The sequence below is a fragment of the Rana temporaria genome, chromosome 12 (assembly GCF_905171775.1).
Source record: "Rana temporaria chromosome 12, aRanTem1.1, whole genome shotgun sequence".
NCBI lineage: Eukaryota > Metazoa > Chordata > Amphibia > Anura > Ranidae > Rana > Rana temporaria.
Window position 1 is genome coordinate 44,858,842 of NC_053500.1, and position 576,716 is coordinate 45,435,557.

The 576,716-nt window shown below is 43.8% G+C and overlaps 1 protein-coding gene and 1 pseudogene across 3 annotated transcripts; one reads left to right on the forward strand and one right to left on the reverse strand.

Annotated features, from left to right (window-relative positions):
* Positions 1 to 43,156: 43,156 nt before the first annotated feature.
* Positions 43,157 to 43,248, forward strand: LOC120919669 (annotated as a pseudogene).
* A 20,178-nt stretch (positions 43,249 to 63,426) lies between these two features.
* On the reverse strand, positions 63,427 to 350,395 carry THRA (thyroid hormone receptor alpha). 3 transcript variants are annotated; one of them, XM_040331865.1, is made up of 10 exons: positions 349,961 to 350,342; positions 252,777 to 252,899; positions 182,438 to 182,674; positions 109,879 to 109,940; positions 103,208 to 103,338; positions 96,410 to 96,557; positions 94,015 to 94,220; positions 76,807 to 76,953; positions 72,716 to 72,974; positions 63,427 to 64,153 (listed from the first exon to the last, which is right to left on the reverse strand). In XM_040331865.1, the coding sequence occupies exons 3-10, from the start codon at positions 182,488 to 182,490 to the stop codon at positions 63,903 to 63,905; spliced, it is 1,257 nt and encodes a 418-aa protein (XP_040187799.1). In that variant the 5' UTR covers positions 182,491 to 182,674; positions 252,777 to 252,899; positions 349,961 to 350,342; the 3' UTR covers positions 63,427 to 63,902. The 3 variants fall into 3 exon arrangements, with proteins under 3 accessions (XP_040187799.1, XP_040187797.1, XP_040187798.1); XM_040331863.1 differs by lacking the exon at positions 63,427 to 64,153 and adding an exon at positions 69,163 to 69,503 and having other exon boundaries at positions 349,961 to 350,354; XM_040331864.1 differs by lacking the exons at positions 63,427 to 64,153; positions 252,777 to 252,899 and adding an exon at positions 69,163 to 69,503 and having other exon boundaries at positions 349,961 to 350,395.
* Between the last annotated feature and the right edge of the window lie 226,321 nt (positions 350,396 to 576,716).

A 576,716-nucleotide genomic window follows, 5' to 3' on the forward strand; every position in this document is an offset into this window, starting at 1 on the left:
TTTTCTTTCGTAGTGAGCTTTGTTGTGCAGCCTTGTCCCTTCCATAAGACGAGATTAAGCACCCACTCCACTCCTGCGACACTCTCTGCCCTTGCTGCATGTCTACACGAGCACAAACTTGACTACACACACTACAGCCCAACTTTCGATTTTTGCTTAGCAGCCACTTGTAATTTGTGGAGAAATACTGTACTTGTGCTTGGGACCAACATTCTGGCCACTCATGCTCGGCAATGCGGCTGTTGTCATCGGTAGAAGTGATGTCACTCTCGTCCTCTACGTCACTTGTGAGAACCTGATCGACCGCGGCACAAGTGCTGCTTTCATTAGCTTGTGTCTGACTCTGACCTGCAGCGATATTCTGGTTTGGTGGGGGGTCAGCCAGCGAGTCCTCTGATTCTGACCTTGTTCTTTTGCTACTTATAAGCCAGGAGAGCATCTTAAAGCGTACCTGTCAGATCACCCAAAAAAAACTAAACTGTTACATGTTGCTCAGTATCTCATCCTGATCATGTACATATACTTTCTATGGGTCTATGACCGACATTTGTCTCAGACTTAGCTTTATTTCTTGGTAATGATAATACCATTTATGTAAAGAGGTAGAGCTTATATTACAGTACAGTATTAAAATATATATATATATATATATATATATATATATATATATATATATATATATATATATATATATATACACATACAGTACAGTATTAAAAAGTAAAAAAAATGTGTGTGTATGTATATATACACACACACACCCCAATATGGTACAGCAGTCATTTATATATATATATATATATATATATATATATATATATATATATATATATATATTTTACAAACCCTCTCTTAGACGAAACCTAACATTTGATTTTGCTGCTAAAATTACATAAACCAGCTGATGATGTCAGAAACTAAAAAAAAAGAAGATAAAATGGGCACAAAGCATGACAAGGGACAGACACCACAGAAAATAGATAGAATAATGGATGTTATTCATCAGTCTGAGCAGTCCATGTGCAAGCTTGCAACAATAATCATACAATGAACATCTTCCTACTTTTCAAGACGGTTTAAAATAAACATAAAAGGAAAATAACAGGGCAAGTCTGCATGGCTGTCTGAAACGAGCCATGATAAATTGCAGAGTTCCTAATCTCTATAGGAGGAGACGCTGTGAGATGTCATTCCCCATCACCTCTTCATCCTTCTGGTGTAATACACAGGTACCATGCCATGTATATTACAATACTGTGAGTAGGGGTGCAACGGATCGTTATTGATCCGTGATCCGCACGGATCAACAGCCTCGGATCGGCACACACGTGATCCGCGGGATACGCTGTAACAGCCGACATTGTAATTGCATCCGCTCTGCTGCACTCACAGCCCCGCCTCCTCCTAACCCCAAGCTTGTGATAGACAGAAGGCTGGGATGTGTTTTGTTCATCACCGTGCGGGGTTAGGAGGAGGCGGGGCTGTGTGAGTGCGAGCCGATCCCTTCCTCCAATCACACGTTCTTCTATCGCTCCTCATACATCGCCCTGCCCCTTCTACACACACGCCGTGTCCCCAATGTATCTGCCTGTGTCCATCCAGGAAATGTAGCGGAGAATCTCCGGTTCCCGGTGAAGTGGATGAGGGGCGGGTGTCCCTGGCATGTAGATCTGTCACAGCGGTTATAGTGAATTTACCCTAAATAAAATATCCGGCAGTTGTTTAGTGTGGATTGGAGGACTCTGCTGGTTTTCTCTCCTTCACTCCACGGGCTAAACAAGAGAAATGAATGCGTGTATGGCTAGCATTAGTAGAGGGGAAAGCTATAATCTCTGTCATCCTTTTAGCACTATTTGTGAATTTTGTTTTCTCAATCTGTATGTTGTAACTGAAGATAAGAGAGTGAGGGGAAATGTCACTAATGTTGCCCTAAACCACCATAACAATTGGTCCCTACCTTTTACCATGCTGTTTAAAGCTATAAAATAACATTTTTGCTGAAGTTAAACTTTAAGTGGACCAGGTGGGTGTCTTTTCTCAAGTATTCAATATTGATGGATGAATGCTGCATGTACTACAAACCATTGTAACACTGTAGTTAACCGTTATGGTGCATATAGAACCAGGATCAATTGGAAAATACTGTATATATTTCCAGTTGATTGTCAGTAGTGTAGGGATGATCAGTTGGTGAGGCTGCAATTTGGGGCACGGTGAGACTACAATGGAGGGCACAGGTCACGCTGCATTGATGGGCATTTGTCTTGTGTTTTTTTTTTTTTTTTGCCGATCCGAAAATGATCCGATCCGTGACTCCTGATCCGAGGAACGATCCGAACCGTGAGTTTTTTGATCCGTTGCACCCCTAACTGTGAGATGTCAATCCCCATCACCTCTCCATCCTTCTGGTGTAATACACAGGTACCATGCCTCAATCCTGTGAGATGTCAACGGTTAGGATTGTAATATACATGGCATGGACTCACCTGTGTATTACACCAGAAGGATGGAGAGGTGATGGGGAATGACATCTCACAGGATTGTAATATATGGTATGGTAACATGGCGAATGTTATAGCGGCCTGACACCGCCATCATCATCAGTATGGCGGGACGTGTATGAGAACAATCAGTCCCATCCATAAGAGTGCAGAGATGGCGGAGTACAGCTACAAATCTATTACTGTCTGTGCCACAATCTCCATTCACTAATCTAATGATCCGGGGTGAGGATTTCATACAAAGTGACAATTTATCATCAGTATAGACTCTATACTAATGATAAATTGTCACTTTGTATGAAATCCTCACCCCGGATCATTAGATTAGTGAATGGAGATTGTGGCACAGACAGTAATAGATTTGTAGCTGTACTCCGCCATCTCTGCTCTCTTATGGATGGGACTGATTGTTTTCATACACGTCCCGCCATACTGATGATGATGGCGGTGTCAGGCCGCTATAACATTCACCGGTAGGCAGCATGTGAAGTGCACGGGTTAAAGATGTATAGGACCCGGCACCGCAATCTATTGGTTTAGCACGGGGGTGTGTGAAAGGCAGCCCAGCGAAGAGCCAATCAGAGTGCTCGTGGGCGTAGCCACCTAACCCGGTGTGCAAGTCTCAGCGTCACGCTGGAGCCATGGTGTGGGCGGGGCTGAGAGATTCTGGAGTAACACCCGCCCTCCAACCTCCACTATGCGCTATGAGTGATGCTCTATAGAGCTAGAGGGAGAGACTCATTGTAGAAGACATTACTATGTTCTATGTAGAAGACATTGCTAGACCCATAGTACCTTACTATCCTCCCTCCACTGTGCGCTATGAGTAATGCTCTATAGAGATAGATGAGGGAGAGAATCATTGTAGAAGACATTGTTAGATTTGTAGTAGAAGACATTACTATGTTCATTGTAGAAGACATTGCTAGACCCATAGTAGAAGACCTTACCTTACTATCCTCCCTCCACTGCGCGGTATGAGTAATGCTCTAGAGAGATAGATAAAGGAGAGAATCATTGTAGAAGACATTGTTAGATTTGTAGTAGAAGAAATTACTATGTTCATAGTAGAGAATACATTGCTATATTCATTGTAAAAGACATTGCTTTTATTCTATCTATTTTCTGTGGTGTCTGTTCCTTGTCATGCTTTGTGCCCATTTTATCTTCTCTTTTTTTAGTTTCTGACATCATCAGCTGGTTTATGTAATTTTAGCAGAAAATGCACCAATATATTGCAAACCATAGCAGCTATGGTTTGCAATATATTGGTGCATTTTCTGCTAAAATTACATAAACCAGCTGATGATGTCAGAAACTAAAAAAAGAGAAGATAAAATGGGCACAAAGCATGACAAGGGACAGACACCACAGAAAATAGATAGGAGAAGTGTATACATATCAGTCTGTGAGCAGCCATAGTAGCAACAAAACATCACTCACCAGGCCCGGACTGGCCATAGGGCACACCGGGCGTTTGCCCGGTGGGCCGCGGTCCCTGGGCTGCATGATGTTGTAGGAAGAGCGGCCGCTTGATGATGACAGCGGGAGGTAAGCAGCGGCCGTGGTCAGGATGGGGGTTAACACAGACCGCGGCCGCCGCTCATCTCCAGCTATACGGGCATTCCTAAAGGCGGAAGAGAAGGCTCCTGTCCTCAGACATGCAGGAAGCGCAGGCAGGGGATAGATACCGCACGGGCCGGCCGCGCTGGAGTTAGTTACACTCATGCCGGTTCTAGCAGGAGGCATTTTGAAACTACATGCCTTATGGCGCCAGGCCGCCAGCGAATACACCCTGGACACCTCTATCCCGAGCCTGCAGTGCCTAGCAGAAGAAGAGGGGAGAGAGCCGGGACACAGAGCAGCCGGCCGGAAGTGCTGCAGGGACTATGGAACCGGCCGTGGTGGGTGAGATGGCCGCCCTGCAGCATGTACCTCTGGGATTGCAGTGATATCCGGACCGCTCCCCCTCCTCCTGGTCGCTGAGGGATCTGTTGTGGGAGGACAGGCAGCAGCGCCGCTCTCCTGGAGGTGAAACCATCACCACCGCTGGCTCAGGTATAGTAAAAGCACAGGCAGCATGCTCGGTGCTACAGTCTGCACCCAGTCACATGAAATAAAACATTTACTCTGTTGTCAAGTTTTATTGTGCATTGCACTGTGTACAGAGAGGAACTGGTGTGTGTGTGTGTGTGTGGTAAGGGGGGGGGGGTACTGGTACTGAGAGGAACTAATGTGTGTGTGTGATGAGGGTCTGATGTGCAGGGGGGTACTGGTACAGAGAGGAACGAATGTGCGGTGGTGGGGGGGGGGGGGTACTGGTACATAGAGGAACTAATATATATGTGTGTGATGGGACGGGTTTGATGTGCAGGGGGCCCTGCACATCAGACCCCCCCCATCACACACATATATATTAGTTCCTCTATGTACCGGTACCCCCCCCCACCACCGCACATTCGTTCCTCTCTGTACCAGTACCCCCCTGCACATCTGACCCCCCTCATCACACACAGTAGTTCATCTCTGTACCAGTACCCCCCCCCCCCACCACCACACATTAGTGCCTCTCTGTACCAGTACCCCTCTGCACATCAGACCCCCCCATCACACACATATATATTAGTTCCTCTATGTACCAGTACCCCCCCACCACCGCACATTCGTTCCTCTCTGTACCAGTACTCCCCTGCACATCAGACCCCCCCCTCATCACACACACACACACACACATTAATTCCTCTCTGTACCAGTACCCCCCTGGCAGGGGGGTACTGGTACAGAGAGGAATTAATGTGTGTGTGTGTGTGATGAGTGGGGGGGGGGGTCTGATGTGCAGGGGGGTACTGGTACAGAGAGGAACGAATGTGCGGTGGGGGGGGGGGGGGGTACCGTACTGGTACATAAAGGAACTAATATATATGTGTGTGATGGGGGGGTCTGATGTGCAGGGGGCCCCTGCACATCAGACCCCCCCATCACACACATATATATTAGTTCCTCTATGTACCAGGGGAGTACTGGTACAGAGAGGAATTAATGTGTGTGTGATGAGGGGGGGGTCTGATGTGCAGGGGGGTACTGGTACAGAGAAGAACGAATGTGCGGTGGTGGGGGGGTACTGGTACATAGAGGAACTAATATATATGTGTGTGATGGGGGGGTCTGATGTGCAGAGGGGTACTGGTACAGAGAGGCACTAATGTGTGGTGGTGGTGGGGGGGTACTGGTAAAGAGAGGAACTAATGTGTGTGATGAGGGGGGGGGGTCTGATGTGCAGGGGGGGTACTGGTACAGAGAGGAACGAATGTGCGGTGGTGGGGGGGGGTCCTGGTACATAGAGGAGCTAATATATATATGTGTGTGATGGGGGGGTCTGATGTGCAGGGGGCCCCTGCACATCAGACCCCCCCATCACACACATATATATTAGTTCCTCTATGTACCAGTACAGTACCCCCCCCCACCACCGCACATTCGTTCCTCTCTGTACCAGTACCCCCCTGCACATCAGACCCCCCCCCCACTCATCACACACACACACATTAATTCCTCTCTGTACCAGTACCCCCCTGCCAGGGGGGTACTGGTACAGAGAGGAATTAATGTGTGTGTGTGTGTGATGAGGGGGGGGTCTGATGTGCAGGGGGGTACTGGTTCAGAGAGGAACGAATGTGCGGTGGTGGGGGGGGGGGTACTGGTACATAGAGGAACTAATATATATGTGTGTGATGGGGGGTCTGATGTGCAGAGGGGTACTGGTACAGAGAGGCACTAATGTGTGGTGGTGGTGGGGGGGGGGTACTGGTAAAGAGAGGAACTAATGTGTGTGATGAGGGGGGGGGGTCTGATGTGCAGGGGGGTACTGGTACAGAGAGGAACGAATGTGCGGTGGTGGGGGGGGTACTGTACTGGTACATAGAGGAACTAATATATATGTGTGTGATGGGGGGGTCTGATGTGCAGGGGCCCCCTACACATCAGACCCACCCATCAGACACATATATATTAGTTCCTCTATGTACCAGTACCCCCCCCCCCCCACCACCGCACATTCGTTCCTCTCTGTACCAGTACCCCCCTGCACATCAGACCCCCCCCCCTCATCACACACATTAATTCCTCTCTGTACCAGTACCCCCCTGCCAGGGGGGGGGGGTACTGGTACAGAGAGGAACTAATGTGTGTGGGGGGAGGGGGGGTGCCTGTCACTCACCAGTACTCTTCAGAAGTTGGATTCCAAAGCAAAGTCGATGTTCTTTGCTGCACCGTCCGACTCCTGACTCCAAGGAGGACCAGTCACTGGTCGCCGCACTGATCGCTCCTCACAGGCGCGCGGGAAGGAGTTGACGTCACCTAACGTGAGGTCAACTCCCTGCCTGCGCCAGCCTGAGCCGTACTCTGCAACGACCCGCCCCCCTCCACTAGCTGCCCAGCCAACGACATTAGGGAGGAGATACTGCCAGCTCTCCGCTGCGCTCCGGTACCGGAAACCCACGTACTGGGCGCACGGAGAGGTGCTGGTACTCTCCAGGGCAATTTTTGGAAGTGGCGGTACTGAGTACCGCCGCGTTCCGGCCCACTTCAAGCACTGCTTCTGATGAATCTTCCATGAAGACCATATTTGTACAAGTATCTCTTTATAGTGGAATACTGTACCACAACTCCAGTGTCTGCCAGATCTTTCTGGAGGGATCGTGCAGTCAAACGGGGGTTTTGAATTGCATTTCTCACAATCCTGCGAGCTGTTCTGTCTGATATTTTTCTTGGTCTTCCAGATCTTGCTTTAACTTCCACTGTTCCTGATGACTGCCATTTCTTAATTACATTCTGAACAGAGGATATTGACATCTGAAAATGCTTTGCTATCTTCTTATAGCCTTCTCCAGCTTTGTGAGCGTCAACTATTTTCAGTTTCAGTTTTCTAGACAACTGCTTAGAAGAACCCATGGTGCTGATTGTTGGGGCAAGGTCAGATGAGTCTGGGCATTTAAAACCTTTGAGATTGACATCACCTGGTCTTCCCAGACGATGATTGAGAACAATCCATGACACTGGCAGGTCTCAGCTTTGCAAAGGGGGCAGTGCATGCTATAAATTCTCCAGGAAAGATAATCCTCCCTGTTCAAAAGGGAGCATCAGACTGGACAATTTATACCTGTTTTTTTTTGTTTTGTTTTTTACCCCCATTGAAAAGATGAAAACAGTTGATTTGATCTTGTAAAAAAAAGATACAGGGAGCCACTGTGGACAATTTCTAAATATATAGATAGATACATTTTGGTCTAATTTTCATTTTTAGAAGATTAATACGTCCCAATAAGGACAGTGGTAGAGACGTCCATGCTTTCAATTTGGACCCATTGTCTCCCAGAATCTGAGTCAAATTCAAAGACATAAATTCAGAAGCTTGACGGGAAATTACAACTCCTAAATACTTGAAATTGTCTACCCACTGCAGTGGAATATACTTCAAAGCTGTGCTATGAGCCTCCGTATCTATTGGAAACATTGGTCCAATTTACCTTCAGCCCTGTAACTGCTGAAAATTAATCCAGTATCTCTAGGGCTCCTTGTATCGAGGGGCCAGCATCGTTTTAAAACAATAGAAGATCATCTGCATACAAAGCTACCCTCTCCTCCAACCAACCGATCCGCAATATTGGGGGAAATTGCGTAAAGCCTCCGCCACCGGCTCCATAACAATCGCAAAAAGTGTTGGAGAGAGAGGGCAACCCTGCCGAGTTCCCCTAAATAATGAAAAGGGAGATGACAACCCACCTCCCATTTTTACTGCGGCTATGGGATTCCTATATAAGGCCTGTAACCATTTTAAAAATACCATTGGAAAACCCAATCGTGTGAAGTACTTCCCACAGAAAGGGCCACTCCAAGGTATCAAAAGCCTTTTCGATATCCAGGGAGGCAATGACTCTAGATCCTATATTAAGATGTGAAGCATAAATGTTAGTATATAATCTCCTCAAATTCACATCCGTAGCCCTGCCAGGCATAAACCCCCATCTGATCTGGGTCAATAATATTAGACATCAAGGGTTGTAGTCATCGGGAGATTAACTTAGTCAAAATCTTAAAATCTACATTCAAAAGAGCAATCGGCCTATATGAAGCACAGGAGGATGGATCTTTTGGATGCTTATAGATTAACACTATGTAAGCATATTGAGTCCGGCAAAGCTCCCTCCTTCAGACAATCAGAATAAAGTGTGGCCAATACAGGAGCCAAAAGTTCACCATGAATCTTATAGAATTCTATGGAAAGGCCATCCGGCCCCGGTGACTTCCCCAATGTAAAGGAACCAATGACAGAAAGGACTTCCTCCGATGTTATAGGATGTACTAGCATCTCCCTCTCATTATCTGTTAACCAGGCCAATGCAACTGAATCAAGCCTACCCACCTATTCAGTCAGCTGGAAATACGAAGGCAACTGAGATGTATATAATGTCTGATAAAATTGTTGAAAAGTCTCCAAGATTTTTGGCTGTGTACTGGCCATATCTCCAGAGGCGGTATGAATTTCCGAAATCGGAATACTAGATTGTTCATGTTTGGCCATCATGGCCAAAGAAAACGACCATTACGGTCTCCCTGCTCAAAAGGTTTGTTTCTTTTTTTTTTAAACCATCCTCATGACCTTGTGAGCCATATGCAAATGAAAGGCCCTTTTGCTGTGGAGTACAACATTGAAATTAGATTCTGAAGGATCCACAGCATATTGGGCTGTTTCTTCATCTACTGTAAACTTCAAAGCATCATTCTTTACTCGTTGAGACTTATTGACTGCTTTAATAACAGATATATATTGTCCTCTTGAATAGGCCTTAAAAGCATCCCATAGTATTACTGAAGTAGATGACCCTGTATTAAACTCCCAATACTCTACCAGGAGGGGCGGAATTTTATCAACTATATCTGCATATGAAATCCAATGAGTTCCCAATCTCCACTGTGCTGCAGCCTGCATCATGAAAGTGATGCAGATGTAGTGTAAGCATGAGCGGAGCATGGTCAGACAACCTGCTCGGTAAGTAATTAATATATACCATATCTACTAATGTCACCGAATTAACAAAAGCTAAAGGTTGAAAAACAAGAATATGATCTAATTCGTGGATTTTTCCATCGCCAAGCTTCTACTAGGTCTACAGTCTGGGCCCAATTAAAGAGCTCTGCAGAGAAATTTTTAGGAGGAATTGGTCTATCCAAAGCGGGGTCAAATGTAGCGTTCAAATCACCCATTATGCATAACTTAGCTGAACCATACAGGGAAATTTTTTCTACAAGGCTATATAGGCGAGTCCCCGCAAAAGGAGGTGGTAAATAGACATTAACAATTATATATCTCTGGCACCACAGAAGAAACACAACCAAAACATATTTACCCTGTGGGTCAGAGAATACATGTTTCACTATGCATGGTAAAGATCAATATCAATACCCCTCTAGAAAACGTTGAATATGTGGCATGGTAGGCCTTTTCCAAGGCTTTTTAAGGGCCAAAAGCTTGCTCCTCATAAGGTGAGTTTCTTGGAGTAGCACTATATGTGGAAGGTAACTTTTCAAATTCTTAAATAGCAATGCTCTCTTAAATATCGAATTAAGGCCATGAACGTTCCATGACAGAATAGAAAAGACCTCTTGGTCACATAATGTCATCTAAAGGAGAAAAAATATGATACTTAACTAATAAACTATATTGCAAAAAGGAATTCTAAAGTGATGGATCTTAAACGCCACAAACATTAAAAAATTTTTTTGATAAAGATGAAACAATGTGTATAAACATTTAACAAAAACACACCCCACGTGCGTTGATACGCCTGTCCTACTTTTCTCCAACACTATCCCCAAAAAAACAAGGAGGCGTGGATAGGGCCTTATCCTGAAATCTATCAAAAATAGCAACTATAATCTAATTGTCCTATGCAAAAAAACAAACACAAGAGGAGGGGGGGGGGGGGTTAAGGGAAAAGGGAGATGGAAGGCAGGGAGAGGTGCCCCCACAAAACAGTTAGCTCCCACCCCCCCCCCAGAACTATACCCTGAGGCAGGAGGGGGAAACTGTTGTTGATAATAGGGGTATCTAGGAGAAGTCCAAGAGGCGCTGGTTGGAGCTCCTGATGTAGGATTATAATTCACTTATGGTCCATCTAGCCAGACAGAAGCAGCAGCAGGGGTATCAAAGAAAAATGTATGTCCGCCATCAATAATGCGCAGTCTGCTGGGGAAAAGAAGGCTGAACTGTATACTCTTTTCTCGTAATCTCTTACGGATCACAGTATAGGACTTAGAACTTCTTGAGCACAATCTGGAAACAATAATAATTTGGTATTTTCAAAAGGTATATCTTGTTTAGCTCTAGCAGCTGCCAGGACCCTATCCGTATCTCGAGAATTCAATAATCGCAGTAGAAAAGGCCTAGGGGGGCCCCAGGTTTAGGTGATATTAGTGGAACCCTGTGTGCCCGCTCCACCACAAAGGTGGGCGGCACATTGCCTAGGTCTAAAACAGAGGTAAGTAATTGCTTAGCAAATTCTGTTGATATAGTCCCCTCAGCTCTTTCTGGTAAACCTAAGATGCGTATATTATTCCGCCTGGGGCGGTTTTCCGTATCGATAGCCTTTTCCTGCAACCGTCTGACCCGTAACTGTAAGGCCCGTTACAACGTTTACATACGTGGACGGGACTTACGTGTGCGTTCACTTCTGATCGCGAGCTACCGGCGACAGGGGCGTTTTAATATTTTTATTTATTTATTTATTTTGATTATTTATTTTTTACACTTTTTTTTTCGATCGCTTTTATTCCTATTACAAGGAATGTAAACATCCCTTGTAATAGGAATATTGTGTGACAGGTCCTCTTTAAGGAGAGATGCGGAGTCAATAAGACCCCGCATCTCTCCTCCAGGCTGTAAAGAATGAGATCGTGAAAAAAAATTCACAGATCTCATTCTTACTAGCCGCAATTGCGGTTTGTTTACTTACGGGTACCCGGGCATGACGTCATCACATCGCGGCCGCTCTACAGCTACGAGACAGAGCTTCTGCGGAGGAGCCGAGCAGCCACATGATCTCCCCAGCTGACGTCAGAGGGGAGATCACGGCTCTTACTGCAGAAGACATCCATCGGAGCTGAAAAGTGTCCGTCACCGTGAGTTATGTGACTGGCTTGAAGACAGCTCAAATTCGGTATTTAGAGTGTGCTATATTAGCCTCTAATGGAGAGGCTGGCATAGTCTTATATAAATGGGTTAATATAATAAACCCTTTAACTTTCTATTATAAAGTCAGATATTTATTTTATAGAATTACTTTCTTTTTTCTTTTGGTAGACCTGGCTTTGAACTTTCTATCTTTCTCACCTAGGCGAGAATAAAGTCAGACAGAGCTGAGGCTTTCAATCAGCTGGAGGTCCCTCCACTGTCACCTTTTTTCTCTTGGTGTCAGGAAAACGTGTGCTTTTATTTGAGACAGGTGAACACTGTAGAGTGATATTCTTTGTTCATATTTCATGTTTGAGGTTTACAACCACTTTAAGTAGGGAGGAGCTCAGGTGCCCCAAAACTCATATGTAGTCAAACGCCAATCTTGTGCTCTTTTTCTTCCAATGAGCTGTGGGTCAGGTCATTACACCCCATAGCTCACATAAGCAAAGCGGCGGGCTGCTGGGTAGGAATGACCCATACTGATTGGAGAATAAAAAAAAAAGAATGCTAATTCCAAGTCCAACTATAGAGGAGTTTGGAGGACGCCTACTTAACCAGTTAGCAACCGCCCTATAGACGAAATACGTCTACAAGGCGGTTGCTTAACTCTGGGAGGGCGTCAATGTACGTCCTCCCAGAGTCGCGCTCCCGCGCGCCCTGTGGGGCGCGCACACAGGAGTCTCCGTGACCGCCGGGTCCTCCGGACCCGGCTGATCACGGATCACGGTAAATCGCCGCTGATAGCGGCGATTTACCACGTGATCGCTCCGTCCAATGACGGAGCGATCACTAGTAAACAAACCGGCGTCATGTGATGACGCCGGTTCCTCCCTTTCCTCTCTGTACCGAACGGTACAGTGTGAGAGAGGAGAGGGGAGAGAGCGGAAGCAGCAGCAGCTGCTGCTGCTGCTGCGGGCTGGATCTGTGACACATGTAGTCACAGATCCAGCCATCGATCCCTCCCTGTGCAATACTCTGCAGTACCAGCCATACTCTGCAATGCCCCCACACTCTGCAATGCCCCCACACTCTGCAATGCCCCCACACTGTGCAATACCCCCACACTGTGCAATACCCCAAAATACTCTGCAATGCCCCCACACTCTGCAATGCCCCCACACTGCAATACCCCAAAATACTCTGCAATACCCCAAAATACTCTGCAATGCCCGCAATACTCCGCAATGCCCCGCAATACTCCGCAATGCCCCGCAATACTCCGCAATGCCCCGCAATACCCCACAATACTCTGCAATACCCCGCAATACCCCGCAATACCCCGCAATACTCCGCAATACCCCGCAATACCCCGCAATACTCCGCAATACCCCGCAATACTCCGCAATACCCTGCAATACTCCGCAATACCCTGCAATACCCCACAATACTCCGTAATACCCCACAATACTCCGCAATACCCCACAATACTCCGCAATACCCCACAATACTCCGCAATACCCTGCAACGTCGTCTATGGGGATTTTTAAGTAGCGAAGTTTGGCGCCATTCCACGAGCGTGTGCAATTTTGAAGGGTGACATGTTGGGTATCTATTTACTCGGCGTAACTTCATCTTTCACATTTATGCAAAAGAATGAAGAAAAAATACTAAATTTGCCAAATTTTTTAACAGAAACAAAGAAAAATTATTTTTTTTTACAGAATTTTCAGTCTTTTTTCTTTTATAGCGCAAAAAATAAAAAACCCAACGGTGATTAAATACCACCAAAAGAAAGCTCTATTTGTGTGAAAAAAAGGATGAAAATTTCATTTGGGTACAGTGTTGTATGACTGAGTAATTGTCATTCAAATTGTGAGAGCACCGAAAGCTGAAAATTGGTCTGGTTATTAAGGGGGTTTACGTGCCCAGTGGTCAAGTGGTTAACCACTTAAGCTCCGGACCTTTAGGCAGCTAAATGCCCAGGCCAAGTTTTGCGATTCGGCACTGCGTCGCTTTAACAGACAATTGCGTGGTCGTGCGACGTGGCTCCCAAACAAAATTGGCGTCCTTTTTTCCCACAAATAGAGCTTTCTTTTGGTGGTATTTGATCACCTCTGCGGTTTTTATTTTTTGCGCTATAAACAAAAATAGAGCGACAATTTTGAAAAAAATTCAATATTTCTTACTTTTTGCTATAATAAATATCCCCCAAAAACATATATAAAAAAAACATTTCTCCTCAGTTTAGGCCGATACGTATTCTTCTACCTATTTTTGGTAAAAAAAATCGCAATAGGCATTTATCGATTGGTTTGCGCAAAATTTATAGCGTTTACAAAATAGGGGATAGTTTTATTGCATTTTTATTAATTTTTTTTTTTTTACTACTAATGGCGGCGATCAGCTTTTTTTTTCCGTGACTGCAGCATTATGGCGGACACTTCGGACAATTGTGACACATTTTTGGGACCATTGTCATTTTCACAGCAAAAAATGCATTTAAATTGCATTGTTTATTGTGAAAATGACAGTTGCAGTTTGGGAGTTAACCACAGGGGGCGCTGTAGGAGTTAGTGTTCACTTAGTGTGTGTTTACAACTGTAGGGGGGTGTGGCTGTAGGACTGACATCATCGATCGAGTCTCCCTATAAAAGGGATCACTCGATCGGTGCAGCGCCATAGTGAAGCACGGGGAAGCCGTGTTTACACACGGCTCTCCCCGTTCTTCAGCTCCGGGGAGCGATCGCGACGGAGCCGCGTCGTCGTCCCGGATCGATCCGACCACCGCATGTAGCGAGGGGGGGGGTCCCGATCGGACCTGACACCCGCTATAAGGCAAGGACGTACATTTACGCCCATTTGCCTGTACGTGCCATTCTGTGGACGTACATATACATGCGGCGGTCGGAAAGTGGTTGTAAACCTCAGATATGAAATATGAACAAAGCATATCCCTCTACAGTGTGTACTTGTCTCAATTAAAAGCACAAGTCTTCCTGACATTAAGAGAAAAAAGGGTGATTGACAGCCTCAGCTCTGTTTTTGTGTGCTGTGTGAAGGGGGGAGGGGTGTACTTCCCTCCAATCAGCTCTCAAATCTCTCCTCACTGAGCTCTGCAGAGTGTAACTTCAGCTTATAAATTCAGCGTTTTTTCATCAAACGGTTACAATTTTCCTGCGTTTTTATCTTTCAGGAAAAATGTTTCCCTTTAAATCCTATGGGGCTTTTCACACCACTGCGCCATGAGTGCAGTGCGTTTTGAAAAGTTTTGTATGCTGCATCTTGGGTGCAGTTTTCAAAACATAGCTTCCCATTAAAATGAATGGAAATCGCTGTAAAAACCCAATTTACGTTTTTAAGTCACGTGTCCATTTTACACAGGTGCATGTGGCCCAAAAACGCACCAGAAACACACAGGAAGCGCACCAAAAACACAGCGGTGATATTTTTTTACCGCAATTTAAATGGGAAGCCGTGTTTTTGGTGCGATTTTGAGATGCAGCTTGCAGGACAAAACGCACTGCACCTATATAATGCAGTGGTGTGAAAAGGCCCATAGAATGTAAAGAGAAACATTTTTCTTGCAAGGAATAAAAAAGCAGGAAAGACGTTTTATTGTGAAAGGACCCTTAGCGTTATAACGTGTCCCTCTCAGGAAGTTGTGAGGTGTGCAGTGAACAAGGGAAGTTGTATATGAACAGTTTTTCCTTTTCACAGAATGGTGTCCTGTGAGGCTTTGTATTTCATTTTCTCCTCATTAACCAGCAGCTGTGGCACTGCTAAGGTGGAAGTAAGCAGCTGATTGGTTGATATGTTCTTCCAGTCAGCTGACGGTTGCTGTGGTCCTGGGAGGGACAAACAACCTCTTCACCTGTTTATGAGGTAAATGTCCATGGTGCAGCACAGGTGAGAGCTCACTACTTGTATGTGGCTGCTGTGTGTAGTATGTTTTTTTATTTTTTAATAAGCAATATATATGTTTAAATGACAATATTTCAATACATTGATACTGATAGAGTAACATAAAGGGTCTGGTAACACAGGTTTCATACAGCAAACCACATGCACTGTGTTACATTAGGATACATGCACATGAATAGTTTGGCCTGTTAGGCTAGGTTCACATTAGTGCGTTGCAGGAATGCATGCAAAATTGCGCACCTCTCCCACAATACACAAAAACGCACAGCTTTTTTTTTTACAGATGCGTGGATGTGCCATAAAGTCTTAATAGCACCGACCACACGCTTTGCTAATGCATGCGCATAAAAGTGCTCAGCAACAATGTACTGTGTGTTTTGGTGTGGCATCACTTTTAACCACTTCAATACCGGGCACCTGCCCAGGCCAATTTTCAGGTTTCAGCGCTGTCACACTTTGAATGACAATGACAACACTGTACCCAAACAACTCAACTAGAGCTTTCTTTTGGTGGTATTTAATCACTGGTGTTTTTTTTTATTTTTTTATTCTTTGCTAAACAAGCCTAGGTCTGCCCTGCAAGGAGATGCCGCTGATCGTCACTCCTCTCCACACACTCAGTCAGTGTGAGGCGATGAGAACCGATTCATGGCACTTCAGTATTTACTAGGGTTGTCCCGATACCGATACTAGTATCGGTATTGGGACCGATACAGAGTATTTGCGGGAGTACTTGTACTCCCGCAAATGCCCCCGATGCCTGGCCGAATACTCAGCCCCCCCCCGCCGCCGCAACGCCGCCGCTGCTTGGTTAATACGGGCGGGGAACATTACAGCTTTCATTTGAATAGCTGTAGTGTTTCCCGCCGCGCCGCGTATAGACACTGCTCGGGATTGGACGGGTGATCTGTCCAATCCCGAGCAAGGGGGAGTGTCTATACGCGGCGCCGTGGGAAACACTACAGCTATTCAAATGAAAGCTGTAATGTTCCCCGCCCGTATTAACTAAGCGGCGGCGTGGCGGCATCTAGGTATGGGGGGGAGATGGCTGCTTATATGGGGGGAAGATGGCTGCTTTTATGGGGGACATGGCTGCATATATGGGGGGGGTCATGGCTGTATATATGGGGGATATGGGGGACATGGCTGCATATATGGGGGACATGGCTGCATATGTGTGGGGACATGGCTGCATATGTGTGGGGACATGGCTGCATATGTGTGGGGACATGGCTGCATATGGGGGGGGGGGACATGGCTGCATATGGGGGGGGACATGGCTGCATATGGGGGGGACATGGCTGCATATGGGGGGGGACATGGCTGCATATGGGGGGGACATGGCTGCATTTGGGGACACATTTAAAAAAAAGTATCGGTATTCGTTATCGGCGAGTACTTGAAAAAAAGTATCGGTACTTGTACTCAGTCCTAAAAAAAGTGGTATCGGGACAACCCTAGTATTTACAGTTGCAATAAAAAGTATGTTTGGAATGATATGGATTTCTGCACAAATTGGTCATAAAATGTGATCTGATCTTCACCTAATTCACAACAATAGACAATCACAGTCTGCTTAAACTAAAACACACAAAGAATTAAATGTTACCATGTTTTTATTGAACACGCCATGTAAACATTCACAGTGCAGGTGGAAAAGGTATGTGAACCCTTGGATTTAACCACTTCAATACCGGGCTTTTATACCCACCTCCATACCGGGCCTATTCTGGCACTTCTCTCCTACGTGTACAAATCATCATTCTTTTGCTAGAAAATTACTCAGAACCCCCAAACATTATATATGTTTTTTTTAGCAGACACCCTAGGGAATAAAATGGCGGTCATTGCAACTTTTTATCTGGCAGGGTATTTGCGCAATAATTTTTTAAACGCCTTTTTTTTGAAAAAAATATGGTTTCATGAATTAAATAACAAAACAGTAAAGTTAGCCCAATTCTTTTGTAAAATATGAAAGATGATGTTACGCCGAGTAAATAGATACCTTACATGTCATGCTTTAAAATTGCGCACACTCATAGAATGGCGCCAAACTTCGTTACTTAAATCTCCATAGGCGACGCTTTGAATTTTTTTACAGGTTACCAGTTTAGAGTTACAGAGGAGGTCTAGTGCTAGAATTGTTGCACACGCTCTAACGCACGCGGCGTTGCCATGTGTGGTTTGAACAACGTTTACATACGTGGGCGGGACTTTCGTGTGCGTTCGCTTTTGAGCGCGAGCTACCGGGGACAGGGGCGTTTTAATTTTTAATTTTAATTATTTATTTATTTTTTACACTTTTTTTTTTTGATCGCTTTTATTCCTATTAGAAATGTAAACATCCCTTGTAATAGAAATAGTATGTCACCGGTCCTCTTTAAGGAGAGATGTGGGGTCAATAAGACCCCACATCTCTCCTCCAGGCTGGAAAGCATGAGATCGTGAAAAAAAATCACAGAAGAAGTTGTTCCCGCGTCGAATTTTGAAAAATGTATGTTGTTTGCTTAAGTCGTCTGTGAATGGGGCTGGACGTCTTTTACATTCACGTCTAAACCAATACGTCCTTGCGGTATACTTTGGAGCAATGCACACTGGGATATTCCACGGACGGCGCATGCGCCGTTCGTAAAAAGCGCCAATCACGTCGGGTCACAAGTTATTTACATAAAACACGCCCCCCTGTTCCACATTTGAATTAGGACGGGTTTACGCCGGCCTATTTACGCTACGCCGCCGCAATTTACGGAGCAAGTGCTTTGAGAATACTGCACTTGCCTATCTAAGTTGCGGAGGCGTAGCGTAAATAGGATACGCTACGCCGGAACAAAGATACGCTCTTCTACGAGAATCTGGCCCTTTAAGTTTTGTATTTTCAATATTTTTTTTATTTTTTTTTCTAAATCGGTCTTAATTTTTGAGTTACATCCACATTGACAAGGAGACCTTTGATTAAAATTCTTATATGGCGATGCTGGGTTCCACATGAGGACACTTTTGTTTACAGACGCCTTAGGCTCCCTGAGACATCTTAGAACGCCTCTCCTGGACATTTTTCCCTGCTTATCCCATGGGGCATTGAGGCTAGCAGCAGCATATTCCTAATGTTTATGTCCCTTTCTTCTCATTTCCCATATGTATTTTATTTAAAAAAAAAAAAAAAAAAATGTGTCCTTTGTTTATTGTATTATGTAACTATCTTCATGTTGACCTGATATGTTGGATTATATGCTAATAAATCTTTGTGAAAGAAAGTGATAAATGTTTTAAACGAACAGTGTAAAAATGAAATTAATAATACCATTTTTTTTTAAAGCACCTCCGTTCCCCCTTGCTCATGCGCAGTGGTGAACGCATATGTAGGTCATGTCCACATACAGTATGTAAACCTTGTTTGCACCACACATGGAAGGTTTCGCCGCAAATATTATAGTGAGAGCAATAATTCTAGCACTAGACCTTCTCAAAGCTCCAAACTGGTAACCTGTAAACAATTTTAAAGTGTCGCCTATGGAGATTTTTAAGTATTGTAGATTTATCATGTTTCATATTTTACAAAAACATTGTTATATATTGTGACACAGATCCACATCCTGTCAGGTGAGAGGAGACCGATATTGTGTTCCCAGTACAGAGGAACACCAATCGGTTTCCTCACCCTACAGTTAGAATCACTCCCTAGGTGTAACACATTTAACCCCTTGATCGCCCCCTAGTGTTTACCCCTTCTCTGCCAGTGACATTTATACAGTAATCGGCACATTTTTATAGCACTGATCGCTGTTTAACCACTTCCATACCGGGCACTTACGCCCCTTCCTGCCCAAGCCAATTTTCAGCTTTCAGCACTGTCGCACTTTGAATGACAATTGCGCGGTCGTGCTACACTGTACCCAAACAATTTTTTTATCATTTTGTTCCCACAAATAGAGCTTTCTTTTGGTGGTATTTGATCACCTCTGCGTTTTTTATTTTTTGCGCTATAAACAAAAGAAGAGTGACAATTTTAAAAAAAAAACACTATTTTTTACTTTTTTATTTAATAAATATCAATTTTTTTTTTTAAAAAACTTTTTTTTCCCTCAGTTTAGGCCGATACGTATTCTTCTACATATTTTTGGTAAAAAAAAATCGCAATGATCATATATTGATTGGTTTGCGCAAAAGTTATAGCGTTTACAAAATAGCTGATAGATTTATGGCATTTTTATTTTATAAATTTTTTTACTAGTATTGGAGGCGATTTGCGATTTTTTTACTGTCACCGTGACATTGCGGCGAACACATCGGACACTTTTGACACGTTTTTGGCGCCATTCACATTTATACAGCGATTAATGCGATAAATATGCACTAATTACTGTATAAATGTGACTGGCATTCAAGGGGTTAACACTAGGGGGTGAGGGAGGGGTTAATATGTATACCTGTATTGTGTTCTAACTGTGGGGGAAGGGGGGTGACTGGGGGAGGTGACCGATCTATGTCCCTATGTACAAGGGACACAGATCGGTCTCCTCTCTCCCCTGACAGGACGCGGAGCTCTGTGTTACCGATCGCGGGTACCTGGCGGACATCGCGACCGCCAGGCACGCGCATCGGCATCTCGGGGACGCGCCGGCGCGCTCGCGCGCCCCCCAGTGGCCGCAGGAATACAGGACGTCAATTGACGTCCTGTTGAATATTCAGAGTCACCGTGGAGCCGTCATTTGACGATGGCCCGGTACTCTAGTGGTTAAATGTGAATGGTCCCAAAATAGTGTCAAAAGTGTCCGCCGCAATGTCACAGTCACGATAAAAATCTCAGATCGCCGCCATTACTAGTAAAAAAATTAAAATGCCATAAATCTATCCCCTATTTTATAGATGCTATAAATTTTGCGCAAACCAATTAATATATGCTTATTGCGATTTTTTTTTTTTTTCCTACCAAAAAATTATTCAAAGTGTTACTGCGCTGAAAAAGGAAAATTGTCCTGGGCAGGAAGGGGATAAAAATGCCCAGTATTGAAGTCGTTAAAGTGTATTTTTCAAAAAATGTTATTCTCTGAGGCCTCTGTTAAAAAAATATATATAAAGTTTGGGGGTTCTACCCTCAGCTCAGGAATGAAACTAAGGCCTCTTGCACACAATACTCCTGTTTGAGCATCTACTTTGAGACTTTTTTTTTTTATTTTATTTTTGTATGCATTTGTGTGCATTTTCATGCATATGCTTTCGTGGAAATTAACGTGCACAAAAACATATTGTCATGGTTTTGTTCTGAACAATATGTAAATGGGGCATGTTTGTGCCAAGTCGTGTGTATTTGCGTGCTTGAGGTGTAAATTACTGACCAAAAATACATATTTTTGAATTATTCTTTTTTTACTGAAGAATACACAGCGCTTGTTTAGGCACCTGTGTTTGTATAGGCATACTGTATTACAATTGATGGGCTGTATTTCAGCTCAGTAAAAAAAAAAAAAAGCTGTACTGAGCCTTTTCAAGCTGCCTCTTGCACGCTTTAGCTGGTAAACGGACGTTTAAAGTGGAGTTCCACCCAAAAATTGAGCTTCCGCATTTCGGAATCCCCCCCTCTGGTGTCACATTTGGCACCTTTCAGGGGTGAGGGGGGAGCAAATACCTGTCTAATACAGGTATTTTGCTCCCACTTCCGTGAATAGATAGCTGAGCCACCCGCGGCTATCTACACCACATCTGGCACCCCCCTGCTGAGAGAGAGAGAGATGCTACTTCTTATTGAGACGATTGTGATCTAAAATGGAACATAGATACTGACATACAGTTGAACATTCAATAAAGACAGTATTATATAATAACACAGGGAGGTGGCAGCAAAAGACTATTCAGGGGCACTGGAGGAAGACTGCAACCCCCTCCCCATTGAGGGTGAGCATGGGAGGCACAAAGGGTGAGCTGTAGGCAAGATGACCCCAAAGCTTGATGCGCTATACTGTAAAACTGAACTATTCAAATAAGCAGTCAATAGTAATAAAGACAAAAAACAAGGCGGGGAAAAGAAGGATCAGTTTACATGGGTAATCACAGAAGGACCGGTCCATTTTATATGGAAGGTCATTGAGAGAAGGGTCCTCTGACATCAGTGGTGAGTGGGAAAAGGGTCCCTTTGCATTGATGAGTGGCAGAAAAGTTATTTTACACTGGCAGGCAATGGGAGAAGGTTCTCCTTACTTAACTAGTCACCTGGAGATGGGTCCTCTTTTCTGGGTGTGCACTAGTAGAAAGGTCCCCTTACATGGATGGTCAATGGTAGAAGGTTACAGTTATATGGGTGGTCACTGGGAAATGGGCCCTAATACATGAGGGGTTAGTAGGAGAATGTTCCCATTACATGGTTGTTGAGATGGAATCATTTGTCTAGCCACTTTCAAGGTGATAGCAATAGTTTTTATTTTGTAGGTCTTATGTGAGCCCTCGGTAGCACAGGGGTGGATCCAGAGTCTAGTCTCGGGAGGGGCACTGCCAGAAAATATTTTTTTTGCGGCCAATTTATTGGGGCAATGGCTGGTGTTAGCGCTTTCATCATTCCAGCACCATGGTTAATATGGTGTCAGGATCAGGGCTCTAGTCCTGTGGGAACGGAGTTCCTGCACTTTTTTCACAGCAGGAACGCAGTTCCCTTTGCAGGACTAGAGCAGCCGAGCCAATCCTTCACTAAGCGGCGATGCCCAGCTCGAGTCACTGTCAGGGGCAGGCGAACCTTAGTAATCCTTTATATTACTGGCCGCTTCCTGTATATGGATTCATCGGTAGTGTGTGGGTATTCCGTCACTTCCTCGATGCCACAATGTCTCCTGGGAGCTTTTGTCATTGTTCCCAGGAGACATTCCGGAGGTCTGCCGCGAGTTAAAGCGGGATTTAGAAAGAACTTGCTTAAAAAAACATGCGGTTTAGTAATTATGCATATGAGCGTATCATTTTTTTTTTGGTGGGGGAGTGGATCTTGGGTGGTAGTTCCCACACTTTTTTCCCCAGGACTTGACTCCTGGTCAGGATGATTGAAGCACATTATTTCTATTATTACATTGTAATATAAAATGAAATAGTTAAACTCGCCATAATGCAGAATCTGTGGGAGCCCCGAGTGTGTCACTTGCCATGTCACCTGCCTTCAGATGCAGATTGTCACGTCCCTGCCACAAGTTGCGGATTGTCACTTGCCTGCCAGTGCCACCAGATGCAAATTGTCACTTGCCACACATTGCTGATTGTCAATTGCCATGACACCTGGCACATGTTGCGGATTGTCACTTGCCACAAGTTGTGGATTTTCACTGACCACATCACTTGCCACACGTTGCAGATTGTCACTTGCCAGAGCAAAGACAGGCAGCAGAGAGATAACACAGTGAGAGTGGAACTGCAGTGAGGCAGGGTGGGCGGTGAGAGATGATGTCATCTCTCTGCTTCCCCTCCCACCGGCTTGCAGACTGACCAGCCCATCCGCTCACCTGCTGAATAGCCCGCCTGCCCACTCACCCACTGACTGGCTCACCCGCTCACTCACCCGCTGACTGGCCTGCCCGCTCACCTGCCTGCCCATCACTAATTTTCGGGGGGGCAATCACCTTGTTGCCCCCCTCCCCGGATCTGCCCCTACAGTAGCAGCTTTACCAATATCTACTGTTATCCCTGTTTCTGCATTGGTTACAAGAAGAATACCTCTTGTTTATACAGCAATCTCATAAGATGTTGTAATTAAATAAATGTGCATATGGTGCCACCTAGTGGTCAGAGGTGTTACTATTCTGTGGTGGATATAATAATTATATAGTGCAGTGTTTGTTAACTTAAAAAGGGGCCATTGAGAATTTAAGATGCGAACAGCTACTTACCTGTGACCAATGGATTTTATATTTATTTTTTAATTGAAGCTGTTTTGCATAGATGAATATAAACAGACCATGGTAAGCACCCCTGTCAGTGTTAAATGTTTTGGACGGACACAGCATCCACCCCTCCTTTTTAGGTTTGTACTGCTTTTTGACGAACTGAGCTGCTCACTGCAGTGAGAGGGGTTATGACCAGAGGGACCGCCCCCTGGGCGGGTCTGTTTCAGCTTTGCTAAAGATTACATGTTTTAACCATTAACATGTCTGCCTAGTCCTCTCCTAATAGACGAAACATAACCCTACAGTCAAGAATATAAGGAAGCTGTGTCCGTCCATGGACTTCAGAGAAAAGCAATTTTTTTTTGCTAGAAAATTACTTAGAACCCCCAATTTTTTTCCCCGAACACCTAGAGAATAAAATGACGGTCGTTGCACTACTTTCTGTCACACCGTATTTGCGCAGCGGTTGTAAAGCGTACTTTTTTTAATGAAAAAAATACACTTTTTTTATAAAAAAAGAAATAAGACAACAGTAAAGTTAGCCCATTTTTTTATATTGTCAAAGATAATGTTAGGCCGAGTAAATATGTTACCCAACAAGTCACGCTTCAAAATTGCTCATGGAATGGTGACAAACTTTTACCCCTAAAAATCTCCATAGGCGACATTTAAAAAAATTCTACAGGTTGCATGTTTTGAGTTACAGAAGATGTCCAAGGCTAGAATTGTTGCTCTCGCTCTACCGATCGTGGTGATACCTCACATGTGTGGTTTGAACACCGTTTTCATATGCTTGCGCTACTCACATATGTGTTTGCTTCTGCATGCAAGCTTGGCAGGACGGGGCGCATTTAAAAAAAATCTTATTTATTTTACCTTTTATTTTTTGTTTTGACACTGTCATTAAAAAAAAAAAATTGTGTCACTTTTATTCCTATTACAAGGAATGTAAACATCCCTTATAATAGAAAAAAGCATGACAGGACCTCTTAAATATGAGTTGCAGGGTAAAAAAACAACAACTCATATTTACACTAAAATGCAAAAATAAAAAAATGTCTCTTTAACCACTTTAATACTGGGCACTTTCGCCCCCCTCCTTCCCATGCCAATTTTCAGCTTTCAGCACTCTCGTACTTTCAATGACAATTGCGCGGTCATGCAGCGCTGTACCCAAATTAAATTTTTATAATTTTGTTTACACAAATAGAGCTTTATTTTGGTGGTATTTATTCACGACTCAGTTTTTTTTTTTTTGCGATATAAGCGAAAGAAGAGCGGACATTTGGGAAACAAAACTATATTTTCTTCTTTCTATTTTAAAAGAAATCAGATAAAATCGAATTTTGTCATAAATTTAAGCCAAAATGTATTCTGCTACATGTCTTTGGTAAAAAATCCCGTTAAGTGTATAATAATTGGTTTGTGTGATCACGGACAGATGTACGCAGATTATCATGTACAGATGTGCGCAGGTGATCACGGACATATGTGTGCAGATAATCATTGGGACATGTGGGGGACAGGTGTTTTTACTGTGTGGGGACATGTGTTTTGGGGACACTATTTTCAGGGTTTTGTGTGTTTTACATTGTGTGGGGACACTGGGACGGTGATCAGTGTGTAAAAATGTATATACTCACTGATCACCAGCCGGCTGCACAGACAACTTCCGTGTGAGGAGAGGCGAGCCGATCACCTAGGAACCGGCTCTCTATTTACATCATATGACGGTGCCCTCCTGCTGATCGGAGATGCGTCATGTCCGGGTGACACAAGCGCATCGCGACGCGGGGCACGACCCCCCTCCTTCTGAGGGACGTTCCTGAACGCCCACTCAGGAGGAAGCGCCCACCCGGCTGTATATGTGCAGTGGCCGGGTGGGCAGTGGTAAGAGCTATGGGCAGAAGTGATGTTTTGACATCGCTTCCGCCCTGCAATCGTCTCCATACCAAGCCAGGAAGAGGACCCAGTAACCTCCGCTGCTACAGTAAGTGGTGGGAGGGGGGCGATAAAAGTGATCTTCCGGTGAATCTGCCGCAGAGACCACTTTTATCTGAATGTGGACCGCCCGCTGAAGAAGAGCATACCAGGGTTATGGTAGCTAGCTGCTGCCATAACAATGGTATTCCTCTTCAAAGTGCCGCTGTATAACGACGGTGGGCGGTCTGGAAGTGGTTAATGTTGCTGTAGGCCTCCCTGACCAGTTTTCTTCTCGTCTTTCCATACATTTTGGAGGGATGTCCAGTTAATGTGAGTGTTGATTGCCACTTTAAAGCGTTTGTTAACCCCCTAAAAAATGGATCCTGCTCTTTTTAAAGCATTTTATTACAGCACAGTGCTTGTGCTGTGTCATTTGGCCCCCTGTATCGCCTAAAAAGCCTGGCTGATCCTGCCAGTTTGTACCCTACCCTATGTCAACTGACCACGGTTTATTTTTGTGCCTCTGTTATCCGCAGCCTGCTGTGTCTGTATCCTCTTCCCTCGCCCTCCCTGACTGTCAGTACCAGGGCCGCCCCCCCCTTCCTGGTGGTATCATAAGATGTTTTTGTTTCTACCATCCTCTCTGCAATATTAAATGTTGTGCTGCACTGCATGTGTTTTCGAAAAAATATCCACTGCTAAATATCTTATTTTATAGCGCCAATCGGAGCTCACGTGGCTGGCCGTCTCTCTCCTCTTCTCCTCCCGGCTGATGTCAGTGGGGATTTCTTGGCTCCGCCCACTTTCCTGTCAGCTCGAGAGAGGCGAGAGATGGCTGGACACATGAGCTCTGGTGCTATAAATTAAGGTGCGCTGTTGAGGAGATATTTACTGTATACTGCACCGATGATGTCTATGGCACATGCGCTCTGAAGGAACGGCCGCCCGTGCCATTTCTTCAGGACCAGCAGCTCCCACGCACATGCCGGAGTCCCAAGCTGTCACACAGCCGGAGTCCGCGGCCCCGGAAGGACGACGGGCGAACATGGATGCGGCCTGCAGCGGGGAAGTGTCACGTAATGTGCTCGTATGCGATGCATATTAGAACATTATGGGGCAGATCCACAAAAGGATTACGCCGGCGTATCTATTGATACGCCGGCGTAATTTTAAATTTCTTGCATTGTTTCTTTGTTTTGTATCCACAAAACAAGATACAACGGCATCTGGGATTGATCCGACAGGCGTACGTCTTAGTACTCCGTCGGATCTTAGACGCAATTTTTAGGTGGCGTTTCCGTCGAAATCCGCGTTGAGTATGCAAATTAGCTATTTACGGCGATCCACGAACGTACGTCCGGCCGGCGCATTTTTTTACGTCGTTTTCGTTCGGCTTTTTCCAGCGTATAGTTAAAGGTGCTATATGGTGGCGTACTCAATGTTAAGTATTGCCGTCGTTCCCGCGTACAATTTTAAATGTTTTACATTGTTTGCGTAAGTCGTTCGCGAATAGGAATTTGTGTAGAATGACATCACCATCGTAAGCATCGGCTTCTTCCAGTCAAATTTCGAGCATGCGCACTGGGATACCCCCAGGGACGGCGCATTCGCAGTTAAAAAAAAACGTTGTTTACGTCGGGTCACGACGTATTTACATAAAACACGCCCCCAATACATCCATTTGAATTCCGTGTCCTTACGCCGCCAGAGGTACACTACGCCGCCGTAACTTACGGCGCGAATTCTTTGTGGATTCAAAATAAAATAAATAAGTTACGGCGGCGTAGTGTATCTTAGATACGCTGCGCCCGGCGTACAGATGTGCCGCTGTACGAGGATCTGCCCCTTTGCCTTTACTTTGCAGAGAAGAAGAATGGAAGAAAAACCCACCAGGGTTTACTTCCTCTTTAAAAGACTACATTATATGTGTTTAGGACTATATACCACAGTTTATACTTTAAGTAATTTTTTACATTTTAACAGTGGTACACTATATATATATATATATATATATATATATATATATATATATATATATATATATATATATATATATATATATATATATATATATATATATATATTTTACTCCAACATTTGAAACTGAACAGCAACTGAATGGTTATTTAAAGCTTCAACAAAGCTTACTGAAAACTCTGCATGCTTTGTTAACGCTGGCTTTTCAGACTGCTGTTTTACAAACTGAAGCCCATGTGAAACAGGCCTTATTGCTGTGTTGATGTTGGATGTCCAAAGGGTATTTTCTAACTGTTGGCCTGCAAGTACCTCCTGCCGATGCATACACTTTTTAAAACTCTAGATTGATCTTGTGATCTACAGGAGGATTCTTCAATATGGCTGCATTTTCCATGAGAAGAGTTGCTTGTCTTGCTAGTGTCATGAGTGATGTCTCTAACCCATTTCACTGTTTTTAGCAGGTACGGTTTTCTTAGACCAGGGGTCTCCAAACTTTTTAAACAAACGAGTAGTTTCCCTTCTTTCTTACTTTAGAGAGGCTGGACTGTGGCCATTGGTAGAAAAAAATGCCCTGGCGTCAGTGGGATTAAACAATGCCCCATCATTGGTATGAGGGGGTGTAATAGTGCCCCATTATTGGTGGGAGGAATAGTGCCCCATCATTGGTGTCAGTGGGGGAAATGGCGCCCCATCGTTGGTATCAATGGGAGAAATGGTGCCCCATCATTGGTGTCAGTGGGGGAAATGGTGCCCCATCATTGGTGTCAGTGGGAGGAATGGTGCCCCATCGTAGGTATCAATGGGAGGAATTGTGCCCCATCGTAGGTATCAATGGGAGGAATAATGCCCCATCGTTGGTATTAATTAAAGGCATAGTGACCCATCAATGGTATTAAGGGGAGGAATAGTGTGCCATCGTTAGTGTAAATGAGGGGACTAGTGCCCCATTGTCGATGTCAGTGGCAGGATCTATGCCCCGCTGTTACTGACAGTGGGGGGAATATTGCCCCAAGGGCCAGATAAAAGGGCCACATCTTGGCCCGCCACAGTTTGGAGACCACTGTCATAGAACATTATTATTATTATTATTATTATAGAACATTGCTAAGATATGACGACTTAACTTTTTTCACTCTTGCAGTATTCTCTCTTTATCTCCTTTATGAGTGGAAACATAGTAAACTCTCTTTTTTTGAGATGCGGATAGCTTTGGCAACTCTGCCTGGGTTTCCACTTCTTCTTCCCAAGATATGGCTTCCTTTACTGCTCTAGTGATAAGTTCCACTAGGGCAAAGCTGAATCCAGTAGAATAGGTTTGCAATGGACCTTCCAAATCAGAACTACCTATGTCTGCCGCCTCTGCAGTCATCTGTCAGGAAGTTGATAGGATGGACAAGACTGTCTGAAAAGACTAAAATGACCAGGAGCAAAATCTCTAGTGGATTCCTGGACTGTTTGACGTTAAAAGAACGCCCTTCTCTGGGTTTTGTTACTTTGGTAGCTTTTCTATTAAATAATCTTTATTTACAATTTTCAAGATATAAGAAAGAAATACTGAAGTATTTTTGGCAAACTAGCATTTCATGTAATGTCAAGGACTCAGCACTGATTTTTTTTTGGATAAGTGATTTTTTCATGCAAATAGTGATGACTAGAACCATGAGTGGTGCCGACTTCTCTTCATGGTGAGATCTTGCGTGACGTTCCTCTCTTGGCAGGCTGCAAAAGGAGTGCAGCATTCACTGAATGCAATGGTGTAAAAGAATAGTTACCAAATATTCTTGCCCAACCCTCACCTCATAAGCAAACTGGTCTGTTTGGGCAACATGACCCATTAGGCAACTGAGTTAAAAGAAGGATGATTTATGGCTGCTGATTAAGAGCACGGAGCAGCAGTAGGGATACATACCCAGTAAGGTGCCACATAGGCCTAGCATGCTCCTGCGACGCATCTATTATTTTTTTGCTCATTCCAGAGCTGTCAATTTTCTGCCTGAAAAGAAACCACTCTGCAAACCATTTGAGAAAGTGGACCTCTACTATATAGTTGGTGGATTTTCAGAAGCTACAGGCACACTCCAAACTGCAGTCATGATTCAGGCATTCTGCGCTGCTGTGTTGTATCAGCAACAGCCATATAGAACTTCATAAATGTGGTGTCACGTCTATTTAGAAGTGAGGTAGTGCTGCTCTGGCAAATTCCTGACAGCAATAATAAATCAGGGCCAGACTGCCTGTAGAATGCAGTGAAATACAGTGACTAACAGAAAGGAGCCACACAAAATCGAACATGTTAATGTAGTGCTAACTATGGGCATTGACATTACATAGTTGTGTGTTTTGGTTACACTGTTCTGCTGTCTTTTGCAAATTGTTTTTACCTATATGAAAATAAATGCATCTGCGTATATTTGTAAAACGTCCTTGCCATACATACTGTATGGCCCCATGTGACTTTTTAGATTAAAATCCTACTGTTGATAAAGCAACATGGCATATTCGTACATATGTAGCACTTTGCACCTTTGTGCATTGCTTTGAATGAGCCCGTATCTCTGATGCATATGATTATATGGTGTTCTGCTACCCAGAGAACACTGTAGAAGTTGGGATCCAATGCTGAACAGCAGTTTTCATGTTGTGCATTGTGCATTCATTTAAATAATTTCATATGTTATTATCACCAACATCAACCTAATGCATACCTTGTGGGTGATGATTTCTTGCCACTGGTTGATAGTTCTATTGGATGTAACCGTACAACACTACTATCATATAGTGTAATAATATTTTGTCAGTGTGCATATACATTTTGATTATATGTATCTGGTGGCTTCCGGTGACCTCACTGACAGGTCAACCAAAGTCTCCAGAACTAATGCAACACTGAGTGAAGACAGTGACCTATACATATCACAGAGGACTGATCAGTTGAACAAATGTATTTTATGTGATAGACCAACACAAAGTGGCACATAATTGTGAATTGGAAGGAAAATGATAAATGTTTTTCAATTTTTTTAGTGTAGCGTGCATTTGTATTCAGACCCCCTTTATTCTGATACCCCTAACTAAAATCTAGTGGAACCAATTGCCTTCAGAAGTCACCTAATTAGTGAGTAATTTAATCTCCGTATAAATACAGCTGTTCTATGAAGCCCTCAGAGGTTTGTAAGAGAACCTTAATGAACAAACAGCATCATGAAAGCCAAGGACACAGGTCATGGATAAAGTTGTGAAGTTTTATGGCCGTCCACCTAAACTGACAGTCCGGGCAAGAAGAGCCTTAATCAGAGAAGCAGTCAAGAGGCCCATAGAGGAGCTGCAGAGATCCACAGCTCAGGTGGGAGAATCTGTCCACAGGTCAACTATTAGTCGTGCACTACACAAATCTGACCTTTATGGAAGAGTGGCAAGAAGAAAGTCATTGTTGAAAGAAAGCCATAAGTCCCATTTCTAGTTTTGGGAGAAGCCATGTGGGAGAAGGTGTTCTGGTCAGATGAGACCAAAATTGAACCCTGAACATACCATGGCTGTGGCAGCATCATGTTGTGGGGATGCTTTTCTTCAGAAGGGACAGGGAAGCTGGTCAGCGTTGATGAGAAGATGGATGGAGCCAAATACAGGGCAATCTTAGAAGAAAACCTGTTAGTCTGCAAAAGACTTGAGCCTGAGGTGGAGGAGGTTCACCTTCCAGCAGGACAACAACTCTAAACATACAGCCAGAGCTACACTGGAATGGTTTAGATCAAAGCATATTCATGTGTTAGAATGACCCAGTCAAAGTCCAGACCTAAATCCAATTGAGAATCTGTGGCAAGACTTGAAAATTGCTGTTCAGACGCTCTACATCCAATCTGATGGAGCTTAACCTATTTTGCAAAGAATGGGCAAAAATGTCCCTCTAGATGTGCAAAGCTGGTAGAGACATCCCCAAAAAGACTTGCAGCTGTAATTGCAAATTCGAATGCACGTCGCCCTTTTTAGATGTTTATTTGTAAAAAAAAAAATCTAAATTATTTAGCATTTTCCTTCCACCTTGCAATTGTGTACCACTTTGTGTTGGTCTATCACATACAATCCCAATAAAATACAGTACATTTACGTTTTTGGTTGTAATATGACAAAATGTGGAAAATTTCAAGGGGTGTGAATACTTTTTCAAGGCACTGTATGTTGAGATTCTTCAAGTTTTGCTACCAAAGCTTGTCAGGAGTAAATGTTGAAAGCTTCTTCCGTCACACTACCCCAGTTTTTATAAAATAGGTCTGCCATGAACAGACTTGATGGGCTTGCAGGGTTTGGGCCCTTTGCACTAGCACACCCAGTATATCCCCCTCTGGTGAAGACCTCCTGTAGATACTTGTGTCAGGGGTCTGTGTGTATTGGCATCTCCTGGGACCTAGGGTGTTTTGGAGGAAAATACATTAAAGCCATATAACATAAACTAGATGGAAAAGGGCTAGCAGACACCGCAGAATGGAACTCTTGTGCATTGGTGTTAGGTGAAAAGTAATGTGAAACTCCAGCCATTTTCTCTTTATTTTGGATATATAATAGGAACAGAGTAGGAAAGGGTTGGAACGTCTCAAATTTAACTGCTGTGTTAAACCTGAACTCTGGGAAAACTTAAAGTCCTCCCTTGCAGCAGAGCTGCATCCACACTGCAAGCATTAACTGCTTGCTTATATCCATTGGACTTGGTACATCAAATTTATTTAACTGATCCTCTGCTCCCTTAGGCTATCATCGCTCTGTAAAGCCACCTGAACTGCTATTTTTATTTTCATTCAACCCAATGGCCTGAATGAAAAAAAAAATGACAGATCAGGTTGGAGCCACTGTACTAATAATCTGATGTTGGTACAGCGACCTCCCCTCCTGTTCTATTGTGTTCTGACAGGGGGACAGTCCCGAGCCAGAACACTCCGGTCAGTGCTCTCAGCCTTTGGCTGAGATCACTGACTAGGAGAAAGTCGGTAGAATTTTTTTGGTCATTCTTGGCTTCTGTTGGGCCGGTTGCAGTACACATGGGCTGAATGTTGGATGGTTTCTAATGAATTGGTTGAGGATGCCCAACATTCAGCCCCTTGTGTACGGGCTTTAGACTGGCCCCTGCAGCCTTTTCTCCCCTATGTTCTGGTAGTTTAAGGTAATCTGAAATAATCAAAACTAATGAAGTGTCCATAGCCCTGGATTGAATGGGAGGATGCAGAGAGATCGTCCCACTGGTGTGCTGTTTTCAGGGGAGTAGAAGATCAGATAAGTAAAAGTTATTTCTCTTTCATCCATGGACGGACACAGCTTCCTTAAATCTTGACATTTGGGTTATGTTCCGTCTATTAGGAGAGGACTAGGCAGACATGTTAAATATTTAAAAACATGCAACTATACCAAAGCTGAACAGCCCCCCGCCCAGGGGGCAGTTCCTCTGGTCATAACCCCTCACACTGCACTCAGCAGCTCAGTTTTTTTCTGCCTAGTGTAGGATAAGGACCTGGCTGCCTAAGGGCCCCTGGAGAATTTTTTTTTTCTTTTTACTATTTGATCCTGAGCTATATGCTCCGGGGCCCACATATGACCGGGCTACTGCTGTCCAGTCACAGTGGGCCGTGGCCGGCAGCCAATCCGTACTGCTCGGTGATGGGTCTGTCAGGAACACGTCCAGCAGTCCTCGCAAAGACGGGTAAGTACAGTTCCTCCTGTCTTGGCAGGATAGAACAGCTGGGCTTTCCTGGGGTGGTCAATAAGGGGGTCTCTAGCCCTCCCTTTCCTCTCTCCCTGTCCATCCCTCCTCCCCAGGCTTGACTGGGCCTGCTGTGTATCTCACCTGAGGGGGGCTCCGGTTCCTGACTGGTGGCTGCACGGGTCTGCTCTGATGTAGGTGGTCTGCCCTTTTGGGGGTCCCTGTTTGAGTGCCCAGTATTGTTTGGCCCTTAATTTTTTGCCTCAGAACGATCCGCGCCATTTTCTTGTGGCCGCAATGTTTCCTATTGATAATACAGCGGCTGCTTTTTTCTTGTCGACGTGCTCTTTTTTTCCTGAGGGTAACCGGCGGCCATCTTCTTGGGTTTTTTTCACATGGTTTGGCCTCTAGCGCTTCCTTATCATTACTGAACGGCGCGTATAGCAGATCACCTCAGAGACACTTTAGGCACACACTGAGCAGGTGTTAGAGCCGAACAAGCGCTGAGCAGTACCTGGTTCAGGGTGGAGAGTCCTCTGGGAATAGCCCTCGGTCTGTGCAGCTAGGAGGGTGGGCATTTTTTTGTACCTTGACCTAGTCCCTAAGTGGCTGTCAGGTGTGTGGGTCAGTATGGCATCAGAAGCTGGCGTTTCTTCCCCAGACATTCCGATGCAACTGGTGCCCATGGACGCTTTGTCGGCAGTACTGGAGTCATTTTTTGCCAGGGTGGAAGCAGTGTGTGGGCGAAAGGGGGGTAAAAAAACGCCCCCTTCCCCCACCATCCTCTGGGGAAAGTTCTGACTCAGACTCGGGCCTGGCTGTGACACAGGACCCCTTTTCTGAAGTGTCAGAATATGCGGACCAGGACCATTCAGACAGCGAGGAGGACTCTGTGTCCGGTCAGCGCAGGAGAAGGCGTTTGTTGGAGCACTTATCACCGAAGTTCGGGAAGCCTTCAAGCTGGAGGATGCAGCTGGGGCATCTACTGAAGTGTCTGTCCCTTTTGGGTCGCACAAACCGACCCGCACTACTAAAGTGTTTCCTTATGTAACTTATTTTGATAAGTTTGTAGACAAGGAATGGCAACGACCCTTTTTGGTCCCAAAACGCATGGCAGCCCATTACCCTTTTAAAGAGAGCCTTCTGAAGAAATGGCATCTCCTCCAGTGGTGGACCCCCTGGTATCCAGGTTGAACAAGTTCACCACAATTCCGGTAGAGGGAACCCCTTCTTTTAAGGACCCTACAGATAGGAGGTCCGAAGCTGTGAACCCCGGTCCATGTTCACCATGCTGGGGTTAGCCTTGCGACCAGTATTGGCCACGGCCCTGGTGTCACAGACTGTTACAGAATGGGCAAAATTGCTGCACTGTGAGTTGGAGAAGCAACAGGCTTCCCCGGTCTGTGTGGAACTGGCCGACCAGTTAGTGCATGGCCTTAAGTATGTCTGCGATGCAGCCCTGGATACAGCTCCCTTGCTTTCCAGAGCATCAGTATTTACTGTGGTACTACGTCACCTGATTTGGCTTAAGTGTTGGTCCGCGGACCAGACTTCCAAGAAAGCTCTGGCGGATTTGCCTTTCAAGGGTGAGAGGCTATTTGGAGCCTCGATGGATGACATTATTAAGAATGCCACTGGGGGTAAGAGCACACTGCTCCCACAGTCCAGACAGGGTAAGGAGCCATACCGTAGACCAGGGCCCTCCTTTTCCACTCAGAAGCGTTTTTCCACCAATCTGGGCCTGCAGGTAAGCGTTCCCAGGCTGACAAGGAGCCAACTGAGGGACAGAAGCGTCCCTGGGTTCGCAAGCCTAACAAACCTGCGAACAAATCTGCTTCTCCATGAAGGTTTGCCCCCGCCAGGTGGGGGGTCGCCTTCTTGAGTTAGCAGCTCGGTGGACCTTCCTGCTTTCCGACCAGTGGGTTTGCAAAGTGGTTTCATCAGGGTACAAGATAGAGTTTCTTTCTTGTCAACCAAACAGATTTTTTCCCTCAAACCTTCATCTTCTTCCGGCTCGACGGGGTGCCCTATTGGGGGCGGTACAGGACCTGCTGAGACGCGGGGGTAATAACACCAGTGCCACTGCCGGAAAGGTTTCAGAGATTCTACTCCAATCTGTTTGTAGCTTCAAAGAAGGACGGGATTTGTCCAATCCTGGACCTCAACTCCCTTGTAAAAGTACGGAAGTTCAGGATGGAATCGGTTTGCTCTGTGGTGGCTGCACTCCATCCAGGGGATTTTCTGGCGTCCTTGGACATCAAAGACGCTTACTTGCATGTCCCTATATATGTCGGGCATCAAAGATTCCTGCGTTTTGCAGTTGGGGACGACCACTACCAATTTGTGGCTCTCTCTTTTGACCTGGCATTGGCACCAAGGGTTTTCACCAAGGTGCTCGCCCCGATTCTGGCCTTGCTGAGACAGCGAGGAATCGCTATCGTGGGCTATCTGGACGACCTCCTTCTGAGAGCTGCTTCAGACTCAGAATTAGAGGATGTGGCGATTGCCCGTCAGACCCTTCAAGAATTTGGTTGGGTACTGAACCTCCAGAAGTCAGTGTTGGTGTGGACTCGGTGCTTAGAGTACCTGGGCTTGATTCTGGACACATCAGAGGCGAGAGTTTTCTCCCTTTGGAAAAATTGCAGACTGTTCAGACGGCGGTGAAGCTGTTGGCATCCCGCAGGTGGTCGATGCTTTGCATGCGAGTCCTGGGTCTCATGGTAGTACCGTATGCTCAATTCCACACTCGAGTCTTGCAGAAGGAAATCCTGTCCAAGTGGGAGAAGTCTCCGTGGTCCCTGGATTCATAAATCCGGGTGAGCCAACTAGTCAGGACTTCCCTGGTTTGGTGGCTGAGATCTCGGCCCTTCAATCCGGAAAGTCATTCCTTCCCATTCACTGGACGGTGATCACGACAGACGCAGCCTGAGCGGTTGGGGGGAGTTTGGGGTGTTCAGTCGACACAAGGACACATGTTGGACACAGAAACAATCTCGCCTGCCGATCAATTGACTGGAACTTCGGGCGATCAGGCAGTGCCTCTCCACATGGTCACAGAGGCTACAGGGGCATCCAGTCAGGATACACGGCAGTGGCGTATGTCAACCATCAAGGAGAAACAAGAACCTCGGCTGCAGCATCAGAGGTCGCTCACATCCTGCGTTGGGCAGAGTGGAGCGTCCCGGCTCTATCGGCCTCATACATCCCGGGCGTATAAAACTGGCAAGGGAATACCTAAGTTGCCAGATGCTGGACCAAGGAGAATGGTAGTTACACCCGGATGTATTTCGTCTCCTTTGCCTGAAATGGGGCACACCAGACATGGATCTCCTGGCTTCTCCACTCAATCGGAAGGTATTTAGGTTTGAGGCCAGGTCAAAAGATCCCTGGGCGGACGCGACAGACGTGTTAGTGGTCCCGTGGGGTCAGTATTGGCTAAGATATGCCTTTCCCCCTCTGAAACTTCTTCCTCGTCTGCTCCGCAGAGTGGAGACTGAGGGAATTCCGTTGATTCTAATTGCCCCAGATTGGCCTCGGCGTCCCTGATATGCCAACCTAGTGCGCCTGGTGGCGGATGCACCTTTGGCGACTGCCGATGCGAGAGGACCTTCTCTCGCAAGGTCCTATACTTCATCCTGCTTTACAGTCGCTGGCTTTAACAGCATGGCTCTTGAAAGCCAGGTTCTGAGGGACCGAGGCCTGTCGGACTCAGTCATTTCCACCATGCTGAGGGCACGGAAGTCATCTTCTTGGAAGATCTATCATCGCATTGCGGTGGCGCCTACAGGCATATTCGGTTTCCAGGATTCTGCTGTATTTGCAGCGTGGAGTGGATCAGCATCTTGCCTTAAGCACCATTAAGGGGCAGATTTCAGCCTTGGCTGTTTTCTTTTAACGACCCTTGGCGACTCATTCACTGGTGAGTACGTTTGTACAAGGGGTCCGACATGTGGCTCCCCCGGTTCGACCACCACTACCTCCATGGGGTTTGAATCTGGTGCTCTCGGTACTTTAGAAACCTCCCTTTGAGAACATCAGAGAGATTCCTCTTTTCACACTCTCTCAGAAGGTTGCCTTTCTGGTGGCCATTACATCAGTCAGAGGGGTTTCTGAGTTGGCGGCCTTGTCTTGCAAGTCCCCCTACTTGATCCTCCATAAGGATAAAGCGGTGCTACGCCCGCAGCCTTCGTTTCTGCCGAAGGTGGTTTTGGCTTTTCATCTGAATGAGGACATTGTACTTCCACTCTTGTGTCCTCGGCTGTCGCATCCCAAAGAGGTTGTGTTACATTCCTTAGATGTGGTACGTGCTCTGCAGGTGTATCTGTCTGCTAAGGCTCCGTTTCCGAGGTCGGGCTCACTGTTTGTGTCAGTGACTGGTCCAAAGAAAGGTCTGGCGGTCTTGTTGGCCACCATTTCTTGGTGAATTAGACAGATTGTGATTCAGGCTTATGCCCTTAAAGGGCGGGCGCCTCTCTTCCCTGTCACAGCGCATTCGACCAGGGCAATTGGTGCCTCCTGGGCTTTCCGACATCAGGCGTCTGTCTCACAGGTGTGTAAGGCGGAGACCTGGTCGTCCGTTCACACTTTCACTAAATTTTACAAGGTGGACGTGCATGCATCTGCGGATGCTTGCTTCGGCCGCAAGGTTTTGCAGGCAGCTGTTTAAGGTTGCAACTCCTCCATGGAGGAGCACTGTTTGTTTGGGGTGAAGTTTGTTTGATTGCTGTTCCCACCCCTCGGTTTTTTGACACTGCTTGGAGATGTCCCAAATGTCAAGATTTAAGGAAGCCGTGTCCATCCATGGAAGAAGGGGAAAATAGGATTTTTGTACTCACTGTAAAATCCTTTTCTCTGAAGTCCATGGACAGACACAGCACCCACCCCTCCTTTTTAAGTTTGTACTGCTTTTTGACAAACTGAGCTGCTGAGTGCAGGGTGGGGGGTTATGACCAGAGGGACCGCCCCCTGGGCTGTTAAGCTTTGGTATACTTACATGTTTTTAAATATCCCCAAGGCCCCATGCACACGAGACGCTGGTAAACTCGAGTTCAGAGGCATTTGGGCATTTTTTTCAACTGCCCCTGAACATATTTAATGTTATCCTATGTGTCCATGCACACATTCACGTTTTTTTTGCGTTTTAAAGCAGTTGGGTTTAGGCTCGTTTTTTCAGACGCAAAATTTTGGGTTCAGACGCAAACATTTTTGCGTTTCAAAGCTTTGGGAGGGTCTACAATGTCTTTGTTATGAACGCTGATAGCCGAAAACGCGGTAAACCGCCGCTAAACGCGGCAAAACGCCGCGAGATTCGTGGCAAAAACTGGCGTTTTAAACGCCGGTTTTTGCCTTTGAAAACTTGAGTTTACATGTGTTTGCATTTGCTTCTCGTGTGCATGGGGCCTAAGGCCGCGTACACACGGTCGGTCCATCCGATGAGAACGGTCCTTCAGACCGTTCTCATCGGTTAACCGATGAAGCGGACTGATGGTCTGTTGTGCCTACACACCATCAGTTAAAAAAACGATCGAGTCCAACGCGGTGACGTAAAACACAACGGCGTGCAGAGAAAAATTAAGTTCAATGCTTCCAAGCATGCGTCAACTTGATTCTGAGCATGCGCGGGTTTTTAACCAATGCTTTTTCATACTAATCATTGATTTTGACCTATCGGTTAGGCGTTCATCGGTTCAATTTTAAAGCAAGTTCTAAATTTTTTGACCGAAGGATAACTGACCGATGGGGCCCACACGCGATCGATTTGGACTGATGAAAAGGTCCTTCAGTCCGTTTTCATCGGTTTGGACCGACCGTGTGTACGCGGCCTAACATGTCTGCCTAGTCCTCTCCTAATAGACGGAACATAACCCAAATGTCAAGATTAAAGGAAGCTGTGTCCGTCCATGGACTTTAGAGAAAAGGATTTTACGGTGAGTACAAAAATCCTATTTTCCCTGTTCCCTAGACAGAAATTAGCAGTTCTTGCTTGTAGAGTGGATGCAGCTTCACTGCTTGGGAGGGTTAGGACAATTCTCATGTTCAGTTGTGTCACAAGATAGAAAGTGGAGTTACCCTTTAATCTTTCAGTCTGTTCTAACTGAGTCAGCATTACAGAGTGATTTCCAGCCTTGTCCTCATCAACACTGACACCTGTGTTAACAAGAGAATCACTGAAATGTCAGCTGGTCCTTTTGTGACAAGGCTGAAATGCAACGGAAATGTTTTTTTTTTTTTAGGATTTGGTTCATTTTAATGGCAAAGAGGGACTTTGGAATTCATCTGATCACTCTTCATAACATTCTGGAGTGTATGCAAATTGCCATCATACCATCATCATAAAAACTGAGGGAGCAGACTTTGTGAAAATGAATATTTGTGCTAATATTCAGCTGGGAAATAAAAGGGGAAACCCCAGCTGACATTTATTTTTTCTGGATAGATGGTATGAGTGTTAGAGCCTCAGTGAGGTTTTACTATGGTTTATGTCTCTGCTGGAAACATTTCAGTGGCGTGTGGAAGGGTTAAAACCTCTGTTTTATTGCTGTCCTTGTGATAACATCCTCCTTATATATATATATATATGTGGGGTCACAGACAAACTAGACAGAAATTTGAACTCTTCCATATTTAGACTTTAACCAGTTAAGCCCCGGACCAATATGCAGCCTAAAGACCCAAGGTGTTTTTACAGTTCGGGACTGCGTCGCTTTAACAGACAATTGCGCGGTCGTGCGACGTGGCTCCCAAACAAAATTGGCGTCCTTTTTCCCCCCACAAATAGAGCTTTCTTTTGGTGGTATTTGATCACCTCTGCGGTTTTTAGTTTTTGCGCTATAAACAAAAATAGAGCGACAATTTTGAAAAAAATGCAATATTTTTTACTTTTTGCTGTAATAAATATCCCCCAAAAACATATATAAAAACATTTTTTTTCCTCAGTTTAGGCCGATACGTATTCTTCTACCTATTTTTAGTAAAAAAAATCGCAATAAGCGTTTATCGATTGGTTTGCGCAAAATTTATAGTGTTTACAAAATAGGGGATAGTTTTATTGCATTTTTATTATTTTTTTACTACTAATGGCGGCGATCAGCAATTTTTTTCGTGACTGCGACATTATGGCGGACACTTCGGACAATTTTGACACATTTTTGGGACCATTGTCATTTTCACAGCAAAAAATGCATTTAAATTGCATTCTTTATTGTGAAAATGACAGTTGCAGTTTGGGAGTTAACCACAGGTGGCGCTGTAGGAGTTAGGGTGCACCTAGTATGTGTTTACAACTGTAGGGGGGTGTGGCTGTAGGAATGACGTCATCGATCGTGTCTTCCCTATAAAGGGAATGATGCGATCGATGCGCCGCCATAGTGAAGGACGGGGAAGCCGTGTTTACATACGGCTCTCCCCGTTCTTCAGCTCCGGGGAGCGATCGCGACGGAGCGGCTATAAACAAATAGCCGCGCCGTAGTCCCGGATCGCTCCCCGAGCGGACCCGACCTCCGCATGTAGCGGGGGGGGGTCCCGATCGGACCCCCCACCCGCTAATAGGCGAGGACGTACGTGTACGCCCATGTGCCTGTACGTGCCATATTGTGGACGTATATGTACATGCGGGGGTCGGGAACTGGTTAAAGGCATAGTTCACCTTTAATGAAAAACTGCCTATGCAGACAAGGGGTGCCTGTAAAAAAAACAAACTGTGCAGCTATGCCTTTGCTATAGGTGCAGGCCAATTACTTACCACATGAAGCCTGGCTGAAAAATTCCCAGGTGACATCATCACATCTTGATGCTAAGGCACTCCCAGCTGTTACTTTTCACCTGTGCTACCACAGTATCAGGCTCTTTCTCTGATTTTAAACACCCTTAAGGCTTCATTTCCACTGGCGTTTTTACAGCCACTTTTCTGAGCATTTTTTACAGCTTAAAAACGCCTGTCCATGTTATTCTATGGCATCATGCCCACATAGACGTTTTTGAGCTGCAAATGGCATAGGCGTTTTTGAGCTGTAAAAAAAACGCAGGACCAGGGCGTTCTGAAGCTCCAGAGTAGAGCTGTAAAAACGCCAGACGTTAAAAACGCGCGAAAACGCTCAAAAACGCGACCGCGGCATTTTTAAAGCTGCAGCTCACAAAAATTTTTTTTTTTTTTACAAAATAAACATGGACAGGCGTTTTTAAGCTGTAAAAAAGCCTAACAACAGTGGCTGTAAAAACGCCAGTGGAAATGAAGCCTTAAAGTGCTTTCTACCACTGCAGCTCTGAGCTCAGCATTTCAGAGCTTGCTCCTGCGATGGTGAGGGCGAATAGTAACAGCTGGCAGTGTCTTAGTAACATCCTAGCAACAAAGCAGGACACAATGATGCAATCTCTAGGAGTTTTTCAGTCGGGCTTCAGGAAGTACAGTGAGGGGAAAAATGTTTTTGATCACCTGCTGATTTTGTATGTTTGCCCCCTGACAAATGATCAGTCTATAATTTTCATGGTAGGTTGATTTTAACAGTGAGAGACAGAATAACAACAAAAATATCCAGAAAAACGGATTTAAAAAAAGTTATAAATTGATTTGAATTTTAATGAGTGAAATAAGTATTTGACCCTTTCGCTAAGCATGACTTAGTACTTGGCAAAACCCTTGTTGGCAATCAGAGGTCAGATGTTTCTTGCATTTGGCCACCAGGTTTGCACACATCTCAAGAGGAATTTTGTCCCACACCTCTTTGGAGATCCTCTCCAAGTCATTAAGGTTTTGATGCTGATATTTAGTAACTCGAACCTTCAGCAAACATATTTTCTATGGCTAGGCCACTCCAGGACCTTTAATGTGCTTGAGCCACTCCTTTGTTGCCTTGGCCATTTGTTTTGGGTCATTGTCATGCTGGAAGACCCATTTTTAATGCACTGGCTCAGGGAAAAAGGTTGTCACCCAAGATTTGACAGTCCATCGTCCCTTTTATGCAGTGAAGTTGTCCTGTCCCCCAAAGCATAATGTTTCCCCCTCCATGTTTGGCAGTGACGGAGGGGTTCTTGGGGTCATAGGCAGCATTCCTCCTTCTCCCCCAAACACAGCAATGTGAGTTGATGCCAAAGAGCTTGATTTTTGGTCTTGTCATGACCACAACACTTTAGCCTCGTACACACGCTCGTTTTTCACGGCAAGAAAACTGCTGGCAGAGCTTTTTGCCGAGAAAACCGTTTGTGTGTATGGTTTCTCGTTGAGTAAAATGTTGATGGGAAAAAAAAGAGAACCTGCTCTCTATTTTCTCGTCACGAGTCTCAATTTTCTCGTCGGGCTGGTTTACGACGAGAAAAACGTTTGTGTGTAAGCTTTTCCGCACATGGTCGGAATCAAGTATGAGACGGGAGCGCACCTTTGGTAAAACTAGCGTTCGTAATGGAATTAGCACATTCGTCACGCTGTAACAGACTGAAAAGCACGAAGACTGAAAAGCGCGAATCATCTCTCACCAAACTTTAACTAACACGCTGTAACATGAGATTAGCAAAAGCGGCCCCAAGGGTGGCGCCAGTGGAATCAAACTTCCCCTTTATAGTGCCGTTGTATGTCACTGCATTTGAGAACAACAATATTTTGGCTTGACAGTGTGTATGCAAGGAAAGCTAGACAAGAATCACATCGAGAAAAACTACTTTTTTTTTTACGACGGGATTCTCGGCCATGTGTAGGAGGCTTTTCACACAGTTCTCCTCTAAATCATTCAGATGTTCATTAGCAAACTTCACTCAGGCCTGTACATGAGCTTTCTTGAGCAGGGGGACCTTGTGGGCGCTGCAGGATTTCAGTTTTTCTTGGTGTGACTATGGCCCCAGCTGCCTTAAGATCGTTGACAAGATTCTCCCGTGTAGTTCTGGGCTGATTCCTCACCGTTCTCATGATCATTGAAACTCCACAAGCTGAGATCTTGCATGGAGCCCCAGACTGAGGGAGATTGACAGTTATTTTGTGTTTCTTTCATTTGCGAATAATCACACCAACTGTTGTCACCCTCTCACCAAGCTGCTTGGTGATGGTCTTGTAACCCATTCCAGGCTTGTGTAGGTCTACAATCTTGTTCCTGATATCCTCGGACAGCTCTTTTGTCTTGGCCATGGTGGAAAGATCGCTTCTCGGCCTTTTGACTAAGATCAAGTGTAGTATCTGTTCTTATCAGTTGCTAGTAGGTGGTGCTATGCTAACTGTCCTGAGTACACGGCGAGGTGGAAAGGGATGGCGGTTGGCAGATGCTAAACCTGCTGGCGTGGAGGTGGAAGCCTTCTGATTTAGACGGAGAAACATGAGGTCGAAGCTGAAGGGCCGGGCCCCTGGCCTGGATTTTGTGGTGCCTGCCCCTGTCAGTTGTTCGGGAGAGAACACTAGCTCCTCCTTCCCCTTGGGAAACGATTAGTATTTCCCGAACGTGATTAGGTGGGAGTGATGGGAGTAGCCTATTGGTGTGGGTTCTCCCCAATCTCTCAGAGCTCCTACCTTCCTGGCTGGGATGGGTGCTGCTGGTCCGGGTCCGTTGAAAAGCCTGTGGAGATAGTGCCCCTGGTGTGTCCAGGGGTGCCATACATTGCACGAGTGTTTGAGAGGGCACTTACTCGTATGGAACCAGGGCCACGTCTCCACATACACTTTTTACCACCTGCCTCTAGGGCCGGGCCTTTTGGCTGGGACCAGAGGAATTTTTGTTTCCTGGCCGGAGGGCCGGCAATCGTATGGTCACTTTCTACTCTACATCTCCCACCTTCCTTCTCCCCCACTTTCTTTTTTATTTTTCCCCTTGTGTTGTCACTTTTATGTCTTTTTTTGTTTGTTGCACGTTTGTAGACCTTGGGCCAGATCCACATAGGGAGTACGCCGGCGTATCTACTGATATGCCGGCCTACTTTCAAATTACCCGCGTCGTATCTTTAGTTTGAATCCTCAAACCAAGATACAACGGCTTCTGGGTTCGATCCGACAGGCGTACGGCTTCGTACGCCTTCGGATCGTAGGTGAAATACTTCGGCGCCCGCTGGGTGGAGTTTGCGTCGTTTTCCGCGTCGGGTATGCAAATAAACTTTTTCCGACGATCCACGAACGTACACGCGGCCGTCGCATTCTCTTACGTCGTCTCTAGTCGGCTTTTTGCAGCGTATAGATAGACTTGCCATGTTAAAAATATGGCCGTCGTTCCCGCGTCGAAATTTGAATTTTCTTTTTTTTTTCGTAAGTCGTCCGTGAATAGGGATGGACGTAAGTCACGTCTACGTTAAAAAAATTACATCGTTGCAACGTCATTTCGCGCAAAGCACGGAAGGGAAACTTCGAAACGGAGCATGCGCAGTTCAATTAGCACGGGGACGCGCTTCATTTAAATGAATCACGCCCCCTACCCGCCGATTTGAATTCCGCCGCCAGAAATACACTACGCCGCCGTAACTTACGGCGCAAAATCTTTGAGGATTTGAAAGTACGCCAGGTAAGGTACGGCGGCGTAGCGTATCTGATACGCGGCGCAAGTGTAAATGTCTGTGGATCTCGCCCCTTGTGTGTGATTAGTAGGGTGCCGGTCCTCGGGCCAGCCCTGAACGTCTTGGGAGTGGGTGGACATGGCCTTCTGGCTTAGTTCGCCTGCTCTCATGCGGTCTCCCTTCGGGGGAGCCCCACCTGGGAGGGTTCTGTTTCGGCAGACCCTCCAAGGAAGTTGGGTCCATGTCGGCATTGGCTGCATGGACCACTGATTACTCTAGTCCCCGTCTGGAGCCTAACGACCCGGGGGATCGGGGTCAGGCCCTTTGTGAGGAGGGCCGTTTGACGCAACACCCGTTGCACGTTTTTGTGATTACACTCTTTATGTGTGTGCACATTTTTTCTGCACCAGGTGGAGTTTTTGGGTTGTGTTTTGCATGCCACAGGCTTTTCAATAGAAAAAAAAATGGTGGAAAGATTGGAATCTGATTGCGTCTGTGGACAGGTGTCTTTTATACAGGTAACGAGATGAGATTAGGAGCACTCCTTTTAAGAGAGTGCTTCTAATCTCAGCTCATTACCTGTATAGAAGACACCTGGGACCCATAAATCTTGCAGATTGATAGGGGATCAAATACTTATTTTACTAATTAAAATGCAAATCAATTTATAACTTTTTTGAAATTAGTGTTTCTGGATATTTTTACTTTATACTTTGTCAATGGGCAAACGTACAAAATCAGCAGGGGATCAAATAATTTTTTTCTCTTGCTGTATGTAAATGACCCACACCTATAGCAAGGGCATTTTTCAACTTTGGCCAAACTTTTGTTTTTATCTGCAGTAGCCCCTTACCTGCATAGGCAGTTATTTGGTAAAAGTGAGTGAGTGAGAAACTTATATAGCGCAACACATGCAAACTGAATCGCCTCTGGGCGCTTAGTATCCTTTCCCTACTGTACTTTTGCCCTCAGAAAAGATGGGTTTTGAGTTTTTTTCTGAAGGCCAGGTGATTCACCTCCAACCGGATGCTGGTTGGTAGAGCGTTCCATAGTCTAGGTCAGGCATGTCCAAAGTCCGGCCCGCGGGCCAATTGCGGCCCCCGTTCAAGTTTAATGTGGCCCCCCTGGTAATTTTGATATATATTGTATTTATTGGCGCTGCCTCGGAGGGGGGAATGAGTGCTGTCAACAAATTACATACAGGAGAATCTCTTGTTTACTCTGTGGCATCTGTACTAAGAAGTCCCGTCTCCTGGGCTGCCATTGGACGACTCCTCTGTCTATCATAGGAGGCAGGACATTGTAAACAGGAGATTCTCCTGTATGTAATCTGTTGGTGCTCGTCCCGCCCCCCCATCCCCTCTGAGGCTGCAGATGGGCATCGATCAGGCTGCATTTATTGCAATGGCGAGGCTGCAGATGAGCACTGATTAGGCTGCATTGATGAGCACTGACCCTAATTTTGCTTCCCAGTTCTTTATTTAATTTTTTTTCTGAAACTTCCCTCCTAAAGTTAAGGCGTGTGTTATACGCCGATAAATACGGTGTATCCAAATAACACGCCTAAGCTCATCTCTTCACCACACACAGCCACAAAGGCAAGATAATTCTTGCTGCGTAGTGTATTATGGCTCAGGCGTACACACTTCGACCAAATTTTAATGGTTCAAAAAATGCCTGGCCAAATGGTCGGCCCTCCCGCATGTTCACTTCAACAAATCTGGCCCTCTTTGAAAAATGTTTGGACACCCCTGGTCTAGGTCCTTGGATTCCAAATCTTCGTTTTCCTTTGGACTTGTATCTGGAGTAGATTTTGGTTGGTGGATCGCAGAACGCGATTGGGGTTGTGACATTTTAATTTTTCGCATAGATATTGGGGGGCCTTTCCTTGAACACACTTATGTGTCAGACAGAGTGCCTTAAAAGTGATTCTGTCTTTTACTGGCAACCAATGAAGGGATCTCAGTAAAGGTGAGATTGATTCCCATGTTTTTTTCCCAGTCGAGCGGCCGTATTTTGAACGACTTGCAGACGAGTGATTTGGTATTTTGGGAAAGGTGAAAGGTGAACAAACCCTTTATCAAGATCCCCTGGCTAAGGTAGGATAATGAAAACACACGGTCAATTACTATTTCCAAGCCCAACCCTCCCACCTTGCCCCACAGAAAAGAAAGACAAGACTCAGAATGCATTGCAACACGTAATTACAAAGCTTACAATTTATTGGTGGAAAGGACATTCGGGCCTCGAAAAACGGGACCATAAAAAATAAAACAAAAGCATGTGGGTGGGGGAGGAATATCTAGAAAACAGGGAACAACATGGTTTTAGGGAGAGGGAGATTTCAGAGGGTAACTGACAGAGAGGGCAAGGAGGTGGGTGGTTAGATTATTCATTCCCCCCCAACTCCATTCTCACGTTACCACCCTCCTGCCATTGATCTGAGGTAAGTTGTGTGTGTGTATATATGATGTTTAATATTAATAACTTAGCCTATTTTACTGAAGATAAAAGCTTATAAAAACAAAAACATAGAAGGGCGGGGGAATCAGCCTTGTTTCCATAGAAAGAGTTAACATACCAAAAAAAGCCCTGAGCTTGCACTCCCTCCCATGTAACCATTCCACTGCCATCATTTTATGCCAGGCAGTGGGACAGCCTTGCAGGTGCTAACTCTCCCGATAATTCTGGGTGCAGACTGACTCCCCCCCCACCTCAGCGTTCAAAAGAGCTGTTCAATTCAAGAAATTTCAGGAGCACAACACTATAGAGAAGGAAAAGGGAGAAAGACATAAAAAAAATCCTAAATGTTAGCATGGCATTTTCATTTTTTTTCAATTTTTTTTAATACAGCATTTATAGGCTCTCTGCATATAAAGATTACAGTAAAAAAATAGACAGGCAATATTTCTTTGTAGGATAGGGGGAAAAACGGAGAGAAATCAGAAAAGAGAAGGGGTTTGGGGGAGTCCCTGAAAAGATACATAGACACAGACATTACTAGACAACAGTTAACCCCCTTTGTTTTTTTTTTCCTTTTTTTTTTTGTTTCATAGAACATCAAAGCATAGATAAGATTGCAGAAGGGGCCGAAGTGCCCTTTCTAATGGCATGAAGAGGGAAAATACCTCTCATTTGGGGTAAACAATTCCTCTGGTTTATACATGTTTCCCAATTTAAAAAAAGAAAAAAAAAGGCAAAATGATTAAAGGGAAAATATACTCTATTTGGTATTAACCCTAAACTTAATATACATTTTAGAGATTGGCACCATTGCTTGGCTTTCGTTTCTAATACACTGTTTAATTAGTGCCATGCTGCTGTAGAGCTAGTCTCTTAGGTACATACATGTTTAAAGGGCGCAAGAGGTTGCTTTGGACTCTTATGTAACAACTGGAGTAAGGATACAGCGTAGATATTCTGCATAACAACCATATCAGTCAATTAAATTTTCTAACCTGAAGGAGGAAATAGCTGGAATTTTATTTGTTGCTATAAGCCATACCTTCACTTTATCTTCCCTCCAGTTTTTGAATCGGCCCCCTTGCTCAATTCATCTTTCATATCTTGTGTCTATAAGGCATTCTGACAAGTAACGACCAGGCAATGTTGCTATGCTCTGCAGTACTATGTATTGCAAAAATTACGTTTAGAAGAGTATATTTCCACCTCCAAACTGAATCATAAGGCAGTGCTGACCAACTATGTTGTGTGGTGCTTTGCAAATCAAAAACAATAAAAAAACTGAAAGAGGCCTACTAAAAGAAATGGAAAAGCTAAATATATATTGGGCTAAGAAGACACGAACGATTACACAGGTTACACTAGACCTCAGGGAGGTGTGTCGGATAACCTTGGCCAAACATTGAGCTATAGGACTGCCTGACACTGTCCTATATATCAATATGAACCCAGTATTGCCTTACCCTCTATTCATAAAAATCTTAAAACTCTGTGGGGCAACAAGTGTAAAGAGAGTTAAGAAGAATATCTACAGGCCACTCTATATTAATATGAAACACTAGCTAAGCTTGGCCTGATATGGCCAAGACAGGAGGTCACCCTATACTAGATAGGAGCCCAGCACTAAGTCTATCCTGATGGCCAATGCTCAAGTAATCCCTTATACTATACATATGGCGTAGGCTGGGCCTATGGCATGTGAACCCTCCAGGCTTGCCCATGGTAGGAGCCAGGCTTGCTCATTCCTAGTCTATATATCATTCTGAATATAAAGTTCTTTAGTGTAAGCAAACCGTGCCTGAGTCTAGGGAGAGGACGGGGTAAGTTAGGAAGGGGCTGAGGACAGATAAGGCAATATAAATGGGTTGTGCATGTCAGTGGTTGGGTATCAACCTGGTTATTTGGGATAGGTAAAAAGTGCCATATAAAGGGGATTTTTGTTAACCCACTAGCACCCCCACAGCCAGTCACCATCCATTCAATACATCTGCACTGGTAAACCTACACTAAAATTTCAAACATCCCTATACAACCTAGGTAAATGGATATATGTCCAATGTCATCTTTCCTCTCCTGAAACCACATTTCCTGTACAACCATAGGTTCCTTTGAGGCATACATATGGAATAAAGAACAACAAGATCTGGGCTATTAACTAAGTACACAAACTTCCCTTTGGTGAAAAGGGCAAGTGAGCTGACCTAGGAAAAAAACAAAACAAAACACATAACAAAGGAAAACAGTAACTAATAAACCACTGGGAATCCTAATATAGGACCTAGAGGATGAACCCTTACAGAGGCCAGAAACAAACATTGCAAAATAATCCGTTACCCTATGTTGTCTGTGGAATTCTGTAAGCTCACTAAAGTACACAGAGGTAGGTGGAGGAAAAGTAAAAATGCTGATTTATTTATACAGAAAGTTTGTTGAAAAAGAACCCCAAGTGTGAGCATAAATGACCTCCACACATAGTTGTGGTAGAACAAGACATTAATATCACCTACGAAGATACCTAACTGATGGGATCAAAGGCAATATGAGAACTCACAACCCCCAAAAAACATGACATAAGCTCCCCCGAGTGATGGGGGTGTGTTATAACGGCACAGAGATGAATGTGGCACTGCAACGTCACGGGTGACTAATAAACCTGCAGACCAGTCAGCAAATGGTGCATGCATTACAAGCAAGGCTGCAAGATTATCTATACCACCTAATGCATTCTGCATAAACTCTGTAATATTTGAGGTGTAGGTAGATGCTGGTGTGTGATAAGTGTAACACGGTAGTTACCACAGCAGGTTAAAAAAGTAAAGAGATTGGGCAATCTGTACACAGGGAAGAACCAGAATTAGAATATGGGAATACTCAGCTAGGGACCCCCCCCCCCCTTTTATTTTTTATACTGCAAAATGGCTGGTAATGGGAAGCAAACACTGAGGTGGTTGCTGTCCCCTACATGCCTTACCATAATTTACCCAGGTAATTTGAGATGAATACTTTTAGAAACATTTAAAAGGCCAAAATAAGGCAAGGTGCTACAAGCACAGTGCTGTAAGCCACAACAACCTATTAAAAATGTTCGCAAACCGATCTGACTTCAGTAAACAGAAATGGAGCTGCTGGGCATTGCAGCACATCAAATCTTATTCATTGAGGGCTCATTCAAGATAAGTGGCATCTAGTATACACATATACTATAATGTCAGGCTGTGCTAATTAATGTGGGCAGTCAAAACTGTCATTCACACATTGGGTAGTGATAGTAAAAAGACAATATATATACTGACACATTCCCATGCATTATCTGTTTCTCCTCTGTCATCCAGAAAGAGAGGTACTCTTATGTTTTTGTGGGAATAAATGTGGTGAACTGTGCAAGAGCCTGCCTTCACTTGGACTCCCCAAACCATACTTCCAGACAGAGGACAACTGAAATGGTTGTAGGATGACCACATACATACCGCAAATACATTAACAATATCAGCTGATATATATCTGCCCTGAAATTCAGTGGCCCAGTTAAAGAATATCTAATAATGGTGTCAACAATGGTGTCTTTTCTGTACTTCATCAATTTCACTTTAAACAGTTTATTTAGGGCACCAGCCCTGATTTGTTAAGACCATTCCATCCAAAATGGATATTTCAGTTTACTGAAGATGCTGGAGAATAAATAACAATATATCTCTCAGGCACTCAAGGAAAAAAAAACTATTTATGATTACACATGATCAGATGATGGAAGTCAGAACTTCAACCTAACCTAAGAAAAATTCCCTTGCAAAGTGAAATGCATATCTACCTTTAGTAAATCAACACCCATATGATTAAAACTAAAAAGAATGCAAAATATGGTCACGATTTAGTTTTATGATAGTTGCTTACTATTGTAATGCAGAGTGCTGCTTGTTTGTGAACTGCAGCCATTATGAAGAGGGTCTTTTGCTACTTTTCGGGATTTGTATCTATTTTATATTACAGAGAATGCAACAAGAGGAAGAAAAGGGTTCAGGGTGGGCAAAAACAAAGCCATGAACTATGGCAAAAAGATCCTGTGACTGACTGCAACAAGTTGGCAGTCAATGTCTGAAATATCACTTTTGGGTGGAATGCATCTGAAGGGAGGAACTGCTTAAAGTTACAGTCAGACGAATTTGTGCGGCTAGGGGTGGTCGCTGACAAGAATCCAATACATGCGAACAACAATGTTATTCGCACGTAACCACTTATTCGAGCGATTACATTCGAATACTGACCCAGCCAGTTTGCGCCAAGTGTCAATGTTTCAGCTGAGTTTTGGCCACAGGTAATTAGCCAGTTTGTATGCGACCATAGCACAGAGCGTTGCTGCATCCAGAGGCACCATTTAACCACATCTGAACGCAGAAAACAAGCCAAACATTTTGGCCCATCTGAGCCTTGGTTTGTGTTGCTTGTACCATCCAGTCAAACTCATTAATAATCTCAGTATAAAAAGAATGAGGGAAAGAATACGTTTTGCTGTGGGTGAAGCAAACTAAGAAACAATTCTTTCCTCTAAATTTTTTTAAACACTTCCCTCTATGTATTAAGAGTACACTTGTACAGAACTATTAACTGTACAGCCCTTATCGGACACAACCTGATAACAGTCTTTTGCATATGCATAAATATGGTCATTTGGGGAATTCTAGAACTCTACATGCATAGCTATACAGAGTGTTTTACTATCCTACTAATATCACAAATTCACTGTTCTATAAAAATATAGAATAGTGCACCAACATTAGTACTCTGTCACTTGTATTATCATTTTTGTATACGATTGCCTAAATGGCAGCATACAAATCTATTATGGTGAATAAATCTTTATTACACCATAATACTAACCTCAATAAATGGCTTTTCCTGCACTGACAAGTTAAATATAACCTGAATTACATGGATTTGAAGAGTTGGCATTTTTTTTACATTTAAATTTGCTTCTATCTGGAAACAGCGGAGGTTGTTACTGTTTTTGCTAAATCACAGCTTCCAGGAAACTAATAAGACTGTATTTTTGATATGCTTATTCAATCATAGGATGGCCAATTCCACTGTGTTTTGGAAAGCCAAGGGCTAAAAGCTTGATCTTTGTAGTATTCTGAAGTAAAAATCTTCTATGTAACATTTGAAACTTAATGGTTGATTTATAAATGTATTCACACAAGATGCATACAATTTTCAGCCAGGAATACAATTAGAAAAATGTGTGAATCCTAAGTGAGTCTTGTGTGAACATGTTTATAGATGTACCCCCTTATTAATGTTAAAATACAAGTCTAGCTGGAGACTTTTTTTTGTGGGAAAAGATTGTCTGTCTGAGATTTCTCTAGCTAACAGAAGTAGGGTTTGTAGTAGTCGGATTTTATCTGTAGTGCTAATTGCTGCTAAAGCTGGATACACATAGGCCGGAAATTGGGAGTCATTTTCCATAAAAAAAAATAGCAGTCATTTGGCCCGTGTACGTTGGCCTAGCTGACAGATGTCGGCAATTTGGTTGACTTCTGTGGCATGAGTATGCTGGAAAACCAGCTTCCGACCAACTCCCGATCAGCGCTCTCAGCCAATGTCAGAGCACAATAGCTAAGCGGGGAGATCGATATACATACGTTGCATAGTAAGCACAGTGACTCCGACCGTAGCCGACAGTTTTTTTTTTTTGTTCAACCCGCTGAGTTGAAAGGAAAAAAATGATTAACGTGTACCAGGTTTAAAATGTAAATATTCTCTATAGTAAGAACAGTCCTGCTGTTCGGGCGCTGTGTTAGGTGGGGATGGGATAGGTCAGGTTCTTGTCAAAGAGAGACATTTTAGTCTTCATGGAAATGCCATTTAAATATCTGCTTGCCAAAGTATTTGACCGATGATATAGATTTTTGTCTAATAAGTAGAGCTGTTAATTACATTTAGAAATATTTTTTTTTTAAAACAAAAGCTACTCTTTTTTTTAAATGTAGGTTGGAGTTTCATTCAGATATGAATGATTTTAGTAATAGGATTTAATGGTTTTAGAAAACTGGGGGGCAGGCATTCTTGCATATTACATATAGAGACTATTATAGGTTGAGTGAAAACAAGAGACCCCAAGCCTGAAGCAAGAATTATTATAACATGGAACATTGACAGGAATCTTTAAATGTAGCTTCACTTTTGGAAACAGCATAAGTCTGGACCAGCCCTAACTGAAAATGTGTATTAACTGAACCTTTTCGTTTTTCTCTAAGACATCCAACAAAAAAAAAGGATCCTGCTCTGAGCCAAACTGTTCACAGTTTACAATGTTTGGAATATAGGCCAAAACTGAGAGCGCACTTTTAGATACCTTTTGTAGATGTGACATTCAGCTCTCATATAAAAGTATGCTTTGCTGTCCAGGAAATGTCTGGCATATTCAGTATGAGATGCCCTAAAAGGTGGCAAAACAGTTTTTTGTTTCCTAAAGCAACCAAACTGTTTAATTTCTCCATAACCTGGAAAGAAGAAAATGGTGCCCGATCTTCCTTCATGAGGCTAAATGTGATGCTTCCCTGACATGAAAGGATAGGGCTAATTTATAACAACTGAAGAAAAAGAAAACTACCCATAGCAATCAAACATGCATTCAATTTCTAGAAAATGCTTGGTAACTATGGGCAATACACACTTTTCTCCAGTATATTCCCTGTGAGCAGATCGCCCTATGAACGGAATGTAAATACAGCACTTTTTTAAACCACCGTAGTTAAACACCACTTGCATAGCTCTTCTACTGATTCCTGCCTGGTAACCCTTCAAGTGCTGGAAAGGAAAGTGGGTTGGGCAGTAACACAGATTTTATAGTATGGGGGTATAACAGACGTGACCATGTCCAGCAAAAGGTATACATATGTTAAAGTGTACCAAGCACCCATATACAATCAAGGCAACCACTTCGTCCAAACAGGCCTGTTGACAAGCTATGAACAACTGACATAACTCTGAGTGTCGTAATCAGACAGGCTAATAAATGGTTTGACTCCTACAAAATAGCTGAACCCTTCTGTATATGAGCAACAGGAGAGGTCCACTTAAAATCCTTCTTATGGTCATCCAAAAACCTACCTGCAAGTGCAAGCTTACAAGATTTTATCACATAAGCACTGATGGTTCTGACAACCTAAAGTCTATAATAAGATTGCCACTCAGCATGATAAAATAGTATTTGAATATATATATATATATATTTATATATACACATCTACATACACACACAATACAGAGGCAACAAAGGTTGCAAGCTAGCTGTTAACGTGCAGGCATAATATTGCAGATACATTCTGCACCATTAAGAAGCAAATATCATTATAAGATGACATTTAAAAACCAAGCAGCGTCCTTGTTGCCTATGTGAGGAAATCCCGCAAACCTTGCTGTTGTCTTTGGATTCGATTTGGTAACAGGATTATAGGCCTCCCTAATGACTGTTTTCCAACCATCCCTGATGCTGAACTATAGTCTAACCTGAGTGAGGGGGTACTTGGGGGGGAGGGGGGAACATTCAGGCTGTCACCTGTGATTAGGGCTGTCAGCAGGCAGGCTGGTATCATCTGGCTTTCAGGCCCTTAGTAATATAATACACCTGCAATAGAATACAACCTATAATGCACCTGTAATGTACAGTGCAGACATACGTAAGTACATCTACCACCTGTACACAGTGGTGGTCACCCATTTTGTGTTATTAAAAATATTCAGTCTGTTGACTCACAAGGAGTGAGCACCACTGAAACATGACATACAAAAATCGCTTTACTTGTTTCAGAAATTTCTGATTACTTTTTTTATTTATTTTTTGGAAAGCTTTATTCTGACCACTGACTCTCCCAACAAAATGGGCCCACCACAGTGTGCAGGTGACTAGTCCACTTTTGCATGTCTCCATGTCTTACCAGAAGTATAAAAATCTTATCACATAAATCTCTGTCTAAAGAATAAACTGTACCGCCTTCATGGCCTATCGCAGCAATTAATGGGTTATTTTGAAGAACAGAATGAGAAAGATCTGCTTGGAAACCCGTAAAATGAAAAAAAAAAAACAAAAAAACGTTTTAGTTTTTTTTGATAGTTTTGTGTTTCGTATATAGACCTAAATATACAGACCCTCCCACAAGAAAATACAAGAAAACATTGAGATTGAGCTTTGTTTTAACCCTGTGTTGTGACGCAGCTAGTGTGTCTCTGCACCTTAACCCTACCAGAGAGAAGCATGGAAGGGTTTTTATGTCTACATTCCAGACGGGGAACAAAATGGTAGTAAAGGAGTATTATAGTGACAGGATGACCCCAGACCAGAATGTGCATGTATGCATATATACGTATATATGAATATATACGTATATATTTTAGAAGAATCTTTCTTCACTTGTGAGAAAAACAACTTGTGCACAAATTCAGGCAGAGCAAATTCAAGCAGACTTCCATTTTGTGGTTCTTGTGTACACTGACAGAGTCAGGTGACTCCTCAATTTTTTATAAATATACAGATAAGTTGGAGGGGTATCTTATGGAGAGAAATGGGAAAGGGGTGTGTGTCTGTACTCACAACTCCTATATGTTTCAGTTCACTGGTGAGCCCAGAAGCTCGGCCTCAGGTTGCATAATAATTAAGGTCCAGAGGCATGGAACATATAGAACCTGAGAGTGTTCCGAGACAGAAAGCAGATTCTGACCCACAGAAGGGGATAAAAAGAAAAAGAAAAAGAAAGCCATAGCAGTGTCCTTTAACCCCTTCAGTGCCCCAGTAGTATTTTCCAGCAGTGAAGAAGTTAATCTCACATTATTTTTTTGTCTTACCAAAAGAGAAAAAAGTCTATATATAGCTATATTTCAGTAATATTTAAATAAACCAACATATCTGCAGGTCAGAGTTTTGAGGATGTATAAAGCACTGTAGGAAATAGGTTTGCCCCCCCAATTCCTGCCCTGTATTGCAAGCTGAGGCAATACAATGCAGTTTTTTACTTTCAAATTATCTCTAATGGGGAAAACAAGGGGATTGAAGAGAGGAATGTTTAACCACTGAACTGACAGAATATTCCTGAAAGCAAAGAGGTTAAAGAAATCCAGATTAGCCCCTCCCCACAATTCCCAATAACAGTTTTGTATAAAGCATTCTAACGGTGGTAATACGTAAACATAGAGGAACTTTCAAAGCTTTCGTGTTGGCCATAGCAACTAAGAAGATGTTTCCATGAACTTTCTGACTTGCACAGTAGAAATGGCAGTTGGAATCCAGTTGCTTTTGGCAGCACATCAGCTCTCCTCCATCCCTTCAATTTTAACATACCCACCTCTAAAGATGGATACACACTATACAATTTTCTTTATATTTTTTTCCTTTAGATTTGCCAAAACCATATAATATATGAGGTCAAACCTAAAAACCTTCAATTTGTTTGCAATCAGGCAAGCCCTTGCACTACATAGTTGAAGGTGAATATACAAAAAGTTGTATAGTGTGTATCAAGCTTTAGACTATAAAGAGGTGATGGTTGATGATGCTTCTCAAACCTTCACCTCTGTCCTAGTAAAGAGAAAAAAAAAATACATAAAATGTATAAAAACATCCACTTTCCTGTAAAAGTGTTTGTTTTGTAAATTATGGCCAAGATCTGTTTAACCCAACATGTTTACCCCACAAATTTGGGGTTAATAAGGAAATAAAACAAAAAATCCCATCAAATTAATTTGAAAGGTAATAAGGTATCTAAAATTAATTTAAAAAAAATGTTTTTGTTATTAAATCCTTGTTTTTCTTGCATGGGGCTGGAGGAGGCACACTGTTGAGGTCTGTAGGAGCAATCATCTGTGGCTGAGACAGTCCTTGTGTTTTTTTTCTTTTTATGCTGTAAATAGAAATATGAAGGGAGAGCTTTGGTATCCCCCTGTTTTTTTTTTTTTTTTATATATATATATATATATATTTTTTTTTTTCCTTTTTAATTAAGTTCAGTGAATGTCCCATCTGTCCACTCCTGTGCATGGATATTTTCTGTAGAGACCCCGTTTTTAGCTGTTTCAGCTGGTGAGAATTGATAGTCCACAGAGTTCCAAATACAAACTTCTCACCCTGAACCACGACAGTGAGGTCGGCAGGAGAGAGACGGGAAAGGGTTGCGGTGGTTGAGGTATGAGTGTATGAAAAAAAAAAAGTAACAAATAAACATCTTCCTGGTTTAATCTCGGTGTGAGTAAAGTGTATGTGTGCGAGGTGGGAGCGTGAGCTTGGTGTTTTAGCTCATCTCCTCGTTCCTGGCTTGCAAATCACGCCGCCTCCATTTACTGTCAGTTTAATAGTTTCTTCTGCTAAACATAATGAATGTATGGGGGAAAAAAAAAAAGAAATCTCTCGGAGAGAGTTACATATGTAGTGTAGAAAAGTTGGCATTCAGGGGAGGTCCACAATCCTGGCAAAAAGTTCAGTGGCGTTCAGCCTTGAGATTTTGTATGCAGCTAGTCATTAGGAAGCTGGCCAACCTTCAGGGTCGTTTGGATTCACAAGAGATGTGGTGGCCTCAGATCTTCAATGATGTGCCCTCCGTGAATCTCGTTTTCGATGTACATAGATGTGTGACCAGAGATCAGGGCTAAACAGGAAGAAGAAAATGGGCTGCAGGTTGTGGTTGATGTCACCTCCCCGAGAGCAAAAAAAAAAGAAGTGTCAGTCCAAGCTGTACTGTTTGGAGAACACCTAGTGAAGTATTGGAGATATGTCCCCATAAGAAGCTGGTGGGTTTGTTAATTCAAGGCTTAAATATCATTCTCATAGCCCTACTGGTTGTAAAAATGTCATTCCTAACAGCTAAATAATTGTTCTCAGCTGATGGCTCCCAACTTCAGTCGCGAACCCATCGACAAAATTATTCTGTAGTAAGCGCGTGAGAAAAAACAGGCACGGAGACTCCTCTCTGAAGTCGGGAGCAAAGAGTTAATTCTAGACCCCTCTGTTAGGATATGTTCCTGTAACCCAATATGCACATGAACAAAAGGGTAAGGTACAAGGCTACTGAGGTACTCAGTATTGCTACCTGTTGCAAGAACCAACCAACTCTTTGTTGTTCTTGTTTGTATTTTAACCTCCCCTCCAGCCGTATTCTGAAAGAAAAGAACAAGCCTGCATGCCCTCAAGTGCCTTTGAGAGTTTTTCGGCAGCAAAGGGGCTTTAAAAGTAAATGAAACAAAGTTACAAGAATGAAAGGAAAAAACAACAAACAAGATGTAGCCACCTTACAGGTGAACACAGCAGCACATATATACAAATATATACAATTTTTTGTTTTCTTATTTAGGGTGTGCTAAGCACACAGGTTTGCAAAGACAAAACAGAGACAGACAAGAGGGCAGAGGTGAAAGGGATTCTGGGTTAATTAGCCAGGTCTCTAAGGCCTGGAAGTTTTAATGTCCACTGAGTGGACCGGACCTTTTTATCTTTTTAACGTCCAGTCCGCAGACGTTAAGCTAAGAGAGATAGCTGTGTGCTCAGGGCCACATTGGCAGTCGGCAGTGCAAAAGGCTGACCGTCAACACAGCCCAGAACTAAGAAACACTATTTAAAAAAACAAAACATTTTTCCTTTACTAAATAGCTGAGGTAAAGCAGATGCAGAGTGTTGTTGTAGTTTAGCTGCAAGAAAACTTAGCACCACCCAAAACCAGAGAGAAAAAAAGCACCCTTTGATAGAAAAGTTATATATGCATCCTTGGAAATAGCTTGATATAGATTAAAAATGTTTTTCTTTTGTACCAAAATTACTGAAGTCAGCATCTAATAGGTGTAATATGCTAAATATGCCTATAGCTTACTTTGGAAAGGAAAGCAAATTCATTTTGGGTTTGTTTTTCTTATAGTTCTTAGCTTAGAATTCTCTCTGGTAGTGGAATGATCTAAAAACGGGTTTCCCATATTGGAAAAGCAGACATCAACTAATCCCAGGATACTGGACAAATGGTGATGTAATTCATGTTTTTGTCATCCGATCCTATACAGCAGATTTGCATAATTTGATTATTGTGGTTCTACCATCATTTGACAACAATTGCAATGTCAATGATCAAGAAGAGTGCGAGAGCCACCAGGCCATGTTGGACCCATCTTTCTCTTCTGCTAAACTTGTGCTGCCTAACAATCACCCAAGTGGGCACTTTTTAGGTACATGAATACACATTTCTTCATGGTGGTTTACAAAAATGTTTTTAGCACACTTTTTGATATTGTACTACTGCCTGCTTTGCTCCTCTGAGCTTCATATTCTACAACTATTATTTCAGGGAAAAAAAGAACATCTGGGCTTAGTTGATGTCTCTGTTGACAGCACAGTATCAAATGCAATATTTGTATCCCCAGCTAATGGCACAGAATTCCCTTTTGCAGAGCCAACCTCGCTTCCAAATAATATGAATACAAATTTGTAACAAAAAAAATCTGCATATTTGGGCTTTATAAAAGGAAACGTGTGTATATATACATGCATATGTATAGTTAAGTGCTTTGTTAATTCGGCTTTTGGGGGTGAAAGGATGGGGATCTGCCTGCGGAAAATGTTGAACCCTAAAACTAAGAAAAAATAAAAAAAATGGGGGAAGGGGATTCAATTGTGGAAAATACTACATATTAAGTGCTTTAATTTGTTAGCCAAAATATTTCTATTTTGGCAGCAGCTAAAATCTCCCAAGGGTGCAACAAAAAGGGTTCAAAAGACTATAACAAGGGGGTATACCAATGGGCGTAATCTATCAGACCACAGACATGAGGAACTTGGCTGTTCTCCTGGCTCATAGCATACATAACTTCCAAATGCTCCAGGCTTGATGGGGGACGAGCTTTAGAGCAGTTCAGGGAAGAGGAGGTTGTGTGTAAACATGCATGCTGCAGCAAGGATTAAAGGATACGTTTGCCTTCTGGAACATGTTACAGCTCCTGCTACCTCTCCTCCAATTCATTTCCTCAATGTATCAGCGAGTGGGGTTCTTTTCCCCACACCTGCTGTCAAAATTCAAAAACAGCACCCACATGGCCGTGTCATTCATTCACAGGTTCCTGTGAACTAATGAACGGCAAGTATCGCCAGCCACCGTGGCAGAGGGCTTGTAGTTCTGAATGAACTGTGAGGGCGCTAATGAGCTCTCATAGTTTATTTACAAGCCCTGCAACTTTCAAACTGACAGCTCATATAGAGGTACAGGCTGAAACTGCAGGGCTTGTCTGTAGAAGCATAAAACTGCACCCCTGATCCACCAATCACGGGTGTAATGCTTTCCAGGCTCCTACAGGAAAAAACAATAAATGCCCTTTTTTTTACCTGCAAAAATATGTGCATTTATAATTTTTTCTAAAAAGGTGAGTCTGATTACATTTTTTTCTAGTTGTGGGCCTCTATAAGTGTAGGTAAAACCCAGCTATGAAATTGTATTTATAGTGCAGATAATACAGCACAATTAAGAGAATTTATTCTGATTTGACCAAACATACCATCTGATTGGTTTCTATGGGATATGAATTTTTGTTTTGCTTTCTTGGTGTGCCTTTATCTACATTAGTAATTCAGAGATTCTAGCAATGCTATTTTTAGTTTTTTTCCCTCAATGAAAAATACATTTTTGGTAAGTGCTAACTTTAAGAACACAGCCTTCTTTAAGGTTAAGCGCTGAGTTCTCTAAAAACAATAAATATGGGATGCAAAGGTAAAAAATAAGTGCTTTTTTGTTTTAAAGTTGAGCTTATTTGAGAACTAAAACATTCAAACATAAATTGGAGATCATCATTGGTAAGAAGTGCTTTTCTGCAAAGTGCAAGAAGAAAGGATTGGGCATAGTACAGTCTACATTACAATGGGGATCTACCCCCTACTATTTGCAAAGCAACCCAAAAAGTGGGTTAGGCCAAGGATGTCACTTGCTATACAATAAGGCCTGGAACTTCATAAAGCCACAAAGTATCGCATTACTAAAGATCCAGAAAATGGTGCAAGAGAGCAGCAAAAGAAGGGTTAAAATATGCAATAATGGCGCTTTAAAAAGTGCTTCTTTAGAAAATTTTTGGTTTGCTTAGCTGGTGAGGGTCTCTGGTTTTCCGCATGACAGTTTAGAAGGAAAGGGAGGTGGGGAGGTGACAAAGGGGTGGCTTTGGTGCAATTTGTTTGACCCAAGTGGGTGTGGTTTTCACAAAACCGAGGGTGCCATAGAGGGAATTCTGTGCATGGGCATGCTTTCATCACACATAGAAAACTCAACATTCCAAAAATTGCCTCCTCTATTCAGAGGAAATGCAAACTGACCCAACGCAACCTGCATAGGTGTTTCAGAGCTTGGGGGTTAATATCTGATTGTGCAACATATATACATATAATTACCAATTTGTCTCTGCATGATATTCTCATATGAACTACTGTAATCCTTGAAATAGCTTAAACGCAAAAGATAACACACAAGGCAAATTGGCTAGATGCCTTGGCAAGGCTAGATGTCCCTAAGGATACCGATGAAGGCCTTAAGCAATGATGAAATAGGGAAAATCTGGGCACCATGGCAAAAGTAGAATGACTAATGGCCAAATTAAGTATTCTGGGGCATATTTTTCCTGTGTTTGTGCCAATGACCATGTGGAGATATAGAGTAACTGCATACTTGTAGGGTATCAGCACAAGTATGTGAACATCCAGTTACTAATCCTAAAGGCCTCCATCACAGGACCATTTGAACTTTAATGGGTCAGTAAATATAAAATGTCAAGTTGCTTTAAATTAAAGAGCTTCTAATTGCACCCTAGATGCCTATGACGAAGAATATAGTGAAAATAGTAAATGTATTTATTTGGGGGGATCATTACCTACACAGAGCTAACCTCCTGTACAATATTCCCACAATTAAATATTGTTAATTGCCAACAGTAGATTACACATTTAAATCAAATATAACTTCATCTATGCCAATTTCTCTCCAGGTGTGAATACTTTTGTATTTTAGCTCTTTTAGATATAACCAAGTATTTTAGGTTTACTGCTTGTGCGCAAGGCAGCAGAACACTGTCATAAAATTCAGCTCTTGATCTATGCTGAATAACTTTACAGTCATCATGTGCCTGCTGGTAGATATATATATATATAGATATATTGCATTATCAGATATTTATAGGTACACCACACCAAGCGGAGCAGTGTATTAATGCTTTCTGTTCTGTAACAAATCCTCGGCTCACAGAACCAGGACAAGTAGACAGTTCTTGTATTACAGAAATGCGAGGGGAAACCTTGTGTCGCAGCTTGACACTGCATAACATAAGACAGGACAGCTTTAGCCAAGGAAGAAGCTGACAAGACAACTGTCGATGGTCCTGAGTCTGCAAAACATCTCAAATTAACAAGGCCAAGCTTATTGAAGCTTTTCTCAGCCATACATACCATATATATGTGTATACACAAATATATCTCTCTCTATATTATATACACACATACAGTACAGACCAAAAGTTTGGACACACCTTCTCATTCAAAGAGTTTTCTTTATTTTCATGACTATGAAAATTGTAGATTCACACTGAAGGCATCAAAACTATGAATTAACACATGTGGAATTATACATAACAAAAAAGTGTGAAACAACTGAAAATATATTTCATATTCTAGGTTCTTCAAAGTAGCCACCTTTTGCTTTGATTACTGCTTTGCACACTCTTGGCATTCTCTTGATGAGCTTCAAGAGGTAGTTACCTGGCGCAGCACCCCATCACTCTCCTTCTTGGTCAAATAGCCCTTACACAGCCTGGAGGTGTGTTTGGGGTTATTGTCCTGTTGAAAAATAAATGATGGTCCAACTAAACGCAAACCGGATGGAACAGCATGCCGCTGCAAGATGCTGCGGTAGCCATGCTGGTTCAGTATGCCTTCAATTTTGAACAAAATTCCCAACAGTGTCACCAGCAAAGCACCCCCACACCATCTCCTCCATGCTTCACGGTGGGAACCAGGCACGTAGAGTCCATCCGTTCACCTTTTCTGCGTCACACAAAGACACGGGGGTTGGAACCAAAGATCTCAAGTTTGGACTCATCAGACCAAAGCACAGATTTCCACTGGTCTAATGTCCATTCCTTGTGTTCTTTAGCCCAAACAAGTCTCTTCTGCTTGTTGCCTTTCTTTAGCAGTGGTTTTCTAGCAGATATTCTACCATGAAGGCCTGATTCACACAGTCTCCTCTTAACAGTTCTAGAGATGTGTCTGCTGCAAAAGGTGGCTACTTTGAAGAACCTAGAATATGAAATATATTTTCAGTTGTTTCACACTTTTTTGTTATGTATAATTCCACATGTGTTAATTGATAGTTTTGATGCCTTCAGTGTGAATCTACAATTTTCATAGTCATGAAATAAAGAAAACTCTTTGAATGAGAAGGTGTGTCCAAACTTTTGGTCTGTACTGTACATACACACAGATTTTTTTTTTATGGGGGGAGCAAGAGACCTTTCAGTCCCACTCGTGTTGTACCTATCCCATATCTGAAATGACTATGTCACTCATGGTGAACTTGGATGGTTGTAGAGAAAACTTCCATTCAATAGGGTCTTAGTGTACCAGATTGGTTTCAGAAGAAATTATGCAAAAAAGGTGATTTCTTCCAGAATAAAACTGTTGGGTGCACAACAATGACAGTAAAGGAGACTCGAATACTCTTTCCTTCAGGTTGAGCCAAGAGCGTGGCTGAAGAACTGTTGATCTGATGTACAATAATGTCAAGACTGGGAGCTTCCATTCTGGCTTGTGCCGGCTTTCAATGGCAGTTTTCGATTTCAGAAGGGCTATTCCAGCCACTCCCTTTTATTCTTTGCAGGACACGAGAGCCTTGTAAGGGATGACAGGTTGAAATAGAGCCAAGCAATTCCCTTTCCTCTCTACCCATCTCCACTGCCCTTTAGACTTCCTGGTCCTCAAACACCTCAAGGAACAGTGGTGGGAAGAGCTCTGTGGGGCATTCAACCTTCATATGCAGGAAGCGACTGGCATGACAGGCCCCAATCATACGCAAGTCAGTCACTTTCATCAGGAGCTTGGGCCAGAAGTGGGGAATGTTGTGTTTGCGATGATTTATGTAGTGTTCAAAGGCGAGGAGGTAAGTCTCCTGACATTTCTCTATCTTATCTGTGCAGATCAAACCCGTCCGGTCTAAGGAATAAAGAGATGACAATTAGAATAAACAATTCAAAATGCAATTTACTATAGTCTTTTGCAAAACATTACACGAGAGAGACCTAAACTAAGATGGACTTTGAAATTAAAAATTAAATTCTTTGGTTTGGGTAAAGTGTGGCAGGGTGATTTTCGCTACATTGATCCACACCAAGTATCTGCATATCAGGTGACATCATTGTCTACTTGTTTGTTATGGGTTAGTAACTCAGGAATTACTGAAACAAGGATGACCAGTTCCCTTAAAGTGATTCTCCTTATGTATTAATTTATAGAATCCGCTAAAAGGCAGATGATACAGTGCCTCTGTTTTCAGTCTTGAATATATATTTTGCTTTGTTAAAGAAGGAAAGCTCAGCCCAGTCATTACATACCCAGCAGGGATTTCAACTCTGCCTGTCTCCATACAACACTGAGCAATCTGTTGGAATAAAAAAAAAAATTAAAAAAAATAGGATTTTTGATTTCCCAATGTATCTGAATACTCATTCTGTGTCCCGTAATGTAATCCAAGAAAAGGATTTTGCAGTAAGTCAAAAGTTCTATTTTCTTAATCATATATTACGGGACAGTATTTAGGTACTTCGGGACGCCCAAAAGCAGTCAAACTAAAAGGGTGGACAACACAACAAAATTTAACAGGCTGACAAAAACACACAGGTTAACAGAGTCTAAAGAGCCATCTGAAGAACCTTGCAATTAGAGCTGTCATTAGCTGAAGCCTGAAAATCCACCTGGTAAAACTTTATTTACATGTCTGGGAAAAGGAAGCCTGGTGCTGAAAAACCCATAAAGCACGAAGTGATCTAGATGAGTGCGCTTTGACTGGGAAAGTGGACACTTCGCATTTGAGGTCAAAACCTTGTATGATGAACGGTCAAATCCACCTAGTGATAGTGTAAAAAGAAGCAAGCAGTGCCTTACAGGAACCTTCAAGATTGTCTACTGTTTAAAAGGCAGCTGCAAATGAAGGAGAACTTCACACACCACATCCATTCAATGGAGGGAAACCTCCTTAAGATGATTAAAAGCGGGACAGAGGGATGGTAGAAAAATGTTCTGGTTAAGATTAAAAGAATAAACCACCTTGGGAAGAAGAAAGGCCTTAAAACAACCCCATGTTTGTGAAGCACAAGAGAAGGTTCTTTACTGGTTAAGGATGCCAACTCTAAAACTCAGAGATAATGGCAATGAGGAAGGCAACCTTGCAAGTAAGGACAGACAGAAAATATCCCAAATATGCTCAAATGGCGGTTTTTGAAGAACTGATGGAACCAGGTTGATATCCAACAGCGTCACTGGGGAATGAACAGGAGAAACAATATGAATGACCCCCTGTACAAAAAACTTCACTAAGGATGAGAAGCGAGTGGTCCCTGAAAAAGAGCTACTAAGGCCAAGAATTGACCCTTGAAGGTACCAGGAGATCAACATCTGTCTTCCCTCACGTGCAACAGAGGTCTTGAAGTCTTGAAATATGTCAGGGTAAAGTGACTATTCACTGATACCAGACATTGACTGAGGAAGGCTGCCTGCCAAGTTTTTACACTTTTAATGTGTACGGTAGACAGGGTTGAAACATGAAGTTTTGCCCAGGCCAGAATCAGATCTGCTTCTCTTTGAACTGTGTGAGAGATCCCGTGTTAAAGGGATAACTGAATTTCCAGGAGTTTCAGAATACAGATGGAGAGCCAGCCTTCCTCCGAGGACCAAATCCCTAGTACCAATAGAGTACCAAGAGGGTACCAAGGACTGCTCCCCAGCTCCACATTCATCATTAGCACCTTCCAAACCATTGGGATGATTTCCCCAATTCCGCGTTGAGCTTGTGACCAAGGGAAGCTTGGCCTTGCATCACCCAGCGACTACACACTTGTGGCCAGAATGTTGAGTTGCAATGGTCTGGATTGAAATTGGGCATATGGAACTGCCTTGAAGGAGAACACCCAAAACTCTCATGCAAAAATAGTGGGTCAGTTGGCTCATGGACTGCAAATTTCAAAAGTGGAAGCAGAGAGATTGAAGTTTGTCTAGGGGAGGAAAACCTTGGGCAAGGTTGTGACCAAGATAAGGCCCAGATACTCTGACTAATTCACTGGAATCTCTATTGGGTTTGAACAGACAATTGCCTGACAGATCCTGGGCAGACTGTTTCTGTAAAAGAAGGTCGTTCAGATATCCCACTATGAGGATGACCTTAAAGATGCAGTGGACGAGGGCAGGGCAACAAATTTTTTATGTTGCAAGCCTACAGCAAAATGCAGGTATTATCAATGAGCCAGGAAGACAGGGGACATGCAAGTAAAAATATTTGATGTTTACAGAGGCCAGAGGGTCTACTGGATGGAGGGAAGGAACTGGGCAGATTCGAAACGGAATCTCTGTACATGGAGGAACATGTTGCGTACCTTTTAGGTCTAGTTTGGTGCAGATGCCTCCTTTTCCTTTGGGTACAGTGAACAGCTTTAAATAAAAACCTTTAAGCCTCTCCTCTTCTGGGGCCAATGGCTATGACCCCTGGCGTGAGGAGCAGCGCAGAGATCTGCCAATCTATGTGGGAATGTAAAGTTTGACAACATGAAGCAGGCTGGAGAAATAGACCAAAATTCCAGTTTGTAGCTCCCGGAGACAGCGTTCTGGACCTTAACTCCTAAAAAATGTCCTGGGACCAGATGGCTCCCGAATGCCAAAAGACATTTTCCTCCACTTTGATGAGTGTTTGTGCCCGTCATGGAGAACAGGACTTTTTTTCAGACATATAGAGCCTGGGGGTCCAGAACAAAAACCTTTTTTTACCTCTGACGTTGAGGGTCTCCCAGATGAAGACTGACCTTTTTTCAGGGGCAAAAAGAGTACTCTTCCCCTTGTGACTTCCTTAATGAAGTTGTCCAGGGATTTTCCAAAGAGGTGCTCATTATTCAAGAGCATATGCAAGATGCATTTCTTGCAGGGGTGCTCTGCAGACCACGCTTAAGCCAAAGGGTCCTTTGCATGTGTACCGAAAGAAGGTGCTTCTGGATACTTGGAATATAATATCCCTAGACTGTCCACACAAGAAAGAGTATGGTCAAATGCATAAGCTCCAGTTGCCAGAAAACAGAAAGACCCATCAAGATAGATCCAGGATCCTGGGTATATAGCCTTGGACCAGACAGCTAGGGTCTGGCAGATAGACATGTATGCAATAGCAGGCTGCAGGGCAGGATAAAATGGGATTCCAGCCTTTTATCCCCCTGGTTCTTTAAACACGGAGATGTCCTCAACAGCGAGCACTTCTTCAGGAACCCCCCTTTATGAGGTATTGCTGGACAAAATGTTTTGAAGGAGCAAAGCCCTCTTCCAGGTTGAGCCAATCGCCAAATAGTACCGGATGATGCACTAGAAAATTCTTAACTCTGGGCTCTGTAAATATACCAGGTTAGTTACTTCAGGAGTAGCTAATGCAGGTTACATGTCTGCAGATTGCGACTCTTCATGTACTAGGACTTTAAAAAAAGGAAAATAATCCTCCTCAACCCTGGAGGAGAGGGCCTGGAAGTACGCTTGTGTCCTCTGTATTCGGTGTCTGCTTTAATGGCTGCAATTTTGCCCAGAATCTCAGACATAGTAGCTGTGACTTCTGCTCTAGATCTATACCAAGGCAGGTTTAACCGATGAATAAGTGCCCTCTAGCCCTGAACAGCTAGATCTAGGGGGGTGCTGGTGCAGGCTGCATGCCTCCCAGATTTCAGTTGTGTCCGTCACCCCCACCCCCAAGAAACACAACAACCCCTGATGCTGTCGGCCATCTACCATCTATGCACAGTGCACAGGCACTATGATCTCCTCCCCACACACACTGTAGTTAAAAAACAAAACAAAAAACGATTCCCTTACACAGCTACGATCTGCACAACGTGTGGCTGGTTACTGAGTTAAGGTCTGAACTGTGAAATTCCATGGTCGAAATGGCAGCTCAGCTGTAGTAACTAGCTACACACTGTGCAGACCATAGCTGTGTGTAAGGGAATCAGATTTCAGCTACAGTGTGTGCTATGAGGAGAAGGAGATCTTGGTGCCTGTGCTCAGGCTGTGTACCATACAGGGATGGGAGAAAGAGCTCTGCCCAGTGGCCAGCCAGCAGTGACCCTTGTCCTTTGCCCTGCCAGCAGCGACCCTTGTTCTTGGCTCAGTTGACCCCTATCCTCGAATCTACTGACACCTCTACACTGCCAACCCCTGTCCTCCACACTGGTGTCCATTCTGCTGACCCCTAGTACATTGCCTTAACGATTCCTGTACAATCCCCGGCTGACCTACCATCCTGTGCCCTGCTGGCACCCTCTACACTGTCTTACAAACTAATAGCCAGTGTACATTGGCCTACAAACTAATAACCCTATCCTCTGCCCCCCGCCCCAACATTTTTTACTGCGCAATCACATCAAACAGGCTAGGTCCAGCCCTGATCCGAACCCTTGCGAGGAACCAGCTAAAGATCTGGCAGAGATGCAGAGAGGAAGTGCATGCACAGCAACTTGTGCCTCAGCACTTGGAGGAGGGTGAGGTCACAACCCAATTGCCAACACAAAAGTGTATCACAACGTATAGAAGGCATGCACAACAAATTAAAAAAAAGCGTTGTGGTGTCAAAAAAAAGGTGTCGCAACCCTTAGTATTCACATATAACAGTGTTTTTCATTTGTTGCGGTGCTCCAATAGAATGTCTCTAACACAATTTAAAGTGTCAAAGCTCACAGTGTAATCTCAGAATGGGGAAGAGGAAACACGCAGCTAGGTGTGCTGGCAAAAGCAGGGGCAATCCCTGTTATGCTGGCCATAGATGGATCAAAATTTGTCTGGATCAGGTTAGATCAGCCAAATTTTGATCTATGTGTAGCCGTTCCTGTTCAACAGAAGTCAATCGTTCGACTTCTGGTTGAACAAAAAAAAAAAGAAAAAAAAAAAAAAAAGAATCATCTATGGCCAGCTTTACTCACCAAACATGGTCTGGACAGGCGACAGTAGCCCATTCAGGGCATCGAGCATATACCAGACGGAATTCGTCCTTCCGGCAGGCATTCCTACAAAAGGGTCTTCAGGGGCAGGCTTCCCCCAGTGGAAGTGGATGCAACACAGCCCGTCACCTGTAAAGCACTCTGCAGCTGACTCAGCACGATGCACCATAGGTACCTAGAGGAGCACCTAATGCAGAGTACACTTCTCAAGGGCAGGCTGGCCCTGTCTTTGTCTTCCTCAAAGTGGGGTCCTGGTACAGCCTCCAGGGCTACCGGATGATCCTGAGGCTGAAAAATTAGCCCTGGTGGCTTTGCAGCAACTATAGAATCTTGATGGTAAAAACAAAAAAAATCTTAAGCACTTCTCTAGAACATTTTTAACATTTTTGCACGTGTTAAAATACACATTTTTGGCTAAAAATCACTTAAAACACCCACAATATTGTTATTAGTTTCTTAAAGCAGAGGCTTTGTAGAATAAAAATATATACATGTAAGTGTTCACATGTATGGGCAGGTGAATAATAATAAAAAAAAATTATATACACTATTATATTTAACTATAGGGGCTAACATGCATGAGTCATGTAAAAGCGATTGGGTGGCTCTATTGCAACCCAGATCACTTTTACATTAAAGATTGGAGGGGGGCTGTAATGTGAAGGGGATCTGTAATGTATAGTATGCGAAAAGTTGACTGAGGACACTGATGAAAGGATGTGGAGGGGGGGAGAGAGCGTGGACTGTGATGTGAAGGGTGACTGAGAACACTGAGGCACTGTTATGTAAAGGAGGGGTGGGGCTGTGATTTGAAGGATTTAAGTCATAGCACAAACATAAGATGTAGATCTCTGTTGGAAGAAAATTTTATTGACCTGGTCTCTGTGAATTTTAATTCAATACCCCTTTTGTAGGGGATAGTTGGATCTTTGCCATTTTCAGAGCCAAAGTACTCCATTTAAGGGAGCAATTTGTGCAAATGTTCTGAACATTCACAAACTATTACAATTGCATTTAGGTATGAGGCCACAGTTCTGCTTTAATTCAGTTTAAAGTGGAACTTTACCCATAAAAATGATGTTCTTTAGCAAGGAACATACATACATTCCACATTACTAAATTATGCTAGCAAAATCAGTGTGTGCTGTAAATTGCCTCCAGCATTGTCATGCCTCGTACACACGATCAGACTTTTTACTGTCGGGAAAGCCGAGAACCGGCTCGGCATCTTTTTCCCCCTACACACGGGCGGCTTTCCTGGCAGGAAAAGTGACATGAGAGCTTTGGCTGTGAAAACCGGCCGTGTGTATGCTCCCTGCAGGCTTTCCCCATAGGAAAACTGCCGGGAATCCCTGCGGGAAAAATTAAACATGTTCTCATTTTTCCCAACGGTTTTCCTGTCGGGAAAACTGCCATGGAGCATACACACACACATACGCCAGTTTTCCCAGCCAAAAGCTGTCATGGCAGTTTTCCCAACGGCAGTTTTTCTTGCTGTAGGCTGTAATTTTTCTGAAGCCCAGAACAGCAAAAGTAAATGTTTAGGCTGTCAGCAGATTGACATCTACAAATATGGCACAGTGCCGAATAAGGATGAGCTGAACACCCCCCCCCCCCTGTTCGGTTCGCATCAGAACTTGCGAACACACCAAATGTTCGCGTGAACTTTAGAACCCCGTTAAAGTCTATGGGACTCGAACATTTGAAATCTAAAGTGTTAATTTTAAAGGCTAATATGCAATTTATTGTCCTAAAAAGTATTTGGGGACCTGGGTCCTGTCCCAGGGGACATGTATCAATGAAAAAAAAAGTTTTAAAAACGGCTGTTTTTTCAGGAGCAGTACATTTAATAATGCGAAAAGTGAAACAATAAAAGTGTAATATTACTTTAAATTTCGTACCATGGGGGGGTGTAAAGTCAGCATGTGAAAAAGCGCATGTTTCCCGAACATAGAACTGTCTCTGCACAAAGTGTCATTTCTGAAAGGAAAAAAGGCATTTAAAACCGGCTTTGCGGCTCTAATGAATTGTCGGCTCTGGCAATTACAGAGCTGATTCATTCATTAAAAATAAAAATAAAAAAGCTGGGGGTCCCCCCAAATTCCATTAACAGGCCCTTCAGGTCTGATATGGATATTAAGGGGAACCCCGCCGTCAATTTAAAAAAAAAAATGACGCGGGGTTCCCCTTAATATCCATACCAGACCCTTCAGGTCTGGTGTGGATTTTAAGGGGAACTCCACCCCAAATTTTTTTAAAAAATGGCGTGGAGTTCCCCCAAAAATCCACACCAGACCCTTATCCGAGCACGTTAATCTGGCCGGCCGCAGAAAAGAGGGGGGGACAGAGTGTGGCCCCCCCCTCTCCTGAACCGCACCAGGCCACATGCCCTCAACATGGGGAGGATGTCCCCATGTTGATGGGGACAAGGGCCTCATCCCCACAACCCTTGCCCGGTAGTTGTGGGGGTCTGCGGGCGGGGGGGCTTGTGGGGATGAGGCCTTTGTCCCCATCAACATGGGGACATCCTCCCCATGTTGAGGGCATGTGGCCTGGTGTGGTTCAGGAGAGGGGGGGGCGCACTCTGCCCCCCCTCTTTTCTGCGGCCGGCCAGGTTAACGTGCTCGGATAAGGGTCTGGTGTGGATTTTTGGGGGAACTCCACGCCATTTTTTTTTACATTTGGGGTGGAGTTCCCCTTAATATCCATATCAGACCTGAAGGGCCTGTTAATGGAATTTGGGGGAACCCCCAGCTTTTTTATTTTTATTTTTTATGAATGAATCATCTCTGTAATTGCCAGAGCCGACAATTCATTAGAGCCGCAAAGCCGGTTTTAAATGCCTTTTTTCCTTTCAGAAATGACACTTTGTGCAGGGACAGTTCTATGTACGGGAAACATGCGCTTTTTCACATGCTGACTTTACACCCCCCCTAGGTACGAAATTTAAAGTAATATTACACTTTTATTGTTTCACTTTTAGCATTATTAAATTCACTGCTCCTGAAAAAACGTCAGTTTTTAAAACTTTTTTTTGCATTGATACATGTCCCCTGGGACAGGACCCAGGTCCCCAAACACTTTTTAGGACAAAAAATTGCATATTCGCCTTTAAAATTAACACTTTAGATTTCTCCCATAGACTTTAACAGGGTGTTCCGCGGCTTTTCGAATTTGCCGTGAACACCCCTAAATGTTCGTTGTTCGCCGAACAGGCAATGTTCGAGTCGAACATGAGCTTGACTCGAACTTGAAGCTCATCCCTAGTGCCGAACAATAAAGATCAACTGAGCAGGGTTAGACCATGTCTTACTGGATTTTAAATAGTTTAGGCACTTATTTTTAAAGTTTTACATACCTATACCTGCAAAAGGGGCCAGCCTAAAGTTCTCTAGCAGGACTTCATTTGCTGACTAAAGTTCCACTTTAAACAGTCCACAGTATTGGAACAACAAGGCAAACCCTAGAATTACCATGTTGCTCGTCCAAGCCTATGCCTAGACAGTGAAATAAAAAACATCATGCTGGATGCTGCACACACCTGAGGACATGAGCAGGACAGCCTGCAGCAGAGCCACTTCCGTGTCATCCAGATTGAACGCAGACAAAGATCTTCCTAAGTCAAATATAGCATCTGAGACCACCCCAAGTCCACCATTCTTCAGCTGTTCTCGCTTCACTGCCATCTCACCGCTCAGTGTCAAAGTCTCACTGTCTGGATCATAACGCACAGCAGCCCGGAGAGACATGATCTCCATACAGCATCCTTTCAACAGGATGATCTGATCTTCACAGGGTAGCTGCAATCAAAAGTATAGGCAACATTACTATGTGGGAATAACCTAAACGTAACTATAAAATGAGTCGACCCGATGAAACAAAAATACATAAAAAATAAATAAATAAAAAAACAGGCCCTATTTATTAAAGTCTTTCATATAGTTCAAAACCATTTTGGAATTAAATTTTAAAGTCTAACTGGAGTAAAAGAAATGTTTAGTCTGACAGACTGACATTTTCCTTGTCTCACTTATAACTGTTGAGCGGTGTGTCCAATAAGCACTGGAGCTTGACTAAGTTACCCCGTGCACTCTGTATTCTAACAGAAATGCCCCTTCTTTTCCCCAGAACTTTCAGTCTGTCTGGGTACATTTCAGATGAACGGTGTGGTTGATATTTATGCCAGCATTAGAGAAGAGCAGGGGGCACAATTCCACTAAACAAAAAGGTGATTCCAAGTAAAAATCTACTTAAAAATCATATTCAGTGGCGTACGGGACTGTCAATAAAAAAAGGTAGGCGACTTTAATTGGCCTTTAACCACTTCAGCCCCGGACCATTTGGGTGGTCAAAGGCCGGCTGACAATTGCGCGGTCGTGTAGCGTGGCTCCCAAACAAAATTAACGTCCTTTTTTCCCACAAATAGAGCTTTCTTTTGGTGGTATTTGATCACCTCTGCGGTTTTTAATTTTTGCGATATAAACAAAAATAGAGCGACAATAAGCGTTTATTGATTGGTTTGCGTAAAAGTTATAGCATTTACAAAATAGGGGATAGTTTTATGGCATTTTTATAAAAAAAAATGTTTTAACTAGTAATGGCGGCAATCAGTGATTTTTTTCGTGACTGTGACTTTATGGCGGACACATCGGACACATTTTTGGGACCACTGTCATTTTCACAGTGATCAGTGCTATAAAAATGCACTGATTACTGTGAAAATGACACAGGCAGTGAAGGGGTTAACCACTAGGTGGCGCTGTAGGGGTTAAGTGTTCCCTGCATAGTGTTTCTTACTGTAGGGGGGATGGGCTGTGTGTCACATGACACTTGATCTCCGCTCTGAGTACACAGAGCCGAGATCAGTGTCATTGTCACTAGTCAGAGCGGGGAGATGCTTGTTTACACAAGCATCTCCCCGCTCTATACCTCCGTGTGACGAGGTGGGGATCCCCGCGGCGATCGAGTCCACGGGACCCGTGGTCCGACTCCCGGGGAAGGCGGCAGGGTTCGCGAGCGCGCCGCCTCGCTCGTGACCACACGGCAGGCATTTAAAAGGCCACGTACAGGTACGATTATGCCTGTCCGTGCCATTCTGCTCATGTGTATATATATAGTGGGTGGTCCTTAAGCGGTTGAAGCAAAACTCCACATTTAAACATGTACCACATAAAAGAGCAGAACCTCCTGTTAGGTAAAATCCAGGTACCTGGTAGATGCTTAGGCTTATAATGTTTCACAATTTTTTTCAGACTGGTCCTTATCTATATTATACTGTATATGTGATGTGAATCCTGGCTATCTTAGTGGAAGGCTGAGGAACAGGTGATTTTACAGGCCTTATATTTAAATCATGCATAAAAGTCAAGGATCTCTAGACAAAATATACAGTGACATTTGAAACTATCAGCATGCACCCTACACCGATTTACATGCAAAAACCCAAGTGGAGATTCCCGGCGATAAGCTGCAGGAGGCAGCCCCATTGAAAGGAATGGGAGGTTGCCGGCTCCCACAGCCAATTGTGGCCACTCACATGTAACCACTCATGCAGTGATCACATGCAAATAATTCTCCCTGGCTGGAGGCAGTCTACATCCAAGGCCAAACACTTGCACATGATCGCTGCATTGGTGATTAGATGCGAGTGGCCATGTTTAGCTGTGAGAGCTGGCAGCTTCCCATTGCTTTCAATAGAGGCTTCCACAGCTAATCGCCAGGAACCTCCACTCGTATGATATAGGGGTTGGGTGCATTTGCAGGTATGAATGCACCAGGTTCAAGCTCTCAATGTATCACTTCCCCAGCTGAAAGCAGCTTCTACTACATTCCAACAAGGTTGGAAGGGGAATAGCCATTGAGCAGTGACTGGAAACTGCACACATCCTGTGTGGACTTTTGCACATCTCTTTGTGCCTATATTCAGTGCCTTGCGAAAGTATTCGGCCCCCTTGAACTTTGCGACCTTTTGCCACATTTCAGCCTTCAAACATAAAGATATAAAACTAATTTTTTTTTGAAGAATCAACAACAAGTGGGACACAATCATTAAGTGGTACGAAATTTATTGGATATTTCAAACTTTTTTAACAAATAAAAAACTGAAAAATTGGGCGTGCAAAATTATTCAGCCCCCTTAAGTTAATACTTTGTAGCGCCACCTTTTGAAATTATTCAGCCCCTTTACTTTTAGTGCAGCAAACTCTCTCCAGAAGTTCAGTGAGGATCTCTGAATGACCCAATGTTGACCTAAATGACTAATGATGATAAATAGAATCCACCTGTGTGTAATCAAGTCTCTGTATAAATGCACCTGCACTGTGATAGTCTCAGAGGTCCGTTTAAAGCGCAGAGAGCATCATGAAGAACAAGGAACACACCAGGCAGGTCCGAGATACTGTTGTAGAGAAGTTTAAAGCCTGATTTGGATACAAAAAGATTTCTTAAGCTTTAAACATCCCAAGGAGCACTGTGCAAGCAATAATATTGAAATGGAAGGAGTATCAGACCACTGCAAATCTATGAAGTCCTGGCCAAGTGGCCGTCCCTCTAAACTTTCAGCTCATACAAGGAGAAGACTGATCAGAGATGCAGCCAAGAGGCCCATGATCACTCTGGATGAACTGCAGAGATCTACAGCTGAGGTGGGAGACTCTGTCCATAGGACAACAATCAATCAGTCGTATACTGCACAAATCTGGCCTTTATGGAAGAGTGGCAAGAAGAAAGCCATTTCTTAAAGATATCAGTAAAAAGTGTCATTTAAAGTTTGCCACAAGCCACCTGGGAGACACACCAAACATGTGGAAGAAGGTGCTCTGGTCAGATGAAACCAAAATCGAACTTTTTGGCAACAATGCAAAACGTTATGTTTGGCGTAAAAGCAACACAGCTCATCACCCTGAACACACCATCCCCACTGTCAAACATGGTGGTGGCAGCATCATGGTTTGGGCCTGCTTTTCTTCAGCAGGGACAGGGAAGATGGTTAAAATTTATGGGAAGATGGATGGAGCCAAATACAGGACCATTCTGGAAGAAAACCTGATGGAGTCTGCAAAAGACCCGAGACTGGGATGGAGATTCGTCTTCCAACAAGACAATGATCCAAAACATAAAGCAAAATCTACAATGGAATGGTTCACAAATAAACATATCCAGGTGTTAGAATGGCCAAGTCAAAATCCAGACCTGAATCCAATCGAGAATCTGTGGAAAGAACTGAAAACTGCTGTTCACAAACGCTCTCCATCCAACCTCACTGAACTCGAGCTGTTTTGCAAGGAGGAATGGGCAAAAATTTCAGTCTCTCGATGTGCAAAACTGATAGAGACATACCCCAAGCGACTTACAGCTGTAATCGCAGCAAAAGGTGGCGCTACAAAGTATTAACTTAAGGGGGCTGAATAATTTTGCACGCCCAATTTTTCAGTTTTTTACTTGTTAAAAAAGTTTGAAATATACAATAAATTTCGTTCCACTTCATGATTGTGTCCCACTTGTTTTTGATTCTTAAAAAAAAATGTGTTTTATATCTTTATGTTTGAAGCCTGAAATGTGGCAAAAGGTCGCAAAGTTCAAGGGGGCCGAATACTTTCATAAGGCACTGTAAGTTTTATCTTTAGCACTCACCTCTGAGAACATGGGCAACTTCTTAGCAAAGTCCACCACTCGAGTAATCGCAGGGGTGATTATTTTGGTGAACTCACTGAATGCTTCCAGGTCAACTTTATCATTATCTTGCATGGATGTCATTGGATTCTGTCCTATGTCTTCAGGCTATGGTTAGCAGAGAAGAGGGGGGAAAAGACTGTAGTAAAATCAAATGTATACAATGCAAATAAGAAAGAATTACATAGTGGCAATATTTTCTCTAAGCATCGACCCAGAACAAGTATGGAGATTAGGAGTTATGAATTCTCTCTTCATTTGCCATATGCATTCTGCATCGCTGGGATAAAGCTAGAATATACAATAGGTATTGGGAACAAAAAATAAGCCTGCATTTGTTTTGAATGCTTTAGGGGGCTTGTGTTTTAGCCATACCATTTTCAAAGTTAAACATTTTTTTTTTTTTATGCGATCACTTGATAGGATCCTGCTAAGTTTAGTTGGTGGTGGTTGAGGAAGCCAGTCATAGTTTGTAGCTGTTCAAAGAAGAGCTGGCCAGCAGCGGCAGTCAGACTACAATAGCTGTAAACTTCCTACCTGGACTGTAAAGCGTGGATGGAGGAATCTCAAATTCTACAGGCTGACTGATAAACTGTATGGCCAGCAATAGCCTTCTACCTGCTTTCCAAATGCTTTATAAATGTATAATTGTATTATGGTTGTAACTTATTTTTTTTTTTACAGCTCATCTTCTGCTCCTTTGATGGAAGAAATGAACATGAGAACTAAAGGTAACATTTAGCTCATCGCAGCCACTAGTAACGGAATTGTGAACAAGAAAGGCATGTGCTCTACATATCTCCCTACTAGTAGCTATAAGTGATTATTTTCCTGCTGGATTGCACTCAAAGATAACAAATTGATAGAATCACCCCCCCCCCCCCCCCGCATGTGCTGGGTAAATAATACCCATTACAAATGGGCAATGGTGGAAGGTAGAATGCAGATTCCTTCCTTTTTCAAGATTCTGGTCTAAAAACAGGTGCTTTCTACAATGCAGCTAGACTTGTGCTGAGCCACCCTGCTTGCCGTACTCTGTGATCTCCATTGAGTGTGGTATAGTATAGAAATCACTCAAGCAGGTGGGCGGAGCAGAGACCTTCCTTTTAGGTTGTAATATTGCTCTTTGTTACTGTATGTAATAAATTAGCTAATGCGTCTCAAAAGTACAGTTATAAATTAAATCAATGTTTTCTCAGCCCAAATATGAACGTTTTTTTGTTTTTCTGAAAGGTGGAATTGGATTTTAAAGCTATACTCCAGGCAAACAACTACATTTATAACTGAAACGTGAAATTGTCTTTCCTGTAATGAAAACTCTCTTCAGCCAGTCATGTAATCCAGGCACCCCTGCTAGCTATGCCCTGGATTTGTACTGCAGTAGTGGCACAGCCTGGTCCACGGCACACCCTAGGCTGAAGAATAGATAGTAAGGGCTTGATGAGCCGTGTTTTTCTGCATACCGTCGCACATGTATGGTGTGAAGAAGGTATACCAAAAACAACTGATGTCTACGTGTCTAATGGCCACCATACACGTGCAGTGGTGTGCAGAAAACTGTATTTCAACAGACATGGTGTGAACAAGCTTCAAAGCAGCAGCAGCACAATGCGTCATTGTCACTCTACTCTCTCCTCCTGTCAGCGTGTCCATTGTTTGCAGAGTATATTGGCTTCTTGTGGTGCCCTCCCTATTCTGGTCTGAAGATCCTTCCCAGGCTAATAGCAACACAAATTCAGGAACATACCCTAACTATATTTACATTACATACAACTAATTTTAATAGAATACAAATGTTTCATTTATTAGTGATTTTATATCTGCTGAGCATTCAACTAATATACATCTATGTTTCCTGATAGCATGGTATACATTTGTTCCTCCAAAGTGCAATCCATTTTTCTTTATTGATGTATTTCTGGGGAAAGTAATATCCTTCGACTGTACAGCACAATGATCTGTTTTGTCATATGCATCTTCTTCCTTTATGCGTTTAAATGTCCACTATGCCAAATAGAATATATTTCACAATTGATTTGTTGCCATAGAGGAACTTAACACATAGGGGTTGACTTACTGGAAGTGGAGAGTGCAAAATCCGGTGTAGCTGTGCATGGTAGCCAATCAGCTTCTAAGCTCAGTTTGTCAGGCTCTGAGAATGAGCCCCGTTCACATCGGGGTGATTTGACATGTCAAATCGCATGCCAAATTGCAGCCTATTCCAGGCAACAGCACCGTCTGAATTGGTGCAAAGCCAACTTTGCGGGGGCCGCAACGATTTCCAAAAGAAGTTCCTGCACTACTTTTGGCGACTTCTAATGAATCCCGCACAGATGTCTTTCAAGCCGCCCCCGAACTCGCAATGAAATGTGGGTTTGAAATCATGCAAGTTCAGCTGAACTCACACCATTTCAAAGCCACCTCCAATGTGAATGTACCCTAAAACCCGGGAGGGAATTGGTTTCTATGCAGATTTTGCACTTTCCAGTTTTAGTAAATCAATCCCATAGAGCAGTGATGGCGAACCTCGGCACCCCAGGTGTTTTGGAACTATGTTTCCCATGATGCTCATGCACTCTGCAGTGTAGTTGAGCCAGGGGCGGACTGACAACTCATGGGGCCCCTGGGCAATAGAAGATTATGGGGCCCCTCTGGCTTACAGATGACCACCACGCCAGGAGGTAGTGCAGAGGCGGGCAGCTAAAATCTTGGGATATTCACATTAAAAGCATGTCATTTTCGGACATATCAGGGACAGATCTAAAAAAAACACAGATTTTTACATACTGTCCCTGGTTTTACTGAGCCTGGCAACCCGGATGGGGCCCCCTAGTGGCATGACTCAATGGTCAGTCCGCCCCTGAGTTGAGCATTATGGGAAACATAGTCCCAAAACATCTGGGGTGCCGAGGTTCGCCATCACTGCCATAGAGTGTTCTTTAATGAACAATAGATGAAACCTACCAGCAACGAATAAAATATAAATACTATCCACTGGTGAATATTTCATCTCTTGACTGTAAATGCCTATATAACCCAGGGTCTATGAATATCCAGCCAGTGTCCTGTACAATTAAGATAATGATCATTGCTTATTAACTCCTATTATTATTATTATTATTATTATACAGGATTTATATAGCGCCAACAAATTGTGCAGCACTTTACAACATGAGGGCAGACAGCACAGTTACAATACAATTTAATACAGGAGGGATCAGAGGGTCCCGCTCGTTAGAGCTTACAATCTGTTTAGAAAAACTGATTATTATACTGCCCTGCTTTACAGTAGCAAATTATTAGAGCCTTTAAGTATGATCAAAAGTACGCCTTCACAGCATGAAAAAGAACCTCAGTGGTCCTTTCTGCTGATCTGCTATATATCCAGCAGGGGGTGCTGCTCAACAAGGCAGGAAAGCAGCAAGTAAAAGTAAGCATGTACCGTCCACGTGACAGGGAAAGGAGGGAGAGAGGAGACAGCATGGGAAGAAGGGAGGGAGGGAAGGAGCTGCTGCTGCTCCCAGCTGCTTCTATCCTTCTCTGACCAAATTTACATGCGTGCGTCATGCAGAGGCCTGCTAGAAGTCCAATGGTCTTGAATGCGCAGGAATCCATGATCAAATCAATGCTGCCTGGGCATCAAGTATTGTATTACAAGTTACTTGGGCCAACAGCTGTCCTTGTACCCATAATATAATTAAGATGCATCGCTGCAAGGAAGAATGACTTGAATACACTGCTTTATGCTCAGACAGATATACTGGCTTCTACCACTGAGAGACCACAGGTAACACAATAAACATATGGAACACTGACACGCAGCAGCATTTGTATAGTAAGGAAAGGGCAGTGTGCAAATCATCACTGACAACTCATTAACAGTTATCTTGAGTGTTCTTATTGCTTCAAACTTAGGTTGGCAATACCCTTCTATGTTTCTGCATCCGTGTGGACGAGGGCATCTTCTCTCCTGACTATTGTATATAACTGCCGGGGGGGGGTTGGATCTGTGGTTGCTGAATACCCAGTGGCCACAGCTGATTGGATGAAGCTACTGTTCGGCTGACAATTTTCCACCTGCTTCCTTCATCGACTTTTATGGCCATCAAATGCAGCAGAAATCAGCTGTAAATGGAGCTGTGCGTGACCACCTTCAGGAGAAAGAAATTAAAGGCTAAAGTGTTCTCCCTCCTCCGAATGAGGCACAATGGGGTTAATTTACTAAAGGCAAATAGAATGTGCACTTTGCACCACAGCTTAGAAAATGAGGTACTGTAGGGCTTCACTTTGCAAAAAAATACCCAATCATGTGCAAAGGAAACAAAACAGCATTTTTGCTTGCACATGATTGGATGATGGGAGTCAGCAGAGCTTCTGCTCATTTACTAAACTCTGGAGCAACGGCACTTGCAAAGTACGCCTGCAATTTGTAAAGTGTACAGTCTATGTGTGCAGTGCAATTCCCCACAGCAAAAAATCAGATCATCTTTTCCCCTTCTGCCTGAACTGAATTCCTGCACTCTCAAATGTTGCTATCCAATAGGAAGAAGAACCTCTCTTGGTCCAACAACTGTCCGTCTGTCACAAAGCTAAATAACTGTGTAAAAAGCCAAGACAGACGACGACTGCCGGGCAACAAACTAGTGCTGGAGCAGTGAAGCGGCATTGTAATAATGTTATTTCTCCTGAACAAAGTATGCCAGGACTGCAGCGTCTATGAGGGTTCTCACACTGGGGTTTTTATTTGTAACAGATTACCTTGAAACAAAACTTTAAGGAACTACTAAATGCATATTTGTAATCCCAAAGGATTTATATATCTTAGATCCAAGCTTGAGATTTACACATATTCTCCACAGTGCAAAGCCAGGCAGGTGACACACACAGTACTGTATTAACCACTTCCATACAGGGCACCTACGCACCTTCCTGCCTAAGCCAATTTTCAGCTTTCAGCACTGTCGCACTTTAAATGGCAATTGCGCGGTCGTGCTACACTGTACCAAAACAAAATTGGCGTCCTTTTTTCCCCACAAATAGAGCTTTCTTTTGGTGGTATTTGATCACCTCTGCGATTTTTTTTTTTTTTTTGCGCAACAACTAAAAAAAGACTGAAAATTTTGAAGAAAAATTACATTTTTATTTTTTTCTGTTAATTTTTTTGTAAATAAGTAAGATTTCTCTTTCAATTACGGGCACTGATATGATGGCACTGATGGACATCGATGAGGTAGTACTGACGGGCACAGATGAGGTGGCACTGATTGGCGGCGCTGATGGGCACACATAGGTGGCACTGATGGGCACACATAGGCAACCCCCCTGTCAAGAGAGCCACCGATCGGCTCTCCTCTACTCGCGTCTGTCAGACGCGAGTGAGGAAGAGCCATCAACGGCTCTTCCTGTTTACATCGTGATCAGCCGTGGTTGGACACGGCTGATCACGTGGTAAAGAGTCTCCGTGTGAGACTCTTTACCGAGATCAGTGTTGCGGGGTGTCAGACTGACACCTTGCAACAACGATCGCCGCGATGCGTGCCCCCGGGGGCGCGCAGCGGCTGAGAATCCTGAGGACGTCATATGACGTCCGGTCAGGATTCTACAACCACTTTGCCGACGTCAATTTGTCATTGGCGGGCGGCAAATGGTTAAAGTTGAACTCCAGGCAGATATAAAAGTCACACATTAGTTCAGCTCTGTATTCATTAGTACATCTTTAAATTTATTTTTTTAATTTAAGCAGTTTAAGTATTTACATTTTGACCTGGTACCTTGTAGTCTCTGTACAGCAGAGCTCAGACCGGGGGAAAGAGAAGCAACACAAGGAGCCAATCAGTTGTGTTGTAATGTAAGAAGCATGCTTATCGGAGGATAGAGCAGAGTGACAGAGCTGATAAGCTCATCAGCGTGCTATTTCACCTTTTAGTGTCTATTCACAGGCTGTGGGTGGGGAGGAGACCTGTGAAAGTTACAGGACTGCATCAGAGAACAAAATAGGTATTTTTGGGTAGATTCACACACAATGGCCTAAAATTAGGATGGCCTAGCCTACTATTATTAGGCTACACCGCCGAAAATTATTTAGGTTAGAAGTGATTCTCAAACCACTTACCTTCAAATTTTCGGCGGCGTAGCCTAAAACGAGTGGGCGTAAGCGCGCCTAATTCAAATGACTGGGAGGGGGGCGTGTATTATTGAAATGAGGCTTGACCTCAAGTTTTTTGACGTTTTTTACACTGCGCATGCGCCGGGCGACTACATTTCCCAGTGCGCATTGTGGCTAAGTAGGCCGTACGGGCCTATTGATTTCGACGCGTACGTAAACTACGTAAATCCCGATTCGCGGACGACTTGCGCAAACAACGTAAAAAATTCGAACCTCGCGGCGGGAACGGCGGCCATACTTAACATTGTTATTCAACCTCATAGGTGGAATAACTTTAGGCGGCCTATCGCGTATAGAAACGACGTAACTCGACGGTGTAGGCCCGGCGTACGCTCGTAAATCGTCGGGAATCGGCGTATCCCCTCATTTACATAATCTAGGCCGGCCGCAATGGCAGCGCCATCTAGCGGCCAAAAAAAACATTGCAACCTAAGATAGAATGGCGCAAGCCAGCCTATCTTAGGTATGTTTAAGTGTATCTCTGTTTGAGAATACACTTACACATAGGCCGGCTTAGATTCAGAGTTAGGTTCTTTGTGAATCTACCTATTTGAGCCTAAAAGAGCACTTTGTCCTAGAATTTACCTATTGGCAGAGATATAGGAAAGCTTCTGCAGTACAGCGATGTACTATAATGTAAGTGATGGGACAACACACATACTGGTAAAATTTGCTATCTATAAAGTATCATGTGCATTCCGATGAGCTCTGTTCCATAGAAAGTTATCACAACAGGCTTGTATAAATGTATCTCAGACACATTTTACATAAAAGCTGCAGACATGTGCTTTAAAATACTCTGCTAGAGGTTGAGGTGTGCGACTAGTCCATCCAGCTAAGCATAAAGACAAAAAATATATTTCCTTCTAAGCTACTGCCCATTCTCTGATAAAGGCATCAACTGTACAAAGTCCAATCACAAGTATTACATGTGGTCTTTACAGTATAGTAAGTACACCCCTCACATTTTTGTAAATATTTTATTCTATCTTTTCATGTGACAACACTGAAGAAATGACACGTTGCTACAATGTAAAGTAGTGAGTGTACAGCTTGTATAACAGTGTAAATTTGCTGTCCCCTCAAAAAAAATCAACACACAGTCGGTAAAACCGCTGGCAACAAAAGTGAGTACACCCTAAGTGAAAATGTCCAAATTGGGCCCTGAGTTATCCATTTTCCCTCCCTGGTTGTCATGTGATTTGTTAGTATTACAATGTCTCAGGTGTGAATGGGGAGCAGGTGTGTAAAATTTGGTGTTATCGCTCTCACTCTCTCACACTGGTCACTGGAAGTTTAACATGGCACCTCATGGCAAAGACTCTCTGAGGATCTGAAAAAATAATTGTTACTCTACAAAAACATGGCCTAGGCCAGGCATGTCCAAAGTCCGGCCCGGGGGCCAAATGCGGCCCGCATTTTGGTTTAATGCGGCCCCACTGGTAATTTGGACATATATATATTTCTTTTGTGGCCCCCAACGAATCCCAGAGCACCATATTTATCGTTCTGGCAGCCTCTGAGGGGACAGGGAGGGGGGTGGGACGAGTGATGACAGATAACATACAGGAGAATCTCCTGTTTACTTGGCGTCCTCTGTAATAGAAAGGCCACCAAGTAAACAGGAGATTCTTCTGTATGTAATCCGGTGGCGCTCGTCCCGCCCCCTCCATGTTCCCTCCGAGGCTGTAGATGGGCATTAATCAGGCTGCACTAATGGCAATAGTGAGGCTGCATTCAGAGGATGCATTCATGTCAATGGTGAGGCTGCATTCATAGCACTGGTGAGGCTGCATTCATAGCACTGGTGAGGCTGCATTCATGGCACTGGTGAGGCTGCATTCAGGCAATGGTGAGGCTACATTCACGGCAATAGTGAGGCTGCATTCACGGCAATAGTGAGGCTGCATTGATGGGCACTGACCCTTATTTTGCTTCACAGTTCATTATTTTAAAAAAATTTTTTTTCCTGAAACTTCCCTCTTAGGGTGAAGGTGTGTGTTATACGCCGATAAATACGGTATATCCAAATAACACGCCCAAGCTCATCCTTAGACTCTTCACTACACACAGCCACAAAGGCAGGAGAATTCTCGTTGGGCAGTATAAAAGTTAATTTGCATTTAATTTTAATGGTTCAAAAAATGTCAGGCAAAATAGTTGTCCCTCACGCATGATCACTTCATCAAATCTGGCCCTCTGAAAAAAGTTTGGACACCCCTGGCCTAGGCTATAAGAAGATTGCCAAGACCCTGACACTGAGCTGTGAAGCATTGTGGCCAAGACTATACAGCAGTTTACCAGGACAGGTTCCACTCAGAACAGGCCTCGCCATGGTCGACCACAGAAGTTGAGTGCACGTGCTCAGCATCATACCCAGAGGTTGTCTTTGGTAAATAGATGTATGATTGCTGCAGAGGTTGAAGGGGTGGGGGTGGGGGGGGTGTCAGCCTGTCAGTGCTCAGACCATACGCTGCACACTGCATCAAATTGGTCTGCATGGCTGTCGTCCCAGAAGGAAGCCTCTTCTAAAGATGATGCACATACACCTTCAAGATGACCACTGCCTTGCTAACAAAACTGAGGGTAAAGGTGATGGACTGGCCAAGCATGTCTCCAGACCTAAACCCCATTGAAGCATCTGTGGGGCATCCTCAAACGGAAGGTGGAGGAACACAAGGGCCCAGATTCACAAAGCACTTACACCGACGTATAACACGTTACGCCGACGTAAGTGCCAATGTGCGCCGGCGTATGTGTGCGGCAGACCCACGAACCAACATGCGCCTAAAAACAGGCTACACGCCGGCGTAGGGTGGGCGCACATATGGGCTGGGCACATGTTGCTGCTCCAATTGATTAGCCATTCAAACATGCAAATGAGGGAAATACGGCGATTCACGAACGTGCGTGTGCCCGGCGCATGCTACACGAGATGCGCGTAAGTTGTACGTCCGGCGTAAAGTTATTCCCCATAAATGACGTGCAACCCAGCAACAAACATGCACAGGTCTGCACCAGGGAACACAAGGCATATTGTGCATTGGACGTGTGTCTGGCTGGGCGTACGTTATGTTCATGGCGTACGCGGTGCTCCAACATAGCTTAGGCAGTTGTGCCGCCATGGTTGTGAGCAGACGCAGGAGGGTGCTGTGTATGCGTCCACGTCACGGCGCATGCGCAGTTCGTGATATGTACCTGTCTGGCGCTCGGCCGATCATTTGCATGGGGTCACGCCCACTCTGGCGCAGCGTTGGGAGCACTGGCTTGCTGAATGCAATGCTTGCCTCTCTGCGCTACGTTGGCGTGGCGTACGGTGTTTGCTCTACGGCCGTGTAATGTGCGCCTTGCTCTCTGTGAATCTGGGCCAAGGTCTCGAACATCCACTAGCTCTGTGATGTCATCATTGAGGAGTGAAAGAGGACTCCAGTGGCAACCTGTGAAGCTCTGGTGAATTCCATGCCCAAGACGGTTAAGGCAGTGCTGGAAAATAATGGTGGCCACACAAAATATTGACACTTTGGGCCCAATTTGGACATTTTCACTTAGGGTGTGTACTCAATTGTTTTACCAGTGGTTTAGACATTAATGGCTGTGTTGTTATTTTGAGGGGACAGACAATTTACACTGTTATACAAGCTGTACACTCACTACTTTACATTGTAGCAAAGTGCCATTTCTTCAGTGTTGTCACATGAAAAGATACAATAAAATATTTACAAATATGTGAGGAGTGTACTTACTTTTGTGAGATGCTGTATATGACTAACTGTGGACAGGGACTACATGGCAGAATCCTCCTCCGGGCACAGGCACATCTTGTTTAAAAATATGGCAAATTATTATTATTACAGGTACTTATACAGCACCGCCAACTTCTGCAGTGCTTTACAATATATTGTACATTCACATCACTGGTTTATTAACCACATAAAGTGGAGTTCCAGCCTTTTAATGTTTATCAAAAGTCAGCAGCTACAAAAAGTGTAACTGCTGACTTTTAATAAACAGACACCTACCTGTTGCACGGTCCAGCGATGCGGCCGCTCGGAGCTCCGCTCCTCTCCCCGGAGCCTCCATTCACATTCTGGGCACCCAGCCGTGACAGCTTTCGGCTTCATGGCCAGGCACGCACTGCGCATGCGCGAGTCGTGCTGCTGTCCAGGAATGGACAGGCGATCTCCTGGGACCTGTCACGTGTCCCAGGAGATCGCCTAGAGCAGTAGTTCTCAGCCCTCTAGTGACATGACCCCTTGATAAAATTTCCCAAGTTGTGGGGACCCCTAACAGTAAAATTATTTTCATAGCGTGGGTTGTCGGCACCCAAGGCAAGACACATAATTTGCTTCCCTAACCCATGGATATTTAGTGCTCCCTGAGTCCTTTTCAGGGCTTTTTTTCAGGGGGAACTTGGGGGAACTCAGTTCCACCACCTCTGGCCTTTGGTGTCTGCTCACCACAATTACTTGTAAAAACAGAAGTCTGGTTTTTGTGTTTACAAGTGACGGCTCTGCACTCTGTGTGTAACTCCCTGAACTCTACACTCTGTATATAATGCAATCCTGTTATTTAATGCCCCTTTAAGACCCTTCTACTGTTTGTGAAATTTGAATGGGGTCGTGGTTGAGTTCCTGCACCTAATTTTTGAGAAAAAAAGCTCTGGTCCTTTTAATGGCAACTATAATCACAGGTAGTGTCACTCACTGTGCCTCCGGCTTCACTGTGTTTCTGACTTTGTGGTGTCTCGTAGCAGTGACATCTATGCCGAAATCAGGAGATAGGGTCTCCTCCAACCCCTCCCACTTCACATTCCTCACCAGTCAGCTGACCTCTAGTCTTTGCCCCCCAGCCATGCCGTGAACTGCATGGGCACCTGCAGGTTCCAGGAACAGCCCAGCTGGGTGGCCACAGGCTCCAGGGATAGCAAAAGGGCTGGAAGAGTGATGCAGGCTTCAGGAACAGACCAGGATACGGTGACCCCTGGCAAATCCTCATTCGACCCCCAAGGGGGTCCCAACCCCCAGGTTGAGAACCACTGGCATAGAGGGAGAGGCAGAGGAGGAGTCGCCTAGGCGGTCCCTAGGTGGAAGTGGGACAGGAAGTTCCACTCCTATCGAAGCCCCCCTCTCCCCCCACGAAAAAATGACATGCCAAATGTGGCATGTCAGGGGGTGAGGAGTGCTTAAAGCGGAATGTTTCACTTTTGGGTGTAACTCCACTTTAAGGACCGGGCCTCTTTTTCAGATATGTTGTTTACAAGTTAAAAACATAATTTTTTTGGCTAGAAAATTACTTACAACCCCTAAACATTATATATAAATTTTTCTAACACCCTAGAGAATAAAATGCTGGTTGTTGCAATACTTTCTGTCACACAGTATTTGCGCAGCGGTCTTACAATCGCACTTTTTTTTTCGAAAAAATACAGCTTTTTTTAATAAAAAAATAAGACAACAGTAAAGTTAGCGCAATTTTTTTTTATATTGTGAAAGATAATGTTATGCTGAGTAAATTGATACCCAACATGTCAGGCTTCAAAATTGCGCCCGCTCGTGGAATGGCGACAAAGTTTTACCCCTAAAAATCTCCATAGGCAATGTTAAAAAAATTCTACAAGTTACATGTTCTGACTAGCAGAAGGGTTTTAGGGCTAGAATTGTTGCTCTCGCTCTTCCGAATGCATGATTAATCATGCAGCTCTAAGACCCCTTTCACACTGAGGAGTTTTTCAGGCGGTTTAGTGCTAAAAATAGTGCCTGAAAAACGCCTGCCCTGCAGTCTCAGTGTGAAAGCCCGAGTGCTTTCACACTGAGGCAATGCGCTGGCGGGACTGCTCCAAAAGTCCTCCCAGCAGCATCTCCTTCCCAAAGTGTCCCAAAACAATGGGACACTGCGGTAATACCGCCGGCAATGTGCCTCTGCAGAGGTGCATTGCCGGTGGTATTACCGTATATACTCAAGTAAAAGCCGACCTGAATGTAAGCCGAGGCACCTAATTTTACCACAAAAAAATATGGGAAAACGTATTGACTCGAGTATCCTAGGGTGTCCATGTGCATGCCTCACTGTGCCTATGCCTCACTGTGCCCATGCCTCACTGTGCCCATGCCTCACTGTGCCCATGCCTCACTGTGCCCATGCCTCACTGTGCCCATGCCTCACTGTGCCCATGCCTCACTGTGCCCATGCCTCACTGTGTCCATGCCTCACTGTGTCCATGCCTCACTGTGTCCATGCCTCACTGTGTCCATGCCTCACTGTGTCCATGTGCATGCCTCAGTGTGTCCATGTCTCACTGTGCCCATGACTAGACTTATGTTTAACATGGGAGTATATAGAAGGGGTGCCCAGCTTTGAAAAATCGGTGCTCCCTGGCCATAGGTCCCCCAGACAGCAAACTTTGCACACTTGTAGACATACAGTGATCAGTGCTAAAAATATGCACTGTCACTGTACTAATAACAGTGGATGGAAAGGGGTTAAACAGTGCCTAGACAGTGTTTTTGTGTACTGTATGTGCTGCTTTTACTAGGGGGAGAGATTAATTTTGTTCCCTGCTTGGCAGGAACACATAGTCCATGCCTTCCCTCTTGTCAGAACTGAGATATGCCTTGTTTACATAGTAATACACACAGAACTGAGATATACCTGACGATCGGCTTCTGCTGTGAATAGTCAGGCGGCCCTTGCAGGCGGAAGTGCAGAATCATGTAAATATACATGATTCTGCACAGTAGATCCGCCCTGTAGCAGTAAAACTGCTATGATGCGGACTTATGGCGATTTAAAAAAATAAATTGCCCCATGGGAAGGCAATATCTCCACTGCTTTTAGGGAAAACTTGTACCTGCATGCCTTAATATTAAATGACATTCATTTGCTGGTAAATAAAAAAAAAAAAACTTCTCCCTGAGTCCTGGGGGGGGGGGGGGGGTGTCTTTTTTTTATTGCAACACATGTATGAAGTGTTGCGCAGCACATGACAATGCGTGTGTTTTCCCCAGTATGGACATGATGCCGTATTTTATAGCATTACTGCCAATGTGTGTGGTAACACTGGTACTAAATGCAGCACTGGTATCTGAAATCATACACCTGCAAGTACGAATGTCTTGTGATCTATGGCATGAGATCAAGACTTTCATCCGCAGCTGCTGTGTTCATATTATATTCTGTATGGAATAAATCAGTGCTATTTATTGTTGACATGCCCTTTTCTACAATCTGAGTGTTTAAAAGGCATTGCAATAATACAGAAAAAAGTTACAATAAGATAGAAGGGGCCCCAGCTTATCTTTTGCATCAATGTCCCGAGTCTTTACCACACACTACTGCCATCGGCTGTTTGTCCTGATCTATAGAACTTGCACGTTTGCCCAAAAGACCACCTTAAGACCCCTTTCACACTGAAGGGTTTTTACAGCGTTTTAGCATTAAAAATAGCGCTATAAAAACGCTCTCCATGCATCTCAATGGACCCTTTCACACTGAGTCCTGCAAGCAGCATCTTTGGAGCAGCTTTTGGGCGCTGAAAAAAACGCTCCAAAAACGCCCCTCTCCATTGAAATGAATTAAAAGAGCTGTAAAAACGCCTGACCCTTTCACACTGAGGCACTGCAAAAACGCTCTAAAACTTTAGGGTCTTAGCGGTGCTTTACCAGCACATTGGGATTGCAGATGAGGCTTCGCTTGAATAATGCTTAAAAAACACTTGAATAACGCTTGAAAAATGCCCCAGTGTCAAAGGGGCCGAAATGTTTTTAAGCAGTACAACCTTCTGAGCACTACTGTATTCCTAACTGTGACTAAAGGTAATATTTATTTCTGATATTTGTGTGTGTGCAAGCAGCACTGGCACCTGACATTGATATCTCAGCCTACAGTAAGCAGTATTGCCTTCTGTTACTCATCTGTCTGCAAACACAACTACCTTCTGACATATGTTTGCATGCAACAGTGGCGTTTGTGTCCAAATTACTTTCAAACAATGCACTACTTTCATTCCAGCACAGATACTAGTCTATAAATACAATCCATTATTGGATTGCACAATTCTCTCTCTCACAAACAAATATTCTGTTTGACACAGAAGAAAATACTTGTTAAATCAGTGCAGCTCACGACTACATTATGATGGACTAGAATTATATGTACAATGCACAGCTTGGGGCTTTAATGGTACAACAACTGGCCTTACAGACAGACAGGTATGTCTGGGACTGCAGTTTGGATGATAAAGATCGTGCAGCTGACAGTACTTGTAGACAGGTACTATGTACTGACAACCCTAAACATAAATAAACCTGTCACCATAGCACCCATCTATGAAAGGTTGTCCATGACAACCACCCTAATTCTTCATTTAATTTTCTAATCTCCACATACAGCAGAAAGTGAGAAGCTGATTGGCTGCTACATGCATTAGGCCCAAATGGTCCTCCATTGAAGTTAAAGAACTACAGTTCCCATGATGCAAAGTGTGAGGTCACCAAGGTGTAAGCCGTAGGCTGACTTGTAACATCCTTGTCACTTCACACACACTGCAGCAGACTATGTGCATTTGCCAGAGGGTGAAAGAGTGAAGGGGGGCGTTAACAGATACAGTTTGCTCTCCCGAAGAGGTCGCAGCCTCTCCATCTGCACAGGATGTTTGCCTAAGGAAATCAGAGATTCCCGTCTGTATCCTGCCATGCACACAGATCAAAATCTGCAACACCAAGTCATGGTGTTTACTTCAAGCCTGTCCCTATAGAAAGGGGAGGGTTAAATGCAGGTGTATGTAGAAAGAACACACCGGCACAACATGTATACAATAAAGAATTGGGATGCATCACCCCATTTACTGCACCCAATTATTTAAGAACAAGTCCGAGTCTTTTTGATTATAAACTTATTCTGTGAGGACACAAATATAGGAACTGCCACTGTTGACTTTGGACATCATCCTGTCATCCTGACCCGAGCCAATTTACCACATGGGTCAAAGACCTGTTACACGAATGCAGCCAACGTGACATATAAACAATCTGAACTCTCACCCTGCATTTATTTTCAAGGTTAGTAACACCAGAATTAGGGTCACTTGATTTGGCTGCTCAATGACCAGGCCAGTTTTTGCCATACGGCACTGAGTCACTTTGACAATTGCGCGGTCGTGCGACGTTGCACCCAAACAGATAGAGCTATCTTTTGGTGTTATTTCATCAGCTCTGCGGGTTTTATTTTTTGCGCTATAAACAAAAGAAGAGCGACAATTTTGAAAAAAACACAATATCTTTTACTTTTTGCTGTAATAAATTTCCCACATTTTTTTTCAGTTCCTCAGTTTAGGTTAATAAATCGCAATAAGCGTATATTGATGAGGGAACAGGAATGTTGCAGCGGGACCTGATCCATCTCTCACAGTTCAAGAGTACCTATGATAAAAATTACAGACCCCTACATGCTTTTGACATCACAGTGACATGCACAGCAGAGGAAGAGGGTGGGCAATGTTACTGCTGAAACTTCTTGAAGAACGAGATCCAACAGGACCGTATATAGGAAATTGTGAGATTGGGACCTATTATATGCTGTTTTTGATCCCCTGTAATAAGGGATCGTGGGAATTCGGTAAGAGGCCAATTTATAAGTTTGGTGGAGAAGATCACGTTTTCCTTTGGACACGTTTACAACCAATCTGTAATATGGCACAGATGCACGGGCGTTTGACATACTATCTGCTGTTTAACGGACTTTATGCTGTTAATAATTTGGACTTTTAACTCATTCATAGCCAAAGTTCACATTTAGCCAATGTCTTTTTGATCAAAGTGTCTTTTTCGTTTTTTTTTTTTTTTTGTTTTCACTTGTAAATCACCATCACCATCACTGGTGTGGGATTTTGAGGTGGCTGCATGCTGCACCCTAGTGGCCAATAGAGGTTGCTCCTAACACAGCAGCCGGCCTTTCACTTATATCACTGTAGATCACCCACTTGCATACGCCTGTGTCTGACAAGAAGGGTGGTTGAGGTAGCGCGATTTATATTTTTCTTATATATATATATATAAAATATATATATATATATATATATATATATATATATATATATGTATGTATATATATATATATATACAAAAAGAGGCGTTACCCTTTAAAGCAGTACCATTAAAAATTGACATTCTGTCTGAAATTTGTTTAAAAGTTAATGGATCAGTTCCTTGTATGTGAGAGTGCCTAGGCACACCTGTACTGTATATCTACAGTGTAAGATCAATGGCACTGCCACATCTGACTGATGTGCTGTGGATACTGACCTGCTCCATGCTCCTCTTCCTGGAGGTTCTGACATGAGGAAGCAAAATCCCTACCCTACCAAGATTTCACACAGACAAGGTGCAGAACATGGCACTGTTAGGCAGCCCGTACATTCATCATTTGTTGGAAAAAAAAAAAATGCTTGCATTCCCCTATCCACACTTTCGATGTGGATGGGGGAATCCTCCCGCCGTGCTATTGTGTTCCGATGATGGGAAAGCCTTCTCCACTCTGAGAATACAATTATCAGCGCTGCCAGCTCAAACCGGCGGCATTGATCGATCAAGAAAAGCCCAATAGACTGCATGTACAGAAGTCAACTGGACGATTTACTTGTGTACAACCAGGGTATCCACACATGGATCAAAGTTTGGCTGGCCCTTGCTGAACTTCGATCCATGTATGGCTGGATTAAGTCAGTCATGTAGAAAGATTAGTTACAAGGGGACCATAGGCAATACTCGTTAGAAGTCCTCTGCCTGATTTTTATGGGCACAGCTTTCAGAATTCAGTTAAGACCTGGTAGAAAGCAGCCAGCAATTCCAACGCAAATTTACCAGAGAGTGTTTTTTTGACTAAGAAGCTCACACTCTATCTTTAATATTATCTATGTGACAAAAGATGATAAAGATCCAAACTTTCAGGATTGTGTGGTGTAGTCGATCTAGAAACAATACGTCATCATTTTGAGCATTATGTCTCACCAAGAACTTCCTGCGTTGCTTCCAGTGGCTGCCCTGTGCATTGGTGCTTCGGTGAGCTTCTGTCACTATGCGTATTAGCTCCCACTCCTCGCTGCTTGGCTCAGGACGCTGCTGCAGAGTCTTGATCATCTCCTCCTTCCGACGCCGTTCCCGATTTTCCTCAATCAGCTTCCGCTTGGCTACCCGCTTGGAATCATCCAGGACAACTGCGGGGGAAGGAGAGAGAATAGTGAGAGTAATGAAAGCGAAGGATACAAGAACATTGACAGTCTCCATGCCAGCATACAAACTGTTGCGCAATCTGGATGATTCCAACAAAAAACGCGAGAATATGGAAACGCATTGGAGACATGCGTACTGACTACTGGAAGAATGACTGTGTTGGGGAAAAGATGATGGTCACAGTGGCAGCATTTAATGGGGCACCATTTTGCTGCATATTATGGGGCACCATTTTGCTGCATGTGATGGGGCACAGGTGGCTGCATATGATGGGGCACAAGTGGCTGCATTTGACGGGCACAAGTGGCTTGTTTGCGCCCCCACCATGTAGTGTAGAGCAATGTCCTGGCAGATACTGGAGGTCAGCTAGACAAAGGCGGCCGACTATGTGATGGGTTTTATTTACTAGGAAATGTATTCGACTTGAAGAGTCTTTCTCTTAGGCCTTGTGCACACTTGGCCTTTAGCTGCGGCTGAAGGGCACAAGTGCTGATGACAGCCTGTCAAACTCTGACAGCCTGACAACTGTTTTGGATAGATGGGGCTGGGCAGTGCAATCAGTGATATTTCCATTCAAGGCAGTATGAAAGATGAATGCTCGGAACACAGACTGATTTTGTTTTAGGCATTTGCCCCTGGAAGCATACTGCCCTAAATGTACTGTACGTACTGCTAGGTGTACTACTCAGCACTGTCCAGCTGCTGCAGCTGTCAGTCCGACAGGCTGCTGGCAGCAAGGCTGAACCGTGCGCCTGTGCCCTCCAGCCGCAGCTTAACGCCGGAGCCTTAGGTACACGACACCTGAGAAAAAATAGTCTTGACTGTTGGCTGAAAGTGATTAACCACTTGCCTACTGGGCACTTTTACCCCATTGCTGCCCAGGCCAGTTTTCAGCATTGTCACACATTGAATGACAATTGCGTGGTCATGCGACACTGTACCCATGACATTTTTATCTTTTCTTCCCCACAGAAATATAGCTTTCTTTTGATGGTATTTAAACCACCGCTGGGTTTTTATTTTTTGCTAAACAAATGAAAGAAGACTAAAAATGTTGATTTTTTTCATAATTTGTTATAAAATTTTGCAAACAAGTAATTTTTCTCCTTCATTGATGTGCATGGATAGGCAGCACTGAAAGGTGGCACTGATAGGGGGCACTGGTGGGTGACACTGATGAGGGGGCACTGGTGGGCACTGTTGGGACTACACTGTTAATCAGGACACTGATAATCGGTGTAGCTGTCCCTGTAACACAAGCTGGTTATTGGTTCTCTTCTCCTCATGCTGTCAGGAGAGCCAATTACCGGCATGTGTTTACAACGTGATCTACTCTACTCCTTAAGTAACACCAACAGGTCATGTTTTCAAGCTTTCCATTATTTTGCACTGCCTTAGTTATTACCACAGCAGTTTCATCTGGGGGAAATTCTGAAAACATGATCTGTTTTGGGGTACTTGAGGACTGAAGTTGAGAAACATTGTTGTAGATAATACCAAGTGAAAATAAAGGAAAAAAGACTAAAAGAAAAGAAAACAAATGTAGTCACCACATCTGAGGATTGGTAGGTTGTAATATTAACCATTTTTGTTTTTGCGATTATTACAGCTTGAAGGATCCTACATTTCTACCACTTGCCATAAGCAAATATTTAAGAAGAAAGTCAGGATGCTATATAAACACTACAATTATGGCTTCCACACGGCCAGAGGTTTAGCATTGGTCACTACTTGGACGACTAGCATTCAAGCAGAGCAGGCCAATCAGCAGCTCTGTTTGAACCGTGATCCTCCCCTTTAGCAGACAATATATTGTTGGCCACCAGAGGGAGCCCCAATTCTGGTCTATTAGCAGCAGGTAGAACAGATTCATGATTTGTAATTAACAGAATACAGAAACTACTTTGAAATCGAAATAAAACAGAGTATTGCTTAGAGTTTAGAAGTGGCTTTGTGACTTTAGATACCCTTTAAGGCCAGGTGCTCAGATCTTTTAGAGAATAGGGCATAATAAAAACGAATCTTACAGTATCATTAGGGAAGCTGCCATATGCTATTCCTTAGGGGAGTGGATAAATGATGTGGGTAAGGGAGTCAGTTATAAACTATACATGCACCAGTTGCCTGCAGACATTCTCCCCCTAATCTTGGTGGACACTGTAAATATACTCACGGTCCATTGCCATGCCCACAGCGATACATTTCTTAAAGCGACAGAGCTGACACTGATTGCGGGTGATCTTGTCGATGATACAACAACCATCGTACTTGCAGGAGTAGGAGGGGTGCAGGTTCTTCTGGATAGTACGCCGAAAGAAGCCCTGGACAGAATAGGAGACAGGCGAGTTATTCCAACATGGTACCTATGCATCAATAGAACTTTAAATTGCTGCATATGTGGGAACTCGTTGTTTGCTTGATATCCCCTCTCTCTACCTCCCCCTAGAACTATAACCAGAGCAGTCCCCCACCATGTCCTTCAAATTCTACATTTCCTATTGACAGAAATATTTCATTCAAAATGTTTCCTGCATCCACCTGCTCTAGAATGCTGGCACTGTGACACAGCTATAAATTACAATGAATCCATTTGGTAAACTGTATTTCATTGGCTGGTCTCCAACCTGCTACGTAATACAGTAACAGTGGGCTGATTATCATCTCCTTTCAAAAGGGCCTGCAGGGACTTCTCTTTGGTACTACATGAAGGGCCTCGGTCACAGTTAACTATTCTGTTGCCCAGAACAAAAAAGGTCACATATCACATTATTATTTTCCCAGACACTGTTACTATTTTAGTTGTTTACATTTCTTCTGAATCTCTTCCCTCCCATTCCTGCTGGCATTTCCTGCCCAATACTAATGTTATGTGCATGTGTATGAAAAGGAAAAATGACATTTATCAGCAGAAATGTGCTCCTTTTGAGTTGTGTAAGAAGCAGGTTTCCCTCCAAAGCTGTAGTTGGCAAAATGGGATAACTTACTGGTTCCCTAGGTTTAGTGACTGGCCTAATGAATACCTGCTTCAGCTCTGAAAAACTGATACATTTTAAAAGCCGCAATTAAAGCTTAACCCGTGCAATTTGTCCTTTTACACCCGATTCACACTTGTGCGACTTGTAATAGGACTTTGGACACCAAAAATTGCAGCAACTTCAAAGTAGTTCATGCACTACTTTGGTCCAACTTTTATGCAACTTGAGGGCCATAGACTTCAATGTTAACCTTTTAAAAGTTGCATGAAAGTCATACCTGTTGGTAACTGGCTGACTTCGCTGAGTAAAAGCAGTTTATAAAAGTAAAAAAAAAGTATATAGAGGTCTAAAAATTAAACTAAAAATTGTTGAGGTATGTCGTAAAACAGTTTCTAGAAACAACTAAATAGAGAAGTAGTCCTCAGCTGGCTTGAAATATACTAAACTAATTCTGAAGTGTGATATCATTATTATCTCATTATATTAGATGCTCAATAAAAATACATTTAGGAGATTTTATCATAACTGGAGGAGCCAGAATCTGAAGCAGCTGTGGCAACAATGCAGCTTCTATCCTTCATTTTTAAATCTTACTAAAGTCTTGTTTGTTTGTTTTTTGTTAAACGACAAACATGTTGTGTACTTCCCTGCTCGGTGTAGTGGTTTTGCACAGAGCAGCCCATATCCTCCTCTTCTTGGGTCCTTCGCCGTTGCTCTGGCCCCTCCCTACTGTTGAGTGCAGCTTGCTATTGTGGCACCCAAGCCGAGCCACAGCTCTGTGTTTTCATTCTTGACTGATTCACTGACTTTAAAAGCAGCGAGAGCCAATGGTGCTTCACTGCCGTCTCAGCAGTCAATGAGGAGGTAGATCACGGACAGCCGAGTCTCTCATGCAACAAAACCTGCCTTTACAGCCACTTTAAAGTGGAACAAAAGTCATAAAACTTTCTTCCTTGCTAAGGGTCTGGGTCCCTTGCCAACACTGGGATCCTCTTCCTTGGTGCTGGTCTTCGGCCATATCAACTGGCCAGCTTGGGATGACAAACCCCTGCACATGACCAGGAATCCATTATCCCGCCATACAGGGACAGTGTTGGCACTCTAAGCTGAGCATCTGCAACTTCGTTCACATGCCATAGAAGATTGTGAAAAAGCAGGTAGGTGTTTTGTTATCGCATAAGCGTCACTGCGATAATATACCATCTGCCTTCTCGCAATTTATTATAAGAAGTGTTTGTAAAGTCTGAAGGTTTTTTTACCTTCATGCATTCTATGCATGAAGGTAAAAATCAATCTCTGTATAGCAGCCCCCCAATACTTACCTGAGCCCCATCTCGATCCAGCGATGTGCCCAAGAGCCTCTCCCTTCTCATGGGCTAAGACAGCAGCGGGATCATAGCCAGTGAGCCAAAGTGGCAAGAGGGGGCGGGGCCAAGCTGCGGCTCTGTGTATGAATGGACATGCAGAGCCACGGCTCGGGAACAAGCCTGCTTGCTCTGGGGCACTTGGCAGGAGGGAGGGGCCAGGAGGGCTGGCGAAGGACCCGAGAAGAGGAGGATTGGGGCTGCTCTGTGCAAAAACACTTCACAGAGCAGGCAAGTATAACATGTTTGTTATTTTTTTATTTATTTACTTTAATTTCACTTGCAGTTCCACTCAAACTGAAAACGTCGAAGATTGGAACTGCTGTGTATGTCTGCCAATCTGCTTTTGATTCTGGCTGCTTCAGTTTTGATAATTTGAACTACAGGTAATTATTTGTTTTATTTGCTTCAAACATTTGTAATTATGTAAAATATCTAGGCGTGACCTCTTGCCAAAAAAAAACTTACATTGTGTACATCAATAGAAACACACAGCACCAGGATGGCAAGGTACTCCCCCTGCCCTACCTTTTCCAAACTAATAGACTGACTGAAGACTGCACTGTCCACTGTAAAGACTGGAAGTTCAGAGAAGCAGCACTGAGAGAGAAGGAGTCAGCATGAACGTTGTAATTTACAAGTGCTGGGGTAAGAATTTTAACAACTAGTTTATTGTAGAATGTTTATTTTTTTTGCTCTATGTGTTAAACGGAAACAATAAAATAGCTGGGAATGTAATACTATGCAAGTCTAAAACAAAAGTGTCACTGCACTGTCAACGGTAGCTTTTGATTCAATTCTGAACTTGCATGAAATGGTTGCTGGAGCCTAAATGATTTTCAGGCACCTTTAAAGCGATAATATTAAATAAATACAAAAATATATCAAATATAATATGAAAACTGCAGAGGTCACTTTCCCTTATCTTCATATGCAAATTGATAAGAGCTGTACAACAAATATATCTGTCTGATCTTCGTTCTAATCTTCCCTCTGGGACAATACTTCACTTCAGCAGACACAAAGCAATAGAAACAAGAGTGCACCACAGTTTTCCAGATGGTCACTCTAGAAAGGACTAAACAGGAGGCAAAAAAATATATTGATATGCTCTAAATGCACCTAGTATGTACAATGGCAAGAAAAAAAATATGTGAACCCTGGTTTTCTGCAGTAATTTTCCATAAAATATGATCTGATCCTCATCTAACTTACAATACACACAAACCATTAAGTTATAACACACAAACATTTCTAATTTCTCATGTCTTATTGAACACACCCATTAAACATCCACAGTGCTGCTGGAAAAATGATGTGAGCCCACTGCTCCAACCTCCTTTGGCATTAATGACTTAATTTGGATCAGACTGGCATAAAGTTCAGGAGGAATTTTTGACCATTCACCTGCTTCAGCTCAGACCCATTTGTAGGTGTCTGGGGTGAACGGCTCTCTTGAGGTGATGCCACAGCATCTTTATGGGGTTAAAGGTCTGAGCTGTGATGGATTAGTTACATTTTTAGGGTCATTGTCCTGCTGCATCACCCAACTTCTACTAAGCTTCAGCTGGTGGACAGCCACCCTGACATTATCCTGTAGGATATTTTGGTAAATTTGGGCACTCATTTTCCCCTAGATGATGGCAGGTGTTCCAGGTCCTGGGGCAGGGAAGCAAGCCCAAATCATGATGTTCCCTCCAGCATTCTTCACCAATTGACATGATGTTTTGATGCTGGTAAACTGTGCCCTTTTTACGGCATACACAGTATTCTTCCCGAACAATTCAACTTTTGTTTTATCCATCCACAAAACATTTTCCCAGTAGCATTGTAGTTTGCCGTGGTGCTCTTTGGAAAACACCAGGAACGCAGCAATGTTTTTTTTGGAGAGCAGTGGGTTCCTCTGTAGTATTCTGCCATGGACATCCTGCCTTCTACAATATTTTTATTGAAAGACATTTTTACCAGAAAACAGAAATCGGAGTCATAACCTGGCAGTAACAATGAATCAGGCCATCCACATGGAGGTGGACTTTAATTTCCTGAAGGTTACAAACCAAAACCAAAATAAAACACTCATGACCAGATGGCAATACATGGAGCTAAAAAACAAGGCCAGAGCTTGGTGGAGTCTCCAAGAGAACCAGGTCATATGACATATGAGGTTAGACTTGTATAAAAATTAAGCTCTTCGGTCGCAAAATTAGAAACACAAGAAAAGGGAAAAATAGATCACATAGTGTGGTGGTCTGGTCAATGGAGGTAGATTGTGCCAGAGAGGTCACTAGAGAGAAAAAGAGAGGAGGTGAGAGAGGGGGAGCAAGATCCTACCCCGGGGGGGCCCACAAGCAGCATTATAAGCGAGCCCGGGCAATACTCACAATTCCAAAAACCACATATCGATGGAAACTGGTCCATCCAAGGTTCGCAAAAAACTTTATTGTGCATGTCTGTGAGAATTGCTGTTAGTTTCTCATTGCCAAGCGCTCCGAGTTCATCTAACAAGAGAAGGGATGTTTTCCAGGCTCGAGCAATAGTCTGCTTAGTGGCCTTGAAGATGTGGGTCACCAGTGACACCCTGCCTATTCAAAGACTTACATATGGTAGACTCATAAACAGGTATGTTTGCCAGCTACAGTGATGTCTTCAAGCCTTTAGCTGTTACTCGTGGGTTCTTCTTTACCTCACTGAAGATTCTACATTGTGCCTGGCGAGTCATCTTGGCTGGGTACTAAACTTTCTTCATTTAAAGACCGTTTAACTGTTGACTGATGGATGCCTAAACACTTAGATTGCTTTGTATAATTTTCTAGCCTTATTCAGATCAACTACTATTGATCATATGTTTTTATAGAGCTCCTTTTTTGAAAGGCATGGTTCACATCAGCTAATGCTTCTCATAAACCGCTATTTTAAAAAATTTGAGTATCTTTTATCAATCAAAGTAACTCTAAACCACACCTCCAAACAATTTCATTAATTGAGCTCCAGGTGTGCAAACTACTGACTCCAATTAGCTTCCGTTGAAGTAATTATTCTCTGGGTTCACTTACATTTTCCTCCATCACTGTAAATATGTAATGGGTGTGTTTAATAACGAAATTAGAAATAAAGGCAAGTCATAAATACAAGATGAAGAAACAATTATTATTAGGCTGGGGTAGAAGAACAAGTTAGCAGTTATCTGGGGATACAGCAGGCCAGTGCTGATACACAGATCTATGGAACTTTGCAACTACAGATAGGCATAGACCAACTACCATAAAAACATTTAATAAACATTGTGTAACCACCTGTGGCAGTACATGGTATGCTTGGGAAAGATAATTGCTTCAAAAAGAAAATAGTGTGACATGCTAGGGCAAGCTCTACAGACACAACTGGTTTGTGTTCCCCAATTCAAGGCTAATAAGAAAAGTAAATGTAAATATTATATATACATACATGCACATATATGCACCGATCAGCCAAACCTTATGATTACTGACAGGTAAACTCAATAACATTTTTTTAACAAGTCCAATCGACAGAGGCCCCACCTCACAACTTACAGGACTTAAAGGATCTGCTACTGATGGCTTGATGCCAGATACCCACAGCATACCTTCAGAGGTCTAGTGGTTTTCATGTCGTGACAGGTTAGGTTTTGGCGGCAAAAGGGGGACCTACCCAACATTAAGTGGGCAATCATATTGTTGTGGCTGATCGGTGTGTATATTAAATAAACAAATATAAATAATATATGTGTGTGTTATTTTTTTTTTAATATTTGAGCACTTTATACCTGGCTGGTTTCATGTAAACAACACTTTTTCTAGAACAGAAAAGGACAAATGCTGGGGGTAGCAAGAAAAAAAAAAAAAAAAAAGGAAAGAGATACTTTCTGGTGTTCTATGACAAAAGGCATCCCAACTGCCCTATAGTCGTGCATGCTCCCTGCTCGTCCCTTGCAACCAATCATGAGTTAAAGGCAAGCATCCCTATTGGTGAGCGCAGTCTGTCTCACAGGCTTGCCTAGTGAATCTATTCTGGTTTAACGAATCATGAGTTAGCCATGGAGACATGCACCAACAAAGGGTTATCAGGTATGCTTTTCTATGGTACCACACTATGGTGGAACACAACTTTATGGCTGCATTCACACCTAGGCGTTTTCAAGCCAGACGCCCGCCGCTATTGCAGCCTGCAATACGCTGGAGGGGTGATTTTACATTGTCAGCTATGGAGATGGTTCACATCTCCACGCCGAACGCCAAAACGCCTGAAGCTCAAAACAAGTCCCGGACCTTTTTTTCAGGCGGCGTTCGGCCATAGCCGACAATGTTGATCACCCCTCCTGTGTATGTTACCGCGGCGTATTTTACCGCGTTTTGTCGCGGCAAATCGCGGGACAAAACGCCGCAATTTGTTGCGGTAAAATACGCGCTCAGGTGTGAATGCAGCCTATAAGGCAGCAGAATAAATACAACTAGCAAGAAATCCATGGTCAAAACAAGGACAAGAGAAAGTAAAAGATTTTGTCAGAGAACTTGCTTGGATAGAAGAAAGGAGATAAGATGAGAGAAGGACAACATATTTGCTAAATAGGTTGTAATAAAATGAGTAATGGTGTCCCTTTAGCCTCAGACCTACCTTGCAGCCCTCACAGGTAATACATCGGTAGTGGTATCCTGTGGCCTTATCACTGCACACCACGCATGGTTCATCTTTGTCCAGGTAGCTTGGGATGTACCCTGCAGAGAGCAGAGACACCGAACTGTCACCTATGTCGCCGGATGAAAAGAGGGGACATAATCTTAATCATGCCATTTATAAAGAAACAGTCTGTGGGGACAGGGACAAGGTCCCACAGCACACATCAAATTTCACCATCAACCAGACATTGTTACATTGATCACAGACAGGTCTTTTGGCTGATACAAAAACAAAGAGCATAAGATAAAGACAGCTATGATTTTCTGGCAAGTAAAAATTGTTATCTAGTTGTTTGGGCACTGAAAGTTTTTTTTTTAAGAGACAATTTTCCACCATGGGCTTTTTTATAGACTTTCATATTTTACCAATTTTGGACTACTTGTTGGGAAATGTTTGTTACCTATAGATCCACGATTCTCAACCTTTTTCTGGTCAAGACACCCTTTACAATTATGCACAATCTCCAGACACCCCTTCTGCATTGTAACAACTAAGTCAATAGTTCTACATATCGGAGCAACCTCCACACACATGGGCCACCCAACAGTAGAAATCATTCCCCCCCCCCCCTACCTTTTGCACACTGGTACTGACTAGTATTCTAGTGTTTCTCTTCTCCCTCAGTTTATTTTGATCTCTCTGCTAATGTTTCCCCAGTGCTGAAAGTGAGGGACAAGGGAGGGTCAAACGAGGATGGTGTGCAGGGGCCCGTCGTCCTCTATTTCTATGTGACCGCCCATAGAGTACAGCGGGCTGCGTTTGTGTCCAGTCTGCATCAGTGGAGCGGAGCCGGACCTGTCATTCGACTGCTCAGCGGATAGATTCCCCGCTGAGCAAGCGGATCCACTGGTGAGATCCACCCATCTGAATCGCTGGTCTGTAAGTGTTCACACAATTTGTGTATGTAATAGATATTTATGCTTGTAAGGCTAAGTTCACATGTATGCAGGAGTGGAAATGCGTGTACATTGCACGTATTCTCATACCAGGAAAATACAGTGCTATTTAGCTGATGCACGGGGTGCTAATAATTCTTAATGGCACCCCATGCATCTGAATACGTAGCGTGTTTTTGAAAAAGGTCCAGGGATCTTTTCCCTTTGTTTCCTGCAGGTACAGCAGCCTATTCAAAAACACAGCGCATTGAAACCACACATATGTGAACCTAGCTTTAGTAGCTGTGCAAAACTCCCAAGAAAAGGGCAGCACAGGTCTCTGTAAAGTCATGATTCCGGCCTGCTTGCCGACAAGTTTTGAGCACATTCTTATAGCCGGACAAGGGTGGAGAGGAGGAGGGCTCATTTCTGGTCAGTGATAACATTAACACATAAATCCTGCATATATGAGCACTATTAACTTTGGAAGATAAAAAGGTTAAAGAGAAAATAGGTTAGATCATTTACTTGAACTATGTGAATTAGAGGTCGACCGATATGGGTTTTTCTCTGGCCGATACCGATGCCGATATTTAGAAATCAGGGCAGCCGATGGCCGATATATGATGCCGATTTTTGCGGCCGATATTTTGGGCCGATTTTTGGATTGGGATGCATTGTGGAGGAGGATGGATGGTGCTGGGCGTGGGTGGGAGATGCGTTGTGGAGGGGGAAAGATGGTGCTGGCTGTGCCTGGGGGATGCATTGTGGAGGGGGGTGGATGAATGGTGCTGGGCGTGGGTGGGGGATGCGTTGTGGAGGGGGATGGCTGGATGCTGCTGGCCGTGGAGGGGGGATGTGTTGTGGAGTGGAAGAGATGGATGGTGCTGGCTGTGGATGGAGGGAGGGGTGTGGATGGATGGAGCTGGCCGTGGGTGGGGGATGTATTGTGAAGGGGGATGGATGGATGGAGCTGGCCGTGGGTGGGGGATGCATTGTGGAGAGGTGGATGGATGCAGCTGGCCGTAGGTGGGAGATGCTTTGTAGAGGGGGGTGGATGGATGGATGGAGCTGGCCGTGGGTGGGGATGGATATATATAAAATGAGTGTGTATACAGGAGAGGGGTGTGCTCTGACATGTACACACTGTCCATTGGATGACACCTGTGATCTCCCACGTGAGTTGGAGTACTATGTACAATCACTAGAGAGCCGAGGCACCTATCAGAGATGATAGGAATACTGTACATTACCCCAGTCTCCAGCAGCACGAGAAATGAATCCTTCAGCCACGCTGCTGGTAGCCTGCGTGCCGACACCCCCCCCCCCCCTCTACCTCGGCGGGCTATACTGTAGCAGAAAGCAAACTTGTCACAAGCCCGAGCAGCGGCAGTACAAGTTGTCTGCGCGAAGAGATCACAAAAGCTTCCTGCATGCTGGGACGGTGGCGGGATTACTCAACATGGGCTCTAGGCTACGGCTGGAGCCGTAGCCTAGAGCCTATGTTCAGTAATCCCGCCACCGTCCCAGCATGCAGGAAGCATAACAAGTGTGATCTCTTCGCGCAGACAACTACTGCAGTTGCTGGGGCTTGTGACAAGTTTGCTTTATGCTACAGTACAGCCCGCCGAGGTAGAGGGGGGGGGGGTCGGCGCGCAGGCTACCAGGCTGAAGGATTAATTTCTCGTGCTGCTGGAGGTGGAGCGGGGTTTAGCATGGCAGCCGAAAATCGGCCGATTTTCTTACAATAATCGGCCGATGCCGATTTCTTAAAAACGGCCAAATATCGGCCGATATATCGGCCGACCGATATATCGGTCTACCTCTAATGTGAATCAAGAATAATTGCTGCAAAGATTTTCTAACATGCTGGAAGACATCTACAGCCAATACAGCAATGTATATTGCATCTGGATGACCCACCTCTGCTCAGGGACCATACATGGAGCAATGCATGTTCTTATACATACATTCTGTTCCCCGTTGTGAGTACTGCACTTGTTCCCTATTTCCATACATTATTAAAGTGGTTGTAAAACTCTGTTACACCACTTTTACCTACAGGTAAGCCTATAATAATGCCTACCTGTAGGTACTGTGAATCTCTCCTAAACTTGCACCGTTTAGGAAATATTCACTGTATCTGCATGTGCCAACATCAATCAGCACCATGTGCTCTGATAAAACAGCTCGCTTGTGCTGTTTCTTCAGGAGCTGTGCCGTGACCGGCGGCTCCCACACGCATGAGTGACGTCATCGCGGCTCCGGCCAATTACATAATGAATAGGCTCAAATCTCATTGCAAAAAAATCGCATGTGATTTGAATAGGAAATACGGTGCGATTTATATCCGAATAACATGCAGTGTTCCGCACCGCATATATGTGAACCCTGCCTAACCCTCACTTCCTGTTCTACTAAAACACTTTCACCAGACAGGAGGTTAGGGAAAATTTGCAACAGTGACACAGATATCTAACAGGGATTCAAGCTTTTACCTACTTTACTAAGGATCCAGTCACACTTCTGCAACTTGTCATGTGACTATGGACACAGTCGCATGACAATTCACAGCCCATGTATTTCTATGGCATCCCCTTCAAATCTATGTGACTTTAAAAAAGATTCTTGCACTACTTTGGTGAGACTTTCATGCAATTTGAGTGCCATAGACTGCAATGTAAACTCTCAAAAGTCACATCCTAAATCATATCAATGTGACGATTGTGCAACAGTCAAAACCAAAGTCAACAGCCAAAGTTGCATTCAAGTCACACCCATCCAAAATTGCATTGTCATGAAATTGCATGAAAACCGCACGACTGTGGAGTCGCAGAAGTGTGAATGGAGCTACTGTTGGAGAGTTCCCTTTACTTCCTGTATGGTAAAACCTCATCAGCAGGACTCTAATGGAGTCCCGGACCAAATTAAAACAGAGCCTCTCACTACCCCTTTCTAAAGGAAGAACCCTTTTACCATGATCTTGCACATTACACCGACAGACACACTACTGATAATAATAAAACTTTTTATTTTTTTTAATGGTCAGAGTGGAGAGGAGTTATATTAACATCTGTTAAGTGTATTGATGTCTGTTTCCCTGTTGGAGGGATTTCACATCACTTCCCTTTCTGGACCCATACAGGAAATAAGATTTCCCCACTGGGCATGCAGCAATAAAAACCAAATCCTTCCCAATCAAATTAAAAAGGTTTTATTAATGCATATATGTCCCTAGAAGAGACTTTACACACTTTCTGAGCACACTGGAAGAGGGGAAACACCATCCCAAAAGTTACAAAAATAAAAAGCTCACAAAGGTTCCACTACTTCCCTACTCCTTCCAAAGCAAAAAGGGTTGTGTCCTAAAAATTTCAATCACAAACAAATAGTTTTAGCTACTTTTTTTTTCTATTAACTGACTTGACTTGTTGCTCTTCAATTTGTATGGGGCAAAAAAAAAAATAGGCAGTCCATGGCCAGCTCTCTATAGGGACATACAGTACTAATATACAAACATGCAAAGTGTGAAAATCTGTAATAAATAAATAAAAGAAAACAACAAATCTACAATGAGAGCCTCACTCACTGCAAAGAAGACCAGACGCATAGGGTAAAACAGAATATACACAGCCGGCCCGACAAACACCAGAACAACGCATGCAAACAAGCAGCACAAAAAGCCTGTTCATTGTGTTGTAAGTAATTACTGAGAGTCTCTCCCTTCTGAGTATCTCTCTCTCGCCATTTCCGAAGTAATTATGTTTTATAACTCTGAGATCCTGTCTGGACAGAGCAGAGATGGCAGAAAGGAGGGGGGGGGGGGGCGGCATGGGGTGAGATGGCCAGCATTTTCTATGGAGGGTAAGAGTGTGGGAGGGAGGTATGGCCTCGGGGTTACAATGTATATTATGGTATAATATAGGAGAAATCAAAGAACACTCCAGCTACAGTATGCACCATCAACATAACTCATTGGAAAATGACCCATAAAGTGACACCTTATTGATGTGATATGAATGAAAGCATATAAAGGCAGAGAAGCCAGATCAATACGCAGACTAGAGTCTTATATTTTTATGGCTGACTTGTAGCTGTAGCGCCTAGAATATTACATCAAAGAATCACTATGCCCATGGGGTTTATTAAAGCCTAAGTTTACTAAAAAAAAAAATCAGCACAAGGGACATTAATTTTGATTGATGTCATATGTCCCTTGTGCTGCTGTTTCTTCCTTTAGTAGAAATTCTCCTCCTCCGATTCCCCCAACCCCCACCGTAATGTTCCAGTACGGCAGAAGTGAATGGAGCCAATATCTGTGACAGGCACTAAATAAGTGTGCCCAAATATGCCCACTGGAACAATCTATGAATGGAGTAAATAGACCTTTTAATAACCTGCCAGGGCTCTAACCCCTTCTTTGTCTAAATAAAACAAATGAAAACATTGAGGTCGGAGCTGGGCTTTACATCTATAAGATCTTAAAAGTTGAATTCCAGGCATAAAAACTTTCATGTAAATATAATACTCATAGGCTATAAAGGATATTAATCCACCTTGTGTGCATCAAATGCCTTTGCAACCCCACGCATTACGTTGTACGTTGCAAAAACAGCAGTGACATCACTGTGGTGTACATAGCTTGTGTCCAATACAAGCTACCTGCAGGAAACGACAGGAGGGGGTGGATACAAGACCAGTCACCCTGCACTAGAAGAGAGCAGCACTGACGGGTCTAGATAGGTATAGTGCAGAAATTGGTTCAGGCTGGATTACTGTACAGATCTGGAAGAAATACACAACTGACACCAAAATTAACATTTAGGAGGTTTGGTCTTTGGATCAGTTTATGGTTAAAGCGGAATTCCAGGTATGATCTTTATTGCACACTAAAGGTGGCCATTCATGGATTGACATTTGGTCAGTTAAGCAGGGACTGGCCAAATTTCAATCAATGTGTGGCCACTATGGTTGGACGGAGGTCAATTTAGCTTTGGGACTTTTGCTCAATTGCCCCGTCATAATTTTTTTGCTTGATCAGAGTCGCAGGTAATAAGCTGCAGTGCTGATTTGTCTATTCTGATGGCAGATAAGTCTCCCCACTGTCAGTATACAATGACACAGTGGGGAGGATTTCCCCATCCACCTTAAATCAAGTCAACCAGCGAATGAACGAGAAAAAAAAACGGATCCATGTATTGTTGGCTTTACATCCTGCTTGGATTATGTATATCTCATACCTAAGGGGCTGCTGCAGAAGCCAATAATCACTGTAGTAGTTGGCACTACTACAGTGATTGCTGCAATCATCCGGGTCATGTACCAGCTTCACCGCTACACACTGACCACAGGAGGTTCACGCCCTCAGCACTGCCACCATTCCCAGAACAAACTCCTTTAGATCTACTATCAATTATACTAAGTAAATGATTTGTTTAGGTTTTTCCTCCTATGACCTAGTTTTGGTAAATCTAGGATTGTACAGTAATTGTAAAATTTGACTATATAGTGTAAAGCCAGCTTACAAGGTGTAGTAAATAGTCTAAGGGAGAAATTACAGCAGTGTACTGTTGGTAGGAGGGAGGAGTTGCGTGTCAAATGGTAGGAAGGAGGAGTTATGGGAAGTATACACATCCAAGTAGCAGAACATGACGTAGGGGTTAGTTCAGAAGGGTTACATTAGGTTACATGATGTGAATAGAGAGGCAGCATACCATGCTACACCGAACATACCTGACATACCGCTTTTTCCCATACATTGGCTATTCTTTCTTTTTCGCTTCCCATCCGGCCACCTGTTGAAACAAAGAGAGAACATGAATCAATCAGGATTCATCAAGAAATGAGAAGACATAGAAATATGGAAAAAAAAAGGGTTAGCCCGCCCTGTGCTTTGTACCCACGCACACAGAATCTGAGACAGCTGTCTTGTAATCCTGTATGTCACATTAATATGCATGCATTAAGCACCTCACCAAACTGGACACCACCTCACACACCCACGCTTGGAAGCACTCGCCGCCTTGTACTGAAATGCACTTTTCTGTGTCAGCTCACTGGTTACAATGTCTCTTTCAGGTTAAAGCAAAGATGAAAGTGCACAGCGCGGTAACCAGAGAAACCAATCAGCAATGATCACTCATCACATCTTCCCACAGCAGGTAAAAGCTAACTGATTGGTTCTTATGAGTTATTGTACTTTACAGTCATCATCATCATCATCTCTTCTACAATATCTAACACAGAGTCCACCACAAATAATATATTTACCTTGTATAGAGAGGGTGTGTGTTAGTTCCCAGCTCCGCCCATTCGCTGCCAATATCAGAGGATGTCACATTCGCTGATGGATTTTCAAGACATGTTGTACTGTGAAAAATCCACAGAATGTGAACTCTTAGGCCCTGTACACACGATCGGACAAAACCGATGAAAATAGACTGAAGTTCAGTTGTCGTGTGTGGGCCCCATCGGTCCGTTATCCTTCGGTCGAAAAATTTAGAACTTGCTTTAAAATTTAACCGATGGACGCCTGACCGATAGGTCAAAACCAACGGTTAGTACGCAAAAGCATCGGTTCAAAACCCGCGCATGCTCAGAATCAAGTCGACGCATGTTTGGAAGCATTGAACCTCATTTTTCTCAGCACGTCATGTTTTACGTCACCGCGTTGGACTCGATCGGTTTTTAAACTGATGGTGTGTAGGCACATCAGACCATCAGTCAGCTTCATCGGTTAACCGATGAGAACGGTCCTTCGGACCGTTCTCATCGGATGGCCCGGCCGTGTGTACAGGGCCTAATAGGTAAATCTTACCAATGCAGCACCTGAAACATTTAAGCCACTGAGTGGATTACCCACCAAATACTCACTTTGTTTAATATAAACCATTAAATCAATCTGTGTTATACCTGCAAAAAAAGTTTGTTAAAGTAGAATTGTGGGATAAACCTAACCAGTCTTAAACATGTCCCCCCCCCCCCCAAAACCTATGCTGATTAACCTGTGTAAGAAAAATGTATATACTTCCCTATTTTCAGCCCCGTCCACTCTGGTTACATGATCCCCTGTGTCAGCCAGGACGGCTGCAGAGAAGAGAGCACTCAACAATGACTATTAAAGCCTTTAGGCCTGTATGGCCCTAAAATGCAAGGACAGTAAAAATAACCCCCAAATGACCCCTTTTTGCAAAGAAGACAGTCCAAGAATAAGAGGCATGGAGTTTTTTTTTTGCCATCATTTTTTGGGAAATTAATAAACAAAAAAAAATCACTTTTTTAAATGTATTTTTTTACATACTGTCACCAGTGCAGTACAGCGTTATCATATAACTGGTATGGCGGTGAATAGGGACACTGACTGGTGACAGTAAAAAAAAATAAAGAAATGTAATCATTTTTTTTTTCAATTTCTTTTTAAACATATAGTAATGTTACCATAGCAACACGTTACTACTCTGGGGAAGTGATCAGGATTTTGTTTTACACATTATGATTGCTTATAGCAGTGAATTACATAAGCAAGCATTTTACTGAATGAAACAAATTCATTCAGTTTTGTTGTGATTAGTCAAAGCTAATCACCTGGTACAGATGGCCTGTGATTGGCCCTGTTTGTACCATGTGATCACACTGACTAATCACAGCTATACATAGTGGATGACATGAAAGGAAGCCATCTATTGTTTACAACTGTCATGTGACCGGGTGTGATTGGTCACAACGGTCACATGGTACTGGCAGCGAGCCAGTTACAGATTGCGGCACTTTCTGAGAGGACATCATATGACGTTCACTTAGAATGGTAAAGCCACTGCCTGGTCATCATTTGGCTACATGTCAGGCAGGAAACTGTTAAGAGATAATCACAATTTCTGAAACACGTGACATCACTGAACGTGGCATCAATCCAGGGCACTGTGCCGCATGCCTTGAGTCCTATGCGCGCGAGTGACAACATCGCGGCTCGGACATTCAAGCCGTTATAGCCTGCAAACCTGGAAGGAAGTCTGGGTAAAAACGTAAGCCCTGTCAGTGGTGACAGGAAGCCTTTGGAGGGATCCCTTTTACAGGTAAGTCTGCCATAGTGTGCCTACTATCACAGTATGCCATTAACTTGCAGGGACCAGTATTTATCTATTTTTTTAAGATTTTACTACCGCATTAATAAGGACAGATTTGGGACAGGCTCACGCTAACATTGTTCAAAAAACATTGCAGTCAGCCATGACACCTCCTGAGAAACCTCTACAAAAGGTAAGAAATAGTTGATTTTTTTCATGCTGTGTGAATGGGAACATAAAACCAACATATAGTGGGCTCAGATTTGACTGCAAAACATTAACTCATGTGGTATTTACTGTGCGTTTTTTGTGAATTGCCTGTTTATGAGTTAAATATCGCATGAGTTACTTTAACTCGAATGATCACATGGCATTTAACTCTTCGTGAATTGAGCCCAGAATGCAAAGTTTAACATGCAGTAGTTAAGAGCAGAAAAAAATTGAAGGGATTGGTTGCTATGGTTACTGCACTCCAGCTCCTCATCTTATTAAAAAAAAAAAAAAAACCTTCTTCTGTTCTACAGTGTCCTAATTATATATATATATAAGTGACCTTCCTAGAGCATGGAGAACTTTTTTCTTTATTATGAATAGGAATTAGAAAAAGGGGGCACATGTAATGACATTTGTCAGCAAAAGAAAGGAGAATCAGTGTGACAATGCAACCATTATTCCAGCTATACCTAATGAACAAAAGAAAAGTGACAATGCCTTATGCAGGGTACCCATGGCCATGGGCCGAGTGTTGGGAGACATTTGCTGAATCAAAACAAAAGGTCGACATTCGGGCTGTATGTAAGTCAGTCTGTCCAACAGAAGCCGGCTGCTTGGCCAGCAAAAAAAAGGCAGCCGATTGCCTCCTGATCAGTGCTCTCAGCCAATGGCAGAGAGGGCCGATTGGAGTGTTCTGGCGGGGGCGGGGGGGGGGGGGGGGTGGGTGTTGATAGCTGTACTTACTTTGCATAGCGAGTACCGTGGATCAGACTAGAGCCGACAGTTTTTTTTTCATTCAAGCCAGCAACCTATAGTGTTTGCAGCTAACTATTCCTTCCATTTGGTGGCTGCATCAGTTTTCCTTGTGTAGACTTTTTTTTTACTCTTCCTGTACACTCACTTCCCCATTGTATCGATGGAGGTAGCCAGGTTGGACTTCAAACATATCTGTTCATCTCTATTACATGGGGGACTGATGGAATTAATAATTTACACAAGGAGGAAAAGGTTACGCGTGCTTTCCTATTGGTTCACCAGAAAAAACAGGGACCCTGCATTTCTAGGAAGATTAATATCTTCTGAAAAATTCTTAGTCTGAAAGTGAAAACTAATGCAACTGCCACACACTCACTGCATTGTATCTATGGAGGGAGGAGCAGTGTTGTTATCCTAGGCTGCTCGCTCCTGATTTGGACTACAGAACACCTTTTTTTGTATTTCTACAGCACGGGTGGAGGTGTTCTGTAACTCATAGAAATCAGTTGGGCAGGGCTGATAACACTGGGATTTCAGCGTAGCAAAGGCAGAGAGCACATAAAGGGCATCGCTCATTGGATTTCTAGTTGGATCAATTGGATTTTGTCACCATTTTCCTAGGTAAATATATTTCTAAAGGTGCTATTGACATTCAATTTTCACCACATGTTGGCAACAACCCATACAATCCCTAAAGAAAACCAAAACAAATAAGTTATAACAATTTAAGTTATGTGTAATAGAATGGAATGACACAGGAAGAAAGTATTGAACACGCTAACTGGAATGTATTTAATACTTCGTACAAAATCCTTGGTTGGTAATGACAGCTTCAAGACACCTCCTGTATGGAGAAACGAGTCGCATGCGTTGCTCAGGTGCGATTTTGGCCCATAGTCCTCAAATCTGGAAGGTTCCGTGGGCCTCTTCTATGAACTCCGATTTTTAGTTCTTTCCATAGATTTTCTATTGGATTCAAGTCAGGTGATTGGCTGGGCCATTCTAGCAGCTTTATTTTCTTTCTTTGAAACCAATTGAGAGATTCCTTGGGTTTGTGTTTGGAATCATTTTCTTGCTGAAATGTCCTCCCTCGTTTCATCTTCATCATCCTGGTAGATGATTTTTATCAAGAATGTCTTGGTACATTTTTCCATTCATCCTTCGATATGAAGTTTGTCAGTACTGTATGCTGAAAAACAGCCCCACACCAGGATGTTCCCACCTCCAAACTTCATGGTGTGGGTCTGTTTTTCCAGCATATGTAATATGTACATACATTGGAGTGATGTGCATTTGACCCTCAAACATGGTGTGTATTATGGCATCCAAAGAGGTACATTTTGGTCTCTTCTGACCAGACTATATTCTCCCAATATTTCACAGGCTTGTATAAATGTTGTGCAGCAAACTTTAAACGAGCTTCAACTTGCTTTTTCTTCAGCAATGGAGTATAGTGTGGTGAGCCTGCATACAGGCCATGGCGGTTGAGTGCACTTGTTTTCTTTAAAACAATTGTACCTGCTCATTCCAGGTCTTTCTGAAGCTTTTGACAAGTGGTCTCTTCTGATAATTGTTTTCACTCCTTTGTCAGAAACATTGCGAGAAGCACCTGGTCGTGGCCGGTTTATGGCCCCAACAGTGCTCACTGGAACATTCAGAAGTTTAGAAATCCTTCTGTAACCAATGCCATCAGTATGTTTTGCAACAATAAGGTTGTGAAGGTCTTGAGAAAGCTTTTTGCTTTTACCCATCATGAGATGTTTCTTGTGTGTCCCCTTGGTAATGAGACGCCTTTTTATAGGCCATCAGTTGAGATTGAACCAGCTGATATTAATTTGAACTGACAAGGGGTAAGATTGCTTTCTAATTACTGATAGATTTCAGCTGGTGTCTTGTTTTCCATGTCTTTTTGCACCTCCTTTTCCTTATTATTCCATTTTATTACACATAACTTCATTTCTGAACTCATTTGCTTTGGTTTCCTTTCCTTGTATGGGTGGATTGCATAGTTACGGTACATAGTAGGTGATTATGAAAAAATAAACAAGTCCATCAAGTCCAACCTATGTGTGTGATTATATGTCAGTATTACCTTGTATAGTTGTGGTCGTTCAGGTGCTTATCCAATAGTTTCTGGAAACCATCGATGCCCCCCGCTGATTGTAACCGACATGTGGTGAAAATTTCATGTCAATAGTATCTTTAGAAATATATTTACCTAGAATGGTAACATGTTCAATACTTATTTTACCCGCTGTATATGTAAACCCTAAATTTACTGCATATGGTTTGATTAAGGATTGTGTACCAATCTGACATGTTTGTCTTCTAGAAAATATTGTTTTCATCATTTTTTTCAATCAATCTCAGTGTTGCTGTTCTCCTCCAGCCTCTTTCTTTATACATCCATCTGCCCTCCATGTCAATGCACAGGGCAGGGTTTGCCAATGTTGTTGATGGCAGAACATGCCTGTGCAATGAGCGTCGACACACACAGCGGTATAGTCTCTACCAAAAGCACATGTGACAGGGTGACAACATAATAGAGCATTTGGGAGACAGCAGCAGAGCATTGTCACCCTATAACAATGTGCCTGAACCTTACTGCAGGATTCCCTTTTTATTAAAACCTCTAGTGATTGGGTCTTAATGTACTACAAATAGATTAAAAGGGAGCAAATAAGAGAACTTCCTTGTCAGGATTTCCAAAAAAATAAAAAAGAAGTCCAGTCTCTGGAAAACCTGTTGCTTATTATCTTCCCCTACAGCCCATGCTATTGTGTCACCAATATCTATGCTGCCTGTAACCCTTTCCTGCATCTATAAGACCAGCATCAAGAGCCACATCTTGTGGGTACAAGTCCCCAGCGTGACGCAGGTTTCTTGGTGCCCATTATTATATTTATGAGCGATGCCATCTTATTGTGCTTGTCCAGAAACAAGAACAAATAATGCAGGTTCTGTACATTCCTCCAGTTCCTGTAATATGGAGGGGGACAGATAATACGCACCATACATTCCTTCTGTGTCATCCTGCTGTAGGAGTAACAGGTTACGCGGTCTAAGGATTCTTTTTACTGTCTGAGATCTGGGAGGGGGCGCCTTTTCTATACATCTATTCAACTAGACTTGCTATTCTTCCAAGAGCAAAGTTACAGTTTTATAAGATATTCTACTCATTGAAAAGAACAGAAAATAAATGATTTATTATGATTCGTAGTATTTCCATGTATATTTAGCTCTGGCCTGGCTATATGTGAAATGTACATTGCTGAACATCTGGGATTTAGAACAGCAGTCTTGGGTTAGAAACAGAATTGTTGATTTCTTTTGTTTCGTACTCCTGGCTTGAGTTTTCTGTTAAAACCTAAGATAGGCAAACTTTAAAGGGAAAAAAAAGTTCTGCAAGTACAGAAGAGTACCCGTTGATGTGCCATTGATTAATTTTTTTTCTCAACTTCCTGTCTGGGATGACAACACAGTGCCTTTGCCAAAATGAGAGCTCAAGCTGTGTAGTCAGCCTGGCTTATTGGACTACAGAATTCTGACTATCCCAATCCATGTGCATACTTTTTTCCCCCCAGCATACCAATATTAAATTGGCGCCCAAAAACCTGCCCACAATGTGTGTGCAGAAAAGGGCTCTTGGTAGATGTAATTCTGGGGGGGTGTCATGGTTATAAAGAACCAAGCTCCCATCATCTGCTCCTACAAAAATGTAGATGCCATCATAAGGAGTTTGAAAGCAGTTTATTGTACAGAACATGGTAAAAGAAGAAATAAATGATGGGACATGATCTATAGGGAAAAAGGAAGAATCGGGGGTAAAATTTGCTTATGCCTATGCAAATCTTTTAAAAGGAACCAATTTAGCACTCATTCTAAAAGGCACCAGCAAGTGCAATAGAATGCAAAAACTTTCCGGAATCCTTTCAACTCACCTTTAGGATTTATGGCCGGGATTCAGAAAACACTTACGCTGGCGTATCTATAGATACGCAGCGTAAGTGTAGAGATGCGCCGTCGTATCTATGCGCCTTATTCACAATACTAGATACGCCTGAAATATGGCTTCATCCGACCGACGTAAGTCTTAGTACGCCGTCGGATCTTGGGTGCATATTTACGCTGGCCGCTAGGGGCGCTTCCGTAGATTTACGCGTTGTATATGTAAATGAGCTAGATACGCCGATTCACAAACGTACTTGCGCCCGTCGCAGTAAGCTACGCCGTTTGCGTAAGGCGTACGTCCGGCATAACTTTACCCCTCATAAAGCAGGGGTAAGTCATGTTAAGGTATGGACGTCGGAAACGTCGGAACAGCCGTCGTATTTTACGTCTTTTACGTAAGTCGTACGTGAATGGGGCTGGGCGTAGGTTACGTTCACGTCGTATGAATGGAGTCGGCGTATCTTAGGGACGTGATTCTGAGCATGCGTCGTTCATTCGGCCATGCATTTACATGGGGTCACGCTTCATTATAATACAACACGCCCACCTTCCACCTACTTTGAATTAGGCGGGCTTACGCCGGCGCAACGTTGTCGGCGAGTGCTTTCTGAATAGTGTACTTCCCTCTCTATGTTACGTCGGAGTAGCGCATATCAGATGCGCTACGCCGTTCTAAAGATACGCCAATGTATCTGAATCCCGGCCTATATCTGTACCTGATGTGCGATAATGCATTTTGCTGCATTTTCCAACATAGTTGAAATGTATGGACCTGAGGAAACTCACTATTTTCAATACAGTCTGTTCACAGCAAATGCTGCAGTGCCTTGGAAGAATTCCTAAATGCGGCATTTTGGTTGCATTGATAGTTTGCCTTTCTTGTTCACACAAATGAAGTCTTTCACAAATATAGTGCAACAAAAACGGATTGGCAAAGCAACATGCTTCAGCATACTATTGGCTGATTTAGGCAACAACGGTCCTATCTGGATTTTATTGGCCATTATTTACTGCTATCCAAAGAGAAACACATTCAGGAGAAATCAATAAAGCAGTAATGCCACTTTTCTGGTGGTAGTTAACATGGTCTATGCCTAATTCATGAAAGCCTTTTGCCAGGTTCAGTCCAGTTTCTGACACCTGCACCAGATTCAGGTAGTTTGCTGCTTTTAGAATCTGTCACTATGGCTGCAACAGATTCTAAAAGAATTACCTGGCAGTTCTCAGGTAAGCAATAGCAATGGCAATGGCAGTAGCTAAGTTGACGTACAGGAAAGGGGTGTTGTGTGTTCATTACTTTATTAATGTTTGAATGTGTTTTACATTTACGTCATTGGATGCTAGGACAAAGGTTGTCCAAGTCTTAGCAAATAAGGATGCAGGTCATGCTGAACTGACAGTAGGCGGAGTCTGGGGAACTCGGCCACTACTCAGTCCAATAATAACAGCTTTGGAATCTACCTACTGCCATCTGCTGTCAATCACAAGAAGGGCGGACCTGATGGAGAACTAGTCCCTCAGAGTTTCCCATCAGGCTCCACCCATCCAGTGGCTCAAATTCATGGCTCTTGTGCCTGTTGGGTGGGTGGAGCATGATGGGAAATTCTGAGTATGCTTCTCTACCAGACTCCACCCACTTCTAGTACAAAATTCCTCGGCCATGAGCCCCTCAGTGTGACAGAAGCAGTGCCTAAGGAGGTGGCCAGTATAGACTCTCCAACCTCAGTGCCGGCATATACAGATTTGTGTACCTGTCTCTGACCGGTACATAAATTCAGTGCAAGCACTATCATCTTGGGTGCTGCACCCCAATGGAATTATAAAGGATGTCTACCCCCAGAATATGTCCACACAGGTTTATGCACATATTTGTCTCCAAAAAGATCCTTCGGTAGTAGAGCGACCCGGCCATCTGACCGCCATCCTTTTTCTATGGTCGGGTTTAGGCAGAACTTTGTTTCCTTTCGTGACAACTATTATCAACACATTTGAATGCTGTACACATAACGGAAAACATGCTTTGGCGTTCTGGATTTGAGCAGATTTCTGCCCCAGTCTCTCAATAGGGTTATGTAGTGGTTAAACAACTATGGTCTGTTTGGTTCTGCTTTGTGCAGTTTTCAAAGGCAGGAATGTTATTTTTGGAAGTCTGCACAGGGTACTGATTGCTGAGGATCCATGCCAGGTTTGCCATAAACAACTTTTATTCCCACCAGATGCAGAGAAAATCAAACCAGAGATAAACTTGTACAGATGAGAGGAAGGGGAAAGGGGGTGTCTGCAGCCCACCCTCCCTCTACCCTGCTTAAAACTAAAACAGAAGGATGTGCAGAGCACAGAAGGAACAAAGACGGGAGAGGTAGAGGACAACAAAAAATACCACAGGGAGGTGGCTTAAAGGGAACCTGTTGCAAGGTAAATATGGAGGCTGCTATTACTGACCTCACCTGAAGATGTTAGCTACCTGGCTGCCATGCTAACCATCTTTTTTTATTATGAGTCACTGACCAGGAACAAGTGTTCCTGCATGAAGGAATTGAGGCCATAGAGTCCACATGGCAGCTGGACAATTACCACTTGTAGAAGGAGGTCAGTCATGACAGCACCCATATTCTGTCAGGAAAAGTTCACTTTAAGGGCCAGTTCACACCAGACACAGTTCTGTTTGCCTTTTTCTGCACAAAATGCATGAACAGTGTTTTTCATGTATTCCAAAGGCTCTAGTTCACACCATGCAGTCAGTTTCTGGTCAGTTTCTGCACCGGAAACTGACTGCATGGTGTGAACTAGAGCCATTGGAATACATGGAAAACACTGTGCATGCATTTTTAGTGCAGAAAAAAATGCACACAAAACTGTACGGAACTGCGTCTGGTGTGAACTGGCCCTTAAAGTGGTTGTAAACCCAACCACACAACTTGCACCACGGTTATTTTGGAAGCCAGAAGAGAGAGATGAGGCCTAAAAGATCCCAGATCTCTCCAAAAAGAGGGCCTGTCACAGCCCATGCTATCACAAGGTCCCTTGTGATAGCAATACAGTTGATAAAAAAATAAAGGGAGAGTATAGAAAAAATGTATGTAAGCAGAATAAATAATAAAATCTAAAAAGATGCAACAATGTGCAACCGGCCCCCTGTGCTCACGTGCAAAGGTGAACGTGCACATAAGTCCCGCAAACGTATGTAAATGTCAATCTTTGCCATATGTGACATCAGAGCAAAAGCAATAATTCTAGGGCCAGACCTCCTCTGTAACTCTAAACGCGTAACCTGTAACGGCTTTTAAAAGTGGAACTTTCGCTTATCTGATTTCCCCCCCTCCTGTGCCACATGTTTTTCAGGTAACCTGTCCCCACTTCTGGGAGACTGGTCCGTGGCAAAGCATGAGCTCAGCCCCCCTTCTCCTCTCCCTGCTGGGCCAGTGAGAGAGCGCAGAGCACAGTAGGGGTTTGGCCGTGAAGCCGAAGGGCTACACTGTCGGGTTCCCTTACCAGCAATAGTGGGGGCAGCACCCGACCAGCTAATGTAAACATCCGCTGTGGTGCCAACATCGCTGGACTCCAGGACAGGTAAGTGTCCTAATGTTGTAAGTCAGCAGCTACAGTATGTGTAGCTGTTAACTTTAAATTTTTAAAGAGGCGGGCCAAACTCCTCTTTAAGGTACTGTATTTTGCCGCTATTCCACAGGCATACGCAATTTTACCAGTTTTACTTGGTATAACATAATCTTTAAACATTTTCACAAATTGGGTATTATATTGTGTTTGTGTTTATTGAAATTGTATTTTCCCCCCCAAAATTGTATTCTCTATAAAATATCTGGTTCTCCGATTAAAAAAATATATAAAATGTTTGGGGGTTCGGGAAAAATTGGTGAGCCAATCACACCAGCAGGAAATGATGTTTCTGGGGAGTGCCCAGTACATATTCCGTGTGCAGAACAACTCCATGTAGCCAAATCGCTTTGCATTTATAGAAAATTACAGCGGCTGCAGATTGAAAAGGAAAGGTAATTTTTAATAACATTCAATTACAATAGGACTTGTATCGCAATTGTACACGCTATATTATTTTTTCTTTATTTATTATTTTTTTTCTCCCATTATTGATGTTTATCTCAGGTACAAGACATTATAGCGTGATGAGATCAAAAAAGCCTGTGATGCAACATATAGATCACATAATTCCAAATGTCACAACTGCTCCTTTTCACATACAAAGATTTTCTAGCATGTTGAACAAACTCTCCAACTCTTATGCGGAGAAGGAGAATGGACTTCTCACTGCCTGCAAAAATGCATCTACTTTCTGGCTGAGGGCCGCTTGACACCACAATGCGGTCGGGGTGCTGCATTTTGTGCTTTAAGGCATGTTGTGTTAGGTAGGGGGTCCAACTGACAATGCATGACAACACTTATACAGTGCATTACCTAACATGCCTATAACATGCAAACAATTCTGAGTTCGGGGAGATCTCATAGAACTTTGAAAATACAAAAATTCAAGTGACCCCCCCACTTCTCATAGTACACAGCAAAATGTTTCCTATCTTCCATACACACATTATTTCACAGCTCCACCACCAGATGACAGCAGAAATGCTCAGCTCGGTCACATAAAAAAGGCCAATTAGACAGAATGTGGCTGTTTGTGAGAAAGTGAATAGGTGAAGGGCGAGGGAGGGAGTACAGTAAACCTCCTGTGTGTTCTAGGAGAGGAAAAGAGCATGAGAGGTAAAGAGACCTGACATACAGGAAAACAGAGATAAGCAGTCCAGATAAAGGTATTCTATACAGCTACAGAGTAGTGAAAGGGAGCAAAGACACGGCTGATTAGAAAGGTAATAATACAGCCACAGAGCACACAGCATTCCTTCCCAGTCTGTAGCGCTGAACCAACTCCAACCCTGGCCCCAACACCTCCGCTACGCCACGTGCTTCGCTCTGTGCCAGAGAAGGTGTGACTGGGGCACATGCCAATGACATGTCACCTCTGATCTGCTGGAAAGCCGAATGCTGCCTGTGACGCTGCCAGAGCCAGAAGCTCCTCCACACGTGGTACTTGCTGCCGTAAGCAGCATCTGTTACCATCGGCAACAGTAGCCTAGCAATGCCCAGAATGATGCAGCAACCATTACTCATCATGTCTGATACTGCAGACAGCTTCATCTCATCTCTCTACAATAACATAGCATAGAGTCACCGTGTTTACTAATTTAATACCTGCATATCAGTCATAATATATGCCATTTACTGGAGAAAAAGAAGTTCAACTGTTGTATTCTAAATTGCATATAATAGTTATGAATGAAGGTTAAATTTGACTCGGCAAAGGAAAATACTAAAACATTCATATATAGAAGGATACCCTTCGATTCTCTAACTTCAGAAAATTACTTACCGCTACCGTGCTTATACTATTCCATATAGTAGGGGTATATATTGTGCATGCGCCGCGTGTTTGAATATGTGACAGTAAACCTCTGTTAAAGCGGGAGTTCACGTAATGATGTTTTTTTTTCTCTTTTCCCCTTAGATTCCTGCTCGTTTTGTCTAGGAATCGGCTAGTTGTTTTAAAATATGATCCGTACTTACCGTTTTCGAGATGCATCTTCTTCCGTCGCTTCCGGGTATGGGTCTTCGGGAGCGGGCGTTCCTTCTTGATTGACAGTCTTCCGAGAGGCTTCCGACGGTCGCATCCATCGGGTCACTAGTAGCCGAAAGAAGCCGAACGTCGGTGCGGCTCTATACTGCGCCTGCGCACCGACGTTCGGCTTCTTTCGGAAAATCGTGACGCGATGGATGCGACCGTCGGAAGCCTCTCGGAAGACTGTCAATCAAAATAGGAACGCCCAGTCCCGCAGCCCATACCCGGAAGCGGCAGAGAAGATGCATCTCGTAAACGGTAAGTACGGCTCATATTTTAAAACAACTAGCCGATTCCCCTAGACAAAACGAGCATCCATCTAGGGGGAAAAAGTTTTATGTACGGGTGAACCCCCGCTTTAAGGAGACTATACACACACACACACACACACACACTATCACCGGCCACTTAATTAGGTACACCTGTTCAATTGCTTGGTAACGCAAATTGCTAATCAGCCAATCACATGGCAGCAATTCAATACATTCAAACTGAGCATCAGAATGGGGAAAAAAGGGAATGTAAGTGACTTTGAACGTGGCATGGTTGTTGGTGCCAGACAGGCTGGTCTGAGTATGTAAAAAGCTGCTGATCTACTGGGATTTTCACACACAGCCATCTCTAGGGTTTACAGAGAATGGTCTGAATAAAATATCCCGTGAGTGGCAGTTGTGTGGCCGAAAATCACTCGACACTTTATTTATGAACACCGATATTGGGATGGCTGTGATTTAATGTGAGAAAAGAAGTTGACAATATTTTATATTTTTTTGTTTTGTTTTTTGCACACAGGGATTTATTACATAAGCACTGAATGTTATATGTGCATCATAGAGTGATACATAGTATCTGTTTAGAAGGATGTTTTAAGGTTGGTTTAGAAGTGCAGCACAATTAATTGTGTGGAGCAAAATGCCTTGTTGATATCACAGGTCAGAGGAGAATGGGCAGACTGGTTTGAGATGATAGAAAGGCAACAGTAACTCCAATAATCACGCGTTACAAACAAGGTATGCAGAATACCAGCTCTGAATGTACAGCACATCAAATCTTGAAGCAGATGGGCTACAGCAGCAGAAGACCACACTGGATGCCACTCCAGTCAGCTAAAAACAGGAAACTGAGGCTCCAATTCGCACAGGCTGACCTAAATTGGACAATTTAAGATTAGAAAAATGTTGCCTGGTCTGATGAGTCTCGATTTCAGCTGCGACATTCAGATGGAGGGTTAGAATTTGGTGTAAACAACATCCATCCTGCCTTGTATCAATGGTCCAGACTGGTAGTGTAATGGTGTGGGGGATATTTTCTTGGCACACTTTGGAACCCTTAGTACCAATTGAGCATTGTTTAAATGCCACGGCCTACCTGAGTTTTGTTGCTGTCCGTCCCATTATGACTACAGTGTCCCCATCTTCTGATGGCTCCTTCCAGCAGGATAATGCACCATGTCACAAAGCTCCAATCATCTCAACAGTGGTTTCTTGAACATGACAATCAGGTCCCTGCACTCCAATGGCCTCCACAGTCACTAGATCTCATCCAATAGAGCACCTTTGGGATGTGGTGGAGCGGGGGATTCACATCATGGATGTGCAGCTGACAAATCTACAGCAACTGTGTCAATGTTTCCAACACCTTGTTGAATCTATGCCATGAAGAATGAAGGCAGTTCTGAAGGCAAAAGGGAGTCCAACCCAGTACTAGCAGGGTGTACCTAATAAAGTGTCCAGTGAGAGTATGTGTATATATATATATATATATATATATACACACACACAGTGTGTGTGTGTGTGTGTGTGTGTGTGTGTGTGTGTGTGTGTATATATATATATTACACACACACAGTTGTCCTCATAAGTTTACATACCCTGGCAGAATTTATGATTTTATAGCCATTTTTCAGAGCATATAAATGATAACACAAAAACTTTTCTTTCACTCATAGTTAGTGTTTGGCTGATGCCATTTATTATCAATCAACTGTGTTTACTCTTTTTAAATCATAATGGCAACAGAAACTTTCCAAATGACCCTGATCAAAAGTTTACATACCCTGGTGATTTTGGCCTGATAACATGCGCACAAGTTGACACAAAGGGGTTTGAATGGCTAGTAAAAGGTAACCATCCTCACCTGTGATCTGTTTGCTTGTAATTAGTGTGTGTGTATAAAAGATCAATGAGTTTCTGGACTCCAGACAGACCCTTGCATCTTTCATCCAGTGCTGCACTGACATTTCTGGATTCTGAGTCATGGGGAAATAAAAAGAATTGTCAAAGGATCTACGGGAAAAGGTAGTTGAACTGTATAAAACAGGCAAGGGATATAAAGAGATATCCAAGGAATTGAGACTGACAATCAGCAGTGTTCAAATTCGAAATAAAGAAGTGGAAAATGAGGGGTTCTGTTGAAACCAAACCACGGTCAGGTAGACTAAGATTTCTGCCACAACTGCCAGGACAATTGTTCGGGAGGCAAAGAAAAACCCACAAATAACTTCAGGTGAAATACAGGAGTCTCTGAAAACATGTGGTGTGGCTGTTTCAAGATGCACAAGTAAGATGGGCTGCATGGTCGAGTCACCAGAAGAAAGCCATTACTACGCAAATGACACAAAGTATCCCACTTATAATACACCAAACAGCACAGAGACAAGCCTCAAACCTTTTGACACAAAGTAATTTTGAGTGATGAGACCAAAATTAAGCTTTTTGGCCACAACTATAAACACTACACTTAGAGAGGAGTCAACAAGGTCAATGATGAAAGGTACACCATTCCTACTGTGAAACACGGAGGTGGATCGCTGATGTTTTGGGGATGAGTGAGCTACAAAGGCACAGGAAATTTGGTCAATATGAATGCAGTATATTATCAAAAAATACTGGAGGAACATTTGCATTCATCAGCCAGGAAGCTGCGCATGGGACGTACTTGGATATTCCAACATGACATTGATCCAAAACACAAGGCCAAGTCAACCTGTCATTGGCTATAGCAGAATAAAGGTTCTGGAGTGGCCATCTCAGTCTCCTGACCGCCATATCATTGAGCCACTCTGGGGAGATCATAAACGTGCATTTCATGCAAGACAGCCCAAGAATTTACAGGAACTGGAGGCTTTTTGCCAAGAGGAATTGGCAGCTTCTGAGAAGATAAAGAGCCTCATCCACAAATACCACAAAGGACTTCAAGCTGTCATTGATGTTAAAGGGAGCAATACACGGGATTAAGAACTGGGGTATGTAAACTTTTGATCAGGGTCATTTGGGTAGCTTGTGTTGTCATCATGATTTCAAAAGAATAAACACAGTTGATTGATAATAAATGGCTTTAGCCAAACACTAACCATGAGTGAAACAAAAGTTTTTTGTTATCATTCATATTCTCTGAAAAATGGCCAAGAAATCATAAAGTCTTTGGTTCAAATCCTAGCCAGGACACTATCTGTATGGAATTTGTATGTTCTCCCTGTGCCTCCAACGACAATGTAGTTAGGTTGATTGGCTCCTGTCTAAATTGACCCTAGTATGTGTATGTATGCGTATGAGTTAGGGGCCTTAGATTGGAAGCTCCTCCAGAGCAGGGATGGAGGTGAATGTACAATATGTGTACAAGAGTGTTACAAAAGTTGTCAGCACTATATAAATGCCTCAGAGAATATATATATATATATATATATATATATATATATATATATATATATATATATATATATATATATATATATATTTTATAATACATTTATATAGAGCATTCATTTGCACAAAGTATCTTATACAAGCAGATCAATTTAATTATTCCTTCTCATTATTAGTGATGGCAAAAAAGGTTAGCGTGCCAATGCTCTTGCTGCCATTATTACATAAGGTCAGGGATACTAGGAAGGGCACACCACACATTATTACAGATTGATCCGCTGTTGTGCTTCTTTTATAAGCTTGCATTGTGTATTGTCAAATCCATTGCAGTATTATACCCACACATGAACTTTCAGACTATATCCAGCCCCATCTATCAACAGGCAGTCAGGCGCACACCCACACAGGTGCAGTACAGAGGCCGTTGCTCATGTAAACACTGGCTCTGTATGTCTTTGTGATTTACATTGAGACTTGCAGCTGTGCACAGTGCGGTGTATAGGGAGACACATAGGTACAGGTAGGGTGCACAGCCTTGCAGCTATGAGGAAGTAATTGCACATAGCATACTATATGGCAGGGAGTGGCTCTGCTGGAATGGCCTCTGTGTAAGGATAAACAGTATATACATTAGCACGTTCACATACAGAAAATATCAAAGGTTGTATGGGGTAAAACAAACTCTTTTATTATTCTCATAAAGATAAAGCCTGTAGGATCATATGTACCTCCTGTCTGTGTCACTAGGGCAGGTTTTATGGAAGTTAACTAATGTGTCACCAGCCAGAGCAAGGACAAGTCATGAACACCCCCGTCTGTAACTTCTGGCAGGAGGAGAGTTCATGGCGGTTTGCAGAGGCTGCATCACCCCAGCAGTGGAAAATCCAGCACTTCTATTGCTCATGTCTGTCACCTTGACTCGGGAGTGACATTATCCCATACTTGATAACATTCCAGTGTGTCATTTTTTAGTAGGGTGGAGGATGCCCAATTACACAATTCACCTTGCTATTTACCTGTCACCTTTTAGTATTAAATAATACTGGTATTTGTAGTAATAAAGTTAATTTAGTGCTTTGTCTAAAAGAACTATGAGCCCTAAAATGTTAAAAGGATAAATGCTGAGTGGTTGTCACAAGGCTTAGTTCATTGTGCCCAAAGTCACTACACCTTGTACTACCTTATTAACCTATATCTAAAGCCAGACATTTTTCATTTTAGTAAAGGTATAAATAGAAAAGATATTCTCCTGCGCTAATATACTGGGGGCCTTAGTACAGATGATAGTATTTCCTGGTAGTGAAGTGATCATGCATACCCAGCTGCCTAGGCTGACTAGGGGAAGGACGAAATTCTATGTAGAAAAAAGAAAGGAAAGTGCGTGGCCACGCTCCTGCCTTTCCTTTCCTTTTCTACATATGTTTCATTTTAGATTAGGGATAAAACCAATGTCTTCACGTCGGTCCAGAGGATTCAACTGGAAGTGAGAGGATATCTTTTTAATGTAATGCCTTGTACACACGATCGGAATTTCCGATGAAAAAAGTCTGACGGAATTTTTACATCAGATATTCCGACTGTGTGGGCCCCATCAGACTTTTTTCCGTCAAAGTTTATAAATAGAACATGTTTTATTTTTTTCCGATGGAAATTCCATTCGTCTGTGTGGAACTCAGAATCAAGTCGACGCATGCTCGGAAGCATTGAACTTCATTTTTCTTGGCTCGTCATAGTGTTTTACATCACTGCGTTTTGGACGGTCAGAATTTGGTCTGATAGTGTGTAAGCAAGACAGCTTGAACGGAATTCAGACGGAAAATTCCATTGGATTTAATCTCATCGGAAATTCTGATCGTGTGTACAGGGCATAAGGCAAGAGAAATCGCCTATTAGACACTTGTCATAGGAATTGGTGTCCTCATTGGAAGACTTCCCTTCAATTCCTCTTCTGGTAACAACTCAATGCATTTTAAAGTAAACCTTCATTTTCATTCTCAGTGACAATGGTAACAGAGACACGGATAGCAGCAGCACAAACCTTGACTGCCGTTCTCACCACCACCACTACCCTATTCAAGTCCAAAAAAAAAAACACGAAACCTTTATGTGGTGACATGCAGCAGAATGTAGTTCATTATAATGCTAACTCTAAATTGCTACAGGCACAAAAACCATCAACTGACTTTCAGTCCAGCGAAGAATAAGTCACAACAGATGAAGGTTCATTTTTCTATTTCAATTGTTTTTTTATTGATTTTTGACAAAAGGAAATGGATACAGCAGTGGTACAAAACTACAAAAAAAGAGGGCCTATATAATACCCAAGAGTGTGCTCTTTACCACAGCATACAACATAGAACAGGGAAAGATACAGCAATCAAGGACTTTAGTTGGTTAAGCGTATACTAGGTATCTCAAAATACCCATCAAACAGGGAGAAGAGGGGGAGTTGTAGATGTAGAAGGGAACATCATAACTGAGGAACATTATCTTACCCGTAAATATGTCCTCTTTAGAGGAAGGCAGAGTGGACATAAGTATTCATATAAGCACGGTATTGGGTAATTAAGAGTGAATGAATAGGCAAGGGAAAGAAATAGTTGGGGGGGTTAAAGTACAAAAGAGAAGAGCAAGATGGGAGGGAGTACCTTCTAGAAGCCCACTTTCATCTATTCCATAGCTCTGCCTTTATTCAGATGGTAGTTGTAGATCCTGAAACCCAGGGGTTCCATACCCCTTTTAAATATCAATTGTTTGTTTTGTAGTACACTAACAATTTTTCCATTAGGCATAATCTATGTTAAATTTGCGAAGATGATCAACCACAGCTCTCTTCCAGGCTGTGGAAATAGGTATCTTGGCCGCTAAGAATATAAAATGGATCAAAGTTTGTGTGCCTTGGGGATATTTTCAACTAGTTTGTTTAAAAGGGTAACCCAAGCATTCTTGATGATATTTACCATGATTATCTTGCATCCTGAATCGCCTGACCTTAGGGCAGGTCCACGCCTACCTGGCCACACCCACAGGAACAGTGGAGGAAGAGTTGTGGGCCTGGTGGGCATGTGGTGTTATTAAATAGTATGGACACTGGGGTGTGTGTGACGGGGTCGGAGAGATGATCCTCTACAAGAATAATTCACTAGATTTGGAGAATGAGATAACATGGGGCTTAGGACCGCCTTGAGAAATTTCGTAGAGACCAAGGAAAAACCCACCAGTAGTGGGTGGAGTAAAGTGAAGTAGTTGAGTCACAATATTGTACTTCCTGAAGTTCAAGATTTCCAAGCTGCCTAAATCTTTGGGGGTATATAGTGTACAACCTCTGGAACTCCAAATAAATGTATTGAGTACCTTCATAGGTACTGGTATGGGTAACATTCTAAAATAGTATTAAAGTTTATTTAGAATCGTCATTTTGACCGATGCTATCCTACTCATCCAGGGGCAAGGGAGCAGTTGACTATATCTCCAATTCCTCCATTATTCTGCCAAAGTAGGGCGACAAAGTTGGTTGCCATGAAAAAGAATATTGGGATTTAAGGTTCTCCAGGACAGTGTGCATTAAATTGATATTCACTGTCTCCAACATGTCTCACATGACTAATAGCCCAGATGCCTTCCCAAATTGTATCTGGCGAGAGAGCACATTTGGGGAGTGGTGTGTGAGGAGATAATAAATACCAATAGATCGTCAGCAAATAATGCACATTTATGAACTCTATTCCCACTTTCTATGCCTAGAATATTAGGGTCACCACGAACAGCAATGTCCAAAGGCTATAACAAATAGGAGGGAGGAGAGAGGACATCTCAATAATATTGGGACAGTTGGAGATGTATCTAAGGAGCGCAGAGAAAAAAGGAATTTTGGACCAAAGTTCCATCTAGTCAGAATTCAGAAGAGGTAGGACCAATATGTAGTATCAAATGCTTTGCGTATGTCCAAAAATAACAACATTCCCTTCTGAGGTCCTTCCCCCATCCCAGAGGAATGTAATAGTGAAATTAAGTCAATTGACTGTTGCACTTGATCAGCCACCTGTGTGGGAGAAAGCCTACATGATCTATTCTACATGAATGTATTGTGCTAATAGTAATTCAGTCTAGTAGCTTAATGTTTTGTTAGCAGCGTTAGGTCTCTGTTAAATAAAGGGAGTGGCCTGTAATTTGTGATGTCACTGTGGGGTTTGGCACGTGCGCCTGCAGGTTCATTTTTAAAGATGTCAAGTATGATTGGAGTAACTCACCGAATGAGTGATCAGTCCCTGTAAGCTCTCTCCACACTCCTCTGACACCCATACTGCCTACCATCATACCCTTCAGACACTCCTCTCCTGTACAAGCTGCCCAACCTCATACTCTCTACACACCTCTCAGGCACATATTGGCCATCGTCATACCCTTGAACTCCTCTCCTGCACATATGGCCCATTGTAATGCTCTCCACATATTGGCCATTGCCATACCTTTCACATGCCGCTTGCTGTCATACCTTTTGCACTTCTCTCCTGCATATACTGCCCACCATCATGCCCTTCAAATGCCTCTACTGCCCGCAGTCATGCACTCCAAACTCTTCTCTTGCAAATCCTGGCCATCGTCCTACCTTCCACCCTCTTCTCCTGGGCATTCTGCCCTCATTTCTCTGACATTCCACTACTGCACATATGGACCATCATCCTACCCTCCACAATCATCTCCCCCACATATTATCCACAAAAAAGTTCCTGGGCATTGCTGGTCATATCCTAAAACCTTGATGGATTGGGTACACTTTTGCTAGTCTTATTTAACAGTAGAGGAAAATATCTGTGTTGCCAAGGAGAGCCAATAAATTTACTGCTGTCGTTTTCTAATGTACCATAGAAAGTGAAAGCAAGTTTCTGATTGGTTGAATAACACCCCCCACTTTCTTTTCAACCAGGTTTGAACATTGAAGCCCACTACTTTCAACCTCTCAACTGCTGTCTGATGCATGTGATCACAGCAGCCATTCACCTACAAGCATTGTTTCTTGTAAGTCAGTGTAAGAAAATATGTAGGAATTACTCCTGCGCTGCAGGGGTTATGTTTACAGTGGACACCTCAGTGAAGATGAATATCTACAGAATTCCCCCCTTAGTCCTCCTCTCTCTCTCCTAAACCCCCCCCCCCCCCCAACCCACTGGTAAAGTACATGCTGTACCAGACAGGGGCCTGGGCAATTTGCCAGCTCCTGAGGTCTTCCCAGTTCATGGCTCTGAGCCAAGGCCTGCATCCCGACACCTGAAATATCCCCCTGGTGACAGGGAGGGGACGAACACGAGAGAGGAGAGGCAGTCACGGGACAGGGAGCCTGGGGATAAACATCCGTCTCCTGCTTGACCTCATGGGCCAAACAGTTACCTTAACTCTCCCTGGTCTCAGCCAAATTTTTCTGTTTTTAGATTGTCAGCTCTTTGGCCCCAGGGCTCAAAGCAAGGACAAGGTCTTGAACGAAAAGTGGAAAGAAAGAGGAACATAAACAAGCTTAGAGAGAACATGACGTTGATGTGCTCTTGAGACTAAAGTCTTTGCATTCTAGTGAGTTTCAGCTATACAAATAATCTGTAGGCTGTGCTGCTATGCTCTCACCCCCTCCCCTTACATTCTCTATGTACTTCCAGAACAGTGAGCTGATAATACAGCTGATACATGGGAATCCTTCTGCATGGATATCCTGGATGGGACTATAAGGGTCACATGGTGTCTGTGTAGTGTCATCCATCATCCTGCAACTTACATGACCTGCAGAGCTTAAACTGGAAGCTGCTCCTCCAAACTTTCCAGGTTCTAAGACCTCCCTACCTACCATGTCACTGCAGGCACACACTTTTAGAATTGCATAAAAAGAGTAAGAATGAAACGTGAAGGTGTAACTACAGCATTCAAGGATATTCAAATGTATTATCCAATGGAGAGAAAAGCCACTGATGGTGTGCTCTGTGTACCATAAGGGTTGCCTTGGCCATGAAGGATGCAGCTTGTTGTAGGAATGGCCTTAAAATTTGTGGTCTGCTTGACGCATACAAAATTATAGTAAGAGCTTAGGTAGACGGGGTTGTTGTCAAACATATGCATTTCAAGCAAAAGGCCTGTAACTTAATCGCATCTCAGAAGGACCTGCTGCACCCAAAGAAACACAAAAGGGATCATATACTACATATTAGAAAGGTCATCAATACTAGTCCACTAAATGAAATGTGAATCTTCTGACCTCTGTTTGATGTGCATTTGACACATGTGTCTAACACAGGACAACATTGTTATTGTTTTGTTAATCCCTGGGACAAACTGACAGACACAGATAGACAGACAGCTGGCATTCATATTTAATGAGAAAATAACAAATGGATATTTTGTGGAGTTTACAGCTCACACTTGATGCACACTTAGTAGGTAACCCTACGTGCCACTACAAGCTTATTGCTTCAAAAAGCTACTGCTCCTCTGGTTAGAATCCTGCCGCTTGCAGGCTTGGAGAACACTTGCATCCCTTCCTGCAAGCAAAGTATTGCTTAATACCTGACCCTGGTCAGAGAACTGACTTTCAGGGAAAGGTGTTTTTGCACACACCGGCAATGGCTAGATAATGGTGGACAGTAGCAACACACTTATGAAGGTAAGGGTAGAAGAATTCATTACTCTTCCAGCAGAGTACTGCTAATAAGCCTTGGTGGTGGGAGCAAGAATCCTGGAGCAGCCAGTAACAGGAACACAATAAAGTATAATCTATTGCATTTACCACAGGTAATGATCTTCACTGGCCCTTACATTTTACTAAAACAAGCCCAAGCAGGCCATATACCGGAGTCTAGAGTCCCCATATATTCCATGGTCACTTATGCTTAAAGTCATTGTAAAGGTTCAAAGATTTTTTTTTTTTAAATAACAAACATGTTATACTTGCCTCCGCTGTGCAGCTCATTTTGCACAGAGTTGCCCTGAACCTCGTCTTTTGGGGTCCCTCGGCAGAGGTCTCTTCTCCTTCCCGCATCAGATAACCCCCTCCGGGAAGCGCTTTCCCAAGGGGGTTACCTTGCGGGCGCGTTCCCGAGTCCAGCATTTGCGTCCATAGACACGAATGTTGGATTCAGCCCCACCCCCACGTCATTGGATTTAATTGACAGCAGTGGGAGGCAATGGCTGCGCTGCTACCAATCTATCCAATCAAAAGCCAGCACGTTCTCGACGTGGGACTTTCCAGGTGTCAGGTAACTAAACCGGGGGGAGGTAACTATCGGATGTTTTTTCACCTTAATGCATAGGATGCATTAATGCCTTGTACACACGATCGGGATTCCCGGCGGACTTTTTACCGCCGGTAAACCCGAGGGGAGAACCGGCTCCGCAGCTCTTTCCCCCTACACACGGACGGTTTTCCTGGCAGGAAAACTGCCATGAGAGCTTTGGCCGGGAAACCCGGCCGTGTGTATGCTCCACCACAGTGTTTCCCATTTTAAAATTGCCAAGAAAAAGATCGCCGGGAATCGCAGCAGGAAAAAGAGAACATGATTCCCAGCGGTTCTCCTGTTGGGAAAACTGCCATGGAGCATACACACGGACAGTTTTCCCAGCCAAAAGCTGTCACGGCAGTTTTCCCGACGGGAAAACTGGTAGTGTGTACAAGGCATAAGGTGAAAAAACTGGAAGGTTTACAACCCCTTTAAACCAGACATAAAGCACTTTTATTAGGGCTTATTCACACTATTTGCACTGCAATAAATTGCAGTGTGCGTTTCGGCTATGTGGTACGGGACTTTCCTGAGAGATAAAGACAGAAGTTGGTGTTTGAACATGTTTCCATGTCTGTTTATTAATTTATGATCTTTAGTATATTTCTACTCAAAAATTCAAGGTTTCCTTGGCAGTCAGCCTACTATATGTACAATGAACTTCAGCGGCTTCATGACAAAGCTTACTGTATGCGTCCATACACAATAAAGGGGAAGAGTTTGAAATCTGCTCATGTGCACAAATATACAACCTCATATATAAAAAAGCCATGGTAATCAAAGTTCAATCACCACAAGTAATGTTCCAAATTTTGACAGTCCCTTGCGACAACTAGGATGTTCCATCTGCCCTGAGTGAGTTATGCCTTGCACACACGACAGGAATTTCTGATGGACTAAAATCTGATGGAATTTTTCGTCAGAATTACGATCAAGCTGTCTTCCATCAGTCTTGCATACACACTGTCAGACAAAATTCCGACCGTACAAAACACGGTGATGTAAAACACTAAGACAAGCCGAGAAAATGAAGTTCAATGCTTCCGAGCATGCGTCGACTTGATTCTGAGCATGCGTAGGAATTTTCTCAGACAGATTTCCACACAGACGATTGGAATTTCCCATAGGATGTTATTCCATCAGAAAAATTTAAAACATGTTCTATTTTTTTACTTTAATGGAAAAAAATCCTAAGGGCCCACACACGATAGGAATTTCTGATGAAAAAATTCCATCAGACTGTTTTCATCAGAAATTCCTATTGTGTGTACAAGGCATTAGAGGCAATATCTGCCAGGAAGACGATCCAACTATGAAACAGAGGAAACGACTGCTTGTGCACAGCTCTCAGCATTGGGTATTTCAATGACTCCTCTCACTGATGGAAATAGTTAAAAGCCTCAAGAGTTTATTTTTTCTCTTTCTGATTGTGTCCCATCAGGGTGATTCCACTTCGCTTCCTCTGCCAGAGACACAGCAAAGTGTGGGGATGTTGTTAACAAAACAGGTGTCCCAATGGACCACCCCCCCTGCCATGGACAAATCAACAATTTTGATGGAGACAGTTTTGGGTGGAGACAGAAGAGAAGGTGTCTATGCTCCTAAATAAGGCGCGATCATGAATAACGAATGTAGCCACCATCTAACAGGAAGTGAGGTCACAGTAGCAGAAAAGGGAATTTGGAAGAAGCCGAAAGCAATAGAAGGTCATTTCTTTTAGATAAAAACACATGAATAGATTATATTTTTTAAACCAGAGTAATGCCGTGTACACACGATCAGACATTCCGACAACAAAACCGTGGATTTTTTTCCATTTTCCGACAGACGTTGGCTCAAACTTGTCTTGCATACACACGGTCACACAAATGTTGTCGGAAATTCCAAACGTCAAGAACGCAGTGACGTACAACGGCACTAGAAAAGTGAAGTTCAATACCAGTCGTGTTAGTAGAAGTTTGGTGAGAGACGATTCAAGCTTTTCAGCCCGTTACAGCGTGACGAATGTGCGATCTCCATTCCGAATGCTAGTTTTACCACCTAGAGCGATTCCGTCTCGTACTTGATTCAGAGCATGCGTGGAATTTTGTGCATCGGAATTGGCTACACACGATCGGAATTTACGAGAACGGATTTTGTTGTCGGAAAGTATGAGAACCAGCTCTCAAATTTTTCTTGTCGGAAATTCCGACAGAAAATGTCTGATGGGACCTACACACGGTCGGATTTTCCGACAACAAGCTCACATCGAACATTTGTTGTCAGCAATTCCGACCGTGTGTACGCGTCATTAGTGTCATTATAAGTTCATGTTGTGTTCACCAATATAAAATGTCCAACATTCATAGCAGTGAACAATACATAAGCCTGCTGCACCCTATACACAGCAATCAGCAAAACACATCAGTCACACTTCCTCCAAACCCGGGTATAAGCTATAAGGTGATTATTGTCCCCGCACAGCCTGGTACAATTTATGTATGTTTATTCAATGATAAGGAAAGGCTTGGTGTGTATATCTAGATCACGTGGAAATTTCTATCTATACAATATAGGACTTCTCTATCTACATCCACCTGCTGAATGAAAGTGACCATGAGCCTTAGTTTGAAAAGGGTGGAAGCGACAGTAACAGCGTTGGTCCCGGGAACTCAGATATTCTTTTTTTTTTTCTTCTAAATATCATCAGAAAATGTAAACTGTGTTATGGTTCTGCTAAAGATCTCTGGACAAAATTCAAAGTGTCATGTTTGTGTCTGTTTTCCTGTGAATGATCCTAAAAGTCCCCCTTCTGTCCTTCTGCAATCTTAACATGTCAAGCATGAAGCAGATTTGTGCTTGCATGGTCAGTTTGTGTAGCCAGACTTTCTCCTACCTTGTTCTTCTACTATAGGAGATACCGGTATCTCCTATAGTAAGTATAGCCAGTCATGCTCCCTGCTAAGCCTTGGTGTGCTCATTTATATGCAAGGTCATGGAGGTGGGCTTTAATACCAGGCTGTTGGCATATACAGTATGTGCCCATTGAGCTGTGCTAGTAGTTTGCCCACTCAACACTTCCTGCACGGTGACAACCTGTCATTATACTGCACCCAGTCACTGTTTACAATGGGGAGCCAGAAATGAGCTCTTGGTCGTGTGATTGCTGTGATAGCCAATCACAAGATCAGGAGGCTTGCCTGCAGCTAAGGGAAACCTACATAGTGATATCCTCTTGGGCTAGGTTCCCACTAAGTGTAACTTATCAGCTGAAAGGCCACAAAATGGCAAACATACTCCTTGTGCATACTACTAACGGTGAGGACTTGTGTCTGCATAAGTGAAACTGTAAGCACTTCTACATTACAGAACTGGGGTCCCTCGTTTGAATTTCAACCAGGACACTATCTGCATGTACTCCCTTGTGCTTGCATGGGTTTTCTCTGGGTACACCACTTTCCTCCCACATTTCAAAGACATTTTGGAAGGTTAGATGTCCCCTGACTAAATTGGCCTTAATGGAGTATGCTTGTGAGGTAGGGACCTTCGATTGTAAGCTCCTTGAGGGCAGAGACTGATGTATGTAAAGAACTGTCAGCTCTATATAAATACATGTAATAAAAAAATGAGGATGATGATTAACCACTTAAGGACCGCCGCACGACGATATACGTCGACAGAATTGCACGGCTGGGCACAAGGGCGTACATGCACGTCCCCTTTAAGAACCCAGCCATGGGTCCGAGCGCACCGCCACCAGAGCGCTCGCGACCCAGTCCGAAGCTCCGTGACCGCAGGACCCGCGGACCCGAACGCCGCCGGTGTCCCGCGATCGGGTCACAGGAGCTGAAGAACGGGGAGAGGTGAGTGTAAACACACCTTCCCCGTTCTTCTCTGTGGCAGTGTCAGTGATCGTCTGTTCCCCGTCATAGGGAACGACGATCAGTGACGTCACACGTCCCCCCTACAGTAGGAAACACACAATAGGACACACTTAACCCCTTTAGCGCCCCCATAGTGGTTAACCCCTTCACTGCCATTGTCATTTTCACAGTAATCAGTGCATTTTTATAGCACTTTTCGCTGTGAAAAGGACAATGGTCCCAAAAATGTGTCAAAAATGTCCGCCATAATGTCGCAGTCACGAAAATATAAATCGCTGGTCGCCGCCATTACTAGTAAAAAAAAAGTATTAATAAAAATGCCATAAAACTATCCCCTATTTTGTAGAAGCTATACATTTTGTGCAAACCAATCAATAAACGCTTATTGCGATTTTTTTTACCAAAGATATGTAGAAGGATATGTATCGGCCTAAACTGAGGAAAAAATTTAGTTTTTTTATATATATTCTTTGGGGATATTTATTATAGCAAAAAGTAAAAAATAGAGCGACAATTTAAAAAAAAAAAATGCAATATTTTTGTTTATAGCGAAAAAAAAACAAAAACGCAGAGGTGATCAAATACCACCAAAAGAAAGCTCTATTTGTGGGAAAAAAAGGACACCAATTTTGTTTGGGAGCCACGTCGCACGACCGCGTAATTGTCAGTTAAAGCGACGTAGTGCCGAATCGCAAAAAGGGGCCAGGTCCTTTACCTGCATAATGGTCCGGGTCTTAAGTGGTTAAACACCAGATTCTTAAAATCAGATTAAAGAACCAATACTGGAAGAGATCAGACTGGCCTAAGAGTTTACCTGGCCTTCAGAAATTACGGAACAGACTAGTAAATATTGGAATGGTTTGGGCTCCGCCACAACTCCAGCGGGACAAGTTGATTGCTGGGATGTGGACTATAGTGTCCTCCAAGACAGCTGTACAGGATTGGGAAAGATGAGTGTGCCATAACAGTTGAATAAGTGCAGTAGAGGATTTTATTTAAAAAGATAGAAATCCAATGCGTTTCAGGGGCTCAAAACTCCTCCATCAGGGAGCATATTGCTCAGGTGCAAATGTGACAGACGGAGGGAGCCGTTTTCAGCAATGTTTAGATTTTGGATCACTAAATCTTGTGCACTCTGGAGTTCAGTGTTCCTACAAGACACATCTACTATTCCTCAAAGACAGCTGGCACCCACATTACACCTCCGTCCCCCGCACAATTAGGATATTGCCTAATGTGAACTCTCACATGTAGAAATATCTTTTCCTAGAAAGATTGTTTAGCTCCAGGTTGTACATGATCAGTTGGTACCTATAACCTAGCAAGTATGACCAGCTTTCACCTATCTACGGCACAGAGTGCATATTGCATAGCACAGACCATGAAAAGGTCATTTCGTTTAGGACTGTCTCTTATTACACATTAGTTGAGCCTGCCACATGCTAACAAGTCTGCTGATCAGAACAGATCTTCTCTCTGGTCGGTAAACAACATTTTCTTGGGGATTTTAAGGGCAACAATGCCCAGAACACATAACACAAAGACAAGATCTGATCTCCACCCTTTTATCTCTCACCATATGAGTCCTATTTGCCCTCTCCAAAACTGACAAGTGTGTTGTGACGAGATAACGCACCAATATCCCCTCCACTCACGCAAAACAAGACAATGATAAGCATATTCATGGTATATGGTGTTGTACTGAATAAGATAAAAGAAAAATCAGTGGGGTGTGATAAGGATTCTGACAGGCATTTTACAAAACGTTCACAAATAAAAAGAATATATAAAAGGAAGAAGCAAAAAATGTGGGATAATAAATTGAAAGATATTGGAACAGACAAATATGAAGTCTGCCATGGTAATCAAATGGCTTCATCCTTCTAAACAAAGCAAGGGAAGGCACAGGTTCACCGTAACTGCTTCAGCACCGGAAGGTTTTACCCCCTTCATGACCAGTCCTTTTTATGCTATTCAGCACCGTGCTACTTTACATGGTAATTGCGTGGTCATGTAACGATGTACACAAACAAAAAGTATATATTTTTTTCCCACAAATAGAGTTTTCTTTTGGTGGTATTTGATCACCTCTGCGGTCTTTTTTTTTTTTGCAATATAAACCGAAAATTTTGAAAAACAAAAAATATATATTTTTTTACTTTCTGCTAAAAAAACATATCCAATAAAATAAATTCTTCATACATATTGCCCAGAATGTATTCTGCTACATGTCTTTGATAAAAACAAAAAAAAAGTGTATATTGATTGGTTTGCGGGAAAGTTATAGCGTTTACAAACTATGATGTGTATATATATTGGAACTTTTAGGGACTTATAGGGCTACAGTAGTGCGGCGGACAATCTGACACGGGGGGGGGGGGGGGGGGGGGGGGGGACTGACACTAACTGCCATTGACATTACCAGTGACTTTTTTGGCACCAGTATTTTTAACCACTTTACTGCAGCAAGTGAAGTTTTAGCTGGTGGCACATCTAGTAGTAAACCCTGGGCCAGATTCACATAGAGATACGACGGTGTATGTCCTGATACACCGTCGTATCTCTGAGTTGTGCCGGTCGTATCTATGCGACTGATTCATAGAATCAGATACGCATAGATATCCTTAAGATCCGACAGGTGTAACTGTGTTACACCGTCGGATCTTAGGCTGCAATTCCAGGCCGGCCGCTAGGTGGCGTTTCGGTTTATTTACGCGACGAATATGCAAATGAGGAGATACGCCGATTCAGAAATGAACGACCGCCCAGCGCTCTTTTTTTACGTCGTTTGCGTTCGGCTTTTTCCGGTGGATAGTTACCCCTGGGTCTATGAGGCGCAGCCAATATTAAGTATGGCCGTCGTTCCCGCGACAACATTTTAATTTTTTAAGTCGTTCGCGCATACGGATGGACGTAATTTACGCAAACGTCAAAACCAATGACGTCCTTGCGACGTCATTTGGAGCAATGCACGCTGGGAAAATTTCCAGACGGCGCATGCGCTATTCGATCGGCGCGGGAACGCGCCCCATTTGAATAGTACACTCCCCCTAGCCGCGGAATTTGAATTTACGATATGCCGCCGCAAGTTTTGAGGTAAGTGCTTTGTGAATTACCCACTTGCCTCAAAAACTTGCGGCGGCGGATCTTAAATCTTAAAGATCCGCTAACCTATGTGAATCTGGCCCCCTGTGTCTACTACACCTCTTTTTTCTCCAGACATCGCTGACAAACAAAGCAACACAGCATTTTCAGACTGTCTGATTCACACAGACTATTGCCTTTGACGTTGTGGGCGGTGACTGCTAAGGCTGTGTGTGATTGCGGCACGCTACCCCCGCCTCGCTTTCTGACGTTTCTGCCAGTCCTGGCTAAACAGGCTGAGGAGCCATGCTGGCAGAGGATCCCTATTTATACGTGAGCAAGGGATTTCCCCTTCGCACAGACACAAAGCAGTGCCAAGCCTGACGTTTTTATAGATTACAGGGCACAGGCTGTGCCAACCTTCTCTCACACACTCAACGCTCTTTTATTACATCGACATACAAAGCATAAACAGGAGGTTGTCGCTGCTCTGCTCAGCCTGTCACATGACCAGCATGCACAGCACAGGTACAGAACAGGCAGCGACCCGGCTTAATTAGATATTAAAGTTCCGCAAAAACTGCTGCATATTTAATTAGCCCCTTCCGTTCCTGCTGACTCTGCAGTTCATTTCCTGCAGCTTGTTTAAATTCAATAAAGGGCTGAAATCAATCTTCAATTTATTTCTCTATAAAATAATGCCCTTGCACGCTGTGCTGGTATAGATCCCTTTCTTTAAAAGCAATGGTAAACCTAAACGATCAGCGTTTCTTTACAGGAAAGAACATCCACCAATGTCCTGTATATGTAAAAAATACCCAACCAAAGACGTAACTAAAACCACAGGGTCCTGGAGCCAAATTGAATCTGGGGGCCCCTTGTACCTGATACAAATTCCTTCATTCTCCTGTGCCTTCCCTGTCGCTCTGATTTTTAGAGTCAAATATATTTTTATTCTGTTTGACAAAGAAAAACAATAGTATGAACAACGTTCAAATGTCCGGGAGACAAGAAAATACAATACAAAACCCTTCATCTATCCTCAGCATGTAACATTATCAACAAAAACTCAGAGGCTCCACCGCCTACAAGGAGCGTACAGTGCCATTCCACCCAAAGGACAGTGAGGGCTTAGCTAATTTACATAATACGACACTTGACTCATTCACCTGAAATTGTTATCAAGGAGAAAGAAAAGCAAAGAAGGGGAAAAAAGAGCAATAGAGGGTAGAGGAAGAATGGTTCGGATTTTTAAGTGGAACTCCATCCAAAGCTTTTTCTTTCTAGTTTTGGAGAGAGGAAGGATTAGTCACAATTTTATTGCCAAGTGAGTTTCCATAGGGGATATTTTATCAGACTCCCTGCCCTGAATATTTACCAGACCCTACCAGCAGTTCATACTTAAAAATAATTTAAAATTTGACAGTCTTTATCAAGTCCTTACATAGATCTTCTATTGCACCTTGTCAATATTCTAATAACAGTCGCTGCTCAAGCCTTGAGGAAAGGGGAGGCCTTTCCCCTGCGATGCATTGGAAAAATAACGATTTCAAAAAGATCTCTGAGTGATATGAGCTTTTGTACCCAATACCCACCCCTGGAGATTTAACAGCAAGGGAGAAGTTGCCACCAAAACTTTTGACAGTTGCTCAGGTAGTCCTCTCTGCTCCTGTTCTGGTGACAATTTTAAAGTAGAGCTTTCGCCTAACATTCTCTCCTGATGAGAGTGGTCACTAGGACACAAGGCAGGAGTCATTTCCACAAAAATAGGAAAAAAGTTGGTGGAGTTCTGATTTAAAAAAAGAGGTCCACTTATTATTGTGAGTTGTGGTGCACTACCAAAAATGCTACTTGCAACCTTTTTGTTATTCAAATGGATCTCTCCAGAATGCCCAGTGATGTTACCCTCACCTGAACACCATGGGAACCAGTGTTGGTATGCGATGGAGATGTGCACTGTGGTGCTTTTTTGCATGCACTGCATTGTAGTTTTTTTTTTTTTTTGCATTGTGTACAGTCATAATATTAAACAAGGCATTTTGTCTCATCTATTAGTTGGGAATGCTATCACACCACAAACCAACGTACGTGGTGTGAACAAGCCCTACAAGATAAGCAGACCTTGCATTTTCAAGTCTCCTCTTTTTCATTCTGAAGGACCAAGCCTTTTCTGGAACTTTTGTTTACAAGTAAAAATCCATATTTTTTGCTAGAAAATGACTCAGAACCCCAATTTTTTTTAGCAGAGACACTAGAAAATAAAATGGCAATCTTTTTTGTCACATGGTATTTGCGCAGCCTTTTTTGGGGAAAAAAATACACTTTTAATAGATTTTAATGCAAAAAAAACGCAATATACAACCATTTTTCTTTGTAATTCATAAGATGGTGTTATGTCAAGTAAATAGATACCCAACATGTAACACTTGAAAATTGCACATGCTCATGGAATGGGAAGAAACTACGATGCTTAAAGTGATTGTAAAGTCTTGTGTTTTTTTAAAATCACAAACATGTTATACTTACCTGGCCTATGCAGTTGGTTTTGCACAGAGCAGCCTGGATCCTCCTCTTCTAGGGTCCCTCTTTGGTGCGCCTGGCCCCCTCCCTCCTGTCGAGTGCCCCCACAGCAAGCAGCTTGCTATGGGGGCACCTGAGCCGAGTCACGGCTCCGTGTGTCCATTCAGACAAAGAGCTCCAACCCAGCCCCCTCTCTATGGCTAACTGACTTTAATTGACAGCCGTGGGAGCCAATGGCACTGCTGCTGTGTCGCAGCCAATCAGGAGGAAAGTTCCAGACAGCCAAGACACTCATGGACATCGCTGGAGAGAGGTGGGGCTCAGGTAAGTAATTAGAGCGGGGATATGCAATTAGCGGACCTCCAGCTGTTGCAGAACTACAAGTCCCATGAGGCATAGCAAGACTCTGACAGCCACAAGAATGACACCCAAAGGCAGAGGCATGATGGGAGTTGTAGTTTTGCAACAGCTGGAGGTCCGCTAATTGCATATCCCTGAATTAGAGGATGCTGTGGAGGCTGCTACACACAGAAGGTTTTTTAGGCGTTAAGATAAAAAACCTTCTGCCTTTACATCTCCTTTAAAAATCTCCAAAGGCGGCACTTTATTTTATTTTTCCCATAGGTTACCTGTTTAGAGTTACAGAGAAGTTTCAGCACTAGAATTGATGAAAGTCAGCTTTATCGGATATCTGATGAAAAAATCCATCAGACCGTTTTCATCGGATGAACCGATCGTGTGTACAGGGCATTAGAGACGATCAAGTCTGTTTGCCTCTATGGCCACGCAGACTGTCGGATTGTTTACCTGGCTCGCCATTACGAATAGTAAGGCCCAGAAACACCAGCAAGTGGCAGGAGGGGGGGGAATGACCCCTGCTTCTAAAAGTGATCCAGCGGCTAATTAGCTGCTTGAAACGCTAAAAAAAAAAAAAAAAAAAATACCTGGGTTATGGCTGATAGCTTTAGCTATTACCCCAGTAAACCACTTGAAAGCCACAACGTGTATATACGTATTGCCGTTGGCAAGTGGTTATAAGATATTTCACATCTTTGTTGCTGAAAATTGCTCCAGCTACAATCTACAACCTGATTGTTACCTCTGCCAATTTATAGATGGATATCTAAGGCTCTACAGACCACTAATGTGCTGTTAGGAGCTGTACTGCAGAATGTCTACTGGGCTGTTAACTATGTGTGATGGGAATCCTCTCTAACCTCCATCTCAAAAGGAATTATTCTGACACTAAATACAAACTGTTTAAATAGCAATTCTAATAAGACTCATAGAGAATATACTGTATACACATTCAAAATACAGTATTTATCTAAATATACAAATCAGTGCTGTGCTTCCTGTGTTATTAGCCTAGTGCAGCTGCCAGGAAAAAGCTGGTGGTGGAGCTGGGAAGCAGAAAGTACAGGGTCTAGAGGAGAACCAGAGGAGGGCTTAAAGCGGAGCTCCACCCTAAAGTGGAACTCCCGCTGATCGGAACCCTCCCCCCCTCCGGTGTCACATTTGACACCTCTCAGGGGGGGAGGGGGTGCAGATACCTGTCTAAAGACAGGTATTTGCACCCACTTCTGGCCACACAGTCTCGGGCAGACTGCGGGCATGACGTCACCTCCCGTCTCCCCCCCCGTTGTGTTCTGGGAACACTCGGCTCCCAGTACACAGTGGGAGCCAATCGGCAGGCGTAGCGCGACTCGCGCATGCGCCGTAGGGAACCGGGCAGTGAAGCCGGAGCGCTTCCTGGTTCCCTCACCGAGGATTGCGGGGGGGGGAAGCAGAGTGACGAGCGATCGCTCATCCTCTGCTGCGGACGGCGCTGGACTCCAGGACAGGTAAGTGTCCAAATATTAAAAGTCAGCAGCTTGCAGTATTTGTAGCTGCTGGCTTTTAATATTTTTTTTTTCAGCGGACATCCGCTTTAAGTCAACTGCCAGAGTCTGCTAAATACTGAGACCAGGCAGAGATGAGGGGTGTTGTAGCTGTACAGAGATGTGCAGGATCTTTAGGGGGAGTTTTGTCCTCCTCTCTGCTGCTAACTGCTGAGACAGGAGGAGGAGGGGGGGGGGGCAGAGGCCAAGACAAGCTTCTCCACAGAGGAGAGCGGGATCTGGCACAGGAGATCTGTCCTTTCTGCTACTGACTGCTGAAACAAGGTGTAGGGTGGAGACGAGGGGGGTGCCGCAGCTGCAGGAGAGATGCGAGGGCCACATGAAATGACCTACCGGGCCAGATTTGGCACGCGGGCCTAGTCTTTAACACACGTAATGTAGGCCCTTGCAGGAAAAACGATTGAAGTTGGCCATCTTGTAGGAAGGTTCAAATGCTGCAAGCCAATTGCTTAGCAAACTAGCTTTAATCACTTTGAGACTGAATTCAATTTCTTCCTAGCAACAAAAATGTTAAGTAGAGAAATTTTTTAATGAACACACACAACTCCCAACTTTTTGAGATGGGGGGAAAAAGGGGACAACATTTTAGCAAATTATTTTGTTATACGAGACATCTTTGTCAATTCTCCAATCATGCAAACCATTAAAAATACTAAGAAATAATCTGTTTAACCCAACGGTGCTTGATTTAAAGAGTTGCAAGGAATTAGAACACCCATCACATTTTTATTGATGCCTGTACCCCCGTCAGGGAGAGTCGCCCTCTCAGTTTGTCCTCTTCACTGTTGTGAACTAAAAGTGAAATACCAGGTCAGGATTAGAGGGGAAATCTTCCAAGGGCAACAATAGTTCTGGAGACATCTAGGGATTCCCTCACTTTTGAGGGATTTTCTCTCACATTCGGTTTTGGCAGTGGGACAGGATGTGAAGGAAAAACCTCCCAAATGGACACAGATGTAAAAAAATAAAATGGCCAAGGATTATAAGGCTCCCTTACTCTATTCCAAATATAAAAAAGAATAAAGTTTTGCCTTTATTTTTACTTTTATCACCAAGTTTTATTTAAACTAGTCCTTACAATAACACATTTGCTGAAAGTTGGTGTGAACTGTTAGTTCAGTAGCGCAGGTCTATATAACCTAAACAGGGGATAATTGAAAAGGAAGGGCAAACAGTCCCACCAAGTGACAGACAGCAGATAGTTGGTAGTTATGGAGATAGATGTTAGGCGATCCCACTGTTTTTGGCCTGGTCCAGAGATAGATGCTCTCATTAATATATTATCAGAGGATGTCTGCCAAGCAACAATTCTCATGGAGAACAATTGGTCAGCCAGGTTGGAAAACTTTGTGCAATTGCTACTGTTCCCCTGAGGCAATGGTGATCAACTTACTAGATATACTATAGGAGGCCTTATGTGAAACCTCTGACTTCAGCAGACAGCCACACAGAATATTTAGTGAATAAAAAGCTAAAGAACCTGCAAACATGCAATAGGAAATAGTCATAGACTACAGGCATGCTACAAAACATAGGGGCTGGTGTACTGAAACGGGAGAATTCTAAATCTGGTGCAGTTCTGCATAGAAACCAATTATCTTCCAGGATTTTTTGTCAAATTGAAGAAGCTGAAGTTGGAACCTGATTGGCTACCATACAGAGCTGCACCTGATTTTGCACTCTCCAGTTTTAGTAAATCAACCCCAATGTAAACACATTACATAGGACTGATAGAGATCACTGCTGTTGCAGCCCCTTTACAAATCAAAATGTTCACTTTTGCGCCTCCTAATAGACAGCACATAAAAAAGGCAAAATAGCGTGAAACAAAGAAACCATCAAGATGCATTAACTACAAAAGACCAGTTTAAGGAAATTTTCATCCACTGGCCTAGGTAAAGAAAACACAAACGAATGTGTACAGAGGCCCCGAGGCCCAATCGATAATTTCCATGAGGCAGACTGGGCATCAGGGCCGTAATATAAGCAGCACAGAAAGTGCCAGGATGCTCCTTTCTTCACAGGCACCCAGCTTACAACCTGACCCCAAAAATTCACCAGTCATTACAAAGAACACCAAAACTGCCCGGTGAAACCCAACAGCACAAGAAGTATCTAAATCAAAGCTTCTACCTTTATCCAAAGCTCTAGAAATTCACACATTTGTCTGTAGCTCTCATTAAAGGGTCTTCCAGCCCTTTCACTCCTCTAATTACCTAAGTGGACAATAAGGGCAGAGGCAAAACCTATAGAAAAGTGTAAGAATAGATGAATGCCTCTTTATCACTTCCTGCTGAGTTCCATATCTCCGGCTATAAAAGGATTAATCCTCTGCAGAAAGAAATAGTTAATTGTGTAACAGAAACCATTTGCTGCTCATATGTTGGGGGTGTGGCTGCGATTTGAAGGATCCACGGGTATCTCAGTGTACTGAGCTGTGTGTCTGTGGCCCGCCGGGACAGGTGGGGGAAGATGGAAAAGCAACTCTTATTAACCCCTTTTTGTAGTGAAGTACAGGAAACTTTCTCTAAATTCATATGATCATGGTTACCCTTATCGCAGATGAGAAACTCAATATTATTTCAGACTTGTATATTAAGACAAACAGCATTGTACAAAGCATAATAATTACTATACATACTCTAACCTGAAGATGACACAAGATTGCTTGCTATAGCATGTATGTGACAAGCCATGGACCCCCATGCTGAGATGTTACAGCTTTTGTCAGCTCAGCATGGACTTTGCACAACCCTTTTCAGTTAAAAAGAAAAACTGCTGTACAAAGCTCATCTGACATTGTGCTAAATGATCACAAGAGCCAGTAAGGACAAAATGCTCAGTTAGCTCATTATTACAGGAAAAGTAAAACTCTAAAGCCTTCAGATAATGTGAAGTAACACTTAAAGGGAACCTGTTACGACATACATTTGGCCATTGCAGGCTTGGTTTTGAAAGTGTAAGCTTTTAGGAAGTCAATGATCTGTAACCAGATACACATACTATACACATGCTTGTTCCAGGTCAGTGACCCAACAAGTATTAGAAGGGGAAGGATAGTTACAACTTTAAAAACAAGCCAACAATGGCAGCTTCCATTTTTCTATCTTGACATGTTCTTTCCAAGTTGAATGGCAAACACCTTAACAAACGCTGTTCCCTCTATGAGCCGGCTAGAAATAGGCTCACGTTATTCTACCCACTCCAGCAGCACACACACGCTTTTCCATTGTAATCTGGGTGCTCCATTAAGCTGCCTTGAGAATGAGAAGCCACCCTATGTAAGGGCTAAAGACAGACAGCATTTGTTCCCATTCACCTCCATACCTAGGCGTGCGCACAAGGTGCACACCCTAATCACCCCACACGGAGCAGATTACCCCGCTGCCCAGGCCTCCCCAGTCTTGTACGATCGGTACTAATCGCTCCTGTGTCTATTTCTAATGTTTCCTATGCTTCAGATTGTGAATGAACAGTATGCCGCTCAGCACAGAGCACTTCCCATTCATTCACTGTCCAGTGCAGATGAGAAATGAACTGGGGAATCTCCGTCCCTGATATATCACCAAAGAGCCCCCCCCCCCCCCACACGGGGCTGGAAAAAAACTGAAAAAAAATAATAATAGTAAATAGTAAAAAAATAAATAAATAAACTTTAGCCCCAATCCACTGCTCTACTGACACATCCACTGTTCCACGGACACGTCCACATTTTAAGTTTATATTTATAGTATATACATACACACACACACGTTTGAGCTTTAGGATGCACAACCTAATGCAATATGCTGTGCACACCTATGCCTCCAAACATAGGGGGGAAGCATAGAAAAGGTGAATTTGTAGTGCTGGGGATTTAAAGCAACTATTTGTCCTGCATGGGTGTCTGGTCACCTGTGGCCAGGTGACAGATGCACCCCGTTGGAGACAGGGGTGCACCGCAAAGTAGTGAACCTAATAACCGACTGCTGCAGATGGACAGGAAACGTGAACCCAAGATTCCCCAGGGCACGGAGTCTAAGGTCCAGCAGGTGTTCACCAGAGCCTCTAGTGGTGAGGATGGCCTTCGCTGCAGCTGAACCCAGGTTCGCGACCCCTGGGGTCCCCCAAGTCACGCTCCCTAGGGAGAGAGGGGAAGCAGCCACGAAAACACAAGGGATGGTGATGGGTAAGCCGAGGTCGGGGCAACAGGCAGACAAGGGTAACCAGGGGACAAGCCAAAAAGTCAGGGTCACAGGCAAACAAGCGTAGTCAGGGACGAGCCAAAATCGGTACACAGAAAGGTTAACTTATCACACGGCAGACAGGAACAGCTAACAAACAAAGTTGAACAGTACTGCAGTGCAACAGTTAATATAGACTTCCTGGGATGGCCTGGGTTGGGGCCATACAGGATGGAGAAATAATAAAAAGGCAGCCAGAACAGAGTCAGGTCTCTAATGAACACATGGAGACAGGTAAGCTGCCAGACTATATTGCATATCCATGACAATGAGCAAGTCAAAGGTTTGTTTAAGGATGCTATGCCATATCACTGTGCTGTATTGCCTACCTAGCACGCTGATGGAGAACCCAGAAAAACCCACAACTCCTCCCAACAATGCAATGCTTTTATCCTGAGCAATCGACTGTCTATCCTGAGTGCTGCCACAAGGGGGGAGTTCTTGCTTTTATGCAATTACCTCCCATCAAAGTACATTTCTTCAGGGGGATCCAGCAGTTCACTAAGGGTGTGGGTTAGCGCTGTGATGACACATTCCCTTATAGTGCCTGATATTTAATTTAAAGCGTTTGTTACCCCAACACTTCCTGCTGGACCATGTACTTGTATGAGAAAGTATCCTTTTCTCTGTGTATTGTTTCCTTTATGTGAAATCCCTGGTGTTCCTGCCAGTCCCTTTGCTTTCCTATTAACCACTTAAGACCCGGACCATTATGCAGGTAAAGGACCTGGGCAGTTTTTGCGTCTCGGCACTGCGTCCCTTTAACTGAAAATTGCGCAGTCGTGCGATGTGGCTCCCAAACAAAATTGGCGTCCTTTTTTTTCCCTCTGCGGTTTTTATTGTTTGGGCTATAAACAAAAATAGAGCGACAATTTTGAAAAAAATGCAATATTTTTTACTTTTTGCTATAATAAATATCCCCAAAAAATATATATAAAAAAAATGTTTTCCCCTCAGTTTAGGCCGATACGTATTCTTCTACATATGTTTGGTAAAAAAAAATTGCGTTTATTGATTGGTTTGCGCAAAAGTTATAGCAAAAGTTATAGCGTTTACAAAATAGGGGATAGTTTTATGGAATTTTTATAAATTTTTTTTTTTTTACTAGTAATGGCAGTGATCAGCGATTTTTTTCCGTGACTGCGACATTATGGCGAACACATCGGACACTTTTGACACATTTTTGGGACCATTGTCATTTTCAAAGCGAAAAGTGCTATAAAAATGCACCACTTACTGTAAAAATGCCAATGGCAGTGAAGTGGTTAACCACTAGGTGGCGCTAAGGGGTTATGTGTGCCCTAAGGGAGTGATTCTTACTGTAGGGGGTTATGCCTGTAGGTGTGACGTCACTGATTGTCATTCCCTATATCAGGGAACAGACCATCAGTGTCACTGCCACAGTGAAGAACGGAGAAGGTGTGTTCTTCAGCTCCTGTGACCGATCGCGGGACACCGGCGGCGATCGGGTCCGCAGCTCCCGCGGTCATGGAGCTTCGGACCCGGTCACATGCACGCGCGACCCACGGCTGGGCTCTTAAAGGCGACGTACCTGTACGTGCCTGTGCCCAACTGTGCTATTCTGCCGACGTATATAGTTGGTCCTTAAGTGGTTAAAAACTGACCAGACTAAGCAGGAGAGCACACCGTAGTCAGTTCTCTAGCTATGCTGGGAACTCAAGTGTGTTCTCCTCCAATGATCAGACTTCTCCTGACACTCCCCCACTGCACAGTCAGTCATTGGGAAGCTCAGTGTTCTCCTGCTTCTCCTCCCCCAGGTCTTATGCAGCTGAGAACAGAGGAAATGCGGAAAAAATATTTTATATATTTTTTATATCTATACAAAAATGTTTTGCATTTCATTTCTATTTTAAATTGAATGTTTTTTTTTACAAGGTGATCATTTACAATCACTTTAAGCATTAATATGTATTGTCTGAAGAAAGTCCACTTTGTTAAGGAAAACAAACATTGCCCTCTGGGTGATCGATGTACAGATCGATGTACATTGCAGAGTTTTAACAAACTTTGTTGCAGATTCCTTCTTGTTTACCTGACTTGTATCTTGGTGCGGAGTTCCTCACACCAGCAGAAAAATTACATTTCTGGGGGGGTGTTTTGTACACCACTTGTATACAGAACATCTCCAGGATCACAAACTGCATTTTACAGAAAATTACAGTGCTGCAGCTTGAAAAGTAAAGGTCATTTTTAATAACATTAAAATTGCAACATGGCTTGTATAGCAATTGTATATGCTATATATTTTTTTGCTTTATTTCTTTCCATTAAAGTGTAGTTACCCTTTAAAGAGAGATTCCAGCCTACAGCATGTTCTTTTCTAATGTTATAAAAGTGTTTCAACTACAGCACTGTGACAATTTGAGCAATTTGCGTTATTATCTGTAGCCTTTGAACAGTCCCCGTCCAGGCCTTCCTCACATGACTGCTTCTGTATAAGAACATGAGATGTTTTTAAGCTATAAAAATCATAAAACAGTCATTAATTAATGACAGGTTATCATGTAGCTTCCAACTGTCCCTGATTTCAAGGGACTGTCCTCCTTTCAGAACAAAGTACTGTAGTATCGATATTCCTATTGCACATTTTCCTTGATAAGGATTTAGGAGTAGCGGGTGCTGCAGCAACAACCAGCTGGAACTGGAAACATCACAGATCAAATGCACATATTCGCCAGCACACCATGGATTATCAATTACGTCCAAATCTTTAATAAAGAACGATTGCATCACAGAAGACATAGTGCAACATTTCGGAGCCTTCATCAGGCAAAATGGTGTGGTGTGCTGGCAAATATGTGCATTCATTTGGAACAAAGTCCCCTTTTCCTCCTCATTTTGGTCTGATCTATATACAGGCAGTCCCCGGGTTACAAACAAGATAGGTCCTGTAGATTTGTTCTTACGTTGAATTTGTATGCAAGTCGGAATAGGTACTATAACTCCAGCCAAAAAAATAATATTTTTATGTTTTTTGGATAGCATAGGGAAGGGGTAACACCCCTGTAACTTTTTTTTTTGGAGTCTGTGCCCCTGTTCAGATTTCACCTCACTTTCTGTCCTTTTGACAAATGGATTTTGTACATTTTGGGTTGTCGTGGAAACAAGGATTGGTGACTCCTTTTTCTCATGATGACTCTAAGGCCCCATACTCACGAGCAAACATGTCTGCTGAAACTGGCCCGCAGGCCAGTTTCAGCAGACATGTTTGGTCGTGTGTGGGCGCGAGCGGGCCGAATTCCAGCAAACATTTGCCCGCCGGGCCTTTTCCCAGCAGACAAATATTCCTGGACTTGTTTTAAAACAGTCCGCTGGAATTCTGCCCGCTCGGACATGTACGGTCGTCAGTACAGACCTACCGTACATGTCCAGGCGCCCGCCGTCCCTCGCATGCGTCGAATGACTTCGACGCATGCGTGGAAGCATTTTAAAGGCGGGCCGCCCACGTCGCCGCGTCATTGTCGCGGTGACACCGCGTCATCGACGCGGCGACACCGCGGACACGCCCCTCGTATTGTTTACGCGCGGACTTCTGTACGATGGTGTGTACAACCATCGTACAGAAGCCCTCTGGCAGACATGTATGGTGAAAACGGTCCGACGGACCGCTTTCACCATACATGTTTGGTCGTGAGTACCCGGCCTTACAGGAGTGAATTTCCCTTCCTAGGGGAGATTTCCTCTCACTTCCTTTTGTCTTCCTCCATTTGTAAGGATGCGTTGTATGTAAGTCGGATGTTTGTAATTCAGGGACTTCCTGTAGTTGTACTACTTATCCTTAAAAAAGTGTTTCCCAGTGCTAAACCTTTCATCCAATTTCTTTTTTGTAAATTCCAAAAGCCAGTATAAAGGAATAGTACTGGTTAAAAAAAGCACATACTTTTGGTAGTAGGTGTCCCTCATTCCCAACTCAGTAAGCTGGGAGGTATGTTCTCAGTTATTAAAGGGGTTGTAAAGGTCCTATGCATTAAACGGTCACTAAAGGAAAATGTATTGTGTAAAATCATTGAGATGCTGGCTCCTTATCCAATGATCACTGTGCAGGTAATCGCAAACCAAAGGTGTGGGACTTTCTTTAGATGGCGTACATAAACACTCCTGTGAGGCCCAGCTTTCAATGCAAAGACCTAAAACCAGCAGGCAACAAATTCTAATACACTCGTTCCAAGTCAGCAAATCAGAACTCAATGAAACATGACATCGGCAGTGGCTGTCTAAAAATTGTGCATATACCAGCCAGGTCTCCTAAGATCAACCACTGACATTATTAATAGTTTCAAAGATGCAAGAAAACTTTTCAAAAATACTGATTTGATTTTATGCAGGTCTAATGACTTTGAGTGACATTTCTGCACCTGGGCCTGTTATATATGGACAGTGCCGTGTATACCTTCCTGATTTTTGTATGTAGGAACACTAATGGTCTCATATATTGTACATGTATATATTGCGGTGGGTGCTGCTAAATGGATCAGGAGAAAAATGAGTGGACGTTCATAATAAAATGTCAGTTCACTCAGCTCCATCCAAGACATTATTCTGCAGCTCTAGAATGCCACGGTGGATAAAACACAGCAGTCGTTCCGATAGCTTCAGGGAAAGATGGTGTGAGCAGTGCTTGGACTTACAATCCAGCAGAAAGTCTGGAATGGTTTGTGAACACAGGACATTGACAAATATGGTGTAACAGTTGGCAGGCTCCCAGGATTTTGCATAATCTCCTCAACCGCCTATTCTTTCCTTTCTATCAACCACTGCATGCATTCGTGTTGGGTCATGTATAGAAGGGCTTTATGTTTATTAATGATCAAATCCATAAAGTTTAAAGATTCCTTTTTTCTCCCAAGAAGCACTGACTGATTTCCTTTATATAAAATTCTTCTTTTCATTACAAATACAGGCCTGTTTAAAGTGAAAGCCGTCTAAAACGAAAAAACTACTTATACAGAGATTTTGGCACTGGAGTTCATGAAAGATGTTAGAATCTAGTAAATAAATTAGGGGAAATAACCCCCATCTTAAACTGAAATACTTATTTAGAATAAAATGTCTCTTGAGTATATCATACCTATAACGTATACTGATGGTTTAATTTGTGCTGGCATTTATTGTATCAGCCCTTCTACAACAAGGGCATTCTGTATAGCAGGGATATGCAATTAGCGGACCTCCAGCTGTTGCAAAACTACAAGTCCCATCATGCCTCTGCCTCTGGGTGCCATGCTTGTGGCTGTCAGAGTCTTGCTATGCCTCATGGGAATTGTAGTTCTGCAACAGCTGGAGGTCCGCTAATTGCATATCCCTACTGTATAGTCATAAAATTTTGCCTCAAAATCTACATGCACTATTATCATTGTCAATGTGTTCAACAGGCTGCCTCTAGGTGGCGACACCAAGTCAGATGTTCATCAGCTTCTCTCTGTGATGCTATGAGCCAAGACAGGCATTGCAAATTATATTCCCTTCACCTTGGCACACAGATTGCTCTGGACTAAATCAGAGGACAGGGAATGGCAATAGAAGTCCTGGCTAGGCGTGACCCAGCCGGTACAGCACAGAACAATTCATACATTTTAAAACAAGAAATCATAATAGTACATTCATGGTTGGTTCAACACTAAACAGGGCTACAAGTGATAGATTCAATTGGAAATGTAATTTTAGCTGTCAATGCTGGGATTACAGATTGATTTTGCACGCAGCCATCTTGAATAATTACCCAGGATGTTTAGGTCTGGAACTCACAAACTTTTTCAGCTCCCTGCTACACACTTAGATATATAAAGAGAACAAGTTATTAGTGGTCGACCGATTATTGGAGCGGCCGATTATTGGGGACCGATATTCACATTTTTCAAATAATCGGTATCAGTCAGAAACTTACCGATACTGGTCAGACCTCCTTCCCCCCATCCCCGCTCGCTACAGTCTCTGACAATTTCTGTCAGCGGTGCGGCGGCCAGCAGAGGGATGAAATCATCTTTCACTGCCCGCCTCGCATTACCGCCGTTCCACCCCTACAGCAGGGCCACGAAGGCTGCTATTGACAGAGCTGCAGCAGGATAGTTACATAATCTCTCACCGCCCACCCCCATGTGGACGTCGCTGTTATGGCTTGGCTTATTCAATAGTCAAAATAATCAATCTTAATCATTATACTATTCATGTGTCTGTAGCCAACTCCTCCAAATATTGAACAGCTAATGGCAACCAACAAACACTGCAGCTGTGCTAAATGTAGAACGTTTACACAATTTATCTTCCTCTGTAATCTACTGCAGGGATATCTCTGAGGTGACCTCACAGTGTCACTGAGCATCTACCTCTGAAGCCTGTGCTGTGTTACTTGCTTCATTAATCAACAATCACATCCAAGGCAAATTTCAATCTCGTTGTGGGTATTAACAAATTTCTTAGGACCGATTTTTTTTTTATCTGGAGTAGAAGTGACCTTAAAGTTAGCAGACATGGCTTTCACTGTAAGTGTCAAGCAGCAGAAGAGCAGAAGAGCCAGGTTGTATCCTGACAGGGAGGTCTTTAAAGAGGTCTACATATGGGGCAGAGGGGATGGTCATTGAGAGCCGGTTCCCACAGGGGCTACACAACTCTGGGCGTGACTTTGCGAGGCGACCTCAGCGCGACGTGGGGTGACTTCAAGTCGCCTCCAGGACAGGTGACTTTGCCAGTGGCCAATCAAACAGTAATCAGCTCTGTGGGAGGGAGTGGTTTGCCTGAGAAAACTATTTTCTCTTCCTGTAAAGTTGCTTCAGTTAAGACAGGGGATCCGACTTGGAGGCGACTTCCACTGAAACCAATGGGTACAAGTCGCCTTGAAGTAGTACAGGAACCTTTTCTGAGGTCGGAGCAACTTCAGTAGTGTACATTCAGGCTGCATTCACATCTAGACGGACGAAATCGCGGCGTTTTGTCGCCGCAAATCGCGGTAAAAATAGCGGCGTTTTGTACCGCGATTTGCGGCGACAAAACGCGGGTATTGTCCGCCTAGATGTGCCCCAAGATGACCCCCTCTATGGAGATGATTGCCATCTCCTAGCCGAACGCTCGAAGACGCCTGAAAAAAAGGTCCGGGACCTTTTTTCACGCCGCAGGCGACAGGCGTCCGGCGTTCGGCGTGGAGATGTGAACCATCTCCATAGAGGGACATGTATTTCCAGCCCTCTGGCGGCAGAGGCGTAGCGCTACAGGCGTAAAAACGCCTAGGTGTGAATGGGGTCTAAGAGGGCTCTCATTCACTTCCATTTAATTTGCGATGTCTCGTGTCTTGGGGCGACACAAGTTGCCCCCCAGGTCGCGATAGTGTGAACCGGCTCTAAGGGTAGCAGTAAACTGTTTTTTTGTTGCCACCTGGGCCCCTTGACTGTTCACTACTTACTACTCTTACTCTGTAAATAATACATAACAATATATACAGCACATAGCACAGAAATAAGATATACTATGTTTGATAGGCCATTTTCTGTTAATGTGACTACCCAAACTTTAATCAGTATCTGAGAAAAATATTTCTTTGCACATTTCAGCAGAAGAAAGTGTTTTTTTTATTTCATAAATGCCTCATCTGGTTAACAATACAATTCGTCTGAAAGCAATTATTTCCCTCTTACAGCGGGGTGACCTGATTCACAAACAATGGCTTGTTAACCTACCATGGGACCAAATCGGTCAGAGATGAAAAAGCTGAACCTTTGTATGATTCTAAATGACAATCCTGAATAAAAAAGTGCGATGTAACTGAACAAAGCCAGTGATCAACACAAGGCAAACATATACTCTGAGGTCCAAAACCATTGTGGGCCAAAAATGAACAAAATCAACCTGACAAAGACCTGAAGATCACCTGTGGGAGCAAACTGTTGGATAGCTAGAAATATTCAGCAGTTCTAAGCTGTAGCATCAGTTTTGAGCTAGCAAGCAATCAGTACATTTTCCAACATTTAAAACTGTTAAAGCATTTTTATTTTTTAAATCCCCCCTCCTGTTAAAAAGCTGTCATTCCAGTGCTGGCAGTTTTCTTCGATTCATTCTTCCCATTTCACATGAGCTCAGCCTGTGATTTACACGCTTCCTAGGGGCGCATCATCGCACAGGCTGAGCTCCCAGTACTCCAGGACACATTATTACATGAGCCTCATTCAATTCTGGAAGTATGCCTGCCCCCTGTTGCACTAAAATGCCATACACACGAGCTGAATATCAGACGGCATTGGCTGGTTCAATAGAAATTGATTGACATTTGGCCCATGTGTACAGCAGCCAGTGTGTCGAAGGGGCATGACAGAAAAAGGGTCAGCCGGAGTGTTCTGGTGGGGGGGGGGGGGGAATTCATCCACCAGTCAGAACACAATACCTCAGCAGGGGAGATAGCTGTACTAACATCGGATTGCTAATACAGGATCTCCTCCTGCTAGGTTGAAAAAAAAAAACGGTTAGTGTGTACTAGGCTTAAGAAGAAGCTGCGGCAATATTAGACTAGAGGGCTGTAATAAAAAATAAATACTGGGGGTCGAGTTTTGCTGTAAACCCCAGCAGAATATAACAAAAAGCATGTTTTTTTTTATCCAGATGTAAGTATGTGGGACCCCCGTGTAAGTTGGAAATCATTGTAATAGGCACTGCTACTACAGTGATCTTCGCTGTGTTCCATGTCCCATGCCAATTGGCTGCCCTGCTGCTTTTTGAACACAGGAGGTCTCTGAATGTATACCACTCACAGAACACTACACTTTTCAATGAATGCAAAGTGTTCTATGGTTAGATGAGGTGCAGACTATGACATCACCACTCTGCCTTTCATCCCCATACAGTCAGAAAATGTTTTGCAACCACTGAAAAAATGCAAAGCGTTCTCTAAATGGCACCCATGCTGAGCAAGTGACCCCTTGTGCTCACCAAGCAGAAGGGCAGCCAGAAGCTAGCAGCAATTACTTTGGTAGTGATGCCTACTACCACGATTTCCAGCTTCCTCAGGGCTCCACACGGTATGGAACATGCATAGGCCGGCCATACACAGAGCCAAAATATTAAAATTTGCTTGATTGCCCCATCAGCACAGACAGTGGTGATGCAGGAATCCCTCCTGCCGAGCTATTGTCTGCTCCTGGCAGTGGGTGGGGGTGTATCATTCATTTACATGCAAAATTAAGCCACCCCCCCCCCCCAGCATTGCAAAGTACTTGCAGCCAGGTACAACGCTGTCACCCTCTCCTCGGCGCGGGTAAAAAAGCTGCAGGTGAAACACAAGCACATGCGCGGGAGAGAAGAGTGAGGGAGGGCGGTGAGAGATGTCATTCTCTCTCTTCTGGGTCACGGCTGCACCTCTGTGTAGAGCAGCCTTCGCGGCCCTGTAAGTAAGGGCGGAACAGCAGTGTGGGCAATGAGAGATGATGTCATCTCTCTCCCCCGCCGCCGCACCACTGACATTACTTGTCTCCTCCGCGGCCCGGCAGCAGAGGCACGGCGTTGGACCGCGGCCCACAGGTTGGAGACCTCCGTTATAGAACGTTTCTAGGCCCCTCTTGGATGTCCCAAGGTCTTAAGCTGGCCATAGATGGGTAAAATTTCAAATAAAGTTTATTAGGAAAAGTTTTAACATTTGATTTTGGCATGAATGGACTTTACCGAATGAAAACCACATACACTGTTAGAAATGTGTTTGTACATTTTTCCAACCTGCTCCTTCAAACTTTCTTGTCATGATTACAAAACATAACTTTCTTAGAACGTTCTTTTCCCGAAAATTGTTCTTTGAAATTGTCCCATCTATGGCCATCTTTACCTCAGGGGAGCAGTTGGCCCCCCACATGTTAGGAAAAGGGATCTTTATTTTATGTTGTTTCCAGACAAACAGGTGTTTATAATGTTCACATAAATCTAGCTCAGGAGTGGGTAAACCAATAAACAATATTAAACCACCTCCATGGAGTGTTCCAGTGGCAAAATGGTTAATAATCCCTTCCAGAGGGAATCGCACTGGAAGCAGTTTTCCCTATTTCTGGAGCAGAACGTCACTGCTATGTGTGTGAGCCAGGACTGGGGAGTCATGAAGAGGCAGGGGTTCATAGGGATCTGTAAAATCAATCTTCTGGATACAAGGAGTGAGTGTGTGGGAGACAGCACTGTGCATTGAGGTAGCAGACAAAATAAGACTGTATCAGCAGGATATAGCCATGTGCCCCCTAATTAGTGAAGAAGTAACCTTTTATCTAAATAGGGAGAATTAACTGAGGATTCTTTGTACTGCCAGATAAGGGGTAATATAAATCAAGAGAAGTGTGAAATAACTGTGCATTGTCACAGTGGGGGTAATATATATCTTCCACCACAAGGAAGAGGGGAGAATTGTATCCTTGTACTACACTGCCAGAACAATACATTTGTCTTGTAGAGGAAGAGGAGAGGAAATGAAAACGTCATCCCAAAAGCACTCTGTACCCTAAAACAAGGAGTGGTAGTAAAAATAGGGCCTTCAGAGTCCAGAGCATTTCTCTCATCTCTGCACAACAAACATTGCACTGAAGATGTGTTCTTTGAGATTTAAATAGAAGAACCACGGGCCACATTACTAGATGTGCAAATCAGCGGCTATTGCCGGCAATGGCACCATACGAATCGGGACGACACCGACTTTTGCGGTGCCGCATTGATTCCCAAAAGGAGTTCCTGTATTACTTTTGGTGACTTCGGGGGAATTTCAGTAGACATCTGTGCATGAACCCACACAGATGTCTGTCAATTCGCCCACAAAGTCGCACTGCATAGCTGGTTTGAAATCATACAAGTTCAGCTGAACTCACACGATTTACCCTTCCCCTCAACGTGAACCTGGGCTGATTGTCAAAGCTTAAAGGAGAAGTCCAGCCTGAGCTTTTTAGGCTGGGCTTCTCCTATGGATCAGAGGACTGCAATTTGTTTTGCACTCAGGTGACAGTCAGCATTGCCCTGCTCAGGGAGGAGTGAGAGCCGAGCCATCGTCGATGTTCAGTGGCTCAGTTCTCATTGCAGAGACGCTGGGGGACAGCACCGAGGTAAGTATGTATAGGGAATACAAATAAACTCATACTTCTCTTTTAATTGAACAAACTGAAGTTAGATGCTGATTGGTTACTATGCACGAGATTCTGAGTACACTAGTTTTAGTAAACCCCCCCCCCCCCCCCCCATGTGTCCATGCTAAAGCACAAAAAACACACGGAATGTGCCTAAACATTAGATTACCACTACCGTCTACCATTTGTATCGATTCATTGAGGACGCTACAATTTGTTCTAGAAGCTTTGCACAGATAAATGCATGGGCTTGCACTTCTGCATTTATACAAAAGGGCATCTGTGATGTGTCTATTTTTGGGATTTTGTTACATGTGTGTAGAAAAGAGCACATCTGAGGACCACATGAGAGGCAATGCAATACTTAGAAAGTGAACAAAGGCATTCCAGCCGCTGCAAAATAACTGTTACAAAATATAAAATACCTCCAGATTCTCAGTGTAACAATATTCATACTTTGGGAGTGAAATTCCAGTGTGTTTTTATCACCCTTGCCAAATTTCTTGTTTTGCACCTATAGTAAATAAAACAAAATAGGCTGCATGCAGCTGTCTGTAAACGCACTGCTAACATTTGTGCTACTGCTGTGTGAACAAGTCCATAGCAGATAATGAGCGCGTTTGTTTAATTGCATCTTCATTATGAATGCGTACAGAAGAGGTAAGGTTAGAAAAGCACACCTTACTACTAACTGGTGTAGCTGTTCCTCCCATGCAAGGAAATAGGACATCTAAAGCCCCATATACACACGGGCCAAATATAGGCTGAAATCAGCTGGTACAGTAGATACCGACCAACATTTGGCCCCTGTGTACAGGTCATGGTTTGACAGAAGCCGATCTCATGACCAACTTCTGCTGAACGAACATGCTGGAAAACCAGCAGCCGATTGGCATCCGAACACAATAGCACAGCTGGGGGATCACTGTACTAACATTGAATAGTTAAAGCAGTTGTATACCCTTATATACAACTTTCACCTACAGGTAAGCCTACATTAAGGCTTACCTAGGAAGGGAGTCACCGTTCTAGGTGGGTCTTGTGAGCAATTAAGGAACCTCTCAGGAAACAGAGGTGCTGGCAATGAACAAGGCAAATGTAGAAAGTTGGGAGAAGATGGACAGCCGCACTCCAAAAGAACTTCGGAAAGTTGTCTTTATTCGATAAAATTAGACATGCAAAACAAAGCACGGCCACAAAAGGGGACAGCCGACATGTTTCGCACTATGTCAGTGCTTAGTCATGGCTTACCTGTAGATGCTTGCAATATCTCCTTAACCTACATGGTTAAGGAGATATTTGCAGAAAATCGGGCACCGATGTCTACGGCGCATGCACACCGAGTGCGCCGGGTCTTGAATGGGAGCCTGCTGAAAAGTGCCGAAAATGTGCGCATGCGCGGGGATCGTGCCGTTGCATGCGAATGCGTGGGAGTGACGTCATCGCCGCTCCAGCCAGTCACTCCGGGTATCATGGCGGCGGCAGAGGAGAGGAACGAGGGTCGGTGCGGGTTCTTCAATCTAAGGTAAGTAATTGATAATGAGCTAGTATGCTAGTCATACTAGCTCATTGTGCCTTTGCCTTGCAGGTTTTATTTTTTTGGGGGGTATACAACCGCTTTAATACAGGGACCTCCTCATGAGCCGCTCAGTTTTTTTTTCCGTATAACCCACTAGGCTTAAAGTGGTTGTAAGGGCAGAAGGTTTTTTTTATCTTAAAGCAGAGTTCCACCCAAAAATGGAAATTCCGCTTTTCGGAACCCCCCCCCCCCCCCCTCCGGTGTCACAGTTGACATCTTTCAGGGGGGAGAAGATACCTGTGTAATACAGGTATTTTGCTCCCACTTCCGGGCATAGATACCCGAGCCACCCGCGGGTATCTAAGCCCCTTCCCCTGCTGTCTTCTATGAGACACACAGGTCCCAGAGAACAGCAGGGACCAGTGGTATCGCACAGCGCGAGTCACGCATGCGCAGTAGGGAACCAGGAAGTGAAGCCGCAAGGCTTCACTTTCTGATTCCCTTACCGAAGATGGTGGCAGCAGCATCCGACAGCCGAGGGACTGATCGGCTTCGGGTGTGACATCGCGGGTGCCCTGGACAGGTAAGTGTCCTTATTTTAAAAGTCAGCAGCTGTTTTGCCATCTGTGACTCACCCTCCTGATTGGCTGAGAGTCATTGCCTCCCGCTGCTGTCAGTTATATAATCAGGAGACAGAGGGGGGTGGGGCCAAACCGTGGCTGTGTGTGTGAATGGACACACAGAGCTGAGCTTGGCTCGGGTGCCCCCATAGCAAGCTGCAGGGGCCAGGAGCACCAAAGAGGGACCCGAGAAGCGGAAGATCAAGGCTGCTCTGTGCAAAACCACTACACAGAGCAGGTAAGTATAACATGTTCGTTATTTTTATAGACTTCATGCACACAGCTGTACAACATGCAGAGCCTGCGTAATCACTCTCCCAGGATCCGCAGCTGGCACGTACAATGGTTATGCACATTGGAGGTTGCATAAGGCACCTGCACAGATGCTATGAATGCAGACAGTGTGCATACGTTCGTGTGCATGCCTTATGCAATCCCCACACAAATTCAGATACAGCTGCATATACTTAATTTATCTTTTTGGGCTGCTGTGCGCAAAAGCTATGGGTCCTGGAAGACGGATTACAGATAGTCTGTATGCTGTATGGCTGTGTGCTGAGCCACAATGGCAGACAATTGGCTGCAATGTAGCTCTGCCCTTTTCCATTGTCTTCCCAGTCAGGGCACGCCTGACATTTCATGGCTAATATGCAGACTAGGGGAAGGGTGAGACCATGAATGCTCTGTTACACTTTAACCCAATATACCATACTACAGGTTTGCTTTAAACAGTATTTGGTCTTCTAGTTTACTACAAATTCACAATTACAATTAAAGGACAACTGAATGCTGAAAAATGTGCCCAAAAAATGGTGGGCAGAGGGCAATGGACTAGTCAGCAGCCATGCCTACAATCTCTCAGCAGCTGATCTTTTCCCCATTACTGACTTATCATGACTTATGCTGCACAGTGTCTCAGTACCTTTTCCCATCTTGGTAGAGGCAGGGCTTTTCTTCCTCATATTAGAGCCTCCAGCAAGGAGAACAAGCAGCACACTTAATCTCAGTCCAAACCTCCTCAGGGCAGCAGTGCCTTAGTTCTCACAAGGCAGATATACAGCTATGAAATTGCAGATATGGGAGTGCCAAGGAAGATTTACAAACCAGAAAGTGCTCTTCTATATTCCAGGAGAAATTCCAAACAAAAGATATGCCTTTCTGGAAGGGGACTTCTAGTTAAAAAAAATCAATTATAATATTCTTGTTTTAGCCAATGCTCCACACCTTTTTATAGATATTCAGCAACTGGTAATTGAAGCCTAACTCTAGTAGGCAAATAGCTGAATACATTTTTGAAATACTTAAACGTAAACTGTCCTACATTCCAAAGAATGTAAAAAAAAAAAAAAAGAAAGAAAAGAAAAAACGGTTAGTGATTCATACACTATTTAGTTAGTAGAGCACTGTGTATAAAACTGCCATTTTTGTTTTCACTAAAATATATTTTTTTACTTTTATTCTTAGTGTTGCAGCATCTTTACAGCGACTTTCTGTCTACAAGCATGTACACGCAATGGTTGACATTTCTCAGGATTTCCTGATGGTGACAGCAGTGGGGCCATACCTGTATAATGTGTATTGGGAGTTTGTAAGTGATTTTAGTGATCAGGCTTCCATACTCTTTAAGGAAATACGGTGCCGCCACCTCCATGCCTACTGTCTAGATAGTAAAGAAAAAGAGCAGCAATGCACAGTTAAGGCTAGGAGCACAACCTAAATTGTAGAGAATAATCTGTAGTAACAGTGATCAATCACTACATATTTGGAACAGATGTCTCCCTATGGATTAAAGCATAAAATTAGCATGTAAGTAAGTAGCTTGTAGTAGCAATTACCAACACATTTGGCGCATTATGCAGTCATTAGAGATTAATTGCTACATGCTACTTATGTGCTTCACTCCATAAGAAGCATTTTTTTTTTTCAATATATAGCAATCCATACTCCATCCATACTACTAATTAATTGCTAGTGATTTTAGTGGTGCGATTATACATCACTTGAAAATTCCCAATGTTATGCTAGCCTTAGTTGTCTACTTTGCTCACTCTGCTCTCTACTTCTGTCAGCACATACATCAAATCCTGACTGGCTAGGCCAAAAAAATGCAGTTTTGTATTCCTATGTAAATAATTAAATAAAGAAGCGGTTCTTCCATTTCCGGTCTCACTACAAGGAATTACAGGAGGAGAATATCAAGAAAAATGTAAGTACTGATGCTAGTTGCACATAAAAATGTATTTAATTATTTACAGAGGAATACAAAACTGCATTTTTTTTTATAAATACAACTGCTGTAAATTCAACAGCTAATTAGTAGATCTTTAAAATATGCAGATAAACATGCTGTGTGTTTCCATTTTACTTAGAAAATCAAGAGAAAATGTCATCTACTGTGCCTCACATCAAGGACTGGGTTACCAAAAAGAGCCATCCGATGAGAATGGAAATCCTAACGGTCCATCTCCATAATTACCAGGACCAATACAATTCTCTATGGATCCCCTCCATTCTCTTTATGGACACACAGGCATTCAAAACACTCAATATGCAATAATGAAAGGCCACATACCTCTCTGCCTGGCCCTCCAGCTTACCAACTATACTGATATATTGGCCAAAGCGTCAGCGAGGACTATGATGTAGATCAGGGATATGCAATTAGCGGACCTCCAGCTGTTGCCAAACTACAAGTCCCATGAGGCATAGCGAAATTGACAGCATCAAGCATGACACCCAGAGGCAGAGGCATGATGGGACTTGTAGTTTGGCAACAGCTGGAGGTCCGCTAATTGCATATCCCTGATGTAGATTGTGGCCTACTGCACCATGCACACACCCTCCCCCACACTGCCCTCTTACTTCTTGCCCCCTCTGTCTGCATTCTTGCTTGGGCTCCCTTGCCACTGTTCCCAGCAGTAAGGTGCTTGGCGTTTAACACTTTATATGATCCCCTTCATTGGGAGTGTTCAACCAGATAATAGCACTGTACAAGTTGATTCTTATTGTGTTTTTTGTAACATCTTCATGACTTTTAATTGAGACTGCCTTCTTTATTGTCACCGTTTTATTACAAAAAGAACTTTGAAAAAAAATGTCAATGACCAGGGGTGCCCACATTTTGTAAACAACTATTACCGCCAATGCAGAGATGAAAGTTCTGCACTAAAGGGCAAGGTCCTCATTCCCTCCTCAACACCTCTGACTCATCAGCTATAAAGAAAACTATTCAAGTGAAAATATGACTTTAAGGAGAGAAAAGGTCCCCTGTATCTAGTTTCACTCCTTTATGCTGTTGCTATTATGCTCTAAAAGGCACACGTTTGTTTGCTTGTGATAAGCACAATATGGCAGGTCACATCAGGGCAAGGCTTTATTTCCACATGCAAAAATGTTGCTAAGCCGAGGACACACTATAGGCAGTGACCTTACGTACAATTCTAGAAAAACAACATTTCACATTCGTGACTGATCAAGGACTAAAGCTGTGCTGTTTTATGCGTTAAACGTCAACTCCAATCACATTCTTTCCCCCGGTTCTGGAGAGAGTAGGGAACCATTGGAACCTTAAGTCAGGCTCATTCTGCGGCCTGTGGTCCTGCGTACCCTCACTTCACGAGGTGACAGAGATATGAAAATGACAGAAGAAGTTACCTTACTCCATATTCCAGGGTGGGGTTGGGGTGTGACATCTTACTGCCTCAGGAGCAATTCAACATGGACAAGCAGGCAACTTCTTCTGGTTGTCAGCAGGACCACTAATGGCAGATTCTTTCATCTGACATCAACCTAAAGCCTAGTACACACATATTGAATGTTGGGCGACATTCGGCCCGTGTGTACTGAAGTCGGTCCAACAGAAGCTGGCAGTTCGGGCGGCTTTTGTCGAAGGGGCATGACCGGAAAAAGGTCTGCCGACCGGCTCCCGATCGTCTTTCTTAATGGAGTGTTCTGGTGGGGGGGGATAGACGCAATACCACAGCAAGGGAGACCGCTATACTAACGTCAGATAGTTAGTACAGCAGCTCCTCCTGGGCTGCCAGATGTTTTTAGTTCAGTGGGTTAAACGAAAACTACTAGTGTTTACCGTGCATAAGAAAAAAAGACTGTTGTATTGCCTGCAATATCTTCTCTAGGGCACATTTCTCAAAACCATCAGTAGCGGTCCTCACTAGCGCAATGCTGAAACCAGCGCGATTCCAGTGCCGGTTCCCACATCGCACAGAACTCACAGGCAGTTTACACGTCACAAGTTAATGACACCCCAAGATCGGTTCGCATTTCGCAGTGCGAACTGCCAATTCGGACAGATATCGGATCGCATGGGTGCTTCCCATTCTATTGAGGACAAATAAAAGGGTCCTGCACGGTCCAAATGCGATGCAAATTCAGCTATACAATCTGTATGGCTGAATTTGCATCGCACAGACATTGCATGTGATCTGCACAGCACAGCGGATGTCTGACATTGCAGATGTGTGAACCGGCACTCGATTCCTGACAGAGCAGTCCCCAAGAATCTATAGCTATAGTCCTATAGGATGTATTGCCATTTTCTCGAAGAGACTCCGAAAACCCCAAACTTGGGGAGCACATGGTATTAAAAATAAAATTTTCAAACTTGCTTTCCCTCCCCAATCATTCTAAAATGAATGCGATTACCTCTTGATACACGGTGTCAGATTAATCCACCCACTTTCCCAGATCTGAATACGTGCAGCTATTTTCCTTTTATTATGTTATTATTTGGTATGACTCCCTGATTAAATGACAGGTATAAACAAATAAATGGGTTATCTGGCTTCCTACCCAGCAGGGAATTCTAGGAAAGGCTGTTTGATGAGTAAGTATAGTTCACACACATAGGTGACAGCTGCGGGAAATAGAGCCTGTCCCTTAAACGGCAGAGTGACACAGACCGAGAAAATATAACTGCTTTCATTTGTCTGGCACAATCCCACAAGTTACATAACTGTGTCTGTGGTGATGACACAACAGAAGTATGCATTTCAGGCTCCTCAAAGCCAGTTTAAAAAAAGACTGCAGGCTTTATTTAATCATGTGCTGCAAAGAACTACGGTAGGTTGTAACCCGCAGTAACTTGCTATGAGTTTTCACGAAATAACAGCATCCTAATCCTAGCATTATCTGGTGAACAGGGATGGTCTTCAAGAAGAGGATCCCAGCACAAGAAAGGGGCTAAAGCCCAAATCTACCTGAAATCTAAACAGAAAAAAAATCCCTGTATGTGCATCATGGACCCACTCCTCGGGGGTCTTCATCATGGCTCCCTGCACTCATAGTACAAAGCACAGATGTCACTGGTGCTCTCTGCGTCTTTGAGGACTGCCCATCGCTGAAGAAGAAATAGTGTCATGTGCCCAGCCTGAAAAAAGGTTTAGTATATAAAGAAGAGGGGGGGGGGGGGGGGGGGGGGAAGGAAAGGTGGAATTGGCCCAACTCCAGACAAAACATTTTGTTATTGCTGCCTATATGCCTTCCTGTCCGCATTTCAAAGGGACAGAATGAAAGCATAAAAACTTCTCAATGAAATGACAGAAATGAAAACTTACCTTGTCGCTACTCGATCCAAAGCCAAAAAAAAGTTGCCATTGGGCCTTAAAGAGGATGTCCGCTGATAAAAAAACATTAAAAGTCAGCAGCTACAAATACTGCAGCTGCTGACTTTTAATATTAGGACACTTACCTGTCCTGGAGTCCAGCTCCATCCGCAGCAGAGAATGAGCGATCGCTCGTCACTCTGCTGCCCCCACCGCCATCCTCGGTGAGGGAACCAAGAAGTGAAGCACTCCGGCTTCACTGCCCGGTTCCCTACGGCGCATGCGCGAGTTGCGCTACGCCTGCCGATTGGCTCCCGCTGTGCTCTGGGAGCTGAGTGTTCCCAGAACACAACGGGGGGGGAGGACGGGAGGTGACGTCCTGCCCGCAGTCTTCCCGCAGACTGTGGCCGGAAGTGGGTGCAAATACCTGTCTTTAGACAGGTATCTGCACCCCCCTCCCCCCTGAAAGGTGTCAAATGTGACACCAGAGGGGGGAGGGTTCCGATCAGCAGGAGTTCCACTTTAGGGTGGAGCTCCGCTTTAAGTTAACATTCATTTAGAATTAGTGAAAGCCTAATGCTGGCCATACATGGCTTGAATAGTGTAAGGGGGCCCAATGCTGGCGATACAATGGGTGTAAAAAAAAAAAAAATCACTCCCCTCCTTTAAAATAATATTTTGTTGCTTTGCAGCCTGAAATGAAAAATGGACACAGTTTGTGTTTTATCCAGCTGTATTTACTCAGTGCAACTTATCACATCCAAGTGAAAGATATAACACCAACGTGTCAGAAAAATAATAATTCAAAAACCGATTCACTGAGTTGGAAAAAGGATCACCCCCTCCCAAAAATGACTTGTAAACTCAATGAGGTGTAGCTAATCACCTTCTCAATGGCACGCAAAGCCATTTGACTTTCAACTGTGATCAGCTGTGGTGATTTTGATTAGCTCAGCACGAAAAAAAGCTTTCTTGGAACATTTCAGTCCCTGGTAGTGCAACTGAAGCAAACAATTAACTATGGGTGGCAAGGCACTGTCAAAAGATCTCGGGGGTAAAGTTGTGGACAGGCACAAGTCAGGAGATGGGTACAAAAAATATTTAAAGCAAAGGTTCACTATCAACTTGACCTTTTTCAGACCAGCTCCGTATTTACTTCTACATTGCGCTATCCTATTTTTAAAACGAGTTCCGTATCTTTATTCTGAGGATAATAGCAGCCACTTCCTGCTATCCCTCCCGCGGGAGTGGGCATGTCTCCCTTTTCCTCAGCGGCCCAGTGTTTCATGGGACAGGATCGCAGTGTCTCCTGGGAGCAGAGTGTGACGCTTTCCAGGAGACGATTTCTAACACACAATGATGAGATATCGCGAGATTTCATCACCCTTTCATCAGCTGCAGTGCTCTTTGTGAGCTAGAGCTGATACTACTGATGCTGTGGCTACCGTCACAACGGGGCGTGCACTTTTCATTACGCCGGCTGTTGTGATGGCAACCATGTAGTGTTGACGGCGCCACTCGCCGTCAACACTGCCCATGCGCGGGATAGAGTGGTGAATCCCGGAAGTATTTGCTTGTGGGCTTCAGAGTGCCCACAAGCAAGATGGAACCTTACAGTAAATTTTTTTATAAATTATTTTTTACACCCGAATGTGCATGCGGATGGCTATAAAAATCAGAGACGTGAGTACAATGATAACTATATTAAAAGCGGTAGATGCACAGATAAAAAAAAAAAAAACGATTTCCCGCGGAACCCCTGCTTTAAAGACTTGATCAATGCATAGAAGCACAGTGAAGTCTATTGTTAAGAAGTGGATGGTATTTGGTACAGCAAAGACCCTCCCTGGATCAGGACATCACTCCAAACTGGACAAAAGAGCCAGGAGGAAATTGGTCAGAGAGGCTACCAAGAGGCCTACAGCAACTCTGAAGTAGTTGCAGGAATTTATGACAAAGAGTGGTCATTGTGTGCATGTGACAATATTAATTCTCCACAAATGTGGCTTGTATGGAAGGGTTACAAGAAGGAAAGGCCACATGCAATCACAGCTGAGCTTTGCCAAAAAACACCTTGAAGATTCTGAGGCCACCTGGAAAAATGTGTTCTGGTCAGATGAGACTAAAATTTCATTATTTGGACTCAACACCAAACGATATGTCTGACAGAAATCCAATACAGCTCACCATCCAAATAACACCATTCCTACAGTAAAGCATGGAAGTGGTAATATCCTGTTATGGGGTGTTTCTCTGCATCAGGGACTGGAGCACTTATCAGGATAGAAGGAAAAATGGATGGGGAAAAATACCAAATTCTTGAGGAATATCTGCTGCCCTTTGCCAGAAAGTTGTCAATGGGAAGGTGGTTTACCTTCCAACATGACAAAGGCCCAAAGCACACAGCAAAAATTACTATACAGTGGTTGAAAGAGAAAGTGAATCTCCTTGCATGGTTTTGGCAGAGCCCAGACCTAAAACCCATTGAAAATCTGTGGAATGACTTGAGCAGTTCTGCAAAGATGAGTGGGCAAATATAAGTCTAGACGTGCAAAGTTAGTAGAGACATATTCCAACAGACTAAAGTCTGTAATTAAAGCAAAAGGTGGCCCAAGAAAATACTGACACAGGGGGGTGATCCTTTTTCCAACTAAGTGATTCCGTTTTTGATTTTTTTTAAATGTTTTTGTGACATGTTGATGTTATAAATACAGCGGGATAAAACAAAAACTGTGCTTATTTTAATGGGGAGTGATTATTTTCTATAGCCACTGTACATGGCTCGAATAGTGTAAGGGGCCCGAATGCTGGCCATACATGGCTTGAATAGTGTAAGGGGGCCTAATGCTGGCCAAATTTTCTATCTTAATGTGTATGTCTAGCCTAATGGCACAGTGTAACTCTCAATGCAGGGAGCTCTTAGCAGTCTAATTCTAATGCCGCGTACACACGATCGGTCCATCCGATGAGAACGGTCTGATGGACCGGTTTCATCGGTTAACCGATGAAGCTGACTGATGGTCAGTCGTGCCTACACACCATCGGTTAAAAAAAACGATTGGGTCAGAAAGCGGTGACGTAAAACACAACAACGTGCTGAAAAAAACGAAGTCCAATGCTTCCAAGCATGCGTGACTTGATTCTGAGCATGCGTGGATTTTTAACCGATGGTTGTGCCTACTAACGGTCATTTTTTTTCTATCGGTTAGTTATCCATCGGTTAAATTTAAAACGAGATTGCTTTTTTTTAACCGATGGATAAATAACCGATGGGGCCCACACACGATCTGTTTGGTCCGATGAAAACGGTCCATCAGACCGTTCTCATCGGTTAGACCGATCGTGTGTACGTGGCATTAGTGTCAAAGCTCTTAGCAGACTAATTCTGTTACACTAATTGGAACTTTGTCTGACTGGTTGCCGCCCATTAAATATACCGTATATACTCGAGTATAAGTCAAGTTTTTCAGCCCTTTTTTAAGGGCTGAAAATTGCTCCCTCGGCTTATACTCGAGTCAGTATACCTGTCTGATCACGGGCGTCCATTTTTCAAAACTCACGGCTTCCTCCAGGTCCGCGATAGGCGTTTGACACTGTGTTTTCCGCTACCGCCGATCACGGAGGTCCTCTCATCCTCCGACATTCCCAGCAGACACTGTGTTCAGTGTTCCGCCTATCATGGACGTCCTCTTGTCCAAGGATGAAAGAAGGTCCGTGATTGGTGCAACACTGAACACAGTGTCTGCTGGGAAACTGAGTTTGAGGATGAAAGGACATCCGTGATAGGCGGTAGCGGAACACAGTGTCAAACGCCTATCACGGACCAGGAGGAAGCCGCGAGTTTTGAAAAATGGACGCCTGCAACTCAACAGGTACACTGACTATCACGGGAGAAACGGGACCAAGAGGAAGCCGCAAGTTTTGAAAAATGGACTCCCGCGACCCGACAGGTTCACTCACTATCACGGAAGTAACAGGCACAGTAAGAATGGGCACAGTAAGGCTACAATGGGCACAGTCAGAATGGGCACAGTAAGGCTGCAATGGGCACAGTAAGGCTGCAATGGGCACAGCGAGAATGGGGACGGTAAGTCTCAAATAAGTACAGTGAGAATGGGCACAGTAAGGCTACAATGGGCACAGTCAGAATGGGCACAGTAAGGCCGTGTTGGAGAACACATTAATACATTGATGCGATAACTATATATATTATAGGTTATAATAGTGTATATACCGTGTTTCCCCGAAAATAAGCCCGGGTCTTATATTAATTATGCCAACAAAAGACACAGTAGGGATTATTTTCGGGGTAGGTCTTACTATGTAATTTGATGTCTTCTCTCCCCCTCTCCCTCCCTGCCTGTCAGGAATCCCCAGTTTGAACTGAGTTAAAATGCTTGTAAAATCCTATAATCCACTCTATTACAGTATTATATAATGTACAATGTGTGCGTTTCTGTAATATAATTGTGCCAAATACCTTCTTTATAGTGCCGCTCTGTGCTTCTGTTACCCGCCGGAGCTCTCTTCCCCCGCAATTATATTACAGAACCACACACATTGTACATTATATACTACTGTAATAGAGTCGATTATAGGATTTTACAAGCATTTTTAACTAGGGCTTATTTTCAGGGTAGGGCTTATATTGCAGCCCTCCTGGAAAATAACGCTAGGTCTTATTTTCAGGGTAGGTCTTATTTTTGGGGAAACAGGGTATATTATTATATCGCATTCTTCAGGTTGCAATGGGCACAGTGAGAATGGGCACAGTAAGGTTGCAAATGGGCACAGTGAGGTGTGCAAATGGTCACAGTGAAGCTGCAAATGGGCATTGTTGACCCTCTTTTCCGCTTACAGTAGCTGCTGCATTCTCACCCTAGACTTATACTCGAGTCAATACGTTTTTCCATTTTTTTGTGGTAAAATTAGGGCCTCGGTTTATACTTGAGTATATACGATATGCTGGCTGGTTGCAGTGAACTAGCTAAAAACATAATGCAAGAAGGTTCTATATTTGACATTTATGCAACTTTGATTTATTTAACGCCTATACAGTGCAAAAATACTCAGCAATGGCTTATAGAGAATCCTGAACTGTTTACACCTGTCCCCAGAGGAGTTTGCAACCTAATGACAAACCCATTTAAAGTTAATTTGCCTACCATAAAATGTTTGCATGCTAAGGAACTGATCATGCGATGACTATATTTATATACTATGGGCTAGATTCAGCAAAGAATTACGCCGGCGTATCCATAGATACGCCGCGTAAATTCAAAGCTGCGCCGGCGTATCTACTTTCTGTATTCAGAAAGCTAGATACGCCGACATTAGCCTAAGATCCGAGTGGCGTAATTCTATTACGCCGTCGTATCTTAGGGTGCATTCTCACGCTGGCCGCTAGGTGGTGCTTCCGCTGTTTTCGGCATAGAATATGCAAATTACCTAGTTACGTCGATTCACAAACGTACGTGCACCCGGCGTTCGTTTTTTAAGTCGTTTACGTAAGGCTTTTTTGGCGTAACGTTGTGCCTGCTTTTATGAGGCGCACTCAATGTTAAGTATGGACGTCGTTCCCGCTTCGATTTTTGAATTTTTTACGTCGTTTGCGTAAGTCGTTCGCGAATAGGTCGAAACCAATGACGTCCTTGCGACGTCATTTGGAGCAATGCACACTGGGATATGTACACGGACGGCGCATGCGCCGTTCGCACAAAACGTTAATCACGTCAGGTCAACACACATTAACATAAAACACGCCCCCCTTACACATTTGAATTACGCGCGCTTACGCCGGCCCCATTTAAGCTACGCCGCCGCAACTTACGGAGCAAGTGCTTTGTGAATACTGCACTTGCTCCTGTAAGTTGCGGCAGCGTAGCGTAAATACGATACGCTGCACCGCCGTTAGATTGCGCGCCCCTACCTGAATCTAGCCCAATATATTCTCTTCTAGGGAAATGCTTTAAAGCAGATCTTTATCCCGAAACACAATGCTCCCGACCTCTCCCTCAGCCACGTTTGAATATTTGTGCTTCCCTATTTTCTTGGTTCTGCAGGGCAGGACATCCCCCTCTCTTGTGTAGGTGAGAATGACACTGGGCTTTGGGACTAGATAGAGATCGGCACACAAATGTCCCTTATCATCAGTATGTGCATCGATGTGTGCATATTAACAGTTTTCTTTTCAAGATGATGCGATATACTGCCCATAGATGGATTGAAATTTGGTGGGTTCAGCAGGGACTGGCTGAATTTTAATCCATGTGTGGTCACTGCAGCTGTCAATCTACCTATCGACTTTTTTTCATCCGCCCTGTCTGGAAAAAAGCTGCTTGACTAGCAGCTGCAACCAATTGTTGCAGCGCTGATCTGTGTATTCTGAAGGTGGAGGAGTCTCCCCGCTGTCAGAATACAATAGTGCAATTGGGAGGAATCCTCCATCCACAGGAGAATCCCCATGATAATACTGATGTAATATACTATATAAATATAAAATATACCATAAAAAGTTATATACTGCATGCTAGGTAAAATTTAAATTATTTTTTATTCAACACTAACCTGCCATTTATGTTTACTGGCCATATGATAACATTAGAGCAGGATGGCAGCAGCCGTCCATACCCCTGAGCCTCCTCTTGTTCACCTCTGTTTGAACAGTTAAAGTTCTCACTTTCGGGTGTACTGCTCCTGTGCAGAGTCCAGGAGGAAATGATTAACTCTTTCCTGACAGCACTGCTCTGTTTGATCAGCCTCTGCATGCTACAGAGCCAAGACTCAGGAAAGCCCAAACTCTACATTTACCACTTATCTGCCATTTTCGGAGAATGCCATATAAAACATATCACATTCCACACATAATATAAAGAGGCAGCACAACTTCCATATCATTTGCATGCTTTATATGGCATAAAACAAGGCAAATCAAATACCTTTGTTACTCAGTGTCCACATATTTGCAGCAAGTGTAGGAATTGTGTATGGAAATATAATTATCCATACACAGGAATCAGCTATTGCTCTATATGTGTTATGATAGTTTCCAGTAACAGTCTGTGATTGCGCACTTCGTTGGCTCCTGATGCAGACCCTCCTACGCCTAGTTTGACTTTTACTTTGCAGGGAATTAAAACAGATTGAAATCAAGTCAACTTTAGGTACTTTAAAGCAGACCTTCAGTCATTTTTTCATCTATTAAATCTTCTGTCTTTGTTGTTTTAACTTTGGATAGTAAAACATTACATTTCTGCCAGTAAATACCTTATACAGCCCACTTCCTCTTTCTTGTCGGGTCATTGGCCTAGGCTTATGACATCATGCACAGCTCTCTCTCTCTCTCTCACTCTCCTGAGAGTTTGCCAGGAATAGATGGGGGGGGGGTAATTTATAAGAGGACCAATGAGAGCTGCAGAGCTGGAGGTATGCCTCTGTGTGTCTGTGTAAATCCAAGAAATGAACAGGCAACAGCTTAAGCTGCCCACAGTTAAAATGGCTGCAGCCAGACTCAGTGGAGGGAGATTTCTGCAGCATATTTGACAAGTACAGAATCACAGTATATGTAAAATAATGTGCAAAGTGGTTGGAGAGAAGCTTCAGAAGGGCAGAGATGTTTTTATTACAAATGATGTGAGCAGACTGCAGTTCCTCTTTAAGAAGCAGTATTATTATGAAAATTATTTCTTATCCTAGGTCCACGTTAAAATTAGTTGTAATCAATGGACGAGCGAGGACAATTCTTAAGAGTGCCGCTGGTCCCAAAGTGCAAGATGCCAAATTTGGAGCTTAATCTTTAGCTTTAGTTAGTAATACTCTCTACAGCAATGTTTCTCAACCTTTTTTCAATCAAGGCACCATTTAGGCTGGGTCCACACCATTCCGCATGCGGCTCCCAGCAGTGGTCCGGGATGTCCTGGATCACTATTTCAGGTCCGATTTCAGACACATTTTTGGCTGAATTCGGAGCTGAAATGGACCAAAAGTGCAGTGCAAATTCGCACTGGAGGCGCAGCGGAGATATGTGAACCAGCTCCATAGAGAGCCGGTCAAAATCTCTTGCTATTGTAAACTGGATGTGGGGAACTCGCATCCAATTCACAATGGTGTGTAGAGAGCTTAAAGGGGTTGTTTTTTATTTTCTAAATAGGTTACTTTAAGCTAGTACATTACCTTTTCCTTCCATTTCCCTTCTAAATTTTTATTTGTATTTGTTTTCTTTGTCTGAATTTCTTACTTCCTGTTCCTCCTCAGTAAGCTGTTCTAAATGACTTTCCACCGCTCGGATGATGGTGGAAAGCTTACTGAGGAGAAACAGGAAGTGAGAAATTCAAACAAAGAAAAAAAACATTTAGAAGGGAAATGGAAGGAAAAGATAAGTGAACCAACAATGCACTAGCTTAAAGGAACCTATTTAGAAAATAAATAAATGATGGAAAAACTGAAACTATGGACCAAACATAACCCAGCAACATCCACATTTGTAGGACACCCAACGTTAGTGATTTATTCTTCTAAAGCAAATAAACCTTTGCACACTGATACTGACTATTATTCCAACATTTCCCCTCTCACTCAGTTTATTGCCCTCACTAAGCTAATGTGCCCCAGTACTGGCGGAGAGGGGCAAACAAGGATGCTGTGCAGTAGGGGGGGGGGGGTTGACAAATATTGTTTTTTTCAGGGCCGATACCGATTTTCAGCAACCTTTCAGGCCAATAGCCGATAACAGGTGCCGATATTCTGTACATCACTGTCACCTACCACCGTCTCCTGCCACCAGATGCTGAGTGTCACTTGCCGCTGTCACCCAGATGCAGCATGTCACTTGCCACTGTCACCTGCCACACATATGCAGCTTGTTACTACTTACACTACTTCTGGCAGCCTCTCCCTTCTAGCTTTGTCTGAGCGGGTAAACTTCCACATACAGGTGGTGAGAGATGACGTAATTACCTCACTAGTCACCCATGGCTGCTGCTTTGTCAAGAGCAGACTTTGCAGCCATCTCTCTGCTCCCGAGCGCCGCGCAGGGACAGGAGGAGGAGGTCTGACCAATATCAGTATGTTTCTGACTGATACCGATTATTTGAAAACTGGGAATATCGGACCTCAATATTCGGCCGCTTAGATAAAATCGGTCAACCCATACTGTGCAGGCACCTGACGTCTTTCTTATCAAATGATGACATCATTGGTTGATAGGACACCAGTGGCTAGGAGGATGTATCGGTGCACAATAAAAACCTGTGGCTTTGTGAAACTAAAAGGCAGGCTTCATCCACCTGCTGGCTTGTATACAATGGGCAATCTTTTGTCATTTTGCCAAGGCACCCCTGAAGAAACCTCAAGGCACCCTGGTTGAAAAAGGCTGCTCTACAGTATACTGTAGTTCTCTGGCAAGCACTGTGTAATATGTTAGCCAGTATAGATAAGTGACTTTGGGGTTCTCTGGAAAGCACTGTGTAATATGATAGGCAGTATAGATAAGTGACTTTGGGGTTCTCTGGAAAGCACTGTGTAATATGTTAGGCAGTATTGATAAGTGACTTTGGGGTTCTCTGGCAAGCACTGTGTAATATGTTAGGCAGTATTGATAAGTGGTGGTGGAATTCCGTTCACACAAAATTTATTTTTGCCACAGATCACTTCTTATGAACTTCATCATTATTAACCTTTTCTTGGATTAATTTTTGACGTTGTTTATTCTTATTCATTTATTTTTTATATGTTATTGATTAATTTATTGCCACATATATATTGTTTCACTTTATCACTTGTAATAGCACTGTACCTGGGTTGTATGTTTGTTTTTACTTTGGGTATCTTAAAATATTGGTACTAGCAGCTTTTTTCCACACACGTGTGTGGTCTTCTTTCAATATTATTTTGATTTATTGTTAGCGCAGTGTTTTTTCCTCCTTTGGAGGGAAAATCTTTTTGTTTGTAGTATTGATAAGTGACTTTGGGGTTCTCTGGAAAACACTGTGTAATGTTAGCCAGTATTGATAAGTGACTTTGGGGTTCTCTGGAAAGCACTGCGTAATGTTAGTGCTATATAAATAAGAACTATAAATTTACTGGTGACAGATTGTTCCATGCTTCTAGCCTGTTGGACTTCCGAGCATGCTGAGATGCGAACATGACGCCGTGCCCTGGCATGAAATTAATGATTCTCAAGCCACCTACATTTTCAAAGCTTGTATTGAACTGAGCAGCAAGCGTCAGGTTGCCTTAGGGGCCTAAAGTGAAGATAAGCACAATACAATAACACAAGAAGAGTTGCAATGTGATTTCGACCTTTGTTTTCAGCAGCAGAAGGTTATACTGGCAAGCATGTAGAAGCCATTGTACTGTTAAGGTATACTACTGTATATCTGTATGCAAAGCCTATAAACCTGCAAGTGTTAGCTATTGCTAAGCATGCAGGAATCCTGAACCGGTAAACTAGAAATAGACGGCTGACAGCTCAGAACGATGCCTCCCATCTCTGTGATTTGGAGAAATAAGCCAACGTGTAATTACAACAGTTCCTTCCTGTTAGTAAAAGACAGTCATTCAGACCATCCATATGTTGCCTAACCCTAATTTAGTTTTCAGAAGAAGTGGCTGGTAACCTCCACATATAAAACTTACGCTAGTAATGTACTGTAAATGTTTTTATAGTGGGCCAAACATTTATATAACTCCAGCGTCCCAAGTTCTATTTGTATCTAAACTAACCCTATAACATATTGCCATCCCAGAAGAAAACAACCCCACATTTATAGGTTCCTCCAGCTAGAACAATTCTAAACACTTTTCATCATCCACATATGATATAAAGGGCAGATCTCAATCACAAACAAAAACAGCTCTGCTCCTATGATCCAAGAGTAGTGTGTGTAAGTCATAACGATGGAATGGTCGGAGTTGGCACACGCACAGTATGACTCCAATCATTTTCAAGCAGAGCGGCACAAACCAAAACATTACTCTGAGCTCCAACTTAAAAAAGTACATTTTTTTCCAAGCTACCACTGTGTGTAGACCGATGCCTACAGTACGCATTGTAACCCACAGCAGCCAATCAACAATTCATTTCATTGACCACAATAAGTCTATTCTGAAAGGGACATGACAGCAGAAAACTACATTGGTTGCTATGAGTTGCTTACACTTCGCACTCCTTTTTTTGCATTTAATACTGTCTTATAAAAGAGCGGCATACATTAAAAAACTCACCTTACTTTAAAATCTGAACAATAATTACATACACTATATTGTGAAAAGTATTGTGACGCCTGCCTTTACACGCACATGAACTTTAATGGCACCGATGTCTTAGTCCGTAGGGTTCAATATTGAGTCGGCCCACCCTTTGCAGATATAACAGCTTCAACTCTTCTGGGAAGACCGACCACAAGGTTTAGGAGTGTGTCTATGGGAATGTTTGACCATTCTTCCAGAAGAGCAATTGTGAGGTCAGGCACCGATGTTGGCTGAGAAGGCCTGGCTCGCAGTCTCCACTCTAATCCATCCCAAAGGTGTTCTATTGGGTTGAGGTCAGGACTCTGTGCAGGCCATTGTTCCTTCCCCCCAAACTCACTCATTCATGTCTTTATGGACCTTGCTTTGTGCACTGGTCCAAATCATTTGGTGAATGGGGAATTATGGTGTGGGGTTATTTTTTAGGGGTTGGGCTTCGCTCCTTAGTTCCAGTGAAGGGAACTCTTAAGGCATCAGCATACCAAAACATTTTGGACAATTTCATGCTCCCAACTTTGTGGGAACAGTTTGGGGATGGACCCTCCTTTTTCCAACATGACTGCGCACCAGTACACAAAGCAAGGTCCATCAAGACATAAATGAGCACGTTTGGGATGGAGGAACTTGACTGGCCTGCACAGAGTCCTGACTTCAACCCAGTAGAACACCTTTGAAATGAAGTAGAGCGGAGACTGCGAGCCAGGCCTTCTCGTCCAACATTAAGTGTCTGACCTCACAAGTGCTCTTCTGGAAGAATGGTCAAACACTCCCACAGACACACCCCTAAACCTTGTGGACAGGTTTAGGAGTGTTGCAGCTGTTTTAGCTGCAAAGGATGTGCCAATGTTGGTCCACCCTTTGTGTGTAAAGGCAGGTGTGCCAATACTTTTGACAATTATGTTTATGTCTACATCTCCTAACCTGCAAAAGAAAACTAGATTTCCTAGCACAAACATGACAGCACAGTCTTGGGTAAGCTCTGCATCCCCTTCCCATAGCCTTCTGTGCAGTCAGTAAAAATAAATAATGATAGGGCCTCCCACTTTCATTCATACCGGATATACGGATCATTTTGCATTTCTTACCTTACACAAAGTCCCCACAGGTTTCCTCTCTGTTGGATGACCAATTCCCTGAAGTCACTTTCTTTAACTAGTTGTTTGACTGGCACCCCACTAACATTGCATACAATGCAGGCCCGGGGTCCTGTACTGTAAATGATGACATTGAGTGTCCATCCACATTCCAAACAAGGCGAGGAAAAGGCAGATCCGTCAGCTGCTACAAGATGAGGTGTAAGGCAAGTATTTATCTTGATTACAACCTCCTACACTAAATAAGCATTATAGCGTGTGTGTTTTTGGGAGGATGCATTGTTCATGTTTTTCAAGTTTATCTTTGTATATGAAGCGAGAACAACTGACCTTCAAATAAAATGCTGGCTGCCTGGCTTTCATGTTGGCCCTCTGAGTTACTAAACAAGAACAAGTATTCAGAATAGGACTTCTGACTTTGCTTATCCAATTACTCATTGTGGGTCAGTGACACAGAAAGTACTGAACCAAAGGGTCAGCATAACAGCCAGGCAACTAGCATATTTATAAAGATATCAATAATGGTAGCCTCCATGTTCTTCTCTGGAACTGAATACTTTAAGGCAGGGGTCTCCAAACTTGTCAAACAAAGGGCCACTTTATTGCCCTTCAGACTTTAGGAGGGCCGGATTGGGGCCAGCAAGGGAAGAAAATGTCACGGGCCCGGCATCAGTGAGAACATATATGGCCTCAGGGTTGGTGGTCAATAGGAAGGGGCGTATTCCCCCTATTAGTAGGAGGAATAGTATCCCATCATTGGTATTAGTGGATAATATAGTGCCCCATTGTTGGTGTCAATGGGAGGAATAGTGCCTCATGTCAGTGGGAGGAATTGTGCCCCAAGGGCCAGATAAAGGCAAGCAAAGGGCCACATCTGGCCCTCGGGCCGCAGTTTGGAGACCCCTGCTTTAAGGAGCAGCAGGCATAGAATTGTCAGCAGGATTCCTTGCTTGGACTTCTGCATAAGCAATGAGCTGTGTGCTGAAGAATATTGCTCACTTATATTCCATTATTAAAATATTCCGATAAGATCCTGAAATATTTGCATAGTCCATAATCCAAGAATGTCATTATAAAATGTATATATGTTGTCTTGAACTTGTACTGAACCTGTACTGATTGATAGAAATATGGAGACTGCCATTGCCGATCTTTTTCTAAAAATGCAAACTGCTTGGCTGCCTCTGTATTTCATACTTTCTGACTCACTGAATAGTAATGAATGCACAGCCGGCAAAGTCAGGGAGATGACAGAAATCCCAACCTGCATACTTGTCAGTGTGTCAGAAGAATGGTTTAGCACCACGTCCAGACAACTAGTTTTTTCAGAAGGAGAGGTAAACACTGGCAGTTCACTTATTATCTTTGCAGAATTTTTTAATGTCAATCTATTGTGAAATACATATTAAGACTTCCATTGCTAGTCTCCTTGTGAAAATACTAATCGCCTGGCTATTAAGCTACTCACTGGCTTCAGTACTTCCAGGGGTATTGATCTCCAAGGTCCCTCGCAGCTCCCGCTGGCTTCTCCCGATGACCTCCATGTCACTACTGTCTCAAATATTGATGTGAAGGTCAATGCAAAGAACTGTGGGAGACTCGGGAGATGGACACTCCTGAAGCTGTTGGTTTGCTAGTGAACTTTGGGAGACCATATCTCTTGGTGGGAGCAAAGGAAAAGTATCGCTCTTCTTTACAGGTACATGCTTGCTTGATACAGGTCGCTTTAAATAAGGGTCTGCATCAGACATCCACTAGGTGGCGTGTGTTGTATTTAAACTTTGCTTTTGGCTGTTTCACTCTACAGCACAGCCAGCTTCTCAGATGTACATTTATGAAATGCAGTTGAAATATCTCTAGGGCACAGAACACTCCTTGATGATGGGAAATTGTCTTGGGTGCACAGACACTCCAGCTTGCATATAGAAAACATGAAGTAACTGATCTGGTGTGACCGCCTACATTCCAGACTAGACGCATGCATTCCAATAACAGCCCTAGAGAAGCAAACTCAGGTGACTAACAATGTATGGAGCATTTTACCTTTTTTCATCTGGCTCTGACAAGCAGTCCAGCCCGCTAAGATTCTGGTCCATTCAACGTAATTCCATCCAGAACCAATCAGAAGAGACCAAGGCGGGCTCCGCCCCCAGCTGCCTGATGTTCATGGGACACGGCCGTGTTCACATGGAGGCAGGTTCTACGCTCTCCCCGGACAGACCATTCCCTCTTCAGACAGAGGGGTGCATAGAGAAAGGGCCTTGTTTCCTAAGGGGTCCCCTGAAAGAAAAAAACAGAAAGAAAAATAAGACAATGACTATTTTCATGCATCAACCTGAGATATGAAATAGAACTATGAACACATACAGAACAAAGCAATTTATAACATATAGATTATGTTTATAAATCTATGCTGGATTAGTGGAAGGCTCAGCAAATTTGGGTAATGGGCCTTATAGCAATTATATCACAATTGGTTTTGTCCAAACTTTCTCCAGGTGACCCCAATGTAGGTCTCACACCAAAGGTCTACGAAAGTCAGAAAGTAAGTCCTATGGGCCAGATTCACAAAAGGGATACAACGGCGTATCTCCTGATACGCCGTCGTATCCCTGTTTCTATCTATGCGACTGATTCATAGAATCAGTTACGCATAGATATCCCTAAGATCCGACAGGTGTAATAGTTTTACACTGTCGGATCTTAGGATGCAGTACCGCGGCCGCCGCTGGGGGGAGTTTGCGTCATAAACCAGCGTCGGGTATGCAAATTAGGAGTTACGGCGGATCCCCGACGGATTTTCGCGTTCGCTACGTCGCCGCTAGTCTAGTTTCCCGTCGCAAAGTTAGTCGTCGTTTTAGGTGCCCTAACTTTAGTCAGCAAACGTATTGCTGTCTAAAGTATGGCCGTCGTTCCCGCGTTGAAATTGAAAATTTAACGTCATTTGCGTAACACGTCCGGAAATACGGAAGTACGCTACGCGCGTTGCCGTTCGAAAAAATGACGTCACGGCGCGCAAAGCACGGCGGGAGTTCGGAGTAGGTCCGGCACGGGAGCGCGCCTAATTTAAATGGCACACGACCATTTAAATTGGCCCGCCTTGCGCCGGAGGCCACGGGTGTAGTTTTCATCGCAAGTGCTTTGTGAATCAGGCACTTGCGATGAAAACTTGCGGCGGTGTAACGTATCTACGATACGTTACGCCGCCGCGATTCTACGTGAATCTGGCCCTATGTTTCTGACCTGAAAGTGGGGTCTGAGCCGATCATGATGCAGATGGAATATAAAAAGAAGCTCTAATAAAATCAATTCCAAAGTAACACAATGACTTATAGAAGAAGAGAAGTGCTGCCTTCAGTACTACTGATCCTGATTACAGGTAAGGAGATTTCAGGGAACACTTCCTGAATACAAAAGGATATTGGGTACTGCCATTTTTACATGTCAGGCTTGTAAAATGTATCGGGCCAGGCTAAATTCTTCCTACTCGTCTTAATTCACTCCTATGGGCTTAACATATTGACCAGACAACCAGCCTTTCCTGGTAAGCAGATACTGTTCACCAGAAGGGGTACTGGTGCAGCAAAGGTTTGGTTATTGCTTTGAACATGTGGGGACGGGAATTCACTTACAGGCCTGTCATGTAAAAATGATGGTACTTCATAAATTCCTTCTACTTTAATCTCCACTGAGAAGAAGCAATTAAGGGGAAATTTGATAACCTTGAAAAAAATGCATAACATGGTTCACTAAGTAAACTTGGTTTACATAGAAGAATAACTAAAATCTAAACTTTTCTCTTTAGTTTGAGAGGGATTAGAACACCTGTCAGGTTTTCATTGCTGTCTGTGCCCCCGTTACGGAGATCCATGCTCTGTATTTGACCTATTTATCATCATCACCAAGAGTGAAAGAAAATACTAAATTGTGGGCTGCCACCAGAACAGGAATAGAGGGGATATCTTCCAATGAGGGCACTTGTTCTGGTGACAACCAGTAATCCCCTCACTTTGGAGGGATTTCTGCAATTTGCCAAACATGGTTAAAAAAATGTTTTACAGTTACAACCCTCCCTTACTATATATATATATATATATATATATATATATATATATATATATATATATATATATATATATATATATATATATATATATATATAGTAAAAATAAAAAAGAGTAAAGCACTGTACACAATAAAAAAGAGTAAAGCACTGTACACAATAATCAGAAGATCGTACAAAAAATACTGCTTTTGATGCAATCATACAATAATCTGATTGTTAGTACACAGCTGGCGTCCGAAATTTTCCAAAAGGAAAAAAGAAAAATTTTCTCGTACGATACCAGATCGTAAGATTTTCGTTTAACCAGTAAAGTTTTCGTATGAAAATACAATACAAATACATTACATACCAAATTTGTATTCTGCCGTATGAGAATTTTTGTATTTAACCACTTAAGACCCGGACCAAAATGCAGGTAAAAGACCAGGCCCCTTTTTGCGATTCGGCACTGCGTCGCTTTAAATGACAATTGTGCGGTCTTGCGACGTGGCTCCCAAACAAAATTGGCATCCTTTTTTTCCCACAAATAGAGCTTTCATTTGGTGGTATTTGATCACCTCTGCGGTTTTTATTTTTTGCGCAATAAACAAAAATAGAGCGACAATTTTGAAAAAAATTCTATATTTTTTACTTTTTGCTATAATAAATATCCCCCAAAAACATATAAATATATTTTTTCCTCAGTTTAGGCCGATACGTATTCTTCTACCTATTTTTGGTAAAAAAAAATGCAATAAGCGTTTATCGATTGGTTTGCGCAAAATTTATAGTGTTTACAAAATAGGGGATAGTTCTATTGCATTTTTATTCATTTTTTTTTTTTTACTACTAATAGCGGCGATCAACGATTTTTTTCGTGACTGCGACATTATGGCGGACACTTCGGACAATTTTGACACATTTTTGGGACCATTGTCATTTTCACAGCAAAAAATGCATTTAAAATGCATTGTTTACTATAAAAACGACATTTACAGTTTGGGAGTTAACCACAAGGGGGCGCTGAAGGGGTTAAGTGTGACCTCATGTGTGTTTACAACTGTAGGGTGGTGTGGCTGTAGGTCTGACATCATTGATTGTGCGTCCCTATATTAGGGAACACACAATCGATGACAGCGCCACAGTGAAGAACGGGGAAGCCGTGTTTACACACGGCTCTCCCCGTTCTTCAGCTCCGGGGACCGATTGCGGGACTCTATCGGCGATCGGGTCCGCAAGTCCCGCGGCCGTGGTTACGGAGCTTCGGACAGGGTCGCGGGCGCGCGCCCGCGACCCACCGCTGGGCTTTATACAGTCACGTAGAGGTACGTGATTGTACCCAGCGGTGCCATTTTGCCGATGTATATCGGCGTTAGGCAGTCCTTAAGTGGTTAAGTAACTTATGGAGACTAGCTAGCATCCAAAAAAAGCAATGAAAGTGTGTGGTCTTCTACAGGTACTAGGAGCTAGATGTGTTTCTCACTATTAATCCTATAATAGAAGGTGTAAGCTCCAATTTCTTAAGGCCCATACACACCGTACGCCCGTACACTTTTTCGGGTTTCATCGGACAAAAAGTTCGGTCTGCAAACGGACAAACTTTACGTCAACAATAGTCCGATGGTGCCTAGTCCGACCGTGTGTACAGCAAGCAATCGGACTTTTGTACAAAGTACAAACGCGCATGCTCAGAAGCAAAGACCAGCCGGAAGCGTTCTGTCTGGTAAAACTAGCGTTCGTATTTGAAAGTGCACATTCGTGACGCGGCAAGTTCTGAAATCAAGAAAAGCAGTGCACATTCTCTTCTTCTTTATAATGTGATAATACTAAAAGCTGCTTTGCTGGTGATACTGACAGAGTAAAAACAAATGTCTTTACTTTGGATTAGTGTATTTTGGTTATATGAATCAAACATATTTCTATATTTTTTTGGGGGTCTAGTTAGCACAACCCCATTGCGCAACATGTCTGCTTGACGAACGGACGTTCAGAAACAAACAAAATTGCACGAAACTGAAAATCGCGAATGCACACAGACGAAACCTCTACTAACTCTCGATTAGCAGAAGGAGCCCAAAGGGTGACGCCGGAGAATTGAACTTCCTCTTTTAAACTCTCGTCAGTACGTTGAAACGTCACTACGTTCGTGTTTGTTGCCGAAAAAGTGAGTGTGACCGGACAACTTTCAAGGGAAAGTTTGTTTGATGTCCGACCGTGTGTACGAGGCTTTAAAGTTACTGGAGGATTCTGCCTCGTCTTGAATTTAGCTGAATAGAGTGTGCTCTACCAGTGAGATCCCACCTCCAGCACACAGATAGGTCTTTCCCTGGTGATATCCAACCTCCAGCACACAGATAGGTCTTTCCCTGGTAATATCCAACCTCCAGCACACAGATAGGTCTTTCCCTGGTAATATCCAACCTCCAGCACACAGATAGGTCTTTCCCTAGTGATATCCAACCTCCAGCACACAGATAGGTCTTTCCCTGGTAATATCCAACCTCCAGCACACAGATAGGCCTTTCCCTGGTGATATCCAACCTCCAGCACACAGATAGGCCTTTCCCTGGTGATATCCAACCTCCAGCATGGTAAGTCGTGCCCAGCATGCCAGTAGTTTAAACACCAGCAGAGCATGTGCATAATCTAGGTTGGAACTTGTCCAGTATTTTACCATCCAGGTCAGTAAAATTGAGCTTTTTACCAAAATAATAATAGGAAAGTGCTCGTAAGACCAGTATTTGTTTCCCAGATCATTAAACCTTGCCTGCAGTGTATGTACAATAAACCACCCTGTAATCAGCCCTCCAGAATAAGCATTAACTCCTCTGGGTTGCTTTACCTTGCTCCGGATCAGTACGTTTAGTGTTCTGAGGCTGCAAGGTTTTTTAATTTATTTGAGCCATTTGGTGAAATGTTTTTTTTTTTTTACTTTTTTCTTCTGGCATTCCTCGCAGACACCTGCATGCACAGCTCTGAGTGACAAGAACCCACCAGTCATTACTAGTTGTCATGTCAGCTGGTTTTCTTTCCGGTTTAGATTTGGTTGAACTTGATGACTTGTACTCTTTCAACCTGAATAATTATGTAACTATGAAAAGTGGAAACCCTTTTTTTTTTTTTAAAGTGTATTTTGTGCGTGTACTCGAGAGAGGAGCAGGACTGCAGGAGTTGATTCGACGCATGCGTGGAAGCATTGAACTTCCAGGGCCGCGCACGTCGCCGCGTCATCGTCGCGGCCACGTCACCGCGTATCGTGTACGCGCAGATTTCTGTCTGATGGTGTGTACAACCATCAGACAGAAATCTCCGGGCGGACATGTCCGCTGAAAACGGTCCGGTGGACCGTTTTCAGCGGACAGTCCATCCGTCTGTACGAGGCCTTAAAGGGTTAGATTGCCTTTACCAAAAAACGGCCTATGCAGGTAAAGGATAGATAAAAACTGTGCAGCTGTGACCAAAGTTGAATAATGCCCTTGTTACAGGTGTGGGTCATTTACTTGGCCAAAAAACTCTCAGATATGGCATCATCCCGTTCTGCTTGGCTTCTAGGTCATTGATAAGACACTTCCAGCCAATTCAAACCACCTCACATGTGGTCTCTCTCCCTATCCCTGTAGCTCTGAGCTCAGATAACATAGTGGACCACAACATATGCGCGCGCGCGGGGGGGGGGGGGGGTGAGCATTTGCCCCTGTAATGGCTGGGAGTGTCTGAGCAACTTCATAGCAATAAGGCAGGACAGGATGATACCACCTCTGGCTGGGAGTTCTGTGAACGGGCTTCAGGAGGTACATGCATAACCTTCACCTATAGCAAAGGCATTATACAACTTTAGTCAGAACTGCACGGTTTGTTTTATATATCTTATGTGCATAGGCAGTTTTTGGTAAAGGTGAACTAGCCCTTTACCAAGATCCCCTGGCTGTGAACCAGTCATTTTTATTGGTGCAGTTAAATAAACTTTAGTGGGATATGTAGACTTTATATTGCCCATAGTGACCAAAATCCAGCTGACATTCCAGTGCATGTCAGAAAATGAGAGCCCACACCTAACTGGTCGTTAAGGGCAACACTAGTATTATATAATTGATCCCCTAATAAGGCTTATTATGAGAGTATACAGGACCACTGCCTCCTAATCACCTCCTTGTTAAAGCTGTTTAATGGCAAGGCAAAATAGAAGACTCGGCCTAATTAAGCTCTGTATGGGTGCAACGCTACAGCGTCTTTGGAGAGATATTTTAGGTACAAAGGATTCATTTTAGAAAAGGGATAAATGTAAATGGAAATCTCTTGCAATGGAATTTTTTTACTCCACCTTCAGAAATGCCTTTCTAAATATGCTGCAAATCAATTGCAGGGATGGAAGCGGTTTTGTAGAAACTAGTAAGCCAGAAAATTGCAAAAACAACAAAAATGTGTAATAATCAGGTACAGACAGGATTACCCAGTATCGGGATTTCAGGAGAACACCAAGGGTAGCGCTAGCAAAGACAAGGCTATGGGGGTTGATCTAATAAAACTGGAGAGAGCAAAATCCGGAGCAGCTGTGCATGGCAGCCAATCAGCTTCTAACTTCCGCTTGTTCAATTAAGCTTTGAAAATAAAACCTGGAAGCTGATTGGTTTCTATGCAGAGCTGCACCAGATTTTGCACTCTCCAGTTTTAGTAAATCAACTTCTATGTGTAGTAGGCACTCTGGAATATGCCATTTCTATCAGTATCAGCGGCATAAAATCAAGCTGTCCATATATGGGTAAAGATTTGTAAAAAAACAAAACAAATGTGTTATAGGAACGTTTATTCATTTTTCTAATGGCGTCAAATCAGTGATCTTAGTGATGGGGAAACTCAAAGGAGCAGTATAGAAGGCAGGGACTGATACGAATATATATGTAAAGCATTGTGTAAATTCTCAGCGCTTTATACTGTATTTATTGGCGTATAACACTCACTTTTTTACCCTGAAAGTAGAGGGTAAATTGTGTCTGTGTGTTATACGCAGGGGGCTGTGGAAAGTTTTTTTCCTGAAACTTCCCTCTTAAAGTTAGGGTGAGTGTTATACGCCTGTACGTGTTATACGCCGATAAATACGGTAAGTACCTGGAATAAATCAAATATAATTTTTTTTATCAAACTACCAAAATACTAACAAGTAATGTGGTTTTCATAAAGGAAAATCTAATAATCATAATCAAATGTTAAAAGCAAACACATTTCTTTGAAGGACTTGAATGACATTCATCAAGTTTCTGATGGCATTATCAAATGTACTGATGAAAGGGAACAGACGGGGGCGCAAGCCAAAGTGTAGGAGACAGGAAGGAGCAAGCACCTAGTGCATTACCGCAAAAAAACCTTTTGAGCAAAATTTGAGCAAATACAATGGATACAAATTGGATACTTACAAAAGTGCAACTGGTAAAAACACTTAGACCACAAAATGCCATATGATGTAAAATATGTATGCTCCACTTGTATCCCACTATATAGCCAAGCTGACGTGTTTCGGGGGCACACCCCCTTCCTCAGAGCAGAGCTTTATATAACTTCTCAGAAAAATATAATATATTCGATATATGCCTACTATTCTACGTTTGTGGGTAGTTTTTAAAAATAAACCTGTTTTTAAGTACTACAACTAGGCTGGGGCCCATATCTGTTACCTTTTGTCTTTTGCAGAGCATTGCTTCATGCTATGGGGAGCTGCTGCCCATAAGATACAGCGCTATATGCACTGTAATTGATTTTATACTATGGACTTTTTTAAAGGACTCATTTAGTGGTTTACCATTTCCTGCACCATTTCCTTTTTATGTACTGATGAGATTTTTTGCATGAATGTTCACACTAGAATCTATGGCAAGCTTTATGCCAACTAAGGATGAGCTCAGGCGTGTTCGCAACCTTCACATGCAAAGCCCGCCAGAAAGTCGGCACTGCACAGCGCCAATCACAGGCAGTGAGACATTTCTCAGATTGGGAAAATGTCTCACCTCACGATTAGTTGCGATTAGTGATTTGCAGTGCCGACTTCCGGGTGGGCTCTGCACGTGCGGGTTGCGAACACACCTGAGCTCATCCTTAATGCCAACAGACTAGCTGAAAACTAACGACTTGTAAAAATGCTCCCTCAGGCCCCCTTCCAAAAAATGTAAGAGAGCCTGAAGACCTGTCCTAGGCAGTTAGTCATGTGATCTCTGTTGAAGGGGAGGGTCAGAGTTCAGATTGGTGGATACTCCTCTTTAGCAGAGATCATGTGACCAAAACTGAAATGAGCCTAGAGCAGCTTCTTCCTAAGAACCCATTCACACAGGGGCAACACGACTTCCAGCACGACTTTGGGAGGCAACTTGGACACGACTTGAGTATGAATCAGCAGGCAACTTACAAGGCAACTTCAAGTTGCCTCCAGGACAGTACAAGGCAACCTCAAGTCGCCTCCAGGACAGGAGGCTTTCCAGTGGCCAATCAAACAATCAGCTCTGTGGGAGGGAGGGGTTTGCCTGAGAAATGTATGTTATCTTCCTGTATTGTTGCTTCAGTTAAGACAGTGATCAGACTTCTGAGGCGATTTCCATTGAAATCAATGGGTACAAGTTGCCTAGAAGTCGGATTGAAGTAGTACAGGAACCTTCAGTAGTGTACATTAAGGCTCCATTCACACCTAGGCAGACAAATTTGCGGCGTTTTGTCGCCGCAAATCGCGGTACAAATAGCGGCGTTTTGTACCGCAATTTGCAGCGACAAAACGCCGGTATTGTCCGCCTAGATGTGCCCCAGATTGACCCCCTCTATGGAGATGGTTCCCATCTCCTAGCTGAACGCCGAAAGCCGCCTGAAAAAAAGGTCCGGGACCTTTTTTCAGGCGGCAGGCGTCCGGCGTTCAGCGTGGAGATGTGAACCATCTCCATAGAGGGACATGTGTTTTCATCCCTCTGGCGGCAGCGGCGTAGAACTACAGGCGTAAAAACACCTAGATGTGAATGGGGGCTAAGACGGCTCCCATTCATTTTCTGGACCGCGCGACTTGGGGCGACTTGAAGTCGGATTCCCAGGTCGCCCCAATGTGAACCGGCTCTTAGGAAAAGTATGTTTTGTTTTAAACAATAGCACTCTCTACTTTTGAAGACAGGCAAAGAGTATACAAGTACAGCCTACAATTACAGAGATAGTTACTGTAACTAGAAACCACCTGTTTTAGGAGTTCTGGCCATCATCAGAACAGTGTATAGAACACAGCTGTATGCAGCAATAAAGTCGTCTAGCTTTAACAATACAGCTAACTGCGGATCACTCTGTCAGTTGGTGCTCAGGGACTACACCAGCTCACACTTGACATTTTCACTGAACAACGTCAGCATTCAATAACGAAACATAGATCTGATTAAAATTCCTTGGCAAAAGAATAAAAGATAAAACGTATCTCTCTATATATATATATCTATAATCAGGCAGCGATATAGCCATTGGCTTTTTCGGCAGTTATCCGATGTATGCACATCCTTGACTGACATTTACCAAGCAGCATTTATCAAGATCACATGAGAGTCAAATCAGCACTCGTATATAAACAGAATTTGAAAATTTCCAATTCAATGTAAGGCCCGATGTACACGGGACGCTGCTAAACGTACATTCAGAGGCAGTTGGACGCTTTATTCCAACTGCCCCTGAACTCATTTAATGTTATCCTATGTGACCATGTACACAGTCTCGTTTATTGACGTTTTTAGGCAAATGTGTTTAACAGCGTTTCTTTGAAAGCAAAAAAAATGGGCTCAGATGCAGAAGATTTCCATGTTTCAGACGCCAAATGTGACTAAACGCTGTAACCCACGTTTAGCAGCGTTTCGTTTATAGGCGTTTTTCATTTTTGCCCATTTTTATTTATTGAAACGCTTCTAAACGCAAACGCAGCAAAACGCGCCTAAACGCGCCAAAACTGAAGTTTTAAACGTGGGTTAATCATTTAGGAGCAGTTGTAAAAGCGTCCCGTGTACATGGAGCCTAAAGCAGTATTGGAATCTCAAGCTCAGTGACTGATATCTGAAATGGGTCTTAGCAGCCATAGATGGTTCGAATCTCAGCCAGTTCAGCAGGGACGGGCTGAGATTCAAACAATGTATGGGTAGGCGGATTATACCCAAGTCGATCGATGGATCAACTTGGGTACAACCAGCATGCCCGATTTTTACATACAATTATTGTCAGTGACTATAGCCAATAGCAATAGTCACTGGTGAATCTCAGCTATTTCAGCAGCGACTGGCCGTGATTCGAATGTATGGGCAGGTTAATTGTCAAATCGATGGATTGACCTGGGTGCAACCAGCATGCTGGATTTTTACATGAGATTATTGCCAATAATCACTGGTGTTCTTCCAGCGGTGGGGTTAAGCCATCCCTGCCGGGAGAACACAATGGCTCCATGAGAGGGACTCCCCCCCCCCCCCCCCCATCAAAGACTGTGTTGATATTGGAGTGATTTTCTTTCCTGCAAACATCACATCATCTATGGCCAGCCTTACATAGTGGTGTAGAATACACAGTGGTCACACAGGGGCATATTGATAAAACATTCACCAAATAATCACTGCAGGTACATTTTCCTGGTGCATGTGTTGGAAATGATTAACCAATGTTTGGTGAATGTTCACAGCTTTTTTCATGTACCCTGTACTGTTACACAATGTCATTCAGAATTGTGTTTCTTGTTATAGAGGTGTTGTAATTACAGGGCATGCAGATACAATGTGCTTGACATATGTTTGAGGTGCTTCTATCACACTTAAGTCATCAAATACAAACACATTGTAAATGCATGTGTGGCACATGACAAATGAGATCCATTTTCCCCATAGGTGCCGTTTGCTTGCTACTGTAGCTTGTATTCCTCATTTGGACCATTTAGAATTGTGCATTGCAGTAAAGTGCAACATTCCAATGCATAATAACTGTAGTGGGCAATGCACCCGCCTTGCAGCATTGTGGTGCGCAGCACAAAATCTTTCTGGAGTTTAGTTTCCCACGATCAGGATAAACGCCAAGTGGAAACTGCTACTGGAAGGATGGATGGGGGAGTTGGTCTGAGGAGCAAAAGTTTCAGTAAGTATTTAGAGAGGAACTGCAGTCTGCTCACATAATTTGTAATAAAAACATCTTTGCCATCCTGAAGCTTCCCTGCAACCACTTTGGATATTATTTTATATATACTGTGAATATGCTGCAGAAATCTCCCTCCATTAAGTCTGGCTGCAGCCATTTTAACTGTGGGCAGCTGAAGCTGCTACCTGTTTACTTCCTGGATTTACACAGACACACAGAGGCACACCTCCAGCTCTGCAGTTTTCATTGACCCTCTTATGACTCATCCCCCCTCCCTTCTTGGCAAACTCTCACAAGAGTGAGAGCTGTGCATGATGTCATAAGCTCTAGCCTGATGGTGTGATATATTCAATCCTGCATATAAATGTTAAAGTGATTGTAAACGATCACCTTGTAAAACAACCCATTCAGTTTAAAATACAAATGAAAGGCAAAACATTTGTATATAGATATAAAAAAAATGATAAATATTTGTTTTCCCTTTTTTATAAATTATCACATTACCTCTGTTCTCAGTTGCATAAGAGCTGGATGGAGGAGAAGCAGCAGCACACTGGAGATTCCCAATGAATGACTGTGCATGGGGGGGGTGTCAGGACACATTTGATCATTGGAGAGCAGGCTGAGTTCCCAGCATAGCTAGAGAACCGACCATGGTGTGCTCTCCTGCTTAGTGCGGTAAGTTTTTAAGAGGACTGCCAGCAACACCAGGGATTTAAGCGCTGCGTAAACTGTTGGCGCTATATAAATCCTGTATAATAATAATAATAATAATAATTTTACATAAAAGAAGCAATACAAAGAGAACAGGATACTTTCTCATACAAGTACATGGTACATCAGGCACATATCAGGAATATGAAGTGTTGGAGTAACAAACGCTAATGCTCATGAACACTGCAGCCTGGAACCCCCCCCCCCCCATTTTAGCAAATGTGTCCATGTGCACTATGGCTTTTTCAGGAGTTTACAGGCATATTCTCTTATGCCGGCCATACACGGATCTAAGAATTTTCGTTCGTGTTTTGCATTATTAGTGGGCCGCAGCAACAGCCGATTTTCGTGCGGCAATCAAATTTGAGGAATCGGACATGTTGGAAATTATTTGAAAAACAAACAATTTTCTAATCAATGATGGGAGAATCATGCAGGAAATGTAATAGAAAAAAAATGCGCATGTGCAAGAAAATAAAATTTACGGAGAAAAAAGAAGATTCCCGGCCACAAATTATTTTCTGTAGCAACATGAAAGCTTGGTCGGCCGAATTTTGAAAATCAATTTAGAAGAAAACAAACTTTCTGATTTCGAAAATAAAATTTGTTCGAAATTCGACCGTGTATGGAGGTAGAAAAACCCCCCACCAAACTTGCGGATTTGAGAGAAGCTTTTGCGCCGAAAAGACACCTAAGTGCGAAAAACATGCAAATGAGCATGAAAAAGCTCAAAGAGGCTCAAACACACATAAAAATAGGAAGGTTTGTGAAAACGAACGCTTATGTTCAAAGAAGCTGAATAAAAACATGCAAATAAGCCCAGTAAAGTACAAGCTTCTCCAAGCTGAAATAAAAGCTCAAATGCCTGTATTTTTATTTGACCTGCAGTGTGCACGAGCCCTAATGAGAGCACTGGCTGTAGCTTTGAGCAGGAATGCGACCCTAATGCGACCGTACACACGACCGTTTTTTGACGAGGAAAATTCTATTTTTTAAATTGGTCGTGAAAAACGTTTGTATGCTCCAGAGCATTTTTCTCAACGAGAAAACAATGGGAAACCGTGGTAATACCGCAGAGGCGCATTGTGGGCGGTATTAACCTTTTTTCAGCTGCTAGCGGGGGTTAATACCGCACCGCTAGCGGCTGAATCCCGCGGAAATTCCCGACGGTATAGCGCCGCTATTTTTAGCTGCGCTATACCGCCAGCGCACCTCCCGCCCCATTGTGAAAGGGGCCTTAAAGCTACAGCTAGTAAAAATATTTAAGAATAGCGAAACAGTTCTGAAAAAAGCTTGAAGAGCTTAATGAAAGCAGCCTGGAGCGAGATAAATGCTTTGTAAATATTTGGTGCACATGATGGCCTTCAGATTAACATTTACTAGCAGAGACTGACAAATACCTGTGTGCTTAGATCCTAAAATACGTCTATATTTCCCATCTAAAAATTCTGCATGCATCCCACAAACTGGGTGTTCGACATCACTGACTATCAAAGAGCCCCATGTACAAAAGGTATTTCAAAAGAAAAAGTGTTCTTTTTTCTACCCTACACCAAGAAAACGACCAAACGGGGAAAGGGCAGGAACGCGAGAACATTTTCCTTACATCAGGGCCAATGTATCTCTGGGTTAGAATGAATGAATTGATAAAACCCTCACGCATTTTCCTCATGCTCGGAATGCCAATATCTCACTATCATTCTTTCTACCAAGAGCAATTATCACTTATTAAAACAGATGTGGCGGGTGATGGGGACTTTTCTAATTAAACAGAATGAAAAAGAGTATGAATAACAAATACAGCAGCTCATGAGAGATTATAATAAAGAAAATATGCATAGAAAATTATATGTCCTTAGAACGCAAAATACTTTAATATTGTTGAAATGTTTTACTACTGTACAAGCTCTGTAATTACCAGCTCTGGCGCCGTTGATGCCTTGTTTGTTAATCTTTTCTGCTTACATTAATAATAAAAAATAAAAAAATGTAAAAAAAAAAAAAAAAAAACTTTAATACAGCGAAAAATAAAACTCATTATAATTTTACTTAAAAATATAATTAAACATTTAAACTAGTAATCTTAATTTGCAAAAAAAAAAAAAAAAAGAAAGATCTATTAGCACATCTATGTATGTGTAAAAGCCCCTACTGTATTGCTGAAGAAAACAAAATGACTTTGCCGAGCAGCCGATTTTTTATGTGCGCTCTAATTTTAGGCTACAGGAGGCTGACAATTGTTCTTGTATAGATTTTATTATTTTATTTTATATAGGAAAACATTTTTTTTTTATATATTTTTCCCACTTATTTTCTTTTAGAAAAGTTCCTGAAATATAGTACCCATTAATGATTGTTATATATTTTTTGAAAATGATACAGAAAAAGGTTAAGGTATATTTTTATATACATAAAAAAAAAAAAAAAAGGATATATTTCTTTTTGACTATACTTTTTTTTTCAGCCGTTACTGTAATAGTTTTTGTACTTTGAGTGAACTTGTCTGCCATCATAGGTTCACCAGTGACTTTAATGATGCTTCTTTTCCAGTAGGATGTAAATCTCTCCATAATGTCTTAAGATGTTTCTGCGACAGGACCCTTCCACCATTCCAGCAGGGTCTGATGGGCGTATCCCCCCAATCCCCCCTCCTCAGGAGTACTTAGGGGTCTGTGTCTGGGACTAACCGCAGCGTCTGCTTTCAACATAGAGTCTCTGCTGTAACCAGAGAAATATGCGCTTCCCTCCCCGTTGCAGGCGGCAAGTAAGGAATGGTCACAATATATGTCGGAGCAAGGCCTCCCTTTATGTAATGTCCCTGTCTTAAAGGACTAGCAAACTTATAATGGAAAGCTGCTGTGGGTAGTAGAGCTACAAATTATATTCAGAAACATGCAAGACACCATCTAGTTTAGCCTCTGTGGTTGGCTAAAGATGGCCATTCTGTTGGATATTTCGTCAGAACACCCGTTGTGATGGAAATAGCCTGGATTCCTAACCGATAGAAAAAAAAAAGATCGTTAGTAGGCACGACCATCGGTTAAAAATCCACGCATGTTTAGACTAAATTAGGGGACGGGAGCGCTCGTTCTGGTAAAACTAGCATTCGTTATGGAGATAGCACATTCATCACGCTGTAACAGACAGAAAAGCGTGAAACGTCTTTAGGGTGGAACATACAACATGTTCCCGCTCATGCAGCTGCTCCGAGCCCTCTGTGAGACAGCAGTAAGGGGAGAATTTCCCCGTACTAGCTGTCACTTTTTCGAAAAAGGGCGACCATGTGGGGCTCTGCCCACATGGCCTCATCATTCATTCACAGCTTGTAGTCCACAATGAGCGTTGTTGAGCACTCTGGTAGTTCAATAATTCTTCCTGTCAGTGTGAAACTGCCCACCTGTACAGCTCACACTGACAGTCTGCAGGAGTCCTGCATGGCACCAGCGATCTGCTAATCACTGGTTCAATGCTTTCCAGGCTCCTAAAACAAAAAAATATCCCACTTATTTTCTTTTAGAAAAGTTCCTGAAATATAGTACCCATTAATGATTGTTATATATTTTTTGAAAATGATACAGAAAAAGGTTAAGGTATATTTTTATATACATAAAAAAAAAAAAAAAAGGATATATTTCTTTTTGACTATACTTTTTTTTTCAGCCGTTACTGTAATAGTTTTTGTACTTTGAGTGAACTTGTCTGCCATCATAGGTTCACCAGTGACTTTAATGATGCTTCTTTTCCAGTAGGATGTAAATCTCTCCATAATGTCTTAAGATGTTTCTGCGACAGGACCCTTCCACCATTCCAGCAGGGTCTGATGGGCGTATCCCCCCAATCCCCCCTCCTCAGGAGTACTTAGGGGTCTGTGTCTGGGACTAACCGCAGCGTCTGCTTTCAACATAGAGTCTCTGCTGTAACCAGAGAAATATGCGCTTCCCTCCCCGTTGCAGGCGGCAAGTAAGGAATGGTCACAATATATGTCGGAGCAAGGCCTCCCTTTATGTAATGTCCCTGTCTTAAAGGACTAGCAAACTTATAATGGAAAGCTGCTGTGGGTAGTAGAGCTACAAATTATATTCAGAAACATGCAAGACACCATCTAGTTTAGCCTCTGTGGTTGGCTAAAGATGGCCATTCTGTTGGATATTTCGTCAGAACACCCGTTGTGATGGAAATAGCCTGGATTCCTAACCGATAGAAAAAAAAAAGATCGTTAGTAGGCACGACCATCGGTTAAAAATCCACGCATGTTTAGACTAAATTAGGGGACGGGAGCGCTCGTTCTGGTAAAACTAGCATTCGTTATGGAGATAGCACATTCATCACGCTGTAACAGACAGAAAAGCGTGAAACGTCTTTAGGGTGGAACATACAACATGTTCCCGCTCATGCAGCTGCTCCGAGCCCTCTGTGAGACAGCAGTAAGGGGAGAATTTCCCCGTACTAGCTGTCACTTTTTCGAAAAAGGGCGACCATGTGGGGCTCTGCCCACATGGCCTCATCATTCATTCACAGCTTGTAGTCCACAATGAGCGTTGTTGAGCACTCTGGTAGTTCAATAATTCTTCCTGTCAGTGTGAAACTGCCCACCTGTACAGCTCACACTGACAGTCTGCAGGAGTCCTGCATGGCACCAGCGATCTGCTAATCACTGGTTCAATGCTTTCCAGGCTCCTAAAACAAAAAAATAGTAAATGTCCCCGTTTTTTTGTACCTGCAAACATTTTTTTTTTTTTAGGTGTACAATCCCCTTTAGAACTATGGAGTGCAAAAGCCTGCTGGATTGTCCAGATCAGGCAGGCCCTCATCTTACATAAATTTGGTTCATCCAAAACTTATTACAGTGTATGGCCAGCTTCGATGCCAGATTTGTGGCGCGCTGCGTGAAGCATCTGTAGTAGATCAGACCACCCTTAGAGCCAGAAACACACATTCAATAAGCTCACAAGGTGGGGTCTGCTTACCTTGCAAATTTCTGTGAATTGTGAAAGGGATAAATGCTGCCAGCACCACTTTTCTCAAAGGGAACAATGACAATCAGGACAAGTTTTTTAACCTACCCAGTCTCCTGTATCTCACAGGCTGGCTGCACATGGCCAGACTCCTGTTGCCCAATCCATTAGGCACTCAATGATTCCAACCACAATGCAGGCAGCATTTCTTAAACCCCCTTTAGCCTACAACTGCAGATAACATACTTCCCAGTCTGCATGCTGTTTTAGCAAAACGTACAATCAGAATCAAAACATACTTTGAACAGATAATAAAATGTATTATTGAACATGGTTCAATAACCTAACAAACCACAAGGTCGAAAGCATGAAAAAAAAAAAAAAAAAAAAGTATTAATTAAATTGGCTCCCACAATTGCAGAAAAAAAAGAAAAAAAAGAATGACACAACTGGTCAGATGAAATCCTTTCACCACATCTTGGATCTATTTCTACACATAATAGAAAAAGGAGCTGAAAGAGAAGGGAGGGAGCGGAGGGATATAGTGCTAAGATTTACATTCCTATACAGAAATGAGGCTTTTGTCAGATCACTCTTCACTGCCTTCACCTCCTCAATCATGAACTCTGGTCCTCTGCCCATGTCACACAGCTGCTAGGGCCTAGTCCTGTTGCCTGGCAACCAGGCAGCCTGGACGCCACCAGAGGGATCTGTCTCTGTGAACCCTATCTATCCCTTTGGCACTTTGCCCCCTATGCCCTGTGCCAACCGCAAGCATAATGAGAGATGTTAACTCAAATACTGCTGGTGAGAAAAGAAACATATTGATGTGCCAAAATCATCACCATGATGCGATGTGAACGACTCAATTTTCACAGACAAATAATACAAGGAGAAAAAAATAAAAAATAAACTGTGCCGCGCTGCATTTTTCATTCTAAAAGCAGCTGTAACACAGGATCCAACGCTACAAAAATATGTGATCTGAACCCACAAGGCATGTGTATACATTATATATATATATATATATATATATATATATATATATATATATATATATATATATGAAGACGGGACACAATCGCCAAGGCAAATAATTTACTCGTTACTGTCTTCAAAGACCGTACTACAAAATACTTTGTCTTTGAAGAAAGAAACAAGTAAATTATTTGCATTAATAATTACCTGAGCCCCATCTCAATCTAGCGATGTGCACGGGTGCCTTAGCTGTTCCGGGACTCTCCCTCCTGATTGACTGAGACACAGCAGTGGCGCCATTGGCTCCTGCTGCTGTCAAAGTCAGTTAGCCAATGAGGAGAGAGAGGGGGTGGGGCTGAACCACGGCTCTATGTCTGAATGGACACAAGGAGCTGCGGCTCGGCTCAGGTGCCCTCATAGCAAGCTGCTTGCTGTGGGGGCACTCAACAGGAGGGAGGGGCCAGAAGCGCCAGCAAGGGACCCAAGAAGAGGAGAATCTGGGTTTCTCTGTGAAAAATCATGCATAGAGCAGGTAAGTATAACATGTTTGTTAAAACACGAGACTTTAGTATCACTTTAAAGTCCAGTAAATGCTGGGCTAATTTAAATGTTTCCAAAACACAGCTTAGGCTGTAATGTTAACCTTTAATCCAAAGTTGTCCCTACAGTACCTCTTTTTAGTTACAAGATGTCCTCAGTCTTTCAGGATTACTGTTGCCCAGCATCACTCGAACCTGGAAGATTAAAGCTGACCGTACATTATGCTCTTGTTCAATTTTCTTTAGATTTACCTTCAACTACGTAGTGTAAAGGCCTGCCTGATTGCATATCAATTGAATGTGTTTAGGTTTGACCTCATATTATATGGTTTTAGTAAATCTAAATTAAAATTGTACAAGAAGATTGTATAAATGTCCAGCTTTAGAAATACGAGAGTGCAGAGTAGTAAGTAGCGCAGGAACCTTTTTCTAAGTCGGAACAACTCAAGTCGCTCCTATTAGAATGGTTCCATTGCGACTTGTGCTCTCAAAATCGGAGTGCTTGTCGCACCAGTGTGAACCGGGAATAACTGAACAGACTGATAGGAGATTGTTTGCCATTCACAGATGCTCCAGTTTTGATACATTTTCCACATTATATTGGGGCAGTGCTAATGTCATCAATTCAACATTGCTCTGTGAATCATCCTGGACCACCCACCACTGGGAGAAGACACCGGTGTGTCATGTGACATCATAAATAAGAAAAAATTAATGTATGAATAAAAAACAAAAAATAGAGTAAGGGGAGCACTGAGGTGGGCATTAAACTTGGACTTCTAAACGTAACATTCTGCCCAGTAGCAGATACCATACAATACCTTATTACCATTACGTTGCGGAAGGCTTTGCGTGCACTTTTTTGCAAGAAATGCAATAGACAGACGACTCCATGACTAAAAAGTGTCTGATAGAATCAACGGACGAGACAATTTGACAGTTTATGGAATGAAAACAATTTTACATGAGATTGTGCTGATGCTTAGGACTTTGATGGAGCAAGATATAACATTTCAAAAGCCATCCTTTTTAGTCCCTGCAGATGTTGCAGAGATTAGCCGGCGCCATATATTAAAGCGTGTGGATCTTACATGACATTCTCTGCCTAAACTCTTTGCATATCAGGTGGAAAAGCAAACTTTAGAGACAAACTTTTCATGTGAGGCCACCTTAGGAACTCCGCTAAGTACCATTTATAGCTAAACTGGTAACACGATATAACCCTATGAAATTTTAAAAAAAACATCAACAATTGTGGGCAAAAAATAAGTTGACGTGCCCCCCGCATTCCTTTAACAGTCAGAAACATGCATAAGTATTAAAAAAAAAAGTGTGTGTGGCCACTGCTCCTTTAAGCACGTCAAAGGTGTTATTGGTGGGCAAACGAGTCGCAAAGCTCCTTGTGCAAAAAGCAGGTTTACCTTAATCCCCTTCTACCAAGCAGCACATGTTCCATTTGTTAGCCTTTCCTGTTGCTCCGTTCTGCTGCTGCCCTGAGTCACCCACAAGCTTTTGCTTACAGAAATCTATGGTTTCTCCCCATGTGACCATTCAGGTGCCTGGAGATTGGCCCAGCATTGTCACATGGAGTTGAGAAGTATATGGCCATTCCTACAACATGGGCAAAGGCACATACAATCCTTTTTTGCCATGTCGTTCTGAACTCTATACTGACTTGGCAGAAAACATTCAGAAAGACGTTGTGTGAAATTAAAAAGATGGGCAGGAGGAGGTTCAGACAGACAAGGAGCCAAGTGGCTTGTCTGTGCCAGACCCACTGGGCTACTGAACAATCTAGGCTCTTTGTGGAGACACTTGGAGGGGGGCAGGAATCCCTCATGCGGGATAGGGGATTTGCAGAATTATAGAGGAGAGGAGTGAAGGACACAGAACCCCACATAGAGACTTCTGTCTGCAAGGACTTGAAGCCAGAACTTTGTATGGGACAGTGTGAGCAGGGAAAGCAAATACATTTGATAGCAACTTCTTTCTGTCCTAACTAAGCTATTAGCTGATCTTACTGACCAAAATGGATTTTATGTCAAAACTAACAAAACTGTTTCAATCAAGAAATTACTCACACAATGGTGAAGTTGATATTTGTATCACCACACCATCATGAACTATAATTTATCTGTTTTCTCACAATACCAGTAATGAAGCAATTAATATTATACAGAGGCTGTGGAGATAAACTTGGTAGTGTGCAATCCACATTGAGGAGTGACGGGCAGCTCACAAATACACCTTTTTACTCGACCAAAACTACACCTAAGACCCCGTACACACGACCGAACATGTTCGCTGAAACTGGTCGTCTGTACGTCCGACCGGACAATTTTCCGGCGGATCGGACAGGTTTCCAGCGGACAAATGTTTCTTAGCATGCTAAGAAACATGTCCGCTGGAAGCCTGTCCGTCGGACATGTTCGGTCGTCTGTACAGACTCACTGGACATGTCCGATCGGCCGAAAGCCCTCGCATGCGTCAAAGTGATTCGACGCATGCGTGGAAGCATTGAACTTCCAGGGCCGCGCACGTCGCCGCGTCATCGTCGCGGCCACGTCACCGCGTGGATTTCTGTTTGATGGTGTGTACAACCATCAGACAGAAATCTCCGAGCGGACATGTCCGCTGAAAACGGTCCGGCGGACCGTTTTCAGCGGACAGTCCGTCCGTGTGTACGAGGCCTAAGTCACCCATGGCTTTTAAATTAAAGTGACTCAAAAAAAGCCAAGGCTTTGTAGACCAAGCAGCCCGGGGGGCTCTGCACTGTAATGTAAAGGGGCACTGGGATATAAATTGGACTGTACTTTTAAAAGGGGCAATGTAATGTTTGCAGTGCCCCTTTTCAGTGCAGTTACAGTGCCCCTAGCAATTACAGCCTCCAATAACAGTGTCCTCAATATTCTTTCTCTGTCTCCAGACTGAGACATCAAAAGTTTTCTGTTTAGATCAAAGCTCCCCAACAGAGCTGCTAAAATAAAATTGTAACAAATAAAACAACATTTTTAAAAAGAAATATAAAATAATAAAGATAAAAAAACACTGACACCATCCACTGTCCACTGCTCTATTGACTGGCACTGTCCACTGCCCAAATGACACGGTCCACTTACTGTCCACTGTCCTACTGGACAAGTAAGGTTAAGTTTATATTTTTACAATGACATTTATTTTATTATATTTTTCAAAATTGTCCTTACTATTTAGTTGGGCCTTGCTGGTTAAATTACTTTAAAAAAAAGGGGGCACCGAACCCCGGTGATCTTGGATCTCTTTCATATTGTTCAGTTAGATCTCCGCCTCTTAAAGATTCCATACCCATGCTTTAGTGGCTAATCTACAAATATCTACATGCAAGAGCGTGTAAAAAACTACATAAACAATTATTTGGAGGTAAACACTACCCAATTATCCAATGCACTCACTGCAAATACAATATAGTTTTCCTTTAAACATATGGCTATCCAATGGGTAGCTTATAAAATGTGTGCCAAATCTAAATACATCACCTCTTTAAGCTATTTTCAGATCACATAGGAACAGACTGAGAAGATGAAAAAGAATTTGTTATAGAAAACATCATCTTCTCTCTGATGTTGGTTTCCCAAAAGATAAATTAAGCTGAGCCTTCAAAAGATCCACCATTAAGGGACTGCAACAGACAATACAAAATGTCCGCATTCTATTCTGGAACGTCTTTTTCTCCCCTCATTGATCTGGTGTCCAAAAGTATCAACAACAACACTCCAAATGAAGGCAAATTAATTTTTATTTTGGTGCCAGATTTACTTTTACTTGTGCCAAGGATGCCCATCTGGCTTGCCAGCGAGTTCTTAATGAAAGACAATTAGTCAGTTAATGAAAAGGTCTTTTCTGCTGCATCCCATAAAGTCTTAGCTTGAGAAAATAATCCCCTCTTTGCAGTCTGCATCGACAAAACAGACCGTTTTCCTGCGGTAATGTGCGACTATGAGGCCTATTGAGACTTAAGTCACAAAGTTGATAAGGCTTTTTTTCATGATAAAAGACTAATTCAAGTATGCTTTGCTTCATATTCTTTATTGATATTTTTAAATTTGTATTGAAATCATGGAACTGTACAGGGATCCTCAACACACAACTGAGGCATTAATTCAACATTCAGTGAGAACTCCACATATAAAATGAAGGGCAGGGGCTGATTATAAAAGGCTGTCCAAAAGTTGTACTTGCCTTTATTGTTTCACTTCTTACTTTCACATTACATCAGAGTTGAACAGGCCAGAAACTAGACTTCAAGTGTTAAAGTGCTTAGGGCTTCCAGGATGGATCAGATAGATTCTGATTCCATGTGACTACTTTGACCAATCAAAATCACTCTGATCTGTCCTTAAAGCCCTAAGGCAAGAAAAGGAAGAAAAGTAGGGCTTTCAAATCCTTGCACTGCTGCATCGGCTGCATGGGCAGTGACAGCTAATCACCCATGAAGCCAAGTGCAGTGGGGACAGGAAGGGTGTAGGGTGTTAGCTTACCTTTTTATTCTTTTGTGAAATGGTAAACGTGCACTTTACACCATTTCCAGACCGAAGGTGTTTTTCAGATTCGGCATTTACAAGACTAAAACTGTTTTTTTTGCTAGAAAATTACTTAAAACCCCCAAAAATTATATATATATTTTTTCTAACACCCTAGAGAATAAAATGGCGGTCATCGCAATACTTTTTGTCACACCGTATTTGCGCAGCGGTCTTACAAGCACACTTTTTTGGGAAAAAATTCACTTTTTTGAATAAAAAAAATAAGACAACAATAAATTTGGCCCAATTTGTATATATTGTGAAAGATAATTATACGCCGAGTAAAATGATACCCAACATGTCACGCTTTAAAATTGCGCCCGCTCGTGGCATGGCGTCAAACTTTTACCCTTAAAAATCTCGATAGGCGACGTTTAAAAAATTCTATACGTTAAATTTTTTGAGCTACAGAGTAGCTCTAGGGCTATAATTATTGCTCTCGCTCTAACGATCGCGGCGATACCTCACTTGTGTGGTTTGAATACCGTTTTCATATGCGGGCGCAACTCGCGTATGCGTTCGCTTCTGCGCGCGAGCTCGTCGGGACGGGGCACTTTAAAAAATTTTTTTTTGTTTTCTTATTTATTTTTATTGATTTTATTATTTTTTACACTGAAATAAAAAAAAAAATTATCACTTTTATTCCTATTACAAGGAATGTAAACATCCCTTGTAATAGAAAAAAGCATGACAGGTCCTCTTAAATATGAGATCTGGGGTCAAAAAGACCTCAGATCTCATATTTAGACTTAAATGCAAGAAAAAAAAAAAAAAAAAGGAAAATTTGTCATTTAAAAAAATGACAACAAAAAAATTGTCTCTTTTAGAGGCTGGGCGGGACTGACGTTTTGACGTCACTTCCGCCCAGCAAAGCTATGAGGACGGGTGGGGGCCATCTTGCCCTCACTCAAGTCCTCACACACCAGGCAGCAGCATCCGATCTCCTCCGCCGCTACCGACGGCTCCGGTAAGCGGCGGAGGGCGCGGAAGAGCGGCGGGAGGGGGCCCTCTCCCGCCACCGATAACGGCGATCTCGCGGCGAATACGCCGCGGAGACCGCCGTTATCGTTTACACGGCCGCCCACTGTAAAGATGGATACCTCAATTGTGGCAGCAGCTGCTGCCGTTACCGAGATATCCATCTTTAAAAACAGGACGTACATATACAGTGGGCGGTCCGTAAGTGGTTAAGCAAACCTGTGTTTTGCTTATGCCAGAAGCCTTTCCCTTGAATTCAGATGCTTGGAGCAAGGAAACATTGGGGATTGATTTACTAAAACTGGACAGTGCAAAATCTGGTGCAGCTGTGCATAGTAGCCAATCAGCTTCTAACTTCAGCTTGTTCAATAAAGCTTTGACAATAAAACCTTGAAGCCGATTGGTTTCTATGCAGAGCTTCACCAGATTTTGCACTTTCCAGGTTTTAGTGAATCAACCCCATAGTCCTGTATTACAGTAGCTCTGATTGAAGCTTGCACAAGGTTGCAGACACTCCCCTTGCCAGCATGTGATATTATCAAGCACCAGCACTATACCTATACCCAGGAGCGTTTTCTTCTCTCCTGCATAAGTGGAGCAAAGTAATAGTTTGTGCTGCTTCCCCCCCCCGGCTTTGGTTTCTGTGACCTGGGTAACATAACTGTCACACATGCATATTGAAGTTCCATTAATCTAGGCACCGAGGTGTGCTGAGAATACTCAGCTTTAGTGCATGCTAGTTTTTTATTGCTCAACCCAGTGGGTTGAACGAAAAAAACAACAACACACAGCTAAGGTCAGAGCCGCTATACTAACAATACGATGTTGGTACATCGATTTGCCATGCTGTGCTATTGTGTTCTGACAGTGGGAATGCTCCCCCCGCCAGAACAATCCGGTAAGTGCTCATTTGAAGCCGGTCGTCCGACCGTTTTCGGTCATGACTTTTCGACAGAAGCCATACACCTGGCCCAAATGTTGGCCAGTTTCTATCGAACCGGCCGCTGTCATCCCACATTCGGCCGGTGTGTACTAGGCTTCAGTGTACATTCTAAAGCATCTTGGGAGGAGGAAGGTAAGAGGCCTTTTTGCAGAAGAGACATAGAAAAGCAAGTTTGCTTTAATATCTTAAAGAACCCTCTATGGCAATCAATGGTATATCAAAACCTTTTAGCAGCTTAAGAGGTCCAACTGGTACCCAGATGGGACAAACACAAGGAAAGCTTTAAGCACAGTGCCTGCCTTTTGATGTTTTGACAAAACCAAAAGCACAGATTGCACGCTTCTCAGAACTGGGCTGCTGATTACATCTAAAAAAAAGAAAAAAGATATTCCTTCTATAAAGTTAAACCTTATAACCAAAGTAATTTAAATACATATGCTATGTTTAAAGCATAACTCCAGACAAGTTTTTTTTGTTAGTTTTGGATAGAGGGGGGAAGAGTAAAAAATTCTGTTAGGTACAATGGGGAGATTTTCCCTCACTTCCCTTTCTTGTGACACAATCACTAAGAAAACTCAGCAATAAAAAGATCTATTAAAAGATCTGATCCTTCTTTCCTCTACTAAAACTGAGTTTTATTCTGTGCCTCCGATACAGAGATTTCGTTCTTTTTAATTAGTAGTAAGGGGAAATCTCCCAACTGGGACACACACACACAGAAAAAATAAATCTGACAAAGACTCTAACCCTTGCACATTCCATCCAAAATTAAAACAATAATGTTTTAGCTAGAACTGGACTTAAAGAGCTACAAATAACATTCATACCTATGCATGTAAAAAGGCCTCTACCCTGTACAAAGATACTACTGAGGCCTAAATTACAGACAACAGAAAGGAAGTTTCCACATCGAAAATTTTCCATTCTATACCTATGACAACTAAAAATGTTACAGTTTAAGGCTCCTTTCCCAGGGGCGGACCCCTCTGATCCCCGCTGAGCAGGTGGATAGCTGGTCTGTTTCCGCTCCACTTATGCAGAGTGGACATAGCCTGCTCTCCTCTATGGGCGGTCGGATGTAAATGGACTATCAGTTTACACCCGACTGCCCCCCCGGAAGGGAAACGGATCCCCATTAGTCTATTTTTAGCAGATCGGATTGAATGTACGCAGATGTAAACGCACACATGTCTATTTCCACCCGCTGATTCACATAGGAAAATGGAGGACCCAATCAGGTTCCACCTGAAAAACTGAGTGGTAAAACCTGATTGTGCCGTTAGTGTGAAAGGGGCCTAAGTAAGCTAAATTATTGTCTATCTTATCTCTTCTCCTGAGAAGAGGGCATGCCCTTTTTATGTGGTGAGCGCCAGCTTTGGATCACAGCAATCATTCTTTATTGTGATGTGAGACAATGAGAAAGTATATATGGACCACTGGGCCTACCCTTCACCTTGAAGTGACAGGTATACCCACAGATTATGAAACCTGCCCTTCACTAGATGTGGCAAGCAGGGAAATAAAAGAAAATAATTCATACTGCCCCAGAAGAAATATTGATGATGAAATGCGTTGGACCGAGCATCATTCCGACATCATCACGGCCACGGACCCATTGGTCCATGCTGGCTTGGTGATTTTTTTTTTAAAATCGTATTTGTTTTATGTGATTATAGAGAGGTATGTCCCTGCTTTTTTCACATGAATATCTACTGGTGGAGTCCTGGTATGCTTGCCCATTGGTAATATCCTAGAGTTTGAGAGAGCGGTCCGGGAATTGCATCAGTGGCTTTGAGTGATTACACATGCTTCACATAACTTCTCTTACAACAAGAGGGTCATGGCAATTTGGAAAGCAGACACTCCTACTACACTTTAGGCGAATGTTGGTGACACCCTTGGAGTGAAATTCACTGAGGAACACTATATCACGATTCAACTGGCTGTTTTTTTTTAACTTTATTTCACTTATTATGAATTATAAGTTCCCCATATGATTTACTCATTCATTACTTTATAGTCATCTTTCACTTTGAATTTATGCATACTATATACACTCATTGTGTTATTTATTATTGTCCTTTTTTTTTTTTTTAGCGCAACATTTTATTATATTCACTGGGAAGGATACCCTTTTTTAAGTGCTTGCAGCTCTATGGAGTATTTTGGGGTGCACAAGTGCGCGGTTATTGTTTATGTATTTATAATTCATACAGACTTGAGAAATGGGGAAAACAATTAAGCCATGTACACACGATTGGTTTGTCTGATGAAAACGGACCGATGGACTGTTTTCATCGGTCAAACTGATCGTGTGTGGGCCCCATCGGTTTGTTTTCCATCGGTGAAAAAAAATAGAACATGTTTTAAAATTTTCCTATGGATAAAAAACTGATAGAAAAAAACGATCGTCTGTGTGGAAGTCCATCGGTCAAAAATCCACGCATGCTCAGAATCAAGTCGACGCATGCTCGGAAGCATTGAGCTTCATTTTTCTCAGCAGTCGTAGTGTTTTACATTATCGCGTTTGGACACGGTCGGATTTTTGACCGATGGTGTGTAGGCAAGGCTGATGAAAGTCAGCTTCATCGGATATCCGACTAAAAAATCCATCGGATTAGATTCCATCAGATATCCGATCGTGTGTACAGGGCTTTACAGGTACATTTGGTGAAATCTTAACATCCCAGTAAAAAACAATTTGGCAAAAAAGCTGACTGGCTATGGAGCCAACACCCCAACATAAGGATAATTTTTTTTTTATATATATTATGGAAACTGTCCTCTTACAATGGCCAAACCGTTGTAGATTTGAGACTTATGGAGTTTTCCCCTTAATATAAAAAGTGATGATATACACTGCAAAAAAAAAAATCAGGATTTAGGATGTGGTCCTTTATTGTGATCCAAACACCTGGGTTTCTACCTTTGGATTACAAAGCTTGTGAAACTGTTGTAAAAAGATCATGGACGTTACAAAAAAAAAAAAAACCTAGGTGGAACACAGAGCCAATTCTTCACTACAAAGCTACAAGGACAATGAGTACCCATATGTTGTTTGTTCTTTATTTTTCAATGAAGAGCAGCAAAGAAGGCTTTGAGTAATGAAGTCTACTTTCCTCCTTGAGGAGGTCTTATGGAAAATGTACTTCATACTTTATGTGTGACACCAATTCAGAGATATACTAGTGATTGAGACAGTCCTTCACCTTGAACTAAAACAATAAGATACAAAGTTTTATACACACAGAAGGCGAGAGAGAAATGTAGAGACGGTGAATAAAACACTGGATGATGGCCAAACAAAATATGGATGACAAGGTTATGCAAACTAAGCCAATGATGGTAGTCTGTTTTCTCTTCATCTGCAAGATCAATACTGAGAAAGTGGACCATCATCAACCAGTTTTTAATTGGGGTGCCTGCCAGTGGAAACCACTCTAGAGTAGATTAGAAAATGTTCATGGATAAACCCTCCACCCCCCACTTCCATACTTAAAGAGGAACTGCAGTCTACTCACATAATTTGTGATAAAACATCTTTGCCATTCTGAAGCTTCCCTCCAACCACTTTGCATATTATTTTATATATACTGGGATTCTGTACGTGCCATATATGCTGCAGAAATATCCCTCCACTAAGTCGGGCTGCATCCATTTTAACTGTGGGCAGCTGAAGCTGCTGCTTGTTCACTTCCTGGATTTACACAGAGGCACACCTCCAGCTCTGCAGCTCTCATTGACTCTCTTATGACTCATCCCACCTTTCTTGCAAACTCTCACGAGAGTGAGAGAGAGCTGTGCATGATGTCTTAAGCCTAGGCGAATGACCAGACAAGAAACAAGAAGTAGGCTGTATAAGGTATTTACTGGCAGAAAAAAAAATGTTTTACTATCCAAAGTTAAAATTAAAAGGGCAGAAGATTTAATAGATGAAAATATTACTGAAGGTCCGCTTTAACTTTCTTTTTTAAGTCACACATATTTGAACGGTTGTTATTGAAAAACATGGGGGGGGGGTGACTTGTCATGCGACTTTTGTGTCTAGTGTGAATGGAGCCTTATGTGCAATACAGATATTTATTTAAAACAGTTTTTAAATTCTAAGGAAGAAATGTTCCTGGTTACAACAATCAAACCAAAACATTTACAGCTAAACTACAAGAAAAAAGTTAAATACACAGATGTGGGTGCTGTTTCACTTTGTAAAGGATTTGTATTTCTGTTCAATGAATCTTGAGATTTACACAGCCCTGGCAGACATCACAACCAGGCTGGTAAGCTGACTTTTGTCTGCTCTCTGGTATTTTTTAATAAAGTAGCAGCAAAAGCCTGATTGGCCTCTCTTGCTGCCCCTACCTTTGCCAATTTATATGCAGCTGTACCGGGGATGACTGGAGGTTGAGATCCAATTCAAGCACTTGCATTAATTACATTTAAATGTTAAAGGGGTTGTAAAGGTAAAAAAAAAATCCCCTAAATAGCTTCCTTTACCTCAGTGCAGTCCTCCTTCACTTACCTCATCCTTCCATTTTGCTTTTAAATGTCCTCATTTCTTCTGAGAAATCCTCACTTCCTGTTCTTCTGTCTGTAACTCCACACCGTAATGCAAGGCTTTCTCCCTGGTGTGGAGAAAGCCTCTTGAGGGGGAAGGGGGAGAGCAGGAGGATCAGGACACTCTATACTTTGCAGATAGAGAAAGGAGCTGTGTGTTAGTGGGCGTCCGGACACTCCTGCTCGCCCCCTCCCCCCTCAAGAGGCTTTCTCCACACCAGGGAGAGAGCCTTGCATTACGGTATGGAGTTACAGACAGAAGAACAGGAAGTGAGGATTTCTCAGAAGAAATAAGGACATTTAAAAGCAAAATGGAAAGATGGGGTAAGTGAAGGAGGACTGCACTAAGGTAAAGGAAGCTATTTAGGGGAATTTTTTTTTTCCCTTTACAACCCCTTTAATGTATATTCATTTATAAGGAATTAATTGGTGTTTTTGTATCTGCCCGGACACTAGCTTTAAAATTAGAACACCATTTCTTCACAATTGTCCTTCCAACACATCCCACCGATAGAGGTTCTATCCTAAAAACAGAAAAAAAATTGCCTGGAATTACACTTTAATAAGCACCCGGCACTACCTTTATTTACTTTTGTAAAAAAAAATAAGATGTTTGTACTGTGTGAAAGAATGTGAGCACAGAATCCCGTTAATGCCAGCAAGGCAGAAGAACAGGTATGTTTAGGCAGGGTGCAGCAGAATAAAGTATACCCGAATCCTGACTATATCATTCCACACTCCCCCGCAGTGCCGTCCAGACTGTATCTATGGTGACTTCTTTGTTTTCCTATGAAGTGTGAGAAAGAACACAGGTGATAAGAGGCAGAACAGATGAATGAGCACTGCAGAGGATTGAGAAGACTATGACATATGTGCAGACAGGTGAGAGAGGAGCAAAGTGAGAAGGTGTCAGAAGAAATCAAGAGGGAAGCATCAACACACTACAAGCACCGCAGGAAAGAAGAACCAAACTGCATGGAACCAGAGAGAAACCAAGCCATGTAGATAAGGGAATAGATACACTGGTGTAGATCCACATACATCTGCGCTGGGCGCAGCGTATGTAAGATACACTACGCCGCTGTAACTTACTTTGAGTTGGTTTGAATCCTCAACGAATCCGCGGCATAAGTTACGGCGGCGTAGCGTATCTCTCGCAGCGTAAGGGCGCGGAATTCAAATTCGGCGGGTAGGGGGAGTGTTTCATTTAAATGAAGCGCATCCCCGCGTCGAACGAACTGCGCATGTGCCGTCCGTAAAAACTCCCAGGGTGCATTGCTCCAAACGACGTGAACGTAAATGGCGTCCAGCCCCATTCACGGACGACTTACGCAAACGACGTAAAATGTTAAAAATTATACGCAGGAACGACGGCCATACTTAACATTGAGTATGCCACCATATAGCAGCTTTAACTATACGCCGGAAAAAGCCGAACGGAAACGACGTAAAAAATGCGACGGCCGCTCGTACGTTCGTGGATCGTCGGAAATAGCTAACTCGACGCGGATTACGACGGAAACGCCACCTAGCGGCCGCCGAAAAATTGCATCTAAGATCCGACGGCGTACTAAGGCGTACGCCTGTCGGATCTAACCCAGATGCCGTTGTATCTTGTTTTGTGGATACCAAAATAAATATACGAGGCGCAAAATTTGAAATTAAGCGGCGTATTAAGAGATGCGCCGGCGTAATTTCTTTGAGGATCTGCCCCACTTTGTCCAACAATAAAACAAAGGCAGGTACCATATTATCTGCAATGCTTTTGGCATGCGGACATCCAAATTAGAGTATTTTCTTCATCTGAGACTCCAATTAGTCCAAAACAAACTCTGGCTAAGCATAGGACACGTACCAGGCTCCTTCTTATCTCTCAACACGTTTTTTCTTTGGTTAGAATGGAGTGGGTACATACATGGTTCAAATCTTGTCCGGTTCCTGTTGAACCGTCCAAAATTCAAACTGTCTATTGCTAGCTTAAAGCCACGTACACACGATCGGTTTGTCCGCTGAAAACAGACCGATGGACTGTTTTCATCGGACAAACCGATCGCGTGTGGGCCCCATCGGTTTTATTTCCATCAGTGTAAAAAAATAGAACGTGTTTTAAAATGTTCCTATGGATAAAAAAACGATAGGAAAATCCGACCGTCTGTATGGAACTCCATCAGTCAAAAATCCATGCATGCTCAGAATCAAGTCGACGCATGCTTGGAAACAATGAACTTCATTTTTTTGGGCTCATCGTAGTGTTGTACGTCATCGCATGTTTTGGCACGATCGGATTTTTGACTGATGAAAGTCAGCTTCATCGGATAGCCGACAAAAAATCCATCGGATTAGATTCCATCAGATATCCGATCGTGTGTACAGGGCTTAAGCCAGGTCTTCAACAGGTCTTAATTTATAGGTATGTATCCAGGTGCTAATGCAACTTTCTGGAGTAGAAAAACATCTTAGTAGGATATCTGCCCACCTACAACCACTTTAATGCAAACCTGTGCTTAGCCAATTCAGGAGTGGATGAAGAAACCGGGAATGAAAAAGATGGCAAGTATATGCTGCTAGGGAAATCAAGTCAATAAAAACCTGTTGCTTTACAAAGGCAAATCACAGATTCACGGATCATTCCAATTATTACAGAGGATCACGTATACACACTGAAACAGGTGCATCTGAGCTACTACCTCCTGTGTAATACCTCAAGAACATGGCACCCCGCCTGGGAAGTCTCTGCAAACCTCCATGTGCAAAAAAAGAAGAAAAGCTGGTGCCATGGAAATTGGCTAAAACATCATGGCTGAGTAATGCCTGATGGGCGAAACGCGTACATTTTTTGACTGTGGTTCACCTGCATTATTAAAACAATGTTTTAGCACGTATCCCCACTATTTCATCTGTGTGGATCACCATCACCTCTTCATCTCTGAGTGGGAGACAGTCACTACAGATAATGGACAGCTATCCTTCCTATACACTCTAAAATGAGCAGTAAACGGAATCAAAATGATGCTCTTTCATGTCACAGAGATGACGGCTGTGTTCATGATTCAGATTACACTGAGGAACGTTCATTAATCTCACGCTGACTTATTAATAATGTGATGTGACAACTGACCTGCAGCAAACAACATTCGATTATGATTTAGACCTTATAAATAAATGCTAAACAGAACATTTTAATTGGTTTTATTTTTTAGACAAGCGTCTGAAAAGCTGTACAGGTTAGTCAATTGAGGGCTCTGTCCCTTTTAGGAACATAAGCTAATAGTACAACATATGATATATAAAAGGACGACAATAAAGGCTGCTGTGGCGGGTGGGAGTTTCGGGGATGGGCTGTATATATGGCAGCAGTAATACACAACATATCAAAACTGCATGTTTTTTGGCTTCTTACATTTGGGAGCAGGCTTCTAGATTTGAGTAGTTATGTCGAGACAAATATACTTATGTATTTGATTGATACATTTTCCAAGTAACCCAGAGTAAAGAAAAGTTAATGCCGGATGCAGCGAGAATGACGGCCTGCATATGTTGCACACATGAAGACAGCTGTGGTAGGAAAAATTACATTATTAAGCCAAAGTCATTTCTGAAATCATTCTACTTCCAAGTCCCAGGCGATTTAGTAACTATGTAGGAAAAAAAAGAAATAATGCTCACGGATACAAGCAGCAGCCTTAACACCTGTCACTGAAGCATTTTATAGAGACTAAAAATCTACCTTATATATTCCATACTGTGATGTTAACCATTTCCATGGTAGAGTTCTAACTAACCAGAAAAAAAAGGCACAACAGAGACCAATTACGATACATTAACCCATAGCAACTAACCAAGATCATCTCCTGATGAATCATATTGCACTAAACTTCTCTTATACCCGTAGAGGCTCATGTCCATGGTGCCCAAAAAAGGAGAACTCATCTCATCCTATGTATGCATTCCAGAGGGACCTCTACCTACAATTTCTTGGCAACAAGCAACATCTGAATATATCTTTCTTTGGACACAGTATTGTCAGTAATGATATAACTGGCAAAAGCCTGAAGATTCTCTAAATGAAAAGTAAATGATAAAATGTAAAATTTCAGTGTGAAAAAGTCACCCTTCAGAAGTACATTTAGACAGTAGCCAAGTATGAGTGAAGTAGAATATAGTTGAAGGGTCATCCTATGTCAGTGGTCTCCAAACTGCAGCACTGGGGCGGATCTGGCCCTTTGCTTGCCTTCATCAGGCCCCTGAGACACTGTTCCTCCCAATGATACATGGCAAAATTCCTGTCACTAACACCCACAATAGGGTACTATTCTTACCACTGATCCAAACAATGGTGCATTATTCCTCCCACTGACACCAACTGAAGGACCCTATTCTTTCCACTGACACCAACTGAAGCACCCTATTCCTCCCACTGACACCAACTGAAGGACCCTATTCTTTCCACTGACACCAACTGAAGGACCCTATTCCTCCCACTGACACCAACTGAAGGACCCTATTCTTTCCACTGACACCAACTGAAGGACCCTATTCTTTCCACTGACACCAATGATGGAGAAACTATTCTTTCCTGATACTAATAGGATACTATTCCTCCCAAAGACACCAATGATGAGGCACTATTTTATCCCCTAATGCAAACAGTGGGCAATATACCTCCCACCAATACCAATGATGGGGTATGCTTTACTCCCATTGGTTCCAGGGCATTTTCTTCTCCCACTGACCACAGTCTGGCCCCTCCTGTCCTCCTGAAGGACAGTCAACTTGCCCTTGGTTCATAAAGTTTGGGGACCCCTGTCCTATGTGAAAGGCCAGACACAGACCCAGCCTCTCTTCAAAATCTATCTTTTCGTTACCCGATTCTAGAACTTGTCATGGCCAAGTCAAGTTTTGCATTATGTTTGACCTGCCTATGGATCTATTGATCATTTTGATATGGGATTTCTAATGAAGACAGCCTCTGTTTATGTATTTCTTCATGATATACTCAGCTCAAACTTGCCAGGCTTGTGACAAGTTTAAACATATGTGGCATATTAAGTGACACGTGCACAACCTTCTCTTTTAAAAAGCAAGGAAAGAACCCATGAAATCTGTATTAAGCAAGAGTCGGATAATAGAACCCAGCAAAACGCAAAAAGAAAAGTAAAATCTAATATATTTGTATGAAGTTATCAGGAGAGTGTTAAGGATACCATCATGAACATGACCTCTTCGTTTAGGTACATGTGCAATTTCCTTGCATCTTTTCTGTATATGCCAAGTCGCTTAGTGTGTGTGCGATATATATTACAGTTTTTTCGATGGGATAAGGACTGTAGTTAACAAATCAAACCTCAACCAAATTCTCAATTTACATACTTAATAATCATATATCACTTTGCCAAAATTAATTTCCAATATGTAATAAGTAGGGCATATCCACCCTTTCGCGACCTTGGGAACTTTGCACTGTACAGAGAAAGTTGGGCAAGGTCACAACCCCAATCGCGTTCTGCGATCCACCAATCAAAATCTAGTCCAGATACCCAAAGCCAGATACAAGTCCAAAAGAGATCGAAGATTTGCAGTCCAGGGACCTTGTTTGTGGAACGATCTACCAACCACCATTCGGTTGGAGGTGAACCACTTGGCCTTCAGGAGAAAGATTAAAACCCATCTCTTCTGAGGTCAAGGGGGCTCTACGCATGGAATCGATCGATTCAGCGCCCAGAGGCGATTCAGTTCGCATGTGTTGCTTTATAAGTTTCTCACTCACTCACTCTGTTGCTTTTACTGGATAAAATATAATATTGCAGCAGTAGAGTTCAAGTTTCGAAAAATCTCCTTCAAACTATTCTGAAATGCACATAAGTGACCAACATTACATTGCCTTTACTGTATGCCATCAGGATTGGAGAAAAGACTCAGGACAGGAGAAGAGTTAAGTCCATATAAACTCCCTGCTCAGATAGAAGAGCTGAAGTGCATTAGAGACTATAACTCATGACTCAGTCTTAACTGCAGGACATTAAGGGATCAATGAGAGTCCCACGAGGAAGGGAGGAAGAAAATCGGCAGATAATAGGGGAGGAGGCCCCTCTAACTGAACTTGGCAATGAAACAGCACAGGGGGAACAAAGAATAATTACGGTGAAAAGATAATGCTTGTTGATGAAGAAACAAAGCAGAAACTGATTTTGTGCCATATAGTGTTAAGATATGAAGAAGATCCCAAAATAACACCATATAGGAAATACAGTGGGGTTGCATGGTCAATATTGGGGTTTTTGCACCAGTGTTATCAACAGTCCTTTTTGGCACTACCCTTTTCCTTTACAAATAATGGTTTAATGTATTTTGGCAGGATGAGGTTAATCTCTGCTATACACGGTAATTATGGATCTCCTTCTGTACTATGGGCACCACGTTTTTTATATGACAGCTCAAAAGGCGATTTGAGGCGATTCAGTTTGCATGTGCCGCGCTATATAAGTTTTTCATTCATTCATTCATTCATTCAAAAGAAGCCAGGCTAAAGCAAAGTTTACTGTCAAGTATAGTCATTTTCTGAGACACTGAATGATGGCTTGTCACAAACTAGCTTTAAAAGCTTATGTGTCTGAGATAAAAACACTTGTTGACAAATGCCTTATATACAATTTCAATCAAGGTCATTTTCAACTAGAGGTCATCTCCTTAGGGCAAGTTCTCTGCAGATCCACGGAAGGACTCTCTGTAAACTTGCTTGGTTGTCTCTGATGACTTTACAAGTTTATGTCAGGAGAAAAATGGAGCTAAAACCTGGAGGCAAGTGCTGGCTAGTTAGGGAAAATGGGTGTGGTCTGATCACTACCCTCCCGGGCATCAGCCAATGATGTGGGGAGCCTAAAATGGGAACAACTTTCAATATCTGTTAAGCACCCCCAACAGGGTGCACTAAGCCAAATGGGTCAATACATGTTTCCACAAACTAAACTTTCAGATGTTCTGGTCCCACTCATTCTCCAGAGTTTTTTTTGGGGGGGCAAGTCATATGTATTTTGGGCACTTTCTAGCACCATAAACCAATCCTTGTTTTGCTCATTAAGAGTAACTCAACAAGATTCCTTTAAAGTGATCCTGTCACTTCAGGGTCACTTTTAGCCAATAGTTCACCTGCAAGAGAAGAAAGAATACTCACCTATACGGTGGCACATGCATGGAAAATCCACTACTTCTCCACTTCCCAGCCACTGCAAGCAGTTGAATACGTGATCCCCCCTCCACCAGTTCACATGTCCTGCAGTGATGTACAAGCCAGTGTAGAGAACCACAGCAGCTGGTGGAGGAGCAGGTATTTTGCACTAAGTATATTCACGGTTATTTTAATGGTAACCCATTGGCCAACAGTGACCCTGTGGTGACAAGGTCAAGGTTTGCAGCACAAACCTTCCCTTTACTCACTTTATTCATAGCTGGAAGTTCCAGATATTTGAATGAGTATGTAACGCACTGTCCATGCAATGTGAAAGCATTAGTGCTTGATGATTGGCCACTTAGGCACCCAGTATTGCCACATTGAGACTGGGAGAAGGTATAGAGCTCCGTGCAAGCTCAGTCACAACTAGGGTCTTCTCCCTTTGCTTCTGATCACCACCAAAAGCAAGGAAGCAAATGAGAGGCAGGTATATGCAGCTTGTGGGGATACTTTGCCCTGCATGAGTAAAACAAGGCAGGGGGGTCCTATTGCCATATTTCCAAATCTAAGATTGTCAGCCAATTTATCTTGGGGTCTTCAAAAGACAAAGGAAAGCAAAATGTACGTGTTTCCTGTAGAACCAATAAGATCTTACTGATATGGTTTCTGTACTTTGTTTAAATAGGTCTGAAAAATTGCTATGCAGAGCAATCGTGTGGTTGGCATGCTTTTAGGCTGTGTTTACACTAAAGCTAAATGCAGAACGGCATCCAGTGCCTTTGTTTTTTTGTCGTGAGTTTTGCCCACACTGCAGGTGTTCTCCCTGAGGAAGGTGTGGCGGGTGGTCACTGAGGGAAGCAATTAAATCCAATGGTCAGGTGCGGCCTAAAAGATGTACGTGCTATAGCTGGCATAATGCAAAGCATGACTGGGCTAAAACAAATATGCACTAAGACAATCATTGCTGAGGAATATTTTTCAACAAATACACTCACTTTGGTGGGTACGTGATATAAACCGTCGCCCAGCTTGGGGAAATAAGTGAATATTTTATTTTAAAATGGAAAGAAGCCTGCTAAGTAACATTTACTGGTGATGTAATGCAACAGCCAATCTTCTGCTTTGGTCAATTTTACACAGGAGGTTTGAGAATAAAAGAAGGTGATTAGTATCTATTGGCAACAAGACATTTCAAACGTTTGTATATTTAATACAACAAGCCCTTCAGTGAAAAAAAAAAAAAAAAAAAAGTTTCTAGGTCACCATGACTCTTACAGTGTTTCACATCTGAGAGTATTACAAAAGGCTTAAGATATGTACCAATATGTATAGTCTTTATCATATAAAAGCTGTAAAAGCATATAAAAAGATGGGCATAAACAAAGTATTGCTCTCAATGATGTGAAAAAAATGTTAAAGTGGGGTGAGCACAGCTGCATTGATGTAAACAGCCACCATATAGGATAATGCAATTATGATTGTCATGCATGGCAGTGCAACGGCAGGCGCCTGAGAAATTGCACTAATGTGCCTACAGAGCCTAAAGGGTAAATATTATATGAAGGCAGAGAACTGCTGGAAAAGAGGAAGATGGGTAGACAGTGCCTGGCTGATCGATGGTGTTAAATGTTAGCAATGTTCAAAAAGGATAATGCAACAGAGCTACAGTGTGATGAACAACAAAGACCTACAGTAATGCCCTGCAGGCCAAGATGGGGTCAGTTGGATTTAGGCCTGCACCTGCTCCCCCTATCCACTTTCCTCCTCTAATTCCTCATTATCATGGGAAGCGCACTATGGCCATACCGAGAACCATTTTGGCAGGCTTTCCATCAATGCTCATACATGAATAAGAACATGCAATTCAGGAAATGTATAGCCAAGTTTCTACCGAGAAGGAAAAACATGCTAATCCCACAGGCATGACATTAATCACTAGATTACCGCTGCATGTACCTCACTATGGGACTGTGGGGGAGTCGATACCTGCACTAACTCCTCTCCAAGATACGGGACAATGGAATATGCACAGGATCAGGCAAGGCAGGAGAGGGAGAAGATTGAAGACTGGTAAACTGTTCACATGGGAATAACAGGAGTTAAAGAAGAGTCCCTGACAAACGTGAAAACTTTTATTTACATTTTACCAATGAACACACTGGTAGATTTCATGCTATCCTGAAATTTTCCACCCAACTCACCCATCTCTTTTCATGTACTACTATCTGACAGCCCCTACACTATCAATTACACAGAGAATAGAGTTCAAAAATGGAATTATCTGCAAGGTTGTCTCCAGCTTGATCCCACCATACATTTCCTTATTGGTTTCCATGAATGCCCCTAATGCAGCCTTCCCTCGGCACTTGACCTTCATGACTTCTCTCTCTTCCAGCAGCGGCCTGGAATATCCTAATTGCAGGGTCATGTACCTGTGTTGGGTGATGCTGGTGATTAGAGCCCAGAGTCACAGTTGAAACTTCTGGAAATATAACAGTAGTATAACATAATGGAAGTCTCAATCTGTAATTAAAGGTAGACTTAGGGCTAAGACAATTCTCTGGGCTGTTGTTGGATAAGTTAGGTAGGTGCCTGGAAAGTACTTGTAAGGTCAGAAAGAGTTCAGATGTATGGCAAATGGCAGAGTTTAGACTCCCTAGAGCAGGAGTTCAAACTTAATTTCATTGTGGGCCACATCAGCATTATGGATGCCCTTAAAGGGCCGGTTGTATCTGCAAGACTAGAGATCCCCCCACCATCAGAAGTCAAGAGTCCCTCACCCTCCCTTACATCACAGTGCACTCCCTTACAATGTATTGCTGCTGGGGACAGAGCTGGGAAGCAGAAAGTGCAGGGTCTGAAGGAGGAACAGAGGAGGGCTGTGGGAGTCTGCTGAATGCGGAGACAAGGGGGTATTGTGGCTACAAAGAGGTGCAGGACCTGTAGGTGTTTTGTCCTCCTCCCTGCTGCTGATTGCTGAGAAAAGGTGTAGGGGCAGAGATGAGGGGGTACCGCAGCTGCAGGAGAGGTGTGAGGGCCACATAAAATGGCCTTGTGGGCTCAATTCAATCAGCTGGCTTTTTGTTTGACACATATGCCCTAGAGCAGGGGTCTTCAAACTTTATAAACAAAGGGCCAGTCTACTGTCCTTCAGACCTTAGGAGGGTCAGATAATGGCCAGTGGGGGTAGAAAATGTCCCTAGCCCCGCATCAGTGAGAATAAATATGGTCCCAGGGTTGGTGAACCATCATTGGTATTAGTAGGAGGAATAGCATCCCATCATTGGTATCAGTGGAAGCCATAGTGCCCCATTGCTGGAGCCTCATATCATTTGGAGTAATAGTGCCCGGATAGGGCCGGATAAAGGCCTACAAAGGGCCACATCTGGCCTTTAGGCCGCAGTTTGGAGACCCCTGCCCTAGAGCAACCTTTCTCAACTGTTTTAACATGGAGGAACCCTTAGTGTAATAGTCACTTAGAAGAATGTTCCGTACATGTGTGGTCAGTAGGAAGAATCCCCCTCTTACAGACTGCTAAAAAGAGAATTGGCTTCAGTGGCTACTAATCTAAGCAGAGTTGTTCATTTCTCAAGGAACCCCCTAGCAACCTCGGGAGGATTCTTGGGTTCTACAGAACCCTGGTTGACAATAGCTGCCCTAGAAAAATCCCAGTAGTGTCAACCCTCAGTTACAACAACCATGATATATAACTTTTCCTGGTAGAATCAATGGCTGACTGCAGGTGGCAAAAAATATTTTACTAGTACATACTGCCCATTATAACAAATATAGTTCCTTGTATCTGGAGTACCTATTTAAGTCAGTCTGTGCCTTGACTATACTTAATGCTGTATCGTTAATGGGGAGGAAGCCTGCAGCACGTCGGTCTTCCACTTGGGATATACATAATGGTGTGTTGCTGGCAAACATATAATCCTATGTTACTGGCTGAGAACGAGGCTGACATTCCCTCCGTCTGCGCTGTAAATGCATGTAATGGTGTGTCACTGTGTGCAAGCTAGCCCCTCTCTGTCTCTGTGCTGTAAATACATACAATGGTGAATCAGCAAGTCACTGTGCTATGCAATGGTGTATCAGCATGAAGGGAAAATTCAAGTCATGCTCATGTTTGCACGGCTAATACATGTAATGTGGTAGCACTGGCAGCGGCTTTGTGTGGGCTGTGCATATGTTTATGTGTCAGTAGGTGTAGGGAAGCAGAGCTGACTAGGATGTGGATATACATGGCAGTGTATGTTGTTAGGAAATACAGTCTGGCCCTGCTTGTGATGCAAAGAACAGGAAGGTGAGTTGAAGGTAGGCCTTGTCAGTCTATACATGTGATGGTGCATTAGAGTGGTAGATCATTGGAGGTTTATCATTCTTTGAACATATATAGAGTGTATGGGTAGATCTCTTGTGCGGTTATGCAGTGCACTGGAGTATACCGTTTAGGCTGGACGCAGATGACCCAGTTTTTGCTTGCAATGCAACCAATCTGAGCATTAGCCTGATTATTAGTGTTTGTCTTTTACAAAAGCTCCAGACCTCCAATAAATGTGCTAATTAAGTAAAGGAATTATAATTTGTATTGTATATAGAAAACAATGCCCATAGGTAGTCCCAGTAAAACCTGTGCTGAATTTGATCCTCCATTAAAATGGACCAGGACCTGGCTTTAAATGGCCAGTCAAAGCCCAGCATTATCCAGGCAGCCAACTATACTGCATAAGGTCTAGCGCAGGGATCTTCAAACTACGACCCTCCTGCTGTTGTGGAACTTCGCGTCCCATGAGGCTTTGTAAAACTCTGACATTCACAGACATGACTTGCCACCATAGGAAATGTAGTTCCTGAACAACTGGAGGGCCGTAGTTTGAAGACCCCTGGTCTAGCGGATGTGAATAGGCTTTGCACTGGGACCTAAGTAGGCTCTCAGTTTGCAGGGACATAGGATTAGTAGACAATTTGGAGTACCAGAACAATGAGGCACATTGACACTAGTGAAGGCAACACATACAATTAGAGTTAAAGTGGTTGCAAAACCTTACACATACCTAGCAAAGGGACTATCCTCAGGTGATACACAAAGATGAAACAAATCTGAGAGTTCAGAAACAAAGGGGGGGGGGGCAAAGTTGCACGCTGCAGAGCTCAGCAAGGAGAGCTCTGGATGGAAGAGACCCCCCACAAAGCACACAGGAACAGAGCAGAGGCTGTCACTCAGCTGGCGCACCCTCTCCTGTTACCTTTTTTATCTTGGTGTCAGAAAAACTTATCAGCATGAATCTCTTCTGACAGCAGAGCAAGGAAGCAGCAGACAAAAATGAGTACACACTCTAGAGGGATATGCTGTGTTCATATTTCATATCCGACGTTTACAACCACTTTAAAGGGGTTGTAAAGGTTAGTTTTTTATTTTCTAAATAGGTTCCTTTAAGCTAGTGCATTATTGGTTCACTTACCTTTTCCTTCCATTTCCCTTCTAAATGTTTTTTTTTTTGTCTGAATTTCTCACTTCCCGTTTCTCCTCAGTAAGCTTGCCCCCGTCATCTGAGCCGTTCTGGCTGAGGGTTGGTCAGTGTGCTCGCCCCCTCCTTTGGGACTACATCCCTGTCTCCCCGCAGGGATGTAGTCCCAAAGGAGGGGGCGAGCACCCTGACTAACCTCCAGCCAGAATGGCTCGGTAATGGGGGCAAGCTGAGGAGAAACAAGAAGTGAGAAATTCAGACAAAGAAAAAAACATTTAGAAGGGAAATCGAAGAAAAAGGTAAGTGAACCAACAATGCACTAGCTTAAAGGAACCTATTTAGAAAATAAAAAACTAACCTTTACAACCCCTTAAGACCCCTTTCACACTGGGGCTCTTTATCACTAAAATAGCCTCTACCAAAGGGCCTGAAAACCACCTCTCATTCATTCCAGGATGCCTTTTCTTATACAGCGCTCTCAAAAAGCCCCTGCCCATTGGAATGTATAGGAAGCGATTTGAAGCGTCCTAAAATCGTGTTGAAAGTGACACAAAACTGGATTTTTTTTTCGGGTTAAAAACGCCCCACTAGTGGCCAAAAACAGCTGTAAAGCGCCACTGAAAAGAGCGGTGCTTTAGCGCCAACGTGGGCCCAGTGTGAAAGGGGTCTAATGGTAGAAAATCTGTATAATGGTCCATCCATGTGACAGGACATAGGTCCACCTTTCTTGTGCATTATGTAATAGGGAAACCTGTCTTTACTTCTGTCTTGCAACTCAACATAATGGAAATCAGTGTACATAAAGGTCAGGCTGGTATAAATACCCTTCCCGAGTTGTGCAATCATGGAACTCTATATGTGTGTGACAAGAAGTCTTAGTATGTGACTATGCATGTAACACTACCTCAGAAATAAAAGTGACTGCAAAGTGTCTACAGTCAGGTCCATAAATATTGGACATCGACACAATTCTAATCTTTTTGGCTCTATACACCACAATGGATTTGAAATTAAACAACAGGCTATAGACAGGCTATCCAGGAAAGCTGCAGATTTCAAAATACAACTTTTCAAATGACATTGACACGTTAAAACTTATGTGAGATTTTAGATTTGGTCTTACATACGTTTATATTTACAGAATTGGACTAGTTGTTAAGTGTAGCACATACAGTTCTTATACAGTCCGGTCCATAAATATTGGGACCTAGACACAATTTTATTTTTTTTGGCTTTATACACCACAATGGATTTGAAATGAAAAGAACAAGATGTGCTTTAACTGCAGACTTTCAGCTTTGATTTGAGGGTATTTACATCCAAATCAGGTGAACGATGTCAGAATTACAAGTTTGTATATGTGCCTCCCACTTTTTAAGGGACCAAACGCAATAGGACAGATTAATTATAAATCAAACCTTCACTTTTTAATACTTGGTTGCAAATCCTTTGCAGTCAATTACAGCCTGAAGTGTGGAATGCATAGACATCACCAGACGCTGGGTTTCATCCCTGGTGATGCTCTGCCAGGCCTCTACTGCAACTGTCCTCTGTTCCTGCTTGTTCTTGGGGCATTTTCCCTTCAGTTTTGCCTTCAGAAAGTGAAATGCATGCTCAATCGGATTCAGGTCAGGTGATTGACTTGGCCATTGCATAACATTCCACTTCTTTCCCTTAAACTCTTTGGTTGCTTTCGCAGTATGCTTCGGGTCATTGTCCATCTGCACTGTGAAGCGCCGTCCAATGAGTTCTGAAGCATTTGGCTGAATATGAGCCGATAATAATATTGCCGGAAACACTTCAGAATTCATCCTGCTGCTTTTGTCAGCAGTCACATCATCAATAAATACAAGAGAACCAGTTCCATTGGCAGCCATACATGCCCACACCATGACACTACCACCACCATGCTTCACTGATGAGGTGGTATGCTTTGGATCATGAGCAGTTCATTTCCTTCTCCATACCCTTCTCTTCCCATCATTCTGGTACAAGTTGATCTTGGTCTCATCTGTCCATAGGCTGTTGTTCCAGAACTGTGAAGGCTTTTTTAGATCTGTAATCTGGCCTTCCTGTTTTTGAGGCTCACCAATGGTTTACATCTTGTGGTGATCCCTCTGTATTCACTCTGGTGAAGTCTTCTCTTGATTGTTGACTTTGACACACATATACCTACCTCCTGGAGAGTGTTCTTCATCTGGTCAACTGTTGTGAAGGGTGTTTTCTTCACCAGGGAAAGAATTCTTCGGTCATCCACCACAGTTGTTTTCCGTGGTCTTCCGGGTCTTCTGGTGTTGCTGAGCTCACCGGTGCGTTCTTTCTTTTTATGGATGTTCTAAACAGTTGATTTGGCCATGCCTAATGTTTTTGCTATCTCTCTAATGGGTTTGTTTTGTTTTTGCAGCCTAATGATGGCTTGCTTCACTAATGGTGACAGCTCTTTGGATCTCATATAGAGAGTTGACAGCAACAGATTCCAAATGCAAATAGCACACTTGAAATCAACTCTGGACCTTTTATCTGCTCCTTGTAAATGGGATAATGAGGGAATAACACACACCTGACCATGGAACGGCTATGCAGCCAATTGTCCCATTACTTTTGGTCCCTTAAAAAGTGGGAGGCACATATACAAACTGTTGTAATTCCTACACCGTTCACCTGATTTGGATGTAAATACCCTCAAATTAAAGCTGAACGTCTGCAGTTAAAGCACATTTTGTTTGTTTCATTTCAAATCCATTGTGGTGTATAGAGCCAAAAAAACAAAAATTGTGTCTATGTCCCAATATTTATGGACCTGACTGTATAAGAACTGTATGTGCTACACTTAACAACTAGTCCAATTCTGTAAATATAAACGTATGTAAGACCAAATCACTAAAATCTCACATAAGTTTTAACGTGTCAATGTAATTTGAAAAGTTGTATTTTGAAATCTGACGTTTTCCTGGATAGCCTGTCATGAAGGTTTCTATTTGGGACCTTCTGTTTTAGGATGACAACACTCTGTGCCTTCCATTTGTGCTCTTGCATTGTCACCTTGTTACATGGGCTTCCCATGTAGACTAAAGCTTGCCATACATGGTTCAAATGATGGTTCCAGGTGAACTTGCCGAGATTAGAATCATGATTATTCGATCAATCAACTTGGGTACAACCAGCCTGCCAGATTTTACATACAATTATTTCTAGCGGCTGATATAGCTGCTAGCAATAATCACTGTCTTCTCCCAGTGGAGACACCTCCCACCGTGAGAATACAATGGCTCGGCAGGAGGAATTTCCCCTGTCAACACGGTCAGCACTGTCTGTGTTGATGGAAGAATCAAGCAAATTTCTTTCCTGTAACCTGTGGTTGAAGGAAAGAAATTTGCTTCTTCTATGGCCGGCCTAAAGGCATGTTCACAGCATGTCCATTGAGCTGCATCTGTCTGCATTGACCAACACATGCTCAATGTAAGGGTGTATAGAAAACAATTATGTTGAGTAAAAATGCTAAATGTGTGCCTTTTTATGCACTGCAAACTGCGGTGTATAGAGTTGTATGAAATGTAATTTTGTGACACTTAATAAAGTCACACAATAAAAAATGTAAACAGTGCAATGCCTTATAATAACAAGAAAAAGAGCCCACAAAATGGTGACATCCCTTAGAAACGGGGAACTGGGAATTCACAAAAAACAGTCCAATCAAAGAGCCAAACAAACATCCAAGAATGCAAAGAGCAGAAAAAACAATGCGTTTCGGGTGCCAAAAAACTCTCTAGCCGGCCCGTCAGGTCTCAGGAATTTTTTCTCTGCTTAAATAGAGTCAGGTACGAAAATAACAAATAGTTTTGGATGGGCAGATGAAGCCAGTGTTAACGAGCACAGCAACGGACTTTACTCTTCACTTTACTCTGGCTAAGGCCAGCCATACACGGTTCAAATCTCGGCCGGTTCAGCAGGAACCAGGCAAGAATTTGACCTGTCAATGGGCAGGCTGAATGTACCAAGTTAATTGATCGATCAACTTGGGTACAACCAGCCTGCAGGATTCTCTTGCAATTATCGTTAGCGGCTGCTATAGCCGCTAGCAATAATCACTGTCTTCTCCGGGGGGGGGGGGGGGGTGAGCGGCGTCATCCCCCACCCGTCAGGAGAAGACAATGGCCCAGCAGGAGGGATTCCCCTGTCAGCACTGTCTGTGTTAATGGGGGAATCCAGCGAATTTCTTTCCTGCAACCCTCAGTGGCAAGAAAGAAGTTAGCTTTGTGTATGGCCGGCCTTAACCTGTCCCTAATATGAATATTTATCATTGAAAACACTGGACTGTGCTAGCAATGGACTGCATGTGCATCAATAAGCAGAGAAGCCAGTGAGTAACCAGCCAGGCAATGTGCATTTTCAGAAGTCAGCACTGGTAACCCATGTATTTCTTTTGTGACAAGTCTACTTTAACTCGGGTTCGTAGTAAGAACATGTTGATACACCAGGATTATTTGTTCCCATAAGAAGAAGCCTGCCACTGTGCTATTATTAACACTTGTAACAGAGTATAAGTCGGGGGAGGCTGGCTCTGTCTGCACTATGAATACATGGAACTGCGGATAAGTGTGTGAAGTGAAGGCTGGCAGTGCTTCTGTTTGGGCTGGGAAGGTCTAATACTGTATAAGCATATATGTCACACTGGCTGGCAGGGGTTTGATGGAGGTGCGAATACATGTGCAGCGGTACAAGAAATGAAGCCTGTCTGTACCTGAGCTGCTATGTATCAAAATGCCAGGGGGAGTCTGGCACGGCCGCTGCGAATAACAGAAATAGGTATTTCACCGTGTATGGCCTGGAACCACGGCTTTCTGCTCTGTGGATACCATGTAATGTTACATCACCGCAGACAGAAGTGTGCCGCCAATCCCCCATTCTCTGAATACATACAGCTTTACTGAATAACAGAGGGCAAAGAACAACAATGTGCAGCAGCAATGGACAAACCCAAGATGTCTAGTGACCAATGAGCACAGAAAGCTGCTCTTGTCTACAGAAGTTCATGTTCACTGGCTTTCTAAATGTGCCCGCTGACTAGATTAGGCATGGAAGGAGTGGGGGAGCTGATCCTATAAAACAAGTCATTGGTTATGCCTAATGGCTCTGGTATGGCTGCTCTCCATAAAGCAGAGGAACACTTGAAAAATGGGGGCCACCCAACTCGAGAAATCCAAGTGTAAAAGAGCATAAAAGCACGCCAAACAATTGTCTCAAATGTCCATTAACAATATCACAAGTTAATATTAATATAAAAAAGGCATCCAATGCATATCAGGGGTCAAAAAATTCCCCCGAAAAAAAGGGTAAGTTCATCTTTAAAAAATTAAATAAAAAAGATGAACTAACCACATAACCCTCTCGGCTGCATTTACCATGATGAGTGGTTAGCTGTCACCGCCTATGAACCTGGTGCAATGGTCTAGGCTAGGGCATAGGTGTCAAACACACGGCCCGTGGGCCGAATCCGGCCCTCCAGGCCATTTCATGTGGCCCTTGCACCTCTCCTGCAGCTGCAGGAGAGCTCCAGCCCTTCTTTGGTCCTCCTCCAGACTCTTACTTTTTGCTTTCAAGAAATACATTCAGCTTCTTCCCAGCAGCTGCAGCATAGGGAAAGGGGGTGCACTGTGATATAAGGGAGAGTGGGGGACTCAACTTCTGATGGTGGGGTAGCTCTTGACATCTAATGTAAGGGGAGGGGATGCGCCGGACATCTAATCTTACAGATACAACCGGCCCTTTTGAGGGCAATCATAATGCTGATGCGGTCCACAATGAAATCGAGTTTGACACCCCTGGTCTAGGGATTTGAAAGCCCCTCTCCTCGTCCCTTTCTTTCTGTATGGCTGCTGGAAAGGATCAGAGCAATTCTGACCAATTGGAATCACTCTGATTTGAACCTGGAAGCCCTACAGAAATAAGGGGAAGAGAAGTGGGGGTTTCAAATCCCTGGACTGCTACCCTGGCTATATGGGCAGCAGGGAGTGGGGATATTGTACAATGTTAGTTCATCTTTTGTGAACTGGGTAAAATCACCTATAACTGTCCAATTAGTTACTTTTGCTGCAGTGTTTAAACCCTGATGAAGGAACATTTTTGGTACCCGAAATACGTTCGCTGCCTTTTGTATTCCTGTTCAAGATATTGAGGGAATTTGGACTCTTAGTAATCTATGTAACAAGTAGCAACGGCGCCACAGATGTGTGCTCAAATAAACAGCTGCTACTCCAATAATTGTGAAAAAAATAATTAGTGAACAGTATAAAGTGATAAGAATAGCGCTAATCCAATTTTTACAATCTGAAATGGTGAATACTACAAATTATAACATGTGTGTATGTGTTTAAACCAATTGTTCAACATTTATGTGTGTACATATATGTGTGTTAAACCAAATCAATATCTATAAAGTGCTAGTGCATAATATAAACTCTATGCAACATACTATAAAGTTGCTGAGGTAAGGTGCAAAAAAGATCAAAAAATGTGCAATGATAAATATCACTATTAAAAAAATACAAAAAAAAATACAAAATATGCCAAATGAGTGAAAAGTCTTTCCTTATGTGATTACAAAATCACCAGCTCAGCAGTGAAGGATTCACATATTGTTTATTTGTTTTTCTGCGTTTTTTTGTGATAATCACATAAGGGAAGACTGTTCACTCATTTGGCATATTTTGTTTATTTTTTTAATAGTGATATTTATCATTGCACATTTTTTGATCTTTTCTGCACCTTATTCGTTTTTTTGTGTGTGGATTAGCGCTATTCTTATCACTTTGTATAGTAATCTATAGCAACTAAACCTTGCGAAATCAGGTTACTATGGGTCACTGGACATCACTGATCTTTTCAATGTTCAAAAACAAACCCCCCATGGAGCTTTATGTGATAAAGTGCCTATTAAGTACACGTGCGGCAACAGAAGTCCTAAACCTGTACTAGCTAACTTGCTAGGTCACATGACGTACCAAAAAATAAAATCCCAATCAAATGTCGGTTAATAAACATGGTGAAGGTTTTAGTGAATTTATATACCATCACTGACTAGCTTTATACACCCAGGAAGAATATACTGGAACAGATTTTTAAGCGTGTTAAAAGCAGCAACAAACAATGTCAAGTATATCTGGAAATCACATGAGGCAACTGGCTGGGAAGCATAGCGGAGCAGTGATGTGTATTACAGAAACAATCAGAAAACTAGCTTTCAATAATCTAACTGCCATGTAACTATGCAGTTCTTATTACCAAATAAGTCCAGTCATGTTTTATCATTATTACTGGTCAGGGCAGCACTGGGCAAGGCTGAAAATAACTTGGTTGCTGTGATAGTGAACAATGGTGTGTCGGAGAAACTGTCTCTGCCTTTGTATGTCCTGTCCTTCGATTGGTAGCACTGTCAGTCTGTACACATACATGGTACAATCTTGCTGTGACGCTGCAATATGAAAAGGTGGTGGTCTTCAAACAGAGCAATAGGACGCGTTGCCTGGCAAAACTGGCACATTCGTGGCATGCCGCTGAACGTATCAGATGGGCTCTGATGTATAACTGTGCGAAGGCAGCCGGTGCATATCATAATGGATGAAGTGTTGTGTGAACCTTCTACACCAGCACCTTCACGCATGAGGGCTTTATGATGAAGGCGGACAATGGCTTCCTTTGAATACATAAAGGCTTTATCTAATAAGAGCACACAGTGCAAGGAGGTGCACTTACCACCCACACCCCTAATATACATCCACAGCCATCATCATATCACCCCCATCTGACTTTTGGAAAACTCTGCTCCAGCCAACACTTTTTGCTTTTTGAAACCTTTGTTTTTTTATGCTGTTTTGCATGCATTTTGCGTTTTTTCACCCTCTTTAAAACACACTGTACATTGCTGGATGCTAAAGAGCAGGCTGGGAAGCTGACCACCATGTCCTTAAGTCATTAGCTGAATGTAAAAATAAAAATGGCCAGCAAAAAAAAAAATAGTGAAAAGAAAAACGGCGTGGCTCCCCCCCTCCCGACAGGTTCATACCAGGCCAGTCGGGTCTCGTATGGATTTGCGGGGGGAACCCCCAAATTTTTTTTTTAATGGCATGGGGTCCCCCCAGGGTTGTGGGGAGAGGCCCCACCCTAAATCACCCATCCCCCCATGTTAAGGGCATGCAGCCTGGTATGGTTCAGAAGAGGGGGGGGGGGGGCGCACGCTTGTCCTCTCCCTTTCTTGACCTGCCAAGCTGCATGCTCGGATAAAGGACTGGCATGGATTTTGGGGGGGACCCGGCCACGCCACTTTTTTTACATTTAGCCAACGACTCATTGGTTGTTAAGGATGCGGCGGCTGGCTTCCAGGCCAGCTACATAGTGTTTAACTGGAAAAATAACCGCAAAACGCATCAAAAATTGCATCACACAACACTTGCATTTCTAGTGCGATTCCATTGAAGTCTATTACTTGCAACACACAGCGAAAAAAGTCCCTGACCCTTTCCAAAAATGCACCGGCTGCAAAACGCATAGATGCAAACGTGTACCATACAAAACCATGTTAAATTGACTGTAGTGGGTTTCTGCAAAACTGCAAAATGAACTAAAGAAATGCATAGATGTGCACCTAGCGTAAATGAATAAGCTTTTCTTGCCATCTCTGTCTCCATCAGATATTACATTGCTTCCTGTTCTTGCGACACTGAACATGAAGTGAGGAACACAGACTTTTATAGAATTATAAGGAAGTGCTGGCAACCTTTGGCACACCAACTTTTTGTGAACTATAGGTCCCAAGAGGAATGGCAAGACTAAAGCCCTGTACACACGATCGGTCCATCCGATGAAAACGGTCTGATGGACCGTTTTCATCGGTTAACCGATGAAACTGACTGATGGTCCGTCGCTCCTATACACCATCAGTTAAAAAAACGATCGTGTCAGAACGCAGTGACGTAAAACACAACGTGCTGAAAAAAAAGTTCAATGCTTCCAAGCATGCGTCGACTTGATTCTGAGCATGCGTAGATTTTTAACCAATGGACATGCCGTGCCCACAGACGATCGTTTTTTTTTCTATCGGTTAGGTATCCATCGGTTAAATTTAAAACAAGATTGCTTTTTTTAAACCTATTGATAAATAACCGATGGGGCCCACACACGATCGGTTTGGTCCGATGAAAACGGTCCATCAGACCGTTCTCATCGGTTTTACCGATTGTGTGTACGCGGCATAAGGCTCCACTCTCACTAGTGCAACTTGTCATGCGACTTGCGACATGTGAAGTTGCACAACAAATTTAAACCCATTTATTTAAATTTCACCCATTCCAATCTACGACTAAAAATAAAGGTTTCTGCATTACTTCGCTGGAATTTTTTGGTGACTTGAATGCCATAGAGTGTTGCATTAAATTCGCACTGGAAATCGCGCAACTTTAGATTTGCACTAGTGTGAACTGAGCTTATTAGCTACAGGCAAGACTTTCAGAGCCAGATGCACAATGGGATTAGTAGTTTCACTACAGCTGCAGTGCTGAATGTTACACCTGCTTCTAAGGCCCCTTTTACATGGTTGCCTTTCTCATTGGGGGGATTACTCTGCTGATCAGGTGGATGACAGGTCTGTCACCGCTCACAGTGCAGAGCGGACACAGTCCCACACTTCTCTAAGGGGCAATCAGATGGAAACAGACTGCCTGTCCATTTCCATCCGATCTGCCAGACAGATGGAAAATAGAACCACCGTCCATCTGTTTTTTTTGCGGCAGGATCAGATTAGGTGGTGGTGGGTGTCAGCAGACACGTGTCCGCTGACATCCGGGAGACTGGAAGGTCTGATCAGGTCCACCTGAAAAACTGACAGACCTGATCGTACCGCCCACGTGAAAGGGCCCTTAGGCTGGCAATAGATGGGACTTTATTTTTCACTCAGCTGATCTAAAAACACATTTAGGCTTCATGCACACATAGCCTATTTTGATTAGCGGTCAAAACGTTCCTATCCTAAACATAATTCTTCCACGTTCAGGAGAGGGCGGTTGAACCTCCCCTAACCGAAGCAGCTCCTAAACGATCCTAAAAGTCTATTAGGTAGATTTAGAGAGATTGGACTAACTTTAGGGCGGCCTAGCCTAGCCTGTTTAGGCTACACCGCCGTAAATTAACTAGGCTAGTAGTGATTTTCAATCTACTTACCTGCTAATCTACGGCGGCGTAGCCTCAAACGAGCGGGTGTAAGGGCGTCTAATTCAAATTGGTTGGAGGGGGGCGTGCTGTATGGAAATGAGGCTTGACCTCACGTTTTTTTGACGTTTTTGGCTACTGCGCATGCGCCGGGCGCCTACATTTCCCAGTGCGCATTGCGGCTAAGTACGCCGTACGGGCCTATTGATTTTGACGTGGACGTAAACTACGTGAATCCAAATTCGCGGACGACTTATGCAAACGGCGTAAAAATTTCGAATTTCGCAGCGGGAACGGCGGCCATACTTAACATTACTAGTCCACTAGAGCACAGCTCTAACTTTAGGCGGCCTATCTCTTACGGAAACTACGTAATTCGACTGCGGCAGCCGCGCGTGAATCGGCGTACAAGCTCATTTACATAATCTACGCCGGCCGCAATGGAAGCACCACCTAGCGGTCAGCCAAAACATTGCAATCTAAGCTAGGACGGCGCAATCGCTCGCTCAGCCGAAGCAGAACTTTACAAAGTTATGAGGATTACGGTTTGTAAGGTCAGGAGAGGGCAACTGGGGGTGGGGGGGGCTTCTTAAGGTAAGTGCACTTATCCTTTAAAAAACAATCAGATGTCAGCCTTCATTAGTCTGAATATGCTTCTCTGGATTAGCAGACAAGCAGCATGGTATTGTAGCTATAGGATCTAATGAAGCCAGTAAATAAAATCAATTACAAATTTGTGGAAGTGGCTTCGATTAGGTACAGTATCCGATACCCTAGATATAGTCTGCCTCTACACTCTCCAATAATCTGCAACGCTGTCAGGAAAAACAAGAAAAAAAAATGCTATGTTAAAAGTGATACTAAAACGGTGTATATAAAAACTACATACAGCAGTAACGGGTCTGCACACACTTGGTTGGATGTTTTAATTCTGCTTTCAGCCTGTCATATCTTTGAAATACAAATATCCTTATCCTACATTTCAGTTTTAGGGTGTCTCAGATCCCTCTCAGAGTCCCCTGGAGCCACCCTTAGGATTGCGCACCCTCAGATCGTCATACAAACTATACCTGACAGTTTGGAATCCCCTTAATGGCTTACTGTCTAGCCCTCTTCCATGCTTTGCATGTTAGGCTTCATGTACACGGGACGTTTTTAAAACCTCTCCTTAACAATTTAACTTGACAGAAAGTAACCCACGTTTTAAAACGTCCCTTTTGCCACGTTTACATGCCGCGTTTAGCGTTTTCGAAAAAAAAAATTTTTTTTTCAAAATAGCCAAAAATGAAAAACGTCTGTAAACGAAACGCGGCTAAACGTGAGTTACCACGTTTGGCGCTTAAAATGCCCCCAAACTCGGCTTCTGAACCATTTTTTGCATTCCAAAAAAAGCCTTTTAACTCAACTGCCTAGAAACTACAGTAAACAACCCTGTGTACATGTACTCAGGGCTTTTTTTCAGGGGGAATGTGGAGGAACGCAGTTCTGGCACCTCTAGCAATGACTGTATGTAATAGCAAGGAGTCCTGGGGTGTGCTGGAGGGACTATTGATGCTGGCTGCTGGGGAATCTATCTTTGAATGGAGGTCTATTTGTATCTGTATGGAGGTAGCTTTATTGTTGGCGATGGGGGGTGTTATGTTGCTGGGGGGGGTCAATTGTTGCTGGGAGGGATCTACTGTTGGGGGAGAGGTCTATTGTTGCTGGCTCCTGGAGGGCCTATTGATTCCGGCTCCTGGAGGGTCTATTGTTGCCGGGGTGATATTTTGATGCAGGGGGTCCATTGTTGCTGGGGGAAAGTCCATTGTTGTGTGGGTGATCTATTGTTTCTGGATTGCGGTCTATAGTTGCTGGGTTGGGGTCTATTGTTGCTTACTGCACTCTATTTTACTGTCTTTCTTGTCATCATTAATAAATTCTGTGAAAATCACTTGGCAGCACAAGATGATACTTGGTTCTGTATTCTCTAAAAGGGTTGGTACTGGGAGGTGGGTAGGAGGTGGAACCAAGGGACAATGCTCAGAGGTGGGTAGGGAGCGGAAACGAAGGGCAACTCAGAAGGGGGAAGTTCCTGCACCTATTCTCTGAAAAAAAAAAAATCCTGCATGTACTGGTAAGATAACAGAGGAGAGTTCAGGAGCAATTGAATAAAAATGCCCAACTGCTCCTAAACGTTAGTTTATCAGCAGCAGTGTACATGAGGCCTTAGGCTCCAAGAATGAGACATGTAGTCTGAGTCATGTGATGTTATAAAGTTCACATTGCGCAGGCTCCCCTCCCACCAGAATTTCAATGTAGACGTGCCAGTGGTTTTGGAAACATTTAGCTAATAAGTGACTGGGAACATTTTATTCATTTTATTTATTGTGTTATGGGCATAGATACCAAACTTTTAAAACAGTGGAGGGTTTAATAGCACTTGTTGACACACTGCATTAAACACGTCATTTTTAGTTTTGCCCATAGTACCACTAGATTGGTTAGAACCTTTGTATATTTTTTTTCATTGTTGTCTGTAGCCTCCCTGGGGAAATCAATCCTCTCTGTAAGATTGGGCCATTTTTCTGACAGGGATCTACTCAAACTTCCTGTTCTGCCTCCAGGACAAAAAGTGAAAGAAATATCCTAAATGGGTCAAAGATACAAAATAAAAGAAAAAAAGAAATGGAGGTTTTAATTCTTTCCTACACTATCCAAAACCAATAAATAAAGATACACTTTGGGATTACTTTTATATACAAACTGTGCTCAGTCTAAGTCCCTGTATAACAGCTTAACGTTGATTGGCTGTTGGTGGTTGCATCACTTTACCACCCATTGCACCATGTTAATAAATAAGTTGAGTAACATTCTGTCTGGGCACAGAGGCAAGCATGGTGAAGCCTAAGGCCTGGCTGCGAATAATATGATGGTGTAATGGTGAATGTGTGAAGGAGGGAAGCTGGCAATTCCTCTGTCTGTGCTATGAATATGTGTTATGGTGCATCAATGTGTGAGAGGCCTGGCACGGCTGTAATACCGAGAATGTGACACTCTGGAGCATACTGAGGCTTTGGGCTGGCAGCTGCACACTGCATGTTTACACAGACATTACCACGGACTGTGTAACTTCTGTTAATATACCATACGGTGGAAAAGAAATGAGAGAGGGGGGGAAAGACAGAAACAGGATGGAGAGAAGAAGAGAAGAAAAGGAGAGGGCATGGGAAGTGGTGAGGAGAAAAAAAAGAAGAAGAGAAGGCAAAACTAAAGAGTGGTCACAAGATGGCAGGATGTGATATAAAAGTGACATATAGGAACAAAAGGCCATTGAAGCTAATGAAAAATGCCAATTAAGAATAAGTAAAGTGGAAAAACTAGGAGGGAGCTCCTAAAACGAAGGAAACGAAATAGACAGTTGCAGGAGAATGAGACAGCTAGACATCCAATGTTGCTGCAAGTGCAGACTCCATTGACAGAAATGTCTGTCCATAATATAAACTAGGAGGTGAAGGAACCTAATGAAGGCAGATGGGGGGGGGGGTAAACTGAGAAAATGAAAAGGGATGGGATGGAGTGTAGAATTAAATGGGCAGTTAGGGGTATGTAGACAGATTTCAGTCAGTAGAAGGGAGAGGAAAATAAAAGTGAGATGCAGGCACAAACCAGAGGGAAACAGAAGAGAGAAGTTAGAAATAGAACCAATCTGTAGGAGGAAAGGAAAGATGTCCATTAAGAAGACAGAAAGCTACTATGGGGAGCAAGGGGAGAGGGAGAACTACCATGAGAAGCAAAGGAAGTGGGAGGAAAGCACCATGAGCAGCAAGGGTAGAGGGGAAGCTACCAAGAGGAGAACAGGGGGGGGCACCATCAGGAGAACAGGGAGAGGGGTAGGCACATTGAGGAGCATGGGGGCAGTGGGAGCCACCATGAGGAGAGAGGGAGCCACCAAAAGGAGCACAGGAAGAGGAAGAGAGGGAGCCACCACGAGGAGCATGGAGAGAGAAGTAGCCACCACGAAGAGCACAGGAAGAGAGGGAGCCACCATGAGGAGCAAAGGGAGAGAGGAAGCCACCATAAGGAGCACAGGAAGAGAGAGCCACGAAAGCATTGGCAAGGAGAAAGAAGGCGAGTGGGATGAGAAAGTTAAATCGAGCATGAGAGAGTTACAGTGTATTAAGTGGGACAGAGCTACAGTGACCATGGGGGTAGAAAACTACAGACATGTTGATAAGAGAAAGACATAGTAAGCAGGGAAACAGCCAAAATAAAGAGAAACAGCAAATAGCAAGGAATAACAGAAAAAGCCACAACGAAGACGAAAAGAGGACCACACGGAGAAGCACAGTGAGGAGACAGAGTGCCACAGTAAGGGACGAAACAGAGGCACTTTGAAGATAGAAAGCCACAGAGACAGCCAGAGTGGCTACAGAGTGCCAAGATGAGGAATATGGATCAGAGCCACAGGGAACAGGCAGAGATGGCAGTGCAGATGAAAAAAAAAAAAAACGTAAACCAAAAGGAAAGGAAGAAAACAAAACGGTGGGTGGGAAACGGGAAAGGTTGTGGATGAAACGAAGACAGATAGAAAAAAAGAAGAGGAAAAATACCAGGAGAGTGAAGACAATCTAAGTAATGTCTAATCCAAGAGTGGAGTGCAAACAATTACAGTGGAGAGATGGAGATGCTGGGAAAGGAATGAAGGGAGTAGTAAAAGGACAAAGAAAAATGTAGAGGAAAAAAAAAAAGAACAGGAGACAGGATTGGATTAGCGAGCAAGAGTGATGGCGCTAGAGATAATGGGAGAAAGAGAGACATCCATATTGATGGAGTGTGAAAGCGAGCCAGAAAGGAGAAGATATATGGCAATGTTCCCCTTCCTCTCCTCCCTGCTCCCCCACAGTAACAGAGCCGCAGGGCGCACCCCCCCTCCCTTGCTTTCTGCACTATTGATAAATACATTAGTATGTGCAGGATGCCGAGCAGCTGCAGAGCTGGCAGAGCAGGGGTTAACCCTGGCATTGCCAAGGAACTTGACAGTGTATAAGTCGGCGTGGCGCGCCAGCGTTCTGCAGATTGTTAGGAGTTAACTGTGCAGCCTTACCTTCCAGCTCTGACTTACACGTGGTTCATTATGGAGACTTCTTGGAATCAACAGCTGCTTTGTGTTTGCTGCATTAAAATGATACCAGTCTGCAACTCATATTTCTGTGCAGGCTTATTATATGTATATATATCACACACACATATACAGTGTGTGTGTATGTATAAGTGTATTATATGTCCATAAATAAAACATACAAATAGTAGCGCTAAAAACTGTGATGATAAAAATCAAATGACTGATATATGAAAAAGGAGAAGTCCAAATATATATGGTGAAAAAAATCTTTAAACCAGTAGAAAAAAGGTGAATAGTTCCAAAACCAGATGTCTGATATATAAACCAGAAAAAAAGAGGAACAAATTCCAAATATAAGTGGTGGAAGGAAACTTGATTGATGTGTGAACACAGTGAATGGTTCCAAATCAATGGTGATTTTCTCTTGAGCGTTATAAACAATAGTGATGAATCCGCCACCAATATAGCAGGGGCTTACCAGATATATAGAAGCCAAATGAGCCTATGCCCAGAGGGTCAATCAAGCTTGATATATACAAAGTTCTTTAAGTCATATATACCCATAACGGATATTAAATTGATGGGTGGGTGCCAGTGGGCCGATTTACCCAGTGGCTTCTAGTATTCCATGAGCTCCCTTTGCCAACAGTCCTTGCTCTGCCTCCCAAAACCACAGGGCATCATTTCTGTTGTAGCTGAAGGGGTCAACACTACGGTGTTCCAATATTAGTTAAACATTCAACTTGGAGAGTGAAACCTCCATGAAGTGACATAGCAAGGGGGAAGACATAAGAACTGCTGCTCTTGGTGCCCCTGAGAAAAATAATGCTGGCTAATGAATCAGTCCACTAATGCCTCGTTTCCACTGAACTAATCAGTTCGGTGCGGTACGGTACGCTATTTTGGGTGTTTCCATTATGAAAGCGTGCCATAAAACCAAACCGTACCACACCATTCTGGGTCCTGCTTTAGATGTAGGGCCATAGAAAATGGAACGGTTAGGTTAGGGCGGAGCTACAATACATTCCACTGATTGGTGGACACGCTAGCCATTTTTTCTAAACCCTGTATGGCCCCCGACTGTCCGACCTGCAGAGGAAATGTTCACCAGAATAGACCGGACCATTCTAACCGTTCCAAACTTTTACCAACCCGAACCGTTCCGCTCACCTAAAATGCTAAGCAAATAATTTGTTTGGTCTAATGTCTTCAAAATTTGAGAAAATGATCTGTGCTACCCAAAGCATCCAACCAGATTCCACCTGCCATTTTCTAGTGCAGGTTCGAAAAATGAAAGGCTACACCTGCTTGCTTTGGACACCAGTCAAATTTTACTTGATCGTGAACAAAAGATAAAAGGAACCAAATGGCAGAAGAAAATCATGAGAAGTACCAACACAATATGGCAGAGACGGTAAGTAAGTGGTACTCCACATCAAAGTACATTGAAAGCCAAAATAAGTTTTGAATAGAGAATGGGCATCTTAAAAAAAAACATATTTTAAGCTATTTATAAGAGCAGCGGGTTTATGGTTTATAGGCTTAGGCCCCGTACACATGAGGAGACATGTCCGATGAAAACGGTCCGCGGACCGTTTATCGGACATGTCTCCTGGGAGCTTTTGGTCTGATGTGTGTACACACCATCAGACCAAAATCCCCGCGGACAGAGAATGCGGTGACGGAGAAGACACCGACGTTCTCAAACACGGAAGTGCAATGCTTCCACGCATGCGTCGAATCAATTTGACGCATGCGCGGGATTTCGGGACGTTGGTTACACGTCATAACCAGCGGACATGTCAGATTAGGTGTACTTACCATCGGACATGTCAGACGGACATGTTTCCAGCGGACAAGTTTCTTAGCTTGCTAAGAAACTTTTGTCCGCTGGAAACCTGTCCGCTAGGCCGTACACACGTCGGACATGTCCGCGGACCAGTTTCAGCGGACATGTTCGACCGTGTGTACGCGGCCTTAGATTAGGAAGGAAATAAATTATACAGGTGAATATCCATATCTGAGATAACTCATCTTGGCACCACCATGTTATTCACTTTTAAAGGTGGCCAACACTTCGAAGATGACCCCTCAATCTCTGTATTGCATAAGCAGGCCACATACATGAAAGCACCCTTGTAAAGCCTGCTCTCCTGAAATGCATATCCTTAATTCGCTATAGAGGTAAATGGCAATCATTATGTAGCTGCCAATAAGTGTGATGCCGCATACACATTATCATTTTTCGGCATTAAAAAAAACGTTGTTTTTAAAAAATGTCATTTTAAATGATCGTGTGAGGGCTTCACATAATTTTTCAGGTTCTGAAAAACGACAAAAAAAAAAAATTCGACCATGCTGCATTTTTTATCGTCGTTTTAAACTATGTCTTTTTTTCGGGTTGTAAAAATTGATCGTGTGTGGGCTAAAACGATGTTAAAAACCCGCGCATGCTCAGAAGCAAGTTATGAGACGGGAGCGCTCGTTCTGGTAAAACTACCGTTCATAATGGAGTAAGCACATTCATCACGCTGTAACAGATAAAAAAGCGCAAATCGTCTTTTACTAAAACAGAATGAGCTAAAGCAGCCCAAAGGCGAATGGAACTTCCCCTTTATATAGCCGTCGTACGTGTTGTACGTCACCGCGCTTTGCTAGATCGTTTTAATGATGAAGTTGGAAAAACTTAGTTTTTTTTCATGCTGAAAAATTATCGTGTGTACCCCCAAGGCATGGAGGCAAGCAGCGCATAGCTCCTACAAATCTCTCATCTGGGACTGTCCCTCTTTTAGAACCAAATTCCTTTGTCCACCTTTTCATCTTAAAGGGTCACTAAAGGAAAAAAAAATGTTTTGCTGAAATGACTGTTTACAGGGTATAGAGACATAAAAGTTAACTTATTCCTTTTAAAAATGATTAAAAACAGATTAAATTCAATCATATAATGTGCCTCTAGTTTCACTTTCGGTTTTAAACTGGTTTCATGTTTCTGTGAAGTAAAGAGACCCACAGAACAAAAACAAACAAATCCAGGCCAGTGTTTTGTTTTTAAAATGAATCTGATTGGTTCTGAGGAGTTTTAGACACACAGTAATGACAGCTTAGACCACCGTGAAAAGCTCCCAGTACTGTGGTTATAAGGAGCCAGACAACCAGGAAGTGTGGAGATCACAGCAGAATTACAGCAACTTCAAAGCAAAAACGAACAATAAGGACATGAAACCAGTACTGCAGTAAGGTAAAGGAAGCTATTTAGCTAAAAAAAAGAATTCCTTTAGTGACCCTTTAGGTTATCAACCTTTCTGGTTTGATCTGCACTAACTCTTTCATCCAAACCCGAATTTGTTGCATTTGTGGTCCTAAAAAGCCAGCATAAAAGAAAAGTGGTGAAAAAAAGCACTGGTTAGTCATTTTCCCATTCCAATTCTTGCCAGTCTGTATTGGGGGTGGGGTGGCAGGGGTGTGTTTTTTGCTTACATACTTTGAGCTGATTGGTGCCCCTCTTTACAGCCATAAATAGTGGAGGTGTGAGCAATAAGTCTCATTTCCGACAACACACTCTGAAACCAATGTGCACCAATGCTGAAGTTTTGGCCTGTCAAACATGGCAGATGAAGGGTAAACTTTGCAGGCCATTACACACTGACTGAAGGCATGCGGTTAGGGGCACATCTGAGCAGTAACACAATTTATTACGATTACAGGAAAAACTAGGAATTTCTTGTGTGGAAAACACAGGCTTAAAATGGCTACCTTCCAGGACTGCACGCTATTCAGGAGAAATGTAGGTTAAACATCGCTGCCAGTGTACTCTTCTAGAACTCAGCGCTGCAATACAATGAATACCAACTATGTTAATCTGGAGGGGGGCCTCAGCACTGGACTGTACCATTCTAAGGGATTCGAGGGGGGGGGGTTACTATACACAGCAATCTTCTCGGTTTAGAGCTTATACAATTACACTGTAATTAGAGGGTGTGTCTAGCTTTAACCCAATGCTACATATTTCCATTCTTCAGCTGTACTTTACTATGTGTGCACATTAACAACATTATCTTAAGGAGAACATATGTATCTATATATATATATATATATATATATATGTAAAAAAAGCAGTATATCACCAAAGGAGCTTTGTATTTGAGTGCAAGGCTTAAATCCTGCCATGTCCAGTGCAAACATGTAAGGTTAGGATTCATACGGATTCTGGGAAGGTGGTGTAACCAGTTCTTAAGCCCACCTGTCTGTCACGGACATTACATGTGATTGGTCTCTTGCTGCTATTTTTACTTGAGGGGCATACTTGGCAAGGAGAGTCCACTTTGGCTGGTTGTACAATGGTGACATGAGGAGCACACTCGGCATGAGGAGACTACTTTGGCTGGTTGTACAATGGTGACCTGAGGAGCACACTCAGCATGGGGAGACAACCTTAGTTGGTTGTACAATGGTGACCTGAGGAGCACACTCAGCATGGGGAGACAACCTTAGTTGGTTGTACAATGGTGACACGAGGGGCACACTTGGCAAGGAGAGACTACTTTGGCTGGTTGTACAATGGTGACATGAGGAGCACACTCCTCATGGAGAGACTACCTCGGTTGGTTGTACAATGGTGACATGAGGAGCACACTCGTCATGGAGAGACTACCTAGGTTGGTTGTACAATGGTGACATTAGGGGCACACTCATCATGGAGAGACTACCTCGGTTGGTTGTACAATGGTGACATGAGGAGCACACTCGTCATGGAGAGACTACCTAGGTTGGTTGTACAAAGGTGCACACTCGGCATGGAAAGACTACCTTAATTGGTTGTACAATGGTGAAGGTGGACAGGTTTTTTTATACAAGTAGCAATGGACAATCCCAGGCCTATGTGTAGCTTCATAACTTAAGAGAAACTTTGCTTCATCAGCCTAAAAAATGTATCTGTCCACAGCTTGGCACAGAACTGCTAATGGGATTTCAATAGCCATCATTTATCTGTGTATGTATGAAATAGTAGTCAGCCCTTTTCACGAAATGTCGGCTATTGAGAATGATACTATTAAAAAAATTCTATAAAATTTGGCAACCCTGGGTTAATCGTTCCCTACCTTCCGATTTTGATCAATCTTTGTTGATGTCTTGCTAATAATTTTTTCATTTTTCCTTTTTTTTTGCGTCATTTATTTTTTCTTAGTGTGTTCTTTTTTTAAAAAAATTTCTTGGGGCTGGAGTCGGGCCACCTTCGGGAGAGAATCCTACTCTTATCTTCCCTTCTTCTTTCTCACTTATTCCTCTCCTCCTTTTCTTAGCAATTTCCTTTTTTTTTCTGCTTATTATTCATCAACAAGTAAATTTGGGATTTTTTCTCTCTTGTTTTTTCTACAATTGTCTGTATATATAATTTAGAGTTTGGATTATTTACCTAATAGATTCCTTTATTAATACGACCCATTTTTTTAGGGTCAGTTCAGGTATTTCAGAAACAATGCACAGGAGATGTTTGCTCCTTTTCTTGTATGCCACGATAACTATATTTATCTTCTTGGGACTTTAGCTTTCTGATATTTTATTTATTTATCTTTCCTCTCACGTGCCTCCTCCCATCCACAGTTTGAACCCATTAGGGGTGGACGGGTGGTCCGGAGGCACGCTAAGCCTGATATAAGGTATAGTCCTTTTTTTTATTATTTTTTTTAGTCCCTTATACCTGACATTTGCGTTTTTTCGGTATTGATCTAATAAATATGAACTTGCATTTGAGCACCAAACTCTACCGATATTTCAGTCATTATTGTTATGATCTTTATCCCATATTTGCATTCTTTATACTGCATTTGTAACTTGTTTTCTTAGAGTCGGTTCACACTAGGGCGACACGACTTCCAGCGCGACTTTCAGAGGCGACTCCGACATAACTTGAGCATGAACAACAGGGCGATCTGGGGCGATTTACAACGCGACTTGAAGTCGTCTCCAGGACAGGAGACTTTCCAGTGGCCAATCAAACAACAATCAGCTCTAGGGGAGGGAGGGGTTTGCCTGAGAAATGTATGTTATCTTCCTGGAAAGTCGCTTCAGTTAAGACAGTGATCAGACTTTGAGGCGACTTCCATTGAAATCAATGGGTACAAATCGCCTACAAGTCGGATTGAAGTAGTACAGGAACCTCTTCTGAAGTCGGATCGCCTTGAGTCGTGTGTATTAACACCGCTCCCATTCACTTACATTGTTTTTCTCTACAGCGCGACTTGGGACGACTTGAGGCGACCTCAAGTCGGATCCCAAGTCGCCCCAGTGTGAACCGACTCTTATGCAAAACTCAATAAAAATATTAAACAAGAAATAGCAGTCAGCCCTGTGCCCTAGCTTTCCATCATTAAACTTACATTTTCCACCTGCCCAATCTAGTTTTCGGTTCCAGTGGCTTTTTTAGGGGCAATGCAGCATTTTGAATTTCAGACGCTATCCTGAAAAGGTGATAGGTGCAAAAGATTTAAGCGGCAACCTCTGGCAAGTAGTAAATTCAACCGGCGAACTGCTAATCCTCCCAGAAAGGGAGGATTAGCTTAAGTCACAAAGTCTACCATAACATCCTACCTGAAGCGTATCTAAACCAGCGGACAAAAATGTAACACGTTGAAGCTTACCAGCATTTAGATGTGGTGGCAGAATTACTTTTTTTATTTGGCTTTTTTTCCTGTATTTCATCTACAGTGCTGTATCTATATTGTAGCAGCGTTGTCACCCTGAGGCAGGAAGTGTGTTTCAACTACAGAATACCTCCACATCTATTATAGAGGGGGAGGTGTTCTGTAGTCCACAGAGAAAACTGGAATGCTGTCATAAGCTTACTAGAGTTCTGGCAGGATGAACCTACATTATTCACCAGTTGGGATATAACAAACAGCTTACAATAGTATAATGAATACTCATCCAATCATTAGGAAGACTAATAATAGCAATGACACAAATGTGGCCTACCAAAAGCTAGCTGCATCAGTGTGGATGAGGCTTAGAAGACATTTGTCTCCCTCTATACTGCATAAAAAGCTTATCCTAGGTTTCTCAGAAACAGAATAGTTTGGTTTCTCTCTGATCTCTTTGCTACACTGTCAGAGGCAGATAACATAGCTTTTGTAGTTCTGTGCAGCCTGGCATACAGCTTTGCAAAAAAGTGCATGGCATGTGAATGGATTCTGGCTCCCGTCCCAGGTGCTGCCCACTCAGACACAGACCCTCCTTTTAAGAGCAGGCACAAGAGCAGATCCGTCTGGGCCACCTCCAGAGGTATACATTAACCCCTCCGTACCAGGAAAAATGCTTGCAATAAATGGGCAGTGAAGGGGTGTTCTGAGCGATGACAACTACTTTCTCTTATTGAAGAGAACAATCCTTTCATATACATGGGATTAACTTTGAACAAGCCAACAATAAAAGCCCCAAAAAGTTTCACTTCAATGTCCGCTGTTTACTTCCTTGCAAATTGGCATTAACAAAGACTTAATACTAACTAATTAACGCTATACTAAATTAATACTAATATTATATTATAATAATATTATGACTTAATATCAACTAATAATTAATACTAGCCAATTAGAAGTTTTCTCAAGGAGGGGAGGATGGTTAAATACACTATATTGTCAAAAGTATTAGGACGTCTGTCTTTACACGCACATGAACTTTTATGGCATCCCAGTCTTAGTCCGTAAGGTACAATATTGAGTTGGCCCACCCTTTGCAGCTATAACAGCTTCATCTCTTCCGGGAAGTCTGTCCACAAGGTTTAGGAGTGTCTATGGGAATGTCTGACCATTCTTCCAGAAATGCATTTGTGAGGTCAGGCACTGATTTTGGACGAGAAGGACTGGCTCACAGTCTCCACCCTAATTCATTACAAAGGTGTTCTATCGTGTTATGGGTCAGGACTCTGTGCAGGCCAGCCAAGTTCCTTCACCACAAACTCGCTCATCCATGTCTTTATGGACCTTACTTTGTGCAATGGTGTGCAGTAATGTTGGAACAGGAAGGGGACACCCCCACACTCTTCCGGACTAAGGGATGCCATTAAAGTTCATGTGCGTGTAAAGGCAGGCGTCACAATACTTTAGTAGAGGAAATACACTATATTGTCAAAAGTATTGTGACGCCTGCCTTTATACGCACATGAACTTTAATGACATCCCTTAGTCCGTAGGGTTCAATATTGAGTTGGCCCACCCTTTGCAGTTATAACAGCTTCATCTCTTCTGGGAAGGCTGTCCACAAGGTTTAGGAGTGTGTCTATGGGAATGTTTGACCATTCTTTCAGAAGCACCTTTGTGAGGTCAGGCACTGATGATGGACAAGAAGGCATGGTGTTGTTTTGGGATGAGGTCAGGACTCTGTGCAGGCCAGTCAAGTTCCTCCATCCCAAACTCGCTCATTCATGTCTTTATGGACTTTGCTTTGTATACTGGTCCAAATCATTTGTTGAAGGGGGGATTATGGTGTGGGGTTGTTTTTCAGGGGCTGGGTCCCTTGGTTACAGTGAAGGGAACTCTTAAGGCGTCAGCATACCAAGACATTTTGGACAATTGCGAGCCAGGCCCTCTCATCCAACATCAGTGCCTGACCTCACAAATGCGCTTCTGGAAGAATGGTCAAACATTCCCATAGACACACTCCTAAACCTTGTGGACAGCCTTCCCAGAAGAGTTGAAGCTGTTATAGCTGCAAAGGGTGGGCCAACTCCAAAATTAAAACCCTAAGGACTAAGGGATGCCATTAAAGTTCATGTGCGTGAAAAGGCAGGTGTCACAATACTTTTGACAATATAGTGCGTTTCCTTTACTAAGCATCATTTTTTTAAATGCCATTAACCCAAATGGCTGTTTGTTGGCTTTGATAGACAGAATCTCTTGGTTTTTTTAATAAAACCGCTAAGAGCACCAAAACAACGCCTTAGTCCAAAAGACTTCTACCAATTTCACAAGAAAGCAACAGGCTGCCAACATGTTTTGAGAGCCAAAATATGCCTCTTCATCAAGGCTGTCGAAATGTTAACAAAGCTCTTCGGCAAACAAATCTGTGGCAGGAGGTTTGCAGGAAGTGCTTGTGCCAGTATCGCCTGAAAAGTTTTAGCAATGGTTGGCACCTAAAATAAGTTGGCTGCCTGGTACTTTCTTGTACAATTAATAAAAGGCTTTGTTCTGACAGTGGCATTCTTAAGCCCTGTACACATGGTCAGATATCTGATGGAATCTAATCCGATGGATTTTTTCGTCGGATATCCGATAAAGCCGACTTTCATCAGTCTTGGCTACACACCATCGGTCAAAAATCCGACCGTGTCCAAACACGGTGACGTAAAACACTACGACATGCTGAGAAAAATGAAGTTCAATGCTTCCGAGCATGCGTCGACTTGATTCTGAGCATGCGTGGATTTTTGACCGATAGACCGACGATCTTTTTTTTATTCATAGGAAAAATTTAAAACATATTAAAAAAAAATTCTCTGATGGAAAACAAACCGATGGGGCCCACACACGATTGGTTTGACCGATGAAAACGGTCCATCGGTCTGTTTTCATCGGACAAACCGATAGCGTGTACAGGGCTTCATTGGTGCTTTTGCACATGGATTTCCCAATCTGGGTGACCACTTCCTCTAGGTCACCTCTCATTTTATGGAGAGCTGCTGATCTCAAGGCATAAGGCCCAAATGACTATTATCCACTGATCGAAGATTTGTGTCATTTTCTACCCTTTGAGGATCTCTCTGCTGCCACTCTGGAGCTCTGATTACAAAAGATTGTAGCTGAAATCATATCTATAAATCATTTTTATATGCAATTTATTTTTTGAAGATGAAATCCTATTTGACACCACATAAGTCGATTTCTACACCATTATGCAAAGGCCTAGCTGATCGTATAAACGTATTCATATATGTTCCGCTTCAATGGGTAGCTTTAGTCTGCGCTGCCTCAATTCAATCTTAATTTTTCAACTCCTGCTGGCTCATATAAGTAAATGACTTCCAAACGGCACAATCTCAGTTATTATGAATGAGGAGAGTACATGATTATATCAGAGGAGCTCTAGGAACTCTGCATCTATTCCAAGTAACCACAACAGATAATGTCATTGAAAAACAGAAGGCTGCCAATGAAGGCAACAAAATATTATCCACATAACAGATTAGGATCTGAGCTACACAACAATGCGGCTTATATTAGAAAGCGTGCCTGCTTACAAGGGGTCCTCTCAGCCTTATTATTCTGGGGCATGTACCTCTCAGTAATAGGGAGTGTGGTGGCATTAGTAATGCTGGTGTCAGGGCAGTGGTGGGCATGTCGGAGTAGGCGGATGGTGGTTCAGCGTGGGAATCATTGAACTGCACTTCAATCACATGCAAATCCACATCTTTAATCTGCTTATTTACTCAGTCCAGATAGAGGTGGGGGCATCCGCCAAGTGTGGCGTTGTGGTGTGCTGAGACTACCCAGCTACAGGAGGCAAGGGGGTAAAACATGGCTAAAATAAAGCAGAAGGGAGTAAAAGAGAATTTGTAGTTTGATTAGCAAGGAGAAAGAAATCGCACAGTACGCCAATCAAATAGAATTGTTTACCAGGTGTTGGGTACATTTGTAGGTAAAGTTGATCCGGGGAAAATCCTCTCAGGGGATCAGGAAGGAATTTTTCCCCTGCTGTAATAAATTGGATCATGTTCTGCTGGGGTTTTTCACCTTCCTCTGGACTACTTTGGGTATAGAATTGGGTATATGGGATTGTATGATAGTTTTTATTTTATTTTATTTATTTTTATGGTTGAACTGGATGGACTTGTGTCTTTTTTTCAACCTAACTATGTAATTATGTTCTGACTGCTCTACACCAGGGGTTGCCAAACTTCCTACACAAAGAGCCAGTTTGTGGTCTTTCAGACTTCAGTGTCATCCACTTGGCTGTGTTGTGTTATGTGGCTGTGTAAATCTCAGGACTGGATGGACAAAAATACAGATCCCTTATCTGTATTTCATATGTGTATTAAGACGTTATAACACAGATCAATTTAAAGTTAACCGTGTAGTAATCCGAGCCAAGTAAAAAAAAAAAAAAAGCGCCTGCAAGGCAAAGGCATAATGTGCTAGTATGCATCGCACCCTAGCACATTATGAAATACTTATTGGGGTCGACCAATATGTTTTTTTTCAGGGCCGATACTGTTTTTTTTTTAGCCGCCTTTCAGGCCGATATCAAGTGCCGATATTCTGTACATTACCATCACCTGCCACTCAGATGCAGCATGCCACTGTCACCTGTCCCCCAGATGCAGCATGCCACTGTCACCTGCCACCCAAATGCAGCATGTCACTTGCCACTGTCTGCCACCTAGATGCAGCATGCCACCGTCACCTGCCACCCAAATGCAGCATGTCACTTGCCACTGTCTGCCACCCAAATGCAGGTAAACTTTCACACGCAGGTGGTTGGTGATAGATGACATAACTCTCTGCTCGCCCGCCGCTGCAGCTCTGTCAAGAGCAGCCTTTTCGCCCCTACTGTAGGGGTGGAACAGCAGTGATGCGAGGCGGGCAGTAAGAGATGATGTCATCCCCCTGCTGCCCGCAGCACCACTAAGAGATTAGCAGAGACTGCAGCTAGCGACGCATGGGAACAGGGGGAAGGAGATCTGACCAATATCAGTAATATCGATACCGGCCCCTCCGATAATGGGCCACTCCGATAATCGGGCTACATCTAATACTTACCTCGGAACAAAGCCCCCCCTAGCAGCACGCCGTCACCGCTGACTGAGCTCTTCCATCTTCCCCGGGTCTTCCTACGGGGTTTGCGAGCTCCGGCTGTGAGTGGTTGGCACTGCAATGCTGTCACTCCCGTGCATGTTCACAGCATACCCTCGGCTTCCGGCACGGTATAACAGACCTTTAGAACGCATGCGCTGGTGACCTCACCGGCTGCATCCAGTGTGAATATCTCCTAAACACTGCAAGTTTATGACATATTCACTGTACCTACAGATAAGCTATAGGCTTATCTGTAGGTACAATTTAGAAAAAAGTTTACTAACACTTTAAAGAAAGATGGCCATTAAAATGTTTTAATAAAAAATAAAAGCAATAAGAAATAGGGTAGCTGCTACTACCCAGTTATGCACACTGACACATTTCAGCATACAAACCTGCACATTTCTGTGCCTAGGAGTCAGGTGTTGCATAGAGCCATGCAGCCTGTATGAATCAATGACAGGCTATCAGACACCAGATAGAAAAATGCAAACGCTCCCGGGCACTCATATGTTTTCCACAGTAAGAGAACGACAATTTCATAAGTGCCCAGAATGCTTGGTAGATGCATCCCTCCTCAGATAGGGTAATCTTGTGTAAAGACTACAAAAAGAACAAACAGGAGGGTGCAAGCACCTAGTACATTACCAAAGTTTTAATGAAAATGTAAAAAAGGCAAAGAGATACTCACAAAGGTACAAAATTTAAGCATGTTAAAAACCACAAGACGCCATGCAGTACAGGATACACGTACTCCAGCAACCCCTCACTAAGCTGGGGACTAACAGGTTTCGGGGGCACACCCTCTTCTTCAGAGCTCACCCTTAGACCTTTGGTATTGCACTAGGTGCTTGCGCCCCCCTGTTTGTTCTTTATGACAGTTATCCATTTGTGTACACGTGTAAACACTCGGATGCATGGTTATAGATGTACAGCCATGACATCTGACAGCCTGTTATTGATTTGTACATAGAAATACACTGGTTTCTGGAGCTGTAAGGCCAAATGCGTCCGTGTGCATGAGTATTTATTATTGTAGATGCAAACTTCTGAAAGCAGTCATCCTGTTTTGTGTTTCACAATTTATCAAGTGACCCAAAATAAGTATGCAAGTTACAATTGCTTGTTTTTGGGTCAGAGAATCACGAAGCAGTAAAGCAAACATGTAACAGCTACCTATCCTGACAGGTTCTCTTTCAGTAAGACATGGACTTTATAAAGATAAATTAGATCAAAATCACAGATGAAGTTGAAAAAAATAAATAAAAGATAAATACCAGTGGACAGGAAGAACCAATGTAAGAGGAGGAGGGTATGTAGGATAGGTGCACACGATTCTACGATCCAGTTGTCACTCTTGCTTCCATTTTTTGGTTTGTCTCACTTTACTAAAAGTCGCTCTAAAAAAAAAAAGAAGAAAAAAAATAGGGTAAGAACCTGGGCACGGCTAATCCTATATCATCTCAGCACAGCAATTCTGACAAGCCCCCCCCCCCCCACACACACACAAAATGATGAATGCCTCTAAATCACATACTAGGGAATGGTGGCTAAGTGGCCTGGCCATGCACCTCTGGATTTGGGGTTCTGATCTACATGGAACAATATCTACATTGAGTTTATATTTCCTCCCTGTGTCTGTGTGGGTTTCCTGCCACAATCCAAAAACATAGGCTGAGGTTAAAGAAACATTTCACAAAGATATAAAAGCACCATTTAATGCAATTGTATACTGCTTTCAAGCCAAACTCCAGAATCACCTCTCTATATCCATTCAGATTTGGTGTACCAAGCTTGTAGTAGGAGACCAGACCTCCTAAAGTTTCCCCTTTGGGGGTACGTCATTGTATACAATCTACTTAGATACAACTAGCCTGACGGATTTTACACGTGACTACTGCTCACTGTGTTCTCCCAGCAGGGACGGGTTCCCCAAGCCCCTCCTTCCCCTGCCGGGAGAATACAATGGAGGGATTCCCCCATCAACGGGAATCAAGCGATTTTGAATGAAAATTCCTTCATCTATGGTCGGCCTTAGCCTGGCATAGGAAGAGCAATGCTGAAAACCATTTGGTCTCTGCTCCGTGTGTTGACAAGGTACAGGAGGAGAAAGTAGAATTGAATGCTTATCAGTGTGTTGTTGTGACTTCACTGCCAAGTCAGAAGGATATAGGTGGGAAGGGGACACCACTGTATTTCTTAAAACATTGGGGCAAAGCAACATTTTAAAAAAATGCCATACATCTCTGCAATATATGCATGTTTCCCTATGAGTTCTCTCTCTAAAGTGGTACTAAAGTAAAATTTTTTTTGTTTAAAAATAACAAACATGTAATACCTACTTGCTCTGTGCAGTGGTTTTGCACAGAGCAGCCCAGAGCCTCCTCTTCTTTGGTCCCTTGCCGGCGCTCCTGTTGAGTGCCCCCACAGCAAGCAGCTTGCTATAGGGGCACCCAAGCCGAGCTGCTGCTCGGTGTCCATTCAGACACGAAGCCGCAGCTCGGCCCCACCCCCTCTCTCTTCATTGGCTTACTGGCTGTGGTTAACAGCAGCGGGAGCGAATGACGCCAGCTATTGTGTCTTAGCCAATCAGGAGGGACAGTTCCTGGACAGCCGAGTCTCTCATGCACACATTGCTGGATCCAGATGGGACTTAGGTAAGTGTTAGGGGGGGCTAAGGGGGCTGCTGCACACAGTTTTTTTATCTTAATGCATTAAAACCGAGTTCCACCCACATATAAGACTTTACACCATCCATGCATCTTATAAACATATTGGCTAACTTTTTTTCTTTCTGTGTTTGTTTTACCCTTTTTTCCATCGTTGATCTTCTTCACATCATTTCCAGAGTGATTTGCCCCCCCCTCCACTGTCTTCTGGGACCTGTGTGTGTCCCAGAAAACAGAAGGAACCACTCAGCAAGCACAGCGCGACTTGCGCATGTGTAGTAGGAAACCAGCTGTGAATCCTGAAGGCTTCACTGCCAGTTTCCCTTAATTGAAATATCAGCACCTGCACTCAAAGTCGATGGGCGAATCGGCTCGGGGTGCCGACATTGTGGGAACCCTGGACAGGTAAGTGTCTATATATTAAAAGTTTGCAGCTACAGTATTTGTAGCTGCTGACTTTTATTTTTTTTTTGTTTAGGCTGGAACTCCGCTTTAAGATGAAAAAAAAAAAATACTTTGTGCCTTTAGAACCACTTTAAAGACTCTGCAAGAAAAGTGAAATACTTGTTGATCTGCTAAATATGCACTCAGCTTCTATGTACATTTGTGGGCTTACAACACACAGCATTGTTGTTTATTCGAATAGTGTCAGCCCTGTCCAGTTGTCTTTTGCTTAACTACTCAACCACTCAAGCAATTAAGAGAAGGTCATTTTAGGGTGTACACAATTCTTGCAGAAAATGTGATGTCATTGACCTGATTGACAAGTCACAAAAGTTGCAAATCCTTTGCCATATGTGTATTCTGTTTGCCTGCTGCTCAGCTCTAGTTTTCTTCCTATTAAATTGGCCTTCGATTGTGTATGAATGGGAACCTAAATTCTTCGAAGGACAATGACTGATATGCCTACGTCTTCAAGTAAATAATCTGTAGGCACGTAGTAACGCATGATATGCCAATTATTTTCAAACACATTTCCTAGAGTAATAGTTTAGAAAACCCAAGCCGAAAAAAAAAAAAAAAGTCAGTGACATGAAAGGTGTGCTGAAACAGGTATCTTCCGAAAAGTATAAAGCTTTTACTAAAGGCAACAGTGTCTGTTAGTATGATCTGCATCCATAATGCTTCCAAAATGAATGTACCACTCCCAGCAAAGATTTTCAAACTTAAAGTGGACCTTCAGCCATTTTTTCAACTTTCCATCTATTAAATCTTCTGCCATTGTTTTTTTTTACTTTGTTTTCAATCATGTTTTATTCAAGTTTTTTTTGCACAGTACAGAGTAAGAACAATGGCATTGATATTTAACAGTGTATAGTTGTCATAGACAGTGTAGCATACAGATTAACCACTTGAGACCCGCGCTATTGACAAAAGACGTCAACAGCGCGGTTCTCAGGTGCCAAGTGGACGTCTTTGGACATCATTTGAAAGCATTAACCGCGCGCGCCACTGGGGGGCGCGCGGCGGGTAACCACTGTGCCGCCGCATCGCTGGGGAGCCGATGCGTGTACCTGGCGGCCGCGATGTCCGCCGGGTACACGCGATCGTCGGTGACACAGCCGGTAACAGCAGGGACGTGGAGCTCTGTGTGTAAACACAGAGCTCCACGTGCTGTTAGAGGAGAGGAGACCGATCTGTGTCCCTTGTACATAGAGACACAGCATCAGTTACCTCCCCCAGTCAGTCCCCTCCCCCCACACAGTTAGAACACACCCAGGCTACACATTTAACCCCTTCCTCACCCCCTAGTGTTAACCCCTTCCCTGCCAGTCACATTTATACAGTAATTAGTGCATTTTTATAGCACTGATCGCTGTATAAATGTGAATGGTCCCAAAATTGTGTCAAAAGTGTCCGATACGTCCGCCGCAATATCGCAGTCCCAATACTAGTAAAAAAAAATAATGAAAAAAAATCATAATTCTGTCCCCCATTTTGTAGGCGCTATAACTTTACGCAAACCAGTCGCTTATTGCGATTTTTTTTTTTTTTACAAAAATACGTCGAAAAATACGTATCAGCCTTAACTGAGAAATTTTTTTTTTTTTTAAAAATTGGGATATTTATTATAGCAACAAGTAAAAAAAATATATATTTTTTAAATTGTCGCTCTTTTTTTGTTTATAGCGCAAAAAATAAAAACCGCAGAGGTGATCAAATACCACCAAAATAAAGCTCTATTTGTGGGGAAAAAAGGACGTCAATTTTGTTTGGGAGCCACGTTGCACGACCGCGCAAATGTCAGTTAAAGCAACGCAGTGCCGGAAGCTGAAATTTCGCCTGGGAACGAAGGGGGTTTATGTGCCCAGTAAGCAAGTGGTTAAATACTGATAATCTGCCATCTATTCAGTTGAGGTAGGGTATAAAAATCCCCCCCCCCCCCGTTGTGTTCTGGGAAACACAGCTCCCAGAACACAGCGGGAACCAGTCAGCAGGCGCAGCGCGACTCGCGCATGCACTATAGGGAACCAGACAGTGAGGACGGAGCGCTTCACTTCCTGGTTCCCTCACCGAGGATGGCGGTGGGGGCAGCAGAGTGATGAGCGATCGCTCGTCCTCTGCTGTCGACGGCGCTGGACTCCAGGACAGGTAAGTGTGCCGATATTAAAAGTCAGCAGCTGCAGTATTTGTAGCTGCTGGCTTTTAATATATTTTTTTTCGGCGGACATCCACTTTAAGTTGGTCAATTGGTATGACTAATGACTTCCATATCCTAGCTATTGAGATTTTAGCCGATACAATGAACGCAAGGAGCCGTCTTTGGGTTTTGGAGGCCTCCTCTACCTTGCAGCCAAGGAGGGCATGCTTTGGGGACTTGGCCAGGTTGGTCTGGGTGAGGGTATAAATGAAATTATAGACCCTGATCCAAAATCTTCGTACTTTGGGGCATTGCCACCATATATGGTATACTGTACCTTCCTTACCACAGCCCCAAAAGCACTTTGAAGAAGCTCCTAGAACAAAAGCGGCCAGTCTCGCTGGCACCAAGTACCACCTCAATAAAACCTTATAATTTGCTTCTACAATTGAAGTGTTGATCAGTAACCTAGAAGCTGCCAATGCCATCGAGTGCCATTCCTCTAGTTCCAGGGTCTCCTGGATATCTTGTTCCCATTGGGTTATACAAGTCAGTTTTTCTGACACATGTTAAAATAGTGTAAATTGCCAATATGTGACCTTGAAGTTTGTCATATTGACGACACATTTTCCATAGGTGACACAGTGCTTAGGTCACCATTGCGTGATAGGGTTTGCATATAATGGCATATTTGAGTATATCTAAAGAGTTCTGAATCCAAAAATTTGTATTTTTCCATCAACAGTCTTTTGGATAGCATACCCTTATGGTCGCAGAGGTCTGCAATCCGCAATAAGCCCTTGTTGGACCACCATGCAAACGCAGAGGGGGTGTGGCGTGGGGTGAACTCCTTATTTCACAGGGGGGGGGGGCTAATGGGTTGTGGGGTGATTTAAATCTGTGGGTCCCCGCCAATCTATCCCAAATATCTAAGGATAAGGAGAGGGAGAAGCATAAAATCGTCGGCCTTTCCTTCATCGGCAACCACATATGTGAAATTGGTTTGGGGTAACAGAAAATAGATTTCATAGACAAACAACGGTGACTGGGATTGTTGTGAATGAAATTTGGCGAGTTGGGCTGGGTAAAAATAGTTTTGCAGATCAGGAATGTTGTTTTAACTTTGGATAGTAAAACATTTTTTTTCTGCCAGTAAATACCTTATACAGCCCACTTCCTCTTTCTTGTCTAATCATTAGCCTAGACTTATGAGATCTTGCACAACTCTTGTCAGAGTTTGCGAGGAGGGGGGGGGCAATGAGAGCTGCAGAGCTGGGGGTGTGTCTGTGTAAATCCAGGAAGTGAACAGGCAGCAGCTTAAGCTGCCCACAGTTAAAATGGTTGCAGCCCGACTCAGTGGAGGGAGATTTCTGTAGCATATTTGGCAAGTACAGAATCACAGTATATATAAAATAATATGCAAAGTGGTTGGAGGGAAGCTTCAGAATGGCAAAGATGCTTTTATTACAAATTATGTGAGCAGACTGCATTTCCTCTTTAAGTTTTTTTTTTTTTCTTTTTTTTAAAGTGTATTTTGTGCGTGTACTCGAGAGAGGAGCCGGACTGCAGGAGTTGGGAGTAGGCAGGCCTCCCCCAGAGGCAATCTGCCACCTTTCTCCATGCCCCGGGTGGCAATGGCGGGTGTGTGAGGGGGTCCTCCCACACAGCCCGCCCTACCTGCTCCGCTTTGAAGCCCAACGGGGCAGAGGGACTCCCTATAAGGGAGTGAGAGGATCTAGCCCGCTCAACCAGCCCCATTAGTCCTTTGCCTCTCTTTTTAGAGACCGCGTGGTCAAAGTGCGTGCATGTTAACCCAATTTCGAGTGCGTGTAAGTGTGATGGTTTTTGTGGGAGGGAGGTGGGCGTACTAAGCACAGGCTTACCTCGCATAGCGCACCCACCGGGAGCCGGGCTGAGACCACCTAACTCAATTCACATGTAGCCGAGACCGGGATCCGAACCCCTAGCTGCAGAGGTGAATGGCTTGTCAGCGCAGTGCCAATCACGTTGAGCCACCGCAGCTCCCCTTTTTTTAAGTTTCTTTTGATTGAACCTTTCACACAACATGACCCCTGTCTTCTGACGATGCATCTAAGAGTAAACCACGATGCCCTGGCCTCTCCTGCAGACAAAAGGTTAATGTGACACAACTGAAAATAGAGGTTCTAAAAATAGTCAACCAGGAGCGTCTAAGGATGCAGGAAATGAGAGCGCAAGCATAACCTCGTGAGATCAAGACACCTGCAGAAAAAAGGGCAAGAATAATCCATCTAGAACCAGATACCTGAAGACACCAAGATGGCTTAACCTCTGCACAACCAGACACCTGTACAATCAGAGCAGGCTTATCTCTCCAGAACCAGACACCTGTAGGATCAGAGCAGACTTAACCTCTTCAGATCCAGACACCCAAGGACTCAAAACATAATCTTTCTAGAAACAGATACTGAAAGAGTCAGGAGGAGGCTTAACCTCTTTGGAGCCAAATAGCAGAGGAATCAGAGAAGGTCTAGCACAGCCTCTCTCAACCTATTTACCCCCAAAAGGAACTATTGAATTGTAAGATCTCAGGGAACCCCTAGCAAAATCAACTGATCAGGGGTCAGTGAAAATAATGCCCCCCTACAGTGGTGGCAAGAATCTCCTATAGACACTTACATAAAAATAACTGAAATAATGTCTTTGGTCCACATACTATGCAGGAACCATCAGATGGGAAGTCAAAGCAGCCACAGCTCAAGAAACCCCAAGCAAACTGTGAAGGAACCCTGGTTGACAATGGCTGGTCTAACATCCAAATGTATAAAAGCATGTAAAGACACCTGAGTGTTAATAAAAAAAAAAACAATAATAAAATAGAAAATTAGAGCAGGCCGCTCTGGAACCAAATCACAAAAGAACCAGAGCTTATTCTCATTAGATGAAGACACAAAGGGGTTGATTTACAAAAGACAAATTGGCTGCTCACTTTGCAAGGGAATTTATTCCAGAGTTAAGGGAATTGAGATGAGGTTTAATTTAACAACGAATACCAAATCAAGTGCAAGGGGGAAAAAAAGCATTTTTTGCTTGCACATGATTGGATGATGGAAGTCAGCAGAGCTTCACCTCATTCACTATGCCTTGCAAAGTGCAACTTCCTTTGCAAAGTGAACAACCTATTTGCCTTTAGTAAATCAACCCCAAATAATCACAGTAAGGCCTAATTCACATCTATGCATTTTTCGCATTTTCCAGATTTGCATTATAGAGCATGTTCCTCGGGAAACCATGTTAAATGGACTGTAGTGCAAATCTGCAACAGTGCGTTATGTTGGAATACTGCCTTGTCTCCGAAGGGAGGGGATCATGCTCTGCTTCAGGATGTCACAGTACATGTTGGCATTCATGGTTCCCTCAATGAACTGTAGCTCCCCAGTGCCAGCAGCACTAATGCAGCCCCAGACCATGACACTCACCACCATGCTTGACTGTAGGCAAGACTAAAACTTGCCTTTGTACTCCTCGCCTGGTTTGGCGCCACACACGCTTGACACCATCTGAACCAAATAAGTTTATCTTGGTCTCATCAGACCACAAGACATGGTTCCAGTAAGCCATGACCTTAACCTGCTTGTCTTCAGAAAACTGTTAGCAGGCTTTCTTGTGCATTATCTTTAGAAGAGGCTTCCCCCTGAGACACCAGCCATGCAGACCAATTTGATGCAGTGTGTGGCGTATGGTCTGAGCACTGACAGGCTGACCCCCCACCCCTTCAACCTCTGCAGCAATGCTGGCAGCACTCATATGACTATTTCCAAAAGATAACCTCTTCATATGATGCTGAGCATGTGCACGTGCAAACTTCTTTGGTAGACCATGGCGAGACCTGTTCTGAGTGGAACCTTTTTTGTTAAACCGCTGTATGGTCTTGGCCACCGTGCTGCAGCTCAGTTTCAGGGTCTTGGAAATCTTCTTATAGCCTAGGCCATCTGTATGTAGAGCAACAATTCTATTTTTCTAGGAGTTCTTTGCCATGAGGTGCCATGTTGAACTTCCAGTGACCAGTATTAGAGAGTGAGAGCGATAAAACAAAACAAAATTGAACACACCCGCTTCCAATTCACACCTGAGACCTTGTAACACTAACAAGTCACATGACACCAGAGAGGAAAAATGGCTAATTGGGCCCAATTTGGACATTTTAACCTGTACTCACTTTTGTTGCCAGCGGTTTAGACATTAATGGCTGTGTGTTGAGTTATTTTAAGGGGACAGAAAATTTACTCTGTAATACAAGTTGTACACGCACTACTTGTAGCAAAGTGTAATTTCTTCAGTGTTGTCACATGAAAAGATATAAAAGTGAGTCGTTTTTGTATTGCTCTCTGTGTCCATGTAATGCCTTGTACAAACGATAGGAATTTCTGATAAACTAAAGAATTCCGATCAAGCTGTCTTCCATCAGTCTTGCATACACACTGTCAGACAAAATTCCGACCGTACAAAACGCGGTGACGTAAAAAACACTACGACGAACCGAGAAAAATGCTTCCGAGCATGCGTCGACTTGATTCTGAGCATGCGTAGGAATTTTCTCCAACGGAGTAACACACAGACGATCGGAATTTCCTATAGGATTTTATTCTTTATTTTTTAAAAATCCTATGGGCCCACACGATAGGAATTTCTGATGAAAAAATTCCATCAGACTGTTTATCAGAAATTCCTATCTGGTGTACAAGGCATAAGGGTGTCAGAATCTGGCATAAAAGATAGAGGATGCTAATAGCATTTAAAACCCAACAGAAGTTGTAATTTTGCAGTTTTGTGTCAAAATTTGTTTGGCTTTTAACATCTCTAGAACCACATACCTAAAGTACGAGAGTAGGGTTTACCGGCATAATCAGTTCAGTTGTAACCTCTAAATACCCAGACAGTGGCAGAATCAACACGTGCGGGATTTCCAACTGGAAAAGTTCCCATCGGAAATCCCAAAGGGAAAGTCGAGAACCTGCCTGGTCAGTCTTTCCCCCTACCCACGGCTGGTTTTCCCGACAGGAAAACTGCGATGGAGCTTTGGTCAGGAAAACTGCCAAAAACCGCCAGGCAAAAAATCTGCCGGTTTTCCCGGCAGGAAATAAGAGAGCTGGTTCTCTTTTTGTCCGGCGGTTTTTGGGCAGTTTTCCAGTCTGAAAAATTGCGAGGAGCATACAGACCGGGCGGGATTCCCAGCCAAAAGCTCTCCTCGCAGTTTTCCAGTCGGGAAAACCGGCCATGTGTACGGGGCTTAAGGGATTTTACTTGAGTGTCTTGAGTAGAAGGACTAGTATGAGACAACTACCAGCTTGAAGCCCCTCACTGTGCACCTCAAAGAAGTCCACAGGAAGTATTAATAACACTGCAGTCTACAGGAAGTCTGTGACACCCAGGGAGTGGGAGACCTACAGATCAAGTGAAAACATACTCAAAATCCAGACACCTACACAATAAAAGAAAGAGACCCAGACATTGAAAAAGAGGAATCTTAACCGCAGAACAAGATCGCCAAATGCAAAAACAGAGGACAAGTATAAGGTTAACATACTCTGTGCCAAATACCTGCATAATAAATACATTCTTATACTTTCAGCATTGCCATATAATGGCAAAACAAGTACAAGCTTAACCTCTTCATTTCTAGATGCCTTCCGAAAATAGGCTGAAGCAAAAATGGTCAAAAGAACGCAGGAGTATTTCATGTATGAAAATCTTGCATGCCAGTAGTCAAGCAAATACAATAATTACACCTGTGAGAAAAAAAGGTTTAGCCTGTTACACAGGAGGCAATCACTATGATGTGGTAATTACATGAGTGCTGGATTCAGAAAAGCACACATTTTTTGGCCTGAAATGCGAGAAACAAAACAAAATTAAAAAGAAAGGGCCTAGCGTCAGATATTTTTTATTGGTAAAGCAGATCTTTCCTACCCTCCGCACTCCACTCTCTCAGAATCCTGGAAAATCTGTGAGTGCCTCAATTACCGGTCGGTAATTGAGGCCGCGGCTTTGTGGCCTTCTGCAGGCCTAAGCTTCCTTCTGTGAAGGCCGCAAAGCCGTGGCCTTAATTACCGGCGAACGCGCAGCGGGCCCGCGCCAGCAGGTAATTGAGGCCGCGGCTTTGCGGCCATCTGAAGGCCTAAGCTTCCATGGGTGACAGGTCACAATTTCTTGTCGCAAATGCGACTGGGCGCCCGGATTTTGTTGAGCCTTGGTTTCTAAGCCCACAACAGTAAAATCCTTCTGTATATGCATTAAAGCATGCTTGCTATACTCACATTGTGTAAAAATTCTATTTGATCCTGTCTTCTATGATCGTCCCCTTCTTTTACTGTCCCCAATCCATTGGCTGATAGTACAGAGCCTTGGGGGCACTGTGCTCAGTTTGGTGTGTATTGCTAAAGAGTTTTTTTTTCTTTTTGGGAGGGTGCATGTGAACAGAACAGGGCAAATCAGCACTGTCCAAACAGAAGGTCAGGGGTCATGCAACCTCATAGGACAGTCAAAAGGAGAATGAAAACTCCTCCTACAAGCTTTAACCAGTGCTCGGCTGGACACTGATAGAAGATCACAAGACTGCTATATGCTGTTGATAAGAAAAGGTATTTAGCGGTTTATATTTGCTAAAATACTTGTATTTCCATGTTCTGTCTACTGTGGGAGACCAAAAATAGTGAATACAGGGTCCTGGGTTTAGTAAGTATATATATATATATATATATATAATCAGCGTTATGCATATGTAGACATGTTGAGGGTTCCTCCACTTGTAGATGCTTAAAACCCCAATTAAACTACTGCTGCAAAAGGTCACTTTTTTTTTTTTATGTTCAGATACCCTATCCCAATGCATGTCAGTCAGTGTCTCATAAGAACTGGGGGTACCAGAAGATATGTTCGGGCACAAAAGCCAGTCGAACTTGTGCAGCTCATATTAGTACAATGAAAGCATGGGGTGCATCCACCGTCTCTTAAATATACATTGCCCTAGGACAGCTGTATAAAGAATTTTAGAGGCCATGCTGGAGGGGTGGAGGCTGGGAGTTTTAACTCCTTCGCTGGCAAACACGTAGAAGTCGTGTGAACAAAGATCGAACAACTTTTTTTGGTGCAAGGAAACAAAAAGCTCCAACACACAATAGCGCACACTTTATCAAATCCCAAAGTAAGAAGGACGAAGGATGTTCACTACTGCCAAATCACAGCCATTCCCCGACACATACAAAGCCCACAAACTGTGATAGTAACCCCTTAACTTGAATGCAGAGCTGGCTACAAGCTCACATACAGAACGCAGTCAGAGCTCTGCCTGCTAGTTCATGACCCCTTGTGGGATTAATCCCCCCTCCACCAGCGGCAGGTCCCCACATGCACATATAGAACGCACAGCAGACCCCTCCCTACGGCACAGCATAGCAACACCCCACCTTTTCTCTGATGTGTGCTTCCAAACCAATTAACCCCTTCGCCGCGATATTCCCTGCTGAGACACAGCCGCCAGCGCTCATCATCACAGGAAATTGTTACTGTGTACTTGTGATTAAAGGGAGCAAAACAGTCATTATCAGTGTAGATATATGGGCATATATTACAACACAGTAAAATCAATACTAGTGTAATGTAACAAGTTACACAGAGCAGAATGTATTTTTTTATAGCTTCAAGACACTTTGGGGTTGAGGATGGAGAAGTTAAGAGGCACAGCACCCTGTACTCCCCTGGACACACTCACTGCTTACCACCAATGCAATCTTCTCCCCGCACACCAACGCAATCTTCTCCCCGCACACCAAGACAATCTTCTCCATCAGCACCAATGCAATCTTCTCCCCGCACACCAATGCAATCTTCTCCATCAGCACCAATGCAATCTTCTCCCCGCACACCAACGCAATCTTTTCCCCGCACACCAACGCAATCTTCTCCCCGCACACCAACGCAATCTTCTCCCCGCACACCAACGCAATCTTCTCCCCGCACACCAACGCAATCTTCTCCCCGCACACCAACGCAATCTTCTCCCCGCACACCAACGCAATCTTCTCACCGCACACCAATGCAATCTTCTCACCGCACACACCAACGCAATCTTCTCCCCGCACACCAATGCAATCTTCTCCCCGCACACCAATGCAATCTTCTCCCCGCACACCAACGCAATCTTCTCCCCGCACACCAATGCAATCTTCTCCCCGCACACCAACGCAATCTTCTCCCCGCACAAACCAACGCAATCTTCTCCCCGCACACCAACGCAATCTTCTCCCCGCACACCAATGCAATCTTCTCCCCGCACACCAACGCAATCTTCTCCCCGCACACCAAGACAATCTTCTCCATCAGCACCAATGCAATCTTCTCCCCGCACACCAACGCAATCTTCTCTCCGCACACCAACGCAATCTTCTCCCCGCACACCAATGCAATCTTCTCCATCAGCACCAATGCAATCTTCTCCCCGCACACACCAACGCAATCTTCTCCCCGCACACCAATGCAATCTTCTCCCCGCACACCAATGTAATCTTCTCTCTGCACACCAAGACAATCTTCTCCATCAGCACCAATGCAATCTTCTTGAGCACCAATGCAATGCAATGCAATCTTCTCCATCAGCACCAATGCAATCTTCTCCCTGCACACCAATGCAAAGTTTTTTTGCTTTTTTTTCACTGGGCACCAATACCAAGTTAAAGCTTTGCAAAGTTGGAATTTTACAATCAACGCCTATGAAAAGTTGGCACTAAACACGAATGTAAATGCTGATGTAGAATCTTACATCTTATTCTGACACACAAACTAACCACCATCTCTTTCAATCAATTTGCTTTCATTAGGCAGGGCAATGATCAATTTCAGCTCAACCGTCATAAGTTGTAGATTTTTTAGGCTGGCTACTTATACCTCTCTCAAGCACTTTGTTGGTAAGATATCACCAACAGTTTCATTCAGTCTGCTGTATTCATCATTATAAAGCCAAACTTTGATGTCACATTTCCAAAATCGGTTTGTTTTAATGTAAGCCCGCCATTTCCAACCAGGGTTATGCAAAAATGTAGGGTTCCACCAAATGTTGGCAAGGGTTCATTGAGATGTGGTCAATTAACTTACCATTTAATGGTGCCTACAAAGTTCCTGGGTCAACAACACTTGGTATAGCCACTTTCTTGGCACCAATGATCTTTCAGCTGTCTGTAAGGGTGGTATTCTGACCACCACTAAGGGATCAATTCTTCACATTGTAAGCAATATTTTTCCCACTGACCCTCAAAGTATTGGTTTTAGCAACGGGTTTGCCCAGGACCTGAAAATTATTTTAAAAACGAAACTCCAAGATGGCGTAAATATTGTCTAAATACAAGAGTTGCGTATTCTTTCTTGTATTTCTTCCAGATCTGTGCAGTAATCCTATGTGAGGTTCCTGTAATAAAGGCCGCTCATTGCTGCTCTTTCTCCTTGTGCAGGGTGAGTGGTCTTGTATCCGCCCCCTCCTGTAGGTTTCTACAGGCAGCCTGTAGTGGGTGAAGCTGGCTGGTTCCCTCCCACAGCTCTGCTCTCTGCACAAGCTATATACAACACAGTGATGATGTCACTGCTACCATTACAAGGTAAGACCTTGATCTGCAAAGGTATTTGGAGCACACACAGTGAATTGATATCTCTTGTGTCAATTAAGGAATATATCTTAAAGGAACATTTTGTGCTGGAAGTTCAGCTTTAAGAGTCTGATATAAGTAAATATGTGACATCCTCATTATGGTCATATGAATGAGGAAGACACAATAATCATGCCTAGGAAATCTCAGCACTGGAGTCTTGAGGAACTATAAGAAACTGGCATGTGATCTATCCCAACAGTACCCACCCATTACTAGAATGTCCATTTTGGATAGCTTTAGCTTTTAATTTAATTTTGATGATGGATGTTACATAACACAGGATATTCTTTATCAGTGCACAGTCATTGAAATATTATATACTGCAAGACCACGGCTACCACAAACGGAATGGCTATTATCACAATATATCATTCTTACAAAACAAAGTATATGATATTAGCTTTTGCATGGAAAATGCTTCTGCTATCTGAAAAGATGAATAGTTCTCTTTATCTAGCTGGCTGTCTGAACACTTCCATTAAATAATTTGTTTTGCATTCTTGGTACATCTAAAAGTGTCTTATCAATGACAGTTCTAGTCTAACACAAGCTATCTGCTTAAATGAGGTTTACGCATGGTCTTGTTAGTCTACATTGAGACATTGCAGAGCAGAATCTGTGGTTGAGCGGATTTTGAATCAGAAAACTGCAACTAGTGCACGTAGAAAACACTCTTGTTCCACCGTGCTAACCCTTTGGGATCCCTGGCAAGTCTGGTATAATGGCCAGAAGACCACTTGATTTACCCTCTGAATATACTGGTAAACTCTTGATGCTCTCTGCCTTCCCCTCCTTCCCCCCCCTCTTTACTCCCCCCCCCCCATGTTAACACAACTATATTCTGATGTTCATTTGACATTTACCTGATGAATGTATAGCTGGTGCAGTATGTGGCTCGATATTAACCTCTTTGAGAACCCACACGTTACTCTGCACTGTATACCCTAATGTATTTGATACTGTTGTATTGTTCTATTTGACAAATACTAATAAAAACTATTTGAAAGAAAACTGCAACTAGCGTGTGTGTGCAAGGAAGGCCAGGACAGAACCAAGGAGCCAGGTAATCCGAGTACCTGAAAAAACTAAACCCAACACATACCTTCCTAGTGATGTTACTGGAAATGTATTTTCCTCAAAGGGAACCTGTTATGAAAAAAAAAATGAAGGCTGCATTTGCTGGCTTCTCCTTTTACCTATTCTAGTTGCCGGGCTGCCATGCTGACCATCTTGCTTCAATAATTTGAGTTAATATCTCAGAGCAAAATATGGAGTTTTGATTTTGCTGTTATGCCATGTACACACGATTGGTTCATCCGATGAAAACGGACCGATGGATTTTTTCATCAGATATCCGATGAAGCTGACTTTCATCAGTCTTGCCTCCAACGCGGTGACGTAAAAAAAAAGTTCAATGCTTCCGAGCATGCGTCGACTTGATTCTGAGCATGCGTGGATTTTTGACTGATAGAAAAAAAACGATTGTCTGTCGGGAAATCTATCGGTTTTTTAACCATCAGAAAATTTTAAAACAGGTTCTAGTTTTTTTCACCGATGGGGCCCACACACGATCGGTTTGTCCGATGAAAACGATCCATCGGACCGTTCTCATCAGACGAACCGATCGTGTGTAGAGGGCATTACTTTCTAGATCTGAATATATGGTTCAGGTCAGTGGATCATAAAATATTAAAGCCACAGGATCAGGATTAGACCAAAGCAACTAGCATTTTAGAATGGAGATTAGCATTGTCAGTCCCATATTTTTTTTTTAATGACAGGTTTACATTAAAGGACTTTTCTACCTGGTGAAACTCGGAGGGCGGAAATATGGAATGAAAGCTGCAAGTGCTGACCTGTTTTTAAAAGTGTAGTCTATATAGCTGACTTTCAGATTTAGGCTATACTTGTTCGAGAGTCCCTAACTAGAACGGAAGCAAGCATGCAGGGAGTGCAGCATAAACTTCCATCCTGCACTTTGTTTAAATTTTATTGACTCTTTCGGTGGTGACCCTCATTTTCTTACACAAGAACCAGGGTGACAGCCCTTATGTTTGCACCTTTAAAGCCAATATTTACTGGGCTTGATTTGCCATGCAAGGCAAAGTAACAGGTCTGTTTTAATGCTGCCTTACCCAGCAGCACATATCCTTCTATCGCTCCTATGCCATTCTGTGCAGGGTATGGAGGAGCATGTGACAGCACTGGGACAATCACCAAGCACCAGAGTTTGCATATGGGAAGAGTCCAGAGCCCCGGGTAAGCTTAGACTTGAGTTCTATTTTTCTCAGTAAGAGAAGGAAGGAAATGTTGGCAGGTGTTGCTAAAACGACATATTGTTGCAACTACCTAGTGTATCCAAGGTACAACTATACTGTGGTTTTTAGGATAAATTTGGCTTTCATTTGGTGCCAAATTTTATTGGATATCTCCTGATTGTGTTTCATTAACAAAGAAACCTCCTATTACTATGACCCTCCACAAAACAACCCGAAAAAAATATTCCTTCTCCAGACATGCATGGGGATACCTACATATGTGTGCACTATATGTTGTTTGTATCTGATCATATAATCACCGTGATTGGCTGTCACATAATTGGGAGCCATCCTACTGACTCCTGATTGTCAGTTTGAGACCAGGAGCAGGGGTCGTGAAACAGAAAGCACTCGTGAGACAAAACGGCAACGCATATCTATGTGATAAAACTAGATAAGATCCACCTCCGTGCTTCCACAGCCACCAAGAAGGGGTTAACGTTCCTTTTTTTTTATTCTCTTTTGATTTTTTATAAACCTTGGGGCATTCCCGGCTCAAAAAAAATACCAAATATATTGCTACCTAACAGATTATCTGACTCAACAGTGCTGTAAGCAACACTAAAACAAACCAAAAACAAAAAGAACAAAAACGAGGCCAATAAAACGTCAAAACATCACTGCTCAGCCACTCCATTTGGAGAAATTATGAAAGGAGAATGTGCTACTCGTCGTCGATAGAGATGAGGTTTCCCAATAGGGAGCTCTGGTACTAGGCCTAGAATACTATGGGTCAACTATAGGGGCGTCAGGAGGGTCTTAGCAGGTGTTAGCATGGAAGGAGTAGTTAACGTGTATCAGATAAACTGTCTATTCTTGAGCAGCATTAGTGGAGGCAAAGTCAAGCCATAGTTTCCACACTTTGACAAATTTAGCAATACACCAACGGGAGAGATATGTGGCTTTATATAATGGTATTGTAGAATTGACCGGGGCTTTCCAAGATTTCAGAGAGGGCACTAACATTCCTTTATAAAAGCAACAACTATGTAGTGCAATGCCCTGCCCATTTGGGTACAAATTGATTGTATAGATTGGATTGGTCCTTATATTTCAAAGTTTTGGTAAATCAAAAGATGATTGTACAGTCAGATTGTAATGTGACCCTAACCTTTAACCCCCCTGGCGGTATTCCCGAGTCTGGCTCAGGGTGGAATTTTAGAACCAAAAGCGGTAACCCAGAGCCAGACTCAGGATCGCCTCGCAGTGTACACAGGCAGGGAGTTACTTACCTTGTCCCTGGATCCTGCAATGCCTCCCCGCTGTGTGATCGAGCGGTGTCTCCTCGCTCGATTCACACAGTGCCTGTGTGCCGCCGAGCTCCGTTCCCTGCGACGTTACAACGCACGGGAGCGGAGATCGGCGCCAAATTAAAAAAAGGAAATAACACAGTACATACAGTACTGTATGAAAAAAAATACACACCCCCTTTGTTCCTAGTGGTCTGCACAGTGTCCTACATGTACTTTTATATAATAAAAACTGTTTCTTTCTGCCTGGAAACTGGAGATTGTCCATAGCAACCAAAAAGTGTCCCTTTATGTCAAAAGTGGTTTTAGACCAGCTAGAAAACAGCGATAATAAATTAGAATCGCTTGCAGAATTGAACGATAGTGATTTGTGGGGAAAAATTAAAAGTGATAATTTTATTATTATATTATTTATTTGTTATAATTATTTATATTTATTTATTATATTATAATTTATGATTTTGTGTTTCAAATTTTATTATACCCGGGATGTCTACTAGACTCTGGTTTGGACAGATTGGACAGATTTGAGTGAGTAAGGCCCCTTTCACATTGAGGAGTTTTTCAGGCGGTAAAGCGCTAAAAATAGCGCTGCTATCCCGCCTGAAAAACTCCTGCCCAGCTACCTCAATGTGAAAGCCGAAGGGCTTTCACACTGAGGCGATGCGCTGGCGGGAGACAAAAAAATCTCCTGTCAGCAGCATCTTTGGAGCGGTGAGAGGAGCGGCATGTATACCGCTCCTTCACCGCTCCTTCCCATTGAAAACAATGGGAACCGCGGCAATACCGCCCGCAATGCGCCTCTATAGAGGCGCATTGCGGGCGATATTAACTCTTTATCGGCCGCTAGCGGGGGTTAATACCGCACCGCTAGCGGCTGATACCCGCGGCAATTCCGGCGGTATAGCGCCACTATTTTTAGCGGCGTTATACCGCCACCGCAGCTCCCGCCCCAGTCTGAAAGGGGCCTAATTCCTAAGAATTGCAGGCCTACAATATAAAACGCCAAATTTCAATGCAAAATAATGGTACCGCTTTCAGCACCTAAAATCTGAAAGAATCATACCGCCAAGGAGGTTAAAGCAGGTTCCTGATGGTGGCTATGAGAAGCAGGGTTGATGAACTAATGCTGGGTTCACATTTTTTACCTGAATTTGCACCTGAACTAGACCCCAAAACACACAGAACCCTTTTCAAAAATCGCACCGCGGACCCCCCCGGCACATGTGTAAACCAGCTTTATTGAAATCTGGTCACATCCACATGTTATGCAAATTGGATGCGGTTAAAAATGCATGCAATTTGCATATATGTGAACCCAGCCGAGTACCTTGATACACTGATAGATCCAAGGCTCCCACGAGCTGTCACAATGCTTGCAGCTGCCCTGCCTTCCCAGTATGCCAGGATTCCAATCTTGTGGCTGCATGCTTTGCATACTATACCAAGCATTTTCAGGGCTCATTATATCTTGCAAAAGTGTCCTGACATTTCTTAATTATTGCAAGCAGTGTTTGAAGTAATCACATCTCTTGAGAAATCGGCTGTTTGTGTGGAAAACACATTTTCCTAACTCCAAAGAACATGAATGCTGAACACTTGAATTAAGATCCTACAACGCCCAACAGTGCCACACAGCCTTGGATTTTACGACAAGATAAAACGTCAAACCCTTTCACATGTAAAGATCTGATTTTTCTTATATCTGAGTGCTTAAATAAAAAAGTTAGGAATTTTGAGAGCAACTCTGAGGAGCTGAAATAAATTTGCATCCACAACGTGCATTCAAGTAAGGATAAAAGATTTTCAGCTTTCACTGCATGCATTATTGCATGTTCCACATTTATTAATCCTGGGCAAAGTGCTCCTTTAAATTCACCCAGCAGTACATGTATATGTGTACCCACAATGTAATATAGATGTAGCCAACAGATTCTTTTAGTATAAACTACTGTACGTGGCACATAAAAAAAAAAGTCCATTAAACATACTTCATGAGGTATGGCATAGTTTGTAGCTTATGTCATAGGAGAGGTTTTGTAAACATTTACCGCATTATAATTCAAGGAAAAGACATTCTGATCTTTATCAGACACACAATCTTCTCTCAGTATGGTGAGTGACAGCATTACAGGCCAATATATCTGGTCGGGCCAGGAAGAATTTTTATAGATCCTCTAAAGCCGCGTATACACGATCAGTCCATCCGATGAGAACGGACCGTTGTCATAGGTTAACCGATGAAGCTGACTGATGGTCCGTCGCGCCTACACACCATCGGTTAAAAAAAACGATCGTGTCAGAACGCGGTGACGTAAAACACAGCGACGTGCTGAAAAAAAACGAAGTTCAATGCTTCCAAGCATGCGTCGACTTGATTCTGAGCATGCATGGATTTTTAAGCGATGGTTGTGCGTACTAACCATCGGTTTTGACCTATCGGTTAGCAATCCATCGGTTAAATTTTAAAGCAAGTTGTCATTTTTTTAACCTAAGGTTAAACAACCTATGGGGCCTACACACGATCTGTTTGGACCGATCGTATGTTAACCCTGCTGAAGTGCAAACATTTAGTGGTGCCCCTTATCCTTGGCTCAGGCTACATATAGAAAAAGGACTGCTGCCTAAAATGCAAATAAGTTCCAACCCTTTCTGATGCTAAGCCCTGGTTCACACTGGGTACGATTTGGAACGATTTGAGATGCGATTTGACATGTCAAATCGCATCTCAAATCGGCGGCAATTGTCGGCAATGGCACTGTCCTAATCAGTGCGACGCCGCATCTGCGATTTCAAAAAGTAGTTCCTGTACTACTTTTTGCGATTTCGGGCCGCGATTTACATTAAATTGCGGCCGAAATCGTGGCAAAATCGCAGCCGCGAAATCGCGGTAAAATCGTGTATTTTTACCGCAATTTTGAATTCGCAGCAGTGTGAACCTAGGCTAAATGCAATGACAAATTTAGGCAAACTACATTTCTTGCTAAAAATATAAAATATGTCAACTATGTAAACTGCATTAGGCTACATGTACACTCGCCAACCCTGACAACAGGAAAACGCAGCAAAAACGTTTCTATCCTGAATGCGATTCTTCCACGTTCAGGAGAGGGATATTTAACCTCAACACGGCAGCTCCTAAACTCTGCTAAAAGCCTATGTGTACATGGACACACAGTGGTTGATTTACTAAAGGCAAACAGACTGCACTTTGCAAAGAATACCCAATCAAATGCAAGGAAAATTTAAATACAACATGCTTTTTTTCTTGCACATGATTGGATGATGAAATTCAGCAGAGCTTGGCTCATTTACTAAGCTTTGCAAAGTACAGTTTATTTACCTTTAGTAAAATCAACCCTATAGGCTTTTATGGGGTTGAGTTTAGGAGCTTTGGCAAAAAAAATGGCAAAAGCTCCTAAACTCAAGTTTAGGATCTGCTAGTGTACAGTCATGAAGCATTACCTATAAAAAAAAAATTGTGTTCAACCAGTCTTGAAATTTAGGCGCATTTGCCAGACAGCATAATCAGGTCAGTAACCTCACTTTTCTCCACTGCAAAAAAAGAAACACGGTTCAGTGAAGTTGGTCACAGACAAATTGAAATCTGGAAAGTTCAGCAGGGGCCAACCAAATTTAAATGACTGTGTGTCCTGTTCGGCAACAGTCGATTGTTAGAATAGTCCCTCTATTCACCTGTCTTGTGTGGATGGAGGAATCTGTTCCTTTTTTCTTTCATTGAGCCTGCTGGCAGAATGAAAAAAAAAAAAAAAAAAAAAAGAAGCTACACATGGCCAGCTTTAGTGGCCTGTCCTCAGCCTGCCAATTGGAAAATAAAGGAACAGTAGGATGCTAATGATCATCATTTTACTCTCTTTGCACTGCCCTCTTGTGATAAAGCTCCTATTGTTAGACTGACAGCACTAAGTAGTCAAGTAAAGGATATCAGCCAACAGTTCTGCCCCTCCATCTCCCTATCAGTTTCATTTCTACAGTGCAGAAGATTACCTGGAACCAAAAAACAGAGCCAGGTACTTATACTAGCTCTTTTTCGAAATTAGGATTTCTAAAAAAAAAACATAACTGGAAAAAATTGTTACATCTACATAGAATTAATTTTTAGCAGTTTTGTGTCAACGTCTACAGAGGAGCAATTAACACACAACCCGGTAGCTGACACCTCAGTTTATGCCATTCTCCTCTATAACGTCATCCAACACAGACACACAGAGGGCTCACTGAATCACCGCAGCTGAGATTCTTTAACTACTTCCTACTCCGTATAAACATGCTGACACGCAAATGTGGCCACACACACGTGAACAAAATTTTTAAATGTCTGGGTTAAAAAGTTGAAGTTAAAATATTTGTTTAGAAGGCTGAAAAATTCTTCGACAATGTTTACCAGGACATAGAGATGAGAACTCCAACATGCAATTGCTGTCACCACAAAAGGACCAACATGGGAACAAAGGATGTGTCACCAGCACACCAAGGTTCTTCAAAGTCTATGACTGGGCTCACAGTGCAGTACAGAGTGGCTCACAGCAGGGGTCCGGCGCATCCCTGTTCACTGTTTCAGTTCCAATTTTGGCCTAAATTTTTGGCTGAATTCAGACCTGAAAAAGACCAGAAGACGCACAAGACTCCTGTGCAATTCGCTCTGCAGGCCATCCTGCAACTGTGGGAAGCAGCACTATTGAGAGTCGGTCGCAATCTCCTGACATGCAAATTGAATGCTGGGAAACCTGCATCCAATACGCAATAGTGTGTACCCAGACTTAAAGGATCACTAAAGGATTTTTTTTTTTTTTTAGCTAAATAGCTTCCTTTACCTTACTGCAGTACTGGTTTCATGTCCTCATTGCTCGTTTTTGCTTTGATGTTGCTGTAATTCTGCTCTGTTCTCCACACTTCCTGGTTGCCTGTTTCCTTATAACCATCATACTGGGAGCTTTTCACGATGGTCTGAGCTGTCATTACTGTGTGTCTAAAACTTAACAGAACCAATCAGATTCATTTTAAAAACAAAACACTGCCCTGGATTTGTTTGTTTTTGTTCTGTGGGTCTATTTACTTCACATAAACATGAAACCAGTTTAAAAACGAAAGTGAAACCGTAGGCACATTATTTGATTGAATTTAATCTATTTTTAATCATTTTTAAAAGGAATCAGTTAACTTTTATGTCTCTATGCCCTGTAAACCGTCATTTCAGCAAAAAAAAAAAAAAATTCCTTTAGTGACCCTTTAAAGCTTAAAAGCTTTATTTGATGATCATATAACAGCTAAAACAGAAACATTTTGGGGCTAAAAAAAAAAAGCAATTGCCTGCACTCAGGTGTTTTGTTCCAAGTAAAGAAGTAGTATCCTAATCCTTATTCCCAATGCCTAGAGCCTTGCTGCCCTCTCAAGACCATGGGTATCCAAAGGTACTAAAAAACAATGAAAACCAAAAAAGGGCAAACCGACCTAGTACAATAGCTTTAAAATCATTTATACAAAGATAAAAAAGGTGATATACAGAATACTCAAAATGTGTGTAGTAAAAGAGGGCTCTGAGAAAGAGGGTTCTCCCTCGAAACACGTCAGCCTAGCCATCATGAACACCATCTTGTCTGCTTGCACCTTTTGGAGCTTTCCAGCAGCCCTAGAGGTGATTGGTTTACATTGTCTTTTGACATGCAATTTTACTATACAATTTTGTGAGTATTCTATCAAGTTTTGGAACTACACAAGACTGTGATGTCACATGCCTGATTAAGGTGTACCGTGTGGCCCCGAAACGTTGCTGTTTTAGCTGCCATGGTATTGTCAAATAAAGCTCAGGACCCTTTCTTTTTTTTGGAGATCCTTGGTGTGCTCATGACATAGCCCTCATTCTAAGGCCCCGTACACACGGTCGGACAAAACCGATGAGAATGGACCGAGGTTCAGTTTCATCGGTCCAAACCGACCGTGTGTATAGCCCATCGGTCCGTTTTCCTTCGGTCCAAAATTTTAAAACATGCTTCAAAACCAAACCGATGGACCACTGCCCGATGGGTCCAAACGATGGTTTGTACAGAAAAGCATCGGTTCAAAACCCGCGCATGCTCAGAATCAAGTCGACGCATGCTTGGAAGCATTGAACTTTGTTTTATTCAGCACGTCGTGTGTTTGACGTCACCGCGTTCTGACCCGATCGGTTTTTGGAACAATGGTGTGTACGCACATCAGGCCACTTCAGCGGTGAACCGATGAAAACGGTCCGTCGGACCATTCTCATCGGTTTGGAACGACCGTGTGTACAAGGCCTGAGTGTTTCAAGTTTCCAACTGCTGGCCACTGGAGCACCCACTTACTCAACAGCCTTATCCGGGAACACGTGTATTGGGAATATTTCTCTGAACTTATAAGGATAACTATCAAAAAGAGTTTCTTCCCTCAATTTGAAATGATTTCCTGTCACTTTCCTGTTTTGTCTCCATGACACGAGGTAAAGCAAAGGGAAATCTCACCAATGGGACACAGATATAAAAAAAAAAACATAACAGGGGTCCTAAGCATTTGCCACTCATACCAAATTAATTTTTTTTATTTGCTTTTGGATATACAGTAAAAAGATCTTCATTCCCTTCTTTCACTTTCCATAATATTACTGCCCTCCCCCACCCTCTATCAAAATCACAGATTCTCACAAAGGTGTGGTAATACCAAATATGTTTAACCGTTTTTTTTTTTTTTTTTATTAAGCTGACCCCGCACTAGGACTAGGTGAGAATGACATAGCCATGCTGCCTGCAGCCTCCAGGGATACTCATGTAATGCATCCCAGGAGACTTCGGGGCCCATCTACCCCACACTGTGTGGTACAGTTAGGGCATCATTCCAGAACCCAGAAGAGACTGCTGGCTCCTGATGAAGTAACAAAGGGAGATGTTGGCACATGCAGACTTGGATTACAACAGACAACATGGGGTTCTCAGAAGTGCAAGTGTGATTTTATTTTTATTTATTTTTTAGGACAACCCAGCAGAGGGGACTGAAAAAACACAATCAAGAATTTAGGGAGAGGTTCCTTACAATTTTCCTTCATAGGAATGTTTTTTGTTTTTTTTCCTTTCTTGAAATAATTACATTACTATATAAGTTTTTTTTTTTTTTTTTTATTTATAAATCATAAGTACAGATCTTTCAAAAAATAACTACTGGTCCCTGGACTGTAATAACCGGCTACTGAACTGTATACATTTGCATAATCCCACTGTCTTTATCCGGCTCTCATGTTCACATAAATAAAAAAAAATTAAAAAAATAGTATAACTATCCAACTATCAGATATTCACAGAGTTGGAGTTCTGTCGGAATTGTTGAGTCGCACAACACACTCTTCCTGTAGATCCCGGCAGCTCCCTCTCCCCTGGTGCATCTCTGCTTACCCAATGCCTCCCGCCTCCGTCAGGCTCCAATGTGTCGACAAGGGGTACATTTCCGTGTCACACACAGGCGTTCATTGTCCATACTTAGTCAGCCCACACAGAGACACCCAAGAGTATGGCCAATTATATTACACATGCACAGTATTCTAAATAACAGCAGTACCGAGATTTATTATATAGGAATAGAGCAAAGTGCAGTAACCCTTATCATTCCAGCAGAACTCATTGCACATTTTATATGGCACTGCAAAATAAATGCTAAACAGATCATTCGAGATGACTACAGCAATAGTGATGATAATAAAGCCGCAGTAGCCTAAATATGTGTGTTTGTAAGCTAAAAACAACAACTGAGAAACAAATTGTCCTCTATTTAATCCATTAGAAGGATAAGAATGTCCCCTTCAAAAATAAAAAATACACATTTCAATCTATAAAACTAAATTATCTCTGGCAAGGATTGCATAATATTTAAAAACAATCACATTGTGCCCATAATTAGTATACACGCCTAAAATCCAGGACTTTGAATATGCAGGGAATATAAATGGCAGCGAGCGTCTGAGTCTAGTCCTTCATATGACCCAATGATGAATCTCCAATAAAACATCAAATGCACAAACAGGCGCTGCAGTTTGTAGTGTTTGTCATATTAAAGTATGGAAAATGTCACCAAAACCATTCGTAGAATGGAAAATCTATAAATGCGGCAAGCAGGACCTGCTGGTTTCATATGAGCTTTGTAACTGTTACTTTGGCATGGGAAGCACAGTGGCTTAGTGGTTAGCACTTCTGCCTTGCAACGCTGGGGTTCTTGGTTTGGATCCCATCTAGGATGCAATCTGCATGGAGTTTACACATTCTCCCTATGCTTGCATTGGCTTCCTCCCACACACCAAAGACATGCTGGTAGGCTAATTGACTCCTGTCTAAATTGGCCCTAGTATGCATGTGTGTACCAGTTGGCTAAGCACATGTGTCATCACATTCTGCATGCTGGTCCCAAGCATGAGCAATTGAAAGGATTGAGAAAATCTACTTTGAGAAACTTCTATGAAAAATGCTATCAGACATGATGATGCCCATAGAATCGCCATGAGTGTGATACAGTATATATACAACCATGGCAAAAGGATTTAACACCATTTAATAAATATGTTACAAAAATACAATGACCACAACAAAGCACACCATGTGAATAAAAAATTATAAGTAAAAATATATATCGGGTATATAAAAGCTAAAAGTCTAATTGGAGGTGGATTAGAATGATTGTTAAAGCGGAGCTCCAACCAAAAATGAAACTTCCGCTTAAAGCGGTTGTATACCACGTACATTTTTTTTTTTTTTTACACCTGTAAAGGAAAAGCCATAATGAGTTAGTATGCACCGCATACTAGCTCATTATGAAATACTTACCTTAAAACGAGGTGAAGAAAACTTACCTGGTCCACGCCGAGCGAGATGTCATCTTGCTCCGGCGCGTCTTCCGGGTATTGCCGCTCCAGCGCTGTGATTGGCTGAAGCAGTGATGACGTCACTCGCGCGCGGGAGACTTCAATTCGGCAAGGTCCGGCGGCTGCTGGTCCTTTAGCCGAGGATCCCCGCTGCGCATGTGCCGCTGCAATCAGCGGCGCATTGTGGGGGGGAATATCTCCTAAACCGTACAGGTTTAGGAGATATTCTTTATACCTACAGGTAAGCCTCATTATAGGCTTACCTGTAGGTAAAAGTCAAAAAGTGGGGTTTACAACCACTTTAAGCACTCGTGACCCCATTTGGCATGTCATTATTTTTGGGGGTGGGGAGCGGATACCTGGTTATGACAGGTACACAGCTCCCACTTCCTCTCCTGGCGCACAGCGCTGAACAGAAGTTCATCTCCCCATCCCTGCCATCTTCTGGGACATGTCACAGGTCCCAGAAGATTGCCCGTCCATTCAAGACAGCGCATGCGCAGTGTGCGCCCGGCTGTGAAGCCGCAAGCGGTCACAGCTGGGTGACCACACAATCCTGGCACCGTGGAGAGGAGGTGGAGAGAAACAAGGCTTCGGGTGGCCACATCGCTGGACTGTGGGACAGGTAGACAAGTAGCTGCTGACTTTTAAATGGGTGGCACTCCGCTTGAATTTTTTTATTGTGGTCTATGTCAGAGTTAAACAGGACAAATAGAAAGAGTGAATCGCTTATCATTATCATTGAAAGTAAAAGAAAAGCCCAAATTTTTAGGTTGTTGTCCCAAGAAAAGTAATTGATGGGAAGTCTTCAAATGGGAACATTAGTTCTGGTGACCTAGGGGTCCCCAATGAATTCCCTAAATGGGATGCAGTGATTTTCGCTCACTTCCTGTTTGGACATGGGACAAGAAATTGAGAAGAACAGATGGGAGGAAAAAAAATCTGACAAATCTGACAGGGGTTATAAGGCCTTATGTACACTGCAGGTGGTAAACGGACGTTTAGGAGCATCTGGGCGTTTTCAGCAGCCCCTGAACCCTCCTCAATGTTAGTTTATGGGTACATGTACACTCAGGCGTTTATAGTCGGTTAGAAGCATTTTTTCTTAAAGGAAAAATTTGCGTTCTGGACGAAAGTTCAGGGGCATTTGAAACGCCAAACGATGTCTGTGCAATGCCAATTCAGCAATACTGTTGTATGGCTAAGCTTGCATTGGATTTGCACAAAAAAGGTGCAGGAACCCTTTTCACACCCATGGCTTCTGATACTTAACGTATTTATCGGCGTATACCACGCAATTTTTTACCCGTCGATCCCCGCTGTCTCCAACATTGTCCGAGCCGAGTGTACTGCGCACTCGGCTAGGCTAGGCTCGGCCACGCTCGGCTCCACCCGCAGCAACGCGAGAGGAGCCGAGACAACCCGAGAGAAGCCGAACACACAGGAAATCCGGCTCCTCTCGGCTCGCGTCAAAATCGAAAAACGAACACCGGAGACGCTCACCTGGATGGAGGCCGCAGACGGACACCTCCAAAGCTGCAGGCGGACCCTGCGCAAGGAAGCCGCAGACGAAGACCCGCAGACAGACGCCAGACAAGGCCGCCGATGGACGCAGGGCAAAAATGTAAGTTTTCTTTTTTTTTTTCTTTTTTACCTTGCTCAGCTTGGGGTGCGCGTTATACGCCGGGGCGCAGTATACCCCGATAAATACGGTAAATGGTAATAAACTCGCATTTAGATTTTTACCTACAGGTAAGCTCATAATAAGGTTTGCTTGTTTGGCAGCCAGTGATGTCACCGGCACATGCGCTCTGAAGGAACGTCATACTCGTGCCATTCCTTCAGAGCTCTGTGCCATGGCCATGACTACTGTGGGCACGTGTGGGAGTGACATCATTGCGGCTTGGTCATTCATGCAGCCCATGAATTCGGAAAGAAAAACCGCAGTGAAGAAAAAAAGCCTCTGCAGCGGTGATAGCACGCTGCTGAAGGGCTTTGTTTCAAGCTGCTGAAGGGCTTTGTTTCAAGCTCAGTATTTCATAATGTGCTAGTATGTGATGCATATTAGCACATTATGCTTTAACCTTGCAAAAAAAGTTCGTTTTTTTGTTTTTAAAGTTTACTAGCACTTTAAACAAATTATTATTTCATACAGGACTTACTGTACTGTATATACGGACAATGTGCTGCAACACACATTAACCAGCTGCAATATAACTTTCATTGTTCTAGGTAGGGAAACGATAAAATAAATATTTTTTTCAATGAACATCATTGTTGTTGTACTGTCTTCTAAAGTGGAAAAATCAAGAACTAAATGTGAAAACTCACTGAAAATGGTAAAGGTTTTGGGTAAATCTACTAAATGAAAAGTAGTGGGTAAATAGCTTGCACTTTTTGCACTAGAAGTCAGCACCCCTCCCTTACTGAGGGTGTGTGCCTTGGCACAGCGGCTTCTGCTCAGAGCTGGCCCACGCTCGAAATGCACGTGGCCGGCTGTCAGATCAGCTGGCAGAAGATCAGCGCCCTGGTCACATGACCTGGCACCGACGTGTGCTCCACCTCTGTGACATCACGGAACGGAATACCCCTCTCGTTAACCCATGTAGCACAATATAACGTTGCAGGCAATCACTGCAACACTTTGGACGATTAGTGAGCTTGGAGTCACAAAAACAGCACATGAGAACAACATCCAATATCTGCAGAGGAGAAAGAACACTCGGAGACTCACATTAGGTATCTACTGATAACGAATACGCTGTATTGTATGACACTGCGGATCGAATCACTCCATGCCAACAGACTTGTCTGTATTGTGACCATTCACAACCTGCATCTCACAAATAAAGTATCTGCACTCCATTAGCAAAACAGCCGCTCACTACAAGAAAATTCTTATTATACACGATTTATATAGCGCCAACAGTTTACACAGCACTGTACAATGTAGAAGGGGGGCAGCACAATTACAGTACAGTTCAATACAGAAGGTACAGGAGGGCCCTGCTTGAAGAGCTTACATTCTAAAGGGAGGGGGTGGTGGTACAAAAGGTAATAGCTGCAGAGAATGATTTGATGGGGGTGGCTCTGGGACAGTTGTTAGGTGGGTGTGGGATAGGCTTCCCAGAATAGAGGAGTTTTAAAGGGATTTCCTAAAGGTGGACAGGGTAGGAGCTGATCAGACATACCGGGGCAGGGGGTTCCAGAGGATGAGAGAGGCTCTGGAGAAGTCCTGAAGGTGAGCATTGGAAGAGGTAACAAGGGAGCTGGAGAGCACGAGGTCCTGGTGGGAGCTGGGGGGACAATTTGGGCGATATCTGCAGATGAGGTTGGTGATGTAGATTGGGACGATGTTGTGAATGGCCTTGTATGTTGTGTTTAGCATTTTTAATTTTACACGGTGGGGTAGGGGAAGCCAGTGAAGGGATTGGCAGAGAAAAGCAGCAATCACGGATCGGTTAGTGAGGTGTGTTAGTCTGGCAGCAGAATTCATAATAGACTGAAGGGGGGATAGCCCGCGTAAGGGTAGGCCATTAAGGAGAGAGTTGCAGTAGTCAATGCGGCAAATAATCGAGGAGTGAATTGCAGTCTCCGCCTCAATTCATCCAAAAGGTGTTCTATCGGGTTGAGGTCAGGATTCTGTGCAGGCCAGTCAAGATGCCCCACCCCAAACTCGCTCATCCATGTCTTTATGGACTTTGCTTTGTGCACTGGTGCGCAGTCATGTTGGAACAGGAAGGGGCCATCCCCAAACTGTTCCCACAAAGTTGGGAGCATGAAATTGTACAAAATGTCTTGGTATGCTGACGCCTTAAGAGTTCCCTTCACTGGAACTAAGGGGCCAAAGCCCAACCGTTGAAAACAACCCCACACCATAATCCCTCCTCCACCAAATGATTTGGACCAGTGCACAAGTAAGGTTCATAAAGACATGGATGAGCGAGTTTGAGGTGGAGGAACTTGACTGGCCTGCACAGAGTCCTGACCTCAACCCGACAGAACACCTTTGGGGTGAATTAGAGCGGTGACTGCGAGCCAGGCCTTCTTGTCCAACATCGGTGCCTGACTTCACAAATACTCTTCTGGAAGAATGGTCAAACATTCCCATAGACACTCCTACACCTTGTGGACAGCCTTCCCAGAAGAGTTGAAGCTGTTATAGCTGCAAAGGGTGGGCCAACTCATTATTGAATCCTACAGACTAAGACTGGGATGAAGGCAGGTGTCCCAATATAGTGTTATATTTCACAGCCATTATATATTCTAGTATAAATATAGTATGGATATATTGAGTGGAAACTGATATAGTGATTAGGGTTGTCCCGATACCGATATTAGTATCTGTATCGGGACCGATACTGAGCATTTTGCGCGAGTACTTGTACCCCTGCAAATGCTCCCAATGCCAGACCCGATTTTTTTCTAGAGAGTGGGCGGAGAGCGGAGCCGAGCAGTCCTCAAAGAGAAAGCCAAGCCCCCCCCCCCCCCCCCCCCGACGCCTAGTTGATCAGCGCGGGGAACATTACAGCTTTCATTTGAATAGCTGTGTGTTCCCCCCCGCACCACGTCATATATAGCCCCTCCCCCTTGTCTGGGCAGTTTGATAGACAGATCACCCATCCCAGGATTGGATGGGTGATCTGTCTATCAAAGTGCCCGGACAAGGGGGAGGGGCTATATATGGGGCGGCAGGGAAGACACAGCTATTTAAATGAAAGCTGTAATGTTCCCCGCGCTGATCAACTAGGCGGCGGGGGGGGGGGGGGGGGGAGGGCTTGGATTGGCTTTCTCTGTGGGGACATGGCTACATCTCTGGGGGGACATGGCTGCATCTCTGGGGGGACATGGCTGCATTTGTGGGGACACATTTTAAAAAAAGTATCGTAATCGGCGAGTACATGAAAAAAAGTATCGGTACTTGTACTCGGTCCTAAAAAAGTGGTATCGGGACAACCCTAATAGTGATATGTAATTTCAATGTCTGTAGACAGGATCAACAATAGAGTTGCCTCCTCCCCGATCTACCATAACCCCCCCCTGTCAGACAACAGAAAGAATATATGCATGGGTGAAGTCACAATTTAAATTAATTTGGCTGATTACAATGCCTTAAGAAAATATTCATACCCCTTGAAATATTCCACATTTTGTCATGTTACAAACAAAAAAATTCAAATGTATTTTATTGGGAATTTATGTGATAGAGCAACACAAAGTGCCACATAATTGTGGAAGGAAAATAATAAATGATTTTCAATTTTTACAAATAAATATCTGAAAAGTGAAAAGTGTGCATTTGTAATTAGTCAATACTTTGTAGAACCACATTTTGCTGCAATTACAGCTGCAAGTCTTTTTGGGGATGTCCCTACCAGCTTTGCACATCTATTCTAGAGAGGGACATTTTTGCCCATTCTTCTTTGCAAAATAGCTCAAGCTCTGTCAGAATGGATGGAGAGCGTCTGTGAACAGCAATTTTCCAAGTCTTGCCACAGATTCTCAATTGGATTTAGGTCTGGACTCAAACACATGACTATGCTTTGATCTAAACCATTCCATTGTAGCTCTGGCTATAGGTTTAGGGTCATTGTCCTGCTGGAAGGCAAACATTTGTCTTTTACAATTGCCTCCACAATATCATGCTGCCACCACCATGTTTCACGGTGGAGATGGTGTGTTCAGGGTGATGAGCAGTATTAGTTTTCAGCCGCACATATTGTTTTGTTTTTAGTCCAAAAAGTTTAATTTTGGTCTCATCTGACCAGAGAACCTTCTTCCACATGTTTGCTGTGTCCCCCACATGGCTTCTCGCAAACTGCAAATGGGACTTCTTATGGCTTTTTTTCAACAATGGCTTTCTTCTTCCACTCTTCCATAAAGGTCAGATTTATTGGTTGTCCTGTGGACAGATTCTCCCACTTGAGCTGTGGATCTCTGCAGCTCCTCCGGAGTTGCCATGGCCCTTTTGGCTGCTTCTCTGATTAACCACTTAAGGACCCCTACCGACTATATACGTCGGCAGAATGGCACAGCTGGGCACAGGCACGTACAGGTATGCCGCCTTTAAGAGGCCAGCCGTGGGTCGCGGGCGTGCGCACGTGACCGGGTCCGAAGCTCTGCGATCGGTCACAGGAGCTGAAGAATGAGGAGATGTGTGTGTAAACAAACCTTCCCTGTTCTTCACTGTGGCAGTGACACTGATCGTCTGTTCCCTGATATAGGGAATAACGATCAGTGACAGCCACACCCCCCTACAGTAAGAATCACTCCCTTAGCACACACATAACCACTTAGCGCCACCTAGTGGTTAACCACTTAACTGCCATTGTCATTTTTACAGTAATCAGTGCATTTTTATAGCACTTTTCGCTGTGAAAATGACAATGGTCCCAAAAATGTGTCAAAAGTGTCCGATGTGTCCGCCATAATGTCGCAGTCACGAAAAAAAAAAAACGCTGATTGCCGCCATTACTAGTGGAAATTTTTTTTTTTTTATAAAAATGCCCTATTTTGTAAACGCTATAACTTTTACACAAACCAATCAATAAACGCTTATTGCGATTATTTTTTACCAAAATTATGTAGAAGAATACATATCGGCCTAAACTGAGGGAAAAAAATGATATATCAGGGCTCGACAAAATCCGGGCGCCCGGTCGCAATTGCGACAAGAAATTGTGACCTGGCGCCCGCACCCGCCAGTAATTGAGGCCGCGGATCCTGTGTCTCCGTGCGCCCCCACCTCCCCCACTGCGCGATCGCGGCGGGCCCACGACAGCCGGTAATTGAGGCCGCGGCTTTGCAGCCTTGTGAAGGCCCAAGATTCCTTCTGTGACCTGGCGTCATCTGGTGGTGGCCGTTGGCATTACAAGTAAAACAGCAGTTCTTAAAGTGTGTTTTCACTGCCATCTCCTTCCCTCTAATTAGAACCCCCAAACATTATATATATTTTGTATTCTAACACCCTAGAGAATAAAATAGTGATCATTGCTATAATTTCTGTCACACCATATTTGCGCAGCGGTCTTACAAGCGCACTTTTTTGGGGAAAAAATCCACTTTTTTAAATAAAAAAATAAGACAACAGTAAAGTTATCCTAATTTTTTTTATATTGTGAAAGATAATGTTACGCCGAGTAAATTGATACCCAACATGTCACACTTCAAAATTGCGTCCGCTCGTGGAATGCCGACAAACTTTTACCCTTTAAAATCTCCATAGGCGACGTTTAATTTTTTTTTACAGGTTGCATGTTTTGAGTTAGAGGAGGTCTAGGGCTAGAATTATTGCTCTCGCTCTAACGATCGTGGTGATACCTCACATGTGTGGTTTGAATACTGTTTACATATGCGGGCGCTACTCAGGTATGTGTTCGCTTCTCGACTGACCCACACAAGTGAGAACCTAGGCATATACTACTTCTTTACTTCACTTTTTCAAAGCTAAAATATATATATATATATATATATATATATATATATATATATATATATATATATATATTTGATCGATTGGTCAGATAATTCAACCCAATAATGCTTTCTGAAATATCAGTTTTAGAGTGCTGACCGCGCAAAACAACTTCTTTTGTTATATCTGATTGGACAGTTCCAATTTCAACAGATTAAAGCTGAGCTGATCTCTTTTTTAAACCTACATTGGGCCAAATTGGTTACATCTAATTAACGATATGTCAAACCCGCAGCTGAGGAAGCTGTAATTCACTGAGGAGTCTGTGCGCTACATAGAGTCAGTGCTGTTCTGGGTGCTGCTGGAACAACTTGCCATCTGTACACTGAACACTGGGATTCACTCGCTACTTTACCTCATTTACCTTCATCCGTCATTCAGAAAACATCTTGTATTTTTTTTCAGTAAATACATACTGTTCCCTGATTGGACGAGGTGGTAATTGTTACAACATCTGTCCCTCCTCTCCGCCACGATTTGCATGTTTTCTCTACATCTTCAGCAATTTATCACTTTGTAGTTCATTCCCGTTAATTTGGAATGATGAACTCTGTACTTTCCACACTCCAGCATAACAAGTAAGGCACACGTGGTAGCATTGCTTATACAAATCTCATAATGTATAGCTCATCGAGTTTTTATTTTCTTGTCTTTCCTAGAAAAATTTACTGTAATGCGATTGGCTGTTAAAAGGTAGCACACCTCCACGTTCCTTACCTCCAGGCTTCATAAACCGGCCTCACTGGATCATTCATAAGGCGATACAAATGGCATGGTATAATACTGTTCACTACAGCAGGAGTGCTTGTACAAACAGGTTCACTGCAAAACTGCATAAAAGCATTCAGCATTCCATTTTCCTAACTAAAAAACATCTATCATAAAGCGGGGATTTATGAGGCAATGAACAAGTCTGAGCATTTCACTTATTACAAGTAGGCGGCACAGGACCAAAAATATCAAATCATCTATAATCAAGACAACACAACGGCAAGGCAGTCATGTATTATAAGGCACACAAGTACTTTGTATTCCCTTATCCACTGGGTATTGAAAACATCCCTTACTGCTGCTTTATTGAAGAACTTCACTTTAATGTATTTAGTATATATTCAGTGAGCATAGTACATCTTGTGTTATTACAGGGTTATATCATTCTTTATGCAACTTTCATATTCTTAAGCACTCAATGTTTCATACTTATTTTATCATAAGGAAAATGTACGGGGTTACTCTGATGGGGATCCTGATGTAAGGGGGGAATGTGATAGGGACCCTGGTGTAAGGGATAATCTGATGGGGACCCTAATGTAAAGGGGGAATATGATGGGGACCCTGGTGTAAGGGATAATCTGAGCGGGACCCTGATGTAAGGGGGAATATGATGGGGACCCTGGTGTAAGGGATAATCTGATGGGGACCCTAATGTAAAGGGGGAATATGATGGGGACCCTGGTGTAAGGGATAATCTGAGCGGGACCCTGATGTAAGGGGGAAATATGATGGAGACACTTATGTAAGGGGGGTATTTGATGGGGACCCTGATGTAAGGGGTAATCTGATGGGGACCCTGATGTAAGGGGTAATCTGATGGGAACTCTGATGTAAGAGGAAACTCTAATGGGGACCCTGATGCAAGGGGGGATCTGATGTAAAGAGCACTCTGATGGGGACCCTGACGGAAGGAGTAAATATTTTTTTTCAGCCCACAAATATTTGTAAAATATACAATGTGGCCCTCTTACTAATATTGTAAATTTGGAGACCCTGGTATAGAATACAAAGATCTGTGGATTAACCAATAGAGCAGGGGTAGGCAACCCTGACCCTGCAGCTGTGTTGAAACTACAAATCCCATCATGCCTCCTATTGTTAGGATCTTGCAATGTCTCGAGGGACTTTCAAAACAGCTGGAGGGCCAAGGTTGCCTACCCCTGCAATAGAGGGTGCCCTGTATTTCAACATAATTTATCAGCCTCTCTGCATAACGGGCAACTAAATCCTCCAATACTCCCTTTCCCTCCAGCAACATGTTGTCCACAAGCTCCCCTATCAGCGCCGTCTTCTCCCCAGCTTCTGCCAAATTTAGTCTTTGGCCGTCTTGATTAGCTGGGCTGGGATGATGCAACTCCTGCTCATGCACACAGGAATTTAGGAGTGCCCAGAATGTAATTTTTTTTTAAAACACCCGATATTTCCCTTTCACCTATAGACTGTTTCCTAACCCCCTGTAAGCCCTTGTATGCTCCATGTTTGATGGTGATGGAGCTTACACAAGCCTAACTGTTGCTTCCTTCTGGTCAGGTGACAGTGTCTGGGCCTGGCAACTGGCCACTCAAGCTTGATAACAGATTAGTGGGAGGAAGTGCTCCTCAATGCCCACAAGGACCAAGTATTTACAAAAGCTTGGACAGAGTGGCGAGGGCTACATGTAGAAAAGCAAGGACAAGAGGTTGGGGTTTTTTTCCTTAAATCGTCCTGAATGATCAGAGTGATAAAGGTTTTTAAAGGATAACTGTACTTTTCAGCATATGTGAGACCGTAAAAAAATAAAATAAATACTGAACAACTGTAAAAATAAGGTAGCACCTGGAACTATATAAATGCCATACTAGAACAAGTCAGCCTGTGGTATATTCAGCCCTTAGAAAGCAGATAGAAGACCAAGTCTCTGACTCCTCCCTGCCCCTGGCATACACTAGGGAGACAGGGTAGCATTGTCTACAATGCATTGTACATTTTTAGTAGGGATTAGCACATTGACCTAAACAACAAAAATCGAATAGAGTCCTCCATCCAAGCTAAAACAGTGCAGATGGACGAATTGCCCCTGGTGGCTACTGGTATTCAGGCATCCAGTTCCAGACTACACAGAGTATGATTGGATGTAGGCCTTGTTTGGGCCTGGAATTTGTTGAGTGTGAGGCAAAAAGTTGCTTGTTGCCTGTTAAGCCAGGTTGTGCATCTATGGCTTGAATTTTGACCAATTGTGCATGAAATGGCTGAAATTGGAGCCATGCATGGTAGCCTTCGATGATGATTTCCTATCTCTTCCTGTTTGTATACAGGACAAGAAATACATGTAAATCACCCCAAGGGACATAGAAAAAAAAGATGTTTTACCAGCCTACTCTACCCAAAATGTGAAATAAAAAACAAAAAAAGTTTTGTTTTTAAATATGCTTTTTTTTACTGGGTCAGAGCCTGGCCTGCCATTGTAGGGCAAAATGCAACAAAATAGTATTTAGCAGTATTTTGTATAGAGAAATATTGATAAGAGTCCGCTGTATGAAAATCCCCCACTCCCCCCATACTTGTGTGGTGATCCTTTGTATTCAAGAAGACTATTAAAACATGTTTTAAAACAAGTAATTTCATGTAAATTATGCAGTTGATGTTTTTCCCTTTTTCATTGAAAGAGTGTTGCCCTTTAGGTCTATCCACCTCAAAGGTTAGCTCCAAATGATTACACCAAAGACAAGAATATAATGGCTGACATACTCCAACTATCCTTTTATGAAGTTGATGCCCCAAGGCAATGAACATTTGAAAAATAAAACTTGCTAAGGTCCACCCCCCCCCCCCCCCCCCCCCCCCCCCCCTTACCACCCTTTGGCAGCGGCTCAAGGTTCCCCACTGAGACACCAAGCTACAGCTGTCAAAACCTGTTTGCTTGGAGGGCCAACTTCCTCTACCTGCGGGGAGAAAATGGAAATCCCGCAAAACGTTCAGCTAGCTAGCTTTGCCAGAGCAGGTAGAGACATAGTGAGGTCACCCTGAGAAGTAACTTACTGACATAAGTGATGATGAGGTGTGGAGTACAGGAAGTGGTCTCCAAGGTTGACACCACTTTTCTCACAGCTATCACTGATGCCATTCTTCCTCACGCCATATACACAGCTCCATGAACCTTTTACAAGATAAACATAGGGGCTTTAGAAAATGCTGGTTACCTGGCTACCATGCTGACTCACTGTCTTCAGCATTTTTTTAGCACTGGCTTGTAGCATGCAGATGAGGAAAGTCAGAGCAATGTCAAAGTTCTTTATCTGCATGCTTGTTTAAAGTCTGTGACACAATAAATAGAGATTTTTATTGCACTGTCCCCACTGAAGATTTACATTCACCAGCGACAGGCTGTCACAAAGACAATAAATGATGGGAGAGATCTTGGATGGGAACAGAGAGAGAGCAGCAAAGTCACATTTATCTAATAAAGTGGGAAAGGGTAAGGCTAGCAATACATGTTTAGATTTCTCTTGTTCAGCACTACTGGTTGAACGAGCAAAAATTGCTTGATTTCTAATCCACAATAAACAGCATAGATGGAGAAGTTTCCTCTGCCATCCATTTTATTCAAGCAGCTACGACGCCTACGGACGTCCGACTACCCAAACAGGGACCGCATCTGATAGAATGCAATCACTGTTCAGCCAACAATTTTCAGCCCGCCTCCTTCAGGCAAAGTTTGCCAAGCAGTGCCAACAACATCTGCCAAAATTCAAGCTGTGTATATCTTCTCTAGGTTTTTATTGCTCACTGTCTTCCTGTCTCAGCGACAGCCACACCCTTTCATTCTTGTCTTGGTATAACCAGTACAAGAAGTGAGAGTTGATCTTCCAATGAGGACACCAAGAAGGAAATACTGACAGATGTATTGAGAAAAAAAAATCCCCAATCTGCTGTCTCTAGTGACAGTGAGCCAGGGTTCTTCTCCCTGCACCCGCTGTCACAATAAAAAAAAAATTGTAGCTGTGTGGGGCTCCGCCAACCCAGCCATATGAGTTCTGAGATTGGGAGAATTACAAATACCAACAGCCTTTGCAGCTTTGTGGTTCTCAATAAATTACCAGGGACCTGTTGAGCAGACTAGGTAGTTCATTGATGCTTCCTGTCAGGGTGTAAATGCCTGCCCATATGAAGTACGAGAAGACGGCTCACACAAACAGTCTGCAAGAGTCCTGCATTGCAGGCTCCTAGTAAAAAAATAAACTCACATTTTTTTACCTGCAAAAAGATGTGCATTTATTTATAATTTGAACTTATTCTTTAAAAAAAACTTGAAGTACCTCTGTAGCCATTAGCTTTGCGGAGAAATTCATCTTTACAGTTAATAACAAAAGCACTAAAATCACAGATCTTCTCCCAACTTCATAAAGAAAGCAAAACCATCCCTAAGACACAATAGTTGCCTGCCATAGCTGGGGCAAGGTGAAGTGGATGTCCCCATCTGTGTCCCCTTCAGTGGATTTGGTGGAATGGGGAGGGGGGGGGGGAATTCTGATTCAGCCCACCCAAGCTGAAACATTAATTTCTTGTAGAGCGGATATTAAGTGCCTGTCATACATGCAGTCTGACAGCAACCATTTCAGTAAAGGCACAAATATCCTTGGAAATCTTGACCCTTCCCGCGAAAAAAAGCAAATTTATTGAAGATTTGTGACAATTACATTTAAAAAAATAAAAATAAAGGGCTCATTCACATGGGCATAGAGGACCATACAAGACAGAAAATATCATGTTTATGCACCCAGTGTTTACCTACAGCCACAGCCAGCAATCTGTACATACCAATGACAGGCTGACAGACGATGATCCTACAAGCACATCTGAGTGATTACATGAATACAAGGACCGATGAGCAGTCCTGAATGCAGACAGATTAAGTCCAAGGCCGCTCATCTATCCCTGTACACGTGTAACCACTTGGATATGCATACATCCATGAGGTCTATCAGCCTGTCATTGCTTTGTACAGGTTGCTGGCAATAGCTGTATGCCAACACCAGGTGCAGAAATTCTATCGATGTGCCCTCTGAGCCCATGTGAATGAGCCCTAAAAGCCTTATACCATTTATTAACCAGCCTGACCCACAATAGGCTAAAAATGAACAAATAGAAACAGCAGCGGAGAGTATAATAACATAACCATTTAGATTATGCGTGTCATGAAAGGCTGGCAAGAGCTGTGTTGGCACAATGGCTCTACATATAATGTATACTGGCACACAAGCGCATCCCTTTGTGAAGGTCTTCCCCAGGGGGACAAGGCTGACAGTGGAGGGGGGTTGTCTACACATCCAAGGTGCCCTTATCTTACTGCTCAACATCCTCTTTACAAATTGCCTAGCTGGAAGGAAGGAGTGTGCTATGGGACATCACAGTGAAGCATTATTTATGTCGGCTTTGGAACGTCTGGCCACTGGTGTATAAAGCGCCATAACCTATAGCAACACTCAATCCAGTGTTGGTATAGGTGACAGACAAGCAGGAGAGGTTTGAAAATTAGGCATCAGCGAAGATTTTTAGGTGCAATGGATACCTGAATCTTAGCGCTAGTCCCACAGAACAACCAATCAACAGTCACATTTAGACTGCTCATACTTCCCTCTCTCTCTCTTCTGCTTAAAGCGGAGTTCCACTCACTTTTCAGAGGTGGTCTTAAACAAAAGACCACCTTCTCTACCCCTCGTTTTTGGATATTGAACCAAAATTGTTTTTTCTTCCTTTAGTACCTTTTTTGGAAGTACAAGTGTATTTCCGATTCAGCCGGGCTGCGGCCCAGGGCGTCATATCCTCTTCTTCGGTGAGCACCCCTGTTGTCTTCTGGGACCTGTGTCCCCCCCAGAAAACAAGCTGGCCATTCATAAAGCGCCGCAGGACTCATGCATGCGCAGCCGGAAACCGGCAGTGAAGCCGCAAGGCTCCACTGCCGGTTTATCCAAGTTGGAATGGACAGATCGGCCTTAGGGGGCTGACATCACGGGGTCCCTGGACAGGCAAGTGTTTGTAGCTGCTTACGTTAATATAAAACAAACACTTTAACGACAATGCTCATGCAACAAATATGATCCTATTTAGAATGGATCTGGTCACTTTACCTATTATGGGCAAAAGTGACAGGTTCTCTTGATAACCCACCACCCTTTTAGCTGATCCCTTCCATATGCTCCATAACGGTTTTGTAGGCCAGAGTAGAAAGCCCATTGTGAGCTCAGTATCGGTCTGTGTCGGAAGCTTACATGGTGCCATGACCACAATGAGGGGTGGGGTGTGATGAAGGCAAGTATCAGTGAGAGAGATGGGGGGGGGGGGGCAGACTTATCATGAGAACCTTTCACTTTAGCCTGAATGGCCATTATTATTCCAAACTATCTTGAAAGTGGTTCTAAAGGTTGAAGGTTTTTGTACCTTAATGCATTCTCTGCATTAAGGCATACAAACTCCTGGGTCCAGAGGTCCTCTTTATACTTACCTGAGTTCAATCTTGATCCAGTGTTGTGCATGAGAGGTGTGGCTCTCCCAAATCTCTCTCTTCTCAATGGCTCACACAGCGGAAGGAGCCATTGGCTCTTGCTTCTTTCCTCATTAGCTGCAAAGGAAAGAGCAGGGGGCAGGGCCAAGCCACTCTGTGTGTGAATGGACAATGTCCACTCACAAGATCACGGCTCTGGAGCAAGCCTGCTTGAGTGCCTCCCTAGCAAAAGCCTTGCTATTGGGGCACTCGGCAGGGGGGAGGAGCCAGGACCACCGGCAGGGGACCCATAAAGAAGAGGAGCAGGGATGCTCTGTGCAAAACAGGGAAGCATAACATTTTTTTTTTTAAATGACAACCTTTAGAATCACTTGAAGTTTATAAACTTACTTTGTAAAGGTCCCTATACATTTACTTCCTTGAATTCTGTGACACGCACCCTGTGAGTAGGCACTGCAGCGTTACACATTTCACAGAGCCTGCCTTCTGATCTACAGTGGTGCTAAGAGGAGGGGGGGCTTCTGGAGGAGTCGGTACAGAAATCACTGCTTGCAGGCAGCAAGGTACTATGGGATATGTAGTCCTTAACCACTTGCTTACTGGGCACATATACCCCCTTCCTGCCCAGGCGAAATTTCATCTTTCGGCACCGTCACGCTTTGAATGACAATTGCGCGGTCGTGCGATGTGGCTCCCAAACAAAATTGACGTCTTTTTTTTCCCACAAATAGAGCTTTCTGTTGGTGGTATTTGATCACCTGTGCATTTTTTTTTTTTTTTGCACTATAAACAAAAATAGAGCAACAATTTTGAAAAAAAACCACAATATTTTTTACTTTTTGCTATAATAAATATCCCATTTAAAAAAATATATATATATTGTTTTTTCAGTTTAGTCCGATACGTATTCTTCTACATATTTTTGATTAAAAAAAAATCGCAATAAGCGTATAGTGATTGGTTTGCGCAAACGTTATAACGCCTACAAAATAGGAGATAGAATTATTACTTTTTTATTTTTTTTTAAAAGTAATGGCGGCGATCTGCGATTTTTGTCATGACTGCGATATTACGGCGGACACATCAGACACTTTTGACACATTTTTGGGACCATTCACATTTATACAGCGAACAGTGCTATAAAAATGCACTGATTACTGTATAAATGTGACTGGCAGGGAAGGGGTTAACACTGGGGGGCATCAAGGGGTTAAATATGTACCCTGGGAGTGATTCTTACTGTGGGGGGAGGGGACTGACTGGGGGAGGTGACCGATGGTTGTCCCTATGTACAAGGGACACACACCATTGGTCTCCTCTCCCTAACAGTACATGGAGCTCTGTGTTTACACACAGAGCTCCACGTCCCTGGCTCTGTGACTGCCGATCGCGGGTGCCTGGCGGACATCGCGGCCACCAGGCACGCACATCGGCACCTGTATGACGCGGCGGGCGCGCACGCAGGCCCCCCAGTGGTGCCGCCGGAGGCCGTATATTGACAGCCTCCCGGCAGATCAGAGCCACCTTGCGGCCGTAAATAGTCGGCCACAGGACGGCAAGTGGTTAAGCTCTATTGAATCTTCAAAATGAACTATTGTTTGTATTGTTATAAAAATGTGGAAGTTAAAAAAATTAAAGCACATGCTGTTCAGTTTAAGTTAATATTTTGCCTTCCCTGGTTCACCCCTTCGACCTCATTAACAAGCTAATTTCGGTTCTTATCACATACCTCAGAGGTAGGTAACCTGGGGCCCTCCAGCTGTTGTGGAACTACATTTTCCATGAGGCATTGCAAGGCTGGACGTTACAATTACTCCTAGAGGCATGATAGAACTTGTAGTTCTGCAACAGCTGGAGGGCCCCAGGTTGCCTACCCCTGAGATACCTTATTTTAGCTCCAGTGATGTCATCACCAGCTCTCTGCGCATCTCAATTCTAAGCAAACAGATCATGATTGGTGGGAGGGGACTGCAGGAAGCTGTATTAAAAAAAAATATATATCACAGCACCCTGCCTTAGTACTTCTATCAACAGCCCTCATCCCTGATGCAAGCAGGAGACTGTCTCTTGGGAGTAGTAATTCAAATATCAAAATAAATTAATGGATGGGTGTCAGCCTAGAGTAGAGGGTATTACTAGGCAGGCTTCATTTGTATCTAGACCTACCTAGGTAATGCCCACCTGAGATGCTGATCCCCCAAGATTTCAAGAACTGACTTCAAATAAATGAAATTGGTGGACATGAGAAATTCAGACTGGGAATGAAAGTGCTAGATTAGGGTGCTCAACCTCTGGGCTGGAGCCCTCTGATGTGGCCTGCGACCTCAAACCAGGGAAAAGCACTTGCCCAGGGTCAGCAACTCATTGATTGCGATCTGGGCTTGATGACCCGCTATCCCAGACCATCAGAGTGCAGTAAGCCAGCGCCGGCAGCGGAGGGAGCAAGAGACGCATTAGCCGATGCTTTCTCTGTAGCGCCAGCTCCTGTTCCAGGCAGTAATATAAACTGCACTCCACCTCTTATCTATTCTAGCAGCCTGGAGAGCTAGCAGCAGCTGCAAGAGGAAAAGAAGGCCAGTGCATTACACAACACATACTCTGGCCATAATAGTACCTATAAAGGGGTTCACAACTATAAGGCTGCTTTAACAATGATCTGTGGGTGCAGCACAGTGCACCTGCGGCTTTTCTGCAGGTTAGCTTCACTGAGCCATAGACTTCTATTATATCCTGCAGGTTTTGGTGTGCTTTCTGAAAGTGCACCACACCCACAAGATGTAATAGAAGTCTATGGCAAAGCACAGCTAACCCACAGGAAAGCTGCAGGAGCACTGCGCTGCACCCGTGGTACGGGTAAACTGAACCACATCAGTGTGAAAGCAGCCTTACTGGGAGCTCAGGACAGTAAGGGCTCATTTACATTTGCAGTTTAGAAGGTGATAAAACTCCATCACATATGTCAAACACAAGGCCCGTGGTCCGAATCTGGCCCACTAGGCCATGTCACGAGGCCCTCGCAGCTTTGGTACCTCCCTCATCTCCACCTTGTCTCAGCAGTCAGCAGAACTCTTCCACCAGATCCTGCACTTCTCCATGCAGCCGCAGAAAGGCTCATCTCTGCCACCCAGGTCTCACCAGTTGGCAGCAGAGAGGAGGACAGACCTTTCACTGATCCTTCACCTCTCTTTGCAGCTGTAGCACCCAGTCATCTCTACCTCCCCTGGTCTCAGCATTCAGCAGGCTCCAGCAGCTGACTCCGGCCCTCCTCTGGTCCTCCTCCAGACGCTGCACTTTTTTTCCCATCTCTGCCCCCAGCTTATTTCTGGCAGCAGCAGATGGTAAGGGGGTGCACTGTGATGTAGGGAGGGTGGGATCAGCTTCTGATGGTGGGGAAGCTCTTGACATCTGATGGGTGGGGGGGGGTGCTCTGGGCATCTAGTCTTACAGATAGAACAGGCCCTGTAAGAGCAACCATAATGCAAATGCGGCCTGCAATGAATTTGAGTTCGACACCCCTACCATAGTTCCTTGCGGCCCGCGACTGGTTACCAAATCACTTAAGTGGCCTTCGCTCTTCAAAAAGGTTGAGCACCCCTGAGGTAGATGATGCCAGGAAAGGAGGTCGGCTCTGACTCGTACTTTTTTCTAATGCACATTGTGAGAAGTCCACAGTGTGCAATAAAATTATTGTAAGCAGGAATCTGCACAACCGTACCAGATTGAAGGTAAGGCTTTGTTCTAATTCATTATACAATAAAGTGATTGTATGATTATAGCACACACACTACAAGCCCGATACTATAACATTTCCAACCCATTTAAACTGCTTCCCTTTCAATAAGCAAAATGCCAACACATGGCTCAGTATCTTTCCCTGATCCAGTCAGAATATCAACAAGATCAAAGTGAAACGTGTCACGCCACGGGAGACTGGAGCCTGCTTCCGATTGGCTGCTATACGTTACGGAACGTTACGCTGTGAGCTTTTCCTTAATGAAGAAGACTGACAATTCAGCAAAATGTTTTCTCTTTGTAGTGGGGAGCAAAACTGATTTCATGACACAGGGAAAGATGGGCGCAGTGGGCAGTTACAGAACGGTAATTAGATCTCACACGTTCAGTCTTATTTAATTATGTCAACACGCAATGCAGAAAGCAATCACACGCAGAAGAGAGCCTTCATCTTGCTTTGTTTTAGCCGCTCTACGCCGCCGGCTGGTGAAATCCGATGGGTTGTTATTGGATACGGCATTTTATTATTGCTGTGGCACAGTTTTATGCTGTATCTTACAAAAAAAGAAAAAGAAAAAAAAAACTCATTCAGAATCGCTTGTCTAATCCGCTCACGTATTAGATTCCATACCTGTATAATAATGCTTTGATAATAACTATAGCTATAGTAAAGCCAGCATATTCCAACTTGAGCTCTCTATTATATTCCATTGAGGCACAGATCCTCATTGCTATGTGAGCAAATAAAAAAGCTTGCTCCCTCCAGTAATATGACAGTATTGGCCCAGCCAGGCACAATGCAATCTTCTGCTTGGCAACACTGCAATATTTCACTTTCCTGCTGTACTTGTCTATACAGCCTGCAGAGAGCCAAAGAGCAAACTGCACTGCGGTTTATAGCACACTTCTCTATCGCTATTTAGACTTTTGTTCCATCAGCCAAAGAGTGCATGCATGTATACATGTCACCTCAACATATCTAAAGTATACCCAGGACTGTGCACACTGCAGAGACCCAAGGCAGCCAATCAGCTTCCATTGTTCCTACTTCTGTAAACTGCAGAAGCTACCATCTGATTGGCTGATATAGGTTACTACACTTTGTATATTCTCAAAGCTCTGTACACCACCTAAAATGCATGAGCATTTGCTGATGAACTTTAAAGAAGTATAGCCAAAGCTTTTTTGGCTGTACTACTCCTATGGATAACAGGAGTGCAGTTTGTCTATCAGGTGACGTCACTCAGCCAGTCCAGTCCCAGGAGAGATACCAGACTTTACAGTCGGGATCCACCCAGATGCCTGGACCAGCAGCTGGCTCAGCCTCTTAGCTATGCCAATTGGAGCCTGAGTCAGCCTCTCCTGCCCCCTCCACAGCCCAGCGCTCCATTGAGCAATAGAGGGGCAGAGCAGAGAGCTGGTGACTGATAGTCACGGCTCTCTGTTCAGAGCAGAGGAGGAGAACTGAGAGATCACTGGTGTTTTTCGATTAGTTTTTGGGGGTAAAAGTGGTGGGCAACAGCTGCAGCTGGGATCGGTGCAGCAGCCATCTAGGGGAGTATGATTTTTTTTCCCCCTTCATTCCCGAACTTCTCTTTTAAATGACATTAGGTTATATACTAGTAATTAGGCATCACATACAAAGTAAGCCCAACTTACAATAGTGGAGTGGAGATGGAATAAAATGCCTATTACGTTTTTATTGCTGTCTGTGTCGCCATTAGGGAGCTTTACCCCCTCAATCGGTCCTGTTTGATATTATCATTGAAGATGAAAATAAAACAGACCTGACCTACACACCAACCCTATGTATGTCTTATGGCTCAAAGTTAGTGCTTGGTCTTAACTTAAAGTGGTTGTAAACCCCATTTATTAAATTTGTCCTAAGCACATCTATCTGTAGTGTTGTTTACTTGTCTCTCGCCAAAGCTCTAAGTGCCGTTTGTCTTTGGTGCTCCGTTCCTCGGTCATCAGCAGAGTTACTTCTGACAAGTTCTCAGATACACAAGATAACAGTAGCTGAAAATTTGTGTCGGGAGGGAGCTTAGAGGGAGATAAGCAAGGAGCTTGTCTAAATCAGACTGCAGCTCTGCATGTTCCTTCATTCCTCTGCCTATGTGGAGTGCAGCACTGTCATTTTCTGTAAAATGTAATGCAATATGGCTACCTGGGAGTGTTCTGTACACAGATGGTTTACAGAACACCCCCCCCCCGACATGCAATTTCCTGCGTGCGATTGGCTTACTGATTACCAATTCACCCAGAAGTCTGCACCAAGATACACGTCAGATTTGGGGCATTCCCTGCAGCAAAATGTTTTGGGTAAGATAGTCCCAAAGGGAAATCAGGTCTAAGGGGATGCAGACCCTGCTACTTTTCTCATTAGAACTCTGCAAGTGCAGAAAGCGCTCCTATACAGATTCACTCTGTCCATGGACAAACAGCTATTTCTTTAGAACAATAGGTAGGAATCTTCAACAAAGTTTCTTAAAATCCTTGCAATGTTCATTGATTACCCAAACGAGAAAGTTTTTTTCTCAACAAAAGTGGAATTACTCTTTAGGTACATTGTTCAGTATTATTGTAAGTATCATTTGCAAACTTATAATATTCATTGTACTCTGATTCAGTTATTTTTGCATATACTACACTCTGGTTATTACTCTAGAGTTCACTGACGCATTTTTCTTTCTTATGCCCTTGCATGGCTCTGTAACCTACTAAAATGTAAGAAATGTAAGAAATTTATTTTAAGTGAAAGTAAAAGAAAAGACCCAAATTAGTTTTTTTCCCCAGAAACGTAATTGAGTTAAAATCCTCCAATGGGGACACTAGTTATGGTGACCTAGAGGGGGCCCAAGGAACTCCCTTTGGCTATGGGGCAGGAAGTAAAGTGAAATATCCTCAATAGCAGGAAAAAAAATACATCTGACAGGGGTTATAACCCGCCTTTACTCTATCCAAAATGAAAAAAAGTTTAGCTTATAGTTCTACTCAAACAGGGTTATGCCAAACTTCGTATGTAAATACCGACTCTCTAAAAGTATAAGACTAGGCTGCCAAACTTACAGATGTGCTAACCACCCCCCCTACTAAATAAAAGTGTTTTGTTGTACCTTGTCATCAGGGAAGAAAGATGAGGGTCCAATACTAACAAAATGTTTAGGTTTGAGTTGGGCTTTAACAATGACTACTGCCTCATAGCTCTCCATAACTATACTACGCAATCATACAACATAACAGGGGTAGATGTGACTGGGTGGCTTTAAAGCCCTCAAATCACTTTTACCATAAGACTAACAGCTTACTGTAAAAAGGAAAATGGACTCCTGGGTGCTATAGCAGCAGGGGTTTCCATGTCAATACTACTGCCAGTGTAATCATTTTGTTGGCTGCAGCAAAAGGGTAAAGTACACCATCCCATTTCTCTTGCCCTTTCATGAAACAGAACCTGTGCATAGAGGCTGTTGTAAGCTACTCTCTGCCATCTCCTCTCTAACAATCCCTAAATAGCAGCTGTGACACCACAGTGTAAAAATCAATGTTCCTTACTTTCACTTTCATTATCCCTCCTTTCCCCATTGGACTAAATTAATTATTTATTTTCTATTAGTTGACCTCGTCAACAGCAAAATAAATTGTTCCAGACAATTGAGAGAGGAGGGATGATGTTACTGTCTCCCAAGGGTCTGTGTAAGGACCCAATTTACATTTAAAAGTATAATTTCCAGTCTGAGTTTTCACAGCTGCTATCTAGGGATTGCTAGAGAGCTTTGTCATGAGAGAGGAAGTTTATACAACCTCTAAGCACTGGTACTGGTATATGGAATAGAAAGAGGAATGACAAAAGTTACATTTTGTGGTTGTAAGAACTAACTTAGTCATACCCAAAACTATAAATAATTGTTCAGAGATTCTTTAGATTAAAAAAAACGGATTGAATTACAAAAAATTAACAATGTGATCAAATTTAATTGGATTTTTTTTGCCCACTCGTTTCCCCCCACACCTCAGTTCAATAGAATTCCGAAAGGTACATTTCTTTCCCCAATAAATATATTAAATTACTGTAACATTATGTATATTTCCAGCACAACTTTCACATCCTTTCTCAGTTCATTCCTTCATGCATTTCCTATTATCTTCTTATTAAAAAGTCTTCTTTCAGTTTTAATAGTTTCTAAATGACTACCCTCTTGCATATTCAGCTGGAGCATCCAATCCCAAACCAATAATTGGGGTCCTGACAAAATGGTGACAACAGCAACACTCTGCTAAAAAACGAATTCAGACCAGACACATAGGAAAGACACACGCTGAAATCTTGCATCAGACATTGTGAAACTTGAATAATACGCTATGTTCCCGCAGCGTTCAGATGTGAATGGAGCCAAAGTAATGCCGTCCTACAAGTAATATCTTTCATTCCTCCTTATTACAATATAAGGAAGAGGACAGACACTACCGATAGCATGCAGAACAGTGGCGTGAAGTTTTCCAGAACATCCAATCAGAAAGCAGCACTTATTAATCTGCCTTCTGAAAGTTCATCTGTAAGTGGTTGCTGTATAAGTCAAGAAGTGGTCACATTGTAATAGTTAAAGAAGAACTCCGCCAAGTACTACCGCCATCTAAACTCACCAATTAGAATAACCAGAGTGTAAAACTGGAAACAATGTTTTTTTTTAGTGAAACAACAGTCTTTATGTGATCAGTAAACCTCTAAGGCAGGGCTTGACAAACTTGCTTTGAATTTAGGAGCCAGCTAAAATAGTTGGGCACCAGTTTTTTTACTAACAAATCTTACAGGTGGAACATTTAACATGTTCCTGAAGGCGAACTTATCCTTTAACTGTTTTTGCATTAAAAAAAAAAAAAAATTTAGGCCTGAAGATTACATAAAACCCCCCAAACAATTGTATATTTTCTGAAAGAAGACACCCTAGAGTATAAAATATTGGTAATTCCAAATTTCTAGCAGGTCTAGAAAACACAAAATGTATTTTACGGGCGCACGAAAATGCAATAATTTACCCAATTTTTTGGCAAAATATAAAAGCGGACGTTGTGCCGAGTAAAGAAATACCCAACAAATCTTAAACATGTTAGTACCCTATATTTTCCATAGGTTAATGATTAAAAAGCCCCCTAGAAGTCATCAGTGTATCGTTACAAAGGAGGTCTGGTGCTAGAATCATTTCTCTCATTTTGGCGTGCACAGCAATATGTAACGGCTAGTTTACACTTGCTTCAAAACGAGGCTTCGGACAGGCTTTGTTAAAGCTCTCTGAACGCCAGTCAAAGCTCCAGTCACTAAATAAAATGGTTAGCTTACAGTCCTGTTTACACTTTGCTTTTGCTTTGCTTCAGCTGTGCTTCAAAAATGATACCCAATGTTGCTTTTGTGGTGCTTGAAAGCGCCTTCAAAGCCTCCATAGAATTCTATGACAAAACTCGCTTAAAGAACCCCTGAAGCATCATTGAAGCATCATCAGAGCACCAAAAACACATCACAAAAGCATGTTGAAGCGGTAGGCGCTTTAGTGTGTGTTGAAGCTGAAGCAACTGTAAATGAGCCCTAACATGGGTATCACAATCAAAGTTTTCAGGTGATCTGGCACCTGGGGTTTGCTGAACCCTGAACCCTGCTATAAGGGCTGGTTAACATGCGTGCGGTGCATTTTTTTGCATGCCTTTTTTTAGGCATGCTACATTTAAGTCCTGCATGCTGCATCATTGATGCGCTTTTGTCAAAACGCATGTTCTAATAGAGTTCAATGTTAGCGCAGCTAAAAACATGCTTAAAAGCGTGATGCACATGTGTGAATCGACCCTATAAAGGCGCATAATGAAGAACTCACCAAACCTGGACCCGTTTGCAGCCACCCCTCCTCTGCATACAATTATTGCTCATGAGACCCTCCATACCACCATGTATATTTTTCCAGTATATTGTTGGGCACACAGCTTAAAGCGGTGTTCCAGCCAATTTTTTTTTTGTTTTGTTTTAAAGTCAGCAGCTACAAACACTGTAGCTGCTGACTTTTAATAAGGACACTTACCTGTCCAGTGAGCCTGCGATGTCGGCCCCCCGAAGCCGATCCATCCATCGGATCTTGTCGACGCCGCCATCCTAACTAAGGGAAACAGGCAGTAAAATCTTGCCGCTACACTTATGGGTGGCACAGATGGGCACTGATAGGTGGGCACTGGGCATAGATGGGCACTAAGAGGTGGCACTGATGGACACTGGATGGACACTGAGTGACACTGAGGGGTGGTACTGATGGCATTGCTGGGCACAGTCAGTGCCCATGTTGCCAGTCAGTGCCCATTTGTGGGCACTGATTGGCATGATTGCATTAAAAACAATTTTTTTTTTTTTTTTTATATATCCATTTCCTGTTTACATCGTGATCAGCCGTGATTGGACACGGCTGATCACGTGGTAAAGAGCCTCCGCCGGAGGCTCTTTACCGAGATCGGAGATGCAGGGTGTCAGACTGACACCTCGCATCACTGATCGCCGTGCTGCGCGCCCCCACGGGCGCGCGCCGGCATGAAATCCTGCAGGACACGAGGCGGACTCCACCTGCTCCTGCCAGCTCAGCGGGAGATCAGTCCGTTGATCTCCGCTTAGCTGGCGGATGACAAGCTCCTCTCTGCTCACTGAGTGGGGAGGGGCTTGTCGAGCGCCGCTGTCTCCTATGGGGAGATCAGACGAAAACTGACCGTTTTCATCAGATCTCACCCCATTCGATCCGCCATGGACAGATGGGGATGTATCCCCGAACGTCTGTTTTAAGCGGATCGGTACGGATGTCAGCGGACATGTCTCCGCTGACATCCGACGCTCCATAGAGATGCATGGAGTGGCCGTTCAGGTCCACAGTCAAAACTGACAGGCGGACCTGAACGGTCCGTTCGTGTGAAAGGGGCCTTAATTAAGCAGCCTAAGCAGAGGAAACAGGCTAAACACTAATCATAAAGTTATCTCTTATACACCAGAAACTAAAATGCTGAGCCTTCTCACCTTCTCATGCTGTTAGAAAGAGCAAGACTGCAGATAACAATAACATAAGTCCCTGGTGTGTAATTTATGCTATAACTCAACTTTCGTGACAATAAAAAATATTACAACATAGGAGCACTGTCGTTGCTGTGCTGTTTAAACGGCAAAAAATGTCTTCAAGAACTGTAACAAATGAACTCCATCTACAACAAAATCAGCAGATTATTATCATTTTAGATAAGGATTAGAGCTAGAGGGCTGCTACTTCCTGTTAAAGTTCCCCGTTATCAGATGTATATCATTAGCTAGGAAAGGACGCAACAAACCTTACACATGTCTGACATATACACAGTCTAAAGTTTCTCTTGCCCCAGGAATTCCTATGTTCTTAATATAGACTCTATATATGCTTCTCATGCCTCCTGGCTCAACAGGTAAGTAAATTTCACATAGCTTCCAGGCCAAAGGCAGGGCAATTCATTTAGGGCTTATTCCCATTGGCCAATGTGTAAGGCCGCGTACACACGGTCGTTCCAAACCGATGAGAATGGTCCGACGGGCCATTTCCATCGGTCCACCGCTGAAGTGGCCTGATGGTCTGATGTGCGTACACACCATTGTTCTAAAAACCGATCGTGTCAGAACGCGGTGATGTCAAACACACGACGTGCTGAATAAAACGAAGTTCAATGCTTCCAAGCATGCGTCGACTTGATTCTGAGCATGTGCGGGTTTTGAACCAATGCTTTCTGTACTAACCATCGGTTTGGACCGATCGGGCAAAGGGCCATCGGTTCGATTTTAAAGCATGTTTTAAAATTTCGGACCGAAGGACAACAGACCGATGGGCTATACACATGGTCGGTTTGGACCGATGAAACTGAACCTCGGTCCATTCTCATCGGTTTTGTCCGACCGTGTGTACGCGGCCTAAGTGTGGAGCCTTTTTTTTACAATGCAAGGCACTTTTTTTTTTCTCTTTTCTTTAACTTTATTGAAAGGTCACAAAATAACATTTCATTTTCTTCTATGCACCATAACAGCTCTGCAGTGCGGTGAGATATGCTGACATGAGCATGTCTGCATATGCACAGAATCCACCTCAACACAGCATTGTGGTGATCGACAGTTTTTTTTTTTTTGACTTGTTGAACAAATATAACAAAATGCTTTCAATGGCATATGACCAGAGCAAAAGGGAGCAAACAAGAGAGGTTTATTGTTATGGTTTACATACACTGTGACTCCAGACAAAATCGTTTTTCTAGTTATTGGATAAAGTAGATGAAAGGGCAGAACAGTCTTTATCAATATTTTTAACCCAGAGAAGCCCTAAATAAAATTTTCAGGTACGAAAAGCAACTCATCTGCAATCAACGGGACAATGCCTCTTACATTGGTGGTAAGTGGGAAGTATGTCACCCTTACAGACAGTTAAAGCCCAACTCCGCAAAAAAAAAGTTTTTCCATGTAGTGAGGCTGTCCCGGCACTGCACAGGTTAAGGGCTCTTTTACACAGGCGGTCCATTTGACGAACTCTACTTTGGGGGATCGATTCACTGATCCCCGCTGAGCAGGCGGATGACAGGTCCGTCTCTGATCACTGTGCACAGACGGACCTAATCCTCCGATCCTGTGGCTTCTGCTCCCCAACCCTGCGGTCTAGCGTAGTGGACTATTCCTGACATCATCACGCCCCAAGACCTGCTCTGGATGGGAGGACATCAGGAACAGTCCACCACTTGATCGAGGGGGTGCGACGTTTGCCGGTGGAGTGGAGGATCGGGTGACACTACAGCTTTCCTCTTTCCCCTGAACAAAATGAGCAGTTAGGCCCTGTTCACACCTGAGTGATATTCTGCCCCGGTCCACATATGAGGGTTCTGTTGCCTGAAGGAAAACACCTGTCACTCAAAAAAAAGTACATGAGCTTCTTTTTGGCATATTACAAATGTTTTTGGCCACATAGACTTCAATAGAAACGCCTGACTTGAGCAATTAACAAGCATTTTGTCGCACGTTTTCTGCTCGAACAGCAGCTCACCACACCTAATTTCCTCTCCTTCGCCCCACCGTGTTTTCTATTGGTTAAACAAAAATGCCTGAAGCTGTAAAATGCTTGTAATATGCTTCTAAAACTTCTGTAATACACTTCTAAAAACGCTCAAAAGCTCTCAAATGAAGTCACTACGCTCGGGTGTGAATGCAGCCTTAACCCATGCCGTGCACGTACAACCGCACTGCATGGAAAAAGTTGTTTTTGCCAGGAGTTGGGCTTTATAAAGATATTTGGCATCATGCTTCTGGCATCGGCAAGTGATGTTGGCCCTGAAACTAAGCAGGCACTATCCGATGGTAAGTCAATCAGACACAGTTCAAGGATCTCAGCAAGAATTGAGAATGACTGGGTTAGAAGATCTGTTAAGATTGCAATGGTGTTTATATTCCTAATCAGAGGACTTCCCATTACTTCCTATTCTAGAGATTTGACAAGTGAGAAGAAATTTCCTGAAAGTGAGAGGAAGTTTTGCTTTTGAAAGTTGTCATTATCTCTGCTGGGACCTTCACCTGTTGCTCCATTGACAACTGTGACATTTAGATTTCCCATCACTTTGTAATAGAGACAGCAGTCATCAGGACAAAAAGTGAGAGTGAGGGGGCATAGACAGCAATAAATGCCTGACAGCGGATCTGACCTACCCACACCTACTGGAGTCACAGTGTAATGCAGCCTTTCTAAACACAGAGGAACCCTTGAAATAACTTTGTGGTCTCAAGGAACTCCAGGTAAAAATGACTATATCTAGAACTCATGATACATTAGGTCAGTGGGAAGAATGCACCTTATATTTATGGCCATATGAAAGAATTACTCCCTTACAAATAGCAAACAAGATCAATGGCGTCAGTGGGAACTAATCTGAAAGACAGAAATTGCTCAAGGAACCCCTAGCAACCTCTGGAGGAACCCTAGGGTTTCATCAAACCCTGGTTGAGAAATCTCAATTTAATGGCTTTCCCAGATACTACATTATGAATACCACCAAGCATGATCAGCCCCCAACAAAATGACGGAAATTATGGTTGAAATTAGTTGCTGAACCCTCATCGCTTTTTACATTTAGTTACGAAAAAAAAGGCCAGAGTGTAATGGGGAAGAAAATAGAAAAAAAAAAAATAATATACCATACTGTATACTAGAGCTGCACGATTCTGGCCAAGATGAGAATGACTATTCTTTTGCTTAGAAAAAAGATAACGATTCTCTCATAACATTATTAAAAACAAAAAAATTTGGCTCCCTGAATGTTAAAAAAAAATGGGCTAACTTTACCGTTTAGTTTTTTATTAATTAATTAAAGTGTGTTTTTTCCCAAAAAATTGCATTTGAAAGACCGTTGTGCAAATACAGTGGGACATAAAATAATGCAACAACCGCCATTTTATTCTTTAGGGTCTTTGCTAATTATTATATATATATACATACACACACACACACACATATACACAGTGGGTACGGAAAGTATTTAGACCCCCTTAAATTTTTCACTCTTTGTTATATTGCAGCCATTTGCTAAAATCATCAAGTTCATTTTTTTCTCCTCATTAATGTACACACAGCACTCCATATTGACAGAAAAAACACAGAATTGTTGACATTTTTGCAGACTTATTAAAAAAGGAAAAACTGAAATATCACATGGTCCTAAGTATTCAGACCCTTTGCTGTGACTCTCATATATAACTCAGGTGCTGTCCAGCTGTGTTTGATTACACTGATTGGACTTGATTAGGAAAGCCACACACCTGTCTATAGAAGACCTTACAGCTCACAGTGCATGTCGGAGCAAATGAGAATCATGAGGTCACAGGAACTGCCCGAGGAGCTCAGAGACAGAATTGTGGCAAGGCACAGATCTGGCCAAGGTTACAAAATATTTCTGCTGCACTTACGGTTCCTAAAGCCTCGTACACACGATCAGTCCATCCGATGAAAACGGTCTGAAGGACAGTTGTCGTCGGTTAGCCTATGAAGCTGACTGATGGTCCTTCGTGCGTACACACCATAGGTTAAATAAACGATCATGTCAGAACGCGGTGGCGTAAAACACAACGACGTGCTGAAAAAAACGAAGTTCAATGCTTCCAAGCATAAGTCGACTTGATTCTGAGCATGCGCGGGTTTCTAACCGATGGTTTTGCATACTAACGATCGTTTTTGACCTATCTGTTACCATCCATCGGTTAAATTTTAAAGCAAGTTGCCATTTTTTTAACCTAAGGTTAAATAACCTATGGGGCCTACACACGATCGGTTTGGACTGATAAAAACGGTCTGAAGTTTAACCCATCGTGTGTACGAGGCTTAAGAGCACAGTGGCCTCCATAATCCTTGAATGGAAGACGTTTGGGACGATCAGAACCCTTCCTAGAGCTGGCCATCTGGTCAAACTGAGCTATTGGGGGAGAAGAGCCTTGGTGAGAGAGGTAAAGAAGAACTCAAAGATCACTGTGGCTAAGCTCCAGAAATGCAGTCGGGAGAAAGTTGTAGAAACTGCTCATCACCTGTCCAATACAGTCCCAACAGTGAAGCATGGTGGTGGCAGCATCATGCTGTGGGGGTGTTTTTCATCTGCAGGGACAGGACGAGGGAAATGCGGCGGTCGGTAAGCCTCGGGGAGCGATCCGGGACGACGGCGCGGCTATTCGTTTATAGCCGCCCCATCGCGATCGCTCCCCGGAGCTGAAGAACGGGGAGAGCCGTGTGTAAACACGGCTTCCCCGTGCTTCACTATGGCGGCGCATCGATCGAGTGATCCCTTTTATTAGGGAGAATCGATCGATGATGTCAGTCCTACAGCCACACCCCCCTACAGTTGTAAACACACACAAAGTGATCCCTAAATGTTACAGCGCCCCCTGTGTTTAACCACTTCCCGACCCCCGCATGTACATATACGTCCACAATATGGCACGTACAGGCACATGGGCGTATAGGTACGTCCTCGCCTATTAGCGGGTGGGGGGTCCGATCGGGACCCCCCCCGCTACATGCGGAGGTCGGGTCCGCTCGGGGAGCGATCCGGGACCACGGCGCGGCTATTTGTTTATAGCCGCTCCGTCGCGATCGCTCCCCGGAGCTGAAGAACGAGGAGAGCCGTGTGTAAACACGGCTTCCCCGTGCTTCACTGTGTCGGCGCATCGATCGCGTCATTCCCTTTATAGGGAAGACACGATCGATGACGTCATTCCTACAGCCACACCCCCCAACAGTTGTAAACACATACTAGGTGCACCCTAACTCCTACAGCGCCCCCTGTGGTTAACTCCCAAACTGCAACTGTCATTTTCACAATAAAGAATGCAATTTAAATGCATTTTTTGCTGTGAAAATGACAATGGTCCCAAAAATGTGTCAAAATTGTCCGAAGTGTCCGCCATAATGTCGCAGTCACGAAAAAAATCGCTGATCGCCGCCATTAGTAGTAAAAAAAAAAAAATTAATAAAAATGCAATAAAACTATCCCCTATTTTGTAAACGCTATAAATTTTGCGCAAACCAATCGATAAACGCTTATTGCGATTTTTTTTACTAAAAATAGGTAGAAGAATACGTATCGGCCTAAACTGAGGAAAAAAAATGTTTTTATATATGTTTTTGGGGGATATTTATTACAGCAAAAAGTAAAAAATATTGCATTTTTTTCAAAATTGTCGCTCTATTTTTGTTTATAGCGCAAAAAATAAAAACCGCAGAGGTGATCAAATACCACCAAAAGAAAGCTCTATTTGTGGGGAAAAAAGGACGCCAATTTTGTTTGGGAGCCACGTCGCACGACCGCGCAATTGTCTGTTAAAGCGACACAGTCCCGAACTGTAAAAACCCCTTGGGTCTTTAGGCAGCAATATGGTCCGGGGCTTAAGTGGTTAACTCCCAAACTGCAACTGTCATTTTCACAATAAAGAATGCAATTTAAATGCATTTTTTGCTGTGAAAATGACAATGGTCCCAAAAATGTGTCAAAATTGTCCGAAGTGTCCGCCATAATGTCGCAGTCACGAAAAAAATCGCTGATCGCCGCCATTAGTAGTAAAAAAAAAAATAATAAAAATGCAATAAAACTATCCCCTATTTTGTAAACGCTATACATTTTGCGCAAACCAACCGATAAACGATTATTGCGATTTTTTTTACCAAAAATAGGTAGAAGAATACGTATCGGCCTAAACTGAGGAAAAAAAAAATTTATATATGTTTTTGGGGGATATTTATTATAGCAAAAAGTAAAAAATATTGCATTTTTTTCAAAATTGTCGCTCTATTTTTGTTTATAGCGCAAAAAATAAAAACCGCAGAGGTGATCAAATACCACCAAAAGAAAGCTCTATTTGTGGGGGGAAAAAGGACGCCAATTTTGTTTGGGAGCCACGTCGCACGAGCGCGCAATTGTCTGTTAAAGCGACGCAGTCCCAAACTGTAAAAACCCCTTGGGTCTTTAGGCAGCATATTGGTCCGGGGCTTAAGTGGTTAAACCCAATTGAGCATCTATGGATAGACTTAAAAATGGCCGTCCACGTTTACCATCCAACCTGACAGAACTGGAGAGGATCTGCAAGGAGGAATGGCAGAGGATCCAAAATCCAGGTGTGAAAAACTTGTTGCATCTTTCCCAAAAAGACTCATGGCTGTATTAGATCAAAAGGGGCTTCTACTAAATACTGAGCAAAGGGTTTGAATACTTAGGACATGTGATATTTTAGTTTCTTTTTTTTTTTTTTTAATCTGCAAAAATGTCAACAATTCTGTGACTCAGTGTTGTTTCAAATTTCATTTTTGGTGAGATACTCACCAAAAATGGAGTAATCACATCTAAAGGGATGCAGACGCAGCAAGTTTCCTTATTAGAGCTCTGCAAGTGCAACAGCTGATTGATAATTATGAAACCACTCCCATCAAACTCACTCAACACATGGGCACAAGGCAACAAACAGGGGTTTCTTCATAACAAAGTTTGGTAAAATCCTTGCAATGTACATCGGTCACCCAGAGGGGAATGTTTTTTTCTCTACAAAAGTGGAGTTACTCTTTAAGCACACAAAATGGCTTCCTCCGGGGACAAGACAGGTACGTTTTAATCCTGTAAATATTATGTGCAAAGGCGTCAGGCAATGTCTTATTTTCAACTCCCGTAGGTGGGCGGTAAACCAAAGTGAAAACATTTTAATGCTCCTCACCGCATTTAAATTCAAACATTCCTTCCAAAAAGCATTCAAAAATAGTTTCCGTGTTTGCTACTGGCACAGTGAGAGGCTTTTAATGACAGAGTTAAATTCAGAAAGCTGTATTTATTATTGGTTTCCTGGACGTGAGCCGATAGCATTCAGTCCCCTCACAGTCCATATCCCTCTGTAGGTCACATTGAGCTGGGATTCACAGCCAAATTAGTGAAAAACAGAACAGGCAATAGCAGAGGTCCAGGCCAGGCCATGCAGGCAGGATGGCTCTTCTTCTTCCTCAATCTGCTACAACCACTGTTTTTTTTCTCCTATAATTAGGCTTGTTATATCTTTGCATTATTTCACAATTGCTTTGTGCATGACATGTTTAATGGCACAGATCCCAATTATCATGAGTTGCACATGGCTAAAAATATTAAAGAGGAGCTCCAGTCATTTTTCTAAAAATTAAAAGTCAGGAGCTAGAAAAACTGTAGCTGCTGACTTTTTATAAACAGACACTCATCTGTTTCATGACCCAGCAATGTTCTCCCCCGAGGAGGTGATGCCAAGGACCGTCTTCGGTCTCAGGTATCTTCACCGGTAGGTGCCACTGTGCACGCGGGAGCTTCGCTGTGCATTGTGAATGGTCATGCAGTCTTCTGGGACCTGTGAACTTCTGCTTGGATCACCTAGGCCATGGCTTGACAAATTTGCTCAGAATCTAGGAGCCAGCTAAAAAAGTTAGGAGCCAGGAACTCACCCTGTCCTGCCGAGCTCAGAAGCGAACGCATACGTGAGTAGCGCCCGCATATGAAAACGGTGTTTAAATCACACATGTGAGGTATCGCTGCGATTGGTAGAGCGAGAGCAATAATTCTAGCCCTAGACCTCCGCTGTAACTCAAAACATGCAACCTGTAGAATTTTTTTAAACGTTGCCTATGGAGATTTTAAAGGCTAAAAGTTTGTCGCCATTCCACGAGCGGACATTCCACGAGTGTGACATGTTGGGTATCAATCAATTTTGCTCTGGGAACAAGTGAACAGCTAGCAATCTGAGAGAAACTGGAATATTTTCCTCAGGGCCTGCAGCAGAATCACCACTTTCTGTCCCAAGTGTTCCTGCTCCCGAGCCCCTGTAATCCACCATTGTCAAGTGAGAATATTCTACTCACAAAAGATATGCGAACTGAGGAGGATGCAACGTGTCCAGTATAAATGACTTGCAATAACCCAGGCTCTAACAGAGTTCCTATGGCTGTTTTTTTTTTAAGTATCAGGCAACAGGTGAGATGGCAAATTATCACTTTGTCATCACCAGAAAATGGTGGCTAGAAGTGTGAAGTTAGAATTGGAAGAAAGAACAGCAATTTTAAAGTGTGTAGCATTGGATAAGGATGTAATGTAGAGTTCACTACATATCCCTGAAGACAAATATAACTAGGAACCAATGTAGACAAAGCTAAAGGGAAAACTTGTCTTACCATTTTCACAACGCTGGGCCTGTTTAGTGTCCAGGCTTTGCCGGTCATGGTGGACATACTCTTGCGGGTAACTACACTTGTTGCACCACATGTCAAGGGAGTGCTAAACACAAGATCCAGAGGTGGGGGCCCCCACCTCCCCCCGCTACGCGATCGCGGTGGGCCCGCGCCGGCCGGTAATTGAGGCTGCGGCTTTGCGGCCTTCTGCAGGCCTAAGCTTCCTTCTGTGAAGGCCACAAAGCCGCAGCCTCAATTACCGGCGGGTGCGCACGGAGACACAGGATCCTGTGTCTCCATGCGCCCCCACGTCCTCTGCGCGATTGCGGCGGGCCCGCGCCCGCCGGTAATTGAGGCCACGGCTTTGTGGCCTTCTACGGGTCTAAGCTTCCCCGGGTGCCAGGTTACAATTTCTTGTCGCAATTGCGAGCCCTTACCTAGGCGATCTGAGCGGAAGTGGGAGCGTGGTACCTGTCAAAACCAGGCACCCCCCCCCCATCCCCCCAAAAAAAGTTTGCCAAATGTCAAGGGGGAAGAGGCCTTAAAGTGGTTGTAAACCCTTACAGACCACTTTATGCTACAGGTAAGCCTATAATAAGGCTTACCTGTAGCTACCCTGGATATCTCCTAAACCTGCACGGTTTAGGAGATATGCCCTGTCCCCTGTATGCGTCAATTTCATCGGCACATGCGCACCGGGGCTTCAGTGAGTGTGCCGTTACCAATGGTGTCATTGCGGCTCCAGCCAATCACAGTGCCGGAGCCGCGATACCCAGAACTAACCCCCGGGAGCGATGACGCTGCTGGAGAGGGGGACAAGGACCGATGCAGGGCCTTCAATGTAAGGCAAGTAACTCATGATGAGCTAGTATACTATGCAAAATAAATTCTCCCATTCTTGACTGCAGCGATACCACGAGTGTGATTTGTTCTTTGTGCCCATAGTAGGGCCAAGAAAAAACAGTATGTATTTTGCCTTCAACACAACACATGCACTGACAATAAATATAAAACCTTTTTTTCTTACCGAAACACACTGACACTAACACGAACACTAAAAAAATGTCTGCCATTAATTGATATTTACACTGCCACCTACACTGAAACTAACAACAGTAGATCAAGCCCTGAACTAGTTAATTTTTATATTTCATTTTCTTTTAACAGACAGATTTTTTTTTTGCAGACATGGTAGGTAAAGGTTTTGTCGACAAGCTAGGGAGAGACCAGGCAGGGGCGGCGCTACCGCTAGGCGAACTAGGCATCCCTCTAGGGAGCACTGCCGCCTAGGGTGAAGCCACAGCCGTTGGTGTCCCTACTCTTAGCCACAGGGACGTAGATAATGGGGGATTAGGGGGGGGTCATAACACCCCCCCGAGCACCCTGTCCAAATGCCCAGTTAGTCCCTGCTGCTGCATGGAGCCACACCACAGCCTCAGCAATCAGATTTGTCAGGAAATATAGGCTAAGTGGAAGGGGAATATAGGCTTCCTCCATTCTTGGCCTCCTCCTTCTCTGAGGCCCCGTACACACGACCGAGTTTCTCTGCAGAATTCAGCCAGAAACTCGATCGGAGCTGGATTCTGCCGAGAAACTTGGTCGTGTGTACACTTTTCAGCGAGGAAGCCGACGAGGAACTCGTCGGGCCAAATAGAGAACATGTTCTCTATTTCCTTGTTGTTCAATGAGGAAAGTTGGCCCGCCGAGATCCTCTGCGGCTTCAACACTGAACTCGACGAGGAACTCGATGTGTTTGGCACGTCGAGTTTCTCGGACGTGTGTACGGGGCCTGAAAGTCGGGCCTAGGGGCAGGGCAAGCACGTGATTGGTTGCTAGGACTTCAGCGGTCCTATCATTCAAAGAAGGCGGGCAAGGATGGAACTTCCTCTATCAGTCCTACCCAGCCAGGGAGAGATATCAATGCAGGCAGGAAACTGGGATGTTCCAAACTGACCAGCAGCACTAAAGGACACAGGCAAGCTGAATATCCTGCTGTTGGTACCTATAAAAATGTCTTCCCAACTCGCCCCCCCCCTACCGCCTCCCCCACCCCTCATACTGCCTCTTCTACGCCCACTCTATACTGCCTCACCTACCCCTCATACTGCCTCAGATACACCTCACCTACCCTCATAATGGCGGGTAGGTGTGCAACTAACTGGTCTTGCCTAGGGCACAAAATAGTCTATCACCAGCCCTGCCTACAGGTATGCCTTGGAAATTGTGATGTACGATAATGATGTAAAGGTGAAGTAACCCTTTACTGCAGGTGCAATAACACATCCCAAAGTGCAAAGTGGGCTTAAAGGAAAACTTTTCTGAGAGAGACAGAGGCTGACATTTTATCTTTACATTTTGCAAGTAATAGTTTCCTGGCTGTCATGTTCACCCCTTTACGTCGGTACTTTGTGTCCCTTACCTGGAAACAAGTATGCACGCAAGGTGTCCTAACTCTGCATGCTTGTTGCAGGTCAGAGGCACGAACCTTACTTATGAAGGGCCGTCACGTGTCCATCAAAGGTTGCTTTAAACCATGTTACTCCATGCAACAGCTCTGCCCCAGTTTTCCTAATTAAGTGCAGATCTTTGTTATATTCCAGGGTTGCATGTTACCTAACATTTCTAATAATACAGACTCCCTCAATTTATTCCGCAGTGGCTGTTGCCTGACATTTTAATAACAGTCTATCTCTTTCTTTGTTTTAGCAGAGTTGGAAGCTGTCTGACACACATTTTTTTTTAGCCCCCCTCTGAAACAGAGTGCTTCTCCTCCCTCTCGCTCTCTCCTCCCCGCTCTTTCAAGCTGAAAATGCAATTCTTGTTCAAACAAGAAAATTCAGGGGAGTGTTGGCGGTTGCTGTGGGGTATCCCCTACTGTACAGGCCCCCCCTTCCCCTGCATAGCAACGTCTAATTCCATGCTTCGGCCTTTCTTTGGATGCAAGTGCACGCCACACAACTAACTGAACAAAGTTTGCCACTCCGAAGCAAAAGATCAAGCAGGCCAGAGGTCTGCGTCATGTCCCTCCCACTTCATAGGCCAGCACACACAACACAAGGCCCACTCTCCTCCTCCTGCTGTCTGCCTGGGATATTATGAAATCTTACATCAGACCTTGTAAGCCACGCGTGAGAGCGTGGGAACCCAGCCCAGTCCGTTCTGGCCCCTCGCCTTCCCTGCGGTCAGCCAAAATCCCACATGTCTCCCAGGCCAAGCCTTCCTCCTCTCAACCCTATTTTTCAGACAGGAGCCTCGGCAACTGAGCAGTTATTTTTAATGTTTCCTTCTTGTGCTGCCGTGAAGTACAGCTCACAGAAGGGCGCAATGTATCACGGCTCTGTTCCCTGCCTTTATGAAAGTCGTTTATCAAGTACCTGTTGTTCAGACATATGGTGACATGAATAGTTCCACTATCTAAATACTGCCAAGGACATGGGCATTAAAAAGACAGACACCGAGCGCCGTGCTATGTGTTCAGAACTCTCAAATGCCCCACATTTTTCAGGGACAGCTGAAGGATTTAAGAAGAGTTGGTCGGGATATGCAGAAATCTGAACGTTCTACCTTTTGCGCATTTAAACTTGCTCCATATTTCGCTTGATCTACTTTTTCTGAGCCTGACACTTTAGCTTGGGGCTTCCACCAGCTGCTGCACACGGCCAAATGCTCAAAATACAGAGTTGAAATAACAATTTTGAGTCCATGCCATTGGATATCATATATTTTAAGCCCTGATGAAGTGGACATGTGCTCCCCGAAACACGTTGGCTGTAGCACCTATTATAAGTTTGGAGTAAAACCTAATTTTGGACTCCTAAAGCGGAACTTCACCCAAAAGGGGAAGTTCTCCTTTCTGCTATCTTCTCCCCTATTTTTTTTGGGGGGGGGGGGGCAGGTTCCTTGTTTTGATAGGTACCCACAAATAAAAATTCTCAGCGCTGCCCTGGATTGTGAAGTATGGAGTGTGCATTTTGTAGCTGCTGACTTATTTTTATTTTTTTTATAGGGGGGGGGGGGTGGGCAATGAAGTCCCACTTCAAATGTATGCCACACAGAATCTGACAGCTGCTGCCTTTTAACAGCCTGACCCCTACTGCCTTTCAGCCCTGACCATACATGCATACACCACCTGGCTCAACAAAAGTTGGGTTAAAAATGATCAGCTAAACAAGGACTGCGTCCAATCAGATGTAGACGATGTTCAGATATTCAAGCAGCCATGGGTGATGCGGCCATCTGAATACAATAGCTAGCAGTGCAGATTTCTCCATCCATGTAAATCTATGAAAATAATGCAATCCAGCTGTGTATGGCTTGCTTAATTCATTCTTCATAACAGGGGTGCTCAACCTTTTTAAGAGCTAGGGCCACTATAGTGATAGCAAACAGTCATGAGCCCCAATGAACTATGGGGTTTTACTGCCCCCCAAACCACAAATGTAAATATGCCCTTACTGTCCTGAGCCCCCTATAAGGCTGCTTTCACACTGACATGCTTTGGTTTACTCGCACCTATGTCGATCTGCGGCTTTCCTACCAGTTAGCTACACTGATCTATAGACAGACTTCTGTTACATAGTTACATAGTTAGTCAGGTTGAAAAAAGACACAAGTCCATCAAGTTCAACCACAAGAAAAACATATTGCAGTTGTGGTGCATTTTCTGAAAGCACACCAAAACTTTTGTATTCAGGAGTTTTGGTGCGCTTTCAGACAGTGCACCAAACCCGCAAGTTATAAAAGAAGTCTATGGCTTTGTGCAACTAACCCGCAGGAAAGTCCCAGGTGCACTGCGCTGCAATTACAGATCAGTGTGAAAGCAGCCTAATAACCCCCCTTTTTTTTATAAGTGCTAATATGCCCATTGCATAAGTGCAGTGTATGTGATGTTTAATACACTGACCTTTTCCATTACCAGCTTCTGCTGGCATCACTCAGCCTGGGACAGGAGTCGGCCCTACAGAGGAAGTGTCTTAAGCAGCTCCTGCTCCTCCGCCTGCTTCCTCCACTGCTGCACCGGCTCCATGCACTCTAATGCTCTGGGATGGCGGGTCAGCAACCCATTCATTGTGATCTGGGCCTGCCATCCCAGACCATTGGCATGCACTTTGGTTTGAGGTCACAGGCCACAACCACAGGTTGTGCACCCCCCTGCTTATAAGCCATTTTGTTCAAGTAGCTGCCCGTATTAACTCATTATGAACATGCTTAGGGCTTGCTTAGATGGGCTTCACACATAGAATCAAATCAAAGGCAGTATGCTTTCAGGTTCTTATGAGATTCTTTGACTTTTGTTTGAGTTGCTTTGATTTGATTTGCCTTTCAGTTGATCCAAGCGTTGATTCAAGCTGCTTCTAAGCTGCATTGAGCTGCTTTTGCATTCACATTGACTTATATGAGGAATAAAGAAACTCAGATGCATAAAAGGCTCATGGACTCTTGCTGTTCAATCTTTGAAGTTTCAAAAATTGTACATCACAAACACAATGAGAATATCATCAACTGATATTCCTTCTATTGGCTTTTATTTATTTTTTTTATCTCAGGTAGATCCCCCTACTTTTCCCTCTGCAGAAACGTCTCACTGTCAGCTAGGAACCTGTCTTTGATTTTTAATTCATCACAGGCATGCCTTCTCAATATTCCTTTTCAATGCGATTTGTAGACCATGTTAACACAACTCTCATATCCCTTTTCTGGTACTACACAGCTGGTCTGTAACTGTCAGTAAGCAAATGCACATCTGATAGAGACTGAAACAAAACATTAACTACATTTATGGTAAAAAAATAAAATAAAAAAAATATCTAGGCAGAAATACCTGGTTTGTAACACACTATACCAAAGTTGGCGTATATTTTAGGCTTTTCTAGGAAAATTGCACTGAGAACATACTAAGAGAAATGTCAAATGAAATCTGAGGTAGCACTTTCCATAAAGCACAAACAGATTATATAACTTTATATCAATAGGTGTGATATACCTAAAAAGCAGCACATCTAACATGCTACACACACCTGCCAGGAATCTCTAGATATTATTTTCGAAAGGACTTATTAGCTACGTGCGACCCCTCCTTTTACCTCTTTAATTTCTGCTTTTATCCCAACACCTGCTGCTATTCCCAATGCCATTATTCCATCCCACCACCCTTATTTTTTCTGTAACCGAGCTCCAGGCTTTGTGTTACCGCTCTATAACTACTCCTGTGTCAGAGCATAATCGTCCCTTAAAAATGTTTTATATCAAACACCTGGTGCGCCCACATGCAATTTATTTCACCTGAAAGCCCCACATTTCCCTGAACTTCTTTATGTCAAAAATGTCTTTGGGCTCTTTCACACTAAGTTCACTGATCTGTGTTTTTTCCGCACTGGATAAATGCAGGTCACCGCTAGGGCACTAAGAAAACAATTGTTTTCTATGTGCCCCGTGTTCATGCTACAACACATAGTGACACACGTCAAGTAAAGTTACAAAAGAAAATAAAAAACCTCTTTCTGTTAAAAAAAAAAGTTATAAAAGAAAAAAAAATGTGTACCACATTGTTCACCTTTACAACTTCCTGCACGCTAAGGAATTAGCTTAAAGTGAACCTGTGACGATACACAATGCTATGAATTGGGGGTCTCCAAACCTTCTAAACAAAGGGCTAGTTTACTGTTCAGACTTTAGGGGGACCATGCTGGGGCCAGTGGGAGTAGATGTGAAGGTGTCAGAGGGAGTAAACAATGCCCCATTTTTGGTATTAGTGCGCGGAATAGTGTCCCATCATTGGTGTCAGTGGGAGGAATAGTGTCTCATCGTTATTGTCATTGAGAGGAACATCGTCCCATCATTGGTGTCAGCTGGAGGAATAGGGTCCAATTGTTGTGTCATCTGGAGGAATAGGGTACAATCATTGGTATCAGTGGGAGGAATAGTGACCAATCGTTGGTGTCAGTGGAGGGATAGAGACCCATCCTTGGTGTCAGCGGGATAAATAGTGACCCATCTTTGGTTATAGTGGGAGGAATAGCATCCCATCATTGGTGTCAGTGGGAGGAATAGTGACCCATCATTGGTGTCAGTGGGAGGAATAGTGACCCATCATTGGTGTCAGTGGGAGGAATAGTGTCCCATCACTGGTGTCAGTGGAGGGAATAGTGACCCCTCGTTGATGACAGCGAGAGAAATAGTGTCCTATTGTTGGTGTCAGTGGAAAGAATAGTGTCCCATCGTTGGCGTCAGTGGGAGGAATAGTGCCCTATCGCTGGTGTCAGTGGAAGGAATAGTGTCCCATTATTTTTCCAGTGGACGTAATAGTGCCCCCAGGGCCAGCTCATAGGCGTGAGCACAGGGTGTGCCAGGTGTGCCGATCCCCCCTTTTTAGACCCCTGATATTTCACCAAAGGCCCTTAACTGGGCTCCTAAAAAATTGTAAAAAATAAATAAAATGTAAAAATTTAAAACTACTGACACCATCCACTGCTCTACCGACACCAATCTCTGCCCTACTGACTCCATCCACTGCTCTACTGACACCATCAGTATTTACACATACACTCACATGATTATGTGTTTGAACTTTGGGGTGCACACCCTAATGCCATAGGCTGTGCACACCTATGGGCCAGATAAATGCAAGGAGGGGGGGGGGGGCAATGCTGTAGTCAGCGAGAGTAGACGCTGTAGTCAGCGAGAGTAGACGCTGTAGTCAGCGAGAGTAGACGCTGTAGTCAGCGAGAGTAGACAATGTCCAGGTGTCAGTGGGAGTTAACAATTCCCCATGTTTGGTATTAGTGCGAGGAATAGCGTCCCATTGTTGGTGTCATTGAGAGGAATAGTGTCCCATTGTTGGTGTCATTGAGAGGAATAGTGCCCCATTGTTAGTGTCAGTGGAGGGAATAGTGTCCTATGTGGTTACCAGTGGATGTAGTAGTGTCCTAAGGGCCAGATAAACGCAAGGAAAGTGCCACCTCCAGCCCCCCGGCTGCAGTTCGGAGACTACTGCTATAAACCAACTATTTTTTTGAAAATGGACAAAAGCTACAATAAGGGCAGGACTACAGTTTTACAGTCCATGCCCAAAGAACACCAATGTAGCCCCTTTTAGCCCCCTTGCGCACTGGGAGTCCAACGCTGTGCAGCATCAAGTCCCATTGCCTACAGCCTCTCAAAGTCTATGTATGGCAGGCTGAATTAGGCTGCTGCTGGATAGGGTAGAGTGCTGTGCTCACATTTAGGGTCCTATGCGTTTAGGGATGAATGCGTTCTGGACTAAAATGCCACAATTGTATGTATAGGGGCTGGACATCCAGTGCGGGGGCCCTCAAAGTAAGTATGCAAAAAAATATAAATAAATGAATTTCTGAAAAATCAAAACATACACACGCCTTCCCATGAAAATCCCCAGATTTGTCAATAGGCTGCACAGGCACCGAACACGGTTTTGAGGGATGCGGGTGGATTCTTATTTACGTGCTTTCTTGCCAGCAAAAGTGTTGGTCTACACACTGGATACGTTTGTATATTTATACTCTGCACAGTTTGACCATGACTCACAGAAGACTGGTAAACTGTTCTATAGTAACACAATAATTAAAGCACTCGACAATGTGACAACTGTTAAGGAAAAATTTGCATGCCACCCAGAGCAACACCAAACTAAAACATTTACTTTAGTTTTAAAACACATTTTAGCAAAAAAAAGAAAGTATATGAGCAAAACATTTTTAGGATAAATTGTTACTTGATTAAGTTGATTTATTACTTTTGAGATGAACATTGAAAGCAGCACCAACGCTGTGTTGGTCCCAAGGGCCACCGGCATCCTTGCCGAGCTGTTATAAAATCTTGAGTAATGTGACAGCCCGGGAGAAGGAGAAGCCTACCTGATATATCGAGGGAGCTCATAATTGCCCAGTCACAGCATGCTGAGAGGCTTTCTATACTCCCAGCTGAAGCCAAGCAATCAGCATGGCCAAGGACAAGAGACCCTCCAACAAGAGCCATTTCATATTGTCCAAGAACTCTACTCTTGAACTTCTCTTGACTTTTCTGTATGTAGTCACATGGGCTTTTTCTTATGAACGTTAAAGGATTTGCTTAAATGTCAGGTGATTTTTATCAGAAAGATATAAAGAAGTTCAGGGGTAAAGCATTTTATATCTCTTGGAAAGAACCATATTAGAAGGTCTGGCCAAGGACGAACTCGAAGGGCACGATTTATGGTGTGAAGCGAGGTGAAGTGAACACAAACACCCAATCATCCATAGGAACGTTTTTTTTTTCAAAATAAAGCTTATCTTGGCCATGACAGAATGTTAAAGTGAACCTTGCAGTAAAATGCAGAGATATTTATACTCTCCCACTTTGAAAATCACCCATGTAAGTTGTTTGAAAATTTACCTGTAAAGAAGAAAGTTTGGGTTTATACTTGCCTTACCCCCATCTTCCGCCCACAGACCTTTTGCGAGGATGGCATCACACTCCTTCAGACTAGATCCTGGGAAATACAGAGCAGAAGAAGCTCTTGCAAAGGACTGGAGCATCTTCTTACGAGATTTTGCCTACTCTGCATTTCTTGGGAATCTTCCAAGGATGGTGACATCACACCCAGCGATGCAAAAGACTATTATTCTAACTTTTTCTTTACAATTTTCTTTTTTAGGACGACTAACATCAGGTGATATTTTAAAGAGAGAGGGGGCCAGGACAGTATATAGGGGCCTTACATTGTACGAAAAGGGCCACTTTAGCCCCCCATTCACACAGGCAAAAAGTGCCCTCATGTAGAATCCTGCAGAGAGTATATTGCAGATATTTTCATCTGGAATCCCAGATAATTATGATCAGGGAGGGCTGCTAATCCTGTACAAACAGAATGAGGAGCAAAGGAGCCATGACTGTCTGCCGTTGTAAATATCAATAAGTATGTATCTGCACATCCAGCAGTTACCTGCAGGTAGGAAAAGTTGTCCAGCACAGGCCATACAAATTGCATCCAGGGCAGATATCTGTCCCTAAATACAGGTAACTACTGGGTGTGCAGATACATGCTAATACATGCTTAAAGCAGAGGAGAGCCTCGGCTCCTGTCAGTCTGTCATCCAGTTGTACAGGCTGAACAGCTGTGGCCCTGTTGGGGAGATTCTCTCTTTTTGTCCTGGTGGCCATTGTCATGGGGGCTGTAAGTGAGAAAAAATATGGAGTTGTTACCAGAAGATGGAGAGGAGACATTTCATTGGGTACTGGCGACAAACCCTCCAAACCTCACTTCCTGTTGTGTCCTGAAAATAAGAAGTAATAGGAAATCTCCTGGGACTCAGATGGCAATAAGACTGAACCATTTCCTCACTCTAACTGGAAGCTAAAGACTCACTCGCTGCTTGCAGGGCCAGTCACAAAGCGAGAGCACTATCATATTAGAAGGAATGGCAGTATGTCACATGCTCCTCCATAGCCAGAAGTACCAGGCAGCTAAGCAGTGCTAAGCATAGGAGCAAATGGAGGTGAGAATGTGCTGCTGATGAGGGTAGTAATAAAGAGGAACTTCTGGTCTTTTTTTTATGTAAAGTCAGCAGCTACAAATAATGTAACAGCTGACTTATAAAAAGCAGGTACTTACCACTGACTGGAGTCCTGCACTGTCTTCCCACAGCCAGATCTTCTTACTTGCTGCAGGTCACTGGTGCTGCCATCTTGGATACGGGAGCCTGCAATGACTTCCTGACTAATCACAGCCAACTCTTCATTGCGCATGTGCGAGATTCTATGACGTGTCTCAGGAGGCTGTGGATGGGGAGCATGGGCAGGGAGCGTGCCTAAGCACGTTATTCTTGCATAGGTGAGAAATGAGGACGTCTGAGAGGGTACCTGTCAAAGGCATCTGCTCCCCATTAAAAATAAATAAATAAAATCAAAAGTGTTGGTGGGGAAGGAAGAGGAATAGCACCACTTTCATTTGTGAGTGAGGGCTCACGTTAAAGCAAACCTGTATTTTATGCAGCTACGCAAAGATTATTGCACATATTTTTAGCTCAGCGAAGCTGGCCCCCCTACAATCAGCACAAATAAAAACTCAAGTGTGTTTCTTTAGTGCTACGTTTGTGCTGTTTGTGCCGCAAAAATTTACGTTTGTGCTGCTTTTATTTTGAAGATATTAGCAATTGTTTTTTCCAGACTATGACATCACCTAGCCCCCCTACAACAGCCAAATGGCACAAAATAAGCCATTAATATCGTAAAAACAATAAAAGTTAGACCGGAAATGTTAGCAGCACAAAACAGCACAAACGTAGCACTAACCAACAAGACCAGTTTTGTGCCATTTGGGCATTGTAGGGGGGCTAGGTGATGTCATAGTCTGGAAAAAACAATTGCTAAGATCTTCAAAATAAAAGCAGCACAAACGTAAATTTTTGCGGCACAAAACAGCACAAACGTAGCACTAAAGAAAGACACTTGAGTTTTTATTTGTGCTGATTGTAGGGGGGCCAGCTTCGCTGAGCTCATATTTTTCTACCTATAGAGAGTTCTGAAACTGGAATTTTGGGGCAAACCTATAAAATCATTGACACAAAGCCAGTATGGTTTAGTTTTATCCTTGCAAACAATCAGATTTTACTTTATATCACACTGGAACAAAGCAATAAAAGATGATTAATGGCTGCTTGCTTTAAGCTAATGCACTTTGCCTTCTGCCTTATTTAATACAAGACACAGCAATGACTCTTCAATGTGAAATTACCAATTCCAACCAATTGGGGTGATATTTTTTCTATCTGATCAGACAACAGAAATGTAGGATTGTTGTGGGATTACTGCAATGGACGTCCTCGGCTACACCACATCAACACACCTGTACATGTATTATGCTTTACCTCTGTTTACAAAGAACTCTGCTGTGAACAACTCCTAATGGAACCACGGCACAATAGAATCCATGTGACAAATGATGCCATTGATGTTGGGACTTTACACAAAAGCTGACACATGAAAGTCAGGGTAGTGTCTCTTTCATTCAGGCAGGAGTTTACCGAAAAACACAAGACAGCGGAACGCCCAGTCTGTGCTCCTGGAAAACTCAATACCAGGAATATTCATATTTCCTTCTGAATGTTTTTCTCCCAAAATATTAAAACAACCCATACAAAAAAAACACTTGTTTTGAAAGGATTTTTTTTTTTTTCAAGCATCTGCCAAAAAGGTCTTTGTTACTGGTAATGATACATACAAAACTATTGAACTGAAATTAAAATTTGAACCCAAAGCAATACAGTGTTATGTGACATAAAAAGGGATCAAACGAAGGCTCATAAGGCTTGTAGATTTCGAATGGGTGCTCATATTACAGTTTTGGTAAACCAAACTTTGGCTACACAGAATCTGTACGGTCATGGTGATTCAAAAGTAAACCCTTACATATACCCAGTGAAGGGACTGGCCTCAGGTGATACACAGGAAATAAATAAATCCCCTTACATGAGTTGTACCTGTCTATTTGCAGTCTTCTCTTCTCCACATCCAAAGTCCAGAATTTATAAAGCTGGTCTGAGCTGTGAGAAAACGGGGGACAGAGAGCTGAAATTACACTCTGCAGAACTCAGTAAGGGGAGCTCTGAGAGCTGATTGGAAGGAAAGGGAAACACCCCCCTTCACACAGGAACCAGCTGGTGCTGTGTACTGGAGATGCCTCCCCGTCACCATTTTTCTCTTGGTGTAAGAAAAACTTGTCAAAAAAGATTTATGGAGATGGCTAAGGAATGGGCAGCACAGATAAAGGACACTCAGTGCTCTGAATTGAGACAATTACACACTATAGAAGGATGTGCTTTGTTCATATACTTTAAAGCAGAACTTCAGTAATTTTTTCAACTTTCCATCTATTAAATCTTCTGCCCTTGTTGATTTAAAGGGTTTGTAAAGGATTTTTTTTTTTATCTTAATAGCTTCCTTATCTTAATGCAGTGCTGTTTTCATGTCCTCATTGTTTGTTTTTGCTCTCAAGTTGCTGTAATTCTTCTCTAATCTCCACACTTCCTGGTTGTCTGTTTCCTGATAACCACAGTACTGGGAGCTTTCTCTCTGTGGTCACTAACTTCAAGGAGGTGTGATTACTGTGTGTCTAAAACCCCTCAGCACCAATCCGTTTCGTTTTCCAAACCATCACTGCCCTGTATTGGCTCTGTGGCTCTGTACATCACAGAAGCAGGAAACAACATGCAAAAACGAAACTAAAAAACGGCAGGTACATTATATGATTGATTTTTATCTATTTTGAATCATTTTTAAAAGGAATCAGTTAACTATTATGTCTCTATACCCTGTAAACAGTCATTTCAGCAACAAAAAAAAAATCCTTTACAACTTTGGATAGTAAAACATTTTTTTTCTGCCTTATATGGCCCACTTCCTGTTTCTTTTGTGGTAAAAAAAAGCCTAGGCTTATGACATCATGCACAGCTCTCTATCCCACTGTCGTGAGAGTTTGTCAGGAAGGTAGGGGGCAAGTCATAAGAGGGCCAATGAGAGCTGCAGAGCTGGAGGTGTGCCTTTGTGTGTCTGTGTAAATCCAGGAAGTGATTAGGCTAAGGTGACCAGATTTTTTAAATGAAATCCGGGGACATATTTTTTCTTTACTAGTAATGGCAACAATCAGCGACTCTCTGCCCGTCGCTGCCCGCCTCACAGTCTTACTCTTCGGGCCTCGGCTACTACTGGATGGGGAGTGGAGGAAGATCACTCTGCCAGGGAAGGCAAGGAGATAGGCAGGTGGCTGGCCAGGATTTGAGCCAAGGCAGAAGAACATGCGAGCGGAGCTGAATGGGCATAAGCCAGAAGCTGAAGAAATATTCCCTCCGCTCTGACCAGCACATGATCATCAGAAAGGGGCACAGATAATGGAAAAATACAACCCCCCTATTCTAGTAGGCATGGCGGAGCTGGGGGGTGTAATTCAATTTTTTTAATTGTAACTCTGCACTGATTGTCTTTGAAATTGCCCCTGCCCCCAATAAATCTAATCTGGGGACAAAACCAGGGACAGACTTGGTCCGGGGACAGTGTCCTCAATCAGGGGACTGTCCCCTGAAACTGGGGATGTCTGGTCACCCTAGATTAGGCAGCAGTTTCGGCTGCCCACAGTTATAAGGGATGCAGCCAGACTCAGTGGAGGGATATTTCTGCAGCATTTGGCAAGTACAGAATCGGAGTATATATAAAATAACATGCAAAGTGGTTGGAGGGAAGCTTCCAAATGGCAAAGATGTTTTTATTACAAATTATGTGAGCAGACTGCAATTCCTCTTTAAGGCAGACCTTCCCTCTCTACACTAAACATTCCAGGTGCATGCAACTCTGCAAGCACCATCCAAAACCAAGTGAAATCCACTTCCTGGTCTGTAGAGGCACTGGCGACATAGCCAGGGTCTCACAGATGCATCCTGAGAAGGCTGTGTCATCGTTGCATGCCTTTCAGAGAGCACTTGCAGCCAAACTACAAAATTTCACAGGATCTCGGGAAAATGCATGAAAAGAGCATGCATAAGAACTGCCATGAATGTCATTTGTGAATCGGTCACAGAACAAGGTACAAGAAGCAGGACAACAATGACTACTTATTTTAAAATGGTGGTAAGGGTCTTAAAGTATGGGGTAAATGGACCAGGGGGTTGGTCTAAAGGCAAGACTAAAAAGGGATGTAAACATACATCATTTTTGCTTGTTTCCATATATGCATTTAATTAGCTATGCTGTTTTATTGTGGGATGGGGCAATGCAAACCTTTTCATTAGATATTGTGCAGAAATTTTAAAAGTTATCACTCCAGGATAAGGATGTTGGTTTTTTTTTTAAATTGTTTTAAGTGACAGTTGAGATTTGAAAATGAAAATCCTTATTCTTGTGTTAAAACTTTTTGAACGGTATGTTATATATCTTTGCTCTTCACTTACTCAGCAGCTAGGTGGGCTCCTTTCGTCTGTATGGATAATCAGACTTGTCATTCAGACACCGTGTGCAGGATCGCAAGAAAGGACGATGGTGTGCACAGGCGAGATAAAGGGAACCTGTCATTCATACAGGACAGTTTGTCTAGCTGTACAGGAAATACAAACTGTGTCTGCAGGATAAATGAAGCTCAACAATCACCTAAACAAGCCCTGAGGCTAACCACAGGCTTAGGAAGACAGTCACTCAAGCAGGTGTCTCGACTGCATAAAAACACCCTATAAGCAGGGCTGCCTACTGCTCCCTGCTACCTTCAGGTAAAGCTGGCTATACACTAGTAGAATTTGTTTAGACATTTTAATTATTATTGGGGGTCGAATCGCCACTTGTTTTCCACCCCAGTGAAAGAAAATTCAAAGAAGCGGCATGGAAAAATGTTCTCTGACAAACTAATTTTGAACAGTGTATGTGGTTTTCATTTGGCAAATTACAGTCATTCCAAAATTAAATGTTAAAAGTAAATTCAATTTCGTAGTACTGTTGAATGTACAAGGAATTTTTTGTATTTTTCAAATTTTCGTACAAATGTTTGTTCAACAAAAAATCAACTAGTTGTATGGCCAGCTTAAAGGCGAACTCCATTCAAAACTAAAATTGAGCCATGTAATGTATACAGTGTGCCCATCTGCCCAGAGCTTTAAGCTGGCCATAGGTGGCTCGTTTTTTGAACAGATTCATCCATCCACACCAACGAATTGGATGGAGGAAACCATCCTCGCTGCTATATTTGATTCTGAATGTGGGACCCGCCACTGTCAGAATTCACTGATCAGTGGCTGCAGCCAATTGACAAAAGTTTTTTAACGTTACCATTCAAAAGAAGTCGACCTAATGGCCTAGTCATGGATAGAAATTTGGTCGGTCTTCGCTGCAACTGCCCAAATTTCAATCCAGCAATGGCCAGCTTTAGTTTTCCATCCTGCTGTGAGGTTCCAGTCCACCCCAGTCTCTTTTGTCTGTAATCTGAATTGAGAATCCCCCTACCTGTTACCTGAAATTGATCTTTGGCCATATACTTCAGATTCTAAGCTCCAATGAGCAGGGCACTCCGATTTGTCCTATATGGAATTGTATTGTAACTGTACTGTGTGCCCTGATTCTGTAAAGTGCTGCACAAACTGTTGGCATTATATAAATCCTGTATAAAAAATAATACTCTTAGTGGAGGTGAAAGCACAGGTCTATGAAGCCTCCATGAACATACCTGCGATCAACCCCCTTTCATGGACCCCCCAAACCTTCCATGTCTACTCTATGAAAGTATATAAAACATGATTATTTTTGCAGCCTACAGTATACAAGCCCGTCATGGCATACATACACCAGTCCTCCTGTACAGTGTCTGCATAGCCTCCAGCAATCAGATTATTGCTGTCTTTCATTCTGCATGCTGGCAAATGACAAGGAAAGTCGGACTGAATACCATAGCCTACCTGAACCCTTTTTGACACACGAGGCCCGTAGATCTAAAAAAAGAACGGCAGTGTCTTTGCAAGAAAGTGTAAGCCCATGCATTAGACAGCCTTGGAAAGAAAATATACATCTGGACAACTAATCTGTCTGCCCATGGATGAGACAATCTCCTGTGTGATGTCACAGCCATTGACACTGGCTCATTAGTGGGCAACAAAACAGTGGAGCTGATGTTAAAGGAAAGCCTGAATTACATTCTCAGTCAGATGCTAAGGCAGTATTTTTCAAAGTGTGTAATGAACAGCATGAGGGTACACTAAGTGGTACACAGTGAGAAGGAGAGCCTTGCAGAACACGTCCACTAATGTGCTGATTACCAGTGACGGGCACTAGAGAAATAAAAAGGTGGGATCTACGGCCTACAGGACAATGCTGGAGATGGCAGTGTACTTACTGGAAGCGGATTCATCATCACAGGGCAGAATGCTGGGAAGGAAATAAATGGGATAGAGACTATGAACCCTCCGTGTTATAAACACTACACTAGCCTATAGTTTTAGATCAATTAGGGCCCTGGGCAAAAATAAAATCAGGCCCTCTTAGTTGGAATACTGCAAGCCCTCCAACAATACACATTCTCTCTGCCCTTCCCTATGTGCTGCTGACAGATGAAGAAAGATTTTAATATGATCTGCACTTTAGAAGGGGTGTAGAGTGGGTAAGATAGCAGAAATACAAGTAAAACTTATGTAGGAGAATGTGGCTGCTCACTTCACTGGGTATATGTAAGGGTTTACAACCAATTTAAAGGTCTTGGGGGGGGGGGGACCTTCATACTTTCAAGCATTCGGTTTGATACTGCAGCTGTCCCTTAGAGCCGGTTCACACTGCGGCGGCACGACTTCGGTGGCGACTCTGCAAGTCGTCCTGAAGACCTCAGAGGCGATTAGCAAAATATAGAAGTCAATGCAAATCGCCCCGAGCCGCCCCCGAAGTCATACAAGAACCTTTTTCGGAGCGACTTAGAAAAGTCTATTGCATTGAATGGGACGCGACTCTTCAGGCGGCTGAGCCGCCTGACGAGTCGCCCCAGTGTGAACCGGCTCTTAGGCTGGATTCACACCTATGCATTTTTAGTGCTTTTTGCATTTTGCAGATTTGCACTACAACACGTTCTGTAGTGCAAATCTGCAAAATGCAAAAAGCACTAAAAATGCATAGGTGTGAATCCAGCCTTAAAAGTGATTGTAAAGTCTTGTTTTTTTTTCTATAAAAATAACAAACAAAGGTGTAATCCTGGACTCTGAACTAATCTTTTGGCCCCACATCCTATCGCTATCCAAAATTTTCCGCCTCAACCTCCGCAACATCTCCAATATATGCCCCTTCCTAACCAATGTCAACACAAAGCTTCTAATACACTCCATGGTCATCTCTCACCTCAACTACTGCAACTCTCTCCTCATTGGCTTACCTCTAAATGGGCTATCCCCACTTCAATCCATCATGAACACTGCTAGGCTCATCTATCTCACAAACTGCTATACCCCTCTGCCAATTCCTCCATTGGCTGCCACTCAACCAACAAATTAAATTCAAGATACTAACAATAACTTACAAAGCCACCCCAACCTTGCCCCCTGCTACATCACTAACCTAGTCTCAACATACCAACCTAATCGTTCTCTTCGCTCCACCCAAGACCTCCTGCTCTCCAACCCCCTTGTCACCTCATCCCATGCTTGCCTTCAGGACTTCTCCAGAGCCTCTCCCATCCTCTGGAATGTTCTACCCCAATCTGTCTGACTTTCTCCACTTTCAGACGATCCCTGAAAACTTATCTCTTCAGAGAATCCTATCTGGCCCCCACCTAACAACTGTACATTTATTTTTTCCATCAGTACATCCCCCACAGTTATTACCTCTTGTATCTCTTGACTTTCCCTCTTAGATTGTAAGCTCTAAGGAGCAGGGCCCTCTTATACCTCGTGTATTGTATTGTCTACCCTCAAGTTGTAAAGCGCTACGTAAACTGTTGGCGCTATATAAATCCTGTATAATAAAAATAATAATAATAATAATAATAATAATAATGTATTCTGTTCAGATGAGTAATTATCATAAGAGAACCATAATTAGAGATAATATTTATATGACACTTCAGGTGAGACCAGATTCCATGGAATCTCAGGTGCTGGCTCGGCTCCACAGAAGCACTCAATTTCAGAAAGCACTGCGCCTGGTGCAAAACCTGTCAGAATGGAACTTGTTCCTGCTGGCTATTTTAACAAAAGAAGGATAATTTTGCATCTTGGTGTGCGGCATTTGTGTTCCCCAGAACAATATTCTCAACGCATACGTTGCTGGAAGTGGCTGAAAAGTATGTGGGTGCTGAAGCGATCACCTTTTGGAGACCAGAATGACTCCTGTTGCTGGCACAATTCAAAATAGAGACAACTTATTTGTACACAGCAGATGTCAGAAATGTTTCTGTTCCTATTTTTTTTACCTTACTTTACAACCGGCCATGGCATATTTACTGAAGTAGCGCGGACGCTGTGCACCAGATCAAGTACCTAGTACTAGTACCTAGTACTAGTACCTGATCTGACACTTCTGGGCCTGGGGTGAGCATTCACGCTGCTGGCGAACCTCCCCCGCTGTGATTAGACGCAACTGGAGCTAATTTGCGAGTACTGTGGGCTCGATGTCTGCCGGCACAATCATTAGGCAGATAGCCACAACCGCGATCTGCCGGTTGTAAACAAGGCAGATCGCCGTTCTGTCAGTAAGGAAGGTACTGATCCTGTGATCCTGTAAAGCAGAAATACGGATCAATGCCTTCCCATAGTAGAAGCACCTCCCACACCGTGCACAAACACGGATTAGGCACACAGGTAACTCTTTGATCCCCCCTGATGTTTAACCCCTTCCCAGCCAGTCTCATTGCTACAGTGACTGTGCATATTTTTAGCACCGATTACTGTATTAGTGTCACTAGCCCCCAAAAAGTGTCAAAAGTGTCAGTGTCCCGACTGTACGCTGAAATATTGCAGTCCCGCTATAAGTCGCTGATCGCCACCATTACTAGTAAAAAAAAAAAAAATCCAAATCCTATAGTTTGTAGAGGCTATAACTTTTGCCCAAACCAATCAATATACGCTTATTGGGATTTTTTTTAACCAAAAATATGTAGCAGAATACATATTGGCCTAAACTGATGAAGAATTTTGATTTTTTTCATTCTTTTTATTTGATGCGTTTTATAGTGGTCATTTTTTTAGCGCAAAAAAATAAAAACAGCAGTGGTGACCAAATACCACCAAAAGAAAGCTCTATTTGTTTGGGTACAGCGTCGCATTGACTGCGCAATTGTCAATAACGTAGTGCCGTATTGCAAAAAACAGCCTGGTCATGAAGGGGGGTAAATCTTCTAGAGGGCAAGTGGTTAATGTACCGCTTCAAATTTTACCTGGCACACCCCCTATGCACATCTCATGTCTATGAACCAGAGCCATTGTACTAGTCCAATTCTTGACCTTAATTTCGATCCAGTGCCTGCCATCTGCATATCTCACAGCAAGTAAAAATCTGACAGGGGGTTCAACACTCACAATCTATCAAGCACAAAAATAATTACAAAAAAGTACATAACACTTTTACAATTAAAAATAAATAAAGAATTCCAACATTACAACATCCTTTGCTTAAGCTTGCTTACAGAGAAGTCTGCTTTTGGGCCAATACATACTCTTCCTATTACATAGGGCTCTTGAGATACCCATGAAAATAAAGGTCTTGTTAGAAAAAATAAATAAAAAATCCTGCCCACAAGGGGGACAGAGACAGCAAAAAGCCACGAGTGTCTGCACACGAGAGAGCGATCTGCAAAGAATGCAGCAGTGTGCCAGGGAATGAGACAGTTCATTCCATGAGATTTGACAGGCCCACTTTGTATATTTTTATAGATTTCAAGACCGGAATAAATGTACATTTTCCACAAGAAACAAAGATTAATCAGTACCAGATTTCAGCCTGAAATGAGACATCAAGGTAAGAAGGAGGGTCATGGAGAGGATAGGAGGCTCTCCCTTACACTTAGGAAAGGGGCTCCTTCAGCCCGTCAGTGCCACATGTAGCAGTACAGAACCCAACAACTTAGGCTGATGTCAGATGGGCGATCCTTCTAGAAACAAAATGCCAGGATCTCTACAGGGGCAGCCTGTGTGTCCCTATAGAATCGCTCTCTTTGCAGCCAGATGTCCATGGTCCAAATGCTGCTGAATCTCAGCCGCTAGCAATGGGAGCGACATCTCTTTGCCTCGGTTACAGAGGATGCAATTCCATAGGGACAATCAGGCAGCCTCTAAAGCAGACCATACACAGTGCAAATTTCCTTCCTGCAGGAAAGATATTTGCACGATTCCCCCATCAACACAGTGTTAGGGGAGTCCCTCCTGCCGAGCAACTGTCTTCTCTGAGAAGCAGCCACTTGGGATAAGAGGAAGCAAATCAAGCACGGGTGAGAAGATGACGGCGAGGGACCTTGCGGACATCGGACCATTGACACATGGGTAATTATCCTTGCCTTTGGTTCCGCTTTAAAGCAGAAATTCACTTTCTTAATTTAACATTGACCATTTTTAATCCTTATGCTGCTACCATTGGTAAATAGATTAGAATAAACCTTTCTATTTACTCGTTTTAATCTTTTTTGTTTATCATTTCTTCAGTTACTTCCTGGTTTGCAGGCCTAGGCCAAAATAATGTCATACATCCCAGGAGTCTTTGGGAGGGGAGGAGTGGTTTCTTGGCCAAGCACACCCTCCTGTCTGAGCAAAGGGCAGATGGATTCCAGGAAATAAATGCTATATGAATCATCTGCCTCAAGATGGCCATGGCCAGAAATGCTAGGGGGTGTTTTTCAGTGATTTCTCAACAAAATAAAGCATGAAGACATGGATGGATTGGGGGAGTTTGCTGTGAATATTGAAAATTAATTAAAGGAGTTCCACCCAAAAGAGGAAATTCCGCTTTAAGCAATCCTCGCCCCTTACATGCCACAGTTTGCATGTAATTTGTTTTGGGGGGGGGGTGGGTACCTGGTTTTGACAGGTACTTCCTGTCCCACTTCATGCTTCCGTCGTCTCGCCACCTAGGCGGCGACTCCTCTCCCCCTAGCCGCCTAATCCCTCCTTCTCTGCAATCTTCTGGGACACATCACAGGTCCCAAAAGATTGGCTGGCCACTAGGAGAGTGCAATGCGCAGTGTGCACCCGTCTGTGAAGCGGTCACAGCTGGGTGCCCACACTTGCAATGACAGCGCCACGGAGAGGGGGGGGGAGGATTTGGGTGGCCACATCGCTGGACCGTGGGACAAGTGAGTGTCTGTTAAAAGTCACCAGCTACACTTTTTGTAGCTGCTGACTTTTAATAAACTTACAAACTAGTGGAAGCCTGCTTTAAATAGTGTATTTGGTTTGTGGTGATCAGATGCAGTATAGTTCCGCTTTCCCCCACAAAAAATTGGCTAAAAGTTAAAGCTTTAATAAGGCTGATTGTGTTATATAAATACTGCTTAGAAAAAGTTATTTAAGGCTAAGTTCATATGGCCACAACCACTCACACACAGAACAACGCGCTTGATGCCTGCGGGTGCGCTTGCGGTTGCCATACGGGCTGCAACTTCTAAAATGCTGCAGGGACCTTTTCCCAGCATTTCAGGAGGCACAGCAGCCCGTTCACATGAATGGGCTGCCAATCTTATTGTACAATCTCCTTTAGATATACGAACATATATGTAGCGCAAGGGCCTGCTTGATTGGGTGCGGATTAGACACAAATTGATTGACTAGATTACGTAGGTCCCCATAGTTTTGGTAAACTTAAAGTTGATTATGCAAAGATTGTAAAATCAGATTGTAAGGGGTATGGTGGCCCTAAATGAGGATTTCCCTTATTTTAGAGAGATTTTCAGTTTCGTCAATGCATAGCTCCCATCTGTCCCCGATTTGGAACAAGGTCCTTCCGTCTCTCTTTTCTTCTCATTTTGGTCTGATCTATATACTGTATTTATTGGCATATAACACACACTTTTTTACCCTGAAAATAGAGGGTAAACTGTGCCTGCGTGTTATAATCCAGTATTTTTTTTTTACCAACGGGGGCGGTCCACCCATTGGGGGGTGTCAGGCCGGTTTCCCCGCCTGTCCTGGCCCTGGGACAGCGCTGCCAGCATACTTTAAAATTAAGAAAACATTACTGCCAGTCCTTTCTCATACACTGAGCCTCCTGTGCCACTCTAAATGTAAATGGAAGCCTCTAAAGACCTCAATTAACGCAGCTCTTTCTTGTCGCTCCCCTCCTCTCGATCTGCCTCCTCGAGTGTGGCTTTTGATTGGAGGAAGAGAGCGGTCATATGATCGCCAATGAATCAGGTGACCAGGTCCAAGAAAGAGTGGCGTTAATTGAGGTTTTTAGAAACATTGATTTATGACAGTGACGAGAGGAGCGTGTGTATGAGAAGAGGCCGATAGTGATGTTTTCTCAACTTTAGAGTATGCTGGCAATGCTGACCCAGGAGACTGGGGGTCTCCTGGGGGTGCAGGGGTACTTTATAATGAATGGGCGTCTGTGTCCCGTGCAAGGAGTCCTTGTCCCCTGCAAGGAGTCCGTGTAATGTGCAGGGGGCTGTGGAAAGTTTTTTTTCCTGAAACTTCCCTCTTAAAGTTAGGGTGCGTGTTATACGCCGATAAATACAGTAGTTGTATATAAAATGCACTTTTAATCTTTCAAAAAAGTGTTTCACAATGCTAAACTTTTCCTCCAATTTCTAAATAGCTGCATTTGCAAATGTCAAAAGTCAGTATAAAAAAATAGTAGTAGTAAAAAAAAGCACTTGCGGGTAAACCAATCATATTTTTGTAGAATCCTCCTTCAAGGGGGTGTGACAGGGGGGGTGTCCTGTGCCTACATACTTTTGCTAATAGGTGTCCCTCGATCCCATCTCCAAATGTTGGGAGGTATGAGTTTGTGGGATTTCATGCATGAACTGCCTGTTTTAAAACTACCTTAAAAAATAATATGACTGAAATCAGAATTTTTACTAGGGCCGACCATCTCAAAAAGTTGGGAGGTATGTCAATGGCATAGGAAGTTAAAGTAGAACTAAAAGCAAGGGAGGATAGAAACCCATCAGATTTTTTATTTTTATTTTTTGCCATCTGTGTCCTATTGCAGAGATTTCCCTTCACATAACCAAACAAGAAGGGAGAGGAAATCCCTGCAAATTAAGGGGATTCCTTGTGGACCCCCAGGTCACCAGAACTATTGTCCCCAATGGAAGATTTTCCTTCTATTACTTTTCTGGAAACAACCCAAAATGTTGTATTTTCTATTACTTTCACTTTCAATGATAATGGTAAACAGGAAAAATAATGAGGATTAATCAACTTAACGGGGGGCAGAGACAGCAATAAAACCTGACAGGGGTTCTAATCCATGTTCACTCTATCCAAAACGAAAAATAATTGCCTTTATAGTTATACTTTCTACACAATAGGACACGTATGGCAAAAGAAAAACAGACGGGTTTTACCCATTTCCTGCTCAATCCAAAAAACGTGTTGGCTTTATTGTTTATGGCTCAGAATATGGCTTAGCAAGCCAACCAGGAAAAAACAATTCAGTTATGATGCAATACTTGGTCTGTTCTGTATAAGCTGTGCCATGAATTAGCATGATGTGATAGAGGAAGAGATATAGGGCCTTATTGTATTGTGTTCTTAATCCTTCATCCAGCCACCAATCACAATAAAGCCTCCTGCACACTGACATATGACCGCACCTGTGTGCTGAAGTGTAAAACTTCTGCCACTTTCCTGCGCATGCGGCACATACAGCCGCCAATATACGTGAATGGCTGTGCGCATTCATGGGCAGGTCTGCATCAGCGTTTACCCTTACATGCATGTACAGCATTTCTCCCCAATCGTGCCGATTTTGTGCCCGTCAGTCCTCCACAGACACACGCCGGACCTTTGTGGTCATGTGACTGCTTGGAAAAAGTAAAAAAAAAAAATATTTGCTTTGAGATTTATTTTAAGCTGTATGCAGGAAAGAGAAGATCAGCAGGGAGGCAGCTGGGTGGTTGCATTGCCTTTTTTTCTACTTCAACACACAAAAGTGCAAACATCTCTGTCAACACCCCATGCCGAACAGAAAAGTGTGCCTTCCAAAAAACAAAAACAAAAAAACAGCTGCAGCAGTTGATCGACACTTTCATTCTTACACAAAGGGGTGGCTCATTGTGCCAGACAACACATAAACAAACAGGGAAGGAGGGAAACCTTCCCCTGGCTGTCTTTGATGTCAGCGTGTCAGCGGCTGTCACATAATGTGCACTGAGAGGCCCGCACATCCTCCACTCATCAAAGCCCTGCCGCGACACAATACAGATCGCCCTACACAATACTTGATGTGTCAAAGTGGATTATAACAATAATAAACAAAATGTTTGCAGTTAGGCTGAACATACACCAGGAGAATTTGGTTTGGATGTTTTTATGGAAATTTAGAAAAATTCTCCGTCAGAGCATTCCCTCTTGCCATCGAGTCAACTAAATTTGTTCGATACCCCTAAAATGTTGTCCAGATCTGATACTTGAATGGAATCCCAGGGATCACTACAATATGTACAAATTTTCCCAAACCAAAAAACACATTTATAATTACAAAAAATATTATTTATCCAGCTCCTTCACATTTTCTTGTCGAAAACAAATGCTGGTTCAACCCCACATACCGCTAGTCGACATTCACACAGCCGCACAAATGCAGATAGTTTGCTGCGATCAGAGGAGGCTAAATTCAGCCGCGGTGCACACTAGATGCGGTGCAAATTCGCAGCGGATTCTGCACCACATCAAAATCGCAACCCTTTCATGCGAACCGATTGTATGTTAAGTTAACACCACCCTGAAATCAGTGTGCAAAACACAGTGCAATTTGCAGAATCCGGATCCCATGGGTGTTCACGATTCTGATGCAGACAAAAAAAGGGTCCTGCAAGAGTTTGGTGCGAATGCGGTGCGATTGGAGCCATACAAAAATCCATGGCTCAAATTGAACCCCAGACACACCGCAAGTGATTCGCACAGGAATGTGCTGCGATTCCTGTGCAAATTACATGCAGTGTTCCACACCACATAAGTTTGAACCCAGGCTCGTGATATAGATGCATGCAAACTGGCCAACTAGCTGCAGCCAATTTGTGTTCAGCCAGAACTACGCAGAAATATCCCAAACTTTGAACATCTCACAGAGCACGGTTCAATCAGAAAATGGAAAGAGTATGGCACAACTGAAAACTTACCAAGACATGGCCGTCCACCTAAACTGACAGGCAGCAGCCAAGATGCTCATGGTAACTCTGGAGGAGCTGCAGAGATCCACAGCTCAGGTGGGAGAATCTGTCTACAGGACAACTATTAAGCCCCATACACACTATCAGTTTCCCTGATGGTTTTCTCTTCAGGTTTACCAAAACCATCTAATATGAGGTCAAACCTTAAACGTTTCAATTTAAATGCAATCAGGCAGGTCCTTGTACTACATGGTTTTGGTAAACATGGAGAAAACCATCAGTGAACTGATAGTGTGTATGGGGCTTGAGTCATGCTCTCCACAAATCTGGGCTTTATGGAAGAGTGGCAAGAAAAAAGACATTGTTGAAAGAAATCCATAAGAAGTCCTGTTTGCAGTTTGGGAGAAGACATGTGGGGGACACAGAAAACATGTGGAAGAGGGTGCTCTGCTCAGATGAGACCAAAATTGAACTTTTTGGTCATAAAAGCAAAAAAACACTATGTGTGGTGGAAAACTAACACTGCACATCACCCTGAACACACCATCCCCACCGTGAAACATGGTGGAGGCAGCATCATGTTGTGGGGATGCTTTTCTTCATCAGCGACAGAGAAGTTGGTCAGAGTTGATGTGAAGATGGATGGAGCACACTAAACACTATACTATACTATACACACAATACAACTTTGAAATTTACCTTAAATGATGTCGTGTAAAGGCCTGCATGATTGCATACAAATTTAAAATGTTTAGGTTTGACATCATAGTACTGTACATGGTTTTGGTAAATATTAAAGAAAAAAATCTAAAGAAAATTGTATAGTGTGTAACCAGCTTTAGAGTCTGCAAAAGACTTGAGACTGGGGGTGGAGGTTCACCTTCCAGCAGGACAACAACCCTAAACATACAGCCAGAGCTACAATGGAATGGTTTAGATCAGGGATATGCAATTAGTGGACCTCCAGCTGTTGCAAAACTACAAGTCCTATCATGCCTCTGCCTCTGGGTGTCATGCTTGTGGCTGTCAGAGTCTTGCTATGCCTCATGGGACTTATAGTTCTGCAACAGCTGGAGGTCCGCTAATTCCATATCCATGGTTTAGATCAAAGCATAGTCATGTGTTAGAATGGCCCAGTCAAAGTCCAGACCTAAATACAATTGAGAATCTGTGACAAGTCTTGAAAATTGCTGTTCACAGACGCTCTCCATCCAATCTGACAGAGCAGTTTTCCTTGGCATATAGACAGCATTCACCTTCTAAGCAAAACAGGAAGTCTGATTGGCTGCTGTAAACTATAAGTACACATTTGCTCTAGTTTTCATTTAAAGTGCAATGCCCGAAAATATTTTTTGTAAAAAACACAAAATAATGCAAAAAATCATCAAACTATAGGGGCTACTCTTAAAAGCAGCGCAAACGGCCAGGGCAATGTGCTAACGGTGGTAACCCACACACTAGACAACTTCTACTACAGAAAATTGAGATCTGACTGGTTGTCATGTTATTCTGCACATCACCACTGCTTTCCAGGGCCGACTTGCTAAAGTGTTGTTTCGTACGGGTTACTTTTTCTTTTTTTAAAACCTTAAGAGCCACTAAATGTCACTTCATTCAAGTCTATGCACGGCAGGCAGAGGTGCGGTGGCATGTGGTGCTGTGCGCTGTGTACAAATGCAAACATGCTCAGCACAGCGTTATGATATGAACATGGCACATAGAAAACAATTGTTTTCTATGTGCTCTGCCTTAAAGTCTGTGTTTATCTATGCAGCCGATTGACATGGGGTGAACGAGCACTAAATGCTTATGTACTCAGAAGAGTGCAGACAAATGTCTCCGCCAGTCTGCCTGCACAACCCATAAATGGGCACCTCTGTATACATCTTCTATAAATCGGACCTATTCTTTCTCTTGCAATGTTTCCTGTTCATTGCTGACAAGGCATAGCCCCAATATGTCATCTACCACCCACCAGCTGCCATACTGGCTCCCACTAAAAGCATACATTACTGCGGAAAGGCACTGTGGGAGCATTCAGTATTGGACAAACTGGGCACTTTTGTTTTACCGCCCATGGAAGATTTATAAAGTGGGAATAATGTCCATTGAAGTCCAGCTTTATGTTAAAGCAATGTGAAAATATAATGTGCTATATAGGAAAAAAAAAAGCTACGCTGTCATATAAATAATAAACGTATTATTATAAAAATGTCTGAACATGAAACTCTAGTCATACTGTAGCTTTTTCTATGCTGCAAAAATGAACATAATATAATAAAAGGAAAAAATTCATTTTAGAGTATATTTAGAGCAAAAAGTACAAAGCAAAGTCAATAGACAATGCATACTGATGAATACTTTAGCTATAGATAGCTCTTGGGTATTATTGTGAGAGGTAAACTAGATGGAAACCCTAACTGGAAAACTGTTACTTTGCTCTAGATCAGGGGTCTCCAAGCTTTCTAAACAAAGGGCTGCTTTACTTTCCTTTTAGACTATAGGGGGCCGGAGTGGCCAGTGAAAATGCCCCAGTGTCAGTGGGAAAATAAATAAATAAATTATATAGTGCCTGAAGTCAGTAGGAGGAGGAATAATGCCCCGTCATTAGTATTAGAGGGAGAAATATTTCCCAATTGTTCAGTGGGAAGAATAGTGTCCCATCAGTGAAGTCAGTGGGAGGAATAGTGTCCCATCAGTGGAGTCAGTGGGAGGAATAGTGTCCCATCATTAAGGTCAGTGGGAGGAAGTGTGTCCCATCATTGGAGTCAGTGGGAGGAAGTGTGTCCCATCATTGGAGTCAGTGGGAGGAATAATGCCCCATTGTTAGTGTCAATGGAAGGAATAGTGCCTCCTTGTTGATGTCAGTGGGAGGAATAGTGTCCCATCATTGGAGTCAGTGGGAGTAAAAATGCCCCATTGTTAGTGTCAATGGAAGGAATAGTGCCTCCTTGTTGATGTCAGTGGGAGGAATAGTGTCCCATCATTGGAGTAAGTGGGAGTAATAATGTCCCATTGTTAGTGTCAATGGAAGGAATAGTGTATCCTTGTTGATGTCAGCGGGAAGAAAAATAGTGTTTCCAAGGGCCAGATAAAGGCAAGCAAAGGGCTGTGGTTTGAAGACCACTGCTCTGGAGCAGTGGTCTCCAACGTGTGGCCCGGGGGTCAGATGCAGTCTTTTGCTTGCCTTTAGCCATCCCTTTGGGTACTATTCCTCCCACTGACACCAACAAGGAGGCACTATTCTTCAAACGAACAACAACGATGGGGCATTGTTTACTCCCACTGAAGCCCACCCAAAGTCTGAAGGACAGCAAACTGGCCCTTTAATTAGAAAGTTTTGAGACCTTTGCTCTAGAGCTTCCTGAAGGTCACACCTCCATCAAGCCATGTGTGACATGTAAGGCCAGCCATAGACAGGAACTGGCTGAAATTCGAACCATGTGTGGGCAGAATGAATGTAACCAAGTTGATCAATCAACTTGGGTAGAACCTGCCTGCTGGATTCACTTCACTGTCTTCTCCTGGCAGGGCTTCCCCCATTTGCCCCCTGCTTTCCCCCGTTCGGGAGCAGACAATTGCTCAGCAGGAGGGATTCCACTTTCAGAACTGTCTGTATTGATGGGGCAATCATGCAAAATGTCTTTCCTGCAAACACAGAAATGAGCACTGCCTATGGCCTGCCAAAGGGCCCTTTCACAGGTACGGACCGTATGTCCGCATTTTCATCCGTCCGTTTGCGGATGAAAACGGGACATACATGGGTCCCTATGTGATTACGGGTGTCAGGGGATGAACATCCGCTGACACCCGTAATTTGTCCGCCTCCGCAAAGATCCGCATTTGCAGACGGAAGAAATCCTATTTTTCTTCCTTCTGCCGGATCGGATCGGATGAACATGGACATACGGTCCGTGTTCGTCCGATCCACCATAGGGGAGAGCGGAGGAAAGACAGGGCGAACCCTGCACAGTGTGCGGGGACTACCCTTTTCAGCTGCCAGCTCAGCAGGGATTTTACGGAGGATCCCCGCTGAGCTTTGCGGACAGACGGAGGCGGATCATTACTGATCCGCCCCGTGTGAAAGGGCCCTAAGTCTGTCACCTTTTCTAGGAAAAAATCACCAGCCCATCACCTCTTTTCTATTAATGACATTGGCAACCAATTACATTTTTACTGGCTGGATAGTAACCCTAGTGACACTGTAAAAGCACAACTTTGAGACAGGGACAAATCGTTGTCGCCTTATAACAGGAAGTGCCTGAACAAAGGACCTTCATGTCAGGATCACCAGTCTTTTAATTGAAGTTTCAAATTTAACAAGATTAAAGGAAAGTTCCATTAATTTATGTTAACATCCAGAAACGGTCAGCCGTGCAGCTGTATTTGTGCATCACACCGATTCATGGGATGACCTGTCAGGCTCCAGTGGCCCTGATGTGATCAAATCCTCCCTCCTGCCACGTCTGAACGCCATCGGACCTTGCTAAACACCCGATACACAACACACGCGCAATATGACACTGACAGAGCTCCATAGAGCAAATGGAAACCAGAGCAACCATATTTCAGATGACACTTTTTAAAGGAAATGTAAACAATCTAAAGAATTACATTTCCTTCTTTTTTATTGGAGTACAAAAAAAAAAATGGGAAAAAAAAATACAAGCTAAATTAGAAACAGCTATCCGGAATCTTTATCCAGCTAAACATTTAAAATGAAATGCAGCAGTAAGGTCCCCGGTTCGAATCCCAACCAGCACACTATCTGCATGGAGTTTGCATGTGATTACGTGGGTTTGATCCAGGTACTCCAGTTTCCTCCCATACTCCACCACTACCAAGACAAGTTAGTAGGTTTATTGGCTGCTGTCTAAAGATGGCCATCTATGGATCTAAATTTGCCCGGCATTTCAATCCCTGCATGGTCATTCCTGTTCATGAGAAACTGATTTTCCTGTTGGGATTAATAAAGTATTCTGAATACAACGACTTTTCATGAATGGGCTTGCTGGAATATTTCTGCTCAATCAGTGCAATGACAGAGCGGGGAGCACTCCCCTATCCCCTTCAAATGTGTGAATGGGGAAATCGGCTCAGCCGTCTGATCAAAAATAACTGAGTCATGTATGGCGAGCTTAAAGCTGGCGTAAACCCAATACCGAAAATGTGATATATTGCAGCTTACCAATTATTAGATGCGGTGGCCGCATTAGTTTTCTTTACTTTAGCTTTTTTTTCCCTCTGTTTTCACCTGGTGATCTGGTCAGTAACACTCCTCCGGCATTAGTGAGACAACTCTGGAGAAATGAGAACAGGAGGCACAGCAGACAGCAGCACTGTAAGTCTAGAGGGAGGCAAGTCTTAAAGTAGAACTATAAACTTATTTTTTCTTCATTTTGGAGTAAGGGAGAGTTATAACCCATGTCAGGTTTTTTTTTCACCATCTGTGTGTCTCATTTCAGAGATTTCCCTTCACTTCCTGTCCCATAGCCAAACAGGAAGCGAGAGGAAATCCCTGCAAATTAAGGGAAATCCTTGCAAATCCCTTGGGAACCCCCAGATCACTAGAATTAGTGTCCCCATTGACATATTTCCCTTCTATTACTTTTCGGGGTACAACCCAAAATTTGGGATTTTATTTTTAATTTTTACTTTCAATGATAATGGTGAACAGGACAAATAGAAAGAGTGAATCTCCTTAACAGGGACACAGACAGCAGTAAAAACCTGTAAAGCATTCTAATCCTTCCACTGTATCCAAAACTGAAAAAAAGTTTTGCCTTTAATTGTACTTTAAAATGTTTTAGCAGATTTAGATACACTAACAAACTGAAGCCAAACACCAGATTACACTTTATAATCAGTTATAAGCAAACTGCTTTTTTCTTAATCACTATGTGCCGATTCCCCCTACTGCCTGCCCCCCCACCTTATTAGCCTCCCCGACCTGCAGTGCTGCTGGCTTCCCTTCTCTCTTCTCCTCCGGCTGCTGCGGGGGGATGCTTCAGTATGGAAAGTGGGGGAAGAGGCTAGTAAATATGTAATTTACCGGCCCATTCCTTTTCTAAATGAACACAATAAACACACGCACTGTGTCCATTCATAACTGGAGCATAGTAAACTTTTTTTTACTAGGTTTCAGTTTGTGAATGAACAGGAAGCCACTCAGCACAGAGCACTTCCCACATCCATTTACTGCCCCGTGCAGCTGAGGCTGCAGAGAAAGGCATGTGTGTTTGAGCTTAGGGGTGCACACCCTAATGCAATAGGTGGACTCACCCACATAGTTAAAGCAGAGTTCCACCCAAAAGTGGAATTTCCGCTTTAAGCACTCCTCGCCCCCTTACATGCCACATTTGGCATGTCATATTTTATTTTTTGGGGGGGGGGGGCTTTGTTAGGAGTGGGACTTGCTGTCCCACTTCCTCCTACGGGCCGCCTAGGTGACTCCCCCTCTCCACCTAGGCGGCCCCTCCCTCTAGGCGATCTCCTGGGACACGTGACAGGTCCCAGAAGATCGCCTGCCCACTCTGAGAGCGCAGCACGATTCGCACATGCGCAGTGCGTGCCCTGGCCATGAAGCCAAAAGCTGCCATGGCCGGGTGCCCAGAATGCCAATGGAGGTGCCGGCGGAGAGGAGGGGAAGAGGAGCGGAGATCCGGGCGGCCGCATCGCTGGACCGTGGAACAGGTAAGTGTCTGTTTATTAAGAGTCAGCAGCTACACTTTTTGTAGCTGCTGACTTTTAATAAACACAAAAAGCCTGGACCTCCGCTTTAAGCTTAACGGATACGCAGGGACGAGCGCAAGGATGCCCGGGCTCGGCATCCGGTCTGTGTTATTGCTTAGGTTGTAAGCTTCTCGAGGGCAGAGACTGATGTGAATGTAGCGTATGCAGCGCTGCGTACATCTTTGGCACTATATAAAATACCTGTAATAAATAAATAAAAAATACCTATAATAAATAATTTAAAAAAACTGTAATAAATAAAAAAAATACCTGTAATAGATAATAAATAGCTGTGATAAAAAAAATGATTATATATATATCTGTAATAAAAAAAAAATACCTGTAATATATAAATAGCTATGATTAAAATATATATATATATAATAATATATACATATAATAATATATATATATATATATATATATATATATATATATATATAATAATATATATATATATATATATATATATATATAGCTGCAATAAATAGAATACAAGTACCTGTCTGTGATAAATAAAATAAATTATAAATAAAAAAACACGTAATTAAAAATAAAAATAAATACCTGTAATAAATAAATAAAAAATACCTACACTTTCATAACTACTATAAACTTCTTTGAACTGTATAGAAATGTATAGATAACAACTTCCTAGTAAGTGTACAGACATCTGAAATAAGGAAGTGTAGTTGGAGATCTGATGGGTGTACACATACTGTAAAAGTTTTAGTCTCACATGTACATTTTTTGTTCGGCGGTGACAGGTGAGAGGCTTGTCTGTCACACGCACATCTGAGATCTGTTCTTTAAAAGCAGAGAGCTTCATCCCACACGAGGCTCCCTCCACCTCGCCACGTTAGAAGAATTGAGACTTTTCCAGGCAGCTGGTGCGGCCAGCACAAAAAGCAGTAACATATATGTGCTCAGAGTGTTAACACAAACACTGTCATACATGGCTAATATTCTCCACCGCCAATCCAGCATGCTTAGGCCTATGAAGGCCTCTCTGCCTCAGACATCCAGGGCTCTCCCTGCCTCTAATAAACAAACATGATCCCTCGGTGTTAGACAAACAGACGGCCATCCTCCTGTCAGCATTAGACACACAAAGCTCTTGGTGAGCCTGTCACCCACTTCATTGACCTATCGCCATGTCACACAACTAGGATTTCTCCGGCTGCGTCGGGTTTCTGCAACTGCGCACTTTTGCCCAAATTTTTTTGCAGCAAAAAGAAAGTAAAAAAAATAAAAAATAAATAAATAAAGTATGGAAAAAAAAAAAAATTGAACGGACGGTGAGTCAGCCACTGTCACATGCACACACACACACAATTTCCTCAGACTACGAATATCAAACATAGCGAGCTGTTGTTTCCGCTTCAGTTTTTGGGACGCCCTGAGACCTCGCCGCACTTTCTCTCCGAGCCAAAAACCTCCACACCCCCTTTCTCTGAACACAACACACAAATCATGACAGATGTCTGCGTGACAGAGTGCCAACACCACTTCAAAGGCCACCTGCGGGACACACCAACACGCGGGGGCTAAAAAATAAATAAAAAATAAGAAATTAAAGATGGCCACGCTATAAACATTACCGACATGCAGGAAGACAAACAAAGAATAGCGACATACATAAGCCTGTGCGTACATGCAGGCATGTATAGCAATGCAAAGGCTGCAGCATGCGTGCTGCACAGCTATTCAGCAGCAACACAATCTACTCAATATTAGCTTGCCGACACAAAACGCCATGTCATATATGTAAAAGGAACTATAAGTAGTCACCTCAAACTGACCCGTCCTTCCATAGAACATATATCTCTTAAAAGGAGCTTGAACTTAGATCTGACTTTTCCTGAACATAGATTACAAATATAATATAAGGCTAGACATGCATCTGTGGAGTCTGCATGTTTATTGCATTTTTCCACATGTTTTTCATGCACTCATGTTAAAGTCATTGAGACAAAAAAGTGCACCTTTATACAAGTCACATGGAAGCATGTTATAGGTATGGGTGTGAACCCCCCCCCCCCCACAGACAATAATCAGATTCCTCCTGTCGTGCACGGTCACATGATGGAGGAAGCGTGACAAATCGCACAGGTGTGTGTGCGGGAACTAAAAGAATGCACTATTTCTATAGCCGATTCTGAGCGGATATTTACAAAAAATGGACAAATGCAAAAAGATATACGCTGGATCAAAACAATAATAATATGTAACCTTTATAATAATATAATTATACTGTATGGTAATAACAGGTAGACTATATAATAATACATAATATGATGTCATAATTATGTATGAATGCGGAACTTATATATTATTATTAACTATAGTAATAATGTGTAACATATATAATAATAAGTAACATAAAAACATAAAAAACAAAGAAAGCTTTCCACACACACACACACACACACACACACACACACACACACACACACACTACAATATTATATATAATAATAATAATAATAATAATAATAATATTATATAAAAATAAGCAACATACCATAAAAAGAGAAAGCTTTTACCACACATATTACAATATTATATATAATAATAAGTAACATAAACAGAAAAAAGGAGAAGGCTTTCACCACACAGATTACAATCTATATAATAAGTAACATAAAAAAAAAAAAAGCTTTCACTACACAGATTACAATAATATAATAATAATAATAAGTAACGTAACATAAAAAAAGAGAAAGCTTTCACCACACACAATACAATCTGATTGTACAACCTCCTTTAGATCTATTAACAAATACGTAGTGAGCCTGCCTGATTGGATGCAAAATAAAGGGTAGATCCTCATATTACATTGAGGGGGATTTACTAAAACTGGTGCAGCTCTGCATAGTATCCAATCAGCTTCCAGGTATTATTGTCAAAGCTTAATAGAACAAGTTTAATTTGGAAGTTGATTGGTTACTATGCACTGCTGCACCAGATTCTGTGTGCACCAGAAAATCCACCCCCATTGTTTTGGTAGATCTAAAAATGTATTGTACGGTCGAATTGTAGCATGTATGTTGAGCCTTTATGACATACAGGGATAAGATATGGCCCAAAACATCAGCATGTGTATTTAAAAAAAAAAATTACTTTTTTTTTATTGCATGGTCACGTAGATAGGCAACGTTTCAGAACTGAAATGATATGAGAGGGTACGACACGGTTAAATCTGATTTGCAAACAGTGCTGGGAACAGTGTCAAGGGGTGTCACTGATGTTAAAGAGTCCGCCACACGCGGCTCAAAGGCCAACCTCTGGCACGAAGGCCCAGAAGCTTACAGAAGAGTAACTAAAGGCACCATATGGTGCTCCTGGTGAAAAAATAAAACGCAGGGGATCCGCGAGGAGGCGCAGTACCTTGTACCCTAGACCTTGAAGCACTTTGACGTGACAGGTCTGTTAGGACAGGAGCCAACGATGACGGAAAGTGTTCATCATAACATAAATGCGTTTGTGTTGTTGTCGGATTTGGAAAAACGCCCCCCCCCCCTTTTTTTTTTGCAAGCCTTTACGATCCTATCCACGTATACTAACGACTTCAGGAGAAGTTCGATAATGCTAAAAACAGCAGCAGCCTATGCAGTTGAAAAGTATAAGGAAATCCTAGTCGCTTTTAGATTAGTCTCTAGAAGGCAGGCGGCTAGGAAGAGGTTAAATCTGCAGCGATCTCTTCACTTTCCTTCGTAACGATTTGCCCCAAGTCTAGAGTGCCTTATTGCAAGTCAAGGGGGAGAGGAGGACACGGCCTATGCGCTGTCAGCATTAAGAGGGAGTTAACCACTTCTCCTCCTCGGCTGGAGGCAGCCTTGAACAACCTTGCACAGCTATAACATAGTCAACATACAGACAGAGGCCTTGTGTATGTATAGGCGGCAGCCAGCAGGCAAGCTTTGAACAAGCCAGCCATGCCTGGTTGACACTCTAAAGGAAATGTTCTATGTAAAGAGCATCCGGGCAGGACACCCCCTTTAAATATGATCACCCTTGCAAGCTTTGCATGAATTAGATTTAAAGAGAACTAAAAAGACAGGGAGAAGGGAGGGGGGTCAGTCTAATGGGAAGGGGATCCTGCAAAATGTTATAGCAATGCATCCCTTTACCTGCAAGAGTTATTTAAAAGGGGGGTGGGGACTGCTTATGAAAAGGGTTAGGAAGATGAGGGGGGGGGGGTAGCTAAAAATAGGCTGGGGAGCCCCAGTTTTTCTTTTTTTGTACACAGTCCAAGAAGTGGCGTCTCACGCCCCTTCCTGTGTGGTAGATCAGGGGTTAAGCAGGTAAGACTGTGCAAAGACACAAGCTCATTACTGTATTCAGCCTGCTAACAGTCAACTACAGCACAAAGCCACATCCCACCACCGACCCCATGTGCATGGTAACTCACCTCTCTGCAGAACAACGCTGGACCTTTAAATCCCCCTCCGCTCTGATCTCCAGGCCCTGGGCTATGCAGTGCTGATCAAGTTAATGAGGTGGCAAACCCAGGACAAAAAAAAAAAAAAAAGACAAGTAAAAAGATAAAAAATAAACAAGGAAAAAATAAAGAAGGGTGCAGGTTTGTTAGTCCCTCTGAATCTCCCCCCAGACCAAGCCCCAGATCTGGAGTGCAAGCCAGCTGATACTTTTAGGGATCCAGATCTCTTATGCTTTAGTTTCTTTTTAAAAGGGGTGGGGGTTTATTTCTGTGTGTCCCTCTCTCTTTCTTCTCTTCCCTCCGTGTGTCAGGAATACAGACAGAGAGGAAAGGGGAAAAAAAACCTAGTTATACTCAGCTCCTCCCTCTCTATCTGTGTATCATATCCTTTTAATACAGTAAGGCTACTATGGAGCGCCCCCTGGAGGAATCCTGCTCAATGACAGCCCTTGGTTTTCTAGCCACTGTCAGGACTGTGAAATGTGTTCTTAGAAGATCAGGACAAACTTGGCGCTGGTCCTTCCCCTCAGCAGACAAGGGTCCTAAAGATGCTGGGAGCCTAAACCTTAACTACTGACACTTCAAGGGGAGCCAAACCCCAAACAGAGGCATTTCATTTGCTAAATCCCTGTGTATGATAAGCTGCAATAATATTCTTTTAGAACAGGGGTCTCCAAACTTTACAGTACAAGTACAGAATCCTAGATTTTATAAATATTTGTGCAACCAATTAAAAATATCCCTATCAGATTCCCCTTTATACCAGGGTCCCCATCAGAGCCCCCCTTAAATTGAGGTCCCCCATCAGAGTCCCTTGCATACATCAGGGTCACTATCAGAGCCCCTCTTTATATCAGGGTCCCTATCCAATTCCCTTTTATATCAGGGTCCACATCAGAGCCCCCCTTTATATCATGGTCCCCACAAGAGCCCCCCTTTATATCATGGTCCCCACAAGAGCCCCCCTTTATATCAGGGTCCCCATCAGATTCCCGCTTTATATTAGGATCCCCATCAGACCCCCCCACCTTTATATCAGGGTCTCCAACAGAGCCCCTCTTTATATCAGGGTCACCATCAGATTGCCCAATTTATATCAGGATCCCCATCAGAGCCCCCCTTACATCAAAATCCTCATCTGAGCCCTCCTTTACATCAGGGTCCCCATCAGATTCCCCCTTTATATCAGGGTCTCCATCAGAGCCCCCCTTTATATCCGGGTCCCCATCAGATTCCCCCTTTATATCAGGGTCCCTTTTAGAGCCCCATTACATCAGGATCACCATCAGAGCCCCATTACATCAGGATCACCATCAGAGCCCCCTTACATCAGGATTCCCATCAGAGCCCCCTTACATCAGGATCCCCATCAGAGCCCCCCCCCCTTACGTTGGGGCCCCCATCAGAAACCCCCCTTACATTACGGTCCCCATCAAAGCTCCCTTTACCAGGGACCCTATTAAATTTCCCCTGTATATCAGGATCCACATCAGTGCCCCCCCTTACATCAAGATCCCCACCAGAACCCCCCTTTTAGCAGGGTCCCCATCAGACCCCCCCTTACATCAGAATCTCCTTTAGAGCCCCCCTTACGTTAGGGGCCCCTCCTTACACCAGGGTCCCCATCAGATGCCCTTACATACATCAGGATACCCATGAGTCCCCCCTTACATCAGGCATACAGGGTCCTTATCGGAGCCCCCTTACATCAGGATCTCCATTAGCGCCTCCCTTACATCAGCATACATCAGGGTCCCCATAAGAGTCCACCCTTACATTAGGGTCCCCATAAAAAAAAACCTTTACATTAAGGTCCCTATCAAAGTACCCACTTATATCAGGGTCCTCATCAGAGTCCCCTCTTACATGAAGGTCCCTTTCAGAGTCCCCCCTTACATGAGGGTCCCCACCAGAGTCCCCCCTTACAGCAGTGTCCCCCCTTACATTAGGGTCCTCATCAAAGTCCCCCCCTTATATTTAGGGTCTTCATCAGAGGCCCCCTTACATCAGGATTCCCATCAGAGCCCCCTTACATCAGGATCCCCATCAGAGCCCCCCTTACGTTGGGGCCCCCATCAGAAACCCCCCTTACATTACGGTCCCCATCAAAGCCCCCTTTACCAGGGACCCTATTAAATTTCCCCTGTATATCAGGATCCACATCAGTGCCCCCCCCTTACATCAAGATCCCCACCAGAACCCCCCTTTTAGCAGGGTCCCCATCAGACCCCCCCTTACATCAGAATCTCCTTTAGAGCCCCCCTTACGTTAGGGGCCCCTCCTTACACCAGGGTCCCCATCAGATGCCCTTACATACATCAGGATACCCATGAGTCCCCCCTTACATCAGGCATACAGGGTCCTTATCGGAGCCCCCTTACATCAGGATCTCCATTAGCGCCTCCCTTACATCAGCATACATCAGGGTCCCCATAAGAGTCCACCCTTACATTAGGGTCCCCATAAAAAAAAACCTTTACATTAAGGTCCATATCAAAGTACCCACTTATATCAGGGTCCTCATCAGAGTCCCCTCTTACATGAAGGTCCCTTTCAGAGTCCCCCCTTACATGAGGGTCCCCACCAGAGTCCCCCCTTACAGCAGTGTCCCCCCTTACATTAGGGTCCTCATCAAAGTCCCCCCCTTATATTTAGGGTCTTCATCAGAGGCCCCCCTTACATCAGGGTCTCCTCCAGAGTACCCACTTGTATCACGGTCCTCATCAGAGTCCCCACTTTTATCAGGGTCCCCATCAGAGTCCCCTCTTACATTAAGATCCGCATCAGAGTCCCCCCTTTACATCAGAGTCTCCACTAGAGATCCCCTACAACAGAGTCCCTATCAGAGCCCCCCTCCCTTAGATCCATATAAGAGCCCTTACATCATCATAATAATAATAATAATCTTTATTTTATATAGAGCCCTTAAAAGGTAGCTTCTCAAAGCATTAAGGAAAAGACTAGAAATACACAGGATAACAAAAGGAAAAAGGGACAATTGTGTGAAACCTGTTAAAGAAAAAAAAAAGGTTTTTAGATTTGATTTGAATGGGTTTAGAGAAGATGACTCTCTGAGGTTCTTTGGAAGTGAGTTCCAGAGATTTGGAGCATAACAGGAGAAGGCTCTGTCCCCCATCTAGTGTAGGTGAGTAGTGGGGACACGCAGAGGACCAGTATTACATCAGGGCCCCCACATATGAACCACCCTTACATCAGAATCCCCATCAGAGGCCTACCTTATATTAGGATCCCCATTAAAGTCCCCCCCTTATGTCAAGGTCCCCGTGAGAGTTCCCCCTTATATCAGGGTCCCCATTAGAGTACCCACTTACATTAGTGTCCCCATCAAAGTCCCCACTTTTATCAGGGTGCCGTTCATAGTCCCCCCTTTACATCAGGATTTCCATCAGAGGCCCCCTTACAACAGGGTCCCTATCATAGCTCCCTCCTTTACTTCGGGGTCCCCATTAAAGCCCCCTCCCCTTAAATCAGGGTCCCTATAAAAATCCCCTCTTACATCAGGGTCCCCATCAGAGTCCTATCTTATATTAGGATCCCCATCAAAGTCCCCCCCTTATGTCAGGGTCCCCGTCAGAGTCCCCCCTTACATCAGAGTCCCCCCTTACATTAAGGTCCCCATCAGAGTACCCCCCTTTACATCAGAGTCCCCACCAGAGCCCCCTTACATCAGGGCTCCTATCAGAGCACCCCTCCTTCACCAGGATCCCCATCAGTGCCCCCTTACATGAGAAGCGGAGAACAATGCTGCCCTTAGTCCACAATCAGTGTACATTGAGGATACACCTGACATGTCAAATTGCACCGATGTGACTACCGCATCCAATACTTCCAGAGGGCCACACAATAGCAGCGCAGTGCAAAATAAATGGGCCATAGTGCACCCCAACAGCAAAAATGTTGGCCCTGCTGCAAATGCAATGCAAACTGGAGAGGTTGGAGTACAATAATCACCTGCATGTGTGTCAGTGGACACCTTAAGAACCCTCGACATTGCTGTCTGTGGATGCAATACCAACCCCCAGTATTGGAGTCAGTGGATGTAAGAATAACCCTCAACATTGGTGCCAGTGGATGGAAAAATAACCCCCAGCATTGGAGTCAGTGGATGCAAGAATAACCCTTAACATTGGTGCCAGAGGAAACAAGAATAACCCTCTACATTGGTTTCAGTGGACACAATAATAAGCCCCCCACATACATTGGTGTCATAAAAATGAAACTTCCACATGACCATACTTTCACTGCTATGACCAAAAAATGCCATGCAGAGGAGTGAAAGGGGGGTTAACTGCCATTGTGCCACTGAAGGGGGGGTTAGTGCCAGTGAAAGCTAACTACCCCCACAACCCTGTACAAGGAACAATGGGCCTGATCCTCAAAAGGGATACACCGGCGTATCTACTGATCTTAGGATGCAGTACCGCAGCCGCCGCTGGGGGCATTTCTCGTCGAAATGCCGCTTCGGGTATGCAAATTAGCACTTACGGAGATCCACAAAGCTTTTACGCTTCGTTTTTTCTCCGTAAGTATTAGTTTGCCGTCGCAATATTAGGGCTACTTTTACAAGGCCTAAACTGTTTACACCTTCTAAAAGTATACCCTTCTATCCCGCGTCGCTGTCTTTTTTAAAAAAAAAAAAATTTCCCGCCGCAACTCGTTTTTTTTTTTACGCCCTTCGCGATTCTCAAAACCCGGCGCAACGTAAAACCGCGCAAAGCACGTCGGGAAAATGATGTCGGGAGCATGCGCAGTACGTCCGGCACGGGAGCGCACCTAATTTAAATGGGACTCGCCCCATTAAATTAGGAACGCCTTCCGCCGGACAAATTTAAGTTACAACGCTCAAAATTTCTAGGTAAGTGCTTTGTGGATCGGGCACTTAGGTAGAGATTTTGCGGCGTTGTAACTTAAATGGCAAAAAATACGTTGCGCCGGGTTTTTGTGGACTAGGCCCAATGTTTTTGGGCTATATCAATGAACTCTTTGCACTTTTTCTTCCTTTGCAAGTCAAAGATTAGCTGGTAATTTATAAAGAACAAGATTGTAAAAATCTAACATTTTTCTTATATAGGCATCCTTAGTGAGGAAGGGTTGGGATCTGGGGCCCCTTATTGAGGGCATGTGGCCTGGTATGGACCAGAAGGGGGCGCTCACTCGTTCCCCCTCTTTCCTGACCCGCCAGGCTGCATGCTCGGATAAGGATCTGGTAGGGATTTTGGGAGGACCCCATGCCGTATTGTTTTTTTTTTTTTTTTTTTTGAGCGTGGGGTTTCCCCATGCTGTTTTTTTCTTTTTGGCGTGAGGTTCCCCCTGAAGATTCATACCAAACTCAAAGGGCCTTGTATGGTCGGATCAAAGTGAGATCCCGTTCGTTGAAGTTGCATGAAAGTCAGACATGAAGTCGCAGGGCAAAGACGGATCGCCTTAGTCCATTCCAGTCTAGATATGTGATCTCGCAGCTCTGTCTCCCCTGCTCTGCCTGCTGCTCACTGGTCATTGTTGTGTTCCTCCTGCACAGGGTTTCAAACACAAGGCCCGCGTGCTGAATCCGGCCCTCCAGGCCACTTCATGGCCCTTGCACCTCTCAAGCAGGAGATCTCCAGCCTCCTCTGGTCCTACTCCAGATCCTACTTTCGGCTTTCAAGCAATGCATCCAGCAACAGCATAAGCGAAAGCAAGTGGTGGAGATTGTAACATCCAAGACAGATGTAGATGATGATTCCATGCTGATTTAATTTCACATTTTGGTGAGTGCATCCCCAAAAGGGAAGAATATCCCCCCAGGTGGTGACTACCCCCTGGTGAAAGGAGCACTGATTATTGAATATCCTGATCAACCACATCTTGTTTACCTGCACCATTATGGTTTCCTATATGCACTACATATAGAGGTCTTTCAGGCGGTGGTTTGAGAGTAGCGCTGCTACAGTAGTATACTGTTTACTCTTGAGCGCTGAGTAGTGCTAATTTTTAGGCAGGGCGATACTAGCACTTTTGTTTTGAAAAAGGAGAACTAAGTAGGATTTTTCAGTTCAGGAGTTTTCAGAAAACAGCATGTAGGCAGGTTGTCTGCTGTGAGTTATCTAGCCAGCTTCAGCTGCCCAAGTGAAGAAAAAGGCGTTAATGTTTTACCGCCTTCCCTGGGCAAGTTTGTGGCCTTTTTGGGGTCCGACCCCCCATTCTTTCTATTATAAAAGGTAGAGAGGTCTGGGTCCGTGGATGCGATAACTATCTAAGAAGAGGGTTGCTGGGTCTTGTTGTCCTCTCCAGGGATGCCGACTCATTGAGACACTGTACAGGTGGACACTGCTACTCTGGATCGTCCAGTTATGGACTTTACCCTTAAGCACTAACCTGTGCAGGTATAACGGGGCAGCCACAATTTGTGTTAGGTAAAGGACATTTTACTCATTGCAACTATTATGCCAGGTTTACAGTAAAGTTGTTTGAACTGGGGGCCTGGCACTCCCCTGTCTCCAAACTTACTATATTGCTTCACAAATGGTGCATGCCCATTGGTGGTTTCATCCAGAGGCCAACAATGCGGCTGCTGCTCTAGAGGCAGCCATCCTCACCTCCTATGAATCTCTCCAGAACCTCATACACCGTCTGTCGCTTAGGGGGAGGGAAGGGGTAAATGTTTTGGCCATGACCCTGCGGATCTTTAAAATCTCTAAACTATTATAGCACCCCAGCCTAAATATTCTCCCAACACCCCGCTAGGGGAAACCCATGTCTACCAGAATTTCATCAGAGAACCGATGGGGTATACTGGTTTAAGAAAGGGGTAACTGAGATACCAAACATTTGTAATTATCTTAGATGTCTGCTGGGATATGTTGATGATGAAGCATTGTCCAAAAATGTGCAATCCTAACCCATGCGGCGGTGGCATCTAGGTATGGGGGGACATGGCTGCATATAGGGGGGACATGGCTGCATATAGGGGGGACATGGCTGGATTTATGGGGGACATGGCTGCATATAGGGGGGACATGGCTGCATATGTGGGGGGACATGGCTGCATATGTGGGGGGACATGGCTGCATATGTGGGGGGACATGGCTGCATATGTGGGGGGACATGGCTGCATTTGGGGACACATTTAAAAAAAAGTATCGGTATTCGGTATCGGCGAGTACTTGAAAAAAAAGTATCGGTACTTGTACTCGGTCCTAAAAAAGTGGTATCGGGACAACCCTACTTTATACGTAGTGATGTTTTACACTAAAAAACGATAACCATGCACTGGAAATTCCAATCCGCACCAACTATAAAGTTCTGGCTTACCATTATCAACCAAGCAATACCACTATATAAGTTAACATACGAAGCTAGAGGATGTCCAAAGAAGTTCTCCAAAATATGGAACTCCTGGGTTACCTCAGTACCATACCACCTGCCCCCTAGGGCACAACTCGTACTAGGGATGTTATGGTCCATTTACTGCCAGTGTCTACGCCCTGACTAGAGTAAACTATGCTGTGTGCTGATGTTTTCTGTGTATTGTTTCACACTATTCACCTGATTAATGTATTGCACTATGTTTGCAGCGATGTTCGCTATGACTGTACGCCTGTACGTTTCTAAAAAAAAAAAAAAAGTTTTGAGTTTGAGCCTGGTCTGAAGATATTCAAAGGGATGCATGTTGGGTTTTGGCGTATTCCAAAGAATCTGGGTCTGTAAAAGTACTATGGGGTATGACTAAGATCTTTACAAAAGGTAAACTCGGCAAAGACAGGAAGAGAAGGTAGCTGCCATGGGTAACCGATGGGAAGAACAGCCACAGAAACCAGTGGTTTGGTGTAGAACCAAGTTAGGCGACAGGTCCTCTGGTAGTGTGGGGGGGGTTGATGCTCCGACTCCCTCCCTAGCTGTCCATATCCTCCGGTCACTGGGAGCAGAGTAGTGTTACGGAGATGTAAGGTTTGATAACTTGGTACGGAAAAGAGAAAGTTAACCACTTAAGCCCCGGACCTTTAGGCAGCTAAATGCCCAGGTCAGGTTTTGCGATTCGGCACTGCGTCGCTTTAACAGACAATTGCGCGGTCGTGCGACGTGGCTCCCAAACAAAATTGACGTCCTTTTTTTCCCACAAATAGAGCTTACTTTTGGTGGTATTTGATCACCTCTGCGGTTTTTATTTTTTTGCGCTATAAACAAAAATAGAGCGACAATTTTGAAAAAAATTATATATTCTTTACTTTTTGCTATAATAAATATCCCCCAAAAACATATATAATTTTTTTTTTTCCTCAGTTTAGGCCGATACGTATTCTTCTACCTATTTTTGGTAAAAAAAAATATCGCAATAAGCGTTTATCAATTGGTTTGCGCAAAATTTATAGCGTTTACAAAATAGGGGATAGTTTTATTGCATTTTTTTTTTTTTTACTACTAATGGCGGCGATTTTTTTCATGACTGCGACATTATGGCGGACACTTCGGACAATTTTGACACATTTTTGGGACCATTGTCATTTTCACAGCAAAAAATGCATTTAAATTGCATTGTTTATTGTGAAAATGACAGTTGCAGTTTGGGAGTTTCCACAGGGGGCGCTGAAGCAGTTATGTTTCACCTAGTGTGTGTTTACAACTGTAGGGGGTGTGGCTGTAGGTCTGACGTCATCGATTGTGTCTCCCTATAAAAAGGGATGACACGATCGATGCAGCCGCCACAGTAAAGCACGGGGAAGCCGTGTTTACATACGGCTCTCCCCGTTCTTCAGCTCCTGGGAGCGATTGCGAGGGGGCGGCTAGAAACGAATAGCCGCGCCCTCATCCCGGATTGCTCCCCGACGATTTCCGACCGTCGCATGTACCGGGGGGAGTCCCAATTGGACCCCCGACCCGCGGAAAGGCAGGGACGTACATGTACGCCCATCTGCCTGTACGTGCCATTCTGTGGACGTACATATATATGCGGCGGTCGTTAAGCGGTTATTGAGCACGCTGGAGGTCTGTTCTTAGTGCTTGGTGGGACTCCATTCTGAAAGTGAGGCAACTAAGGGTGCTGGACTGGTGGAGCGGGCGAACGTCCCTCCTGGGCTGATCCTAGGGTCACAGGCGCCTGGGTGCAGAAATATTTCTGGCGCCCCCACATGGGCGTGGTCATTTTACCAACTCCTCCCCTTTACAAATGTTTCAATGGCATAGACTCAACCATGGAAATGCTCTCACAAAATCTTCATTACCCTGGGATCTTTACATGATTTCTTAACAATAAACAAAATACAGGAAGAGAAGCAGAGTACTTTCTTGGGACCTGGAGGGGGGGCTCTCTGATGGACACACATGGAGGGCTTCTGTTAGAGAGTCTGTTAGAAAGACCCCCAGACACACTACAGACATGATACAGGAGACAGTCAGAGACTGCAGACATAGTACAGTACAGGAGATGGTCAGAGACGGCAGACATAGTACAGGAGATGATCAGAGACTGCAGACATGATACAAAAGAAGGTCAGAGACTGCAGACATGATACAAGAGAAGGTCAGAGACTGCAGACATGATACAAGAGAAGGTCAGAGACTGCAGACATGATACAAGAGATGGTCAGAGACTGCAGACATGATACAAGAGATGATCAGAGACTGCAGACATGATACATGAGAAGGTCAGAGACTGCAGACATAGTACAGGAGATGGTCAGACTGCAGACAATAGTACAGGAGATGGTCCATTAGACCCCTTTCACACTGGAGGCATTTTTCAGGTGCTTTAGCATTAAAAATAGCGCCTGAAAAATGTGATTTTTGTACTCGCCGTAAAATCCATTTCTCTGAGTTCATGGACGGACACAGCAGCATTGACCTTAGGGTTATATACCTTCCTTTCAGGAGAGACTTAGGCAGAAAAAACAGCACTTCAAGTGTTAAAACACTTCTTTCAGTACAGCACCTCCCAAGGGGCGGGTCCCCCGGGTACATCCCACTCTCTGCATGACGCAGCCCCAGTTCGTAAACAAGCAGTACAAACAAAGGAGGGGTGGGTGCTGTGTCCGTCCATGAAATGGATTTTACGGTGAGTACAAAAATCCTATTTTCTCTTCCGTTCATGGACGGACACAGCAGCATTGACCTTAGGGACGTCCCCAAGCAGTGTCAAAAAATTTCGAGGGGTGGGAAAAAAACACAGCAAACCAAGCTTCACCCCAAACAAACCAGAGTTCCTCAACGGAGGAACTGCAACCTTAAACTGCCGCCTGTAAAACCTTGCGGCCAAAGTAGGCATCCGAAGATGCACTCACATCCACCTTGTAAAATTTTGAGAAGGTGTGGATTGACGACCAGGTCGCTGCCTTACACACCTGTAACACAGACGCTTGATGGCGGAAAGCCCAAGAGGCACCAATCGCCCTGGTCAAATGCGCCGTAACCTGAAAGGGAGGCGCCCGCCCCTTTAGGGCATAAGCCTGGAGCAGGACCTGTGTGATCCACCTAGAAATGGTGGCCGACGAGACCGCCAGACCTTTCTTAGGACCAGTTACCGACACGAACAGTGAGTCCGACTTCGGAGCCGTAGCAGACAAGTACACCCGTAGGGCCCGAACCACGTCCAAAAAATGCAAAGTGGCCTCCTTCGGGTTTTTCGGCCGAGGACATAAGGATGGCAAAACAATGTCCTCATTAATGTGAAAAGCCGAAACAACCTTTGGAAGGAATCGGTTGCGGCCGCAGCACCACCTTATCTTTATGGATGACCAAGTAAGGAGCCTTCCAGGACAAGGCCCCAGTTCAGATACCCGTCTGACCGAGGCAATTGCCACCACAAAAAAAAACACCTTCTGGGACAGAGTCACAGCCGAATGTCTTCAAGCGGAGCCTCTTGCAGCACCGAAAGGACTAAATTCAAGTCCCATGGAGGCAGTGGAGGGCGCACAGGAGGGGCCACATGCCGAACCCCCTGCACAAACGTACGCACCAGGGAGTGCGCCGCCAAGGGTCGCTGAAAGTAGACAGCTAGAGCCGAAATCTGACTCTTAACCGTACTTAAGGCGAGAGCCTGATCCACTCCACGCTGTAAGAACAGCAGAATCCGGGACATCACGTATGTACGGGGGTGCCATTTCATCTCCTTCCACGTACGATGGTAAATCTTCCGTGAAGTAGACTTCCGTGCTCGCAGCATGGTAGAGACCACCGAGCCCAACAGGCCTCGATCCTTCAGCACCTGGCTCTCAACAGCCACGCCGTTAAAGCCAGCGACTGTAAAACAGGGTGAAAGATCGGACCCTGCGACAGAAGATCTTCTCTCAGGGTTAGACGCCAAGGGACGTCTGCCACCAGACGCACCAGGTCCGCGTACCAGGGACGGCGTGGCCAATCTGGAGCGATTACGATTGTGGGTATCCCCTCAGCTTCCACTCTGCGCAGCAGGCGAGGAAGAAGCTTCAGAGGAGGGAAGGCGTAGATTAGGCGATAGTGACCCCATGGTGCCACCAATGCGTCTGAAGCGTCTGCCCACGGATCCCTTGACCTGGCCACGAACGGTGACACTTTCCGATTGAGACGGGACGCCAGAAGGTCCACGTCTGGAGTGCCCCATTTTTGGCACAGGCTCTGAAACACCTCCGGGTGTAGCGACCATTCTCCTTGGTCTAGCGTTTGGCGACTTAGGTAGTCGGCTTGCCAGTTCAGCACCCCCGGAATGTAGATGGCCGACAGAGCCGGAACGTACCTTTCGGCCCACCTGAGGGTGTGCGCAACTTCCGTCGCTGCAGCCTGAGCTCCGTGTGCCCCCCTGATGATTGACGTACGCCACGGGCGTGGCGTTGTCGCACTGGATCCTGACCGGTCGGTCCTGTAGACCCAGAGACCACTTGGAGAGACACAACTTGCTCGCTCAGAGCTTCAGTACATTGATTGGTAGGCGGGACTCCTGAGTCCAGCGCCCCTGGGCTGACTGGACACCCCAGACACCCCCCCAGCCAGAGAGGCTGGCTTCCGTCGTGACCACTGTCCAATGGCACGGCAGAAACGACTTGCCGGCCCGAAGTACCGGAGATGTCAGCCACTACACCAGGAATTACTTGACCAGTCGACTCACCCGAATCTGGCAATCCAGAGACGAAGGCAGCTTGTCCCAACGTGACAGAATATCTTTTTGCAACACTCGAGTGTGAAATTGGGCATACGGCACTGCCTCGAAAGAGGCCACCATCAGACCCAGCACTCTCATGCAAAAGCGAAGCGACGCCCACTGCAGCGTCTGTCGTTTTTCCGCTGGGAGGAAAACTCTTGCCTCTGAGGAATCCAGGACTAACCCCAGGTATTCCAGCCGCTGAGACGGTACCAGTATTGACTTCTGGGTATTCAATAGCCAACCGAATTCTCGGAGGGTCTGACAGGTGATAGACACGTCCTCTTCTAATTCTGAGCTTGAAGAAGCTCTCAGAAGAAGGTCGTCCAGGTATCCCACAATAGCGATCCCGCGCTGCCTCAGCCGGGCCAGAATCGGAGCGAGCACCTTGGTTAAAATCCGTGGTGCCGAAGCCAGACCGAACGGGAGGGCCACAAAATGAAAAGTGGTTCTCTCCGACCGCAAAACGCAGAAATTTCTGGTGTTTCGCGCATATGGGGATATGCAAATACGCGTCCTTGATATCCAAGGATGCTAGAAAATCCCCCTGATGGAGCGCTGTTACTACTGAGCGAATTGACTCCATCCTGAATTTTTGTACTTTGACAAAGCAATTGAGGGCCTTGAGGTCCAGGATTGGACGGACCCCTTCCTTCTTGGGGACTACAAACAGATTGGAGTAAAACCCCTGAAACCGTTCCGTTGAGGGAACCGGTACAACCACTTCCCTGACCAGCAGGTCCTGGACAGCCCCTGACAGATCCTTCCGGCGATCCGGAGGAAGCCTGAGGTTGGAGGGAAAAAATATGCTTGGTGGACAAGAGAGAAACTCTATCTTGTACCCTCAGGAAACTACTTTGCAAACCCAACGATCGGAAACAAGACACCTCCACCGAGCCGCGAATTCGCGAAGCTGGTCCCCCACCTGAGATGCGGGCGGGGGCAGACCTTCATGCAGAGGCAGGCTTGTCCGCAGGCTTGTTGGGCTTGCGGTACCAGGGGCGCTTTTGTCCTTCAGCGGGCACCTTAGCACCCTGAAAACGTTTACCTACCGCACTTGGCGGGCGAAAAAAAAAAGGTTGGGGGTAGTAAAGGAGGGCCCTTGCTTCCGGCGAGGCTCCTTACCCTTCCCAGATTGCGGGAGCAGAGTGCTCTTACCGCCTGTGGCATCCTTTATGGTGTCATCCAGGGACGCCCCAAAAAGCCGTTCACCCTTAAAGGGTAAGTCCACCAAGGCCTTTTTTGAAGACTGGTCCGCAGACCAACACTTCAGCCACACGAGGCGGCGTAGCACCACTGCGTAGGCGGAGGCCCTGGAGAGCAAAGGGAGCGTATCCAGGGCCGACTCACAGACAAACTTTAGGCCCTGCACCAACTGGTCGGCCAGGTCCACACAGGTCTCAGAGACATTCTGCGCCTCCAGCTCCTGCAGCAAGGACTTTGCCCGTTCGGTAAGTGTCTGCGACACCAGAGCCCCGGCCAAAACCGGTCTCACTGCCGACCCCACCACTGTGAACATGGAGCGGGCCACAGCCTCAGTTCTTCTATCTACGGGGTCCTTAAAAGCGGGAGCCCCTTCCACAGGTAACGTGGTAGCCTTGTTCAGTCTGGACACAAGGGGGTCCACTGACGGAGGAGATACCTACTTTTTTAGGAAATCCTCCTCAAAACGGGTAACGGACCGCAAAGTATTTTGGAACAGCAAAAACTTTCTGCGGCCGATCCTATTCCTTGTACAACAATTTGTCCAGATATGGAACACAAGGAAACACTTTTGCGGTGCGGGGTGGCTTGCGGAACCCAAAAGGGACCAGCATGTCTGATGCCTCCGCCAAATCCTCAAGTTTCTGAGCATCCCGCACCGCAGTGATAAGAGCTCCCACAAATTCCTCATCATGCTTTGACCCTGAAGCAGTCATCCTCACTGTCCGTGTGGGCTAAGCCTGCATCATCTGACATGACGAAACCAGGGCCAGACGCAGAAGCGGGGCCTGATTCCGTGTCAGAGACATCCCCAGAAGAAGGCGTAGGGAGGGGGCGCTTTTTACCCCCCTTCTGGCCACTCGCCGCTTCAATCCTGGCAACAAACGCCTCAAGGACTGCCATCATAGCATCCACTGAGGCCGCAGGAACAGGGGCACCAAGGGTTAACTCTGGCATGCTTGGGGTAGAAGCTTCCGGTTCGGACGCCATGCTGACCCACCATATATGCCGCCCTTGTACTGCAAGGCAGGATCCACAGGTTACCCTCCCAGCCGCAACAGAGAGCAGGGGACTCCCCAGAGGACTCACCACCCCACCAGGCTGTAGCGCTACTGAGAAGCTGAGAACGCTGCCCGTGCTGTGCCGTCCCTCAGGAAGAGTGCTGAGAGCTTTTGGCGCCGTTATTCTGGTCACTAGAGGTCAAAACTTTTCCAAGATGGCCGCCGACATGCAGAAAAACAGCATGCGGTCTACAAGAAAATGCCCGCCGAGTCAATAGAGGCACGTCAGCGTCAAAATGGCGGCCATACACGTGTTTTAAAAATACAGTGACAAACACAGCAGAACACAGTAAAAGCACCAGCACACACAGCATCATACTGGACTAGAAAAATAGCACCCCCCAGCAGCGCAACCCCCCAGTAGTAACAGAGCCCCCAGGGACCCCCCACCTCACGGCCACCACCCAGAAAAACGGGGAAGGAGGGAGAGGAAGGGAGAGAGGAAAGCAGGGCGGACCCTCAGTCGACCTCCCCGGGAATGCACCAGCCGAACCACCATGCCAAGGCAAGGGGATACTACTTACCCGTCCTGCGACCACCGGCTGGAGGCATTCCAGACAGAACCAACGTCAGCTTGCGGCATGGCTGTCGGCCCGGCACACTGACACGGCCATAGAGACCGGTCATATGTGTGCCCTGGAGCATGTCGCTCACCGGCCACCCCTGGAGCACGGGAAATGTCGTGGACGGCCCAGCGCATAGCTAAAGGCCAGCACACGCTCGATGGCCGAACATGGGGGGACTACAAGGATCGAGGATCCAGCCTGTCACCCAGTCGGCAGTTGATTGTAGATCCCAGGATCCAAAAAATGCAGGAAAAATAAAATAAAATAAAAGCAAACAAAGCGCCTAAAAACCTCCAGAGCACATAGGCCCCGAGGAGCCATGTCTTCTCCTAACGTTGCCTTAGTCTCTCCTGAAAGGAAGGTATATAACCCTAAGGTCAATGCTGCTGTGTCTGTCCATGAACGGAAGAGAAAAAGCCTCATCTGCAATACCAGTGTGAGAGCCTGAGTGCTTTCACACCGGAGCGGTGCGCTGGCAGGACGTCAAAAAATTTCCTGCAATAGCTTTAGGCGCTTTAGTGTGTGTATACACTGCTCGTAAAGCGTCCCTGCCCATTGAAATCAATGGTCAGTGCCTGAAAAGCACCTCGGCAGTGGCGCATTAAACCCTTTAGTTGGCCGCTAGTGGGGGTTAAAAGAACCTCTCCTCTAAAACCACGGTAAAGCGATGCTAAAACTAACAGCGCTTTGCCGTCGACGCCCCCCCAATGTCAAAGTGAAAAGGCTCTTAGTACATCTCATTATACATCACATCTGTAGATGGACTACTGAGGCGCAGGAATGGGCAGGGGCTGTGTATCCTATGCAATCTATCATACCATAAAACATCTAGAGCAGGGGCAACCCAGAGCATGTGTAAAGGGACGCTGGGGATGCCATCCTCCAGCACACTGAACACTGTCACTCACTTTGGTTCTCTCTGCAGCCCGAGATAGAGATGGGAGGGGGAGGCATTCCAACTGGAGTTTGTAGAGACAGTGCAGGATCCCAGACTCCCAGTGTGAGGAATTCATTCCTGCACATCAGCACTCAGCAGCCACTGAAAACTAGAACCCTTGTGTCAGGAAGAAGATAAGCCCCTCCCCCAGCACTGCCAGAAGGAGGGGCGAACTCTGGTGGCACTTTGGCGCCCCCACCTCTGCAGGCGCCTGGGTGCAAAGCATCCTGTGCATCCTGCCTAGGATCGGCCCTACGTTCCTCTTAATGCAAAGCCTGCAAGTACAGTGTGTAGCAACATGGGACAAACCACTTGTAATGCCTTGTACACACGGCCGGACTTTCCGAGAAAAAAAGTCAGACAGGCTTTTTTTTTCCCCTCGAAAAGTCCGGCCGTACGTAGCCTCCATCTGACTTTTTTTGTCAGAAGTCCGACGGACCTTAGATAGAGAACCTGTTCTCTTTCTTTCCGTCAGACTTTCAACGGACTCACGGCGGACTTTTGCACGGTCAAAAGTCTGACCGTGTTTACGAGGCATCAGAAGAAGTCTACACCTCAACACTACACACAGTGAAGATCATCTATAGGTCAAGGAACTGCCTTAATGTTTGACTTTTGACATGATTGCAGTCCCTGCCTGGTCCAAGGCATTTGAGTGCGCACAGGAGCAGTAGACCCCGCCCACAAGCACATAAATAGGTATGCAGTAATTTTCTATTTTTTTTTGTTTTTGCAATTCCTTTATTTAACCATAGGTTGCAATATTCAAACCAAGACTGGGGTAATGCAAGATAATCAGAACTTCAAAAGGCAGCTCAACAATCAAGGCATACATAATCATAAGTCAGGCAAGTATAAACGTAACAGAGGGCACAGTGATAGACATCTCCAAAGTTCCCAAACTATAAATAAGTGTCCTAACTTAGTAATGCAACTAATGGGGCCAGGACAGCTCCGCCGCTGAACTTCAAATGTTTTGTAAAGATATGCTATGTGAATGAAAAATTTGACTAATATATAAGTAGGTGGTATACCAATTTGCAAAATATGTGTGTCACCGGTACCAAAAAATTGACATAAACATGTGTGTATAATGTGTCTTTAAATTTAAATAACGGATCTGGTGCAGGCATGGGTTCCCTACCATAGGTGTGGGATAAGCAGTGTTTCAATGTATTGGATAACTGCGCTAACCCTAAAAATAATTCTCACCACATACCTGTGACAGTGAATAATAATTTACATCCATCAGTAATCCATTAATAATTACCATAGGACATATTATGTGAACTGTATAGATAATGTAAAATCAAAAAATATTGTAGAATCAAAAATGTAAATGAAAGGTATGCGTTTATATAAAAGAAAATACCAGTGTTTCTCTTCAAAGATGGATAATCAAATCCCACCTGCACAAATCTACATCTCTGTTGAAGAAACTTCCACCAATCTATTATGCACCTCCACCTTCTAAAATAGACACTCACCAGAAACCAATGATAAAAAAACCTTGATTTATGCCTGGATCAACCACTCCACTCATTAGCATCCTGAAGAAGCATGATTGGATGCAAATGCGTAGAAGCTTCTGGGTAACACCGACGTCACTTCCTGTCCCTAACCCGCACCAAATCAAGGCTTGGACTGCACGCCGGCCCCAGGAGATGGAACGGCGTATACTAGCTCAAAACACATTGCTGGAAAGACCCAGTGCTGGTCTCAAGGCACTTTACTTGTGAGTGCAATAATTTATACCCATCTTATTGATGAAATAAATTAAAGTATTTTGCGCAATGATGGCCGTTTGCTTTTTATAAGATTCTAAGATCCTCTAATGTGGAGATACATGGAATGATTGCTGGCATATTGATTGTTAACAGATATACCGAGTGGTTGATACAGGCATAACTCAAGGCTTTTTTTATCATTGGTTTCTGGTGAATGTCCATTTTAGAAGGTGGAGGTGCATCACGGATTGGTGGAAGTTTCTTCAACACGGATGTAGATTTGTGCACGTGGGATTTGGATTATCCATCTTGAAGAGAAACACTGGGACTTTCGTTTATAAAAACACATACCGGTACGTTTTATTTATTCCTACATTTTTGATTCTACAATATTTTTTGATTTTACATTATCTATACGGTTCACATAATATGTCCTATGGTTATTATTAATGGATTACTGATGAATGTAAATTATTATTCTCTGTCACAGGTATGTGGTGAGAATTTTTAGGGTTAGCGCAGGTATATCAATTTGGCCTCAAAAGTGGACATACACTTTAACTAGCATCACTGTCCTCAAAAGCAATGTTCTTATGGTTTAATTTAGATGCTGGCACTCTAATGTCTATGCGTTTCATGGACAGCATCCCCCGTTTCAGAACGTTTAAAGCGTAACACCAATTTTGTTGCGAAAAAAACATTCCCCTTTGGTAATCCATGTACATTGCAGGGATTGTCCCAAACTTTGTTGCAGATTCCTACTTTTTGTTATTCTGAAGAAATCTCTGTTTGTTCCTCTGTGCCCATGAGCGAGTCTAATGGGAGTGGTTTCATAATCATTAATCAGCTGCTGCAGCTGCGGGGCTCTAATGAGGAAAACATCTGGGTCTGCATCCCTTAAGGCCCCGTACAGACTAGGGGACAGTCCGCTGAAAACGGTCCACCATCAGACAAAAATCCGCCCGTACACGATACGCGCTGACGTGCGCGGCCCTGGAAATTCAATGCTTCCACGCATGCGTCAAATCACTTTGACGCATGCGAGGGATGGCGGCCAATCGGACGTGTCCAGTGAGTCTGTACAGAGGACCGAACACGTCCGACGGACAGGCTTCCAGCGGACATGTTTCTTAGCATGCTAAGAAACATTTGTCAGCTGGACAAAGTCTGCTCGGCCGGGAATCCGGTCCGGTCGGCTGTACACACGACCAAACATGTCTGCTGAAACTGGTCAGCGGACCAGTTTCAGCAGACATGTTCGGTCGTGTGTACGAGGCCTTAGACGTGATTTCCCTTAGGGAGTATCTCACCAAAAAATGAAATTTTTGTTGCAGGGGATGCCAAAAATCTGACTTGCATCCTATTGTAGGCTTCTGGGAAAATTAGTGAGCCAAACAAGCAGGAAACTATGTTTCTGGGGAGCGTTCTGTACACATTCTTTGTACAGAACACCTCCAGGTAGCCACATTGCATTTACAGAAAATTACAGCCGCTGCAGATTGAAAAGAATTTTTTTTTCTTGTTTCAATGATTTTTATTCAAGTTTTTCACAGAACAGAATAAAGACTTTGGCCCTGACTCTGAACAATAAATATTCTGAAGAACATACAGTACAAGAATACAAAAATAAAAAAAAAATCGGCCTTTATAATTACATAAGTACATTGGAAGGAACATGTTACCATACTCTGTGTGGCGATAGGCCATGCTCCCTAGGACAACTTGCTTCTTATGAGTTAGAGGCAAGATATAGCAGTCTATGGTAATAACCTTTCATTAACTACAGTCTTTATTATTAATTTTTCAAGCGAGCTGTAAGGCAGACTGAAAATCCTAAACATCTCAATATGTTCTACGTCATGGTATCAACTCAATTAAATGGTCGCAGAGTATGCCCCTTCACGTCAAGGGATGTGAATCCACCCCCCCCAAGTAGCGGGAGACACTCCATCCCCCAAAAGCGTGGAAGAATGCAATCCAGGCCCCACGATACCAAAATTCAAAAAGAAGAGAGAGAAAAATAAAGAAAAAGAAAAATAAAAAAGTGGGGGGGGGGGGGGGGGGGGACACAAAAAGAGAAAAGGAATCCAATAAGGAAGAGAGATGAAAAGAGAATGTGGGGGGGGGGAAATAGGAGGCAAGGGAAAGGACTCCGCGCTCTGATCCATGTTGACCAGGAGGAAACCTAGCCAACGACACTCAAGGGATCATTAGTCAGATACCCAATCCATGGACCCCATACCTTTTCAAACATCTTCATTTTATCCTGCAAGATTGCTGTCAGCCTTTCATTTAACATAAGCCAAGGAAATTTATGTTTGAGTTATTCAAATGGTATAGCCGCCGACTTCCAGTTCCTGGCTATTGTAATTTTTGCAGAAACAAATATGAATGCGAGGAGACGTCCCTGAGTTTTTGAGGCATCTTCTACCTTACAACCCAGTAACGCCTGTTTTGGGGACTTAGTCAGGTTAATTTGGGTGAGAGTATAAATAAAATTGTAAACCCTGAACCAAAACCTCCGTACCTTGGGGCATTGCTACCATATGTGGTAGGCCGTCCCTTCCTGACCACAGCCTCGAAAACACAGAGGAAGCCCCCGGAACAAAAGTGGCCAGTCTAGCTGGTACCAAATGCCACCTCAGCAATACCTTATAATTTGCTTCTACAATAAAAGTGACCTTAATGCTGCTAGCGCTATCGAGTGCCATTCTTCAAGTTACAGGGTTTCCTGGATATCCTGTTCTCATCTAGCCATATAACTCAGTTTTACTAAGGTATACATTAGAATAGTGTATATTGCAGATATATGACCTCGGATTTTATCATTTTAACAACACATATTTTCCATAGGTGACATAGTTGCGAGATCACTTTTACGTGATAAGGTATGTAGATAATGTTGTATTTGAGTATCTCTATAATGTTCAGAATCCGGCATTTTTTTTTTTTTTTTTATCAGCCATCTTTTGGATACCATGGCCCGGATTCAGATAGAATTTACGTCGGCGTATCGATTGATACGCCGCGTAAGTTCTAGGAAGCGCCGGTGTATCTTCTTTCTGTATTCAGAAAGCAAGATACGCCAGAATTTTACTAAGATAAGGCCGGCGTAAGTCTCTTACACCGTCGTATCTTAGTTGCATATTTACGCTGGCCGCTAGGTGGCGCTTCCGTAGATTTACGCGTAGAATATGCAAATTAGGTAGATACGCCAAATCACGAACGTAGTTGCGCCCGGCGTATCTATATGCGTCGTTTACGGAAGGCGTCGGACCGGCGTAAAGTTACCCCTGCTCTATGAGGCATAGCCAATGTTAAGTATGGATGTCGGGACAGCGTCAAATTTTTTGTTGTTTGCGTAAAACGTTTGCGAATAGGGCTTTGCGTAAGTTGCGTTCACGTCGAAAGCATTGACTATTTGCGACGTGATTTGGAGCATGTGCACTGGGATGCGCCGTTCGTAAAGAGCGTCAATTACGTGGGGTAATGATAGATTAACATACAACACGCCCACTACCAGCCAAATTTGAATTAGGCGGGCTTACGTCAACACATTTACACTACGCCACCGTAACGTAGGGCACAAGTTCTTTCTGAATATAGAACTTGCGCCCTAAGTTACGGCGGCGTAGTGTATCTCAGATACGCTACTCCCGCCTACAACTTAGACTATTCTTTCTGAATCCGGGCCCATATCTTTATGATAACATAGGTCTGCAATCCACATGAAACCCTTGTTGGACCACCATTCAAAAGCAAGGGGGGCAAGGCCCGGGGGGGGGGGGGGGGGGAGACCTTATTTGGCAAGAGAGGAGCTAGGAAAGTTCATTTTTAACAGCTACTTACTATTACTTGCGTTGCAATTGTATATGCTACAGTGCCTTGCAAAAGTATTCACCCCTCCTTGGCATTTTTCGTGTTTTGTTGCCTCACAAACTGGAATTAACATGGATTGTTTGAGGATTTGCATAATTTAATTTACAGAACATGCCCACAACTTGGAAGATGTTTTTTTTTTTAAATTGTGAAGCAAACAACAAATAGGACAAAATAACAGAAAAAGTCAATGTGCATAACTATTCAACCCCCCCAAAGTCAATACTTTGTAGAGCCACCTTTTGCGGCCACAGCTCCAAGTCGCTTTGGATAAGTCTCTAGGAGCTTGCCACATCTTACCACTGGGATTTTTGCCCATTCCTCCTTGCAAAACTGTTCCAGCTCCTTCAAGTTGTATGGTTTGCGCTTGTGAACAGCAATCTTTAAGACTGACCACAGATTTTCTATTGGATTTAGGACTGGACTTTGACTAGGCCATTCCAACACATTTCCCCTTAAACCACTCAAGTGTTGCTTTGGCAGTGTGTTTGGGGTCATTGTCCTGTTGGAAGGCGAACCTCAGTCCTAGCCTCAAATCACACACAAAGTGGTACAGGTTTTGCTCAAGAATATCCCTGTATTTAGCACCATCCATCTTTCCCTCAACTCTGACCAGTCCGACTGCTAAAAAACATCCCCACAGCATGATGCTGCCACCACCATGTTTCACTGTGGGGATGGTGTTCTTTAGGTGATGTGATGTGTTGGGTTTGCGCCAGACATCGCGTTTTCTTTGATGGCCAAAAAGTTCAACTTTAGTCTCATCAGACCAGAGCACCTTCCTCCATACATTTTGGGAGTCTCCCACATGCCTTTTCACAAACTCAAAACGTGCCATTTTGATTTTTGCTAAAAGTAATGGCTTTCTTCTGGCCACTCTGCCATAAAGCCCAACTCCATGGAGCGTACGGCTTATTGTTGTCCTATGTACAGATACTCCAGTCTCTGTTGTGGAACTCTGCTGCTCCTCCAGGGTTACCTTAGGTCTCTGTGCTGCCTCTCCAATTAATGCCCTAATTTCTCGTTCTGTGAGTTTTGGTGTGCGGCCGTCTCTTGGCAGGTTTGCTGTTGTGCCATGTTCTTTCCATTTGGTATAAGCTAACCCTGACTTGTATTTCTCAACAGCATTGTCCCTTACTTGTTTGGTGTCAGGTTCAGCGTCTAAAGGTGACCAGACACGTAGCTACACAAGGGAACTGAGACCAAACAAGCATTTATCATTAAAGTGATATTTATTTACAGTGAACATACACCAATAAACATACGCAGCAACCAGTGAAAACATAAACCACTCCAGCAAACCAGAACAAGAATAACTAGTAAACCTAACAGCTATCTATATACAATATCTACAACATAAGGGAAAAGGCAACAAGGAAAGGGACACGGCTGGGGACAAGAGCATAGAACAAGGCAAGAAGGGTGCAGGATGGATCAGGACAAGGGCAGATTATCAGGCACAAGCTGGTAGCAGGCAGACAGGAAAGGATTAGAATCGTGACGCGCTGGGGGAAGGGAGGAGCAGCCTTAAATATCCACCTGGCAGCTGGAGCCAGGTGTGGCTGATCAGAACCTGCTGGCTTCTGGGAGACACCTGCTGGTGGACACTGGAACTGCAGCAAACAGCCCAGAGCAGGATAGTGCCACCAGCAGGTGAACTTAATCCTAACAGATTCCCCTGCTTAAGGAGCGGCCTCTGGACGCTCCATAGGGCCCCACCACCAGGATCTGCAAACTGACTGAGCACTCCACGGTCCATGTCTGAAGGCCTGGTGAGAACCCTGCCGCCGGGGTTCCAAAACTGTCTGGGTTCTCTGTTGGTCAGATCCCTAAGGAGGCGCAACACCCAAAGGTACATTCTTAAAAGCAGCCTGTGTCCCAATGCTGGGACACCAAAGGACACCCGACCGCCCAATGCCAGAGTCCCTGGTCCGTGCAGGTACCCCGATGCCAGGGCATTACTTCACAACTGGACATTCTCTCCCTCTGTTACTAGAGGCCGCTCTGCACTGTACCTCGGGTCTACCCAGCACATATTACCCCAATCGGGTCCCCAAATGCAACAGGGATCGCAGAGATGACCCCTGGGTCAGAACAAAGCTCAAATGAAACACTGTCCTTTCCCATGGGACTTCTACTACCGGGGCTGTAAAAGTAGATTTGGCTTTCAAGTTTAAAGGGGAGATCTGGACCACCTGGCCTTGGCACAACAGGATCCTCTGGCTGCAAAAAGAACTCGGGATGACCAAAAGTAGGGATCTTGACCCACGCAGACAACCCCTTTAGGCCACATAACACTGGATTTTTAGAAGCCTCAGACACATCATTAGGTTGGTGTTTAACCCAATCAGTGACCAGTTTGACATAGTCCGGAGGGGCGGCAGCCCTGGAATCAGCATAGTCCAGAGGGGCGGCAGCCCCGGAATCAGCATAGTCCAGAGGGGCGGCAGCCCTGGAATCAGCATAGTCCAGAGGGGCGGCAGCCCCGGAATCAGCATAGTCCAGAGGGGCGGCAGATACCAGATCAACAGACTGGGCAGCGGGCACATCAGACTGGGTAGCAGCCTGGGAACCAGCAAAGTCAAACTGGTCAGCAGCAGCCCGGGAACCCGCTGTGGCAAGCTTGGTAACATATGGCAGATCACCCGCAGCAGGCTTTGCAACAGACGGCAGCATGGAGAAGGCATGGATCGCATCATCGGGTGGCAACATGGAGGAGGCATGGATCGCATCAGCAGGAGGCAACATGGAGGAGGCATTTGATCGCATCTGCAGGCGGCAACATGGAGGAGGACTGGATCGCATCAGCAGGCAGAACATGGAGGAGGACTGGATCGCATCAGCAGACGGCATGGAGGAGGACTGGATCGCATCAGGCACCGGATCGGTGGGAACAGGATCAACAGGCAACATGGATAGTGGCACAGATATAAGAGCAGGAGATGAACTTTGTTTCTTTTTCTTAGGCTTAGATATTGGATTGCTGCATGTAGTTGCCTTGTGCTGACCAGACTGTACTGCTGATGGTAGGAAGGTAGTACCAGTACTAGGGGGAATAGAGGGAAGAGCATCAGAAATACAGGAAGAGGCCTGAGATGTTGCCATGGGTAACGACACTGCAGGGGGAGCTTTCAATTGATTGCATACAGGGGAAGTGTGGCCTCTGGTGACAGGGTACTTATGTGACTCATTTAGCACTGGGGATATGATCTCTGACCAAGCTTGTAGCAGAGATTGAACTAAAGTCAGTCTGTCTGAGTTTAGTTTATGGCCCTAAGACCTAACTGGTAATGGGCAGGGACCAAGAAGGAACCGCCAGAAACAACACTGGGGAGGACCAATTGAAGGGTGTGTATCACGGTGATACATACCTGGCCCTGGGACACGCTTGCCAGTATATCAACTACAAGCGGTCTATAACTAATTTACCCTCACTGCTGGTACCCTTCAATTGGTCCTCCCCAGTGTTGTTTCTGGCGGTTCCTTCTCGGTCCCTGCCCATTACCAGTTAGGTCTTAGGGCCATAAACTTTTGTATATTTTACACAGTCACCACAGATTCTCACCTTGTTGGGGCATCCTTACCACCTCACACTCCGTGTGAGACTTTCTCTCCACGCTGGGCTTGTGCTCCCCAAGTGAGTGAATTTGTGTGCACAGACTAATATCTCCTGACAAAGCTACCACAAGTAGCGAAATTAGAAGAGATCGTGATCTATATGACCCCCTCCGCTTCATCGCTGCCCGCAAACTAGGGCTGTATACCATCTCTATGATGTGTTGGCTGGTCTTATGATCTAACTGTTTTACATTACTACTGTTGTAATTTTAAAATACTGTGTACTCCTCAATTCCCTTATGTTACTTTTAATAAATTGAAACTTTTTTACCTTTACTATATTCTTCTGCATAATTGATTTACCTAGTACCGATATAGTCCACCAGCCCCCATTTACCCCCCTTGGCTTCCTTGGGCCTCTGGGGTCCCAACAAACCCCATCTCTATTCAAAATTACGTTAGGATGATGGTACTTTAATCTTATGTTATCTTTTCTACTGAGAGGTCTCCATATAAACCACCACACATAGCGTTTTGTTTTTAGTCCAAAAAGTTTAATTTTGGCCTCATCTGACCAGAGCACCTTCTTCCACATGTTTGCTGTGTCTCCCACATGGCTTCTCGCAAACTGCAAACAGGACTTCTTATGGCTTTCTTTCAGCAATGGCTTTCTTCTTGCCACTCTTCCATAAAGACCATATTTGTAGAGTGCACAACTAAGAGTTGTCCTGTAGACAGATTCTCCCACCTAAGCAGCTCCTCCAGAGTTACCTCTTGGCTACCTTAATGTTCTCCTTTTTCCGGCCGGTCAGTTTAGGTAGACGGCCATGTCTTGGTAGGTTTGCAGTTGTGCCATACTCTTTCCATTTTCAGATGATGGATTGAACAGTGCTCCGTGAGATGTTCAAAGCTTGGGATAGTTTTTTTTTTTTTATAACCTAACCCTGCTTTAAACTTCTCCACAACTTCATCCCTCACCTGTCTGGTGTGTTCCTTGGCCTTCATGTTCACTAAGATTATCTAACAAACCTCTGAAGGCTTTACAGAACCGCTTTATTTATACTGAGATAAAATTACACATAGGTGGACTCTATTTACTAAATTAGGTGACTTCTGAAGGCAATTGGTTCCACTAGATTTTAGTTAGGGGTATCAGAGTAAAGGGGGCTAAAGGTTGAGGTGGAGGCCATTTCTTTCCCAACTGATCTTTTTGCTAGTTTTTGGCTAGGGTCAATGTCACTACTGATAGCATGAGGCGATACTTGGACCCTCTAGAGGTTGCACAAGCAGTCCAATCCTCCAGGATGGCACATCAATACGTGCTGAAGGTTTGCTGTGTCTCCCAGCACAGTCTCAAGAGCATGGAGGAGATTCCAGGAAACAGACAGTTACTCTAGGAGAGCTGGACAGGGCAGTAGAAGGTCCTTAACCTATCAGCAAGACTCGTAGCTGCTCTTTTGTGCAAGGAGGAATAGGATGAGCACTGCCAGAGCCCTACAAAATTACCTCCAGCAGGCCACTGGTGTGAATGTCTCGGACTAAACAATTAGAAACAGACCTCATGAGGGTGGCCTGCGGGCCCAATGTCCTCTAGTGGGCCCTGTGTTTACTGCCTATCACCGTGGAGCTTGATTGGTATTTGGCATTGTAACGGAACCCCAAATGGGACAGGGGTTAAAGCTGTTTAAGATATTCCATTCCCAAACCCAAGAAAGCTATCGACACTCCACAGTCAGGCAAACAAACCCCAATAACGAGACACACAGCTCTGTTTGAGGTTCCACACGAATAGACCCTTTTAATGAGAAAATCAGGCTCTTATAACAACATCACACAAAGAGCTCCAATACACATCTTTTTGGTAGACATCATGACTCCAACTCTGACCTTATTTACATGAGCTAATTAACTACAGCTGATGTCTCAGACACATGAGCTTTAGACTGTCTGTTAACTTGCAATACACATTTATCACAGGACTCCTTCACACAATACAGGGTCCATTAGCACAAGCCACAATGACAGACCCTCAGGAGCCATCCTAGATCCATTTACATCACAACAGACAACATTAACACCTAACAGTATGTGTCCCCACATTGAATGAGTCACTCTTTCAATTAACCTGTGGAGTTCAGAATCAACAACCAGTAATAGTTCAATATATCCTGGAATATATTGTGAATTACAGACCCATGTTAAAGCAATCCAAGATATATTCTGAATGTCTATTGTTTCCTGGCTCATACTTTGTAAGAGCTTCTGGGTCCCACAGGCTCTTCCATAACAGGCATCAAGCACCAGAATTGGCAGGTCCGCCACTGGTGCGCTGTGCTTTTTTTTTTTTTTTACAGAGGAGAGCAGGTTCAACCTGAGCACATGTGACAGACTTGAAAGAGTCTGGAGAAGCTGTGGAGAATGTTATACTGCCTAGAACATCGTTCAGCATCACCAGTTTGGTGGTGGGTCAGTGATGGTCTGGGGTGGCATATCCATAGAGGGATGCACAGACCTCTACAGGCTAGACAATGGCACCCTGATTGCCATTAGGTTTCGGGATGAAATCCTTGGACCCATTGTCAGACCCTATGCTGGTGCAGTGGCTCCTGGGTTCCTCTGGGTGCAGGACAATGCCTGGCCTCATGTAATGAGTATGCAGTCAGTTCCTGGAGGATGAAGGAATTCATACCATTGAATGGCCCCACATTCACCTGACCTAAATCCAATAGAACAACTCAGGGGCATTATGTTTCGGTCCATCCATCAGTCTGTTCAGAAGCTCAGTGATGTCCTGGTCCAGATCTGGGAGGAAATACCCCAGGACACCATCCGTCGTCTAATTAGGAACATGCTTCGACATTGTCAGGCATACATACAAGAACGTAGGGGCCATACAAACTACGGAGCAACATTTTGAGTTGCTGCAATGAAATTTCAGCAAAATAAACTAGCGTTCTGCATCATTTTCTTTCACTTTGATTTTTGGGGTGTCTTTGAATTCAGCCCTCTGTAGGATGAAAATTTTAATTTCCATCAAACGATGTGGTATCCTTTTGTCCCCAACACATTACTCCATATCAGTATAGATATCCATCATATTTTTCTCCATTGAGATCTGTTGTATTTTCAAAGTGTTAAGTCTTAAAAAAATTTGAGCAGTGTATATATATATATATATATATATATATATATATATATATATATATATATATATATATATATATATAGTGACATTGGGGGATGTCTAGCTCAGTGATAGATGTGTTTTAAGTGAGTTCACCGCCAACAGGGACTAAGGTTTAAAGGCATGGTAGCCCACTGTTATCGAAAGTAACAAAGAAAACACATGTATTTGCTTGCCCACACAAGGGTTCTTCTCCCAAAAACAACAAATTAAAAATGCCAATCCACTTGGCTCTTAAGGCTCACTCAACCTTGGGCACAGTTCTTTGCTGCACAGGCCCACTCCTGGCCTCTAGGAAGGGGCTCTTCTGACCTCCAGGCGTCCACACTCCTCCCAAGACTCACAGTTTCCTCTGGTCCCCAAGACTCTCTCTTCCAGTTGTCTCAGCTAAAAAGTCTCCCGACTCTCTCAGCTGGCCCAACTCTCTCAGTCCACTGACCTGGAACCTCTCCCACATGGAGTACCGTCTCAAGGATATTGCCTGAGTTCTTAATCAGTAGCACACCTCTCTCCTGTCTGCGACAACTGCTCCAACACCAACTTCTTTCCCACACACACTGAGCTTTGCTCAGCTCTGCCTTATAATGGGTGTGTGCACCTGGACACTCACACATGCACACACACAACCTGCAGAGCTTCTGGAAAACCCAGACACATGACTGAAGACTCCATCCCTCCCAATGCTCTTTAAGTTTCCAGCCCCAATTCAGACTTACAAAATCCAGATAAAACTTAAAAGCATTGTTTTCTCTGCTCACCAATCTTTTTCCGGAACTTCTCAAATTGCTTCTTTGAGAGTCCTGTGTCCATTTTAAACATTTTCACTAAGACAGGGGCTAGAGTTTAGATTGTCAAATACCATGAATACTGCATTGTTTATGAATCTACAGTCCCTCACAAAAGTCTTGTCGCATCTCTATTTTGTAGAAACTCCTGCTATTAACCTGACTTTCAATTAATCAATTAGTGTTAGAAATAGCTCATATGAAAAGCTAAAGCCCTCCCAAATGATGTTTAATGCACTGAAATAAATTAGTTTCACTGAAAAAAGATTTATCATTTAATCTAGACAGAAAGGTCAAATTTTGGCAAGACAAAAGTTTTATCGCCTATACCGAAATTGAACTACTTTACTGAAAATCCCAAAATATGTCAGCAAATTAAGTAGTGGTTCTTTGAGATCCAAATGCAATATCTTGTATGACTTCCATGAGCTTAAAGGACATCATCCATGCGGTTTGGCAAGGATTCATACAATTTATTGATGAAGTCATCAGGAATAGCAAAGAAAACAATCTTGCATGCCTCCCAGAGTTCATCAATATTCTTTGGTTTCGTCTTCCATGCTTCCTCTTTCATCCTACACCACATATGCTCAATGATGTTCATGTCTGGTGACTGGGCTGGCCAATCCTGGGGCATCTTGATCTTCTTCGCCTTAAGGAACTTTGATGTTGAGATGGAAGTATGCGATGGAGCACCATTCTGCTGCAAAATTTGGCCCTTTTTATGGTTGGGAATATAAAGGAGGTAGCTAAGATTTCTTGGTATTTTAGACTATTGATGTTGCCTTCCACCCTGCGGATCCTTCCCACACCCCCATACTGGATGTAACCCCAGACCATGATTTTGCCTCCACCAAACTTCACTGTTTTCTGGGTAAATCTCAGCTCCATGCGGGTTGCAGTAGGTCTCCTGCAATATTTTCCGCGACTGTGGTGTAATTCAACAGAAGATTCATATGAAAAATCCACCTTCTGCCACTTTTCCAGAGTCCATCCTTTTAGCAGGCTGTGGCCCTTGGCAAATGCCACACGGTTTTTCAATTGTCTTTTGTTTAGTGCTGGCTTATGGGCACTGATTCGACCATGGAGGCCATTTCGAGACAGAATCCAACGAACTGTTCTGTTTGACACAGGGACTTCAGTTGACTAGGTCTCGTGGAGCTCTGCTGCAGTGGAAAATGGGCTGGCCTTTGATTTTCGAGCCAACAAACGGTCCTCTCGAGCAGTTGTCTTGTGGGGTCGGCCTGACCTGGCCTTGTCCAAAACGTCTCCAGTCTCTTCAAATTTTTTTTTTATCCTCTGAACTTGACGCTGAGACACATTGAAGGTGTCTGCCACATCAGCAGTGGATCTGGTCTTCAGCCTCTTGATAATCAGCACTTTAGTCTCCGGGTGAATCTTAGGCATGTTTGCAGAGGTCTAGTTGCAGTTGAGAAGGTCTAGTGTACTGGTGTTCTTTTTATACACACCTGAGACCTAATTGATCCATTATTAGTCACAGGTGAAGCTCATATAACAAGGCGACAACACTTACTGTATGTCTAGGCAAAAATTGACTCAATGGGCTTTACCAAGCTGTGAATATTAGAATACTTTTGGTCAGTTTCGTTTTGCACTGAAACATTATTACAAAAGCTGTTGGGATTAAAATGACCCATTTCTTGTAACAAAATCTTGATTAGAAATATATTTTAGCGGCACTTCAGGTCAATTTGTACACAAGCGACAAGACTTTTGTCAGGGACTGTACTGTATAAGTATCAATAATCCATTATAAACTCAGGGAAAGTGCAAAATCACTCCTCCCCAACCAGTTCACCTTGTGTCTTACCTTTGGTCCAAGATACCTCCCAATCCCTGTTGAGCAGCTGCACAATAAGGGAAAAAGAGCTGTCTGAGGTCACAAAGTAACAGAGTCCCAGTACGAAGGAGAAACGGGAGGGCATCCGCCAGATCCACTCCTGACTCTTGTGATGGACTGACCAATAAGTGATCATTTTGTATCACCCCCGTTTAGTCCATCACAAGGCTTTTTGAAGTTATTTCCTCTGTAATTTACTACTGTTACTACCAGCTATAGATGGGGTGGTGGACACGTTTATGTTTCACATGTGGTGCTTGTATTGGTCCAGCAACACACCAACACCTTTGCAGCCATTGTGCTATATGCTGGGTGTTTGGTGTGCTCCTGCATCTTTAAGGAGGGGTGGCTCCCCTTCAGTCCACCTGCCCCTATCTATCCATTAGAATGCATGTGCCTCCATTGTGGGGACACTCATTGTTTAGTGTTAGGACCACAGATTACAGGGTGCCTTGGCGCGGCTCTGTGGCTCACGCATGCGTTTGCAAATGTGTGCGGACAAAACCCCTGTTTTTAACGCATACTGTTAGACAGGTTAATTGGTTGTTCTGCGAGCTGGTCGGTAAGTAGGCTTGGTTTTTCCCTGGGCATCGCCCAGGTTCTGTTGTTAATTTACTACTGTTGCCTTAAGGGCTTATCCAAACTGCATTAACACGCTGGTGTGATGCAGCGACATTCATTTTGCAGCCACTAACGTGCATTGTTGTGTGATGCACTGCCAAAACTGCTTAATGCACCTTTTTGGGGAGTCAAGCAGCCAGTTCAAATAAATGGCTGCCTTAATGAAAAGCACATTAACACACGTACGTTAACACTAAGGCTACTCTAAACCAAGCCCTCTAGCCTAAAACTAACCAACTGCCCTAGCACAAGCCCCTTTCTGAACCCCAACTAGCCTTTGTCAACAATTACAATGTCGAGAGAAGGATCACACAGACGTTCTGGCAGGCTGGTGAAATTCCTAGATTGTGCTGTAGAGCATGTTGTCCATTATAGAAAGACATTCAGAAAGGAAGATCTATTGAGGGTTTGTCCAAAGCTTAGGTGATTGATACCTTTGTTATTGGAGTAAAAAGTCTTGATTTGATCATTTCTGATCACAGCACACTCATGACTTATGAATCTGCACATCTATACAGACATTCTGACTGACAGATTATAACCTAAATAGAAATCTCTGACTAATGTGTATTGACAGTTTTAGCCTTTGGTGCTCCCTTGACTGTCTATTTCTCCCTTTTCTAGGATAAGCCTTTCCAATTGTAGAAAATCCAACTGCTAAGGTACTACAGACCTCAGCTTACTTTGCCAGATGCAGGCATTCTAGGACTTGCTGGGAGTCCTAGTGCATGGAAGCTAGTATTGCATACATTTGTAATTCCGTTTTATTTGGAGTCACCTAAAACATGGAGTCTTGTGTTTCTTTTTATATTAAATAAACTTTTAAATCCATTCCTGTGGGTTCTGGCCTGGTTACTTTCATTCTGCCATTGGTCATCAGTGCTTGTGACACCCTACCCTCCACCTACTTTGGGAAAGTTCAGGAAAGATATGGACATCACCTGTTGCCCATTTTTTCTTGTACAACAGATTGGCAGGGCATGCTAGAACTCGCGACCCCTCGGTAACTGGTGGCCGTTGGGTTTACCAAACATTATAAATTGTGGGCAGATACCCATAGCTACCAACTATCCTCGATTTGAAGGGACTGCCCCTTTGCCTCTTTCCTCCTCATTTGTCCCTCATTTTGGTCTGATCTATATACAGTGAGGGAAGTATTTGATCCCCTACTGGTTTTGTACGAATGCCCATTGACCAAGAAATAATCAGTCTATATTTTATTACAGTGAAAGACGGAACAACAAAAATATCCAGAAAAATGCATTCCAAAAAAGTTATAAATTGATTTGCATTTTAATGAGTGAAATAAGTATTTGATCCCCCAACAATGAGCAAGATTTCTGGCTCCAAGGTGTCCCTATCTGTCCCAGGTGTCTTCTATACAGGCAACGAGCTGAGATTAGGAGCACTCTCTTAAAAGCACTTCTCATACTTCCCCCAGGGGGTGCTGCCAGGTTTTTACCTTGCCTCATCACAGGCACAGCTCTGCATAGGTAAACCTCTGTAGACGCAAGGGTGCAGCCGCAGACCAGCTAACACTGAAGCATACTAATTGTTTTCACTGAAAAAATTGTCTAAATTGTATGCACTTTATTTGTATTCAGAGTTCTTTATCTGCTGTAACTGTAATCTGAAGTAGGGTCCTTTGCTGCTGGGCCACATAACAATCAACTTGTCAGCTGCATTATTTGTTTTGCCCTAAGTAACTATTCAGGGTTCTCTAAATGCTATATGCCAGTCCTGTATAAATGAATAATTAATCATATCCAGCACATGCACCAACTTGCTATTTATATAAAGCAAAGCTGCCCATATACCAATAGAGTTTTGTTAAAAAATACTAAATATTCCTTTCGATTTTCGGATAGTTATTGGGTGCAAACCAATGTTTGTTTGGAACCACAGTGAAGAGAAAACTCAAAGAGGCATTATAGAAAAAAAATCTTAAACAAACAACATTCTTACTGTTCATGTAGAAGTTTTTCCTTTGGAATGGTCATACTTTTAGTAATAAAACCTGTTTAACCACTTGCTTACTGGCCCATAGTCAAAAGACGTCCTGTTTTTAAAGATGGATATCTCGGTAACGGCAGCAGCTGCTGCCACAACTGAGGTATGCATCTTTAGTGCCGACGGTCCTGTACACGATAACGGCGGTCTCCGCGGCGGATTCGCCGCGAGATCGCCGTTATCGGTGGCGGGAGAGGGCCCCCCCCCCTCCCGCCACTGTCCCGCGCCCTCCGCCGCTTACCGGAGCCGTCGGTAGCGGCGGAGGGGATCGCGACCATCCGGCAGCTGAGCGGGAACGAGACTGAAGGAAAAATCTCCTTCGCCCGTCCCCCATAGCTCTGCTGGGCGGAAGTGACGTCAAAACGTCAGTCCCGCCCAGCCTATTAAAGAGACATTTTTTTTTTTTTGTCATTTGAAAAAATGACATTTCCAAAATTTTTTTTTTTTTTTTGCATTTAAGCCCAAATATGAGATCTGAGGTCTTTTTGACCCCAGATCTCATATTTAAGAGGACCTGTCATGCTTTTTTCTATTACAAGGGATGTTTACATTCCTTGTAATAGGAATAAAAGTGATAATTTTTTAATTTTTTTTTATTTTAGTGTTAAAAATTGTAAAATAACTAAAAAGAAATGCGAAAAGCAAAAAAAAAATTTTTTAAAGCGCCCCGTCCCGACGAGCTCGCGCGTAGAAGCGAACGTATACGCGAGTAGCGCCGACATATGAAAACGGTATTCAAACCACACAAGTGAGGTATCGCCGCGATCGTTAGAGCGAGAGCAATAATTTTAGCCTTAGGCCTACTCTGTAACTCAAAAAATGCAACCTGTAGAATTTTTTAAACGTCGCCTATCGAGATTTTTAAGGGTAAAAGTTTGACGCCATGCCACGAGCGGGCGCAATTTTTAAGCGTGACATGTTGGGTATCATTTTACTCGGCGTAACATTATCTTTCACAATATATAAAAAAATTGGGCCAAATTTATTGTTGTGTTATTTTTTAATTTAAAAAAGTGAATTTTTTCCAAAAAAAGTGCGCTTGTAAGACCGCTGCGCAAATACGGTGTGACAAAAAGTATTGCAATGACTGCCATTTTATTCTCTAGGGTGTTAGAAAAAAAATATATATATAATGTTTGGGGGTTTTAAGTAATATTCTAGCAAAAAAAACTGTTTTAGTCTCGTAAACACTGAATCTGAAAAACAGGCTCGGTAACGAAGTGGTTAATACAGCTGGGATTCCATTCAAATAGCAGGTCTAGAAAAATGCAATGCCAGCTTTACAGGTCAATAATCAAATCTTCTTTTTAATGTAATGGTAGACTCAGTATGAACATTGATGTCCATAAACAAAAGCATTTATATGGGGGGCTCCCCTCATACAGCTTTTTGTTAAGTTAAATAGAAGGCACAGAAACCAATACCATTATATCCAAAGCGGATTGTTCGGCAAAGCAGCATGTATGTAAAAAGTAAAATAGTTAAAATATGGTTCCATTGTGTTCTTGAACACTACAGCTCGACTATATGTTTTATTAGGTTTTCCAACACAGATACACTTGGACAGGGGGAGTGGTAAACAGGCTCCCCCATCCAAAAACACAAGAACATCTGCGGTACAATGCGAAATACAAAATATTACAGCGTCCAATTGAGTTGGTTGCAGCGTGACAGTAGACAAATTAAGAATGGTAAGGCTATATGGTACTATACGAGGTGGTATCAAAATGTTTTGAGACTAGCGCTGTTGATAAGAAAGTACTGTATTTATTGGCGTACTAGCTGAATACCCGGCGTTGCCCGGTCTTCCTATCTTAACCTTTTGGGGAGGAAAATCATAGTAATATAAATATACCCATCTTTTATATAAGGGTGTAGGTAAGGGTTAATTTAACTGTCATATATTTTTATTTGGCATATAAGTAATATGTGTACCAGGTATTATTGAAATATCTCCAGGCGTACAGAAGTTATGTGGGAACATACATTTCTCATTGATTTGCATGGGACTTTAAACAAAAACCCCGACCCTCACAAATGGGGGTAGTTAAGGGATAAATTAACTATCCTATAGTTTAAGTGGACATATAAGTAACATGTGACCAAGTGTTATGGAAATATCTACAGCCGTTTGGAAGTTATGAAGTAACATGTATTTCCCATAGAGTTGAATGGGACTTTAAAGAAAAACCCTGACCATGGCAAATGGGGGTGGGTAAGGGTTAAACCACCTATCCTATGTTTGTTGCTGACATATAAGCAACTTGTGTGCCAAGTTTCATGTTAATATCTTTAGCCGTTTGGACGTGATGCTGGAACATACATACATACACACACTTGAGTTTTATATATATAGATAACACGCGCCGGCTTATAACACGCACTCCAAGTTTAGGTGGGAAGTTTAAAGGGGTGGTTCACCCTAAAAACTACTTTTTTTTATTACACTGGCCCCCCACATTACAATATGATTAAGGCTATTATTATTTTTTTGATGCTGTACATACCTTTGTACAGCATATTCACCCGTGGCATCCGGGTTGCGAGTCCCGCGGGAGTGGGCGTTCCTAACATGTCTGTGATTGACGTTTTGCCCAAAAACGAGCTCCCTCCAGTCGCGTAAGCCGCGTCACGGTTGGCGAAAGGAGCCGAACGACGAGTCGGCGCTATACTGCGCATGCGCATCGCCGTTCGGCTCCTTTCGCCAATCGTGACGCGGCTTACGCGACGGGGGGGGGAGCTCGTTTTTGGGCAAAACGTCAATCACTGACATGTTAGGAACCTTGCCCAGTGTCCATCTGCAGCCTTGCCCAGTGTCCATCTGCAGCCTTGCCCAGTGTCCATCTGCAGCCTTGCCCAGTGTCCATCTGCAGCCTTGCCCTGTGTCCATCTGCAGCCTTGCCCTGTGTCCATCTGCAGCCTTGCCCGATGTACATCTGCAACCTTGCCCAGTGTCCATCTGCAACCTTGCCCGATGTACATCTGCAACCTTGCCCAGTGTCCATCTGCAACCTTGCCCAGTGTCTATCTGCAACCTTGCCCAGTGTCCATCTGCAGCCTTGCCCAGTGTCCATCTGCAGCCTTGCCCAGTGTCCATCTGCAGCCTTGCCCAGTGTCCATCTGCAGCCTTGCCCAGTGTCCATCTGCAGCCTTGCCCAGTGTCCATCTGCAGCCTTGCCCAGTGTCCATCTGCAGCCTTGCCCAGTGTCAATCTGCAGCCAAAATTGCAGCATAATGGGTTTTACAATTTTAGCGGCACCAAGATACACAGAGCTGGATTTCCTGTGTATTCGACTCCTCCTCCTGTTTATCGGCGTATAACACGCGCCGGCTTATAACACGCACCCCAAGTTTAGGTGGGAAGTTTAAGGGAAAAAAATTGTTTACAATGCAGCCTTATCAGTGTCTCCATCTGCAGCTTTCCCCAGTGTCCATCTGCAGCCTTGCCCAGTGTCCATCTGCAGCCTTGCCCAGTGTCCATCTGCAGCCTTGCCCAGTGTCCATCTGCAACCTTGCCCAGTGTCCATCTGCAGCCCTGCCCAGTGTCCATCTGCAGCCCTGCCCATCTGCAGCCTTGCCCAGTGTCCATCTGCAGCCTTGCCCGATGTCCATCTGCAACCTTGCCCAGTGTCCATCTGCAGCCCTGCCCAGTGTCCATCTGCAGCCCTGCCCAGTGTCCATCTGCAGCCCTGCCCAGTGTCCATCTGCAGCCCTGCCCAGTGTCCATCTGCAGCCCTGCCCAGTGTCCATCTGCAGCCCTGCCCAGTGTCCATCTGCAGCCCTGCCCAGTGTCCATCTGCAGCCCTGCCCAGTGTCCATCTGCAGCCCTGCCCAGTGTCCATCTGCAGCCCTGCCCAGTGTCCATCTGCAGCCCTGCCCAGTGTCCATCTGCAGCCCTGCCCAGTGTCCATCTGCAGCCCTGCCCAGTGTCCATCTGCAGCCCTGCCCAGTGTCCATCTGCAGCCCTGCCCAGTGTCCATCTGCAGCCTTGCCCAGTGTCCATCTGCAGCCCTGCCCAGTGTCCATCTGCAGCCCTGCCCAGTGTCCATCTGCAGCCCTGCCCAGTGTCCATCTGCAGCCTTGCCCAGTGTCCATCTGCAGCATTGCCCAGTGTCCATCTGCAGCATTGCCCAGTGTCCATCTGCAGCATTGCCCAGTGTCCATCTGCAGCCTTGCCCAGTGTCCATCTGCAGCCTTGCCCAGTGTCCATCTGCAGCCTTGCCCAGTGTCCATCTGCAGCCTTGCCCAGTGTCCATCTGCAGCCTTGCCCAGTGTCCATCTGCAGCCTTGCCCAAAATTGCAGCATAATGGGTTTTTTAATTTTAGCGGTGCCAAGATACACAGAGCCGGATGTCCTGTGTATTCGACTCCTCTCGGCTCGTCTCGCAGTCCCACCCCGGCTCTTATGATGGACACAACACCGGTCCAACGGTAGAATGCAAAGGCTAGGAGGCGTGACTGGGCGTGACTGCGAGCGGAGCCGAGCCTAGCCGAGTACACAGTACACGGCTTATTTTGGCGGCGCACGCTCCTCTTTCCCTCAGAGACAGCGGGGATCGACGTATAACACGCAGCCACGATTTCCCCCTGATTTTAAGGGGAAAAAAGTGTGTGTTATACGCCGATAAATACAGTAATTCATTTATCTAAGTTTACACACGATCACCTTCAAAATTGTCAGCTCGGTTTTCTATGGCTTTCCTAAGTCTAGCCTAATTGTTTACTTTTGCCTCCAATCAGGGAATAGAGAGGGGAGAGGCAATAGGGCTGGAGCATGACATTTTTTGTCCTTCTCTGATCAAACATTGGAACTTTTATTGTCAGGAAGCACTCTGGGTAAAAGGCATAACTATTTGGGGTCTGACCTGTGAGGATCTTTTTCCCCTCAGCGTGTGTATAAGAGTTTTGCATTCCAGCTATGCTATGTGCCCCCCAATAAAGTCTGGGAATAGGCTGAAATTGCCTGTCTGTCCAGGGGTGGTCCTGCTGCTGGAGAGTCCTGAGGACAAGAAACATTGCAAAGGAGGATGGAGGAGAGTAATGCCTGGAAATGGATTGCCAGAGGTGACTCCGCTGCTGCAGGGTCCCAAAACAAGGATTCTTGCAGAGAAGCTGGTTATTTAAGCGGTAGTAAACCCGCTGACTGTTTTTTTTTCTTTACACCTGTAAGGGAAAAGGCATAATGAGCTAGTATGCACCGCATACTAGCTCATTATGAAATACTTACCTTACAACAAGGCGTCTGTGTCCCTCCCGGTCCACGTGAGGCAGTTGACATTTCAGCTCGGCGTGTCTTCCGGGTATCCCGGCTCCAGTGTGTGGCCGGAGCTGCGATGTCATCACCCCCCCGGCTGACGGGCCTTAAGCCGAAAATCACCTGAGCGCATGTGCCGCGGCTCATTGCGAGGGGAATATTTTAGGAGATATTTTTTTTACCTACAGGTAAGCCTTATTATAGGTTTACCTGTAGGTAAAAGTAAAAAAAAAAAAAAAAAACACTTTACTACCACTTTATTTAGGTGGATCACAGAGGCTTCTTCATAGGGAAAAGCCTGATGTTACAGTAGAACAATGGTCTCAGCTTTAGAGTCCGTTATCTGCACTGAATTGTTTAAAAGATGGTGTCGAACACAAAAAGTTTTGTTTTGTTTTTTGCTATTGACCTTTTTTAAAGAAAACTTTGCAGCTACACTAATGAGCACAAAATAATATCTGCACTTTAACCACTTAACCCCCGGACCATATTGCTGGTCAAAGACCAGAGCACTTTTTGCGATTCGGCACTGCGGCGCTTTAACTGACAATTGCACGGTCGTGCGACGTGGCTCCCAAACAAAATTGGTGTCCTTTTTTCCACACAAATAGAGCTTTCTTTTGGTGGTATTTGATCACCTCTGCGGTTTTTAGTTTTTGCGCTATAGACAAAAATAGAGCGACAATTTTGAAAAAAAAATAATATTTTTTAATTTTTGCTATAATAAATATCCCTCAAAAATATATATATAAAAAAAAAATCCTCAGTTTAGGCCGGTACGTATTCTTCTACATATGTTTCGTAAAAAAAATAAAAAAAACGCAATAAGCGTTTATTGATTGGTTTGCGCAAAAGTTATAGCGTTTACAAAATAGGGGATATTTTTATGACATTTTTATTAATATATTTTTTTTACTAGTAATGGCAGCGATCAGCGATTTTTTTTCGGTACTGCGACATTATGGCGGACACTTCGGACACATTTTTGGGACCATTGGCATTTTTATAGCGATCAGTGCTATAAAAATGCATTGGATTGCTATAAAAATGCCACTGGCAGTGAAGGGGTTAACACTAGGGGGCGGGGAAGGGGTCAAGTATGTTCCCTGGGTGTGTTCTAACTGTAGGGGGGGGTGGACTGACATGGGGAAATAACTGATCTTCTGTTCATACATTGTATGAACAGAAGATCAGCATTTCTCTCCCTGTTTACACACACAGCTCCCAGTCCTCGCTCTGTAACGAGCGATCGCATGTGCCCGGCGGTGATCCCGCCTGACGGGCACGCGCACGGGAGCCTAGTGGCCTGCGCGAGAGCCGACGTATAGCTACGTGCTCTCGCGCAGGGGAGCCGACCTGCCGCCGTATAACTGCGGCGGCTGGTCGGCAAGCAGTTAAGAACAGATAATATGGCACTAGGACATACAGTGTACAACTAAGATGCCAATCTGAGAGAACAGTTTATAGGGTGATAAGGAACAGGCAAATGCTGCATCCAGAAATTGTTGTGGCCAAGTTGTATAAGAGGAGCGACTTAACATGTAAGTAAAACTTATGAAAGTGCACAGCAAAAAAAGATGTTTAACAAGTATTGGAAGATAGCCAGTGCATTTTCAGGAATTGGTACCGTGCACTGTTTCTCAAATATATTATTATTCCCACCCCATAAGCCTCTTCTACTCTTGAAGTTCTAGTACAGGGGGTCCCCGGGTTATGAACTTTCCTCCTGTTTGTAAATCGTAAATGTTCGTAAGCCGGCCGCACATGCGCAGACCAGCAATTACGGACATTTACGATGTTTTCCAATGTTCCATTGAAAGCGGACAATTACGGACATTTCCCGAGGCTCCATCTGGCTGTGAATGCGCAGAACAGCAGACGGTCTGCCCAAAAGGAGAAGTTCTTAACTCGGGCGTTCGTAAGTCGGGGACCCCCTGTAGTATTATAAGTAGCTCAGAGAGAGGTAGGTTGAACAGAATTACTGGAATATGGCTGCAGTTCCATTCAGAGGCACTTTTAGAAGCCTCCTCAATCTGGCTAAAAGGCATCATAGGAAGATTATATAAAATGCAGATTAAGCCCTGGTTCACACTGGTGTGTTTAGACATGTCAAATCGCATGTCAAAACGGCTGCATTTGCCGGCAATGGCACCGCCATAATCTGTGCAACGCCGCTTCTGCGGCGTTGCACCGATTTCAAAAAGTAGTTTCTTTACTACTTTTTGCGATTTCGGCCTGTAATTTACATTGACATCTGTGCAGAAACCTGCCAGCGGGAGTGAAATCGTGCAAGTTCAGCTGAACCCGCAAAGCTTCACTCCCGCAGCCCAGTGTGAACCTGGGCTAAAGGGCAACTTCATTCATACCTGACCATCTTTCTGATAGCATGAGCGATCAAAAACTATACGTCTTCTAGCACCTACCTAGGAGGGTGCTACACAGGTATTTAAATATATACTGTATGTAGGAAGCTATCGACAACTGCTATACAGTCCTATTAATTGTATCTGATCTATGGCCAGGGATCCACTCCCACTCAGTGGTCATATGACACGCTAGGGCCCAAATCTTCTATCTTGAGGACTTGGAAATGCCATGTTGGGGTGTTCATATCACTGAGTGAGGCGAAAGTTCCTGAATGCAGCAGTGGATCTCCAGTCTTTACATCCAAAAGATGTGCCATGTAGGGTCAGGTAACGGCAAACTCAGGTGAGAAAAAAAAAGGAAGTGTTTTCTTTCACATTTCTAGGTGGGAGGGATGGAAGGAAAACATTGCACAGGAATAATACAATAATGTCAAAGTTGAAGAACAATGATTGTGGTAAGGATTTCTACACATGAAAAAACATATGACCTGGCTTCGACTTTAAATATGCTGATGTTAAAAATAAATAGTTTTGTTTTCTTTAAAAAACAAACTATCATGCTTTAGAGCCTGTTCACACAGGGGCAACGCGACTTTGCAAGGCGACTTAGACACGACTGGAGCGTGAATGACAGTGCGACTTACAACGCGACTTGAAGTCGCCTCCAAGAGGGGGAACCCCATGTCAAATTTTAAATGAAAAAAAAAACGGCATGAGTTCCCCCTGGCCGTTGGTTGTCGGGGTCTGCGAGCGGGGGGCTTATCGGAATCCAGGAGCCCCCTTTAATAAGGGGGCCCCCAGATCCCGGCCCCCCACCCTATGTAAATGAGTATGGGGTACATCGTACCCCTACCCATTCACCTGGGGGGAAAAAGTGTCAAGAAAAAAAACACACTAGACAGGTTTTTAAAGTCATTTATTAGTCAGCTCCGGGGGTCTACTTCTGACTTTTCCGCTCTCTGTTTCTTTCTGCCGGGCTCCTCCGCTATCTTCTTCCAGCTCTTTTACTAGCGGTGGCCCGGTCTTGTCCCTTCTTCCGACTTCAGGGGTCTTCTTCTGACTTCTCCGCTCACCCGTCATTACAGCGGGAGGAAGAGTTGTGTCAACATCGAAGAAGAGAAGAGGGAAGAAGACGACACAGAAGACCGGGCCGCCGCTAGTAAAAGAGCTGGAAGAAGATAGCGGAGGTGCCCGGCAGAAGGCAGAAAGAACCAGAGCGGAGAAGTCGGAAGAAGACTCCCGGAGCTGCCTAATAAATTACTTTAAAAACCTGTTTAGTGTTTTTTTTTCTTGACACTTTTCCCCCCCAGGTGAATGGGTAGGGGTACGATGTACCCCATACTTATTCACATAGGGTGGGGGGGACAGGATCTGGGGGCCCCCTCATTAAAGGGGGCTCCCGGATTCTGATAAGCCCCCTGCTCGTAGACCCTGACAACCAATGGCCAGGGTTGTCGGGAAGCGGCCCTTGTCCCCTTGTCCCCCTGCCCCAAAGCACCTACCCCCCCCCATGTTGACGGCATGCGGCCTGGTATGGTTCAGGAGGGGGGGTGCTCGCTCGCTCATCCCCACCCCCTTCTTGACCGGCCAGGCTGCGTGCTCGGATAAGGGTCTGGTATGTATTTTGGGGGGACCCCCACGCCGTTATTTTGGCGTAGGGGGTTCCCCTTGAAATCCATACCAGACTTAAGGGCCTGGTATGTTCTTGGAGGGGGAACCCATGCCGTTTTTTTTATTTAAAATTTGGCGTGGAGTTCCTCCTCATGATTCATACCAAATACTAGCTCTGTGGGAGGGAGGGGATTGCCTTAGAGCCGGTTCACACTGGTGCGACTTCCTGTAAAGTTGCCTCACTATGAACGGGGATCCAACTTGGAGGCGACTTCCATTGAAATCAATGGGTGCAAGTCGTCTAGAAGTCGGATTGAAATAGTACAGGACCTTTTTTGAAGTCCGAGCGACCGCAGTCGTGTGCATTAAGACGGCTCCATTCACTTACATTGATTTCTTTATGCAGCATGACTTGAGGCGACTAGGGGCGACTTGAAGTTGGATCCAAATTTGGACCTGTGTGAATGGGCTCTTAGAAGTCAGTTAAAACCTAAAATCTCCCAAAAAACAATAACAAGCAACTAGGTGTTATATGACAAATTATTAATTAAACAGTTTAAAATATAAAGGCATTCCTCCCTCCATTTTTGTTGCCTTTATGTGTTATTTGCTGGTAAGTGTTTTAAAAAAACAAACAAAATCATTAACCACTTAAGCCCCGGACCAATATGCAGCCTAAAGACCCAAGGTGTTTTTACAGTTCGGGACTGCGTCGCTTTAACAGACAATTGCGCGGTCGTGCGACGTGGCTCCCAAACAAAATTGGCGTCCTTTTTTCCCCACAAATAGAGCTTTCTTTTGGTGGTATTTGATCACATCTGCGGTTTTTAGTTTTTGCGCTATAAACAAAAATAGAGCGACAATTTTGAAAAAAAAGCAATATTTTTTACTTTTTGCTGTAATAAATATCCCCCAAAAACATATATAAAAACACTTTTTTTCCTCAGTTTAGGCCGATACGTATTCTTCTACCTATTTTTAGTAAAAAAAATCGCAATAAGCGTTTATCGATTGGTTTGCGCAAAATTTATAGTGTTTACAAAATAGGGGATAGTTTTATTGCATTTTTATTATTTTTTTTTTTTTTACTACTAATGGCGGCGATCAGCAATTTTTTTCGTGACTGCGACATTATGGCGGACACTTCGGACAATTTTGACACATTTTTGGGACCATTGTCATTTTCACAGCAAAAAATGCATTTAAATTGCATTCTTTATTGTGAAAATGACAGTTGCAGTTTGGGAGTTAACCACAGGTGGCGCTGTAGGAGTTAGGGTGCACCTAGTATGTGTTTACAACTGTTTGGGGGTGTGGCTGTAGGAATGACGTCATCGATCGTGTCTTCCCTATAAAGGGAATGACGCGATCGATGCGCCGCCATAGTGAAGGACGGGGAAGCCGTGTTTACACACGGCTCACCCCGTTCTTCAGCTCCGGGGAGCGATCGCGACGGAGCGGCTATAAACAAATAGCCGCGCCGTGGTCCCGGATCGCTCCCCGAGCGGACCCGACCTCCGCATGTAGCGGGGGGGTCCCGATCGGACCCCCCACCCGCTAATAGGCGAGGACGTACGTGTACGCCCATGTGCCTGTACGTGCCATATTGTGGACGTACATGTACATGCGGGGGTCGGGAACTGGTTAAAAGGTAGACTCTAACATAAATTTAAGAGCAATAGAAACACAGGACAGTCAGTGTCGGTTCACACAGGGTCAGCCCGACTTACAGCGCGACTTTGCAAGGCAACTTCACCACGAATTGGAGCAACTTACATTGCGACTTAAAGTTGCCTCCAGGACAGACGACTTTGGCTGTGGCCAATCACAGAATAATCAGCTCTGTGGGAGGGAGGGGTTTGCCTGAGTAAACCATTTTCTCTTCCCGTAAAGTTGCTTCAGCTAAGAGAGAGATCTGACTTGGAGGCAACTTCCATTGAAATCTATTGGTACAAGTTGCCTAGAAGTCGCCTTGAAGTAGTACAGGAACCGTTTCTAAAGTCGGAGCGACTTCAGTAGTGTACATTAAGACGGCTCTCATTCACTTCAATTGAATTTCTCATGCCGAACGATTTGGAGTGACACAAGTCGGATACCAAGTCGCGGTAGTGTGAACTGGCACTTAAAGTGGTTGTAAACTCTGAAAAAAAAAAAACCCTGCAAGACAAAGGCATAATGAGCTAGTAGAATTGCATACTAGCTCATTTTGAAAAACTTACCTTAGATCAAAGCTGTTGCAGTAGTCCCCGCACACCAATGTGACCGGCGACATGTCTCACAGAGTTATTTCTGGATTCGCAGGTTCCAGCGATGGGAGTGGCCGGAGCCACGATGACGTCACTCCTGCGCATGCGCATGGGAGCTGCTGGACATGGCACGGCTACTAAAGAAACAGCATGAGCGAGCCATTTCTTCAGTGCGCATGTGCCGATGAAGTTGGCACAAGCGGATACAGTGAATATCTTCTAAACTGTGCAAGTTTAGGAGATATTCACAGTACCTACAGGTAAGCCTTATTATAGGCTTACCTGTAGGTAAAAGTGATGCAACAGGGTTTACAACCTAAATAGTAAATTTTTATCTCTATACAATGGAGATAAAGAGGGACAGTTAGGGACCAAGTGAAGGACTGTTCCTAGATGGGAGGGATGTTTTGAATAGTTTGTATGAAAATGTCTCCGCAGCCAGTGACAGATTGACTTTAATGTGGGCCCCATACTCAAAGTCCTACTCCATTTAATCTGCCTGGCTGCTCCCTATAAGTGACAACTGCTGAAGAGAACACACACAGCTGTAAAGACAAGGGTGGCTGCCTATTCTTCTCACTCAAAGGAAGAGCAAACCTCTGCTTCAGCGGCAACCCTCAGACAGCCATATGTCCGCCACTGGCTCAGCCCTTTGGAACATGTTGCCTCTGCCCTCCTTGAAAGCGTATACTTGCGCCAGTGTGAACAATGGAGCCGCTTCAGGCCCCAGAGGGTAGCCTCATCCATTCTCTTTTATACCCTACTATTGTACCAAACTATGTTTATGAATGCTTCCTTTTTCCTTTACATTCCGTGCTACATGCTTTTACTTCCTTAGTATGCATATCACTGGCGAGGGCGGGATAAAATACATAGGCATCAAGTTGGTATTCAGTGCAGTATAGCCCCGGGTTACCATTTACAAAAACGACCCCTCAAAGCCTTTTAAGTGTAAATCAGTTGAAAGTAAATTCACCAAATTCATTACAGCACACAGCAGTCAGCTTACTTCAAGCACAAAACAATGAAGGAACAGTATAGGCGTTCTGTACCATGAGGCTGGTATGAGGCAGCTGCAGACCCCACATTTTTGCTAACAAATGAAGAAATGTATGGGAGTTCTGGAGCAATGCGATTGGAGTGCCACAGCACCACGTGTAATAAAAGTAATTGTAAACACAATAAAAAAAATCTGATATCATTTTGAACATGTTATGCAATTTCAAACGTTATGTTTAAAGTGATTGTAAAGGTTTTTTTTCCCCATGAAAATTAAAGAGATGTTATTCTTCTACCAGCTCTGTCGGACTTGGTCCCATACCTCCTTTTCTGGAGTCCCTCGCCGGAACTGTCTGCTCCTTCTTTATGCGGGTGCCCCCATAGCAAGCCATGTGTTATGGGGGGAACCCATGCAGGTGTGCTCCTGAGCCAGGTTGTGTGCGTCCATAGACATACACAGCAGAGCTCAGTAATGCCCCCCACCATCTTCTAAGGCCCCGTACACACGACCGGTTTTCTCGGCAGAATTCAGCCAGAAACTCGATGGGAGACGTATTCTGCCGAGAAAACCGGTCGTGTGTACACTTTTCGCCGAGGAAACCGACGAGGATCTCGTCGGGCCAAAAAGAGAACATGGGGACAGATTCACCAAAGAGATACGACGGCGTATCTCCTGATACGCCGTCATATCTCTGTTTCTATCTTTGCGACTGATTCATAGAATCAGTTACGCATAGATATCCATAAGATCCGACAGGTGTAATTGTTTTACACTGTCGGATCTTAGGATGCAGTACCGCGGCCGCCGCTGGGGGGAGTTTGCGTCGTAAACCAGCGTCGGGTATGCAAATTAGGAGTTACGGCGATTCCCGACGGATTTTCGCGTTCGCTACGTCGCTGCTAGTCTAGTTTCCCGTCGCAAAGTTAGTCGTCGTTTGACCTGCCCTAACTTTACTCAGCAATCATATTGCTGTTTAAAGTATGGCCGTCGTTCCCGCGTCGAAATTTAAAATTTAACGTTGTTTGCGTAACATGTCCGGGAATACGGAAGTACGCTACGCGCGTCGCCGTTCGGAAAAATGACGTCACGGCGCGCAAAGCACGACGGGAATTGCGAAACTGAGCATGCGCAGTAGGTCCGGCGCGGGAGCGCGCCTAATTTAAATGGCACACGCCCATTTGAATTGGCCCACCTTGCGCCGGAGGCTGCCAGCGTAGTTTTCATCGCAAGTGCTTTGTGAATCAGGCACTTGCGATGAAAACTTGCGGCGGTGTAACGTATCTACGATACGTTACGACGCCGCAGTTCTATGTGAATCTGGCCCATGTTCTCTATTTCCTCGTTAGTCAATGGGAAAAGTTGGCTCGCCGAGATCCTCGGCGGCTTCACAAGGAACTCGACGAGCAAAACAATGTGTTTTGCCCGTCGAGTTTCTCGGACGTGTGTACGGTGCCTCACACGATTTGATTGACACCAGCAGGAGCTTAGGGGGATTTTTTACCTTAATGCATTCAATACATTATGTAAGTGGTTCTAAAGAGTAAAAGCTTTTTTACCTAAATGCATTTTCTGCAAAAAAAAAAAAAAGAATAATGGCTTCCCCTTGGCCCCCCTAAATACTCACCTGAACCTGATCTCGATCCAGTGCTGTGTATGTCTGCAGCAGCTCTTCTGCCATATCTCAGCTCTTTCAGGCTCTGCTGAGAGCTATTGGCTCCTGCTGCTGTTAGAGAGCAGGGAGGCTGAGCCGGGCTGTGTGTCTCCATGGAAAGCAGCTGCCAAAAGCGCCGGCAGGGGACCCAAGAAAAGGAGGATCCAGGCTGCTCTGAGCAAAAACATTGCACAGAGCACAAAAACCTCCCCACCAAACTCGCACCGCCGCAACTGAGACCACCCCCCTCCACCCGGGTGATGGAGGAGAAGGAGGCCTTACTGTTGGAGATGAGGGGTAGGGCTGCTGCTTCAGCCGAGGGAGGAGCCAGGGCTTCTCCTCCCCGCCAAAAAGACAGGCATCTCCTTCCGTCTGAGCAGACAGGCATCTCCTCCCATTTGAGCAGACAGGCATCTCCTCCCGGCCAAACAGAGAGGCTTTCCCTCCCCGTCGAACAGAGAGGCTTTCCCTCCCGGTCGAACAGGAAGTGGTCCCTGAGGCTCCCTGACCAATCAGGTCTCAGTACCCGCTTCCTGATTGGCCGGTAGTAGAATCAGGAAGACAATTTTAATTCGCTATTGTCGCATAACTAGGGGGGCTCAGGGCTCTGCGCCCGAGCTCGCCGTTTTGGAAGCCAATTAGAGCCTCAGGCTCTAATCATGTACTTCCAAAAAAACATTGAAAGGAATGCGTCTGGCACCTTACATGTAGATTAGGGGCCGGGCGTATGAATTGGGGGAGGGGGTGGCACCCTGCATGGACGGGCCACCACTGGTGGAAAGTATAGGCAGCCATGCGATGCTCAGTATACTGCCACTGTCATCATCAAAAGTCCACCCTTAGAAATGGCATACAGCAATCTTTAGAGTGCATGGATGCAGGCAATAAGGGGCTGCAAAGACGCTGCAAGAGATCAACAGCACAGATTTGCAAAAAAAAAATAAGTTAAAACTGTATTTTCTAGGGAAAAAACATATGGCAATAAATTATAATTTAAAGAGCTTTAGCAAACAAAATGTAATTCAGTTAGGATTTACTTCTATTTTTTAATTCAGGGGTTGGCAACCTCCAGCACATGTGCCAGACCTGGCACACGATCCCTTTTTCAGTAACACGCACTGGCTTCCCGTAACAGAGGACAGTTCCACTGACCTAGCTCTGCACCTGAAATTTATTTTTCTTTAATACTGCCACAGACATCCAGCCCCTTGTTCCTGCACCAGGGACCGCACAGAGCCACAAAATCCTGCAAGGAAGTACAGTGCTGGAAGTGATACGCCACAAGTACAGAAAAAGAGCACAGCGCTGGAAGTGGATGTGCTGGGAGCATAGTTTTGAGAATAAATGCGCTGTGGGGTACAGTGTTGGAAACAGACATGGAGGGGGTGCAGTGGTGGGGCAGATGAGAAGCATGGTACAGTAGTGGGGCAGAAGAGCAGAGTAGTACAGTGGTTGGGCAGACAACAAGGTTGTCTGGTTGGACAGAAGAGAAGGGGGTATGGTGGTGGGACAGACAAGCAAGAGGGGAGGTACAGTAGTGGGGCAGATGAGCAGGCAGGGTACAGTGGTGGGGCAGATGTGCAGGGAGTACAGTGGTGGAACAGAAGAGCAGGGGGTTGCAGTGGTGGGAAAGATCTGAAAGGGAGTAAAGTGATCTGGGGTGTGAAGGTGCAAGAATTGTGGTCATCTGAGGTGTAAAGGCGCAGGAATTGGGCTGATCTGAGGTATGATGGTGCAGGAGTTTGGGTGATCTTAAAGCGGGGGTTCACCCTAAAAAAAAAATTTTCTTTATCTACCATCCCATCCAGCATACTAGCGTCAGCTATAGTATGTTTTTTTTGGGGGGTTTTTTTTGCCGCTGTATTTACCGTTTAATCGTCCAGTTTCGTTTCAGACTCCGGCGGGGAAATAGGCGTTCCTATGAAGATGGGAACATGATTGACGTCCGGCTATGGCGCGTCACGCGAAAATAGCCCATATAGGACTCGGATATATACGGCGCCTGCACAGTCAGCTCCTAGTCTGTGAGCAGGCGCCGTATAGCGCCGTGAAGAGCCGAGTCCTACTCCGTCTATTTTCGGAACGCGAGACGCGCCAAAGCCGGACGTCAATCATGTTCCCCTCTTCATAGGAACGCCTACTCCCCGCGGGAGTCTGAAACAAAACTGAAGGATTAAACGGTAAATACAGCGAGAAAAAAAAAAACATACTATAGCTGACGCTAGTATGCTGTATGGGATGGTTCATAGATGTTTTTTAGGGTGAACCTCCGCTTTAAGTGTGATTATGCAAGAATTGGGGTGACCTAAGGTATGAAGATGGAGGAACTGAAGTTATCCGAGGTGTGAAGGTGCAAGAATTGAGGGTGATCTGAGGTATAAAAGGAGCAGGAATTGAAATTATTTGAGGTGTAAAAGGTACAGAAATTTGGGCTGATCTGAGGTGTGAAGGTGCAGGAATTGGGGTGATCTGAGGTCCAAAAGTTCAGGAACTGGGGAAATCTGAGGTTTGAAGGTGCAGGAAGTGGGGTGATCTGTGGTGTGAAAGTGCAGGAATTGAGCCTGATCTGAGAAAACTTTATTAGGATGACCTCTATAACCACATACTTTATTTCCAACTGTGTATTCCATGGCTGGCATATTCATATCAACCTTATATACCAAGTATTAGCTCAAATAGAAGAAATTAGTTGATACGGCCCTAGTAAGAACCCGGATTTTGAGTCCTATTATATGTTAAGGTAGTTTTAAAAACAGGCAGTTCATGCATGAAATTCCACAAACTCGTACCTCCCAACATTTTGAGATGGGAACGAGGGGAATAGGCAGTCCTAATTGATACACCACAATGAAATCATTATACTGGCCGTGGTAGTTCAATTGTGCTTCTGATTTATTGCTTGGCAAGGAGAAGTCAGCATTATTATTTTGCATACAGTGTAATTGTGACCAGATATAAAATAGTTTAATTAATCAATTCGGGTGTAAATAAAATAAAGTATTTTTAGCTATTCTCGTACTAGCCTTCTGTATTTCCCTGCACTTTAGAATTGACACTATGAGTGAGAGGGGCATGACTGTTAGCCAATCAGCCCAATTGGGCAAACAAAGGGAGATTGCTGACTGGAGGATTGAGCACAGAGATGACATCACCAGTGGGATGCTGCTTCTTACCTATGCTGACCAAGCTGTATTGCTTTGCCTACAGTAAAGTGTAATGATATAGTGATCGGCAGGAGTGTCTAAGTTACACGACTAAACAGAAAGCATAATTTGTTTGCCTACAATAACATTTTAAGGGACAACTCCAGTAAAACAATAAAAACCATGTCAACCATACGTGAAAAGACAGTACTTACGAGAATCTATAGTTGTGCACACTAAATGCATTTACAGACCCAGATAATGCCTCTGCTAGACATAGGCAAACTGCAGGAGTTATTTCAAGCTGGATTACTGCACACATCTGAAAAAAATATATAAGGAACACCAAAATGTAAGTAACAGTGCAAATGGCTCTTGTATTAAGACAATACGTTTTTAGCCAAAAATGCACAGAGCCAATCAAAGTGGCTCTGTGCCTTGAGATTAACTGTGATGAGTAATCACAGTGCTCACAAATCTTCCTCCTCTGCTACTAATTGTTGGAAGTCTTTTACCTTTCTCCTCGGTCAGTGCTGCTCTGATTCTTACAATTGAATTGGTTACACAACAATAAAGTGCATACTTGTATATGGGCTAGAACGTATATGATTAAAACAATGGGTTTACTTAGCTTCTGCCCTCCCTAGCTACATATTTCTACCTTTCTTAACTTTCTCTGCTCCTCCACTGTTCTATTTGGCTGTGGGGAGCGAAGAGAAGAAAACTAATGTAGGCTTCCATTTACAAACTAAAGATTGCCACACATGGCTCAGTTTTCTTTTGTTCAACCTGTGGACAGAACAAGAGAAAATCAATCAATTCCCCTATCCATGTATTGTATTACAGGCAGTCATGGCACCCACAGCTGCCTGAATACAACGGCATTGCTGAACAGTGACTGCATCCCATAGTAAGTGGTTACTGTCCGGCCAATCATTTTCCACCAAGCTCAAATTATATTTATTTTTTTATAAATGTATTGTTATTGCTTTTAGACGAATATAACAGAAATAAAAAAAATGTAAAATAAAATGACAATAAACAAAATAACAGAAATACAAAAAAAAAAAAAAAAACAGTGCATAGCGACACAACTTGACCAAGAGCATAATCACGTAGAAACATATTTTGTGTGTGAGAGGCCCAATAAAGCAAAAAAAAAAAAAAAAAAACACTTGGTTAACTATGCGGGGTCATTGAATAAGAGCTCTGAACAGTAGGCAACCTTGCAAGGCTCCAAACACTGTGTCAATAGTACAGTATCAAAAATTAAAGCCAAAAACTGAAAACAAAACCCCCCCATCCCACTTCCAAGCTGCACCTCCCAGTGGCAACCTAAAGGCGGCCATACACGGTTCGAATTTCGAAAGAATTTTCTTTTGAAAATCGTATCAAAGAATTTTCGTACGAATTTCACACTGTTAGTGGGCTGCAGCAACAGCCGATTTTCGTGCAGCAATCAAATTTGAGAAATCCAACATGTTGGAAAGTTTTGGAAAAACAAACGATTTTCTGATCAATGATGGGAGAATCATGCGAGAAATGTAATAGAAAAAAAAATGCGCATGTGCAAGAAAATAATATTCCCGGAGAGAAACGAATATTCCTGGAGAGAAACGAATATTCCCGGCAACATGAAGGTTTGGTCGGTGGCATCATCGGATCACAAAAAAATACGAACTTTCTGATTTTGAAAAGAAAATTTGTTCGAAATTCGACCGTGTATGGCCTGCTTAAGGAAGGACTGCTGATAAAACTCAGCTGATTTTGAAATTACCGTATTTATCGGCGTATACCGCGCACTATTTTGCCCTGAAAATCAGGGCAAAATCGTGGGTGCGCGATATACGCCGATACCCGCTTTCCCGCCACGAGTTTTGAATACTGCGCCGGCATATACAATACAATGAACAGTCATTTGCTTTGTTTATTGGGGGATATAACTTGGTTGGGGTAAGGAGGATATGGATGCCCATAGAACATGTTGCTTTGCCATTATAATTAGTGAACATTTGGTAAATCGGTTGAGCCTTGAAGTGATGTACTTCTAACATTTAGTTTTTTTCTCTGCATAACACCATGCAGACTATTGCTCCTCCTCTGCATTAACTCATGCAGACTATTGCTCCCAGGACTTCTCTCCTCCTGCACAAAACTTTCACTGTAAAACGATTAAATCCCATCATCTTCATTAGGACAAAAGGCATCATGCTGAATAATCCCGGCTTGCTGGCTGTAATTAGATGCTGTTACTAGGCAAGAGGTCTGCAGTACCTCTCCCCGGCAGCCTAGTAATTTTAGTAGCACATGCTGGTTGGTGAACTACTGCTCCCAGCTAGTCCGGCCTGCAAATCCTGTGCCCGCAGGCCGCAGCGACTTAAAACACTCCCCTCAGGCTCTCCGTTGGCCTCGCACCCAGCTCCCCTGGCATCCCTAATCCAGAACTCCACTTGTGGTCCACTCACCGACCTTTATCTGCCCCGAGTCCATGATGGAGAACTCTAACTGGATATACATTCCAACAGCTTCTCCAGCCCCTCTTTTCCAAGACTCTTCATCTATGACCATGTAAATATGAAGACTTCATCCATGACCGTGTAAGATGGGAGTGGCCTCCTGCTGCTGCCTAATACTCCATTCTCCACTTCTCCCAGCCAACAACTCCCCCCAGTGGCATGTTACCTCAGCTTATATGGGAGGCCCACCCCCTGTCAATACCAAGTGGGGATTGGTCAGGGGTCCTCACATGAGCTGCCTGACACTCCAGTCCTAGGCCCTGCCCCTCTTCCAGAACAATCTCCTTGGAAGCAGGGGAGGTGCCTCACTGCTATACTAACCACTCCCTGCCCCCAGATCAAAACAAGCAGGCCTAGCCTGAAGCATAGGCCTGCCTAAATTTACCTGTGCTGACAGTTTCCCTAGCAAAAATCCTATGCTAGCACCTACGATAGAGGGTGCTACAGGGCGTTTTCATTAGTGTAAATCTGTTTTGCTCCACTTAGCAATGATCATATTCTCATTAAAGTATAACTCAGGCTTCATGCACACTGGAGGTTACAATTACGTTCTAAAAATGCCAGCAGCTTTGCAGTGAGTTTTTCAATTTTTTTCAAAGTTTTTTTGCGTTTTTCCGCCTTAACACTTTTTCGCGTTTTTTTTTTTTTTTGAATGGATCAAAAACGTTAAACGCTGGTGAGTGACGTTTATCAGCATTAGAGCGGTTTTACAACTGAAAAACATCTCTCAGAACCCACTACTTTTTTTTTTTTTTTTTACTGCTCATAAACGCCACTGCCCAAAACTGCTGATAGCAGCCTATGTGTACATGGACACATAGGATAACATGATGGAGAGTTTAGTGACTGTAGAAAAAAAAATCGTCTACAGCCAAAAACAGCTGCTGTAAAAATTTCCAGTGTGCATGAGGCCTAAAAGCAAAACTTTTTTTAAAGTTTTGGATAGAGTGGAGGGGGATTAGAACACCTGCCAGGTTTTATTGCTGCCTGTTCCCCCTCTCTACTTGTCCTGTTTACCATTATCATTGAAAGTAAAAGTAAAAGAAAATCCCAAATTTTGGGTTGTCCCCAGAAAAATAATAGAGGGGACATCTTCCAATGGGGACACTAGATCTGGTCCCCAAAGTATTCCCTTAATTTGTAGTGATTTCCTCTCACTTCTTGTTTGGCTATGGGACAGGAAGTGAAGGGACACAGATGTCAGTTATGAAGCACTTACCTGAGATCGAAGCCTCCGCAGCGGTGCTCGGTCACCTTCTCCGTCTGCGCCATCTCTCCACAAGTGACTTCCGCGTGGAATCTGCGATGACGTCACTCCCGCGCATGGGTGCCGCGATCTCTGTTAGTAACGGCACGCTCAGTGCGCCTGCGCATCGTTGTTTACGTAGCGCGCGCCGTAGACATCGGTACCTTTCTTTTGCAAATATCTCCTAAACCTCTGCCCCCTCCACAGCCCATCGCTTCAATGAGCACGGTGGGGGGGGGGGGGCAGAGAAGGCAGTGGTGACTGACAGTCATTAGCTCTCTGCTCAGGGAGACCATACTGGCCTGGTCTGAGCACTAACTCCCACCCCTTCAACCTCTGCAGCAATGCTGGCAACACTCATACGTCTATTTCCCAAAGAAGACCTCTGGATATGACGCTGAGCACAATCACTTAACTTCTTTGGTCGACCATGGCGAGGCCACTGTATGGTTTTGGCCAGAGTGCTGCAGCTCAGTGTCAGGGTCTTGCCAATCTTCTTACAGTCTAGGCCAGGGGTCCTCAAACTACGGCCCGCGGAGGACTTGTAACCGGCCCACCCAACCCTGACATGCAACGCCGGTTACACTGCAGGTTGTAACACAGCGATCCCGAGATGACAGTGTTAACAGTTCTGGCGCGCTATGATAAATGTCCCGCCCTCCTCCTCCTAGACTAGCTTGTGTGATAGAGCCAGTGTTCTGTCTATCAGACGAGCTGGTCTAGGAGGAGGGGGGCGGAACATTTATCACAGCGCGTCAGAACTGTTGCCAACACTGAGCACAGCGCGACACAGCGGGACCGTCACAGCAGTTGAGTGAGCAGTGGCACAGTAAGGAGAAAGTGCTGTAAGGGGCTTACGATGGTGAGGGGGGCTGAAATTGATGTAATGATGATGATGATGATGATGATGATGATGATGATGATGATGATGATGGTGGGGGGGGGGGCCTGATGATGATGTAATAATGATGATGGTGGGGGGGGGGGCTGATAATGATGAAATGATGATGATGATGGTGGGGGGGGGGGATGATGATGATGATGATGATGATGGTGGGGGGGGGCTTGCAATGAGGGGCTGATGATGTAATGATGAAGGTGGGGGGGCTTGCAATGGTGAGAGGGGGGGGTTGCAATGAGGAGCTGATGATGGGGAGGGGGGCTTGCAAAGGTGAGGGGGGGTTGCAATGAGGGGCTGATGATGATGTAATGATGATTGGGGGGGCTTGCAATGATCTTAATCGGCTTGCAATTAATGATTGTGAGGGGGGGCTTGTAATGAGGGGCTTACAATGATGATGGCGAGGGGGGGGGGCTTGCAATGAGGGGATGATGAAATTAATGATTGTGGGGGGGGGGGGGCTTGCAATTATGGGCTTATAGTGATGAAGGGGGAGGGTTGCAATGATCGTGAGGGGCTTGCAGGGGGGCGTTTTATAGTCCGTCCCCCTGTTTAAAAAGTTTAGGGACCCCTGGTCTAGGCCATCTTTATGTAGAGCAACAATTCTTTTTTTCAGATCCTCAAAGAGTTCTTTGCCATGAGGTGCCATGTTGAACTTCCAGGGACCAGTAAGGCTGGGTTCACACTACGGTTTTCCCGTCCGTCAGCCGCATACGATTTCAGTATTGAAAACGTACGGGCCCGGACGGGAAAACGTAGAGATAGACAATGCATTGCAAATCGTACGCACTCGGATGCATCCGGGTGCGTACGATTTGCTGGCAAAACGTTTTTTAAACGTACGCAAAACCGCGTTCAACCACGGTTTTGCGGTCGTTTTTAAAACAGTATGGCAACCGCATACGTTTTCCTTTAACAATAATGTTAATGGAAAACGCACATATGTGCGGTGCCATACGTTCCCGTCCGTTTCAGCCGCATACGTTTTTTCATATAAATCGTATGCGGCTGACGGACGGGAAAACCGTAGTGTGAACCCAGCCTAAGAGAGTGAGAGCGATAACACCAAATTTAACACACCTGCTCCCCATTCACACCTGAGACCTTCTAACCTAACGAATCACATGACACTGGGGAAGTAAAATGGCTAATGGTGTTGGTATATTCAGGGAATCATTGATTTTCAGAGTTATAACATCTTGATCTAGGGGCCGTAAACTATTTTTTTGTTTGAAATTTTCTAATAGTGGAGTCAAAATCGATTGTTTTCAAACACAGTGATGAGAAAAGAGTAGGATAGAAATTTGTTCTTTAGAGAAACATTTTCTAACAGGTTTTCGTTCAGGAAATTGCATTAATTCCAAAGTCGAATATTAAAAGCACTTGCGAACAACATTCATCTAGTCATCAAATGTACAAAGAATTTTCATACAGATCTTGAACAATTTTTTGTACTAACTTTTGAAAATCTAGTACAGCCACCCCCTCTCCTCCCATTCTGAGGCTCCAGGTTGACCCACCGGCTGCCTTTCTGACTCCTTCTCCCTCCGGTGATGGCATTGCTCTGGCACAGAAGGAGCTGGAGCATGCCGACTACAAACGAGGTACTGGGGGTGGTATTATCACAGGATGCAGGTGGGTTCTGGCTCCTTAACAACCACCCGCTGGTGTCCTTAACCAATAAATAGCAGTTTGTTAACCACTTAAGACCCGGACCATTATGCAGGTTAAGGACCTTGCCCCTTTTTGTGATTCGGCACTGCATCGCTTTAACTGACAATTGCGCGGTCGTGCGATGCGGCTCCCAAACAAAATTGGCGTTTGCGCTATAAACAATAGAGTGGGTCCTTAAGTAGTTAAGTGGCAGGCAGGGCTGGTGCAAGGATTTTTGCCGCCCCTTTGGCTCCACCCCTGACTCCACCCCCTTTGCCCTGCCCATGTATACCCCACCTCTTTGATGAAGTGCCCTTCAAATGCCGCCTCACCAGCGCCCATCAAATGCAGCCTCTCCAGCACCCAGTGCCCATCAATGAATGCTTGCTTCCATTCATTCAGGAGCTGGGACACAGACACTGTCCTCTGCCGCCGCTGTGCCTCTGGCACTATGTGTGAATAGAGTGGCGACTGCCTGCTGATGCTGAGACTTAGTTGCTTGCTGCAGAGAGAAGAAAGTAGGATCACCAGTGGCCGGGCACCCTAGGCACTGCCTAGTTTGCCTAGTGGTAGCGCCAGCCCTGCATCCTTAAAGCGGATGTGCCATGGGAACAAAATATTAAAAGCCAGCAGCTACAAATACTGCAGCTGCTGACTTTTAATATTAGGACACTTACCTGTCCTGGAGTCCAGCGCCGATCGCAGCAGAGCACGAGCGATCGCTCGTCACTCTGCTGCTCCCCCCGCCATCCACGCTCAGGGAACCAGGAAGTGAAGCGCTGCGGCTTCACTGCCCGGTTCCCTACGGCGCATGCGCGAGTCGCGCTGCGCCCGCCGATTGGCTCACACGCTGTGTGCTGGGAGCCGAGTGTTCCCAGCACACAACGGGCGACAGACGGGATGTGACGGAATGCCCGTCTTTCGCCCGTATCGTGTGGCCGGAAGTGGGTGCAAATACCTGTCTTTAGACAGGTGTCTGCACCCCCCTCCCCCCTGAAAGGTGTCAAATGTGACACCGGAGGGGGGGAGGGTTCCGATCAGCGGGACTCCACTTTAGGGTGGAGGACCGCTTTAAGACCCCTTTCACACTGGGGCGCTTTGCAAGCGCTATATATAGCGCCTGCAAAGCGCCCTAAAACAGCCACTGCTGTCTCTCCAGTGTGAAAGCCCAGAGGGCTTTCATACTGGAGTGGTGTGCTAGCAGAACGGTAAAAAAAGTCCTGCTAGCAGCATCTATGGTGCGATGAAGGAGCGGTGTGTATACCACTCCTCCACCACTCCTGCCCATTGAAATCAATGGGGCACCACGGCTATACCGCCAGCAAAGGGCCCTGCAGAGGCGCTTTGTGGTAGTTTTAACCCTTTCTCAGCCGCTAGCGGGGGGGGGTAAAAGTGCCCCGCTAGCGGTTAAATAGCATTGCAAAATTGATGGTAAAGTGTCGCTAAAAATAGCGCCGGTGTACCACCGACGCACCCACCGCCCCAGTGTGAAAGGGGCCTTACAGACAGCTAGTAAGGCATATGCGCTGTAATAAAACACATTTTAGACACGTTATGTTTTTTTTTTAAACGTACAGTGCGTTTTAGAAGAGCTGTCATGTAAAAGCGTCTGCGCTATTGTGTGAAAAGAGCCTAAATGTCCTCAGCTGGCAAAGTTAGGCATCCATTGGGGTTTGAATTTGTAATCAGAAAACTAAGAGGTTCTAAGAAGCAGTGGCCATCACCTGTCAGGTTGTTTTGGTGTCTGTGTCCCCGTTAGGGAGATACATCCTCTCTTTGTCCTGTTTACTATGATCACTGGGGGAGTTCCATTTTCCATATTTCTATGGGCAAGCGGATATCGGCAGATGATCATCCACCTCTGTTAACATTTTTCTTCCGTTTTACATTGGTAGTGGATGTAAAAAAACAAAACAAACAATGTAAAAACTGTTGAAATACCGATGTAAACACAATCCATTTTTCTTTGAACTGATGAAACGGAACGCCCATGTGAAAGGGGCCTTAGGTCATCCCCAGTACAGTAAGAGCCCTTTCACACTGGGGCGTTGGGGGAGTCGGCGGTAAAGCGCCCCTATTTTTAGTTGCCGTCGTTTTAGCAGCGTTTTTCGTCCGCTAGTGGGGCGCTTTGCTTTTAACCCCCATTAGCGGCCGAAAAAGGATTCAAAGTGCTGCTGGAGTAGCACTTTGCCGGAACTGCCCATTGATTACAATCCGCCTCTTTTTTTTCTTCCCTTTGGCCTCCACGAGAGCCGGTTCAGTGTCAAATTCTGCTGCCTATCCTAGAATGCTGCGGAAGTCACGTGACGGCCAACTGCGCATGCGCAATGCGCTCCAACGGCAAATGTGATGCGTTCCAGGGGATTTACGACACTACCCTTCAGTGAACCACCACAATTTGTCACGGAAGTGACGTATTACCATACACGGAGCGGGGGGGAGAGAGAGAGAGACCCATTCAGAGCGAGAGAGAAATAGACATATAGCGATACTGAGATACATTCAGAGCGAGAGAGGGATACAGATATAGAGATACTGAGAGAGAACCGGGGCTCAGGGAGGGGATTACCTCCCCTATGTGCATTACTTCCGTTATATAAAATATATGTACACCATCTCTCTCTCGCTCTGAATGTATCTCTATATCTTTGTCACTTCCGTGACAAATTGTGATGGTTCACTGAAGGGTAGTGTCGTAAATCCCCTGGAACGCATCGCATTTGCCGTTGGAGCGCATTGTGCATGCGCAGTTGCCCGCCACGTGACTTCCGCAGCATTCTGCGATAGGGAGCAGAATATGACAACACACCGGTCTTCTGTAAATTGCACATAGACTGAATCATTGATACAGAGCAGCATGGACTATCTACATCTGTGGTGACAAAGTGCGTTGTATCTGTGGTAAGAAGTGCGTTGTATCTGTGCCGACAAGCGACGCGCTGTATCTGTGCCGACAAGCGACGAGCTGCATCTGTGCCGACAAGCGACGCGCTGCATCTGTGCCGACAAGCGACGCGCTGCATCTGTGCCGACAAGCGACGCGCTGCATCTGTGCCGACAAGCGACGCGCTGCATCTGTGCCGACAAGCGACGCGCTGCATCTGTGCCGACAAGCGACGCGCTGCATCTGTGCCGACAAGCGACGCGCTGCATCTGTGCCGACAAGCGACGCGCTGCATCTGTGCCGACAAGCAGCGAGCTGCATCTGTGCCGACAAGCGACGAGCTGCATCTGTGCCGACAAGCGACGAGCTGTATCTGTGCCGACAAGCGACGAGCTGTATCTGTGCCGACAAGTGAGCCGAGCCGCATCTTGTGGCAGGCGACGAGGCAAGTGTCAGACTCAGGGCTCCCACTAATTCTGCATTATGGTCAGTTAAACTATTTAATTTTACATTACAATGATATAAGAAACAATACGCTGCAATCATCCTGATACAATAACAACCATGGTGCCGTGATGATTGAAGCGCCAACACCAGGTGTTTGGAGTATCTTTATCTACCTTCTTTCTTCTTCTTCCCTCCCTGTATTAAGGAAGAGCCCAGACATGTTCACAAGCCACACGTGCAGAGCCCGCCAGGAAGTCAGCACTGCACAGCGCTAATCACAGGCAGTGAGACATTGTCCCAAAATGTGGCTGCAGAGATCGGGAAACGTCTCGCTGCCTGTGATTAGCGATCCGCAGTGCCGACTTCCTGGCAGGCTCTGAACACGCCTGAGCTCATGCTCCTCTATCCCTCTTTCATCTAAGACTAACCACACACCCATTAACCTCTTGACCACCGCCCCATGTCAAAAAGACGTCCTGTTTTTAAAGTTGAATATCTCGATAACGGCAGCAGCTGCTGCCACAACCGAGATATTCATCTTTTCAGGGGGCGGTGGTGTACACGATAACGGCGGTCTCCGCGGCGGATTCGCCGCGAGATCGCCGTTATCGGTGGCGGGAGAGGGGCCCCCCCCTCCCGCCGCTCTCCCGCGCCCTCCGCCGCTTACCGGAGCCGTCGGTAGCGGCGGAGGGGGTCGGATGTGTCCGGCAGCTGAGCGGGGACGGGACTGAAGGAGAAATCTCCTTCACCCGTCCTCATAGCTCTGCTGGGCGAAAGTGACGTCAAAACGTCAGTCCCGCCCAGCCTCTTAAAGAAACATTTTTTTTTTTGTCATTTGAAAAAATGACATTTTTATTTATTTTTGCATTTAAGTCTAAATATGAGATGTGAGGTCTTTTTGACCCCAGATCTCATATTTAAGAGGACCTGTCATGCTTTTTTCTATTACAAGGGATGTTTACATTCCTTGTAATAGGAATAAAAGTGATCAATTTTTTTTTTTCAGTGTAAAAAATGATAAAACTAAATAAAAATAAATAAGAAAACAAAAAAACATTTTTTTAAAGCGCCCCATCCCGACGAGCTCGCGCGCAGAAGCAAACGCATACGCGAGTAGCGCCCGCATATGAAAACGGTATTCAAACCACACAAGTGAGGTATCGCCGCGATCGTTAGAGTGAGAGCAATAATTCTAGCCCTAGACCTACTCTGCAACTCAAAAAATGCAACCTGTAGAATTTTTTAAACGTCGCCTATCGAGATTTTTAAGGGTAAAAGTTTGACGCCATGCCACGAGCGGGCGCAATTTTTAAGCGTGACATGTTGGGTATCATTTTACTCGGCGTAACATTATCTTTCACAATATATAAAAAAATTGGGCAAAATTTATTGTTGTCTTATTTTTTAATTCAAAAAAGTGATTTTTATCCAAAAAAAGTGCGCTTGTAAGACCGCTGCGCAAATACGGTGTGACAAAAAGTATTGCAATGACTGCCATTTTATTCCCTAGGATGTCTGCTAAAAAAAATATATAATGTTTGGGGGTTCTGATGAATTTTCTAGCAAAAAAATTGTGATTTTCACATGAAGGAGAGAAGTGCCAGAATAGGCCTGGTGGTCAAGTGGTTAAGCGACACCCAATGTTTAGACCACACCCCTTTTCCTGCCGCACTACGCGTAATGCATTTTCCACCACGCCCACAAATGAATGCCACACCTCCTAATTTTAAGACATTTTTTGAGAATGTTGATAACTATGATAAATGTGTGTAAAAAAAAAACAAAAAAAAAAAAAACGTCTAAACCCACCTAAGAGCCAGGCGTGTTTATTCATTTCCATGACCAGAGTCAATTCCAATTCTGGCCAATGAAATAAATAAAGCCAACACACGTGTGAAGAATGCAGCACTCTCCCCTGCAGGCAGACTTGTAGGTAATGGACTTTCTGTACTCTCTGTGAGAATCCTAACTGTCTTTCTTCACTACAACCCCCAGATACAGGGCTCAGCCCTCTGCTTTCTACACACTGCTGCTTTATCCTGAGAAGTCTCTCCTCAGGGTCTGAACTCTCACAGGACTGACTAGGAATAGTACAGATAATAAGGATAGCAGAACTTCCCCAGCATGAGGGACACTCACCCTCTCACAGACTGCTTCTCCACAAATATGGCTGCTGTTCCCCCTTCTCGGTCTCTCATTGGCTGACAGGGCTCCTGAGAGAAAGTTAGTAAGGCCCCACCCTCTCATGCACAGATTTGGCTGTAGCAGCACTAAAAAGAGCATTGCAGGTGTGCTGGCACCTCAAATAATTGGGTCAGGACAGCTTGGACCACACTAATTATTTGAATGGCAGACCTCCCAACTTTTTGAGATGGCAATGAGGGACACCTATTAGCAAAAGTATATAGGCACAGGACACACACCCTGCCACTAGGGTTGCCACCTCATCCCTTTAAAACAGAACACATATTAATTACACAGGTTCTGTGGCTAATTAAGGTGGTAATTAGACTCATTTGGTGCCTTACCTGCATTAAATTAACCTCAGAACCTGTGTAATTCATATGTGTTCTGTTTTAAAGGGATGAGGTGGCAACCCTACCTGCCACGCCCCTAAGGCTCGGTTCACACTGCAGCGATGCAGGAACCCTGCGAATCCACTGCGAGTTCCCGCATCGCGTGTCTCCTGGTGGCAGTTCACACTGCCCTATGCAAACTGCTGGGAGTATAAATTAAATGTTATTGACACCCCCAAATCGGTTCGCACATTGCACTGCGAACTGCAACTTCGGACAGGAATCAGACCCACGCAATCCGATTCTGCTGTGGACCAAAAAAAGGGGTTCCTGTGCAAGTTTGATCCGAATGCGAAGTGAATTCAGCCATACTATCTCTGGCTGAAATCGCATCGCACAGAGATCGCATGTGATTTGCAGTGCGGTGCGAATCGCAGGCGATGTGGGACACCACACCAGTGGGAACCGGGCCTAAGGCCCCTTTCACATTGAGGAGTTTTTCAGGCGGTACAGCGCTAAAAATAGCGCTGCTATCCCGCCTGAAAAACTCCTCCACTGCAGACTCAATGTGAAAGCCCGAGGGCTTTCACACTAAGGCGATGCGCTGGCGGGAGACAAAAAAATCTCCTGTCAGCAGCATCTTTGGAGCGGTAAGAGGAGCGGCATGTATACCGCTCCTTCACCGCTCCTTCCCATTGGAAACCGCGGCAATACCGCCCGCAATGCACCTTTATTAACCCTTTATCGGCCGCTAGCGGGGGTTAATACCGCACCGCTAGCGGCTGATTCCCGCGGCAATCCCGAAAGGGGCCTTAAGGAGGATAATACAAAGAAAAATGATTTAAAGTGGCTGTACACCCTGTACACCTACTTTTACAGGTAACTAAGGCTTTCCTGTAGGTGCTAAAAAACCTCCATGGTTTAGGAGGTATTTACAATATGTCTACGGCGCAGGCGCACTTTAGAAAAGGCAATCGTGTCATTTCTAAGGGGGTCATGCCGTGATTGGCAGCTCCCGCGACTCCGGACAGTCACAGAGCCAGGGTTTGGGCTAAAAATAGCGGCTGTAAAGCGCCTGAAAAACGAATCCGCTCCAGTCTCAGTGTGAAAAACACTTTGGAGCAGTGTGTACACCGCTCCTCCATCGCTCCTGCCTGAAAGGCTTCCCCAAACCCGTTAGGTAAGATAAAGTATGCACACCTTAGTTACGATGGCCCCTTCGGTACCGGTGAGAATGAATTTAGCCCTTCTGCAGTAACAAGACTGACACGATATGAGGTTAAACCATTCTGCTCTTTATGATTGAAATCAATTGTAGGAGAGAAATGTCAGAATTGGTCTGGTAGGCAAGTGGTTTCAAACCAATGGATGCTTTCACACTGGGGCGGTGCACTTTCATTGCGGTGAAAAACGCCTGCCTGCAGCATCTTTGGAGCATGTTTGGGGAGCTAAAAAAACTGCACCAAAAACGCTCCTCTCCATTGAAATGAATGGGAACTGCCTCTAAAGCAGCTCAAAATCTCCCTCGCTAAGCATTTTTAGTGTAATTTTTCAGTCCTTTAACCACTTAAGGACCGCCTCCTGCACATATACGTTGGCAGAATGGCACGGCTGGGCACAAGCACGTACAGGTACGTCCTCTTTAAGTGCCCAGCCGTGGGCGCGCTCCCACGACCCGGTCCGAAGCTCCGGGACCCGCGGACCCGATCGTCGCTGGAGTCCCGCGATCGGTCCATGGAGCTGAAGAACGGGGAGAGCTGTGTGTAAACACAGCTTCCCCGTTCTTCACTGTGGCGCCGTCATTGATCGTGTGTTCCCTTTTATAGGGGAACACAATCAATGACGTCACACCTACAGCCACACCCCCCTACAGTTAAAAACAAAAATGAGGTCACACTTAACCCCTTCAGCGCCCCCTGGTGGTTAACTCCCAAACTGCAATTGTCATTTTCACAGTAAACAATGCATTTTTAATACCAGGCTCTTCGGATTTTGAGGGGAACCCCATGCCAAAATTGTACAAACCCTTATCCAGGCATGCAGCTCGACAGGTCAGGAAAAGGAGGGGACGAGCGAGCGTCCCCCCCCCCCCCCGAACCATATGAGTTTTTAACAAGTGCTTTATTAAAACAATTTTAAAAATGCCCCCCCATGTAGATCCATTTTCAATCATGATGTCTGCTGCCACTGCCGACCCATGAAAATAAATAAAAAGGTCCGCTCGTGCCGAAGGCTCCTGATGTCTGACATTTCCTAAATATCTATGGGGCGGGGCCACCCGGCAACATCAATGGATGACCCTACCCCCCGTGACGTTACTGACCCAGCATGCACCAGTCGATGATGTCACAGGGGGCGGTGCCTCCAGGTGACGTCACCTATTTTGACAGTAGGAGCCTTCGGCGTGAGCATGGCTTCTTTTTTTTCGGGGCGACGGTTGTGGCGGGCATTGTGATTGACGATGGATCTACATCAGGGGGACATTGTTTTTTATTTTTTAATAAGGCAATTGTCTAAAACTGGCTATTATCACTTTTTGCAATGCACTTTTTTTTTTGTGAATGAGTAGGGATACGTACCCCATACTCATTGACAAGGGGGGGTAGCTGTAATCTGTGGATTGTGAATAAGCCCCTCTGCCTGCAGACATCCAAACCATAGGCCAGGGTTGTGGGGAAGAGCCCTTATCCCCATCAACAAAGCACCTCCCCCCATGTTGAGGGCATGTGGCCTGGTATGGTTCAGGAAGTGGGGGGCTCTCGCCCCTTCTTTTCCTTTCCTGACCTGCCGGGCTGCATGCCTGGATAAAGGTTTATTATGGACTTTGGGGGGGGGGGGGCCATGCCGGTTTAAAAAAAAACAGCAATTCTTGTCAGAGCGGAGTATGGTCTTCCAGATTCCGCTGACAGCTGATGACTCATCGGTTGTTAAGGACATAGAGGGCGGCTTCCTGGCCCGCTCTTTCACAACCAGCTTTACGCAGTTTATCATAGAGAAAAATACACATCAAAAACGTTTTTGGTGCGTGTCCATTAAAGTCTATTACACGCTGAGGGAAAAAAAGTCCCTGACCCTTTCCAAAATGCACCGGCAAAAAAATGCATAGATGTGAACGTGTACCATAGGAAACCATGTTAAATGCACTGTAGTGTGCTTCTGCAAACTGCAAAACGCACAAAAAAATGCATAAGTGTGAACCTAGGGTAAAGTAGGGTTGCACTAATACTAGTATTAGTGGCCCAGGTTCAAGTAGAATTGCGCGATATTTGCGGGGGAGCAGGGCAACGATTTTGCCCTGCGCCCCCGCAAATATTTTGCGCTGCCCTCAATTCACAGAGCAGTAGCTCCATGAATTGCGAGGGCGCGCCGGCAAATTTGCCCGGCGTAAGCGCGCGGAAGTTAAATTAATCATTTAAATTAGGCGCGCTCCCGCGCCGAGCGTACAGCGCATGCTCCGTCGGGAAACTTTCCCGACGTGCATTGCGGCAAATGACGTCGCAAGGACGTCATTTGCTTCTAAGTGAACGTGAATGGCGTCCAGCGCCATTCACGTTTCACTTACGCAAACGCCGTGAAATTCAAATTTCACGGCGCGGGAAGGCCGGCTATACTTTAGCATTGGCTGCCCCTACTATTAGAAGGGGCAGCCTTGCGCTAAAAGTAGCTGTACGGAAACTCCGTACCTGGCTTGCGCAGGGCCCGCGCAAGCTTGTGAATCAGTGGTAGTATGCAATTTGCATACTACACGCTGATACACAATGGGAGCGCCCCCTAGCGGCCCCCGCAAGAATGCAGCCTAAAATCTGCGAGGCATAAGAGCCTTATGCCGCGCAGATTTTAGCCTGCAGTCGGTGTAACGAGGTTCCTGAATCAGGAGCACTCGTTACACCGGAGCAAGTAAGCACTTGCGCTGCGTAACCTATGGTTGCGCGGGCGCAAGTGCTTCTTGAATCTGGGCCAGTGTCTTCTCCCGCTGCTGTTTTTTTGTAAACAGGAGTAAACACATCATTGCAGATGTCAAAATTGCAAACCAACTTGCGCATGTGCAGGTCAGTGTACATTGTAGATAGTTTGCAACGTAAGAATCATAAAGATTTTATTGCAGAATAGATCTAGTACATAAAAAAATTAAAGATTCACTTTAATGAAGTAAAGCTGAAACATAAAAGACATTATATAAACAAGTTATAAATACGTACCAATTATCACATAGTTAAATAACATATAAAATTACCTACAGAATAGGAAAATGCATTTGTCTTTTACACCACGTAGCATTTCGAGCACAGCAAAGGGATACCAGAATGCTCCAATCTTACCACAATAAAGATCAGCTACAATCATTCACATCTCCATCATATCAAGACATCTGTTCCCTGTCACCCAGCATCCTCTGCTCTGCTCACATGTGTGCTTTCTGACAAAGTCCCCTCTGTACATGACCTCTTCCTCTCTCACTCCCTAAATCTTGTCCTCATTGAAATCTTGCTCCTTGCCTCCGGCTATGGCTTTCCACTTACACTTCTTCCTTTTACCATAATGGTCAAGTCCTTTTCTTCTATGCTCTCTTCACATATTGTTTCCCGAGCAGCTCCTTAAAGTTTCTAGTCTTTTAACCTTGTGATAGGTGTTTCCAATTATTTCACCAGTGACTTATCTGTCTTTTATTTGAAGACGTATTCCATGCAACCGTCATCCATAGCTGTGTTTATAGCAAGGCTAACCTTCACATACGTGGTTGGGGGCACCTGGAGGTTAGGGGAAACTTATTTGGGAATACATTTGCCAGGCTATATAAACCCAAGAACATTACAGAGAAATGTGGTAAGGGATTGTGAAGTTGATGCCATTAAAGGAATCTGCAAACAAGATATAAACCCTCAGGTTGACTTCAATTTATTATAATTATGTTTAGTTATGAAATATTTATATTTGCCTACTCATTTAGCATTAATTACGTTGAATCAGGTTCTACAGCTTGAGAGACAGAGGTTTCCTGAAGTGTTATGGTTGAGACCAATGGCGGCTCGTGCTCCAAATTTTTTTGGGGGAGCAAACAAACGAAAAAAACATAAATTGCAGCCTCACTGTGCCCATCAAATGCAGCTACTGTGCCCATCAATTGTCACCACTGTGCCATCAAAAGCAGCCACTGTGCCCATCAATTGTCGCCACAGTGCCATGCCACCAATTGTCACCACTGTGCCATCAATTGCAGCCACTGTGCCCATCAATTGTCGCCACTGTGCCCATCAAATGCAGCCACTGTGCCCGTCAATTGTCGCCACTGTGCCATCAATTATCACCACTGTGCCATCAAAAGCAGCCACTGTGCCCATCAATTGTCGCCACTGTTCCATGCCATCAATTGTCGCCACAGTGCCATCAATTGTCACCACTGTGCCATCAATTGCAGCCACTGTGTCCGTCAATTGTCGCCACTGTGCCCATCAAATGCAGCCACTGTGCCCGTCAATTGTCGCCACTGTGCCATCAATTATCACCACTGTGCCATCAATTATCACCACTGTGCCATCAAAAGCAGCCACTGTGCCCATCAATTGTCGTCACTGTGCCATGCCATCAATTGTCGCCACAGTGCAATGCCACCAATTGTCGCCACTGTGCCATCAATTGTCACCACTGTGCCATCAATTGTCACCACTGTGCCATCAATTGTCGCCACTGCACCATGCCATCAAACGCAACCACTGTGCCCATCAATTGTCACCACTGTGCCATGCCATCAAACGCAGCCACTGTGGCCATCAATTGTTGCCACTGTGCCCATCAATTGTCGCCACTGTGCAATGCCATCAATTGTTGCCACTGTGCCCATCAATTGCTGCCAGTTTGCCCCCCTCAAAAACTGCCAGTTTGCCCCATAAAATGCTGCCAGATTGCCCCCCCCCGCCCGACACTTACCTTTCTTGGGTCAGCCTGGCCATCCTCCCTCCACTATCCCTCGATGTCTTCTCCTGCCCTCGATGTCGCTTCAGCCAATCAGGTTGCCGGTAACCAGATCCGGTGAACCTGATTGGCTGAGACGCGTGTCAGTGTTAACCAGGGAACGCACACCCTGTGCGTCCCCTGGTTAACTATTTGGAAGCCGATTAGAGCCCACAGGCTGTAATCTCTGGCTCTGATAGACACTTCCAAAACCAACCAACTGCTGTTATTCAGATGGCTGGCGCTCACCAGGGGGCCGGCCATCTGAATAGTGGGCAGCAGCGGCGCCGGAGACAATACATAGATTCATGCAATGCATGAATCTATGTATTGTTGACTTGAGTGACGGTGCAGGAGAGAGAGGGGGTGGTGCTCCTGCGCCCACTATGAATGCACCGCCACTGGTTGAGACCCTGAGAACTGTCTAAACCCACACTGTGGGGTTGATTTACTAAATAGAGTGTGTAGTTTTGCAAGTGCAGTTGCTCCAGAGCTTAGTAAAGCCTGGTACACACGATCGGATTTCCATCGGACAAAGCATAGGACTTTTGTCCGAAGGGCATTGGCCGTAGACTTGTATTGCATACAAACTGCAAAGAATTGTTGGCCAACAAACACAAAACTACGTGTTTTTCAGCTCTTTAGATCCTCCATTTGGGCAACTTCTGCTAATGTTGTGTTATGGTAAGCATTGCTTCTGAGCATGTGCGTTTATACTTTGGAATTTTTTCCGACGGACGTGTGTACACACGATCGGATAATCCCTTTTTGGGGACTCTTATACTGGTGATTTGTATGGTCTGCCACCAGATATTTTTAATTGTACATGAATATTGTTGTTTTTTTACTAATTTTGTATTAACAAAATTTCAGTTACTTTTCTATTTTTGTGTTTCTACATCTGTTTTTACCCTCAAATCTGTACCGAGATAGTCCAATGCTTTAATATACAAGTGCTTTGGATTACAAGCATGTTTCTTGAACGAATTATGCTCGCAAACCAAGGTTTTACTGCATATACTTTGGGCCGGATTCAGCAAGAATTTACGCCGGCGTATCTATAGCTACGCGGCAAAAATTCAAAGCTGCGCCGGCGTATCTTCTTTCTGTATTCAGAAAGCAAGATACGCTGAAATTAGGCTAAAATCCGACTGGCGTAAGTCTCTTACGTCGTCGTATCTTAGGGTGCATATTTACGCTGGCCGCTAGGTGGGGCTTCCGTCGTTTTCGGCGCAGAATATGCAAATTACCTAGATACTCCGCTTCACAAACGTACGTGCGCCCGGCAAAACATTTTTACGTCGTTTGCGTAAGGCTTTTCCGGCGTAACGTTGCTCCTGCTTCTATGAGTCGTACGCAATGTTAAGTATGGACGTCGTTCCCGCGTCGAATTTTGAATTTTTTACGTTGTTTGCGTAAGTCGTTCGTGAATAGGGCTAGACGTAATTTACGTTCACGTCAAAACCAATACGTCCTTGCGGCGTACTTTGGAGCAATGCACACTGGGATATGTACACGGACGGCGCATGCTCCGTTCGTAAAAAATGTCAATCACGTCGGGTCACCACCCATTTACATAAAACATGCCCTCCTCATCCTCGTTTGAATTACGCCGGCCCCATTTACGCTACGCCGCTGTAACTTAGGAGGCAAGTGCTTTGTGAATACAGCACTTGCCTCACTTACTTACGGCCGAGTAGCGTAAATACGATACGCTACGCCGCCGTAACAATGATTCTACCTGAATCTAGCCCTTCATTTTTAGAGGCTACACTATAATATCACACATTTGTTGTCGGAAATTTCTAAAGCTTGCTATCCCACATTTGTTGTCGGAAATTCCAACAACAATTGTCCGATGAAGCATACAAACGGTCGGATTATCCGACAACATCCTGCCATCACACAATTCCCATAGGAAAATCGTGTGTACGGGCCTTCAATGAGGGAGAGCTCTGCTGACTTCCATCATCCAATCGTGTGCAAGCAAAAATGCTGTTCTTTAAATTTTCCTTGCATGTGATTGGGTGTTCTGTGTAAAGTGAAGGTTTACCTAATTTACTAAGCTCGGCAGCAACTACACTTGCAGAGTGCAACTGCATTTTCAAAATTGCACAGTCAATTTGCCTTTAGTAAATAAACCCCATTGTCTCATAGCTTCTGTCGAAAAACAGAACCCCTTAGGTAAGATGAATGTACAACAGTTCACTAAGTAAATCTAAAAAAGGAGCAAATGTAAATCTTTTATAAGCGTAAACAATTTTAATAATTCAAGACACAATATTCAGTGTCTTTTATAAACCCTCTTGTGACAGATTTATTTCAAACTGACTCAGAGGACACAATACCTGCCAAATGCTTGCGTTTTCATCCTGTCCATCTTCTGCTCCTGACTGACCAGCTATCTATCTAAAGCAAAGTGGATTAAGGCCTGGTTCACACCTATGCAGGTTGCAGTTGATGCATATTGCAGGTGCAATTTGTGTTTTTCAATACATGTTTTTGACAGGGTCGTCTTTAACCACTTAAGCCCCGGACCATTTTGTTGCTAAATGCCCAGGCCAGGTTTTGCGATTCGGCACTGCGTCGCTTTAACAGACAATTGCACGGTCGTGCAAAGTGGCTCCCAAACAAAATTGGCGTCCTTTTTTTCCCCACAAATAGAGCTTTCTTTTGGTGGCATTTGATCACCTCTGCGGTTTTTATTTTTTGCGCTATAAACAAAAATAGAGCGACAATTTTGAAAAAAATGCAATATTTTTTACTTTTTGCTATAATAAATATCCCCCAAAAACATATATAAAATATTTTTTTCCTCAGTTTAGGCCGATACGTATTCTTCTACCTATTTTTGGTAAAAAAAAATCGCAATAAGCGTTTATCGATTGGTTTGCGCAAAATTTATAGCGTTTACAAAATAGGGGATAGTTTTATTGCATTTTTATTAATTTTTATTTTTTTACTTCTAATGGCGGCGATCAGCGATTTTTTTCGTGACTGCGACATTATGGCGGACACTTCGGACAATTTTGACACATTTTTGGGACCATTGTCATTTTCACAGCAAAAAATGCATTTAAATTGCATTGTTTATTGTGAAAATGACAGTTTCAGTTTGGGAGTTAACCACAGGGGGCGCTGTAGGAGTTGGGGTTCACATAGTGTGTGTTTACAACTGTAGGGGGGTGTGGCTGTAGGACTGACGTCATCGTTCGAGTCTCCCTATAAAAGCGATCACTCGATCGATGCAGCCGCCACAGTGAAGCACGGGGAAGCCGTGTTTACATACGGCTCTCCCCGTTCTTCAGCTCCAGGGAGCGATCGCGATGGGGCGGCTATTCGTTATACGAATAGCCGCGCCGTCGTCCTGGATCGCTCCCCACGGGTTACCGACCGCCACATGTACCGGGGGGGGGGTCCTAATCGGACCCCCGACCCGCGGAAAGGCGGGGACGTACATGTACGCCCATATGCCTGTACGTGCCATTCTGTGGACGTACATGTACATGCGGCGGGCGTTAACCAGTTAAGGCTACATTCACACTAATGCGTTTTTTGGTGCATTTTGCATTTTTCAGAAATGCAGGGAAATTTTTTAACATGGGATCATATGGAACATGTTCACATCAATGCTTTTTTGTGCCTCTGCGTTTTTGGAAAGGGTCGGGGACTTTTTTTTCCCGCAAAAAGCAGCGTTTGGAAGTAATAGAATTCAATGGACCCGCATCCAAAACGCAAGTACCGCAAGTCAAAAAACGTAGCAAGCACGGCAAAAAGCACTGCAAAAACGCTGAAAAGCAACATGCATAGGTGTGAATCGAGCCTTAGGCAGGGTAAAAGGGGCAGCTGACCTGGGCCCTGTCATTGTTGTGGGGCCCAAAGCAGCAGCCTCATACTTGCCAACTATCCTAAATTCTCTTGTCTGTCTACTGATGCAAACCTCCCAACATTTTGAAATGTGAATGAGGGACACCGACCTACCAGCAAATGTATGTAGGCATAGGCCACACCCCCTTAACCTCCCTGGCGGTAAACCCGAGCGTGACTCGGGGTTGGTTTTCAATGCTAAAATCGGTATCCCCGAGTCACGCTCGGGGTGGACGTGCAGCGGAGCGGCTTACCTTTCGCTGGATCCACAGGCAAATTACTCACCTTGTCCCTGGATCCAGCGATGCCACCCCGCTGTGTGAGCGAGCGGGACCTCCTCGCTCGATTCACAGTCCCCGTGTGCCGCCGATCTCCGTTCCCTGCAACGTTACGACGCACGGGAGCGGAAAACGGCGCCAAATTCAAAAAAGTAAACAAACACTTTACATACAGTATACTGTAATCTTATAGATTACAGTACTGTATGTAAAAAATACACCCCCCCCCCCCTTGTCCCTAGTGGTCTGCCCAGTGCCCTACATGTACTTTTATAAAAATAAAAAATGTCATTTCTGCCTAAAAACTGTAGATTGTCCAAAAGTGTCCCTTTATGTCAAAAATGGTTTTAGATCAGCTAGAAAACAGCGATAATAAATTATAATCACTTGCAGAAATGTGCGATAGCGATTTGTGGGGAAATTCGTCATAAAAAAATAAAAATAATGACAGCGACAATTCTGCAACTGAGCAAATTTCAGTGATTTTGAGTTGATTACATTATTGAATAATTTTTATTATAATTATATTATTATTTGTTATAATTATTTATAATTATTTATTATATTATAATTTATAATTTTGTTTTAAAAAAAAAATCATACCCGGGATGCCTACAAGACTCTTGCTTGGTCAGATTTAAGTGAGTTATTTCTAAAAATTACAGGCCTACAGTATAAAACGCCAAATTTCCTTGCAAAATAAATGTACCGCTTTTGGTACGTAATTCCAGACAGAATCATACCGCCAGGGAGGTTAAAGGAGAATTAACCAAAAAAAGGGTTAATTAAATCCACAAGGGCTTTTTTTGTCACTACTAATCCTTTATATTGGCTTTTAAAATTTACAAATGAAGCAATTTAGAAATTGGATGAAAGGTTTAGCCCTGGGAAACATTTTTTGAAAGATAAAACGTGCACTTTATATACAACTATATAGAGCAGACCAAAATGAGGGACACATGAGGAGGAATGAGGGACAGAGGGACATTGCTCCAAATCAGGGACAGTCCCTCGAAATCAGGGACAATTTAGAGGTATGTTGATGGGTCCGCTCAACTCTCCAGTCCATGGTGTGCAGACAGTGTGAATATGATGTGCAGTAAACTCTAGCAACCAATCAGTGAGCAGTATTACTGTACAGTAATCTCTAGCAACCAATCAAATAGCCCATATAGCTCGGGCTGGGTGTAACAAGATGTCTGCTGCTGCTTACTGCAGCCGAGTGCAGGGTGTACCAAGATGGGCGTAGGGACGTTCACCGATCCTGATGCGGCTGCCCTACACCCCTGCCAGCGTACCACTGCAGGTGAGGACTCGCTCTCTGCCCGCATACCGTTCACCGACACAGACTCTGCCCGCCCCCTCTCTAGCCAACTCCGCCTGCACTCTCCATCCACCACTGTCCGCCCTCTCCATCCAGACTCCGCCCCCACTCCCCAGCCACTGACTCCTCCCACCCTCTCCTAACACTCTACCCTAAAAAAAAAAAAAAAAAAGTATCGGGTGAAGCATCGGGAGCATTTGCGCAAGTACAAGTACTCACGCAAATGCTCAGTATCGGTATCGGGACAACCCTAGCTCTTACAGACAGATAAAAGACAGTTGGTGTCTATTACTATTCTTGAGTCTTCAAGGTCCTAACTAGATGGTACTTAGTACTCTCCAAGCCATTTCTTCAGTGGTTGTCAGACAGTCGGAGGCCTCCTACACCCTTTGGGGACCTGCTGGATGCTTAGTCGTTTCTGGACCAGGGTGTTTACTTTATTCCAAAAGCTAATGAACACTCAGATTCCTAAAGACCAATTGTCAGCCCTTTTACACTTTAAACCTCCAAACCTTGCAAAAACCCAATTTAAAGTAGTTGTAAATCTCAGACATGAATTGTGAACAGAGCATATCTCTCTATAGTGTGTACTTGTCTAATTTAAAAGAACTATGGGGTTGATTTACTAAAGATGAAGAGTGCAAAATCAGGCTAACTTCTGCATAGAAACAAATCAGCTTCCAAGTTGTATTGCCAAAGCTTAATTGAACAGGCTAAAGTTAGAATCTGATTGTTTTTTCTGCAGAAGTGAACCTGGTTTTGCACTCTGCATCTTTAGTAAATCAACCTCTATGTGTAATTTCTCTCTGCTGCTTCATTCCTCCGCTATCAGCATGAATCACTTCTGACAAGTTCTCCTGACACCAAGACAAAAAAGGTGATTGGGTACAATCTCCAGCTGATTAACAGCCTCAGGTCCGTTCCTGTGTGCTGTGTGAAGGCAGGTGTGTCCCTTCTCTCCAATCAGCTCTCAAAGCTCTCTTCACTGGGCTCTGCAGAGTAAAACATCCACTCTCCGCCCCCTTGTTTCTGACAGCTCAGACAAGCTTTATAATTTCTGGACTTTGAACGTATGTAGAGACGACTGCAAACAGACATGTACAACTTATGTAGGAGAATGTGTTTCATCTCTGTGTATCACCTGAGGCCATTCAGTTCACAGGGTAAATGTGAGGCCTCGTACACACGACAGAGTTTCTCGGCAGAATTCGGCGAGAAACTCGGTCAGAGCCGGATTCTGCCGAGAAACTCTGTCGTGTGTACACTTTCGGCCCGATGGAGCCGCCGAGGAACTCGGCGAGGAAATAGAGAACATGTTCTCTATTTTCTCGTTGTTCTATGGGAGCTCTCGGCCCGCCGAGCTCCTCGGCAGCTTCAGGGCTGAACTCGCCGAGGAACTCGATGTGTTTGGCACGTCGAGTTCCTCGGCCGTGTGTACGAGGCCTCAGGGTTTACAATCACTTTAAATTTGCTCCCTTTGTATTATTGTCCTCTAAACTGATGATAGATAGTTTAATCAATGGAGCACAATTGCATGGTATAATTTCTACCAATACTGCTTAGTATCTATCTTGTTTAATCAAATTATTCAACAAGCCCCACATTTTATGCCCTTTGTAAGATTCATAAAACCCACTCAATTCTGGGATTTGGCTTTGTTTGTTTTTGTGAAATCTGGTCATAGGACCCATATGTGCAAAAAACCTTTGTATGCCTGAACTCGGAGTGTGTGCTCTAAGCAGGGTTTTGTTCATTTATATGCATTGGGCTTTTTTTTTTTTAATTAGTTGACCACCATTGCATAAGTGTTACAAGATAATACTGTATGCTGGCTATTTCCTCTTGGGAAAACGTGTTATGTGTGAAACGTGTTGACCAAGTAGTGTCTGAGGAAATTGTGTTACTTAACCACTTAAGCCCGGACCAATATGCTGCCTAAAGACCCAAGGGGTTTTTACAGTTCGGGACTGCGTCGCTTTAACAGACAATTGCGCGGTCGTGCGACGTGGCTCCCAAACAAAATTGGCGTCCTTTTTTCCCCACAAATAGAGCTTTCTTTTGGTGGTATTTGATCACCACTGCGGTTTTTATTTTTTGCGCTATAAACAAAAATAGAGCGACAATTTTGAAAGAAATGCAATATTTTTTACTTTTTGCTATAATAAATATCCCCCAAAAACATATATACATTTTTTTTTCCTCAGTTTAGGCCGATACGTATTCTTCTACCTATTTTTGGTAAAAAAATCGCAATAATCGTTTATCGGTTGGTTTGCGCAAAATTTATAGCATTTACAAAATAGGGGATAGTTTTATTGCATTTTTTTTTTTTTTACTACTAATGGCGGCGATCAGCGATTTTTTTCGTGACTGCGACATTATGGCGGACACTTCGGACAATTTTGACCCATTTTTGGGACCATTGTAATTTTCACCTCAAAAAATGCATTTAAATTGCATTCTTTATTGTGAAAATGACAGTTGCAGTTTGGGAGTTAAACACAGGGGGCACTGTAACATTTAGGGTTCACTTTGTGTGTGTTTACAACTGTAGGGGGGTGTGGCTGTAGGACTGACATCATCGATCGAGTCTCCCTAATAAAAGGGATCACTCGATCGATGCGCCGCCATAGTGAAGCACGGGGAAGCCGTGTTTACACACTGCTCTCCCCGTTCTTCAGCTCCGGGGAGCGATCGCGATGGGGCGGCTATAAACGAATAGCCGCGCCGTCGTCCCGGATCGCTCCCCGAGGCTTACCGACCGTCGCATGTACCGGGGGGGGGGGGTCCCGATTGGACCCCCGACCCACGTCAAGCAGAGGACGTACAGGTATGTACATGTGCCTGTCCGTGCCATTCTGCTGACGTAAATGTACATGAGGAGGTCGGCAAGTGGTTAAAGGATCAGTAAAGAGAATGTTTTTTTTTTTTTTTTTTAAATAACAAACATGTTATACTTAACTCCACTGTGCAGCTCGCTTTGCACAGAGTGCCCCCGAACCTGGTCTTCTGGGGTCCCTCGGCGGCTGTCTCGGCTCCCACCCCGCAAGAGCTTTTCACCTTCATGCGAGCTCGGGGGGGGGGGGGTTGGTACTGTTGGATACATAGGATGCATTAAGGTGAAAAAACATTTACCTCTACAACCCCTTTAAATTGCCAATGGTGGCTTTAACTAACATTTTTTTTACATAGTTACATAGGTAATCTGGTTGAAGGAAGACACAAGCCCATTCAGTTCATCCAACACAAGAAAAAAATCCACAAAAATAAAAAAGCTCCATATACACAATCACATCAATAATACCCACAGTTGATCCAGAGGAAGGCATAAAAACCCCTCAATAAAGCATGATTCATTTTGCTTCAGCAGTGAAAAAAAATATCTTCCTGATCCCCCAGGCAATCAGATATTCACTGGATCAACTTTACCTATGAATATTAGTATCAAATAAATACCCGTATTTATCGGCGTAAAACACGCACCCTTACTTTAAGAAGGAGGTTTCAGGAAAATACTTTCCACAGCCCCCTGCGTATAACATGCAGGCACAGATTACCCTCTATTTTCAGGGTAAAAAAGTGAGTGTTATACGCCAATAAATACAGTACTTATATTACATATGCGTAATAAATACATTTTTGAAGGTGGTTTATTAAGTACCAAGCAGTTTTAACTAAATACTCTTTGTGATAATATATTACCTATTTGCATCCATACATAAACTTTTTATATTTGTGTATGAAAGATTTTTCTACTTTTATTTCAATTTGTCTCATAGAACCATTTTATACAGTAGTACACATATTAAGGATGACAGTACTCGAAGAAACAAGGTTTTTGTAATTACCCTTATATTCTTATAATGAGGTTGCTTTAGGCCCCTTTCACATTGAGGAGTTTTTCAGGCGGTAAAGCGCTAAAAATAGCGCTGCTATCCCGCCTGAAAAACTCCTGCACTGCAGACTCAATGTGAAAGCCCGAGGGCTTTCACACTGAGGCGATGCGCTGGCGGGAGACAAAAAAATCTCCTGTCAGCAGCATCTTTGGAGCGGTGAGAGGAGCGGCATGTATACCGCTCCTTCACCGCTCCTTCCCCTTGAAAACAATGGGAACCGCGGCAATACCGCCCGCAATGCGCCTCTATAGAGGCGCATTGCGGGCGATATTAACTCTTTATCGGCCGCTAGCGGGGGTTAATACCGCACCGCTAGCGGCTGATACCCGCGGCAATTCCGGCGGTATAGCGCCACTATTTTTAGCGGCGTTATACCGCCACCGCAGCTCCCGCCCCAGTCTGAAAGGGGCCTTACTAAAACTGGAGAGTGCAAAATCTGGTGCAGCATTGTATAGAAAGCTTCCAGTTTTTTGGCAAAGCTAAATTGAAGAAGCTGAAATTAGAAGCTGATTGGCTACCATGCACAGCTGTACCAGATTTTGGACTCTTCAGTTTAAGTAAGTCAACCCCAAAGTGACTAAAACTTGTGTGAATCTAATGCCTCCATCTTCATCATTAATAAGCCCTCCTAGAATTTTTGCCATAGGCCAATGCCATACCAAAGGGTGTGGTATTGTCTTGTAATGAGAAGTATTGTGTTTATTAGAGAAAGGGATTGGCAAACATGATGAAGCCCATGAGATGAGTGAAAAGCATTGATGCGATGCAGTGGCTCAAACACCCCAAGCGATGTGGTTTATGGCCATGACACTCTTATGAATCCCAGGGATTGTGTTTAGTGAGACCTGTAGTTACATTGATCTTTTGAGAAAAAGCAACTTTTCAGAATTTTGCTGGGAGAAATAAGGAATGCTAGTTTATTATTGTGTGGGACAGCTGCACCATCTCAGATTTTATATCTATATAGGCAAGGGGTTATGTCCTTGGGCAATCATTTATGAATGAACAAGTGATGTTTGTTTTCTCAAGCTGTGTGTAGTGGTTGAATGTGGGGGTACCCTGGGTTTGGCTAGGATGTTACATGACAGATCTGTAATTTTTATGGTGGTGGAAGATATTGTGCTTTGTATTAGATAAGATCATTTTGGATTTTTTTTTTGAACAATAAAGAGTTCAGTGGGTGCAATGTGGTTCTATTCTTGTCATTTGAAATGATATATCAAAGACAGGATTACCTGGTTTTAGCTTGTTTGTATTAGGGCTAAATAGGGGAATTGTTGAGCTACTTAATGATCCCAACTTCCACTCTTCTCTCCCGATGTTGAGAAAATTCTGGAAACATAAACAATTACGTGCATATACAGTACTTTTAGTTTATACTCCCAAATCCATTAGTATAATGGACAGACAATTGACAGTTGCGAAAATGCTTAGCAACAGTATTTTCCATGTTTCTATGACAGGTTTCCATACCTGGGAACGTGCTGGCTTTTCACCGGAATTGCCACCTTTAGCTTGAGTAACTCTGTGTAGCCTGCTGATGCCTGTCTGTTACGGCTCATTTTAACTTACTTTGACTTCAACACACATTAAAGAGCCTACCGCTTCAACATGCTTCGATGATGCTTTAAAGGGACACTAAAGGCAGAATTTTTTTTTTAAATAACAAACATGTTATACTTACCTCCGCTGTGCAGTTCGTTTTGCACAGAGTGACCCGGATCCGTGTCTTCTGGGGTCCCTCGGCGGCTGTCTCGGCTCCTCCTCGCAAAAGCTTTCTACATTCATGCAAGCTCCCTCGCATGGTGGAAAGCTTTTGCGAGCGCGCTCCTGTGATACATCGGCAGCCATAGCCGCCGACTGTTTTACTCGGCCCCGCCCCCGGCGCGCCGCGTCATCCGCTGTGATTGACAGCAGCGCCAGCCAATGGCTGCGCTGCTATCAATCCGCCCAGCCTAGCCAATTAACAGCCAGGCTGGGACCCGAACAAGATGACAAGCACGCGCCCGGGACTTTCAAACGGTGAGGTAAGTAAAACAGGGGCTGGGGGGGGGGCATTGCTGTCAGATGTTTTTTTACCTTAATGCATAGGATGCATTAAGGTAAAAAAAAACTTTTACCTTTACAACCCCTTTAATGATGCTTCTGTAATGCTTCAGCGGTACTTTGTCGATGCTTCAATGGTGCTTCGTGGTGCTTTTTTTTTAATCTTTACTGAAGCTTGGCAGATGTCCTGTGTGTGGATATATCATACCTGCAATTTCTCCAAAACAAAGTGAAGTTAAAGCTGAATAAAGCATCTCAAGGCTTCAGGTGCTTCAAGCAAGATTTGTCATAGACTTCTGTGGAGGCTTTGAAGACGCTTTGAAGCACTACTAAAGGGACATGGAGTATGATCTTTTAGGCAAAGCAAAAGCAAGATGTAAATAAGACTGTAAGCTAACCATTTTATTTAGTAACAAGAGCTTTGACTGGCGTTTAGAGAGCTTTAGAAAAGTGTGTCTAAGGCCATGTTATGAGGCACGTGTAAATGAGGAGGGATGTGACAAAGAGCAGTGCTGTGCACAGGCGCTTATAACTCCACTTATCCAGGGACACTGAATAATAAGGAGGTGTGCAGAGTGGTAAACATGTGACTTGGCGGCCGGGTGATAGTAGACAGGAGGAAAGTGGTGGGAGAGAAGCAGGCCTTAAAGTGGGGTTTCGATCTAAAAAATATTTTTGCTTTATAGTTGACATGAGACCAAAAAAAAAAAAAGATTTTTACTCACCTGGAAATGCCTGTTGCTATGCGGTCCCACGTAATCTGCCCTCGGATTCACCAAGGATCCTGACGTCAGCTCCCTCGGCTCCTCCGAACGTTGATGCATTTCCCAGGATGCCGTGCGCTTCCCCTAGGGCAAGAATCGGGTTACTTCGATACCGGAAGTGACGCGATTCAATGAATGCATGTTTTTTGTTTATGGGTTGCCATCACAACGTGATGGCAACCCAAGTGGTTGACGGCGCGGCGCTGCTGCTATCTTGCGCATGCGCGAGAATGGGGCGAACAGGCGGCCCGTTCAGGCTTGTCACCAGAGGAATCCCGGAAGTAATTGCTTGTGAGTGTTGTAATATGTTGGCCGATTTATGTAGGATATTATATATATATATATATGTGTATATATACATGTTGTATTATTATATTATAAGTCCAAAATTGACCAGGCCAGATTTCAGTTGACATTTGGTACCTGTTAAGACAATTACATGTTACACATCAAAAGAGGCTTGTCGATTGTCAATAGGCAAAGAGACAGGATGAGTCTATTTTACACATCAAACCATTACTCAGGCCACATGTAATCTACTTAGGAAGCTTTTTAATATGCAAGAATGCAAGATTAGGAATAGGTGATGATTGAAGCCATCTCCGGCTGGGGTCATTATCTGTCACTTTGAAAGACAGGATGTAGATCAAAGACGGCCAATCAAATTGCTCAGCTATTCAGTGAATAGGGAATATAATCCTGGAGGTCAGTCTTGTCACTCAGAATATCCTCTGTGTATTCTCTGGGTATGGCACAAGTCTAGGAAAAGATGAGACTGAATTACTCTGTTGGATTTGTATCATCTGTGGAATTTGGACTTTGTTCTGTATGGGAAGATCCACCAAATGCACTCTCTTATATCACTGCATTGGTGCCGTTCAAGCACCAGAAGCGCATTTTCAGGACTAAGTAACAGAAGCCGGTGATGACAACAATAAAATCAGGCCTGTACAGAGCCTGTTATCAGTCCTGCAGAAGCGCTGCAAACCCCTGGTTTGCTATATTAGCTGTGTGAGATGACCAGGTCAGAAGTGTTGATAGTATGTGCTTCAATCACCAAAATAATTCACCACGTGGGGGGATATGGGGTCTCCTTCGGGTAAAACACTCACCAGATGGTCACTTTAAAACAGCATCTCAGTGTAACTCCTCACTTGTCACTTTCAGATGGTAGATTTAAAACAGCATAACAATCTATCTCCTTGGACACCGCTTATGGATTATCACTAATAACTGTGCCTGAGTATCAGCCTATGTGTTCCAAGGCTTATGTTCTGTTATTGTTTCAAATTACCAGTCAAGCTAGCAGAACAAGGAGTAAATGTTGTTTGTGGTTTCTTATTCTTTCACAGCCGGAGATGCATCTGGATGGGTAGCGTAGAACAGAACTCGGCAGTCCATGTGCTTGCTTCCAAGGTGAAAAAGGAAAAAGGCCTGAAGTATTAGAACTTCTGTATATCTGGTGATGACAACAATCCTGTGAGGTGGACAGAAGTCTGATGGAGAACTGTGCTGTGACTCTTATGTCTGGTTGTGACATAAGAGAGTCTGATATACAAGATTAAACAAGTTTGGAACCCCAGAATTATTCTCTGGAGACTGGAAACTGAAGAAAGAAAAGACTGTTGTGTACCAGAAGACCGGAATTGGTAAGGTGGAGCTGTAAATGCGGTGAGTAAAATATTTCCTTTTTTTTTTTATTAAAATGCTTACTCAGTGTGAAGCAAGTGTCAGTTCTGATAAAGTTAACAGATGGGTATTAAAATGTATTAAACGTCATGGCGGTCCTTATGAGGTTCCAGAAAAATGTAAGCAGACGTGGACTATGATGAAGGAATTTTTAGAGAAAAGTGTTTTTGATAGCAAAATTTCAGAAAGTAAAAGAAAAGGTTGTATAGTGCAGGGCTTATTATCTTGCTGTTTAACAATGGCAAGTTCTTTGAATGATAAGGTTGAGGAAATTGCACAGTTACAGAATGCAGTTGATAATAGCCATAAGGTTTGTCAGAGGTTACAAAACCAATCAGAAACTGAGACAGTAAATTTAAAATTGCATGCAGTTACCATAGGGGGAGCTTTGCTTGAGAAATCTAAACATTGTGATGAATTATCAGAGGGAAAATGAGAGATTAAAATTAAGAATTATGGAATTGGAGAAGAGATCTCAGGAATGCAGATATGCATCAAATCTTGGATTCAGCAATCTGCAGCAAAATACAAACACAAACTTTCTATCAAATGAAACAGAACCTCATATTAAATCTGATAATTCATTGCCAGCCGCACCCACTGTGACCACCACGGTTTACAACAACAACAATAATAATACAGGTGAAGTTCAGATTGTAATTAAGCATTTGAAACCAAAATAACTAGATGCAATTCTTAAAGAAATAGGAATGGTTCCCTGCCATGATTTAAACAGATTTTTTAAATGGTTCTGTGACGTGCAGCAGGTCAGAGATATGTACAATCTCAACCCATCTGACTTAGAAAGAGTTTTGCAAAATTCTATAGGAAAAAGTCTTTGGCTGAGAATTAAACAGATCTGTATTCAGCCTCTGAGGATAAGGGACATATTACTGGAATTATTATTTGTTTTGTATGGAGTACCTTCTGATGTTACTATTCATGGGAAGATCCAACAAATGCAAAGTGAATCTCCCTATGAATTGTCACACAGGATAGCAACTATTATGGAATTATTGGTTGGAACTTGGTAATAATCTTGCATTTGAGCGGGGAGGCTCGATACATATCAGTATGTTTCTAGATGTTTTGCATAAAGATATCAAACAAAATATTGTATTAATTCCCCCGAATCCTCATGATTTAAAAGACGTATTATTGAGAGCAGATCATTTATGAAGAAAGTCAAATGAGCAAGCTGTCAAAATTGATGTAGCCACATTGTTTAGGACAAACACTGAACAGAAAGATCAGAAGATAATATCTAATGATCACAACAAGTGACGGAACTCTGGGTCAAACATAGGTGATATTAATATAAAAAACAGAGCTGACCAAAGTAAAAATTAGAAAAAGACCTGGATACCATTTCCTCAGTTAAAACAGAAATACGACCACCTGAAGATTGAGTATGATAAGATCAGAATAGAACATGGCACATTATTGGAACAGTTGAAGGGTCCAGATCAGTTTTTTTAATGAAAATGACGCTTCTCTAGCAGTGGGGGTGAATTAGCTTCAAACTGTAGACTGTAAATAGTACTTTGTTTTAACTTCAAACAATGTTTAAGGACTTTGCTAATGAGTTTTGTTGGAGAGTTTTTGTCTTTCAGACATATTGCTGGAGATACTCGTTTGCATGTGAATAGCGGGAGAAATTGCTGGCTAGTGGGGGAGAAACGTTGAATGGACAATATATCACTATACAAGTGAATATCTCTCAATATTCATCAAGCAATGGACTTTTTTTTTTAAAAAATTCAAATTTCCTTTTTTTAATTTTTTTTTTTATTATTTTATTTTCAATGGACTTCCCCAACGCCCTATTTTTTCATTTTCTCCCTTTCCCTGATATATTTTGCGTGTTTATTTTTATTATGTTTTATTTCTTCAACTTATTCTTAAAACCAGAGCGAAGCATTTACACCTAAAATAATTTTATAACATCTGTACATATGAAATAATGCATATTGATATCAATAGACTTTACATCTGAGGTGATGCTGCACAATGGCTTAGCATAGCATAAATTATAGTAGGTTGGGTGGTTTTCCTAAATTTATAAGAGGGGTGAGTGAAATTCATCACTCTAGTCATGATTTGAAACATTGTTGAATCAATTGTTTATAATATGCTGAAGGCTATGACACATATGGATGAAAAATACCTTTCTACCTTTCATAAAAAAAACTGGCAAGAATTCCCACTGACGATTTGTCTGGATAGAAGAAGGCACTGATGTCAAGCTAATTCTATCTGAACCATCTCATGGGGGTATATACATGTTGGTATACCATTCTGGTGGAATTATGGACTGAATGATACAAATAACAGCTCTATTAAAGGCAATGAGTGGTCGGCCTACAGCACATTACGAAAGAAAATTGTTGCTGGCAATCAACTAATTCAGAATTTTGAGGGTTTGATGTTAAAGGAACCAAGTGTCCTGATTGGTGGATTAATGATTGAAGGTGTCAAATGCAAGAAAATAGTTTGCAGCACAGAATTTTTACTGCCGTATCCAAACCTTTTTGACCTTGAAAGGGACTGCTGGTACATTAATGGTTCTTCTTACTATAAAGATGGATGTAGAATTTCAGGATTTGCTGGTGAGATGATAGAATTCTGGACTTATGTGGATTGGACCTCCCAAAACATAGCAAGCTTTACTTTCAGTGAGATGGTGAGAGATGTGATGAAGTCAGAATGGACGGTGACATCAGCTCGTTTTTGCACAATATTCAAGATCGTGATGTGATTTACAAAAAAAAAGAAAAAAGAGAGAGCAATCTTTGAAATGAGGCCTAACAGCTGAATGGGCCACGGATGTTTACTGAATCCTTTTCCAGTCATGGTCTAAAGTTATATTATCTAATAACAGTTTCATAGGGATATTTTAGAGGTTGGTGAAGAGAGATGTACCCGTCTTAACTTCATATTTCATATGAGCCATTGTAAAGCATACAGTACCTCAAACCATAATGATGTTTGTTACTTGAATTATGAGTCAGTTCTAGTAGTTGCAACTGACTCAAGTGGGGGAATGTGTTGTAATATGTTGGCTGATTTACGTGGGATATTATATATATATATATATATATATATATATATACACACATGTATTATTATATTATAAGTCCAAAATTGACCAGGCCAGATTTCAGTTGACATTTGGTACCTGTGAAGACAATTACATGTTACACATCAATAGAGGCTTGTCGATTGTCAATAGGCAAAGAGACAGGATAAGTCCATTTTAAACATCAAACCATTACTCAGGCCGCATGTAATCTAATTAGGAAGCTTATTAATATGCAAGAATGCAAGATTAGGAATAGGTGATGATTGAAGCCGTCTCCGGCTGGGGTCATTATCTGTCACTCTGAAAGACAGGATGTAGATCAAAGACAGCCAATCAAATTTCTCAGCTATTCAGTGAATAGGGAATATAATCCTGGAGGTGAGTCTTGTCACTCAGAATATCCTCTGTGTATTCTCTGGGTATGGCACAAGTCTAGGAAAAGATGAGACTTTGAATTACTCTGTTGGATTTGTATCATCTGTGGAATTTGGACTTTGTTCTGTATTGGAAATCAAATAAATGCACTCTCTGGAGAGCCTGGGGTATTGCTGCAGAACAACCTAATTTATAGTCATCATACTAACACCTAAATATCAATTATCTAACCAGACTGGACACTATACCTTTTATATCACTACAGTGGGCTTCACAATGCCCACAAGCAAAATGACAACCATCTGGAGACTGGAATAAAAAGTGTTTGTTCGCTAGAAGTCTGCAGGACGGGGGCGCATTTTTACCCAGTAAGTGACCCTATGTGTGCAACTATACAGACAGATGAAAGGACATACTTTAAAAAAATGATAAATGTGGTTGGAACCCCGCTTTAAGTTCACTGTGGTTGTTCACTGCGGTTGTATCCGAATGTTAAAAATACTGTATACTCTGACAGACTCAAGGGCAATGCAGTGGTATGTGGGTGTTTAAGGGAATGATATGACTTGTTTTGTGGCAGCAGCAGGCAAGGCTACTTTTAATGGCTCTGCTGGTGGCTGTCGGATCCTGTGCCAGGGGGTGTGTAAGTAACTTGAGGCTGCAACACACAGGATATTTCTGGTCGTGGCTTGTTACTTTAGTGCCTGGCCTGGAAATTTAATCTGGGATGCAAAAATGTTGCCTCTGACCTAGACAGGCGGTGGGCTATCAGGAAGGAGGGCAGGGGAGCACAACATTGTTACTGGCAGCACAGCATGGCATGGATAAGGCAGCATATTTTTTTATACAGCACAAAATAAATGGATGTGACACACGTGGACATAGCATATTTGTATGGAGCTGAATGTGACATAGAATGTCTAGTGTTGATTTAATATTTCTGACAGCAGGAGGACTTGCCTAACAGAAGAGAAGAAGGTTGCTGCTGTACAGACGAGTATAGGGAATAATCTCTGCAGGCACTGAAAGGAAAGGATAGAGTAGAAGGGGGGGAAATAGCAGAAAATGAAAGCTGTGCTGCTGTGTTGATTTTGACAGAGTGAGTGTCTACAAGAGAAGAAAACCTGCTGCCCTGCTGCTGCTGAATGATCATCAAAAATGCTCAAAACATCCTGTCATCAATGATGCCCTAAGAACATGGATCAGAGAGATCATGAGTCATCATCTCTCTGCTCTTGCTCTTGATGTTTTTCTACAGTGATTCATACATTCATTCAAGTTATCTATGTCTCCTCTTGGAAGCTTACCCATACCATCCAAAGACCATTGCTGCACCCTGTACCGCAGTCAGGTCTGCACCTGCCTGCTGCCAGAATCTGCCCAAGTTCAGACCTGTCACCAACACTACCTGGTGAGTATTGCTTTGTCTTTGTACTTACTGGTCACACTCATTTGCTTTTGGTACCATGGTTTCTTGTTTCACCAAAAGTAACTCCTACAGTCATCTAAGCTACCTGTATCTGGATGCTTACTTGGGCCATGCAAGGGACCATCACTGCAACCTGCACTCGGAGTCAAGTCTACATCTACATCCTGGCAAAATATTTGTTCTTTTGGTCATGCTCATTTGCTCGTTTCACTGAGGTTTTCTTACAGTGTCTCATACAGTCATCCAAGTTGCCCATGTCTCCTCCTGGAAGCTTACCCATGCCATCCAAGATATCATTGCTACACCTTGTACCCACCGTAAAGCCTGTCATCAACACCAAATGGTGAATGATCCTTTGTTCTTGTCCTCAATGATCATGCTTGTTTTCTCTTTGTGCTGGGGTTTTCTGCAAAGCTGCAAAAGAATCAGTTTTTGTTCTTGGACATATACTTTAAATAACTTTTAATTAAGAAATTGTATAGCTTTTTGAAATAGTGTGCCAGTGCTGTAAATTTTGACTGGTCATGAATTTATCTGTGCTAACTTGTAAAAAGTTACTGAAATTTAAATACACTCATTTGCTTTTGGCACTGTGGTTTTCCAGTTTCACCAAAAGTAACTCCTACAGTCTTCTAAGCTACCTGTATCATCTCCTGGAAGCTTACCTGGGCCATGCAAGGGACCATCACTGCACCCTGCACTTGGAGTCAAGTCTTCATCTACATCCTGGCAAAATATTTGTCCTTTATTTTTTTTTTGGTCATGCTCGTTTGCTCGTTTCACTGAGGTTTTCTTACAGTGTCTCATACATTCATCCAAGTTGCCCATGTCTCTTCCTGGAAGCTTACCCATGCCATCCAATATATCATTGTTACACCTTGTACCCACAGTCAAGCCTAAAGGTCTTCCATTGGGTCCATGCAGGTTCAAGCAACTGCAGGCTTCTCAAAAACCTTGGAGATCCCAGAAGAGAAGTTCATCCTCTGATACCAAACTCCACTTGTTACTCAGCTATAATGGATATAGCTTGCCTTTATGCTAATAGCTGTTATCGCCATCCCCTTCTATAGAAAAGTATGAAACTATACAGTACAGGTCAGGTGAAATCACTGCTCTAATGCCTTGTACACACGATAGGAATTTCTGATGGACTAAAATCTGATGACATTTTTCGTCAGAATTCCGATCAAGTTCCATCAGTCTTGCATACACACTGTCAGACAAAACGCGCGGATATAAAACACTACGACGAGCCAAGAAAAATTAAGTTCAATGCTTCCGAGCATGTGTCGACTTAATTCTGAGCATGCGTAGACGCACACGTACACGCACACGTACACGCAGACGATCGGAATTTCCCATAGGATTGTATTCCATCAGAAAAATGTAAAACATGTTCTTTTCTTTTACGCTGATGGTAAAGAATCCTATGGGTCCACACACGATAGGAATTTCTGATGAAAAAATTCCATCAGACTGTTTTCATCAGAAATTCCTATCGTGTGTACAAGGCATAAAGCTAAATTTGGTATTTTATGGCTGAAACATGGAGTAAAGGCAAGGAGGGAATGTAGCACGTGATTAAACTCTTTTGCATTCATTTAAAATTGAATACCGATCAGACTTTGTTGGCACTACCCTTTAAAGAAAACATTTCCAAAACTCTATGCACTGCCATTAAAAATAGTTTCCTAATTAATCCTGATCCTCTAGATTCATTGCTCTATAAAGCAGATCAAAACTTTTGAATTCAATATCAATTTATTTGCTAAATGCTTTCCTTTAGACAGTTTCAGGCCCCGTACACACGTCCGAGGAACTCGACGTGCCAAATACATCGAGTTCCTCGTCGAGTTCTGTGTTGAAGCCACAGAGGATCTGGGCGGGCCAACTTTCCTCATTGAACAACGAGGAAATAGAGAGCATGTTCTCTATTTGGCCTGACGAGTTCCTCGTCGGCTTCCTCTGTGAAAACTGTACACATGACCGAGTTTCTCAGCAGAATCCAGCTCCGATCGAGTTTCTGGCTGAATTCTGCCGAGAAACTCGGTCGTGTGTACGGGGAGTTTTGAATGTACATAAGAACATGAAATCAAAGTTTTCTCTTTCACTTCCACAATTTAAAACAGCTGACACGTTTCTCTAAAAGAAACAACCTAGCAGATGATCTTTACTGAAAAGTCTTCTTTCATCTGCTTCCTAATCATATGCACAAAGCACAAAAAATATAAAATTCAAGATCTGAGAAAAATGAGAGATCTCCAAGCAATCTTCACATATCTCCAAATGGCCCAAACGTAGTATTTTGGACACTTTTGATTGGTAAAGTTATACTGTCATAAAACATTTATTTTGGTTGGATTGGTTTTAAACCTACAGCTCCAAGTGTTTCAGTACTATATTATGGACTTTTTTTCAAACATTTTAATAACTCTTTAAAAAAAAATCTCTACAAAAATAAACATTAACCAACAAATAAATTAGCCTAGAGGACGTACAGTATCTATAATGCAATTATAAAAAATACTAGCATTTAGTCTTCTGGTATGCTATAGCCACAGATCATAGATGCATAATCCAACAACCTGCTTCCAAAAATGATTAACCAAGGGACAATACCAAAATACCTGTTTGTACTGGTCCGTATACTTTTTAACGGGGATTGGCTTTACAGAGCATCTAGAAATCTTGCACTGAAAGAGGCCCAACTCTTGAAAGACAATCAGTAACAAGTCAGCTAGAGATGAGAGGATAAAAGCACCACATCCCAAGGTTTAATCGTTTTTTGTAAAGATAAAAGGTGTATTTTTTGTGTTTCATGAAAGTTTGATACAACAGCTCCATCCAGCTGTGCATAAGCAGGGAAACACAGCAGTGTTAATCTGAGTGGAGTAGTTATGTATAAGTTGCATCATTTATTAAGGGTTAAAAAATGGCAGTTCACAAAGGTAGAACCAGTATAAGCAGGTCACATAGGTGGCCTCTCAGTGTTGTCCCAGTACAGATCGCTGGCGGTGTGGGGCGCCGCTGGTGGCTTGCCCGCTCTGGTGGTTTCCAGGGGTCTGAGTCGGTCCCGCAGTCACCTCCTGTGATCAGAGCTGTGTGCAGCTTTACTGCTCAGAATTACTGCAGCATTACAACGTACATGACACTGCTTCTACAGTCTACCCAATGTGGGATCGTCCAAGGCCTTGTGTGCCAACTCAGCATTGTGGCCTTAAACCATTCTCTTATCATACCCAATTCCTGTTTTATTGGTTACAATTTGAGCTGTGGGTGGCCCTGTTGGCACTACCGAGCTCAAAGTAGGTGGTCCCAACCTTGCGCAGGGCGGAGCAAGAGAAGTCTTAATTTGTATGGCTAGCTTTATTCTGTGATCGATAAAGTCATTAATGCTTCTCCCCCATGTTGCACAAGGTCCATTGCTGTCCGAACACCACCTCACAAAAATGCTATAAATATGTATCAAGGCAGGCAAATGTTATCTAAGTTCAGGGGTCAAGTCCTGGGGAAAAAAGTGTGGGAACTCCCACCCAAGATCCACTCCCCCACCAATTTTTTTTTAAATGATACACTCATATGCATAATTACTAAACCGCATGTTTTTTTTTTTTTCAATCCACTGTACCTTAGTAATCCTTTATGTTACTGCCCACTTCCTGTATATGGATTCATCGGGGAGTGTGCGGGTAGCGGCATCGAGGAAGTGACGGAATACCCGCACACTACCCGATGAATCCATATACAGGAAGCGGCCAGTAAAGGATTACTAAGGTTCGTCTTCCCCTGACAGTGACTCGAGCTGGGCATCGCCGCTTAGTGAAGAATCGGCTCGGGCGGCTCGGTTGCTCTAGTCCTGCAAAGGGACTTGCATTCCTGCTGTGAAAAAAATGCAGGAACTCCTTCCCACGCGTTCCCGCAGGACTTGAGCCCTGTCTAAGTTGGTAGTAATGGCAAAATAAAAAGACGAAAATGACTGGCAAGAGCAACATACTTTGTTTTCTCCTGAACAGATTTCCTTGTGTAGCACTGACCCCCGAAGGAGCTGCTGATTTAATTTGGGCCTGCACTCTACTAATAAACCCCACTAACTTGGCTCAATCCCCTTGGCACAGCTGTGATGCAATGCAATACAATACAATGTAAGACAATACAAAATACCTGTATTATAACCCCAGGATCCACTGACTGCACTTTGAGTGAGAAAAACAGTATGCTACAACAACTGGATACTTAACCAGAGATATATTTTACTGTGAAATATGCAAAGAAGTTATTACAGTAATTGTGCTGTCATCCCAACGTAAGACGACAGCACAATTGATTTAAACATAAGCTATTTGAAAACAGTATACATAAACATTTTATACCTGGGAGCTCCCCCTACTTTATTAACTATGCGTGAGATCTCACTTAAAGTACTTGGTCTTGGATCTTCTTTTCTTCGCTAGCTAAAGTGATTTGTAATCCACAGTTTTGATGAGTCAAATTGAAGTGAAAATGCTCCTGGTGTAACTGCAACAACTATTTTAAAATCGCTTGAAATGTCAAATTAGATAGGCCTCAAGCCTTTTCAGTTTCAGTTCCTCTGTGGAACTATAAATCCCAGTAAGGCCTGTATATGAGTCTAACTGCGTGTAAACTTAGCAAACTGTGGGTCGTGACCGGCTCACCCACTGGATCGGAGCTCCGGGTAGTAACTTTTGTTCAGGGTCCTGTGACTGCAACTTGCTTCTCTGTCAGCTCTGTTCAGCTCCGCTGGATGGATCCGGTTCTCTGATGCTCGGATGAGTGTCTCTCGGTCTCTGCAATCCGGCCACTGTCCTCTAGCTCTCCGAGCTCAGCCTTCCCTCCCCAGCAGCTTGGCATCCGCATCCAGAAGGCTTTTGTTTACACTCCTGTCTCCCCTTGTCTCCAAGGCAACCAAAAACCTCAACAAAACATCTCTCTGCATTACCAGTATTTGGGTCTCTCCTCGTCTCCAAGGCAACCAAAATACTAAACAAAACATCTCTCTGCATTACCAGTGTTTGGTCACTAGCTCCAAATACTTAAACATAGCAATGTCCATAGACGTTGTATTAAAGTATGCAAACACACATCAATATACAAGAATGTCAGCGCTACACACTCCCCCTACTTTATCTCTTTGGTCCTCCAAAGAGGTTCAAATTGCTAACTCTATTCTGCATTTTAGCCTCTATACGGTTATACAATACAGACAGAGGAGCTTCCCACCAATTGTCATATGATGGGGAGCTATCCTGTGCACTCACAGCTGATACTACTGTGTCTGGTACAGATGTGCCAAGGGGTGAGGTGGGGTTGTCCCTTACTGAATCAAAAGTAGAGGGACCAGACAGTTCAAGGTTTCTTTTGCTGACAAACTGAGATGCTTCAGAGCATTCGCCCAATGTATCATAAGTCAGTCTGCGTGGTGGGCGAATGTCTCTCTTTGCTCTTTGCACTTTTGGGGTATCCATTCCTTTTTGACAAATGTCGTCATCCCTCCTCTCAGTGACTAAAAATGGAGAGTAAATAGGAGTACTGGGCTCTTCTGCAAGATGAGTTGCCGGCACAAATTCTGGGGCCTCTGCCCTGAGAGTTCCGTTATTATCCTCCTCTACTTCTGAAGAGATATCAGCATCTGTTTCTGAAGTTTCCGGAGGCCACAGCCAACTCATCTCCACTTCCTCATCTTCATCTGTAGAGGGTGCAAGCTGAGATCTGGTTATTGGCCTACACACATCGGTGGATGTGGATGGGAATTCCTCCTCTGTGCTTATCCTGACTGCCTCAGTGAGAGGTAAAAGGTGATTCCGATGCCAGGTTTTTATTGGCCCAGTGTTTCCTTCTGGCTTGATTTCATACACTGGGAGCCCTGGAAGCTTCCTACACACAACATAAGGCTGTGATCTCCAACGATCAGCCAACTTATGCTTGCCTGGGATGCCTAGATTCCTCAGCAAAACCCGGTCACCTGGTTGAAGATCTTGAACTCTTACTTTCAGGTCAAAGTTTCTCTTGTTCCTGTTGACTCTGGAGTTCGAGGTGGCTTGAGCCTGCTCGTAAGCTATCTTCAGGCTCCTCCGCAGCCTGTCCACATACCCTCTATGGGAGTTCTCTGATGTGTGATCCAAGGAGGAACCAAAAGCCAGGTCCACTGGTAATCGGGCTTCACGGCCGAACATCAATCTGTAAGGTGAATACCCAGTGGTGTCACTTTTGGTACTGTTGTAGGCATGAACCAGTGCAGTAATGTGTTTACTCCAATGGGGTTTCTGTTCTGCAGTCAACGTCCCCAACATATTCAGGAGAGTCCTGTTGAACCTTTCCGGTTGAGGGTCCCCTTGTGGGTGATAAGGAGTAGTCCTGGACTTTTGTATGCCTAGTAGATCCAACAGTCTTTTTATTAATTTGCTCTCAAAGTCCCTTCCTTGGTCCGAATGTATCCGTTGAGGTAAGCCATAATGGACGAAGAACTTTTCCACGAGAGTCTTTGCTACTGTGGTTGCTTGCTGGTCTCTAGTAGGAAATGCTTGGGCATAACGGGTAAAGTGATCTGTTACCACCAAGATGTCCCCCTGCCCACTCAGATCGGATTCCAAACAAAGAAAGTCTATGCAGACCAGGTCCATTGGTCCCTGGCTCTCCAAATGGCCCATTGGGGCAGCCCTCTGGGGCAATGTCTTTCGTTGTATACACCTGAGGCAGGAATGACAGTAACTCTCCACTTCTTTCCTCATGTGAGGCCAGTAGAACCTGTCCCTTACTAGTTGGAAAGTCCTCTCGGCTCCCAAATGACCATGATGATCGTGTAAAGCAATCAGTACCCTCTCTCTGTGCTTTTCCGGCAGGAGCAGCTGCCACTTTGCTTCTGGATCATCAGAGGGGCCCCTTCGGTAGACCACCCCTTGTTGCAACTGCAACCGATCCCATTCTTTCAGTATCAGCCGGGCTTCCTTCTTGGGGCTCTTCTGCAGCACATCAGACTGTTGATGTTCCAATGCCTTCAGCACCAGCCCACATAGTGGATCTTCCTCCTGATCTCTCCTGAGATCCTTTCTGGATAGCTTGGGGAGACCCTCTTGTACAACCTGGGAGACGTTGCAATAGCACCTGGGTACTCCCGCTGAGGATACTCCCACTTCTTCAGCTCTGGCCCCACCTCTCCCGTGTAGACTTGTCCCTTCACAAAGGGCTCTTACCCCCTCTGGAGTAAGTTGAGTCCAGTCTTCTGATGGATTTCGGGGGTCATGAGGCCTTCTTGATAGAGCATCCGCATCTCGATTACCAACCCCTGGTCTGTACTTCAGGCTGAAGGTAAATGCCGAGAGAGCAGCTAGCCACCTGTGACCGGTGGCGTCCAGCTTTGCAGTGGTGAGCAGGTATGTGAGGGGGTTGTTGTCCGTCTTTACCACAAATTCAGCCCCGTAAAGGTAATCCTTCAACTTGTCTACCACTGCCCACTTCAGAGCCAGAAATTCAAGCTTGTGAGTCGGATAGTTTCTTTCGGCAGGAATCAAACTTCTGCTCACATAGGCGATCGGCTGCAGATGCCCTTCATGCTCTTGATAGAGCACTCCTCCCAGTCCGTCACGGCTGGCATCCACATGCAACTCGTATGGTTTGGCAGGGTCTGCATAGGCCAAAACCGGAGCAGTGGTAAGGCTCCACTTCAATTGTCTGAAGGCTTCCTCACATCCTGGAGTCCACTGGTCCTGGATGGACTCTTTCTTCCTTCTGGGCCCTTCTTTTGGCTTCCTTGACTGATCTGGGCTTACACTAACTTCTTCCTGTTTCTTCAGGAGCTCAGTGAGTGGGTGGGCTATTTTAGCGAACCCCTCCACGAACCTTCTGTAGTACGAACAGAAGCCTAAGAATGACCTGAGTTCAGTCACGTTGGTGGGCCTTGGCCAAGAAGTGACAGCTTCTAACTTCTTGGGATCGGTTGCCACTCCCTCTTCAGACACAATGTGTCCCAGGTAATTCACTGAGGGCTGGTAGAACTGGCATTTTTCCATAGAGAGCTTCAGACCTTCATCATGAAGTCTCTTCAGGACCTTCTCCAGGCGTTCTTCGTGCTCTTCCAACGTTCTTCCAAATACTATGATGTCATCCAGGTAAACTAGTACTTCAAGTAGGTTCATGTCACCCACTGTTTTTTCCATCAACCTCTGGAACGTTGCTGGGGCCCCAGACAGGCCTTGCGGCATCCGGTTGAACTCAAAGAATCCGACTGGGGTGATAAAAGCGGTCTTCTCTTTGTCTTCAGGGCACATGGGGATCTGATAATACCCACTCTTTAAGTCCAGCACACTGAACCACTTCGCTCCCGACAGGCTCTGCAGAGCATCCTCTATCCGAGGTGTGGTGTACTGGTCAGGAATGGTCCTCCGGTTCAGGGTCCTGTAATCGATACATAGGCGTAGGGACCCGTTCTTCTTCCTGACCACCACTATTGGGGAGGCATAAGGACTCCTGGACTCCCGGATAATGCCAGTCCTCTTGAGTTCAGCCAGTTGTTCCCTCAAATCTTCCAGATCTCCCAATGGGATTCGCCTAACCCTTTCACGAAACGGCTTGTCTTCCTCCAGTCGAATTCGGTGGGTGGCACTCTTTGCCAAACCCACATCAAATTCACTTTTTGAGAAAGCTGCCCTCCATCTCAGAAGTTGGGCTTTAGCTCTTTCTCTCCATGCAGGAGTAAGAGGCGTATTCTTTGGGCAGAATTCTTCTACAGAGATTTCTGCTGCTGGTCCTTCCGTCGAACCACATGCTGCGACTGGAGTTGCTGGGCTGACCTGTCCTAACAGTAGTCTGGCTGGCACCCTCACTGGCACAGCTGCTGTGTTGCGGACACTGACTGGAACTTTGCCGTGAGTCCTCTTCAATGCCCTGGTGGGCAATACTTCAGGGATAAGTTCTAACCCCTTTTTTTCTTCCTGGCTTGTATTTTCAAGGACAATGAAAGGACCTGTTTTTTTCCAGCTTAACTTGACGGAGGCTCTCAGGCAGACTACTTCACCCGGCTGGACTAACCTCTTTTCCCTATCCAGGAGCCAGATTTTTCCCACTCCCTCTTCAGGAGCCTCTTCCTCCTGTCTAAGGTCTCGGTATGTCTGGGCCAACATTGGATGTATTTTAGTTGGGAGGGTCCCCTTCTGCAGCACAAGCGGTGCAAGTAGCCTCCTCACCAAGTTAGTGTTCGTCCCAATGATGAGGGAATTTTTGTCAGCCCCTGGGGGACGAGGGCACACTATGGCCAAGGTGTCGAAAGTCTCAGCCTCTCCTGCTGTACTTGGGTCGAAGGTGAGTCTGACCGGCAGGTAACCATCATATGGGAAGTTCTGGGTGCCTAATCCCCATATCTCTAGTTCCTCCAATTTCTGTAACGGCAGGTGCTTGAGATGTCTGTCATAGAAATCCCTGTAGAGCAAGGTTACTTGGGCTCCAGTGTCCAGCAGGGCTTTCGTATAAATCCCCTCTACTTGGATGGGAACAATTGGGGAGGGTCCCACTAGCTTGGGGGGAAATCCAATGATTGCAGTACCTTTGACCTGCCTGGTGGCTTGTACATTCGCCTTTGGGGGTCTCTCTCTTTTCCATCCTGGCTTGTTGGTGACCTCAGTGGTCAGGGGTATATGAGTCGGTGTGGAGTTCGCTATTGCAACCGGGCGCCCAGTTGACTCCTTCACTGGGGACCTCTGAAGTTTTTCCCCCAGTTGTTTGGATTTTGTTTCAGTTACTGGGCTTGGGCACACTCGCCTGAGATGTCCTACTCCTCCACATTTGAAGCAGACTCTCTGTGTTTGTTTCATAGGATGATTAATGGTAGGAGTCTCTGGAGCCTTGAGTGGCAGGACTTCTTCTGTCTGGGGTTTCACCAGACGAGTCATCAACATGGTCATCATTTCCAGTATTTCTTTCTGGGTCTGGAACAGCTTCTCCAGTTCAGTCTGACCCACGGGTAGGTGGTGAATAGGTGAAAGCCATGATCCCTGTTCAACGCTTGTTGCCAAAACATTAAGTTCCTGAGTGTCTGAGGGGACACCTATCTGCTGTATTTTAGCACTTGTGGTGCTAGGAGGTTGAAGTTTCCCCTGTTTTTGGTCCCTCTCAATCTCCATTTTATCCGCTTCATTCACTTTCTCAATGAGGACCTCATCCGGAGTTGAGGGATCTTCCAAATACTGCTTCAGTTGTAGCTTGATATAGTCACTCCTCAATCCCGTAGTCACAGATCTCCTAAATTTCCTCTTAACTAGCTCGGCTCCAAAATGCTCTCCATTTCCTTCTTCCTTTGATGTGAACAGCAGGCGGTCCTTGAGCTCAATGGCCCGAAATAGGAAGTTCTGAGGAGTCTCTCTACTATCCTGTGTCATATTTATCAGTCGATGAAACAGCTCAGTGGCATCTTCCTCCTCATAATAGCTTTTCAGTATCCTCTTTAGCTGGTTCAAGGTCAATCCACTCTTCCTCTCCAACATGCCCCTAACACTTGAACCTGGGCTGATGGCATGGATTACAGCCTCTCTAATTTCCGATTCCAGATATCCTTTCTGTAGCCCCAACTCTATTTGGTGTAGGAGGCTGGTGTAGGACAGTTTGTCCTTCTGCCCTCTTTCTCCTATCTGGCCGTCAATGTGGAAATCCTTCCGGATGGTTACTTCCTGCAAGCGGCCCTGGGTGCGTTTCTTCAGTACCTTCCCAGTGTTGGGCGTTATCTGGCCATCTTTCTGGTCCTCCAAAACGACACGTAACCCATTAATGCGTTCAGCTATCATACTGGAGGTCTCCTGAAACCTCTCCTGTATGTTACAGTATTGTTGCTTCAGGTCAGCCAGCTGTCGTTCTGCCAGTGATTTAACAGCAGCCTCTGCTTTCCTGTCTAAAGGTTCTAACTGCTTTTGACTGGGAGAGCGCCCTTCATGTTTGCTGGGGTGTGTCAGGTGGAACTCTGTCTTTTCGGACAATTTTATACTGGCACCGTGGAAGTTTTCAGGGACATCTCGTTCCCACTCTATCAGTGCATAGGTGCAGTCGGTCCCAGGATCGGGTTTCACTGCGACCACGTAAGCCTTTCTGTCCGGGGACAATGCTTGTACCACCTCTTTAATTTGTTTCTTTCCCCAGTCGCTCCCTGGAAGTTCAATGACCACGCTCTCTTCTGAGCGTGTCCCTTCTGCTTCGCACCATTGGACTACTTTGATGGGGTCCATGATAGCGTGAGGGGACGGGCTTGCTTGTAGAGTGACAGGAATCCCGGACGAGCCCCCACGTGTAGCACTGACCCCCGAAGGAGCTGCTGATTTAATTTGGGCCTGCACTCTACTAATAAACCCCACTAACTTGGCTCAATCCCCTTGGCACAGCTGTGATGCAATGCAATACAATACAATGTAAGACAATACAAAATACCTGTATTATAACCCCAGGATCCACTGACTGCACTTTGAGTGAGAAAAACAGTATGCTACAACAACTGGATACTTAACCAGAGATATATTTTACTGTGAAATATGCAAAGAAGTTATTACAGTAATTGTGCTGTCATCCCAACGTAAGACGACAGCACAATTGATTTAAACATAAGCTATTTGAAAACAGTATACATAAACATTTTATACCTGGGAGCTCCCCCTACTTTATTAACTATGCGTGAGATCTCACTTAAAGTACTTGGTCTTGGATCTTCTTTTCTTCGCTAGCTAAAGTGATTTGTAATCCACAGTTTTGATGAGTCAAATTGAAGTGAAAATGCTCCTGGTGTAACTGCAACAACTATTTTAAAATCGCTTGAAATGTCAAATTAGATAGGCCTCAAGCCTTTTCAGTTTCAGTTCCTCTGTGGAACTATAAATCCCAGTAAGGCCTGTATATGAGTCTAACTGCGTGTAAACTTAGCAAACTGTGGGTCGTGACCGGCTCACCCACTGGATCGGAGCTCCGGGTAGTAACTTTTGTTCAGGGTCCTGTGACTGCAACTTGCTTCTCTGTCAGCTCTGTTCAGCTCCGCTGGATGGATCCGGTTCTCTGATGCTCGGATGAGTGTCTCTCGGTCTCTGCAATCCGGCCACTGTCCTCTAGCTCTCCGAGCTCAGCCTTCCCTCCCCAGCAGCTTGGCATCCGCATCCAGAAGGCTTTTGTTTACACTCCTGTCTCCCCTTGTCTCCAAGGCAACCAAAAACCTCAACAAAACATCTCTCTGCATTACCAGTATTTGGGTCTCTCCTCGTCTCCAAGGCAACCAAAATACTAAACAAAACATCTCTCTGCATTACCAGTGTTTGGTCACTAGCTCCAAATACTTAAACATAGCAATGTCCATAGACGTTGTATTAAAGTATGCAAACACACATCAATATACAAGAATGTCAGCGCTACACTTGTGTTATAATCTAACATTCACATATAAACAGACTGCTGGTTGGCAGAAGTCACACTTATGATTTTCAGTGTCTGTGATCCTTGTCACTTGAATTATTGATTCTATCTTTCAGCATGCGCAGGGGTTTTCAATTTTCTATAGCGCCTATTGGTCGTTTCCTCATCATTTCACAATGTATCATTAAATCTGTCACACTGGCCTACAAAAGTGTGGCTGACCATGGTTTACAGATTGAGTTATAGTTGTAGATGAAAAAAAAAGAGATCAGACTGGGGGGGGGGGGGGGGGGTGGGCGCAAGTAGGATAGAGGGAACTTAGTAAGTGAAAAGATAGATAGGGATACAGAGAGAGAAGGGATATTATTAAGATTGTAAAAAATAGGCACAGGAAGAGATGGATAGGTACAAAGAGGGTGAGAGAGAAAGAATGGGAGGATAGGGTGAAGAATTGTTTAAGAGAGAAGATGAATAGGGAAAGACGGATAGAGAGAATAAAAGGTAGGATATAAAGTGTGTTATAAGAGGGTTAGGCTACACTCACACTGGCAATTCATGCTGGTCTGATTCACAGCGGCAGGAATTTTCTGCTTCCTGCTGATGCTGTGAATAGCGAAGTGCAGCCGCTGGCCCCATTCACTATAATCACAGATCGCCAGCGGCTGCAACCAGTCTAGGCTGTTCACACAGCCGGCGATTACCTACGGCAATGGCTACTGCACACATTTTGTGTGCGTCCAGCAGCCAGCAAGTAATCTCTGGCTGTGCAGACAGCGACAAATAGCTGCAGCCACCGACTACCTGTCATTATTATTATTATGATACAGGATTTATAGAGCGCCAACAGTTTAGGCAGTGAAAATACAATAAACTTTAATACAGTAGGAATTTGGCCCTTACAATATAGGAGGGAGGGTTAAGAGATAATAACTGTGGGGGATGTGCTGATGGAGAAAATAAATGTACAGTTGTTAGGTGGGGGCCAAATAAATGTACAGTTGTTAGGTGGGGGCCAGATAGTTTTAAGGGATCGTCTGAAAGTGGACAAAGTATCAGAAAGTCAGACCGATTGGGGTAGAGCATTCCAAAGGAAGGGAGAGGCTCTGGAGAAGTCCTGAAGATGAGCATGGGACGAGGTGACAAGAGAGTTAGCGAACAGGAGGTCTTGGGAGTAGCGAAGAGACTATATTAAGACTAGGTTAGTGATGTAGCTGGGGGCCAGGTTGTGGATGGCTTTGTAAGTTATTGTTAGCATCTTCAATTTATTGCGTTGGTTGAGTGGCAGCCAATAGAGGGGTTGGCAGAGGGGTATAGCAGACGCTGAGCGGTTTGTAATGTGGATTAGCCTGGCAGCAGTGTTCATGATGAACTGAAGTAAGGGTAGCCTATTTAGAGGTAATCCAGTGAGGAGGGAGTTGCAGTAGTCGAGAGATGACCAGGGAGTGTATTAGAAGCTTTGTGGTGACATTGGTTAGCAAGGGACGTATATTGGCGATGTTGCTGAGGTTGAGGCGGCAAATTTTGAATAGCGATTGGATGTGGGGCCAAAAGGTTAGTGCGAAGTCCAGGATTACACCTAGGAAATTGGTGTCGGGGGACAAGCTGATAGTTGAGTCGTTGATATTGACAGAGAAATCAGGGAAACTGGCACGTGGGGGAGGAAATATCATGAGCTTGGTTTTGGATAGGTTAAATGTGATGTGACATCCAGGCTGATATGTCTGTTAGTAAGTTGGTGATGCGTGAGGAGAAAGTGACTGGGGCCAGCAGCTGCACTTAGCTGTTCACAGGCGCAGCAGTAATCAGAAGATTTCGTCCCCTTCTCTTCGCACAGGCCTAAATTGCTAGTGTCAATGTAGTCTTAAGCTGGTTTTACACGGTGCAAATTTCAACTGAATGCCTTTAGACCAGTGTTTCTCAACCTTTTTTCAGTCAAGACACATTATGGACAATCTTGAGGCATGCTCCAAAATTATGGACAGTCTTGAGGCATGTTCCAAAATTATGGACAGTCTTGAAGTGCCCATTCTAAAATGTGAAAACTCTTCTAATATTCTAATTATGTAAATGCAGCAACATCAACACAACACCCAACGTTAGAGGTGATTTATTCTTCCAAAGCAAACACACTTTTGCAAGTTGGTACTGACTAGCAGGGCCAGTACAAGGCTGGGGCTGGAGGGGAAAGTGCCCTGGGCGGTACCATTTAATATAGGAGGGGGCGCAGCCGCAGGTGAAGTTCTGCCGTGGCCGCCCACCAGTGTGTCACTTGGCTGTGTCATAGCGGGCAGCGGCACTGTATAAAATGTATGCCAAGTTCGCTCCTCCGAGTGCGGACCGTCACCTCCCTTCACTGTGAAGTTTACTGTCTCCCCCTACGGAGGAGTCTCGTAGTCCCTCCCTGCCAGCGGCATGACGTCACTCCACTCACGGCCGGAGGCGAGGTGGGAGCGGGAGAGGGGCGCTGCACACAGGGATCTGTGTCAGCGATGCTGTGACTCACAGCCTGTAGGCTGTGACTGAGCTAGAGGAGCCGAGGACTCATCTCGAGGAGCCTGCCTGGCTCTAGCTGGAAGATAGCACTGTGCTACAGAGCAGACGGACTACTCGTAAAGTAAGCAGAAGTTGAACTTCAACTTAGAGCAGATAAATACATGGCTGGATGTGGGGGGGGGGAGGGGAGGAGGCTGACTGAGGCAAGGTTAATAATGACCACTACTGTGTATTAAGAAAAAACAGCAGATAAAATATGGTTTTGCGTTATTTTAAATGAGCAATGCTTGCCATCTCTGACTGGCATTGTTGCTGCCCCCGTTTCATGTGTTCCAAAAGTGGCACCCCCACTGTAAACGTGCAGAGATAAAAGGAATGTCCAAAAAGATGTGGGACTTTAATTGTACCTCTTAGGCCTCTTTCACACTGGGGCAGAGGCGGCGTCAGCGGTAAAGCGGTGCTATTCTTAGTGTTGCTTTACTGCAGTTTTTGCGAAGGTTTTCCGCTGCTAGCGGGACGCTTTTAGACCCCGCTCACGGAAGAAAAAGGGTTAAAACCACCCGCAAAGCACCACTGTATTGGCGCTTTGCCGACGTCATAGCCACGGTGCCCCATTGATTTCAATGGCCAGGAGCGGTATACACACCGCTCCTTCACCGCACCAAAGATGCTGCTAGCAGGACTTTTTTTTACCGTCCTGCTAGCGCACCGCTCCAGTGTGAAAGCACTCTGGAGTCAGGGGAGGGTCAAACAAGGATGATATGCAAGCAACTTACATCTTCCTTATATACTAATGATGTCATTGGTCATTTGGAGGTGGGCAGCTAGAAGGTTGTAATGGTGTACAATGAAAACTTGTGGCTTTGTGTATCTAAAAAGCAGGTTTCATCCACCCACCAACTTGTATACAATTTTGGGGCAATTTTTAGGCATTTTGCCAAGGCACCCCTGAAGAAACCTCAAGGCACCCTGGTTGAAAAAGGCCGCTTTAGACTACCTTTTAGAATTGATTAACCCTTTAGGAGCATATCACCAAAATGTAAGTTGTTGTTGCAGAGGATGCATAAATAGAAAAATAGAATTACCCTCCTGGAGAATGCTGGTCGCAAGAAGAGCTATAGCGGGCGTCACTAAATGGCGGACCGCGGTCCCGTTCCGGCCCCAGTGGCCTTTCTACCCGGACCGCAGCCTCGCCTGTGTGTCTTTGTGGCCGGCTCGCCGATGCCGCTATATACACAGCATGGCAGGCGCAGCAGCTCTGTGCCGTCTCTGCACTCCCCCCTCCCCACACTGCCTGTCTGCCTTATTCACACAAACATGAATCACGACCGCACTGGACAATGGGCGGGACTTTTTAGGTTAAAAAGTGGGTGATTGGTTGCTAGGCAGCGGGTCGGTCCCAGCAACAAATCACTCGCTTTTACTGGGAAAGGTCCCGCCCATTGTCCAGAGCGGCCATGCTCTATGTCCTGTGTGAATAAGGTAGGTTTTCTGTGGGGAGGGGGAGTGTTGTGCTGTGCAGGACAGGACAGGGGTTTACTATTGAGAGGAATGTGATGGGGGGAGTCAGTCTGCGATGGGGGGGTGGTCTGTAATTGTAGGGAGGGGGTTGTTCAGTCTGTGATGGGGGGTCTGTAAATTTGGGGGGTCCGTCTGATAGGTGGGTCAGTCTGTGATAGGGGGTCTGATTTGGGGGGGGGTCAGTCTGTGATAGGGAGATCTGTGATTGTGGGGGGTTCAGTCTAAGATGGGGTGTTCTGTGATTGTGGGTGGGGGGGTTCAGTTTGTAATTGGGGGGGAGTTAAGTCTGATTTGGGGGGTCAGTCTGTGATAGGAGGTCTGTGATTTGGGGGGTCAGTCTGTGATTGGTGGGTCAGTCTGTGATAGGGGGGATCTGTGATTGTGGGGGGGGGGGGTTCAGTCTGTGATGGGGTGGTCTGTAATTGGGGAGGTCTGTGATTGTGGGGGGGGGGGTTCAGTCTGTGATTGTGGGGGGATCAGTCTATGATAGTGGGGTCTGTGATTGGGGGGGTTCAGTCTGTGATTGGGGGTGGGGGGGTAGTCTGTGATGGGGTGGTCTGTGAATTTGGGGGGTCAGTCTGTGATTGGTGGGTCAGTCTGTTATAGGGGGTCTGATTTGGGGGGTCAGTCTGTGATGGGGGGATCTGTGTTTGTGGGGGGTTCAGTCTGTGATGGGGTGTTCTGTGATTGTGGGGGGTTCAGTTTGTAATTGGGGGGATCAGTCTGATGTGGGGTCTGATTTGGGGGGGTTGTGATTGTGGGGGGGTTCAGTCTGTGATGGGGTGGTCTGTGATTGTGGGGGGTCCATCTGTGATAGGGGGGGTCCATCTGTGATTGGGGGATAAGTCTGTGATAGGGGGTCTGTGATTTGGGGGATCTGATTTGGGGGGTCAGCCTGTGATAGGGGGATCTGTGATTGTGGGGGTTCAGTCTGTGATTGGGGGGTCCAACTGTGATTGTGGGGAATCAGTCTGTGCTGGGGGTGTCCATCTGTGATGGGGGGGGGGAATCGGTATGTGATGGGGGTCTGATTTGGGGGGTCAGTCTGTGATGGGGGGATCTGTGTTTGTGGGGGGTTCAGTCTGTGATGGGGTGTTCTGTGATTGTGGGGGGTTCAGTTTGTAATTGGGGGGATCAGTCTGATGTGGGGTCTGATTTGGGGGGGTTGTGATTGTGGGGGGGTTCAGTCTGTGATGGGGTGGTCTGTGATTGTGGGGGGTCCATCTGTGATAGGGGGGGTCCATCTGTGATTGGGGGATAAGTCTGTGATAGGGGGTCTGTGATTTGGGGGATCTGATTTGGGGGGTCAGCCTGTGATAGGGGGATCTGTGATTGTGGGGGTTCAGTCTGTGATTGGGGGGTCCAACTGTGATTGTGGGGAATCAGTCTGTGCTGGGGGTGTCCATCTGTGATGGGGGGGGGGAATCGGTATGTGATGGGGGTCTGTGATTTGGGGGGTCAGTCTGGGATGGGGGATCTGGGATTTGGGGGGTCAGTCTGTAATGGGGGGTTTGTGATGAGGCAGGGGGATGTGATGTAAGGGGGGGGGCTGAGGACACTGATGTAAAAGGGGTTCTATGATTTCTGCACTGGCAAAACACAGGTCTCTGTTTTCTATGTGTCCTGTTCACATTGAAACAGCGCCCCTGCGTGCTGAGCAGTGTGGTGCAAAATGCATTCTGTTTCTATGCACCGCAACTGATCTGTGCTGCATAAAAATGAAAGAAATGTATTTTGAGATTTTTATGTCGATTTCGATGGTGTGTGGGTCTTAAAGGTGTGTGCATGTGGGTGGTGGGAGGGCGCTGTGAAGTGGAGGATATCATGTGGCGTCATAGCACCAATATGACATTCGGACCTCCGCTGGAAGAATTTTTTTCCGACCGGACCCCCGTGAATTTTAATTCACTACCCCTGAGCTATAGTAATAGTAAGTAATGACAGGGAAGACAAGTTTAGTCACTTTTGTAACTGCCTTCTCCTTGGAATTTAATAAAATAAAAACATTATAGATAAATATTTACCAATACTTTCCACGGATAGAGATTTGGCACCAATACTTAGGTCGGCTGTAGGTTTTCAAGACGCTGTGCTAAAACTCTGGGAGGCCTTTTGTCTCTCTCCAAGTTTGAGTTGCAGCAATACAAAAAGACTTGGTTGAACAATGTGGGCTCTTACATTTGTGGGAAGAACACGTGCCGTTTCTGTAGTAGAAATACTTACCTCAGAACGAAGCCCCCGTATCGGTCAATGCAGAGGGAGCTGACATCTTGCCCTCGGGGGTGTCTTGCCCTCAGGAGTTGACATCTTGCGCTCGGTTCGCGGCTCCGGCGCTGTGAGTGGTCGGAGCCGCAATGACCTCACTCCCGCGCACGTGGAAGTAATCTTGCCAGCAAGGCATTCAAAGCGCAGGGGCTGCATGCAAATGGAATATCTCCTAAACCGTACATGTTTAGGAGATATTAATTTTACCTAAATGTGTCAAATTTGGGTATACATCCACTTTAAGTATGAACATAACGGCTATATGGCATCCTTCTCATACTTGGGCTTGGAAAGAGTTAAATTATCCTCATGTGGGGGGACATTGACCGCGCAATTCATTCACGTGAAGTCTGGTGGATTTTCCACCTACAGACAAGGGTACCTGCGGTAATGAACCATCTCTATGATGTGGACCTTTTTATGAAATAAGTTTAAAAAGTTCTGGAGTTATGGGCATTGTATTTTGTACTTTGAATGTGTACTATCTTTTATGTATACTCTTTTTATATTTCATATCTTATGAATTTTTTAATTTATATATTTTTTCATTACAGATTCTCACTTTTAATATATGTATTTTCTCACATGTCAAGATAGTCTTTGTATGTTTTGTATCTTATGTGTTGTATTATAGCTAGACTCTTCACTTCTCATCTGTCATCTTTACATCTGTTGACAATTTGTAACCAATCACTTGATTTCAATTAAGAAGAAGGTAGAGAAGTAAGCGCCACCTGAGTGTAGTATTAGAGACAGCTTTTAATTGCACAGATAAAATCACAGTTACAGGAAACAGGAAATACAAAGGCTCATCTGTGTGTCAATTGAACACATTGTTGATTGGAGAGGAGCAGTAGTCATGTGATAGTCTCTTGTATATTCATGCTTTTCAACATATGTGTGCTGTGAACAAGGCTTATCGCCAAAACTAGTCTGCTGCTGACTGTACTCACTGTGAAGGCTTTACAATAAATAAGCTTGATGTAATGGAGTTCCCGTCTGCTTCTTTTTCTTGCTGTGTCACACTATGACATCCCTGTGGATTTGGGGGTGTGTCCCCAAACACACACAGGGTGAGTTTGGGGATGCATATGGGGATGCACAAAACATCTGTGCAGGTGAACACGGCCCTGCACGGGTGTACAGTATTGTATACCCTGTGTTAACGAGGCCTACAACAGAGATGCATATTCCCTTTCAATAAGCGTTAGGAAATCTTAGAGCCCTTTCACACTGGAGGCATATTTAAAAATAGCGCCTGAAAAAAGCCTCATCTGCAATTTTTTGGACGTCCTGCCAGCACAGCGCCATATTGCGAAAGCGCTCTGGCTTTCACAAGGGGCGCTGCGCTTGGAGGACATAAAAAAAACACTGCTCCTAAAGCGCCCCTGCCCATTGAAATCAACAGGCAGTGCCGCCGAAGATTTTAACCTTTTTTTTGGCCGCTAGTGGGGGTTAAAGGCGCCCCTAGCACTGCGAAAACTACGGTAAAGCGCCGCTAAAACTAGCAGCGCTTTACAGCCGATGCCCTCGTGGGTTCTGGCAGTGTGAAAGGGCTCTTAAAATGTCTCTGATCCTATATGAACAGGAACAGTAAAGTGAAGCAAATGGCTTCCAGACAGAGAAAGTGTAAGTAAAGAGAAAGGAAGGAAAAAAGAGAGATACCCCTCTCTGTCAAGATCTTCAAGCAGAACTTCAGCTAAAACGGTAAAAGTTCTGCATTTTGTCCCCCCTCCTTTGTTTGTTTGTTTTTTTGACGGCAGTGGGTATCTAATTTTGACAGGTACCCACTCCCACTTCATTTGGAATCTCCTAGTGATCCAAGCAGTAGTTCACCCCTCTCCCTGCCTGCCCACAATCTCCTGGGACATCTCACAGGCCCCAAGAGGCTGGGGGGATCATTCACCTTTGCAGAGCAACACGCGCAGTAGGGAGCTGATTGTGAATTCAAAAGGAGTCACAACTGGTTACCCAAAGTAAACAGGGCAGCGCCAGAGAACCGGCTCGCGTGAGGACAGACCTGGTTCCCTAGACCAGTAAAGGTCTTCTTTTTTTTTTTAAATCCACTTTATTTTTATTTTCTTATTTCATACATGGATATGCCTATTCGGCATCCATTGCAGTTCAATTAACATGCATTATACAACATTTTTACATTCCTATAATATTCCCATGTACATCTCTTTATTTATTGTATCCCACCCCCCTGTCCTCTGCACTCTACATAGAAAATCTATCCATCACCAGTTTTGGTGGTGCGACACTCGTATCTCTCAACCAGGAATGCCAAATTTCCTCAAATTTACCCTCTGCTTTCCTTCTTTTATAGGCCAGATGTTCTCTACCCAACAGTGAGTTGACATACGCAATCCATTGATTCCCTGTGGGGACCCCCGAGGCCATCCAATAACGTGCAATGAGTTTTCTTGCCAAATACAGCAATCTAATTACCATATAGTACTTTCCTTTTGTATACTCTCCAGGGTCAATATCCCCTAACAAGTATACATGTGGATCCAATGGAATTGGTACCTGTGCTACTCTAGCAATACACCGGGATACTTCCTCCCAATACCTGTGAAGCTTTGGGCATCTCCAAATAAAATGTATAAAGTCCCCTTGCTGAGCCCTACACTTTGGGCACATAGGGGTGTCCCTTCTTCCCCATCTATGTAATTGTGGCGCTGTTCTGTTCTGTAAAGGTCTTTTAATTAAAAGTCAGCAGCTACAGTATCTATAGCTGCTGAATTTTTTTTTTAGACTGAAGAACCTCTTTAACTCATTCCTGCACCGGTTTGCAAACTTTAACTTGTTTTACAAGGTAAGGGTTCATATATACTTTAAGTAGGCTGTTCGGGCATTCTTGGGAACATTGATATTGGTAAAATAGCATATATTCTTGGCCAACATTGTTTGATTGGTGGAAAACTGTCCACCAGATATAAAACATTGCTACCGTCTGTCTGCATTCTCTGAAGGAAACTTCTGAGTTATCAGGTCTTAAGCCTCGTACACACGATCGGACTTCCATCTGACTTTTCTGTGGATTTTGGTCCGAAGGGGCGTTGGCTGTGAACTTGGTATGCATTCACACGGCAGGACTTTTTCAGCCAACATTCACCAAATCATGTATTATTTTATTTCTTTCAGTTGCCTTTGGGCAACTTCTGCTATTGTTGTCTGATGTTTAGCATTGGTTCGGAGAATGCGTGTTTGTACTTTGGACTTTAGTCCGATGGACTTGTGTACACACGATTGGATTATCCTCTATCGGACATTTGTTGTCAAAGTTTGAGAGCATGCACAGCCAACATTTGTCCGTTGAAAAACCAACAACAATTGTCCGATGGAGCATACAGACGGTCGAATTGTCCGATAAAACACGTCCGTCGGACCGTTGTTGTCAAAAAGTCCAATCGTGTGTATGGGTCTTTAGATTAGATGTAAGGAATTCTAGCAGGTTCCAGGTTCCAGTGGTGGAGGACTTTGTAACTAGCTTCAATTAGAGTCATGTTACAAATCCCGTTGCTATTCTGATAGTCCAAGAGGACAAGTCCATTTCACTGATCTTTGGGTTTAGAATCGTTTCCCATGCTAAACTGTGGTGTGATTTAGTAGAGATTGTCGAAAGTAATTGGTATAACACTGACCCTCCCTTCTGTCCTGCATCTTGTAGGTATGTATTCTCAAAGAAAGACCTTTCTGTGATATTCTCCATTGATGGAACATAAGAAATGGAAGACTTGATGCATACAATAAGTGAGAAGAGGGCATCTCAAGTATTCCTGAGAGTACTCTAGGGCTCACACTTCTTTTTGATCAAGAAAGTGCCCTATATGATATAGGCCTTTGTTCACCAACCAACCAACCACAAACTGTTGGGAAAGTAAGAAAAGTAGGATTATTAAAAAGTAGGACTACGGGGTGTGTGAAGATTTAGGCATGGATAGTTTGGGTATGCTGTATGTGACAATGCTTTGTGTTACAACCTAAATACAAGTAACCCTTTGCCTCATAAAAGCTAAGGAAAGGGTCACTTTAAAGGCAGAAACAGTTACTGACAGAAAATGCATGTTACAGCAATGCCACAGTTTATGCCATGTAGCTACTACAGCTTGTGTCTCTAGATCCTAAGCAATAACTGGTTTGTAAAAAAAATAACCTGACATGATATGTGTATTGCATGTGGGCATACTGTTTCTGGCATTTTGACAGTGTCTGCCATATGGACACAATAACTCAACCATCTGGGTAGTGACTTAGGCAGGTGGTCATGAGACAATGATATATGGGTGCAGCAGAGGCTTTTAAGTTTTATCAATTCAATGGACATTCTGCAAATGTATTATTCACGTAAAAGCATTGTACACTTCCAAATGTTTTTTTTTGTTGTTGTTTTAAGTAGGTATTCATGTCGATATATCTTTTGTGTTGTTAATTAGCCTTACCCTGTAATGGTGGGCTCACACATTGTGCATTTAAGTTTGTATTGTCATGGCTAATTGATTCTCCTATGATCATGGTTTACTACAGCTAGCCGCTCCCTGTTTATAAGGGACAAGACAACTTCCTGTTCCGGGTCACACAGCATCCAATGCATGCGTTGCCATGCATTTTGTGTTGCATCACAAATGTGGGAGTGCTAATATAATAAGAAAACACCTTTCCACGGCATCAGTGAGCTTCCGCCTGCACCAGCACCAACACTAGACTGAGAAAGCCAGGGGTTGTGGACATACCTCCCAATTTTTTGAGATAGGTATGAGGGACACCTATCAGCAAAAGTGTGCAGGCATAGGACACACCCCTTGCCACACCCCCTTAAAGGAGAATTGTACAAAAAACAAGATTGGTTAAACCCACAAGTGCTTTTTTTTACCACTACTGTTTATAGCTTTATATTGACTTTTGGAATTTACAAACGCAGCAATTTAGAATTCAGATGAAAGATTTAGAGCTGGAAAACACTTTTTGATAGATAACAAGTGTATTTTTTTTATACAACTCTATAGATCAGACCAAAATGAGGGACAAATGAGGAGAAATGAGGAGGAATGAGGGACAGAGGGACATCGCTCCAAATCAGGCACAGTCCCTCGAAATCAGGGACAGTTGGGAGCTATGGTTGGAGATATGTAGTCTCTAAACAGGAAGTGTCAGGTCTCACACTGCAGACAGAGGTCATGCATTAACCTTTGCCTTTCCATGCAAGATTTCTCATGTTTGAACACAATCAGAAACTATTGACACTAATTCTACTATAGGCTGAGCATACAGGGCAACAAGTGACACCATGAAACTATGCGATCAATGCACATTTTATGCAGCCAGCTCGACAAAAATAGATTTACAAATAAACTGAGCTGGGTGTAAAATTACTAGCCAATCTGTGACTGTATCCCATGAGAAACAATCACTGTTATGTAATCAGACAGCCAAGGGTGCCAGCTATCAGAATACCATAGCCCCCAGCAGGTTATTCTTTCTTCCACCTTGTTTAACATGGATGAGGGAATTGACTGATTTCTGTTAAAATGTCATCATCCTTGTTATTATGTTTTAAATACAGCTACAGTAAAAAAAAAAATCTGTGTTTTGTATAGATTAAAGGATCACTAAAGGATTTTTTTTTTTAGCTAAATAGCTTCCTTTACCTTACTGCAGTACTGGTTTCATGTCCTCAATGTTCATTTTTGCTTTGAAGTAGCTGTAATTCTGCTCTGATCTCCACACTTCCTGCTTGTCTGGCTCCTTATGAAACATCTCATGGCAGCTTTTCACTGTGGTCCAAGCTGTGTGTCTAAAACTCCTCAGAACCAATCAGATTCATTTTAAAAACAAAACACTGCCCTGGATTTTTTTGTTTTTGTTCTGTGGGTCTCTTTACTTCGCAGAAACCTGAAACCAGTTTAAAAACAAAAGTGAAACTGCAGGTACATTATATGATTGCATTTTATCTATTTTTAATCATTTTTAAAATGAATCAGTTAACTTTTATGTCTCTATACCCTGTAAACATTCATTTCAGCAAAATAATTTTTTCCTTTAGTGACCCTTTAAGTAATATGACTTCTGCCATTTTTTTGTTGTTGTCTGTGTCACTTCTGGGAAGATTTCCTTTAATTTCCTGTCCATATGATATCTGTCAACAGAAGAAGTGAGAAACAATCTCCCAACTGAAGACACATTCTGCACCAAAATCTGAAATGATCAATAATAATCATACTCTATCCAAAGCTAAATAAACAGTTTTGGCTAAGATTGGAGTTTTATTTTTCATGGCATCAAAATCTCCATAGAAATATGCACTCTGTTGTCAAAAGTATTGGGACACCTGCCTTTACATGCACATGAACTTTAACCATTTACCTACAGGGCACTTTCACCCCTCCTGCCCAGGCCATTTTTCCGCTTTCAGAGCTGTCGCACTTTGAATGACAGTGAATGGATGTAACCTGACACACACATGTACTTCCCTATTCTTAAGGCATTATTATTTATCCTTGTTTATTTGTATTTCCAGTATACTGCTTTAAAACACTCCTGCTGAATGGCTGAAATGCCAGGAAACGCGTAGAGTGCCACTAGATGCCAATAGTCACCTGCTTATACTTCATATGTTTTTTAATTGATCCATTTTATCATGTATATCTGCCATGTCTGTTTTGTATTTTTCTATTGCATGCTATGAGCAGCACATTTAGAGTAAGTCTTGTGACTACCTATCTATTTAATACGAAATATCTGACATGGTCGTATTTAATCACTGCTGTTTTTTTTTATTTTTTACAAAAAAAAAAAGAAGAAAAAAGACTGAAATGTTTGAGAAAAAAAAGGTTTTTCTTAGTTTCTGCCAGTAAATTTTGTAAATAAGTAATTTTTCTCCTTCACTGATGAGGCTGAACTGGTGGGCACTGGTAGGCTGCACTGATGAGGTGGCACTTATGGGTACTCATGAGGCGGCACTTATGGGCACTGAGGAGATACCACTGGTCGTCACACACTCTGTCCTTGTGAGGCAAGGAGAGCCGATCACCAGCATGTCTGCATTTACATGTGACTGGCTGTGCTTGGACACAGCAGATCACATGGTTAAAGATCCGCGTTATCTGCACTTTTCCTCGAGATCGGGTTTGCGCCTTTTTCCCAGGACGATCAAGAGTGATCGTTCTGGACACTGTCATATGATGTCCACCCAGAACGAGGGCTGCACCGTCCCTCCGTCATTTGACGGTGGGTGGGCGGGAAGTGGTTAATGGCATCCCAGTCTTAGTCTGTAGGGTTCAGGATTGAGTTGGCCCACCCTTTGCAGCTATAACAGCTTCAACTCTTCTGGGAAGGCTGTCCACAAGGTTTAGGAGTGTGTCTATGGGAATGTTTGACCATTCTTCCAGAAGCACATTTGTCTCCGCTCTAATTCATCCCAAAAATGTTCTATTGGGTTGATGTCAGGACTGTGCAGGCCAGTCAAGTTCCTTCACCCCAAAATTACTCATCCATGTCTTTATGGACCTGCTTTGTGCACTAGTCCAAATCATTATGGTGTGGGGTTGTTTTTCCGGGGTTGGGTTTGGCTCCTTAGTTCCAGTGAAGGGAACTCTTAAGGCATTAGCATACCAAGACATTTTGGACCATTTCATGCTCCCAACCCAAAAGTGTAGGCCAACTCAATGTTGAACCCTACGGACTAAGACTGGGATGCCATTAAAATTTCATATGCGTGTAAAGGCAGGTGTCCCAATACTTTTGACAATATAGTATATGTTTTCAGACTGAACATATCAAATCCTAAAATCTTCAGATCTGTTATAATCAGGTATTCTCTCTGAGGAACAAAGCTTGCATTTTACATAGATACACATGTTGCTTCACAATTAAAAATGCACTGTTCACTGAACAGGAACATTTGCCAGTTAAATTAACATAATGACTATACTGAGTTGTACTACAGTCGTAATAATAGTTTCTGCCCTTTAATGCTCACTGAGCATTTCCTATAACAGAAATGATGAAAAACTGCAATTCTAATGCTATCTGCTATTATTCTTAAATCTTTCAAATTTCCTGTAAATTGTGTCTGTTTGCAAAGCGTATCCTGATTTTCCTAACATTATACATTCACAGGTCGCACTTTTTTGCGCAGATTGATTATTTGCAATCTCTCCAAAATATATTGTTTCAGCTATATGTATGTTCAGTTACAGTTATAAACAAACCATGCAATCAGAATTGCCAATCTACCAGAATAAAATTTACTTACAAGACACCCAATAAATTACTGGCACAGCCAAACATTACTGGCATTTGAAAAAGTTATAAAAATTACAGTTATAAGTGTAAATTTTAGTATTTAGGTTACAAACAAGTACACTATGCAATTAGTAATGTGATTTACAGTAGATATTAAGGCAAAAATATATTTCTTATTTTATTTTTGATATAGTAAGTAAGTAGCTCTGTATGGAAGAGTCCTGGGGCCATCATAAAAAAAAAATACAGAATTCTGAGATTTAAAGTCAAAATTCTGAGATTCAAAGTCAAAATTCTCACTTTCAAACTCAGAATTCTTACTTTCAAACTCAGAATTTAGTTAAAAAAAAAATGGGAATTCTCAAAAAAATGTAATGTTTATGATGGCCTCAGGGCTCTTCCATAGCCCAGGGACAGGAGTCAGGAGGGCAAGAAATTAGAATGGTTGGCACACACACATGAAATTGACTCTCACAGTGACGCTGACAGCAGTACACGTACCCTCCTGAGTCAAAGTGACAGTCTCTCTCCACGCCAGTGGTCCCTTCAGTTCACTCCAGTCCAAACAGCACTGACAGTCCTGTGGGACAGTCTTGCTCTTGTCCCACAGACCTGCACACAAAGCTACACCTCAGCTCCCTTGCACCATGGCATCACATGACACACGTTCAGGACCGCGGACCGTTTTCATCAGACATGTCTGCTGGGAGGTTTTGGTCTGATGTGTGTACACACCATCAGACCAAAATCCCCGCGGACAGAGAACGCGGTGACGTAGAAGACACCGACGATCTCTGACACGGAAGTTCAATGCTTCCACGCATGCGTCGAATCAATTCGACGTATGCGCGGGATTTCGGGCCGCTGGTTATACGTCATAACCAGCGGACATGTCCGATGAGTCATACTAACCATCGGACATGTCCGACGGACAAGTTTCTTAGCATGCTAAGAAACTTTTGTCCGCTGGAAACCTGTCCGCTCGGCCGGAAAACTGTCCGCTAGGCCCTACACACGCCTCAATTCAACTGCTTTGGACTGTGTCTAAAGCCGGCCATAAATCGTTTAAATCTTGGTTCAGTAGGGAATGGCTGAGATTCAAACCATGTATAGGTGGGCTAATTGTACCCAAGTTGATCGATGATCAATGAGTTTGAGTACAACCGGCCTGTCAGATTTTTGATGCGATTATTCCCAGCAGCTATAGCCACTAGCATTAATCACTGTGTCTTATCCCGGCTGGGATGGCTCCCCCCGCCACCCCCCAAAGGAGAACCCAATATCTCAGCAGGAGAGATTTCCCCATCAACACTGACTGGGGATATCAAGGGGAAGGAAATGGTTGCAGGAAAAGAAATGCATAATCTATGGTCGGCTTAAGACATCAAAGGACCTTTTGTTTACAGCAGTGGTGTCCAAACTGTGGCCTAAGGGTCGGATGCCCTTTGCTCGCCTTTATCTGGCCCTTGGGGTACTTTTCCTCCCACTGATACAAGAAATTATTTCTTTCACTGATACTAACAATGGGGCATAATTCCTGGTGGTGACATCAATAACAGGGCACTATTTCTCCCACTTATTCCAATGATGGGCCACCATTCCTTCCACTTATTCCAATGATGGGTCACTATTTCTCTCACTGACACCAATCATAGGTCACTATTCCTCCCACTGACACCAATGATGGGTCACTTTTCCTCCATCTGATACCAATGATAGGTCACTATTCCTCCCACTAACACCAATGATGGGTCACTCTTCCTCCATCTTAAACCAATGAGGGGTCACTATTCCTCCCACTGACACCAATAATGGGTCACTCTTCCTCCACTATTACCACTAGAGGTGCACAGAAATTTTGGGCCGCCAAAACAAATCGGCACGAAAACAATGTTTTGGGCATGCGGCCGAAAAATGTAAAGGTGCCGATAAAGGAGCTGATAAGGGGACGGTCCACCACGGGTGTTTCACATTGCGGGGGTGTCATCCTAGCAGCTCAGTCAGAGTCCTCCCCTCCCTCTCCTTCATGACACAGAGGAAGATCACCGTTCTACGTGACCTTCCTCTGTGTCATGACCATGAATTGTTCCGCACAGGTTGTAACAATGTCTTCCCCTTTGCTGTGAGTGACAGGTGATTTACTTATCTCATGCACATGTGTGAGAGAGACATTCTGTGTACTTCACATGCCCTCTCCTTTCTTCTCCAGCTCTCCCATGATTGGCTGCTCCACACCTCAGTTTTGACTTGATGTTAGTAATCATGGAGAATCCATGAGACCAGCAGAAGTTCAGTGTAAGAAATATCAATGCCTGGCCAAGGGGAGTATAGAGGTGCGTGGGGAGTCTACTGACATTACGACTCCACCCACCAAGCCCTGGACAACAGACCTGCCAACAGAATCTGGACTATTGCCGGGCTCCAAACAGCTAAAGGGGAGATATTTGACAGGTAAGGATACATGTATATCCTTATAGATCAGCACTATGGAAGTAATTTAGAAATGATGAGAGTGGGTTTACATCCACTTTAACGTCTTCTGGACCAGCCACTGCAGTTATACGGCGGCAGGCTGGCCCCCCTGCACAAGCCGTCGTAGCTGTACGTCGGCTCTTTAAGGCGCCTCTGGTGTAAACGCACACATCCCGGTTCTCTCAGGGGTGAGCAGACTGATTGTATTTTCATACTATGTATAAACACCGATCTCTTCCCCTAGTCAGTCCCATCCCCCTACAGTTAGAACACACATTAGGGAACAAATTTAACCCCTTGATCGCCCCCTAGTGTCATTTTTACAGTAAGCAGTGCATTTTTTTTAGCACTCATCGCTGTATAAATGCCATTGGTCCCAAAAATGTGTCAAAAGTGTCCAATGTGTCCGCCATAATGTCCCAGTCCCGATAAAATTTGCAGACTGCCTCCATTACTAGTAAAAAACAAAAAATTATAAAAATGCCATAAAACTACCCCCTATTTTGTAGGTGCTATAACATTTGTGCAAACCAATCAACGTACGCTCACTGTGATTTTTTTTTTACAAAAATATGTCGAAGAATACATATCGGCCTAAACTGAGGAAAAATCTTTTTATAAAAAATTGGGATATTTATTGTAGCAAAAAGTACAAAATATTGTGTTTTTTTTCTTCAAAATTGTCGCTCTGCTTTTGTTTTTATAGAGCAACAAAATAAAAACCGCAGAGGTGATCAAATACCACCAAAAGAAAACTCTATTTGTGGGAAAAAAAGAACGTCAATTTTGTTTGGGTACAGCGTCGCACGACACCACAATTGTCAGTTAAAGAGATGCAGTCATTGGGCAGACAATTCTTCCGGGGCTGAAGTGGTTAAGTAAGAGATTGCAGACATGATACAAGAGATGGTCAGAGACTGCAGACTGCATTTTTCTTGAGCTTTTCTTGCACTAAAGGTGCCAATAATGGCCAACAATAAATTCATATTAATTTAAATTGATATTTATTAAAAAGTCGAATATAATACAATTTTATATAAAAATATAAATATTTTTTAAAAACTGTCATTTTCAGTTTCCTGCATTTTCGGCACCAAAATTTCTATTTGGTGCACTTCTAAACCAAGGATGGGGCATTATTCCTCCCACTGATACTAATGACGGGGAACTATTCCTCCCACTGATACCAATGACAGGGCACTATTCCTCCCACTGATACCAATGACGGGGCACTATTCCTCCCACCATTACCAAAGATGGGGCATTATTCCTCCCACTGATACCAATGATGGGACACTTTTCCTCCCAGTGACACCAACAATGGAGCGCTATTCCTCCCCCTAATACCAAAGATGCATTATTTACTCCCACTGACACCAGAGCAATTTCTACTTCCAATGGTCACTAGGACTAAAGGACAGTAAACTGGTCCTTTGTTTTGAAAGATTAGAGACCCCTGGTTTACAGAGTTTGGAAATACCTAGCCTGCACATTTGAATGCTCCGGATGTGGTGTTCCTAAAACACTAGTACAGGTGAGGTGCCCTGATGCACTTCAGAAAGCTGTAAATAAAGCTACTGTTTAACTATGCTCCCTCCCCGTATATAAAGCTGGTTTCCCATTTTGACTGGAGTGTGCCTTTAACAAATGAGCCCCATTGCTTCCTAAAGGAGATAGCAGCAATAAATATGAGCATCAAAGGGGTGAGCTGCCATTAACTGGCTAAGGTGTGTTTTCGATTAGTTAACAGTTAATTCTAGATGGAGGCACACAAACCCATAAGGTGGAAAGAATTACATTTTACATATCAAAGGACAGCAGCCCCAAAGCAATATAATACGTTCGCTCTCCTAAAAACCTATTAAGCCTTATTATGTCTGTCTCCTCCACAGAGTGGGATAGGACAGACATCACAAAATTTTCCTCATTAAAACTGATGGCCTCTCTCTGACACGTATGATCAGATTGGAAAGTTCACTACCCATCCCCCTACATATAAGCTCCTAAAAGCTACATTTTTTTTTTAAAAAGAGATACGAGCTGCCCCAAGTAGAATATAACGGGATTTTACTTCTTACCAATATTGTCAAGTCCTTAGATCTCTTAATGGGATTATATGCTTTAAAAGTCAGGGGTTTTCTGACACCCAGTTGAAGTTAAATGTCATCATTTTGAAGAGTTGATGATGAAAAGAAGCAATATAGATTGATGCAACCCACTCTGGCAAAACAAAATCAGGAGTATAGTTTTTAGATTTAGTTACTAATTTAAATAATGCAGACATATTCCACAGTGCTGTACACTGGATATTTTACATCCTGCCTTGGGGGATCTTATAAATAAATGTCCCTACCACAGTCATACAAGCATGCATACAAGGTGGGCCCAGTTTGGATGGAAGTTAGTAAAAGCTGAACTCCAGGCAAACAGATAAATACACATTCTGTCCTGAGATTAAAGGGTTGAGTCAATGGGCTTTTGGCTTACACTATATTGTCAAAAGTATTTTACATGCACATGAACTTTAATGGCAGCCCAGTCTTAGTCCGTAGGGTTCAATATTGAGTTTGTCCACCCTTTGCAGCTATAACAGCTTCAAATCTTCTGGGAAGGCTGTCCACAAGGTTTAGGAGTGTGTCTATGGGAATGTTTGACCATTCCTCCAGAAGAGCATTTGTGAGGTTAGGAACTAATGTTGGATGAGAGAGCCTGGCTCGCAGTCTCCACTCTAATTCATCCCAAAGGTTTTCTATTGGGTTGAGGTCAGAACACTGTGCAGGCCAGTCAGCCAGTACAGTCAGCAGCAGACTAGTTTCCGCGATAGGCCTTGTTCACAGCACACATATATGTTAAAAAGCATGAACATTTATACATAAAAAAACTATCACGTGACTACTGCTCCTCTCCAATCAGCAATGTGTTCAATTAAAATCAAATGATTGGTTACAAATTGTCAACAAATGTAAAGATGACAGGTGAGAAGCAAAGAGTCTAGCTATAATACAACACATGAGATACAAAACATACAAAGACTATCTTGACAAGTGAGAAAATACATATATTAAAAATTCCTAAAGAATCTTTAATGAAAAAAATAAAATTTCAAAATTCATAAGCTATGAAATATAAAGAGTATACATAAAAGATAGTACACATTCAAAGTGTATCACAAGAAGCGATGGGCATAATACAATGCCCATAACTCCAGGACTTTTTAAACTTATTTCATAAAAAGGTCCACATTATAGTGGTGTTTCATTCCCACAGGTACCCATGTCTGTAGGTGAAAAATCCACCAGACTTCACGTGAAAGTAGTGCACGGTGAACGTTCCCCCCCCACGTGAGAATAATTTAACTCTTTCCAAGCCTGAGTACGAAAAGGAGGCCATATTGCCATTCTGTTCATACTTATTCACAAATTCATGAAATTGTGAATTCTCATCCTGTGGCACATGAAACTACTATCTTGTGTTGTATAGAGTGTCTACTACAGAAATGGCATGTGTTATTCAAACAAATGTAAGAGCCCACAGTGTTCAACCAAGTTTTTTTGTATTGCTGTGACTCAAACAAACTTGGAGACAAAAGGCCTCCTAGCGTTTTGGCATGGCGGCTTTAAAACCTACAGCCCGACCTAAGTATTGGTGCCAAATCTCCATCCGTGGAAAGTACTGGTAAATATTTATTTATACTGTTTTTCATTTTATTAAATTCTAAGGAGAAGGCAGTTACAAAAGTGACTGAACTAGTTTTCCTGTAATTAGAACTATTACTAAAACTATAGCTATTCTTACGATCAGCATTCTCCAAGAGGGTAATTCTTTTTTTTTCTATGGGGAGACGGGTTGCTCCATCTATATTCCATTTGACGTACTCTCATGAGCGAAGTTGTGAGGCTATAATATTGCACTCCTTATTAAAACCTTCCTCAGTAGAGCAGTTATGTATGGCTCTGGTGAACTCCCCCATCGGAATGGATCATTTGGTGTGTGCAGGATGGCAACTAGTAGCCAGAAGTAAGGCATAGCAGCCCGTCTCGCCATGGAGAAAAATAGAATTACCCTCTTGGAGAATGCTGATCGTAAGAATAGCTATAGTAATAGTAAGAGTTCCAATGACAGGAAAACTAGTTCAGTCACTTTTGTAACTGCCATCTCCTTGGAATTTAATAAAATTAAAAACCTTATAGATAAATATTTACCAGTACTTTCACCAGATGGAGATTTGGCACCAATACTTAGGTCGGGCTGTAGGTTTTCAAGCTGCCATGCCAAAACGCTAGGAGGCCATTTGTCTGTCTTCAAGTTTGTTTAAGTCACAGCAATACAAAAAAAACTTGGTTGAACACTGTGGGCTCTTACATTTGTGGGAATAACACATGCCGTTTCTGTAGTAGACACTCTAGACAACACAAGATAGTAGTTTCATGTGCCACAGGACGAAAATTCACGATTCGTGAATATATCAACTGTGGCACTAGCAATGTTGTACAGTATATGTTGTGGAATGCGCTAAACTCGAATCAGCGAACATTTTCATGGTGCATCTTACAGTGCTGACAAGGGCTGATTCAATGTGTCTAATCACTTTAAGTATGAACATAAAGGCAATATGGCCTCCTTTTCTTACTCAGGCTTTGAAAGAGTTAAATTATCCTCACGTGGGGGGGGGGGGACATTCACTGTGCACTTATTTCAAGTGAAGTCTGGTGGATTTTCCACCTACAGACAAGGGTACATGCTGGAATGAACCACCGCAATGATGTGGACTTTTTTTATGAAATAAGTTTAAAAAAGTCCTGGAGTTATGGGCATTGTATTATGCCCATCGCTTGCGATACACTTTGAACGTGTACTATCTTTTATGTATAGTCTTTTTTTTTTATATCTTATGAATTTGGAAATTTATATTTTTTAATTGAAGATTCTCTAGAGTTTTTAATATACAGTATGTATTTCCTCACATGTCAAGATAGTTTTTGTAGGTTTTGTATCTCATGTGTTGTATTATAGCTAGACTCTTCGCTTCTCATCTGTCTTCTTCACATCTGTTGACAATTTGTAACCAATCACTTGATTTCAATTGATCACATTGCTGATAGGAGAGGAACAGTAGTCATGTGATAGTTTTTTATGTATAAATGTTCATGCTTTTCAACATATGTGTGCTGTGAACAAGGCTTATCGCCAAAACTAGTCTGCTGCTGACTGTACTCACTGAGAAGGCTTTACAATAAATGCGCTTGATGTTATTGAGTTTCTGGCTGCTTCTTTTTCCTGATGACCATTACTAACTATGTGGTACATATGTAATAACAAAACAGTACACATAATAATGCGATATCTAGTCATCGACTGTCTCCAAAGTCCCTTCCAGCAATTGACGCCAGCAGGGTGCACTGTTCAGGATGGTTGAGTGTGCCACAATGTTTCACAATGTCTCAATGTTTTGTCCTTTTTTTTTGTTATAGTCTGCTTTGGCCATTAAAATGATGGTTTCTGTAATGGGCCTTGTAAAGATTTCCACAGTCCCTTGTCTGACTATTTTTACCACTATCTTCCCATCTGTGCTATGAATGGATTTAACGATGAGACCTATAGGTTACTTGTTTTGTGGCACCCAGGGCCGCTGATAAAGGGGGACCACCAGCCCTCCTGTAGGGGGCCCCGGCACACAGAGGGGCCCTGAGAGCAGGAGGATCAGTGGCGAACATTGCCCTCCAAGTCCCTCACCCAGGTTTCTCCCACTCTCTATCCCACTGGCTTTTAGCTGCTGGGTGAGAGACATGGAGGGATAATAAACATGGCCTGCCCGCACTCACAGCTGGGACAAGGAGACCGGAGGCTAGAGCAGAGAGGAGACAAACAGGAGGAGGTGCGCTGTGTTGCGCTTTCCTTCCTGTCAGAAGAGCGTTCCACATACAGCATGAGACCGGATCATTCGTACTGTATATTGCATTGCAGGCAGGGGGAGATTTGGCAGAAGAAGATTTGTGCTAGGATAGAAAGTTTCATGTGTGCTAGGCTGGTGAATTTTTGGGGGTGAGGGAGATTTGTACTAGGAGGGGGAATTGGGGTGGCATTTGTGTCCCTTTTAAAAATGATTTTCATGTTTTTTTTGTGTGAAAATATTGTATAAAATACCATCAGGTGTGTGTGTGTGAGGGGGCCCCGTCAGTTAGTCTGTACAGGGCCCCATGATTCCTAACAGCGGCTCTGGTGGCACCTGCATGTCTCTTAACAGTACGACATCTCCCTCTTGAATGTTCTGTTTGGCGGCTTGCCATTTGCGATGTTCCTGAAGTGTCACAAGGTATTCGAGCCTCCAACGGTCCCAAAAGGTGCTAGTGATGCACTGCACCAGTCTCCATTGCCATTTATACAGTTTTTTTAAATTAAAGGCCTCGACTGTAGTGGGAATGTCTCCTATGTTCTGTGTAAGGCGCATTTCTGGGGTCAGAATGCTTGGTGATTTCTGGATCTGTTGATACTGGAATCAAAGGCCTTGCATTGACAATGGCTGACACTTCGGTCATAAATGTGGTTAGCATTTCATGGGTGAGTCAAGCTAAACTATTAGTTATCATCATAGAGTCTAAAATGCGTAGAGTCACTCTGATCATGCTTTCTCATGCTCCACCCATGTGGGAGGAATGAGGAGAGTTGAATATCCAGGTGCACTCTTAATAACGCAGATACTTTTGGATGCTGTTATCTTCAACGTCTTTAGTATCTATTTGTAATTTCTTACATGCTCCAATGAAATTGGTTCCACAGTCGGAACGTATTTGTTTGACTGGTCCCCTGATTGCAAAGAATCTTCTGAGGGCGTTTATAAAACTGGATGTATCCATTGATTCTATGACCTCAATGTGTATGGCCCGTGTACTCATACAGGTGAAAAACACCGCCCATCATTTGCAGCCCGCTTGCCCACCCTTCAGTTTACGTGAGATGATCATCCATGGTCCAAAAACATCAAGTCCTATGTGAGTAAATGATGTTTCTGGGCCAAGTCTGTCTGGTGGCAAGTCCGCCAACCTATGTTCTTGTCTTTTTCCCCTCAACATGCGGCACCTAACACACATGTGGAGAATTCTGGCTACGCACCTTTTGTTGCCAATGATCCATATTCCCGCTGCTCTAATAGCTCCTTCAGTAAAGTGTCGTCCCTGATGCATGACTTGTTCATGATAGTGCTGAATTAATAGAGTAGCGATGTGATGTTGACCTGGAACAATAAGAGAAATTCTTTCTTCTCTGCATAAATGGGAATTACTAAGGCGACCCCCTATTCTCATGAGGCTGTCCTCACGATGATAGTATATAACTTACAAAGAGGCGCGTTTCTTTTTTAAATGCGTCTCTCTTCGTAGATGCAACGGATCTCCTCAGCATACATTTCTTTCTAAACGTGATGGAGGACAATTTTTTTTGCTTTCTTTACTTCTTCTACAGTGTGTAGTTTTCAGCAGATGTGCCAACTGTGGAAGCTGGTTGTTTTCTCACCAAGCGTTTGGCGGAAGGATATGGCTACGTGTCTAAAGTGCGCTATTCCTTTAAGAGAGCTGTCCATCTCAAGAAGCAATGAAAACCAAATACATTTCTGAGCCGTACGTTGGCGAGTAAGACAGACACTTGGGGCCTTACTTCAAGGTCTCTTTTGGGATATATGAGATCAAAGTCATTAAATAGGGTTGACGGAATACCATCTACGTGTGTCAGGAATGTTGGTATTGTGAGCCACGATGTATCCTGTAGATGTGCTGCAGGCACAGATCTGGTCACATTATCTTCAGGGTTCTGATCTGTGGGCACGTGGTGCCACTGATTTGATTGGGTCGACTTCCTGATCCTTTCTACCCGATTTGCCACATATACATAGAATCTCTTTGCATTGCATATGTAACCTAACACCACTTTACTGTCTGTGTAGAACCTGATAGCATCTAATTTACAGTCTATTTCATTTTCAATGAGTTCCCTGAACTTTACTGCCAATACTAAGTGTGACGGTATCGGTATGATATCCCCGTCAAGCATTCCCTCCTCTCCATACAAGAACATCACAGGATCCCCCACACATGAGTCAAGACTGGATGCTGGAACCAAGACTGTTTATTGACACAAAAACTCAGCTTATATGTGGTTACAGCCTGTTAGGAACGCCCCCCCTCACACAGTGGGGTTTCCCATACAGATTATAGGAGACAAGTCGGAGCCGACCATGCAGACACGTTTCTTTAGATAAAGACATCAGTGGAGTTAATTAATACACTGAAGCAATCAGAATAATTAACATACTACTTCTCTAATCATTTAGCCTGATGATACAATACACATCTTTTAAGGGTAAACACAGATCTTCTTCACACAACACAATAGATCAATTAACCTTTAGAATAGTGAGGGGACATTAGCACGTCAATAACCTGTCAGAGGAATGAATCACACATGAAATTCCTTTCTACCTCTACCCATATGGCTAGCAGGGAGCAGTAAACTGAGACATATAGGCAAATGTATCACACTAAGCCACATAACTCAAGTCTTAGTATGCTATGGTTGGGTTGTGGTGCCAGCTTAGCTTTGCCTAGGTGGACCTGGGATGGTGTTTATCACTTGCATCTTTAGTTCTTAAAGTGGAGGTTCCATCAAAAAAAATTTTGCTTTAAACTGTAGCTTACGACTAAAAAAGAAAAAAAAATACATTTTTTTTTACTCATCTGGAAATGCCTGTTGCTATGCGGTCCCACGAAATCTGCCTTTGAAACCACCTAGAATTCTGACATCTCCCTCTAATGCTCCTGGGAAATGTGTGTCATCATTTCCCAGGATGCAGTGCACTGTCCAATTATCACTCCCCATCCAAGACTTCCAGGAAGTAAGTGCTTGTAGGCTTCACAATGCCCACAAGCAAAATGACAACAGTGTAGATATAGTTTTATAAACTATCTTTTTTAAATATCTATGCGGATCGGCGGCGGATTGTAAAATAGTAAGTGACCAGATTTATATTATAAAAACACAGGATGAAAGGACATACATTTAAAAAATGCTAATTGTGGTTGGAACTCCGCTTTAAGTAGGCTACCGCTGCTATTGCCTTGGTTGAGGCATCTGTCGAGTGTAGGGTTTTTCCTCGATGGACACCTGGAAAGTGAATGTGTGCATTTTGAGATTTCAACTTAACCCCAGACTATGCTGTAAAAGAAGTGTGTTGATCCCCAGATTCAAATTCTTTAGGTCACTTGCGTGATCGTCTGTAGGAAATGCCTTCATTACTGTAGCGCTATTGGAAGCTATTTTATGCAACCTTAAATTGCCCGTTGCTTGTATCCCTTGTGTTCGTTTGAGTAGGTCTATGGCATCTTCCTCTGTGGGTACCAGTTTCAACCTGTCATTCACATAAAAGTCTCTTTTGCCGAAACTCCTAGCATCTTTCCCATACACTTCTTCTCCTTCTTGGGCTGTTCTTCTGAGTCCATAGGCGGCAACTGCAGGGGATAGGCTGTTACAGAAGACATGTACTTTCATTCTATGACTTTGTCATTCACGTCGTTGTTCCGGTACCACAAGAGCCTTCCAATAATTTCTGGTATCTTCTCGTACAAGGAAACAGTAAAACATCTGTTGAATGTCTGCCGTTATGGCGATTGATTCTTAGGCCCCGTACACACGACCAAACATGTATGCTGAAACTGGTCCGCGGGCCAGTTTCAGCATACATGTTCGGTCGTGTGTAGGCGCGAGCGGGCCGAATTCCAGCAAACATTTGCCCGCCGGGCCTTTTCCCAGCGGGCAAATATTCCTGGACGTGTTTTAAAACCGTCCGCTGGAATCCTGCCCGCTCGGACATGTACGTTCGTCAGTACAGACCTACCGTACATGTCCAGGCGCCCGCCGTCCCTCGCATGCGTCGAATGACTTCGACGCATGCGTGGAAGCCTTTAAATGGCAGGCCCGCCCACGTCTCCGCGTCATCGCCGCGTCATCGTCGCGGCGACGACGCGGACACGCCCCGCGTATTGTTTACGCGCGGACTTCTGTACGATGGTGTGTACAACCATCGTACAGAAGCCCTCTGGCAGGCATGTACGGTGAAAACGGTCCGACGGACCGCTTTCACCGTACATGTTTGTTCGTGTGTACCCGGCCTTAGAAGACTATTAGCCAAGCCCTGGTCTGGTGAGAAGGACATCATTTAGAGAGACTCCCTGGTACTTAGCACTGGAGTCAAACACTACTCGAATTTGACCAGGTCTCTGAGGATAGTAACACCAAATGGAAGGGAAGGTACCAGCTTTCTTCACCTTTTATTAGTGGGGGCGCTGGTTCTGCGTGACCACTCAAACATTTTCTGCATGAAGGCTACAAAATTATCCCTGTTCTCCAATTACCTTGGTAGGTTACGACAGAGTGATGTGAACCTAGAAATGGTGTGTGATCTGTTCTTTTGTGTCTGAGTGATTGTTCGTCTAGGCTTTGTGCCTTCTTGCATTGCTTGCAGTTGTGTAGTGGTCTCAGACAGTGTCCGAGTTATCAATCTCCTGTGTGGTGTCTAGTGAGGGTCTGCTTTCTGCCATGCTGCCGGTGTGTGTAGGCCTTTAGTCAGCGAGTGTGGCGTGTGGTCTGTTACCTAGTCAGCGATGGGCGACAGTCTTAGATGTTGCCGATCGGTGTACTGCAGCAGTCAGCATTGAGGTAGCTGAACTCACAGGTATCCTGTGGCCTGACTCTTATCCTGGCAGCTGAAAGGTGGCGTGCGCAGGGGTAGGTAAGATGGCTGTTCCTCACTGTAACACTATGCAGAGAGAGGACTCCAAAAATACAGAATGGTTGCTTGTTCCTAGCATAAGGACTGTGAGAAGCTGGAGCTTTCTGTGCTGTTTTCCAAAGCACAGCAACCTGTTTGTTTACTATTCTGTAAGCGCAGTGTCATATGTGAGGATATGAATAAGGCCAGATAGCTTAAAGCGGGGGTTCACCTGCTGGCTTTTAAAACATGGACACTTAGGCCGCGTACACACGGTCGTTCCAAACCGATGAGAATGGTCCGACGGGCCATTTCCATCGGTACACCACTGAAGTGGCCTGATGGTCTGATGTGCGTACACACCATCGTTCCAAAAACCGATCGGGTCAGAACGCGGTGACGTCAAACACACGACGTGCTGAATAAAACAAAGTTCAATGCTTCCAAGCATGCGTCGACTTGATTCTGAGCATGCGCCGGTTTTGAACCGATGCTTTCTGTACTACCATCGGTTTGGATTTTGAAGCATGTTTTAAAATTTTGGACCGAAGGAAAACAGACCGATGGGCTATACACACGGTCAGTTTGGACCGATGAAACTGAACCTCGGTCCATTCTCATCGGTTTTGTCCGACCGTGTGTACGCGGCCTTACCTGTCCAGGTCGCCAGCGACGTCAGCAGCCGAAGCCGAGCGGCATCTTCGGTGAGGGAATCGGGAAGTGAAGCGCTGTGGCTTCACTGCCCGGTTCCCTACTACGCATGCGCGAGTCACGCTGCGGTGTTCAACTGGTCCCTGTTGTGTTCTGGGAGCCGAGTGTTTCCCAGAACACAATGGGGGGGGGGGCGGAGAGACCAAAAGCAGAGGTTCACTATTTGTAGAGCCCAACCAGTGGCCCGCGGAGCCTTCTGATGTGCCCCGCAACTTCCTGCCCTGGGCATCAGTGTTGTGAATGAAGCTGACAGTAGAGGAAGCAAGCGACTGCAGAGTCACATAAGCCAATGCTTCCCATATACCACCAGCTCCTGTCATAGGTGGAGTGATACCAAATGCACTCTGCCTGGGACAGCAACAGCTAGCGATATCTGAATGGAAAACTGTTATCAATGGTCAGTTTATTACTAAATTCACAGTGTATATATGGGCATATCTGTTCTGCAGTGGTTACTGGGCTGCTTTCAAACTGATCCGCAGGTGAAGTGCAGTGCACCCACGGGTTACCTACACTAAGCCAAAGACTTCTGGTTTTACCTGCGGGTTGGGGCACTTTCAGAAAGTGCACCACACCTGCAGGATATAATATAATTATATGGCAAAGTGCAGCTAACCCGCAGGAAAACCATAGGTGCACTGAGCTGCACCTGCGGCGTGGGTAGACCGCAGACCATAAGTGTAAAAGCAGCCTTGGGCCTATTTCACATGATCAGTCTGACGCAATTGGACCCTCCATTCATCTCTATGGCAGATGTAAACAGACTTGTGTCAGTTTATACCCGACTACCTCCAATCCGATCTGCTAAAATAAGAGGATCCGTCCCCTTTCATCTGATCGAATCAGAGGGCTCATAGAGTAGAGTGGGCTGTGTCTGTGTCCACTCTGCATATGCAGAGTGGATATGGACCTGTCATCCACCCACTCCACTCATTGTGGCCCGCGACTCATTACTAAGTAGCTTAAGTGGCCCGCGCTCTTCAAAAGGTTGGGCACCCCTGTTGTAGGGTGTTTAGAGAGAGAGAGAGCTTCTCTATGTGGAATGCTTATCCAGGAAGGAGGTAAAAAACAGAATGCTTATCGCAAGACTTGTCAGGATGTACTTACAGAGCCTTCTATGAGTAAAAATAAAGAACAGGGGTCTGAGCTAACCAGGAAAGGGAACAGGGAGAAACTAACTAATGAATTTAGACAGGGAGAGTGGGCTAATCCATTCCCCCTAAAAGGGAATTGAAAGGTTACCATGACTGAGTATAATGTGACCAGATTTTTAAAATGGCAAATGGTAAACTATTTTACAAGCATATTTTCCTCAAATGATATATGCAGTGTATGTGATATGTGTTTATGTAATTATTGTATGATATATAGGTTATTTCTGAAAATCATTTCATACCAGCCCCATAGCATTATTATACCAGCCCAACCGCATAACGTCATTATTTTCTTGTTCATAAAAGGGAAAACCATGCATTTTAAAGCACAACCTGTTCAGTGCCCAGAAGCCCAGCCTTACCTGTGATCAGTGCATAGCGAGTGAGCAAAGGAGACGGATTATACATTACAGAGCAGGGATCTCCTGTTTAGCCCGTGCAGTCGATGTCCTCAGATGAAGTCCCGCTTCATATCATAGACGTCACCACTGTGCTGCCTATCATAGGAGCCGGCTCAGGAGGTGGAACTTAGTCCACCAGCCGATTAAGCGGGAGGTCCCCGCTTTGTTTAATCTGGGGGCGCTCGCCCCCTCCCTGTCCGAGACACCCCAGTGGGACCCATTATAGGGCCGGCCCTGGTCGCCCCCCCCTGCACCTGTGGTGCACCTGCCCAGGACAGTCCCTGAATTCGGGGACAAAACCGGGGACAGACAGGCTCTGGAGACCGCATAACGTCATTATTTTCTTGTTCATAAAAGGAAAAACCAGCAATTTTAAAGCACAACCTGTTCAGTGCCCAGAAGCCCAGCCTTACCTGTGATCAGTGCATAGCGAGTGAGCAAAGGAGACGGATTATACATTACAGAGCAGGGATCTCCTGTTTAGCCCCTGCAGTCGATGTCCTCAGACAAAGTCCCGCTTCATATCATAGACGTCACCACTGTGCTGCCTATCATAGGAGCCGGCTCAGGAGGTGGAACTTAGTCCACCAGCCGATTAAGCAGGAGGTCCCAGCTTTGTATAATCTGGGGGCGCTCGCCCCCTCCCTGTCCGAGACACCCCAGCGGGACCCATTATAGGGCCGGCCCTGGTCGCCCCCCCCTGCACCTGTGGTGCACCTGCCCAGGACAGTCCCTGAATTCGGGGACAAAACCGGGGACAGACAGGCTCTGGAGACAGTGTCCTCAATCGTCTGGTCATCCTACTCTAGTAGACCAGAAAAGTAAACACTGCAAAAAAAGGGGCATGGCAAAAAAAAAAAACAAGGGACTCTTGTACCATGATAGTAGGTCATACTCATCTATTTTGTCATCCTTGCACTTGAAAGCTGATTGAAATTCACTAAGGTCTCTTTCAGACAGACAGGACTGTTCACATGCCATGGCCATGATGCTTTGGTTAGTGCCTTAGTGGCTGCAGAATTTTTAAATCAGGGTATAGAGTGTAACAAGTGCACCGTTTTGTCAAACTCGCCCATTGAGTTCAATAAGTCGCTCTACAGCTGCATGCAATGCACACCATGTAGTGGGGCATTATAGGGTTAAATCAGACATTAAGGAGGCAATATATAGCCTCTTCACTGCCTGTCAAGTGCCTGAAAAGCAGCACCGCAGTGTGTGTTAGTGCGCATGTGTATACAGCACAAGAGATTTCTGCTGATCCTGAGATAAGCCAGATGAAAAAAAAGAAACACTTGTTCAAAGCAATATGTTAATTTCTCTTTCCTTTGTCAAATAAAGTGACAGAATAAAGCTGTTTCCTTGCACTGGGTAACAGTTTCACTACCGCACCAAGTTACTTTGGTCTGGTTTTAATAAATGAGCCCCACAGGCTTGTGAAAGCATATAACAAAATCCTTGAAACCTGCTCAAAGTTTTCTTCCACATAGACACTGAAATGGCGCATGAATAATCATGAGCACACTATAATGTTTACTTAAATTCTGTGCTATAGGACCCTCAATATCTTAAAATATACTGTCATATTGCCAGCTTCTGCTCTGCCCATGCAGGGCTAAAAAAAAAAACAGGCTTGCTTTAATAAGCCTTTCTTTACTCTGCTTGAGCTCCATGCAGCCACTGGGAAGGGAGGTTTCTCTGGGTGTGCAGCTAGCACTGATAGCCACTGGGCACCCAAACCACTTGTTCCAAATCTCTTGCAGGGTGCCCCCGCTCGAGAGGTTGCGACCACACAACATTTTTTCTTTTGGCGGCACTCCCAACCCCTGCATTCTGTGCATTACATACTACTGCTGACCTCTGCACTGTGTATGTTATGCTCTCCCAATTCTCAACGCACAATGCATCACTTACTCCTGACCCCGAAACTCTGCATGTCAAGTACTCCTGACTCCTTCACTCTCTGTTCCATGCACCCATAACCCCTGCACCCTGTGCATTACACATTCCTAATCCCTATGCTCTGTGATATGCTTGACTACTTCCCTCTGTGCACTACACACCCCTGAGCCCTGTGCATTACTCACTCCTGACCCTTGCACTATATAAACTATACTGTGTATTTTGCACGCCTGAACACTACACTCTGTATACTGGGTTGTATATGATATACTCCTGAACACTGCACTCTTTACATTGTAAAACAGTTGCTGGTTGCAAAGTAACGTTATAGTTAATGCGGAGTTCCACCCAAAAGTGAAACCTCCGCTTATCTGCTTGCAAAGTATATATAAAATAATGCAGTTCCACTTTAACCGCCTCCCGCACGCCGATATACGTCAGCAGAATGGCACAGGCAGGCAAATGGGCGTACCTGTACTACCCTTACAATTTGCCGCCGATGGCGTGCACGCTTCGGGAGTGTGCCCGAGAGTCCCGCAAACTCGATGTTCACTGGCGGCCTGCGATTGTGGTCAGAAGAGGCAGAACGGGGAGATGCCTATGTAAACAAGGCATTTCCCTGTTCTGCCTAGTGACATGACAGGGATCGACTGCTCCCTGTCATCGGGAGCAGTGATTGCTGTCATGTCAGTGGTAGCCCATCTCTACACACAGTTAGAATCACTCCCTAGGACACACTTAACCCCTTGATCGCCCCTAGTGTTAACCCCTTCCCCGCCAGTGTCATTTATACAGTAATAGTGGCTATACAGCTATTTATAGCTGTATAAAGGACAATGGTCCCAAAATAGTGTCAAAAGTGTCCAATGTGTCCGCCATAATGTCGCAGTCCCGATAAAAATCGCAGATTGCTAGCTTTACTAGTAAAAAAAAAATATAATAATAAAAATGCCATAAATCTATCCCCTATTTTGTAGACGCTATAACTTTTGTGCAAACCAATCAATATACGCTTATTATTACCAATATATGTATTAGAATACGTTTCGGTCTAAACTGAGGAAAAAAATATATTTTTTTATATATTTTGGGGGATATTTATTATAGCAAAAAGTAAAAAATATTGCTTTTTTTTCAAAATTGACGCTCCTTTTTTGTTTATAGCGCAAAAAATAAAAACCATAGAGGTGATCAAATACCAACAAAAGAAAGCTCTATTTGTGGGGAAAAAAGGACGTCAATTTTGTTTGGGCACAACGTTGCACGCGCAATTGTCAGCTAAAGCGACTTAGTGCCGAATAGCAAAAAATGCTCCGTTACCAAACATGACTTTATTACAAGGTTCAGAATTCTATACACATTAGACTTTCTAGGAGAAGGAGAAGTCAGATGTATATCATATTTGGTTTCTATCCATTCATAATTTTTTCCCGATAAATGATGTGCTGGTTTTTGGATTGTAAACTGTTTTCCCATGAAAATACAGACTTACCCAGGATATGTGGAATCAAGGGTGTTTCAACTAGACATTAAAAAAACACTCCAGCACGCTTACAACACACCACTCAGACCTTTTGATTGGGTGCGGCCGTTTTACACCACCTTGGCCAGGGGACAAGAAAAGGTGCTGCACAAGCAGCTGGGAGCTCTTGTTTTCTCTTGCAGTGACCTAGAGTTTTCTCTCAAGTCACTTGCATAGTGCTGTAATAATCATATTCATCCCTGGATTAGAGATTGAATTAGCGGTTATAAACATGGAGCCTTAAATTAATAAGTAATTCACTTTACAAGTTATGTATGGAGCCACAATAATTAATTATCAATTGTTAAACTGGATGACGTGGAGCATCCTTAAGTAAATTCTAATAATACCTAAAAATACAGACAAGGGGCCAGATCCACAGACGAATTACGCCGGCGTATCTATTGATACGCCGCGTAATTTCAAAGTTCCCGCGTTGTATCTTTGTTTTGTATCTACAAAACAAGATACGACTGCATATGGGCTCGATCCGACAGGCGTACGTGTTAGTACGCCGTCGGATCTTAGGTGCATTTTTTCTGCTGGCCGCTAGGTGGCGTTTCCGTCGAATTCCGCGTCGAGTATGCAAATTAGCTAGATACGGCGATCCACGAACGTACGTCCGGCCGGCGCATTTTTTTCCGTCGTTTGCGTTCGGCTTTTTCCGGCGTATAGTTACCCCTGCTATATGAGGCGTATCCTATGTTAAGTATGGCTGTCGTTCCCGCGTCAAATTTTTTATTTTTTACGTCGTTTGCGTAAGTCGTTCGCGAATAGGGATTTGCGTAGAATGACGTCACCGTCGTAAGCATTGGCTTGTTCCGGTTTAATTTCGAGCATGCGCACTGGGATACCCTTATGGACAGTGTATGCGCCGTTAAAAAAAAAACGTCATTTACGTCAGGTCACAACGTATTTACATAAAACACGCCCCCATCACATCGGTTTGAATTGCGCGCCCTTACACCGCCAAAATTACACTACGCCGCCGTAACTTACGGCTCAACTTCTTTGAGGATAAGGAAAATACGCTGTAAGTTACGGCGGCGTAGTGTATCAGAGATTTGCAAATAATACATAATCCTTTCATTTAAAGGTTCCTCAGATGTACAGATCACATTTGATTACAACAAGTGGTTCTCAACAAGGCTTCCTACGACTTTCTATAGTTGATTAATATATCTTTACTATACTATTTTTATATACAGTATATGTTTTAGGCTCCTTTCACACTAGGCAGACTCCGTCGCTACAGCATGTCAATTTTCATCAGATCTTACCCGATCCGATCTGCCATGGACGGATGGGGACGTATCCCCATACGTCTGTTTTTAGCGGATTGGATCGGGTCGGATGTCAGCGGACATGTCTCCGCTGACATCGAAAATGTTAAGGGGTATGAATACTTTTTCAGGGCACTGTATATAAGCCTTTTTGTGTTATTCCCTACAAATAGGATTTACGAAGACATTAGTCTCCAAAAATTTTTGTTAAGATTATTGGGTCAGATCCACAAAAACCTGACGTAACTTAAAAAATCCAATTTAAGTTACACTGCCTTAAAGTTTCTACCTAAGTGCCTGATCCACAAAGCACTTATCTAGAAATTTCAGGCTGTGTAACTAAAATTCCGCCGGCGCAAGGCGTTCCTATTCAAATGGGGCGAGTCCCATTTAAATGAGGCGCGCTCCCGCGCCGGCCGTACTGCGCATGCGCGAAGTTACGTTACGCCGAGTTTTGAGGATCGCGACGGCTTAAAGTTGCGTCGGGGAAAAAAAAAATGACAGCGGCATGCATTCCTGAGGGAGAACTCCATGCCAATTTTCAAAGAAAAAACCGGCATGGGTTCCCCCCCAGGAGCATACCAGGCCCTTAGGTCTGGTATGGGTTGTAAGGGGACCCCCCCTACGCCGAAAAATTGACGTAGGGGGTCCCCCTACAATCCATACCAGACCCGTATCCAAAGCACGCTACCCGGCCGGCCAGGAAGGGAGTGGGGACGAGCGAGCGCCCCCCCCCCTCCTGAGCCGTGCCAGGCCGCGTGCCCTCAACATGGGGGGGTTGGGTGCTCTGGGGCAGGGGGGCGCACTGCGGGCCCCCCCACCCCAGAGCACCCTGTCCCCATGTTGATGAGGACAGGACCTCTTCCCGACAACCCTTGCCATTGGTTGTCGGGGTCTGCGGGCGGAGGCTTATCGGAATCTGGGAGTCCCCTTTAATAAGGGGGCCCCCAGATACCGGCCCCCCACCCTAAGTGAATGGATATGGGGTACATCGTACCCCTATCCATTCACCTGGAGGCAAAAAGTAAAAGTTAATAAACACACAACACAAGGCTTTTTAAAATATTTTATTATTCTGCTCCGGACGCCCCCCCTGTCTTCGTTATTAGCTCAATTACCAGGGGGGGCTTCTTCTTCCGCTCTCCGGGGGTCTTCTCCGCTCTCCGGGGGGGTTTCTTCTCCGCTCTCCGGGGGGGGCTTCTCCGGACTCCGGGGGGCTTCTTCCATCTTCTCCCCTCTTCCGCTCTTGACTCGGCGAACCCCAGTTCTTCTGCAGCTCTCCGGTGCCTTCTTCTTCAGCGCTGGCTGCCTGCTATGTTTGTGTGTTAGCTCGATTTCAAACAGGCAGCCAGCGCGGTCTTCTGTGGCGTCAGGGTCTTCTGGTCTTCTGTTCTTCCGATGTTGCCTCGTCGCCTGTTGTCGCTGTAATGATGGAAGCGCGCCTTGCATCCCATTTATATAGGCATCACCGTCCCATCATGCTCCGGTAGGTACCCACGTGGTGGGTGCACGTGGGTAGGCACCCACCACGTGGGTACCTGCCGGAGCATGATGGGACGGTGATGCCTATATAAATGGGATGCAAGGCGCGCTTCCATCATTACAGCGACAACAGGCGACGAGGCAACATCGGAAGAACAGAAGACCAGAAGACCCTGACGCCACAGAAGACCGCGCTGGCTGCCTGTTTGAAATCGAGCTAACACACAAACATAGCAGGCAGCCAGCGCTGAAGAAGAAGGCACCGGAGAGCTGCAGAAGAACCGGGGTTCGCCGAGTCAAGAGCGGAAGAGGGGAGAAGATGGAAGAAGCCCCCCGGAGTCCGGAGAAGCCCCCCCCGGAGAGCGGAGAAGAAACCCCCCCCGGAGAGCGGAGAAGACCCCCGGAGAGCGGAAGAAGAAGCCCCCCCTGGTAATTGAGCTAATAACGAAGACAGGGGGGGCGTCCGGAGCAGAATAATAAAATATTTTAAAAAGCCTTGTGTTGTGTGTTTATTAACTTTTACTTTTTGCCTCCAGGTGAATGGATAGGGGTACGATGTACCCCATATCCATTCACTTAGGGTGGGGGGCCGGTATCTGGGGGCCCCCTTATTAAAGGGGACTCCCAGATTCCGATAAGCCTCCGCCCGCAGACCCCGACAACCAATGGCAAGGGTTGTCGGGAAGAGGTCCTGTCCTCATCAACATGGGGACAGGGTGCTCTGGGGTGGGGGGGCCCGCAGTGCGCCCCCCTGCCCCAGAGCACCCAACCCCCCCATGTTGAGGGCACGCGGCCTGGCACGGCTCAGGAGGGGGGGGGGGCGCTCGCTCGTCCCCACTCCCTTCCTGGCCGGCCGGGTAGCGTGCTTTGGATACGGGTCTGGTATGGATTGTAGGGGGACCCCCTACGTCAATTTTTCGGCGTAGGGGGGGTCCCCTTACAACCCATACCAGACCTAAGGGCCTGGTATGCTCCTGGGGGGGAACCCATGCCGGTTTTGTTTTTTACAAATTGCCGTGGAGTTCTCCCTCGGGAAAGCATACCAAATGCCGTCGCTGGAATGGGCTTTTACAAGGTGTAACTAGTTTACACTTTGTAGAACGAGCCCTAATTTTACACTTGCAAAATAACACTTACGGCGCAAAAAGGAAGCTAGAAAGCTTTGTGGATCGCCTTAAGTGCTAATTTGCATACTAGCAACGGCATTTCGACTCGAAATGCCCCCAGCGGCGGAAGCGGTACTGCATCCTAAAATTAGGCAGTGTAATTCAATTACACATGCCGGATCTTCTGTCTAACTTTGGAAAAAGCCTTTTGAGGATCGTTTCCAAAGTTACACACAGACTGAACAGCAGTTAAGTCGGAGTATCTCTTTTGAGGATCTGGCCCTCTATATACTTATGGATATGTATCCCAGAATTTGGAAGTTGCATACATTTTACGTGATAAAAGATTTTAATGATGTCTATGATCCTTTTTGGGCGACCTCTCCTCCCTTTTTTTTGTGTTTGACAGTTGTCAGACAAAACTGGAAGTGAAAGGAAAAATCCATTACTGTGGACACATTTTCTGATTGAATGGGGAATGGATAAAAACTTCTGTTGTTCTGGGAACACCAACAAATTCTAATGCCTCGTACACACGGTTGGAAATTCTGCCAGCAAAAGTCCGATGGTTGGAAATTCCGACCGTGTGTATGCTCCATCGGACTTTTGCTGTCGGAATTTCCGCCAGCAAAAGATTGAGAGCAGGTTCTCAAATTTTCAGACGGAAAAAAAATTCTGATTGGAAATTCCGATCAGCTGTGGCAATTCCAACACGCAAAATTCTGACGCATGCTCAGAAACAATTCGACGCATGCTCGGAAGCATTGAACTTAATTTTCTTGGCTTGTCGTAGTGTTGTACGTCACCGCGTTCTTGACGGTCGAAAGTTCAGAGAACTTTTGTGTGACCGTGTGTATGAAAGCCAAGCTTGAGCAGAATTCCGTCGTAAAAAACATCCAAGGTTTTTCCGACAGAAAATCCCATTGTGTGTTCAGGGCATAACACCTATTATAGACGTCTTGCTGACTCTTCCAAAGACATACGCCAACACCAACATCTTGCCTTAGCATAGTTGCAGTGTTTACTTAGTAGCATTAGCAGTTCACTTATGGATTTCACTTGTTGAATGGTAGTATTTTAACACGGTCTGTGACCTTGAACGTTCTCAAACACTGGAGATCTGCAGATTACATCATGCATTTTTTCCAAACCTCATATCCTGTTTTTTTAGATAAACCATTCAAGCCCACCAGTCACATGATTCCGAACGATTTGAACATCCGGATAAGGAGATAATGATGGACTATCGTAAACATTGATTATATACATTTCCAATAAAAAATGTCTATTCTGATGCAAAGCTTCAGTCTAAAATAAACCCCACCCCAGTAATCCAGTATAGTTGTCTCTACATGTTATTACAATTCCATTTAAATTCTACTTGTGAATTTGTCTAAGGCCTCATACAGACGAGGAGACATGTCCGATGAAAACGGTCCACGGACCATTTTCATCGGACATGTCTCCTGGGAGCTTTTGGTCTGATGTGTGTACTAGTGTTGCTCACGAATATTCGCATTGCGAATATTCGACTCGAATATAGCATATTCGAGAAATCGCGCTATATTTCGAAATTCGCGGTGAATATTCGCAATTCCGAATATTCGATTTTTTACAATTTTTTTTTTTAATCAGATCACATCCTAGATATCTCCATCGACGTCTAAAAGCATTGCTGGTATCATTAGAGACCCTGGGCCGAGTAGCTGAAGCGTTCATTGAATTTTCCAGAAAGATCGCAATGCGATTATTCGGCAAACGCAATATCGCGCGATTATTTTCCTCGCCCCGATCTTCCGCATCAGAGCGATTTTTACAGTTTCATTTTTAAAACAGATCACATCCTAGTGATCTCCATAGACGTCTGAAAGCATTGCTGGTATGATTAGAGCCATTGGGCCGAGTAGCTGAAGCGATCATTTTATATTGCCGAATATTCGCAATGCGAATATTCGGCAATAGGAATATTGCGCGATTATTTGCTCCGCCCTTTTGCATCAGAGCCAATCAGAGTTCTCCTTCCACACTCGTCACAGGTTAGCAACCAATAGGAACCTGCCTGCATGGACATTATATAAGCTCACTCCCAGCACCATTTCATTGCAGATTCAGAAGCTGGCTATAGAGTGTGGAGGCTGTTTCTGTGTTCCTGGTTTCCTGTGTCTTTGTTCTTGATTGATTTAGATCATCACCAGCATTGCTATTTAGTGATTCCAGTGGATCTTTTCCAGTATATCAACTGCTTTTTTCAAAGCAATAGACCCAAGAGCTTTTTTCAAAGCTACGTTTTGTGCTGTTTTGTGCTGTTTTTTTCATTTGTGTTACTGTTTGATCCTGCAATCCTCCCTGTTCAGTTATATTTGCAAGAGATTTCAGAACACATTTTGCTGAGCTTTATAAAAGAGCTTTTCTAAAAGCTAAGTTTTGTTCATCTTGTGTTACTGTTAGATCTTGCAGGTTCGCTGTTCAGTGATATTTGATAGGCATCTCAGTTCAAATTTTGTTTAGTTTTCCCTAAAGAGCTTTTATAAAAGCTAAGTTTTGTGTTCAGTTTAGTTAAATTTTGTGTAGTAAGTGTACACACTGTTAGTGTACATTTATTTCATCTAGCTTAGCTTAGTGTGTGTTTAGTGTCTGTGTTTTGTGTTTAAAAAAAAAAAAAAAAAAGTTAGTGTTTTTTTCTTTAATTTTGTAGTCCTTGTCTGGTGTACTACTTTTCTTATAGTTTAGTAGCTGTCTGTGTACGTCTTTGTCTGCGTGCCTGTCTTGTAAAAAAAACACAAAAACACATTTTGTTCACATTTTCCCCCCCCAATAAAGTTTACCCCCCCCACACACATATCAGCAATAATGAGCGGCATCCGTGGCCGTGGCAGCAGGGGTAGGGGAGTTACTCCCAGTGCTGGATCGCTGCCAGCACGGGGTACCTCTCGTGCCCCTACTAGTGGTAGAGGATCGGGTGCAAGGGGAGTACGCCTGATCCGGGAGTTCTTCCCATCGGGCAGCCGCCCGATATTGCCATCTCAGGCTCAAGTAGTGGTGGACTACATGGGGCACAGCAGTGCCACTGAGTCGTCGGTCCCGACTCACAGTAGTACCACCATTACACCGTTGCCTGTACTACCCCCCCCCAGCCCCCAAGAGTCCAGCATCTTACTGTTCGACAGCGACAGTGATAGGGATCTCTTGGGGGAGGCCATGCATCAGGCAGACCTCCAGCTCTGTCCTGATGGTCAGGACCTTTTTGAAGGGATGGATGAGGAGGATGGGATACCTGCTGGCAGTATCCCAGAGACATCCCTTCAAACTGGTGCTGCTGTTTTGGTGCAGGAAACAGCAGCACCTAGTCAGACCCAGGCGTGGGTGAGGGGACAGCGGAGCCAGGCTAGAGGCTCCATGTCACGTGGTTCCCTCAGACCAACACATCTCAGCCCTTGGTCTGACATCTCTGGGGGCGAAGAGGGTGACCCATCATGGTTGCCATCTGACGCGTCGGCTCACTACGTCAGTGACGACGGGGAAGGTAGGCACCCTGGTGAAACGGTGCGCCAGGTCACCACCAGGGAGACCATCGTCAGGGTCTCCACTGGTGATGGCAGCAGGAGGTGTCAGGAGGAGGAGCAGCAGCAGCAGCAGCAGCAGCAGGCAGCTCCACCTGTGCGCACCGAATCCCAGCAGGTGCAAGTAAGCGTCACCCCATCTGACAGGAGGGCGGTGCTGAAGTCACCTGTCTGGAATTTCTTTACCCTGGTGGCAGACAACCCTACCGTGGCCATCTGCCGGATTTGTAAAGTGAGGGTGAAGAGAGGGAAGTGTTTGGCTCGGGTGGGTACCACAGCCCTGAACCAGCACCTGAGGATAAACCACTGGGCGTTGTATGACGAGATGAAGCGTGGTGGTGGTAGCAGCGCCACCACCACAAGTGAGCAGGGTACAGCAGCCCCTGCCACATCTTCATCTGTTTCCAGCAGGTCATGCCCCCCCGCTCCCTCTAGTAGAGGTACTGGTACCGGCAGCCAGACCTCTACTTCCACAGCACCCTCCACGTCTGTGTCCCGCACTGCCGTCCGGCGCCAGGCGTCGATTTCAGACGCCTTTGACCGCACCACTCCCTTCCCCCCTGGAGACCGACGTGTGCGTTCCCTCAATGGGCTCCTGGCAAGGGTTATTGCCCAACATCTGCTGCCCTTCAACATAGTTGACAGCAACCCCTTCAGGCAGATGTTGGAGCAGGCCCAACCCCAATGGCGTGTCCCCAGCCGCCATTTCTTTGCCAGGACTGGTGTCCCTGCCCTACACCAGCACATTGTGCAGAATGTAACCCTGTCGCTGGATCACGCTGTCAGCAACAGGGTTCATCTGACAATGGATGGCTGGACCAGCAGGCATGGGCAGGGACGCTACATCAGCTTCACGGCCCATTGGGTTTCCCTCCGAGGCGTCGGTGAGGGATCGTCGGCAACCGATCTTGTGGTGCCGCCCCGGGGTGTCCAGGGGAGAACTGCTGGTCTCCCTCAAGCCACTGTCTCCGCAGCTGCTGAGCCTCCCAGCAAGCGCCCCCGTAGCTACTCAAGTGTGGGGCACGTGCGCTGTCAGGCCGTGCTCCAGCTTGTTAGTTTAGGGGACCGGAGACACACTGGAGAAGAAGTGCTGAAAGCACTTCAAGCTCAGGTCCAGAAGTGGCTGACACCCCGAAGGCTCCAGCCAGGTATGGTTGTCTGCGATAACGGCAGCAACCTACTCGCCGCCCTCCATGCTGGCAGTCTGACGCACGTGCCCTGTCTGGCACATGTCCTCAACCTGGTGGTGCAGAAGTTCCTGCGCACTTATCCAGGGTTGAGTGACATTGTGGCAAAGGCGCGTAGGATTGCCAGCCACTTCAGGCGCTCCCCAACCGCTACCGCGTCCCTGTCCAAATTGCAGCGGAAGTACAATCTGCCCCTTCACAGGCTGATTGTGGACAGTGTGACGCGGTGGAACTCCACCCTCCACATGCTGAAGAGGTTGTGGGAGCAGCAAAGGGCGGTGAGGGAGTACCTGATGGAACTAGGCACTGAGAGGGCTTCACCATAACTCCCTTTCATCGCCTGTGCGCAGTGGGGGCAGATAAACCAGGTCTGCCAAGTGTTGTCCTCCTTCGAGCAGGCGACCAAGATGGTCAGCAGTGAGCAAATTGGCCTCAATAGCGTGCTGCCAATACTGTTCATGCTGGAGAGGACACTAGATCGCCTGCTCGAGGCTGGGGAGAGTGCCTTGGTGGAGCAGGAGGAGTCAGCAATGCTCCACCGAGACCAGGGCCAGGACGAGGAGGAGGAGGAGGAGGAGGATGATGATGAAGAGGAGGAGGAGGTGGTTGCTGGTGTCGTCCCGGAGTCAGGGCCTGGTCAGGAGGGAGAGCCGGTGTTGGGGGCACCGATAGTCCGGGGGTTGGGCATGTCTGAGTTTGACCAGCAGCGCCTCAGGGATGAAGAGTCGCACCTCATTCACCTGGCCAGCATTGAGGAGTCACAGCGGGCTGTGCTCTTCCCCATGGCTGCCCACATGCTGAGATGCCTCAGGAGGGACCCCCGGGTTAAGACCATCAAGACGAGGGATGATTTCTGGATGGCCACCCTTTTGGATCCCAGGTGCAAGGGGAAACTGGAGCAGTTCATCCCAGCCAGCCGGAGGCAGCACCGGATGGAGGAACTGCAGGCAGCCATTGTCAGACGGTTGGAGCAGGCAACTCCCCGGCCTCCAGTTGTCCCCCCTCATCTCACCCAGCAGGTGGCTGCACCCAGCTGCAGCCGAGCAGGGGACCTAATGGAAGAGATGAGGATGTTCTTCCAAACCGAGCGACCCAGTACCACCACCAGCAGCAGCAGCAGCAGTCACCACCAGCGGCTGGCCCACATGGTGGCAGACTACATGGCGTCCGTCGGTGCTTCTGACAGTATGAGCACCGACGACCCCATGGAGTACTGGGTTGCCAGATTGGACACCTGCCGCGAGCTCGCTCAGTATGCGCTGGAGTTATTGTCTTGCCCCCCCTTCAGCGTACTATCTGAGCGGACATTCAGCGCGGCAGGTGGGGTGGTCACGGACAAGAGGACCCGTCTGTCCACAGACTCCGTGGACAGACTCACATTCATAAAGATGAATGAGTCCTGGATCGGCGGTGACTTTCTGGCACCCGTCGTCGGTTCAGGGCGCTGAAGGGTCCCTTGCCATGCATTCCCTGATGAAGCCCCGCACCTGATGTATTTACAGTGCTGAATATAACTATTTCAACATCAGAGAAAATCTATCGCTGAGAAACACGGAGTTTGAGCTCCCTCCAAAGATTCTCTATTGGGTTTAGGTCTGGAGACTGGCTAGGCCACGCCAGAACCTTGATATGCTCCTTACAGAGCCAATCCTTGGTTATCCTGGCTGTGTGCTTTGGGTCATTCTCATGTTGGAAGACCCAGCCTCGACCCATCTTCAAAGCTCTAACTCAGGGAAGGAGGTTGTTGCCCAAAATCTTGCAATACATGGCCCCGGTCATCCTCTCCTTAATACAGTGCAGTCACCCTGTCCCATGTGCAGAAAAACACCACCAAAGCATGATGCTACCACCCCCATGCTTCACATTAGGGATGGCGTTCTTGGCATGGTACTCATCATTATTCTTCCTCCGAACACGGTTAGTGAAATTATGATCAAAAAATTATATTATAGTCTCATCTGACCACATGATTTTCTCCCATGACTCCTTTGGATCAGTCAAGACAATTATGTCAGAAGTTATTTCACACCCTATATACTCTTATTAAGACTGCTGTACATCATGGCAACTCCTGCCCATGTGATATGACTCTGTATCAACTACTACTGTTAATACTACTACTGCTGCTTCAGCTGCTGCTGCCGCCCAGTCAATACACCTATGTCAGCAGTTGTTTAACACTCTATATACTCTTATTAAGACTGCTGTACTTCATGGCAACTCCTGCCCATGTGATATGACTCTGTATCAACTACTACTGTTAATACTACTACTGCTGCTTCTGCTGCTGCTGCCGCCCAGTCAATACACCTATGTCAGCAGTTATTTCACACTCTATATACTCTTATTAAGACTGCTGTACATCATGGCAACTCCTGCCCATGTGATATGACTCTGTATCAACTACTACTGTTAATACTACTACTGCTGCTTCAGCTGCTGCTGCCGCCCAGTCAATACACCTATGTCAGCAGTTGTTTAACACTCTATATACTCTTATTAAGACTGCTGTACTTCATGGCAACTCCTGCCCATGTGATATGACTCTGTATCAACTACTACTGTTAATACTACTACTGCTGCTTCTGCTGCTGCTGCCGCCCAGTCAATACACCTATGTCAGCAGTTATTTCACACTCTATATACTCTTATTAAGACTGCTGTACATCATGGCAACTCCTGCCCATGTGATATGACTCTGTATCAACTACTACTGTTAATACTACTACTGCTGCTTCAGCTGCTGCTGCCGCCCAGTCAATACACCTATGTCAGCAGTTGTTTAACACTCTATATACTCTTATTAAGACTGCTGTACTTCATGGCAACTCCTGCCCATGTGATATGACTCTGTATCAACTACTACTGTTAATACTACTACTGCTGCTTCAGCTGCTGCTGCCGCCCAGTCAATACACCTATGTCAGCAGTTGTTTAACACTCTATATACTCTTATTCCTACTGATGTTCATCATGGCACCTCCTGCCCATGTGATATGACTCTGTATCAACTACTACTGTTAATACTACTGCTGCTGCTGCTGCTGCTGCCCAGTCAAGACACCTATGTCAGCAGTTATTTGACACTCTATATACTCCTATTCCTACTGCTGTTCATGATGGCACCTCCTGCCCATGTGATATGACTCTGTATCAACTACTACTGTTAATACTACTACTGCTGCTTCTGCTGCTGCTGCCGCCCAGTCAATACACCTATGTCAGCAGTTATTTCACACTCTATATACTCTTATTAAGACTGCTGTACATCATGGCAACTCCTGCCCATGTGATATGACTCTGTATCAACTACTACTGTTAATACTACTACTGCTGCTTCAGCTGCTGCTGCCGCCCAGTCAATACACCTATGTCAGCAGTTGTTTAACACTCTATATACTCTTATTAAGACTGCTGTACTTCATGGCAACTCCTGCCCATGTGATATGACTCTGTATCAACTACTACTGTTAATACTACTACTGCTGCTTCTGCTGCTGCTGCCGCCCAGTCAATACACCTATGTCAGCAGTTATTTCACACTCTATATACTCTTATTAAGACTGCTGTACATCATGGCAACTCCAGCCCATGTGATATGACTCTGTATCAACTACTACTGTTAATACTACTACTGCTGCTTCAGCTGCTGCTGCCGCCCAGTCAATACACCTATGTCAGCAGTTGTTTAACACTCTATATACTCTTATTAAGACTGCTGTACTTCATGGCAACTCCTGCCCATGTGATATGACTCTGTATCAACTACTACTGTTAATACTACTACTGCTGCTTCTGCTGCTGCTGCCGCCCAGTCAATACACCTATGTCAGCAGTTATTTCACACTCTATATACTCTTATTAAGACTGCTGTACATCATGGCAACTCCAGCCCATGTGATATGACTCTGTATCAACTACTACTGTTAATACTACTACTGCTGCTTCAGCTGCTGCTGCCGCCCAGTCAATACACCTATGTCAGCAGTTGTTTAACACTCTATATACTCTTATTAAGACTGCTGTACTTCATGGCAACTCCTGCCCATGTGATATGACTCTGTATCAACTACTACTGTTAATACTACTACTGCTGCTTCTGCTGCTGCTGCCGCCCAGTCAATACACCTATGTCAGCAGTTATTTCACACTCTATATACTCTTATTAAGACTGCTGTACATCATGGCAACTCCAGCCCATGTGATATGACTCTGTATCAACTACTACTGTTAATACTACTACTGCTGCTTCAGCTGCTGCTGCCGCCCAGTCAATACACCTATGTCAGCAGTTGTTTAACACTCTATATACTCTTATTAAGACTGCTGTACTTCATGGCAACTCCTGCCCATGTGATATGACTCTGTATCAACTACTACTGTTAATACTACTACTGCTGCTTCAGCTGCTGCTGCCGCCCAGTCAATACACCTATGTCAGCAGTTGTTTAACACTCTATATACTCTTATTCCTACTGCTGTTCATCATGGCACCTCCTGCCCATGTGATATGACTCTGTATCAACTACTACTGTTAATACTACTGCTGCTGCTTCTGCTGCTGCTGCTGCCCAGTCAAGACACCTATGTCAGCAGTTATTTGACACTCTATATACTCCTATTCCTACTGCTGTTCATCATGGCACCTCCTGCCCATGTGATATGACTCTGTATCAACTACTACTGTTAATACTACTGCTGCTTCTGCTGCTGCTGCCCAGTCAAGACACCTATGTCAGCAGTTATTTGACACTCTATATACTCCTATTCCTACTGCTGTTCATCATGGCACCTCCTGCCCATGTGATATGACTCTGTATCAACTACTACTGTTAATACTACTACTGCTGCTTCTGCTGCCCAGTCAAGACACCTATGTCAGCAGTTATTTCACACCCTATATACTCTTATTAAGACTGCTGTTCATCATGGCACCTCTTGCCCGAGTGATTTGACACTGTATTGTCAATGTCTACTACTACTATTACAGCTCAGTCAAGACACCTGTGTCCCAATTTTTTGGTACACTATTGACTACTATGACCACTACTGATGCTGTAAAGTATTCCCCAAGTGTTTTTATGCTATGTATTACTATTACCACTACTGCTTGTAAATCATGCCTGTGTGATACTTAGTGGGAATGCTTTAATAAGCATTCCTAGTATGGATACCCGTAAATGTATTAATCTTAATTAGTGTGAATGCTTTAATAAACATTTCCAGTATTGATATCCGTAAATTTAGTAATCTTATTATTCCTTACGTTTTTTGGTTCTGCGTAACTTCGGCATACTTTCAGCTATTGAGACCATTCAACTGTAAAAATGTTCGTCTCTTTCAGCAAATGATGGGACTTGTTCAAGTTTTTTCCTACTTTTTACACTTTTATAAATTTTTAGCTTTTAAGACCGTTTTTTTAACAATGAAGTCAATGAGAACATCCTTTTCCCCTTTGAATTCACATGCCCTGCCAAAAGTTTCAGCTACTTCATACTTTCACTTACAGACACTGAAAAAACTGTAAAGCGGTCACAAAATATTTAGCTATCCGGCTATGACTTTTCAGATCGTTATCGTTTACAATTTTTTGGTGAAAACGCAATTTACGTTTTGCGAATTTTTCACAAAAATGCGATAGGTTATAATGTAATCCTATGGAGGGGATTTAGAGTCTGTCATGTGACCTTAACATTCTAGATCTTTGTAATTAAAAATATCTTTACAAAAAGGGGAAACAAATTGGTCTCACGCCCACAAGATCTACTTTTCATACACAATTTTTATATCAAAACGTAGCTATGCTTGTCTGGTTTATGGCAATGTGATCAAGTCTGCGATACGTATTTTAGTTTTAGTTATTGGAGCAACAGCCAGAAATTATGTCTCATAGACTCTCATGTTAAATTATCTAAAAAATGTTGCTGCAGAACTCACAAAGACGCTCTTTTCTAAATCGCAGACATGGCCACATTTTTAAGTTTATCTACATAAATTTCATATCGATGCGTTTACAAGGGCCGTGTATTTCAAACGGTGTAGTCGTTGTATCAATTGCATGTACGTTTGAGGATTTATTAAGCTTTGTTTGGAGGCTTAAATCATGTATTAGATCTGTGAATTAAAAGCGTTTGTAATGTTATTTCTTTCTATAAATCACTTTCCTGACCTCAGTGCAATATTCCTCCTCACTGACCTGGGGGGGAGGGGAAACCTATTGAGGGGGGAGGGGCGACCAGGAAGTCAGCATACGCTATACTTTGCAGATAGAGAAAGAAGCTGTGTGTCCTAAAGATAGTGTAGTGGTTATGGTGAATGTCTTTGGCAAGGGGCTCACCAATTAAGCTATTCAGCATTCCCACTCGCATTTTCCTCAGGAAATGCATTGTCTAGTTATATTATATTTTAATACTCCTGCTGCTGCCTCCATGCTGAGTAAAGCTTCATGACCTCTCTGGCACAGCGGATCCACCAACAGCCTCCGCTACAAGCTACCAGACCGGATCTAAACAGCAAGTGTAACTATAACAATGAACCTTATGTTAAACACTGTTTTGCGGCATTTATACTGCAACCATTGGGCTGTCTGCAAGAGCTCATCTGCATTCTCTCTCTTTCTTGCTCTCCCTCTCTCTCTCTTTGTATATATATATATATTGTTGCTTTTGTTATGTTCATTTTTCAACTGTTTATTTTGTGTTCGTCGTGTCTGTGTCGTGTGCTTTAGTTTGTCCTAGGTTACTGTTAAATAAAATAATAGTATAAAATGTTTTTGCTTATTATGAAGTTAAATGTGTTGATGTTGATTTGTTTGATGTTAAGTTAGATGTGTTGAAAAACCTACAAATCTATCTCAAAAAGAAATGAAACATTTCCAAAAAATAATATTTATTAATAAAAACATAATTTCAGATATAACTCTGATTGAGCTTCTGAAGGCGCTCCAGCTTCTCTATATTTTTTAATTGCTGCTGCTCCAGCAGCACATTTTGCTGAATAAGGTAGCGGATCTGGCGCTGATTTGCCTGGATCCTCTGGTGGGTTGTCTTTATGAGCGCGGTCTGCCTCCTCATCTTTCCTGATACTGTTAGGATATAATAAAAAAAAAATTTGGATTTAAAATAACGTTACCAAATAAATAAAAAATTTTTTTTGCTTATTAATCAATCATTATCATGTGTATACACTTGTTATGTGTCTAACACATCCCGGGAGTGCAGAATTATTAGGCAAATGAGTATTTGGACCACATCATCCTCTTTATGCATGTTGTCTTACTCCAAGTTGTATAGGCTCGAAAGCCTACTACAGATTAGGCATATTAGGTAATGTACAACTCTGTAATGAGAAGGTGTGTGGTCTAATGACATCAACACTCTATATCAGGTGTGCATAATTATTAGTCAATTTCCTTTTCTTTGTCAAAATGGGCCAAAAGAAGGATTTGACAGACTCTGAAAAGTCCAAAATAGAGAGATATCTAGCAGAGGGATGCAGCACTCTTAAAGTTGCAAAGCTTCTGAAGCGTGATCATCAAACAAAAGAAGCGTGTGGAAAAACAAAGGTGCAAAATAACTGCCCATGAACTGAGAAAAGTTAAGCGTGCAGCTGCCAAGATGCCACTTGCCACAAGATTGGCCATATTTCAGAGCTGCAACATCACTGGGGTGCCCAAAAGCACAAGGTGTGCAATACCCAGAGACATGGCCAAGGTAAGAAAGGCTGAAAGACGATGACCACTGAACAAGACACACAAGCTGCAACGTCAAGACTGTGCCAATAAATATCTCAAGAAAGATTTTTCTAAGGTTTTATGGACTGCTGAAATGAGAGTGAGTCTTGATGGGCCAGATGGAAGAGCCCGTGGCTGGATTGGTAAAGTGCAGGGAGCTCCAGTCCGACTCAGACGCCAGCAAGGTGGTGGTGGAGTACTGGTTTGGGCTGGTATCATCAAAGATGAGCTTGTGGGGCCTTTTCGGATTGAGGATGGAGTCAAGCTCAATTCCCAGTCCTACTGCCAGATTATGGAAGAGACCTTCTTCAAGCAGTGGTACAGGAAAAAGTCACCATCCTTCAAGAAAAACATGATTTTCATGCAGGACAATGCTCCATCACACGTGTCAAAGTACTCCACAGCGTGGCTGGCAAGAAAGGGTATTAAATAAAAAAAAGTAATGACATGGCCTCCTTGTTCACCTGATCTGAACCCCATTGAGAACCTGTGGTCCATCATCAAATGTGGGATTTACAAGGAGGGAAAACAGTACACCTCTCTGAACAGTGTCTGGGAGGCTGTGGTTGCTGCTGCACGCAATGTTGATGGTGAACAGATCAAAACACTGACAGAATCCATGGATGTCAGGCTTTCGAGTGTCCTTGCAAAGAAAGGTGGCTATATTGGTCACTGATTTGTTTTAGTTTTGTTTTTAAATGTCAGAAATGTGTATTTGTGAATGTTGAGATGTTATATTGGTTTCACTTTTAAAAATAAATCATTGAAATGGGTATATATTTATTTTTTGGTTAAGTTGCCTAAAAATTCTGCACAGTAATAGTAGTCACCTGCACACACAGATATCCCCCGAAAATAACTAACACTAAAAACAAACTAAAAAATACTTCCAAAAAAATTCAGCTTTGATATTAATGAGTTTTTGGGGTTCATTGAGAACATGGTTGTTGTTCAATAATAAAATGAATCCTCAAAAATACAACTTGCCTAATAATTATGCACTACCTGTATACTTCTAGCATCAATACCATATTATGGTTCTACAATCTGACAGGTGCGCTTTATATGTTGTCCATTTTTATATCTACATTTTATTGTTGAAATGTTATTAATCATTGTGCACATATTTACCTTCCTGAACGAGGCTCACAGGACCGCTCTCTTCCTCCTGCTCTTCTGCTTGAGAAGTTGGGGTGGTGGGGGGGGGAAGCTCCTCAGCTTGCTCCTCAGCAGGAGCTGGGGTTGGGGAGTGGGAGGGCCCTGGCTGCTCCTCTTCATCCATCTCCTCCTCTGCCGCATCCTCCTCTGCCGCATCCTCCTCCTCCTCCTCATCGGCCTGGCGCCTTCTGCGCTTGGCGCGGATAACTGGCATTGGAGCTCCTATAATAACACAATGTTCATATATTATAAAAATGTTTTCTAATGACGTATGCAAATTCTGTGTACTCTGCTGTATTGTATATGAATACAAATTGATTTATATAGACAGTTAACCAATGGGACAATGTTATATTAAAGGGTCTTGTGGGCACTACAGGGGACTGAGCGTGAGCTGGGATGCAACCATGTTAAAATGAGCTGTTTTTGTCTCCTTTGTTTTGTTCAGACCATCTCATGTTAAAAAAAGGGCCTGATGGAGCACACGGGATTACTATAACAACCCCACTCCTAACACAGGAATTTAGTGGTAATCTATATATATAAAACTCAACGTGTGTGTGTGCATAAATGTATGTATGTATGTATGTATGTATGTATGTATGTTCCAGCATCACGTACAAACGGCTAAAGATATTTATATGAAACTTGGCACACAGGTTACTTATATGTCAGCCACAAACATAGGATAGGTGGTTTAAACCTTACCCACCCCCACTTGCCATGGTCGGGGTTTTTCTTTAAAGTCCCATGCAAAGCAATGGGAAAATTATGTTCCCACATAACTTCTGTGTTCCTGTCTGCTGTCCCATGTCTTTTTTCAACAGTACTATGAATACCTTGGCTGGTGGTGATATATGTTAGCACAACATGGCATCTTGGTTAACAACATCTGACCTTACATGAATTACATATGACCTTACATAACTGTCACCAAAGGAGCTGCGGTGGCTCCACACGATTGCCACTGCACTGACAAGTGATTCACCTCTGCAGCTAGGGGTTCGGATCCCGCTCTCGGCTACCTGTGAATTGAGTTTGGTGGTCTCAGCCCCGCCCCTGGTGGGTGTGCTATGCGAGGTTGGGTTGGGAGGACCCCCTCACACCCGCCATTGCCAACCGGGGCATGGAGAAAGGTGGCAGATTGCCTCTGGGGGAGGCCTCCCAACTCCTGCAGGCCGGCTCCTCTCTCTTTCGAGTTCACGCACAAAATACACTTTTTAAAAAAAAAACATAACTGTCAACAATAACTTACCTGGATGATATTTAGCCCGAAGACGTCTGACCTGATCCATTTGGCGCCTCTTCAGGTCAGACCACTTCTTAACAATTGCCTTGTGGTCATGTTGGCCGCCAAAGTCAGCGATTAGGGCGCTGACCACAGCCCTTTTCTCTGGCTGCCTCCGCAGCTTATCGTATCCTGTTTCCAGGAACTTCTGCAAGATGAAGAACAAAGTATATTGTAATACTTCTGTTGACAGCCTTATGGATATATGACGTAAATGTATGCTATTCAACAATTGGAAGCATTCTCGCCTTATTAATCAATGACAGGGGTAACATGAAAGATTTTATATCCTGCCATTTCGGTCGCCACCTTTTTTGCATAAATATAGCAGCCATTATCATTTGCATAATTATGAATATATTATTAACAACACAGGATACACGTATAGGGGAGATATGCGTTGCTAACTCTTTTCCCTGTCAGGAGCCTAACGCCCCGGGGGGTCAGAGACGGGACCTTTTTCGGAGGACCACTGACGTATGTACCCGTCGCAGTTTTTTGTGATGTCACTCTTTAGGTGTGTGCACATTTTTCACTGCATCCGGGTGGAGTTTTTGGGTTGTGTTTTGCACGCCACAGGCTTTTCAACAGGAAAAAAACAGCTGGAGGCAGAATGGTTGCAAAACACTACGTGTTTGTTACTTAACTCTGGGTTTCAAGACCAGTCCACCTCCAGCTGTTGCAAAACTACTACTCCCATCAGCCACGGTCTGTCAGTGCATGCTAAGAATTTTACTTTTGCTGCATCTAGGGTGCCACAGTTTAGAGACCCGTGCATAAAGGCCTGAAAAATGGGGGCCTGCAGAACTTACAATACTAGAAGTGCCAGCATTCCCAGGCATGCTGGAAGTTGTAGTTCTGCAACATCTAAAGGGCAATATGTATTCGAACGTCCTTGGGCCTTGAGGACACTGAAGTCAGGACGTTCGCATACGTCCTATGTCCAAAAATTTTTTAAATTCATTATGCTAAATAACAAGGAAAAGTGCCTAAATACACATTTGCCAACCAGGGTGTCTGCAGCTGTCCAGGCATGCTGGGACTTGTAGTTTTGTAAAAGCAGGAGACACATTTTTTGTGAAATACTAATATATGATCATATATACTAACTTTTAAACTAGACTAAAATGCTGGGCTGGGCTGGGACTTGTAGTTTTGTAAAAGCAGGAGACACATTTTTGGTTAAATACTAATATCTGATCATATATACTAACTTTTAAACTAGACTTAAATGCAGTTGAAGATGATGAAATAACAGTGGTCAAAATACTTACACAAATCAGCAACTTTTCCTCAGACTTAGTGAAATTGCTTCCAACCATGTTGCTGTGTGATTGCGCTGCGATCATAAGTTGGAAACTGGCAAGGCTCCAGGAAATGGTCGCGTGTTGTTCGCGTGTTGATTGCGCTGCTTGGACCGAGATGGGTCCATATGGCTTCGGCTGTATGGACCACAGTAACTCTTTTCCCTGTCAGGAGCCTAGGAGCCTAACGCCCCGGGGGGTCAGAGACGGGACCTTTTCGGAGGACCACTGACGTATGCAACCGTCGCAGTTTTTTGTGATGTCACTCTTTAGGTGTGTGCAAATTTTTCCTTGCACCGGGTGGAGTTTTTGGGTTGTGTTTTGCACGCCACAGGCTTTTCAACAGAAAATAACCAGCTGGAGGCAGAATGGTTGCAAAACACTACGGGTTTGTTACCTAACTCTGGGTTTCAAGACCAGTCCACCTCCAGCTGTTGCAAAACTACTACTCCCATCAGCCACGGTCTGTCAGTGCATGCTAAGAATTTTACTTTTGCTGCATCTAGGGTGCCACAGTTTAGAGACCCGTGCATAAAGGCCTGAAAAATGGGGGCCTGCAGAACTTACAATACTAGAAGTGCCAGCATTCCCAGGCATGCTGGAAGTTGTAGTTCTGCAACATCTAAAGGGCAATATGTATTCGAACGTCCTTGGGCCTTGAGGACACTGAAGTCAGGACGTTCGCATACGTCCTATGTCCAAAAATTTTTTAAATTCATTATGCTAAATAACAAGGAAAAGTGCCTAAATACACATTTGCCAACCAGGGTGTCTGCAGCTGTCCAGGCATGCTGGGACTTGTAGTTTTGTAAAAGCAGGAGACACATTTTTTGTGAAATACTAATATATGATCATATATACTAACTTTTAAACTAGACTAAAATGCTGGGCTGGGCTGGGACTTGTAGTTTTGTAAAAGCAGGAGACACATTTTTGGTTAAATACTAATATCTGATCATATATACTAACTTTTAAACTAGACTTAAATGCAGTTGAAGATGATGAAATAACAGTGGTCAAAATACTTACACAAATCAGCAACTTTTCCTCAGACTTAGTGAAATTGCTTCCAACCATGTTGCTGTAATATTGCGCTGCGATCATAAGTTGGAAACTGGCAAGGCTCCAGGAAATGGTCGCGTGTTGTTCGCGCAATTGCGCATGCGCGATCGAAAAATCGCAATCGCAATATGTATTTCGGTTAAAATATCATACATATTCGATTTCAGAGTGCTGCTACAGCAGTTTTCGAAATATCTGCAATCAATTTCGCATTCGCATGTTGCGATATTTCGATAAAATATCAGGAATATTCTGAGCCAATCAGAGCGCTCCTCCAGCATATCTCGAAATTGCGCAATAAATATCGCATTCGCATGTTGCGATATTTCGATAAAATATCACGAATATTCTGAGCCAATCAGAGCGCTCCTCCAGCATATCTCGAAATTCCGCAATAAATATCGCATTCGCATGTTGCGATATTTCGATAAAATATCACGAATATTCTGAGCCAATCAGAGCGCTCCTCCAGCATATCTCGAAATTCCGCAATTAATATCGCATTCGCATGTTGCGATATTTCGATAAAATATCACGAATATTCTAAGCCAATCAGAGCGCTCATACCGCAGTTATTAAAAAAATCGCAATTATTTTCGCATTCGCAATAGCGAAAAATCGCAATCAATTAATTTCGATAAAATATCACGAATATTCGAATTTAGCGAATATATCTCGAATATTCGAATATATATTCGAGATATATCGCGAAATCGAATATGGCATATTCTGCTCAACACTAGTGTGTACACACCATCAGACCAAAATCTCCGCGGACAGAGAACGCAGTGACGTAGAAGACACTGACGTTCTCAAACACGGAAGTGCAATGTTTCCATGCATGCGTCGAATCAATTTGACGCATGCGCGGGATTTCAGGACGCTGGTTACACGTCATAACCAGCGGACATGTCCGATTAGGTGTACTAACCATCGGACATGTCCGACGGACATGTTTCCAGCGGACAAGTTTCCAGCGGACAAGTTTCTTAGCTTGCTAAGAAACTTTTGTCCGCTGGAAACCTGTCCGCTAGGCCGTACACATGGTCGGACATGTCCGCGGACCAGTTTCAGCAGACATGTTCGACCGTGTGTATGCGGCCTTAGGCCCCATACACACGGGAGAATTTATCCGCGAATACGGTCCAGCGGACCGTTTCCACGGATAAATCCTCTCAAAGATATCCGCTGATTTCGATGGGATGGAGTGTACACACTATCCCATTGAAATCCGCGCGGAAATCCTCTGGCGATGACGTGTCGCGCCGTCGCCGCGATTATGACGCGGCGACGGGCGCGACGCTGTCATATAAGGAATTCCACGCATGCGTCAAATCATTACGACGCGTGCGGGGAATCCCTTTGGACGGATGGATCCGGTAAGTCTGTACAGACGAGCGGATCCATCCGTTGGAATGGATTCCAGCAGATGGATTCGTTGTGCAGCACAACAAATATTCGATCTGCTGGAATCCATCCCAGAGGAGATTTCTCCGCGGAAAGAGATCCGCTGGCGTGTACACACCATAGAATCTATCCGCAGAAACCCATTTGCTGGGATTTATCTGCGGATGGATTCTATCGTGTGTATGGGGCCTAAGAGTTATGCCGCGTACACGAGATCGGTCAAACCGATGAGAACGGTCTGATGGACCGTTTTCATCAGACCAAACCGATCGTGTGTAGGCCCCATCGATTATTTATCCATAGGTTAAAAAAAAGCAATCTTGTTTTAAATTTAACCGATGGATACCTAACCGATTGAAAAAAAACGATCGTTTGTAGGCACGTCCACGCATGCTCAGAATCAAGTCAACGCATGCTTGGAAGCCTTGAACTTCATTTTTTTTCAGCATGTCGTTGTGTTTTACGTCACCGCGTTCTGACACGATTGTTTTTTTAACCGATGGTGTGTAGGCCCGACTGACCATCAGACCGTTTTCATCGGTTAACCGATGAAAACGGTCCATCAGACCGTTTTGATCGGATGGACCGATCGTGTGTACGCGGCCTTAGTTCACACAGGTCCGGCTGTGGTTTGCAGTCCGGATGTGGTTTGCAGTCTCTTGTCTTGTGCGTTTGTGTTCACCGGTTCAGGTGCATTTCAGGTGAAATATTTCCATAATGTCTCACCTGAACTGGTCCCAAAATGCACAGGACCCTTTTCAAATTCGCACCACAGCTGCCCCAGACGTGTGAAACGGCTCCATTGAAAGGCAGTCACACTCAGATGTTAGATAAATTGGATGCGGTATAAAACGCATCCAATTCGCATATATGTAACCCCAACCTAAAGCTTATTTTATATTACTTGCCATGATTTCATACTACTGGGAAAGAGAGATCTCCAGGTGTGTCCTATAGGTCACCCCCACTGGGTGATGTGGTCACTACAAAACACAACAATTTCGGATGTGTCAGAAAGCAGCAGCTTCTGTAGCTCTTCAGAGATAAGGATGAGCAGACAGTTCAGACCGAACTTTGGCTATTCAGGTGTTCCAACGAATCCCAGAACTTTAGCCCAATTGGCCCCTTGTTCAGCAGAAGACGTGTGTCATATTTAGAAGCAGTATTTCTACCACGTCTATTTACAGTGGAACCTCGGATTGCAAGTAACGCAGTTAACAAGCGTTTCACAATACGAGCACTGTACTCGTAACTCGGTTTGCGAGTGTTGTCTCGCAACACGAGCACGATTCGGGCCAAAACGGTTGTGCAGTACCGCGTTTGGCCTGAGGTGAGGAGGTCCCGGAGCCGAGCAGAGCTGAACGGCGTCTTTTGGAAATACACAAAATGGCCAGAGGACAGCTCGGCTGACCTCGGCAAATCTCGGGAACAAAGTCTTTCCGAGGTTTGCCGAGGTCAGCCGAAGCGTCCTCTGGCCTTTTTGGCCATTTCTGAGGCTCTCTGGCGCTCCCCGCCTCTGGCCGCATGCGGTATTGCATGCCATTGAAGTCAAAATGTTTTTGTTTCCATTGACTTCAATGGGGAAACTCGCTTTGATATGCAAGTACTTTGAATTACGAGCATTCTCCTGGAACGGATTATGCTCATAATCCGAGGTTCCACTGTATATGGATTTCCTGGCAGACCAAACACTTTTTTTTTCTACGTGAGGTACCCCCTTAGAATCCATACCAGACTCAGAGAGTCTGGAATTTATTTTAGGAGGGAGACATACATTTTCTTTCATTCTTGCTGCATGATGTTCTACAGCAAAATGAAGTTTACGAAGAAAAAAAGCGATACAGTTTAAATTGCCGGCAAATATTATTCATTGTCGACTTCTTTATTTTACAAAACAGCACAAAAGCACCCCTCCAAAGGTCCCCCAAAATACATAGCAGACCCTTGAAGGGGCCTGTCTACTGATTTTATTTGTATTTTAACAAAGGAGCTGTCAATGACATGCCATTTGCTAGCAATTAAAAAAAAAATCTTTGTAAATGTCAGCACAACCGCAACACTTTCTCTACATCTCAGAGATGTGCCCCTTCACAGATAGGATACGTAAACCCCCCCCCCCCCCCCCGGGATGTTATTTAACCAGTTCTCGTTTGTGCTATACCTGAAAGACAGCTACAACTTAGGCTTACTTTGCCAGGGTGCGGGCATCGCGCGCTGTGATCGCTGTGTCCGCTGTGGCCTACTCATTGGTGACTATCAGGACCCATCAGTGGGGTCTATCAGTGCCCATCAGTGCTGCCTATAAGTGTGGCCTATCAGTGCACTTCAGTGCCAACTACTGTATCAGTGCAGCCTCATCAGTATCTACTTATCAGTGTCCACCAGTGCTGCCTCATCAGTGCCCATCAGTGCAGCCTATCAGTGCCACCTATCAGTGCCCATTAGTGCAGCCTCATCAGTGCACACCAGTGAAGGAGAAAAATTACCTGTTTGTAAAATGTTACAACAAACTACAAAAAAATATATTTTTTTCAAAATTTTCATTTGGCAAAAAATAAAAAACCCAGTGGTGATTAAATTCAACCAAAAGAAAGCTCTATTTATGTGAAAAAAATGATACATTTTATTTGGATACAGTGTAGCATGACCGCGCAATTGTCATTCAAAGTGAGATAGCGCTGAAAATTGGTTTGGGAAGGAAGGGGGTAAAAGTGTCCAGTAGACAAGTGGTTAACTGAATTGGACATTTTTAATGTTCCACTTTAAAGGGTCACTAAAGGATTTTTTTTTTAAAGCTAAATAGCTTCCTTTACCTTACTGCAGTCCTGGTTTCATGTCCTCATTGTTTGTTTTTGCTCTTATCCTTCTCTGTTCTGAACACTTCCTGGTTGTCTGTTTCCTGATGAAAAAAGTCATGGGAGCTTTCTCTCTGTGGTCACTAATCAAGGAGGTGTGATTACTGTGTGTCTAAAACCCCTCAACACCAATCACTTTCGTTTTACAAACCATCACTGCCCTGTATTGGCTCTGTGTCTCTTTACATCACACAGCATGCAAAAACGAAACTGAAACTGTAGGTACATTATATGATTGATTTTTATCTATTTTTAATCATTTTTAAAAGGAATCGGTTAACTATTATGTCTCTTTACCCTGTAAACTAAAATTTCCTTTACAACTCCTTTAAGCATTTCAAAATCAAAATTAAATTTAAAATAAAGTTTTTTACATTGGTAGATGTTCCCCAAGTCATGCCCACCTCCACCCATGCTATTGTTTACACTCCCTTGCATATTAGCCTAGATAATTGTATTTAATTTAATTTGACACATTTGGCTCCCGTTGACTTCCATGGAGTTTTGGGTTCAGTATCTGAACTTCTTATAAGTTCGCCAAATCCTGCTTGCGCTAAACCCAAAGCAGTTTGCCTTATCACCGTTCAGATCACTCTTCTTTTACTGGAGGCTGCTGGTTCAACGTCTTCCATTCCATGCACCAATTTCTGCAATAAAGTTTTTGGGTCTATTCTCACTCACATTTTTAATAAACGGTATTTTAATGAAAGATGGGGTAAGGCGTACTTCCTCTATTTTATGCACTACTTATGAGGTTATTCATTGCTTGATATTTCCCATAGTCGGCACTCTGATAGATTAGTGTAGGGACCACCGTGTGCAGAGGTGTTCTGATGCTGATTGTTTTTCCACAGTCTCTAAATGTATGCAACCTGCGACCTCTGTTTTAAACAATATATTAGAGACAGATTTTATTAAGTTTCTCATGTAATGTATTTTACATGTGGTAGTGGTACCATTCATTTCTATGGAAGATGCTCTTGAAGGAAACCACAGTTAAACTACTGCCAGCAGATTTTGTTTTTAGCAATTTCATAGAAAGGCTTAGGTGAAAGCTACACTAAAGAAACCAGAGCATTTAACTTCTGTTTTAGATTGGTATAAAGTAAGTCTGTTCTCAGCAAAGTAACAGGTTCACATAACTTGAAGCAGAACTTCAACGAAAAATAGCAAGATATTAATGTATAGCCCATTCAAGGATAAAATGACAAAACTAGCTTTGGTTGAAATATTCAGCTTCAATTCAGATACATTTCCTGCAGTACTGCTAAATGTTCTCAGTCTGAAGGCCAGCCCACTTTCTCTGAGTCCAGGTCACTCTGGACTCACCCCAGACGGTTAGGCTTCCTTCATACAATTTGGCAGCCGTGTGGGTTACGACGGAATGTTGGCTCAAACTTGTGTTAAGGCCCATACACACGATCGGACTTTTTGCCAACAAACTTCAAAACGAGCACGTTTTCAAAATAGTCCGACCGTGTGTACGCTCCATCGGACAAACTTTTTCCGGTTTCATCAGACAAAAAGTTCGATCTGCAAACGGACAAACTTTACGTCAACAATAGTCCGATGGTGCCTAGTCCGACCGTGTGTACAGCAAGCAATCTAAATTTTGTACAAAGTACAAACGCGGATGCTCAGAAGCAAAGACCAGCCGGAAGCGTTCTGTCTGGTAAAACTAGCGTTCGTATTTGAAAGTGCACATTCGTGACGCGGCAAGTTCTGAAATCAAGAAAAGCAGCGCACATTCTCTTCTTCTTTATAATGTCATAATACTAAAAACTGCTTTGCTGGTGATACTGACGGAGTCAAAACAAATGTCTTTACTTCGGATTAGTGTATTTTGGTTATATGAATCAAAAAAAATTCTATATTATTTTGTGGGTCAAGTTCGCACAACCCCATTATTCCCTATATTTATTATGCTCAAAGTACCAACTACTCTATTTGTGTCCCTTTAATTTTAGCAAAGGACCTGCCTACTAACAAACTGTCATTAGAATTTCAACACATAATCAAAGATTTTTTATCATCTTAATTTTATTTAAAAAATAATAATAACAAGAATGGCATATCAAAATCAACAGGAAGGCAGCAAATCAACTGGTGGAATTGGCAAAGCCTCTGTACCCCAGGGCATACATAAATCATGTTTTAAGCTAAAAAATTAGGAATCTGAGGAGTACAAGCACAAGAAGATCGTGGACTCCAAAAGATGGGGAGCAGCAGCAGAAGACATATATGTCCCCAGGCCGTGGTACTACAACAGGCTGTTATTTTTGTCAAACCAGACTGAACCACGCACAACACTCTCCACACTTCTATCCACATCAGCTGAGGCCATTTTGTTTCTTGTGCATTCCCAACACAAATGTGACACGGTTTAAGGGTTGTTAAGGGAAGCCAAAAAATAACAAACCAATAAAATATGTTTTAATATGCTAGGTGTGGATGTGCCCAGGGTAGCATGCTGGGGAGGTAAGTGAAGGCAAATATGCATGTAGGCCAAAAGAAAAAAATTCAGCATGCAAAAAGAGGACATTCACAGCAAATTACAATAATAGGAATGATGTAAGAAAAAATACATAATAAAACATTATAAAACAGTGTGGACAAGTGGATAGAATGTGATATTAAAGAAAATAACTTACCAGAACATAGTCCTTTTGCAGGACTTGAATAATGGCACAGCAAGTCTCAGGAATTATGACTCCCAGAGCCTGGGGAGAGATCCCAGTGGTAAACGTAATGTCCTGGAGACTTCTCCCTGTCGCCAAGTATCGCAAAGTGGCTATGAGCCTTTGCTCTGCAGGAATAGCAGACCTCATACAGGTGTCCCGTTTCCTGATATACAGGGACAGCAAGTATAAAAGATGCTGAAAGCAGGAATCCGTCATCCGCAGATAGTTACAAAAATCATTCGGATTTGCAATGGCATATGGGAAAATTGGTCCCGATGAAGCAACCAATTTTTGGTCCAAACAGTCCTCCTACTCCTGGACCGGGCTTGAGCTAGCCAGAACTCCAAGCCCATAAACAGCACGCTCTCTCCCTGGATTGCGCAACGTCTGCTTGACGAGCGGACTTTTAGAAACGTACAAAATTGCACAAAACTGAAAATCGCGAATGCACACAGACGAAACTTCTACTAACTCTCGATTAGCAGAAGGAGCCCAAAGGGTGACGCCAGAGAATTGAACTTCCTCTTTTAAACTCTCGTCAGTACGTTGAAACGTCACTACGTACGTGTTTGTTGCCGAAAAAGTCATAGCGTGTGTATGCTATGGATGTGACCGGACAACTCTCTTCGGACAAAAATCCAAGGTAAAGTTTGTTTGATGTCCGATCGTGTGTACGAGGCTTTACATACACATGGTCACACAAATGTTGTCGGAAATCCTGATCGTCAAGAACGCGGTGACGTACAACATGTACGACGAGCCGAGAAAAATTAAGTTCAATAGGCAGTGCAGCTCTTCTGCTTGGTTCTGAGCATGCATGGATTTTTGTGTGTTGAACCAGCTCTCAAACATTTGTTGTAAAAAAATTCTGACAGCAAATGTCCGATGGAGCCTACACACGGTCAGAATATCCGACCAAAAGCTCACATCGAACATTTGTTGTTGGAAATTCCGATCGCGTGTACGCGGCATAAGGCCCTGTACACGCTATACGAAAATTGGGTGAACATTTTTGTCCGTGGAACGATGGTAGGATTTTCTGATATTGTGTACACAACTTTCGAACAGCCGATTCTGACCTACCCAACAAAAATTTCTCAAGGCACAAATTCCAAAAATGTTCTCGTATGGAAACAGAACAAACAGTTTTAATTTAATGTGTACCATTTTCGTACGAATTTCATACGAGAAAGATCAGATACAAAAGACGGCGCATGATCAGAAACAAATAACAAAAAAAAAGCCTTTGTCGTATGAGAATTTTCATACATTATTTTTATCCTCGGTTTCCGACTTGCTGTGAAACATCAAGGAAAATCACTTGATTGTTGCCCAAATTTCTCATAGTGTGTACGGGTCATAACTGTCAATCGGCTGCCAGTATACAATAACCTGTTAGCATAGATGGCGGAATCTGTTAAGATTTCTGTAGTTCGGCTCTAGCCATCCATATATGTATTTTTAATTTCTAAAATGGACTAATATAACATATGGACATGAGAAAATATTTGCTCATGGCTTCTTGCTTATTACTGCAGCTCTGAGCTTATGATTGACAACTCATAGACAGTATATAGGTGAACCATTCTACACATCTGTACATGATTAGGCTTCAGCTAAACCAACAATAATACCCAGATTGAGAACTCATTGAAATTGCTGAATCAGTTACCCACTCTTGTAGAAGATATTTATCGAACCTTGGTTCACTGCAGCACAATGGGGACCATCAGTTCCTGCCCTTGTCCAGCTTGCCTTCAGTAGCAGGTGGCATCCTTGGCTGCTGGGCAAAGGTTTGGATGGTTGGGACCTTGTTAGAGCCATGTGGGGAGGGATTCAGAGCTGCCAAGCCTTTAAAAGGGCAGAACCTCAGATGTAGCATGAGGTCTCTTGTGGCTGCAGCATTAGTAACACCAGACATTCGCATGTAGATCTTTTCAAGCAGATAAAGCCTGCAGAGGTAATGTCTGTAGATAATAGAGTATAATATTCCCAAATGAAGTGACCCAGTATAATGAATGACCATATCTGTCATTTGTAGTGATACTCTTGCCAACTGTCCCAAAGGCACTTTTTATCTTTCAAAAAAGTGATTCACAGTGCTAAACCTTTCATTCAGTTTTTAAATTGCTGCATTTGTAAATGTCAAAAGCCAATATAAAGGAATAGTAGTGGTAAAAAAAAGCCATTGTGGGTTTAACTAATATTTTAATATTTTTAGCTAAATAGCTTCCTTTACCTTACTGCAGTACTGGTTTCATGTCCTCATTGCTCGTTTTTGCTTTGAAGTTGCTGTAATTCTGCTGTGATCTCCACACTTCCTGCTTGTCTGGCTCCTTATAACCATCATACTGGGAGCTTTTCACGGTGGTTTAAGCTGTCATTACTGTAGGTCTAAAACTTAACAGAACCAATCAGATTCATTTTAAAAACAAAACACTGCCCTGGATTTGTTTGTTTTTGTTCTGTGTGTCTCTTTACTTCACATAAACATGAAACCAGTTTAAAAACGAAAGTGAAACTGTAGGCACATTATATGGTTGATTTTTATCTATTGTTAATAGGAATCAGTTAACTTTTATGTATCTATACCCTGTAAACAGTCATTTCAGCAAAAAAAAATGTTTTCCTTTAGTGATCCTATTTAATATATGTCCCTTACTCTTATTGCAAAGAGTTGGGAGGCATGCTGTTGCCCTGAATTGTGATTGTATTGGTTTTGTTTCTTTTTGGTCTGTCAACATCAACGGTATCTAAAATCAAATGCAGCCATCACAATTGAAGCAGCATTAAACCCAAAAGCACACATTTATTATATTGCAGCTTACTAATTCTTTGATGCGATGGCTGCTTTATGTTTTATTTTTTTTAGACTTTTTTTCTTCTATTTTCATCTGGTGATTCAACCACCAAGTCTGTTGTTTTTCAAAAACTCCAGCTCTCCAGCAGAATGTATCAGTTTACATGGATGAGACAAACCATAACACTAGCAGGGGTGGTTTAAATGATCAGCATTTATTTCTTTATGTAAAACCTTTATCGCAAAAGGGGAAAAAAATGTTTGCTGTAACTGATTATAAAGTGTAAGCTGAAGTTTGCATATAACACTCCCCTTCTCCTCCCAGACTGGCAATGCTACTGTCTGCTGTGCCCCCTATGCTCATTCATCCAGGGTGGTGTCTCACTAATACAGGAGGTGTTTTACTGGCCAGATCACCAGTTCAAAGCAAAATTTAAAAGCCAAAGAAAAGAAAACTGATGCAGCCAACACTTCTAATGATTGGTATGCTAAAATATATTACATTTTGAGGTTTGGGTTTAATCCAACTATAAGAACAGGTAAACTGCAATAAATTACATTTTTGTTTTGGGTGTTAGAGAACACTCTAATTAATATTGCACACTGTTATAACATGCAAACGTTTACATTGCAACAAAGCAAGCCCATTAATTTGCTGATGAGTCAAAGCCTAAGGTTACATTATGTCACAGATTTGGTTGTCTATCATTTTGGTTTTAAATCTGCCCATAGACATTTAAGGCCTGTTTCTTATGGGGATCAATGGTTTTAAATTCTTTTAGTACCCACCACGTGGTTAACCTCACCTCGAGAGACCATTTCCCTATGCATTGGTGATATACATTGCAATAGAAGCTGACATTTAAACAAGAACTTTGGTGGACAAAACTACGTTTTTTAAAGTGGTTCTAAAGCCTAAACATTTTTTACCTTAATGCATTCCTTGCATTAAGGTACCGTATATACTCGAGTATAAGCTGGCCTGAATATAAGCCAAGGCACCTAATTTTACCACAAAAAAATGGGAAAAGGTATTGACTCGAGTATAAGTCTAGGGTGGGAAATGCAGCAGCTACTGTAAGTGGAAAAGAGGGTCAACAGTGCCCATCTGCAGCCTCACTGTGCCCATCTGCAGCCTCACTGTGCCCATCTGCAGCCTCACTGTGTCTGTCTGCATGCCTCACTGTGCCCGTCTGCAGGCCTCACTGTGCCCATCTGCATGCATGTACCTGATCTCCCGCTGTGTCATGCAGTCTTAACTGCAGTCGGCGGCCGTCCCATGTAACAAAGCCCCGCCTCCTCCTCCATCCTCGTCTGTTATAGACAGAACACTGATTCAGTTTCCCAGCAGTGAATCACTGTTCAGTATTCCCTCTGTCACAGAAAAGGAAGCTTTGTTACACTGGATGGCCGCCGACTGACTGCATGACACAGCGAGAGACTCGAGTATAAGCTGAGGGCGGCTTTTTTCGCACACAAAAAATTGCTGAAAAAGACGGCTTATACTCGAGTATATACGGTAAATGTTTAGGTAGCAGTTTAGCCCTCTCACCCTGACCCCCATTATACTTACCTGAGTCCTCACTCGATCCAGTGCTGTGCCAGTCTGTTGCCTATGAAAACAGGCAGTGCGGCTCAGGTTTGAGCTCACAGGTATGCCATGAAAGGAAGCGGCTTTCTTTTGGTGGCATGCTGAAAAGAGGAGGAGCCAGGAGTGCCGGAGTGGGACCTGAGAAGAGGTGGTTGCAGAGAGCAGGCAATATTAAACTTTTTGTTATTTAAAAAACTTTGAGCTTACAATCACTTTAATGGCAAGTCTAAAATTAGATTTTTCATTTTGGATGCAGTGGTGAATGATTACAGCTCAAATGATTTTTTTGGGGTGGGGGAGATTTACATAAACAAACACATTTGCAGTGCAGGCCCCAGCCAGACAACTGGGCCTAGCAGACGAAGCCGCAGCCCCGGGCCAACGTGGTCCCGGAACCAGGATTCAGAGCGGATGGACCAATACCCATGGCGTCTATCCCTTAAGTACCCCTCCCCAGCATGCACAGCGGGGCGACCACTCCCACTGATTTTCTGCCGAGGGGGACACTCAATACACCCTGACCTTGCTGCTGCCATCCTTAGCCTGGGGTGGTAATCACTTTGGTCTGAGCCAAATAACAGCCCAGACCCCCACTAAATTTAAAGCAGCGCCTGTTCAACAGGAGCAGGGCGCTACAGAACAATAGTAGTATGAGGTCTGTGAATGACGGTGGGGCAATAAGGGGCTGGTGAGCGTTGCAAGTCGTTCACACCCTCATCACTGCTGTTAACCCCTGCAACACCAGAAGATGGATGCTATAAGCAGTACCTGGCAGCATGAAGGAAGAATTTTTACATGAAACAGCAGCCTGCTTACCACATATATAGGTAACTAATGTGTTTGCTGCTGTATCCCAAAAAAATATATACTAAGTTTCAGCTTTAAAGCCTATAACTACATGCCGACCAGCCGCCGGTTCTACGGCGGCAGGTTGGCTCTCCTGCGCGTGAGCCTGTAGCTCTACGTCGCCTCGCGAAGCGGGCACTAGGGGCGGCGCGCGCCTCGCTCGCTCCTGACTCCCACGCGCGTGCCCGGTGGTCGTGGTCACCACCGGGCACCTGTGATCGCTCGTTACAGAGCGAGAACCGGGAGCTGTGTGTGTAAACACACAGCTCCCGGTCCTGTCAGGGGAGAAATTCCTGACCGTCTGTTCATACAATGTATGTAAAAAGTGTATGTATATAAAAATATTCATAATTGTCGCTCTATTTTTGTTTATAGCGCAAAAACTAAAAACCGCAGAGGTGATCAAATACCACCAAAAGAAAGCTCTATTTGTGGGGAAAAAAGGACCCCAATTTTGTTTGCGAGCCACGTCGCACGACCACGCACTTGTCAGTTAAAGCGACGCAGTGCCGAATCGCAAAAACTGCTCTGGTCTTTGACCAGCAATATGGTCCGGGGCTTAAGTGGTTAAAGAGAAAGTTAACCCCTCTTAGATAGCTGTCACAAGAACAGATGTCCCCTTTCAAAAATTGCCACGCTATACCTGTTGCACAAACAACTGTAAAAATTTGGACTTACAATGGTCACCAGTAGAATTTGTCTGTGTATAAAATCTCCAATAATAAAGAAAGTTAAAAGCAGCCCTGATGGACTGTACGTGAATAGCAATGGAGTTACCAATCTTGTGGAAGAATTCAAATGAACCAAAGTAAGGTTGTCCGGACTTTCAGTGAATCTGAAGATATTGTTATTTGAACAGTGGCCTCCTGGGTGATAATATGGAGGAATTGGACTAAGTCTGATTTTCATTTCATCAATGTGGTTGGAAGAGCTGGCCTCAGATTTTCCCAAAAACTGCACAATAGAACAAGGCAAAATAATGTAGAGCAGATGGCCCACGGTGGAGGAGGTGAGGAGACAAGAGGAGGCAGAACAAAATGCCAAGTCCCTCTCAATGGCCAAGCAGGGCCAATGGACCATCTGAGAAAGCCTGACAAAGAAGAAACATGTGTAATATCTGGGAGACAAAGGGATCTCAGCTAAGTTTTGTTATTCATGCCACTTCTTCTACTCACCCCAAAATATGAAGAACTGGTGGGGAGAAGATCCCGCTTGTTTTCCTTATCAAGCACCTGCATCATTAAGGCACATTTTAACAGGATGATCTGTGAACCTCACCCACAGGCGTTACACTTGGCAACACAACCAGGTTCTCAGAAAGCTGGCATCTATCCTGAGACAAAGACAAATTATCATAAACGATCTTCCATAAACACTGGCATGTCACTTATAACCAAATTTTACCAGCAGGCTAACATCCAGAGCACATAATGAGATTAAAGCACACAAGTATCCAGCATATTGCTTGAAAACTTGTGTTTCCCACAGATGTTGTGGCTACAACATTCCAGTTAGATATGTTCCTGTGTTCTGCAACAACTAAGCTGGCATACAGTATGTAGTGCAAATGACAGTGTGATGGGAAGATGGTGTGAAAGACGTTTACAAGAGAAAAAAAGTAAGCAGAACTGACAACTGAATCTGCCCAGCATTAGAGGAATGGAAGATTGGGATTCCCCCCGAAGAAGTGGGACGCAGGGGTTTTGTTGCTACATTTGCAACCAGCCTCCTAAAAAAGATGGAGTCGCTTATGTGCTTATCAAAAGCAGCAGAAAACACAACATTCAGATATGGATTACAAAGAAAAACATCTGGGCTGTAAGATGAGAAAGGAGGGTTTTCGAACACAGAAGGTATACAAGTATATAAAGGTATACATAGAAGTGTATACCTGGGACTCCAAGTATCACTGTTGAGCCCTTTGGACACAGTGGGCCAGATTCAGATACAAATGTGTATCTTTAGGCGGGCGTAGCGTATCTCCTATACGCTACACCGCCGTAACTTTGTGAGGCGAGTATGGTATTCAGAAAGATTATGCACCCGAAGTTACGGCGGCGTAGCGAATAAGGGCCGGCGTAAGCTCGCCTAATTCAAAATTGGAAGATGTGGGCGTGTTTTATGTTAATTAAGTGTGACCCCGCGTAAATGACATTTACGCCGCAAATAGTCAATGCTATCGACGTGAACGTAACTTACGCAAAGCCCTATTCGCGAACGACTTACGCAAACGACATAAACGACGCAAAATTCTACGCTGTCCGGACGTCCATACTTAACATTGGCTACGCCTCCTAGAGCAGGGGTAACTCTACGCCGGAAAAAGCCTTACGTAAACGATGTAAAAAAATGCGCCGGGCGGATGTACGTTTCTGAATTGGCGTATCTACCTAATTTGCATATTTGACGCAGAAGTCTTGGGAAGCGCCCCTAGCGGTCAGCGTAAATATTGCACCCTAAGATACGACGACGTAGGAGACTTACAACGCTCGTATCTAGGCAACATTGGGGAGTATCTGATTCTATGAATCAGACGCCGAGATGCGATGGCCCGCATTCGGAGTTACGACGGCGTATCTGGAGATACGCCGACGTAACTCCTTTCTGAATCCGGGCTAGTGGGTTCATCAACAAAATGTCAAAAAGGAGGGTTCCCACCTGATAACTCAGATTAGGTAGTTAACCCCCCACCCCCACCCCTTATCACACCAATTTCAACTTCAAGTGTGCCGACTTTCCAAAGGCATTGAAACACTGGGGCTGGTTTACCAAAGGTAAATAGGCTGTTCATTTTGCAGTGGAAATTGCTACTGAACTTAGTGAAAAAGTTGAAAATCTGCTGACTTCTATCATCCAATCATGTGCAAGCAAAAATTGTGTTTTTATTTTCCCTGCATGACTAGGAGGTTAAACCGGATGAGCATAGGGTGATGGCTGCTAGTGCCGTCTAACCCATGAATGGTCACCAGGAGTGAGGATGTTGATTTGGACTTTTCTAGGTACATAACACATAACACAACAAAAGAGTATAATTTAAAAGAACATTTATTACATATAAAACACTATACAATTAAAAACACTTGAGCCAAACCCCACAATAGGAAACAGCATTGATTGATAACGAAAACGCCATCACGTGTCTGTTGTAATGGAGAAAGGCGAAGACCTCTACTTATTATGGATGATGGTACTAGTTTATTCTTATATTGACGTATCTTAATTGAGGCTATACTCAAAATGTTGCTTTCCCTGCATGACTAGGTATTCCTTGAAAAGTGAAACTTCACCGCATTGACTAAGTTCTTGGATAAATTCCCCTGCAAAGTGAACAGCCTATTTGCCTTTCGTAAATCAACCCCATTAAGTCCTAATAGCTCTACTGTCTATTAGCTGGATTCAGAGACAGTTACGCCGGCGTATCAGTAGATACGCCGTCGTAACTCTGAATCTACCCCGTCGTAAATTTAAGCGTATTCTGGAAACCAGATACGCTTAAATTAGGCTAAGATACGAGCGGCGTAAGTCTCCTACGCCGTCGTATCTTAGGGTGCATATTTACGCTGGCCGCTAGGTAGCGCTTCCGTTGAGTTCGGCGTAGAATATGCAAATGAGCTAGATACGCCGATTCAGAAACGTACGTGCGCATTTTTTACGTCGTTTACGTAAGGCTTTTTCTGGCGTACAGTTAGTCGAACAAATAGCTGGCCTACCCAATGTTAAGTATGGCCGTCGTTCCCGCATCAAAATTTTAAATTTTTACGTCGTTTGCGTAAGTCATCCGTGAATGGGGCTGGACGTAATTTACGTTCACGTCGAAACCAATACGTCCTTGCGGCGTACTTTGGAGCAATGCACACTGGGATATGTCCACGGACGGCGCATGCGCCGTTCATTAAAAACGTCAATCACGTTGGGTCACTAGTCATTAACATAAAACATGCCCCCTTTTCATCATTTGAATTAGGCGCGCTTAGGCCGGCCCATTTACGCTACGCCGCAGTAACTTAGGGGGCAAGTGCTTTGTGAATACAGCACTTGCCTCTCTGACTTACGGCGGCGTAGCTTATATGCGATACGCTACACCGCCTCAACATTAAGCCAGTCTCTCTGAATCCAGCTACGTATATCTCTCTTTTCTAAATCAGAGCCATTGCCTGGAAGTGCAAGTCCCATAATTCCATCTCCACCATCAGGAACTTGGTGAAGACCAGGCGCTCTCAGGTGTTGTCCCTTATGGTAAACTCTTGTCACCCACTTAGGACATGACTGTTGTTTTATTTCAGATGATTTACATGGCATTGACCTCTGCTATTGTCTGACTACATCCTCTGGAATTAGACCCTCAGCAACACTTTTGACTTCAGTATTTTCTGTCTGTTCCATTTATCCGAATCCAGGAGTATCTAAGCCCTAACGCTGACCAACAGTATCTTTCTGGCCCTGTAGGTTTTTCAATGAAAAGCCAAAATAGGTCATCCATATGTTGACAGTAATGACATACCTACCCTTACCCTTGTCAGGACACAAATCCTGACATCAAGAGTGCTGACTTATAGGGATTGAGACATCATCCCCTATCATCTCTACTACCTCTGTTACTAAAGCAGGGGGCTGCTAATCTGCAGCATAGCCACTACTTTCCTTTTTTTGTCTTTAGTATAGTAAAGTGTGGGGATACTTTGCCCTCTTCTATTGCCATTGTTTTACTTGATCCCACATGGCTGTGCATCAGAGATAGTTCAGTTTGAAAGACCCCACTTGATCTGTTTCGGATTCTCCTATTCATTACTCTAAGTCAGGGGTCTCAAACTTGCTGCCCTCCAGCTGTTGCAGAACTACAATTCCCATGAGGCATTGCAAGGCTGACAGTTACAAGCATGACTCCCATAGGCAGAGGCATGATGGGACTTGTAGTTCCGCAACAGCTGGAGGACCACAGGTTTGAGACCCCTGCTCTAAGTAGTAGGTATTCGATTTTAGATCTGTCTGGTTTGTTCACATTTCATTATAGATTTCTTACTTAAGCCCTGTATACACGGTCGAATATCTGATGGAATCTAATCCGATGGATTTTTTCATCGGATATCCGATGAAGCTGACTTTCATCAGTCTTGCCTACACACCATTGATTAAAAATCCAAAAGTGTCCAACGCGGTGACGTAAAACACTACGATGTGCTGAGAAAAATAAAGTTCAATGCTTCCGAGCATGCGTTGACTTGATTCTGAGCATGCATGGATTTTTAAACAATGGATTTCCCCACAGACGATTGTTTTTTTCTATCGGTTTTTTAACCATAAGAAAAATTTCAAACAGGTTCTATTTTTTTTCACCGATGGATAAAAAAACGATGGGGCCCACACACGATCGGTTCGTCCGATGAAAACGGTCCATCGGTCCGTTTTCATCAGAGGAACCGATCGTGTGTGCATGGCTTTATTGTATACTCTCTCCTCCTGGGCAGCACACATATATATATATGGTCCGTGTTTCTTTCCCTGTGGCCCACCGATATCACCTTGATTATCCTCCTGGTGCTCAATTTACCGTTTGGGTTTATACAGTATCTCACAAAAGTGAGTACACCCCTCACATTTTTGTAAATATTTTATATCTTTTCATGTGACAACACTGAAGAAATGACACTTTGCTACAATGTAAAGTATTGAGCGTACTGTGTAAATTTGCTGTCCCCTCAAAATAACTCAACACAGCCATTAATGTCTAAACCGCTTGCAACAAAAGTGAGTACACCCCTAAGTGAAAATGTCCAAAGTGTCAATATTTTGTGTGGCCACCATTATTTTACAACACTGCCTTAAACCTCTTGGGTGTAGAGTTCACCAGAGCTTTACAGGAGTCCTCTTCCACTCCTCCATTACGACATCAGGGAGCTGGTGGATGTTGAAGACCTTGCGCTCCTCCGCCTTCCGTTTGAGGATACCCCACAGATGCTCAATAGGGTGAAAAGCTCTGGTGAACTTCATGCCCAAGAGGGTAAAGGCAATGGTGGCCACACAAAATATTGACACTTTGGGCCAAATTTGGACATTTTCACTTAGGGGTGTATTCACTATTGTTGCCAGCGGTTTAGACATTAATGGCTGTGTGTTGAGGGGACAGCAAATTTTCACTGTTATACAAGCTGTACACTCACTACTTTACATTGTAGCAAAGTGTCATTTCTTCAGTGTTGTCAAATGAAAAGATATAATAAAACATTTACAAAAATTTAAGGGGTTTACTAACTTTTGTGAGATACTGTATGAACTCCAGTGCTATAATGCAGGTGAGGGAACCCCTCAGAATGACCTATTGATAAGTGCATATTTTGTAGTTAATTATTTTAGGTGTACAAGTACATTGTATGGATAGTAACTAATGTAATGTTTTTTGAATCTTTAGTGATTTTGGTATGCAGTTTTTGCAAAGTCTCCTGAGGAAGCCAAAGGCTGGAGAAACATGTAAAGATGTAGTTACTGCATAAGTCGCATGGATATTTCATGTTTGTTTTATATAAAATGTATATTGTTTTAATTGTTCATAATAAAATGTACTACTTTTATATGTGTTTGGTACCTTTAATATCCCTTCTCTGCCTTTTTCATACATTTCTAAATCTTAGGGATGTGGTGCCAGGGATTCTCAGACACCAGATAACTCCTATATGATTGCAAACTCAAGCTGAGAGGAGAAGTGGCCACAAACCAATATTAATGTTTTACATTTCTTTTCCATATTTATCACATTAACTTCTTATAAACAAGATAAATGCCCTCTCTTAAGCCAGCAAAGAAGTTTTACCACCAATGATTTTGTGGTACATTTAAAGGAAAGATCGAAGAGGAACAAAAAAACTGTAGTTCTGTTCTCAGAAACTGAGAGTAGTAGGAAGGCAGAGATAAGATTGGCATGATGACTTGCAGTGATACAGTTAGCTGGATGTTTTAAGCAAATTACTGTATGAACATTAATATAGAGGCCCACATTCATACACACACACACACACACACAATTTCCTTGTGGAAACAATAAAGAGCTTTGAAATTCCTGTTCTCTATAATGAGTGAGATGGGTGTACTACATTCCATTGTTTTACAAATGTTCTATAATTTACAGGCCTGCACTATACAAAAGAAACTATTATTGATCAGGAATGCCTACATTTATAAATCTGAATTTTACATACTGCAAGTCTTAAAGAGAATGTGTCACCAATTCGGAAAAAAAAAATGCAATTAAAAACACAGACTCTGATATTTTAACCACCTCGCTCCCACGGTATAGACAAAAGACGTCTACAGTGCGGCGCTCAATTGCCAGGAGGGCGTCCCTGGACGTCCTACTGTTTACTAGTTCCCTGCTGTGGGCGCGCATCGGGGAAAAGCTTTGCCCACCGCATCACGTGGGTGCCGATGCACGTGCCTTGCGGCCGCAATGTCCGCCAGGCACCCGCGATCGGCATTTAAATAACCAGGGACGTGGATCTCTGGGTGTAAACACAGAGATCCACGTCCTGTCAAGGAGAGGAGACCAATGGTCTGTCCCTTGTACATAGGGACACTGATCTGTCACCTCCCCTAGTCAGTCCCCTCCCCTCACAGTAAGAATCACTCCCAGGGAACACATTTAACCCCTTGATCGCCCCCTAGTGTTAACCCCTTCCCTGCCAGTCACATTTATACGGTAATCAGTGCATATTTATAGCACGGATCGCTGTATGAATGTGAATGGTCCCAAGATAGTGTCAAAAGTGTCCCATCTGTCCGCCGCAATATCGCAGTCCAGATAACCACCATTACTAGTAAAAAAAAAAAATTCATAAATCTATCCCCTATTTTGTAGGCTCTATGGCCCGGATTCAGGTAGATTAGCGCATCTTTAGAGCGGCGTAGCGCATCTCATATGCGCTACGCCGCTGTAACTCTGAGAGGCAAGAGCAGTATTCACAAAGCACTCGCCCCCTACGTTGCGCCAGCGTAACGTAAATTGGCCGGCGTAAGCCTGCCTTATTCAAAGTAGGAAGGTAGTGGGCGTGATACATTTAAATTAACCGTGACCCCATGCAAATGAAGGGCCGAACGAACGTAACCTACGCCCAGCCCTTTTCACGTAGTACTACGTAAACAACGTAAAATCCGACGGCTGTTCCGTCGTCCATACCTTTGCATGGGCTGCGCCTCCCTATAGGTGTTTTAACTTTACGCCGGACAAATGCCTTACGTAAACGGTGTATACTCATGCGACGGGCGCAAGTATGTTCATGAATCGGTCATTTGCATATTCGACGCGTAAATCAATGGAAGCGCCCCTTGTGGCCAGCGTAAATATGCGCCCAAGATACGACGGCATAGGATACTTACGTCGGTCGTATGAAGCCAAAATTCAGGCGTATCTTAGTTGCTGAATCAGCTGCATAGATACGACGGCGCATCCGTGCACTTACGCGGCGTATCAGTAGATACGTCGGCGTAAGTGCTTTCTGAATCCGGGCCTATAACTTTTGCGCAAACCAATCACTATACGCTTATTGCGGGTTTTTTTTACCAAAAATATGTAGAAGAATACGTATTGGCCTAAACTGAGAAACTATTTTTAAGTTGGGATATTTATTATAGCAAAAAGTAAAAAATATTGTGTTTTTTTCAAAATTGTCAGTCTTTTTTGTTTATAGCGCAAAAAATAAAAACCGCAGAGGTTATCAAATACCACCAAAATAAAGCTCTATTTGTGGGATACTGACATAACCATGTAAGGTTGAGCTTGAACCAACAACCTTCCTTTCCAACCTAAGAAACGCCTTTAAATACCAATGGAGATTGGGACAGAAAAGCTAACCTGGCAATAATCCATTTGTAAACAGCAGAGGATCTTAAAATATACATAAAGGCAACCTTTTTCCTTTTTTTGGTTGAGTATGGAATGGTTGAAACCCCTGTCATGTTTTTTTTTTTTAAGTCTTTTTATTGCATTGAGGGAATTTACCTTTAAGTTTCCGGTCCTGTAGAAAAAAAGAGGGCCCGGATTCAGATACATTGACGCATATTTATGCCGGCGTAGCGTATCTTATTTACACTACGCCGGACCAGCGCGGAGAGGCTGTATTCAGAAAGATATTACTCACCAAGATGCGGCAGCGTAACGTAAATTCGTCGGCGCAAGCCGGCCTAAGTCAAAATAGGAAGGAAGTGGGCGTGATCCATTTAAATGAAGCGTGACCCCATGCAAATGAAGGGCTGAGCGCGCGGCGCATGCGCCTTGACGGCACCATATGTCCCGCGTTCCTTTTGCGCATGCTCACAACTACGCCCGGCGTATCCCCTGAGATACGCCGGCCCACTGCCTACGCCCAGTGCATAAATACGCCCAGACATGCGCCCGTCAAGTGCAAAAGTACACAAGCATGTTTGGGTGCTAGTACTTTTGTTTTGAAGTATGTCTGCACCAGGGACTTCTACAGACCGCAGAATGACCAACTTCAGCCCTCAGGAGAAGGCTATAATTATTGATGGCCTCTCCCAATACGGCGCGTGCCTCTATGGGGCACAGAGTGGCTCCACAAGCAAGGACCAGAAAACGAGAATATATTTGGAGATCACTACACAGGTGAATGCCCTCGGCGTGGCGGCTAGGGAGCCCAAACATATCCGTAAAAAAATGTATGATCTGCGGAGACTGGTAAAGGAGAAGCTGGCAGCGATCAGGAGGCATGCCAGTGGCAAAGGAGGAGGACCAGCCGCTAATATCTCCCTGACGGCAGATGAGCTGGTCATTGCCAGGTGCCTGGATAGGCAGCTGGTGGAGGGCCTGGAGGGCTATGATTCTGTGGATCAGCCCTTGAGGACAGGTAAGTGTGTTTTATCTTCTTTCTGGTGTGTAGCATGTGTGGGGGTGGAAGGGAACATGTGACAAGTGTGTGGGTCCACCAACATGTGAATGTTTTGTGTCATCCACAGATGTGCAGGAGGGAGCTGGGCCGTCATCGGCTGATGTGCGACCCACGCCATCCGTGGTGGAGAGTGCCCCTACCTCACCTCTAGAGGAAAGTGGAGGAGGAGCACGTCGGGATAGAGGATGCAGTCTATCTTGTGGAGGAGACCCCCATACCTGGTCCCTCCCAAACATCCTCCCCCATCAGGGACAGCCCCTCAAGGGCCACCAACCCCATCAGGGATAGCCCCTCAAGGGCCACCATCCCCATCAGGGATAGCCCCTCAAGGGCCACCATCCCCATCAGTGATACCCCCTCAAGGGCCATCCCCTACAGCCGGCCCCAAGCCTCTCCTGCCCCTAGGAAGGCTACCAGAAAAAACAGGAGTGATCCAGAGGAATTCGAGGATCATCTGGCAAGGGACCAGACCAGGCAGACCCGCCATATGGGTTCCCTAGTGGGTGATCTGCACCGCGTTGCAGAGAGCCTGGCCTCCTCGGCTGAGAGCCAGGCTGCCTGTACTGTTGCAGTGCAGCAGGCCCTCACCCAGCAGGCTGGACAGAATAACACCATAAACGAGAGCCTGCAGAATGTTGTTGGCAATGGGTCAGCCCTTGTGACCTGTATGGTGGACCTGCAGGCCACCACATCAGGCCTTGTTACTGAGGTCCGGAGCCTGGAAGCTGCTGTCCATGAGGAGGGGAGGCAGACAAGGCGTCACCTGCGCAGCAGCACCACCCGCCGGCTGCGGATGCAGGCTGCCACAAATCTATACCTCCACCGTATAGCCGTGGCATTGGAGGGCAGCCAGGCAGAGACCAGGGGATGTTCCACCACCAGACGCCCCACCCCCCCACCTGAGGCTCGCCCCAGGCAACTGCGCCCCAGGAGCCTAGGCACCAGACGTAGCCCACGACAGGGCCGATGATTTTTTTTGTGATTTTATTTTATACTCAAGTGCTGAGTTTTTTTGATTTATTTTTAGACTCAGGTGATGAGTGTTTTTATTATTTACACTCAGATTATGAGTTTTATTTTTTTTGGAATCCCTGCACACGGGGAGTAGTGCAGGCTACAGTGTGACTGGTGTGTGAATGTGGGGGGGGGGGTGACACTCCTGCCGGCAAAGGGGTGTCACCCTCGGTCGTTGGGGAGAAGTGATCCCCACGACCCGTGTGAATGTGGTATGAATGGTCAGCAACATAATTGGAGCCTTGCCGTGGCGTTGCTGCTCCCAAGTCCTGCTTGGTGGACTTGTGCTAATCCAATGTGATGAGGATGTGGGGTGTGTGTGCTAGGGACCACAGTGGTGTGCATGCGTGCATTCTCCTTGTGCCATGATGAATGTGTGTGTTTAACGTGAAAAGAAGCCTACCGCGAGGCATCTCCTGACTGCTCTTCCCTCAGCAGACGGGGTACCCTCGGGCAGGGGGGGAATGTCTGGTTCGGGGGTCAGGTCATCACGTAGGTCAATCTCCAGGCCCTTTCTCATGGCGTAGTTGTGTAGAATACAACATGCACCGATGATCTGGCACACAAAGTTTGGGGAATACAACAGGGTCCCCCCAGACTTATCCAGGCATCGGAAACGGGACTTCAGGAGGCCAAATGTGCATTCCACCACTCCACAGGTACGTGCGTGTGCTTCATTGTATCTTCTCTCTCCTCTGGTTTGGGGATTCCGGAATGGAGTCATGAGATGGGGTCCAAGTGCATATGCCGCGTCACCTGTAAGGGAAAAGACAGGAGGATGTTAGTCGTGCATGTGCCCCTCGTGATGTCTGCATCATGGGGTCGGATAGTCAGCTGTTCCCATACACGTTCTGTTCAAATTCCGTTGGGATGGTGCTTTGACGATATATGTAGCTGTCGTGGCTGGGCCCTGGGTGTTTGGCACGGACGTGCCATATGAGGCATTGGGCATCTGCACGTTGATGGAATGCCAATGCTTACGATTGCAGTATATGTGCTCTGTGTCACGGGGGGGCCGTAGTGCCACATGTGTGCAATCACTGGCCCCCACAGTGCGTGGGAATCCTGCAATTCTGTAGAAATCCTCCATTGCCTTCTGCCGCAGATGCTCATGGGTGGGTTTGATGAAGTGGTGGGACATGCGTGTAAGGATTGCGGGGACAACCTGGTGCACGCATCTGCTCATGGTGGATTGTGACAAACCAGCCACTACTCCACTTGTTCTTTGAAAAGATCCACTGGCGAGGAAATGCAGTTTTGCCAGGACCTTGACTAGTGGCTGCACTGCATGTATGCGGTGTGTCTTGCTGGTGATGTCATCATGCAGGGTTCTGGCTAATTCCAGGATGGCATCAGGGCTGAATCTGAAGATGCGATACACTTCTGATTCACCCATGCCAAAGACGTCAATGCGCATTCGGTATATCCTCTCCCGTGCCCTCATACGTGCCCGTAGACGCAGTAGTGCTATGACCACGGCTGCCCCTGGCATGTTGGCATACAGATGTGTTGTCCTGCAAGTGTTGTTGCTCAGGTCGTCTGTAACGGTGCTGCTGTAGCTGCTCTCCAGCTGACCTGTGCAAGTCTGGTGCAAAGTTACCCCTGCTTTATGAGGGGTAACTTTCCGCCAGACTTTCCACTTACGCGCACTGCGCGTAGCCTGCGCCGGCCAAAGGTACGTTTCTGAATCAGCGTATCTCACTCATTTGCATATTCGAATACAAAATCTATGGGAGCGGCTTAGAAGTAATTTGAACCCCATAACCAAAGGTCTTTTTAATCATAAAATCCTGTACAAATGGCGTTACCCTGCAACTCTCCTGGTCACTAGAAATGGATATACTCATACCATAGGAGACCTTCGGAAGGGTATGCACCTCTTACATGAATGTGGTATCATCTTGGAACCCCCTTTGGATAGATTCCCACCATTACCACAACGCAAGTCTCCTGCACCTCGACGCCATCAAGGTTCCAAAGGAAACCAATCCAGGCCTAATGTCTGATTGTCGGGCACATTGCAGCTAAATGTATATTTTCTCCCTCACTATATGCTGTCCATTGCTTTTTGCTCAGTGTCTACTCTTCTTCGGTTACTAACTATTCATCCCCCTGAAGCGGCATTGCTGTTATCAGCCTTCTTTTGTTTGTTTACGCCGCAGCTCTCCCTCGGGTGTTCGACCCGCTCCTAACAGGGAAGTTTTACCTTTATTACTGTTCGTATAATTGTTCTGATTTGTTGAATTTTTTCGCAGCTCCAGGTCCTCATATAGATCATCACAGTCCCACCTACCCAATAGTTCCACAATTTTGGATACAATTCGCTTCTACCGCCACGCGTTTACCTACTCCAAAACGTAAGTGTTTCATATCAACTCTCATATATTGTTCATCACCGGAATCCGACAATGCCTTTCACAATCTTATCACTGAATGCCAAAGGCTTAAACCATCCGGCTAAAAGGCACTCCTTATGGCACACGGCCACAAGTCTCAATATCGACATACTCTGTATTCAAGAAACCCACTTAGTGGCCACATCAACAACCCTTTGTTCGAATGCCAACTTTCCTCATATCTACCATGCCACTTACTCATCAAAAAAATGTGGTGTTATGGTTGCCATAAGGAAAAATATAGATTTCTCTTTGCAACGGATGATATCAGATCCTCAAGGCAGGTACTTGATTCTACTCTGCACCCTTAACAATGTTAAATATACTTTAATTAATTTATATGCTCCCAACACACAACAAATGTCATTTATTCGGAACACACTTCACAAAGCTCAAACAGTGAAACAGGGTCACATTCTTATATGTGGCGATTTTAACTTGTCTGTTGACATACATATGGACACTACTTCAGCAGCGAAAAGGAGGGAGTCTCCCTTGAAAAACTTTCTTCTATCACAAGACTTATTCGATGTCTGGAGATGCCACCATGGCTCTGAAAAAGACTACACATACTTTTCTCCCCACCACAAGTCTTACTCGAGAATTGACATGTTCCTTACTGACAAGTGGTTGTTACAAAAAATAAGCGCATCTGTAATCCACACTATGACGTGGTCAGACCACGCTCCTATCACAATCTCCATTAATGACACTGGACGCCAACGAAATACCTTTCTGTGGCGGGCCAACAATTTCATATTGCAACATCCAACTCACTCGCAAGAAATTGCCGAGCACATTAAGGAATATTTTGATCTCAACAATGGTTCAGTGGGGGATCCAGTCATAGTGTGGAACGCGCACAAAGCTGTTATTAGAGGGATTGTTATGAAACTGAGTCACTTATGCAAAAAGAAGAGAACGCAACGTATTGACGATTTGACTTCACAGATAGCCAACATTGAAACAATCCATAAACACACACCGAACCCGACACATTTGGCCCAACTTCTGTCGCTGAGACAGGAGTTGAGGACTTTACTTAACTCCTTTGAGCGAATGCAACGCAAGCTCAAAGCCTCCTTCTACTCTACATCCAACAAGGCAGGAAAGAGATTAGCACAACGACTGAAAGGTAGACAGACTAAAACAAAGATTGCTTACTTGTACCATCCCCATACTAAACAGAAATTAACTAACCCTCAAGACATAGCCAATGCGTTTAGTGACTATTATAGTGACCTCTACAACCTCAACCAAGACCCGTCCATACCACAACCCTCACACACTGACATAGACACATTCCTACAATGTGTTACACTCCCTACATTGTCGGAAAAACAATTAGACTTTTTAAATGCACCATTTACTGACCAAGAAATACTCGCGACTATATGCTCCTTACCATTAGGTAAGGCCCCAGGACCAGACGGTTTCATAGGGGAATATTATAGACAATACTCCGACCACCTACTCCCGCATCTGACACATTTTTGCAACACCGCTGCCTCCTCTTCCATGTTTGCTAGAGAATCTTTGAATGCTATTGTTGTTACACTTCCGAAACCGGGTAAAGAACCAACCTCCCCACAAAATTTTCGTCCTATATCTCTTCTAAATCTAGATGTTAAAATATATGCCAAGACCATTGCTAGACGCTTACTGGAAATTATGCCTAATCTCATTCATTTAGACCAAGCCGGCTTCACCAAAGGGCGGCAAGCGCCAGGCGCCACGAGACGAATGGTCAACTTAATACACCATGCAGAGACGAGTGGAACGCCTTCTCTGCTGCTATCATTGGACGCAGAGAAGGCGTTCGACAGAGTACACTGGTCATATCTACAGAAAGTTCTAATTAAATTTGGGTTTAAAGGCTACATTTTGGGAGCCATTATGGCACTTTATTCCAATCCGTCAGCGCACGTATATTCAGCGGATATGCTATCCCAACAGTTTATTTTAACAAATGGCACGCGTCAGGAATGTCCCTTATCACCATTAATATTCAACCTATTAATGGAACCTCTTGCTGAACATGTGCGTTCTAATCCCCTAATTACCGGATTGACTATAGGCCACATCTCACACAAAATCAGTCTCTTTGCGGATGATGTTATATTAATCCTTTCAAACCCTACCGCTTCATTGGCAGAGGCCCATAAACTACTAAATTGGTTCAGCAGAGTTTCATACTATAAACTAAACACATCCAAATCGCATATTCTTGATCTCAAACTCGACGCCACTACAAAAATTCTATTACAGACCCAATACCCGTTCACATGGCCAGATAAAAATATCTCGTACCTTGGGATCCAACTTACTAGATCAGTCAAACAGCTCTTCGCGGCAAACTACAAACCTCTCCTTACTAAATTTCATTCCGACTCCCAAAACATTCCCAAACAGGAATTGTCATGGTCCGGTAGACTGGCAGCATTTAAAATGCTCCATTTACCACAAATTTTGTATTTTTTCAGAACTCTTCCTATTCCCATTCCCAAATATTTTTTTAAATCTCTCCAAACGTTACTCAACAAGTGTATATGGAAGGGGTCTAAACCCAGATGCGCTCACTCAAAACTTCTAAAACATAAATCAGCAGGCGGAGCAGGCACTATTGATTTTTCGGACTACTATACTGCCACAATTCTAGACCAACTTGCTGAATGGTTCCATCCTCACCCTACTAAATAATGGAGCAATATAGAAAACGTGTCACTTATTCGCCCAAATTTAAAGTGGTGGGTGCTCAGCACCCCCTTCAGATCTAAACTATCCACAACTTTATCTCCCACCAAGTTGGCCTCAGCTAAAGCATGGAATACCCTGATAACTGACAACAAAATCCACTCTAGCATCCCACAAATACCAATCCCAATCGAAGTTCTTCATCACCTGTCACCCGACCTCTCCTTGTCCCATTGGTCAAGGCTGGGTATACTCAGGGCCGCCATCAGGGGGGTACAGGCATTACACCTGTAAGGGGCCCGGAGGTCCCCAGGGGCCCGGATGGCAACCCCCTTTAAAAAAAAAAATAACAATTTTTTTTTTTTTTTAGGGGCCAATTTTTTTTAGAGGTCCCCAGGGGCCCGGAGGCCCCAGATGGCAACCCCCCTTTTTTTATTTATTTTTTATAAAAAAATATTTTATTTATATATTTTTATTTTATTTTTTAATAAAGGGCCATTTTTTTTTTTTTTTAGAGGTCCGGAGGTCCCCATATATATATAATATTATTATTATTATTATTATTATTATTATTAATAAAGGGCCCAGAGGTCCCCAGGGCCCCGGGTGGCAACCCCCCTTTTTTTCATAATATATATTTTTTATATATATATATATATTTTTGTCTTTATATATTTTTTTATAGGGCCCCGGATGGCAACCCCCCTTTTTTAATAAAAAAAATTATATTTTTTTTATATATATTTTTTTATATATATATTTTTTTGTCTTTATATATTTATATATATATATATATATATATATATATATATATATATATATATATTATTAAAGGGCTCAGAGGTCCCCAGGGCCCCATGTGTGGCAAATCCCCCCCTTTTTTTTTATAAATGTTTATTTTTGTTTATATATATATATATATATTTTTTTTTTTTTTTATTAAAGGGCCCTGAGGTCCCCAGATGGCAACCCCCCTTTTTTTCATAAATGTTTATTTAAATTTTTATATATATATATATATATATATATATATATATATATATATATATATATATATATATATATATATATATATATATATTTTTATTATTAAAGGGCCCAGAGGTTTCTTTTTTTCATTTTTATTAAAGGGCCCAGAGGTCCCGGATGGCAACCCCCCTTTTTTGTAATTTCTTTATATATATATATATATACATACACACACACACACACACACAAACATTTATATATATTATTAAAGGGCCCAGAGGTCCCCAGATGGCTACCCCCTTTTTTTATATATTTTTTTCTTTATTTCTTCTTTTTTGTGTAAAGGGCCCCCCCGCTTCTCAATCCGCGGCAGCCCCCCCCGCTTCTCAATTTCAGGCGGCAGCACCCCCCCCCCCCGGTTCTCTGCTCCAGGGGGCCCATGCCTGAAGCTGTGTAAGGGGCCCCATAATTCCTGATGGCGGCCCTGGGTATACTGTCCATTCATGATTTATTCCGAGACTTACAGGTTAAGCCCTATCATCTTCTCCAAAAAGAATTTAACCTACCTGCCACCGACTCTTCTACCTACATTAAAATCAAACATTGCCTTGGTAAACTTCAGATACCTCTTTACACAGTACTACCTAAAGCCTGGGATTACCTGACCGACACATGCCATAAAACTAAAGGTATATCTTTTTTTTATAACATGTTACAGAATAAACTTTTCTTTACTAAGACATCCCCCCACACTCACTGGGAAAATGATCGAAGCCAAACCTTCACGGACCACCAATGGCAAAAAGCTATACAATCTATATATAAGGCTACTAAATGCTCCGCACTATGGGAACTCACCCAAAAATGATCCTTGCGATGGTATCTCACGCCATCCAAGCTCGCGTCGTTCAGCTCAAAAGTAAGCGATACATGCTGGAGATGTAACTCAGATAGAGGAGACTTATTCCATATAATGTGGAAATGTACCAAAATACAAACCTACTGGAAAACCATTTTTCAAATCCTTTCAGATATAACTAATCAATACTTGCCACCTAGGCTTGAATTGGCGATCCTGAACCTCACTATAGAATCGTTACCTCATGTTTTCAGACATGTGGTTATACATGTCCTTTTAGCAGCTAGGCTTAGCATAACCAGATTGTGGAAGACTGATAGGCCCCCCACCGTCGAAAATACTTTAGACTTGGTAAACCTCCATTACGGATATGAGTTGACTCTAGCATCCAGCGCTGGCAATTTGAATAAGGGTAAGGCCATTTGGTCACAATGGGAAAGGTGGTCTGGAGCAGCAAAATTTTTATGATTAATATCTATAACTTTTTTAGAATGCATGTTTTTTCTCTTTGTGATGTATTGACAAGTTAGACCCTGATTGCCTTAACTTGATGTTATGTAGGTTTCACTCTGAGCGACCATAACCTGCCTCCAGGTAACAAAAGTGGTCCCATTAGGGGTTCCTGGGGGTGGATCGTGTCCACTTACTATATCGACCTATATGTAATGTGAAATTTTGAAAACTTCCTGTTATCAGTTTTTTTAATCTGTTTGTGTTTAAGCACACAATCCTGAGACGTTTGTTACCGTCTCTTAATGTATGACAACGCTATACAATGTCTGTCTATATTTATCTTGTTTATGATAAACTTCAATAAAAATCTATTGTTGGAAAAAAAAATCTATGGGAGCGGCAGATCCGTCCAGCGTATATATGCGCCCACGCGCCGGCGTAGAAAAGTTACGCCGGTAGGAAGAAGCCTATTTTCAGGCGTATCTGGTTCTGTGGGTACGGCGCATAGATACGACGGCGCAAATTTACACTTACGCCGCGCATCTCGAGATACGCTGGCGTAAGTGCTATCTGAATCCGGGCCGAGGATGTGAAAGGAAATCACTCTAAAGTGAGCAGAAGGCTTAAACTTCAGACAGTTGTCCAACAGAATAGTTGTCCCCATTGAAGGAGTTTCCTTGTTGTCCTATTAATAACCCAATATTTTTGGTTTGGTTTCTTATCACTTTCTGTCCCAGTGGCAATGATCACCAAGACAAAAAAAAGCTTGTGGTCCTCCTCAGTTGGGGGGCACAGACAGAAGCAATATTTCAGCACAAAAATTTGAAAAAAGTTTTAGCTTTACGCTTTCAATATCCGAATTCCAAAAGGGTAAAATCCAACTCCAACATAAGTCCAATAGCAAATAAGATTTATAAATTACACATTGAAACTGGTAAATATAATGCAAATAAATACATAGGGGTAGATTCAGGAAGCTTTTACGGCGGCGTATCTCCAGATACGCCGCCGTAATTTGAATTTTGCGCCGGCGTATCGTTACGCCGATTCACAAAAGCAGATACGCCTTAAAAATAGGCTTCCTCCGCCGACGTAACTTGAATGCGGCGGCGTAGAATTGTGTGCAATATTTCTTTGGCCGCTAGGGGCTCTTCTGTTGTTTTCGGTGTAGAATATGCAAATTAACTAGTTACGCCGATTCACAAACGTACGTGCGCCCAGTGGTAGTTTTTTACGTCGTTTGCGTAAGTCGTTTTCGTCGTAACGTTGCTTCTGCTATTAGGTGTCGCAGCCAATGTTAAGTATGGACGTCGTTCCCGCTTCGAAATTTGAATTGTTTGCGTCGTTTGCGTAAGTCGTTCGCGAATAGGGTTGGACGTAATTTACGTTCATGTCGAAACCAATACGTCGTTGAGCCATACTTGGAAGCAATGCACACTGGGATATGTACACGGACGGCGCATGCGCCGTTTCGTAAATCCCGTCAATCACATCAGGTCATCACATATTAGCATAAAACACGCCCCCCTTCCACATTTGAATTACGCGCGCTTACGCCGGCCCCATTTACGCTACGCCGCCGCGACTTGCGGAGCAAGTGCTTTGTGAATACAGCACTTGCTCCTGTAAGTTACGGCAGTGTAGCGTAAATACGATATGCTGCGCCGCCGTATCATTGCGCGCCCCTACCTGAATCTACCCCATAGAGTATTGGATATTAGTATATTATTGTTATAAGGCAATATATTATTTTTGCATTGATTTTCCTTGAATTTGCTAAATATATCATACCCCCGTTTCCTAGTTCCACATGTGTAGACGTGTATTTTTTTCTCTGCTCCATCTTTAACATAATTCACATTCTGATCACAGGCACAGCGCACTGTAGCAGATTTAGCTCTTGGAACGGTATTTTAATAACAGCATACAGAGGCATCACATTATACACATTTATATGCTTATATTACTTTCAATAGTAACCTACCTTGATTATTCAGTACAGCTCAGCTATATATTTTTTCCATCACATTATTACAGCTGATGTCCAAACTCTTAAATAATGGAACAACACTTGAAGACAGGCTGCAGGCAGGAGTTGCAGCAGGGCAGGGCACGCTTTCCATGAAAGTCAAAACAGGTATTTAATGTCACGAAAATAACTTAGCAGACCATGGTCTTTATGATGCCAGTTTGACTACCCTGGTAGCAACTTCTGTTACACAACTGGTTTCACACTTATTTATACCCACAGCAATCAAATGTAAAATTGAGATATTATTTGAAAATGATCACTTAAAGCCCAATTGAACTTTGAGATTTCTTGAAGGAGTGTTGGTCACTAGAGTTGAGCGAACCCGAACTGTAAAGTTCGGGTTCGGTACGGACTTTGGGTTTTTCCCGAACCCGGACCCGAACCCGAATAATTGGAAAAAGTTTGGGTCCGGGTTCGGAGTTCGGGGAAAAAAAAATGCGCGGAGGTCCCCGCAAATTCAATAACCAGGGGGGGGGGTCAGGATCTGGGGGTCCCCTTTTTTAAAGGAGTCTTCCAGATTCTGATAACCACCGGGCAAGGGTTGTGGGGATGAGACCCTTGTCCCCATCAACATGGGGACAAGGTGCTTTGGGGGGCACCCCAAAGCACCCTCCCAATGTTGAGGGCATGTGGCCTGGTGTGGTTCAGGAGAGGGGGGGGCCGCACTCTGTCCCCCCCTCTTTTCTGCGGCCGGCCAGTTCAACGTGCTCGGATAAGGGGTCTGGTGTGGATTTTAGGGGGAACTCCACGCCATTTTTTTTAAATTTGGGGTGGAGTTCCCCTTAAAATCCACACCAGACCTGAAGGGTCTGGTTATGGATATTTAGGGGGAACCGCACGTAATTTTTTTTTTAAATTGACGGCGGGGTTCCCCTTAATATCCATACCAGACCTAAAGGGTCTGGTTATTGAATTTGCGGGGACCTCCTCGCATTTTTTTTTTTTTAAAAGTCCGTGTCCCATTGACTACAATGGGGTCCGGAGTTCGGGTTCCCGAACCCAAACTTTTGTTTTTAAAGTTCGAGTTCGGACCCGAACCCGAACATCCAGGTGTCCGCTCAACTCTATTGGTCACCAGTGAGTGAGGCTGACCAGCTTAGATCTTTGCTGAAGCACTCTGCACCCTCTGGTGAAATCTTCTCTAACAGGCCTAGTGGGTAGGGTTGCCATCTGTCTGGGATTCACCTGGAAAGTTTGGGTTTTGAATCATGTGTTTGGGTTTCAGTCCACCTGAAACCCGAACACAATATTCAGACAGCTATGTGGCTCAGAATAGGGCCACCTAGGAGGGTGAGGGGGGCACTACGCATGCCACATTACTATTCTCTTTGGAGCGCCCAAAGGACTGTTACAATCCTATGGTGCAGAGGTCTTCAAACATTCTAAAGAAAGGGCCAGTTTACTGTCATTTAGACTTAAGGGGGACCGGACTGTGCCCAGTGGGAGTAAACAATGCCTGATCTTTGGTATTAGGGGGAGAAATAATTGGTGTCCATGGGAGGAAATGTGCCCAATTTTTGTTGTCGTTAGAAGACACGATGCCCAATTGTTGATGTCAGCGGAAGGAATACTGCCCCATTGTTGGTGTCAATGGCAGGAATAATGACTCAAGCGCCGGATAAAGGCAAGCAAAGGGCCGCAGTTTGGAGACCCTTTCTATAGTGTATACTAAAAATATATATATTTTTGCTGTGCGCCGCTAAAGTGTTTGGATTTAGCTTGTAGAAAAAGTGTCAGCCCTACTAGTGGGGTACTAGGGTACTTGTCCTCCTTATATTGTCGGGCGGATAACATCACAAACTCTGCTTTAGCCAGTCAGAGGTAGCTTTGATTTTATTGAAGTCCATTGAGGGACACAGGTCCACGCCTCTGTGTATATTGGCCCTATGTACTGTTTACTCACAAAAACCAAAGCATGATGGTTATAATATACTCACACATATAGGGGCAGATCCACAAAGATCTGCCCCCTGGCGCATCGTATCCGAGATACGCTACGCCGCCGTACCTTACCTGGCTTTAAATCGAATCCATTAAGAATTTGCGCCGTAAGTTACGGCGGTGTAGTGTATCTCAAGCGGCGTAACGGCGCGGAATTCAAATTGGCGATTAGGGGGCGTGTTTCATTTAAATGAAGCGCGTCCCCGCGCGGAATGAACTACGCATATGCCGTCCCTAAATTTCCCGCCGTGCATTGCGCTAAATGACGTTGCAAGGATGTCATATTTTTTTACATAGACGTGAATTACGTCCATCCCGATTCACGGACGACTTACGCAAAAAAAAAAATTCAAAATAAACGCGGGAACGACGGCCATACTTAACATGGCAAGTCTAACTATACGCCGCAAAACAGCAGCTTTAACTATACGCCGGAAAAAGCCGACTAGAGACGACGTAAGAGAATGCGACGGCCGCGTGTACGTTCGTGGATAGTCGGAAATAGCTAATTTGCATACTCGATGCGGAAAACGACGAGAACTCCACCCAGCGGGCGCCGAAGAATTGCATCTAAGATCCAAAGGCGTACGAAGCCATACGCCTGTCGGATCTAACCCAGATGCCGTCGTATCTTGGTTTGAGGATTTAATCCAAAGATACGACGCGGGTAATTTGAAAGTACGCCGGCGTATCAGTAGATACGCCGGCGTACTCGCTCTGTGGATCTGCCCCAGAGTCCATAAATGAATAACTTCCTATTATGCTGAGATAACATTGGTAGTTCGTAGTTGTGCATTGTGGTGTATTTTATTTTGTATGGCATCACAATGTGCTTTTAAAGTAGTGAGCAGCATACTAGTACTTCAGTGTACTAAACAAATGACGTGCTGTGTTACACAAAGGGGACCTTTCGGGCCTGTGTTGAAGTTATCAGTTAGACATCATTCAAAATTAATTAACATGTACATTTGACCTGCAGTTGACCTCCTTCTTACCTGCATTTGACCTGATTCAAGCAGGTTTTGCATTGCCATGGACTTTTGCAGGTATAGCTAGGTAAAACATTAAAAATAAGTTCCTATACTGTTTAATATCCAGTAAAACACTGTCTCACCCTGCTCTGCACATGCTCAGTTGCTCACAATTTTTAGTCACTGCTAAGTTTGTAGAGGCCGATCTGCTGACAGCCTTAAAGCGGAATTAAATCCGCCTATGATTTACAGCCAGGAAAACTGCTTCTGTTTGAACTGCAACTACCATGGTGTTGCACCTGTGATCAGTTAGGACACCCTCAAATTTTAAACTTGCCTACTCTACTCGCATTGTGCAAGTGGAAAATGAGGTTAGGCTGCATTGTTGGGCAAAGGTGAAGCGGCATTGATCGACACGGGTAGGCTGCATTGTTGGGCAGAGGTGAAGCATCATTGTTGGGCAAAGGTAGGCTGCATTGATGGGCAGAGGTAGGTTGCATTGTTGGGCACAAGTAGCCTGCAATGTTGGGCACAGGTAGGCTGCATTGTTGGGCACAGGTAGGCTGCATTGATGGACACAGGTGAAGCAGCATTGATGGACACAGGTGAAGCAGCATTGATGGACACAGGTGAAGCAGCATTGATGGACACAGGTGAAGCAGCATTGATGGACACAGGTGAAGCAGCATTGATGGACACAGGTGAAGCAGCATTGATGGACACAGGTGAAGCAGCATTGTTGGGCACAGGTGAGGCAGCATTGATGGACACAGGTAGACTGCATTGTTGGGCACAGGTGAAGCGGCATTGTTGGACACAGGTAGGCTGCATTTATGGACACAGGTGAAGCGGCATTGTTGGACACAGGTAGGCTGCATTTATGGACACAGGTGAAGCAGCATTGATGGACACAGGTAGACTGCATTGTTGGGCACAGGTGAAGCGGCATTGATGGACAGAGTTAGGCTGCATTGTTAGGCAAAGGTGAAGCCACATTGATGGACACATGTAGGCTGCATTGTTGGGCACAGGGGAAGAGGCATTGATGCCTTGATGGACACAGGTAGGCTGCATTGTCGGGCACAAGTGAAGTGGCATTGATGGACACGGATAGGCTGCATTGTCGGGCACACGTGAAGCAGCATTGATGGACACAGGTAGGGTGCATTGTTGGGCACAGGTGAGGCTGCACTGATGGTCACTGATACAGTTGTTGTTGTTATTAATCATTTTTATAATTTAATTCTGCATAAAACATTTAAGTGTCCTTTCATGAGATAATATATGAGGGCGTGTTTAGGGGCAGAATAAGGTGTGGGGCAGGGTAGGGGTTGGGTGGGACAACTGGTGGCGAGTAACCCTTGAGGTCTGGCTAGTAGCTCAGGACTTGAAATTTTGAGCCCTGTGTTAGGACACCAACCATTTGATGGTTGACAGTTTGGTTGAGGACACAATCAAATCAAACTGTTTTTGGAAACTTGTAAATCAGTTGGTTTAGTTCCACGTTATGTTTTACAGCTGGGGGTCTGGGCTTCAGCAAAATGGCAGCGAGAAGCAATAGGAGCAATGCTGAAAGCAATTTATAGCACACACTATTTTGGTAGCATAATTATTAATTAGAATGTATGTTCCTTGCTAAAGAACATTCTTTTTTATCAAGTTGTTATGTGTAAAGTTCAGTTTTAAGTGAAGAAAAGCCCTTCCACAGAGGCCTTCTAAGGCCGGCCATAGATAGTTTGTATCTCAGGGTGGCCGAGATTCAAATCATGTATGGGCAGGCTAAATGTACCAAGTTGATCGATCAATCAACTTGGGTACAACCAGCCTGCTGGATCTTACATGCGATTATTGCTAGTGGCTGGTATAGCCGATAGCAATAATCACTGTCTTCTCCCAGCGTGGATAAGTTCCCCCATCCTCCAACCGGAGAATACAATGGCCCGGATTCAGGTAGATTTGCCCCTTAGTTACGGAGGCGCAGGGCAGCGTTTTTGCCCTGCGCCCCCGCAAATTTCCTGCGCTACCCGCGATTCACGAAGCAGTAGCTCCGTAAATTGCGTGTGCGCTGTGTAAACTTGCCCTGCGTAAGGGCGTCTAATGTAAATGATCCCGTAGGGGGCGGGAATCATTTAAATTAGGCGCGCTCCCGCGCCGAGCGTAGAGCGCATGCTCCGTCTGGAAACTTTCCCGACGTGCATTGCGGCAAATGACGTCGCAAGGACGTCATTTGCTTCAAAGTGAACGTGAATGGCGTCCAGCGCCATTCACGAATCACTTACGCAAACGACGTAGATTTCAAATTTCGCGTCGCGGGAACGACGGGTATTCTTTAGCATTGGCTGCCCCTGCTTTTAGGATGTGCAACCTTACGCGAAACCCGACGTACGCAAACTACGTAAATTGCGTACGCAGGGCTCGCACAACGTTGTGAATCGGTGTCAGTATGCAATTTGCATACTATACACTGAGCACAACGGGAACGCCACCTAGCGGCCATGGCTAGAATGCAGCCTAAGATAAGCGTGGCATAAGAGCCTTATGCCACGCAGATTTTAGGCTGCAGTCGGTGTTACAATGTTCCTGAATCAGGAGCATTCGTAACGCCGGGGCAAGTAAGCAATTGCGCTGTGTAACCAATGGTTACACGGGCGCAATTGCTTCTTGAATCTGGGCCAATGATTCGGCAGGAGGGATTCCCCCGGCAACCAGGCCCGGACTGGCCATAGGGCACACCGGGCATATGCCCGGTGGGCCTCGGCAGCCAGGCCGACAGTTAACATGTCCCCATGCTCAGCTGCTTGGCCGGCCTCTCTGCGCTAAAATCGCGGCCGAATTCGCGGCCGATTTCCGCGGAGACGGCCGCATTTCTATTAGGCAGGTGTCCGGCCGGGTCCCCCCCCACACTCTGAGGCAGCGTCTGGGCTTCTCCCTGTGCTGGCATTGCTGCGCCGCTCACCACGGCAGGCTCCACAGCCGCCTCCACGGCCGCCGGCCAGCCTTCTGTTCTAGGCTTAGAAGGAAGGAGCAAGAAGGGCTTCAATACGTCAGGCCGGTCATGTGACTGTGAAGGGGGAGGATCTGCTGGAGGAGGCCTGGTGTCTTAAAGGGAGCTCGACGTCTAGAAAGGTAAGTGACACAGTATGGCAGCCTGCCAATGTTTTTTTTTTTTTTTTTTTAATAGCTTGCCTGTCAATGTTTTTAATAAGCAGTTAAATAAAAATGCCTAAACGACCCTGAAATCTGATTGGCAGCTGTGGAGAAATACCTCCTGCTAGTAAATATATATTTAATTTCATTGATATCATGAGACTTTCAGACTTCATCAGCTTCTTCTTGCTAGTTGGATCACTAGCTAGAAGAAGCTGATAAAGTCTGCCAGTCTCATGATATCAATGAAATTATATATATATTTACTAGCAGGAGGTATTTCTCCACAGCTGCCAATCAGAACTTGCTACTATCACACTGGATCGGTGCGCTGTCGGCGGTAAAACGCCGCTGTTATTAGCGGCGCTTTACTGTCCTTTTTGTGGCGTTATTCGGCCGCTAGCGGGGCACTTTTAACCACCGCTATCAGCCAAAAAAGGGTTAAAACCGCCAATGGGCAGGAGCGCTTTAGGAGCGGTGGATACACCGCTCCTACAGCGCCTCAAAAGATGCAGCTGGCAGGACTTTTTTGAGCGTGCTTCCAGCACACCGCTACAGTGTGAAAGCCCTGGGAGACGCTTTTTCAGGGCGCTTTGCAGGCGCTATTTTTAGCTCTTTAGCGCCCTCAAAGCACCCCAGTGTGAAAGAAGCCTAAGTGCAGAATCATGAAATCTGGTTGTTACAGGTTACGAAACTCTCCAAACCAACCAGCAATGCTCTTGTACCCCTTTCACACTGGGTTACTTTGCAGGCACTATACCGCTAAAACTAGCACCTGCAAAGCGCCCTGAAAGAGCCGTTCCTTTCACTCCAATGTGAAAGCCAGAGGGCTTTCACACTGGAGCGGTGCACTGCCACTCCTTACAGCGCCTCAAAGATGCTGCTAGCAGGACACCGCTCCTAAAGTTCCCTTGACCATTGAAATCAAAGGGGCAGCGCTTTGCGGCCGGTTTTAACCCTTCCGCGGCCGCTAGCGGGGGTTAAAAGCACCCTACTAGCACTTTTCAGGCACTATTTTTAGTTCTAAAACGCCTGAAAAGGGCTGAAAAGCGCCTCTAGTGTAAAAGGGGCAAAGTGATGGTGTCAGAGATTGTGTGAGAGAAGGACAGTTCTTGTACCCAAAAGGCGTCCTGCATTCACATTGGGCCGATTTGGCATGCGATTTGACATGTCAAATCGCATACCAAATCAGCGGCTATAGCCGGCAATAGCACTGTCCGAATCAGTGTGTCATCGACTTTGCAGCGCCGCACCAATTCCCAAAAGAAGTTCCTGTACTACTTTTGCCGACTTCGGGGGCAATTTGAATAGACAAATCTTCCCCCAAAGTCAGACTGCATTGCCGGTTTGAAATTGTGCGAGTTCATCTGAACTCGCATGATTTCAAACCGGCAATGCAATGCAGTCCGACTTTGGGACACCTTTTGGGTATATATATATATATATATATATTATATATACACACACACATACATATACACACATATATATACCCCCTCCCACCGCCGCCTTCACCAGGCTCTCCTGTGTGAGTGGGCAACCCAGTAAGGATGCAACTGGTGGCATCCAGCTCTAGGCACACAGTGAGAGGAACTGATCTTATTCCTCTTACCTTGTGACGTCAGAAACAAGGAGCGAGGGTTTAGTCACTTCCTGTTCTGGCTCTTTGGTTACCTGGCCATTACCGATCAGACTGATTGGCTCCATTGGAGGCCAGAGGACAGATTTGATGTCTAATAGACCCCAGATCTCTCCATAAAAGAGGAACTGTCACGGCCCATGCTATTACAAGGGATGTTGTTCATGCCTTTGTAATGCCATTTTAACAGCAATATAGTTGATCAAAAAAAAAAAGTTGAAAAAATGACAAAAGGAAAAATAAATAAATGCCAATAGCACCACACATGTAAGGTATCGCCGCAAACATAGTGAGAGCAATCATTCTAGCACCAGACCTCCTGTGTAACTCTAAACTGGTAACTGTAAAGACTTTAAAAGCGTTGCCTATGGAGATTTATAGGTACTGTAATTTGGCCGTGTTCAATAGGCGGACGCAGGGAAATTGCCACTCCCGAGAGAAATTAGTTTTAGTTGCGGAATTTGGCACCAGAGAGTCTGAGCGGGCGGTTCAGCAGTGAGTGAGAGTCAGAGAGTGGGCGGTCAGCTGGTCGGCTCTGTGGGTGTGTGGGTGGCTGGCCAATCAACAAGCCAGCGGCCGGGGGAGCAGAGAGATGACATCATCTCTCACCGCCCCGTGCCCGCCTTGCATACCGGCAGTAATTTTCGCCCTCACTGTGCAGGCAGCAGGGAGATTACATCATCTCTCTGCTACCTGACTCTGACAAGCAAAACACCACCTTAGCAAGTGACAATCCGCAAGGTGTGGCAGGTGAGGTGGCAAGTGACAATCTGCATCTGGTGGCAGGCAAGTGACATTCCGCAAATTGTGGCAAGTGACAATCAGCAACAAGTGGCAGGTCACATGGCAAGTGACAATCCGCAACATGTGGCAGGTGACGTGGCAAGTGACAATCCGCAACTTGTGGCAGGTGACGTGGCAAGTGGCAATCCACAATGTGTGGCAGGTGATGTAGTAAGTGACAATCCGCAACTTGTGGCAAGTGACATGAAAGGGACAATCTGCAACTTGTGGCAGGTGATGTGGCAAGTGACAATCCGCAACTTGTGGCAGGTGACGTGGCAAGTGACAATCCGCAACGTGTGGCAGGTGATGTGGCAAGTGACAATCCGCAACTTGTGGCAGGTGACGTGGCAAGTGACAATCCACAATGTGTGGCAGGTGATGTGGTAAGTGACAATCCGCAACTTTTGGCAGGTGACATGAAAGGGACAATCTGCAACTTGTGGCAGGTGATGTGGCAAGTGACAATCCGCAATGTGTGGCAGGTGATGTGGCAAGTAAAAATCCGCAACTTGTGACAGGTGATGTGGCAAGTAACAATCCGCAACTTGTGGCAGGTGACGTGGCAAGTGACAATCTGCAACGTGTGGCAGGTGACGTGGCAAGTGACAATCCGCAACATGTGGCAAGTGATGTGGCAAGTAACAATCCGCAACTTGTGGCAGGTGACGTGGCAAGTGACAATCCGCAACGTGTGGCAGGTGATGTGGCAAGTAACAATCTGGAACTTGTGGCAGGTGACGTGGCAAGTGACAATCCGCAACGTGTGGCAGGTGATGTGGCAAGTGACAATCTGCAACTTGTGGCAGGTGACGTGAAAAGGACAATCTGCAACTTGTGGCAGGTGATGTGAAAGGGACAATCTGCAATGTGTGGCAGGTGACGTGAAAGGGATAATCTGCAACTTGTGGCAGGTGACGTGGCAAGTGATAATCCGCAATGTGTGGCAGGTGATGTGGCAAGTAACAATCAGCAACTTGTGGCAGGTGACGTGGCAAGTGACAATCCGCAACTTGTGGCAAGTGACGTGGCAAGTGGCACACTCGGGGCTCCCACTGATTCGATATTATGGTGAGTTGAACCAATTAATTTTATATTACAAGGTAATAATAGAAATAATGCTCTTCAATCATCCTGATACCATAACAACCATGGTGCCATGATCATTGAAGCGCTAACATTAGTAATTTCCCTGATAAATTGCCCCCCCAATTTTGGTTTTTAACAAAATGGGCTGCTCAGCTTAGAATGCCCGGGCCTATTTTTTGTCCCAGTCCGGGCCTGCCGGCAACCCATGGTTGTAGAAAATAAATTTTCACCATGTGTGGCCTGCTTTACTCTGCTCCACCAACTGCCATCCTCATTACAGTGTCATTGTTAGTCATTAAGGCAGTCCCATTGCACAGGGGAAAAGCGATTGGCAGAGCTTAGTCATTAAGTCAGGCTCTATTAATAAAGTAAAAATATATTAAGGAATGTACAGAAAAGACTTGCTAATAAATGTATAGCTGGAGCCCTGTGCTAACTCATCTAAGACTGGATGTTATTTTTAAAAATTGAAAAAGGAGTACACGTTAACGCTAATGTTCTCTTTAATATGCATTAAATGAAATGCAATTTCGTTGCTGGTCACATTACACTATTTCTTCGTAAGCCATTATGTCACATCTGCTTAGATGCAAGTGGAATGCTACATGACTTTTCATTCAATGCATTATAGCTAATGTACTGTAGCAGAAGCTATTATAGTAGAACCTTTTGTTCACCATTACCATTGTGATAGAGGGAAATATTACTTGTACACATAGCAAACTTGGCTTCCAACTGTCATTTTTACTATCCATGAAGAACCATTGGTTGGAAATGGAAAACAAGAAGGGCCAGATCCACAGACAAAGTACGCCGGCGTATCTACTGATACGCTGGTGTAATTTCAAATTTCCCGCGTCGTATCGTTGTTTTGAATCCTCAAACCGAGATACGACGGCTTCTGGGTTAGATCCGACAGGTGTACGTCTTCGTACGCCTTCGGATCTAAGATGCAATACTTCGGCGTCCGCTGGGTGGCGTTTTCCGTGTCGGGTATGCAAATTAGCGATTTACGACGATCCACGAACGTACGCGCGGCCGTCGCCTTTTCGAACGTCATCTGTAGTCGACTTTTTCCGGGGTATAGTTAAAGCTGGTATTTTTCGTCGTATACATAGAATTGCCATGTTAAAGCGGGGTTCACCCTATAAAGAAAAAAAAAAATCCTCTAGCATAAAATTCGGCATAGTAGCGCGAGCTACAGTATGCCTGTATTTATTTTTTTAGCCCGGTACTCACTGTGCAATCGTATATTGAAGATTCCGACTCCCCGGGGGGAATGGGCGTTCCTATCCAGAGGGAAGGTGATTGACGGCAGGCTCTGGCACGTCACGCTTCTCCGGAAATAGCCGAAATGGTATACTATTTTATAAGCATATTTTCCTCAAATGATATATGCAGTGTGTGTGGTGTGTGTTTAATGAATGATTGTATGATACATACGTTACTTCTCACATTTCATCCATGAGATAAAAAAAAAAAAAGATACTTCTTAGAATTTTTGGGGATATGACTATCAAATGTTAAGAATACAGGATAGAGAAAAAATTCTAATCCAATCCGGGCAGGGGCAGCCAATTTTTTTTTGGCGGTGCTATGGTGGTGCTTAACCACTTAAGACCCAGACCTTTAGGCAGCTAAAGTACCCGGCCATTTTTTGCCATTCGGCACTGCGTCGCTTTAACTGACAATTACGCGGTCGTGCGACGTGGCTCCTAAACAAAATTGGCGACCCCACGGCTGGGCTTAAAGAGCCACGTACATGTACGTGGATGTGCCCAGCCGTGCCATTCTGCGGACGTATATCGTGAAGGACCGCCTCCTGCACATATGTCAGGAAAATGGCACGGCTGGGCACAAGCACGTACAGGTACGTCCTCTTTAAGTGCCCAGTCCGAAGCTCCATGACCGTAAACCACGGGATTCGCAGGCCCGATCACTGCTGGAGTCCCGCGATCGGTCCCCGGAGCTGAAGAACGGAGCTGAAAAAGGTGGGGGTCTTAAGTGGTTAAGGTAAAGGTGAGGGTGCCAATACCGCTGCTACCGCACACATGTGGGCATGGCCAAAAAGTGGGTGTGGCCAGCAAGTGGCGGTTTCTTCAATGGTGTTCAGTATGTCCTGAAATTGCAAAGCTTCAATGTGCAAATAATGGTGAAACCCCCTACATACAATAATAATAACAGAGATGCATAACATTTTAAATATGTATATCAATTGCCCATTTTATTATGTTTTTATATAGGGGGTTTCACCAGTAATTGCACATTGCAGCTCTGCAACATTTCTTACCTTTTGCAGAGAGGGTGACACCATCACATGTGCTAATACACTGGTTGATTTGCATCTCTGTTATTATTGTATGTAGGGGGTTTCACCATTATTTGCACATTGATGCTCTGCAATTTTGCTAAAAAAAAAAAATGCAGAGGTGGGTGACACCATCACTACTATTAAGCTGGTTGATTTGCACTGGATATTCAATTATAGGTTTTACCATTGCACTTATAAATCCATGTGTACAATTTTATACATGTGTAGGGCAGCACTGGATTTTTTTCATTTTATTGCTTCGCGTTAGATGAGGGAACCAGCTAACAAGATTCTCTTATTGCTTTTAAATGTTTTAGTTGCATGACACTTTAAGCCCATCTGATGCCAAGAATAAAGCCAAGCACCAGGGACGATGTGACTCCAGTGTGCATTTGCAGGAGTTACAGCATTAGTGGGCATCCAATGGCAGAAGAGTGGACTCTGAAGGAAATTGTAGCGGTGAGAGTGTACCTAACCCTTCCAGCACTAGAGGAGAACAGACTTGAAGGTTTCACATTTATAGTGATTTTCCTTACCCAGCTGATGACTCAGCTCCACTTTAGGACGATATCCTGACAATTGAGACAAGGGAAGGAGAGTGTTTTCTTCCAGTTGCTCATACATTTAAAGCTCATTTAATGTAAAATATTCTAGTCTTATTTAATCTAGAATGATTGCAAAATGGAAATCTTGGTAGTACCGGTAATTTAATTACCTATGAATACACTAAAATAGCAAAGATTAGGTGAACATAGACATAAGGCAGTGCTTGCCAGGCTTGTGAGCCATCTTTTATACAAATGAATGTTCTATAAACAGGAAAATGTTTTTGTTAAATAAACAAAATCAGCGCAGTTTTCATAGAACGGAATATAGGACATTTGTTTTGATTAATGGGCAAATAGCTTTAAAGCTGAACTATAATCAGATAAAAAAAATCAATAAGCCCGGGTTCACAATGTAAGACATCGCATGTGATTCGCACCCAAACTGCGGTGCCGATCACATGCGATGTCTGTGCAGTGCGAGTTCAGCCATACAGTTGTATGGCTGAACTCGCTTTGGATTTGCATTAAAAAAAAACGCAGGGACTTTTTTTTCCCCGCACTGGAATCGGATCACAGGAGTGTTCTCACCCATGCGATCCGATTCCTGTCTGAATCCACAGTTTGCACTACGATCTGTGAACCGATCTAGGGGTGTCATTAACATTGTATTGATATCCGCAGTGGTTTACAGAGAGCAGTGTGAACTGCCTATGGGAGAGATGCGTTGCTGGAACCGGTGTTGGAATCGCGCTGGTTCCCGCATCACTACACTGTGAACCCAGGCTTAAAGAGAGGAGCCCATAACTGTGCTGCTTCTACTTTCACTAGTTGATTATGCCTTTGTCTTGCAGGGTTTTTTTGCCCGTTTTTTTGGGGGGGTTGGTTACTTCCTCTTTAATAGTGATCCCAGAATAGGTAGGAAACTATTCGGTATAAAGGGAGTGTGAGGCCCCGTACACACCATAGAATCCATCAGCTGAAAAATCTCAGCGGATCGGTTTCAGCGGATAGATTCTATGGTGTGTACAATTCAGCGGATCTGTTTACGCGGATTTTTATCCCCTGGGATGGATTTCAAGCGGATATAAATTTGAAGACATGCTTTCAAATCTATCCGCTTGAATCCATCCCAACGGATTGATCCGCTGGTCTGTACAGACTCACCGGATCAATCCGTCCGAATGGATCCCCCGCATGCGTCGTAATGATTCGACGCATGCGTGGAATTCCTTATATGACAGCGTCGCGCTCGTCGCCGCGTCATCATCGCGGCGACGGCGTGACATGTCATCGCGAGGGGATTTCGGCGCGGATTTCGATCCTATGGTGAGTACACTCCATCGGATCCAAATACGCTGAAATCCTCGAGAGGATTTATCCGCAGAAACGGTCCGCTGGACCGTATCCGCGGATAAATCCTCTCGTGTGTACTAGGCCTAAGAAGCCCAGAGCCACAGGATGAGACTGGAAGAGAAGCGGATTAATCTTAAGCTGTATACAGGGTTTTTCAATGTCAGTGCGGTAAGGATGTGGACCTCTCTTCCACAATTGGTGGTGTCAGCCTGGAAGTATTGGTAGTTTTAAAAGACACTTGGACGTACATCTTAACGAACACAATATACAGGGATATGGGAAATGATTATCTACACTCACAGACTCACAGACTCACACCACACAGGTTGAACTGGATGGACTATTGTCTTTATTTAAACTTACTAAATATGTAACTATGTAACACTTATTCTTGTAACACCTGCTAACAAGGTATTTTTCTCAGTTTGGTAAGATTTACATTACTGCATTACTGCGTAATGCGTCTAAAGGACAGAAAGTGAATGAGAATCTCCCCCAATGGGACACAAATAGGCACATTACCTTACATGGGTTTTAACCCGCCTCTACACCATCAAAAATGGCTCTAGATATACAGTAAAACCTTGGTTTGAGTGTAACTTTGTTTGAGAGTAACTTGGTTTGAGAGTAACTTTGTTTGAGAGTAACTTGGTTTGAGAGTAACTTGGTATGAGAGCGTTTTGCAAGACAAGCAAAGTTAAAAAAAATTGACTTGATATACAAGCGATGTCTTGATATACAAGTAGCGTCATATCACAACTGAGTATTAAAGAGAAGAAAGGTGCCTTTAAGTGTAGCAATATGGTTACTTTTAATGAAGGTACAACATTTAGCAACTCATATGGTTCATGATTAAAACAGGCACATCTAAGTGTGCAGGCATCAAGGGTAAAGCTGTCCACATAGATCATCCCTAGACATAGATTGTCCCTTCCACGCTGCACTCCATGAGCGGTTCAAGCATCGCTTTCAGATCGCTCTACTGCAGGGTAGTCTTCGCGGTCACGATTGCAGACTGATAGCGGTGAGAGCTGACGGTGCGGGGGATCCTCTGTGTGGACCGCTTTATCCCGGATGCCTGCATACTTAGATGTGTCTCTTTTAATCATCAACAATGTGAGTTACTAAATGTTGTACCTTCATTAAATGTAACCATATTGCTACACTTAGAGGCGCCTCTCTTCTCTTTTATACTCTGTAGCTCCTGTTGTATTTTGCTTCTAATCCCCTTGTGGAGGCTTCCATTTGTGGATTGACATTTTATGGTTACACAACGTATCACATTGCTATCTTTTTATATGGACTATAAACTGAAAGATTTATGAATAAACGATTGTGGAACAAATCATTTGAGTTTACATTATTTCTTTGGGGGAAATTCGCTTTGATATACAAGTGCTTTGGATTACAAGCATGTTTCTGGACCGAATTATGCTCGCAATCCAAGGTTTTACTGTACTTTCATTCCCGGTTCACATCTGCTTAGCCGTGTATGATGTGTGGCCATGCATAGACTCGCATTAAAATCCTTCCACAAGGGCTTGACTTTAGACCCCCAAAATAGTACAATGTGATTTTTTTCCACAGTTGTTTTCTGAAATTGCCTTGGAATTGCTGTGCCGTAATTCAGTCCCTGCCTCTTAAACCTTAGCTGTCGTTCTGATGACAGCAATAGGAAAACCAACTGGCTAGAGAAGTAGGATGAGGTCATTGTGAAACAGAAGAAGAATATGTTTTCAATAACTTAATAGTTAATTGTATCTACTATTTCCCTTCAGCGCAGATCTGGAAGTCTTCAGTTGCTGTTACTAATCACTTATTAAATGATGTCAAGGCACAAAACCTATAGCGAGAGTTTAATGGTGTCTGGCGATTTCTCCGCCTGTCTCCGCTGGCTGGTGTGTTATGCGCCTCCTATAACATTTCCCTTATGCACTTGTTGTCGGGAATTCATTAGGGTTACTCTTAGGATAGAGGTTTAGTTCTAGTAAGTGCACATGGTTATACTTTGGATATAATAGGCTAAGGCCAGAAACTTAGCATTAGTTTAACCAATTGCCAACCAGCCGCCCTCATTATACAGCAGAAGGTCGGCACGATCCTGTGAATCGCCGTAGGTGTACGTCGGCACCTTTAAGGGTGATGGCACGACCATTGCACAGCGGGGGACCCAATGCGCGTGGCCGGCGGTCACGATGACTGCCGGCCACCCGTGATCACGGGCAAGAGAGCCAGAGCGGGGGATGTCCCCATTTTGTCAGGAGAGGAGAGACTGTTCCTACTAATCAGGAACAGCGATCTGTCTCCTCCCCCAGTGAGTCCCCCCCCCCCACAGCAAGAAACACTCATGAGGGAACACATTTAACCCCTTGATCGCCCCCTAGTGTTAACCCCTTCCCTGCTAGTGAATGAATGAATGAATGACTTGTATAGCGCTACACATGCGAACTGAATCGCCTCTGGGCGCTTTTTACAGCCAGTGTCTGCTTGGCTGGTGCGGTCATTTTACCCCGTAGGATCTCGACACGCTTGGGACACACAGTCATACACACAGATATACGTATATATACTGGGCCAATTTTTTTGGACAGGATCCAATTTACCTACCAGCATGTCTTTGGAGTGTGGGAGGAAACCGGAGTACCCAGAGGAAACCCACGCAGGCACAGGGAGAACATGCAAACTCCAAGCAGATGGTGTCGTGGTCAGGATTCGAACCAGCGACCCTTTTTGCTGCTAGGCGAAAGTGCTACTCACTGCACCACTGTATAGTGACATCTATACAGTAATTTTTTATAGCATTGATCGCTGTATAAATGGCAATGGTCCCAAAAAGTGTCAAAAGTGTCCAATCTGTCTGTCACAATGTCGCAGTCCTGCTAAAAATCGCTGATCACCTTCATTAAAAATTAAAAAATGCCATAAATCTATCCCAGTAGACGCTCTAACGCAAACCAATTAATATATGCTTGTGATTTTTTTTTTACCAAAAATATGTAGAAGAATATATATTAGCCTAAACTGATGAAGAAATTTGTTTTGTTACAATTTTTTTTTTTGGTTATTATTATTGTTGCAAAAAGTTAAAAATTATGTTTTTTTTTTTCAAAATGTACTCTTTTAACGTTTGTGCAAACCAATCAATATACTTTATTGCAATCTTTTTTTTTTTACCAAAAATATGTAGAAGAATTGGCCTAAGTTGGTGAAGAAATATGTTTTTAAAAACTTTTTGGGGATATTTATTATAGCAAAAATTAAAAAATATTGCTTTTTTTTCAAAATGTACGCTCTTTTTTTGTTTATAGCACAAAAAATAAACGCAGAGGTGATCAAATACCACCAAAAACAAGCACTATTTGTGAAAAAAGTACATTTTGTTTGTGTACAACGTTGCACGACCGCACAATATATCAGTTAAAGTTATGTAGTGCCGTATCGCAAAAAATGGCCTAGTCATTAACCACTTCAGCCTCGGAAGGATTTACCCCCTTCCAGACCAGAGCATTTTATGCGATTCTGTACTGCGTCGCTTTAGCTGACAATTACGCAGTCATGCGACATTGTATCCAAACAAAATTGACGTCCCTTTTCTCCCCACAAATACAACTTTCTTTTGCTGGTATTTTATCAACTCTGCGGTTTTTATTTTTTGTGCTATAAACAAAAAAATCTACAAATTTGAACAAAAAACAACAACAATATTTTTTACTTTTTTGCTTTAATAAATATCCCCAAAAAGTTAAAAAAAAAAATGTCTTCATCAGTTTAGGCCGATATGTATTCTTCTACATATTTTTGGTAAACAAACAAATTGCAATAAGTGTATATTGATTGGTTTGTGCAAAAGTTAAAGCGTCTTCAAACTATGGGAAAGATTTATGTTTTTTTTTTACTAGTAATGGTGATGATCTACAATGTTTAGCGGTACTGCAATATTGCGGCGGACAGATTAGACACTTGACAAATTTGTGGGACCACTGACATTTATACAGCGATCAGTGCTATAAAAATGCACTGATACTGTGTAAATGTCACTGGTAGAGAAGGGGTTAACACTAGGGGGCGATCAAGGGGTTAAATGTGTGTTCCCTAGATGTGTTCTAACTGTATGGGGATGTGACTGACTGGGGGAGGAGACATATTGTTCCTACTTAGTAGGAACAAACAATATGTCTCCTCTCCCCTGACAGAACATGGATTTGCGTGTTTACACACACAAATCCCTGTGCTGATGCTCGTGCCCCTGTCGGAGGCTCTTAAAGGGTACAACATACCCATACAGGGTTTTCGCCCAGAAGAGCCATTCTGCCGATGTATATCGCCGGGCAGTTCTCTTAAAGTGTTACTAAAGTCAAAACAATTACAGTGATATTGCAGTGCCCTTGATCCTCCTCTTCTGGGGTCCCCAGCGGCGACCTTGGCTCCTCCTCCTCTCTTGAGGGACAACCATAGCCAGCCACTGGCTATGGGGAGAATGTAATCCTTGTGCTCCCGACCTGTGTGTTTATGTAGCCGCCCCTACTTCCTCCTCACTGCATCTCATTGACAGCAGCAGGCGCTAATGGCTCCTGCTGCTGCTCTAATGCTGTGTGAAGAGGAAAAGATGGGGAGAATAGATGCAGCTTTATTGGAGCAACTTTAAAAACAACATAGGTATTAGACATGTGCACACTGAAATATTTTGTTTCAGAATTTAGTTTTCATCCGAAAAATAAATGTATTTAGTTACTCCCCAAATTCATTTTTATTTATTTTGTTTTTCGTAAAAAAAATGCATTCGTCCGAAAATCCAAATGAATTAAGGTCGAATCTGTCATTGAAGGCTTATGGTGTCCTTCGAATGTTCTAAGAAGAATCAACGGAATCTTAAAAAAAAAAAAGATTTGACGGAATCGTTAAAAAAAAAAAAATTCGCCAGAATCTTTAAAAAAAAAAAACATTCGACGAAGCAACGAAACTGTACGATGCCGCAATCGTACATTTCCGCTCGAATGCTCCGCCTACAAGCTATAGAAGAATTCTAATGTTGTATGACTAATAATAATTATATTTATTAATTATTATTACTAGTCAACCAATATTAGAATTCTTTTATAGCCTATGGGCCGAGCATTGCACCATAAATGTCCTCTTGCTGCGATCATATGTTTTTAGCTACTTCGTCGAATCTTGATGTCTCTATGTCGAATCTTTTCTCTCTATGTCGACTCTTCTTTATGTCTCTCTATGTCGAATATTTTCTCTTTATGTCTCTATAATGTCTAATCTTTTCTCTCAATGTCGAATCTTTTCTCTTTATGTAAAATAATATTGGACTAATAGAGTTAAGGTTAGGCACATTCGACCGCAACGAAAACGTAAATAAAGCATTTGTTTATTTTGGATCTTTCAGTTTTCGTTTTCTGTGCTTTCATTATCGTTTGTTAAAACGATAACGAAAATACCTGAAATTCGGACAAAAATGCATTCGGACGAAAACGAATGCACATGTCTAATAGGTATGCTCTGCCGTGTTGCCTTAAAGTTGCTCCAATAAAGTATGATTTTTTTTTTTTATGTCATTTTGAAGAGTATTGATTTGCCTGTTTGTATTCTTTTAAAGCACTTAAATGTCCGGGTACTTAAAATCTAGCATGGACTCATTAGCAAAATATAACGAGGTAAACCAATTAATAAAAGCATGTCCCTTTAGAAGCAGTAGAGCACTTCTGCATATGTCAGTGCCTGGACACTCTGTTCTTCTAGCTTCACAACAGACTATCAGCAGTTTTACATCATTATACATATAGCCCATCCATTTTTCCCTCTGATGTGGCATCAGATTCTTTGTACTTCTCAAACGTAATGCATGAAGCCAACACCCCCACCCGTCCCCCCACCACACCATTCTATTCATGTGGGAAGTTGTCTAACCACTTACTGTGCTTTGTGGAAGAAGAACTAAAGGCGGACATAGTTTGATGACATTCAAACCATGTATGGGCAGGCTTAATGTACCCAAGTTGATCGATCGATCAACCTGGCTACAACCAGTCTGTTGGATTTTACATGTGATTATTGCAGGAAGAGATTGAAACCATGTATGGGCAGACTGAATGTACTCAAGTTGACCAATCTATACAACCAGCCTGTCAGATTTTAAATGTGATTATTGATAGCGGCTCTCATAGCTGCTAGCAGTAATTACTGTGTTCTTCTGGCGGGATGGCTGCGTGGGAGGGATTCCCCCCATCAACACAGACTGTGTTAATGGGGGAATCGATCATTTTTCTTGGAAAATCATTCCATCTATGGCCGGCTTTAAACAGCATTGTAACATCACAAGTACATGCCTTGTGTACTTCAATTATTATTTTTTTGGGTGTGTGTGTGTGTGTGTAGCATGCCCTGGGAAAACTGGTTTGAGCCCAATTGAAGCCAAGTGTTATTTTTGATTTAGAGTGGGGAGTTTCAACCTTTGACAGGTATTTTATACTCGTGGCTTCACTGAGAAGATAACCATTTTTTATCCACGTGACACTAGGACAGTAAGAGGACAATTAGCACTAAAAACACCACATTTGAACACTTAAAAAAAGCAGTCTATTATTTAATTCTTCGTACAGTGGAGAGATTTTACACCACTTCCTGCCTCTCCAGTGTTGCCAACCGTCGGTATTTTTACTGGCAGCCAGTAAAGAATGGGCACTTTTTTCCTGCCAGTAAATGCCAGTAAGAGGAAAAGGTTGCCACTAAAAAATATGGCTGCGACGCTTGGCTAGGAATAGCGCATGCGCAGCTCGGGCCTGGAGCCGGCAGAGACCATCCAAGTGCCTGCTACAGTGTTTCGGGCAGTATCGGCGGGGGCGGGTCTGGTGAATGCGGTGTGCGTCGTGTGATGTCATAGTGCAAGGGAGCCTCGTGTGTTGTCAACAGAAAATAAAATAAGAAATATGCTTTTTGCCTTAATATCTACCTTAAATTACATTGCTAATTGCATATTGCACTTATTTGTAACCCAAGTACTGTAATTTTGCAACTTCTGTAACTGCCAGTAAAAACTTGTCTGTGCCAGTAAATTTTGGGTGCCGTGTCAGTAAATTCCAATCTGGTAGGTTGGTAGAACTGTGCCTCTCTGACATCCTTTTTACCAGAACAGGAAACTTCCTGAGTGGGGACAAAGATAGCAATAAAATCTGACAGAGCTTTGCCAATGAACTTTAATTGAAACTACCGATACTGGTTTATTTTCTTCTTCAGCTTGTTTGTGGCAGCAATTCAGCAAGTATACTGACTGCACTGCCTGACACACAAACACACATGCTGAAATGTGAACACTTGTCGTTGTATCAGTCCTGCTGATTTATTGTAATAACTAGAGAGAGGTTATACAGTTGCAATAAAAAGTATGTGAACCCTTTTGGAATGATATGGATTTCTGCACAAATTGGTCATAAAATGTGATCTGATCTTCATCTAAGTCACAACAATAGACAATCACAGTCTGCTTAAAACTAATAACACACAAAGAATTAAATGTTACCATGTTTTTATTGAACACACCATGTAAACATTCCCAGCGCAGGTGTAAAAAGTATGTGAACCCATTGGATTTAATAACTGGTTGAACCTCCTTTGGCCGCAATAACTTCAACCAAATGTTTCCTGTAGTTGCAGATCAGACGTGCACAACGGTCAGGAGTAATTCTTGACCATTCCTCTGAACAGAACTGTTTCAGTTCAGCAATATTATTGGGATGTCTGGTGTGAATCGCTTTCTTGAGGGCATGTCACAGCATCTCAATCGGGTTGAGGTCAGGACTCTGACTGGGCCACTCCAGAAGGCGTATTTTCTTCTGTTTAAGCCATTCTGTTGTTGATTTACTTCTATGCTTTGGGTCGTTGTCCTGTTACAACACCCATCTTCTGTTGAGCTTCAGCTGGTGGACAGATGGCCTTAAGTTCTCCTGCAAAATGTCTTGATAAACTTGGGAATTAATTTTTCCTTCGACGATAGCAATCCGTCCAGGCCCTGACGCAGCAAAGCAGCCCCAAACCATGATACCCCCACCACCATACTTCACAGTTGGAATGAGGTTTTGATGTTGGCGTGCTGTGCCTCTTTTTCTCCACACATAGTGTTGTGTGTTTCTTCCAAACAACTCAATTTTGGTTTCATCTGTCCACAGAATATTTTGCCAGTACTGCTGTGGAACATCCAGGTGCTCTTGTACAAACTGTAAACGTGCAGCAATGTTTTTTTGGACAGCAGTGGTATCCTCCCATGAAATCCATTCTTGTTTTGTGTTTTATGTATCGTAGATTCGCTAACAGGGATGTTAGCATATGCCAGAGACTTTTGTAAGTCTTTAGCTGACACTCTAGGATTATTCTTTACCTCATTGAGCAGTCTGCGCTGTGCTCTTGCAGTCATCTTTACAGGACAGCCACTCCTAGGGAACTTTCTCCATTTATAGACAATTTGTCTTACCGTGGACTGATGAACAGCAAGGCTTTTGGAGATACTTTTATAACCCTTTCCAGCTTCATGCAAGTCAACAATTCTTAATCGTAGGTCTTCTGAAAGCTCTTTTGTGCGAGGCATCATTCACATCAGGCAATGCTTCTTGTGAAAAGCAAACCCAGAACTGGTGTGTGTGTTTTTTATAGGGAAGGGCAGCTGTAACCAACACCTCCAATCTCATCTCATTGATTGGACTCCAGTTGGCTCTTGGAGATGTCATTAGTCTAGGGGTTCACATACTTTTTCCACCTGCAATGTGAATGTTTACATGGTGTGTTTAATAAAAACATGGTAACATTTAATTCTTTGTGTGTTATTAGTTTAAGCAGACTGTGATTGCCTATTGTTGTAACTTAGATGAAGATCAGATCACATTTTATGACGAAATGTGTGCAGAAATCCATATCATTCTGAAAGGGTTCACATACTTTTTATTGCAAATGTAACTACTGTAATAACTGTAGAAAGGTCTAATGATCATCGTTCTGGTGCCTCTTTTTTTTTTTTCCCACTCCACCATCTGTAGATGAGTCAAAGAACAGTATTAATTCCCTTCTCTCTCTGCAGCACCATCAGGTGTTGTTATACAGGCATGTCTAGACTATTGCAAATATCATGTTACTAAAATAGGCAGGAACACAGGGTCCACTTTGCTGCATAAATACATAGGAGTACATACAAAATTCAATTGGCTTGTATATACATAACATACTGTACTGTACAGCATATGCTATGAAAATCTTAAAGAAAAAAAAAAAAAAGTGTATTCATTTAAAGCTCATTGTGTTAACATGGTCAAAATCCAAGAGCTCTCTCTTTGTCCCCGAAGGGTTAAGTAAGTTCAGCATACAATGCTGTGCTTCAAAAGTTCAGGCCTCAAAAAATCATCCACAATGGTGATGATTCCCCTAGGCTTGTACCAGGAAAAATAATAATTCAAATTAGGCCCTTTGGAAAGGATCTTTTGTATGGGGCCTTTCTAAGAAGTCACCCAAACCAGGAGACAGCAGCACAAGGGACACATCAAATAATGGTAAATAATGTCCCTTGTTACATAGTCTCTGGTTAAAAAAAAGTCCACTTTTTTTTTCTAACTAAAAATCTCAATGTAAACAAAAGGAAAATTACCACGCTAAATGTGAACAGTAGGCAAAAGCATCAACTAACAAGTGAAATACACACAAAATATTAATGGAAAAAATATAGCTGCGCTGTGAAAAATCAAAATAAATTACTGTTGAAGGTAATAAAAACATATAAAATATGTGTGAACAAACACACAACAAAAAAGTGGATGACATATGTGCAAAAATTATCAAAATAACTCTATTTGCAATAAGTCCACCAAAAAAATCTTCATAAGTGGTAATGATGAGGATCCACCACGAAAAGTAAAAACACCATGTGAAATGCTCGCTTACCAAATGGCAAGCAGAGGTAGCTTGCGGCTGAAACCCCAGCCTGGGCCTTTAAACCGTGGATAGCAGTGACCGCCACTGGTACTCAAAGAAAACTCAGGATGGTTGATGTCACTCACACAAAATAGGCACCGGAAAGGAATAAAAGCTCACCATAGTGAAATTCCGTCAATAAATACAATTTTAATAAGGTAAAAAACTTACAAGCACAGAAGTGTATACAGCATATATAAGAAGCCAGCCGGCTAAGCGAACGATTGTCCGCTCGGACTGTAACGCAATGACGTCAGCACGTCTCCTCCTCCCGACGCGCGTTTCGTCACACAAATGACATCGTCTGTCTCAATGCTTTGTAAGCACAGCACTATTAAATTACCAATAAATATTTTATAAAAAATAAATGTTTATAAAAATAAATATCTGGTACCAGTAATCAAACAATATATAAAGATCAGTTTATAGGTATGTAAACAATTAAAAAATGATTTAAATCAGCGTTTCTCAACTCCAGTCCTCAAGGCGCCCCAACAGGACATGTTTTTAGGCTTTCTAATATTTTGCACAGGGGATTTGATCACTAAGTATTTTTTCAGCAAGTACATCAATTACTTGTTCATTTTGCCTGAAATGCAGTGTCCTCATAAGAAATTGTGTCTTTCTTACAATTCAACCCCTATATGACAAAGATGAACAAAGGCGGACATATTTAAAGTCCAGCTTGAGTGGCAACCATGGCTCCCTCCATGGAGACAGTGGAGGAGTGAGCGTTAGCCACTGAAGAAAAGGAAAAGTGCTATTATTATCAAAGGGCTGGTATACTGTAATACAGTGGAACCTTGGATCAGGAGCATAATCTGTTCCAAGAGAATGCTTGTAATCCAAAGCAATTGCATATCAAAGCGAGTTTCCCCATAGAAGTCAATGAAAATGAAGATAATTTGTTTTGCATTGACTTCTATGGCTTGCAATACTGCATGTGGCCAGAGGTGGGGGTGCGCCGGAGAGCCTCGTAAATACTCGGGGACAGCTCGGCTGATCTCGGAAACCCTCGGAAAGGCTCGGAAACACTCGGGAACTGAGTATTTGAGTGTTTTACCGAGTGATTCCAAGTATTTCCGAACGGCTCCAAACTGTTCCGAGTGTCACCGACGCCCCCGCACCTTTGGCCAAATGCGGTACTGCACACCCCATTAGCTTGAATTCTGCTCATTTTGCGACACAGCACTCGCAAACTGAGTCAGGATTTTTTTTTTTTATTTGCTTGTCTTTCAAAATGCTTGTTAACCGTGTTACTCGTAAACCAAGGTTCCACTGTATATTAACTTTTTGTTGTTCTGGTTAGATACACAATGTGGCTTTGGATTCTATGGCAGTTTTAATCACATCCTATTGAGAAATGTAACCACTGACATTCTACAAATTAAATGACTGCCAACAAATGGTTAAATCTCTCCATAGCAGGAGATTAAAATCAAACCTTACCCTTAGGCTAGGGCTACACTGGTGATTAAATCTCTCTGCTACTGAGAATCAGCTACTCATTGGCAGTCATCTCATCAGCATGTTGATTTCAGTATGCTGCACATGAGATGTCTGACAATGAGGATTTAAATCTCTCAGTATCAAATATATATAATTGCAGCATTGCCCTAGCCTTACTGCTCTACTTACCTTGAGGTGTATAAACAGAGGTGTGGTTTTTATTGAAAACAATATCCTATCAATATAACTTGCCATATAACGTATCTGATTGCATGTTGATTTCACTATCTGACATTGAATCTGCCACTAGGAAGTGCTCTTTAACATCTGCAATGTTTCCCTGATCAAATGTTAGTTGGGCATTTAATTGGCCATGCTATTGCATGCAAAGATGTGATGTGTTTGTTTAAATAATTAGAGTAATTGAAGCCTTTTTAATGTTGTTTAGATATAGAAATGAAAGAGATCAGCAGGGCTGCTGAATAGGGCAGTACAACTGGTCCTGTTGTACTGGGCCCAGGCCTCATCGGCTAAACAAGGGGGGTCAAGGCAATTTTATTGTTAATTTCTGTCTAAATAAATAGATTTTACTAGACCACAACCCCTGCTTTTGCTTGTATAGCGGTGCTTAAAGCTAAAAAAAAAGAAAAAAAAAAAAGAACCTGGATTCTGTCCCTTTAAAGCATGTTGTACAGCATAGGCCTTGTGCTATGTATTTTTCCCTTCTGTATCACCTAAAAAACCTGGCTGATCCTGCCAGTTTCTACCCTCCCCTCTGTAACCTGACCACGGTTCATCATGGATGCTGAGCCCTGACACCGTGGTCAGTTTTATGCCTCCGTCAGCCGCAGCTCTCCTGTCTGCTCTCTTCCCTTCCCTCCCTACCTCGTGACAATGTCCGCCCCTCCTGCTGCTGAAATAACATGTACATTTTCATACTATCCTCTCTGTCTCCTAATACTGTGCCCTCCTGTGTGTGTGTAAAAAAAATGCTGATTATACCTAATTTCGGAGCTCACCAGCTCTTTCCAACAGAGGTCAGCAGAGGAATTTCGACATCCCCTGCTCTAGCTGTTAGACAGGGAGAGGAGAGAGCCAGTGGGTCATGTAAAAACCGATCGGCGCTCTGAAATTAGGTATAATCAGCATTTTTTTTATAAATTACATACACAGGAGGACACAGAATTAGAAGACAGTGCTGATAGTATGAAGTAGCGAGAGTGGCTTAACAAGGGGCATCCCATCCATTAAGGCCGCACAGTGTTTTTTTGAAGCACGTGATTAGTGTCAGATACTCCAATAGGCTTCAAAATAGGGTGGGCTTGGGCGCAGAACACTGCGAACTGAGCTCACCCAGTTGTGTGACAATAGCGAAAGAATATTTGCTATTTTCACACTAAATCTCCTACCCACTAATCAGGAAGAGGGTCTGAGACCTGTTTCCCGATTGGCCAAAAGGAGGAGCATTCTGGTGAGGAAGAGGGAGGAGATGGAAGCCACCGAGCAGGGGGAAGAGGATGCCCACGGAAGAGAGCAGGGGAAGGGGAATGCGCCCGCTACCTGTCATGCCTACGGAGGAGAGCAGGGGAAGGGGAAGGCACCCATGACATGATGCCCGCACCATAGATGGGGTAAGTGCTTCGCTCTGGACCCGACTGGCTGAACTGGGGGGTGTGGCTGTTTGACGCCCCCCCCCCCAAAAAAAATACCACCAGCCGCCACTGGGCTTAACAGCCACTTTAAGTTACATTTCCCATATTTTTTCCATTCCTCAGGGGGCTTGAATGTTGCAAGGTCTGAATCCCACTGCAAGCAATAGATCGGTGTCTGAGCAGCAGAATTCCCCAGGATAGAATACTATATAAAAGAAACCAGGTCACAAGTCGTCGGGTTACAACGACACCTAGACTCAAATGCTGTCAAAGGCGCAGACCAGCCATGATTTCTGGTTAAGGACTGGAGTAAATGGCGGATCTGCAAATAGTGGAATCTCTCAGTCGAGTCCAGCATATGGTGCGATTCTCTGAGTTGCTAAAAGGATTTACTACATTGTGCCATCAAAAGAGAATCAACAGTCATAAATGTATTAATTTGCCAACAACAGTAATTCTGAAGGCTTTCCAGCCCCGGGGGAAAAAAGAGGACAATCAGGAGTAATAGAAGATGCAAAGAGATCAGCTTGGCAGTATATTTTATTGAATTCTAGACCATCAATGACAGAATTGGATTGAGCTCCTTCGGGCAAAGTGAAGGAGGTATCCAATGAATAGCAGAAAGAGGATTGGGATCCATGTTCATCATATCAATGAAGGTCCACTATGGAGTTGCCCCACCAGCACATAAGTTGAGTGAGAGGTGCGATTTGCACCACCGTATAGTAATATAAGATATTTCGGACCCCCAGGCCTTCAGTAACGTTGTTATTGCAGCAAACACAGCAAAAAGTGATTTATAACATGTTTTAAGAAGTTCCAAGCATAAAGTCCTAACTTGCCAAGGTAAAATCCACTTCATATGTGCCTCATGTTAGGAAAACATGCAGTCACCATCCATCCCCATGTGCAAAAGTCCGCAGAAGACACCTCCACCTTTGAATGGTAAAAAATTCCTGCTTACCAACTGTAATGGACCTTTATTCAAGAGGTCCTGCTAGGGCCTCTCAGAGATGTTCCTGTGGGGATCCTTTGGACCACAATGGAAGTCATCTGACCATATTCTCCATATTATCATGAGTGTCAAGGGAATACACTTTCCAGCAGCCGCCATCAGGAATTATGGGGCCCCTTACACAGCTTCAGGCATGGGCCCCCTGGAGCAGAGATCCAAATTGAGAGGCGGGGGGGGGGGGGGGCTGCCGCTAATTGAGAAAATTGAGAAGCCGTTACAAAAAAAATAAAGTTAGATAAAAAAAGGGGGGGGTAGCCACCTGGGGCCCTGGGGACCTCTGGGCCCTTTAATAAAAAGAAAGAAAAATAAAATAAAAAGGGGGGTTGCCATCCGGGGCCCTGGGGACCTCTGGGCCCTTTAATAAAAATAAAAAAGGGAAAAAAATAAAAAAAATATTTAAAGATTTTTTAAAGTTTTTTTTTTTTAATATAAAAAAAGGGGGTTTCCATCCGGGGGCCTGGGGACCTCTGGGCCCTTTAATAATAATAAAAAAAAAAAAAATATATATATATATATATATATATATATATATATATATATAAAAAAAGGGGGGTTGCCATCCCGGCCCCTTACGGGTGTACTGCCTGTACCCTCCTGCTTTCCAGAGACATTGTCATCTTTTTATGCATGGGCAAGGTGATACTTTCTCTTTAAAGGCACATGATAGATAGAAAGAAAGGTAGATCGTTTTTAAGCCCAACTAAAGGGGTGTACATCTACTATATATCATTATTTATTTTTTTCAACACCTCTAGGTTTCATTTAACAGACTTGAAAAAGACATTGCCTTTTCACATCCAATTACAGTATGATGCTTTTCAGAAATCAATTGAAACATTCACAGTGTCAGAGAGGTGTGAGAAAATGCTGGGACCCAAAGGATTTTTTCTGGCTTCTGAGTAAACACAATATACTAGTAGATACACTGTTAAATCATATTTGTATTGTATTTTTTTTTTTCTTTTAGATTTTGAATAGAGTAGGAAAGGGTCAGATTCACCCTTCTTTTAGTTCTGATGACAATTGTAACAGAGTCAGAAAGTTAAGGGCAAATCCCCAAATTTTGAGTTGCAATGAGATCAGAAGGGAAGATAGAATAGGTACCCCTGTTCCTGTGACAATTCTCCAAGATGAAAGCAAGGTGCATAGTGGAAGCAACATGAAGAGCCATGCTGCATAGCATCTTGGGTAAAGTACTGAGAACCTAATTGACACACCATCTGTTTTCTTTGCACAGAAGCTTTCTGAATTCTACGTACATCACTGGGTTTACCTACAATGGCCCGGATTCACAAAGCACTTATGCCGACGTATCTCAAGATACGCCGACGTAAGTACAAATGTGCGCCGTCGTATCCATGCGTCGACCCACATACTAAGATACGCCTAAAAATAGGCTTCCTACGACCAACGTAACTTGCCTACGCCGTCGTATCGTGGGCACATATTTACGCTGGGCGCATTTGCCGCTCCCATTGATTTTCTATGCACATATGCAAATGAGGGAGATACGCCGATTCACGAACGTACTTGCGCCCGGCGCATAATATATGCGGTTTGCGTAAGTCGTACGTCCGCCGTAAAGTTATTCCCCATATATGAGGCGCAACCCATGCAAAGGTATGGACCAGGGAACACAGCCGTCGTATTTTACGTCGTTTACGTAGTACGTGAATAGGGCTGGGCGTAGGTTACGTTCACGCCGTAGGCAGTGATCCGTCGTATCTTAGGGAGTAGTTCCGACGTGATTGTGAGCATGCGCACTGGGATACGTCCACGGGACGGCGCATGCGCCGTTCGTTTTAAGTACTTGGATGGCACTCGGCCCATCATTTGCATGGGGTCACGCCTCATTAGCATGGCTCACGCCCACTTCCACCTACGACGGCTTACGCCGAGGGAACCCAGCACAGTTTCGGTGCTTGCCTCTCTGCGCAACGTCGGTGTAGCGTATATTATATACGCTACGCTGGCATAAATATGCGCCAATGTATGTGAATCCGGGCCAGTTTTTGAGTCATGAACCCACAGTAAGAAAAAAATAAGCCCTAAACACGTTTGGTGCAAACTCCAATAGTACAAGTCCCTCCACAGCTGTTCTGCGACACTATAAGCATATTAAGAAAACAGTGAATCTGACCTTTGGCAAACAAACTCTACAAGTAAAGCTTCCAGGTCCACATTTTGATTGATTCTCCATTAGAGAATGTTTGGCGGAAAAAAACATCCACTTCTTTATAAATAGACCCCTATGAGTTGCGTCATTGTTAACTGCCATGGTGGTAACACAATCAAAATAATCTACCATCTGCTAAGTTTGTGTAATGGCATTAAATAGTATGAAAAATGTAAGTGTCATGTATCTAAGTCTGCATAACAATAATTTACAAATAAATATTTAACCGCTTAAGAACCCCCCACTGTATATATACGTCGGCAGAATGTCACGGACAGGCATAATCACGTACCTGTACATGGCCCTTTAAATGCCTGCCATGTTGTCCCAAACGCGCCTCGCTCGCGACCCTGCCGCCTTCCCCGTGAGTCGGAGCGTGGGTCACGCGGACTCGATCGCCGTGGGGATCCCTGCGATCGTCTCACGGAGGTATAGAGCGGGGAGATGCTTGTGTAAACAAGCATCTCCCTGCTCTGACTAGTGACAATGACACTGATCTCGGCTCCGTGTACTCAGAGCAGAGCAGGAACAAAGATTATAAAAAAAATATAAAAATGCCATAAAAACTATCCCCTATTTTGTAAACGCTATAACTTTTGAGCAAACCAATCAATAAACGCTTATTGCGATTTTTTTTACCAAAAATATGTAGAAGAATATGCATCGGCCTAAACTGAGGGAAAAGATACATTTTATATATTTTTTGGGGGATATTTATTATAGCAAAAAGTAATTATATAGAATTTTATATAGAATTTTTTTCAAAATTGTCGCTCTATTTTTGTTTATAGCTCAAAAAATAAAAACCGCAGAGGTGATCAAATACCACCAAAAGAAAGCTCTATTTGTGGGAAAAAAGAACTTTAATTTTGTTTGGGAGCCGCGTCGCACGACCGCGCAATTGTCAGTTAAAGCGACGCAGTGCCGAATCCCAAAAAGTGGCCTGGTCTTGGACTACCCAAATGGTCCGGTGCTGAAGTAGTTAAATTCCTACCTAAGCCTAGTTATGTCTGGATGTCTTTAAAGCTTACAATCTACATTAGATACAAGCTGGGCATCAGAAAATATCAAAAGTTGTTCTTCCATGATCTTTTGCCTTTAATTTTATTTCTTTGGAGCAACACGACCTAAATGAGGTAAAAGCCATGTTTTAATATGGTATAAAGAACAATAAACTGTGATGATCCATAGCAACTAACCACAAGTCTGCATTCATTTGTATAAATTCTATCATCTGTACCACAATCATCTTAAAGGGTTGGCTTTGGGTTACTGCATTAGTTTTTCTTTGTGTTATTAAAGACCAGTCAGAATTAAAAGTTTTAGTGGTTGTAAATGTAGGAGTTTTTTTTTTACACTAATGCACTCTCTGCAAAAAGGTAAAAAACATTCTGCGCACATGTTCCCCCCAGCCCCCCCCCTTAAATACTTACCTGAGCTGATCTTGATCCATGCTGTGCCCAACAGCAGCAGCTTTTGCCACTCTTTCTCCTTACTGGACATGGAGGCAGCAGTGAGAGCCATTCGTTCCTTTGGCTGAGCCGTGCTGGGTGGGGCTGGGCCAAGCTGTGTGTGTCTATGAATGCACGCGGTGTGGCTCGGGATCGAGCCCGAACAAGCCTAGTAGCCCTAGTAGCAAGATGGGGCACCTTCAGAGGTGGCTCTTTAATTAGGTGGTCGCCTAAGGCCTTGCACTCACGGGGGCCTCGCGGCCGCCTAACTTGCCCAATGCATTACCCCAGTTTTGAGGGACAGGAGACCTTAACGCTTCCGTGCTCAGGCAGCGTTATGAGCCCTGACTCAGGAGCGGGGCCGCCATAGTCCCTAACAACCAGTGAATATCGGTGACACCACCCCTTGTGACGTCAATGACCCAGCATGCCCTCAGTCAATGTGGTCACAAGGGGCGGGTTCACAAGGTGACATTACCGGATGGCCCTGCCCCTTAGTTATTAAAGAGCAGGATCTGGGGGCCGCCAAATTCCGATAAGACCCCTGCCAAAAGACCCCCACAACCACCGGCCAGGGTTGTGGGGAAGTGGCTTTTGTCCTTAAATTATTTTTCCCATCATGGGCGTGAGTGGGGCCCCATGTTTCACAAAGCCTAGAGCCGCCTCTGGGCACCCTACACAGAAGATTTCTACAGGATGCAGCTGCATGCATGACATTGGACAAGTTAGGGCACTAAAGCTATAGAATTTTTTTTGTAAAAATTCAGTCTGATATGAATACAGAGAGGAACAACTTACCTTCCCCTGTGTAATTGGTATTGCTGTAGTACACTAGCCCACACTGCTGTTGAAAGTTGCCTAGTTAATCTACACCATATTTTTAATTTTGTGAATGTGTGGTGGGATATTACTGATCTCTTAGGCCGCGTACACACGGTCGGACAAAACCGATCAGAATGGACCAAGGTTCAGTTTCATCGGTCCAAACCGACCGTGTGTATAGCCCATCGGTCTGTTGTCCTTCGGTCCAAAATTGTAAAACCTGCTTCAAAATCGAACCGATGGCCCGCTGCCCGATCGGTCCAAACAGATGGTTAGTACAGAAAGCATCGGTTCAAAACCCACGCATGCTCAGAATCAAGTCGACGCATGCTTGGAAGCAAGATTTAACCTCTAGCAATTAAGAAGATACAGATATATAGGGGGTGTACCATCATCCTAGTATTCAAGAAATAATTGAAGGGTTTCAAGGAATCCCCAAAGACCCTGAGACACCAACAGAAAAAGGTGGAGGGGGAGGACTATACCGGTACTGAGTAGAATGGTTATATTCAATCAAAGTGATTCACATTGGATAAGTTTAGAAAAATGTATTCACATAGTATACATAAAAGGGAGTTAAAAATAATACACAACATTTAAAATACAATACAAACACACTTGACCACAATCAGGTCACCAGACGTGCAGTCCCTTTAATGAAAAAAAAGGGGGTTCAGGTGAAAAATTGGAGCCATGAGACAGACAGTCTCGAGTCTCGACTAGTTTCACGATTTATTATCGCTTTGTCAGGAGACAATCTAAAATAAAATACAAAAACAATACATTAACAACAACAAAAGTAAAAATAGTTTCTGCCAGGGGGTATATCGGGTACAACCCCTGAGAACCATAATACAACATAGTAGGGGAAATTGAGGATCATGTCTCCTACCTAAGGGCACAGCGTCCTAAAACCCCAGCAGGGTCCAAAGCAACCGGTAAGTGGATAGCTCACACCGGAGCCAAGAGAGGTACTCCTGAGACGGACCTATTAATAAGGGTATGTATCAGGAATGATAGTGTATTTGACTATATGAAACTAAAAGTGTACGTCAAAGCATGCAGGTGAGTGCTCTAAGAAGTGAGAGAACCGGAAAAAGGAGAGAAAAAAAAAGATAATAATACGGGGAGGGGAGATGGGGTTGGGGAGAGGCAACACAAGAGGGAAGGAGGTGAGGACCAGGACGGGAGGAATGAATGAATAAACGGGGGGGGGGTGGAGAAAAAGGGGGGGGGGGTTTGGGTTGTGGGAAAAAAAGGAGGGGGGAAAGGAAAGGTAAGGGAGGGCAAAGGGAGGGAGGAGGGGGGAAAGAAGGAAGGGGGAGAAAAAAAGAGAGTGGGGGAGCAAGTGGGAGAGCATTTGGGGAAAGAGGGGTATGGAGAAGGGGGAGAAATGAACGAAGAGGGGAGAAGAAAAGGGGGGGGGAATGGAATAGACAAGGAAAGGGAAACAAGCGGATCAGTTTGGAGAGGAATAGGGGAAGGAAGCATTGAACTTTGTTTTATTCAGCACGTCGTGTGATTGACGTCACTGCGTTCTGACCCGGTTTTTGGAATGATGGTGTGTACGCACATCAGACCATCAGGCCACTTCATCGGTGAACCGATGGAAATGGCCCATCGGACCATTCTCATCGGTTTGGAACGACTGTGTACGCGGCCTGACGGTTCCTGACATCATTCCCTAACCCCCCCCCCCTCTCATATCTCTAAAGATCTCCTGGTACCCTTTCTTTCAAGCTCCAAACTTCTTCTCGCACTTCTTTCTGAACCTTCCGCTATTGACTAGGCATTCAGGAGACTTCTCGTGATTTTGTATACAGCACTTTTATGCTCTTCACTATTACTTGATTTTACTTGTTCATCTGGATTGCCATTTATAGAAGTTTGCTTAAGGTTTTTTTAGTAAAGCAAAAAAATTACAAGAAGAAAATATGGCAAACTGAAAAAAACAGCAGCCATTTAGTTTGTCTACTGTAGTCAGATTAGCGAAAGGAAACTGTGATTGGCGGTTATGTGATACTAGACTTTGCCCATTGCTTTTTGACGTCTCTGGTTGTACTGGAAGTGAGCTGAAGCATACTTAGGTATAATTATTCTCATTCCCTTGGTAACTACATAGCAAATCTATTACCGCTAAAGGTGAGCGTATTTTTGGTTGGATTCCAATTCCTTTTTGAAGGAAAATCAGTGTAGTGACCCCCAAAAGTCAAACAGGAAGACTTGTAGACAGTTTATATGGACTTATTGCAAAAAAAAAATATTTAACATAAGTCAGCCCGACTGAGCCTCCTTTATCTAAAAAGTAAATAGCCATTATTTTCCAGAAACAGAAAAATCTTAATTCAGCTGTCATTTATCCAGTTCAGGCTAGAAAATCAAATGATTGGTCTCTAAGGACAGTAAAAGTCATTTTGATGTATGAGGTCCACTGAAATAACTAAGCTTACCAGCTAAAAATCAGATTAAAATCTCCAGATATCACCAGACACTGTGCTGCAAATATAGTCTGTAATGGAGAGTCTCTCTTTAACCACTTGCTTACTGGGCACATATACCCCCTTCCTGCCCAGGTGAAATTTCAGCTTTCAGCACTGTCACGCTTTGAATGACAATTGCACGAGCGTCGTGCGACGTGGCTCCCAAACAAAATTGGCGTGCTTTTTTTCCCACAAATAGAGATTTCTTTTGGTGGTATTTGATCACCTCTGCAGTTTTTATTTTTTGCGCTATAAACAAAAATAGAGCGACAATTTTGAAAAAAAACCTCAATTTTTTACTTTTTGCTATAATAAATATCCAATAAAAAAAAATAATAATAATTTTTCTCAGTTTACGTATTCTTCTACATATTTTTGGTAAAAATAAACATTGCAATAAGCGTATAGTGATTGGTTTGCGCAAACGTTCTAGCGTCTACAAAATAGGGGATAGAATTATGAAATTTTTTATTTTTTTTTTTATTTTTTTTTTACTAGTAATGGCGGCGATCTGCGATTTTTGTCAGGACTGCGATATTGCGGCGGACACATCGGACACTTTTGACACATTTTTAGGACCATTCACATTTATACAGCAAACAATGATATAAATATGCACGGATTACTGTATAAATGTGACTGGCAGGGAAGGGGTTAACACTAGGGGGCGAGGAAGGGGTTAATGTATTCCCTAATTAGTGATTCTTACTGTGGGGGGAGGGGGGTGACTGGGGGGGGGTGACCGATGTTTGTCCCTATGTACAAGGGACACACCATCAGTCTCTGGGGTAGATTCAGATAGAAGATACAACGGCGTATCTCCAGATACGCCGTCGTATCTCTGAGTCCGGCCGGTCGTATCTATGCGCCTGATTCATAGAATCAGTTACGCATAGATTTCCCTAAGATCCGACCAACGTAAGTGTTTTACACCGTCGTATCTTAGGCTGCATATTTACGCTGGCCGCTAGGTGGCGCTTCCATAGATTTACGCAAGGAATGTGCAAATGAGCTAGATACGCCGATTCAGAAACGTACGTCCGGCCGGCACATTTTTTTACGTCGTTTACGTTAGGCTTTTTTCGGCGTATAGTTACCCCTGCTATATGAGGCGTAGGATACATAGAATATGACAAGTATGGCCGTCGTTCCCGCGTCGAGTTTTGAAAATTTTTCGTCGTTTGCGTAAGTCGTTCGCGAATAGGGCTGGACGTAATTTACGTTCACGTCAAAAGCAATGACGATTTGTGGCGGAATTTCGAGCATGCGCACTGGGATTTTTTCACGAACGGCGCATGCGCCGTTCGTAAAAAACTTCAAATACGCGGGGTCACAGTTATTATACATAAAACACGCCCACATCATCCACATTTGAATTAGGCGGGCTTACGCCGACACAGATACGTTAGGTAACTAAGGGCGCAAGTTGTTTCTGAATACAGAACTTGAGATACGTTACGCCGGGCGGACAGATAGACCATTCTATCTGAATCTACCCCTCTGTGTTTAAACACAGAGCTCCACATCCCTGTCTCCGTGACCGCCGATCGCGGGTGCCTGGAGGGCTCGTGCGCCCCCCAGTTGCCTGGAGGCAGTATATAGATGGCCTCTCGGCAATTCAGAGCCACGATGTGGCCATAAAAACCCGCCGTGCGGGCGGGAAGTGGTTAAGTATAAACATGTTTTTTATATAAATGGAACCCGGGTGGAATAGTTTTGAATTTACTCAATAGAGCAGTGTAGCAAGCACAAATAACGTGCAAAATGAAGAAATTCGTCTAATTTTACTTTAGCTTCAAAATGTACGTTTCCTCCAGTTGCTGGTTATTGTAAGCAGGCTGCAATGCTCAGAGACTGGAGAAGGTTTTTTCTTTTATTGCAATGTTTCAAAGGGTTATTCCAGCTTTATTGAGCAGAATAGACGTCTTGAGCCTGACGAAGAAGGAGATTTCAAATCCCTAAAACGTGTTGGCTGTTATTGTATACAGCTTCTGAATAAAATGTATTCTGAACTTCACAAACTTGTCTTTTTGGCATTTTTTTCATTAACTTTTAAGCTGTGTTCGAAATAAGCACCACTTTATGTTACTTGTTCTGCCTAAAGAGATTTTTTTTTATACTAGACAAAATATTAACCCTTCTATCAACACTCAAAGAACCCCAAACTTCTACTACTTTTCATTGTACTATAGTCAGATCAGAGGAAACAGCCCTTCAGCAGTTTTCATAGAATTGCAACAAGAAAAGCAAAAAATGTGGGGAGAACCCCCCCAAAAATACCCTTCATTATACTTGCTAGAGTGGTCAAGGCCATCCATGGCTATTAACAACTTGCCAACCACCTAACAAACATATACATCGGCAGAAAATCTCTGTGACCATGCCCGCTGGACTCAGGGACTCGATGTCCACCGGTGTCCCGCGATCGTGTCACGGAACGGCAGAACGGCAAGATGCCTATGTAAACAAGGCATTTCCTTGTTCTGCCTAGTAACAGGACACTGATCTACTGCTCCCTGTCATCAGGAGCAGTGATCACTGTTGTGTCACTTGTAGCCCTGCCCCCTCACAGTTAGAATCACTCCCTAGGACGCACTTAGGCCTCGTACACATGATAGGTTAACCAGAGGACAATGGTCTGAAGGCCTGTTGTCATAGGTTTACAGATGAAGCTGACTGATGGTCCGTCGCGCCCACACACCATTGGTTAAATAACCGATCGTGTCAGAACGCGGTGACGTAAAACACAACAACGTGCTAAAAAAAACAAAGTTCAATGCTTCCAAGCATGCGTCGACTTGATTCTGAGCATGCGTGGATTTTTAACCGATGGTCGTGCCTACTAACGATCGGTTTTGACCTATCGGTTAGGAATCCATAGGTTAATTTTAAAGCGAGCTGGCTTTTTTTAACCGATGGTTAAATAACCTATGGCCCACACACGATCGGTTTTGACCGATGAAAACGGTCCTTCAGACCGTTGTCCTCTGGTTAACCTATCGTGTGTACGAGGCCTTAAACTCTTCCTCTCCCCCTAGTGGTTAACCCCTTCCCTGCCAGTGTCATTTACACAGTAATCAATGCATTTTTATAGCACTGATTGCTGTATAAATGACAATGGTCCCAAAATAGTGTCAAAAGTGTCCAATGTGTCCGCCATAAGCAACGATAAAAATCGCTGATCACCGTAATTTAAAAAAATAATAATATAAATGCCATAAAACTATCCACTATTTTGTAGACGCTATAACTTTTGTGCAAACCAATCAATAAATGCTTAAACTTTAACTGACATCGCAATTGTCAGTTAAAGTGACGCAGTGCCGAATCGCAAAAAGTGCTCTGGTCAGGAAGGGGGTAAATTCTTCTGGGGCTGAAGTGGTTAAAACAATAAGTCAACCCAAAAATGTGTGGTATATCCATCCCACTTCCTTATATCCAGATATACGCAACACACAAATTGATTAGCGCAAATGTCGGGTAAGGTTGGGCATAAAGATGACTTCACACACAAACAAGGACACATCTACAACACAAGTCTGGGAGATTCACCAAAATTTACAAAATAAGTGCTACCATGGAAGGAGGACAACACTTCGTAGAGCTTAAGGTAAATGAATCCAGCAGTACTAGCTGACAGATCACTGTGTATTTGCGCCTGAAAATGTGTGTCACATGCATATATATATGTTTTCTTTTCTATATTTGGAGGGTGTATTTATGGGTGCAGTTAGAGTGGCTTAGTTTTGTCCATGTAGTTTTCTGTGTTGTATTTCTATTTTTGTGTATTTTGACATAATTTGTGTACTGTACTTTCATTCTCTTATTAAAAAAAAATGTCACTGCCTTTTGCTCTTACTTTAAAAAAAAGTCATATAAAAAAGGCTAACATTGGGCAATGCGGCACAAAAAAAGGGGCCACTTAAAGCTAATTTTACGTTTACTGGCACACTGCCCTATCGCGGAATATGCTTGTTTTTTGGCTTGTTTGTGCCCTGACAGAATGTCTCAAGCCATTTAACACTCCACTTAATTTCTACACTTATCAGTACTTTATCCCCTTGTCTAGTCTAATTAAGTACCATTATATTTTTTAATTCAGCTCATAATGCATTTGGTTATTATACATATATATTTCATTAATTTGTTTTTTTTTTTATTTTAGCATTCATCACTTGCATCCCTCCACAATTTCTCTTTTATCTTCACTCATTGACATCACCACCATACACACATCAGGATGATGAACGATATATATATTTTTTTAATTTAAATGTGGTAAGTTTTAGGACTATACACAAAAATACAGATTTATTTTCTTTAGAATAAATATGAAATAAAATATAATATAGACAAAATTAGATGATACCTGTTAGGGCTTTACTACAGGTCCCTGACCCTCCACCCATTACATCCTTTGACGGCTGTTCTATAGTGTGACTCCTTTTAAGTCACATCAGGAGCAGAGGTGTTCTTCTTTGGAGTGCGAATGGTACGAACACACGGGATCATCTGATCGATTTTAGAGGAACTCTGGTCAGGGCACTGCCTATCTATACACCCTTAATTGGTAAATACATTCCATGTAAACTTTATTGCGTTGACAACATAATGAAAATAGTTTCTTGTATATGTTATGAAATGATATTGATAAGTGTAAACAACATTTATATATATTTTTTGACAGCAAATCATTCCCCTGAGGAAGACTTTGACCACGCAGGTCGAAACACGTTGGGAACTTTGCACACCAGACATTTTAATATAATGCTGTGCATCTTTGTATGTTTACATATGTTTGTAAAAATTTTAATGGTGTTATATCCCCCGA

Excerpts from the sequence above, each read along its gene's own strand:
- THRA (XM_040331864.1), bottom strand. The coding sequence starts at position 182,490 with ATGGACCAGAATCTTAGCGGGCTGGACTGCTTGTCAGAGCCAGATGAA. Across the intron at positions 109,941-182,437 it reads TCAGAGCCAGATGAAAAAAG|GTGGCCGGATGGGAAGCGAA; the intron begins GTAAAATGCTCC and ends TTGTTTCAACAG. Across the intron at positions 69,504-72,715 it reads TGTCCTGCTCATGTCCTCAG|ATTCTATAGTTGCTGCAAAG; the intron begins GTGTGTGCAGCA and ends TTTACCATCAAG.